The sequence below is a fragment of the Hakea prostrata genome, chromosome 6, assembly GCF_041222555.1.
Source record: "Hakea prostrata isolate BN-2017 chromosome 6, UWA_Hpros_2, whole genome shotgun sequence".
Lineage (NCBI taxonomy): Eukaryota > Viridiplantae > Streptophyta > Magnoliopsida > Proteales > Proteaceae > Hakea > Hakea prostrata.
The window spans coordinates 40,857,995-41,412,123 of NC_142605.1; the positions used below are offsets into that span (position 1 = coordinate 40,857,995).

Consider the following 554,129-nt stretch of genomic DNA (forward strand, 5'->3'; position numbering starts at 1 on the left):
ATTTAGGAAAACTCTAATGTACAACTACTCCATTATTTTGTGAGAGGTGTGAAGAAAAGAATAAAAAAAAAATAGAGAAAAAATAGGAATGAAAATATGATAGAATAAACAGGAAGAAATTGAAGGATCAATTTCGTTTGAGAGAGAATTGTTCCACAGTCAAATTCGTGAGTGGAAGATGTATTTGAACTTCAAGTCAAATATTTGAATTTGAATTACAACTTGTTGATACTTTAACTATAACTCAAACTCTTCTTGAATAGTTAGAGATAAGATCAATAGAAGATAAAGTTAGTTACGGTGGATTTGAATTTGAATTTGAATTTAAAGGCTTATCATTTACCGTTCTTAATTAGAATTTAACATTTTATTCATTAAAACTAAGGATTTAATGATAACCCATTAGATAATGATTAAAAATGACACTTATACTCATCATCTTTATCTTCTTCTTTTTTGTAATACATCATCTTTATCTAGAACTTTAATTTTTAATTTTAAGGGGGGCAAATAGTGGTATTTCACATGTGAAGTGAAAGAAATAAGGAAAAAATATAAGAGTGTTTCAAATAGTAAAAAATCCGGGGAGGCCATGGCCCCCAAGCCCCAACATGGCTCCGCCACTGTCTACCATGCATTAGGAGGATGATCAACCTTTGAATTGATATGAAAAATAGATGCAGGTCTCATAGTGGCTGCTACTACTAATATGTAACGAAAAAGTATGAGAGGAGCACAAATTTTTAGGATGTCAAAATCGGAAACAAAATAGGAAATTCGAGTCACAGATTGAATAAAAAGTTCTAGTAAATTTCTCATTTTCAAAGTCTTTGGATCTTAGCAAAGAGGAATTTTTGGTGTTCAATTTGTTGAATCCTTTTTTATACTTATTCGATCTTCATTATCATAGAATGAGGTGAGTTGCTGGCATGGAGCAACATTGGGGCAGCATTGCAAGAAAAAACACCGATAAGATGACCCATTATGCATTATTTTGCCATTGTTGCTCTCCATTTTGTCATGCTCTGCAGGGATGTAAACACAACTGTGGTGGTATTTCCACCACATCACAAAATGTTGGTCACTTGATTTGTCTTGGGCTCAAATATTACATTTTTCAGCCCCCACCCTACTCCAAAAAAAAAAAAAATTGAGATAGTATAGAGGCCAAATGGGTCTTTTAATAATGATCTTAGTATTTAGAAAAAAAAAAAACCAAAAAAGAAAAAGAAAATAGATGCTTTCATGTATGTTGAATGAAATCAAATGGTTAATTAAGAACATGTATTTCTTATTTTTCTATAGATGTATTTTTATAGACAGGCCATCAATGTGATATTTACTTTTTAACATCTTATCTTTGAAATTAGTTTCAGCATTAGTCAATTTATTTTTCTAGTTTCATCTCTCAATATTCATCAATTCCAGCATTAGTCAAATTATTTTTCTAGTTTCATCTCTTAATATTCATCAATTCTAAAAATAAGAGAAAATGAAATTTGAAATGAAAAGAATGAAACATTGAAGGAAACCAATGAGGTAATAATACTTTTCAGAATCCCTTTTACCATAGAATTGGAGATTTTCAATTATTATAGTTGTAATTGTTTGTTAAATGTGATGAGCATCATTATTTCATTATTGTCTTTAAGACTATGTCACCTGGTTGAATCTCTTCAGTTTGTTATCTTGGATAACTGATATTTTAATTTCTTTTTTATGCTTTTAATGGCATACTAATTATCTGTTTAAAATTATGACATCAGTTTTTTCAGGATTTAGATGATCTCATTTACTTGATTGACATTCAAGTAATGGGGCACAATATTGAAAATATTGGACCATATCAAAGATTTAGAAAACAGTGGAGATTGCTTTTTTCTTTCAGCAGAACTTTAAGAGAGACGAGCATTAGCAAGATCATATACTCATCTTCAATTTAAGATGATCTAACAAAGTAGGAACTCCATGAAGAACTCTTCAAAGGCAAAAACCTGCTCGTACATACATGGAAGGATAAAAGACCACCCCACCAATTTAGTCCAATGAAAATTAAACCTCTAATTTATTACATGACATCGTTAATCATTTGCTAAATAAGCAACCCTGGAGATTTAAGTAAAAAGTTATATCATGCAATGTGGTCTATGTTTTTGCCTTTGTAGCTTAGGTTTTTAGAATAATTTGAATATTTAGATGTTTCTAATGGGACTGTAAGAGTCTGTTTGGTTAAATGAATACATGGATTTGAATGAAATTGGATTTTAAGTATATAGATTTTAAATCTACGGATTCATGGTTCAAAGTATTAACTATTTGGTTGGCCTCAAATCTATCGAAGTTCATAGAATTCTGTTGGATTACTCGGCGTGAATTTGTAAATTTCAACAATTTTATCTTTATAGTGGAATCTATAGATTTTACATAATACCCAAGAATGTCTTAATTCACGGTTTTAGACAAAAACGTGAAATCTCTAAATTTCATTAATTTTACAACCAAACATGTATAAATTTTTGATTCATAAATACAAGGATTTGAAATCTCTAGATTCAGATAACCAAACAGATTCTAAAGGACTAGCTTGATAACTCTCATGTGGTTCCAAGTTTAGGTTATGAAATTAATTGGTGTTGAAAAGTGACAAATAATGAAATATTGTTTTTAATATACATAGTGACACCTACAAGAACATTTCAAATAAAATAGGATGTTGTAACATTGAATGTTTCAACAGATCATTAATCATTCGATTATTCGACCTCCTTCTACACACCTAATTAATGAACTTGATAGGGTTGAGCTAATGGAGCTTTTGCTCAATCTCTCAAGTTTTCCAAATTCCATATTCACTAAATGTTTTCCTTATTATACGTAGAGAGTATTTGCCGTATCTACCAAGACAGAAGAAATTAATCATACTTGGTTTGAGAAAGCTGACATTAATGGTTGGTTCTTGGCGTGTTGCTTATCTTACATGTTGGAAACTTAGAACCACATGAGTGCCTTCAGGTGAACCACATAATGAGGCTTCAGCTACCCCCATTAAACAAATTTAGAAACCAATTTCGTTTAAACCAACTTTGATCAATCATGGGATAGTGACCTACCAAGTTGTCGAAACAAAGAGCCTGGAAATTAGATTTGAATTCAATTGAATCCATCCAAATTCCTCCAGACTCAAGTATCCACAACATCTCTTGTTTTTCACTCAAATTCATAAGTTCACCAAGTCATCAAAAAAAAAAAAAAAAAAAAACACTAGAGGTAATTAATGGGTATTGTGGACTAAGGTTTAGAGTTCTTAAATGTGGTCCCCTAAGATCTCGATTATTTGGTTATGAATTTATGTATGCAGTTAATGAAGTTTCCACAAATGATTCAATCTGTTGGCTGTAGATGCTAAAATTCAAGATTGAACTACAACTTGAAGTGTAAGGGAGATATCAGAGACAAATCAAATTGATATGAGAAATTATCATCAAATTCTTAACTAATATCAAACCTAGCCTTAAACTAAGTAATCCAGTCCGCAGGATGTTGGGGTTCACCCGATCGAACCGCATCTCAATGAAAACAGGATGAACTTTTTAACTTTGTTAAGGAATTTGAATTCAAAAATTTTAATTGAAAATAGAGGGTGGTCCATAGCATTCACAAGAAATCCTAAAATAAAAAATAAAAATAAATAAACAAATAGAAAAAAGTAAAAAAGATAAAAATTTGGTAATTGTGACTTTGGCTATCGAGACTTAGAGCAGGAGCTTGACACCCCCGATAAGGAGAGGAGGCCCCCCTTCACCACAAAATAGACATAAAAAGGATGCTTTCTTGACTCTTCTCACACAAGTATGATTCTCGGTATATAGACCCATCTCTATTATGTGCTGGTAAAATGTTAGGGGAGCATACACCTCTCCCTGATCTGTCATGGGAGGTGATCTGGTTCCAGATGATGTAGAGGAACCCAGCGTGCCAAAGGCTTTAGCAAGCGAGGGCAATTTTGTACATTGACATTTCATTGTGAAAAAAATAAAAAAAAAAAAACGTAAAATGAGGGCAACGCCCACGCGCGCATGCAGCGCTGTATCTCGCGATTCATTTCCATGATGATGATATTTAGCCGGCAAGAAAACGAGAGTCCATATAAAAAGCGCACCCAAGATAAGCTTATAATTTCGGTTGCTTTGCTTTATTCCTTTTCCCTCTCTTTTTGAAAATTAAGTCGCGGAAGGTGAGGAAGAGGGTTGAAACCAAACGCAGAAGACCTAATCTTCCAAGGCTTCAACAATGCCTCGAGAGATCATCACTTTGCAGGTTGGACAATGTGGAAATCAGATCGGGATGGAGTTTTGGAAGCAGCTTTGCCTAGAGCACGGCATCAGCAAGGAAGGGATTCTTGAAGATTTCGCTATACAGGTTCACTTCTTCTCTTTCGATCTTCACTGATTCACTGTTTTGTTATGTATTGTCATTTTTCCCAGATCCTGAATGCTTGCTTGAGTTTTCGTTGATTGTATCACTTTGCTTCGAATGGAATTAATTGATAGGTTAAGGCTCCGAATTTGGTACTGAGAAGGACGCGTCTCAATTAAAGTTATTATTAGGAAATTCTATTCAGTGAAGTAAGAATGTGAGACCTAACTTCAATTGAGACGCGTCCTTCTCAGTACCAATTCGGAGCCTGAACCTATCAGTTAAGTGAAGTTAGAATGTGAGACTCTATTGCATGCTTTGGGTATAGTTTAGTATACCGTACTGTTAATTAAACTGGTTGTCGAACATCCGTTGGAAATGGTGATCCTAATAAAAGGCGTTTTAGCTGCTGATCTTCTGTTGCTGCTAAAAACTACGACGCTTTGGTGGTTATCACGGTTTAACTGTTCACTTAATTTATTTACTCAATTCTTTCGATGTTTGATATCTCTGAAGTATGATTAGGTTAGGTTCCTAGTAAATTTAGCTCATCAATTCTCACTGATGGAAGAATTTTTTGCATTCGCTACTACTTTTTTTTGCAAGCATATTTTCTTTAGTCAGTCCCCAGGAGATTTTGAGAAGCAACTAGTAGACATGATGGTTTATACATGTTAGAATAAGCATAAAAGTATGTACCAAAAAAAAGTTAACTGTATGGCACTGTTACCAAAAACAATAGGCTGCAGATGTACATGGCAGCTTTATTTTGTCAAATGTATTAATAGATTTACAAGTTACATCATATGGTCTTCTAAGGAAATCTGCAGCATATTTTCCCTTTTTGAAAGGCAACTATAATTTTACTCTTTTATTGTTTATAGAATTCAATATTAAAAATATTATTGGAGCTTGTTGTAGTAGTAACAACCAGTTTATGCTGGTATATCTGGTATGGATGTTGTAGGGGGGTGACAGGAAAGATGTTTTTTTCTATCAAGCTGATGATCAACACTACATACCACGTGCTCTTCTGATGGATTTGGAACCCCGAGTCATTAATGGCATTCAGAATAGTGACTACCGGAATCTCTATAATCATGAGAACATGTTTATCTCAAAAGATGGTGGTGGTGCTGGAAATAATTGGGCTAGTGGGTATCACCAGGTTCGTTTCTTTTTATGCAACAGGTTTATGTATTCAAATTGCTTCTATTTTGGTGGGAAAAGATTTGATATAGACTTCTGTTGAGATTGTATTATGAGTCCATTTGTATACTTGAGAAGTAGTCATTCAAAATCATCTCTTAAGGAGCTTTGGTTCTTCTTTTAGTGTCTTTATGGTCAATATTCATGCCACAGTGTTCTGCTGGCAAACCCTACTCTTTCAATACGGCTGCCCTTCTGTGCCATTTTGATGAAACCTTCTTGTTGATTTTATTCAACTTGCACCTAACATACTCTTCGATTCAATAAAAGCTTCAATTACAGTAGATCTGGTGTTTGCCTCCAAATGCATCATGCAAACCTGCTGTTTCTAGTACATATAAAGTTCCTACGCAGGGAGTAGGAACTGGAAGACACTGTACCTAGCTAGGTGAGGTAGCACTTGCCAGACCAGGGCTTCCAATCTGAGATATGCAAGGTTTTCTGGGCTTTGGCGAGAAAGTGACATGACAAAGAGCAAGAGCAGGATTGCGACAAAGCAAATTGCAACCTTACCTACGTGATGTAGCTGTTTATACTTCCAGTTGCCTAGTAAGGTCATGCAGTTGTTTTCGTGAGTAAACAAATAGTTGTTAAATAATAGGCGGACCGAGGACCTATTCTGGACAAATTATAAACCATTCACACAATGATTTCTAGGTCAAAATAGAGCAAATATTGCAGAAAACATGGCTCCACCACTTGCCTTTTTCTTAGGCATCTATTCAAGATTAACGTACTGAATTTTAATTTGGAGAGAGATACATTGGGACGTAGTTTTATGTCATAGATCTCTCTAACTGTATATCTGCTCTTATCCTTCCATCTACAAAGGTGTTAAGATTGAGATGAATTTTCTGTGTGTCCCTGTTTGACCCACATATGTGGTCGAACGTAACTAATGACTTAAAAGTAAGGAAGGTTCCGCCGGTATGCAACGTGCCAATTTTTTAATAATTTTCTGTATGAAGATGGATGATGGTGATTGGAAAAAACACTAGAGGGACTAAAACTTGCTTTATTTCCTAGATGAATCAACAGAAGTGGGGACATATGGTGAGCGTGCAGATGGATGGGGAGTACGGATAAGGGTGTACATAAAAATTGAGTGAGTGTGAGATGGCTATGAAAATACTTGTGTTTTAGGAAATATTGGTGAGGGGGTGGGGTGGGGGGAAGACTGTTACGAATATTGAACAAATTAAAATATAAAATCCTATTCCCGGGGGGGGGGGGGTTCACTGTGATGAATGTTTTTTGGAAGCAAGATGCCCAAATCTCAATGACACTTGTTTCCTGTAAGTAAAGCTCTTACAAAATGGATTAATTCCGGAAATCGATGTCAAATGAGCCATACAGAATCTTTTTTTTCCTTCTTGTTTTGTAGAAGGTCAAGACCATCTTTGTGAATTCACAAATTATTTATGTATTCTGATTTTTGAAGTTTTAAGATATCTATTTCATGTTCAGTAATAGGAGAGTTGTCCCTTTCTCTTTGTGCACCGTTGACATTTAAAAAAAAAATTGAGTTATCAACATGTGGCTATTAATCCTTATTCAGGGATCGAACGTTCAAGAAGAAATAATGGACATGGTTGATAGGGAAGCAGATGGAAGTGATAGTCTTGAGGGTTTCGTTTTGTGTCATTCAATAGCTGGAGGAACTGGCTCAGGTTTTTTCTCTCTACCGTTCTTCCTTCAATCCTTTGAACCGCTTGTTTTCAATGGATTTATCATTCAATGCATCAATTTTATTTTTTCTCAGAAACATCGTTGTTTTTTCAATTGGAAGTTACAATTTATTAATTACTTGCTTAAGTGCAGGAATGGGCTCATATTTGTTGGAGACTCTAAATGATCGCTACAGCAAAAAACTTATTCAGACATATAGTGTTTTTCCTAACCAGGAGGAGACAAGTGATGTGGTGGTCCAGCCATATAACTCACTTTTGACTCTTAAGCGGCTTACTCTAAATGCTGATTGTGTCGTTGTTCTTGATAATACTGCATTGAATAGGATAGCAGTAGAACACCTCCATCTATCTAATCCTACATTTGCTCAAACAAATTCTTTGGTCGCAACTGTAATGTCTGCAAGCACAACGACTCTTCGTTATCCAGGGTATATGAACAATGACTTGGTTGGGCTCCTTGCTTCTTTAATTCCAACTCCGAGGTGCCATTTTCTGATGACAGGATATACACCGCTCACAGTGGAGCGCCAGGTTAGGTTCAATGATTTGTTTTAGTTTGTAATTATTCTTAAGGAATCACATTTTAGGTTTGCCTGGTGTCTCCTAATTTTGTGGCAAAGAGTAGGCTTGACTTCGAGAGAGGCATAATTGGTGTTCTCAGAACTCTCGAGCTGCTGTAATGTAGGGATTTTGCATTAGTTGGAGTCAGTCATTCACGCACCTGCACACATGCGCATGTGTTTCTTTGCTTGTTTCATTGCACATAAAATTTTCTTTGAAAAATTGATAAGAATTTAATTTTTCTAGGGAAGTGGTATGATCTAAATCATTGTTTCAGTTGATGGTAAATCATGTCTAATGTTGTATTGCTTTTTCTATGCTCTCTCCCTCCTAAAGATCCGAGATAAAAGCATCCAAAGTTTCTGTCTGTATTGGCTGCGGCTTTCTTTTTCCTTGTTGATGTGGAGGTGACTAAATGATTGGGAACTATTGTTATTTAGGCATTAAATAATGGAACCCCGAATCTAGTGCTAGGGGTAGTTGGGTAATTTCCCTTGAATCAGGGTTGGCCAGTATTTACAGCGAACGGGGAAGGATGTCGTAGGGTTTTGAGTACTTTTGAAGCTCTACATTTCTGCTGTAGAGGATGTTTCAGATCTGAAATCTAGAACTCAGGGTTTTTAGAAGTTAAAATTCTGTAGAACTGGAAAAAGATGAAGTGCAAAACCAAGGGGAGAGGGGGAATGGGAAACTGAGGGCAGGGGAAGGTTGGGGAGGGACTAATGGTGTTGTGGAAAGGTAGCGAAGGTGCAAGGGGAGTCATAGGGTATCAGGACAGCTGCTTCCCAGGTGCAGCAGCAAGGTCAGGGGGTGGGGAATGTTGTGCAGGCAAGGGGAGGGGCTGGGGTATAGGTACGATGGCTTAGGGAGGTGGGAAAAGGAGTAGGGAGGCTTCTTTACTTGTAGGCTGAAAGGGCTTGCTGGAACTGTGCTTGAATGCTTAAAGAAGAAAACAGAATGAGAAATTGCAGAAACACTATCGCAAACCCAGCCGCAGGTCACCCATCTCAGGATCGCACAACTTTTGTCAAGTCCATTATTCAAATCATAGTTTTATTCATCAGTCAACTACTGATTACATTGACTCTAGGCTATTTATAGCCTTCAAAAGACAAACTGACTCAACTTAGGTTTCCTTAACTGACAGGGATCCAACTACTTTGATGCTTGGCCTCTAAGTAGCAAAGACTTACTAATTAAGGACTCAAATACCTTACTTCCAAACACAAAACAACTCTTAAAAATAAGATCCCTTTGGATAGAGAACCCTATCACAACCTACTAACAAGCCTTATCACAACTAACCAATTAACTCCAACTCAACTGAAACTCTTTAAGTAACTCAAAATAGGCTATCCAAAATAAAAATGCAAAATTGAATCCCTGACCTCGGGATCGATTGGAGTAAACTAGATTCATATTCAGCCCTATAAGGGCACGCAAAATGACCAAAATGTCCCTAGGATATTCTGCCAGCTTTAGGTGACTCTTTTGGGTCTGGTTTTTTGGCCCAATTTTTTTTCCTTTTTTTTTTTGGGGGGGGGGGGGCTCCAACCATGATTACATCCTTAAATCTGGGGAGTTTACGCTAGTGTTGTTTCATCAGTACTTGTAGATGTATTGTTGATGAACAACCAGAGCACAGAAAGACACTCAGGTTGTGGCTTCCATTTACCGTGTCACGTGAATAATGTGGCTTCAGGTTACCATTTTACATGAATAAATTTTTAAGCTTTCCTTCTAGTCGCTTCATTTTGTTGGTGGTTCCATTGGATATTGTGTGTCTTTGATGACGAATTGTTTTCCTGGTAGGCTGAATGTATAGTTGAAGAGGGATTGATTCCATTCACTTTGTTTTGATGATTGTTTATTTGTTAAAGTGGAGGTGTTGAAATGATCGAATAAGAATTTCTGTCATTCAGGCATTCAATTTCGGTGGTTTCCATTATCTTTTTATTTCTGAAGATCAATATCTATAAATGTTTTGTTTGTCAACAAAAAGATAAACAGAGACACATCTGGGATATGGTTTCAAGCTACGTTATGAACTTATAATTTTTACCAGTCACATGATTTTGTTAGTGATACTGGCAGATTTTGTGCTAGTTCCTTATATACTGATGCCAACAGTATGGTTGTACACACCTATGCTGACTGTAGGACTCAGCAATCTAAAGCAACCATTTATGAGCTTTTACTCACAAAAACGAATTGTTGTTTCTTGCCTATATAGTTCCACTTTGTTTATTGTTGTAGCTGTCTGATATAGGTAGTTTTGCATTTGGCAGGCCAACATTATCCGGAAAACTACAGTACTGGACGTAATGAGAAGACTTTTGCAGGCAAGATTCCATGTTGATTGAAGTGTCTTCACAATTTCTAAGCTTTTTACTCATAGGAATAAATAGAAGAAAATTGCACTAGGAGTAGATGGGCTTCTTATTTTTGTGTGTTTTGCAGCCGAAGAATACCATGGTTTCCTCTCTTCATAATAGAAACAAAAAGGGAAGTCAATCAAAGTACATATCAATATTAAATATCATTCAAGGCGAAGTAGACCCTACTCAGGTAGTGTTTTTCTATGGTACTGTTGTAACAATTGAAGTTATTGTGCATCATCCAGTGGTGCTTGTTCTGTCATCTCATCCATGAACTTGTTCCCTTGTGGAGCCACATCTAGTGAACTACTAAGGTGATGGATTAGTATAGGTGTGTTGAAAGGGATTCATTGCATATCATGTTATATCCTATTCTTTAGCTTTTGTGATTCACCATCCTACTATCTGGTTGTACCAAAATGAATGGTTACTCTGTGTCATTAATTCTATACTAACTCAACCCAAGTTGTTTTAATTGACCTTTAGAGAGTTCAACCTGCATAACTCATTTCCATGTGTGATAACTAAAGATTGGAGAAATGTTAGAAACAGTTTTTTAATTACTGTCTGGTTGTATCAAAATGAATCATTACTCTGTGACATTAATTCTATACTAACTCAACCCAAGTTGTTTTAATTGACCTTTAGAGAGTTCAACCTGCATAACTCATTCCATGTGTAATAACTAAAGATTGGAGAAATGTTAGAAACAGTTTTTTCATTAAATCCTTTTCATGTTAAATAGTGTTCCAATAATTCAGAAGCTTTTTCTTATCATTTTATGGGATTTCGTTTCTTCAGAAGCAATACATAATCATTTAATTTTGAGCAAATTGCACTGGCACCCCAAAATGGAGGCTTTAAAGCACTGACACCCCACTTTTTGTTTGAAAAACACATAGGTCCTATTATATCAGAATGGTTAGTTATATTATCGCAATGATTATGATACACTTCCAAGAAATCTTATTCTCATTTACTATTAAAAAAAAAAAAAAAAAAAGAAGATATTCTTCCGCCTACGAAGGTTATTTGATGAGACATTGTTGTTGGATTTTTCCCCCTCAGATTTTGGTAAGGGCATTTTTGGAATTAAAGAAAAATAGACAGTGGTAATTGTTTTGCTGACAGAAAAATAAAGAGTGGGTTAACTGTTTTACTAACAGAATGGACTTATGTGTTTAATGAATTGAGGTGTCTGTGTTTTTCAAACCAAAAGTAGGGTGTCAGTGCTTTAAAGCCTCCTTTTTGGGGTGCTGGTGCAATTTGCTCTTTAATTTTTTATACTTTAATGATCTCTCAAGCTACGGTGCAATGCTTTTCCATGCATCTAATTTGTCAGAAACATTGCTCATTAAGACAGTTTTATCAGGACATCCATGTTAGAGTTTGAGGATGAATCTCAAAGGCCCTTGGAACTTGGGGCCAAATGAGCTAGTTTTGGAAGTTTAGTTGATTATGTTTTAGATTCTATTTATTCTTTCACTGAGATGAGTGCAGTTCGCTTTCTTAGGTCTAAAGTTAGGGGGCAAAAGAAACTAGGCTTTTTGAGGAGAAACTCTTTTGCAGTTGTTATCTGCAGCTGCTTTTATCTTTATTGTTTAGGACTATTAGAGGTTAGGTAACCTTGGTTCTTTTAGCATCTTCTCTTGTGCTTTGTTGTTGAAACATTGTTATATTCCACATCTGGCCCCTGGAAGTGCATTTTTATATTCTTTTGGCGCCACTTTGGTTTGCTGCTTATAATAAACTTACACACTACAAGATGTTGACATTCTTAGCAATAAATTGGTATCTCTGTTGATTCCCACTGCTTTACTGGAATCAGGTTCATGAAAGCTTGCAAAGAATACGTGAAAGAAAACTTGTTAATTTCATTGAATGGGGTCCTGCAAGCATTCAGGTATCTTTTCCTCAAGAATAAAAAAATGGATACATAACACTGGTAGTTTCTTACTGTGTGATTATTATAGCTTTTATACTCTGTTTTTGCTTTTTTTTGCAGGTGGCACTGTCTAGAAAATCTCCATATGTTCAAACAGCTCATAGAGTAAGATCAACCTTCTATTGATGAATTTTGCTTCTTCAACATAATTGGGAGTTAACTTGTCCTCTGAGAACTTCTTTGGAAAACTTTTGTCGCTGCATTTTCATGTTGGTTGTTATTGCTCTCCTTCTAGTTCACAAGAATGATATAATGATCATACTAGATACATGGTATCTTGCGAGCAATAGAATGCTGATCTGTATCTACTTCCTTTAATAGGTTAGTGGTCTTATGCTGGCCAGCCATACTAGCATACGACTTCTCTTTAGTAAGTGCTTATTAGACTATGAGAAGCTCAGGAAAAAGCAAGCTTTCCTTGACAACTATCGGAAGTTTTCCACATTTGCTGTAAGTTGGATGCTTTTAACTGAATCTTTACAGTTGTGCTTTATTTTGGTCATAAAATTGCCATAGTGATCAGTGAGATGAAATTCTTTTGACTTTGAACTACATTTTTTTGGCATTGTGTTTTATTAGTAATATGCATTAGGGATTGCCACGACTATTCTCCATTTCCTTTTTGGGTGGAGAAATACACAAGTCTCCCTCATCTCTTATTTTAACTTAATTTCGCAGGATAATGATCTTTCTGAATTTGATGAATCACGAGAAGTAATTGAGAACTTGGTTGATGAATACAAGGCCTGTGAATCACCAGATTATATAAAATGGGGAATGGAGGTATTCTCTGCTCTGGCTCCTTTATCCATGTCCCTTCAACTTTCAAGGTTACCTCACTAATGAGTTACAATGTGACAGGATCCAAACCGTGCTTTGACTGGAGAGGGAAATGCTTCAGGGACAGGGATCCATAATTAGCACTATAAACTATCCATGTAAGTTATTCCTTCTTCTTTCAAGTCACATTGGTTAATATCACTTTCTCCAAGCCTTTAATCTTTGTTTTGCATTATGATGCATGATATAAATAGAGGAATACATGATGAAGTTCCTTGGTGTACCCTCTTGTTCATGATATTCTCTGGTTGATGAGACAAAGGATGGCCAAGTTTAAGTCATCGAGATCTACCTTGGTTCACAATCTCTTAAGATATGCAGTACAAAAATGAAGTATATGATGTGTTAACTTTAGCCAAATTAGAACATTTAATGAGATAGTGAATTTTTGCTAAGGAGTTCTCCAAAGGGGCTATTTTTAGTATTGAGGCTCAATTATAGGAGTTGGTTCCCAGAGGAATAAATAGGATGAAGTAGCAAGATGTATTTGGGGCACTATGTGTTGGCATCATGGTGGGAGATCTAGCGAGATATCTCACTTTTTCAAATAGGCGAGACGGGATGGAGGTCGAGAGCAAAGAGTTAGGATATCTCGTTGGAACTCTCAATTTTTACCTTTTTTTTTGTGGATTTCAGTTGGATTTTCATTTGCAACTACCTTTAGCACATCTACAATATTGAAGGAAGATCAGTCATTCTCTATTTGTCTTATAAACTTATGATTTAATGAATTAAATAGAATTTCTAATGGTTGTATAATTGTATTATTCTATTCTTAAAAATTGAGATTGTGATATTCATATGGATAGAATTTTGATAACATTTAGGTTACTTGATGCATTTAATACACTTGTTTTTCATTTATATGCCCTGAAGGTTCTCTATTACAAGTTGTATAATCTTGCATTCCCTAATCTTACAAAATTTCGGTTTCATACTATGGGTAAACTTATAAATCATACTTAGGATTGTTTTCTAACAAATCTAAGGCCACCAATTTGTTCAAAAGGCCTTAAATAAGTTAAATACCAAGTTTCAACCTAATTGGGAACCTAAAACCCACTGAGTTGACGCCAAAAAATTGTATATCTTGACCGATATCTCAGTTTTTCAAGGTGGCGAGATCTCGCTCTCCACCATGGTTGGCATAACCTATAAAGCATTAAAGAGAAGTTTTATAGGACTGTTACAGAATCACATAATGAGGCTTTAGCTACCCCCATTAAACAAATTGAGAAACCAACTTCGATCAATCATGAGATAGTGACCTACCAAGTTGCCAAAACAAAGAGCCTGGAAATTAGATTTGAATTCATTTGAATCCATCAAAATTCCTCCAGACTATCCATACTTATCCACATTCTCCATGATATCTCTTATCTTTCACTCAAATTCATAAGTTCACCAAGTCAAAAAAAAACACACGAGAGGTAATGGGTATTGTGGCCTAGGGCTTAGAGTTCTTCAATGTGGACCCTTAAGATCTTGATTATTTAGTTATGAATTTATGCATGCAGTTAATGAAGTTTCCACAAATGATTCAATTTGTTGGCTGCAGGAACTAAATTTCAAGATTGAACTACAACTTGAGGTGGAAGCTAGGGAGATATCAAAGGCAAATCAAATTGAAATGAGAAATTATCGTCAAATTCTTAACTAAGATATGGTCTAATGATAGGCCGACTAACCGCTAACGGGATTTGATCGTAATCCTTTTTGTGCCTTGATGATTTCCATAGTTATTTTACGTGTTGGACATTCAAACTAGTGAAATTGAAGTATATGTTGGCTTTCTTACGATAATGAAGATTTCACATAAAATTGAAATAGCATAATGTGACAATTTATAAGGACTTGGGCATCTTTTCCCTTGTACTGAACTTCCGTGTATAATCCAAATAACCTTCCTCCTAGGACTCTACGAAAGATTGTTCCTTTCAAGTCAGGGAAGGCTCTGAGGTTCCATTTTTCAAATGAAGGGCGCCAAAGCCCCTGGTTTTGATGGTCTCCCAGCCTGTTCTTTCAAAGACATTGGGACACAATTGGATCTGGTCTTATACAGGGTGTCCAACACTTTTTCAATGGAGGCCATATGCTTAAGAGCTTAAACAAGACAATCATTTCTCTCATCCCCAAAAGAGGGCACCCCCAAGAGGTTTCTCATTTTCGTTCTATCAGTCTTGTACCACTCCCTATAAAGTCATAGCCAAATGTCTAGCTAATTGCCTCAAACCTATCCTTAAGTCCATCATTATCCAGACTCAAAGTACCTTTGTTTCAAGTCGAGCTATCTCAGATAATATTTACCTTGTTCATGAATATCTTTATTTTCTTAAGAAGTCTAAATCCACTTCTAGATTAATGGCTCTTAAGCTTAATATATGTAAGGCCTATGACAAATTAGAGTGGTTTTTTATTGAACAGACTTTGAGACACCTAGGTTTTGTTGATCAGTGGATTCAGTGGGTGATGCAATGTATCACCACGGTAGAATACCAAATCAAAATAAATGGGGCCCTCTCCAGGAAAATTGTCCCCTACAAAGGTATTCGTTAGGGTTGTCCCCTTAGCCCTTACATTTTCATCTTATGTTATGAGACCCTCTCTCAAAGACTCACATCCAATAGAGGGATCCCAAGACTCCCAAGCATTAAAATTGCTCGTGGTGGCTTAGAGCTCAACCACATTTTCTTTGTAGATGATTGTATGCTTTTCACTCCTGCCTCCATTTCAAATGCTTCCTAGATTAATGTTCTCCTTCAAGATTTTGAACTAGTCTCAGGTCTTCATATAAACTCTGTTAAATCTGTTGTCCTCTTTAGCCCTAGGACTCTTTTGAATACTAGGAGTGATATTGTTTCAATTCTAGATATCAAAGAAGCCTAGTCATGGTAAACTTACCTAGGTCTTCCTTCCTCTATTGGCAAGTTTAAAATGCAAATTTTTTCTTTTATTCTTGATAGACTTGCCTCCAAATTATCAGGCTAGAAACACAAACTTCTGTCCTCGACAGGGAAAGAAATTCTAATTAAAGCAGTTGTTTTTGCCCTCTCGGTTTATGCAATATCATGCTTTCTCATTCTTAATGAATTATGTCAACAAATGAATAAAAAAAATTCGGCAATTTTAGTGGAAAGATGACCACGGGAAAGGAATATTTGGGTTAAATGGGAAACTTTGTGCAAAGGGAAAAGGGAGGAGGGATTGGGCTTTCGAGATGTTCAATGTTTTAATAAGGCTTTGTTAGCAAAGCAAAGTTGGAGATTGCTTACAAACCCTGATTCATTGTGGGCCCAGGTAATGCATGCCAAATACATAAAGGACACCCCTTTCCTTGAATGTCAACCCCCTTCACCTTGCTCTTGGGGCTGGCGTTGTATCCTTACTGGTAGAGATATCCTTAAGCATGGTCTAATCAGAGAGATTGGCAATGGGACTAACACAAACATTTACAAAGATCCTTGGTTGCTCTCTCTTCCTTTCAAGGGCATAAGTAGCTCCCCTCTCACAAATGATCCCACTTGGGTGCAAGAATTAATTAAATGGGAAGATGCACAATGGGACATTCCCCTTGTCCAGTCCCTCTTTAACCCCATTGATGTAGAAGCCATCCTTACCATCCCTCTTTTGTCTATCAATACAAATGATTCATGGGTTTGGTACAAAAATAGAAATAGTAAGTTTCTGTTAAATCTGGATATTGCCAATGTTTGGTTATGGCAAATACTCAAAGTAATACTGCTTCATCATCTACTCATTCTATTTTTTGGAATCAAATTTGGCACATCCCCACCCTCCCTAAAATCAAACATTTTCTTTGGAGAACATCCTATGAGGCAATTGCAATTGGTAGTTCTTTATTTACTAGAAGAGTCATTCTTGCCCCTTATGTTTGATTTGTGGTCATTGCCTTGAGAATGTTGGTCATGCTTTCTTCTTTTGTTCCCATTCAAGACGTTGTTGGGAACTTCGCCGTCTCTGCATTAATATGGATGAATTCAAAGGCGAACATTTTCATGATTGGATGGAGTTTATCCAATCAAAGTTTAAGGGCTGTGAGGATATGGATAGAGTTAACCAAATTTGGAGTGCATTAATTTGGTATATTTGGAATATTGGAAATGCAATTATTTTTTGTGGTACTGATGCTTCGATACATTACACTATGAATCACTTCTCTTTTTTTATTGGCAGATATCAAAAACTTCTTAAACATTTCTCAGGTCCCAAGTCATCAACAACAGCTCATTGTTGCAAATCACCTATGAAATGTTGTATGTTTTTAATTTTTCGTGGATGGTGCGTGGGAGAGCAACACTAGAAAGGGAGGAAGGAACTGTATTCTCTGGACACTAATGGAACTTTTATTGCTGCACAATGCAACCATGGTTTTGGAACTTCAGTTTCTTTGATGAAACTTCTTGATGTGAGATATGGCCTACTTCTAGCTCTTTTTTTAGGAGTATCTCACATACAAGCGAACTCTGATTGCCTACCATTTGTTTTGGTTCTCCAAGGTTTTATAGCTTTTCTTGAGATTGGTCTAGTCTTAGCTTAGTTTTTGAAAGTTTTAAGATTATTATAGATTTTAATGTGGTTTTGTTTAATTTTGTTTCTAGAATTAGCAATGTTTTTGCTGATTTTCTTGCTAGGGGGCGCGTTGTCTTTTACTCTCTCGATCATGGTGGAATATCCCCACATTTATTCATGGTTGTTGTTTCTTTGTTGGTGTTCAGGTTTCTGGCTTACACTCTTTTACTTAATGATATGCATTTTATTTCTTGACAAAATAATAATAATAATGGTAATGCAAAAGAGTTGGATCTTCTACCATGGTAGAGATATGTGTTTTCCTCAAACCTCTCAACCATACATTAGGAGGGCCGTCAAATTTTGATAAGAAAAAATACAGGTGGGTCTTCTGGACCCTACTCCTAATGTGTAGCAAAGAAGTATTAGAAGAGGAACACAGATATTTAACCATCAAAGTAGAGGATCCGGAATCAAGTGGGAGTTGCAAGGGTCCTTAGTGGGTAATGCATGAGAATTTTATCAGGTCCATTTTTTATGTCAGAAATGGATCATCCATTTTCTTTTGGATGAATGACACATGTTCCATTAATTACATCCAAAGGTTGATGTAATATTTAGAAGATAATTTTTTTTAATTATAATTTAATGTGAATCTTTGGATGTGAATGATGTACGTGTGTCGTTGTCCGGAGGGAAATAGATGGTCTATTTCTTCCGGATAAAATTGCCTTATGCATGCCTTACCAAATTCTTCCCTCCCGATTTTTGAAATACCTAGAGTGTGTGTATCTTAAACTCAGCCCAGGCCCCGATATGTCGGGCAAAGCCCAGATATGTAAACTAAGTAATCCAAAGGCCCTCCTGTCAAGCAGAAGAGCAGGAGAATAATATCGAAAGGTACTTTATAACCGAGGGCAATTTTGTACTCTTCACTTTTCGTTGTGTAAAAATAAAATGAGGGCAACGCCCACGCGCCAAGGAGCTCAGTATCTCGCGTCAATATAAAAAGCGCACCCAAGTTGAGCTTATAATTTCGGTTGCTTTGCTTTTCTCCTTTTCCCTCTCTTTTTGAAAATTAAGTCGCGGAAGGTGAGGAAGACAGTTGGAACCAAAAGCAGAAGACCTAATCTTCCAAAGCTTCAACAATGCCTCGAGAGATCATCACTTTGCAGGTTGGACAATGTGGAAATCAGATCGGGATGGAGTTTTGGAAGCAGCTTTGCCTAGAGCACGGCATCAGCAAGGAAGGGATTCTTGAAGATTTCACTATACAGGTTCACATCTTCTCTTTCGATCTTCACTGATTCACTGTTTTGTTATGTATTGTCATTTTCCCCAGATCCTGAATGCTTGCTTGAGTTTTCGTTGATTCTAGCACTTTGCTTCGAATGAAATTAATTGATAGGTTAAGGCTTCGAATTTGGTACTGAGAAGGACGCGTCTCAATTGAAGTTATTATTAGGAAAATTTATTCAGTGAAGTAAATATGTGAGACTCTATTGCATTCTTAGCGTATAGTTTAGTATGCCGTACTGTTTATTAAGCTAGCTGTCGAACATTCGCTGGAAATGGTGATCCTAATAAAAGGCGTTTTAGCTGCAGATCTTCTGTTGCTGCAAAAATCTACGACGCTTTCGTGGTTACCACGGTTTAACTGTTCACTTAATTTATTTACTCAATTCTTTCGATGTTTGATATCTCTGAAGTATGATTAGGTTCCTAGTAATTTTAGCTCATCAATTCTCACTGATGGCAGAATTTTTTGCATTCACGAATACTTTGTTTTTGCAAGCATAATTGCTTTAGTCAGTCCCAGGAGATTTTGAAGAAGCAAGTAGACATGATGGTTTATACATGTTAGAATAAGCATAAAAGTATGTACCAAAAAAAGTTAACTGCATGGCACTGTTACCAAAAACAATAGGCTGCAGATGTACATGGCAGCTTTATTTTGTCAAATGTATTAATAGATTTACAAGTTACATCATATGGTCTTCTAAGGAAATCTGCAGCATAGTTTTCTTTTTTTGTGCGTGAGTGTGGGTGCGTGCATGACATGTCATCCAGGATTATGATCATGGTGGTGATCATCATCGTGGTCGTGAATATCCTAATACGAGGCCGAATTACCATTGGAAGGGGAAGGGCCATGTGAGCCAGCAACAACATAGAAATGGTTATGATGATGTCACACTCCCGCACGGATCTTATGGTTCTTACGATTACGGATCCTATGGTTCTTATGTTAATCCTTCAGATCTAGCGGGCAACTTAATAGGAGCGACAGGGTCCCTGAGCTTGGATGACTATGTAGGCTCCACATCAGCTTATTGGCCGCCTATTGGTATTTATGGTATCCCTCCTTCACATGGACAGTATGGTATGAATATGGATATGAGTATTCCCTCTAGTACTTCGTATTCTGGGCACTTGCAGGGCAATACTTATTATGATCATGGTCTCAGGAGGCCAATGTCTATAGAGGGATCCATAACTTCACAGTCATTGGCACTAATAGCATCATCAGGTATGCAGCACCTTCCTTGGCCCTATTCTCACTTACCTCAAATGGAGTTCTCTTGGAGACGGAAGATGACCGCTATAGAGTTGCAATTGATGATTATTTGGAGAACTATTAGTATCTTATGAGATGGGATCAGTATGTGAGTTGTTGGGAGATCATTGGAGACAGGCACAACACAGTCAAATTGAGTTTGATCCACCTAGGCACAATGCTTAGAATTGAGAGTTGGAGATTTTATATGATTGGATGACTTTATGTATTTGTACAATGAATTATAGACTTTAGATGATTTGGTTTATATGAGTTTTCAGGTTTCTAATTTCGGGGCTCTTGCCCGCATAGAGTCGAACGTGGGTCGATTAAGAACATTAGTTTAAGTGATGTTTTAGGTCAAAATAACACTTTCAATGTGTTTATTGGCCTCAAATTAGGTTTCACGTCAAATTTTAAGTCAAAATGACCCCAAATACCCTTAGAAACAGGGGGTCGATTTTCATCGAAAACTGTCGTAAAAAGTCGCCCGATATGTTGCCTGTGTCGCTAGGCACCGACACAACGACCAGGCGACATGTCGGACAATGAGAGTAAGACGGTTTGTCCCCTTAAGGTAGATAATATGGTTTGGGCCTATTAAGGTTTTATTTTGTTTGATACTAAAGTTATACGAGCCAAATTTTTTTGCGATGTGGTGTATACTTGATATGCTATTACTTGCTTGTTCGGGAGGATACCTGAGATATGATCATAGGTGTCATTTTAATCATAATTTCAAGGTTGTATTTTTCTTCCAATTACGTGTAGATTCTATGTTTTATTATCTTTAGGTAGTTCTCGACTGCTCCACTCCACTCCAGCAACCCCCTCCCCCACCCCCAAAAAAAAAAAAAAACAAAAAGAAAAAGGAAAAGCCCCTTCCAAAAGAAAAAGGTACCTCCGCCTCTTTCAGGTTTGTGATCTATACTATGACTTGGTAAAGCAATAGGCAAATTAGTCGAGGGTTGTCATTTCTAAATGTTTGTAAGTTTTCAGTTTTACATTTATTTTTTTCTTTGGTACATAGTTTTACACTTATACTTTCGTAATATTAGAGCTCATAAATTAACTAGTATACTTGATCCAGTGATTATACTGTAATATACCAGTTGATTTTCGGAGCTGCAGTTCTGAATTTTCTAATGAATCCAATTGGGTCTTTTGAATTGGTTTTGGAGTTTCCTAATCTCTCCAATAAATAACTAAATAAGGCTCATATGAGGTGCTTTACTGGGCGTTTGGTAAGGTTTCTCTAGGTTGGTAGGCTTGTAGAATCGTATCTTTGTGCAAGAACGGGTTAGAGCCTGTTTGATTACATGAGTCTGGAGATTTTAAATATCTAGAAATTTCAAATATGTGGAGTTATAATTTATAAAATTAGATGTTTGGTTGTGGAATGAAATTTGTGGATCCATCCTAAAAAACTATTTGATCGACGTGATTTTTGTAAATGTGCAAATGTATAGCTTTTTTGAAATCTCTGGATTTCACCCCTTATCCATAAATCTACAGATTCACGTTTTTAGTGTAAAAAGATGAATCTCTAGATTTCATGAATCTAGAGATTTTTACAACCAAACGGGTATAATTCTCAGATTCATGAATCCAGAAATTTGAAATCCCTGGATTCATGTAACCAAATAGGCCCAAAAATTTTTGAGGATTATGGAAGTAGGTGGTAAGTTAATTGATATAGGTTTAGAGATGGAGAAACCAGCAAGCAGGGCAAGGTCAATGATAGAATCAGGATATTCTTTATATTTTTTGCGTTAACCGATATAGGTTTAGACATTACTTATAATTATCAGTAACATGAAAAATTACCAGCAACAATGATAGAATCAGTATACTTTATTCAATTTCATCTTCCCAGCCATGATTTTATGCAGACAAATTTTTCATAAATTGATTTCGCCTTCCCTCTCATTACCACAAGACTAGAAGAATTCATGTGGTCAATTGGAATTGGGCGTTTTTCCATGCTGCGAATCCTTACTGAGTTAATTTGTGAGGCACAAGAGACTTCATGTCTGCGTTAGATGCATGGAATTCCCCAATTTTGATCCTTGCTCAACCTTTAAAACCCTAAATTTTGTTTGTTTTCTTTTGGCGATTCCTAGGTTGCTGAGGCCACTTCCATCTGTAGTCATTGAGTCATTCGGCTCACTAGACTCTAGTTACTAATATACGCCCCCGAGTGGATGCGAATCCAGAACCTTCCCATGGTAGGAAGAATTTTTAACCGCTTGACTAACCCATTTCTTCTCCTTTTGTCTTTTCAAAACACATAGGTCCCTGCCAGTTTCTTTGCTACATTTTTTTTTTAAACCCTGCCTCTTTCAAAGATAAGTGTCAAACTGGCTTGCTCGACCTTGACTAGGTCGAATTTGTCTGGCTATGGTTAGTAGTCTAAGGTCGGAAAACCGGTGATCATAAGAATCCTTAGAATCTGCCTGATCAGAACATCCAAAAGGGGATCAGTCACGCTGAAAATCAACCAATTTGATTCTACTTTTTGCGACAGTGTTGCAGGGCTACAGAGAGTAGATGAGGTGGAAATAAATAATTCCATCGGAAAAACTAGGTTTCTAATAGTGGGTCGTAAGCCGTGAATTCCGGTTGACCAATTTGCCCAGTTGGGTTTCAGCCCCATGAGTGCAGAACTCTGGTATATTGTATTTAATTAATACCCAAATTAACTGAAGATTCCGCTTCTTTAGAGTTCTGATCATTAATTAGACTAGACAGTCATTTGGTTTGAAAGTTCAACAGGAGGTGATTGTGATTCTGTGTAAGTTAAAATAACACGGTGGTTGCCTTCAAACTGTTAACGTTTTGCTTCACGTTAGGCAGCCTAGGTAGGTTGTTTTCTACCCAAAAAACAAGCGGCTGTGAAGAAAAACTCAAAAGTAACTTGTCATTAACGAAACAATTTTGATATCCAGGATTAGAAGATTTTAAAATGGTACCGTTACAGGAGAACGTTATGGCTTATGATGGTAGTTGAAGATTTCTTTGAAAATTCAAAAAATTTCACTCAATCATTTGGCGGACCCTTAGCCGCCAACTGGTTCGATTCTGCGCACATGCATTCAAAGATGCTGTCCTGCCTGCTGGGGGACCTGTAACGGCAGAATCGTCAAAATTACATTTTTTTACCCCTTCATTTGCCTCGGATTTCTTACATCGTTGGGGTATTTTCGTCCGAAGATTAAAAATCAATTGTCATCGAACCAACTGTCGAATAGTAGGGAGCCCCACCAAAATGTCACACAGTGCCGTACAAGTTGGCAACAACTGAGCGAACAGTCTGGCATGCTCAGCTCACATGGGGGTGGCTAAGTATGCGGTGGCACCCGGGGTCCACAAGCGTGGATTTTGGCTCCACCTATTGTGCACTGGAATCTCTAAAGAAAAATTTTCATCCCAATCCTTGAGTTAATCAATTTATCACTGAGATCCTCTATAAAGAAAAACTTTCAAAGACATTTTTTTTTAAGTTTAATATGCTTACATAAGTAGTTAATTTTGATTTCTAACAACAAGGGGTATTAGTAATATATTTCTTCCTTATAAGGAGTTTCACTGATAAATTAAGTACGCCAGGGGGCGGAGCTGAAATTTCCCAATCTAATCGTTGCCCTCTTTTCCAGTTTGGAATTTAGAGAGGTGAAGCGGTTTTTTCTCAAATGGAGAGGAGAGGAGAGGAGAGGGAGAGAGAGAGGGAGAGAGAGGGGGAGAGAAATGGGGAGGATTATAAAAGGGTGGACGGTGAACGCGGGTTCTCCACCCCTAGGACACTCAAACGTGCGCACCATTTGTGAATTATTCGCTTCGTGCAGATCTCAAGCTTTTCACCTTCGCTTTTCAGCGCCTCTTAATCGTTCGTTCTCATTTGCTCTCTGCGTCTCTCGGAGGCATTTCTCTGCTTGGTTCTCAATTCTTCCAAATCGCAGCGGGACGCCGCAGAGAGAGAAAGAGAGGTTTGATTTAGTGATCTAGGGCTTAGAGATAGAGATTAAAATGGCTGTTGTTCGAGTTTCTTTTGGAGTATTAGCCATCGTTGCGGCTCTTATCTTCAGCATTGTTCTACCTGCCGTTCAGGCTGAATCAGTTGCTCCTGCCCCTGCACCTTCTAACGACGGTATGATTTCTTTACTTGTCTCTTCTTCTGTTCTCCAGATCTCGCTTTGCACGAATTTTTTTATTTTTTTTAAATGATTTCCTCATTTATTATGCTGCATTTCGATTTTTCTCACTGTTTTTGTTTATGCCGTCGTTTCTGTAATCCTGATGCGCAATGGTTTTCTGCTTCGATTTCTTGTTTTTCGAGTATAAAAATGCGTAAGCTTTTTAACGAAAATATTATTGACCAATGACAATGTTTCTTGCTTAATCTGGAAAATGTTTAGGAGGAACGATTTTCGTTTCAGTGAATTTTTTTTTCTTTCCCCGTGAAAGAGTATGCTTTCCTTTGGATTCTGGATCTAGAAGTTACGCGGCGAAGTTCCTTTGTTCTGCGACTATTATGTTTTTCAATTCCTTAAGGAACTTTCATACTGGACTAGATTTTAGAGTTGGATCTGTACTCGTTTCATTCCTTCGTTTTCCTCCGATTCCTGATGATGTTCAAGACTTTAAAAAACAGTTTCAAGATAAAATATGATAACCAGTTTATGGTTGTGGAGTGAAATCTCATGTAATTTCTCGGTTTGATCATTATTTTTGAAGTCTACCTTTTCTTTTCCTTGTTTCTCGTTAATTTTTCTTTGGTTTGGTTTGGTTTGGTTATGCAGGGGTATCAGTAGATCAGGGCATTGCATACGTCCTGATGCTGGTGGCTTTAGTTCTCACATACCTAATTCATCCCCTCGATGCATCATCCTACAATTTCTTCTGATTGTTCAGTTTTTAGACTTGGAGATTAGAGAGTTGTGGGAGAATGGGTAAGGTAAAAAGTTTCTAGTTGGATCTTTAGTTGGTGGCTGTGTATGATATTGAACATATGTGATGGAATCTCAGCGATGTGTGTTGATTATTATACATGATGACTATTTGGTGGTAGACGACTTGGTGGGACTTAGAGAGTTGCAGTTAAAGAAAACTCGAAGCATTTGATCTATCGTGTGATAGGAGGTGTTTTTTCCTCTAATGCGTAATAAGGCCTTCCTCCTTCAGTCCTTCCCCTTTTCTGCATTTCTTTTTTTTTTTTCTTTTTTTCTTTTCTATTTTCTACTTTTTTTCTTCTCTTTTTCCTGCTAGTTTCTGGATTCAACTGTGGCACTCTCTGTAGCAGTTTGACATATTCTTTCTTCTCTTCTTTATCCTGAAACCATTTTTCAGATTTTTGTTTTGCATATTTGAATGTATATTTGCTCTTAGCTTGTGGTGTTATGGAGTGGACTTTTTATTTATCATCTCATACATATCATACATATACAGTTCTGGCTCACAAAATCTAGGGCAAGCTCTAGTTTCGTCTCCAAGTGCTTTTACCCTATTTCATTTAATAAGAAAATGGTAATCAAAGACAAGGAATATAGCTTAACCAAGAAACTTAATGAAGTTTGGTCTGACATTTCCGTTTCGACTTTCATTTGTTTGGAGAATCAAAATTAGATCCAGTTGATCTGCGAGAAATTTAGATGTTTAAAGAGAAAGTGGAAAGCTTAATTGACCTTGCTGGTTGGTCATCAGTGTGGATTTAGCGCTCCCAGAGCATATAGACAAATAAGTTCAAATAAAATTACCACCAAATGGAGAGATCTACATCACAGATACGTTCACAATGTTAGTTCAAGGGGAAACCCAAACGTCAATAATATTGTACATGTAACTGAATCTAAAATGAATTCGTTGGCTATCAGGTCGACTTTGTTATCTTTTCCATAAATATAATTCTTTTGGAGTGAATTTTTCAAGAGAAAAAAAAAAGTTCCAGCAATTTCCTCAATTTGTTTAAAATTCTCAACTAAATATTCATGCTAATAGAAATGCATCGGCAATTTACCAGGACATTTAATATCTTTGGTTTGAAAAGGGAAAAAAATTTATTTATATTCAGACAGCATCAACAATGAAAACTGTTGAAGAAACCTTTCCAAGAATTACTTCGGGAAAAAAAAAGAAAAGAAAGTAAAATGTTGCTTCCAACGATGAGAGCTTCTGGGACAACCATTTCTAAAACAATGAAAGAACATATAGCCGCTGGCCGTTCAGACATTATCCTAATCCACCATTACATTCTCTGGTACTTTAATCACAGTTTCTTCTCCACTTCCTCCCGGGAAAACCTTCTAAACCAAACAAACTTCAACTTGAATGCAGATCTGTTCACCATATCCAGGAAACTTTGCTTCCAAACGACCATGTATCGCAAAATTCTTATCTGATGTATTTTGTTTTATTACTAAAAAATTAACACCGTGTCACTGTCAAAATTGGGTATACAGATGACTTATCTTCCCTCAAAGTGCTCTTGAAGCATTGGAACCAGCATGCTGCAAAAGAACAGTTCATCATCTTTGAGCCCAGACATTTCAGTGGAGCATGCAGCAGTTTATTTTATCCTTGAACCGCAGGTATGTGCAACTATTGGAGAGTCCGTAGCAGATCAAACTCTGTTTATTACGCGGCTGCAGTTCTCTGGTGTATGAAGTATTTCATAACCTCATAGAAGGAAACAACAATTCCAACTGATGGACCAGCCCGACCAACACGTGGACCAATGCCCGTAAAAAGTCCTTTCATACCGCCATCCCTGTTCAAGCCAAAGATAATCACTCATTTTAGTGAGTGAGGGAACTAGTGAAGTGACATACCAGTTAGGTCGTCACTAAAAGGATGTATTTAAAGAATATCTGGCAATGCTCGCTTAAGAGGAATTTGAAGAACTTGGTTAAAGCCAACAGAATTAGTTAATCCATGCAAAATAGAAAGCTAGCTACAAGCAACTACAAGACCACCAGAAAAGGAAGGACACATAAAAACACTATTACACTGACAAATTAATATGCTGAAATAAAACGGTGTATGATGTGAGCAAAAAAAAAAGAAGTTGCATCTTCTTCTTCTTTTTCTTGTGGGGAGGGGGGGTGTTTGTTAGGGTGGACGGTCAAAAGTGTAGTTCTCTCAAAGAAAAAGAAGAGTGGGAAAGCAACATACCTCCAAATCTCTTTGAGTGTTGTCTTTGTTGTCATTCTTATTGCCCTCGAAGGATCCTTCTGAAAGCAGCAACAGAGACCACTAATTAGTAGTTTAGTCAAGGATAGTTCATTAACTGTATATATAAAGAAAACAGATCAAGTAGGCATCTGTGGAAAATTCAACTATGGAACTCATTTTAAAATTTTTATGCTATTTTTGGTTGCATTGTTAGCCAGCATATAATGGCACAATAAAACAGAGCACCCTGTATTATTCCCCTCACTCTCAAGCAGCAAGTTTCAGCCTGCAAAGTTTAGAATAGCTAGGTGAACCAGAATGAGTAACCATCACCCCCTATTTCTTACCAGTGACTAATAGGTAAGGGTAAGCTGTTCCCATTGCTCAGAAGGTTGAGGCAGATACCTACCCCCTGTGTCTGATGAATTATTCAGTTCTCACATTATCATTACCCAGGTGGTTGATGGACGGACCAATCAATAGCAGTAAACAAAAAAACCCTGGTAAGATATCAAATTTGGTTTTGAGAAATGACCTCTATTTGCCTTCGGGTTTTCGCAACATCAAGAGGACATGTAGCAGCAGCAGCAAGGCTACCAGCCACAAAACCTGCAGCAAAATTTGCTCCAAGAACACTTGCCGCATTGGCTTCTTCACCCACGAGCCCAAGAAGGGATCTTCTGATCTGTAGATTTGAAAAGGGAAAAATCATCAAACAGCCACAAATATGTAATATAAGAACATTAGAAATGGAATCATTTTAAGGATGAAATCTCACTGGCTCTAGGGTTGACCAGCAAATTGCAGAGAAGGGAACATCACGAGCAAGTTGTGCTCCAACTCCAGTCCACAGGATGCGGAAGCTTTGCACTGCTTCCAGACAGAGGAGATCAATTAGAACTTGTGATCAACTGTCACCCTTTAAGACCAAGAGGAGAAGCAGTTGGCAAGAAAGGAAGCTCCCCAGTCCGAACCCATAAAACCATTACCATAGCCTCATAAAAGAATGATACAGTCGTTACAGTCATAGATCATCTGATTTTTTACCGCATATCCCATTTATGAGTTTCAAGAAATGATTATCCAAATTCTAGATGCCTTAGATAAGCACCAACTGGGGCCCCTGGCCTCATAAAGGATAGCAGTGACTAACTAATCCCAACTGTACTTCCATTTCACATGCATAGGGGGTTTCGTCTATTACCTGGAGAATTCAGGCCAGACTACCCATGTTCACATGATAGGGACAAGGCACAGGTATGAGATGTGAGCCTATGAAGCAGCCAAAGTCAAACTCAACGGTATGGCCATGAAGAGAAGCTAACCAACAGGAAGTTGACACACTAAAATACCCCTTATCAACCCCACCCTCACCCAGAAAATAAATAAAGGACACACAGATATATGCCCCAAAAGAAGTAACTAAAGAACTACTAAAATTTCTGTATGAAAAGGGTAAGGCTGCATAAATTTGACCATCACCATTGCCCCCCCCCCCCCCCCAAATACTCTATTTTTTCTTTTCAGTTAATGATGATCTATTCAGGGTTATAGGTTGAAGCAGAAGGGAAACTATTAACTATAAACTCCCTTGCTCAATTTCTAGACATATTTTACCCAAAAAAATTACTACACATCCCTGAATCAAAATTTTTGAAAAGAGGTGGACCTTACTCCTTGACAGATACTTGTACTCTGATCTAATACGCAAGCTATCTGCCTATCATCAACGTACAAATGATACTTCCTTCCCACAATGGGTCTTATAACAGAGTCAAAGACTCATATTTCGAGCAGATCCCAGGCTGGAAAGAACCAAAGATCTATTTGTGCAATCTTACCATTTCCTTCAATAAATCATCATAGATAATATTTAAATCTTATCCAATTGATGATCCATTTATGGTCAGATCAGGTCGACCAGCAGGAGAGAAAAAGATTAGGTTGACCATAGAGGCATGTAAAATATCAGAATGGATAATTTTACAGTCATGCAAGTGTGGGCAGGGGAGTTGCATACAAAGTAATTCTCTATGTCTGATTTCTTTTTGTTATGGGTGATTCTTTTACCTGTTAAAAGAGCATTTAACAAAAATTAATACGCAATCCAGGTGACCAAAGCACCTCAATACCTTGATAACTACGGATTTTAGTTATTATCAACAAACAATCCACTTAATTTTACAAGTAGAACATTAGAAACATAACTGGGCTAATAAGTGCTATTCACTGGCTCATAAGTTAAATTTGAAATTGCATAAAACATTTTTACCAGCATCATCAACAGTGAGTCCAACTCAGAGATACAGACCAACCAAAGAGCAAACAACAATCCAAAATGAAAACTTACAATTTTGGAAGTTATTACTTGAGCCCCTGAACGGGGGGAGGACTCCATGGAGAGTCTTCCACACTCCTGGAGGCTTTGCACCAACTTTTATCTCTTTAAATGCCTAACATCATAAATAGAGTGACAAATTAAGTAGGCTCTTCATAAATTGATTTTGGCTGCAAAATCGTATAGAAATTAAATGATGAGGTGACAATTAGATGATTGAACAAGCCAAGAAAAAATGAATTTAGATACAAGAAAAACTAATGAATGGTACTTGACATCCAAATGCAGGAAATCCAATATAGAAAACACTTGATAACTAAAATCGACATAGCAAACCAAATGTTGAGTCCCTCAAAAATACTTAAAGAGTATGGTTCTTTGCCATTTTTGCTGTCCCAACCAAGATTTTTACATGGCAAAAAAGTAGCATGCATACCATTTTTGCCATTTAGTGTTTCCACCAATAATGTACGTGCTACTATGGACATTCAGTCCTAACAACGGAAGATCTGTAGAATGAGTCAATATTTTAAAAAAGAAATTGCATTTTGTAGAGGGTGTTACTGAATGTAAAAGACTTCTCAGCTCGGGAAACACAGGTTCTGGAATATTCTAGTTTCCCATGCCCATTCAAAAATTAAAGGGCATACTGCGTAACAATGCACACAACACTCCTGCCACAGCAGGGTCTGTAAAGGATCATGATGCGCGCGTCCTTAACCTTGTTTTAGAAAGTAGTTCTTTCCACACTCAAACGCATGACCTCTTGGTCAAAATGGAGCAACCCCATTAAGGAATACATATAATTACACACAAAGAAAAATATATATAAAATTGCCAATACCAATTACAAAGTACGATACCTGCATTCGGGTTCTTGCAAGCTCAATAGGATAACAAGAAATGCAGGCTAATGAACGAGCTGCTGAGCCAGCAATAAGGGGGACATATGGCGTCAAGCTTGGAGCATTTTGGGCTGTAAATTCCTCAATCCAGTTGCGGAAAAGGTCATAGAAAGGTAAGTATATTCCAACCTGCTCAAGTTATTTTCAAATCATTGACAGTAAGAAGAAAACTACCAAAAAACAAGTAACAAGTGCAACCAAAATAACTTACAGTTGGTATTGCCAATGCTAAACCTGCATTGGTGCCTCTCCACAACCTTGCAAATCCCTCCTGCAGAAATCCTTTCAAGTTAAGCAACTAATAACCATTAAAGGAATGTCAACTAGAGATGAAGATCAGGAATTCCACGGGTCATGAATCCAAAGTGATTTAAGCATGCAAATCTAGGAAATCAAAGATCCACTTGAAGTAGCTCACTACTAATTCTCTATTTTTACTATAATAATAACACATAGAAATTATAAAGAATTCTTTTCTAACTGCAACATTGGTCTGTGCAGCATATATTCTTACAAAATTCTATAGAGGACTTCTAATTTATGCTACAACTGACCATCTTAAACCACTGCCAATGTAAATAAATGCCAGCCCAGCAGAACTAAGCGGTTGAACAGGGTCAAAACAGGTATGAGTTAAAACTAAGTGACGTTCCACTAGGAGCATATTACGGTAGTTCTTTTTCATGGCTTATGTTTTATGAATTTTACTTTGTAATGGACCCAACTACGAGGACCAATAGGCTCTCCTCCCCCCCCCCCGGCGGGGGGGCTAGGTTAGGTCAGTGGACCACCAAAATAGTGGAATCTCATGAACCCTTAACACTGAGGTGCTGGACTTTTCCAACTGAGCTGACACCTTGAGGAACGTCCAACTGGAGATCAAAGGGGTGTAGGTGCTTCAGGTCCCAACTGCCACTTCAACCTTCCCATTCGGAACCTTGCTCTTAACTCCATCAGGTCCCACAGCCAGCGCCATCACCCCTTAGATCGAGAATGCAGCTGGATGATGTCTACTATTGAAGGAACCCAGATCAGTGATGTTGCCTGGAAGGTCGTTTTGGAGCTTCAATCATTCACCTTTGGCTAGAGCACAACCCTCAAAGGTGGAGCACCAAATCTTGCTCCCAACAATGGGATGTCAGCTCCAAGCTCCTCCCCCAGCCCCATAAGTCTCTTATTGATTTCTCTGGAAACAGGCACATAGTTATTATTTGAGGCCTCAACAATTCTCTTTTGACTACCTGAGCTACCCCAAGCTTCACCTCCCCTCTGCCCCCCCCCCAACCATCCCTAGTTCTCTTCCCTTGGGAGTTGTCTCAATTTATATTTTCATTCACGCCAAAAAAAGAAGGAAAAAAAAAATAGAAGACGAAGAAAACAATGAAAAGGTCTTTCTGCCTTTTCCTGTTTACTGTCTGGCCAAGTCTCGATAAAAAACAAGAATTAGCATAAGTTCATTTAACGATAAAAATGGGGCCTAGAAACACCTTTGGATGACTCAGCCTTCTTATAGATGGTGTAATTTTCTGCCGCATCATACCTGCCGTGTTATCTTGAAGAAGACATCCAACGTTCCTTTATACTGAAAACAATCAGGAGGACAAATTGCTTCAGTACCAACCATTCCACCACGATTGCAATACGGAGAACATCTCAGATCTGAAAATAACTGTTGGAACATATTCCAAAGCCAAAACAGTCAAGACCATTGAAAATTAAAACTGAAAAAGCTCCAGGTTTCATAGTACAAAAGAAAATAAAACAAATTAAATAAATTGACAACATGGAATGATCCACGTAGAAGCACACTTTCCAAAATCAATTTACGTAACTTACTGAAAATAAAGTTGAGGTATTCAAGTTCATCAATTGGTTTTAGGCAATTCAAGTGTTAAGATATGGTTGACTAGAGATGGTAGAAAAGACACAAAAATAAAAACAAGGTAAACCAATAATTATAACAAAGACACACTTTGCCAGATAAATGAAGGGACTCCAAAACCCCATGGACATTCCATACTAAAACTCTCATTCAAGTCTGGGTTCATTCTCAGGCCACCAAGCTTGTCTTCCCACTATCTGTGCACTAAAAGAATAGATAACAGTAGCATATCTATCTTCAATATCTCAGAGTGACCTGGTCTGGAATAACCCTTACTGTGCTGTTTTAGAGCCCACTCAAGTGTGTAATAGTCAGAGATTGAAAAATAAACTCAATTTTGTAAATAATCTAGTAAGAAGATCATCACTTTGGAATGGAAGTATTAGTGAAAGAGCTGAACTAGAAATTGGGAGTAAAAATAGGACCGAGGAGAATCTGGAGAATGGGAAGAAAAAATTAAAGAATGGTGGGAGTGGTCACCTATGGACTACAGTAACAGCAGCCAGCAGATAGGGAGACATTAACAATAAGGACAAATGCTACACGACAAGCCCAAGCAATTCAATAATCTGGGAAAGCAGTTTGCAATGCACAAATCTAAGAAATCCAAGGGCTAATCCAGTAAGACAGCAGCTGGTCCACCAAATAAATATCTTTGAAATAATTTCTGGTGGAACAACAGACTGGAGTTGCAGGCAAGTTTTCTCCTACACAACTACTCCACTCTCCAAGCAATGCCTGGCAGAAAGTTTTTACCCAAAACCCTTCCAGTTGCATGTTCTAATGATTTCATATATAAGCGACCAAGGGAGACATAGCCCTCTGAAAATACCTAGAGAAGAACAGAGGTCCTCGCTTCTCACAACAGGGAATCCATGTAGTGCGCACATGGATAAATTACTCAAACATTAGGTGCAACAATAGCTAGTTAAAGTACATGGTAGTGCACCATTACCATGAATCCCCCATGAATAAGTGATCACAACAATTGGTTTTATAAGGTTAATGGCTACAATTTGTTATCATTAACACAATTTACTTAATAAATTAGTGTCCAAAAATGCGAGATAACAATACAAAAATTAAGTCAAGAGCAGGAAAAACAATCCCAATTACAACTTTAAAAGATTGAAGTTAGTCAAACAATGTAACACCAAATCCTTTCATGCCAAGTAAGCTAGATATTAGATATAATCACTTCAAAAAAAAGAAAATTCTGCCCATACCAAATATAATTTTTATTCAATCAATCAAGGAGAGAAAAACAAAACTAAACATATACCGTATTTGCTCCAAGAGAGCCCATACGGCTTCTAACATGCTGCCTTGTACGAGAATAAGGAACTCCAGCAGCCTGTGCTTGCAACCTCGTCTGTGAATAGGAAAAGCATTAGAAACAGATGGCTGTAACAAAATACCCACCAATATCCTAACAACATCAATGGTAATATTGTAAGAACCAACAATATGAAGTTACCTTAGCAACATCAAGGGGATTAACGAGAATTGCAGATAGAACGGCGGCACCGGCAGCGGAGAAAGCCCGTTCTCCGAAACTCAAATTGGCATCAGAGAGGGTATTAGAGCGATGGGTTTGAGGAGGAGAAGCTTCTCCCCCTTCAGTAGACATGGCTTCCGACATGGAAGAAACGCTAGCATCGAAATCGACTCTGGAAGCTGCTGCACTCATCCACGATGGAGGAGGATGCCTCGAGCCCACCATTCCTTTTGCCTCAAATAAAAATCGAAGCAGATGAAAAGGCAACGAAAAGGATCGAATGGAAGGTCAAGAAAAAATGTACCGACTTAGTTCTCCACATGGGCAAGAAAAGAAAACTTATAATATATACGGAGACGAAAGAAATTCTATAAGATTGTGCGAATAAGAAAAACCCGACAAAATGGGAATCAGCCCAGTTGAAAGACAGGAATGGATGAATGGGACCTTGATTCTTTGCTTCGAATCAGGAAAGAAGGAAAACACAAAAGTGGAAACCCTTTTGACGAAAGATAGCGCGGTTCAGCAATTTTGTCTCAAGATGAATAGAAGAGGAGAAGGAAAGAGAGACATAACTGTATAAAGAGACCTGAAACTTGAGAGAGACAAAGAGGGAGAGGAAGAAGAAAGGAGTATCTGAAATAAATAATAATTGAAGGTAAGACGGTGGTTTCTAGAGCTTTCTAGGGATGGACATGGAGATTGAAGCGTAGAGAAAGATCACTCGTGGTACAGAATTTTGAGCGCCAAACCACGAGGGTCCTCTGTCTCAACTGAAACAACCTCTTCTTTCTTTCTATTCTTTCTATTCTTTCTATTATTTCTTTCTTCTTTTCTTTTTCAAGTAAAATGACAGGTTTTTAATTTGAGAACGAGAATATTACATATATCACATTAAGAAGAGTAGAGATCCTTACCATTCAACTTGCCTACTGCCTAGTGAAAGGGGAATGGCTCCCCGGTCGGGAGTGCTCCCCGGCCCGACCACAATCAGGGCCACAGGTGTTGAAAAGTTTTTTAATTTTCAAAAGGTTTTTACGTGGGCCCCACTGATATATGTGGTCAGGAAGCGTCAAGTGCTCCCCGTTGGGGTCGGTGATCCGGACTCGAAAGGAATGGGGCACGGACAAGTTAGGTGGAAGGGATCTAAATCCAAGAGTCCCTAAAAGATGTTGATCGACCAACCCTATGGTGGAACTTATACCCTATAAAAATGTCCCTAAAGTTTTATTTTTATTTTTATTTTTCATTTCATATTTCGTTTTAAAAAGTCGACTAATATTACACGGCGGTCAATTTTGCTTTTATTTTCTTGGGGGTATGAACGGCGGTGAAGGTAAACAATTAATAAATGCGTGCGTCTAACTTCAATAACGTCCGTCATCACCGTCGTCATCTCCATAAAGAATTGGATCGGATGGTCTAGAAAAGAGCTGAATATGGATCGGATGGTCTAGAAAAGAGCTGAGGCTAGAGACTAGAGACGATTCGGTTTCCACATAAGGGAAACCAACAATTTTGCCACGTGTGAAGCTACAAAGACGTGAAGCTGCAGAAACTTCTCGTGAAAAACAGCTAATGTGGCTTCAATAAAAGAAGCCACGTCTTCATTTATCATAAAATAAAATTTTCTCTTCAAACTCTTAAGAGTCTTTGAAAATGGGTGGGGCACGACGCTTCAATTGAAGGGAAATTTATCAGGTCCAATTGAAGCTACGAATCTTCTTCTTTTTTTGGCCAAAAAAGCTACGAATCTTATTAGCTGATACCAGCCATCAATCAACGTAAGTTACCTTTTTACCCAAAAAACATTAAAGTAAGATATTAACGTAAAATCCACTAGAACTTGCTTTAGGGGGTATAGATTTATTAACAACCATTTGTTTGCCAGAAAAGAAAAGAAGGAATGAAATTGACTGGAAGACGAGACTCTCTCTCTGTAATAGTGAAACGGAAAAACAAAAAGGAAAGGAAAACACAAGTATGCATCTCTTTGAGGGAATAAAATGGGACAGACAAAAAAAAAAGTAATAAGAAAAATAATCACAAATAATAACCACAAGAAACAGCAGACAAACAGGGTAAAACAAAGTTAAACACTATGATCAAATCACAGTTATTGGCCGCAAATGGTACATGCTGGAAGTTTGTGTACCCTCTTTTTCCTTTAACATTTTCAGTGTTCCACCACAAGGGTGAATCAAAAGACAGCAAGATGGAAGAGCAACATTGGTTGGGACTGAGTCTAATCATGCATCATAGTTGTCTCCTATCAAAAATGAAGAAATAAAAGAAAAGTTTTCATGATCAGATATCAAGATTGAACCCCAAGAACATCAGAAGAGAAGGTTACTGAAAAACAAGGTTTCACTGTTTTCCCTTGCTATCTGAATCTGCTTCCGGTTTGATTGGCTCGGCTATTGAGAACTTCTTCACTTTCTGCACCCCAAAAGGAATTCATAAGAAAAATCTTATAAAATTAGGCAGGAAAGAAGAAAAAATATCTAAAAAGAGACAACCTTTAACCATTAAAATTTCATAAATAATTTTGAAAAGAAAAAAGAAAAGAAGGGGTGGGGGGGGGGGAGGAGGATAGTATTTAAAACAACATTATCATGACAATAATGAATGGCAGCTACAAGCCTTAACTATGCTGCTGTCATTGTTGTCAACATTGCATCAGCATGAGTCAACAAAGCAGGAATGCAAATGGCAGCATGCATACAGAGGTGTACAAGATGCATACTTGTGTGACAAGGCCTCTACATAGTTTTGTGAGACGGATCACAGGTGTTCTGCTAGTGACACACCCTGTCTTGACATAGCAGCAGTCTATTGTTGTGCACTTCGAGTAGACTTTCCCACAAGAATTGTATGTCTGCCTATGGTTGCCAGGTAAAGTGTACCACAAGACCAAGTGGCTGTGAATGGCCTATAGTCTCTGGTGGATTATGGTTACAGTGCCAGCAGTGGTCAATGCCCACAAGTCAGCTCTAGGCAGTGGTGTGTATACTGGGGAGATCCAGTACCGAGGGCCCTTTTGAGATTACCAGGAAGTGGTTGTGTATTGCCAACAGTAAGTGCCACTAGAGTTGGAATACCAAATGGAGTGCCAGGAAGATTGTTAGGAAAATTTTAGAAACATTCATAGCCCCTGATCCACCCCAACCCCGATGCCTTCTTTCAGTCAATTTGGGAACAGAATCTATCGTGACGATATTAACGAAGATCCAGTCACTCTGGGTTAACCAGTTGAGTGGGCTACTCACTGATGGTGTGAAGATTGGATTAAGATGGTTCTACTAGAGAAGAGCCATGGAAAGGGATTAAACGGATCAATACCCACAGATGTAGTATTGAAAAGGGATCAATAGGTTAGGGGGAGGGGGAAGAAATTGCCAGGATCCCCTGGTTGGAGATCACTCTTAACAATTAACGGGCAAATATAACCCTTGTGGCAAACACTATCAGAAAGGGAAGGTGTAGGTGATTACAATTTACCCGGTTACAAGTTTATTTTCAAATTAAGTAAGACCAGAGTGCCTTACCACAAACATTATTAGGTATCTACCTAACGTGACAAAAATCTTATATCTGATGAGTGAAAACAGGTACTCTTAATTGTTCTGAGCTTTAAGCCATTGGTCTTGAGATATATGGGCCACTGCACCTAGGTTCAGAACCAAACTAGAATGTTTACGGAGTAAATTGAGCTTAATTCAACTCATTACAATCTCTAATTAAACAAGCGTGAGCCTATATATGGAGTATCAAGTCCAAGGTAAGCTAGGATAAGCCCTTACCCTCCTACTGAGTATTATGTCAAAAGAATCACAATTACTATGCTTACAATCCAATTTTTGCTGCCTTCTAAATCCTTATTGATCATGAGAGCCTTCAAAATATAGAAATTAATTGGAGAAGGGTCAATCTCCTCCAGAGGAGGCTTCACAGCCACTCATTGGAACCAATGACAGGTATACAGATTTCTCTCTAAGAGATTCCTTTCGTATCTAACCACCCCTTACCAGACTACCCGAACAATATTGTAAGATTGACTAAAATCACTGGGCAACGAGTGGGAGTAAAGGAAAGCAGTCAAGGAAGTGTGTCACAATCCCATATCTGAAGCTTAGAGTAGAGGAATATTAGAGGGGGTGAACAGCAAGTTAGAAAATGGAATTGGGGAAAAAGAAGAAGAAACGTAGAGAGGAAGTTAGGAGATTAAGAATAGCATTCTTTTTTTCCTCCAATTACCTTTCTCAGTTACATTTATAGACTAGTGTAACCCTCTAGTCGTATGACCTTTCTACCCCTATATTCTCTCATATTCCCTAACCTAGACCCATGTCTCACAATGACATTCTAACCCCTGACCCTCTTTCAAAAACACTTACACTGTAACTGTGACACTGCCAACCCCTTATGAACCTTGTCCTCAAGGTTCAAATGCCACACCTCACACGCCTTAGCCAACACCTGTTCTCGCTTGTAAACCGTCGCTTCTAGCACCTAGCCCAAAAGCCATGCTTGCAGCTGATTTAACATACTTCTTTCTTTCCTCACCACATGGCCTTGCAATATTTCCATATCCGTTTTCAATCTGCATAAGTATGATGGAACCACCTTGCCAAGATAGCAATGTGTCTTACTTCATGAGATCTACAATCTTTTGAACAAACTGCTGCACTACAGCCTCAATTATCTGATTGAATTCTCCATCAGTACTTGCTAACACATAACACAGGTCGAGGCATATCGGGCATTCTATTAGAATTTTGTGTGCTTGAAGTATTCTACCATCAAGAGAGTAACCGAAAAAACATGGAATGCCAATGAGACCCTGCAACGACTTGCCCATAGTCTGTGTCAAATAACAGTACTTTGGCTTGAGGACATTCAAACCATATCGCAGCAACATGGGAAAATCAGCTATCAGCATACTCAGTGAGAGGAAGGACATAACAGTAACCCTCTAGTCGTATGACCTTTCTACCCCTATATTCTCTCATATTCCCTAACCCAGACCCATGTCTCACAATGACATTCGAACCACTGACCCTCTTTCAACAACACTTACACTATAACCGTGACAAAGTGCTTGTTAGGAAGTCGGTGCTTCAAGTTGCTCTGTAAATTCAAGATTCAATCTGCTGGCCCATTTACAGAACATAGGCCGATTGAAACCATGAATCCAAAATCCGAGATTCCCTATTGTTGGGTTTTATACTTCGTTGTGTCCATGTAAACTCTCCTTTCATAGAATTATTTGTTATTTTAATAGGATCAAGAACAACAACAATAACCAGGAGAATCTCATAGAACCTACTGCTGTTTTAATAACACATTGATCATCTCATGGAGATGTGCATGAGAGGACGCCAATTTAATATTGAGCTAAAAATCTTACCTGTCTACAACTCCATGTGTTCAGACTCGAAATCCCAAGACAGGCATTAGAATAGCTCAATCAAAATTCAGAATATAAGAATAAATAAGAACATAATCGTGGAAACATAATCATCCGACTCAATTTCTTCTGGTTCGTGTTTAGTAATTCTTCAAATTAATAACCTAACAAGAGAGTAAACCCGAGTAAACAGAACCCAAAAAAAAACCTTAGGTCTGCAACCACAAACAAAAGGAAAAATTTTCAAACGACCCAGAATGACGAAACCCACTCCACTGTCAAGTTAAAAATAACGTAAGAATCTGAAACATTTTGTAATTCGGATATAGGAACTGCCGTAGTGGAACTGTGAGAGAGATAAAAACAAACCTTGTTGAGCACGCATTCTCGCAAGGAATTCAAGAGGCGGAGGCATTTATCCTGGTCGAAAGGAGAGTCAGTAACGCAGTTGAGAAGATTCAGAGCCTCTTGCGCGCAGATGGGTTGAGTTCCAGTGTCTTCCATCGCATCAACCGTGGTATAAACTTCAGGAGGTTTTCGTATCAACTAGAAGATGAATTAGCAGAACCAATGCTCAAAACCCTCGTTGTCCCCAACTTAATTCAGTTGGGGTCAACTTTTCCTAAACAGAGAGAAGACGAAACCGCGGCGCTCTTGGTTTCGAAACTTTACTTCTCGGTCGTCTCAAAAGTCATAAAATGGCTGCCGGAAACAAGAAATTCACGTCTGAAATTATGTATATACACGAAACTATGAAACATCTTACATCCATTGACGCACATTAATAAAGGGTAAAAGATTCTACCCAAAAAAAAAGAAATTGTCATCAAAAAATTAAAAAAATACAAGGAAAATTACCACTCAGTCCCGTAAGAATAGATATATTGCCTATGTTGAATGGTTTTTTATCTTTTTGGTAGATCAATGTTTAATGCTTAAAACCTACATTGGTGCAATGGCATCTGACAATGTTTTTATAGGATCCTTTCCTCTAAAGATAATGTACGGGAAGAGTTTTGAGTTTTTCTTTTAAATATGACATTATGCACCACCATAAGGACCAACAGCATACACACACAATTAAGCATAAGCACAAGCTTGTTACCTATCATGCATGGTGCGTGTAAGATCATTAACTTTGTGCCATCAATGTAAGCACGTCAGATTGGGCATTCCAAGCGATGAAAGAGATAGATATAGATCCTCATAACCCCATAAAATAAGTAGAATTTTGAAAAAAATAATGGGATATACATTTAACATTTTTATACAAAATTCTTTCATTTCATTTCCTTCCTTCTCACCTTATTCTATAAGTGGTTCATAAGTTTATTTTTTTCATTTTTTTTTCCACTCCACCTTTGCAAACAAATGGTGCACCGCACCTCACTCTCAAATAGACATAGGACATGAAGTCTAGATCCTCTACTTGTCAAGGTAGAATTTTGAGTTTCCCTCCCACCTTTGCACCACATGGTAGGAGGGGTTTACGTGAGGTTCACCAAAAGTTTCGTCTTTGATTCATCTTACGAGTACTCATAGGTGGGTCTTACCCTAATGCGTAGTAGAGAAGTGTAAGAAAAGCACGGGTTCTACAATGTATAGAAAATCCAAACTCCAACACCCGAGCTTCATGGAAGAGGACTTCACTTCTTGTAAAGAGAGCATGGAAAAGAATCTAGATGCCACATTATTTTTTTTTTGGATATGAGGTTCATCACCTCGGGCCAGTTTAGCGCAGCACGAACGCCACATTATTATACTATAAAACTTTATAATATAAGTGCCTCTTCTTATGTGACATGTCACATCATTTTATTTGACTGGTCCTTCATGATAGATACCATTTTCTGCATTGTCATTGGCGCTGACGATCTCATTCATCCTGTTGCTGCCATCGTGGACACCACTCCCATAAAATTAGATTTACGGTCAAAACGTAACATTCTTTCCTTTCGGGCGGGGCAAACTTCCGACTTCCGAGTTTCAGTCGACGATTTATAGAATGGAAGTTTAAGAAGGAACATAATCAGTGGCGGCAACCCAAAACTCAGAAACTCCTTCTCGCAACGGCCTCGCGATTCTCGCCCTCTTCAAGCTCTATAGTGTCTCTGGAATTCCCAATTCTCAGGAACCCTAATTCTAACTCTACTATTTCCCGCTTTTTCTTACTCGTGTAATGGGAAATGGAGCTTGAAGATATCGAAGCTATTCTGGAGAAGGTTTGGGACTTGCACGACAAGCTCAGCGATGCCATCCTCTCTATCTCGAGATCGCATTTCCTGAATTCCATCAAAACTCATAGGAATCCAGATGATGTCTTGTTTTCTCAAAGCTACGACAAGAAGACGACTGGTACCGATCGCAATGATGAACGCTTCGGCATTGTATTCGTGAAAGACTTTCAGGTCGACGACCAAGACGCTCTTGCGGAAGCTAAGAGCCTTAATTGCATTAGAACTGCGCTTGAGAACCTTGAAGACCAGCTTGAGTTATTTTATGTAAGTTCTTGAACTGTCTTTGTTGTGATTGGTTATCTTGGGTGTTTTTCCTGTTTATCGCTTTTCATTTCTCTTGTTCGCCTGAATGGATTTTTCTGGTTTGTTTTCCTACCTTGAAGGAATCTTTCTCAGTTCATTCTTGTGGTTAGATTATTCTATCTTTGAGGCTCAAGAATTGTAGCTTTCTCGTCATGTTTCATCCGAACAAACGTAGCTGTTTCTTGATAGTCCAAAACAAGACTGTGGCGGGAGCCCAGATGGTAAAATTTTGAACCAGTAGCTTCGTCGGTTGTTAACAGCTTAATAAAGCTATAATCGTAGAAATGATATGCTACATTGACACTAGTTTCTCCCCTTCTTTTAGGCAATACTGATTGTACCTCAAAATAGTATATACTTGTTAGTTTAGCTTGAAAATGATATCATAGACAAGCTAACCAAGAACATTCAAGATGTAAGGCTCATTGTGTATATATCATTTTGGTGGATGAGACAAAAGCAAGGATTAAAGCTAAGTTGGGATATGGAGAAGAAGAGAGGTTGGTGATTGAGATGATTCAACTCACTGTTGGTGCAGAAGTTCTTGTACAGCAACTTGAGTGATTAAAGATTCTTGAAAAGAAGTTAGAACTTGAACTATAACTTGAAAAGAGCTTTGAAGGACCACTTAGGCTTTGCATCTCAAGGCTTCAATTGGATCAATTGCCAATTCGACCAGCCTTGATCAGATACAGTACTTCTTTGAAGGTTTGTTTTATTCTTCTTGGTCGATTGTGGCTGTTCAACTTGAAGGTGCAAAAAAACCATAAAGTTTCTTATAGCTAAGGATCCCCCTGGAGTTAAGCTCAAATTGTACTGGGGTTGTCCCTCCTCAAGCTTGTTTTAGTCACAGCATCCTTTGTCCTCTTCCAAATTCATCAAGTTCTTCTTGAATGAGGGATTGGTGCAGTGGTTTAGCCTAGCTTAAACAGGCAAGACACTATATGGTGTCCCAGACCAAGAATTGGTCCAACTTCAAATTAGTTTATATATTTTCAGTTTCAGATATAGGAGTTGTGGGAGTTTTGAATTGTAGATTGCTACTTGTTTCTGTCTTATAGTCTATCTAGTAGACTTTTTTTCCTTTTCGCTACTAAATACTTAAATCTACCCAATAATGTGCATAATTAATGTTGAACAGAAATTGTTGGTTTGCACAATGTGAGTGTTTAATGGTTATGTAGCACTTCTTCCCTCCTGCAACTCTGAGACTATTCTTAGTTTTGCCTTCTCCACCACCGGTCCCCCACCAAAGATATTGGGTTTTTTACTTTGTCTTTATTATCGGTGCAGCATGAGTGCTGGCTGAAAGATTTTATTTTCTTATTCTTTCGTATATAGATTGATCCTGTTACCTCCCTGCTGGTGAGTTCTTCTGTTCTTCCTCTTCTACTTCTTCTGTTATCCTTATTCTTTCCCTGCATCTCTGTTTACTGATGCAGATATAACACCAAATTAGGTTCTTTTTCCTAGGAATCAGCCTAGGGTTAGGCCGTATGGGTACTGGGCCTTCATTGGATGGGCTTTCTTTTTATTTGGCCAACATACTGGACCTAAAACATGGGTAAACGAGTTGAGCACAAAAATTCAATATAATTTTGGTGACTATGGTACTGCAGGCCAAACTAGCCACTGGAATGCAATCATATCTGGACTGAGTGGCAGTCTAGTGGTGGTGAAGCTGTGCTTGAAGTGTGGTTGAATTCTGATGGTCAGAATGGAAGTTGTGAAGGTGAAGCTATAATGGAAGGATTAGGAATATGGATGAAAACAACTGTTGATCTGGTGGAGAAGGTGGATGGTATGCTCTAAATCCCTGCAGGGTTGGTGAAAGGAGAACTGAGTTGAGAAACTCAGATGTTGCAGCAACCAGCCAAGTTCCAGGGAGCAGCAAGCTTTACTCAAAGAGGGAAATAGCAATAGCAACAGCACTTTTGATGGAAGGGGATGATCTACAGGAGCCTTTGATGGTGCGATCAACAGTTGAGCACCTTAGATCTTCAGCAAAAGTGTAGTTGATTGGTGGATGAAGGGGAAAGAAGGGATAGGTGGATTAGGCCCACTTAGCCAAGGCTCACTCAGCTCTAGGGGTTTTGGTTTCATCAATGAGGATTCTTGACCCTTCATTGTCATTCTCTGATGAGGAAATTGGCAGTGCTCTAGTTACAATCAGAATACAAACTAACTTGCCTGGAATATAAGTACTTATTGAGAATTAAAAATATAGCATGACTAGGTTTCTAAAATAGAAACTAACAATGTAAATCTGAAAATAGAAACTAAACACAATTTGAAACCTCTTAGCATAGACAAATTTGATCAATTGTCTTCAGCTCCATGTTCTAATAATCTTCCACCAAGGCAAACAAAGGGGCTGTGACATTGTTTTAGTGAACGATGGGCTTCCTTTCTCCATGAGCTGTCCTACTTATTGGTGTCTCAAGACTCTCAACAAGCTTCTTAAAAATTAGATATTGAACAAAGTGACACTTCGCTGCAATATGTTTATTCCACTCAAAAAGAATAGATTGCTAGCAATGTATCCAGCAGCTGGACTTGGTACATCTTCATAGGAGTAGGAACAGGGCAACCTATTTCAAAAGGAAGATATTTGAGCGACATCCATTCTGCAGTACTATGAGCCATAGCTGTCTACTCAATTTCAACGCAATATTTAACAATGATGGTTTCTTCTTATTCTGCCATGTGACTAGATTACATCTGACAAAAGTACAATATCCAGTATTAGAATGATGATCATTGGCTGAACTCAATCAGCATCAAAATAAGCAACAAAACTTATGCAATACGTACAGGGTAAAAAAATAAGCCCTTTGCTAGGCCCCCCCTGTCAAATATCAAATAATATGAATATACCTCCCAAAGGGCATTTTAGGGAGATAGCATAAACAAGATAAAAAATGCTAAAATTGCAAAAAGAGAATGTCTGGCCTGGTTATTGTGAGATATATCAACTTCCCAATCTCCCAATCTAGCTCTTATATTGATGCACATCTTTTATAAGCTCACCATCAGCAAGCATCTGATGTGGATCCATATGAACAGCAGGAGGTATGTGCAGCTAGCAGCGTCACTAATAGATAAAACTAGTAGAGAAATAAACACTTTGTGAGCCATATGAAAACCAGAAATATCAGAATTTTATTTGTGATGAGAAGATCCAATAGTAGAGTCAAGTAGACTCCAGCATAAAGTCAATGCAAGGCTGGAATAAGAGAACCAGTAGTTGATTGTATTCCCAGAAGAAACAAATCAGCCAACCAATGCAGAGGAAAAACCAAGCAGCAGTAAATCCTTCCCCATGTATATTAAAATAATAAAGTGCAATGGGACAGAGAATAACCTTCATACTAAGTGCACCTTATTAAGTAGTAGAATAAGATATAAGTAACTTGCAAAACTGAACTACTCAGAGAATCTCAACACCATTATTTTCTATTCATATTTGGTTGGCTTTTGCTAATTATTTATGTACTGGTAATGTGCCCTTAGAATGCAGCGACTAGGATTTCCTGGGCCCATTTGCAGGATGTTGTTTCAGTAGAATCCCCTTATCAATCAATTTCGTGTCAGGAACCTCCCTGCTGCAGGTATCTATAAATTTCAGGAACCTCAGAGATCTTCTGAAGGACCCAGCGAAATACACAACCACCACCAACCCCCCCCCCCCCCACCCCCCAAAAAAAAAAAAAAAATTTACTGCATTTTTTCTTATGATCCTTGAGAGCTCTGGTGATCATATTCTTCCTTTTAACTCTGCATGTTTGAGTCACATCTGAATGCTGCTTGTAATATTATACTAGTACATTTTTTTTTGTTAGGTGGGCTGGGAGTGGTTAACTTGACTGGAAATTTTTTAGTTATTTTTATGGTGATGTGTTACTGCAATGAATGATACTCGTTAATATTTCTCCCCTTCTGCTTCTACTTGTTAATATCTTGATAGAAAAACAGACTTGCTTTATTTTTTTTTCCCTTTATGTTGTGATTTCCGAGGTGTATGCTATTAGTGCCTTGATGAATTTCTGAGTTGAACTATCACTAGTAGGCAGTTCTGGCTGTTGATTTAGTGTTACAATTGACTCTGGTTGTTCTGCACAGACTATACAGTCGCAGCAACAAACTGAAAGAGATGCTGCACTTGCACGTTTGGAGCAAAGCCGGACAGTCCTTGCAATGAGACTGGCTGATCACCATGGTAAAAGGTACAAAGTCATTGAAGAAGCTCTGGCTTTTGTTGGAAATGTAGAAAATGAAGGCCAATTTATCTCCCCAGAACATATATTTGGGTCAACTAGAAGCGAATTTGGTGAAAACATAGGCAATGAAGGGAAGAAGCCAAATTTTCTGATGCGGTTTCTGGCATCAGGTTTTAGCTTTGCCGGAAAATCCCTTAAACTAGAGAGGATGGGTGGACTATTGGGGAACGCTGCTCTGTTCACTGTTAGCATGCTTGCTTTACTACATCTCCATCAAGTAGCCTTCAAGAAAAATTTTGTGGTGGAGGTTCCAGAGATTCAGGAGAATTCCATTTACAGTAAAAGAAAGGAGAATTTTTCCCAGTTGGAGGGTCCGTCGCCTAGTAGTCATGTGAAGGATTTGGATGTGTTGGCAGCTAGGGGATAGGCTTTATTTTTGCAAGCTACACATATTTTCATGAAAGAATGTCCGTCTTTGCAATGAACAAATATCCATCTGGTGTATTTCTCTACTTTACCACTTAAATCCCAAATTTCTTATTCCCATTTTCATTTCTTTGCTGATACTAGCCCTGTAACTAAACCATAGAAACTGAACTTGGCTCTCTAACTGGATTCTGTGTGTTTGGAAAACATTTATCATCGGATATTTCACTGTAAGAATGGCAGCTTTAACAACTTGCATATTACTTACAGAGTCTCATGTAATCAATCCAGTGATATATTTTAATAAATTAAAGGGAAAATGCAGAGTATATTAACCAATTCAAGCACCTGTAACTCATTGAATCAAATTTACCAGGAAAATAAAATAAAATAGGAGGGCACAAATAATCCAATCCAGCTGTAACGCAGCCATCGTGGAAAAGAGAAGAGAAAAAAGGAAGGAAAGCAAAGAAGAGAAAGAATGTTGGATTAGAATTCCCACTTGTGTAAGACGACATAAAGGAATGCTACAGACTTGGAAAACCTAAGAAGGGAAACAATAATCAAAGAGACACGAGCACTTTCTATTGTCAACCCTTAGTGCTTTTCCTTTTCATTCATTCTCCACTTCTGGTTCTAATCAGGTTTGGGCTTGGGAAACTTTTTTGTAATCTTTGCTGGCTTCAACCCCTTTCAGATACCCAGGTCGACTTCGGCCAGCAAGTTAGTGGAGAATGTCAACAAATGGAAGCAACGGGTCAGCTAGGCTGAGCTGGGTTGGGCTGGTCAACTGGACCCACTCATGTGAATAAGCCTAAATTCTCAGAAAGTTTTATGTTTTGATACAAAGACTAACACAGAAGATTGTCTAATTGAAATATCCAAAAGCAGTGGCAGCAACATTTCCGCCATGACCCATGAAATAAAGCAACAGTTAGAACATCTATCTATCAGTTGATGAAACTCTAGGTGTTCTTATAGTCAATACTTTCCTTTTGTGTGAATTTTTTAGTAACTAATCGGACCTTGTATCGCTCAATATTATCTAATGAATATTTCTTAGTTTTAAAGACCCATATACAATCTATTGGTTTCTTTCCTTCAGACAACTCAACAAGGTCCCCAACATCATTATGTGCAATAGATTCCATTTCATTCTTCATAGTTTTCTATCACAAATCATATTTATAACTATTCATTGCTTGTGAAAACATTTCAAGATCTATCTCAGTAGTGGTATTGTAATTAGACTCTTATAGATGCACAACATAATTAGTTAGTATTGCTGATTTTCTAATCTTAATAGATCATACAAACATAACAGAGTATACATTCTACTTAATATTGAATTCAAGAACCTAACTAGTCATATTCTTAGTTTAACCATGCAGATGCGGGAGACAGGATAACGTACTTACCTCCAACCATGTAAACTTGTTTCTGGAAGTCGTTTGCGAATTCATCTGCGAGAAACGATGTTGGACCTTCTGATTAATGTTCATAAGGCGTTTAAAATATTATGCACCGCTAAAGAAAGCCTCATCTACATTTTAATTGAAAATTGTAAAAGTTTTGAGTCCTGACAGAACTAGCCAGCAACTTGAGAATGATTAACAAAAATTATTATTAGAGTCACAAAGACATCTTGAACTTGTCCAAACGTGGTAATCAATGGGAGCATCAAAAATCCAATTTTCAAATGAACATCTGCAACAAATTACAGGAGAAACCTAATATTGGAATTTGTCACATCATGAGACTACAAAGTATTCTGCAAGTTGCAAATAGAACTTTGATGTGTACTAAATTTCAGACGTAGTTGGGGTTTCTTGGTACAGACGCTCATGACTCGCAGCCACCCGCCACAGGAAAAAGCAGCCGGCAAGCATAACCTCAAGGATTTTTCCGGCGACCGCGAATAGAAGTCATGGACAAATTTCAATATTAGGTTTAGTGGGTTCCTTCTCTAACTTGTCGTAGATGTTCATTTGAGAATTTGATTTCAGATGCTCCCACTGATAACCACATTTGGACAAGTTGCTGGCTAGTTTTGTAGGATTCGAAACTTTCACAATTTTCAATTGGAATGTAAATGTGGGCTTTCTTAACAATGCATAATGCTTTAAACGCCTTTTGAACATCAATCAGAAGGTACATCATCAAGGTGTCCCTAGTGTTGATATTTTCTTTCAGTAATTGCAGCCCATTGATAATACAAAAATTCTTCTGTAGCTTCATTCTAATGGTAAAAAGAGAATGCTCCACCTACCACTTTTCTGTATCTTTCCCAAATGTTGAATTTTGTTAATACATTAAACGGGTTTTCAATCATTAGAAAAACGCTGCAATGCTTTTAACATGTCAAATTCATCACACACCAAAACAAACAAACATACAGGGCTTGGGCTTGTGAGAGAGGAAGCTTTAGTTTCCACCTAAGACTTGAAGATGAGTTGTAAGAGTTGAAGCTTCACATCCCTTCCCAGATCTTGTCGGGTCGGTCAAAGTAATAAATCGAACTGAGTCAACTCAGTGGGAAAAAGCAAGCACGGTAATGGGTTCGGGTCCCATCGTCACGTGAGGACATGATAATTTTCCCTCCAAACCCAGAATCCACGGACCGGATCACGCCAACCCGACCCCATGCATGCGGGCCCTAAACCGGCGGCGGCTGCTCCAACAAGTCGCTTTTAAAATCTTCTTTCAATTAAAAATGGTTACGTAATTATAACTGAACCATCCAAATAAAGGACGGAGCTAACGGTCCAATAATCAGACCATGGTCGGATTAAAATAAAAAATTTGGGTCCGACCGCCTGCAGCAGCTAGCTAAAGAGAATTAATAACCCACCCAACCCAACACATGTAGACGGATTCCACACCCCCATACACATTTCACGTGAGTCCCTCTCACTCACTCACTCGCACACACCATTTGAATTTTGAACCCCAATGGCATCTCCACAAAATCCCTCCCATTCTCTTACTTGCAAGATTTTTATGTCTCCTTCTTGGGGAAGGGAAGTTAGGTAATAGGGTGGGTCCCATGCATGCTGGCCCTGGATCATCAGCGTTATGGGTCCTCCTATCCATTCTTTTACTTTACTCTTCACAGACTCACCTTCCTTCCTTCCTTCCTTCATGGATCCTCATCTCAAATCTTCCTCCATCCAATTAAGTTGCTGTTCCATATGGTTACTAAGTCCGATTTGGTTCGACCGATTGAACCGGGTTAGACCACTTGGATTGCTTGAGGTCTAGAAAGTAATACGACATGGCTAAGGGGGGGGGCATATAATTAAGAAAAGTTGGATAAATATTAGCTATATAGTTGATATACTTCCATCCGTACTCCTACACCATACCATGCATAAAAAGCTTTATTAAAAAACAACCAGAGAGGATCATGAGGGAGACAGAGAGGTGGTGCAGTGATATGGGGTTGGTTTTAGTGTGTTAAGTTGAGAATGAGAAGCCAAGGCCCAAATATATAGGGATGGGGACCACGCCACTTGCTCCCTGCCCTCTGCGCTGATGGATATTTCTGTTGTTTTGTTGTGTTCTCCTGCTGGAATTCAACTTTGAAGGTTAGGTTACAGTCGTGTCGTATCTGTAGAAGCCAAATGCCTAGTTGCAGAGCTCTGAAACTAACTTAGCAACTAATCACCAACATTCTTGTTTTTTATTCACTTTTTTTCTTCTTTCTTTCTTTCTTTCTTTCTTTTAATTTATATAATAATATATATAAACATATACATACATATGAGTATGTAGAGTGTTTTCTGCAAATTTTGTCTATTTGTCCAAACTCGCCTGACCTGGGTTCATTAGTTTATATCAGAAGAGCCTTTCAATACTACTTACTTAATTTCAAACGAATTAAGAATCTTAGGAAAGCTTAGCTTGTCGATCTCTTGGTGAAAAACTTAATTTTAGCTTTACTGAGACCATGGGAGCCGGTCTGGTTCTTATAATTACTGAGATAGAGGAAGTGGTGGATGGATATGAAACTACAAATAATAATATGGATCGAATTGACAGGGTAAAACCTCATTACACTATAATATAAAATTACCTCATTGGTTGGTAACAGTGACATCGACCTGTCATTGGTCACGGATGGGAGAGAATAGAATTAAATTAAATTGCCACTTTGAAATGTATAAATAACAAGTTGGTCTTTTTGATGTACACAATTACACATGGCCCTCTGAGAGGTGCAGGTGCAGGTGCCACGCTTCTGGAAATTAAACACTTGTCAGAGTTACTTATACTGCTACACCTACGACATATCAATAGAAATTGAAGAAAGAATGAGAAAAGTAGAAAGAGAGAAGTTTCAGAAATGGCAAAGAGATCGATGTGCAACACAATCATTCGATGATGATTTTTCAGGATCACCCTTTGTCGGTCACTGCCACTAAAAACATAAGGCCCAACACTCACTCTGGACTCTCCCAAGGACTCTCTGATCAAGCTGCAACTTGTAAGTTGTGACTCTCATTATATATATATATAGAGAGAGAGAGAGAGAGAGACTACTTGGCCCTGATCCTTCTTCCCTTCCCTTCTTCTGCCATGTTTGTGTTTTCAACACCATTATATTAATTATAACAACCCTACACCACTTCCTTGCATTTTACACTAACCCATTTTCTTAGTTTATAATACATCCTAATGAATATCTTCCACGTGGTCATTTAGACCCCTATGATTGGATAGTGTTGCTGCAATACCTAGTTCGACCTTCGATCGAGAATGCCTGCAAAAATGTGCTCGACAGGATTGATCGAGTAACACTTTCGACACTCAAGTTAGTCGAATTCTCAACCTTGGAACAAAGAAAGCATGCATGTTGTAACAAGCTAGTTGAATCAATTCTTAGAAGACCAACCTCTTTAAGGGTGGATGCATGGGTATTTGTAGTTGAAATTATCTGAGCCATGCGGTCACTGAACTCCTAAATTGAGTCTTATCCTTAAAGAGAGATAGGGAGAGTTTGACTAGCATAGTGATTGTTGAGTTCGACCGGAACTCCAAAAGCAATCCAAACTTCCTGACTTGATTAGGATTCCTATACCTAATTTTAAAGGAGTCAGTTCAAAAGGTAAACATCACTGGGCAAAACTATCATGGGTTGTTCCTGATTGAACTGCATTGAACTTGGTCAGTCTTTATCAACTTAGTCCAACAGAATTTATTGGTATCAAATGGAAAATAACGACCAACAACAATCAGACACGTAAGAAGGGATCCCTTTGTTGTGTCATATCCATGTATATAGATGATCCAAGAGAATAGAGATAACTAGTACGTCTGACTCTAAGAGGACATAATTATTGTTCCAATATAACATTCCCTTCCTTTTACATAGTTTTGATAGCTTAATACTAATTTTAGTATCTAAGTTTCTTGTTTTGCTCAAAATAGTAAATGAGAAACCATATATAAATAAATGTTGAGTAATACTTACTCTTCTAGCAGAGGTAGCATGCGTTTCCCGCTCTCTGCTTGTTACCCCACACTTGATGTGCTCATCCACATCCATCATGCTCATGCCATGTTGGGTTATGGAGGATCTTTTAGCAATTTTGACATCAGTTACCTTTGTCATCAACTAACTTTTTTTTTTATTTTAAATTTTGAAAGGAGAATAATAAATAAATAATTTATTAATTTTAATGAGGATAAGATTGTAATCCAACAGCATGCAAGGCTTATCCCCCATCCATCTACAAGCCACAAAGCTGCATAGGAGACCACCTTTGGCTTCTTTTTAGACCAAAACATGAATGGAAAACCAAACAGACCAAAAGCTACCTCGTAGCCCCTCCTCCCTCTTCCCTCCTCCCTCCGCGTGTGTTTCTAAATTCTAAAGAGCTTTCACACGGAGGGAGGAAAACATTACATTGATGAAAAAGGATTAAAATGTCATTATATTTTATTCTCTTTTATTACCAACAAAACACCTTTCTCCGCCCGCCCCGACCGACCAACCAACCCAGACCCACTCACACACTGTTGGTCCGGGTGTGAACCGCTTCTTTTTTTGAAACTCGTGCCTCCGGTGCCGTTCCGTGGAAAAAAAATCTCGATTTTTTCCCCAAAGAAACAACCTTAAATCACGCCACCTCGTGCTCTTGGGACCGAAATGAGTCTAAAGAAGAAGAAAGGGAAGAAAAAAAAAATGAAATATAAACATTTAAAATTGAAAACTCATATTATCATTTATCAACGCAAAATTACATTTCTCTCTGTGAAGTGGCTCCATACTTAAAAAAGAAAATAAATTATAAAAAAAAAAAAAAAAAAAAAAACTCTTCAACAAAGACAAAAAATAAAGTAGCTGATCTTGGTTCCCGCCGTTCCAAAATCTGCCGATGAATCGGCAAGCTTACGACGGAAAACCGAGTCAAAAGCGTTTTTTCAGTTTCAGAGAGCAACGAGAGGATCGGCAGCGAATATGTCGCCTATCTCTTGAAAGAAATCGTCTACGTGCCATGGTGGCGAGTTTCCGATTCCGGTTCCGATATCCTCGTTCGAACCGAGAAACATGTCGCCGCCGAAGTCCATATTGAAGAAGTTGTCCGGCAAGCTTAAGTCTTCGAAAAGCTCCAACTCCGGCGCCGGCATATCGTAATCCATCAAGTTGTTTAGGAATGGTGTATCTTCTGTGGATGACAAGAACGTTTCTTCTTCGACTTTCACACCACTCACACTTGTACAGTTGTTGCTTTCTCTGCTACTGCTGCAAACAGTTACAGGAGGCACAGGTTCAGAGAAAAGAGGAGCTTCTTCTTTGACTTGTTTAAAAGGTTCCTGCCGATTTTGGAACTGGGAATCCTCAGTTGAAGAAGAAGAAGAACGGAAACGGAGAACAGAAGTCGGAGATGAGAGATTGTGAGGTGATTGTGATTCCTCTCCTGAATCATAACTGGAAGAGGTGGCCGCCGTAGTAGTCGTCGTCACTACTACTTCTGGCTTTGGTTTAGGTGCCGTAGTGGTAGTGGAACTGCCATTGCCGAAGTTGGTTAAGGCATCAGGACCTCGTAATTGAATCGCTGCATTGTCGTAAACCAAAGCTGCTTCTTCTGCAGTTTCAAAAGTACCAAGCCATACCCTAACCCGTCTGGCCGGATCTCGAATCTCAGCGGCCCATTTTCCCCATGGTCGTTGTCGTACGCCACGGAACTTCTTGTTGCCGTTGTTGGTGACCGAGAGCTTAACTGACCGGCGGGCGGCCTGAGTCTCTGCAGAGACTGTTGTTGTTCTTTTCTTACCATTCCTTACGGATCTGTTGGTCCAAGGTACGGTGGCGCTGATATCAGGCCTAGAACAATGCTCGATGCTGATCTCATTGATGTACTTCTTCACGCGGTGGCGACAAAACAGCGCATCCTCTTCGTCGCTGGATGAGTCTGTGGCGTCGGCATCGGTAACCGAGATTCTCACCACTCTTGGACCAGTAGAGGCACCTGACTCCGATTGATTTCTAGACCTTAGGGAGGATGGCTTGGCGAGCTTCTTAACGACATGACGGTGTTCCGTGTATTTGATTGGAGAGAAAACACTTTGTTCCATTTTGAACCAATAGATTTCAATATCTCTGGTTCTTCTTCTATTCACGCATTGAAAGAACTGACTCAGTAGTGGAGAAATGAAAGGCAACTCAGTAAAGAACTGAAATGAAAGGCAAACAAGAAGAAGGGAAGAAAAAGGATAGATTCCTTTACTGAATCGTCCACACGAGGAGAGGAGAGGAGAGAATAAAGAGGATAAAGAAAGAAAGGTAAAGGATTTCTAAAGATGAGAAATCAGAGATTGACGGATTAAATAATAATGAGAAATTTCAAGGAAACACTTGCAATGTTTCTTCCACAGAGAGAAAGTAGACAACACACAAGTTGTTGGAAACAAAGAGGGGGAAAAAAGGCCAACCGGAACTGAAGAAGAATACTGAGAAAGAGATGAGCAAATGGTGGAGAAATTTCGAAGAAAGTAAACAGTTCCTTGAAAAAAGGGACCTGAAAACTTCCTTTACCGGGAAAAAGGAAACGAATAACTGTCAAGAAAGAAAGAATCACAATAGCCGTTGGCCACTTGAGCAGCAAAACTTACTATGTTTAGCAATATCTCCTCCGTGAAGGATTCAAAGCCTTTGATCGTTCCCGGCAAAAACACAGTAGCTTATGAATGGGGATTGAAGAAACTCACACAGAGACACAGGAGCAAAGCAATCGTTCCTTGTTGCAGATCGAAAACGAGTGAGTGAGTGAGTGAGAGAGTTAAAAGAGATTTCGTTTATATAGGGAGCAGAAGAGTGTTGTAGAGTTGAAACTTTGTAAGGAGAGATTTGAACTCGAAGATGAGAGACTAAGCAGGTTTGTTGCGGTGGCACCGATATCCCTGTTATATAGGATCCAAAAAAATTAATTTATTTTTATTTTTGAAATTTAAAATGTTTTTCAGTTATAATTTTTCAAAATTAATTTTTTAGTGCAGGTGGAGAGGGGTGGAGAGGACTCGGCAAGTCATATGTCAGGTACACCACACATACACACACACTTGCTAGGAGGAGGACAGCACGAGTTCAGGCTCAGCCTCAGCGGAAAACCAAAGATTCCGGTAACGACGACCCGCCGCATCCGGATGAAAAGCAGGAAAGAGAAGAATGGGCCCACACTAAAGATGTGTCGACAAAGAAGGTGTGCCATTCGTGATGACTAGGCAGAATTCGGGTCCTTGGAATCCGAGATTCAGATCACGTGACAATGAGACTCTCTCTGTGTGTGTGGGTTCTCTCTCTCTCTCTCTCTCTCTCTCTCTCTGTTTCCAGTTTCTACACTAAATATTCAGTCAAATCGTTGGGTTACCGACACCATTAATAAGTTAAAACTACTTTAATCCTCTTATTATTCTACCCCACATCGTGTTAATTCCGAAACCGGTCGATTTCGAATCGACCGGTCTAAAGAGGGTTAATTTGGTCATTTAAATTCTCACGTGATTTTTTATCTTTGAATTTAACAGCTAAGAATTACGTGGCACGGGTAAAACCTTGGATTTGGTGCCCTCTGAGGCCTGAGCTGAGGGTTAAAAGAAAATTAAAATAAAATAGATGGAATTGTACGGGTGAGAATAGTTCATAGAGTGAAGAGTGAAGAGACAAAAGAGTGAAGAAGAGGAGTCCCCACTCCTCCCCAGGCTCCCACTTGGGTGGGTGGGCCCGTTTATAGCGCATATCAAGGAGGGATGGTGATTGGTGAGGTTTTCTTCACCAGATATTCTACTTCTTCTCTAACGAACTGTTTTGGTACGGTGAAGCGTCGGCTATGGCTTTACACTGTTCAAAATGTTGCGACGCGACTCGACTCTCGGACTCTCGGGTAACGAATTTATGATTAGTTGGGGGCCTCTTACGTGAAATGTACGGTTCTGATTTCATGTGTCAAATCACATCAGTGTTTTTAATTTATTTTTTAAAATATATAATACTAATAATATTAAAAGAAAAGAAAAGAAAAGAAAAGGAGAAAGAAATCATGGAAGTTGCAAGATTTGTACTGTTACTTGGGCGCTACTCAACGACATGTACGAAGCCGGTCTGGTCCAATTGCATCTTTGTCTACGAATAATTATACCATTTTTTGACGTGATATCCAAAGACATTTCCAATGTCACCATGGTATGATTTTTCTATTGATACGCGTCACAAAAGGTAAGGGTAAAATGGTCATTCAGCCCAATATGGTCAACTTGTGACACATTATAGGATGTATGAAATGAACGAACTCTCTTTGAGACACATAAATGAAATGATCTACTGGTCATCCTATGTATAGATCCAATTTGTTTGAGATTTTAAACTTAGAATTAGCTGGGCTAGCTTCATTCATAAAACATGCAAAGCTGAAGCAAGATCTGCAACCAATAAGAGAAAATATCCCACAAAGTTTTTCCAACTATAGACTAAACTTTCTTAGTTAGAAAATTTGTAACATTCTTAAAATTCCTACAAATACGGCCAAAAGAACAAGAAACAAAATAGCCCAATAAATTCTTAATGTTCTACACAAAAGTTGCAAATTGTCAAATTTTACTAACACTTCGTCAATCCATTTTCTTAGTACATAAAAGAGTCTGTGTGTTAGACCTGATGCCTCTATATAAAGAATGTCGTCAAACTCAGTCGACTTTGTTTTTACAATGCTAAGACCTATTTCGTCAAATAAGCTATGGTAGTTCTGAAACATTTTAACCATACATATGCTCATAAAAAGCCATCAAACCTATGGTCATGGCTGAGTTTAATAAGAATATACATAGCTATTTGACTAATTAGATTCTATTTTTTGGATGACTAGTTTTCACAAATTATTTTCTGGAGCACAATATATAATTTAACACTAAATCAGCGTGCTCTTCTATGATGCTTATCATAGAATACATTTATAATAATATATAATATAGAACTTCAAATGGAATGCCAACATCAAAATCTAATTGTTTGAAGAATTTTAAAATACATGTTTTGCTAGAAAGATACAGATAAATACATGGCAAGCCATAACACAAAAAGGACCACTATAATTGATGTGTGCCCAATGCAACCTATGGTCGCCAACCCAAAGAGTGGAAGAAAAAAAATGAGACAAGTTGCCTTTTTTTTTTGTTGGATCTAAAGTTCATTTAGACTAGCTTACACGCATCTTGAGTAATCCTCAAGAGAGTTTTATATAATTAATATAGACGAGGTTTCGCCCCTGGCCTGAGGGGATTCGAACTCTGACCTCCTATGGAGAAACGTTTACACGCATCTTGAGTAATCCTCAAGAGAGTTTTATATAATTAATATAGGCGAGGTTTCGCCCCTGGCCTGAGGGGATTCGAACTCTGACCTCCTATGGAGAAACGTTGGTCTTTTTGCCAACTCCACCCTACGAGGTTAGAGAAGTTGGCCTTTTTTTTTTGGTTTGCCTACCCCCGTTTATTAACCTATGGTTCGACCCGCGTCGCACACCTGGCTGTGGTGGTCTCCTAGCAAGGATTTTTTGCATCCACAAGGATTCGATACTGGAACCTTGCTTAAGCGAACCAAGCTGCTTACCACTTTAACCAAACCCCGTTGATAAGAAAGTTGGCTTTAGTTCATAGAAAATTAAGCTGGCCAATTATAAGGTCATGTATATATTAAATTTTATTTATAAAAAAATATATATTGAATTTTAACATATTTTGATTGGATTTTAACAAGATTGAACAACGTGTGACACTCCGAAGTCAAGGGGGAAAATAGAGTAACAAATTAATCATATAAATATAGTGGATGAAAATACTATAAAATAAGGGCAAATTATGTATAGACCCTTGAATTTACTATCAATTGCATCTACTACCATTAAAAAAAATCAATAACAAATACCTTCTCACTATTAGTATCATCATTTAGCTTTACCATTTAACAGAAAGGAGGTATTTGATTGATGTCTTTTTAAGAGTAAAATATATAATTGACTGTAGATTCAGGGGACCTATATATATAAAATTAATTTTGATTAACATATAATTGGTTGAAAATTGGGAAACCAAAGGTTGAATTATGACGTGAACCAGAGTGGTAGTGATATCATCTCGGTTCTATGGTTTTTGTGAATCTTACGACTTAATTTTTCAAAAATATGATATGAAATTCGAAGTAGAGATACTAATTCAAAGAACATGCAGGGTTGAACTATTATTTAAAATTTTTAATTCGTAATTATTAAGGAGGGTGTATCTGAAAATTAAATTTATATATTTTTAGAAGAAAAAAAATTTACTGGTCCCTCATGACTTGCTTGGTGGGGATCCAAATGATTGATTAGTAGTTAAAGTGTCTCACTCTTACATGTTCACTAAGTAATTGTACGTATATGAGTAGATGACAGCAGGAGAGTATGGTATCCAGGTAATTATTAATTAATATAAATACAAAAATAAATACACCAACTATTAATTAATTAAAATTAAGACACTGTTTAACAACTAACAAAAAAGAAATTAGACCATATAATCCGGCATTTTAGTCGCTACTCGGTTTTGGAATCTTTATTTATTGTTTTATACCACTTTCTTGTCTGTCCCTTTTGACTCGTTAATACCGAAATAAAAGGAAATAGTTGGAAGTACGTCAAGCGTCGTCGTATATGCATACATGTACACATACGATTTCTTTATACGAAACTAATACGTTTTTTTTTTTTTTTTTTTTGGGGGGGTTTGGAAGTTGGGCCCAGGAGGTCATGAGATCGATTCTCACGCGACGACGCCGTGATACGGTGAAAACGTGGAAGCGGGAACGAATGACCGTTTTTCTGCCATTTTCATGCGTAATGCGTGATGCGTGTGACTCTCGTACGAGTTGATTTTCCTCCTCGTGAGAAAATCAAAAATATCTTTACTTTCCTGGTGGGTCCCACTTAGAATGATGATGGGTGACTCCGAGACTCCAATATTCCAAGTTTTGAGCCGGTCGAAAGTGGTCCAGCACCCAAGAAGAAAACACAGGCCCAGAGCCCAAGGCTCAAGGCCTCAAGGGGGGGCTGGAAGCTGGCCAAGACAACCCGGTTCATATAAAGACCAGAGAGAGAGCCAACCAACCATGAGAAGAAGAGAAAAGAAAAGAAAAGAAAAGATAAGCCAGAGAAACTTCACTAATCTTGAGATTGGTGAAAGCCCCATTTCCCAATCACCAACAGTTTCTGCAATCTGCACATGTAATAAATTAATCATGGTTAATTTTGCTAATCTTGGTATTAGAGTAGCTATTATTATTCGCATCCAACGGCAGAGATGTAAATGGATTGTAGGGATATGTGTAATACATTGGAAGGGGACGTGTTTGGATCCCATGTCTAGGAGATTGAAGATGGTTTTCTGGATCACCAAACACAAAAAACAAAGCTGTGGTGTAGACTCACTGTAATACAGAAGAGAAGAGATTCGAAGAGTAGTTAAATAAATGGATGAAAGGGTTTGGGTTCTCCCTCCTTGGACCCCGGCCCTATGGACGCACTGCACTTGCATTTGCATGAATGAAACCATAAACAAAAGACAACCATAACAAATTACATCGTTTTCCTCAATTCCGTAACACCTCTTTGCTTTCAACTTTGTTTTTTCTTTTTTCTAATTATTAATTCTATATTATACATATATATTAACCCAAAACAGTAACAATATTCTAGTGGGTGTGGAGTGGAATCCGATTTACTATTGGATCGGTTGGAATCGGTTATAGATTTAAAATCAAAATAGAAAATAGCCAAATTTAATTAAATGATTGGAGGGAGATAGAGGAGGAGGAATGCATGCATCGAGCCCCATAGCATCATCCGCATGGGTATCAACAACACCCAAACAAGTCAATGAGATGAGAGCAGCGTACGTAGAGCCCAAGATTCCTATCAATTCTTCGTTTATTTCCCTAATTTTGATTTTCGTGTCATTAATTGGTTATTATTAATTCTTTCATTTTCCATGGAATTTTTCTTGAAAACCTTCATGGCACCAGCTTATATGCCTTTGGTTTTAAATTTACATTGACATGTCAATCATAACTTATTAATGCTATTAATGTCACGGTAATATAGTCATGATTTCTTGGGTTTTCCTCAATAATTTCTTTACTCTCTCATCTCGGAGTCTTGATCTTCTTTTAAAATGAAAAAAAGACTATACTTCTATTATATTGCTTTATCACACATTTAGGAAGATGTTCACCTTTAAGTGCACTTATAAGGTAGATCAAAGGTGAATTTTCCTCCTATATATGTGGTGGAGAATATGAAGGAAACACAATCATCTATCATCATAAGTAGAGGATCCCAACTCTTTCTTTCTCTATTAAATATTTATAATTAAGAAATCATACTGCAACAAGTGTCAATAAAAAACAAAAAAAAAAATTCATGGGCACCCAAAGATAATTGGGAAAGAACACAAACACCTTAATATGATGTCAAATTCGTAATAACCTCCAAAATATTTCTTAAATTTGTACAATAAACACTCCATTAAGTCATGGTTAGATAGTTTTATAATTCTTAAATTATTCATAATCTCTAGTGACTCTATAGTTTTGTTCTCAGTAAAATAGAATCTTGATTACTAAGGAAAAAAAGAAAAATAGAATCATAAAATTCTTTTTTTTTTTTTTGGTTTTCTTCAAGAGTTATTTCTTCTTCCTTTGTTTATCATTTTGTATTATGAGTTGTATAATAATATAAGGAACGATGTATACCAATGGTTGAACTATCTCCTAAACGTGTGGTGAAAGAATGTGAGGGAGAACACAATACTCTACCAAAATATAATAATAAAATACTATGAGAAGTGTCAATAAGAAAACTACCAACTATTTTTTTTGGAGGGTTAGGGGTTCAATGACTCAATTGGGTAATATAACTGGTTTCAATAAGTATTCAAGGAGTGGACTTCCATTAAAAGTAACTAGGGAAAAATAAGAATTATTTAGAAAAGTCAATCAAATACTTTTGTGGTAAAGAAATTTTTTGCAAAAAAAATAATAAATAAAGGCACTAACAAGACATCTACCCGAAACTTTTCGCCTGAAAAAGAATATATATCAGGGTCATCTTTACTCTAGGTAACAAATAGCTATCTCTAATTGTGGTCAAACTTCGAGCAAAATCTACTTTTAATTAAAAGATATTGCAGACAAAATAATGCTTGATAATAACTACCCAAGAATAATATGCATAAAATCATTAATTTTCCATGCAAAGTTCACAAGGGGATTCTATATTTTTGTATTTTTGTTTAATTGTTATTCATTAAATTGAGTTTTCCCTAAAAGTCAAAACATTTTTATACTTCATTTTTTTCTTTTTTAATTCGAGATTCATCCATGCCAACTTATGCATACATCGAAGACATTTTCGAGATAATTCTTATATATCATCAGGGAGGGACATTGGTCATTGTCAAGTGAACAATCCTGGTCTAAGAAAATTTACTTCAAATACTATTGAAATTGTATTGAATAGAATTGTCTTAAAACAAAAATATTAGATTCTTAAACTTTTATTATTAAATTTCATTCCTTACAAAGATTCAAGATTACCTACTCCAATTACTATTGAGATTGTATTAATTATGAAAGAAAAATACTAGATTCTTAATTTTGATTAACAAAATTCTATTTCCTTCAAAGATTCAAGATTACATGTTCTATGAAATTTAGGAATCCCAACTCAAAACCAACTCAAACTCATAATTCAAAACAGGTCACGTGTGATTGCTTTGTCAAGTTATGGCTTGAAGTGTAAGAAAGGTGAAAAGGGTTAAACAGAAAAACAAAAAGAGAGTGAAAGAGAAAAGGGAGAAAAGGATATGAAAAGAGACACCAGTGCACGTTAGTTATGGGGCGGTGATTAATTAAAATTGCCAGAGACAATAGAAGAAGAAGAAGAGAAGAGAAGAGAAAGAATCCATTAATCCAAGGTCATAAGAGAAATTAAAAAACTTGATTAATAAAAAGTCATCTCTTAAAAAGAAGGAACTTCCACTTCCAGTGAGTAGTAGTAAGTGGGGGAAATAGGAAAAATGGCTAGCTCAGATTCTAATGGGGGGATCAAAATTAAAAACTAACTTCGATAAAACAAAGCAGCAATAAAATCAAAATCTTCACTGAAAATAAGGTCACAACTCACAAAAAAGCTCATCTTTTTTGGTTTTAATTTTTGGGTAAAACCCCAAAGCTTCTCTTTGAAGTAAGAGATGTTGGTCTCTCATGAATGTGAAATAAATTTCTCCCTATCATACCATACATTATCTTAATTTATTAAGCTGATCTTTTGCTGACAAATTATTTTAAATAATAAGAAAATGATATATAATTAAAATCTTAAAAAATATTACTGCAAGTTTATATTGGTAATGTAATGGGGTCGGTCAGGTTCTTAATTACCAGCAGCTTTAGACACATAAATAGAATTCCAATCCAACTTTGTTAGATTCGATTCTCTCTATCTCTGACGTACGTACGTGTGTAGAAAGAATAGTTTAATCATGTATTAAGAAGAATTTTAGATGATCAAGATTATGGATCTCAATTTTGACCACTCTAATCTGGTCAAACCCTCTTCTAAATTCTAATTTACATTCATTTGGACCACCAGAATCGATTCTGAGCTCAATATAGAGATGATGTTTCTCAAACCAATGCATATTGCTATGGGGAGAGGAGAGCTTAAACACCAACATTGGTGACCACCGGTGACATAATTTTCGCGATTTCGCTCAAAGGCCGGACCTTAGTTTGGAGTTTGAATCACCTTCTCATTATATTCTCCTCATGCTTATTCGCTATACAATAATGATCGATGGAGTTTATGTAGAATGCATCATGAATCTCACCAGACAAGAAAACCTTGAACCTTCGATATATGATTATAACTAGAAAGAAGAATAGTGAGCGAGAGGAGATCTTAAACACGAGCATTGGTGACCACTGGTGCAATAAGTTTCGCGATTTACTCAAAGGCAAGGTTTCAATTTGGAGTTTGAATCACCTTCTCAATTTTCATTAAAGGAGATGTATATACTCTCTTCATGCTTCTCGATTACACAATAAGACTGGAGTTTATGTATGTAAAATCCATTAGAAATCTCACCTGACAAGAAAATCATTAAAGGTTTGATATATTATTTATAACTAGAAAGAAGAATGGTGAGAGTTAGACTGGATAACATCTTCGTCAAGAAGATGTTTTTCAATAACACAAGAGTGGAACCCATTGTTGAATACCGAGAATGATTACAGATAATGGGTCTCACATAAATTATGTTACTATTGTATGGTGGAAAAATGTTAGTAAAGCATACAATCTCCAGTGACTAGCGAGCAAACGACTATGGAGCCACAAAATCACGTGGGTTTTTCTTGGTTTTCTACATCTCCTAATAAAAGATTCCCCCTCTCTTCTTTAGTAGTCTCTACGTGCAAGAACTTTTGTGGTCTCCCTCTCTTAAAGAAAGAGTCTTTTTAAGTATTTTCTCTTATTACACTTAAAGACCTCGGTCCTCGAGCCCAATCACAGATGACCAAACAAAAATTTATAAATTAACTAATACACCCCAGAAATCAGAATGATATAAGATATTCATCTGGACGGAAAAAGACATTTTGGGAAATATGCAAAGACACCACCACCTCCTCTTGCTGAAATTAATTACAAAGAAGGTGAGGTGGAGAGGGTTTAATCTATAATTCTTTGAAATTTTCCGCCACAGAAAAACAAAACCCCGAAGGTGCGTGTTTGTGTCTCGAGAATCGAAGACAAACGGGGAGTCACCGGTGAAGCCGGTGGGACCTCTTTCACCTTCCGACATCTTACCAGTCCCCAGTCCCCACCACCGCCTGAATGGCCGGTTACCGGCGCCGTTCACGCCCCCAGTTAGTTTTCTTCTTCAGTTCTTCTTCTGTCTTACTTTGACTCCCTCCATCACTCCATGACAAGTGTTTTATTCATGTGGACTGACGTGGCTCTCCGGTTTTGCAGGAATTGGAACTTGGAAACTACACTACACCATAGCCTTGTCGGTTTTAATCCACTTCATCAATGGGTTTTGGTATTCTTTCTATCTTCTTTAATTTTACTTTATTAATTTCTCTCTTGGCTTTTCATGTTGTGATTTTGTTCTTATCATCAGATCTCAGAAAGAACAAACAAAGCCATACAGGTAGCAGAATGGAGTGAGTGAGTGAGAGAGAGTGTGTGGGAGACACAGTGGAGATTTTTGGGACATTTCAGTATTATCTCAGACACCCATTTTAGGGAACTAAACACAGTGGTTGTCAAATGGGGTTTCTGGAGTTGGTAAAATGGAATGGAATCCTTTCTTAATCAATCTCTTTTTAAGTCATCTTTAAACTCTGGTTTTGTTAATGTGTTACACCTCTAATTATGTTGTTGTTGCTGACAATAACAACTCTAGATTTAAGGAGAATAGAATTCATTGGTTAGGACTCAAGAAGCTGTACATCATTAATTAACAATGGAATAAACAGCTTAAAAGAGCAATTATTTTAAGACTACCAGTAATGGAACAATGATTAGAGAATTATTTGTACTGTTAAGTAAGAGCTAGGTACTAAATGATCAAGTGGTTAATCATTTAATTAAACAAAACGAACTGGTTTATTATGGTGGCCCATCCAACTCATCTTTGGTAGACAAGTGGTCCTATGGTCTTCTGTTGATGTGTTAACTTCAAGCTGCAATAAGAGATGCTCTACACACAGATTACCCATCTGGTTTTAACTCTAATTACAAGTTTTTAGCTGTATGCAGAGATTACCCATCTGGTTTTGAGTCTGATTATGAGTTTTTAGCTGTATAAAAAGACTACCCATCGTCTGATTATAAGTTTTCAGCTCCATATGTATATTACCCACCTGGTTTTAAGTTTGATTATTAGTTTTTAGCTCTATACAAAGATTACCCATTTCGTTTTGAGTCTGATTATAAGTTTTTAGCTCTATAAGAAGATTACCCATCTGGTTTTGAGTCTGATTATAAAGTTTTTAGTTGTATATAGAAGATTACCCATCTGGTTTTAAGTCTTGACTTTAAATTTCTTAGTTCTTTTCAATTTAGATTATAACGAAATAGTTAGAAAAAGACATTGATAGAGACGAGAAATCACATTTTACAAGTCAACCCATCAATCCATGTCATTCAAATCAAATCAAAAGAAAGAAAAATAACTCCTTTTGCCCTGCCCATGAGAGAAAGAAAGGGTTGTGTTTGTAAGCTTTCAGAAAGAGAGAGATTCAGGGAGGAGTGAAGACAAGCCAAGTGGGTGGTCAGGTTTAATGACTCTAAACCTTGTCTTCAGTATAGACAAGCACTAAGATACATGGAAACTCAATAATATAATAAGCTCTTCAACACCTGATTTTAAGGGTGCAGGTCCTTACCACTTCCACACTCTCTCACACTCCCACTCGTGTGCACGACTCTCTTCCTGGACTTGAATTCCTTGTTTTGTTTAATAAAACTGGTGGAGTTGGGACTCAGATTCGTGCAGACATATGGAGTCCACCCGTGTGGAATATTATATCTTTGCAACACTATACTTTATATAGACATTTATGATTTTACATAATAATAATAATAATAATCTTAGGGAATGGGTTGGAGAAGACAGCATTTTAAATTACAAAACATGTATCTAAGTAAGTTGTGAAGTAGTGATAATATATATTTTTAAGAGAGAGAGAGAGACAGCTATATCTTTGTTTTGGTCATAAAATTAAAGGAGGACATGAGTCTCTCTCTCTCTCCCTCTCTCTCTGGTTCTAAGAACTCATTAAGACTGTGGACTCTTAACTAGTTAAGAAGTATATAATCATTGAAAAGCAAAAATAGAAAAAACACCTCATGATGATTAAGCAGAATAAGCATGCTTCATGCCATATAGGCCATCTTAATTACTTGGAATTTTTCAGATCATACTATCAATTAGTCTTAATTACAAGTGTCCGCCACGTCTTTTAAACTAATTAGAATTTAATTATCAATAAGTCTTGTTACCCAAGTTGCATTATTCAAGTTGACTCAGTTATGCTTCATCTGTAAGAACCCAGAATTGAAATCTATAAGGTACTTTCGATGAAGTAGAGATAGGTTGAACTCATAAACATAGATAACCCATGAAGAAACTTTGATTGATCGATTCGTATTCATTAACCAATCTACCAAAATCAATTTTTAGATCAACTCTTGTCTGCTGCAGAAGGTTCCAATTGTCAAAACTCTGGAATAACTATAATGGCTGGTTCAGTGCAAATTGCAGATAATATAAATATTGAGGAATGGATGAACATGTTTTATATATTTGCTTCACATGGGTTTGGTCTTAATTAGCTAAGAACAGCATCAACATATGATATTAGAGAGAACTTGAGAGTGTGTGCCTGCATTAATTGATGGGTGACAATAGTCTAAGATGCTTAGTTAACCTTGCTATTGCCAAGAAAGACCATGGTCCACGTGGCACTTCGAGATTGGTTTGAGGGTTGGGTTATGTGACCCTAGAGAAAGGACCTAAAGGTTACCTAAACAGTAATGTTAGGAGCCGCAAGATTTGACTTTGACCTAAGCAAAGCTATCTATATATGAAATTGCCAACAAGGGGGGCCCCTTCTATACATGGAAGGATATATCTTTATCATAAGATAACATAGAAGAATGAATCAAATTGAAAAGGCTAATCACTAGGGTAGGCTGCCGGCTTGGAAAACTATCTTCTCTCTCTCTCTCTCTCTCTCTCACTCTTCCTCTCTCAACTCCTATTGTATTGGCTCTGTCCCTACATCTCCTATGAATCAATCTCTCTCTTGGTCGGTTTTTGGTGATTAGTCATTGTCTCACTAGATTAAGCTTAGGAGTTGACTTGAATGTTACCATTTAAATATATGTGGAGCCCAATGAAAATCAATAAAAAAAAGTTCAGTTTTGCTCTTTGGGAAAAGAAAAAATTAAGTGTGGAACTCTAAGTAAACTTGATGGGTTGCATGTCTCAATTCACAATGAAGATTGGTAGATTTTTCTTCTTCTTCTTTTTAATCCAAATTAAGTGATGAGATTCATAATTGATGGGATGCATGTCTTATGATGTTAGAAGTGAATGTTATTGCAGTTTATTGATGGAGAAATGAAGTCTTCTCCCATAAAAGTCATACATGACATGACTTCTATCTAAGAAAAAAATATCGCAACGGTGATGTATGTACAAAAAGGTTTGGATTGGTTAGGGTAGAGATATATGCTCCCCTTTTATTTTACCGTCACACAATAAGAGTGGAGCCTACTCAACAAAACGAATCAAAAGTGAGACTTTTGGTGGGCCCTATGTAAACCCCCTGGTAGAAACGTATGAAGAAGCACCGACCTCTATATTGATGGATAGAAGATTTAGACTCATCAAACCCAACTGTACAGATATGATGGACAAACCAAGATGAGAGCACTCGAACCATGGTGATGAGAGAATCTTGTCATCATGGGTTTATATAATATTAGGATTTGATTGGATAAAAATATTTATATTTTACAGAAATAAAAAATTATTCTGAAAAATCTGAATTTGATTTATATCCACATCCTAGGCCATTTAGGGGTGTATGCTATAGGACTGGAAGTCTGGAACTCTTTTAATATGAATGGAGAACCCAGTAGGAATAAACAACATGCATGGCTGACACACACAAGACCCAAGGGAGCAATTGAATAGAGAAGGTGATTGTAGGAGCTGCTCTTCAGTCATCGACCACAATCAGTTTTGCAGGTATGGAGGGTGGTGACCAACTAAATAAAATTTTGGTCCCACATGATAGTAGTTATTAGATCGCCTGCAACTCTTATAAATGCCTACATCAGATGATGGTTTCACATATTGATGGATACTGAGGGTGAAGAAGGATTTTAATTCCCTCCCAACAACTGCCATTTTCTGCAACTTCTCCTATTTCAAAAAAAGAAAAGAAAAATAATGATAATAACAAGTCTTACTTTATACAGAGAAAGAAACTCTTGAAACAGATTGAGTTTTCTTTCACTCATGATGAAGATGGAATTTCTGATCAAGGTGAAGAATGAATATTCCAGATGTTCATCGATAAGGAAAGAGTGAGAGTTAATGATGAATTACAATTTCAGGGAAAATAAAAGAATTGAAATATTCCTTAGAACAACCCATAAATAATATAGAGGCTAGAGAAAGTACATGATAATGAAACATTAATTTGTAATACCAAAACTAGATCCAAGTGGGCCAGGGCATTGTTAGAAATGGTCCAGACCAAATTAAAAGCCTTGTTCAAACCTATATGATAAAGCCCACCAGTCTGATCTCCACTTTTGTGGATGGAACATAATCTCAGAAGGTGTATGATGATGATACATATAAATGTTCAGATTCGGAGGTGGATGATGATATTTATATTTTACCATCTAAACCAACCAGCCCTGATGAGCTATGCTTCTTATTCCAATATCAGAGGTATTAATTGATCTGGGAGGAGTTTCTTGCAGTAAATTTAATTGCGTAGCATGTTGGTGGATTCTTTATTGGCTTTTATACACTCGCACTGAGAAAATTTAATTTCTAGTTGATAACATTAGAACTGAGATCCGAGTATGGTTTCAGATTAGTTGATTCTTACTTTTCCCTGATGGTCTCAGAGCTCCATGGCTTAAGCGATAAACCCAAAGAGGAAGAGGAGATCCATTTGCTACCACAAAACAATCACCCATTTTTTATATCAGGTTACCATGCCACAAGGCCCCCAACAAGTCCTTTTTCTTTCGATGCTCTGCTCATTCTTTAGTCACGAATTACCATCTCACTCCCCCTTGCTATAAAAACCATATAAAATCTGATTCAACATTTTTCATTTTGATCCAAGCCTTTCAACTGAAACGGAGTTGTGTCTAATGTTTGTTGAAGTGGCCCGTATGCTAAGCTACTAATCAGTCCAGGATATCTAAAACTGAAACACCTTCTAGGTTGTTTCTCGCCCAAGGAAAACGCTTTAGAACAACAAAAGATTTCTGGACCAAGGGGGAAGCGTTCCAATAGCTCTGACCCATCTAATCAAAAACTAACAAAATGCTGCCGAAAATTTTCCAATTTGTTCCTAGGGTTTATTCAGAGAGTTCGGGGAGGATCCATGGCAGCTGGTAGGAAATATGTATATTTAAGAAACAGGCAATTTCTTTTTAGTTCAAAGATCAAATTCTCATACAAACAATCGGAAGTACCATTAGTTTCTTTTTCAATTGAGGGGCAAAGTTTGCACATTTCCTTGGGGACTTGCTTAGGGATGAAGGGACACACCAAACTTCAACCATACAGAAGTAGGAAACAACCAAAGCCTCCAGCATGAAAGGAGTGTAGCCCTCCAAACCACCACCACCACCACCACCCTGGCACAGGAAAGCACACAACTAGCCCATTGCATACTTCTGAGTCCAGCTCCGAGCAGTTGTCTCATACTTGTTCCTGTCTGTCTTGTACATGTGAGCTATCTCTGGAACCAAAGGGTCATCAGGGTTTGGATCCGTCAACAAGGAGCAGATCGAGAGCAACACCTGAAATTCAAAACAATGACCTTTCCAACCCTCTTAACAACAATTTCACCACATTAAACAGAATCGCTGCAACTCCAAATTTCCAAGCATAAGCACTTTTATAATAGAAAAGAAATGAATCTAAGGCGTGTTTCCTTATGATAAACTGCCTCCATAAAGGATGTCACGAGTCCAGGGTCGGCAATTAGTAGAGGTAAGGTTAGATCTGACACCCTTACTCATACACTAGGCTACTGTAAGGATTTAAACCACCTATTATCTGGCAGGTAAACTGTAAGCCACATAGAACATCACCTAATGGGAATCATGTAAAGCACAATTCTTAAGACCTGGAGCTTTAGCCTTGGGGTTTCAATAGAAACTACTTTAGATATATGGGTATGCAAAAGAACCACCGATATAAAAGAGCGAATATATACCTGGGCCATGAATTCATACGAATATACAAATAAAATACGTTACCAAGTCCCCTGATTATCCCCTTGCCTAGAAAGGTATATGGATAGACACCGAGAATAGAAATCCTAACAGCCGAAATAAAAGAGGTTAAGGTCAATGAAAAAGGGTACCCATTACCACTCCTATGGGCAGGTCAAAATAACCTTGTTCTAGTGACCCCTTTCAGCATTTTCATATTCTGATGATCTGCTAGCTTGTGGGCAAGGTTGATTTTTGGCCTGGCAACTTGTTCATTTTAAGTATAATGCTCAAGAATTCAATTACTATTGTCAATCAGCAATCAGAAACTGTTATGTGTTAGGTATAGAAGTTACAAAGATAGAACCTTAGATATGGTCAAGGCAGGGCTCCACTGTTCCTTCAAGATGTCAAGACAAATGCTGCCATTGCTATTGATATTTGGATGGAAAACCTTCGTCCTGAAAGCAACCTGCACAGCCCATCCACAGAATCAAGATAGAACATTAACCTATTTATTTTTTCTTAAATAATTTTGGTATATTTATTTAGTTGCCAAATGAAACATAATATATAGTAATTGGGAAAGGAACTTCAGCCTGGCCCGTCTAGAGAAATATCTGTAGACTAGCACCTTCTCAGTTTTCATCTGTGAGATAGTTTAGTTGGTTCTCAAATTTCAGACATCTAGTCAACATCATCATTAAAAGTTTCAACCCAAAAGTTTTATCATGTCACGACTGACAAGCCAATTTTGGATGGATTAGCAAAACAGTTCAGTACATGTTGAGCCATACAATATAGTTTGGCTCTATATTTGACATATGACCCAATCTACAGGGTCTTTACTCTTCAGCATGTAGAATTGTCACATCAGCTCTCCATCACTCTTACAGCTTAACAAAGCTAGGGAAGAAAATTTTAACCAGATTGGAATCATAATAAACAGAGAACTGTGGTCAAATGGAACTAACTTCAACCAACTCCGTGCACTTTTGAGGTAGCCTATCATATAGGAGGGAATCATAATAATTCTCAAGTCACAAGCATCAAATAAAGGAAGGACGCACTTGAAGTGAAGTCATAATCTAGACATCCACAAAAAGTAGTTAGAATTGGAGAAATACCTTTGGTGGTTTAAAAGGATAATCAGGAGGGAAGTGAATAGTGACTAAAAAGACACCTCCTGCATAAGGACTGTCAGGGGGACCCATAATAGTTGCTTGCCAATGAAACATATCTTCAGCAACAGGGCCTGAAAAACAAATGGTAAATATTTCAGAGATGGATGAACAAATAAATTAATGGAACAAAGTATATGTTAATAATCCTCCTAATTTTCTGGTGAAAATAGAGTGTTGCTCAAATTTTACAGCATAGGGTTGTTGATGCAAAGCTCATTGTGACGTATAATATGTTATTTAATAATTGGAAAAATGGGGAATTGTTCAAATACTACAAAATACGGTCCACATTCTAGTACAATTATAACTTAGACTAGGAAACCAAACCCAAGTGACCTTCAACAAAGATATCAAACATGTCCTGTCTAAATTTTTTCAAATGTGTATATAGGGAGATGCATCCCTCCATATAATGTAAAATAACTTATATACTAATGTCTTGACAAAATGGTACAAAGTGCTTTATTTTAGATGAATTATTATTTTATTAACCAAAAGCGCAGTGTTGGGGTTCCAAAAACAGGAACTACAGGCGACAAAACAGAATCACAAGCTTCTTATAAGACTCCAAACTACAGAACCAAACCCCACCTCTCCTTGCAAAGTGCTTTATTTACTTACACAATCTTGACCTAGAATATGGAATTTCAAAGTAAATTTGATAGAGAAAGGAGAGAAACCTAGTTTGGCAGTTATTTTACAAACTAATTATGTCTCATCATATCATTCAGACAATCTGTAGTCTGCCAACTAAGGGTTTGACATTTACTGCCAATTAAGGGTGCAAATCCACAAAAAAATGAAGATTTACATATATTAATAATCCTAAAACAAGCTTTCCCTTGAAATTCTGAAGCCAAATTTGGCCATTTTCCCACTGAAACATCACAACCAAACAAAGAAATTGCATAACTTGCTGGAATCTCAGTCATCTTGACCTGGTAGGGAAAAGGATGAGTTCTGAACCATGATCAGTTCTCATGTGACTCCCACACAATTCCCCCCCCCCCCCCAAAAAAAAATCCTTGATCATACTAGCAATCCGCATTTTCTTGAAATCACCATAGATGCATCACTTTTGTTACGTAAAAGACAAATCAAACATGGGATCAGAAAAGAGAAGGAAGAAAATAGAAGTTGTAGGGGGAGAAGAGAGGAACCTATGAGGAGCAGGTAAGAGAAGAAATTGCATAAGAAGAGCGTACACGCACATGAGCTCAAGCTTTATTCGTATGCGCGGTTAACAAATGTATATAGTATATAGAAAAAAAAAAGACTTGAAAAGAGATTTGATTATTCTTGTAAGTCAACAACTTGTTACAGCGTTCCTACGTATCCTGCCTAAAATAAAGATCTTACACAATTATCCCAAATGAATAATAAAATCCAAAATATCTCCTAGAATAAAATCTATATTAAGACCTTGTTGCTGAACTGAGTTCCCAAATGGTTTACAGTCACTACAAGATCTACTGCCTCATGTATTCATATATTAACTGCAAAACAACTATGCAAATCATCATTACTCATCACAACGGACAAATCATCATTACTCATCACAACGGACGTTTTCAGCTACCTTCCAGGCTTACATAATCTCTTGTATCTCACAATCTCACCTCTACATTTGGAAAACCCAATTATGCATTTAATTGGCAGAAACCAACATTTTCAGAAGTTTATTAAATTTATTTAATATTATTACATTTGATTTGATAGTAATCCGGGTTTGTACAAGGAATAGAAATTGCTATTAACTCTGTAAATCTAAATATATATATATATATATTTGATATAGTGAATAATTTCTTCTTTTCCTTCATGTAAAAAGTGGTGGTTGTACAGAAAAAACAACACATGGAAAATCAAAAACTTATAAATTGTTAACTACAAAGATGCACCAAGCAACCAATTTAAGTGTCAAGGGGACAAGCTGCACTCTAATGACTGGAAATCATCCAAATCAATGGGCAAGAAATGCTTTTTTCTTCTTTTCCGTATAGGGAATTATATGCTGGCTTTCCAAATAAGCTCTGAACAAGAAAAAGATGGGGGAAAACCATGGTTTACGATGAACAGACTATCAGGTAACCGATTCCCTCCTAAGACTATTGATTGTAAAATTATTTCCATAACTTAATTAAATTGACTTAACAAAAAGCCACAATCAATAATACGTAGATAAGCACAAGTTACAATTTGACAACAACAGCAACAAGAATAATAATAACGCCAAACACAACAATGATAACAACAACAGCAGCATCAAGGATGATAGCAACAACACATAAAATCCAACTAAACGAAAGCAGATCAAGCTCCAAATCAGGGACTATACCTGCGCTGCAAGACGTAGGAGGATCTTTCTGGAGATCCTTAAGTTCTTTCAAGATCCGCTTGGAAGCCATCGCAAAACCCTAGATCGTCTTCAGATAGAACAAGGAAATGAGGGAATCGAAAACAAAATTGTTCGAACAGGGAAAAAAAAGAAAAGAAGATGATGGAAAACAACACGAAAGGGAAAGAGAGAAAGCGTGTCTGAGATGAGTAGTACCTGCGAGATTCGATCCTCCACAGTCCTCCCTTCTTCTTCTTTCTTCTTTTTTTTCGGAATCTGGATTCACAGAGAGTGATAAAACGAATGAATTATTGAGATTTATAATCAATCTCTTCTGCTTTTTGTGCTCTTTCACGATACTCGTACAAGCAACCCCTGATTGGCATTGCCTCTTCTGTGGGTCCGACGGTTTTAAATATAAAAAGGTTTTCGAAATTCGCAACCGGCTCGAAATCGGTTCACCCGGTCTATCCTCCACGCTGGCAATTTATCGGTTTGATTCATCTCACCATGATTGAGTCTGGATTCTCTATTTCCTACAATTCTTCATCACACACAATAAGGTAAGATTCAACTCTAAATACAAAAATAAAATGAATTAGAGATGAAACTCATAATGAGCCTTAAATAAATTTTCATCTTAAGATGTAATAGAAATGTATGAGAAAAGCACAGACCTCTAAAGCCTGAAAGGTAAAGCCTCCGATCGATTGCAATTTTTTTTATTCAATCATGAAAGATTTTCAAGCCAGCAGCTTACGTGGAAATTAAAAAGTGAAAGGATAGTTCTAACCTTTGGATAGAAAATATGTGGTTGATATCAAGCATTTGGCCAAAACCAAATCATGTTTTTTTGTTAAATGGTCGCTATTGTCTTGTTTGGAATGGGCATTTTCCACACTCTTGTCCATTTGATTTCTTATCACAAGTTTCATGATAATAATATTTTTTTCCCACTTATCATATGGTCAAAATTTTATTTCATATTTCAAACCGTTTATGAATAGTTTTCTCTTCTCCAACAAACACGTTATTATCCAACTTGTAATTTGTTTTCTTGACAAACAAACGTAGCCACCTTCCTACTTAAAAAACAAAAAAAAAAAAAAAACGTTGCCCCTTAGTATTTTAAAATAAAACAAAAGATATTTTTATTAGATAAAAAGTTTCATTTTTGATATTTTTCTAACTATTTTTATCAACTTTTAATGTAGACTTAAGAATTCATAAGTTAGAGGTCAAGAAATCAAAATTTAAGTTCTTTGATGTTTCAGCTCATTTCGTAGTAAATTTAATGCTTCACCAAATGATATGTTTTTTGGACAAAATCTTCCCAATGACTAGAAATCAGCATGGACAAGGAGGTTCCAAGCATGCCACATTTGAAACTTTTCAAATGTAATTGATTTGGAATTCTTTTTGACTATTCATCCCAAACCTTCTCGATGATGAAATACAATAGTTTATTATGGATATTTTTCTTATCAACAAATCAAACCTATTAAGGGTTCTAGAAAACCTATTGAAGATAAATTTTGTAAAACCTTAAAAGGACAATAATGCTCCTATATGATCAAATGTGTTTACCTCACTTTTCATATGAGCATGTCTCTTTTTAGATATTATAGCGTTTATGTGTTTACCTCACTTTTTATATGAAAATGACTTCTTTACCTTTCATAATAAAAAGCTTCAATCTTTATGTGTCTCTTTCTAGATATTATAGCCTTAACATCTTTCAATAGTAAGAGGGTTACGCTTTTATGGGTGAAAATGAAATTTATTAAAACAATTATACAGAAGCCAATGGTGCTTGCTTATAGATATCTACAAATGAATAAGGCAATTACTGTAGTAAGTTTGGCATGAGACAAAAAGGACATTCAATGCTTTGGGGTGCCACAATGTTTTGATTCCCTAAGAAGACAAACAACCTTGTATTAAACAACTTGTGCCAGCTAACTACAAATATCATAGATTATATAGATGCCAACATTTTTGGACAGAAAACCACTTCAACATTGATGATCTATGCTAGATACGATGTATGGAATTACTCATTTATCAAGTCTTTTTTTTTTTAACCTATATGAGAAAGTTCCAATTTAATACTAATAAAAAAAGAACACCAAAATTCTAATTTTCAACTAGTTTTTGGAGTTTCATATGTATCTCCAGGGGCAAAATTTTTTATGGACTTATTACTGATGAAAATGCCAAGGCTAAAAATTTAGCCATCATAAAAGGCCTTTCATGAACGATCATACTTATAAACTCTATCTAATATTAACATATTGATAGATGCATTTTACATCGAAGTTTCTTCATTTTTAATTGAATAGCCTATTCAACTCTCTTAAAATTTCGCATTGTATCAATATCCCAAAATATCACGGGCATGTAGGGGGAAAAAATACTTCTTGTTTCTCTTTTTCCTTTTTTGGTAGCCACTTGTTCAAGTTTCAAAACACTCAAAAATATCACTAATTAGACACGAAATGAAAATAGAATATGATTTCTACCAAACACTAGTTTGCTAACAAAATTTGAAGGCACAGAAAGAATAACTTATCATACATCTAAAATAATAATGCAACACTTGTGGTGACCAGCAAAGCAATTTTGTGTTACACATTTCTCCATCCGGTTGTAGAGAAAATTATCTTATGTTGATCCTGCAATCAAAAAAATCATATTGTTAGTCTCAAACAAATAACTAACAACCTATACAAAATGTATGTTCATAGAGTCAAATTTCATTTTTTTTTCTTGGAGAAAAAGAGATTATATTAGTGATAATATGGGTATTTATAATGAATTTGGATCATCTCTTGTTTTTATGTTTTTAACCACACATCTTATGTGGGGTTCATGTGGGACTCATTAATGGAGTTATCCATAAATATTTGTTATATTCAGATGAGGGTCCCATATAATATGTACAGTAAAAAAGTTACGAAGAAGGCTATGTGCTCTACTAACAGAGAGTCGTTTCAGACTCATTTACAATCTGTACAACCATCGTCTTGATTGTTCTTTCGAGACATACCTCATGAGTAGATTAACGAAAATGAGATCAAAGTAAATATCATGAAAAATGGTAAAAAAATAAAGAACAAATTATGCTGAAATCTACCAAACATGAGTCTCTCAACCATGTAACATGTTTAAGGGAATGTGAATGAATTCGTTTTATTTTATAAGGGAAGCTAATTGTTGTCTTCAGAGCCTCCATGTGAAGTGTTTCTCTGATCATCAGTTAGTTAGGTAGGAGAAATTGAAAAAATAAATAATTGGAAAAATGATTTGCCTAAAGAAATCGAAATTGAAGTAAAAATAAATAAATTTATTCTTACCATCCGAATAGGTTGACGGTGCATTTAGGTGTGGTGCCGGCGTTGAGATCCTTCAGTGTGACGTGGTCGCACAAAACCTTCACAGCCAACTTACCCACCGTTAACTTCTCCACACCTACCCCGAAGCTAGTCTGAACCTCTATCCGAACCACCATGCTCTTGCTTCGGAACTGTTCCTTCAACCTCAAACCTTCAGCATCGTCTATCAAAGCGTGCTTCACTTGTGTCTTAAACTTCAAAGCCGTAATGTTCTTGTTCGTCTGAGTGAACCCTGGTATGGACGCCGAACCTATATCAACGTCATTAACAACGGTCATCCGAGCCTCGCTCTTAGCGTAGTAGAACGTAATTTTCTTGCTGTTCGTGTTGATAGCTTCGATTCTGACGACCGTTTGGGAATCTAAGAAAGTTCCGTCAGATGTGACGGAGATGTTAAAACGGGGAAACTCAATCGACTGCAACCTATAGATTGGGAGTTTCGGTTCGAACCACAGGTAGAAGATTCCACCGCCGGCGGCAACAATAACGGCGAGGATGAGTAATAAGACGAAGGTGAAGCAACAGCAGATCCGGCAGCTACTACGGCGTTTTCGTTTCTCCTGAAATCTTGGAGGAAGCTGTTTCCGAATTGGTGGTTTTCGCAGTGCGGAGATCGGAATGTTTGGATCTAGGTAGCCAGGAGGTCTTTGTAAAACCGGCTTCCTCTCTTCTGACATTCTGTACTGCTATTGGTCTTTTTCTCTCAAACTCTGCAATTGGAGAAGAAATTATTGGAAATCTTTCTCAACAGCTCATGAAGATTGAATGAAATTCTGATGATTTTCTTCCAATCCAAATGTACGTGAAAATCAGAAACTCGAAAATCGAAACGAAGCAATAAATTAGTATCAATTATCTCGGAAAGAATGACAACTGAGGAAGAATAATATATCAATTAAAGAGCTGAATAATTAATGTCTAATATGATATCCAAATCTTGAAAGTTTCTCTTTTAGTGAGATCATAAGAGAAAGAATTTCTGAAGAGAGCTAGTAGATAATTAGTAAAAATGATCAAACCTCTGAGGAATGCAACGTTCACATTCCGTCTAATCCTTGCATATGGACCAGGAATTCGCAAAACCACTTGAAGCTGTCTTTAATCTTCTGAAGATCTAACCGATGAAAAAAAAGAAAAATCTTGGGATTTGCAGAGCAGTTCCGCTTGACAGAGAAAGAGAAGGAAAGAGAACAAGAGACCGAAGCAGTTGCTCTGAAAACTATAAGAAAGAAGAATTGGATTTCCTTTCGCGACATTCACTCGCGGTTCTTAAATGCTGACGTGGCAGGATAATTTCGACACTTCATCTGTATGCATGTATGTGTATGTTGTCCTTTTCCACTATTATAATTGATGCATTTTATTTTACCTTTTGTTTTTAATGGCAAATAAATTTTTTACTTTTAAGGCCTGTTTGGTTACACCAGTCTCAAGATTTCAAATATATACATTTTTCTTTCCATGATCATCAAAAAAATCTATAAAATCATAATTCATAAAATTAACTATTTGGTTAATTTGAATACGTGAATTCATCATGAAAAATTATCTGGTCAACATGATTTTTGTGAATGTGTAATAGATGTGAAATTCCTCATACCTATAAACCTATAAATCTACATATTCACGTTTTTAGTGTAAAAAGATGCATCTCTAAATTTTATGAATTCAATAATTTTCATAACCAAACGAGTATAAATTAATCAGTGTCTACTAGCATTCACCTTATATGAAATCTATACAAATATTATCCCTTGCTCCATCATATGTATATGAAGCCAACCCATCTTATTATTACCGGACCAAAAACATAAAAAGAGGTGAAATGACTATTTTATATATCCCTAGATGTATGTATATGCATTGGCTTCCATAAAGATAAGGACCACATTTCCTTTGTCCATAGGGGAACTTTTCTCCTTATTATTAGAGATATTTTTAACCATTAGTAGTGGAATGAATGAAATATATACATATATATATGGAAGCCACGTTGTCAAAACATGAGCTGGCAGCTAAAATAGGTCAAAAATGGAAGACATTGTCCACACAAGGCTGGACAAATTATTACCAAGCGGGGAATGTTTCAGAATACCCAATTGGTAAAGACATTTTCAAATTGATATACTTGGAATCTTATTGAGATTTTGGGGTTGGAATCTTTTTCAGATTTTATTCTAATAGATTGGCAGCCTAGCATGGGTCCCATTTATTCATCCTTTGTTCCAACGTGCACCCATTCCCTCTCTTAAAACAGAGATGGTCTTGTTAATTTTTTTTTTTTTTAGCTGAGGTTCATCCAGGCTAGATTGTGCGCACCTTGATTACATCCTTAGGGGAACACATTGTCTGCAAGGATCGAACCATGACCTCTCCATTGAGAAGTAGTGATAACCCCTTCTATGTTTTCATAATTGTGTGATGACTCATTTTTCTCTCACAGAAAAAGATGTTTCAATTGATAGTGATCAATATTTCTCTATTTGCTAGATGAAAAAAAAAACAAAGGGAAAGATGAGAGGTCTCTATATTCCCTTCCTTATCACATTATTCTTCCACTTCATTTTTTTCATGTCTTATCAATTTTTTCCATATTTATCACATTATCCTCCAACTTCATTTTTCTTACTTTATATTATTCTATAATATTTTATAAATCATTATGATTTTACTTGCTTAATTAGGAGTAAATTGAAAAGATTAATGTATAAATTACACTATTATTGGAAAGAAAATACACTCATTTGCACAAATAATTTTGATTATTTTAAAGTTTAACAAAAACATTTTGTTATCTAATAAAATATTATTCTTTTTTTCAAAAAGTATTAAGATTGTCAGCATAGAGTTACTTGATTGGTAAGATCAATACCTCTTAGTGAAGAGATTATATTCTTAACTTTTATTACGTATGTAATATTTTTATTCTTTATATATAAAAAATTACTTCGTACTAGAAAAAAGAAGAAATAATATTGAGGATTATGTTCATATACTAGATGCAAAAAAGGAAACCTAAGTATAAGTTCATGTAAATTTCATACAAAAATGCTATCTAGTTTTGTAAAAATATACTGTTTTATTTCCATTTTTCCTCAATAGGATTCTAAAAGCTATCTAAATTACTTGATTACGACAAATTTGAAATATTAATAGGATAGAACATCTAAATCTGTGGCGACTTGCACATTTTAACTATAATAATTGTTCAATTTTTAATTTTTTAAGTAATAAAATCATTATGTTGGTAATATAAAAAATAAATCTAATTATGAGCATGGTCCGATACGTGGACCTGTGTCGCCGTGTCGGTGCCTGGTGACACAACCGACATGGCAACATCGGGCGACTTCTTGAAGAGCCGGAAAAAATGGAAAATCCAGAGACAACTTTAGTTCCATAACGAAAGAGGGAGAGATCTGCGGATCCAGATCTCCACTTTCGTCTTCAAAGTTCAAACCTTCTTTAGGTGCTAAATCTCCCTCTCTCTCTCTCTCTCCATCTCTCTCTGATGCCATGAAGAGTTGTCGTATCTTAGCGTTTAGTCTCTGAATCTCTATGCTTCTGCTGTTCTTCATCCATGGAGATTCCTTCTATCTTGCCGGTGTTGCCGAAGATTTCCAAAAGGTCAGTTGGGTTTCGTATTTCCTGTTTTTCTTCCCTCCAACCCACGGTACCATGATTATGAGAGAGATCAATGAATTGCTGAATGCCCTATACCTTTTCATAATTTCTATTTTCTTTCAAATTTATAATATAAAAAATTAGGTATTTTCATTGCACCAAAAATGGGGATGGAAAAATGTAACGGCGGCACGTTCATCCACATGATTGCTGTTAAGTGTTATCCAATAATGAAGAAATGAAAGGTGTGTCCAACCTGTTAGGCTGTTACCTACAAAATCACGAAAATACCCTCGAATAGGACCTTTTATTAAATTACTAAAGTGGGGCCGAGGGGGAAAGATTCTGAAGAATCACTGTCCAGAAATGATTGGTCGTTCATTCTTTGACTGCCCCTGCCCCTGCCCCTGCCCCTGCCCCTGCCCCTACCCCTACCCGTCATGTTGTTGAAAAGAAAACTAAAAAAATTTAGCTGTAATGCCTATATCTTCGTTGTCACCGGTGTGCCGTCATTGACATAAGTACCAACCACGTGTCTTCCGCCGTTCTATTACGAAAGGTTTCCAAGAAACAGAGCTCACAAATTTTCCATTGCATACTTGGAGTGGAGCCCACTTGTGAATAGTTACAAAATAATAGACTCTGGATCACTCCATGTCGAAAGAACATGTACACGTATTGCTCTCTTGATACTTCCCAGTTCCCACCACATATAAGAGAGGTCAAGTTTTTATGAAACCCATTCCACCTCTAAAATTATTCTACTAATATTCGGATCGGACCCTACAACTATTGTGTGGTAAAGTATGTGCTTTCTGACCCTCTCTCATAGGTGATCCATACTCAAAATAATCTGATGTGAGATCTTCAATTGATCCCACGTAAATTCCATCCTTATTATGTAATAAAAAAGTGCAAAAAAAACATATACTTGAAATACCCCCAAAGCTCATGTCAACCCATACTCGATCAATCCTTCACAAATTATCAAAGGGTTACCTTCCAAAATTGACTAAAATGTGAGAGAAATGGATCCAACTAATACCAACAAGCTATTGAGTCCGGATCATCTCCCCAACAGCTATTGACTACAAATTACAGGAAAATATTTTGTGTGGGCCCCACATAGTTTGTGGTTATAAAGCCGTCGGCATCCGCACTCCAAGCTCAGAAATAGAAAGAAAACTACAAATGATACCATTTACATTTTTTGTTCTCAATAAAACAGCTACCGAATACAGATGAACATAATACTGAAATGAGTCCAGTACACATCAATGACCATATCATGTGAAGAAAACAAAAAACAACTGACATATTTGGCTAAGAAGAATTGAAATTAGACCACAATAACAAGCTAGAAAGAAAAAATCAAAAAGGGGAAAAGAGGAAGGAGGGGAGTGAAACGAGCTCACTTGAAACGAAATAGCCTCACTATGGGCCGAGAGATGCTGCTCCTGCATCCAATGATGGTGGTGGTGGTGGAGGTGGTGTTGGTGTTGGTGTAAAGGATGGGGTTGAAGTATCCGATCTTATTTCAGGAACTGGACGGTTTCTTCTGGTCTCACCCCGTCGAATATCCTGTACCATTTTAACTACATCAGGCATCTTTGGCCTTTGCTCTGGCATTCTCCCCACACACGTCATTGCTATTTGTAGCATTTCCACCATTTCTTCCTCAATGTTGGGATATCTCATCAGTTCCACATCAAACACTTCTGCAGTCCATTCTTCCCTGACTACAGAATGAACCCACCGGACCAAGTTAACAGCCTCTTCGCCACCGGTACCATGGACAGGAGATTTCCCAGTGAGAAGCTCCAGCAAAAGCACACCAAAGCTATAGACATCAGAAGCCTGGGTTGCTTTTCTGCTCTCTGTTATTTCTGGGGCTCGGTAACCGGCAGTGCGAGGGACAGGAGGATCTACTGAGCCCATTATTGTTGTCAGGCCAAGATCAGAGACTAAACCATACTTTCGGGAGTTCAGAAAGATATTAGAGGCCTTTATGTTCCCATGGACAAGCTTCCCGTCACTTTCAGTATGGATGCGAGCAATGCCTCTTGCAGCACCGACTGCAATTCTTCTTCGAGTTTCCCAGTCTAAAGGAATCCTGTCCTCCCCCTTTTTCCCTGCAATAATAGGATATGTTATGAGATAATTTTCACTTTATGCCACAACACCTGTATAGATACTAGAGATCGATGATAAAAGTATAGGAGATTAGGAGATATAGGAGCCCACCTTTCAAAGTTACCAGTATATTCTTATGTAAAGTTCTATATGCAGTAGGTCATGCAAACTATGTCTCTGTTCATGTCTTGTATCTTCAAACATTGTCTTATTCAGCATTTCTATGCATCTATGCCCCTTGTCAAGCTGGTTCTATCACAGCAAAGCTTATTCCTAGACTACAGGCTTCCTGCATTTTAAATTGGACACCTTCTGGGGGCCAGATAGGGAATGGAAGGAGAATTCAGCACTGGTCTTCAAAATGGATTAATCAATAAGGAGGCATTTTCTTGGCTATATATGCTCTTGCTTGGTTAGACAGGCCAGGTCCAGCGATGGGCCAACAGATTCCAGATAAGGCATTCTAGGGGTCATAGATTCTTGTGTAAAGTTCTATATGGAGTAGATCATGCAACTATGTTTCTGTTCATGTCTTGTATCTTCAACATTTTGTACTTATATGGTTCCTCTAGCTTGGTATCTTTTTCTTTTCCTCTCCTGTAATAAATTTATCAGTATTCTCCCCCCCCCACCCCCAACCCCACCCCCAAAAAATAAAAATAATAATAAAAAAATAAAATTACTCCCACCATTGGCTTAGGGTCCATGTCTTTAAAGATTTTCTTGATTGCTCATAGATGTGCACCAATTAAGGTAGAATGGTACATATCTTACACTAGTTTCCCTAGTCTAAGTGTTTGTGCAGACTTATGACCCAACAAGGGTCTAAACGCCATCAACAGAATGAAGATGTTTAGAAGTTGAGCACAAGGTTTGAGGTTAATAAATTTGACAAGCAATATTGGTCTGTGGAAAATGAATATCCAACTTTGCCAGCAAAAATGAATATCCAACATTTACCAACTAAGACGTACAATATGGGGAGTTGAAGAGAAAGGGAAAAATATGCTTGGTAATATACTATAGGAAGTCCTCTTTTTTTAGGTTCTTTTTGGAGAATTCTGGCCAATCTTCTATTGAAAAGTCAAATATCCAGATGCTTCTAGATTATAATCTTTAATTTCAGATATATCAGTTAACGGTATGGTCTTCTTGTTAAGAGCACTGAAGGTTTCAAGAGTATTATAAGTGTAAAGAGCATCTCTACAGGGAATTGGTAGAAAGTGGCTACGATAGGACAGCTCGCTAAAAGTATAAACTCATCAATTGAATGTGAATGTAATCTTGCTGAACTACAAATGAATAGAGAACTGGTAGTTATAAAATGCAGACGGGGGTTGTAGGGGGGGGGGTGTGGAGGGGAGAGCACCTTATTTCTTTTGTGGGGTTAAAAAACAAAAGTCTCATCTAGTTTGATCAAGAACAAATGGCATCAACCAATATTAGATGTATGGAATCACAATTCTAAGGCATCAAACTCTTATAAGTAAAATTGCCTACTCAATTTGTTTTAATACAAGTAAACCTATTCACCCAAAGGAATAGGAAGGACGAAAGAAGCCTTTGGACTGAATCATTTAGAAACTCTCTGTTTCTTTCTTTACATTGGTTTCATTTAGAATTTTCTATATCTTTATTTTCTTTTATAGGAAGCAAAGCATTGGTACAAGAGAAGTCCAATGTGGCTTCCTTCAACCTTCATGGAAAATAAAAGATATAGTAGATTCCAACAAAGCTTAATAACAGAAAGTGGGAGTGATGTCCAACAACAGCATGGAAGGTATGTAGTAAAGACTCAAGGATTTATCCCTCAACCCCCCCCCACCAGTGGTGGGGGGGGGGGGGGGGGGGGGGGAGGTGGGTAAGCCAAAAAAGAAAGAAAGCATAGAAGTCTTAATTGGAGGTTGGGACAAGGCTTATTGTTGTTGTTGCCGAAATCAAAATCTCCAGGTCTCTTGAACATTACATCCAAGATTTGGTCAAACAGTTGGATCAGGTTTGTGTCAGTGATTGCAATGTTAGAACACCTTGGCCATTGACCCATGTTGTTGTAGGATCAGTGGCTCTTACTAAAAGGTTAAATGGTTTGCGATCATTTACTCATTGTACATTTGTACTCACAGCTTCGGGGTATGTTTTTGGATGTAACTTCAGTGAGGTGAGCCACAGAAGTCTTGTGTTTGCTTCTTCTTTCTTCCTCTGTTTTTCTTCTGCTTTTTTGGATTTATTGATAAATCTGCCTTATGCTTCCCATTCAAAAGTAAACTAGATTTCCTACTTTCTATAAATAAAAGGACCAAGAAAAATTCGGCTGGATTAAACAGTTAAACATGGTTCTATGCAATTCTCTCTACTTCTTGGAAGACTAAACCCCCAAAACAAGCATCCAATAAATAAGTTTCCCTTGTTTTATCTGTTATAATTGGAAATAGCATATAGAAAATAACATAGAAGTTTATGTGAAATCCCAAATTAATTACTAATTACTTCAAATGCAGCCAAAAACTCTGTTGTTAGTGTTAAATAAGTTTCCCTTGTTGTGGTGTTAGTGTTATACCAATATTAGTTGTACCACCAGATGTTTTTTAGATAAGAAGAAAAGGGAACTAATGGAAACAGCATCATGAACCAAGACATGCAAGGATAATTAGTAAAGCAGCATACCGTGTAACATTGCAGAGACGCTCCCCTGACTGTAATAGTCATACACCATGAGCTTCTCTTCCTTGGAATAGTAATATGCCTTGAGTTCAGCCACATTCTCGTGCTTGATACTCCCAACCAAGTCCATCTGCTGCTCAAATTCTGTCATCCCAACTGTAACCTCCCTCAATCTCTTCACCACTACTGTGGTTGCATCCTCTAAAATCGCCTTATATGCTGTCCCGAACGTCCCCTTCCCAAGAACCTCTGCTGAAGCCCTCAACAAATCGTCAAGGTCAAAGGCAAAATTACGACCCCCGAAGAAAACCAACTTGTTATTCTCGCCTTGGCTTCCCATAACTGCTTTTTCCGGTGAGTTTAGACCCTTCAGCAGCACCTTCGCAGCAGGTCCACTAGTGCCACTCTTTGGCCCGAAGCAAGCAACCAGTATTAAAGCCAAAATCACAAACCCCAGAACGCAAACGCCTATTACAATACCCAGTATCGCTGATTCACTGAGACTAAAACCACTTGAAGACGTAGCTGGTGCAGGAGCAGTCGGGCTAATTGGAAGAGCTGGAGCTGCAGCAGGAGAATTTGTGAAAGAAACATTGTTCCCAACGAAATCAGAACTGGGAAATCTTCGAAGCGACTTCGGCACTTCTCCGGTCAAATCATTGTTGGATAGGTTCAATTGTTGCAGACTGGGGAGATTGAAATCGGGAATCTCACCAGAAAGTGAGTTATTAGCAAGGTTGAGAAAAGTTAACTGAGTCAAATTTGAAATGGAAGAAGGAATACTGCCGTTGAATGCGTTGTACGAGAGGTCGACGGTGGTGAGATTTTTGAAGGCTGAGAAATTTGAGGGTAACGGGCCTGAAAATTGATTGAGCTCAAGATAAAGTTCGGATAGGCTTACAAGGTTGGAGAAATCAGCAGGGAGGGGACCGTAGAGAGCATTGGATCTGAGGCTTAAAACCTGAAGCGCAGTAAGGAGAGTGAGACTGTTGGGCGGAATCGGACCTCGAAATCCATTTCCGGGCAATCGAAGGGCTATAACTCGAGATTTATCAGCACTGCAGGTCACTCCGGTCCAGTTGCCGCAAACAGTTGATTTCGCATTCCAGTTGAGAGTGTGATAGTGCGGGACATTGTTGACGAAATTGAGCAAAGCTTGTTTATCCCCCACCGGATCGGCTTTCCCTTGAGGGAGAAGTAACCCGACCAGAAAAATCGCAGAGAAGACGAACACAGCCTCCATTCTCTCCATCGAATTATCAAACAATAAGTAGCTGCTTCTTCAAAACTCGGCCAAGGATTGAGCTCTCTTCCTCGTTAAGTATACGCTTTTGAACGAACCAGTAGAGCTGCAGAAAACAATTTAGACCGTTGTCATCAAAAGTCAGAGCGGTTACAAAAATTCTTCCACTAAATAGTGATCAATACTGTCAGATTTTAAATCAGCCGTTTCGTTCCAGAATCCACTGCTTCAGTCAAATTGCAAAAACAACGCAAGAATGGGACAATAACTATCTTAGTTTCTTCTCCAAATCTCAACAACGAGAAGCCTCAGTCTCTGTTCTCCAAACTAGCTCTGGTTTTCTCCGCTAGTTCTCACGAACAGAACAGCACTGAGACCTCTCGCAATCAAGACTAGGGATGAAAAGACAGGATAGAAAACAAACAAATTCACAAAAACTCAGAGAAGCAACCGAAACATACATATACTTATCTGCTTTGTTCTTGCTTGTTAAGCAATCATTGCCAAAGCGTTGAAGAATCGAGTAAACAATAATTTTCCGCTGGGATATCTACTGTAATCCATGTGCAAACAGAGCGAAGAGCGGAAGCAAAGCAATTAAAAGAATGGACGTGCTACGGAGGAGGCGCTTACCTTCAATCCGATTGATTACTTGAAACATACTGAACAAACAAGAATTCGCCATTGGAGCTTTTGGAATCACAGCTCTTAGGGTCTGTAGATCATCCAATTTCTCATTCTTTCTCTGCAACTGCGAATCGGATATAAAAAACTGAAAAACAAAAATATAACTCAAAAAAAAAATTAGGAGACAGAGCAAATGAAATTATATAAATCAACAATGCGCGGGAGCAGGTAATAAATCCGATTCTCTGGTGAACGATAAAACCTCGATGATGACGTAATCATTAAGATGATGTGGCAATAACTTGTCAGTCATCAATCTTCTCCGTTGGTTATATCGATAAATAAATACCCTTCGTTTTATTTTGATATCCAATCAGATGCAAGAGAAAAGCATCTACGGCTGAATGAGGTAGAATATTTTGACCGTTGAAGCACGTGTACATCCACGTCAGCCTCCTTTGCTTGATTCTCAAAAACTCAGGAGCTCCAAAGCCATACGCATTCGTTCTAAAGTCAATGCCCAGGGGTAAAATGGTCAGATTGAAGAGAAACTTTACAGCTTCGAGATTAATTGATTAGGCAGGAAATTAGTGAGTCAAAATGCATTTATGAAAGATTAAATGCGAATCTTAAAGAGAATTAATACGCTACGAGTTGCGTTCTGTTTGGTTTACACTACAGGTTTAGTAGTTTAAGCCTTCACGTACAAGCCGAGGTCCAAACAACGCCTGGGAGTTAGGAATACTGACTGAAAACTACAGTTTCCGAATCTTTTCGGGTAGCGGATGGTGATACGGGTCGGAGGTCCACATCAATGTCAAAGTTGTCACATAAACAAGTCATAATTCACTTAATCGGATGATGTAGGTGAGGGGTGGGATTAAGATTTCTTGGAGAATCTCTTCACCAATATGGTGATGTGATGTTGCCATCTAATTAATCTTATTGTGTTATGGTCGAATGTACTCTTCTTCAAACCAATAAAACAGTCACATGAAGTGAAGAAAGTGACTTTCTTTCTAGTAAAGCTTTATAGGTGAGAAAAAATGGTTCCGTATATCATTTGAAATTGACAAGTATATATACGTCAAAGATGGAGACCATTACATATAACGTTAGTAATAATCAAATCCTGATCTCATCACTAAAAAATGTTAGTCATATTCAATATACGGCAAAGCTTTCGGTAGTAGAAATTAATACTCTTACGAAATTAATACTCTTACTTTAACCTATGTGAAACAACATTTGTGCACAAAACCGAATATTGTAGTTGAAGATATATTTTGTATCAATTAAATGTAAATTATTGATGGGTTTTGTTTTAAAATTTTGAATTAACTTCCTTAATAAATCAAAATAAATTAGAGAAATTAAAGGATCACGTCTCTACATGTTGTTCATCTACTTTGTAAAATATGTATACGAATATTGTATATAAAATTGTTGTTAGGTAGTTATAGTGGCATGGTGTACTATTATTGAATTGAAATATATCCATTAGAGCAGCATTTCTAGTAAATATATTTGTTTCACTCCAGAACCACTTCTAATGGAATATGGGACCATGGAAGTAGTAGTTAAGAGGTATTTTAATAAGCTACAGCACAGCAAAGCTAAGAGGGAAGTTTAAGGAAGTAATGCAAAGTTATATTAATTTCCATTAATATAAAGCATGTTGACCGTAGATTATTGGTGCCTTTGTCACCATGTAACAATCAACGGTGGGCCCAAATGGCCCCACTAGGATCCATTTTTGGTCACGTTGTAGTAGCTAGCGTGTATCTTGATCACATTGGTCACATCACTCAAACTAGTTCTAGATAAGTACTCTTAGCAACATGAAATTATTAAATTAGATATAAGAAATTAGAGAAAAAGCTTCTCACGCAGCTTATGTATCCTACGCTTTTCTATTTTCTCTGTTGACTAATTGGGTTTATGTGAATGATATTCTTTCTTGCAAGCATGGAAATCAATCTCCTAAGTCAAGAGTTCGAATCAACGGGTTTGATTTGTTGTACGACCAACCAGGGAAAAAACCCCTTCTATATTAATTATATAAAAGCTCCCTTGAGATGTAGTTGTGATGCGTACAAACTGGCCGGATAAACTTCAGATCCAAAAAAAATTAAGAAAATAATCAGATTACTTTGGTGAGCGAAAATTAGTGTTAATCCTAAAATCTTGTTCATTTTCATTACGATTATTGTTGCTTCATTTGCTTGTTCATTGAGAATCTAAAAGCTATTAGCCTATTATGATTGACTAGCAATCAAAAAGCTTATGTCACTCAAAATTTTAATTTCAATCTAATGAAATTATGACATTTATTTTCAAGAAGAGACGTTGAAATTGATATCTCATCGCATGCCTAAACGTGTATGGCTCAGATCAACATAGATTCTTTTGTTTTTTTTATTTATTTATTTTTTTTTTTTTGGGTATACCAAGCTTCATTCAGAAAGACAAGAAGAACATAAGAAGGGGCGACGGAACGGAACGGACGGAGAATTGAAAACCCAAACCAAACCGACCGACCAAAACGGACGGAGAAACGGAAAAAAACGGCGGAGAAAACGGCAAAACGGAGGAAAAACGGCACGGCGGAACGGCGGGACGGAGCGCCCGGCCCCCCGGCACGTAAGGGATATGGGAACAACGCAAAGCAGAAGTGATGGTGGAAGAAGCCACAAGCGAAGCAAGCAAAGCGCGAAAGGAGCTCAGCAGCCAGACACAAACCCAAAAAGAGCAACAAAACACCAACGCGCGCAACCAAAGGGAGAGGGAACCCAAGACCCAACACACAGAGCACCAGCCCCCGACAGCACGACGCCAGCCAGCAACGAAGGAAAGGAGTTAAAATAAAGACAAACAGATAGACACCCAAGCAAAAAACCGCCCCAACCGGGCCATCGGACCGCCTGATTCTAAGGAAGCAGACGACAAAGAGGGTTAATACGAGGACGGAAGGAACGGAACGGAAACGGAGGAACGGACCCGGAGCCGGACACACACGAAACCGATTGGAAACGGCGGCGGAAGGTTTAAACGGTTCGGGCGGTTAACGGTTTTAACCAAATGCACCTAAACATAAGGAATCAGACTTAAAAGAGTTTATGGTAACTAAGGATTGAAGCTCGATCATTCAATCCTCCCTATCGAAGATATGGCCTTCCTAGCAAGAGAATGAGCTACATGATTACATTGTCTTGGATTGAAAACAAGCTTAAAGGAAACAGACAAAGGAAGACAAATTTAAGAGATCATCCACCACATTCATCACTTCAGAAGAGATCTGGCACTGAGCAACATATTTATGATCCTTTTGACAGTCACTTTCCACAATCAAGTGAACTACTATGCCCTCTGCTGACAGCCATCAAAATTCCTTCCCTAATGCTTAGAGCTTCTCCTTCCAAGGGTGAGAAAAAAGTGTTAAAAAGGGCATAGAGAGAACTGCTATAGACTCCCCTGTTCCTCTTAGATCTAATTATGATTTCATTGCTGCATCTGCTTTTCACTTCAAGGTTCTTTTTTTTTTTTTTTTTTTGGTTTGGGAGGGGGGTTTCTTCCAAGTACCATAGTTGCTTGGCTGAAGTCCAAGAGGTGCTCCATTGCTGTCTGTACAGCTTCCTCTGGTGACATCCCAATCCCCTCAAATATGAATTTGTTGCTTGCCTTCCGAAGACCCCAACAAATGTAGGCTGCTGTGCTAGAGATTCTGTCTCTTTCCTTCCAATCTGCTGTCACTTTGATCCAAGCTTCAATAAAACAAGGGGAGGAGACATTAGTACTAGGTGCAGAAAAACCCATGTCTGAGAAAAACCAAACTGCTCTGGCCATACAACAGTCAAGTAAAATGTGTTCCACTGTTTCCTCTTTTGCAACCACATCTAGGACAACAGGTCTTCACACTAATTTGCCTATGCTTAAGTTCTGTTGTAGTTGCTAAACCCCCTGATAGTGCTCTACATAGGAAGGATTGAAGTTTGGGAGGGGCTTTCACATTCTAAATTACTCTCCAGAGTCTTAGGGGTTTGGAGTTGTTGAAGTTCAGCTCCTATAGGTTGTTCCCTTTGTCTATTTGCCATTTCACAGAGAAGGTGATATGCTGTTTCTGAATAACAGACCTGGCCCCCAAAACTGTGAGCTACTTTAGGAAATAAAGCTAGTCTGATTTGTAGAATAGCCTTTGCATCCTTCTCATGGAAACACTCTTGCTTGAGATCACTCTTCCAAATCCTATTAGTTTGGTCAATCAAATCAGCCACCCATGTAATTAAGCATTAGAAATTCATGCGATTGAGACAACAGAAATTCTCATGGATATCCATTTCGAAACTTGGGTGGCATGCCCTATATTTAGTTCATAATAGATTCGAGAATAAAAATACAGGAGCTCATTTGAAGCTGAATTGAAAAGTTTACATCTTGACGTTTGAAACCATGAAGGATTGAAAGTTCCAATAGAGGTATTTTCAGATTGCAGTGAACCAGTAAAAACTTTAAATTCTTGTGCATTGGATGGTTAATCTGTTTCAGTTTTTATTTGATCCCTACCGTTGTCTAAAGAGTTTAAACGGGTGCAGGCTTTCCCATATTAGCAGGAAACACATTAAACTTAGCTGATCAATTAGTTCACAAAGCTAACTTGGAGCGACTATTGTTAGAGTTTGTACGGGACTGAAAGTATTCCCTTGCCCACTGACACAACAACAAAAGTATGCTCTGAAACCAGATATTCAACTCGATAAGCTCAACATTGCTCCTCCATACCCAGATACATTCAAATGTAGAATATGAGAGCCATCGACATTGACTTTAATCCAGTCCTTTGGGCGGTGCTTTCCATCTGATCAAACCACTGTTCTTTCTAGTGTTTTTCCCAGTGTCTTCTCTATTGAATTACAGATTAAGTTGAACCTGCCCCAATGTATCAACTATGTTGGACTCTTTTACTCGGAACTGGTGAAGTTGATCCAAAGCACCCACAGAATCTCTTGAATCATCAAATCTAAAAGAATAGAGTAAGAGGGCCTACTCTTCACCTTCAATTCATTAATAATGCCTAATGTTTGCTGTTGGACTGAATGAGTAGAGTTCCAAGTAACTCCCTGATTTTCTTTCCAAACATTCTTGGAAAATAGGCAATTGAAGAACACATGATCAATATCAATCTCTACTGTTGAGCACAGTATGCAATGATCAAAATGAACACATCCTTTTATCCTTAGAACTTCCCCCACAGGAAGCCTTCCATGAATCAGTTTCCACAGGAAATGAGCACTTTCAGAAGCATAGGAATAGCACAGTTTCAACCATAAACCCTTAGGTCTATCATTGTAATCAGGGCAAGCCAACCTATAAGATGATGCCACTGAAGATAAACCATTTGCTGTAAAAGGCCAAGTAAAATGAATCTTGTGTAGAAAGTAAAGGGGAATGCTCAAAATGTTTTCAGCCAGCTTATCAGGCCACCAATGATTTACAAGATTCAAATTCCAAGAATGGTGCTCATGAATTAAATCCGGTACCATCAGAGAAGACTGAGGGGCAAGAGGAAATTGTGCTGCCACTGGTGAATTCCCATGAATTCAATTATCTGGGCCACAGCTAGTGGTTGAGCCATCGCCCATTAGAGGAGTTCTTGAGCATACAAAAGGGATTTCCATCCCCAAGAGGCTGTAGGGTAAGAAGGTGCTTCGATAAAAGAACAATTGGGGAAGTATTTGGCTTTGATAATTCTGCCCCACAGACACAGATTAGGCTGTAACAGATCCCATGCTTTGTTTTGCTAACAAAGCTTGACTCATAGGTTCCATAAGCTTGAGATTAAACCCTACGTTTTTTTTGGATTTACAAATTGTTTTCCAATAAAGTATATGAATAAGGGATGAATCCTCATTAGACCAAAAGAAACTTTTACAAGCTGAGTCAATTGATTCATTGGAAACTAATTCACAAAGCTTGAAAGGAGTCCAAAAAAGAAACCCATGATGTTATTGCATCTGCATGGTTGAATTTTTACTTTTAATTATTTATTAATTTGTTTTTGCCAATATAACTACAAGATATGTGTTGAAACTGTGAAGGACATGTCAACACAGGGGCACAATATTTTCCAGATAACTAAGGTGGGAAAAAGAGATGAGCACTAACTCTAAATGCATTTCAGGGATTCCAGTTGGTTATTTTCCCAGACTCTAGGATTTAGTGTTCTCATCTTCTACTTACCCATCAGATTCAACATTCTTGGGCTCCACCTCCCATAGATTTGATCAATTTTAACACACAGAAGGGAGCTCACTTATAAACCCTGGTCTGGGTAGTACTGAGGAGCTCCTCTCTCTCTCTCTTTCTCAATCGGAAAGTGAGAAATTCATATTGTGAGGTCTTTTTTCTCTTGGCCATAAACTGCATCGGGAGAGGACAGAAACATGCTTACAATGCTCAATCCAAAGTATGCAACTTAGGTCCACCTAGATTTGGTGATATTGCTATTACCCTAAGATCATGTTGCTCTGAATTCTCTTCTGTGTGTGTCCCAGAAATTTCAGATGAACATGTTTGAAAAGTCAGAATAAAAAGGAAAAAGAAGCTTTCACAAGCAAGTGATTAAGTGAATTAATTAAAGAAGACAGTAAATTGATGTCAATAGAACAGGAACTTCAACATCAGGAAAATGCCACTCCAATGATTCTCAGCTTAAACCAAAGTTAACAAAGACAGATGACAGGAAAAAGAAATTTTTTTCTGAATGGACAAAAAAAATTTATTACCTAAAGAAAGAAGGGGGATTACAATAGCAAACTGGCGGCATCACACTACAGGCAGCACGCAGCTACAGCAGAACAAAAAGGGGAAACCAAGAGAAAGAAGCTACAAAGCACTAGGCAAGAAAGGACCAAAGAACAAGGTCCAAAACCCTCTAATTTTTTTTTCATTCTTCCCCTTTTCGGTAGACTTGAAATGAAAAGTAAGCACCAAACTTTCATATATAATAATGAAAGATTGAAACACTATCAAGGATACAATTCATAACATTTGAGGAACCTATGGACACTAAATATGGAAATATAAAAGGCTTTTGTTTATATTTTTTCTATCTACATAACAATACCAGACAAATATGAAACATCATAGCCTTATCCCAACTTAAAAAGAAACTGAAAGTGAAAACTAAAAGAAAATCGAGAAAAAGGAATGAGGCATCCTAAGCATATCCTAAACTCAACTTCCATAGTGAGAGATCCACCGAAACTGTTGACATAAAATCTTAACAAACTAGTAATCTACACCCACTGCATAAGTAACTTGAAAAATGGAAGAGCTAGAGAAGAGATCAATCACCAAGAACTGGATTAACCTGCAAACTACCGACCATCAGCAGAAGTAAATGACTCTGCAAAGCCAGCAGGCCTTGAGGGAATACTTCCCTTGCTATCATCAAGGCTCTTAGAGCTGTAATCTTCACCTTCTGCTTCTTTCCAGCCTTTGACCATCTGAGTAAGAGGCTGATTGTAATCAATGCCTGAATATTCCTCATATTCATCAGCAAATGGTTTCCACTTTTCCACTAGTGGAACCAGCACATTTACTGCATGTCCCATATCAGGCCGTTGGTTGGGATCCCTTGCAGTGCAATGCCCTGCTAGTTCAGCAATGATGTAAACAGTTTCAAGAGTTTCTTCATTCACATTGAGAGCTGAATCAATGGCAGCCATTAATTTATCCTTTTTTGATTTGATGTTCCAAAACCATGCAGCCAAGTATCTGGTCTCATCTGGACGGTTCTCATCAAGTGCAGGCATCCCAGTCAACAGCTCCATCAACACCACTCCAAAGCTGAAGACATCAACCTTGGTCGTGATCCTTCCAGTTACTGAATCAACCAGTGCAGGAAGTTAGGATTACTCGGAATTAGAAACACAGAAAATGAATTATGTTGTAATGCTACAATATGTCTGACTCGTATTACATGAAGATGTATTAGCAGAAAAATCAGAACCTTCAAATAAAATTTTCTGACATCATGGAAGACTCCACAAGTGAAAATATCTCAGATAGTTTAGATAAAGGCTAAAATTTTCTTCATGTAGGCAAGGCCAAATGTTTCTCGCAAGGCTCAATAAGTTGAGTGTGAAGTCAAAGAGTTTACCTAGAGAAAATTAAGTGCATAATACATTTGCAAAGTTTATCCTTGGGGCTTTGCTGTACTATTGTAAGACAACATTCTACACCACTCACTATCCTAGTTCCCAAAATGTGTAACAAGAGGACAAATCTGCCTATTATTGATTTGATAATATCGGATGCAAAGCAATAGGAAAATAAAAGCCTTACCAGCATACTCAGGTGCCAGGTAACCAAATGTCCCAGCAAGTCTTGTTGCCACGGATTTATCTCCATCAGCCAGTTTTACCAAACCAAAATCAGAAACCTTTGCTCGGTAATCATCACCAAGGAGAATATTTGAAGATTTTAAATCTCGGTGTATAAAGCTCTGGTGTGCCAGACCATGAAGATACTCCATCCCTCTAGCAACATCCAATGCAATATTAAGTCTCCTCTTCCACGAAAGAGGCTCCAACTTGTGACTCTTCCAGTGAAAAAGATGCTGACTCAATGCCCCTTGAGGCATAAACTCATAAACCAAAAGCCTCTCATTACCTTCAACAGAATACCCCAACAGAGACACCAAATGCCTATGTCGAACTTTTGAAAGAACAGCTATTTCAGCCTCAAATTCAGTCAGGGCTTTATTGCTTATCACGGTGGCCTCCATCCTCTTAACAGCTATCTGTGTGCCATCATCCAATTGCCCCTTGTAAACTGTCCCAAAACCACCAGACCCCAGCTCATTTTCTGAAGCAAAATTCTTGGTAACATTACGAAGAACCTGAACTGATATGATCAGGTTCCCAGCCTCAATCACATGAGACTCTCCCATTCCACTGCTGTGTCCCTGAGAAGTAGACTCTGTTAGAGTCGACAAGCCTCCGTTTGTGTTATTGGATACTGCAACTTTCACTGTATTTTCTGGATCAGATGGGTCCCTGGGGTGAACCACAAAGGAACTTGGAGCCTGGAAGGTGCTTTTTTTCTTTCTCCAGTAGTACACAAATAGTGGAATTATCAGAAGAGTCAACAATGCAAAACAAGTAATAGGGGCCACAATGACAACTAATTTAGAGGTTTTGGAACTTCTTGCTTTAGTAGGTTCTTGGATTGCACCGTCTGTATTAGAAGATGGAGAAGGCTGACTCCCTGATGATGAGTTAGACAGTGGTGGAGAGGCTGTAGTATTATCAGAATTCAGTAGAGAATTACCATCCAGTACAACCTTCACACTAGTACTAAATTTTGGAACTGGAGGTTCAATGTTGTTCCCACTTACATCCAACGTCTTCAGACTTTTCAATTGAGTCCAATTCGAGGGGATAGCACCGGTCAGATTGTTTCCCCCCAGATTAATAACAGTTAAAGAATCCAGCTTTGCAACTGCAGGACTTAAAGTTCCACTAAGGTTAAATCTGGGTAAAGTCATAACAGAAACCTGGGAACTGGAATCACAACTCACTCCTAACCAGGATCCCTGACAAGGATCATTAAGAGTCCAAGAAGAAGCCAACCTAACAGGGAAACTCAAATCACTAAGAAAATCTAGAAGCGCTGAAACTTGTGGGGAACAAGGACGGTCAGGAACAGTTTGACAAAATGAGTTTGGAAGGTAAGTTGCATTACCGGAATTGAACTTTGGAATTGGACCCATCAGCATGTTGTTGCTCAAATCTAATGACTGCAGGGGCAAATTCAACATGCTCTCAGGAATTAGACCCACAAGCTGGTTATTGTTGAGTCTGAGTTCCGCCAAAGACGACAAGTCTCCAATCTTAGAAGGAATTGTCCCTGTGAAACTGTTTCCGTGCAGCCATAGGGATTTAAGGGAAAGCATGGACGCAATTACATCTATTGGACCAGACAACTTGCTTCCTTTCTGATTGTTCAGCCAAAGAGCATTCAACAACGACTGGCTAAAAGTAGCAGGAATCTTACCAGAGAGAGAGTTGTAGGACAGCTTCAAGTTTGTAAGAGAAGACATATTTCCAAGGAAATCAGGAATAGAGCCAACCAAATTGCAATTCATTAGAGACAGATTGGTTAGCTGAACTGAATCCCTAAGATCACTAGGGATGAACCACCCAGTAGTGGCATTCAAGGGATTATCATCCAAAGCCATGACCTGTAGATTGGTAAGGCCATTGAAGAAATCACTGGGGATGGTGTCGAAAGAATTGTAATCCAAATAAGCATACTGCAACTCCGAAAGGCCACTGAAAGATGGCAAAGCCCCACTGAACAGGTTCTTCTGAAGCCCCAAATTGGACAGCATTTTGAGCTGGTTGAAATTTGAAGGTAGAGTTCCTTTCAAACCCAAATTTGCAACCTGAATCTGTGTGACTCTGTTACCAGAGCAAAAGACATGAGGCCAGGAAGAACCACATGGATCATTTCCACTGGTAGGCCATTTAAGAAGCTCTGGATTGACCAACCCTTGTTTAAAATCATTCAAGATTTGTAAATCGCCAGGATCAGTAGCACTAAAAACCACAGAAACAGAGTAAAGTGTTACCATCCAAAACAGCTTCATCTGATTTAATCCCATGAGTCTGATGCAGTACTCCCGGAACCCTCACACGAATTACTACATAGAAACACTGATTAGAAGCTTCTGGCCTTCAAGATTGGACAAACCCACAGACGAAAATCTTCAAATTCACTTCACAGATGGAAAATCAATGTTGTAGATTCATAAAAAAAATATATAAAAAGAAGGGAAGAAAACAACTTTTTCTGCAAATTTGAGCCCTTTGGAGCAAGAGCTAGCATGCACTAAAAAAGACGTGTTCACCACGATAGAAATTGAATATAAACAGAGGAGTGACACTCTCTTTAGTCTTAAGTCGCCTTTAACCTGTATGCGACTCCATTATCGGAAACTAATCCTTATTAAAATGAACAAGTCGACATCTGTGACTTTCTGGTTCTATTTTCAAAAATAATAGAAAGTCTAGGAAGAAATCTTCTCGAGAAATTTGTCAGTGGCGTTCTGGAGCGAAAGTAGTGAAAGATAATAGAATGATCCCATGCTTTTACTGTATTCAGAAAATCAAATTGTCTTCTTTGATCAAATCGAAAATTAACAGATCAAATCAATGTTGATTTGCGTTAATCACGCTTCTTGCGTTCAAGAAACGCTGTTGTTAGGGGTCCTACGTGGCAATCCTAGTAGAACTAACCTGGTCTTAGCCTACATGTCCATCAATCCGGCATTTAATCGGACGGTTGCTATCTAACTTTTACGTGTTTTGGTGGTCCCCACATGGTCAAAGGACCCAATCACGAGGCGAGTAAAAGAGCACGAACACCGACAGACGGTTACCATGTCGGCTTTTGGATGCCATGTCTGTGATGTGATGATTGACAACCGTCTAAGATTAAAAATAGATTTTAATTTCTTTTTTCAATATAATCTCTCTATTAATATTTATTGTAGATGTATGATATGTGTCTCGTAGTGGCGAAGCCAATTGGGACTGGAGGGGCATGGCCTCTAGATTTTTTGAAAATTTAAACATTCTTATTATTTTTTCTTATTTTTCTCATTTTACATGTGAAATACCACTATTTGGTCCCCTCCAAAAATTAAAAATAAAAATTTAAGATAAAAATGATGACTACAAATGTCATTCTTAATTATTATATAATGATTATCATTAAATCCCCTAATTTTAAGGAATAAAAAAATAAATTATAATTAAAAACTAACTCACGATCCATGAATTTCTCCCTATATATATTCTCATATTTTTATTCCTATTTATTCTCTCATAAATGTCCTCTTTTATTCCTGTTTTTTCTCTTTTTTTTTCTTTTTTCATACATCTCACAAAAAGAGTAGGTAACTGACATTAGAATTTTCCTAAATTTTCTCCACATTTATCAGGTATTCACTCTCTCTTTCTCAAATTATTCATCTCTCTCTTTCACACTCACCATTTTTCTAGTATTCTTTTCATAAGAGCATAATTATTTTTTTTTTAATCTCGTTGTTCTTTCTTTTGTTGTTTATAATCATTTAATTTTATTTTTGAATCCCTTAACTTTCTCATAAAGTTTTGAATCCTACTAATAGCAATTTAAAATTTAAGTTTTATGAGGTGGATGTTTAAATTTCTGCTATTAATATTATTATATCTAATCATAATCATTATTATTAATTAATTTATGATAATTAAGTGTTTATTCCATATTTAATTAATAGACTTCAAATTTATCTTTTTTTCTTATAATTTCTCCCACAATTTTAGCTCCTACTTTATTTTAATATTTTTTATATTTTACTTATAATTGTGTTATCTATATTTAAGTCCTATTAATTTACTAATTTTTTACTATGGACCCCATCTCAAGATATATAGAAGATTATGAGATGGGATCCACACTGGTCCCACATTGGCCTACATATATTCGGCCCCCCAATGTTCAATTCTGGCTCTACCCCTGTGTCTGAATATCATATCAAATTCTTGAAATCCATTTATAAGTCACATCAAAGAGTCATGATTAAATTAAAAAAAAAATTGTGCTTGTAAATGAATTTCAACTTTTTGATTTGATGTTGAGACACGTCACACATCTACAAAATATTAGTCCACGAGAATATAGGCCTTTGCCCAAAACAATTTTTTTTTTGGTAAACCAGTACTTCATTCAGAGAACTAAAAAGAGTACAAATATAACTGCATGAGTACACAAGGTTCGAACCTAACCAAGGAGCGGACAATGACCAAACTGTCGTACATGCAATCAACAGGGTCAGCCAGGGTAAGGGTTGGGTCAAGCCCAAAATGGATCACGTCTACAAAACCCTTAGAACAAAACACCAAAAAAGCACCAACACCCACATAGGGGGACATACAACACGCCTCAAGGGCGGACACAGAACTCCTACAGTTGTAGCGATGGTAGCAGCGAAAGTACGGAGAAGGTTCGAACCTGCCATCTGGCTCTGCCGAATAGGCGTATCTGTCAAGCTCGACGCAGAAGAACTTGTACCCAGAGATGGAGTTGTTCATAGATGGAGTTGTTCTGCGGTGTGCACCAAAGAACCACTGCAACCAAAGGAGCTGTTATGTGAGGAAAAAAAAAAAAAAAAAAAAAGTACTGCAACCAGAACAACAAAACAAACAAGCAGAGCTAAGGGGGAACCCTAGATCTAGTTATTGAAGATGAGATGGGGGAGAGGGAAACGGAGACGAAGAGCCAAGCGGGAGGTGGAAGTAGGCAGAGGATTAGAGGAGAAGAAAAGAAGAAACGAGAAGCCGCAGAGGCGGGAGGCAAGGACGGGAGGATGAGATGGGCGAAACGGGAGAGAGGCGAGGCTGAGATGGGAGAAGAAACAGTAGAAGAGGGAAGCAGGAGAGATGTGAGGCGGAGATGGGAGAGGCAAGGACGGGAGATGGAAGGTAGAGCCGGGAAAAGGAGCCAAGAAAGGAGCGGGGAGATGGAGAAATAGACAGAGAGGCAGATCCAGGAAAGAAGCCGGGAGGGAGAGAAGAGGTAGATCCGAGAGGCGGAGAGACTACCAGGCAAGCCTCTCCGCCTCAATTAGGCTCTTCATCACATAATAAATGTGGAGTTCACGTTAGGTTCACTGGAGTCTCACATTTGACTCATTTTATCACCATTCAGTGAAGGAAATTGTTTGGGTGCTGTGCAATTAATACGTAGTACTTGCAACAAACGGTCGAGATCAAGATCATGATTGAGATTTCGATCTCAATCACCTATTTCTAAAAAGCGTGTTTTCACACTTTTGAGAAACGGACCGTTGAGATATCGATCTTGACTGTTTGTAACACAATATTACACATTAATTGCGCAGCACTGAAGTCGAGCCCCTCAGTGAGTCTCACTCCTATTTTAGTGAAAATGTATGAAGATTTTGACCCAAAAAAAAATGGTATGAGAAGAGTATAGATCTCTATTATCAGGTGCTAAGCCATAATTTAACATTGAGAGAGGCCATGTACCAATATTTCACACATAACATAATGAATTTCTACCCATTATCTTCACATGAAAAGAAGGTTATAGAAGGATAATTTAAAATTTTTGAGAAAGGAGTGGAGAAATTCAAAAACTTAAAAGGAGGGAGAAGGGAAAATGTTAATATTTTCACACATAGACAGAGTTGAACCGTAATGTAACTTTGCTATAGAGTATCTATATTCAATTACTGTTAGTTGTACCTAGAATTTATCATTATTTGAGTTCATTTATTGATCTTGTATTGTCTACAGTTGTTAGGTACCATTTTAACAAAATATCCATCTAATAGTTGGCAGCTGATGTTGATGTTAAGAATCAGGGTCGACTAACAACCATTGAATCAGTATATCAATGATAACTGTATAATGGTGTTAAAAAAGTGTAATTATAATTTTTCTTCTTTGGTATGAAAAGTATAAATTATTTGGCTGCTGGGAAATAATAATTTTCATCAAATTATGGAACCCCTATTTGATGTCTGGTGCTGATGTATAATTGAATGAAGTTGGAAGCAGCTGGAAGTGATTCATAAACCAATTCTTTGTTTTAATACCTATGAATGTTACACCCACCATGGCTTTTAAGAAAACTTAGCTCAACATCAACTAAAAATCAGAAGGAAATTATCTCCTTTACTGAAATGACAAGAGTTCCATCAGAGTTTTTTATTTTATTTTTATTTTTTTATATTTTTTTAAAATAATAGTAAGAATTTAATTGGACAGAGAAGTTTGTGTGTACTGTCTTCCTCATGTGGAGCTTGAGAAATAGAAATACACATGAAGAAAACTATTCCAAACTGAAGGACACATGTCAAAAGTTGGGATAATATTTAGAAAATATAATTTTATTTTAATTTAATTTAATCTAAACCTTTGGATGTGATTGATGAACATATGTCCTTCATTCAGAGGGAAATGGATGGTCAATTTCTAACGGTCTATGATGTCATTATGAATAATTATGAGACCTGCAGTAAACCCCTAAATATTACTTTCAAGGACAAAGTTGTTTCCAAATAAAAATGCCCGTAGCAAAGGTGGTTTAAATCAACACGAATGCTTCATTAAAAATGCGAGGAGGATACACCTAACTCACAGGAATTGTTAGAGATCAAGGGGAAAACTTTATGAGAGGTTCTGCAAAAAGCATTCATTTCTGTTAAGTTCTTGAAGTTGGACTATTGGCGATATAGGAGGAGGTGAGGTGGGTGCTACATATGGGTGCGTGGCCTATGCAGATTGAAATTAAATATAGGGAAGCCTGATTACTATTGGAACCAACCATTCAAAGTTGAGAAAGACATGAGAAGCTAATCAAGGAGATTTTAGGGATGTTTGTCTCACGAGGACACGTGTGTTTTTGCTGCCACGTTGAGAGGGCGAGTACCAAGTCAGCTGACTAGGCCTCCAAGTTGCAACTTAACGAAACGAAGGGCTTTTGAGTGATCTCATAAATTCAACCAAAGTTGAGGGAGATTCTGAAAGAAGATCTCCATAGAGGAGTTATGTGATTTTTGTGCTTTTCCTTTTTGGGTCTTGTTGACCTCACTTATGTACCCAAAAGAAGAAAATAAAATATATATAAAATCAAAATCAAAATCAACTAAGATTCCACCTTATCAATGAGCAAATAAATAATAATTTCTTTTTCATTTATGATCCAATAAAGAAATAAACAAACTCTAAAAAATAAAAAAATAAAAAAATTCTTAAGTGGAAAGTTTGGTGTATATTCATGCATGATACATCACTTATACTAAACATCAAGTAAAAAAATATACTTCACCGCTTTTTCTTAATTTGATGAATCAACTTTGTGACAACGCAAAAGTAAAAGGTCGTATATACAAATGCATATAATTTACCAATCTGTCTCGTATGGTAAATGAGTCATTTTAAAGAGAAAAGACAACTCGTGCATGAAATGCTATATTGTCCCCCCCCATTTTTTTATTTTATTTTATGGTCGATTTATCAAAATATTAGGTCTTTTATATGGAACCATCATGAACACAATCTTTTTATTTATCACCTATAATTAAATAATAAATAAATAATTTCACACAAGAAAATATTTATAATTAAATAATGGGTGATGATAGCTATGCTTCCTTTTCAAATTTGGATCCTCCGCCCGGGCCCCGGGAGCAGAGGATCTCGAATCTTTATTTTTCTCATTTTGTGGGCCCTGAAGTAATTTTTTTGCCTTGACTGTGTTGTCTAAGATGTCTTTCTCTTTCAACCAAAAAAAGAAAAAAGATGTCTTTTTCTCACAAAGGTTGCTTAATTAGGAGAAATCCAAGAGGGGCTTGATAAGTATGTGGGCCTGTGACAAGATGATGGAAATCAGATAAGTTTCACTTCAGCTATTTGTGCTGAGTTGTAAAGAACCACTGCATCAATTTTTGGGCTATGGATCCGTTTGGCCCACGGGCTTATGAGCCCATAGTTGAAAAAAAATTGATTTCGTTCTCATACTCTTTCACCACACATAATCTCTGCACGAATTTTCCCATTTAAAGATAGTGGTTTAATTTTAACCCTTGGATCGGTATTGTCTACGTGGCGGCTTCTCAAAGTTTACTGCGCACCCTCTTTTTGTTATTCTCCAGATATTCTCCTGGAGAAGAGTCGAACCCGGATTCTGGACGAGAGGATCTGAGAATCCGAGACTGGTGACCCTTGACCCGTAATATTGAGAGTAAGTGATGAGTAACCCATATTTCGCCATTTTATTTTCCATAGGTTTCTCTGTTCTTGTTCTTCCAGCCCTCGCCGCCTCGTTGCAGTTACTCTTCGTACTATGCTCTGCTAACCTAAATTCTGAAGATTAAGGAACTACTATTTCAGTGAATGGAGTACGTAAGTCCCGAAGGGCTTCGCTTAGATGGGCGGCGCCCCATGGAAGTAAGTATCGATGTTCTTCATCTATTTCTATGTGTGTGTGTGAGACTGGTCGACAGTGATTTGTGTCTTGTTAGGAATCTATTTTGTCTTCTCAACTCTGCTTCCTCTGCTCTGTTACTTCTCCTATTCAAATACTCAAAACTTTTTATTGAATTTCAGATGAGGCAGATTCGTGCAGAGATTGGCGCTGTCTCCAGTGCTGATGGGTATGCTTATACTATTTCTTACTGGTTATTTAGACACTCGTACATTTACAAACAAACTTAATATCAGACTCATGTGTGCACTTCAATTGCAGCTCTGCTGTTTTCGAGATGGGAAACACTAAGGTCATTGCAGCAGTCTATGGCCCTAGAGAGGTAGATACCTGGAGAATTTGATATCGGCTTCATATAGCATAACTGAAAGGTTTATTAGTATTCTTAACTCTTTGCAAAAGTATGGAGACATATTCAGCTGTGTCAAGTTTGTGTTTGGTTGAGGGAAAGTCTCTGTTAGCTATTGTGGTGACATGAAGTGATTTCACTTATTTCAAAGAGCTGCATAATTGGTCGACTTAATTAGTTTTTCGCCTTTATTTACTGTTTAGGGTATGATAAAGTTTTGCAACTTGGCAGATATGTTTTATGCACCTGTACTCTTACTTTTTTTCTTCTCTGGCGTGTATTAAATTTTTAGTGACCTCAAGAAAATTTTCCCTTCTGTAGATTTTCTAGGTTGGCATGTGCACATGTAAAGGATATACTGTTAAATCCACGTATCTTTTGTTAAAAACGTACAATGCATTGACTTGAAATTTATCTCCAAGAAAATAATGTTGCTTGTAACGGAACTAGTATGAAACTAGAACTCATGAAACATTTATTGTTTTCTGCAGGTCCAGAATAGAAGCCAACAAATTAATGACCAGGCTCTTGTGAGACACCTTCATTTATCTCTGTTTTTTGTCTTCAGGTTCTCAAGCTGTAACATTCTCGTTGACAATGTATTACTGTATGCAGGTGCGCTGTGAGTATAGCATGGCAAATTTTAGCACAGGAGATCGCATGAGGAGACCAAAGGGTGATAGGTGATCCACTTCTCACTACTTCTGCAATTTTATGTGACTGGGGGTCTTAGATAGGTTCCTTGCTTCCTATATGAAGTATCTTGACTTGCATGCTGTTTAAACATTAGTATGAAGAACTGGACTTTCGTACTTTTTAAACATGCTCCAACTTACTGAATTCATAAAAGTAAAATTTGATAGTGTGCTTTTCATGTATTTGCTGGTTTTGTTTTTGTCAGTGGGATGTTCTTTATAGAGCTCAATAAGTTGAGATCCATTTAGTTCAACTCCCTCATCAATTATTCTGTCTACTGGTATGGAGAAGTACACATTAGCTTGTAGGTCACACTGATACAAGAGATGTCCCGCATTCAATATGGTTTCTGCTTATTGACTAAAAAATATATGCCAATTATCAATATGGATTCACATAACCGTTGACAATATGGGTTGAGATTTCAGATTCTGATTCTAGCAGAATGTATTAGACTTGCCCAACACCCCAAGAGAGGATTCTTGGATTTCGGGTAGTATCCTCATTTTCTGATTATTAAAAACTCAAAATTTAATTTTATACTGGATAGATAATGTATGTAATTTGGGTGGGCCTTGGTAAATTTTGCTCCATTGTGACTAAGCGGTCATGAGTTCAAGTTTGGATGGGTAAGGCTGTACATACATTTTGATCCTCCCCACCTCCTAGTGGCGGGAGCTTGTGCACCCGTTATGCCCTTCTTATTAGACAATTTATATATGTTATGATTTTTTTTGGCTAATGTATAGATATACTATGTATTTGAGACTAAGCTTTATGTGTTACCTCTAGATATGGAAAAGGCTGGGCCTGCTGCCAGATTACCAATCATGTGTTTTCATCTTTCCTTCCCCTTTGGAAAAGACACCCTTACCCTCTTGTCCTCTGATTGGTGTATGCTGCTAGCTTTCTGAAAGCTGGCAGTGTGCCCAGCTCTCTCCTCTGTGGTATTATATTTTGGTATTTGTTATTTCTGTATTGTGAATGTAGATTTAGCATATAACATTTTGTATGGAGTCCAACTAGAAGACATTGGAGGGGGAAGAAGTTAGGTGGGCACAAGTTCTTGATGAGGATAGCAGTTTCATCTAATTTTATGAATGAAAAAAAGATATTTAATTGCTCAAGAGCAGCTTTCATTTAATGTAGAACATCTTTTTCTCTGATATTCTTTACACCAAAATGGTGTTTAGAAATTATGGAGTACGTTAAGTTGTTTCTTTCACTCTTATATCTGCCACTCACTATGAGTAGTAGATTTTGGAACAAGAATAGTGCCTACATTACCAAAATCTTTCAATTCATGAATGTTCTGTTACACGTGCAGACGATCAGTGGAAATATCTCTTGTTATTCGCCAAACCATGGAAGCAAGCATATTGACTCACTTAATGCCTCGTTCTCAGGTTCTTTTACCAACTTATGGTTTTTCTCCATTTGCACTTTATGTTTATGATTTAATTCTTAAAGCATTTTTATTGGATTTTGCTTTTTGCAGATTGATATATTTGTCCAAGTTCTTCAAGCTGATGGGGGTATGCAGAACAATTTTTTTTTTTTTTTTTTGGGGGGGGGGGGGTTGTTTAGGGGGGGGGGGGAGAGGAACAAGGTTTTGATGTTGACCATTTTGCTGGCCTGCTTTACCTTCCCTGAATCCCTTTTTGGCTAGGAGTATGCAGAGACATTTTATTTTCTGTCTGTTATGCTTTAAACATATTGCTTTGTCAGTGGGACTTCATAGTATGTATTCAAATGTCACAGTGACCATTTTGCTTGCAGGAACAAGATCAGCATGCATCAATGCTGCAACTTTGGCCCTTGCAGATGCCGGGATTCCAATGCGAGATATTGTCACTTCCTGTTCTGCTGGGTATCTCAATAGCACTCCTTTGCTTGGTAAATCTATGAATTTTTATTTATTTATTAAATGCAATTGTTTTTAGACTCTTTTAAATGTCTTATTTGAGGTACCAAATGAGCAGATCTAAACTATGTGGAAGATAGTGCTGGAGGACCAGATGTCACTGTAGGAATTCTAACAAAGTTGGATAAAGTGACTCTTCTACAGGTCTTTTTCTGAGAGACTATTCTTTGGTTGATTCCCCCCCCCCCCTTGTTTCTGCCTTTTGTGATTTTCTAGTATTTGCTAAGCTCTTAATTAAAAAAGAAAACATATTCAATTCTGCAACTGCAGATTGCGGTTACCAATTACTGGAAAGCACATGGTGCTTGTTTCTTTCTTCTTTCGCTCTGTCAGAAAAGCGCTAGTTTGAAATTTTAGGTGTTTCCTCATAAATGTGGAACTAAAAGACTGTAACTGAGAGAGAGAGAAAAAGCTGTCTGCCCCTGCTATATTCTCCGCACAGATGGAGACATTTCTGATAACTGCTCTACTGTGGCCAAATTTTTGCTGATGTGCCTATGCAATTTCCTGCGACTGGCTAGCACTAGTTAAAAATAAAGGACCATAAAGAAAAAAAGAATGCTTCTGTTGCTGTTGAAACTGTTAGGCTAGATGCAGGGAAGTTTCTGTTATGGTTGCAAGAAGAGTTAGCATGACAGGGTAAGCATTGATTTTTTTAATTAGTAATGGATGAATTTATTGGGAATCTATTGGTGGAAGTTTGTTAATGCTGTTGTAGGTGCTTTAGTTTTCGTTGATGAGACAGATGAGGAAAAGGCCAAGTTAGGATTTAGAACTCAGGCAAGGCATTTTAGCAATCAATATGTTGTAGGATAAGTGGAGCTAAAATCAAGTATATTGGTTAGGGGCCTGGAAAAACTTTAAGAACCAGATAGGTTCAATGGAATGTGGAGGTTAGCAATGAGGGATTGTCCTCAAGCACCCCTCTTTGTTATTTTAGTTCAGTCATCTATTAAAAGACACAGGCTGAGGATGTTTTCTACAGAGCAAGACACTGTACTCTGTGGGCATCAGACACTAAATTCCCTCAATGTGATGTCTGGTAGTGCCATTAGTGGTTTCCCAGTGCAGAAAAATTGACTAGGTATGAAGTGTAGCCTCACATTGATACTTTCACCACCAGTTTACATTTATTTAAGTAACAACAATCAAATGCTTCAGCTCATGAACATCCCTACTGTCTAATGTTGTCCTTTTTCATGTACCTTTTTTTAGTTGATGAGAGGAAATAGTCAACTAAAGAATAAAAATTAACCTCCACCTGCCCCAACTTACACTTCACAATTCTGTACTCTGCTCGTTCTACACCTTTAACCCAAAGTGGTAGATCTTGCCTTTAGATTTCTATGGGACAATCTATGGATGGAGGACTACCATAGTGTGGTAGAGATTATTTTCTTCCACAGTGTTGCTATGTGATTGTTGATATTTATAGAAAAAAACTGTTATCGATTTACAATTCAAATCATGTATGTGATCTTACTTCTATTCAGTAATTACACTTGTTGTGATTCTTCATTTTTGCATGCTATCTCCCTCTCAATTTGGTAACAAAAAGTTGAGTCTTTTTTTCCTTCTTTTTTTATTTTATTTTATTTTTAGTTTTTGGTTCTCTCTTTCTTTTGAGGTGTTTTTGAGCTTTAAACTGTTGCCATAGCTGAGCTGGTTTCATCTTTACCAGATGATAATGATGGGTTGGTTGACCTATTGCAGATGGATGCGAAGCTACCAATGGACATCTTTGAAAATGTCATGCAACTTGCAACAGAAGGTTGCAAGGCTATAGCAAATTATATCCGAGAGGTAATGCAAGTTATTCTTGTTCAAGCGTCCAGTGGTTTTCCATGAGAGATAGGGGTCTCATGTTATTGCTTAGTCAAGGTTATGTATGATGGGGTGTGGGTTTTCAGACAGGTTTATTTATTATGTGGTTCATCATTGAACTTGTAGTCAACATGTATGGGTTTGCTAGGCCTAAAATAAGGTTCCATGGTTTATGTCCCTTAGATCACATTGTTTTTCATCGGGATAACGTTGGGTAAAATTCCAAGTTGGGATCTGGGATGATTTAAAATCAAGCTTTTCAAGATAGCTTAGTTATTGAGGTAAATAATGAACCACTGAGATTGATGTCCCAGATGGCCAAAGAGATCTTTCCATATCCTGGTCTAGGCTTGGCATTAATTGAGGAAGATGTTGCCTTTGGAACTATAGAAGGTTGAATAAACTTCAGAGGTGCTTTTAGAGATGTTTCTACTGATGCTTGCAATGTTAGACCGCAGTGCAATGGTATGTTTGCTTCATTCTATTTTGTCATTGTGGGTTTGAGCTAGGAAACAGCCTCTCTTTGAAGTCAGGTTTTGGCTGTGTATATTATAAGGCTCCTAGAATCCACAGTGGTGAAAGCCTAGTACGCTGGGTATGCTCTGTTACTATTGCAGGCCATCAAAATTGGGGTTAGATTATAGAATGCGACTGTAAGACCAATAATGCTTTATGGAGGGTAATTTTGCAATGGAGCATCTATTTAGAAAACACAACATTTGAGAGTATGATGTTGAAAAGAGTGCATGATTAGTCTTGAAAGGGTGGAATAATAAGGGAATGCGTCAGCAGGAACTCACAGATAGTGCCAAAAGGTGAAAATGGATGGAAGTTGACCACAGATGATTTGGTTGTGTTATGAAGATCAGTGGCTGTACTGCGTCAGAACATTTGGGGGGGGGGGGTTATCATGCAAGGGTGAAGCTCAATGTGGGGTTGTAGGAATGATAAAATACATGAACACAAATGCCTGGTAACAGTTAACAAGAGCAGTTGCGGATGGCTTTTGTTGAGTTGAGGAAGATGGTTGGGTTCATTCATACCTTATTTGTGCTTTTACTTTATGGACCAGTCTAGCTAGTACTTCCCTCCCTCTCTTGTTGTTAACTACTACATTATTCCTTCTCCTCAACAGGGAATCTGTATAAAATTATTGAGCTTCTTGTTTTGGTTGACAGGTACTGCTGGAGAATACAAAAGAATTGGAGTATCGGCGGGGCACATAATTTTTTAAGGTGTATAGCTTAAATTCCTTTGTTGCAACCACTTTTCTAAAAAATGGAATTAAGTTGAAATTGGAATCAGCCATACCAGGTTCCTGCCATTCTGGAGCAGCAGATCCATTCTGAATTTCTAGGGTTTGGACAGAATCTGGCCAAATTCAGCTAAGCTGGAACGGATTTGGCATTGAACAATATTCGGATATGTATTCCTATATTTAAAACTGAGCGCAAGTAACCCACTGAGTTTAAATTTTGTAGTGGCCAAGCATAGGAGACTTCACTCTGGTTCTTTTTGGTGTTAAACCTCAACTGCAGGGAGGTCATGTCTTTCTAAGTAGCTGTGAGCTTGATTGCAGAAAAGTTGGTTAAATCACGAAGCTACATTGTTATTTTTTCCCTCTTTAAAGTTAGTGTTGATTGAGGAGAAAATTTGTCATTATTATGCCAGAATGATACATAATAGAATGTGTATGATATTTTGAAAGCCACCGTGCAAGGATGAATGGTAGGTTGAGCATTCCATTGTTGTGTTCAGAAGCTTTTTATTTCTCTACTTGCATGGGCTGATCCTAATTCAGTCGATATGCCTTGCTTTTAGCATTTTTCATACGTTTTTCACGGTGTGGTCTGCAGGAAGCTTATTTTCATAATTTTCTTCTTAATTCATTCTGTATTTCGCAAAAAAAGAATTTTTTTGGTAAGCTAAAAAAAAAGAAAAAATATAAGAGAGAAAAATTGAATGCAGTCTTATGATTACCGGATGTTCACATGGTGTTTTCCTGATAGGAGGTGATCTCGACATGACACTAGGTAATAGACATGAAATTACAAAAATAAAGTAAACTTGTGAACATCTTCATTCCTATGTGGTGTGTATTCTGTATTCCTATGTGGCTGTTGGTGTGTTTTTTGGTGTTTTTTGTTCTAAGGTTCTTTGGGTGTGACCCATTTTGGGTTTGACTCAACCCTTACTCTTGATGACCCTGTTTATTGTATGTACGATAGTTTGGTCACTTTCCGTTCTTTAGTTCGGTTCAAACATTGTGTATTCATGCATTTGGCATTTCTTTAGTTCTCTGAATGAAGTGCTATTTATAAAAAATAAAAAAAAAAAGAAGGTAAAAGGGTGTGAGAGAAACTATATATTTTTATTTGTACTAATAAAATAGTAGTTGACTTAACTGGCAAAAGACGCCTCATAGTATAAAGTTAAAAAGCTATTCTGAATATAAAATTTACCATTGGAGAAATGTCGTGTGGAGATGGACCCCACTAAGGTTTTGAATGGTTCGAACTTAGAGTTTTTTTTATTGATTTGTGGGGTTTTACCTTTGAATCACTTTATCATATTCAATTCAATCATCGTAAGTTTCACATAACATGTATAGTGAATAAGCATTAGGAGTTTATATAGTGTTTTCTTGGTAGGGAGGTGATCTGGACTCGAAAATGAACATCTTCATTCCTAATATGAGATATATGACAATATGTAATAGACTTGAAATTACATAAATAAAGTAAACTTGTTTTCAACTCCTAAAGTGAATGCTGCACCAATTGCTGTCAATGGTCAAGATTGAAATCTCGGTCACAAAAATGCGTAGCATTGAAGTTGAACCCTAATGACATTGCTCAATGGCCCCAATCTAGTAATTGAAATTTATTAAAATTGGGTGAAGCTCCCAATTATGAGACTCCAAGACTCCGGTCCAACCATGAACCAACCGCCCATTGACTTAGTCTCGTCGCATGACAATACAACGCATGCTTAAGCTCGACGGAAATGAAGGACCGAAAGAATCGCTTCAAAACTTTTGGCGAGTCTGGTAAGCCAATCAAACGACTCCAATGAGTATATTGTTAGAACCGTACACGTGCTAACGCGAAAAATCGGTTTCTCTGCGAGATATCGCATCTCACAATTAAATGACAATAAAACAACGAGAAGAAAGCTTTGTGAAAATCAAGTAGGGGAAATGTTCTTTAAAAAGCAAAACCCTAAACTGCGAGATATCGCGATATTTCTTACATTTTTAGACTCTGAAAATTCATTCGCGATAAATAAGAAACTAATTTTGCAGAATCTCCGATTTCCGGTATCTCTCCATCGAGATGATCTACCTCAATTCTCTCTCCATCTCTCTATTGTAAGTTTTCCAACTCCTTTTTCTCCCGTTCGTCTTTCCTTTTTTTTTTTTTTTTGGCTCCTCATTTATCGGGGTTTTTCTTTTTTATTACTTGTTTATGCTCTTTCTCTTGTGCCTTCGACACCTCCTCCTCAGTGTTGTAGTCCTCTGTTTTTGTTCTGTTGAAGCTTTCTCTGTCTGGGATTGCGTGATGAATTTTGGTGTTTTGTGTTGTATTGTTTGAGAATTATGAATCTGCCGGGTTCGGTTGTATAAGATGAACTTAAGTTTTAGACCGCAAAAATGGAAAAAAATAACAAGATCTTTCTGGGTTGATTGTGAATTCACGGAGGGAGAGTTGCTTTGTATCATGATTATGCATTACACTTGTGGTATCCTTTAGACTTCCAAGTAATTAAGACATGGGCTTTACTAGAAGTAGCAGTTTCCGTTGGCATAATCTTTAGATTGATGTGATGTACTTTAGTGATTCCAGGAAGAGACGATTATGGACGGTCGTTTAGGAATTTGGCGTTCTTACATGGCAGATAAATACTTGACTATTTACTTCAACATTAAAACTTATTATCTGATGTTTACCAGGATGACTGCTGGGGAATCAAGTCCAAAAACTGAAGGGACTGAAATAAATTTGAGTATATATAATGATAAATTTCTTCCTAGAGTTGGAATGCTGGGTAGGATTTTGAGCTGTCTCAAATTCCACTGTGAGGAGTTTTGGGTGGCACCTGTCTGTTTTAAGCATGTATCAGATTTTGTGAAATGAGACAATTTCAGTACTGTGGGGTTGAGTCATGTTCATACATTACATAAGTAATATGTATAACAGCGAATGGCATCATTTCCTCTGTTGTTGGTTTTCAGTTATACTTTCGGCCCTCATAAATCTAATCTCCTTTATTTTTTTCACCTGAGGTTTATAAGAAAAGTTTGAATGAGGTTTCAAAAGTTCGGTGATTTTTTAATCATTTCAGACCAAGATTTGGCTTCATGATGTCGCTTGAAGAAGACTCTATTGTTCATATTTTTCTGCACTGCTGAATCTTGGGGTGGATTTAGCAATCATATGATCCTTGTATCACGTGTTTTGTTTTAATTCTCTTCAGGTCTGTTACTTTTCCTGATATTCTATTATGGGAGCTGTCAATTTCTTTGTTGTCAGCTGCAAGTTTATTTTGATTGGAGTTTTCATAAAGAAATTTTCATTTCTAATACTCTAATCCTCTTTATTCTTGATTCTTTTCTGCAGAGATGCTTGGTTCAGTAGGTGCATCATGTTTTGAACGATCTATCTACTGCTTTTTTGGGTCATACATTGGTGGAAATTATTTTCATACATCAGTAGTAAGTTCACTTTTTGTATCTATGCAACGCTGTACTGCTGTTTCTTGGCACTTAGGAAAGCCTGAGTCATCTGCTTGCCTTGACAGGCAGGAAAATTATTTGAGTAACAATGAAAAGGGGTGCTAGACTCCTTTCTAGCCCAATGTTTACTATAACTGATCCAGTCTTCTCAGTTCTAATCCATTGGCTGTTATATAAAGTCCGATAATCAAGGGAAAATGTAAAAGCACATACACTCATCATGTATTTCTGTCATGGCAGTGGTTCGAGAAAAAGATGTCTGTTGGGAATACTGTGAGAAGTTGGAAGGAAATAAGGTTAGATGTAAATTTTGTCAAAAAGTTCTGAATGGGGGTATTAGTAGATTGAAGCATCATCTTTCTCGACTGCCTAGTAAGGGTGTTCATCCATGTAGCAAAGTAAGGGATGAAGTGACTGATAGGGTTAGAGGCATTATAGCACTCAAGGAGGAAGGGAAAGAAGCTGCTAGTGCTAAAAAGCAACGGCTTGCAGAAACCAAACCTCCCATAAATATGCATGCAAATAAAGCTCTCATTTCTATGGAAACAATGGTACCAAGCACAAAAGTATTTCCTTCTGGGACACAACTAGGCCCATCTCCTTCGTTCGACAGGGAAAATGCGGAGAGAAGTATTGCTTTGTTCTTTTTTGAGAATAAACTGGACTTCAGTGTTGCTCGCTCTTCTTCCTATCAATTAATGATTGATGCAGTAGCAAATTGTGGTCATGGCTTTCGAGGTCCATCCTCAGAGACCCTGAAGACCACATGGTTAGGAAGGATCAAAATGGAAGTGAGCCAACAAATAAAGGAAATTGAGAAAGAGTGGGCCACCACTGGTTGTACAATCATTGCAGATACATGGACAGACAATAAAACAAGAGCTCTGATAAACTTCTTTGTGTCATCACCATCTGGAACCTTCTTCCACAAATCAGTAGATGCCTCTTCCTACTTCAAGAACACAAAATGGCTTGCTGATGCATTTGATTTAGTCATTCAAGAAATTGGCCCAGAAAATGTTGTTCAAATAATCATGGACAGTGCTTTTCTGAACTATGTTGCTGTTGGGAGTCAGAGCATGCAGAACTATGGTACCATTTTCTTGTCTCCTTGTGCTTCTCATTGTCTGAATTTGATCTTGGAAGACTTCTCTAAAATTGATTGGGTTAATCAATGTATCCTACAAGCGCAAACTATTTCTAGGTTTGTATACAATCACACCTGGGTGCTTGATCTAATGAAGAAGTTCACTGGAGGGCAAGAAATTGTTCGTACCGGTATCACAAAGTCTGTGTCCAATTTTCTCTCCTTGCAGTCCATGTTGAAGCAGAGGTCAAGACTGAAGCATATGTTCAATAGTCCAGATTATTCAACTAATCCTGCTTTTGCTAATAAACAACAAAGCATATCATGTAGGGCCATTCTTGAGGATAATGACTTCTGGAGGGCAGTTGAAGAGTGTGTGGCTGTTTCAGAGCCTGTGCTGAGAGTGTTGAGGGAAGTTTCTGGTGGAAAGCCTGCTGTGCCATCCATATATGAGTTTATGACCAAGGCCAAGGAATCTATTAGGACATATTATATCATGGACGAAAATAAATGCAAGACATTTCTAGATATAATGGATAGAAGGTGGCAAAACGAGCTTCATTCACCTCTGCATTCAGCGGCTGCATTTCTGAATCCTAGTATTCAATACAATCCTGAAGTTAAATTTCTTGGCTTGATAAAGAAAGAGTTCCTTGATGTTTTGGAGAAACTTCTACCAACACCCGAATTGAGGCATGATATCACTGGACAAATATTTGCATTTAAAAAGGCACAGGGGTTGTTCGGATGTAGCCTAGCCAAGGAGGCACGAAACATGATATCTCCTGGTATGTATCCACATTAATTCTCAACATGCATTCAAAGATAAATCGTGTCATTTGTTTCCCATCATTTCTCTTGATATGTATTATGGCATGCATGTGCTATGATTTTAAAATGCTACCAATTGAGTATTTTATTAAAACAAATTCTACTACACCATTGATCTGGTCATCTAATAAAGAAGAGAGTCTAATTACAGTTGAGATATTTGTTTCTAATGGTTGAGTTTGGATTTGTTGGTCCCCTGATGAAGTTAACCTGTTGAAAAGTCAATCTGGTTGGTTGGGGGTGGGGGTGGGGGTGGTGTTTAATGCTTCTTACATCATATAATGTTTTCAGTGTAACTTACCATTGTCATCTTAAGTTTTAGTTTTCAAAGCGTGTCATGTTTGTAAACAGTAACAACAGCAGCAACAACAAGCCTTATCACAACTAAATGGGGTTGGCCACATGAATCCTTCCCTTCCAATCAGCTCTATTTGAGGCCATACTAGATGCAAGGCTTAACCATACATATCCTTTCTCACCACTTCTCCTAATATTATCTTAGGTCTGCACCTAGCTCTTCTAGTTCCTTTGAGCTGAAGTCAATCACTTCTTCATACAGGGGCATTTAAGGGCCTCCATTGAATGTGGCCATGCCACCTCAAACCACTTTCTTATAGCTTATCATGTCATGTTTGTAAACTGTCTCGATATTGAGTTTTTCAGGGTTTTTATTTTGTTTGCCTAGCACGTTCTTGCTTCAGATTCATTTGCTATCTCTTTGTGCAGTCTTTTAAATGTCTATTGGTTTGATGAAAATCTGGATATGCTATGGATACTCTTGCAGGCCTTTGGTGGGAACAGTATGGTGATTCTGCCCCTGGACTGCAACAGGTTGCAGTTAGAATTCTCAGTCAAGTTTGCAGTGCTTCCTCTTTTGAGAGAAATTGGAGCACATTTCAGCAGATCCACTCTGAGAAGCGCAATAGGCTTGATAAAGAGACTTTGAATGACCTTCTTTATATAAATTACAACTTCAAGCTTGCAAGCCGGATGAAAAGCAAGCCTGTAGAGGCTGACCCTATTCTAGTGGATGACATTGACATGACTTCAGACTGGGTAGAAGAGTCAGAAAACCCAAGTCCAACTCAGTGGCTTGATCGGTTTGGTTCTGCTTTGGATGGTGGTGACTTGAATACAAGACTTAGCAATGCCATGTTTGGTGCAAATGACCACATCTTTGGTTTGTGATTGTACCAACTTTTATTCCATAGTACTTAAATATGTGGGGTTTCATTCATAATTTTGTTTCTAGACTTTAGTGTGGCTTAGTTTGGATCCTTCTTTAGAAGTTGCAGCCCTTTCTTTATGACATGTACATTGATGAAATATGTAATACTCTATAGTTAAATAATCAGTTTTTTCGCTTTCTAGTGAGAATCAAGGCATGAATAACATGTTGCTAATATTCTTGAAAATTAAAATTGCTTTTGTGCCTTTTTTGATTCCACAAAGTTATAAGTTATGCTTCTGTGTGGAATTCTTAATAAATTTCCGAAGCTTAAATTAGGAAAGGATAAGGATAAGGATAGAAAAACTCCAAATGCTGATACAATCTTGTTTTATCTTTTGAGTTGCCATCTTTATTTGTCAGTGCCCATCCAATTTTAGCTTCTTTTTTTCTGCAAGGGTGAGGACTTTCTTATTAGGCAAAGGGAAATCCTTTTCGGATTGTCCTTATTCTCAGTCCTTAATGCTTCTTGCAATACCCTGTAAAACCTTACACTACATTTTCTAGAGGATAGATAGAACACATTGTTTAAATTGAAGGAGAAAATAATACTTCAACCAGATTGCTATGTTTCTCTCAAGAAAAACTTCATCTAGTGCACTTGTCCAATCCAAAAATTTGTTCTGTTTCAATGTCCATAGGGTATGGGCTTTTATTTCTTTGGGCGTTGTTTGTAATGAGTTGCATTGTAAGGCCAAAAAATGGGCATGATGCAGGTGCACCACCTTGAATTGATCCAAACCTGGAAGCAGGCTACCAAAACCAGCACATGATTAAAACTTTCTCAACTCTGGTTTACTAGGAATTAGTTTAGATCTGGGTCTGTGGAGCTGCTGATCTGACCTCTGTTTTATTGACTGGAATCTAGGACTTGGCTGCATCAGCATACCTTTACTTCCTGTAATTCTTCATTAGTTGGGGATGTTTTACATGTTGAAGCCTCTAGAAACAGAGGTCAGATGACCTTACCCAAATTAGGTGATTTGAGCAGTTGAATAGTTGAATGTTCTTTCTAATCCAAATTGAATGAACTAGAAGAGCTAGGGGCAGACCTAAGATAACCTTAGTAGAAGTGGTGAGAAATGATATGCATAGCAATATGCATAGCTTAGGCCTTGTATCTAGCATGGCATCAAACAAAGCTGATTGGAGGGCAAGAATCGATGTAGCTGACCCCATTTAGTTGGGACAAGGCTTATTGTTGTTTCTGTTGTTTTCTTTAGCATTTCAACTGAAGTAGGCTTATATCTTGTGACACTAGCAGTAAATTCTGTTCATGTCATATTATAAAAACAGGGTGTGAATGTAGTTCATATTCTAGCTGTTCCAATTGAATTTTAAAGAGTCGGGATATCTGCGGTATGGACATGCCTACATTTTTTTGAGAAATATCCAGCAGTAAATTGGAATAAATTAGGTAATTTTAGCAGTTGAATAGTTGTCAAAATGTCACTTGTGACCGGATCTTGCATATTGGTGTTTTACTTATTTACCCACAAAAGGTAAAATGTCTGCATGATCATCTAAAATTTTGAACTTTGAAGATGGTGATATCCATGGCTAAGATTAGAGAACAAGGACTACCTAGAAAACAAATTTAATTTTTTATTAAGGATTTTGAATGAAGAAGATGATGCATCAAGAGTGGCTCAGGTCCTTGCTGTGGTAAATGGTCTTGATTTTCAGAGTCTTCCTTGCATCTCATGGATACAGAAAAATAGAATGCATTTGCTTAAGAGAAAACTTTGGCAAGTAAAAGCAAGAATAACCCCAATATATGCATAGTTAGCAACGCAACCATGGAGTTTGAGAGGACCAAAAGCAAGGAGCTTGGATGCCTAGGTGACGCCTTGATAACAATGATTTTGAGTAGTGTAAATGAAATAAAATTGCCATGTTTGCTAGGTGTATGATTATGCCTTGCATTGGGTTCAAAACAGTGTATGTTCTGAGATTTCTAAGTGTCTATCCTTGTGTGTCAAAGTGGGGGCTCTAATTTAGCTTCATGAGACATACCTTATTCATATATATTGTGCCTCTTGGTTGTTTTGACAGTTTTGGATGTTTATAATGTTTGTTATTCAACTGTGGACATATTTTACCCTGGGTGTATATTATTAGTATGCGTATAAGTGTGCTTTTGTTTCCATTTTGTTGGTTGGCATGGTTTTCATTGTCTGAGCATCAAAGCTTGAATTACTGATTATTAATTTTGGTACTTTTCCTGTTCTATTGCGGTATCTTGGGTGCTATCTGTTCTCAATCTTTCAACCTTATTGTCTTTCAGATGAAAGTAGCACAGAGAGGCTGAGTTCCCTTCTTAAACCTGTTTTTCCATATTAGTGTTGCTGTTGGATCGTACTCTTCCCTGGCATGTGTTGGAACAGCATGAGGTTTCACTTATGATAACTTGGAGCTCACTCCTATTTCTCATACTAAGGTTGACCTCATCTTTTATAACAGCAGTAACAAGAATATCCATCCAGAAAACTGTGTTTATTATGCATCAATCCGGTTGCATTATTCATAAATTGCCATGTTTTGTTTCATGAAACTGGAAGTATCCTAGTCTGGTGACTAATCAACTCAGCCATAATTGTCAGGATAGTAGGGAATTGGCCGTGGTGGAAGTTGGTGATGTTAACCTTCCAACCATCAAAGAAGCACAAGAAAGTAAACCTAGTCTACAATTGTAATGTATACTAATCAGTGGTTTTACATGTTAGATCCTAATTCTTATTACTGCTAACTGGTAACTAATCTGTGATTGCTGTTTGTAAGATGGTTAATCAGGTGCAATTTTTTCATGCATTGTTAGAATTACTGTCGACACTTTGAATCACTGCTTCCAATTTGTGCAATGTGTACTGTAATATGATCCAAATATGTAGCTGGGTTTCTTGGGGGGAAAAAAAACATTCTAGGATTCATGTCTGAGGGCAAAAGATGTGGTGTCCTCCATTATGAACTGCAGCCTATGTGTTGGCTGATAAGTTCTCTTTGTCTGAATATTGGTATTTCAAGAGTCTGTGAATGGTATGGAGCATCTCGTTGTTGGGCTTCAATGTAGTTCCAAATTTCTCTGGAGGTGGGCAGTTTCTGTTAATGTAATGATTGTATATGGTTTACAAACCTCCAGCGGAAACAAGCTTCTCTGATTTGTAGACTACGGCAACGAAGCATGAATGTAACTTAACCTTTCCAAAATGCAACAATATATGAGGCAACAGCGGTTGGGCACAAGGGTATGGTCTTGCATACTCCTGAATTACTTCCCTTTCTCATGAAATGTTAGAAACTTCATTCTGCGGATGCTGGCCGGTGCAACTCTGCCTACATTTCAGCAGGATAATTGCCCATTTCGAGTTCAGGTCACTTTTGTGACCGGTGATGTTTTTTCGCCACACGTATTGTGGGGTTCATGTGGGATTCACTGGGGATATCACCCAGGAATTAATTTATCAGTATTCAGATTGAGCTCCACATAAAATGTATGTAATGAGAGCACTCTCTAACAGGAAGGTGATCTAGACTCATGTACTCATTCCCAGATTTTCTCTTTTTCTTTTTTGTTGATTGCATTGGTAGACAGTTAGGCCGGAGGAGTCTATTTTGCCTGCAAGCTTCTACTGGGATTAGGAAGCAGAACATATCAGAGAAGAAAGTATTTGAAAGGAGCCAACGGGGATCAACTCACTCTCAGAATGACAAGCAAGACACGTTATGAGTTCCTGGTGGTACTCAGAGCGGATCCAGTTAAACCTGGCATCCACTGATCAAGAGAATTAACCAGGTTTGATTTGCTATGTTCTTCTCTCGTCATTGCCCATGAAAGTTAAACCATGGTCTCCAACCAAGAAGATTAAAAGTCAATGATCTACCATACGTGGAAATAAATCAGGCATAACTCCCCAACCAAAATGTGTGCAAATGAATGAATCTATTTAAGATCAAGGGAAATCACATCTGGTCACATGGTTCTTGCCCCAGAACAGGCCTTGCCTGTCTTTTTCAGTTGGATTGTAGCAAGATAATGCTTGGCCAAGATGGAAACTAATAGATAATTTCATGACTCAATGCCGAAAGTTTTCGCAGAAAGCAGGTAACGTTACCCTAACAAATTTTATTTAGTTCACCAACCATTGCACCAAAACCCATCATATTCATAACATCAGCAATTGCTGCCTAATGAGAAAACAATCTAAGACCTCTCAAACGCAGACAATGAAGCACATCACCACGATAAACTGCATTGAGAAACTGCAACGCCGGATAAAAAGGAGATTAGAGACCCAAAGCTGATAAAAATCTCAAAAAGTGTCGAAAACCTGAACAGGTAAAACAAAATTGTCCCCTCTTTAAGAGAACCAACGCGAAGACGACTGTAAAACTTAAAACTGAGTTGGCAAACTAAGTCAAAAGCATCTACATTAATATGACAAAAAACTGAGGCTGAAACATGCAGACAGACCCAAAAAGATAACATTTCTCCTTCATTTTGTGTAAGGATTTTGCGAGTTGGGTTGTAATGAAAATTATTTATAATGTTCTTGTTCAGGTCCAAGTTACATACAAGATTCCTAGGAGTCGAGAGATGGGATGTCATAGCAAACATTGACAAAGCTACGGTCACTAGAACAAAGGACATTCAACCATCAGGTTGATGGTCATTAGAACAAAGGAATTCAAGGTGCTAACTGCAATAACTTGAGGCCACCACAGACAGCTCTAATCTCCCAGTCCATTCCTCTCCGGGCTTCAAAGTGATCGGTTTCTCAATTGCTGCACCATCAACACACAGCATTTGTTTGTACTCCTCATCCCCAAAATCTGCCATGGCTTTGGACTTCTTCTCCCATGGATTCCAAACCCCTGCATCATGCAAACCACATCTTAACGAGAAGCAGCAGAACGTTGCATAAAATGAAATTTATGAAACAAACATAGGTAGCAGATTAAGAGAATAAGGTTGTGAGGATCGGGTACTGCAGTATGCAAAAGAAGCATGTGAAAAGTATGGTTCTCAACCCATTGCATAAACATAAAATGTTCATAGTTATGATCACAGGTTTGATAGTTCACATGCATAAAACAACAGAAATGAAAAACCCAACTAGTTTCAGAAGGCTCACAGCCACTGGGAGTCTACTTTCCATCTTAGTAACAACGACATAAAATTTTAGATTCTGATGTCAAAACCAAGTCTGAAATCCAAGTTGCATGATACCCTGATCTAAAAGGTGATGCTTTCTCAGTTTCAGTGGGAGAGAAAAAAGAAGAAGAGCTACTTACCCACATCAGGAAGTCCTTCCTTCCTTATAACGAATGTACGCTTCTTTTCATGGTCGAGGACTGCTATTAAATTAGGAGAACTTAGATAAACCCGATCCACCTGCGTATAGGGAGTTTCTGATGAACTCTGATCTCTTGATTCAAATTGGTTTATTGAAATTCAGAAAGAAATCATGGTTTTCAGATAAATTATAGACATTCATTGAATCAGAGCAAGTAATACCTTGCATGAAAAGTTATACAAGAAAGATGTCAAGAGTAATGGAATTTTCTATCTTTTTGCAAATCTGAAGATATTGTATTTCCCATATCCCCTCCCCCCAAAGGAAGAGTTGGATTCATTCATTCCTCCCAAGTCTATGAAACACATTTACGTTGCTTACTTGGAAATTGAAAGGAGTTACCTCAGACTCAAAGGTGATAGCATCTTCTTGTTCTGTAAAGCGTTCTCTTCGGGATAGGTTGTCCAGATAGTCCAGCGTTTCCAACCCTTCTATCCTCACTTCACTGTTAAAAGAAGTCATACATGAATATCCCAAAAAACAAATAGATATTAAAATATAACCGCCAACTAAGACAATAGTTCAGTTGAAGGTATTATGATGTCTTTTTATAAGTTATTTGACTATCTTTTCCAAGTTTACAACAACAATACTAAGCCTTATCCAAACTAAATGGGATCAACTACATGAAGCCTTATCCAAACTAAATGGGATCAACTACATGGATTCTTGCCTTCCAGTCATCTCAGTTTGAACCCATATTAGAGACAAGGCCTAAGCCAAACATATCCTTTCTCACCACTTCCCCTAAGGTTATCTTAGGTCTGATCCTAACTCTTTTGATTCCTTCCATTTGGATTAAATCTCTTCTCCGTGCATAGGCATTTAAGGCCTCCGTGGCCATGCCACCTCAATCAACTTTCTTGTAGCTTATCATTTAACGGAACTGCTCCCAGATCAACTCTAATATGATGATTTCTTATTTTATCCTTCCTCAATTCCAAGTTCAGGACCTACAAAATACATTTTCATCAAAAAGCCTGGCCAGGTGCAATTTTTGCCAGTCTGACAGCATAGGCCTCTAAAATATCAGAACAAAAGATCCAGAAAACTATGCTCATTACAGCATGAAACAGTTATATCAATACGTTGATACCAAGGCACAAGAAATATGAATATGGATTTTGAAATTTGAATCTCACAAATGAGGCTGAAAGAGCAAATTAGTTCTAATAACAGAGAATGAATGGTACCTGATATCAGAAACACAGAGGTGTGTGTGATAAGCAAAAGAGAAACTGAATGGCTTTCCATCGATGTTCCTAATTCGTGATGTCATGGTGAGATCTCCATCCACAGTGAGAGACACCCTAAGACGAAACTCAAAGCTGAAAACCCCAAGGTAATCTTCTCTTTAGTGACTTTTCATTGTTTTGACAACAAAAGGGGGTAGGGATAAAACCCAAAACTGCAATGAACATGCAACATTAACTGGAAAACTTAGTGCAAGTACTATAACAGGATCACCTACTTGTCATCTCTCTTCTCCCTCTCCCCCTTCTCTCCTTTGGTGATGGATTTATTTATTCATCCAGGAGACAACAATAAAAAGGATACATTGCCGGCTTTTTTTCTTTTATGGGTTTTTTTTTTTTGGGGGCGGGGGTTCAGCACAGATCTTATTCTTTAATTATCTGGTACAAACAGGGTATTCTGGAAATTTTGAATGGAAGCATCAGATTTTAGAAAATTACGGATTAAAATCACTTCAGTAGACTTACTATGAAAGAAAATTCAAATAATTCAACTGAAAACTGACCAAATTTAACCAACTGGTTATAATAATAAAATAGAAAAGTCCAAAATATCAAGGTTTCTAGGTTCATACCTGTGAGGCCAGTATTTCAGTTCTTCTTCAGATGGCTTGAGTAGCAAGTCAATTGAAGATTTGACTTTGGAATCACTGGGGCGCAGAGGTGGGGGATTATCATCAATAGTCCAAATCTTGTTTCTTGCAAATCCCTGCTGCTCTAATGATCCACAATTTCCAAACTTAAAAAAAATAAAATGAACTACAGCCTGTTAGTGAGAGATGATCTTTGTAGAAATATACTACTTTACATCCACAAACATGATCTGAAATACCTGCGGGAAGCAAATGGGGATGCCCCCTCGAACTGCTTTTTGTGGCTTAAAAATGGCCTGCAGAAGATGAAAGAACCAATTCTGATTAGGTGATGCATATTAGCAATCCTTATAAAGAATACTCTCCGAGGTCCATTGATCCAGATCCATCCAGTCAAGAGATGTCTCTTAAATAATTTGAAGGTCTAGCCAAAAGAAACTATTGGGTAGGTTTAAATTGGCCTGTGAAAAATGGACAGTGAAACTGTTGGAAGAATGAAAACAAAAACCACATACCTTACTACTAGTGAACAGAAGTTCTTCCCCACGATTGTTCCTCCATGAAACAACCTGCCCTCCCAGCAAATTAACCTGGATTGCTGACAGAGAATCCATCAAAAAGAAAACCATACATGCAATTTCAGCCAAAAACAATCAACATTTTGACTGTTCATGGTGAAACTCTTGAGTGAATCTAAGCGCTCGCAGCGATAAGAAAAAGAGCAACGTTATCAACAAAAATTGAGGAAGGCAAGGAATTTGTGAGTAGGGTCTAACCCGAGCAGAAGCTCCTCTTGGCGAACGGAGAATAACCTGATTGGTTCCATTCCAATCCTTTGTAAATTCAACCGCCGCTCTCTGGTCCCAGACTGCGGCAGAATGGCCCATCTCCAAAGCGCAAGAAAAGGAAAAACAAGAAAAAGCTCTAACGATTTACAAAGATCCCTGTCTTAGAACTCGGAACTCGGAAGGGATTCAAGTAGAAGAGTTCGAATGGTAAAGACCGAAGCTACGTCACATCCGGGAGTTCAGAAACATGAAATTCACCCAAAAGCTTCCTGTGATACAACCTTCATCCCGTGAATTAAAACCAAAAACCCACCTAACAGTTCAACCCTTAGAACCTTCTATACAAGTATCTGCAATACCAGAGAGAAAAGGGAAGAAATCTAAGACCCAACTCTACCACAAGCATAGCCAGTAGTTTCCCAGGAAACTTACCCAGAAATTCTTACAAAGTATTTCTCTTTTCCCACATTTGAATCACGGGAACACAACCCAAATGCAGAGATCCCTGAATTCCGAAACCTTACTGTAGAAAGAAGATAACTCACTACTCCATAATTGACGCCACAGATACAACACCCCAGGAATTCGAGATGGGGGATGCGAGAGTACAACCCAAAACACCAAAAACCAGTTCCACCTGAACCAGGAGCCCCAGATCTTAAAATCAAGCACGAAAAGGGAAGAAGACTGGCATTTCCTGAACCTTGAGTCAGTCTGAGAACTTATAAAATTCCTTTCCATATATTCAAACACGACTATACATATAAACCCATTCGGAAAGTGGGAACAGTTCAATGTTCTCAAAGAACTCAAGAAACCCAAGAAGGAGAAGATGTTGGAGGGAGGGGAAGGCAACACATAGCCTGTCAGAGCCCTGCCACATACTGAAACTGTTACAACTTGCAGAAATAAACAAAAAAACAAATCCCTTAAATATGGAATGTAAAGATAACGCAAAAATAAATGCCTGAGTAATCAAGCAAGCAAAAGGATCTCTCCGGCTTCCAAGATTTGATTGCGATATAAGCAAAATTGCGGTTTCCCCTGTTTCAGTGACACATAAGGAATTCATGCATATGCATGCATGCAGGCAGCTTGCACTTTCCAGAGAGAGAGATTACATGGAGATACGTGAAGTACGCTTGGGAGTTGGGACTGCCCAAATGGTCAAAACCTAAAAACTGCTCTGAAATTATATAATAATTTGATTTTTCTATTCTGTATAATCCATGGATGAAAAAGAATCTAATCGATACTGTGATACATGAGCTCATGAGATGTAAACTTGTAACAACAGAGATTGATATTGACAAGTCCTATAGGCACGCACCTTATGTATGAAAACTGGGACAGCCGTGGAACACCATCATCGTCATCGTCATCGTCAATTCCCACTTTCTGAGTTTCAAGTTTCAATTTTCAATCAAATTCATCTGAATAAACCAAAACCGCACACCCCTGAATACACCAAAGCCCCACACCCTGCCTAAAACTAAGGATATTTTATGTGACCATAAGTGCATGGCAGGGCATGTTAGAGAAACTTTTTTCTATTATTTTCCTTGTCTAGCTCGTTTAAGTTCGCCTACCTAGTTTGAAATTTGAAACTTGAACCTTCAGAATTTTCCCACTCTCGACTCTCGAGTATACAATTGGGAATTCGGTCTACTTCTTCTCCAGGAATCCACCGCTCCAACAGAGTAAAACGACAGAAGAAAAAGAAAGAAAAAAAAACCCAATGTTTTTTTAATGAAGAAAAAAAAAAAAGCGCGCTTGACCCAATGAACTCGATGGTGGTCGCATAAGAAAAGAATCAGAAATCATGACACCGTCAAATCTTTAATATCTTCCTTATCCAATTCGACGAAAATAAGGATGAAAATCAGCTGAATTTCTATTGAGTAAAAGTTTGAGCTATAGAAAGTGTAATCCATCTCGCTGATGTGTTAAAACCCCCTGATTCTCAAAAGCAAAGAGATTTGAATCTCTGCAACTCTCGCTTTCGGTCTCTCTCCGGCGCACGCTAAAATGGAATTTGTATGTCACTTGATCTTTCTAGTCGTGAACGTGAATTATGGAATATTGAATTCATGAAAAAGAGAGAAGAAAAACTTTTTTCTGCAAAAGAGAGAAGAAGAAGAAGAAACGCATTGGTTAAATCACTGCAAAAGAGAGAAGAAGAAACGCCTCATGGCCCCCAATACCCATCAACGGGCCATTGAGTTGTGAGTCCACATATTCCAATTCTGAAAATGATTATAGTAACAGACACTTTACAACAATGGAAAGTGGATCTTTCTGTTGTTCAGCTGCATTACAATTTCCAAGCAAATACCTCAAGACACACATGACACTACGGGGTCACTCTGTAAATCGATCAAAAGCCTTTTTAATGTACAATAATAATTTGGGCATCCTCAGAATCAGCATCATCAGGAATTTAACAGACGACACAAATTAGTAACAAATTCCTCTGCCATAGTTTCTTAGCCATAGAAGACTTGATCTTCCATTACCTCCAGAAAAATGTTCCGCTAAGTATAACTCATTGCCTGTTAGCCGCTGTCTCTGCCTCAAATTACTTCAGCTATTGTTAGGAGTGATCAGAGTTTGAAATTGTTACAGAACTTACAGAATTGGCTGGAATTAAATCATAAAAAGGCTGGCAAACAGAAGGCCAGTTGTTATCTTTGGTCATCCAGCAGCCACGGCATCAGCTCTCGGACTTGATTCTAGGAGTTGATGAAACTTCGTGCTGGAATTAGAGTTCTCATGAGGCTCACTTCTAACAGAGCCCAAATTGTCTACTTTGGATAACAAGTTTTCGGTACTATCTGGTGGTCTCATTTCAGCAGAATCGACATTCTTGGGAGCCATATCTTTGTACACTTCTAGATGGGCATTGTTTAACTTCTCCTGTATAATAATGAAACCAAGCCATGTTAGGTTCCATGCAAATCTTATGCAAGCAAAAATATGGAGAGGATGTATTTGGATTTCAATAGACTTGCAGAATGAGGTAACACTTGATCTTGTAAAGTCAATCGTCTGATGCACTTCTTGACTCTAGTAAGTAAATCTTATAACCAACAAATATTTACCACATGTGATGGTAGTGACTCCTAGGAGATTAAAATTTGAACCAAGAATTTGAAGCACACTCAGAAGAACATATTTACAGGAAGAAAGAAACCCAGAATTCCCTCAGCAGAGAAACCCAAATACACACTAAATCACCACCCATACATCAGATGGAGAGGAGTGACAAACACTACCTTGCAACTCCAATTCAACTGAACTATCACTCGTAAGTGGACTTTTGATACCTAAGAATGCAGGGACATGTTATCTTTTGGAAATCTAAAAACCAACTAGGAATCTACTTTTTAATTAATAATTTCCTATTCTTAAGAATGAAAAAAGTCTAATAGCACTGCATCTACTTGATACCTTACTCAATTACAGCCTGAGCAGCAAATGCGCCACTAGTTGACAGGGGTGATCAAAGTCACAACTTTTGGAACCACTAGATTGCAGTGAAGTTCTTGGAATATGAATATTTAATACCACTAAGCTGATATAAATGCCATAAACTATGAAGGGGTCTTACAGCCCAATGCCTAGTGCCTATCTTCAACAAAATGGAGCTACTTGCTTACTTCAATTACTTCTGTAAAAGGAGACACTCAGATCTTGTAACATGATTAAGTTTGTTGTATGGCTTACTGCTGCATATTGAGCCCTCTGGGTTCTCTTTGTGTTTCCCTCCCCTTCTTTCCTTTGTTAATGAAGTTAAAACACGGATCAGCAACATACACTCACTGATATATGGTCAAGTATCTGTTTTCTTGGAAGAAGGCTATGAAACTGTTTGAAGAGGGAAACATGACCCCTTCCATTTTAACATCCTGTCACCGCTTCAAAACAGTGGCACCAACATAATCATCCAACTTGAGAGTATGACCCATAAAATACACAAGACAGGGAAGTGAAATAAATGCAAACATAAGGTCTGAACCCCACCCTTTTGTCCATTTTTTGAATAAAAATAGAAATTGACTGCTCCAAAAAGTGAACACAGCAATTATGTTATAGATAAGAGTTCTGTTTGCTTCAAGGATGCAAAACCTCCTTCTCAGTAAGACTATACTCTGCAACTCATATGGCTATATCAAAAGCTAAATCAAGCAAGAATAGTCTTTGGATTACTTACTGCCCACCAATGACAGAGCAGAACAAGTAAATAACAGAGGCCAATGCTATGGTGTAAGTTGTGCATTGGATCAGTGAAGGTTCTGTTGGAGAAAAAAATTCATGCATTAGCCAAATACATCCGTATGAGGAAATGTTGTAAGGAAAAAGTACCATCAATGCAGCATTCTCAAGCCTCAGCTTCTGTGAATTCTCTGTTAGTTGGTTTCTTTCTGACCTCAAGGCAATATTCTCTGAGGTCAGTTCCTCAACTGTCACAGCTAGCTCTTCAGCCTCAGCCTGGGAGACATAAAAAAGTAGTCAATATAGTTGCCAACAATACATATACCATAAGATGTTCAAATAGATGGAAATGAATAGGAAGATCAAATGGAGGGAATGCCAATACCTGCTTTCTCAGCCTTGACCTCCGAGCAGATTCTCTATTAGACTGCTTCCTCCTTTCCCGTTTCAGTACTCGTTCATCCTTGAAAAGTAAATGACCCAAAATTAGAAAATATGAATACCCCAAAACATCATGGAAAAATGTTAATGTTACAGAAATTTCAATTTAGCATCCATTCCTTTTAAAAGGATAAAACATAGCAGGTCAACCAGTTCTTACCAGGCACTTTATATCAATTATAAACTCATCTTATCTTAGTAGACTATTCTAACTAAATCCAAAACTGTCAATTAGCAATCTCCTCCTTTGTAAAATTGAAAATTATGGAATCAATTCAATAACAGCCAACTCACTAAGGTGCTCCTAAACAGGTCTCTCTGACACAGATATCCAGCCAATTAGACTAACCTGCTTAACTGGTTGTTTGAACCTGTCCGTACAACATAAAGGAATGTTTGATTTTTTGAATGTTTGATTTTTTATATGATTGATAATGTTTCCTTTTTTCAAGGAATATTGAAAAGATTTCTTCCATTTTATCCAAAGGCACCAACCTATTATGTCGTAAGAACTTCCAACTATGAATAAAAAACAGATTGGAGCACTTAGATCTCAATGGGACCAAGATCATTGATTCCTTTATGTGTGGGAAGTCTAATTCACTTTACTGGGTTAATCTGATTGTGTGACCAGATAGGACCAGAGCTCCCACAGGTTTTCAATCACAATTATGAATAAAGCTTAACAATTGAAAAAAACAAAGCAGCATATAAGTCATACCTGAATCTGTGGTTCACATGGTAAGCCATTACGACCAGGCAGGGGCACACCTGGTGAAATATGAACAGTACAAGAGTTAGATTTCACATTCCCACTGGGGGAGGCACTAAGCTCCAACCCTGAAATCACAGAAGCTGAATGATCAGTTCCAACAGGTATTCCAGGAACACTAACAGGAGCCGTAGCAGCCCCATATGCTACCAGGAGCCACATTTGCCTCTCCAACTGGAGCAGGTCAAATTTCGATCCTTGAATGCTTACGTAAAGATGCAAAAAATAAACCCCCAGAATTTAATGCGGTTAGTAATCAAAACTATGAGATGATATACTCATAATACACTCATATGAGATAATACTGAATTCTTTGTTGGAATGGAAATGAGAAACTTGACCACCTTTTTTTCTCCTGTCCCTTTTCTCCCAATCCATTTGGAGTTTAGCCCTTGCTTCTATTTGGCCTAGGTTGAGACGTTTTCTTGGCTTTGCTTGAGATTGGAATTGGATCCTGAGAATTTTCTCTGGCTCTACGATTTGCGACCAAGTGGGTAAGCTCGTTTTTACCGCCAATGTTCACCATTTATGGTGGAGAACGCAACATGAGAAGATGAACTTCCAAATCTCAATCCCAAGTCTTGATTTGTAATGCCATCTATTTTGATGTATCATCTAGGCTTATTTCACTCCCCCACCCCCAGTTTATGACTCTCCGAGGAATAGGTTGATTGTTAGTCCCTGGAGTCTAAACTCCTCTTTCCAGTCGCCTTCCTAACTGGCTGCCCCCCCCCCCCCCGATTCTCTTTGTTTTTCTTGTTACCCCGTGTTTTAATATAATTATTTATTCATCCAAAAAAAAAAAGAGGAGGAAAGGGTAGTCTGCCATGATTTCAAACAGCAGACATCTAGCAAGGCAACCCCTTTCCAGGTGACAAGACAGTGCAGTTGCATGAACCTTTTGTCATTGATTTGCTTGGAACTTGAGATTGAGGTTCCAACTCAAATTTGCTCTTTTCAAAGCATACAAAATGATTTTGTTTGCTGATGGCGGATTTTTATTTGCGGCAGCCACGATTGGCTGCCGCAAACGGTCCGGATTCTTTCATGATTTAAAAAAAAAATCCAACGGCTAGGATTAAGAAACAGGGGGTATAAATGTAAATAGAAATTTCATTTTTTACCTTAAAAGGTGTTCTATTTTATAAATTTACAAATCAAAACCCTGATTCACCGGATTGCTTCACCGTCAACAAGCCCTGATTTTTACCTCCATTTAAGCTTTTGACAAGTGAATCAGATGCACAATCGATTGCAAACGAATCACACAATCTCAACTAACCTCTTCACCTTTCTGGTTTCGTGAAGTTGACGGATCTCTTCAACTCCACCCATGTATCTGCAGCCAATGAAAACCCTAGGCAGAGTAAGATAATTGTTTCTCAACGCCTGGGAGAGAGACCAAGATTGGCGGTACCAGATCTGATTGTGATGGAGTTAGTGGCAATGGAGCAATTGGAGGAGTGATTGGTACTAGGACGAAATAATGAATGAAGCTGCAGTGGCGATGCAAACCCGTTGGAAGATGGATTCTTTTGGGGGTTTTGGTTCTATGTCTTCTTTGCTTAAATTTTGAAAGTCTTTGAATCTTTCAGGCGAAAAGTTGGGAGTTGTGTGATGGACTTCAACCTGGAGATTTTACCCTTGGTAGCCACATTAGCAATTCGAGAGACAAGATATGAAGACAAGAGATTCAAGCAATGAAAGACAGAAATCCAAAAAACCCAAATAAGAAAGACAGAAATCCAACAAAACCCATGGAGAAAGATAAGAAGTGATGAGATTGGGGCTTCTTTCACTTCGCTTGAATCACTTCCTCTGTTTTCTTTGCTTTGGGCAGATGGGTGTAGGGCTATGAAGATGGGGATTTGCTTAAAGTGGATGTTTTGGTGGGATGAGAAAAGTGGAATTGCAATCTGCAAAAGAAGGTAGAAGTTGCAACACCGTCGGACGTCCGGTGAATCAGGGTTTTGATTTGTAAATTTATAAAATAGAAAAACTTTTAAGGTAAAAAATGAAAATTCTATTTACATTATACTCCCCGTTTCTTAATCCTAGCCGTTGGATTTTTTTCTTTTAATCACAAAAGAATCCAGACTGTTGGCGGCAGCCAACCACGGCTGCCTCAAATAAAAATCTGCTGATGGCAAATAGAGACCAAGCTAAAAATATGTTGAATTTTACAAAACTTTCTGAATGCAGATTATTAATAAATAATTGGAGTGAAATAAGCAACAATTCTTGTTCCATATTGAGAACTGAATGATCTGACAGAAGATATAGATTCATGCAGCCAACTAGAAGTACTCCTTGGAGTTAAGTTGAAATAAAAATAGCGACAAAAAACAATGATAAGACATTGTCAGAGCCATAGGCTAATGGTTTAATAACAATGGCATGTAAAAGCCACATGTTCACATCAGTGCAGCAAAACCAGAATGTGGGGGCAGAGATGGGATGCAAACCTAAGAGCACAAGCATTCTGTTTCCATTTACATATATTATCAGATGGACTAGAAAATTCCATACTCATATCAAGAAAAGGAAGAACAAAAACCAAGGCAGAAACGGTATGGAAGGGGGGGGTTGCAAAAAACTTAACTGCACCTCAGAAGTAACTATGACTATCTTGACTTATCAGCCACAAGACAGGGTTTATTGGACCATACTGACATGTTGAGATTATTATCGATCTATAAATTAACATTCAGTCCAATTAATTGATGCCATGTGGTAGAAATGATGATTTGAAAAACTGTCACAATAGTTGATAACTGTTTGTAGAAATTGATTGCTGAAAAAAAAAAAGAGGGGAAAAGTTCCACAAATGGTAGATCATGCGGTTGAGATAGGAAACCGCAGTAGTTAATCTAGAATATTCCCCAACCTATTAAAAGATAAGAATAACTGAATGGTCTAGTGTCAGAAATGGACAACAGAGCTGGTAAGCCTTATGGCTGTACCTCACTCGATAATCTTTTTCCAGGGAAACACAGACAGAAGAGAATTTTACCCTTGTTTACAGTGTGGTACCTTGGCCGTTAAGGTACATGCTCCCAACAAGAGTCAAGACGAGAGTTCAGCAAGGAGATTTCATACCTGTGAATGATGTGCCCTCACAATTTCTTTTCCTATGTGCTTTGTCACCCTAACAAAAGGTAAAGGACCAAAATTAATTCAATTTCTACAATTCAAAAACAAGTTATAGGAGGTTAAAAGTAATTTAATGGATGTTTAGGAAGACGTACTCCTGTATTCCCATCACTTCCACCACTGGAACCCTCTGTACCACATTCCCCACTAAACAGGCATCCAAAAATTTAAGAGTCAGTCTAGTCAGGAAGCAAGGGAGTGGAGAAGCAGCATTAGGTTGTATTTTACATAGGAGATCTACAAAGTCAAGCATACCAAGTACTGCAGTAATCCAAATCCTCACCAAGTGTAACGCACAAGGTGGGGAACAGAAAAGGTATTACATTCAGCAGCGAGTGAAAGTCTCTCAATTTCAAAAGTATATTGATGAATTTTGACCTTGGAGATCTCCTAGGTCAAACCCACCAGTACTGCAGTGATCAAAACTGACACCAATTGCAAAACACGGGCTGGAGGACACATATGTCATTGCCCCAAGAGACCAAAAATATCCCAATTCCTAGAAATAAAGAGCAGCGTAACAAACCTTTGTGAAATCCCGTGGATCGAACCTCCAGTTCCATTCTCAGCATTGTCATTCCCTATTGAGACTGCCAGCCCATCAAATCCTTTCAATTTCTTCATCAAGCCTCCGTCTTTACTGGTTGAAGATTTAGCAGCTGGCTCTACACCCAAAGGAGTAGCAACCTGAATCACACTCAAGATAATTAAATCCAGGACATCATCATGTGAGCCTTGTTAAACATCAGGACTTTCTCAGTGTCCTCCATTCATAATGCAAATATTCAAAAAAATGTTCTTCAAAATTTACACATCATAGTGAGATTGACTAACAAGAATGATATTAAGAAAAAGAGTATAGAACAAAACAGAATAACATTACCATGACTTCACTCAGACCAGGTGATGGTGGAGGCCCATGCCCATGTGATCCCTGACACAAGAAGATCTTATGTGTATGAATACTTCAGGCTAATAATGTTTCTGAATTTGATCAAAGAATTATTTTCTACTTCATACTGCACACATGCATGTGCAAAGGAATATACATTTTTGTTTATCTGATAAATTGATTGCATCAAAAATGTCAACCGCTGCCACCACACTGGTCATAAACTTGTACACAGTACACAGGATAATATGAAGTTTATTGCATTATACAGACATCCATGTGTAATACATATTATCTTCTTCCAATCCTTCAAATTATTCAAGAAAGATCTCAATTCCCAGTCCACATTCTACATTGCACTATCAGCAGCTACAACCACCTCAGATTCCCTTATTTTAGGAAGGTGACCTAAGACTGTTGCAGATCAAGGTAGCGAAGTGAAGAAATAAAACCTTCTATCAGCCTAAGTTCAATAGAAGTATAGACTTACATATGGAACTGCAGGATGTGCATAGATGCCTCCGTGTGGGTAGATTGGATAGGGTACACCATAAGGTGGCATTAGAGCCTGATAAGAATAAGAAATCAAGTTGAGAGGGGAAAAAAAGAAGAAGGTAGCTCCCCAGGAGGGGGGAAGAAAAGGAAAAACGAAGGTAGCAGAGTCCAATTTGTCACATTCTGCCATGAAATTTAGATCAATGCAACCTATAACATCCGAAGAAGGAGATATAACAGTTAATTTGAAGGTGAACCACAACCCTCAGTGAGTACCTGAGGAGGACCCCACATGTAGGGGGGAGGAGGATGACCAGTTGTAACTGTAGAATTAAAATACGATGGTGGCATAGTGACTCCAGGCCCATAGTATGCCTGCAAATGGGACAAACCAGCTTAAAAGATGATACTTTCATAATAATCTAGTAGGTAATAATTTTTGTATAACTACCAAATCTTGAAGGAACGAAAAAATCTTTTTCCCTCTACTTAACTACTATATTTTGCTTATTTAACCAACATTAAAGGTTGAAACTACTAAAATTTACGATGACAACCACTAACCTGGATATTTGCCCATTCAGGATAACCTGGAACATTACTCTGCTCCTGTCAATGCAAAGTCAATGACTGTTATCAGGAGTTAAACCAAAAAGAGTTGCGGAAGTTGTGCTGCGTGCTCATATTATAATAAGAAAATGGATTGTCATACTGGGTTTTTAGGCTCACCTGTGCAGGTGAAGATGCTTTTTCAGGCTTTGAAGGTGTTTCAGCTTCGCTGTTTCCCATGGTCGAATTTCAAGGGAACAAAACAAAACTACACTGATTCCCTACAAACTGGAAAATCCACTTATCTTATATAGCTATTCTGTTCCCGCTACTGAATGTAATAGAAATAAAATCAAAATAACAGATGAAATATATCCAAACAAAAAGAAGCTGAGAATTGATGCAAGCAAGAAATGAAAGTCTGAAACCCAAAGCAACTCAAACCAGAAGACTGCAGTAAGACATCCCATCGGCAATTTAATCGAGAAAAATTCGTAAACGATACTGAAAAAATTGGAAGACCAAGAAAACTGGAACCCAAAGCTTGGGTCTGATGAGAAATTAGAGCAACAATAGGGGCACTAATGACCTATCGAAATCAATACTGCCGGTCAGGAAATCACGGCTAAGAATCGCAGTTCAAAACTAGATCTCGTTTAACGATTATATAATGACTGAAATACCCTTAAACTGATGAAAAATTCTTGAACTGTGCTTTTGAAAAGGAACTAAAATTTCCTGTTCCCTTCCGATCTCCGAACTGCAGCCATGGATTTATAGTCATCCTAAAGTGATAAAGAGTGTTCCAGATCCTCCCTAAATTCCCAGTAAGATAGCTATAGAGTTCTCCTCAATGATCTTCACAATTAAGAAGCAATTCTGCCTACTCGATTCCCAAATCCTAAAAAAAAAAAAAAAATTCATCCTCCCAAGCAATCCTCCCTGTTTTGGTTTTTTTTCAAAGAAATTTGTTCCTTGAAGCAAAGGGAGCAGAGATAGGATTAAGATTCTAAATGCTTCATTCTCCTATTGTTTCTTTTTTCATTCTAATTCTATCATGTTTTGCATCAGAAGAAGCAAAAGCAAGCAAACCAAAACTCTATCTGAAATTCAGATAGAAAGAACAAACAACATACAATACAAAGAAGAATAAATATATACAATATTTAACCTGCAGGTCTAGAATCATCAACCCTAGCGATCCGCATAAATTACAAATTTGACAGTGTTTTCAGCTCTCAACCACAATTTCATAATTATTCAAAAGAAAAATTCGACGTACTAGGAACTCTGCAAGTCAAGGAAGAAAGATAAACGTAGAACCTTACCTTAACTTCTCATCGTTTGCATTCTCTGTCTCTATCTCTGCGTATCCTTTTCTTTCATGAAAATGAGGAAGAGAAAGAGAAAACCAGTGCTTTCGGGCGAGGAGGAGAAGAGGGGAGGAAGGTGAAGAAACAAGGCTACTTCCACGTCAGAAACACGTGTCTATATGAGCGGACGTATATATACACGTACTTATATACGGAGACTACGGTGGTGGTTGAGCTGGCTATTGGTACTCGTGGACGATATTAATTTATTCTTATGTGACCTCCACCGTACACGTGTGTAGATATTAATGGGTTGTACTTTCGAGGCCCAGTTAATCACCCCTCATCATGTTGGCTTACGTGGAGTTTCAATCGGGAAAAAATTTAAAAATCTGAGAAACAAATGAATTGGAATGAACAGGCGTTTTCACGTCCGGGAAGGTCTAAAGTCCAAACCAGAGTTGAGTTAAAGTCTAGTCAACTAACTAGTAGTGGCAATGACCACCCACCCTACTCCCCGCGACGTGGTGGCGGAAGACAATTCGGCTCACGTATAAGTATCAACACAGGGTTGTAGTCTTTGTTTTTTCTTTTTATCTTAGAAAGACGGAGAGGATATTAATGAAAGGAAAAATCTCTATTACAATCTACACCTAACAAATCAAACAATACAAGCAAGTATTTAAATAAGAGGAGGAGGGGAGTTGATAGTTAAGGATGTTTCTTATGTGAGTGCACTATCCTTTGCTAAAGAGTCTGCCATCATATTTGCTTCACGTAGAACATGTCTAAACGAGATAGACTCAAACGATTATTTGAAGTAGAATATGTCAGCTACTATTGGGAAAATCTTCCAAGGTGCCTCTATGAGGGGACTATGTAAGATACTGATGAGTGCTTGATTATTCAATTCAACCTCAATATTTGCTAATTTGAAGTCTATTGACTAGAGCTTCCACATGAAGGATATCCTGATCTACCAAACCACGGCCGAAGCAAAAAAACATGTGTCCTTGAGAATCTCTTACAATACCTCCGTAACCGCTACTCGTCTGTTTTGGAAGAGTGACCCATCTACATTTAACTTAATCTTAACTTAATCCAAAGATGGATAGGTGCCTCCCATTTAATGTTGTTGTGGCTTTTGTGTGTGATAAATTTCTTGTCTTGTTGGCAATAAAATTGATGGCCTTTCCAGATCTAAAAGCAAGCTAGTGTAGTAGTGGGATTCTCCGAAGAGTTGATCAATCTGGTGCAATAACGGATTCCAAATGCGTATTTACCCCAAGATCAATTGGTTCAAACCTTTAAGGTTACACCCTAGAAATGTTACTTAAGGTGTAATCAGGTTATGTTCATTGCTTAATAGAATAACAAGAAAGAGAGAGAAAGAGGAGGAGGAGGAAATTCATTGTAAACAATTAGCTTGAAAATGAGTTTATATAGAGCCTCAAAGGATGTGGGTGAAAAGGTAAGGTCACTTCCCTTTATGAGAGTATCTATTCAACTAACATTCCTAAGGGAAAGTACCTCTCTAATAGCATCTCTACACTTTCACCCAGAAATGGGCTTTCCGAATTACTACCCATGACAAAATGAGCTTTCTAGATCAAGTCTCAAATTCCAAGTCATATTAGTAGAGAAACAAAGAGGTTGCTTCTCTTCATACATTTTGTTTTAGCAAACCTAACAAAATAAATTGATACATGTTCAAGACCCTCTCTGAATCCCTCTCTTGGATAAAACCCTCACTCCATACATCCACGGCGGCCACCAAAGTTCGTTCGCTCTCACCAATCGCTATCTTCAATTGTTCTGTGCAGCCACATGTTTTACAGGGTTGGTTTGAGTTTTCAATTACATCTGAAACTCTCTTTTTAGGCTTATTCTCGGAATAGTTTGTATGGATTTCAAACTCTTCGTTTAATCTTTCTTGTATTGGAATTGTCTCTAAAACCTACTACTCAGCATTGGAAAACACTTGGCGGTTAATCCAACGGTTATGGCTTCAATGGTTGTATCATGCGGTTAAGATGACGGGCGTTCAACCAAATTTGTTTCGTCTGTTCATCATCCATATGTAAGGATAGGTGCGTTGTTTCATTATTAGTGTGATTCAATGGGATGGGTTTAAAAGGGTTTGTTCAATGAGGAAAAGGTATATTGTTTTGGAGGAAGGGTATTTTGGTCTGAAAAAAGTATTGTATAGTTGATTTGAGGTTTTACTTTTATATAGTAGTATAGTATAGTATGATATGATTTGAAGGTGGTTTTTGTAAATAAAAATTGGGTGGATTTTTGGGGTGGGATGGAATACACCATGAATCTTTTTGGTTGCGAATTATATTTATAGGATAAAAATAAGCGAGGCGTGTGAAGAAAGACATAAGGTTTGAAGCAAAGGGGTATTAGTTGAAGAGGTGTGTACCTCTTAAGAAAACTTGTTAAGGATAGGTGCAATGTTTCATTAGTGGCATGATTCAACGAATATTACACAAGGACAGGCTTGGAAGGCTTTATTCAATGAAGAAAAGATATGTTATTTTAGAAGAAGGGTATTTCAGTCTGATGAAAAATTTACAATAGCTGAATTGAGGTTTTACTTTTATATAGTACTGATATTCTACGACAGGGGATGAGAATATTATATATGTCATCAATAAGAGTCAACCTACGACCTCTTCACTAAGAGGTGTTGATCTTACCAATCAAACAACCCTTCTAGACTTTGAGAATGATTGTGAGACTTGTTTAAATGTTAATACTTACATTGCCAAATGCCTATACCATACTACTAAATAGGGTCCCCCCCCCCCCTCCCTTGGGGGTACTTCTGATTATTTTATGTACGTTACTTTGATCTATAGAAGACTACTTTGCTGCCAAGTGCCACCAATTCATCACCAACATCCATTAGTCGGTAGGACTTGCTAAAAAAAGTGGAGTTGCAATAGGGCCGAGCTGAGCTGGGTCTTTGCAATCCCAAACCCAACCCTCTATATTATAATATAAGCTCATTCCGCCTTGACCCTAAACCCTATAAGGCCAATTCAAGCACATTCTCGCCCTGATTGGCCTTGACCCTATACTTGGCACTGTCACTGGCCCTGATTGACCCTTGCATGTTCCTAATTCATTGAGATCAAGCATCAAGGACAAAATTAAGATCAGGATTAAGGCCATAATCAAGGCCAAAATTAAGGCTAGGGTCAAGGCCAAAAATCAAGGACGGATTGGGACAAGTCCGACGAGCTAAAGAGTAATCCTAGGCTTGCCCTTGGCCCTAGTCAAGGCCATAATATTTTGCCCTAATCCGCCCTCAAGGCCAAAATCTTGAGCCCAAACCCTATTTTGGCTTAGGGTAGATCAAGTCCTCATGGCCAAACTTGCACCCCTAAAAATAAGATTAAAATAAGATTTCCTTCCCTAGTGAGAACAGTCTAGTAGCGAAGAACCAGATGGATAATGTTGGAAGCTGGAAACCATTCAAGAACCCAGCGGTGCAAAATTGGTCTAACATGATAATTAATGTGATGGTCGATAAAGTCCTTCTGTTAAATGGTCATACATTAACCCAAAACAGAAAAAGGTCAAACCTTGGTATAAGTATATTTATAATCTCTTACTTGTAACTCTTAATAAATTTGTAGATTATTATAAACCTAAGGAACCTATTAAGCTGGTCTTGAGAAAGCAAAGCATACATTGATAGGAATGGTTATCTTAATTCTTACCATCTCCTAACAAAAACAATCTCGACGGCTGTGAACCACAAATTACAAAGAGGTTTGCAAAGTTAATGTGATGGGATTTATTTTTTAAAAATATTTTATTATTTTTACTCATGAACCCCACATAATTTGTAATTGTAACACTTTTTCACTAGTCCATGAAAGTTAGCTAGAGGTGATTCTTCAAATCTTTCACCTTCAAATGAATTTCTAATGATAAATGGGATACTATGGTTGTGTTCCGATGAAATTCTATCATAGCACCATTACTAGATACAATATTTACGGGTTCCGGTAGATTGGGGGCAAAGACACCGATTTTGATCCGGCCACATCCGATTCGCATCAGAATCAATAGAATCTGATCCCTGGTCCAACTCAAATTACTTCTACCCTGAACAGTTGTAGCTCAACAAAACTCGCATGAGTCAAAAAACATATGTGCATTTAAATCTACAAAAAATTTGTTTCTATCACTGGTGTGTTTGTATAACAAAAGGAGGGAGGAAGGAAATTAAAAAAGAAGAAGAAGAAAGAAAAAGAAAAAAAGGCAAATCCTTCCACATTACCGGGGAGAAGAAGGAAGATTGAATGCCTCGGATCTCTTGCCTCCCCTGATCCATGAAAATCGGAGAGCAACAGAATTAGTTGCTTCGATCCAATTCTCATTAGCTGGGTTCTAATGATCAGTATCACCACTCTTCTAAAACTCATGAAATGTAAAACCTTCTTCAGCTTAGGGTAATTAAAATTTTCGGTTTACGTCCATCTGAGATGGGCTTTGATCTAGAACCCTCAACAGGAAATACAAGAGAAATCTCGACCAACATTTTCAGATGAATTTGGAACTAGTCCCTCAGACTGCTGCACAGATAGAACCTACAATATGAAGAAGATATTTCAGCTTCCCTTAAAATGTTCCAATTCAAAGACACCATCATCAACGGGGCAAGGACAATGACAACCAGTAAACCCTGAGGGAAGGAGGGAGGAAGAGAGAGAAGAGAGAACCTGAAGACCATGATGAACAGCAAAACTTCCCCTCATCAATGTAATTTACATCAAGACCAATAAACCACGATCCAGCAGTGACATCATCATGAGCATAGGTGCGAAGAATAGACCTGCCAACTCAAATGGGAAAAAGTTAGTAAAATTAAGGGAAAAGATAGGCAACTCTGTGCTGATCTCTTGAAAAGAAAAAAATCAAGAACATCATGCACAGGAAAACAGCAACCCCCTCCCTCTCTAACCCCCCCCCCCCAAAAAAAAAAAAAAAATAAAAATAAAAAAAAGGTATTACCTGTTTATTGAAATAAACTGAGCCAATGCACGAGATATTACATATATCTCACCAGAAGCATGACGGAAGTATCTGTAAGATACAAGGTAATTGAACCAAAAAAAAAAACAGATACAAGGTAATTAGTTCTGCAAAAATTAAGGCATCAAAAAAGACAAACGGAAAAACAGGTAAAATAAAGTCATTCATAAATCACAAGTTATGGTCCTGTAGGCTTATGGACAGAAGTTATGGTCTGGTGCAACTTCACAAGTTGTTGCAGCAGCATCAGATAAACATGAATCCTCTGAGACAATTGGACTGATTGTACATCAGAGCTCATATCCAAGTTCAAATGAATTATTAACTACAGGCACTTTCTATTGCTTCACTAATTGTGATTATTTGAAGTTATTTGTAGACACTGATTATTAAGACAGGTGATAATTGTTTCCTTCTTGAGTATGCACTATCACTTACGATTTTCGATCACCAAATTTCCACCAGTCTGGTTCATACCATTTTTGGCTCCTGTGGATGGCCAATAATGAAAAACTTGAGTATACAACTAAGGGATGAAGTTAAATGTGTTTCCTCAGCTTCTAAACAACATAATTTATTGCAGCGAACTCACGGTTCCGAGAAAACTTCGCCTGACTTCATACACCCAATATAAACACGATGCTTGTCCAAATGAGTAGAAAGCATTGCACCCAGTGCATCTGCAAAACCGAAATAAAAAGGAGAGGGGAAGGGGGGGGGGTTGGTGAATGGCACAATCAAACATCAATAGTACAAAAAGTTCCTGTTTATTAAAGAAGAGTATTGCTCTTCTTCTTATTAGTCTCCACATCTGGTACACTGCTGTTACTACAGCAGATATTTTCGGACAAGGCAGAAGATTTACCTGTTGAGTTCACTGTTTATCAAAGCTGATGAGATGAGTATTATTTCTTTTCCATGGTATTTGATGAAAAATATTTCATTCATAAGAATCTAAAAGGTTGACACTGTCTAACATCAAGCATTAACTACAGAAGAAATGCAAAATGTATTCCTAGCAGATGCAGTAACCCCTGCCCCATCCCAACCCCCCACCCCCAAAAAAAAGAGAAAGAAAAAAAAAAAAAGAAAACAGTAATGTTCTCTTACTTAATGCAAAATTTGAACAAGTATCTATCACAGGATCACCAATGCAGATTTATGAATTCTGCCAAGTTCCTAGACACCCAGAGGATTCAGGGTTACAAGTCAATGGTCACAAGTACTCTGGATGCTGCAATTCCCCCTCAAAAATTTTCTATCATCTCTTACTGTTGTAGATATATATGCGTACTTGTTGGTCCCACAAAAATTACAGTCTACAACAACTTTTCCACCTTATGCATGCACACCTTTTTAAATCTCATGGTACTACGCCGACCAATTAGTTGAAGGTGTAAGAATTCAATGCCTTGGTTTTGGGAATTATTATGCATCCATATTGTCTTCAACATTGATATAACAACTCAGCCTTATCTCAATTAAATGGGGTCGACTACATGGATCCTTAGGGCGCGTTTGATAACATTCTTAAAAAACGTTTCTGGCGTTCTTCTGTTCTTTGGGAACAGAAGAACGGGTTAGAGGCGTTTGATAAAACGGTTCGTTCTTCTGTTCTTTAAGAACGGACCAGTCAGAAAAGTGTTCTAAAGAACGCTTTTTGCAGAACATAAAAAAGATGTTTTTACCAAAGAACAAAAACGGAAGTGATAAAATTGGTTCAAATTGAAGCCTTAGAACAAGTTTATCAAACACCAACTTATTTTTCAACCCAAAAAAAAAAAAAAAAAACACTAATATATTCTATTTAGTATTTTAAAAATATTTTCAGAACGGATTTATCAAACGCCCATTTTCAACTAAAGAACGGTCTTTTAGCACAAAAACATTAAAAAATGGTTTTGCATAAGAACTGGTTTCTCAGAACGGAAATGTTACCAAACGCATACTTACATTCCAATCAGCTCTATTCAAGGTTATACGAGATATAGAGCCGAAGACATGCATGTTTTTTCTCACAGCTTCTCCTAAATTTATGTTAAGTCTGCTTTAGCTCTTTTAGTTCCTTCAATCTGGTTTAATTCACTCCTCAGTTTTAATGCATTTAAAGGCCATTGCTGAACATGGCCATGCCACCTCAAATGGCTTTCTCAAAGCTGATCATGTATCAGAGCTACTACAAAACCAGCTCTAAAATAATCATTCCTAACTTTATCCTTACTTTATCAACAATGATAATTGGCCCAAATAATACATCAAAAGAGAAGACTACATACCAATATTAACGTAAACATCATCATTAACCTTAACATAAAACTCAGCATCCCAGGTATCTACAGCATGCGCAAAGAATAATTTTGCCTTATTTGGAAGCTCTTCAGCTGCCTCAACAAGATTATCCTGTAAAAGGGAAAGGAAAAAAACGTTGTAATCAAATGCATGCTCTATTTGCTACTAAGCTTTGTCTTTCACAGACTAGAGGCTTTTGATGGATAAAAGTCAGGGATCAGCCTAAGACAATGGGGGTCAGCAATGTTCAGTCCATGAATATTTCGGCCTAATCCCAGATCAAATCTAAAAGGTCAGGGAAAATTCACTTTGTTCCAGCTTCCATGAATATTGACAGAATTTGGGAAATGACTAACCAGGATCCTTAAACAACAGTTTACACAATAACTCAGCTCAGATAAAGGCTCCTTAAAACCTCAATAAAAATAGAAGGCCAGTTTTTGGTGAGATTTAAACATTTGACACCAAAATCCATCCATCCCCATATTTTCTCCATTCTGCTTCTCAATTTTATCCTAAATTGGACACTTTTTTGAAATCATATATTGGATTATACTCAAAGTTTCCTTGTATCAATTTATTCCCAAATCCAAATATGATCACCATGTTTTCAAGCTTCATCACTATCTTGATTGAGTTTCACACTCTAGAGAGCTTTTTTTTCAAGATACAATGACAACAACAGCTCAGTCTTATCCTAACCAAATGGGTTTTTTCCAAGGTGACATCAAAGAAAGGGGAAAGAAAGAAAATGACTTCAAAAGTAATAATGTTTCGATTTAGTTTTCCACAGTATCTCCTGCTTCAAAGTCATTTAACTTTTCCAACTTGATTACATTTCAAACTGAACATACAATAATTCCAAGCTATTTAACAAACTGAAAATGTGAAAGCTTGGCACTATAAGAATTAGCTTCATGGTTAACTGAGCATACCATAACAATGAAGTCACCGGTCTGCCTATTTTCATTGTCAATATCCCTGTCGAAACGGTCTCCACGATTTGCACTGCAAGTTAAACTTACACTCAGTAAAAAGCAGATAAATAACATAGAAACATTCTTCTGGTAGAAAGAAAAGCAACCTTCTCCCTACTACAAATCGAACAACAATGCCCTTCTCATCTTCCAGTTTTTTCAAGGCTGTACCTGCAGTGGTATTTTTGAAGGCTTAGTACTCCCAAAGCAAATGACTATGAATAGAGCTAGTTAAATGCTTCCAAGATTGGGAGAGAGATATTCTCCTAGTGCGTATAAATTTCAGCTGCTTATAAACATAAAAAAGATGATATGTATCTATGATTGACTCATCATGCAAATCCACCAGAACTGAAAATACAGTCGTTTACAACTATGCAGAACCCTGCATGATGACTTTAATGACATTGTTCCTTGGGATTGCTCTCAAGATGGCAGAAAGCAGTAAAAGTATGTTCAGCTGACCATGAGGTGCTCACTGAAGGCATGTTTGAATTGGCTGAAGAAAGCCCATGAGACAATTTATGAAGCCACCTGCTTACGAAATGGGTACAGGATATTTAAATAGGTCCCATGTGTCTGCACATTATCCTTAAAACAGAAAAGCATGTCAAAAGCCTAACAACAGTTCAGACAAGGCTAGTGAATTACATGAGGTGATCTAGAAAGTTTCCTCAATTGGTTTAATATTCTTTTATTTTTTAAGAGCGGGGAAGGAGTGTGCCAAAAGCTTCAGTTTGATAAAATCCAACAAACAGATATCATATGAAATTACGTTGAGAACCACACAAAAAAAAGTATGTATACATACCCACATATCTTTTAGTCCCTATTTGGGTGGTCCAAATTTGCCATTTAGTTAGGTTTTTACTGTTATAAGCAATGCCTGGACCTTGCAAGAAACCACTGTGATAAAGGAAAATTGTTGGAAAATTTTCAAGAGTCAGTTTATCAAGATTCTAACTGCTAAAGAGTCTAATTCAAAAACTTTCAAATCAATCACAGATGACAGAGTTTTCCAAGCACTTTCTGTGAAGAAACTTGTTTCTGAAAATATAGAGATCAAATGGTATTAAACAAAGAAGGCATGGTAGTACACATTATCATGTAAGCTAGAAAATTTTGGTACAAGATACTCTGCTAAACATATATTGAAAATGAGAAGTAAACATAATTACAAAGTAATGCTAAGAAAATGTGCAGGATAAGGAAACTCCATCCAAAATGGGGAGGCATGCAAGTTGCAACCCTAAACAACAGAGAAAATCATATTAGCTATTGCAGGGATTGTAGGCATACAACTTTGTTGGACAAAAGAAAATTCAACCTACCCAACCAACTAATCTGATACCTTTATTTCCATCCAAGGGTGCAAACGCCAATGACTAAATTCGGGTTTTTATTCTTCTTAAATCTGAAAGTTTAGATATATTAAGATTAGAACAAGCTTTGCTTAAAGTTTCAGAACGACGTCTTCTGAGACCCAATGGAACCTGCTTGGACAACTATAATTACTTCAACAAGCTAACGCAGCTAAGACTCAGTTTCTGTAAAAGGTTTACAACTGTAACTTCAGTTGGGCTTGAGGCTGGGGTTCTGGCTGGCCACTTGGCCCCCAAACCGTCCACGTTTCTTGTCAAAATGGAAATTATGGTTATTAAGCAAACCAAAATATCATTTTTTGAAATAAGAAAATAATGGAAGAAGTTCATAAAGAAAGGCATTCTACCGCTGTGCATCCATGCCTTCCGGACAGCATCTCTGTTGTTCTTGCGGCCAAACCTTGTTGCTATTCCTATCACAGCTAACAACCGTCCCTTAGAATGAGTCTCATTTCTCTCTGATACATACTTTGAGACAAAACCTTCTTGTCTGGCTGCAGCCAGCTCCATTTCAAGGGCATATAGCTTCTTCTGCTGTTCCCTGGGACAATAGAAAAATCATAAGATGAAGGTTTTGATTCTTCTCTTTTTCTGCAAATGCAACACTGACTCCAAACCTATCAGCAGACACAAGAACCTAAAATCATCTTACTTGCAATTAATGATTTTCAGCGTATCATCAACAGATATGGCTGACTGCCCCTGAAAAGATAACACACTGAGTAAGATATTCCATTGAAGACTGCACAGAAATAAAAATGAAATAAAACATAGGTTACTTTAGAAGAAAAAGAACTCAAAGTGATTGTGTATCTGCTCAACCAAAACAATATCCAATTTGATGAATTATTCATGAAAGGACCACGAGCCAAGTTGGAAAACTCCAGAATCCCAGAACAAGGAAGTAGTGTGATATCTTCTCTCTTCCCAAATCCACCATTCATGCCATGGAATCCCTCTTCTATGCTTTCCTCTGGAAGGGCCAGGAATCCTCCCGCTTCCTTCATCCCATCAGTTGAGCGAACATCTGCTGACTAAAATCTTAAGGGGGTTTAGGAATTCGCAGTATTGAAGATGTCAATATGGCCTATCTCCTTAAACTCATCTGAAAAATTGCCTCCAAGCATGATTCCATCTGGGTAAATTGGGTTTGTTCCTACCTTCTCAAATCTAACTCCTTTTGAACTGTTGCCATTCCTCCTAATCCTTCTTGGGTTTTGGCGAAGCTTCTCCTTTTGAGACCACTTGCTCTTTTCGTCATCTCCATTCAAATCTCCAATGGCTCATCTACCTCGTTCTGCCACGATCCATGGCATCCGATGGGTATTCTTTTCACTCTCTTTGGTCCCTGCACAGTTTATGAGACCCGCGTCCCTAAAGCAACCCCTCTCTCCAATTTTATCACCGATGGCTCCTGGTCCCCTCCCCCTCACCTTAGTCTCACATAAGTTTGGGATTCCCTTCCCCACCCCCCCTCCCAAAAAAAATTTTTTTTGACTCCCCTCATGACCTCACTGTTTGGCTCCCCTCCCCCTCCAAATCATTTTCCACCACCTCAACTTGGAACTTGATCCGCTCACCCCCCCCCCCCCCAATTTCCTTGGCCTCCCTTGGTTTGGCTTAAAGGTCACATTCCCTGCCACTTTCTCACCCTTTGGAGAGCTCTTTAACCTTGCCCTCCACACCCAATCTATCCTCATTAGCCGCCATATCCCAGTTAGCCCAAACTGCACCTTTTGTTGGAAAGGTTCAGAGGATCACGAACACTTGTTCTTCACCTATCCCTTCTCTCTCTCTCCCTTTGGGATAAAGCCCTTGCTTCCATTTGGCTCCGTTTGAGGCGTTCTCTTGGTTTTGCTCGAGATTGCTCTTGGATTTTTGAGAAATTTCTCAAGTTCCTCCATTTGCGATTAGATTGGTAAGCTAGTTTTTAGTACCACTATCCACCACCTATGGTGGAAGCGCAATATTAGACGATGGACCTCCAAATCCTGTTCACTAGATATGTTATGGAAAGCCATCTGTTTCGATATTTCTGCAAGAATTATTTCTATTCCCCATCCCCCGGTTGTAGATACCCCAAGGAACAGGCTCATTGTTGTCTCTTGGGGTCTTAGTTCTCCTATTCGGTCTCCTGCTTGAAGGTTGTTCTCTCTTGCATTTTAGTTTTGCTTTGCCGTGTAATATATTTCTTTATTCATAGGAAAAAAAAAAGGAAGCAATGTGACATTTTATCTTTTTTGACAACATTGAAGTTCTAACAACATGTTTAGAACTTTCTGTTTGGTTTGAAAACAATGGTGTAAACTATCCAGAAGGTGGCCCATTAAGCAATAGCAATTAAATGAAACACATTCATGTTTTGTATAAATTGCATCGACTAGAGACAAGCTGCTCCATCAAGGTTGATAATCTTACCTGACCCGTTACCCTATCAAGCTCCTTGATCAAGTATACTCTGTTCTGCGCATCCTGCCAAAGTCTAACAAACAAATTCAAAACCATTTTTAGTAGACCGAACTCGAGGATAACATATAAGAGAAAAATGTGCATATCAAGAATTCTAAAATTGAACAATAACTCATGAATCAGGATCCAAAACCCTAAAATATCATAGAAGTATGGTAGATTTGAGATTGATGGGTTAGACAAGAATGAACCAAGTCAGAATTTTCAGTAAATTACACACGACTCATTTATCAGAATCCGGAGCTCTAAAAATGAAATAAGAATATAGCCATGATCAATAAACCCTAATAGAGAAAACAAGGTGAACGTAAAATCCAAGTGGATAACAAGAAGAGAGACAAATAAGTAGACAAACTCACCGGCCTGCCACATAAACTGAAGCGATTATTGCAAACATCGAGAACAATAGAGCCGAAAGCCGAGATCGCACAACCAGGCCAGATAGCCGGTTACTCGATCCACGGCTCTGCATCTTCTTAATTCAGCTCGAACAATGGAAACCAGGGGAATTAACAGATCTTCAGGCTCTGCGCATTCGATTCCGAAACCATTTAAATGCTTCGAAAAATGAAATTTGAACAAGATCTCCCTCGCTGGGATTTCCTGAGATTTCTTCGGATTAGTTTTTATTTCTCTGGATTTGAATCTCATACGGATACACAGTAGGAAAAAGAGAAGAAGGTGGGTGTTTCGAAGAGGAAGTTTTAACTTCCTTACATCCCAATGCATCCCATTGTCCCATTGACGGGTGGATTAAAGAATGTAACGGAACTTTCTCCAGGATTTATGCTGGAGTACGAAATTACCCCTATGAATACTGTATTAACCCGTATCTAAATATTATTAACTAATCTTTTTTGGTGAAAAAATATAATGAAAGGGGCAAATCAGGAATTGAATTATTGAAGATGTGAGTATAATTCTAAATTCTTACCAAAAATATAAAATTTCTGAAAGTAAATGTACTCTTAAATTAGCAAAATTCTTTAAGCGCTCCATTATTACATTTCAATTATTTTAAATCTTACCAATTAAGCACTCCATTAAATTCTCAAAACAGGGTCGATTCTTATGCGGCTCTCCCTAGTGAACGAACACAGGGTGGGGTGGGTTTGTTATCCTGGACCATCTGGGTTATATCGCCCATGCAATTTTTGAGCCTTTATTCTTCGATAAGGCTATAGTTGGTGAAACTTTGGCTATATCCGTGCTTTGTTGGAATGCAAAATTCAAGGTTTCCATAACATAGTGGTTAACTTGATATCATAATCAAGCTATTGTAGGACCACAATTCTAGCCACCCACTTCGTTAGTTGGGATACTCTTGGAGCCTAACCCTATATATTATAATACGTGCTTATTTTTGTCCTAACCCTAGTTCCAGGCCAATGATTATTGTCCCTAGTCTTAAGCCCTACAGGACCAAGTCAAGCCTATTCCCGCCCTAATTGGTCCTAATTGGGTCGGGTTGAAATGGGTTGACCCTGGTTGGCTCTGTCTCTGGCCCTGATTGCTCTATCCTTGGCCCTAATTAGCCTTGTCCCTAACTTTAATTGGTCATATTCTTTGACTTAAAATATCAAATGTAAATTCATAAAAATAAATAAATAAATAAATAAAATAAAATAAAAGTATCACACATAAACTAAAAATAAAATTTATAGAAATGTAAGATGATTCAAGCTCCTACAAAATGATAAAATAATCAATAAGTTGATAGTATTGCTTTAAACATAAATAAATTAAATAATTCTATATTGAGCTCTGAAAATTTCCCATTGCTTTCGTGATGAAAATTAAAAAACTCTCCCATTAATATTCTTATTCAAAAAAAAAAAATCCATATTCAAAACCTTGTTAACAAGTAAATCAACGATAATTTAGTATTGAATATATTTTTTGTAGTTAAAGAAAATTATAATTTACTTACAAACATAACTATATGTCCTCAATAAGTTTTTCTAAAATATCAGATTGGAGGCAAAATAAATATGTCAATATTCATAATGCGAAGTTGGGATGTAGATTTGTTAGATATTAATTATCTATATACTACTTTTTATTATTTATAATATATTATCTCATCTTAATCCCCCCAAAAAATCAATGCTTTTTGGGAACTAAAAATGACTTTGTTCGAAAAATAAAAATTACCTTAAAAATAATGTAAAAAGTGAATTCGTAGTCTAATATGATCAAAATGACGGAAGATCAAAATCGAGACTTATAGTTATATCAATGTTAATATGAAGATTATGGTAAATATCTATTACATGATCAAGGCAAATTAACATTAAGACTATAGCTAAAATTGGGGTCAAGATCCAGGGCTAAAGTAAAATGGATGTTTACTACATTTGTAATGAGTATATAATTTATTTTTATTAATTTTCTACAAAGCATGATCATGTTTTTTAAATTTGACACGTCTCAAGTATTCACCAATGTGGATTAGAAGTAATTCCTCTCCATATGGGTGGAGGGTATAGATTCAAATCAAGGCTAGAATCAGGGCCAAAATCATGGGCCTAGATCAAGGTCAATGTCAAAATCATGGACGAGCCAGAAAGGTTCATTACGGCAAACTTGCATGCACCTCGATTATATCCTCATAGGGAGCTTTGTCATATTCAAGATCGAACCCATGACCTATTCACTGAGAAGTATGGATCTTACCACTTTACTAACCCTGCATTGACATTGATCTGGTCTTTTAGATGGATTAAGGGCCTATTTGGTTACATGAGTCCAGAGATTTCAAATATCTAGATATTTGAATTCTATGGATTTCAAATCTATGGAGTCATAATTTTTAAAATTAACTATTTGGTTAATCGAATATGTAGAATGAAATCTATGGATTCATCAATGATTTTTGTGTATGCGCAAATATTTAACATTTAATAATAGGGATGGAATCTTTGGATTTCACCTCATACCCAAAAATCTATAGATTCATGTGTTTTAGTGTAAAAAGATGAATCTTTAGATTTCATGAATTTATGGTCTGTTTGGTTACATGAATCTAGAGATTTGAAATATTTGGATTCCCAAATGAAAGATTTATACCCGTTTGGTCGTGTGATGGAGTCATGAAATCTAGAGATTCACATTTTACACTATGTAGATTTATGGGTATGAGGTGAAATCTATAGATTTCAACTCTATTATAAAAATGTTAAACATTTGAACAATGACTCCGTAAACATTTTTTCAAGATGAATCTACAAGTTTAATTTTGAAAACCAAACAATTAATTTTATGAACCACGACTCTATAAATTTGAAATCTCTAGATTTTTTAAGGGCCTATTTGGTTACATGAGTCTGGACATTTCAAATATCTAGAGATTTCAAATCTATAGATTTCAAATATATGGAGTTATAATTTATAAAATTAGATGTTTGGTTGTAGAATGAAATCTGTGGATTCATCATAAAAAACTATTTGATCGACATGATTTTTGTGAATATGCAAATGTATAGCTTTTTTGAATTCTCTGGATTTCAACCCTTACCCATAAATCTACAGATTCATTTTTTTAGTGTAAAAAGGTGAATCTCTAGATTTCATGAATCTAGAGATTTTTACAACCAAACGGGTATAATTCTCAGATTCATGAATCCAGAGATTTCAAATCTCTGGATTCATGTAACCAAACAGGCCATAATTTTCAGACTCAAGTAACCAAACAGGCCCTTAGAAATTTTCACAACAAAACGGATATAAATCTCACATTCATGAATCCAAAGATTTAAAATCTCTGGATTCATGTAACCAAACAGGCCCTAAGGTTGATCAAGCTACAATGCCTCTCGTTTAATGCATTTTATTTTGATTAATTAATTATTAATATTTTAATTAAAAGGTTTTTTTTGTTCATCAATTATTATTATCAAATTTTTTTTGAAATGTCAAATTGATTTTTCGTTCCATAATTTATTCTCGCTAAAAGTCACCAAACAATTTTTTATTTTTGAACAAAATTAAATTATTGTGCTCATTCTTTTAAATAGGCATAATAAAAAAATAGAGATTTTTACGTGTGTGCCCCAAGCAAACTAAGACCATTAGCTGCCGTTAAATATATTCAAATTTCATACATGAAGGGATCAGAGTCTCCCTCAGGTTATTTAATACATTGTGTCTACTATATAGTTTTACAAATACATAATTGGTCATTAAGCGTTAATTATATTATTAAAAAATATATAATAATACAATGTATTAAATAATCTAAGGGATATTTTTGTCATTCCACATTTGAAATTTAAATATACTTAATGGCAATTAATGGTGTTAGTTTGATTATAATCCACACGTAATATATTGCACTAAGAAGACCCAACATTAGTTTGTAGTCCATTAAAAGATACACACGTAAAAAAACTCTAAAAAAATAAGAATTGATAAAAAAAAAGCCTTAGATTATTCACATGATAAAATTTAAATTAATTCGATCGTTGGTATATGCATGCATCTCATAAAATCATATCAAGCTATACATACGTTATTGGTATTTTAAAAATTATTGCCTACCCTTCCTAGCTTGAATGAATTTTTTTTTATTTTTTCTGGTAGAATTTTGAATGAAACAAGATTATTTAGATTAAACAACTAAAAAAATAGTACAGATCATCTCAGATCCCCTAATTAAATGATTAAATCAAGAATCAATCTTGCTTAAATTTATCCGCCCACTTTCCCTTGATACGTTTTTTGGCCAAATTTAACTTCATTTTTACATTTTTTTTTTATGAGGTTCATCCAGGTCAGCGTGCGTCACCCGATTACATCCCTTGATACGATCCTATTGTTTTCTTTCGCTCATCTCAAATTTTTCACGCATACAAGCATATTACTAAGTAAAAAAAATTTATTCAAAGTATTAAATAATTATAACTTTATTTTTAATCGTTTCATTTTCTGCATGACACGCAAATTTATTAATAGTTTTGTAGGGTAGTACAGCCAGAAAACACTTGAAGTTTTTGAATTCAGAAATTTTTTTTATTAGTTTTTTGGTATTACTGTAGTAATAAGAAAAATATTTATGAAGATGACGTTCATTGGACCATTTAATAAACAATAGAGGGAAACATTGGAATCTCACGGGGGTGAAAACGACATTTTAGGTGGTAGCGAATTTCGATTTAGGGGACCGTGAAGGCCCTGACAGAACGTAGGCAGCAGCGTAGGCGTAGATTCCCCGCACCCGGATATACAGTTCCAGCTAAGCTAGCAATTTGTCCCTGACTCCACTATGATAAGCTGAACCTACCTTCCGTCTGCAATTTTACTCAGCTTCGTTCTCCACTTGTATCTGTTTGGGGTCAAGGCATATTACAGGTGAAGGACAATCATCTCCGTGGCATAGGTGCTCCTGTTCCGATCCGAAGATGAACGACACTGATGTATCAAAGCAGATCCAGCAGATGGTGAGGTTCATCCGCCAAGAAGCGGAAGAGAAAGCCAACGAGATCACCGTTTCTTCTGAAGAAGTACGTCTATTTACAGGCAAAATTGAGATTTCTTTTAGCTTGTTTGTCACTGTTATCTACCAGTTTAAACCTAGTTACGTGAATTGTAATAACAGTTTTCTTTAATTTGGATCTCAATATTCGCACATATTGGTCTAGTTTCACCGCTATGCTTCATTGATATCAAGAAGTATGTCTATTTCCAGGCAAATTTAAATTTCTTGTAGCTTGTTTGTCACTGCTATCTGCAATTGAAACCTGTTTTCGTGAATTTTTATTACAGTTTTCTTTATTTCGGATCTGAATATTCGCATATGTTGGCTAATTTCAGTGCTGAGATTCATTGGTTCAACACTTTCCTTATCAATTTCTCGACAAGGCTTCTTGTTAATGGTATAGATAGGGACATCTGCGGTAACTAGTGCTCTTTGCTGCAGGAATTCAACATCGAGAAGTTGCAATTGGTTGAAGCTGAAAAAAGAAAAATCAGACAGGAGTATGAGCGGAAAGAGAAGCAGGTGGATGTTCGGAAGAAAATGTAAGTCTTCAGCTCACTCCGACGATGCTCCTCAGAGATCAATCCTTCAACTGAATATATAAACCTCTATCGTAAGATAGACCTTCAGATCAATTTTATAGAGTTACTTCCAGGCTTGATCATAGATTTGACAGGATGTTAAACCAATTTGTTATGAACTGCGATTGTGATTAGACATGATTCTTATTGCCCTATTTCGGGATATAATATGAGTTTTGACCGATGAATTGAACAAGCATATTGTATGAATTGGTTCAGAACTTATACCACCTATGCTCGTTATTAGTTCTTTCTTTGATGATTATTGGAGACCTGTTCCTTTTAGTTGCCACTTTATAAAGTAGATTTCAAGTTGGATAAAGTATGCTCTTCTTTTCTGTTCCCAATCTAATCATATCAGGTGTGATCTTGCTTACGGTTAGCCTTCACTTATACTACAAACTAGATCCATTTACTCTATTTTCTTAGTTGCAGTGCAACAAGAACTTTGATCCGGCTGGAAAACAGAACTAAATGTAAATATTAATACAGAAAGCTGGATTTGTTTTCATAAATATAAGTGATTGAGATGAATGAAACTTTGATTAAATGTTTGTTTACTCACTGTCTGGTTGAGTATGGGATTATGTCGGAGGTTTATAAGTCTTTGTCTTTACACTGATACTTTGTCATGTTTTGACTGGAGATTTTGTAGTATTTATGAATTAATACTCTTTGAATTGGTTTCATGCAGTGAATACTCTATGCAGCTCAACGCTTCTCGTATCAAAGTTCTTCAGGCACAAGATGACTTGGTTAACTCCATGAGGGAGGCAGCATCAAAGGAGCTCTTGCGTGTGAGCAGTGATGAACTTGTGTACAAGAATCTTCTGAAAAACTTTATTGTTCAGGTGAGCAGACAGCTTGGAGATTTTGTGTTCTGTAAATACACAAGTTATTTTTTCTGGTGGTTCATAAGAGCCAGTTTTGAATAATTCATAAAAATTTCTCCATTTGCTTCCACCTTATGAGCAAAGCAGACATTTGTATGCTTATTGCACCTTTTTATTTTGTGTGGGGGTGGGTGTGGGAATGGTTCAGTGAGTAAATCTGAGCAGAAGAAATGGAAATTGAAATTTGTGATGCTGTTATTTAAAAATACAAGGGGACATAATGATAAGTGCAAAATATAATTAAATCAAAATAAAAAAGGATATATTTTACTTTTCCTAGTAAGTCACAAGGAATCTAATTTTCCTTGTGAACAGATGATATGTCCATTCAACTCTTGGGTGTAGAGTACATGACCAATATTAACCAAATCTTAATTTCAGAGTCTAATTCAATCAAATACCCCCTTGCGTATTGGCACACATCCCCTGTATGTGCCTGTTCATGCATGTTTACCAGGATTTCCAGGCATTATTGTTCACTCTCCCAATTGTGAGCAGGAGCATACAGTTTCGATTAAAAAAATGTATGGTTATATTAAGCTTGTGAGTTTTGGAAATATCACCTTCCAATTGTGACATGGATACCTACCCCCTTAAAATAAATAAATAAATAAATAAATCTGAGTAGTAAAATGTATATTTTGTTTTTCCTCTTACAAGTTACAACTACCAAATCTTGATTCTCTGATTTTCAGACAAAACATCAACCTGATTTTTCAATCTCCTTTCTGTATTTAATAAAGATTCGTCATTTGACAAACAGTGAGAAATTAATGTAATTAGCAAACTGCGTCATGTAGCTTACAACAGTATATTGACATATTCTTGATAAAAAGAAATTGCAATATTATGATAATGAAATGGTTGAATTGTACCAACCTTTAAACATTTCCCTCTTTTGTTGTAAAGCTTACAAGTTTTCTGCTGGTTTTCAATAAGTTTTTCTTTTTCATAAATGAATATGTTCCTATTTAATTCTGTGTTCCTATAATTGGAGAAAATATGTCCATGAAAGGGGTAATAGTTATTTCAGGCATGGTCAAAATTGGACTTATGGGGTCAGTTTCATGAATCTTCTGTATTGAAGTATCAATGAAATGTGCTTTTTGTGCAGAGCTTGCTCCGACTGAAAGAGCCTGGTGTCCTATTGCGTTGTCGGAAAGATGATCTGAATTTGGTTGAAACTGTTTTACCTGCGGCCAGTCTGGAGTATGCAGAGAAAGCAAATGTTCATGAACCTGAAATTTTCATTGACCAGCAAGTCTATTTGCCTCCCGCTCCTACCCATCACAATGCACATGAACCTTTCTGGTAAAGAGCTTGTGAACAGATCCTTCAGATAATTTGATTTGAAATTTATGTATTTCTTAAGCAGTAATATGCATCTTTATCATCCTGACCTACTACACTTTTGATATGGGAGCTGACAAGTATCACACAGATCACTGAAGTGGGACTGTTCATCATAATGGTCCTACCAACAAACATGTGTGGATCCATGTGATAGAGGACTTTACACCCATTGTATTTATCAAATTTCAACCCGAAATGATCATGCCGTATTAGTTAAAATTTGGACAACTCTTTGAAAAAAACCATTTAAATATAGCATCTGTAGAATTTTGAAATTTGAAAAGATAGGGTTTGTGGTGTCTATTTGTGTTTTGTACATTTCAAATGGAACCTTTTATGTCCTTCAGGGCTCCTAATGTTCGTTCTCTTGTATTGCAGAATTAAATGCTATAGCCTGCTTTACACTTGGGTGTAAATCCTCCTTTTGTACCTTCACCTTATAAAACATCACAAAACCACCACCTGCGTGGGCTGCCTAGTCATCTAGTTGATTCCATAGATCTGGTTCGTCCAAGATAAATGCTTGCCCAAGATTACATGGAACCTGAGTTTGCTAAGCCAATTAGCTGGGGACCTCAAAATGTGAAAAAGTTACACCTAACTCAATTTTTCTGCTGTTCTACACTAAAATTATAGATCTGTTACAAGTTACTATCAGTAATAATTCCATGTCCAAGAAGGTACTACTAGCTTAGTTAGTGAGTTCAGTCTGTGGCATGTTGTTGGCAAGATCAGGGGTTATAGCCTGCCTTTACCTTACTACTGAAAAAAAAAAACATAGACTTTTCCTACTTTTCTCGCAACTAAAGCATGCTTATGCATTTTGATGGATCATGATTTTACTTTTACAAGCATGTTAAATTTTGAGTTCATTATCTGTCTTCAAATAGACTCTTATACCTGTTAACTTCTGTACTCATAGATTTGAAGCCAGCTTTAAATTGTTGTGCCACCTCTTTGATTCATCATACATGAATCTGCTCAGAATGGATGCTTTCAATTTCTATTTCAGGATCTGTGAACCTCTTCCCCTATCTCTTTCCTTCCTCCACTTCATGTCTCACATATTTATCGTACACTTAACTCAAGGATTCAGCTTCCATTTGAGAAGTTGAGGCCTCTCTTTTAGCTCCTTGGATCTTTCCTGTTCCAGACATAGACATGGTTACTTTGTGGGTTCCTTTGAGTGTGTTATCTACACCCCAGAGCCTTTTTTTTTTAATTATTATTTTCCTCAACTGTGTCCCCTGCTAAATGTCACCCATGAATTAAACGTGTCAACCATGTGTGCTTTATGAGAAAGGATCAATTTTTAGTATATATCAGAGTCAGTTTAATTGTCTCATCAGTTGATTCTGAGGTTATTCTAAAGTTAAGCCTCTTCAGTTTTATATTGGCTTTTCTTGTGAGAAAGGATCAATTTAGTATGTATCAGGGTCAAATTGATATCAATTTTATGGTTTCATCAGTTGATTCTAAGTTTGTTCTAAAGTTAAGCCTCTTCAGTTTTTTATTGGCTCTGGAACTAATTTATTTCATTAATTGAAGTATAACCAACATGTGCTTTACATGCGTTGATGATTTGGAAACAGATATATACCATTATGATTTGTTGGATTCTATTGAGCTTGGAGTTCTGATAATTATGAATTATTTGTGGTTTGTATGTCATTGAATCATTCTGATACATATTATTTGGCTGGATTCAGCTCTGGAGGAGTTGTATTAGCTTCTAGAGATGGGAAGATTGTATTTGAGAACACCCTTGATGCAAGATTGGATGTGCTATTCCGCAAGAAACTGCCAGAGGTATAATCCCAAATTTCAGTTAAGCTTTTATATTCATCTCATTTGTTGCTAACAAAATGCTATTGCTGGAGCACTGCTTAATCGGAAAATGCTTTGACCCCCCGGCTGTGAAAAGATTTATGGATCTTATGCTGATCTTGTGCCCCCCCCCACCCCAAAAAAAAAAAAAAAAATAATGCAAAGAGATTTTGAAACAAAATTTTGTTGTCAGTTTACTAACATTCTGTGACAATTGCCTATTTATGTTGCCACAAAAGTTTCATGCTTTCTACAACTTGAAAATATGATTGTCGGATTATCTCTGGTCATCAAGGATATATCTAACATGCCAATAGAAGCTGAGCATATCAAGTGAAGCCTTTTAACAGCGTATTGAAGAGTATGGCACCAGGGTGACACATTATGTTTGCAATACTAATACTGTGAATATGGCCGAGTGTAATCAATGTTTCAGATCCACAAAGAATCAGTGGTCATGCCAACTAGTGAGATTGGAAGGCTAGGTTGTTCGACCTTGATAAAACAGAAATTTGAAAAAAAGAAAAGAAGGAAAAGGTTTGAATTATCAGATCTTATGCAGCATCTTAAATGGTCTTTTGATTGGTTTAGTTATTTTTGGGCGAATTGATGGAAGAGTTATGGAAATCCAGTTTGACTGGTTTATTTTCGTTTCCACGATGCTGGCTTTTTCTATATTTCAGGTTGGGGGATTGGCTTGAACTGTTTGGAGTTTTCTTCTATTATTTGTCCAACTATGATCATTGGACATGGTATCTGTTAACCTGTGTGAGAATGTGTGTTGATGCTGGGGGGGTGTTTTTTCCTATTGTAGTTAATACTCGTTTCCTAGTACATTTGAGACTCCTAGTGCAGTTAGGATTAGAAAACCAATAGTTAGCTGAGAAGTCTGTCTCATCTCTACTTTGTAACGTCAGTTAAATGGTTGCTGGCTAGTGGTGGATCCCATTCTAATCTACTAGACTGTCCTCCCTCTCTCTTCTCCTTCTTTGCTATGTTCTATGCCCAGGTATTGTCTCGAGGCACTAGCACATACTATTCCTTTTGATAGCATGAGCCCAGAATACCTGGTTCCTTTTAACATTGTCTGGAGGCACATACTATTCCATTTGTGGGTTCTTTTGATCACTGATTTGATTGCAAAAGTGGTTTGGAAAATTTCTTTTCAGCTGTATCCAATCTAATCCAAGAGTAACAGAATTGCATACTTGGCACAAACATATGGTACGCCGTACGCGTCTGGGGTATGCAGAAAATGTACATTTTGTACATTTTGACCTGACATTTTCTGTTTATCACCGTGACTCAAACAACAACAATAACAACAGCAAAGAAGTAGAAGAAAAAGGGATAAAATTTCCCAATGGGGGGTGGGGTTGGGGATGGCTAATTGCTTACCTCTGTTTGTGTGTGTATTCTTTTTTTTTTTTTTTTTTCTAGATTATATCTGTTTTGCTTGTTTATGTCATTACTTTTTACACAACGTAAATGATATCAGTAAAATATCTACGAGTCCTCATTAATTACTCTACAATGTGCATTGTTCTGCCAATTCTATGATGCAGTTTATGCATATAAATTTCAGGATCTCTGTAGTACTTAAATATCATTGTGGTACCTCATTGATCTTCTTGTGTTCATTGCAGATCCGTAAGTCGCTTTTTGGACAAGTTGCAGCATGATTGGTTGAATTTTTTGTGTCATCACTAGCTCGTTGGAGATTATTTAAGGATTCAGCTATCAATTATAGAATTTCAGTTCTATTTATTATTTGAAGTTCGTCCATTTTCAATTTCTGTGGATCTTTATTTTATTTTATCATCAACATTGTTATTTTCTCCAGCGCCCACTGTGGTGGTGACGTTTAGAAAACTCAGTTCCTTATAGTGGTAAAAATAAAGTGTTCAGTTTAAATGGTGGCTTTGGATTTGGGTATCCAAATTCATCTGAAATCGACTTGCCAACTTATACTCGGGAGATGCACTACATTTCTTGAAAAATCTACACTATTACCCTAATTGTGCTTGGGACTCAAACATTGACATCCTAGAGAGTAAGGAATCCATATGTGGATCGTCTTCTGTGTAGTTTTATGGCATATTTGATTTTGAAACCAAAATTTTGCAGAAACAGGAAATTCAAGCTTAAAATAACGCAACAGTACCTGACGGATATTCCATTATAAATTGGATTCAGAACAGATCGAATATTATGGATATCATGTTGTGTTGGTTTACTTTTCTGTTGATGTATTTTAATGCTGAAAGCCCAATTGCGATACTTAACAGGCAGAAGTGTGGAAGAGCGAGTTTATGATGCCCAATCTGATTCTGTACTGCCAGCCTGCATCAATCAATGCCTGTAAGTGGTGAAACCCAACTCTTTTGAGAGTTAAATTGTTTACATTACTTCTTTCGAACACAAAACGGCCGGCGCTGCTGTTCTTGCTCTATGTGCAGCATCGACTCAAAGTTTTTAAGTTTACAGAACTGGATTCGTCAGAGAACCTGCTGTGTGATTCAATAACTCAACAAAGAAGTTGGTCAAGTGTGGCTGGTTTTCAGGAAAACAGAATCATAAGCTTGACAGAGTTAAATGGATTCTTTCATGTTCAAGATTTCAGAACTGAACTCTTGAACTTGGTAGATAAACTTGATAGAAAGTTTATGTACACAAAGGTTTTTCAGAAGGTAATTTCATTCAAGCAGAAGTGAACGTTAGTAGCCCTCCAAAACACTATTTGCCATAGTTAACTGCTTCTATTTCATTTTTAAGGTTCTTTCGAAAGTGGCAGCTTCAAATGGCTGTACAACAGATGTGTGCACCCAGTTGCCCTTTTTGTGCTCTGTTAAAGAATCTGAACGCTGTTGCTTGACGGAGCCAACGCATTGCCCACAGAACACCCACTGTAATGGACTGCAGAAAGGTGGTTACCATTAACGATGGTGAGTTTCAACCCTTCAAACCAATGAAATGAACAACGGAGAGGAGTCTCTGGGATACGGAAGCAATGCTATTTGAGAATTTTAGACAAAATTTATTTTCCTGTGTCCAACTAGTTAAACCATCGATCCATCTATTTAACACAATTAACGAACAGGTGCTGGATCTTCAGATAGAAGTGTTTACGCCTAGTGAGTACACTGAACAAAGGAAAAAAAAAAATCTTTCTCAAGCAATGTGGACAGAAAACGCATTTTCTATGGTCCTCCAAGTATGGCATTCTCAATGTCTTCTCTGCTCAGTTGATAACTAAATCGCCTCTCCACATCCTTCTCTAGATTCCCAGGTCCACTCTTCAGATACCTGCATATCGAATCAAACATTATCAACACATTTCAAAAAGGAGAAAAAAAAAGAAGAAGAAAGGGAAGCTGAACTAGGTTTGCTTGGCAAACCTTATACAAAGATCCGTGAAATCAAGGGATAACTGAGCGTGCCAATCAGGCTTTTCTATAAGCCAGACTGCTCGACTTAGTCTGCTCTGATAAAAACCCAAGTTCTTCAGCCAAGCCTCTATACAGGAGAGACTGTGAGAATACAAGGGTTTATTTTTCTCAGGGAGCATTTCAAGCCATTCTTTTTCTGCAGCTGAGAACTCTGTCTCGGATGATTTTGAGAAAACCTGGACCTTTTTTCTGGATTGAGTTAGGGTTTGAGGAGACGCTAGGGATTTCCCGAATTGGGAAGATCGAACAGTGCTTAACTGGAGGACATCAGAAGGAATTGAGTAGGGCAGTAATAATGGGATGTTGTGGCTCATAACTTTAGAAACATGAATGGCAGCCATTGTTCTCTCAGTTGAACGACTCCTTCTCCTAACACCTTTTCTTTTAATGGTTTAACGTTGCAGAGAGGAAACGTTTTAAGATTGTTCAACCATATCCAGATTACGGAGGTTACCCGCTAAATTTGAGGAAGACAACGACGCCAGCACTTGAACTGTTAGCGTTCACGTCTCTTCGCATGTGTTTTTGGTATAACGGCAGCGCAGGCAGGATCCCACCTCAGTAAGGAAATGCCTAATTACTTTTTGGCTCTTACCAAAATAAAAGTTTTTCCATCTTTTTTTATTAATATTTCATTGTTTGTAAACAGTTTCTGTGTTTCTTATTTCTAGAAGCAGAAAAATAGTTCGATAATACCATTTCATTTAGATCAATCAGAAAATAATGAATTCATGACAGAAACCAAATAAGTTTCATAATGTCCACTCATCTAAACAGAGTAGGTTGTTGCATATAATGGGGAATCAAAATAATTCAAATGCCTAAAATGTGTTTTTGCTTCTAGAAACACTTAGAACTGTTTTTAATATTTCTCAAAGTAGAAGAACTTGATGATTTATTGGGTGGAACCGTAGAAGTCTTTTCATCTTTTCTTTATTAATATTTCTTTTCTCATAAAAAAGTGATTTGCATATTGGGTGCATGATGGATAGAGTGTGTACTCTCTTTACATTTCTTTACTACGCAATTAAGGGTGAAATCCACATCTGAATACTGACAAAATGAGAGCTTGAATCACTTCCTATCAAGAGCATATACTTGATAGTGCTCCCCTAATACTTCACCACAAGACAACGGAGGAGTCCATGTCTGAATATTAGTAAAATAATTTAGAGATGTGATCCACTAAGAGTGTGGTAAAGAAGCGTTAAAATGTTATTCTAAATCCTTTAACCCATAAATGATCTGAAATCAAAATGAATCAGAGATGGGATCTCTAATGAGTCTCATGTGGGCCTAAGTTTTGATGGATGGTATGATGTTTCTCATGCCTTTTAATATTTTATTATCCTTTTTTTCCTTTGTTAGTAGAAAAGCTAGTCTATATTTCTGTGATACCAACCATGTGGACTTACATAAACAGATGGCTTCGTTCTCAGTTCAGATCTCGCCTAAGTTAATGACGCAGAGACAAGAAAAGACCATCAGAGAATCTTTAAGTTTGATCGGTTTGTCGTTCTTGACCTACGTGAGCAATGACGAAATTCAACTACAACAATCGCGTAACCATATACCATGCAAGAGCGAGCGGGGGCGAAGCCCAACCGCCGCGGCGGCTAGTAGTGGCGGCAACTAAGCTCGCCCTGCTTTTAATTTCTCGGCGGCTTGGAACTCGGAAGAGCAATTCGTTTGCGACCTTCTTTCTCCTTCTCTCCTTGCAGTTTACAGAACAATATACTTTTTTTTTCGGGGTCTCTGATAGCAATTATTTACAAATTACAACTACTTGCTATCATCAGATTCATTACATGTAAGCTTCATGCAGCTGCACTGGAATTCCAACTCATGTGGTTTTTCTATTACTTGTACTGAGACGCTTCTTTTGATTTCTCTGCTCATCTATACATGTTTTTTCCTTTACTTTTATTATGATTTGTGTTCCGTCTTCCATGTTTTCAGCTAGGAAGATTTCTGGGTATACACAATGTACCCAGAAATGGGATATCCGATATTAGAGTTTACGGAGAGCCGAAACTCCTTGATAGGTAAAAGTGGTTGTGATTTCTGGGATTTTGTACTTGTACTCACCTTAGTTGTGCTCCTAAAGAACTTCCAAGTACTACCATCTCAAAGCACAGCAAGAATGAAGGATACGCCATCTTCAGTCCAACAGTGGTATGTAATGAATTACACAAAATTATCATTTCTCTAGCCTTATTAATTATCAGTTTCATAGGATTTTCCCCCTTTCGGTTAATGTACAAAAACATGTTTTTGGGGAAGAAAAAGAAGATAAGGTTTCTATTCCTGACTTTTCCTTCAATGTCAATGCAGAATTTGGAAAGCAAAGGAACTACATGATGGAGGGTCTATTAACTGTTTTTTGTGGGGAATCTGATTGTTCATTTGAGAGTGGGAAGCAATGTGGTTCTGTTTTGATGTTCTTCACTTCTCCTTCCTCATGCATGAACAATGCCTTTGCAATGGCTTTCAGTGTCTTACTCCTGTTCATATTGTTATTCAACTTCATCCAAAAACCATCACCAGAAAAGTTTCAAACACCTTCTTGCATCCAAGGCTTCCTGCCTCTTCAGATGTTCTCTTCAATTTTTAATGGTGGTTTAGGGATGATTTACTTCACTTATGGGATCTGGATACTGCAACAGAACTTGAGAAAAGTGCATACTATTCTACCTCTGCATCAGTGGTTGGTGCTGTTATTTCAAGGAATTACGTGGTTCCTACTTTCTTTTATCATCAGCCTTCGTGGAAAACAACTTCCAAAATCATTTTTAAGGCTTTTGTCCATTCTTGCCTGTGTGTTTGCAGGAATTCTGTGTTTTTCTTCTCTTTTGACTGTGAGCATTGTGGAACTGATATCACCTAAGATTGTGTTGGATATTTTATTGTTGCCCGGAGCAATTCTGTTGCTGCTATGCACGTACAAGTTATACACCTATAAAGACACTGGCGATGCTTCTGCCAGTGCTGCTCTCTATACACCTCTGAGTGTCCAGGCCAATGGCAGTTGTATAACTGATCCAGATATCAAAGTGACTCCCTATGCTGAAGCTGGATTTATCGGTAAAATGTTATTCTGGTGGTTAAATCCCTTAGTGAGGAAAGGTAAGGAGAAAACCCTTGAAGAAGAAGACATACCCCACTTACGTGAATTAGACAGAGCAAAAGCCTGTTACACCCTCTTCATGGAACAACTGAACAGACACAAAGAATCCAACTTGTCTACCCCACCATCAATTTTGTGGACAATAGTCTCCTGCCACTGGAAAGATATTCTAATTTCTGGATTTTTTGCGTTACTTAAGATAATCACACTGTCTGCTGGTCCCCTACTTCTTAATGCATTCATTCATGTTGCTGAAGGAAAACAAGCCTTCAAGTATGAAGGTTATGTATTAGCCATCTCTTTATTCATTGCAAAATGCTTAGAATCGTTGTCACAAAGGCATTGGTACTTCCGTGCTAGAATAATTGGCCTCAAAGTCAGGTCTATGCTCTCAGCAGCTATTTATCGGAAACAACTTAGACTTTCAAATGCTGCTAAGCTGACGCATTCAGCTGGTAATATAATGAACTATGTCACAGTGGATGCTTATAGAGTTGGTGAATTTCCTTTCTGGTTTCATCAAACATGGACAACTGCCCTCCAGCTTTGTATTGCATTGGTGATTCTCTTCCATGCAGTGGGGCTTGCAACATTTGCAGCACTAGCTGTTATAGTGCTCAATGTCCTCTGCAACTCTCCCCTGGCCAAATTGCAGAACAGATTCCAGACTAAGCTCATGGCAGCTCAAGATGAAAGGCTGAAGGCCTTCTCTGAGGCTCTTGTCAACATGAAGGTGTTGAAGCTGTATGCATGGGAGACCAGATTCAAGGATGTTATAGAGAGATTTAGAACTGAGGAATATGTATGGTTGAAAGCTGTACAGATGAGAAAAGCGTACAATGTAATTCTGTCTTGGTCTTCCCCTGTCTTGGTCTCGGCAGCTACTTTTTGGGCCTGTTACATCCTTGGTATTCCTCTTAATGCTAGTAATGTTTTCACCTATATTGCTACCATACGTCTTCTCCAGAATCCTGTTAGATCAATCCCTGATGTTATTGGAGTGGTCATTCAAGCAAAGGTTTCACTTGAACGAATTGTCAAGTTTCTAGAGGCACCTGAGTTGCACAATGAAAATATTAGGAAAACGTATAAAGCTGAGGAATCCACGTATTCTATTTGTGTCAAGTCAGCCAATCTATCATGGGAGGAGAGTTCATCCAGGCTTTCATTAAGAAACATAAGTCTAGCAGTTAAGCCTGGTAAAAAGGTGGCTATCTGTGGAGAGGTTGGCTCTGGAAAATCAACCCTTTTAGCAGCAATTCTGGGAGAAGTTCCACTTCTGGGGGGATCTGTAAGTTCTTCTCACTCACATCCATTATTACTTGAGAAGCAAATTTCTTGATTATGTTAGAACTATTATTTTTATTCGTTAGATTGGGATGAAACTTCCTTCTGTAGTTTCAGTTACATAAGATCAAAATCTTAATGTGATAATCTAGATATCAGTTGCAACTCCATCGTTTCATATTTTCTCAATTTTTTTTTAATTAGACATTAGAGAGCATATCCTTTTGTGTTTTTACATTAGATTTTAGGTTGACTCCCATTCCTAACCAGGGTATTGGCATGAATCTGCTAATATAATTTAAAATTCATGAAGGACATCTACTTTCTGGAGAGACGATACCTTCCTCATTCTTTGAAAGTTTTCATGTCATTAGAAAATAGAAAACAATGGTTTTAAGGGTGACGCATGTGTATATGTTTCGTCATGAAAGTACATACCTAACACTTCATATGCATTTTGCATTCCATTTTGTGTATGCTTTGTCGATTTCTAATGAATACCATTTATGGGTATGTCTTATGGAATCTTCTTTTGTGAGAAACTACATCCATAATGGTCAATAAGTGACCGAATGCCCGAGGCTTCAACTATGCGGGGTCTGGAGAGACAAGTGTTTGCAGCTTTACCTCTGCTTCATGGCAGGGCTGTTTCCATGTTTGAACCTGCAGCCTGATGATTGCAATGGCACAACGTGACAATTGTGCCAAGGCTCACCAACTTTAATGGTCATTGAATCTGTAATGGAGACTTTCAGATCTCGTTTCCATTTGTTAATGACAGATAATTACATCTCTACGAATATCAACTTCAAATGGCCTAAAGTTTTTTATTATGTTCTGAAGCAAATTATGTGAGCAATCATGGAGTTATTAGCTTTTCTTCCTCGTCCTTTACAGATTGAAGTTTATGGAAAGGTCGCATATGTTTCACAGATGGCATGGATACAAACAGGAACAATACAGGAGAATATTATGTTTGGTTCTGCCATGGATAAACAAAGATACCATGAAGTGCTTGAGAAATGTTCATTGGTAAAGGACCTTGAGATGCTACCCTTTGGTGATATGACTGAAATAGGGGAAAGAGGAGTTAATTTAAGTGGTGGTCAGAAGCAGCGTATTCAACTTGCACGTGCCCTCTATCAGGATGCAGATATTTATCTTCTGGATGATCCATTTAGTGCGGTTGATGCACATACTGCCACAAGCCTATTTAATGTAAACACCACTATTACCTGTATTAAATTATGTCTTTTTGGCTATTGTCTGATATTGACTGTCAAAATTGTTTATGGCAGGAATATGTGATGGGAGCTCTATTGGGGAAGGCAGTCTTACTTGTAACCCACCAAGTTGATTTCCTTCCTGCATTTGATTCTATTTTGGTAAGTTAATGATTGATTTGCATTTTAGTACTAATCAGTTCTCGGATTATTTTTACTTTCTGTTACCAAAAGGATTTCAGCCCAAGGTGTCTTCTTGTTGTTGTTCTTTTCTTTCCGATTGTGTGTCTGAGTTTCTCCCTTTTTTCCCTTTTTTTTTTTTTTGGGGGGGGGGGTGTTGGGGGAGAGAGGAAGGAGGTTGGAGTAGAGAGGAGGAGAATGTGGTATTTGTTATTTATTATTTATAAAGAGTATCTCCTTGTAGCCCCAAAACATCAGTAATATGGGAATGGATTAGCCATGAAATAATGGGCCATGGTCAAAGCTTGAGTAGACTTTACTAAGATGACTCATATTGATTTTTTTCTTTTCTTTTTTCTCTCTTTTTAAAAAAAAAAACTCAAATCTTTAAATGGTTTGACCATAACTAATGTTTTCTTATAGAAATCATGAAATTCCTTGCTGCGTCTATATACCCAAGAAAACTAGTGGCTGCATGTAACTGATCCAGCTTGTTCCATAAACTCTTGTAATGAAACCCAAAAGATGAAATATTGAATCAAGGATTGGGGAAGAAATAATGGTTTCACACATGTAGTTTGATAAATCGATCTTTTAATACATGCACTTAACTTCAAATAGGTTGTTGATCCTACATGGATGGATATGGATACTTAGATTGGTATTGTTTAAAAGAACAAGGAGTGGTTCTATAGCCTTCTTGCATATATTCTGAAAGCATATCTATAACTTTGTGCAGTTATTTTGACAAAGTACTATTTTTTTGGCAGTTAATGTCTGATGGAGAAATCTTACATGATGGTCCTTATTACCAATTATTAGCGTGTTCTCCAGAATTTCAGGATCTGGTCAATGCACACAAAGACAATGCAGGTTCTGAAAGGCTAGCTGAGATTTCTTCTCTACAGAGGGGTAAGATTACTTCCACAGAGATCAGGACGACGTACACTGAGAAACAGATCAAAGCAACAAGAGATCAGTTGATTAAACAAGAAGAAAGAGAAACTGGAGATACAGGGTTTAATCCTTATATACAATATCTAAAACAGAATAAAGGCTTCTTGTACTTCACAATAGCAAGTGTTAGTCATATCATATTTGCTGCTGGGCAGATATCTCAGAACTCTTGGATGGCTGCTAACGTCCAGAATCCTCATGTTAGCAAGTTTTTGCTGATAACAGTATACTTGGGGATTGGATGTGGTTCAATATTCTTTTTGCTCTTTAGATCACTTTTTGTAGTTGTTTTGTCCATTGAATCATCAAAGTCCATATTTTCTCAGTTATTAGACTCTCTTTTCCATGCACCAATGTCTTTTTATGACTCAACTCCACTGGGAAGGATATTGAGTCGGGTGAGTCTCTCCTTCATAGAACTTAACAATGGATTTAGCATGTCTAAAGAAAATTTTAAGAGACTTATATTGCTCTGTTGTACAGGTCTCTTCTGATTTGAGTATTGTAGACCTTGATGTCCCATTCAGTTTAATATCCACTGTTGGTTCGACCACAAATGCTTGTGTAGGTCTTGGAACATTGGCTGTTGTAACCTGGCAGGTTCTATTTGTCTCCCTACCAGTGATTTACACAGCACTACGTTTGCAGGTATCACCATTATAAAATTTGATATACTGTTGTAAGTAGAATTATCTTTATTGAATTCCGGGGTCTAATGATGCACTCTCTGTTGCCTAGCCATGAGGATATGTAATATGAAATCAAGGGAGTTATAAGTAATGACATTAACTAGGCCATGGCGAATCGTGGATACCTTATAAGTTACAAAACTTGCAGAAACTTCCCATCAAACATCTATGAACAAAACAATAAACATTATCTTGTGAAGACAACTGCAACCTCATTTAAACGGTCATAATTCAGAGCTACCTGATTTACTTTATTCTGTTGGAAGATAATCAGAATGAATGGTAAAGAAATCTGCATATATGAGACGATAACACTTATGATTAGATTAGTTGCAATCGTACATGGGACCTGGCAAATATCCCACAGGTGCACAGTCAATTGCAGATGCTCCATATATAGAAATAGATGAATAAAAGAAGAGAAATTACAAAGATTCATTCTTCCCCTTCTCCTTCCTGGTGTTTTGATTAGGTGTTTTTGTTATTCAATCATCCTTTTTCAGAAACTAACTTTGCTGGATGTTGGTTTTAACCTACAGAAATACTACTTAGCTTCTGCAAAAGAGCTTATGCGGATCAATGGGACAACAAAATCTTTTATAGCAAACCATCTGGCAGAATCTGCTGCTGGAGCCATGACAATCAGAGCATTTGATGATGAGGACCGCTTTTTTGCGAAGAATTTCGATGTCATTGATAGAAATGCTAGCCCATTCTTCCATAATTTTGCAGCAAATGAATGGTTAATCCAACGTTTAGAACTTTTGGGTGCAACTGTTCTTTCCTCCTCAGCACTTGCTATGGTTTTGCTTCCTCCAAGAACTTTTGGCTCAGGTGATTGTCTATTGTTGTCTTGCTTAGGCAGTTATGGTTGTTATATTCCTCATAAATCTTCATATCCCAACCAGATTCCTGAATTTGAAATATTGTCCTAGTTTGGAGGCACTAATTAGGTCTTTAGCTCGTTGTACATTCACTGATCAAATTCTTGTTGGGAAAATAAACCAGAACTCTGTTATAGAAAACATAATAATTAAATTAAATTAACCTTAGAAGACTGATTTCATTTCCCTAATTTGAAGCAATAGAATAATTAGGACTCAAAAGAAAAACAAAATATCAGCTATTGACTTCCCTTTTTAACGTTTTGCTAAGTTGGGGTTAACTAATGCATTTGGATTCCCACTTCGAACTTCTTTCTGCTTTTCAAAATATAGGGTTTGACATATGTTCTTGAACTCCATGCTGTTGTTGTATTATTATGCATATATTTGAATATTAAGAGACCATGTTTTTTTTGGTAACTAAGAAACCACGTTTTAAAACTTCATAAGATGGTAGGATGACAAATCTACTTTTAGGAAAGTGGAACAACTCTTTGCTTTAATGTTTGAAAACAATTAGTTTGTGGAGCTTGGTACAGCCTTTTGGAAACATTTATTGGACTTAGTACTGGTCCCTGCATATGAAATCACCCACTGGACATTTATTTTGGTTACTAATACTTGACAACAGGGTTTGTTGGATTGGCACTATCTTATGGTCTTTCTTTGAACATATCCCTCATCAACTCTATTCAAAACCAGTGTACACTGGCAAATTACATCATTTCTGTTGAGAGGCTAAACCAGTACACTCATATACCCAGTGAAGCTCCTGAAATCATAGAAGAGAACCAGCCCCCACCAAGTTGGCCAGCTGTGGGGAAAGTGGAGATCCATGATTTGAAGGTAACTCATCTATGAGAACTTGGCTATGCATGAGTGTGATTTCAGCTTTATTATCCATGAAAATAACATATTAAGATACTCCATAATCAACCAGATCAGATATAGGCCCGATACTCCACTTGTTCTTTCTGGGATCAGCTGTACATTTGAAGGAGGACATAAGATTGGTATTGTTGGCCGCACTGGTAGTGGGAAAACGACACTGATCAATGCTCTGTTTCGCCTTGTGGAACCAGAAGATGGAAATATCATCATTGACAATCTTGACATCTCCACGATAGGGCTTCATGATCTTAGATCACGTATTGGGATCATACCTCAAGATCCTACTCTTTTCAATGGTACCATAAGATACAATTTGGATCCATTATCACAATACACTGACAAGGAAATATGGGAGGTATGTCTGCTCTTAATGTGTTCTTGCTGTGGGATTACATTCTCTTTTGAAACCATAGGTAGTTGTAGTACTTATTAACTTTTTAATCCACTGTGGCTCCAGGAGTTCTGTTATCAGTAAGGTTAAATTGCTGATATTATTGTTTTTCTTCAACACTAGAGAGCAGTCACTGCAGTTCCACCAGTGAAGCATTCAAAACTAAAATTTACAGTGTTGACTGCGCTGAAACCTGTGTGACCACATAATGAAGTAGTTCTCCATTGAATGCTTGAGTTTCATATTTGGAAAGGCAAAATCTATTAATGTTAGGGTGAAATTGTTTGGACCTCAGATTTTGATCAAGCCTGATTGGGTATTAAAACAGAATTCTTGCCTTGCTATTTCGCTAAAGTAGACTTGAATTAAAATTGGAGGCTTGACCAATGAAACTCTTGAACATAGTACATAAACTTGATAGAAATGTCAAATTCTTATCAATGTAAGACAACCCATTTGAATATAGACAACATTTCCCTCGTTTGGTGGTTTGGTTTGGGCAATGCAAAATAAATAAATAAATATATAAACCAATGACTTCTATTGAAGTCCAGAATTTAGCTATTGTCAACTGGTGAGGGCATTATGGTCTCTTTGTTCCACTTAGTTAGTAGGGCTGTTTTGGTTCCTTCAAATTCGTAATTCTGCCATGAGTTTGTGAAGGGCAAATTGATCTTTTATCAGTTATTATTTTAAAAATAGATCCTGCAAGTAGGAGAAAAAGCAACCTAATCGCATGCCTTCTTAAGCTTGTGATGCCTTTCTTTCCTTGTCTTCTTCTTCTGTTTCTTCTTTCTTCTCTAGTTGTTGGCTGTTACAGAGGTCCTGGATTGTGACAGCTTTGAAAATTAATTCCTTGTTAGGCAGAATTATTATTTATTTGAAAAATTGATTGTCTCATCATCAGTAGCAGTTTCAGTTGAACTTACTAAAGCTAACTACTCCTATCTCTATGCATTGTTGAAAGATCCTTAAGAAATGCCAGCTTCAAGAGGCTGTACAAGAGAAGGACAAGGGTCTGGATGCTTTAGGTAAGACCCTGTTCAATTATTCTTCCTTATCAGCTCTGAAGCTTATCATAACCATAAAACGTTACAGTAATCGAAGATGGATCGAACTGGAGCATGGGGCAGCGGCAACTATTCTGTTTAGGCCGTGTTCTATTAAGAAGAAGCCGGATATTGGTTCTTGATGAAGCTACTGCATCAATTGACACTGCAACGGATTCAATACTCCAGAAAACCATAAGGACTGAATTTGCAGATTGCACTGTTATTACTGTGGCTCATAGGATACCAACTATAATGGATTGCACAAAGGTGGTTGCCATGGCTGATGGTAAGTTACACAACCTCCAGCCTATCTAGTGAGCAACATAGAAGAGTCACTGCCATATGAAGAGAATGATATCTTGAAATTGTTCTGACAGATACTTGGTTGATTGTTTCCTAGTTTTCTAAACCTCCTATTTTCTTTTCAGGTAAAGTAGTGGAGTATGATGAGCCCACAACATTGATGACGAGAGAAGGGTCATTGTTTGGCAAGCTTGTCAAGGAATACTGGTCACATTTCCAATCAGCGAATCATCATTAGCTAATGAAAGGCAATCAGAGGAGAAGATATTTTAGCTTTACTATCAAACGCAGAGGATGAAGAGAGCTTCACATTTATCTCTTTCCTTTTATATGTTACAGAATGACAATATTTGCCCTTCTGTTCATCTTTTGTTTTCTTCTTTGATGCTAAACGAATGGGTTTCCACTATTTGATTGGGGAAATGGAATTCATCTTTGCTGTAAAGAAAATTGAATCACTTCTAATGCCGTTCTTCTCCTGAGCTTCATCTTGCATTAACCAGAGGAAAGCATTGCTGATAGGAAGAGAACGATCGGTTCTGCACGAATACTCTATTAGAATTGAACACATGATTGAGCCTGGGGCGAGCCAAGAGACTGAGTTAAATCAGAAGAAAAGACTAAGCAGGGTTTTATCCTCTATATTTCATTCTTCTCAGAAATATCAAATCTTCTTCGATTAGCCGGTTGCAATGAGCAAGACTGAAAGGGAATATAATTCTCAGTGGCAAATTTAGGGGTTTCAGAAAAGGGTTCCTCTTCGATCCGATCCAGAAGTAGTAAAGTGGAAGAATTTTCAACCGAGAAAGTGTTCTCAGTTTATAAAGATATCTTTACTGACATGACTTGAAACCCAGTAGAGAACACCATCTTACCCACCTGTAGTTAACATTGGTAAAAAATTTCAACTTTTGCTTTTATAAGGGGAAAGTAATCGCTCCTCCAAAAGGTGAAATCTACAGGGCAATGGGTACAAGCAGAAAAAGAAAACTGAATAGTTTCTCTTGTTCTGCAACTATTCTAGAAAAGGAAAACTGAAGAGTTCTCTTATATTCTAGAAAGGAAAGACGTCTTGTGTCAATTACAGTATGGAGGTTGGGAAGAAGGGATACAAGGGCTGCAGATTGGAAAGCTGCAAATAGTTTATCCTTTTTTCATTTGCAGACATTGAAAATAATTTCAGTGCCAGCATTTAGGTGGACAGAAATGATCATGTCATTCAGTTGCTAAAACAAGTTGCAATTTGTAATCATTTAATTAATGGAACCGACCTAGAAGTGCAATATCAATAAGATTATCCATGCACATTAATGAGCAATGGTATAACTCCTTTAAAAGAGATAATGGGAGTCATCAAAATCAGTCAAAACAATGTAGAACTTGGCCCCAACCATCTCAATTTGAATTCAGCCACTAAATTACAATTGGTTGCAACTTTACTCCCAAAAAATCAAAGGATACTACACTAATTCTTTGCCTCCCTAAAACACAGAACACATAAAACACCTTTTTCCATCTGTACATGCATACAAAAATCCTCTACCTAAGTAATCGATGAAGGAGAAGAAAAAAAAAGAAAGAAAGAAAAAAATAAAGATAAATAAATAAATAAATCATGGGACATAACCAGTCTCAAGCACTGGCTGGGTTCTCGTTACCGATGCTGTAGGCATTTTACTTGATCCGATCCAGATTGTTCTGAAAGTCTCACCTTGATCTGATTTTCTTTCCATCTTACTGATTTTCTTTGCTTTCAAGTGTCTCACAACAAGAATACAAGCCACACATACTGAAACCAATCCAACAACCCCACCCAGAACTACTAGTACTACGACCCACCACCTCCACAGCTTCCAGTACTTCCTCGGTTTCCTTTTGGGCTGTTCAACAACAATGGAGAAATGGCCTGAATTGCGTGCAGAACACATACTGGGAAGGGTCATGTTAGTAAAGAACACCACTCCATCTACATTGAATCTAACACACCTTGCAGTCCAATTCATCCCTGGAGGCAATTGCAACTTAGGGAAACGAATTAAAATGGGATCCCCCGTCACATGGAGATCGATCGGTCGAATGACATTCGAGGTAAAATTGGAGTCATTATAAGCCCTGAAACCGATCACAGGAGTTACCAATAAATGGCCTGGTACACGGTAGTAATTAGAGGACCAGTTGCCCAGGTTTTGGAAAACTATAGCTATTCTCATGGCGAAAGGTGAAGCAATGATTCTGGGTGGCAACCAGAAAGTACTATAGTTGGCTCCTTTGTACCACAAGCTACCGCTCCTGAGCCGCACAACTGAGAGTTCCATACCTGATAAGTTTGCAGGAAGAGAAATATTGTATAGGACGCCAGAGTGAGATTGAGCAAGTGATGTGGAGGCATAATAGTGTTCAGCAAGAGCGTCTAAAGAAATGCGAGCAGAATTGTTCTGCAACCTTTGGGCAATGGACGAAAAGAACAGAGAGGAAACGGTACAGATGAAACACAACCTTTTACAATCCATGGTAGGGAAAAGGAAAGGAAACCCCTCTTAATAAATGGATGAGCAGTTACCAAAATCCAATATAATTAATCTCACCGATTCCATTCCTCCACCTTTATGCAATGAAAAATGCAGCTTTGCTGCTTCTGGGTGGTCTCTGAAGAACAAACTGCAATAATGAACTCTGTCGCTTTATGATGGGATCCAACCCATAAAGAGCAATCAAGCTAATGATGATTCCAAGAAGAATAATAAAATTACGATGCTCTTCCTCTATTAAATCCAATACATAATGATTTCAATCCAGAACGGGGAGAAAGAAAAAGATTAAAAAAGGAGGAAAAGAAGAAGCAACAGAAAACAAAAGAAAGAAAGGGTGATGAATCCTGCCTGGGCTCAGTGCTCAGTTCTGCAACGATGGTCGGAAATCATGGGAGAGAAAGAGAAAGCTGGAGAAGCGAGTAGAAGAGGTGGCTAGTTTGCCACACAGCTTCTACTACCGTGGAAAACGGATCAGTAGGGTTGCCATTGTTACCTTCCCCCATATTTCTACCAAGAGAGTAGCTAATGATGATCTGTAAAAAGAAGACCAAACTGGGTCTTCCATTTTCTAAGTCCAATTACCAACGCATTTGGTGGCTGCGACTGCGGTAAAATAGGAATCAACTTCTGGAAAGTCACAACCCCTCCGTTAAGATTACGTTTCAGTTTCAGTTTCTCAAAATGTAAAGCCAGATCGGTGGAAGGCAAAGAATCTCTAAACATGAGAAAGAAATGGTTAGTTAAGCTAGAAAAACAGATGACAACGAAGCTCAGTGCGGATGAAACGGTTACCATTAAAATTTGAAAAGGGTTTTTCATCCAGACTAAGCTACAATAAACGGAAGTGGGGAGCAGAATCATGAACAAGCTATTACGGAACTTACTTTACTCGTTGCAGCTACGTTGCAGGAGCTGGGTAGGGGACGGATTGCGAAACTCGGATTCTTCTCAGAACTGAAAATAATTTACGTGTTGGATTGGAATCGGAACGGTTCACTGCCGATTGGATTAGGCGATTTACAAACCCCGAAATCGACTGGTTGTAAATGGATCAGATTCGGCGAATCTCGAATCCATCACCATCTATCACCATCTGTATCCAAATCCAAAAACCAAAACCGCCTTCAGAATCCTATCTCATTTCTAGTGAAAATCTATAGAAAGTATCAAATTCAAATCCAGAATTTTGTGCATCTAATCAAATGCCAATTACTAATTTCTGAACTTAATAGAGAAAATTAGTGTCGAATTTAATAGATTTTCTATAATTTGGTTAATTGGTGATGAATAATGTGGGATTTAGAGTGAGTTCAACCTATTAATTAGAGTTAGCTGGTTTAAACCTTAATCAGTGTTAAAATGTCCCTTGGAGAGATATCAAGTAAAATTTGAATATATTATTTTATTCGAATTTGATTACTTATTGGAGAGGGAGGGCTGTTCGGTGGGCAACAGGGTAATTTAGGTATTTTAAATTAATATCTGAGATCAATGAGATGATTAATGACTAATTGGGTGAGTGGCGGATGCAAACGTGGAATTTTAAAGATAGAGAAGAGACCAATCAGAGAGCAGTTTGGTGCCACGTGTCTTAAAAAAGCTGATGAGGTTGAACGTTGAGATGGGGGACGAGAAAGACCACGAGAAACGAGTCGTCGGACGGACAAAGAGAAACGTTAAGTGATTTCGAGCGTGAGAGAGCGAGAGAGAGAGAGAGGGGCTGTGAAAGTTGATCTTGTTGAAGGCCATGGCAGCGATGGCGTACGCAAGCGTCTCTACGATGGCGGTTGCAGGTTTGGGTGCTCGTCTTCCCACGGTCAGGAAGTCTGCACTTTGCTCTCCCCTGCCTTCTCCACCGCTTCACCCTATCGCTTCATCATCTTCCATTTCGTACAAATACTTCTCAGGTAAATCACTTCCTCTTCACCTTCTCTCTTCTTTGAAGCATTTCATCGAGTAGGATTAATGCACCAGTAGTCGTATGGTAGAGGGTAAATGTACATTTGCTCAATTTGCAATTTCTGCTCTAATTTGCACCTCAAGAAGTCGAGATAGAGATTGATACCTTAACAGTCGGTTATTTCCAGACCTGGCTATGTCAAAGCATAGAAGGAACCGAGCCCAATTAACTCCTAAGATCAACAGAAACTTCTAATCTATAGTCTTTCTTTATGTAATTAAAGAAAGGAAAAGGGTCCTTTCTTTCTTCCTTTCTCCTCCCTTAACCCCTAAGATCAACGGAAGCTTCTAATCTACGTCTTTCTTGATATAATTAAAGATCTTCTCCCCCCCCCAACACTCCCTCCCTCCCTCTTTCTTTATGAATCCAGAGTGGGTTGGAATCTTTCAACTAACTTAAGGAGCTAAGGTCAGTAAGTTTGGTGACTTTGTGTTTTCTTAAACCTCAACTCATTGTGTGTGCCAAGGCCCTGTTGATCTTTTGATGGCTTTCCAAAAGTAATGCGCTTCATACTGTGCGGTCACTGGAAAATCTGTTTCCAAACCTTAAGTCCTTCAATGGGGATTTGGACTTTGGAGTAAGCTTAATTACTATTTCGAACTTGAACTCAAAAGAAGACAGAGTGCATAAACTCTGGAATCTGCAATCCAAACAAATTCAACCTTGTTAAACATGTTTAATCTTCAAATAAAATATAAGCAAACTCAGTGACAATGTTTTGTTCAGCTTAAGATATTTAGCATTTTTAAGTTCAACATCTCCTTTATCTTCTGTTACTAAATGTGATATGTCTATAAATTTTACTTTTTCTCCTGATATTATATTTTGTCAACCATTGGCTTAATTCATGTGGTTACTGTATTTTTAAGGGATTTATCCATGTAGGTTTCTTGTTTTGACAAAAGAAACTGTCCTTCCAGTAACCTCCCCTCCCCCAACACCCCCCCCCCAAAAAAAAAAAAAAAAAAAAGAGACACCAAGAAAGAAGGAACAAAAAAACAAAAGGTTCCTGAACTAAATATGAAATAATGTTGGTTCTTCTAATTGTTCATCACTTGGATGTTCTAATTTTATCTGGACATTCAATAGTGTCTCAAAAGAAATTAATCATGTAACATTATACTCTACTCATTGTTAACTGTACAGATGCTTTTTGTTGGTGTTTCTTCAAAACAGAGCCACAAAGGTTTTCTTTGCATCAGATTAGAGCCTCTTCCACTGAAGAGAGCACCGCTGAGGTTGGACAAGTGTTTGAAGACTTGAAAGAAAAGGTGAAAGCCTTCCCAGACCTCTTGGATTGTAGTATTTAGTTATAAATAAGACAGATGGTCAGATGATCGGTTTCCACATGACAATTTTCTCACTAAATTTGAACTGTGTTTTGGCGAATTGTTAGATTGTCGCTTATTTTCTCTATCGATTATATTCCACTAGTGAGCTCTAAATCGAAATCTGCATCTGTTTTTGTAAATAGTGGGATGCAGTTGAAAATAAGTCCACTGTACTTCTCTATGGAGGTGGTGCAATAGTTGCAGTCTGGTTATCTTCAATTGTGGTTGGCGCCATCAACTCGGTTCCTTTGGTATGCATGAATAATTTCTTGCTTTGTCTTGTAATCTGGAACAAATTATTCTGATGATTTCTACCCCTTTGATCATTTCTCTTAAATTTTCAAATGACTGTTTCTGGCCCTTGTAATCTCTGGAATGCATTGCCTTTCTCTTGCCAGCTTCCAAAGATAATGGAGTTAGTAGGGCTTGGATACACTGGATGGTTTGTTTACCGATACCTTCTTTTCAAGGTAAAATCTGAAAAACATTGCTCAAATCAAATCATCGTACAATATGATACATTATGATAATTATACGGTTGCTTCAGTAAGTGTTCCATTTGCAATACTTATTTCCATTTGATAAGATGGGTTTTCAAACACCACAGTTTGTGAGAATCAACAAACATTCTTGAGCAGATCAGATGGTTTTGTAATTGTCATATTACACTATGTATTATACTAATTTTTTTATTTTTTATTTATTATATCCAGTCTAGCAGAAAAGAACTTGCTTCAGATATTGAAGCAGTGAAGAAGAAGATAGCTGGAACTGAGTAGAGATACACATTGGATGACCGTTTATTTTGCATTCAGTTCGCCCATTGATTTTTCTGTGGTTCTTCCCATGGTAACATAACAGGCGCCTGGATCTGTACTAGACACGCTTCCTTTTTCCCCTCATCTTCTCTTGTATCAACCAACTTGTTCTGTGGAATTTAGACAGTTATTTCTTCATAAAGTAACTTGTTTTCCATTCAAAATTTAAAAATATCAAACGCCATGATATGTGATGCTAGGTCTTGGTGTCGAACTGAATTCTTGACTCGTTATTACAGTGGCAGATTTTGAAAGAACTGAATTCAACTCTTACCCAGAATATCGTTAATTCCTTCATACTTCGTGGTTATTGGTCCTCAGCTACTGTAATCACTAATCCACCAGTAGGGCAAGCATCCTTTGGTTAGTTGAACATTACCATGATTTCTGTACTAGGCATAAATTTGATTCAGAGGCGTGTCATAGCTTTTTCTCATCTTGAATTTTCAAAAAATAGAGGTGTTTTAAGATATAATATTAGCCAAACGGGTTCAATCTAAACTGCATAGGCATAAAAAAATAAAAAAATAAGAATCAATTCAAGGAAAATTTTGGTATATTACTGTAAGAGTCGAACCCGCGATCTCACCTTGGTGACTCTTCACTAAGGGGTGCCAGTCATTATCGATTGAAGATTATCTTCAATGCCTTCTTACTGAACCCGAAACACAAAAGGAGTCTTCTGTTCATTTTAATTATCAGCTTTCCTCAGCAACAAGCTAACCAGATGCAACGCCCGAGAAAATTTACGAGGGTTATGCAATATATCGACCATGAGACTTGTGAAAAGGTTACATGTACCAACCACGTATAAAATTTGAATCATATTTCAATCGAGAGACCAATACTATTTTAGAGTTTCCCTTTAAACTATGATCAGTTCAAGCTTGCAGAAATTACTTTATATACATAAAATATGATTAAAGAAACCTGCGTATCACAAAAACCATGTCAAGAAATGCAAGAAGAGCACTGAGACGCCTACTTGAAGACAGTTTTGTTAAAAAACCAAGTCATCTCAGAGAACTTAAGGTTTCAGGAAAGATGGTGGGTAAAGGAAGCCAGAGCTAATGCACACGATGACATCAACCGCACATATCAGATTTCTTCCATTGAATGTCCTGAACAAGGCGCTGCTTAGCACCGTTAACCAGTGACCCGAGTATCGCTGCCCACACCCCACAAAATAGATAGTTTTGCTTTACGGTCATAATCACAATGTTGCCCAGGCGAAGGAAACCAACCCGTTAAAACATCTCGCCTGTAAGGCTGGACCTATTGTCTTCCTGGTGTTTTGCTAGGGCTAAATAAACCAAATCAATCTATTTATCATACGGGGGGTGTAGTACATCTCTCTGCGTTAGTGCTTTATAGTAAGCTCTGCTCGGAGATGGAGAATGCCTTTGATGAAGAACAGGCTGTCGTCAGCCATGAAGGATGTCCATGGTACAGCAAACAGGTTCCGGTACCCAACAGCCTTCCCTCCTGTGAAAGTATAGTTACCTTTGTACTTGCTTTGATACTCCTCTGTAGGCTTTGCCCTAGCCGCAAATTCATAATCAACAGCAAAGCTCACAGAACCCTTCTCCTGCATACCCAAAAATAGCCCAAAGCAATGGAATGAACTCGCCTGGTCCATATTACAGTGAGCTGAAAGGAAGAATCCCTGCCCACCCAAGTGAAATGCCTGTGAATAAACCCTCCCTGATGGAAACAGATTTGCACACTCCTCCCTTTTCAAGTCCAAGTACACCACGCACTGCTGCCTTGGCAGCTCAAATTCCACAACCTTAACTGGACGGTACTTATAGGCTCTCTCCACAAAATGACGGCTACTGGCAGCGCTAACCTCAGCAGCCAAAGAACGTTGTCTGTGAGGGGCCTCAGCCTTGAAAAACAGGGCCTCAAGGACAACTTTTGATGCTAGCTCATGATCAAAATCATTGCAGGTAAGGACCTTCTTCAGCTTCCGGCAGGTCATGTACGGGAAGCGAATGAGACGGCCCAAACGAGTGCCCAAGAGCTCCCGTCGCTCTTCTAGTTTGGGATACTGCGCCCGGGCCCATTTCAGCACAAAATCATAGACTGCATCCTCTGATGCCACCTGGAGATCGTCACTGGACAATACAGCTTCAATTCCTGCTAGTGGCAAGTTCATCACTTCATCTTGAAACCTGGTAGAGCAATAATAATATTATGAAACTTATCCATCGTGGATGATCAAACACAGCAGATTCATAATCCAGAAAGGGAAGATAAAGATGTCAATGACATGCAAAGAAATCTGCTTCAATGTCATGAGAAAGTGTTTAGTATCCACATTTGTGCAGTGAAGTAACCAAAAACAGCCAACCCTGGCCCGTTCAGTGACAAGTTCCATAAGGCTGCGTTTGTTTGCTGGAATAAAGATGGGGTGGGAAAAAAGGGGTGGGAAAATTCTTGAAAAACGTGTAGATTTCTTACTTTTCTTTTAAATACCAAAATGGTATATTGTTTGGTTGCTTGGGGTGGGAAAGTGGGAGACAAGTTTCATTGAATCAAGGAACCTTGTCTGCTGACGTGGCAGCCCAACTTTCCCACCCCATGCTATTTTAAAACCCCACATATTTGGTGGGACTTTGTGGGAAATTTGGGAAAAGTAAAAAGTGGGACCCACCACTATCACTTTTCCACAAAACCCTTTCCTTTCCTTTCCTTTCCTTCTCCCTCACCCCACTACACATGGGACCCACATGTTTTTTTTTTCCACCCCTTTTTTCCCACCCCACCTTTGCAAACAAACTCAGCCTAAATGTTGTCTCAAGTGGTTTTGCCATCCGTTGTGGAGGCCCAGGACGCCCCAGCAGGAAGCAATCTGATCCCAATTGAAGGATGTAGAGAACCCAATCATGCTGGTATTAAGTCTAATGGTTCTTACCATTGTCAAGTATTGATAACCAAAGTTTGGAAAACAAGGGAGGAGGAATACAGACCACCATGGTTTTATTTTAAGCTTAATGAAGAAAATGATTAAAACAAAGATGAACGAAACACAGAAAACAGAGTATCATGGAACAGGATAGCTCACTTGGTTATGTCCTTGTAACGTGCAGCGAGATACTGCTTCGCTGCATCAGTCAAAGGTTGAACTGCTTCAGCCATTAAAACACTGGAAGGAAGCTCCAGATAGAGTAATGCTGACTCAGGTGTCATGGGAAGGTTCCGTAGCAGACGGCTACAGTATCTCATGCATGAAGCCACCTCAAATTTGTCAGCAGCCATCAGTATGTCCAGCAAAGCAGGAGCAGTTGTTGTAGATAGGGTATTGCTGTACATAAAATTAAGGAGCTCCATAAGAGCAGCTTCCTCTGTCCAAATGAAAAAATGCAAAAGTAGTAAGCATTTCATGTTCAATCACACAAACCATGTATACTTCATATGGCATTAGGGTGACAATGCAATAACAAGAACAAGTCCAGTAGAAACCTCAAAAGGCTTTAAATGCCACATAAACAAGCCTCAGAAACAAGTATCCCATATTTCTTGGGATATGAACCAAGCATTAACAATTACATTAAAAAAATTAAAAATTAAAAACAAAATGGAGTGTAGTCTTCCTGTCACTACCAGAGGCATTAATCCGAAGTGTTACATGTCTTTGTTCTGATTCTCTCATCCCATTTGAGAATAGCTACCAAAGCAAAACAAAATAAAATTAGAACAGATCAAACAGTAATTCAGAAAGGAATATGGTTTAAGAGTTAGATATTTACCTTATAGAAAAAAGGACTTTTTGCTGCTAAAATTGGAGAACTAATGTGTATGCACCGGACTTTCAGGACCGTTGTACAGTCCATGCTCCATGACAAATCATTGCAGTTCACATCCTCATCACCTATAAAAGATATAAGCTGTTTCAATATTTGCACCTTGATACTGGAGTGTGATGTGAGATATGAAAAAAGGAAGCAGCATAAATTCGATTGAAGAACAAATATAAACAAATAGAATAAAATAAATATAAAAGAATGAAATTAATAAAATTAAGTAGAGTCAAAAAAAAATCATCTATGTAAATAACCAACTCCAATTAGCACCTTTAACAAACACATATGACTAAGTTCACTAACAAGAAATGAATGGTAGGTTTGCTAAAAGGTAAGAAATCCAAGTATCTTGAACTTCCTCATCAGCAGATCCAGTTGTATATAAATTTAAAAAAATTTGATAAATCATTGATTCATTTGGTATCTAAAACATTTACTACATTAGTTTATAAATTTAGTTTATATGTATATTTTTACTAGATCGAACATGTATGACACTCACAAGTTTATAGACCCAATGTCCCATTCAGTAAAGATTTATGATACATAGTATAGAATGTAGTCAACGTGTACAAGCCTGCCCCACAGATGTATTAGAAATGATACCTTGGGACGGATGTAAACCTACAGAAATTGCCTCCGCTCCAAGAAAAGAGGATTGGGTAGGTCGTAAGAGATGTGAATTGTCCACAACAGATTTACTGACTGTTTGGGTCTTATTTATGGCATGAGACAACTAGAAGTATGGTCTAGCTTATTAATATGTTCAAGAAAACTCTTATCTAGTTGAATCTGTTTGATTTCTATTTAGCAACAAAACCCAAACTCAAAATATTATATTTTTTATTATTCCTATTTTGAGTACAGGTTATCCTGGTCAAAGCATATCTTGCTTTTACCACAAATTCTTTTCCTTGGCTAACAATAACTTTGGTTTTTCCGATTTCCTTGGGTTCTTTAATTTTTTTCTTCCTCAGAGGAAACAAAGTGATTTGCTGGTATACTTTATGTAAATGCATTCTGCTATCATTTCAAATTTGACGATCCATTAATCCAACTCAAGGAGGATTCTAAATGGATAAATATTCTATATTCACTGGAGATCAGCAATTGATGGAGTTTCCATTTTATTGACAGGATTTATTACAACTTTAGCTATTTTAGCAGCTTGGCCGGTTACTCAAGATTCATGATTATTCTATTTCTTGATGTTAGCAATGTACAGCAGTCAAATAGGATCATTTTCTACATCAACTTCAGAAAGTTCTATGCATTAAGCCACTTGTATGAGTTTTATGCACCTAAATCTACTGGACTAAACCAACATCCAAACCCAAATCGTCAAAATACCCCTAATGTTAGACTACCTGAATTTGAATGTTCTTACATGGTCCTAGCAATGTTCGAAATTTCGGCAAGTTTCACAAGTTAGCCCTCTAGTGAACCCGGCGAACTGGCGAAATTTTGCCGAATTTTCGGCAAATATGGCCAGATTTTGACCCCCAATTTCCGGGGTATTTTAGGGCAGTTTGGGCCAAAATTTAGTGTATAACCTAATTTGATGTCAATACTCGATAAATTTGAATTATTTCCTATAAATTATTCCATGCAAATTATCTTTCCTAGCCACATTTATCATGTTACCTTCTGAGGCCTAAATCACTAGGACATAATTTTTGGAAATATTATCCATTGACCTTGAAGATTCCATTACAAAATCCCTTCATAATTTGAATTGTTTCCATAAATTTTTTCATGTATACTCTTCCCTAACCACATTTGGCATGTTGCCTTTTGAGGCCTAAATCACTGGATATAATTAATAATATTGTTCATTGATCTTAAAGATTTTGCTACAAAATGTCTTCCTAATTTGAATTATTTCCATAAATTATTCTATGTAGATTCTCCTCCCTAACCACATTTGGCACATTACCTTTTGAGGCTTGAATCATTGGGACAGAATTGGTAAGATTGTCCATTGACCTTGAAGATTCCGCTATAGAATCACGAGAGAAATCACCTAAAATCACGAGAAATCGCCAAAATATCACAAAAAAATGAGATATCGGTGATATCTCGATCGATTCGGTGATTTCTTGCTTATCTCGGTTTCGCTTGGGGAAAACTTTCGATAGTCACTGAAGCGGCCGAAATTCGATGACATGTTTTACTTTGGGTCCTAGGTAAGTGCGTAAGTGCACAACTGGAAAAGACAAAGGTCTTTCCACTTCTGTCGTTCAAGAACAAAGACATTCCACCTAATTCTTTTGAGTCCCAGCCCGGTTTTTCCCCACTAACCAATTATGTTACCACCACTGAGCAAACTTTTTTTTTTTTTTTGGGGGGGGGGGGGGGACACCTAAAGAATTTTACTAGTTGGCAAGTTGATGGGTGCTATTCATTTTTTTTTATATCATTTTAGTTTTCTTCATCAAATTAACCATATGGTGCTTAGACTTTTCTGATGTTAATCTACAATTTCCTACTTCTCCAGGAATTTTTCTTCTTACATTTATTTCACTTTCCAAACTAATTCTAATCAACTGCAATGCAGTACCATCTGCAATGATTCCTCTTTGCATGCAAAGAAGTGGTTTTGCACAGGAATATCATTTAAAATGATACAGCACTTCAAAATGATCTATTATGAAATCAATAATATGTAAGACACAGTAACAGCAGCAACTTATTATGTGTTGTGGTGGGGTTTACTTTTTTATGGGAGATATTGGGGGGGGGGGGGGGGAAGCAAAACAGAACAACTGTACAAAGTCTACTTGAGGGCAGTCCGATACCTGGAGGTGATTCTTCCATCATTGCCACAACTTCCTCATCTTGATTTTCATATGCCACACCATCCTCTGTATCAGGAAGACCGACATTCAAAACCTGCTCCTCCCGGAATACGGCAATATCCACCGCTGAAGATAAAAGTAACAAACTACTATGATCACTAAAATCAATTAGCACTTGGGCATCACAAAATTCTAAACAACTAATTAATGCATGACACAGCAAGCACGAGAAAGCATAAATTGAACAGTTATGATGTTCCAAGAATTACAGGGGCTATCAAGAGAAAAACATGAATAAGATCCATCACAGATTCATCTGATCAATTCTGGGAGCTTTTTTCACCAACAGGTACTGTTTACTGTTATGATAAAACTGGAAGTTCTCATACATTTCGAGAATGATGATGATTATGATAATATCGGCAATAAGAAATAACAAGGCCCCTAATAACTTACAGTCTGCAACGTAGCTCAACTACCAGTATACTGAGAGTACATCATTCTACGGATGAAAGAGCCACTGAAAACTATGGATGCATAATGAAACACTCCAATGATTCTGAGCCCCAGCTCAAGAGAAATCCCTTGTAAAACACTGACATGTTGTATAAATACAAATTTAGAATTCCACGAAGTAAATAAGGGGTAATAATGCCAACAAAGACAAGTATAGAAGGTTGTTCTTTCCTCGGAATTGACGGCCTTTTATTGTGTGTCTTTATTATGTGAGGTAGCATTGTCTTCTTTCACTTTCAACATATGGATGAAGCTGTACACAGAAGCTTAACTTGTTTTATTTGTTGTAGCATCACCCATGCAATTAGTATTAAGCCAACAGAGAGAAAGAACAGAAACTTAAAAATTATACTGTTAAGGGCCATTAAATATTTCTGTTCATATTTCTTTCTGAAAAATTAGTTAAGCAGTTGTATGGTAACGTTTCCGTTCATATTTGCGTTTTCATGTTTCTCACTGTTTCTGGGCCAAAATCATGTATGGTGTTACATTGGGGAAAAAAAGTTTCCTTAACAAACAAACAAAAGAGTGAAACAAGAAAGATTCTTTGAGTTTTTAGGGTTTCAAAATAAGATAAGTTTTGATGTCAAAAAGACAATAATGCTGCCGTTGGAAGACAGCGTTTCTACGCCTTTTCAAAAGAAACAGTCTTTTTGTGTTTAAGTGGGCTCAAAACTGTGCCAAGGTGCTGGTTTGTTTAAAAAATGAGAAGGTATAAAAAAACACAAAGAATTGACCAGATTACACATAAATGATTTGCAACCCCCCAAAATAAATAAATAAATAAATAAAAGAAGAAGAAGCCCACTACAACACAAGAAACAGGAATGTCATGCAACGCCTAAATGTATCCATTTTCTCATTTTTATCCATCCCTCTACATTAAAGCATGTCATGTAATATCAGATATTGCTTCTTTTAAGGGTGAAAACCATCCAAGGTTAGATTTTTATATAAAACGAACATTCTCTCCCAGATACGACCATCAAACGTTGGCTCAAGTTTGCAATCACCAACTCCTCTTAGTGAACAGGTCAGGGTTCTCTGATGGTATTGTAATAGTGTCCACCCCCTTTTCCCACTAAGTTAGCACCCTTAATAAAAATCAAAAAAATTAAAACAAACAAAAATAAAATAAAAATATCTCTCCCGCGCGCTACGCACATATACACGAAGCGATGGGCTTCCAGAAACACTTCTACAATTGATGATTAATCCTCTAGGTGCAACGGAACTTTAACGTCGTATTTTCAGATTCGACGAATTCTCAGCGTGCAGCTGATTTTTCCGTCATCCAACTTCATCAGGAGCAAAGATCTTAGCAAAGTCATAACAAAGAAGAAATTGGAAAGTTGGAGAAAAGAGATGTATTATAAATTGGTAACAATGGTTCCTAGATTATCATTTTCTCATCATCCTAGAAAATTAAAACAACCTAGGCATGTGTTAATCACAATCAGACCACCCGAGAAAGAGACTTTTGTGTTCAAGCATGAACGAAAGAAAACACTGTTTGTGAATGTTGTTCTTCATATTTATTGACTGCTGTAGTTGGGATAAGGCTGAGTAGTACTTGTTATCGTAAAACGAAAGAAAAATACTAACCACCTTCCTTCTTGATCTCCTCCCTTCTTCGCTTCCGGTTGCGAGCCCAATCAGCAATGGAATTACAACCTTCTCCGTCAGATTTGTTTTCAGGCAGCCCCGCCATGATCTCGATTCGAAGAACACGATCAGAGAAATTGCTGTCATTAAACGCAAAACCAAAATCACCATCTGAACTAGCGTGACCATCAGGCGCGAAATCAGAGTCCATGATGGTTCGGGGATCGAATAGATCCGTGCTCGAATCTTTCATACTCCTGAAGACTAGAAATTATCCGAACATCAGCGATCAAGCTGAGGAAGAAGCAAAGAGGAAGAACAACAGATGGTAACCCTTTCTCTAACCCTAACCCTAATCTTGTGTGCAGATATGGAAGAAACGCCTTTCGAAGACAGAAATTGAACAGTGAGAATCAAATAAACTAAATATAGAAGAGATGAGAAGGAACGAGAGAAAGAGATATATATCTGCCCATCTAACTCCAGAGTCTCGACAGCCAAACTGCGTCAAGCAGAGAAAACAGCGAACATGACCCGAAGCTTCTGCTGCTGGTCCGTTCCGTTCCTGCGAGTTTTTTTTTTTTTTTTTTAACCACTAATCTGTCGTATCCCGTGAACCAGAAAAAAGGGTGTCCTGTCCATTGAAATCTATCCATCCATTTGAGATCAAGCCACCGCACATTAATTTTATAGGATAGCCCCGTCACCGTCCTTTTTTATTAAAAACAAATTCATTCCTGCCTTTCCTTGCCTTTTCTTTTTCTTTCTCTTTTTTTTTTTTTTTTTAAATCTGAAAATGTAAAATATGAGTGGTTTGTTTGGTAAATAGAATATATATGGTTGAAAATGTCCTCATTGGTGTTCGACGCACATGCCAATTGACCAATAGGAATACATGTATTAGCATTGAATTGGATTGTGTCCGGGTGCAAAAGTCATGTTGATCGTAGACCACGACCAATAGCGTTTCTCATGGTGAATTTTTTGTGTGTTTTTTCAACTCAAGTGTTTTTTTTTTTTTTTTTGGGAATTTAATAAATTGGAAAAACAAATTGCTTGAAATGCTAAGGATTATTTATCTGATAATAAATAATAATAGATATTTACGTATCAATATCATTAATTACATCTGTATCGGTTAAATTTATTCATAAACTCTATTAATATCAATTGAGATAGAAGATTCCTAGATATGGAATAACATTAATCATGAAGTTAGCATACCACCTTAGTTTATCCCTAGACTAATTAGAGATATTTTGACCAAGTAGTTCAAACTCCAAGCTATACTGAATTTATCTATAAATCAGACATTCAATCAAAATAAAAAAAAAAAAATTTGTTCTCACGGTTTGGTCACGAGATCTTCCCAGTTGTCAAAGACCAACACTCAAAGAATTTGCTATCATCACTTGCTTGCCTTGTATATGGCAAAGAAAGCAAGATGGTGAGCCACATACTCTTTTGTTACCCCAATGCGTTCATTACTTGGAAGACATCACCATTGCACGTGGAGACATTGATGTTTATTAGGTTTAGTATCCAAGATTGGGTTTTCCTCATTTTATGCCATTTTAAACTTGATGAAGTCCCAATGAATTCCACCACATTTGAGGGGCACACAATATGTACGGTTGCAACAGAGCCAGGGCTGACTAAATTTTTGTAAATCCCAAGCCTAGCCCTATATACTATATAGTCTAAGTCTATTATTGCCCTAACTCTAATTCAGGGCCAATAATTATTACCCATGACCCTAAGCCTTACAAAGCCAAGTCAAGCCCATTCCAGCTTTGATTAACCCTGCCCTTTTCCCTGATTGGCCAGGAAAATCAATCTAAGGACGTGATTTGAGAAATTCCTCTTGATTTGATTTCAAGCACAATGGGCGCTTGTTTTTGTGATTTTACTTACAAGTTAGAACATGGGTTTCAAAATGTAAGTTATATTGCAGATATGCACTAAACAGATTTTTTTTATAGACCGACTAAATAAATCTTATCATTTAAAATTATTATTTCAATTTCAACCGTCTATTTAGCATGAACCACCTAACATAAGGGATTTTAATTCGAATACAGGATTAATATAGATTCCAAGCTTGGTGGATAAGACCAGCACCTATCAATGAAGAGGTCATGGTTGAGACCAACACCTATTAATCCAGGATATGGGATTAGTTAAAATCTAATGGGATATTGTTCCGTCGGTATGACCAACACCTATAATTCCTACAAAAATGAAAAGAAAAAAGGACCAACACCTATAATGAAGAGAGACGTCATGTGTTCCATTTTGACTGATGATATGTCGTACAAAACTGACTCATGGCCGTAAGGGTGTCAATCGGTATGATTTTGGTACAGTTTTGGTACCAATTTCGAATGCCGAAAGCTATAACCGTACCATACCGAATTTAAACGGTACAACAGAGTTTTCGGTATTTAAAAAACAATTCAGTACGGTTTCGGTATTAAATAGGTATGGAAAAACAGTTTAAATATGGTATTTAGTGCGGTACAATTTTAGTACATGAAATTGTGATCAACCAATCAATATAATTTGAAATTAACGAAAAAATTGAAATAGATAATTAGAGAAGTAGGAATAGGGTAATGGTAAAGTATTTTGATTGTAAAATTACAATTTATATCTCTTAATTTGGTACGATACCAATTTGGTATGGTTACGATATATACCAATGGTATGAGTACCTAAAACCAGAATGGTATGCTGCGATTTTAGATGACGCGGTTTGGTACGATTTAACGGTTTGGTACGCAATTGACACCCGGGTTTATACAGTTACACGATCCGTCTCGGAGTTCCTTGCGTTCCGATATTATAAAACCCAGGGTTTATACCTGATCCGCTATTATGATCCGTCTCGGAGCTCCTTGCTTTCTGATATGATGAGCCCTCTTCTCAGATGTGGAAGAAACAAAAGAAACAAAATTGGGAATGGAAATCGCACAGAAATGCTCTCATTTGTTTTTGCCTCTCCATTGATTCCCTGGTTTGGGGCCTATCCATGAAGAAGTAAAGAATACGCAGGGGAAGGAAAGAGAGAAGATAGATCCGTCAGATGGCTTCGTTTAGGTGGCTTCTTCAACTCCACAAAGATGTACCTCGAGCCGCTCGGTTTTACTCGGAAGGTCTGGATTTCAGCGTCATTGTCTGCAGTTATCGTTGGGCTGAACTTCAATCTGGCCCCCTCAAATTAGCTCTTGTGCAATCCAATAGGTAACGATCTCTCTTCCCCACCCTTTCTGCGCGTATGTGCGCCCGCTGCATTCAGCTCTGTCTGCGTTTATACTTCTATAAGAGACTTTCAAACTAGTCTAAAGAACCTCGATAGGTCCTTTTGAAGTTTTTTGCTCTATTCTACTATAATCCAGATCAAATGCAAATGTTCGTGTAGTTAACATGTACTATTCAATTTTATTTCTGAATTACATTTAGTGATGTTGCCTGCACAACTTGTTTGTATCTTCATCTGCAGAAAGGTTGAGAGGTTTGGATGGGAAAAAAAACGAACTGTTCAAAACCCTGAAGTCCATAACACGAAAATAGGGGAAGGAAACTCATAAGAGATTTGTTCCAAGGAGCATACTTTCTCTGTTTCACTTATTCAATCTATAATATACTGTTGCAGATTCCCAGACATTTCAGATGCCTGTAGACATGCTTTAAATGATATTAGATATTGATTTAGATTGCTCTTATCAAGCACATTCAGGATTAAAAAAGAAAGTTGTGAAGAGATAAGCTTTAAGTTGATCGTCAGAAACTCTCATCCAACATTACTCAACGCCCCAATCCCCGGGAGGGGTGGGCGTGGGGATTTATTCTTTTTGATGAACTTGTTACTGGTACTGGTCCCTCAAAAGTAAACCAACATGAATCTTGCTCTCTACCCTAGTATCTTCATGCGTGCCTCAGTGCTAACACTGAGTATGGCTTTGAATAAAGTTGAATGGTGGAACAGATAGGAGTTACCAATTCACCCCTTTAAATGAGAAATATTCTGTTTTTACCTGATCTATTACTTGGGAAAAATTGTGGTGAATGGTTAAGATCTTCCATAGAGAATATCACTGATGGGATGGAAGGATGAATCTCTTCACATGATGCTCTAACAAATTAAAGCTTGAAGAACTCTTCTACCTTTCTTACAATGGATTTATGTTTGATGTCTGAGTGTGGCTAGAATAAGCTGCATGCTGCTTGATGATGGTTTTAATACCGGACCAGTGATCTCGCTTGGAGATTGTTATGCAGACTATGATGGGTATCTCTATGATAATTTTTAGCGTGGAACTGTTGACGTGGGGGTTCTTGCTAATTAGAACTTATATATGCTATTCCATGTGGACCTATGAGGTGGTCATTTTTCTCCCGTTGGATTTAAGGTTCGGGAAAGGTTCCCCGAACAAAAGATCCAAATTCAGGTATGCACTTGATGATCATGAACTGAAGCATGTAAATGTTGATGGGAAAATTAGTGGAGTAGTTTTATGTACTTTCTCTTTCAGCCTCCTTCTTAGCCAACTTTTTATGAGATGTCAAGGGGCAGGAGTTTTGAAATTTACGTGACTTATGCTCCATACAGAGTTTTGTTCACCCTTCTTAATGAACATTTTATGAGATGTCAATATCAGGAGTTATAAATTTTATGTTTCTTAATTTGTAAGCTATTGCACCAAGAACTATCTTTCATCTTATGTATTGTTGGAGTAGCTTAAGTTATTCACCAACTTGTTTGGTTCCTAGATAGCTGAATCTTCATATAGCATGAAATAGTATCAGTTTGAAGGTGAAGACACCAATTTTAAAGGTTTACAGGAAAGCTGTTTCATTTTATTGAAGGCTTATGGTTCTCCAGAGAGCAGAATTTCGGGGATTCACGGCAGGTTCATGGAAGAGAAAATGTCTGCTTGCTGAGGGTTTCTTTAGACTCTTGTGTCTATGTTTTAAGTTTATACTTGATCAGGTGCTTGTGGACACTCCATAGTAGCTTGATTGAAATTTTCATCAGACTAATGCTGGTGGTGGGTTGTCTTTTGCACCTGGTAGGTTGGGGTGGGGTGACATCTTGGAAAACATTGTGGCTGTGAAGCCTAGAAGACTTGATGATGATATTGGGCATTTGGTGAAGCGATTGGCGATTGAGTAAGGTGCTCATGGGAGGTTAACAGGTTAGATTCCAAGCATGACACTGAGAGCAGAGAATAACTCGGGAATTTCTGAAATGAAATCCAGTGACAAGTTAATTTTTCACTAAATATATTGATGCAATGCTTATAATAATTATGTTTAACTTGTTAAGCATCCTGTTGGATCACTTTAGGTTGCATCATGTCAAGCTCAAAGTGAAATTTGTATGGTTTTGACCATGAGTTTCTTAGAATGCTACCTGTTGTGTCCTTGCTGTACTAGCCATCGGTATCATACCAAATATGATCAGGATGTTACAGCAGATGACCAAGTGGGTACCTCTGGGGTACCCTGGAAGTATTAAGTTCAGAAGTAGGATGTCTGTTCTAAAGCTGGATGATATACTTTTGCATTCTTAGTAAATAACATGCATACCAAAACCCTCCACTGGTGGACAATGCCAAACCAAGGGATAACAATTGTGCTGAGTATACTAGTTGTAGTGGGAATGTTTAGTGACTTTGAGTTTGAAGACGGAACCTTAAGCTTGTATAGTTACCTCTTCCATTTCACATTTCATAGAAACAGTTTTTGTGGTTCTATTATTGGTCTTGGGATATCTCCGGCACATAAATTGCTAAGAAATGAGGGAACTCTTTGATTTTTTACTTTGTCTATTTTGCTAAGAGCTAGCTGGAACTTTTGAGTGATGGATCCTGAGTTCAAAATTGGTCTGCATTTTTGCATAACTAACCTGGTTAAGAACAAGTTTAACTGCTGTTGGTTCTAAAAATTTTCTTTTGCGGTAAGTAAAACTTGTGCCAATATTTTCTTTTGGTCTGCCTCTAATCCCTGCTTCATAGTGACCATGTTTTGCAGAATGGATACAGTTCACATCTGTCCTTCACTGTAATGGACATTGACAGCTCGGTGACAAAGTTGATGGGATTAGGAGCAGAGTTGGATGGTCCCATCAAGAATGAGATTCATGGGAAGGTAACATCCTCATTTGGAAGCATTGTGCCAATTATATATATACATTAGTCTCATGATCTAGAGAACCTGAAGATCAAATAGAACATGCTGGGTTTGTATTGCAGGTTGCAGCTATGCGATGCCTTGATGGTCACATGTTGGGCTTATATGAACCTGTTTGAGAGCAACAGCAGAACTATGAATTCAAACAAGTGACCAGCCTAGGTAGAACTGTTGGTGGGCCTGCCCAGTAGGTGAGACCTTTCATTGTGGTACTCGCATCCCAAAACTTATTTCAAGACATTGCAAATGCATGGCAAACTTGTCTTTTGAATCGGTTCCCTTTTAGTATGGTATTCTTCCAGATAAATCACATCCGTGTATAATGTATAGAGGGTTGAACCTGAAAACAATCAGACGAGTTGTGAAAGGTATGAGCAATATGAAGAGGATTTAGGAGGGAAATATAATTGTCAATTATAATGATTGCAGTGGATAGAAACTTAGAATGACACATGCAGGGGTATGGTTTTATATTTGATGCTTAGGCTATGAAATTTTGTCAAACCAAGAATAATTAATTTGCTGATAGTATTACTCTAAACAATTTTGTCTTCTAAAGCAGGATGTGTGTTGGACCAGTTTATGGTGAGAAACCTTGCTGTTCTGCATCACACACTGTATTAAGACTTAAGTGCAGGGAAGAACAGGTAAATCCTGCTTTTCTTCTGCGTAATGTTCTCATCTCGTACCAAAGTAGTGAGTCTGAATTTAACTGACTGCATTTATTGAAACAAATGCCTGCTCTACTTGAGGTGGAGACACATTTTTGCATGGAAGAGAGGTTCACACTAATCTTGTGAATGGAAACTTGGTTTCTCTATGCAATCCAACATTCAAGATCTCAGGTTTGCCATATTAAAAACATCATAGCTGTTTCCATTGAATCTGCTGACAAACAAACTGGCTGAGCTTGGGGATCAAAGATGTGTTTCCAGCATCCCCACCAACCACATTTTCCAAAGCAAGCATAGTACTTTTTGAACACATAACAAGAGATATAAATTAGAATCAAACAGTGGTGTTTCATTTTATTCCACTCAAGCCCAGCACTAATGATATTGTCTTTATTGCTTTGTTCCATCATTGTTACAAAGGCTCCCCCAAGCAACAACAGGCACAACTACAGAAACAAGAGTGAAAAATGCACCATCTCTGGTAAGCACAAATTCTCTCCAGGTTAAGGGCCCAATGACCTGGGCAAAGACATGCAAAGACTCCAGGTTAAGGGCTTTGACCACTGATGCCTCTTAGCCTCAAACAGCAGAGGAATGTCAAGAGCTATGACCTTAGACCCCCTGATCCATAACTTAGAAGGTCTCCCAGGAGATGCCATAGGAAATGAAAGCAATAAGCCATCTATCTTCTATGGTTTTTCTTCAACCTCCTATGGAATAAACCACAGACAACATTGAAACTTAATAAGTGAAGAACGACAATGATCTAAATCAGAGATCTCTCTGCAAAGGGCATCAAATGTATACCTTTATTCTGTGTCATTGATTGTAAGTTGTTAATCAATCTGATGTTGTGATCTAAATCCCTGAATACGTCCGTCTATCATGAAGAGATCTCTCAGCAAAGAGTTCTGTATATGATGATGGAGAATTCTCCCAAAAACTAACTGAATCAAACCCAAGGTTGGAGCGGTTGAGATCGAGGGAATCAACAATAGGAAGTGGTCTGCTGTTCAAAGATGAGGTCTGTTGCATACCTTCTTCAATCTTCATGGGATTGGAAAGTCCCGTTCTTGGAAAGCTTCTTCACAGGTTCCCACCTCAACCTTGCTCAGCATTTTCCAATTGCTCGAGTTCTCCATGACTGAATTGCTCTGTTAAGGTGGTTGTGCCTTGTGCGACTTTGGCGTGTGACGGTTTACCCCAAAAAAAAAAAAAACTACTTTGGTTTGTGACGTTCTTTTATTCCAAATTATTATTTCTAAGTTTAAAATACAAGTTTTAAGCGTCTCTGTTCATTTATAATATTTTTGTAAAATAATAATAAGGAAATGTTTTCAGATTTTCCTTTGGGAAGTTTTAAGAAAATGATGGAATTTAACCCCAAAAAAAAAAATGAATGATGGAATGGAAATACAGAGTTATTGAATTTGGAAACAATTTCGATCAGGAAAGCGAGAAGGAAGAAATCAAAGAATAGATCCCACAGAAGATCCACTGAAAAGTAGATGTGACAATTGACATATTTTGACAGAATACATCAAATGGATGGAAGTAAGAGAATTATTGAATTTGCGTGATTTAGTGTGAAACAATTTCTGGAAAGGCGAGAAGAAATCAAAGAATAGATTCCACAGATCTAGTGAAAAGTAGATGTGACAATTGACATATTTTGACATGATATCTCAAATAATGTCTTCTGTTTTTAGTAAAAGTAGTTCCCAAGAAATTTGCAAACCAATTTTAGCAAAATGAAGCAACTAAGTAGGAAACAGAAACACCATTAGTATCAAGAACCCCACTAATATCAATAATTTCACAATTGTGGTGGCCCTACACACTACGGTTGCCTCCATGAGTAGAAGTCCCTGGCCATGGCCATATTAAATTTTCGTTGTAACTTCTCCACACTGCTAGGAAAGGGATCAAGCACAAGCTACGAGGTAAGAAATTTTGGCAAAATTTTGCTTTAATCGAGGATCCACATCAACGGTGCAATTCGTCCAAAAGTTAAAAATAGTAAGACAAAATTATGATTCATTCATTCTTCTACCATGTGTGATTAGAAATGCTAAAAGTCGACTAAACGGGGGTTGGTCCAAATGGTAAGCAGCTTCATCTGCTTAAGCGAAGTTTCGGTATAGAAACCTTGTGAATGCAAAAAATTTCGTTGGGAGACTCACCCACCACAGCCAGGGACTCAGGTCGAACACCGAATTAGTCAGGTCAAAGCCTTGAAAACCGGACTCAGGTCGAACACCGAATTAGTCAGGTCAAAGCCTTGAAAACCGGGGTTGGCAACCAAAGAAAAGAAATGCTAAACGTCAATCGATTTTTTCACTTAAGTCAAGACTTAAAATAGGAAATCGACTGCTCTTCTTCCTAACACTTAGATTCCTATGAGTCAAACATCCATAAACTATGAATATAGTCTATGGTAAACCGTGAATATGGTCTATGGGAGAAGGTATGAGTTTGCATAAAAATTAAAATACTACACAAGCTACTGGCGCCGACCATGGCGATATCAGCTTCCATTTCCCTGTCTCCTTGTAAATTGCCGATCGACTGTTCATTCTTATCTGCTGGAGCTTTTCTTTGTTCCCTCAACGCACTGAAATGTCTCAGTTCACCAGCGATCTTTTGAGCCCGGTCGCTCGTATTTTGGCCCCTTCCATGAGCATTTTAGCTGCTCCCAAAAAACTCTCTAAAGAGTCTTTCTTGGAGATAAGATTTATACTCAGCCCATTAAAGCTATTTGGAAGTTCATAATAGGATTAGTTCTGGGATTTGAATATCGACTAGAAGAAAACAGAGTGATTTAAGATCTAATGTGAAGAAGAAAATCAGCCAGTATAATATCACTCAAATATTTACAGGAAAAGTGGGTTTCTCCCTAACCAACTGAGTTTATGGTCCTTAATATAGGGTTTGCCGGGGAAGACAGGGATGAGGGTTTGGTATCCTCTCCCTCTTTCTTCTCCATCTCTGGCAACATTCAATATTTTTTCAAGACTTTCGGTGATTCCCAAAATATCGGTGACATTCAGGGGAATTTCAGAAAGTTTCGTTTGCAGTCGAAAAAATAAATCGTTGGGCCCTGAAATGGCTGAAATTTAATGGATTTCGACGAAACGTAGTGTGTGATCAAGCAAAGCCTGGCGAATAATGACCCTTCTGAACTCTTTTTATACTTTTACATTATACATTAAGAGGAATGCCCATTTCTGAATTTTTTTTTGTTGGGGTCAAAATTTAAAGGTGGACCGCTGAATTCTAGATTATCTTTTTGTTGAAGAAGAGATATACGTTCCTCTCATGTTATAGCCGCGTTTTCGAACCGAAGTGACGCCATAAGTCCGTTTTCTTGTAGTGTATGTTATCGGGTGGAGAACGTAACAAATAGAAGATCCAGACTTCAGACCTTTCTCTTTATGAGGTATGAAGAGAATGTAAAACTCTACCTTGGCTACTTTAACTGATAAGGAATTTTGATTCTACAGCAATGACTTTTAGAATTTTTTTTTTTTTTTGAGTTTTCATACATTTTCTTTTGTTCCTCAATTGCCTCACTTTGAAGGGATCTTGCTGTTAGGGTTTCGTCTTCTACTACACCCACCTCATAGGTTCACAGGCTCACAGCAATGGTGTTTAAGGTTCAGATGGGTCTGACAATAAAGCCTACTAACGAATGGTTGAGAGCTGAGATCTCCCATTGTCTCTACTCATCTCCTGTTGACAAGAGCAACCTAACAAGAACAAGATTTAATCCTAACCACGAACTGTAACAAAATTTATTCTTACACAAATAAAAATAAACGATCGGCAAGAGAGAGGGGTTTCTAAAAAATCGAGCAAGAATCATATACTCATGCATAACACTTTTAGGCTAAAAGATCATTTGTAACATAGATAGGAAATGCGATCTCCACCTTCAACATTGCCATAAAGGAAGAATCTAACCAAAGCAAAAAATAAATCAACCAGAAAACCTTCTTACGTAGAATGACATCATCACTACCATTAAAATAATGAGTTTCTACAAAGTTTCAGAAACTGGATTTTACTAGTTGGATCGTTTGTCAATTGGCCAGAGAAGAAAATTTACAGAAATATCGGAGAGGTTTGGAAATGCAGCATTCATGCATGGATCTCGGATGTTTTTGGTACTTGCACAGTTGCACTAGCTACTCTCCAGGTGAGAAGCAGTTGATCATCATCTTTTCTCCCCTTCTAGCGTTCATAAAATCATGTCCAAGAATGAAGAAGTCCTTAATACTCACTAAGACAGCAGAAGAGAACAACAGTTTGGTGAGACATACTAATTAATTTGAACACTAAGGTACAAAGATTTTGCAGATTCATCTCTCAGGAGCCTTACCAGTTTTCTCTCCTTCTGCATGCATAATTAGTGGTACTATTATCAACAAAACTTCGGAAACAATCAGAGAAATTTGACAACAATTGTTAGTGGAAGTGTGAAGTTAACCCATATGTCTCTACCAGTCTTGCTCAAAACAGGTAAAGGAAACCATTATTGCAGAAGAAATTAAGACACCAGATTGCTGAGAAATAGCAAATCACTAATAAGATTTGAAGACATGATTCACAAGAAATTGAGGGCTTAAAGAGCTACAGATCCAACCACTGGGATTAAAACCTGGAAAGCTAACTAGAGAACCATTTGCCCAAAGAAAATAATTTGAGAGCATGTTAAGGTAGGGAGCTCCCTTCAGTCCAAGTATGGGAATCATAAGATTCAACTAATCTCCCGCATCATTCACTCATTTACCAAGCATTATTTCCACCTTCTTTACTTGGTATTTGGGCGAATGAGTCGGCAGCTAATTAAATCCTACAACATACCCATGAGTGGACTGAAGAAAGCTCTCTATCATATTACAAGCTTCTCAATATCAAGAATCTTGAAAAACATTTAATTTGATTCATTTCTTGAAAAACCCATCATGCTTAGTGAAAACCCATATCAAGTCTTCTTATAAGGTTCATATTTAATAAGAACAACTCATATTTAATAAGAGATGTTGTTCATCAATCATCACTCAAAACCCAGAAAGAAAGAGATGGACGAGCAAAAGTATAGCATTGAAATATAATGGATATGCAAACTGAAATGGAAAGATCAGATGTGAAGTCCCTTTTTATTTTTTGATAGCAAGATGTGAAGTCAAACAGTATTTAATCTGAGAGAGAAGAGATGTACGATCACACCGGAGGAAGACATTTGAAGAAAGCGACTAGCCATGGAGAACAACTCCCGCCTGATGAATAGAACTCTGGAAGAGATCACCAGAACTGCCAAACAATTCATGAATCTAGAAATGAAATGATCTCATTTTATAGGTGACCTAAGAGAGTGGATGATAAGAATCAGACAAAACCTATTTTAAAATGATAATATAAATAATTAAACGAAAGGGACCTAATTCCTGTCCTCCTCCACTGTATTAACTTCTGGCCCATCAGGCCTTTAAGGTACTTCCTCTCTCTCTCTCTATATAATATGATATATAAAGGGTGACTAATCTTGTTATAAATTCAGACTGTAAATGTACTATTGATGCTGTAAATGGATATGGACATTCATTGGATTGGGTAGGAGTTGTAGTTCAAAATGAGGTTTTAGTGCTCAAGAGCGCCTCTAGTTCTATTGTTGTTAACTTTAGTAGTTGGTCTGAAAATTGCTTTGTAGACTTTATTACTTGTGGGGTTAGGGTTTTTGATCTTTCTAGGTGTTGATGGAATTGCTCACCTATTTATGATTGGACAGATCTTTTTCTGCCTTTTAAGGCTGTTAGTTCGAAGAGCCTAATATATTTCTGATGCTGGCGAATATATATCATGTCAGCTGGTTATTTCATAAGTGAAACCAGAAAGGCTCATTATGTTCAACTTAAAGTTGCAGTTCTAAGTTGAAGAGATTCTTTCTGAGATCATAAACCAAGCAGTTCTAGATTAACTCAATCGTGTGGGACTAAACTTCTTCTGTATGTTGCAAGAATATTAAAAAGTAAAGAATTGAAAATAGAATAAAAGATTTCCACTTCTAATAAATATTTGCTGCAAAAGTTTATCATTCTGACTCAATACTAGGCTACACGGATTTCTATAGGATTCTTGTATGTTCTCGAAGACACTACTCAACTTACCTGTGCCCTTATTTTTCCACACCTACATAAGGTCTGGAATACCTGTGTTAGACTTAATATGAATGTCGACAATGAGGGTTCGAGTAGGTTGAGTGGAGAGGATCTTTACAAGAAGAAGGTTCTACTTCTTAATGCTCAAAGGTGAGAAATATTTGCCTCCCAAACATGTAATTGAGATATGCAAATACAATCCTCTACCAATTGGGGTAGATGATTCAAATTCCAATATATGATCTTTCACTCAAATTACAACTAGAAAATTGTGCTCTCCACACACTTTTATCATCATATGTTTAGAAGGAGGAGTTCCCCCCTAAATGTGATATGAAGGGATGTAAGCATAATACAAACTTCGATATATGAATTTTTACTCAGTGTACACCTTTATCATCATATGTTTAGAAGGAAAGTCCACCTCATTAATGTTTAGGGGTAAGAGATATCTAGACCTTTCTAAATGTATAATGAAAGGATGTGGGTTGAGGATTCGGACTCCAAGATATGATCTTTTACTTAGGCAGCTAGGGGATTGTGCCTTTATCATCATATGTTTAGAAGGATAGTCTATTTTGTTAATGCTCAGAGATAAGAGGTATTTGGACCCTCCTAATGTGTGAGAGAATGATATGAGCACAAGCCTCTACCCCGATCCGGACTCCATGATATCTTTTATATACATTTAAAGATATACATTGAATCATTGTAAGCCAACCAAAAGTGAGTCCAAGTTTCTTTTAATTGAACCCTGAGGAGACACTTAGTTGGTAAAACACCGACACCTCAAAATAGGAGGCCATAGTTTGAATCCTCTTGCAGCCAAAGTCATAATCCTGAGTTATATTATGTAATACCCCATCCCAATTTATAAAAAACAAAACTTGTTCCCCCCCCAAAAAAAAGAATTTCTTTTGATTGATCTTAGTTCTAATAATCCAAATAAACACATGCCTAATGTATTATTATTATATGCACAGAAAGGTATGAACCAAATTTTCACCTTTGGCACAAATAAGTGTTTGGTTTCTAACTTTGAATATTCGTAACTATACAATCTCATCAAGAACCATGAACTCCATTTCTCAATACTTTTATCTAGTTATCCTTCTTGTCTCTTCTAAGCTTTAGGAATAATGAAAAGTAATACCGACCATGATATAAGCATTGGTTCAAGGGGAGTAACTTGTAAGACAAGAGTTGTTAAAATATATGTTGAGCATCTATCAAAGTGGAGATTATTTAGTCCACTTGGTGAGGTTTAAAGGCTTTACAAAAGTCTAATCTCCAAATCAGAATTAAGTAGCCAGGGAATTGAAGTATCAAGAAATGATAAAACAATTGAGTTGATGAGAGGCCCTTATGTATTATGAGGAGCCAACAATCCATGATGGAATACACTGTAGGGTATCACATCAAATTCTCGCTCAATGCACTCACAAGTCACAAGTCATGTATCATTGCCCTACAAAACCTAAAAAGCTGCTTCTAAAATGGAATCCCTCTCAAATCTCAAACCACCCTACTTCCTTTTCTCTTTTCCTTTGCAGCTCCTTTCTATTGCATCAACAATGTCTAATCACACCTTTTTTTCCCATCAAAACCATCCACCTCTTGTCCCTTCTTTTTCCACAGAGCCACGCTCTCAAAGTCTCTCTCTCTCTCCCCCACAGAAAGATCACTGAAGAAAAGTAGTTGAGGATTTCAATTCGGAAACCTGCAGGTATGTGGATTTGAATTAATTATATTATAGTTTTAATTCCTAACTCCCTGAGTTATATTCTATACAAGCTAGTTTTGGTGAAAAGGAATAACTCATGAGATCCCAAATGAACCAACCAGACCAAAACTTCCAAAAAATACACTTCCAATGAGAGATTCCCAGGCTTGTGATAATATGCCAAAAACTAAAAGAGATGAGTGATTCACTGTTTTGGTTGTATAAACCCTGCACCAACGTAGAGAGCAGGTAATTTAACTTCTGTGTCATATCCAAAATTTGATGATTTATTAGAGATTCCTTCCTTAGACAATCTCCACTAAAACTTTGGCCTTTATAGAAGTTTTCTTTAATTAGAAGATTAAGATATTAAGACTTAAAGCAGGTTAAACATTTCACGTCAACTTTTTATTATTGTTTTCATATACTAAAAAAAGTACAAAACCATGTTTGATTCTGGAGGACACAGATTGCACCAAACAGCTAACCCAAAAGCCTAAGCTAAACTCTATTGAGTTATGTTCCCTGAACCTGTTACCCAAGAGCTATAATATTGCTGATATATATATTGACTAACAGTTGGGTTTTCAATACTATTGCAAAATAGATGTTTCAACATTTTAAGTTTATAAGAGATTCACAATAGTTTTTCGGTTTTAGAATTGCTATATCATTATTTCTCTTAACACAAGGAAGATGGACCACTTCAATGGACTTTTAGAGAGTCATGTAATTATCTTTTTCTCATCCAAAGAATGACAAAACTCAAAAACATAAAAATCGATATCCCTTTTAGTGTTAATAATACCAATCGATCTCATGAGATGTGGTCCAATTTCTAAAATCTGTATCAGCAATCAGCATAACTCAATATAAGGAAGAAAAATATTTTAGTGATCCACTTACAGAATTTATCCCTCCTGATAACGAAGGCCATGATGATGATACTCTCAAGATACAGATTAATGCAATCACATAAAGATGTTGCTTAATAAATTCTTTTTTGGGTATGATGGTTCTCATATATTGGCACCCATTTTTGATGCATTTACTTTTAGTACAATGCACTTCACTCCAGTAACATTTTATTAACTATAAATAAGTTGACTCCTACAAATTGATTTCTAAAGAAACAATTAAGAATTAAAGGGTTTCTATTTTAATCGAAAATGGCTAGCCCCATCTCAATTAGGACAAGCATGTATTTCCGAAAGTGCTATATCATCATTATAATATCATCATCAGATGAATTAAATTATGATGGAGGACATGTTGGATCAGTATGAACAATATAAGCATAGGTTAGTTATATTTTTCTCTTTTCAATTAGGTCGACATAATACTTTATCTGTCATGTAAAGGCCACCCATTAAGGCACTGAGTTTGAGCTTTGTGCTATAGAAAGGATTACAATAAATGGAAATCCCTATTGACGTTTTTGTTGGAGAGTGGAGCATGAAAATGGTCACTCACAACATTTTTTATGTATTAATAATTTGATTAGTGCACTTAAAGCATAAAACGTTTATGTTGTTTCATAGAATTACTCAAGAATAATTTTAGTCACTACTAAACTACATCTACAGTAAAACATAGCTGCTACTATAATAAAACAATTCAAGGATTGGTTCAATTGGCAAAAGACCAATGTTTTATAGCATGATCACGTTAAGAATTCAAATCTTCTTGGGGCTAAAAGTGAAGTCTTATTATATGTTCAAATTATAAATAGAAGTTGTCTTAGAGATGTAGTTGAAGCCCATATAAGCTGATCTCGATGAATCTAATATCAAAATCTATATATGGATGTATTATTGACTTTCCTAATCTATGCTTTACAAAAGAGGAGATTCACAATTAAGAATATACACAAAATATTCTAGGGCAATTAATATTACAAAGATGAAAGATGATGTGGAAGGATAAGAACCAGACTCTCTTTGCAAACATCCAACTTGGAGATAAGAAACCAAAAATTGGTCCTGATGGAGGGTCTTTAGAAGGATGAACTAGACCTTGTTGAAGTATTTAATAGAATAGTAGTTGTATCTCTTGATGTGATTGTTCACTTAAGAAAATTGGCGTAACTGTGATGTCATTTGTTCATTTATGAAAACCACGATTAATAGCAACGTGGAGGGCAGCATGGATGTTGCAATATGAATGGTAAAGTAACGAAATTGCTTCAACACTTATGTGCATTCGGTCAAGCAAGATTTCAGTCCATCGTATCCGAAATTTCGAGTGTTTTGCATGACGGTTCTGTGTATTAAATGCGCAAGACTGAAGTAAAGTCTAGTAAAACAAACTGTTATTATGTAAAAAAGAAATTAACGACCCAGCTCACTAAGTGGCAACTGCCGTGGCACAATATTCTGCGTTGCATGCATGAATGAGATTGTATTTTGATTTGAAAAAATATACATAATATGTATCTATTAACCTTTCATGCATGCGTTTAGCAGGGTTTTTTTTCTTCTATCTTACCCTCAATACAAAAGGAGATCTAGAAAATATTGGTATACCCTCTTCAGTCTGCTTACCCTATGAAGATATGTAGCAGTCAAAATTGGCGTTTAATTCTCATATAAATGTCCAGCTTGAGTTAGCTGTATCATTTCATAAATGTTAATTAAAGTTGGGGTTAAATTTTCGAAATTTTCTATTTGAAGTTCCTTCTCTGTACATGCACTACACCTGCATGTAAGATTTTCACCAACTTTTGTGGTAGATCCAAGGCAATTTTGATCCCTATATAAGAGCTGCTTCTCATGCTTCTCTTCGCTCATCTTATTCAAGCACCTTCCACAGAGGGGGAGAGAGAGAGAGTGAGCATTTCTGCAGTAAGGGTGGGGGGAGCTCCCATCATTCCAATACCGGAGACGAAAGAGAAGACGAGCTTCCCTTCTCATTTCGCTATTGGAGTGAAGGGAGTTCCCCACCTGATCTCTAGCAATCTCTTAGACATGCACACGCTTGACTTCTTTTATATTCTCTACTTTTTGCTTCCATGAATCTAAATTTAACCTTTTGCCTTTCTCTCAGGTTTTGGTCACACACAGGACACGTAAAACAGGAGAAACCTTGTGGTTTTGAGAGCAACGAGAGCAGAAGGGAGAAACCTAAACCTCGACAAAGACTGGGAGTGAAGAATGAAGAATCCATGCAAATGCATCATGCATGGAGCCTTGACACTAAGTTGATGCATTTCAGTTGCTATTTGTAATTCGACTATGCAGATCTCTACGTGTAAACCCTTTTCATACATACGTGAAAGATAAATTCCATTCGAACTTTTTTTCTATAATGAATTAATTGATCAGATTTGTTCTTCCCTTTTTTTTTTTTTGGAGGGGTTTGTGACAATCTATACAATTTTGGGTAAGTCATCAAAGAGTTTGAAAGCCCTAATGACTGACTGTAAATGGATTCCATTTGAGTTTTATTGGAACCTGTGAATTTTTTATTGGAACCTGTGAATTTTCCTTCTCTGATTCTGAATCTTGTTGAGGTCCAAATTGATTTCGAGTCTCTCTAATTTTTCCTAATACATCCTCAATAATTGGTCAAACGACTAGCGGGGCATTCACCTCATGATCTCCATTAAAAAAAGACACCAGTTGCATGCCTGGCAATCTGAAATAAAAACACACTTGGGTAAAGTTTATCTTCATCACCGCCAAGATTAAAACTGGGATGCATGGAAGTACATGCATGGTATGTGGTATTTTGTTTAAAAATGTATGTGCATTTTTTTTTTTTTGGTTGCCAATCCTGGTTTTCAAGGCTTTGCCCTGACTAATCCGGTGTTCGACCCGGGTCGCACACCTGGTTGTGGTGGGTGAGTCTCCTAGCGAGAATTTTTTGCATCTACAAAATTTCAATACCGGAACCTTGCTTAAGCAGCCCAAGTTACTTATCACTTGAACCAATCCCCGTTGGTTATATTTGTGTATCTTTTAACCTTTCGTGCATGGTTGTAGCAAGATTAACCCTAAAAACGAAGGGATCGAGATCTACAAATATTGGTTTGCCCCCTTAAGTTTGCTTACCTGTCAATACAAGGTTGGTAGAGTGGTAAGAGCCATACTTCTCAGTGGAGAGGTCATGGGTTCGACCCTTGTGGACGACAAGCATCCCCCTGATGATGTAATCAAGGTGCATGCAAACTGGCCTGGATGAACCTCAGATACCAAAAAAAAAAAAAAACTATGCTACCCAATGAAGATATATGGTAGCCAAAGTTGGCATTGAATTTTCATATAAATGTCCAGCTTGAGTCAGCCGTTTCATTCAATTTCATAAATGTTAATTAAGTTGGGTTAATCGAAGATCTCTATCTGAAGTTCTTTCTCTGTACATACATGCATGCACCCAAGAATCTCACCAACTTTTGTGGTAGACCTAAGGCAATCTTGATCTCTATATAGCCCTGTTTCTCATGCTTCTCTTCGCTCATCTTATACAAGTTCCACAGAGAGAGAGAAAGAGAGAGACAGCATATCTGCGGTAAGGGTTGGAGAGCTCCCATCAAGCCAATGCCGGAGACAAAAGAGAAGGTTGTGACGGCTGCTGGTTCATGAATACCTTTGGGGTGCGCAGGTTCAGGGTTTTGCGCAGTCTTAAGGGTTGGCATGACCCAGGAGACGAGCTTCCCTTCTCATTTTCGCTGTTGGCTTGAAGGGAGCTGTTCACCTGATCTCTATCGATCTCTCTATCTCTCTCAAACACGCACACACTTGATTTCTATAGTTTTTGCTTCCATGAATCTAAATCTAACCTTTTTCGTTTCTCTCAGGTTTTGGTCACACACCTGATGCAGTAAAGGATAGTAGAACAGGAGAAAGAAAGTGGTTTTGGGAGCAACAAGAGTTGATGGGATCGAGAAAGCTGAAACCTCGGGAGATAATGGGAGTAAAGAATGAAGAATCCATGCACATGTATCATGGGTGCATGGATTCTTGATCGGCTTGACTAAAGTTGATGCATTTCAGTAGTTATTTGAAATCGACTATGAACATCTCTATTCTAAAATAATAAATAAAAAAAATAAAAGAAAAAGAAAAAGAAGACTATGAACATCTCTGTGTATATTTTTTTTTTGGTAAACATGTGTAAACCCTTTTCATACATGTATGAAAGAGAAATTCCATTCAAACTGTTCATTTATAATGAATTAATTGATTGGGTTTGTTCTTCAATATTTTTTTCGTTTTTTGATTTGTGGCTATCTAACACAATTTTGGGTTGGCTAATTACATCTACATCTTATCATTAAAAGGACTTTGGGTGTTTGAATTGCCCTTATAATTGTGAATAGATTTCATTTGGCTATTTGAGTTATATTGGATCCTATGAATTCTACTTTCTCTAATTGGCTCTTTTGACTGTAAACACAATGTTTGAGGTCCAAATAAACCAGTTGAAAGAAGTTCATGACCTGGGTTTCTTTAGTTTCTTCTCTTCATAGTTTATTTTCGCACATAAGTGAAGATTTTAGTATGAAACGTCTCTCGCAGTTGTTTCTAGGTTCTCTTATTGGTTGAATTGTAATCCCCTTCTTCCTAAGAAAATCTATCAGACACTTTTTCAGTGACGCCTTGAAGAGTAATCTTTGTCGGAGGCACAAAACAAATCAAAACTTCATGCGTGAATTCGGGTTTCCAATAGAACTTGTATAGAAAAATTCTGTTCTATACAGGTTGATACTAATTGGAATTGAATCTTGAAGGCTATGTTTTACATGGAGAAGAGTTAAGAAAACTGGAGGTGAAATGAAATCATGTCGTGTAGAAGTGGTCGATCAACTACCCTCCAGATGACCAACACCAGATTATCACCCATTGGATCACCTCCTCATCGGCCAAGCACATACTGTTCCCAAACGCTTCCTCATTACACAATAGGTCTGAAACTCACGTTCAACTATGGATTGAAAAGAAAAAAGAAAAAAAAATCAAAGATATGGTCCTCCACCCCTATTATGTGGTGGAAAAACGTCAATATGCTCCCCCGACAGGAGGAGATTTGGACTTGAATTTGCACTTATAGTGTCACCGCTCGAGAAAGCAACCTCCCTCCAACAATTGCAATCCTTTGTTCTTCATGACATAAGTAGCATCTGAAGGCAGATGAATTGGCAGCTTATGAACCAGCAGCTCATACATGTATTTCATTTGGTTGGTTCCTCTGCATCTCTGCTTCTCCCACTAGAGCTTCATGTTAGCATGTCCAGCTCCAGTTCCCACACACAAAAAAAGAGACTGGAAGTCAAGTTCCACAATGTCAAACTTTGAGAATTCACTTGCCAGTATGGAACTGCTAGGACGGTAAAATTACCCATTATAGTGAGAGCCTCTGTGAAGCCGACATGGAAACAAACTATTAACTCTCAAAATTTCTACAATGTGCCTATAACCTTGCAATAATTCTCATATACAGAGGAAAATCCTACATGATGAGGAAAGGAAACTCCATACATAAATTCACATCGCTACACTAAAATTTAGAAGGTACCTGGAACATATGCACAATAAGCCATGTAAAATTTTCTTTTAATCCAAAATTTCGTTTGTTACCTGAACCAATTTTTCCATCAGACTAGGAAGAACTCTTGGAAGATTTAAAGCGAGATCGCTGCCCCTCTAACCTCGCTTCGACTAGCTTCGCTTTCAAAGTATTCACCTTCGAGCCCCGTGGCAATTTTGATGAAGATTCAGCTATGTCAAGATCTGGGGAAGTGAATCTTGACACCCATTGCTTCACTGGGCTAGCACGACCTCTCCAGGATGTTTGGCCACATGAGTCTTCCATGAAATTGTTATCGAGGTGAAACTTACCTCCTTCCACCAAAGACTCACTTTTAATTAAGTCACCAATCAACTGGTTCAAGTTTGATCCACGGTTTATATCCCGTTTGCTCCTTTCAGGGCTGTCCTCTTGTGAAGCTTCGTGGTTTTTGATCTTCTGGGAAATGCTTGTTTCATTTTGGTTTGCATCTTCTCCAACCTTTTCCTGCTTTCTATCAATAATAACCTGGGTCTTTCCATTACAAGATACTGCCCTGGCAATTTGTTCAAACTGCAATTGCAAGCTGGAAGGATCATGGCCTTTGATCCTTTCACGGGAGCCTGGCTTTTTCTTTGTAAGGTTAGATTTCATCTCTTCTCGATTATCTTCTCCAGTATCTTCAAAATTAGATCTAGAACATTCGTTGGTTTCCTTGTCCTTGATACTCTTGTTTACTTCAACACCGTACGAGTGACTACCAGTAGAACCTTTTTCATCTTCTGCTTTATTTAGTGCACAAACAGCCTCATTCAACTGGACAGACTCAAGAGAACGGCGACGCAAGTAGCTCTCCTTGCAATCTTTAGGGAAGACATCATTACTTTTAGAACTACCAGATCGTTTGGCTTGAAGAAAGGTCTCTATTTCAGAACTTAACTTGTCCACTGTTGTATTCTTCTCAGAGGGATCACAACGTGCTTCTGCAACTTTCATCTGCATCCGCTCATCAAGCCATGCCTCGGAAATATGAAGGACCAATCGATCGGGATCATCCCTGCCACCACAATCCTTATTGGACTTATGTTTCAGGGTCCGCACTTCTTGATCATAATCTCCTATTCCTCTAGCAAACTCATCACATAGGTCTTCTAACAAAGCCCTTGCTTTTCTCTCTCTTTCCAGTTCTTTCAGGGCCTTTGAGAAAGCTGTTTTAGTGTCTGACAGTTCTCGAGCTAACTTCCGGTGCAGACTCTCAGATCGCTTTCTCAACTTTTTCTCATCTTCTAGTTCATCCCTGACAGACTGAACAGCAAGCTTGATGCGGTCTTGTTCCTTGTTCTTTCTGACAATTTTGCCCTCAGCAACTTGCTTCCTCAACTCATTTATTTCTAGTTGGTCTGCTTGCTGTTCTTGTAACAAATCTTTAATCTGGGTTTGAGCATGATTCAATTCAATTTTAAGTGCTTTAACCAGTGCAATATTGGAAGTGTGCTGTTCTTCAAGACTCCAAATCCGATTCAATACCTTCAGTAACTCTGTAGATGTTTTAAGGCTATAATTAGCCTCCCCAAACCTTGCCTTGACGTTCAAAGAACCAGTAGGAGTGGCAGCAGGGTTATAAGCTGCTAGCTGAAAAGAACAAAAAAAAAATGCATGCTAAAAAATTGGTAAAAAGGGGCTGATGGCTTTGCAATGGAGGATGTAAATGGTAGATAGTGTGCATAGAATGGTATAGCCAAATTGCCACATAAGAATCAAAGAACAACTCTTTGTCTATAATGAACTCTTCCTGATGGTTTCTGTGACTTTTTCCTCCACCAGTGATACCATCAAGATGAACTAGATCCAAATCATATTCTGGTTCCGTATGATATGTAGAATTATTTTTTGGGGGAAAATATGGAATCTTTTATTTTGGATAGCTATTAGGAGGGTAATTTTTTTGAAATTTGAGTTTTACTTACTTTCTATTTTAGTTAGTCGCTAGTGTTATGGTTTAACTAGGATGCTTTATTTCTTTTGGGTTTATAAATAGACTTGTAACCAGAGACTGAAGTGGATGACTAGAACAAGATAGTTGACTTATGGCTTGAATAGCCGGAGTGCTCCACCCTTCTTCACCGAACCCCCCTTTCTTATGTGTTCTTTCCCTGCTATTCAGATTTCCTAACCAGCCCCAACATTAAGAATATCCATACATTAAGTTGGCAAAACGTATAAATAGTCATTCAAACATATTCTTCTCTCAATCAATCAAAAACCATTTCTGAACTCCAAAAACCAAGAGGAAAAAAAAAAAAAAAAACGAAAATTGTCGTAGGAGAGAGATTTGTTTTTCTTAAAAAAGGGTAAGCTCTTGAGGTACCATAGACCTAACAAAATTCAAAATCAGATTCCCTACTAAAACATCACCACATCGACTCTCTGAAAAAGAGATCACATAGGAATCAACCTAATTCAACAGGCAGATATGAAGTCTCTCTCAGCTTACATAGGGGTTGTATTGGAAGCATCCTAGTGAAAACTAGACTTTATAGTATTGGGTTCAAATAGTTACTATTACTATTATCAATAGTACTGCGCCACTATCAGGCCATCTTCCATGATTTCTTTTCTATCCTTCTTATTGGCTTTTTGGTGGGAGAAAACAGGAAAGCGTAGGTTGGAGTAGGGTTACAAGAGGATGATTACCTCTAATGAACTACTATAACTTGCAGGAGATAGAGGCTGCAGAGCACAGCCATTGCTTTCAACTTGTTGATGATGCTGCATTAGAGATGCTGCAGCATGCCTTCTCAAACTACTAGCACTTGCTGGCTGTTTACAGAAAAACAAAACAAAGATTAGTCATACCACATTTTTAAGTTTTGGGGGATTCAATAGAAATGACACATATTCAATGTTGGAAGTAGCTTCAAAAACATACCAACCAGAGAAGTAGCTTAAAAAACATGCCAACCAATTATTTCCTACATGTGTGAACTCCAATCTGGGGGTATTGGCCTTGAAGTAACTTAAAACCAAACCATAAAAACTGAATAATCGATTCATAACTGAACCCAGTTCAAAAGTAAAGATATTTGAATTAATAAACTCTGAACTCAACCTAGACCAGATGATTGGCTGGTGTAAACCCAGTTTTAGGAATAGGGTTTTTATGGATTTTCCCTAAAACTAAGGGCTCCCAGAATCTTTCAGCAAAGAGAACTATTATTCTAGGATGTGGGTGGGTTCAAGCACTTAAAACTTGCTGCAATGTTGAATTCAGATTTGAATTTTTAACAAGAAGGGTCAGAAAACCAGGGTTTTGGGTTTCGGCTGGATGGGGGGGAGTGGGTTGTTATTGACTTATTGCTCTGTTGTAATTTCAGACTTGGTTCAAATGGTTTTAGAGTGTGGGTGAATGTTTAAATTGAACTAGGGTTTAGGTCTAGAGGTTGAAGATGAATTGCAGAAAATTTTGACGAAGAGGATGAAGTGCAGGTATTTTTCAGACCGAGGGGAAAGGGGCTTATTTAGGAAACTAACAGTAGGACTGACGCCTAGGGGTGGTGTGATCCTATAGGGAGAAGAAGGGAAGTTAAGGCGCTGGGGAATAGGTAATTGCAGGGGGTGGGGGTTTAGTGCTACCCAGGGAAGAAGAAGGGGTGGGGGGAAGTGGGTGATGGGCTGGGGAGGGTTGTAGGGTGACGGGCAGGGACTAAGGGGTGTTGCAAGAGGGGGGGGGGTTGCTTCTGTGTTGCAGCAGCTAGGGGAGTGGGTTACAGGGTGGGCAGAACAGGGTAGGGGCAGGGGAGAGATTAGGGTTGTCCCCCTGGGGGGGGGGGGTGGTTAGGGGCAGGGGTTGCTGGGATTGAAGGGAAAGGGGTGGTGATGGCCTGCTATGGGGAGGGGAGAAGAGGAAAGGGGGGTTAGGGCTTGATGTACTTGTTGGCTGTTGTATGCTCTTGAAGAAGACGGGATTATTAATAGAGGTACTGATCCTAAAGCTACTCTTAATTACTCAACCATGACACCCTCAACAAGGAACCATGATTCTTAAACTCAATTTTAATGATAATTAGACTTAAGTTCCAAAGAAAGAATAGGCTCTTATTATAGCCTACTAAAAGACTCTAAGACTATGTGGGATTCCTTTATAGATTAGGATCCCACCACTGTACTAAAATATAAACATTTAAGGATTCCTAATAGGCACATGCTGAAAATAAAAGATTAAATAAATTAAAAATCTATCTAAGGAAGTTCATTTGAAAAAGGACTCCTTAGGACACTCAGCTACTAACTCAACAACTAACTCAAGTTAGCAAGCATTAACCAAATTGGACTCTAGGATTAAATCTAGAATTACTTCCAGCAATAAATAGGGCTTGAAATGCACAAAATACCCCTCCAAGGGGGTTCGGCCAGCCTAAGGAGGCTTCTTGGAGCCATCTAGTGGGCCCCACTTAGGGTTTCAGGCAGGAAGAAGACTTGTGGTCACATCATTGGCTCTCATATGTATGTTCACCTATTGCTACATGTAGATGATCCAAACTTCATCCAGCATTTAAGATGGGCCTGGAGGGTGATAAAGATCAAATAGAGTTTGCAAACAGTCTCCAAGCGAAGTCAAAACATGGCCGAGGGATCAACGTGACACTGTCATGGATCAGATTGTGAATAGGTTTGAGCCCAAGGTAACTAGTAAAATGGGTAGCAATATTGATGAGTATATGGCATCTTGAGCAAGTTGTGTTCATTCTTAGACACCCCGACCTTTTGAGTCTCAAGCTAGCTGGGAAGATGATGAGGATGTCAATTGGTCATATCCTAGTGGTGACACTCGCACTTCTTCTCATGTGGTTGTGGTTGTAATGATGATGATTGCCTGATTGGTGTGGTAGTAATGGGATGATAGATTTGCAGGGGTGCACCAAATGTACCATCAGGGCAATATTGAGGCAGAATCAGAACCTAAGCAATATCAAGAAGACCTCAGAAAGTAGGGGATTGTGGAATCAAACGCCTCTGGATGCTCCTGCTACTTCAGAGCTTCTGCCTACGACCCCCTGGAGTTAACTGACATGCGTCCACCTTTGATGGGACACTTGCAGGTTGCATTCCTGTATTTGGTTTTCCAGGGGAAGTGGGTGGGACTAGGGTGAGGAGCAGGGAGATGGGGCAGTGAGGCAGAGGAGATAAAATAGTGAGTAGGAGTGTATAAGCCGCCAGGAGCATGCTTCACAGTGCCATAGACGAGAGAATGAGACATGTAACAACTGGTAATAGTTTAATAAAATTTTGAGCCAAACTTAAATAATTAGCTCAGTGTGGTGTTGAATTTCATCGAGCAGTTGTTATCTCTTTGATTGTTAAGAAAAAAATAGTCTTGTATGAATAGTACTCCTATTCTTTCATTGGATAGAATTCTGGTCATAAGGGACGCCTGCTCCAACTAGTTAAGTTAGAATTTCAGTTGGAAGAAGCATAAATTCCTACTATGGATAAAGTTTCCTACTTCTTTCAATCTTATTTCAAGTACACTTTCCTTACCTATAATTGTAAGTACACTTTTAATCTCTATTTTAAGGATATAAAGCCATAGAAGCCCACCCCAACTGGTTTTTAAAATTGATAAGCTTGCCTTTGCTCCAATGTTCTGTGAGATTCAGAATGATACTGAGAGATGCAATGAGCGCCTGGTAAGATGTTTGGTTTATATCCATCTATTTTATTTCCATTATTCATCATACTATCCACCATCAAACCAGGTTAGTATATTTAAGTTTAGTCTGTGCATACCAACCTGCTGGAATTCCAGTTATCTACAGTTTACATGTGAGGTTTCAAATATCTTTAGCAATCATATTACATTCTAAACACATCCATGGTTTCAAAATTTGATCTTTGCGTTGTTTAGTTGGATTCCAAGTTCTATCCTAATTAAAAGACAAAAATTGATATTCTGTTTCAGATTAATGTCATTAATGTTTTGCAGCCATTAAAATAGCTAACAGTAGTCAATTCCGGAGTTGTATTTTAAAGCATCGTATTCTTAACAAACTTAACTAGCATAGTTCTTGCAGCATCTAGTCAACTCAAAGCTTTGGAGGATGACAAGACAAAAGGTGCCAAAGAGACTGCCTAGGTAACCTAGGTGACCTAGTCGCTATGGCACACATCTAGACGATACCTTGATAACCATGGTAACAAGACCATCAGATTAGACTGATCTCTTAAGTCGTCTTCCAGCTTCAAACCAGACCTTCAACTAAGGATTCTCTTCAACCAACATCTCTGATTGTTAGTTACCCAATTCCTCTTGAAATGTGGTTTCTACAACTGTCGCTGTGATTTTGGTTTCAATGGTTTTTTGAACCTAGTGATGTTAGGCTTCTAGAACCCATCATTCCACCCACCTCGTCTTCAGTGAAGGACGTGAATTTTCAGCTCAAGCCCAAACCAGATCCTGAATGACTTGCTTTTTCTTTGGCCAAAGAGTTGTAATTTCCGGCAAAGTCGGTTATGGGGCCATGCCAACCTGTAAGGAAACCTACGCCGTGAAAGACCTTGCCTATTGAATGGGTAGGCTATGTCTCCAATAAAATGGTTTAGCTGTCACTTAAGGATGAGATAACTCAGCTCCAATATTTTTGTCATACACTAAGTCTGGACTTTCTGAGAAATTATAATCAAACCGATTAATGAAAAGCCACGAAAGTTTAACAGCATAAGCATTATAGAGGTTTGGCAACAAAGTTTTACCCCATTAAGAAATAATATATCATTCTTTCACTGGGTATGGTGGCAAATTTTCACAATTACATTTGCAGTTTTCAATTACTAAGAAGCAAGAACATAAATCAGCAACTGCCATTGATCAACAAGTTGCACACCATTCTGAACAAATTTACAGAGTCATCAGTAGACTAATGACTTCTTTTTTCTTTTTTTCTTTTGGATACTTGCAGCTGACCACTCAAGCTTAGGAAGGACTACTTCCATTATAATGATTAAGTTCAACAATGAGTAAAAGAAAAACCATCAATTTTGAACATAAAATGAAAATTTTAAAAAATTTCTCAGCATATTGCAATGGAAGTCGCGTGTCAAGAAGACTAAAGTGTAAAACAAATAGACAGATTAAAAAAAAAAAGTTTGATAAATGCGTAACCAGATATGTCCTCATTGCCTCCAATTCCAGATCAATAGAGATATCAGATCAGTATCCACCGAAATCCACTACGAACCAAAAAATGTATGAAACTGACGGTACTTGGGAGTTGAAAGTAACCATATATTCCATAAAACCCTTAATCAAGGAGAAACAAACAAAAAAGGACTAATAAGACATCAGTAATGCAACTGGATCACTTCCAACAACTCGAAAAGAAAATTTATTTTAATATATTCTATATAAAATCCAGCCAAAAAAGAACCCAGAAGAAATTATGGAAGTGAAATCGTCAACAAGATAAACAAAACCCATAAATTAATTAAATGGATGATTTGCAACATCATCAATAAAACATATTAAAAAGAAGAAACATAAAATAATGAGCCATGACAGCAGAGTTAGGGAAAGTGGTTTAAAGGATCTACCTGGGCAGCAGGAGGACTATGAGAAGGATCGGCCAAGTGGGTTGGAAGCTCAAGTCTCTTATTCTTGTGGCGGCGAAGCTTGAGATCACTGTTACTCATTTCAGAAAGCTGCAAGTGATAGAGTTCCCAAAGGTTAGCAGCGAGCTTTCTAGCAGAGACACTGGGAGGTAGAGTAAGTGGGTCTCTAATGGTGTCATCTTGGGCACCCCCAAGTTTCCAGGTGGGCACTGGAGTGCAAGGGCCCCCTCTTTTCCCTACCAAAATCCCGCGTTTCAACTTTATCCCTAGAAATTCCAGATTTTCGTCTGCCGCCTCTCCACTTTTTTCTTCTCTTTCCATCTTTCTTTCAGGTTTAAACTTACCTCAAAAAAACTTCAAATTTCTCAAAGTTCAAGCTCCTTCCTCTTTCCATTTTCCCATCTTCATTTCCCTTTCTTCTTTCTCTTCACTCCATATTTTCTGTTTTATGAGTTTTCTCTGTAGAACGAAGGGACCCTTCTGGAGTATTTTCTGTTCTTCAATTCTCACCGAAGTTTTTCTTCTTTTCTTGTCGTTCACACTCCAAGTCTCTCTCTGTCTCACATGCGAGCCACTGTTTGTTCCTAATAAAGTAAAATTTGGGAAAATCACAGTGATTTATAAAACTAATCAGAAACAGTGATTTTTTATATATATATTTTGATATTTTTTTATCCCTAAAATTAATCTTACAGCAACTTAGACAACCATGAAAAGTCATAAAAAAAAAAACCCGAACAGTGATTTTTTTATATATATTTTGATATTTTTTTATCCCTAAAATTAATCTTACAGCAACTTAGACAACCATGAAAAGTCATAAAAAAAAAAAAACCCGAAAAAACGGAGGAAGGTGGCATTGCAGGAAAAAGATAAATTGCTTAATATATAAAAACAAAAATCTTCTAAGAGATGAATTTTTTTTTTTTTTTGGTTACTTTGGTAAATCTAAAGTTTGTTTTAGTTAGTTTTTTTAATTGAAAAGTAATTATCAGCCTGAAAATAGTATTATGTTTCATAATTAGTGTCGTTTAGCTTTTAACCCTTCCCTGCTTTTACCCCAGAAAAAGGAAAAGGAGAAAGAATAAAAAATAAGAAAGACAATAATACCTGTGGACCTGCAACTCTGCAAGTATGAACTCTAATTGTTGTGAGTTGTGCACAAAAATGGATTAAATTTTATCTCTTAGTACGGGAGGTACAAAGTACCCCTAAGCAACAAGACAACCTTATTTTTTTTGAAATTATATTCTCCCTCGGTTTGGCCTTGTTTATATAATTAGTGTGGAGAAAAACCAAGGCTGATTGAAATTCTTTAGTACAGTTCTTGTTCTTTGAAGGCGTTGTCATATCTTCTTTTCAAAATTTTTCTTTGGTTAAAAATCAGTTTTTGTGAGGAATTTCTTAGTTTGTAATTTTTTTAAGAGTCTGTAATGGGCTTGTCTGTTCCTTAGCCTGCAAAGCTCTCACTCTCTCTAACTGCTTTTCTCTCCATGATTGCAAGAGTTGTTTTTTTTTTTTTACGACTTTCTCCTAGTTTTGAATGGAAAAAAAATTCTGAAAAAAAAATTCTTTTATTCTATTTTGTAGTTTTTTTACTATAAGAAATGCTAATATTTTGTTTCTTTAATGAAAAAATTGCAATGGTGGTGATTTTGCATTATGCATAATCCCATGGGAGACCTAGCATAGTTCACATAAGCCGTTAGCAACTCAAGCGCCAAGATTAGGTCAAAAACACATAATTGCCCAATGTGAGAAACTGTCAAGCGTCTGCTAGCGACTCATGCTCAGGTAAAACTACCAAATGGTAATAGTGGCCTTCACAACTTGACCAAGGGATGCTCTGCAACCTGGGCTTAAGAACTTTTACAGAAGCTATCAGACAGTTGATGTTTTTTGTGGACATTTTGAACATGGGTTTGATGATAACCTTTTGAAAATGATATAAAAGTCAACTTTTGACAGATTAGTTTTCTTTCTGTACAGAGACAGAGTGATTTAACATTTGACAGTGAATTTTGAACAGAAACAGAGTGATTTAACATTTGACACTAGAGAGGCAAAAGAACCAAACAGACAGTGGTGCTGGATTTCAACTTGGTGGCAGTTGAGGCTTGACATGAATTTCTAATCAACTATAACGTTTCTGACACTGGCATTAATAACACAGTGATTTCCATTTTCTGCTTTTTCGCTTTCCCTAATTGGTATTACCCAGCTGTTTAATTCACGCAACCATCCCCCAACAAAAAAAAAAATTTGAAAGGCTGCATTTTCCTGCAACTCTGATCAAAATTTCACTCGACTACCAATCAAAAGATACTTACCAAATGAAATGAGAAAGATCCAGCTTTTAACAAACAGGAAGAGATAAAAGATCAAAGAACTTTTAGGATCTATCCAACAAATGGGGTTTGAAATCCCAAAACATTTAAAACGCCTCTTTACTGAGAGCTGTAAGTCAACTCTCTCTTCTCATTCACTGTCGCCTGAATCAAAATTGTTCTCCAGGTGACAAACAATTAACTCTCCCTAGTCCACCAAGAGAAAAAAAATACTTCAAGTAAGCTTATCACCACCCATCAAAACTTTCCTTTCTTGGACTGTAGAGAGGTAAAAGCAAGAGATAGCCTAATACAGTATAAACTTTTCAGCATTAGAAGAGGGTTGAGGAACTCCAAACACAGTAAACTTCAATGTAAAACCAGACAGAAAGCAAAAGATGCAGAATCAGGATATTCAGTGAAACTTTTTCTTTTGGATTGCAGAGATAAATGCAAAATATCAGTCAACTATATACAAGGTACCAAAAATCTCAAATTTCAAATCTTCCCATGATACCTCCTGAGAATTACAATTTATGATTCATGAACAAGCAAAAACCCCTAACCAAAAAGTTCATCTTCATCTTCATCTTCTGTAGACTTTGCTAGCAACTTCAATTCATATTAACCTAAAATGGGGAACATTAATTTTCAACACAAGGATTAAACAAAAAGAGAACAGGTCCAGAATCAGGGAGCAACTTCGAGCCTAGGTTCAAAGCAAAAACCAGTGAAGAGCTGAAGTGGGAATCTCTTTGTCACAGGGCACTTCTGTGACCATTTCCATTGCTTCTGGTTCATATCAAACACAAGGAGAGCAGGAGCACCATAGCTCTGGATGTAGATGAGATCATCAGTTCCACTACTGGCAAAGACTTCGTCAAACTCTCCAAATCCTTGAAAGAACTTGTGGGGCATCCTAGAGATCTCTTGCCACTCTTTTCCATTCAAAACCCAAATGCCAATCCCCTTTATTATGTCTGGTCGATCTGGTTTACCAATCCCACCCACCATTACCAACTTATCCTGAAGGTTCATTAGGCGGCCACAGGTGAGAGAGCAGGGCACCAGAATCCGTTCTAGCTTACAATGGGAAGATCGGCTAGAGAGATCATACAAAATCAGGCTGTGGCGGTCAAGCAAACCCATGCCACCTCCAGTTGAGTAAACCAAGAAGTACAGAACACCATCACAGATCACACTCTCGTCGCCTCCTCTCCACCCCGTCAAAGTATCTCTAGCAGAAGTCACCCATGTCATAGCTTCTGAGTCATAGACATCGATCGAGAGATCCCACTGGTAGAAATTACCAGGAATTTGCTTGGATTTTGCAATTGCAACAGTGTAACTGTGAGATATCCTATTAACTGAGACTGCAAGAGCACTGTAGTCAGAATACTTCAAACCTGGAGGTTCATCAAGCTTTTTACATGCTTTCGTGATAGGGTTACAAACAAATAGCTGGCTCCTACTCTCGTTATCCATGAAGCAGATCAACCCACAAGAAGAAGCAATAAACCAGTTAGATGTCTCAATGCGGGGTAGCTCCAAACCGTACCATTTTCGAAGGATTGGGTCATAAGCATATCCTACCGGTTCATCAGAGCTGGTAAACATGAAGTACCAAGGTTTCTGGGTTAAAACATTTAACCTTCGCGAATTTATAATCTCATTCCATCTTTTACACACACAACCTGCTCTAAAGATACTAGCAATGGGAAGATAGGCAAGGATACGTTCCAATAAGTCATCAGGGAGAATAAAATCTTTGGAAATCATTGGGTTTGCATTATTGCTTTCATCGCCAACCTCAGATTCCGACTCAAACTCTGATATATCTGTAGATTTCCACCCGATGTCATCAAAGCAGTCAGTGATCCATGATGTTTCTTCCTCCATGACCAATAAAGTGGAAATACCCTGAACAAAAGGATAAGAAAATGGTAAGAAATGCCCAAAGCATCCTACCAATAACAAAACAAACACATTGAGATGGATCAGAAAAATTGAAGTCATGAACATTATACTGAACTAAGAAAACTTAAGAAGGCAGAGACCTCCTAAATACAACCATCAACTTCAGATAGTATTTGGATCAGGGAAAAATATAGTGAAAAAGCTAAAGTAACAGGGGGAAGAAACACCATATGAGATGCTGTGCATATTATTCTTCCATAGTTTCCTAAAATACTTGATTCTGAATCTACAAAAGCATTAAGCACCACCTTAAAGATTTACTGCGGTGTTATTGAAGTACATAATTACACCCTAACAATATTTTGGCCAAGCCATAGCCTAGTTGAGCTGACATAGAACACCTGGATAACAGGAAAACTACCAAACAAATGCTCCCATAACAACATCCCCCAAATACACACACACAAAATAAAATATATGTAGCTTTAACATCAAAACCCCTCATTTCGGGGCTATTGAATGTTCGATAAACCAAGTTCACCTGCAAACGATTCAAGTTAAGCTGACCAGGGGTGCTCTTAAAAAAAAATGAGATAACTGGATTACAACAATTAGAAAACCCCAGAGAGGAATTCACAATCTAACTGCAAAATATCTATAACAGAAATGCAGGTGAAAAATCAAATGTCCAGATATTTGCGATATACGCTCTGAGAAGGAAATATATGCTCTGAGAAGGAACAGAAAAATATCCCCCCAAAAAAATAATACAGTAGTTCAGATTTTTTTTCCTAGTGAAAAAAGAAAAAGGGAAAAAAACAAGTGAGAGACTCGATGTATTTTTGGCGAATATATACAATGAGATTCTATTGAAAAAATAAAATAAGACCAACAACTAATGAAAAACCAAAAGCCAGAGCTCCACTAAATCAAAACTCAATTCCAGACCCCTAGTTTAAGAACAACTAATGAAAGAAGAGAAGAATCACACTGAAACAACAAATGTCACATAACCCATATCAAAACTCAATGGGCCAGACAAAGAAACATTAGGCGAATGAGTGAGACAGAGAAGGAAAAAATACCGAACCTTCGACTAGAAATTTAAAAAGGGGAAAACAAGCACTCTTCCATTACCAGGAGATGAAACAAACCCTAAAAGCAACTCTTACAGAGAAATATTAGGTAGGGGTACTGGAACACGGAAACCCAACTATTGAACATTGGGAAGAGCACCCAGCTTATAATAGAAGAACCCCAATTGAAAACAGAGAATATCACCAAAAAGAAGAAGAAGAAAATAATCAAAATCTAAAAATAAGGAGAACAGTGAAAAGATGAATAAACCTGGCTGGAAAAACAGCAGTTCCCACAATCTTCCCTTCTTGTATTGAGATCAGAAGGAGCCTTCCTATATGTAAATAAAAAATTTCCAGATTTTGCCAAGAAGAAGAGTTGCAAATAGGGAGTATTACAGAGAACCCAGTTCCGTTTTCCTGAAAAACATCAAGAACAGACATGGGAATGTGAAGGGTAGCTCTGCATTTATCCTTTCAATGAGAGACTCGGAGTAGATAAAGCCACAGCGATCCATTTGTTTAGGCTTTCTTAAAGGGCGAGATGACATATGTTGTTTTCTTCCCAATGAAACAAAACGACAGACGATGAGGTGAGGCTTAGAAATGGAAGCGGATTTTATAGGGTTGTCTGCACATTAGAGAGAGAAAGAGAGAGAGAAGGGACTGTTTTGGTGAAGCGTAGAGACAAAAGACTATTGGAAATTGGAATAGCTTGCTTGGTGATGAGGTATTAGGCATTGAGGTTTTATTAATTTAGCATTTTGGCTTTCTTAATGATTAACACAAATCTATTGGGTATTTGGACGCACTGAAAATAAATGGAAATATAATACTATCTGTTCATGTTTTGGAATTTTCACCTTTTTTTTGGGTAAAGATGTTCTGGAATTCCCAGGCTCTGGCTCTACTCACCACTCACTCTACAATTAAAAAATAATAAGAAGAAGAAAACCAAAAAGAAGGTGGAATTGCTGTCTTGCTCATCAGTCCATTTCTGCTCCCTTCACTTCTCTTACATCCCTCCCTTCCATTCCATCACTCCCATCTTTTTCTTTTGTCTTTTTCTGTTTTTTTCAAGTCATATTGCTTTTATTTGTTCTTAGTTTCTTGTCTCCTTCCACCCACCCTTCTCTCTCTTAGCTTCAAAGTATTGGTTGGGTTTCCCCTACTCTCCATTTTTCTTCATTTTGTTTTAAGGCTTCCATAAGTCTAATAGAAAGCTGCCCAAAAGGTCAAGAGGTCATGGGCCATTGAATAAACTCCTTTATAGGTTCTTTGCTTAATTGGAAAGGAAAGAGTCTAAATCCTCTATGTTTGGACAAAATCTTCAGCGACTAGAGGAACATTCTGTTCGGATACAAAGGATTTACGTTAAAAAGAAAGACACAATGTTCCCTTCAATCCTTTGATTATCTTGATTTTTTTAGGTTCAATTTTCAAAATGGAGTCCAGATCAGTTCTCTGTCAATAGAAAAATACGTGGCTCTCATTACACTTTTTTATTATATAATAATAATGGAATCCATTGAAATTTCTATCTCTAATTTATTTTATCAATATTAAAAGTAGGGTGCATTCATCCCTCGTCTACCTAACTTGATTCTCAAGTCATATTCAATCCATGCAGCCTCTGTCGTCTCTGTTTCATGTCACAAACAAATAAATGAAGTCATTTTTGCTTGTGAAGGAAGCTGTTTCAACGGGATCAATCAGTTGGTTTGGATAATTTCAAACTACGCTTGGAGGAAGGGAATCTGAATGAACCGAAATAAACCCAAAAAAATAAAGCTAAATTTAGATTTGAAAAAGCTTTGGTTTTCATTTTTATGCTTTCAAAAATTGATGTGGACATATAGAATGAGAACTAAAATGACCAGAATTCTGGTAATGTGTTTTTTGTGTCATTCAAATGGACAATGCTAATGGACACACAACTTGGGCAACAACTCTTTCCAGCCAATCTTTCAATATTCAACTGCTACCTTAATCATTTTTTCCTTCTTTTAATATTTCTAGAAACCCATTTTCAAACACTTGTTTTCAGTCTTAAGTCATCAGTGGTGGCTAAGGAATTTGAAATTGAAGCCCATATCCTTTATTTCCTATTCTAATGATGTCAAATGGTTTGGTTTAGTTTGGGTAAAAAAATAACATCAATAGATTGAACTTGAACGTGTTGTTCTTGGACGTAATGAAAGGCAATAGAATACTTATCTTAGCATGAGACCAAGGTGACCATTTTCAAGCACTATATGGTTTATAAAAAAAAAAAAAAAGCACTATATGTGAATTTTATATCTAAAAACATAATCAATTGAGTTGAGTTTATTATCATCTAACTGCAATTCATTGGAGTTTCGGTTTAGATTATACTTGTAGGTGTCCCATATCTTTCCTTTTCCAAAACTCATCAAATCTTCCCTCCATTGCATTGGATCATAAGGTTGAGACATCTACATCCACCAAGGAATCATCTAAACTACTATTGATTAATTTAAGTATTTCTTAATAAAATTTAATGTTTTTAGATTTAATGGATTGGATTCAAATTTGAAACTAAGAGGATTTTTGTTTACTTTTCGTTTGTTGCTTGTTCATTATGAATTGAACTCTTCAGTGAAAACCAAACCGGCTGAAACCCTCGACTTAGACAAGCTTGAGGATGCTTTCTATGGTGTGGACCTAAAGATGCTTTTGTTTGTTTGATGGAATAGAAGAGAGGGAATAAAAAGAATTGAAAAAAATAACTATTTTCAATGAAATTCCAAAGTATGATTTGTTTGGTTTAATATAGTGAAAAAAATGAGTTTATTGAAATGGCATGGCAGCTTTTGTCTTTTTTCAAAATCTAACATCTGTAAGATTGTAGATCACCTTCTCAAGGGTACAATGTGCTCTATCATGCTTCTCCACCACTGGGGCCCACATGGATCCCACTAAGAGTCTTATATTTGATTAGTTTATTAATATTTATAGGGCCTCACTATTATTGTGTAGTGGGGAAGTATTCAATGAAACACGTTAGGGATTTTGTTTCGAAGCTAGTGATACAATCCCCTTGATTGGGGTGGAAACTAAATTACTAATATACGCCACCGAGTAGGTGATAACCCAAGTCCTCCATGTGCGGGCGGGTCTTAACTAACCCATCATTGGTAATTTTTTATATTTAATCACAATCTTGACTAGTAAATAAACATCAACCTTTTGATGTGAAGGTTGATGTGATATTAAGACAAACGTCGCACATCTATAAAGAAATGATGATCGATTTCTGATGAGAAATAGACTGAATAAATTTTATTATTTTTAGTGGGAGTCGGACTTTGTGAAAAAGAGAGAAAAATAATAAAAATAGGACCTACATCATTAACAAGTTTATATAATATTTTATCTTTCTCTTTATTAATGGGTCCCACGTTTTTTTTTTCACCCATTGATCTTTCAAGCAAACGAGAGGGGGCAACGAGAGACTGACTAGTTTTCTATTGCGATTTGCGATTTCCTGTGTTCATGGTCTGCTAACCGTTCTCGTGTCTACGCGAGAGAGAAATGGCAGCAACACCGTTAATGCCTCAAAATGCAATGCTTGGAAACCCTATTTCAGATGGAAACCCAGAGCCACCACCACCTCCAGGGACTGACATGATCAGTATCTGCTCTAGGGATCAGTTATGGTTGAATGCTTACTCTCTCATCGCAATCTCGTGTGTGATTTACTTTGCTCTGTCACCTTTCTACGATTGGAGCTGCAACAGTGAACAGTTGAGGACGCGTGCCACACACCCACAGCATATTTCTCTCCTCTTGTAAGATTCCACCATATTCCTCTTCTGTGAGTATTAATTCATTTGATGAAGGAAAATCTTGAAGTTGTAACATTTGGTTTTTGCTTTTGTTTTTTTTTTCTTCATTTTTTCTGTCAGACTTTCGTTTCCATTTTTTTTAGCAGGTCTGTCATGCGAAAATCTTTTTGATTTTCCATTTGCCATAGCACTTGTAGGTTTTAGCTTGAAATGAACTGATTCGCCAACTTGGTCTTAGCCTATCCGTTTATTAGGCAAATTAATTTTTTTTTCTCTTCCTTTTGCGACAACAATCGAAGGATATTGCTTGACATGAGCTTATTCAGTCGCTTAATGTGCCAAATTATTTTCACTTACTGAACATTCTGGTACATTTGATACTATAATGGTAAGAAAGGGGATACATTACTGCTATATGTGATCTGAAATTTTAATTTCCTGGCCAAGATAATTATTCATATAAAACACATAAATAAATAAATCCAAGGCTAAATAAGCTAGATGTTCTTGGACTACAGATTGTGGTAAATCCCAAGTTGGCAGAGGCTGTGCAAGTTTATACAATTGACAAATCCGGCTAGTTTGAAATCCTCAACATGTTAATTTATCTAACTCTCCTATGAAAACTAGTGACTTATGAGTCAAAATGATGCAATCCAGGTTCAAAGTCTTAGGCTCCAAGCTACAATAATGCGACTCCAGCTAAATTCAATTCATTTGTTCTCTTCTAATTGGATAAGTAACATGAGTGCATATAAATTCAAAGATTTCAACCCAAGACAGGAACAGGATATAAAAACTTGGTTCATCTAGGAAACTTAAAATGAAGCTGTCTCCTATGTAATCTACCCTGAAAATAAAACATGATTTATGAAAATACTACAGCATTGTCTCTTGCCAACCCTTGTTGGTCCAAAAACTTAGGTTGGGCTGGTTCTGTCCTGCCATGGTGATGCCACTGCACCATATATGTTTCTGAACTGTAGGGACTGGAATTTGCAAATAGGTACAGCCGCTGCGAGTAGGAGTTAAGGGTAACCTGTTTCTTGTCTGCCTGGTTTATTTTGGCAGCTCTTTGAACAAAGGCCTAGGTTAAGCTGATTCCTCAACCTATTGGATGGAATCACTCAAAAGACAAACAGCGACTGTACTATCTTTCATCAATCCAACAGACCTGCAAAGCAAACCATACCTGCTGACTCAATACAGAGAAATTCTGAGAGTTAGATGGGTTATTATCTAAATTGTTTACTTGGTTTACATAGCTATTGAACGGAAAGTGGACCCTACTCGTACAATCAAACTACTTCAGCTCCAATGGAGTCTAGGTAATCAGTACTCATAGATCGGCTCGACCACCAGTTGCTAAATATAACCAGTGGATACAGAATATGTTAGTAGGTCATGAATACTACTTATCCTGATGTTGAAAAAACACATTCTAGAGGTCAATGTGTGTTTCCAGAGCTTGAGGGGGGAAGGCAATCCTTTAGTTCCAAAAACAATGTCAAATATTACTAGACCTGAAAGGTGGACTTACAAACAGAAGTCTCTGCACAGCCCTTAGAAAGTAAGGACGTGGAACAATTGTAGATTATCCAGATGGACAGCCTCCAAATATGTCGTTTCTCTTTGGACTTAGAATTTGGAGTGAATTCTGATGAGGTCAAAACTGTTCAAGCCTAGGAGGCTTTGTATTGGGCCACGTATGGGTTCTATGTGCCTTGGTTAGATTGTTTATGGGTTATTTGTTGTGTTAAGCATTAATTACTTTGTATTGGACCACGCATGAGTTCTATGTGCCTTGGTTCGATTGTTTATGGGTTATTTGTTGTGTTAGGCATTAATTACAATTCCATTCAGTGGAGGTGAAGTGGGTATACAGCATGAGTAGACAGTGTTTGGGTTAGATTATGATATTGATAGGCAAATATAGAATTCTGTTTTGAGTCTATCTCCTTTATTCAATGTGTTACTGATTAGGAGTCATTTTATGAGTCTATTCAGCAATGTCAAAATCACATAGCACATTCAAAGGACCCCTCGGCGACCTGGCGGTAACTTAGAGTGAGATTGGTGATCTTTCTAGCTTCAAGAGAGCTCGTATTCTCACATGAGAACTTCTTTTAACTTCATTCAAGACTTAACTCTTGCTTTTTCAGTAGATTAACCTGGCAGCCTCTTCCTTCAAATCCTTTTGTCCTAGGGTTTTAAAGATAGGTGGAAGAGAGAGGAAAACTGAAGTAGAATACTCAAACCATAGAGCTTTAGTACCAAGTTGGAACTGAGGAGATGAAGATGAGAAAGAGAGGGGGATGAGAGACAAAGAGAGGAGGAGAAGAAGAAGAAGACAAGGATATGGGAGAGTTTGGTGGAGTAGCTGGTAGAGTATTCTCAGCTCTGCCATATATTTGCTCCCTTAGCTTAGGTTCCAAATTACATATTTGCGCCCATGCTAATATAAGATAGCAGAGGGAGATTTAAGAAAATAAACACATAACATCAAGTTACAGGCTCACATAGTCACATCACAGTGGACATGCGCCTAAAATTCCTTGTTAATTTTAACATTTTCAGTTAACCATTTACATTCTTATAAAACAGATTAGGGGCCCACCAAAATTTAGGTTAGGAATCCACCAAAGGTCCTCCAAAGTACAAAGAGAATCCAGTCTTCCTCTCAAGAATTCACCTTAGACTTCACCTGGAATCTACACCAGGTAAGCGCCACTGAATCCACAACAAAAATTCAGAAACACTGAAAACTTTATTGCTTCAAATCATTGTGCTGGCCTGAAGGGCTTACATATACTGTGAACTAGTAAAGCTAAAGTTTTAAAGTCCTTTTAATTTTATAGTCTAGTTAGGAGTCTTTAAATACAAAATTGTAACCAACAAAAAGTTCAAATCAAATGGATGAGCCATGGGTTTTGTTTATTGTTATGATCGTGGTATGATAGCGTAGTGGATAGGGACATCTGTTTTTTCTCCTTTTTCCTGTCTTCTCTGGTGATTCTTCTCTATCTGTTACTTTGTTTTGCTATTCTTATTGGTGCATTGTACTAGGTCTTCAACTCTTCTTGGCTTGTTATCTTTTGTTCCCCTTAATATTGCTTTACTTATTACTGATATTTCCTTCCCTGGGTATGGAAGAAGCTGTTAGAAATTACTAGCTACCAATCCTTAAGATTGTAGGCATCACCTAGAGTGACTCAAGCTCTTCAATCTTACATACCTGATATCCCTTTCTTCTGGAAGTGGAACTAGCAGTCCAGTTAAGAAGATTCCCATAGTCTTATGTATGATTTTTGGTTCCAATTATTGCATGTGCTAGGACTAGTTTCTTGTATGACAACTGATAGAGTTGTCTGGAAGACTAGGACCTGTGCAGCTACTTTGAATTCATGTCTCTTCTGTTATGTTTAATTTTACTACTGTTATTCCTCTTGTCTCCTTTGATATAACTTTATAGGATCCATGTAACTGACCCACTTTGAGTTGGAATAAGGTTAAGATTGTTGCTGTTGATGTTCTTGCATTCTTTTACTGTATCTTCTTATTCACTCTTTGCTGCCGTGTATTTGCATTCTTATGCAAAATCCTTTTCTTGGTCATTTTATATCGGGACTATGGAGTATGTTGGGAGAATCATACAGTTGGAGACTCGGAGTCATCATGAGCAATTGTTTTGCCCAAAACCTGTGGACTTTAAAAGAAAAAAAGAAAATCAGAGAGAAGAATCAATTAGGAGCTTGTTACACCCTCTGTTGGTATATTAATGGCATTAAACAATAATATGAACTCTGCATTTGCTATCAATGGATTGTGAGTCGTAATCATCCATCGAGCTTATAACCTGTAAAATCTATCCAAGCCCAATCCAAATGGGGAGAGACTGAGATAGTGGAGGCTCGATAATAATAGTTGGATAGTGCTGGTTGTAGGAAAAGCCAAAACCCAATGCAGAGGGTTTAGAGTACCCTACTTCTCTCCCAAGCCGTTATGAGTGGATAGGTCAAATGCCCAGTTTAACAAATGGAGTTTGTATTTACTTTGTGGTGCACCCTTTGTTGATTTGGAAACTCTTTTCTTTTCGAAGGATCATCAGTATCTCTTTCTAACTCTTTGTCTTGACTTGGAAAACTACTAGGTGGCATTCAATTTCTCACCTCAAAAGCTTACCATGAAGTACAAGCACCTCTACCCAGTGAGCATTTCTCCTATTCCTCCACAGGTGAACCATTGTTAACATATATACTTGGATACAGCATGGGAGGCATCCCGAAAACATACCGGCCGAAGCTGTGTTATTTTCTCCTATTCCTCCACAGGTGAACCATTGTTAATATATTTACTTGGATGCAGCATGGGAGGCATCCCCAAAACATACAGGCCGAAGCTGTGTTATCTGGGACCTCAAATGTTCACCACATAGTACAAGCACCTCTACCAGTGAGCGTTTCTCCTATTCCTCCGCAGGTGAACCATTTTTACATATCTACTCTGATGCAGCATGGGTGGTATCCTCAAAACATACTGGCAAAGCTGTGTTATCTGGGACCATGGTGACCTTTTCATGTTGGCTAAAAGAGTGTTCTTGTTAAGTTTTTCACCCCTCTCTGCTGAGCTTGAAGCAATTAGGGGCGCTCTAGTATTATCTATCTCTCTTAGTATCTCTCATGTGGCTCTTCACTCTGATTGCCAGGTCGCTATATCAGCCGTTAATTGGCAGATCTGGTCCCTTGATTGGCCAAGCAGTAGCCTGCTAAGAGAGATCTTAAAACTTGTTTCCAGTTTTCAGTTTGTTTTCTTTAAATGTGTTAACAAAGCAAACAATGTCAAGGCAGACTCTGTAGCTAGAGGTTCAAAAAATTCAAACTAGGGTTGGTGGGAGTCCCCCACCCATGTGTTCTTATCTGCCTATAGAATTTCTCCAGAAGACTTTATATGAATCTTTGTTTGACCCAAAAATTAAGGAGGTTTTCATGGAAGAGTGAATATGACATTTATCCTACAATTCCCTGGTCCATAATGGCATGCCAACTTCCTGTTGCTTTTGTTCTTGCTGGCCTCCTTAGCTCCTCATGTGTACTAGTACTCTTGTTCCTAACAATCATTATATGCCAAACAATATTAACGGACCTTTGGTCATGCATATCAAAAGGTATTGTGATTGGGACTCTAAGTATACCATTTCATGGTCAACATGTTTTTTGCATAATATCTGCCACATGATCCGTTGAGGCTTTATACCCAGAAAAAATTTGTTAAGAGGCTCAAAGTTCTACTAGAATTAGTCTTCACGTAGTCAAGGTGCACATAAGTAACTTGGATGAACTTTAGTTTTTTGAAAAAATAAAAAGGTTTCCACACTTCATGGCTCATTTTTTTTTTACATGGGAAGAGAAGGAAAATGTGAAGAGGCAGATTCTACTTGGACAAAGAGTCAGATGTGATTGGTGTTTGTGGTGTTTTAGAAGTCACTTGAAATTTATTAAATTCCAGCAAAAGTGCAAAACATCATTTGCATAAAATAAAAAAATCAATTTTTCTTTAAAATGAACCAACCATGTTTTGAGTGGCTGTAGAATCCGCGTCGGTAGGCACCACCACGCAATACCCAAGCAAGGTTTCTTATAGCAGGATAGCACAGTATGAAGACGAAGTTTACAGGGAAAGGCATGGAAACATGGAATTAAGGGTCAGCTCAGCAACAGGGTCAAAGTCAAGTAAACTTCATTGCAACTTGGAAGGAGCAAGCGGTGCCAACTCCCATTGAATTCACTCTTCAATTTCCTCAGTGGGTATCTATCCCTGGACCTTCTTCCTCCTGCTATAAGAAGGCATCCCTTCCCAACTTGGTTCTCCAACTCCAGTTCAAGTTTCTCTCTGGATTTCCTCTCAGTGCTTGGTAACATGGAAAGCCGCCGAGGAGTCACATTACCCTTGCTTCTTTTCCTCACACTCACACTGCTCTCTCTCATAGGGAAGTCACTCGCTGGTGGAATAGCCATTTATTGGGGCCAGGCCACAAACGAAGGCACCTTAACGCAAACTTGCGCCACAGGCAAGTATGCTTTCGTTAACATAGCTTTCCTGCACATCTTCGGCAACGGCCAAACCCCTCAGATAAACCTTGCCGGTCACTGCAACCCATCTTCAGGTGGCTGCACCGACCGCAGCAGCGGCATAAGGAATTGCCAAAACAGAGGAATCAAAGTTATGCTTTCAATTGGAGGTGGCGCTGGTAGTTACTCCCTCACCTCCTCTCAAGATGCCAAGAACGTCGCCGACTATCTCTGGAACAACTTCCTTGGTGGTAGTTCATCGTCGAGGCCACTCGGTGATGCTGTTTTAGATGGCATAGACTTCGACATTGAAGGTGGGTCGACTCAGCACTATGACGATTTGGCGAGGTACCTATCTGGGTATAGCAAACAGGGGAAGAAGGTGTACTTGACGGCGGCTCCACAATGCCCTTTCCCAGATAGCTGGTTGGGTTCCGCTCTTAACACTGGGCTTTTCGATTATGTTTGGGTTCAATTCTATAACAACCCTAAGGCTTCTTGCCAGTATAGCTCAGGAAATGTAAACGATCTTCTGAGTTCTTGGAGGAAATGGACATCGTCAGTGCCGGCCACCAAGATATTCATGGGGCTACCGGCGGCGGCTACAGGAGCAGCAAAAAGTGGATTTATCCCTCCAAATGTGTTGAATTCTCAGGTACTTCCAGTGATCAAGTCTTCCCCCAAGTATGGAGGTGTGATGCTGTGGAATAAGTATTATGATGATCAGCGTGGATATAGTGATGCAATCAAGGGTAATGTCTGAATATTTAACATACTTTGTTCACTCCAAGATCTAATTGGAATAAAACTAATGGGCATAGCTAACTTAAAGTTGCTATTACACCATGGATGTCTCTGTTTTCCTGCGTTACAAAGCTAAGAATGCTTGTGCCTTCTTCGTTGTTTGTTTTTGTTTTTGTTTTTGTTTATTGGGGAGGGGGGTTTGAGTTTTGGTAAACAGAATGCTTGTCTCTCTTGTGAAATGACGTGAAGGTTCAGCTATGTATGTGTTATTGTGAAATGACCTCTTCACTAAAAATTGTTGGTCATTACGGACATAAGACCTTAGTCTTGAGGACTACATAAAAAATTGCCACCACTATGCCAAAAACACATCCACAAGTTTTTGGTGGAGTAGAAGAGAGACAAAGAGAGGAGGAGAAGAAGAAGAAGACAAGGATATGGGAGATTTGGTGTAGTAGCTGGTAGAGTATTCTCAGCTCTGCCATATATTTGCTCCCTTAGCTTAGGTGCCAACTTACATATTTGCGCCCATGCTAATATACTATAGCGGAGGGAGATTTAAGAAAATAAACACATAACATCAAGTTACAGGCTCACAGAGTCACATCACAGTGGACATGCGCCTAAAATTCCTTGTTAATTTTAACATTTTCAGTTAACCATTTACATTCTTGTAAAACAGATTAGGCGCCCACCAAAACTTTAGGTTGGGAATCCACCAAAGGTCCTCCAAAGTACAAAGAGAATCCAGTCTTCCTCTCAAGAATTCACCTTAAACTTCACCTGGAATCCACTCCACCAGGTAAGCACCACTGAATCCACAACAAAAATTCCGAAACACTGAAAGCTTTATTGCTTCAATTCATTGTGCTGGCCTGAAGGGCTTACATATACTGTGAACTAGTAAAGCTAAAGTTTTAAAGTCTAGTTAGGAGTCTTTAAAAACAAAATTGTAACCAACAAAAAGTTTCAAATTCAAATGGATGAGCCCTGGGTTCTTTTTTATTGGTATGATTGTGGTATGATAGCATAGCAGCTAGTGACATCTGTTTTTTTCTCCTTTTTCCTGTCTTCTCTGGTGATTCTTCTCTATCTGTTACTTTGTTTTGCTATTCTTATTGGTGCATTGTACTAGGTCTTCAACTCTTCTTGGCTTGTTATCTTTTGTTCCCCTTAATATTGCTTTACTTATTGCTGATATTTCCTTCCCTGGGTATGGAAGAAGCTGTTAGAAATTACTAGCTACCAATCCTTAAGATTACTCGCATCACCTAGAGTGACTCAAGCTCTTTAATCTCATACCTGATATCCCTTTCTTCTGGAAGTAGAACTAGCAGTCCAGTTCAGAAGATTCCCATAGTCTTATGTATGATTTTTGGTTCCAATTATTGCATGTGCTAGGAGCAGTTTTGTTGAGTCTGGCTCATGCTTCACATTGTGTTGCCGACGGACACGGAGCCTGTAGAGGATCCACATCTCTTTTGGCCTTGGAGTTTCTTTCAGTTTGGGTTTGGGCCCATGAATAGCTATGGCTTACGGTTTCTAAGCGCATATATATATATATATATTTATTTATTTATTTATTTATTCTTTTGTAACAGAACATTTGTAATAGTTGTTTAAGAAGAATATAGTGAAAACCTAACGCTAGATGTAGCCTCATATTGAGGTGAACAAGGGTAAAATCCGTGTCTCTTTCTTTCTTGTTTTTTGTTCAATTGTGTGTGATTGATCGCTCTAATGCTAACAAGTTTCTTGTGTGACAGCTGATAGAGTTATCTGGAAGACTAGGACCTACTTTGACTTCTTCTCCTATGTCACTTCTGTTATGCTTAATTTTACTACTGTTATTCCTCTTGTCTCCTTTGATATAACCTTATAGGATCCATGTAACTGACCCCCTTTGAGTTGGAATAAGGTTAAGATTGTTGCTGTTCTTGCATTCTTTTACAGTATCTTCTTATCCACTCTTTGCTGCCGTGTATTTGCATTCTTATGCAAAATCCTTTTCTTGGTCATTTTATATCGGAACTATGGAGTACGTTGGGAGAACCATATAGTTGGAGACTCAGAGTCATCATGTGCAATTGTTTTGCCCAAAACCTGTGGACTTCAAACGAATAGAAGAAAATCAGAGAGAAGAATCAATTAGGAGCTTGTTACACCCTCTGTTGGTATATTAATGGCATTGAACAATAACATGAACACTGCATTTGCTGTCAATGGATTGTGAGTCATAATCATCCTTCGAGCTCATAACCTGTAAAATCTATCCAAGGCCAATCCAAATGGGGAGAAACTGAGATGGTGTAGCTCGATAATAATACTTGGATAGTGCTGGTTGTAGGAAAAGACAAAACCCAATGCAGAGGGTTAGGAGTATCCTACTTCTCTTCCAAGCCATTGTGAGTGGGTAGGTCGAATGCCCAGTTTAACAACATAATAACTTGAGTTCGATAATATATTAAATGTGCAGTAAGAATGACTACCTGATTTAATTAGCACATACTACTGGTACTGTAATACCAATCAACTAAATTTTATCATCATTGTCATACATGTAACTAGATGTGATTTTAATTGTTCTAGTATATATTTGATTCTTGGTCTTGTTGGAGAGGCTCTCTAAAGATAGATACCAATGATTTTGCCATTGTGATCATGCCAGGTCTTGTTGGAGAGCCTCTCCTTTTATGATAGATACCAATGATTTTGCCAGTAATTCTCTTCATGATTGGATGGCATTCAATGACACTAGGTTTTTTAACTCACAACAAATGGAGTTTGTATTTACTGTGGTGCACCCTTTGTTGGTTTAGAAACTCTTTTTTTTTCAAAGGATCATCAGTATCTCTTTCTAACTCTTTGTCTTGACTTGACAAACTACTAGGTGGCATTCAATTTCTCACCTCCAAAGCTTACTATGAACTACAAGCACCTCTACCAGTGAGCATTTCTCCTATCCCTCCACAGGTGAACCATTGTTAACATATATACTTGGATGCAGCATGGGAGGCATCCCCAAAACATACTGGCCGAAGCTGTGTTATCTGGGACCTCAAATGTTCTCCACGAAGTACAAGCACCTCTACCAGTGAGCGTTTCTCCTATTCCTCCACAGGTGAACCGTTTTTTACATATCTACTCGGATGCAGCATGGGTGGCATCCTCAAAACATACTGGCAAAGCTGTGTTATCTGGGACGATGGTGACCTTTTTGTGTTGGCTAAAAGAGTGTTCTTGTTAAGTTTTCAGCCCTCTCTGCTGAGCTTGAAGCAATTAGGGGTGCTCTACTATTAGCTAGCTCTCTTAGTATCTCTCATGTGGCTCTTCACTCTGATTGCCAGGTTGCTATATCAGCCCTTAATGGGCAGGTCCGGTCCCTTGATTGGCCAGCCTGCTAAGAGAGATCTTAAAACTTGTTTCCAGTTTTCATTTTGTTTTCTTCAAATGTGTTAACAAAGCAAACAATGTCAAAACAGACTCTCTAGCTAGAGGTTCAAAAAATTCAGACTAGGGTTGGTGTGTGTTCTGTAAATAACTCTTTCATCTGTTTATATGAATCTTTGTTTGACCCAAAATAAGGAGGTTTTCATGGAAGAGTGAATATGACATTTATCCTACGATTCCCTGGTCCATAATGGCATGCGAACTTCCTGTTGCTCTTGCTCTTGCTGGCCTCCTTTGACTTAAAGCTCCTCATGTGTACTTGTATTCTTGTTCCTAACTATCAGTATATGCCAAACAATATTAATGGACCTTTTGTCATGCATATACGAAAGGTATTGTAATTGGGTCTCTAAGTAGTACCATTTAATGGTCAACATTTTTTTGGCATAATATTTGTCATTTCTTGAAGATGTAGTCAAGGTGTGTATTCAACGGTAGGCAGCAGTACTACCATGCAATACCCAAGTAAGGCTTATAGCAGGAGGATGGCACAGTATGAAGACGAAGTTTACAGGGAAAAGTCATGGAAACATGGAATTAAGGGTCGGGTCTGCAACAGGGTCAAAGTCAAGCAAACTCCATTACATCTTGGAAGGTGTGCAAGCCGGGCCAGCTCCCACTGAATTCACTTTTCAAACACATTAAGAAGGCATTCCTGGACCTTCTTCCTCCTCAGCATCCCTTCTCAACTTTGTTTTTCCAACCCCAGTTCAAGTTTCTCTCTTGATTTCCTCTGCACTCTGCAGTGCTTGTTAACATGGCAAGCCGAGTAGTACTCACATTGGCCTTGCTTCTCTTCCTCAAGCTCATGTTGCTCTCTGTGGTCGGCAAGTCACTCGCTACTGTTGGAATAGCCGTTTACTGGGGCCAGAACGCAAACGAAGGCACCTTATATAGCACTTGCACATCAGGCAAGTATGCTTTCGTTAACATAGCTTTCCTGTCTGAATTCGGCAGTGGCCGGACCCCCAAGATAGACCTCGCCGGTCGCTGCGAAGCAACTTCAGGTGGCTGCACCCGCATCGGCACAGTCGTAAATATTTGCCAAAGCAAAGGCATCAAAGTTATGCTCTCAATCGGAGGTGGCGCTGGTAGTTACTCACTTTCCTCCTCTCAAGATGCCAAGAACGTCGCTGACTATCTCTGGAACGACTTCCTTGGTGGTAATTCATCGTCGAGGCCATTCGGTGCTGCTGTTTTAGATGGCATAGACTTCGATATTGAAGGTGGGTCGAATGGGTACTATGACGATTTGGCGAGGTACCTAGCTGCGTATAGAAAAAACTGGACGAAGAATTTGTACTTGACGGCGGCTCCACAATGCCCTCACCCAGATAACTGGTTGGATTCTGCTCTTAACACTGGGCTTTTCAATTATGTTTGGGTTCAATTCTACAACAATCCTTCTTGCCAGTACGGCTCTGGAAGTGTAAACAATCTTCTGAGTTCTTGGAAGACATGGACATCGTCACTGCCGGCGGCGACCAAGATACTCATGGGGCTACCGGCGGCTTCAGGGGCAGCAGGAAGTGGATTTATCCCTGCAAATGTGTTGAATTCTCAGGTGCTTCCAGTGATCAAATCTTCCTCCAACTATGGAGGTGTCATGCTGTGGGATAGGTATTATGATGGTCAGAGTGGATACAGTGATGCAATCAAGGACAATCTTCCTCCAACTACGGAGGTGTCACGCTGTGGAATAGGCTTTACGATGGTCAGAGTGGATATAGTGATGCAATCAAGGGCAATGTCTGAACATTGAACACGGTTTCTTCGCTCCAGAACCTATTTAGAATAGAATCTGGTGGCATAGCTTACGCCTGGGATGTATCTGTATGTGTTTTCCCGAGTAACTAATAAAGCTAAGAATGTTTGTGTCTCTTGTGAAATGATGTGAAGGTTTAAAAAATGATTAAGCCATGTCTTTATATATGCGTTGAATTTATGACCTCTGCTAAGAGGTATCTCAACCTGGTAGGCTTGTGATCCTTTCATTAAGAGTAATCTAGATCCCCATTCCTCTTTAAGGGTCATGCATTTCTATCTCTCATTTGTATAATAATATATATATATATATATATATATATATATATATATATATATATATATATATATATATATATATATATATCAAAGTATCTAATTGGAGCTTTGACTTCAATGCTGCGCAATTAAGTACTGTAAACGGTTGAAATCGACTAAGATTTCAATCTCGACTCTCTATTTTTCAAAGTTTGAGGAGGGTTCAAATCAAAGCCAACCATGACTAGTCTCTCTCATACAACTGTGATTGTTCTTTCTTTTGTAATCATCTTTGTTATTCCTCTACGTTGTATGAGGCAATTTTGTTTTCATGTAGTTAAAATTTAATTCTTAAATCTAATCAGATTAATTATTCAACATAAAAAAATTGGATTTAAAGAAATGGACTAGGTAAGAATCTGAAAAATGAATCTGATTCGGATTTGGTATCACAGATTAAATCGGGTGAGTAGATCCATGTCTTCAACGGTTCAGGTGGACTTCACGGTCAATAGTCAAAACGTCTAAGCAAATCTGGCCGGGAGAATGGGTTCACATTCTTTATAATTCTTATTCTTTCACGTGATAAAGGGTTAGAGGAAATTTATTAGATTCAGTTTTTAACTGGATTATAATTTTAATCTTTGGATAATTAAATGTGTTGTAATCCTAAATAGGAACTACAGGAAATTGCAGGGATGGGGGATTGTAGAGGATTGAACCCGGGAATTGAGAACCTAGTGGACCTGCGTGTTCTTCCCCATCTATGAAGTCCTTTTCAACAAGCCGGGGGCATTTACGTAATCCTGGTTCTCCCAAGGGAAATAAAATTCAATGGGTGGTTTACTCAAAACTAATTTATGGATGTGGATGGGTGTTCTTCCCCATGTGGGGGGGGGGGGGGGGAATGGGTTTTCCGATTATGTTTGGGTTCAGTTCTATAACAATCCTTACGAGTTCAGCTCAAGCAATCTTCATGATCTTCTGAGTTCTTGGAATATGTGGATATCGTCAGCCTGGGTGACCAAGATATTCTTGGGGTCACCGGCATCTTCAGAGGCAGCATCAAGCGGATTCATCCCCGCAAATGGGATGATTTCTCAGTCTCTCAGATACTTCCTGTAATTAAGAGCAGCGTTGTCAAAGATGTTACTTGTTCAGGTCTGATCATTAATCCTCAGACTCCCACGGCCGCACCAGGAGACATCTTCATCTTTGTGAATAAATCTGGATTTGGCTTGGCTGCTTAAGTAGATTTACGATATTCTTGGCTGACATCAAAGTGCACACCAGTTGTTTGGCTAATTGGGTTCTGTTGGTGACATCATCATGAACCCAGTTGAACACTTGCCAACTCTGAATAGAATGAATCTGGACTTGACCGTTTTAGTAGATTCAGAAGGTCGGTTGAGGAATTATCACTTTTTGCTTTGGGAATAATCTGTTGTAATATATTTACTATAGGAACGCGGAGAAATGATTGCAGGTCAGAAGAACATAAACTAACTTGTGTTTGAGACCTGTGAAGTGGGTTTGTTAGTGGTCCAATCAACCGGTTGGTGCAAAAAAACAAGAGCCAATTTGTGTTTTTACAGTTGTAAGGCGTGGTTTGTTTGTGGTCCAATCACTTTGGTGGCCATGTTGGTGGGTTAATTTTGGACATTTTATAGGCAAGTTTTGAGAGGGAAAATGACTTTTGATGAATCAAGTTGATTGAAAAGGATACCTGGAGGAGCATTCATTCAAGTAGTTAAGAAGTCCTCTCCAACTATAATATTGAGAAGAGAAGTTGGATAATGATATAGTAGAACTGGATAACTGGGTTTCAATATGAATCTGCTATGAAGAACCATTGCCAAGGTTTGGAATATGAGTTGAACGGTAGAGTGAAAAGACTTGAACTCGTGCCTTTTCTGGCAAAGTTTGAAATTGGGATACAGATCACCCCTACTGTTCCAAAATGATTAAAGTTAGCAGTGTAAAAGAAGCAAAACTCTAGCTTCCCATCCAACCAGTGAACCAGATATTTAAAACTAGAAACCCAGAAAGGGATTAATTAAACAAAGGCAGAGCCACACAGTGATCAGCAAAAGGATTTCTTTTAAGGTAAGTTTCAACAACCTGGATAGGTGAATGGTTCAGGTAAGATCCTTATATATTGAGAAGGTCAGAAAGCCAATTTCCTCATCAGAAACCCAGGCCTCTCTCACTCTCTCAGTAGTTACAGCAATGGAGGGTCAAAGAATGATCACTGCATTCCTCTTCCTAGTACTTCTCTTCCACTGCCCATCTTCTGCCATGCCTGGCAAGAAAATCAAGCATCACCACCCTTGCAAGAGCTTGGTACTCTATTTCCATGACATCGTTTACAATGGCAAGAACTCAAAGAATGCAACAGCAGCAATTGTGGCAGCACCAGCATGGGCTAACAAGACCATTATGGCAGGTCAGAACCATTTTGGTGACTTGGTCATATTTGATGACCCAATCACTAAAGACAATAACCTTCACTCCAAGCCAGTAGGGCGTGCCCAAGGGTTCTATCTTTATGATAAGAAAGAAATTTTTACTGCTTGGATGGGATTTTCTTTTGTTCTCAATAGTACTGATTATAAGGGTACTATAAATTTTGCTGGAGCTGATCCCCTCATGAACAAAACTAGAGATATTTCAGTTATTGGTGGTACTGGTGACTTCTTTATGACCCGTGGGATTGCGACATTGATGACTGATGCCTTCGAGGGGGAGGTTTATTTTCGCCTTCGTGTTGATATCAATTTGTACGAGTGCTGGTAACCGATTTGTGTTTTAATTGAAAGGCCAAATGCCCAGCAAAGAGATTTCTCTATTCCATTGCTGTAAGGAAAACTTTGGGATAGCTTTTGTTTTCGTTATTCTCATTGTCTGTTTTTTTTTTTCCAAAACTTTGTTAGAGTTGACATATGATCTGAATGTTACCCAAAATTGATAAATAGATCAGGAGAAACAGATATTATCGGGAGAAATGAGCCATCAAGAATATATCAACTTTCAGGAAAAACATTCAATCATTTAGAGTGCTCACATCTAAAATGAAGCCATAGTCATTATTGGGCACACTAAGGGAAGAAGCACAAGCAGAAGGAAGTCCGGACGGCCCCACCCCCAAATATCAGGAAAGATAAGTTGTGTTAGGAAAGAAGGCCCACCCCACGCCCATTGGGGTGACCCGCCTTATCCAACATTTTCCAAGCAGTTTCCCAACTCTCCTAGTGGTTTTCATTCCTCCACGCTCAAGGCTTTCACCATTCAATCATTTAGAGTGCTCACATCTAATGTATTTATTGGGTACATTTTCAAGCTTTTAAACTTGAGAACCCCTTTGCCAGGGGACAAGAAAAATTGCTGAGAAGTCACCTATTTTTCTCATTTTGATATCATATCAGTTACAATTATTACCAATATCGATCTATATGATATCAATACATCAAACCATTTAAATGAGGGTGAAAAAGGTTAATTATAGAGGGCTTGGCAAGACTGAATCAACCAACTCGACTTGAGAGGGTGACAGTGATGTTGGGCTCATTTGTATGGGCCGAAGCTGAGGCAAGCTTACAAAAAGGTAAGCTCCGTGTGGATTACAAAGTCCATAATTCTTTCAATGCTAGCTCAAAGTTTAGGAAGTGACACAACCTTTTACCACTATCTTATAAAATAATATTGTTTGAACACACAAACAAATACAAGGGTCCATAGCTCAGTGGTAGAGCATTTGACTGCAGATCAAGAGGTCACCGGTTCGAACCCGGTTGGGCCCTAATGTTTTGGCAAATTATTTTGCTTTTAATTTGATTGAATCAATACCTGAACAAAACGTCTCTCTCCCTAGATCATGAGCTGCTTATCCGTGGTCCGTGGTCTTCACTGCTTCAATTTTTCCAAAAAACAGAAAAGAAAGTATTCCAAATCTAAACAATATTATTCCTGTCATTGTGTCTACCAATATCTGTGCTGAATTGCATCATTCCACCAACGGCTGAACACTAAATAAATGAACTTTAACCCACAACCATCCAGTGAAGAAAGATCCCATATGAAAATGTCAAGCAAATCCAATGATGGACCATATATGGCTTTTAGGCCAAACAAACAAAAAGATCATCGAAAGACTTCTTTGTCTTTTTAACTTTTTTTAACGACCAAGGAGATCATAAGGATCCATCATCCATGCCCCATAGCAGCAGAGATGCTATTTGATAATTACAGAACAATGAGCTCTAACTAGATTTATCTTTCTTTTTTCTTTCAAACCAACATTTTATTTTTCCTCTCTAACCATTCTTGAGTGGCTGAGCTTGAGTTTTGAATTAGTCCAAAGAATAAAAGAAATCACAATCAGTTGTAGTTCCACATTTTTCAGCAAGGTTCTAGAGAAATATTTAAAAATTCTATAAAAAAACAAAAAAAAACCATGGATTTTAATTTATCATTAGTCTCAGAACATAGACTCATAATTTTTTATTGGAATGTATATGAATAATGGCTTCCTGTTGCTTCTTTAGTCAACACTTTATATAGTAATTAAACATATCTATCAAGAACAATAAATATGTTCTATAATTTAAGGGGAGAAGATATGTCATACGTTCAATGTTCAGAGGATCTCTCATATCATACAAATAATAATGTAGAGAACAATTTTACTTACGTGATCAATTTAATAGATTACACAAATGACAACACATACACGTACCATATACGTAAGGTTCACATATTCAAAAGAGAAAAAGAGAAAAGGTAACTCAAAAAATTCCCATTATAGGAATCTCTTTTCCCAAATGTTGTTTAAGTTTTGTTGGCGCTGTCCAGTCCACTAATATCGTTGTACTGTAAAAAAAGATTTCACACTAGGTCTTCATGGTGGAGAATGATATGCCATAGTCATCATCTATCATTTTCTCTTATTCATCTTCGCTTCTTTACTTTCCTTATCCATCCATTCAAACATTCAGAAAAAACAAAACAAACTCAACTTTCTATTTTTCAACAGAAGTGGGAAAAAGGGTTGGCAAATATTTAGAGAATGACAAGAGAGGCAAATTATATCATTTATTAAAGGACTCAATTCAACTTGTTCCATAAATTTTAGGGCTTTTGATACTGATGTAGACGAACCTAAATTGGACCGGCTACCGACTAGTTCTAAATTGGTTCGACTTGCCTCTGGTCGAACCGTCTACAAACCAAAGGAATCCTAGTCATACCTATTATTAACTCTAGTGAAAATCAGAGTAAAGACCCCGGATTGAATTACTTCACTTCACTGGAATCCAATATGGACTCATTAACTTCAATACCAATCAAACACCTCTTCTAAACATGTTAGATTACATAATTTATATAAAAAAATCACTTCGTGATCAAGGATCGACTACTATAAATACTCAGGTATACATCGACGAAAGGTATGCATTCACGAGTATCTACTTCAGGCTTTAAGAGATACATTGGGTTTCTAGCTCTCTCGGTCTTTGACGATACTCGACCAACACGATCGAATACGTTTTTGTAAGTCCGTTCAACTGGTCGAATAGGATTCTACAACAACAAATACATTGGATACATATACCATTAGGTACTAATTCCAAAATAGATGTTTTTATAGGAGTGATGGATTATTAATTTATTATTATTATTTTTTGATAATATTTAGGGAGAGATGGTGTTTGAGACTCTGTATGCGAAGCATGTGATTGATTTTAGCCGTTCATTTCGAGGGGTTGAAAATAGAAACGAACGGCAAGATCAAAATTTCGGTGCTGCGCATTTCCTGAAGTTCAACTCCTGACATCGACGTTTCTCCGTGTGTTTTTTCTGTTTGGTTTGCCGGAAAATGTAAAAAAAAATGTTTGGTTTGCCGGAAAAAGTAAAAAAAAAAACGTGTGCCAAGGTAACCGAAGATTACAAACAAATCAGAAATATCCACGTGGATTACACTACTTTTCGGCGCACCATGGACGGTGACGAGCAAACTCCCCTTCGTGGAATATCTCATGTCATGGATGACGTGGCTGTATCGCGTTTCACCAGATCGAATCGCCACGTGGTAGGCCCCGCCTACATGATCATCCATCCGTCCATCACAGGTTAAGCGGTAGTGTGCTTTGACCGTGCTCCTTATTATAAATTTCTTAAAGTTCTTTTTCGGGTAAACAATTTTCTTAAACTTCGAACGTGCGCGTTCTTTTTAACAACGCTCAGGTTCTTATTTAAACCCCCCCTTGTTGCACCTTGTTTGCTTTCTTCTCTTGTTTGCTCAGCTCATCTTAATTCTTCCCCCTTCTCTTCCTCGCTTGAGCCGGCATTTGATATTTTCTAGTTTCATTTTTTCCCTCGGCGTTCTTTTTGATTGTTCTCTCATGCATCTTCTTCGATGGATCATCTGTGAGTTCGAGCTACAGGACACGATGTTTTGAGGTATAGTTGTTCTTTCGACTGTGATTTATTCGATTTTTGCTTTATGTTAGATCTGATTTACTACTCAAGCCGGTAAAGCTTTGTTCGGAGACATTAGTTTTGTGGCGTTGATTTCTTAGGAACAATTTGCGGGTCGAATCTACAGAGAAGTTTTTCTTTTATATGTTGATGCTTAAATGCTTGATTTTGAAATTAAATTCTTATCGCGAGAGTTCCATTTTCTAGCTTCTTGTTGAATTTTCGCTGTCGATGCCATTCTTTAACTGTTTTGGCGGAGGTTGTGTATTTTGGTGGAATTTAGCTTGATTAAACCAGTCTTTCAGCCGATTTATGATTGAAGTTGATTGAAATTCTGATATCACAATATCGCGGGTCCATGCATCGATTTCTTCTGGTGTCTCTGTTTGAGATTTCTCTATCTTAATAGTTTTGACTGATTTTCCCCTTCCATTTAGTGTTTCAAAATGGGCAAATGATCGAGATTTCACCATTGATGGTTGTAACTTGTAAATAGACTTTCTGCAAAAAATTTGATTGAGATTTCACCGCTGATAGGGTTCAAGTAGACGTTCTGATGAACTTCTAGTGTTTTGGTTTGAATTAGTTCAAGAAATAAGTTGTTCCTCTGTCCGTCGTCTTGGATTTTGGTCCTGACATCTGATACTCTTAAATCCCAGGACATTGTGCTTCATGTTTGGGATGACGAGTACTCAGGCCATGACACTACAGCTCAAGAAGTTTGGTTGTCGCTCCTTTCTCCACTCCTCCCTTTCCCTCTTTTGTGAAAAGAATTCATTTTTCTAGTATATACATGCTTTCCTATTTACTTTCATCCATTGCTAACCTCCTCATTTCCTCTTTTAATCTTTAAGCTGTGGGTTCTTGTATTATATTTTTTATGCTTTTGTAGTTTACAGTGAGGAAACTAAACCGTTTCATTGGATTATTAACTCCTATAAATAATAAGTTTCTTCTAATCAATTCTACCTTTATTATCGGTGTTATGTGAATTACAGATATAACTCCACCTATTTAGTTTGTCATATAGGCTAGTTCCCTTGCTATCCTTAAATGTAAACTGTTGCACCTTTTATTTGGTCTCCTTTTTTTTTTCCATATAAATTATAGCTTTTTTCCTTTCTTTTTGAATTTTTCAGATCATTTGAGACTTAAAGCAATCTAAAGGCTCTCTGGCGTGACAATTCACTGCCTCACATCTATCAATTTGGTGTGCTGTTCCTGGTAGGTTAAACCATTTTCCTTTCTGCATCTTGGTTTTTGTTACACAGGTACTGTTGCTCCATCCATGGATGGCATTTTTAAGTTTGAGTTCTTGTGTCATTACATTTCTGCGACACTCAGTTCCTCTATGATTTTCAAGCACTGGTAGCAGCAGTTTTATTGGTTTATTGTGGCTGTTATAAACCCACTTTTCAGCAGTTACGGGGGAGGGGGTTCAGTTCCTTATCATATTACTCACTGCTGCTAACCTGAGATTCAAGTGTTTCTCATGGAGAATTAAATGTTCAGATTCTTCATCATCCTTGGAGAATCTTGTGCTGCCAATCTTGGAACTTGATCGCCATTGATTGGACAAATTGAAAGTTACTCCTAACCATTACCTTTGGCTTGTCCAGACATTATCACCTATTTCGATGGTACACATCTTCAATCTCTCCATTTTTCAATTGTGTTTCATATGCATGACAAGTTTGAAGGGTTTATCAAAGTCCCGCTACTGATTCATCTGGGCATCCTGCTGATGGAACCATTCCCTACTGGAACACTATGGATGACTGTTACTTTCCCCTTTGGTTTTCAACGATCGGTTCTATATTCTGAGAGGCTTAAAAACTGTCATTTGCTTTTTCCCTATCAAGTTTTGATGACACTCCTTGCCATTTAATTGGACAGGCTCTTTGCTTATATTGTGATCTACTTGCCTTCAACTCGGGTTGTATTGCTCTGTACCTATCTCTCCCTTTTTTAGTAGCAAGATTGTTTATATTGCCAATCTTGTAAGAAATTTATAAAATTTTTGCTATGCCATTTTTTGAGGAACACTGGAGTTACTCGTCAGTTATTGTAGTCTGAAGTGTGTTGGAAGCAACCATTTGACAAGCATTCCTGATGAGTTGACTCCCAAAAGACTGACGTTTATTCTGACTTAATTCTATGTATTAGGATTGCCATACCATGTCAATTTTGGTCTAGGTCATAATTATGGAGAAACTATTAGGTGGTATCCATATCTCTAAGTATATCTCTATTTCATTTGATTAAGCCATGAGTGGATGGCCTTTTCCCCATTGTGGTTCATGTAGCCTTCTCTTTACATGGTGAGTAGCCATATTGTGTGTTTACACCTTTGGGATGATCTCTAATGGTTATTTGTTAAGAGCGGAACTAGTAGTCAACTATCATTGCCTGATATGATACTAAAACCTCTGCCCCTCTCCATTTCCAATTCCCCCTGTGAGGAATGAAAAAGGATGAATGAAGTGGTGGATACATATATGGTAGCTATATGTGTCAAAGAGCTGTTGAGTTCGTAGTGTCATCTTTCGTTTGTTTTCTTGCTTTTCTACATCTGACTTTAAAGGTCAATACGATTGTGGATGACTTTTTGTATCCAATCATCCAATGCTTTATTCAACCGAACTCTTCACCCATGCTGATTTTCCTGACAAATATTTCCAGGCCTAGACGGTTCTGTGGAATTTTTTCTCTCACAGTGGAGATGCCTATCCTAGTCTTTATTAGGGCCATTTCCAAAATGTGTTAGATTTATTAAAAACTGATATTTGAGATCACAGTCCCGTTGCTAAACCTACTTGTGATTTTTCCACAATGCTATTTTGTTTTGTTAATTGTTTTTCTTTTTTGAACAGGATGTTCGCATTTGTAATGCTATGCTGAAACATTTGATCCTTTGTGGATGCGTCATTTCTTCTGCTGACTAAGCAAGTTCCCAACTCCTGTCCCCGAGTAAGAATTTTTTTCTCCAAAAGATGGATCGCTGTGATACCTCGGGGTTCGTAAGTGGGGGTGGGAGCTACTCTTTCAGAGAGTAGCTTAGTTTTATTCTTTGTTAGTTTAGCCCCGAAAGTCAGGCAGTCAGCTTCTCTTTTAAATTTTTTCACATCAGCATTTTGTCTGGATAAGGAAATTGTGTTTTCAGCCGGTTCCAAATGGATGCAAGGTTTCAACAGTTGGGTTTTTCTGCTAACCTTTCCTCGAATGCATTTGAGAATCTAAGGAAACTGAAAAACGTTGGAGGAATTGAAGCTGATTATACTGCAGACACTACGTTACGGCTTGATTCACCTGGCGTCACTTTCCCTTACTTTGCCTCCTCAAAAGGAACCAAGAGGAAGTGGAGCGCAATTGATGGATCCTTCAACTTTGAGGATGGCTCTTCTCTGGTTCTGGGGCTAGGTTGTTCCCCAAGTTCTTCCGAGAGCAAGGGTAGTACAGCAACTGTGTGCACAACCATGTCTTCAGCAAAAGAAAATGAGGAAGAGTCATCAATGGATATTGGCCTAGATTTTGATCTCCATCTAGGTAATGAGAAAGCACGAGGCCCAAAGAAACTAGCTGGTGCTGCTCTGAAGCTGTTGGAAATAAGACCAAAATTTGACCTTGAATTAAGTCTTTCTACTGGACCTGAATCTGATATCACCAGTGTCACTCCTAGCTCTACCCCATCTCAAAACAACTTTGAGATGCCAATGATGGCTAGCACCAGTTCATTTATGGATGAAGGATCGGCATCATCTCGTTGGAAACTGGGAAATGCCATACCTCCGTTGTATTCTGGGCATGGTGAAGAGACTAGCTTGGTTCAAAACCATTTACCCATACCCCACAAAACAGATCCAGTTCCTGTCTTTCCAGAACTTTCAACAATGATGGCAACCACTCGAAAAACAGTCACCCATAGTTCCGAGATCACTCTGCAGCAACAGCAACGTAGTTGTAGCACAAAGACCTGTCAGTTTGCAGGATGTGGAAAGGGAGCCAGAGGTGCATCTGGCCTTTGTATTGCCCATGGTGGTGGCCGGAGGTGTCAGAAATCTGGCTGTCAAAAGGGAGCTGAGGGTCGGACTGTTTACTGCAAGGCCCACGGTGGTGGCCGCCGTTGCCTATATCTTGGGTGCACAAAGAGTGCAGAAGGCCGCACTGATTATTGCATCGCCCATGGTGGTGGAAGACGGTGCAGTCATGAGGGTTGCACCCGAGCTGCAAGAGGGAGGTCTGGCTTGTGCATCCGACATGGAGGTGGCAGGCGGTGCCAGCAAGATAATTGCACAAAAAGTGCAGAAGGCTTCTCTGGTCTATGCATATCTCATGGAGGTGGACGCCGCTGCCGGTTCCCAGCATGCTCAAAAGGTGCTCAAGGGAGCACAATGTTCTGCAAGGCTCATGGTGGCGGCAAGAGGTGCTCAGTTTTAGGATGTACGAAGGGCGCAGAAGGGAGCACACCCTACTGCAAAGGCCATGGTGGAGGAAAGAGGTGTTCATTCCAAGGAGGTGGAGTTTGTCCAAAAAGTGTTCATGGAGGTACCCTTTATTGTGTTGCTCATGGAGGTGGCAAGAGATGTGCTGTACCGGAGTGCACCAAAAGTGCTAGGGGGCGGACAGATTATTGTGTTCGTCATGGTGGCGGCAAAAGATGCAAATTTGAAGGATGCAAGAAGAGTGCTCAAGGCAGCACTGACTTCTGCAAGGCGCATGGTGGAGGTAAACGGTGCTCGTGGGGCCAACCAATTTTTGAATTTGCTGGCCAAGGTGCTCTGTGTGACCGGTTTGCTAGGGGAAAGGATGGTCTTTGTGCTGCCCATAGTGCCCTAGTGCAGGACAGGCGGGTGCATGGGGTTGGAGCACGGGGACTTGCGGCTCAAGAGCCAAACCTTAGAAAGCCTGAGAAGATGAAAGAGGTTGTAACTGAAGATATGCGTGTTGATTTCACAAACATGGGCAGCAGTGGCGGGGTCTTTGCAGGCTGGAGTGGTATTGATTCAAATGGTTATGGACATCCACCAGTAGCACAGCGGTTACCACCACAGGTTTGCTTTCCTCCAGGGAAAGCAGGGCTGCCTCCAGGGAAAGTTTCACTGCCAGAAGGTAGGGTTCATGGGGGAAGTCTGATGGCAATGTTAACAAGCAGTTCAGATTCGATTCCTGCTGCTGGAAATCACGAAGTTGGTGATCCATCTGAGCCTGGGAAATATAAGATGGTTCCTGACTGGATGAAGTGAATGAATGCAAATGAAACCTGATTTGGTTTCTGACAAGGTAAGCCTGTAGTCTACTAAGTTGCTGTTCGAGATGGGAAAAGCCGAAAAGGTAACGTTTTTCTCGTTCATTGATTTCACGGAAGTGATACGTCTTACACCCTTCAGATATTAGGGAACAGTGGTTACTATTAGCTAGGTTTCTCTTCTGTAAATATACATAGTGTTATGTGCAGGTTCTTGTAAATAGTTGGTATTTATCTTCACAATTTTCCGGTCAGTATGTGTGTCATGCTTTTTAATGGGTTGTATCTATTCTGGGATTTCTTCTCTTTGTTGTCGGGCGTTTCAACTTCTCACCCTGATGGGTGTGCAACAGGCAGCACAAACCAAGGTTTTCTGGCTGCCACAAGTTGCAAACATAGTTCTTTAATCTTTTTATTTTCACTACAATGGATTATCTACGACTTTGAACTTTGAAGCCTATGTTGGTGTCATTTCTTAATCTCTTTATGACTGGACATTGCGTGGTGACAGAAGTGTATGCACTTTCCTATCAAAGGTTTTTGAGGTCCCCGGGACAATCTCTCTGCTCCATTAAAATCAACTTTTAAGTTATTCCGCACACTTGTGTGCACTAAAACATCTGTCGGTCATCATGGAAAATTGTAAGTAATAGAAAAAGAATTCAGGAAAGAATATATTATCATTTTTTAGTAGAATACGTACTTCTAGTGGTGCTTCTGGTTTTAGTCTATGAAAGGATTTGCTACATTTGCAAGCGCATGGGCACTAAAGAATCGCTGCCTCTTTGAGAATATATTCTTTTCCCAGTCGTAAAGAATTTTTTTAAGATTAAGATTGTGCTTAAACCTGGCCATGCTAATTGCATGGTTCAAGTGGTAAAGGAGAAGATGCTCGCTGTAAAAGAGAAGATGCTCCCTTTTGCTTCAATGCAACAGCTGCACCAGTAGCCAACAGTTGGAGTAAAAGCTGTACTTCCACCTTAATTCAAGCCGTTTAATTCAATGGCTCAGATGTTGAATGGGTGTATGGCTACCCATTCAACCGTTGGCTGCAGCCTGCAGGGGCAGCCGCTGCACCCAAGCAAAGCCCGAAGATGCTGGCCTGTCTTACATGATATTGACTAGGTCTCCATAGCTAATCAGTCAACCATAAGGCTTGACAGTATCCAACTGAAATCTTGATGGGGGCGGGGGTACAAAATGAAAGTTCTCTGGCAGCTTCTTCTTCTTTCTTATTTTTTCTTTTTTCTTTTTTTCTTTTTTCACTAATATAACTATCCCAAAATAAGATAAAATAATGCATCTTGAAGGAAAAATGTTTGAAATTATTACCTAATGAAGTAGTTAAACAAGAAAAGTAGAATTTTAAAGGGAACGGTAATGCAATGTGAAATGAGATGATTATTTGTATCAATAAGGGAATTGATATCTAGTCCATCCATTTCTTTGTAGATGTGTGACAAGTGTCTTAACATCATCTAAGGGTTGAGATCTATTTACAAGTTGCATTAAATTTTTTTTTTAAATTTAATCACAATTCTTTGATTCGATTTGCAAATGAACATCAACCCTTTGATGTAATGTTAAAATATATGTCATACATCTAAAAATAAATGAATGATCCAATTTCCTTATCAAAAATGAATTGGATAAAATTCCATCAAGAATATGGCTAAAGATGTCTAGGTGAATCAACATGAAAGCTCTATTTTTATAGAAAAACTTGATGGTGGAAAAATAAGGTTCAAGCTGCATTAAGAATAATAAAACTAATTTTAAGACATGACAAAGAATTATGGAAGATCTTCAAAGATATAAGTTGACTAGAAATGAAGCTCAGGAAAAACAAAAAGGAACAAGTATAAAGAATTAACAATAAGTTGGACCTTAAAGAAAGGGAAAATTTTATTTATAAAATAACCAAAACAAATGATAGAAAGAGTAGAGATCTTGACCAAGTTAGATTTATTAAAAATAGACGATGATAAAGTATTAGCATGTGACAAAGACATTAAGAAAATATGAGAAATCTATTTCTTCTAGTCTATTAAATGAACATACTTCAAGTGATTTGAATGATTATACCATTCATCGATGTACTAATTTTAAGGTGGCAAAACCACATTTAACGGAAACCTATAAATGCCCTTGTACAAAGAAGTAATACAATCCAGATCGAAAAAATTAAAAAACTAGAGATAAACCTAAGATAACTTTAAAAGAAGTAATAAGAAGAAATATACATAATTTAAGTCTTGTATTTAGTATGACTTAAAAAAGAACTGATTAGAAAACAAGAATTCCCAGAGCAGACCCCATTTAATAATTAGGACAACGCTTATCATTATTGTTGTTCTTTTAATAGTTTGTATTGATAATTGGTCTTGGGTAAGAAAGTAAGAAACCAAGATATTTTCTTAACAGAAGGTATTCACGCTTCGCAGCCGAGGCGACTTTACAAGCTTTCGGTTCAGCAGAGCACACTACAGTACGAAAGTAACTAGGTTATATGAAATTGGATAGTGTGACTTATCCCTGTCCGGTTCAATCTCATAAATCCCACGGTTGTTAAAGACGGCCCAACTACCCAACTGAACCGAAGACAAAATGAAAATCCCTAACAACCCACGGTTGTTCAAGACCTCAACTATGGATTTTTATTTGCCCTCAGGGTACTAGTACTACCCAACTAAACTGTAGACAAAATGAAATTCAGCAATCCTAGACAAAGAAAACCGCTTACGCACGTAATTAGATTTTTCTACAGAACAAGAAGCTAAAAGAATATTTCCAATTTTTTTCTAGTAACTCTTCTGTGTGGCTTCTCAATTGTTTCTTCTACACTTTCCTGACCTGAATATTGTGAGTGGATTGAGACCTCCAGATTGGCTGTCTGCCACTTTGAACTAGCGCTACCTCTTCTCCTACTTTCACCAGGCCTCTCTCCTGAACAAAAGGCAAAAATTTGCTTAGGTATCTCAAATATACGTACGAAGAAAATGATTATATCTACCAGAAACACCAACATTATACTTTGGCCCAAAAAAAAAAAAAGAAAACACCAACATTAAACACAATTATCCTCTGGGGCAAATCATGAGCAAATTACTTGGGAGCCTCTTTTTTTTTTTTTGGCAATTAATAGGCAGTAAAACAACAGATCTCCATACATAAAAGATCCAAGTCCAACGTGACAAAATTTAAGGGTATACCAACTCACCAACTGCAAGCTCAATAAATGGCAGGATTTATAGGAAAAGGATTGTAAACAATAGTGGGTTATATAGATAAAATATTTTTAAGGGTAACCAAAGAGAATTTTCCGCCAGTCAAGCAGTCATCTTATAGAAAGTCCATTATGCAGCTAAAATCCCAAGTTGGTGGGACTCAGATATTGGTGCACACACCCCTGAATGTGCATCTATAGCTCAATTGGTAAATTCTCCTGCCTGTAAACATAGCATTGAGGAACAGCATCGGATACTAGCTGACCAGTTTGTGCCAGCAAAGGGGCAATGAAAAGGTCTAACAAGGACCTAGCCTTATTCAAAAAATGAATAGTCTGACTTGTAGTTTTCCCCATGTAAAACCAAATCTTACTGAGGACAAACCAAGGGCTTGGTAAGCTCCGAACTTCAGAGAAATGCCTAAGTGTGTATGACATTGAGAAAAGAATAACCCTAACCAACCTGCAGTGGTTTGCTCTTAACTCTGACCTTATACAGCAGTCCCCAGGAAAATTGAAGTGAACAGGACAAAATCTACTTGAAATGCATGGCCCAACCAGCAAAGGTAGATAGTTTGATGGCAACCATTTGCAATTGAAAAATAACAGGTGGGTCCAGTTTCTCTCTCTGTGATCATTGATCTAGCTTAAACTGCTGGGGTCATAATCTCTATTGTGTACATAAAATGCACCCAAACCAGTTTAGGGTCGTCTGTTCCAAAGAATTAATTACTCATCTAGACCTAATTACAGCCCAGAAGCACATATATGAATAATCCCATAATAGTTACCTGCAACAATGATAAGGCACTTGCAAAGGTTTCTTCAGCATCATCCGCAAACTGCATGTATATGGGGCATACACCTTGGTACAATGCCAGTCTCTGTCTAACTCTCTCCCTGAATTTCCATCAAAACCAATGTAGTCACCAGTCAATCATTAAGAAATTCACATAACAGGTCAGTAAAAAATTCACAATATGCTTTTAAGAAATGATTCTCAGAGATATCATTGTTCCAGTCCATAAAAAGTTGTTGCAACCACAGTGAATAGTGGTGCAACTTCAATTCCTTATAGCATTAGTTCTGACTAGTTTTGTGAATGATAAATAAACATGAGATTCTCAAATTAGAATGGGAGATTAGTATATAAAAAAAAAAAAATGTAAAGAAAGAGATGCCCTCCGGTGTAGTGCCACAAGAATTCCTCTAAAGCATGACAGGGACTCATCAACCAACATTCTTCAGAAAAAGACTTCATCAGGCAAAAGATGCCCAAGATTAAAATAAGATGTTACTACCCTGTATTCAAAGAGTAGTTGCTAATATTATTAGGCACCAGGAGAAAGATAAGGATCAACAATCGTTCCACATCCATTTTACATTAGGATTGAAGACTAGACTTAGATACCAACAAGCTTGCATATGTTAGTTACTATGCAATTAAGGGTGGCAGCTTTCTATCCTTCCTCAATGATAAAATTTCTTCTCAGTTTTAATGGAGATCAGGATACTCACTCATTTGTAAATGCAAAAATAGTCCCAGAAGGTCGGTAATGGCTCAGGAGGATTGCCATGAAACCAGTTCTAGTGAAGACTACAGTTGAGGTGCCAAGGGTGTTGGACATCATGGTTGCATGAAACGCAAATGTTCCACTCATATGATTCTACAAGAAGAAGGAAAAAAAAAAAACACTTTTAAGTTGGATTTAAGCTGAAAATAAAATGATATGAGAAACTATGTGATACATATAGAAAGTTGGTTGAAACTTGAAAGCTTAGGTGGTGGTAACAAACCTTAAAAGCTTGACCAAGATATGGAGGTTGCTCAGTCTTAACTGTTGTGGCTTCAGTCCTTAGAGAGACAGTGTGCATAACTTTGACTGCCTTCAGGGGAAACCTGCATGAAAGAGAGATAAATGAATACACATATTGTGAAGGTAGAAGTATCCCCTCAGATGAAGCCATATTAATCGCTTAACCATGTTAGAAGGTAAGTTAGGCTCTTCAAGCTTAAACTTAAGCCCTGTTCTATTTGATAAATTTTATATTCTATGGAAAAGCACAAACAGTGCCAATACTTTTGAAGTAGATAGACTATTCAATTTGTCCTACTACTGAGTTGCACAAGAGAAGCAGGCAAGGTAACTCACCGCACCACGGGAGGCATTTTTATGTAGGGAATCATCTAGGGAAAAGCTCAATGTGACCATATGTATCCAAATCCGCAATTTACCGAATTAGACTACGCAATTTTTAAGTATTGTTCTGTCCAGCTGAAATCTGACATATAATCTAGGGAAATACATCTTATATAGGTGCTTTCTCTCTCTCCAAGAGGATCCAGAAGGATCATATTGCAAGTAGACCCAATCTCACAGGTGTAGGGCAGAAATGCTACCCAACTAATGCTACTCGGTCTTTCAGTTGCATTGGTTGGATCAAGGGTCAAGATCCTTTTTGGCGGCTATGTGTTCTTTGTTTGAGCCATCTCATCTGTTGAAGCAGTTCCCTACTTTCCTTGTCAGGTCATGCTACTATGGATGCAGTGCTGCTATAGTACATGCAGAGGCATACTTGTTTGGATGTTTCTTGTGCAAGGTATCAATTATCAAGTGGAGCTGAACAGCTTGCTATATATTTGCAATGTGCATGGATGGCTGTGGATACTCTGATAGGATTGTTCTGCTCAACAATAAGCATATCTTAAAGGTTCACTTTTCCTTCTATCAAAGTGTGAAAAGCTTTAAATCCTCCTTTCAGCAGAGCATGATGGCTACTTTACTGTAATAAAGCATAGGTCAAATACTGCAGGCTAGGGGGAGGGGGGTGGGGTGCTCTCATGCATCAAGGTTACAAACAATCTCCAATCTGGATATTGAAGTCAGGCTCTTTGGTCTTGGTCTGGCTAGAGTTTCCTTCAAGGATTGCGTCCAAGTAAGCTAAAAATCTGACTCTGGCCGTTATAAGTCAGGTTTCTGGTCGGGCTGGCCATCTGTCTGACCTTGCTCCTGAAGTTCCATATTTACCACCACCTTACTTTCGACACCAACAGTCAGGCCCACACAAATTAACATGTTAGAAAAGGAACCTGAAAAAAAAAATCTTACTTTCCATGAGCTGTTTCTCCAGAGAGCATGACTGCATCAGCACCTTCACGAACTGCAATGGCAATGTCTGACACCTCTGCTCGTGTTGGTGTAGGATGAACGATCATACTTTCAAGCATATTTGTTGCCACAATAACAGCTTTTCCCATGCTACGGCACATCCTTATAATCTCTTCCTACAAAAGAGAGCAATAATAAATTGAATGATTGAACTATCAATGTAACAAGTTCAGTGGGCTTACAAAACCAAAGTAAACAATCAATCAGTGTTCAAGCAATAAGAGGTTCTTCCAGGTTATGTTTTCTCTGTAGGCAGTCTAGCTTCTATTAGACATAAGAAAACTACCTGTAGCAGTGGAACCTCCTCAATAGGGAGTTCGGCTCCAAGATCTCCACGAGCAACCATAGCCTACACATGAGATGTGTCAAATCATTGTAAATAATTCAATCTACAGAAATGCACCCATAATTTGAGAACTGGAATGCAAAGATTAAGTGATCACCCCATCAGATGCAGTGATAATCGAATGTAGATTTGGTATAGAGTCAGCACTTTCAATTTTGACAATGACGTGTATGTCTGCATTACAGCCTGCAACAAGAAGGAACAAATGACATCGATGATACATGAATTATAAAAACCAGCCAAATGATATAGTCTACTATCAAATGCATGTATCTTATTAGCTTCTGTTCTCTTTATTTACTTCGCAGATAATTCTTCAATTCATGGACCACTTTTGCATCCTTTACAAATGAAACGGCATAAAAATCCACTTTATTGTCCACTCCAAATTTAATATCTTCCCAGTCTTTTTCTGCATAAACAAAGTAAAAAGTTTTCTCAGATTTTGAAAACAATAGACAGTGAAAGCCATTTGATAAAGAAAGAAGAGCAATCAATAGGAAAGTAATAATAATAAGTATCAGGAAAAAAACAAAAAAGCTTCTTTAATATACCAGTGATGGATGGTAGTGTAGCACTTTTTCCCCGAACATTCAAATGTCGTCTAGACTTGAGCTCTCCGCCATCAACAACTTCGCATTTTACTGAATCCTCAGTCTTTGACTTAACCAGGAATGACATCATTCCTCCTGTAGAAACAAGTCCAGTATCACTAGTTTCAAATCATCGGTGTGTGAAACACATTGAATATCTCTTTGATAATTAAAAAGTTTATACATTTGTTTCTTAACTTTTTATAAAGTTTGAGAGACTGTTTTAGGAAAGAAGACACTTGGGCAACATCACAAGTAGTGCGTACATGTGCGCATTGTGATGCCGTGTTGTATGAAAAACAGGGGATATAGCAAAACTTACACACGTTTTCAGAATTAGAAACCAGCATAAATAAAAGGTATTTTCATATTGATACCCTTAGAGGTAGTGTCAAATAATTTGTAACCCCACTTCCCCCCCCCCCCCCTTCTCAATTTGACAATGTTTTCAGCTAGTTTAGAACCAGGCAGTTTACATGTATACAATAAATTATCCATTGAAAATGACAGTGGTCAGTCACTTTCTAATGATTTTGTAAAACCCTCTTTTGTCCTTGAATTAAGGAACCTCTGAGAATAAGACAAGGAATGGTGTCTTCTTGCAGATAATTACCATAATAATCTTGAGATTCATTATTTCCTTTCTACATTTCGAATATATTTCACTACTTTTAAGGATGTGAGGAAATTCACCACAAAGTTTAAAGCAGAACCATAATTTCCAGTGTGAGGTGCAGTTGTTCATATCTGAACAAACTTTACAGTATATGGAATAACCCTGTCATTATAAAAATGAATAGCAACATAGAGAAAAGGTTGTCTAGGAATTTTTTTTTTGGATGAATAGTTATCTAGGATTTTAAATCAGAAAAAAGCTAGGAAATTATCACCTTGACTTGGTTTAAATTGAAAATTGAAGAAAAGGGGGCGGGGGAGAAAAACATTTATTGGCTTAGTCTCTCCAGAGTGGAGCATAAAAACATATAAAAAGAACATAATAAGGTTGATCCAGACATACCATCAACAAGTAGCATATCACCAACTTCTACATCATTAACAAAATCATCATAATTTACACTGACACATGCCTCTGTGCCAACCCCTCTTCTAATGGTGAAAGAGAATTCCTGGCCAGGGGCTAATGTAATTGGCTGTGGTAAGTCACCACTTCTAACTTCAGGACCCTGTAAGAAAAGAACAGTCAGAAAAGAAGTACATGAATAAATAAATTATATTTTCATTTACACCATGATTTTACAAAAAATTGATTGACTGTAAGTCACCCACCCACCCAAAAAAGAAACGAAAGAAAATAAATAAATAGAAGCAACCCCGGATAATAAGCCAAATTTGATTCATGACCTTTGCAGCTGTCTTAAGAAGGCTGACTTGAGTCAGTTATATTTCAAACAAAAGAAGGATGGAGTTGAATATTCCACTGCCCGAACCAGAACCATTTTTAGGGGAACTAATGCCTGTTATAGACTTGCAAAGCAAGTGATCCATGACTAGACAGGCCATGCCTTGAAGATTACTGGGGTGGAAAGATACACAAGTTGCATGATGCAAAACATCAAATTTAGCAAGTCCATCATGGTAGTACAGATAAAAATGAAAACTGCTGTTGCACTTTAAACAGTAAACCGATGCTTTAACCAAAATTAGTGAAAAATAAACTGAAAACTTACTTTCAATCTGTTTTTCCTTTTAGGACACAAACTTCTTTATACACAAGTAAAATTCTATCATTTCACATATCTACTACAAGAAACATGTCAGAAACAATGGCTACTATTTAGAATGACGTAATGGTAGTCACTTTCAAATTCTTTTGAAACTACTTCTTCCACCTTACAACTTCTCCATTCCACACTTTGATTACAACATGATCTCACCCTTTTCAACAGATGACTTGTATGGATATCCTCCATCAGATGTATGATACAAACATCTTCATGTTAGCAACTATATTCATGCAATGCAGATGTCAACTCAAAGAAAAAAGAATAAAGTCTTCACGTTTGTGAATAGCTTCTTGTTATCTAAACCTTGCCAATGGTAAGAAGACATAAAATAAGGAAACATTTGCCTCACAATTCTGAACAGGGTGAGAGGGAGGAGAAACCTGCCTTCGTGTCAAGCATAATCGCAATTACATTATCTTTGGACTGAGCATTATATTCTTTAACCAAGTCAATAACTTTCTGATGAGAAGCATGGTCCCCATGAGACATATTCATCCGAGCAACGTTCATACCGGCCTCAGCTAATTTCCATATCATTTCACGTGTGTTGGTAGAAGGTCCAATTGTGCAAACAATTTTTGTCTTCCGCCTCACTGCAGGCTTTGACCACATTCCTACTGACACATCCCCATTATTCTGAATGTCCTGGAGGTGCTGCAATTCACCCACTCTCTGTTCAAAAGTCAATACCAGCAACAAATGAATATTATGAACACTGTAACGTCCTTTGGACATGATCATCAGTAATCTAAGATGTTCTATCAGCTCCACAATTCATATAAAATATTATTCACTTCTGGAAACATTGTCAATGTCAGTGCAAAAGCAGTAGAGTTGCCCTAGGACTTAATAAGCATCACATTTTCCAGGTGAAGCTACATTACGCTTTATAATTACTTACAATTAAGTTGACTAGATTCAGATTTAAGATAGAATAATTCAGATTACGAATGAGCAAGATCCAAAGGAGAACAAAAAAAAAGCCGAATAGCAAAAAACCACTGCAGAATTTGTGTCCGCTTCAGTGAACGTGATCGTTAAGAGACGGATCCAACGGAGCTGAGACTACCCATGATCTAAAGAGAAGAAAGGGCAAAAGACAAACCAGAACAAGTCTAGACGAGGAAATAGACTAAAACAACAGTTTTCATTTCAGTAACGAAATTATGACCTTTGGTACGTCTCGTGGCGAAACCGGAAGAACTTCTGTCTCAACTCCTCCAGATCTCTTCGCCACAACGGGGATGCAGCGAGCGACTCGGTCAATCTTGTGTTCTAATCCAGCAAAATGTTTCGCCGGGAAACTGAAATGCATGAGTTTCTCGAGCGGATTTCTTTTCAATTCAAAACCAGTGTGCACAAAGGAGCCATTCACGGATCGAGTAGCTACAACTTGCGCCATCGCAGGAAAACTTGTCCAGGGAAGAGATGAGGTGATGATAAATGAAGTATCAAATTCGAACAAAGTTCAGCTTCTGTGTCTCGAGCTCGCTATGGGGAAATCGCCGCCAACTGTAACAGAATTTAAGACCAGAACCCAAAACTTTGTTAACATCGAAAAAGGTGATGGCTTATACGCGGTATATATAGCCCGGGTAATCGAAACGTTAGGCTCCTTTTTTCCCTTTTCGGTAGAATTCGAAATGGTAAGCCTTTATTTCAAATCAAAGTGCTAAAAAACCCGAAAATAAATGTGATGGGCTGACCAATGACAGCTTAAGGAATGGTATCTTATCAATAAAACATATTTATAAAAATATATAGATAGAGGACACGGTCCTGCTCGTCCTCACTAAAAGTCACTAGGTTCGCGGTTCATTGGCAAGAGATGACTAGAAATGAAATAAATAATAAATGAATATAAATAAAATTAAATAAATGAATTGTCATTTGGGTCCACATTCCATAATGAACCGGATCTGTTTTGTATTGTCTAGGTTTGTATGTGGTCCGACCGGTAATCATCCCGTGCGCGACGGTCTATCTATTTTGTTTTGGGAAAGCACGATGGACTCACAAGCGCGGGAAAATTTTGGAAACGCGTCGAACTTTCGCGCCATGAAATTCTCAACTCAAATCTGTAACTCATGTCGTGGAAAAATTCTTCTACTGATCTATTTCGCGTTCGATCTTTTTGTCGCAGTTTGTATTTCTTAGCTTGTTCCCAAACCCTAATTCGATCCCTTGTATTATCTACTCTCGTTTTCTTCGTCTTCTCTAGTTCATATCCGAGCTTTTCAAACATGGATCTGGAGGGATTATCCATCGTTTGTGCCGGTATTGGAGGCATACAAGAGGATGAAAATGGGGAACCGATTGGTTACACACCGAGCGAATTCTGCTTGGGTATTCAGAGTTAAATTGTATTGTTAGTCACTATTGCTATTTCGTTTATTTAGGTATTTAGCATTTTTTCTGTGTTATTTACAGACAATTTGAAGGATTTACAGAGATTTCTCAGACGAGATGACCCCCAGACAAGAGATGTATTCAAGCAAATTTGTAAGTGGAATACGGTATCTAAGGATCTAATACCAATCATCGAGTATTGCCAGGCCAATCGCGATTTGGTGATAAATGCAGGTAATTTAGAAGATAAAAGACCTTTAAAATTCAGGTTGTTTTTCGTATTTTCCTCTATTAATTTCCTATGACGACCTGGCTTCTTGGGCTATTGTCCTCTTTTGTATGTTTTTATTCTTTTTCAGTGAAGGTCCTGGTATTTCTGACTATGCCTATTGAAAGCGCGTCCAATGACATCTCCCTGCAAATAGAGTATCTATGGAATTTGAAGGTTTCAATTACCCGTAGTGACACCATTGTTGTGATTGTTTCCCTCCTAGAAGAGCCGTTGGAGAACTTGGAACGGTGAGCCACAACTACATACACAAACTCTATCCACGACTCTGCATTACCATGCTTCTGAGTAAATTTTTTTTCTTCAAACTGTTCGCCTGTATCAGGATATTGGGTTCTATACTTTAGGGCTTGTATAACCGTTATCTTGCCACTTCATCCATGTTTTTCTGCTTCTTGATGTCTTGAATGTACTTGCAAACTTTTAGTTCACCCCATAAGCAACTTCCTGCAGTCATGTGCATGAGATGGCAGGACTTTTCTACCTTATCAATGTTGAAAACTTTGGATGTAAACCGCAAAAAAGTCTTTCCCATTATTTGCATGTGTCGACAAAGGGATGTTTGAATATAAACTAAATGCAGTATTTTTTTAACAATTCCTGGTTTAACAAACAAAAGAACTCCAACTCTCCACGTACTGCTGTGCTGACCACATAGACCAACGAATGGGAAATGAAACATAAATTGGGAAGAAAAACGATAAAATAAAACCATGTTTTTTTCTAGATTGTTATTATTATACTTGCATAAATCTTAGTAAGTGGATAAAAGTTTCAACATGCCATGCAAGTTATATTGGATCTGCCTCCTGCAGGGTTTTCTTGCACATACACACACAAACAAGACCTAGCGTGATTCAGATGAGATGAAGTCAGTGTCCACACAGATTTCTTTGACATTGCCATTTTCAACTTAAAATGACCCCTTCCCCTTTTGTGTCAGTCTTGCATCCTGATTGATGAAATGATTATCTTTGTTTTGTTTTCTAATATGCTTTGATTTGGTGCCACATTCATTGTATGTCTGATCCAATGTCAAGCAGTGAGGCATTCACAGAGGATAACTGGAAGTTGGTTCAGCTAGTACTTACTTTGTTTCGAAACGCTTTAGCAGTCCATGACCTCTCACTACAGCAGAAGGCATCAGGATCAGCAACCCAGTTCTTGTCCATGAGAGACAGATTTTTAGAGCTCTTGTTCCGTGAGAATGTAATGGAACTTATGTTAGTGTTGACCCAGCATGTTGGTGGTTCCTGCTGTTATCTACGTCAAGATAACTTGCTTTTATTGGAGACCTTGCATTACATATTTATGGGCCAGGACCCGGAGTTGACAGCCAAGGCATCTCAGAAGGACAAAAAGGTTGGTCTCCCATCATCCTCCAGTACACATAATTTTTTTTTTTTGGTAAGGGTAATAGGTTGCATCACAGAAAAGATTGAAACAAAGCGAAAGACCAGAAGATATGAGCTAATGCTATCTTTAAATTCTTAATTAGTGTCTTTTGGAAAACAATGAGTCAAAGCTTTTTAGCTAGTAAATACCGGATTCTGAGCTGAAATTTAGTAATCTTAATATCCACCAGTTCCATCTTCCTTGGTCTAGACTCTAATGGCCACCTTTCTGTTGTTGAGAATTCTTCATCTATTTTTGTTTTGATTATGTTCATTTTCAACTGGTCTACTGTACACAATTCAGCGGAACATTTTATCGGCTTGCTGTGGTATTAGTTATAAGTTATAACACTTATTGATGGCTTTAAACAGGCTAACTCAAGTTATTATTATTATTATTATTATTTTTAACTCCATGTTTTCTAAATTAGAAGTTCTTTTGAGTAGGTGGATGAAGATGTTAAAACATCTCTCAACTCTCTAGAATCCTTGATGATGGAGGAAGAGGAAAGGAAAAGGCTGGCTAGACAGCAAAAAATTGATCGTTACTCACAGTTCAGTGGAACATTTACTCGGCTTGCCATGGTATTTAGCCTATTACCATACTGATGGCTTTGAACTAAGTAAATCCAAAGCTTTCTTTAACTCCATGTTTTCTGTAACAGGATGGTTCTAAAACATTGATCAAAGGTAATCCTGGAGCTGCTCATGATAACCTGCCCAAACCTAATAAAGTGCATCGGGGACCTTCAAAAAGAATTGCATGGGATCGTAGACAGTTATCATCCTCAAAGGAGAATGTTTTGCACTTGATCAATGATTTTATAAACCAGCTTTTGTCAGGAGGTTACAATGGTAATGCTGGTTGCCTATGGTTTGCTTTGTTTTTTCACAATATGAATGATCAATGTTCTATTGTCTAACCCAACTAGTCTCAGTTCTAATGCAGTCAATTCGTGAGGATATTGAAAAAGAACATGCAATTCAGGATGGTGATATTGTTATATTCTTCCAGGTTGCTCAATTTGTTACAGCTTTTCAATACCATAAATTCTTAACATCAAAGGTGAGAAATGATTCATGATAAAAGTTTGGCCCCATCAATTTCATAGATACATACATTCATCAAAAGCATGGTTAAATTGTTACCTATGTTCTCTCCACGTGGAGGGCTTAAACTTGTTCTCTGATCCTCAAGGTTTTCTTGTTATTCTTTCTAGATTCTGTAAACTGCTCACAGCTTTCTTTCCTTTTGGATTATCAATTGAAAGACATACTTTATTTTCTATGTATGCAATGTGTTGTGGTGGAATTCATTATCTAATGAAATTTAGTTGATCTGTTCCCATGGTATTGTCCCTTAATGCTATTCATTCATCTGGAATTAGCTATTGGTCCTTCTTAGTGTCATTTCCCATTACATAATTGACTGTGTTCTTTTAAGCACATTCTGCACAACTTAATGGATATTGTGGTTTCTTTCTCATATAACAGCCAAGCATTGAAACTGATGCATCTGAAGCTTTCATCAATAAGTATGCTGATGGCACATTTTTCCAAGGGGAATTCTGCGGACCAATAGCAGCAACAATGAATGAAGCAATGTTCAATTTGCTCATATCTAAGTGGCGTTTTGCTTTTGATGGCTTGAAGGAAACTAATGACTACAAGTTCCTCAGTGTATCAGGATCACTTATGAAGAATATGGTGAATACTATGCTACCTCATATACTGTATTCTATTATGTTGGGTCTCAAATTAATAGTATCTACTGATTTTTTGTTTGTTTGTATGATCCTTTAATCGGATAATTCTTCCCTAGTATGACAGTTTAAGCCCTGTTCTAGTGTCCATGGGTTATATTTAGGTCCTCAGACAACCTAGCCATTAGCTCTTGCTGGATTTTTCAGTATAGATTGTGGCCTCTTAAAATATATTGAGGCTTATAGCATTATCTGATTTAACTGATTCATTTGATTTGCTTTCACCCGATTCTGTAATTTTAGGCACTTAAAAATAAACAAGGTCAAACAGAAGATGATGTTGCAATAATTAGGCTGAGGGTTTATCGAAGTGATTATATGATCAGAGAATTCCTTTCAAATAGAAAATTTCTAGATTTGTTTGAGTGTATGACTAATGATGACATTTGGAGTTGAGTTTGGGCAGTGAAGAATTATTATGTAAAAGAACTCAATATTGAGGATGTTGAGCTGCATGAGTGGTTAATCTAAATATGATAAAATAAGGAATGAACAAATTGAAGCTGATTTAGGAGTAGCTCTAATACATAACAAGTTGCATGAATGTTGTTTAAGGCAGCATCCACATCTGAAATGAGGGTTTTTGCATGCTTTAGTATGGAAGAGTGATTTGATTCAAATTGAAGGAGTTAAAGAGCTAGGCATAGGGCCTAAAATGGGTCTAGAAGTAGTGAGTAATGACATGGTTAGATTTGTATTAATAATAAGTATTGCTGCTAATAGAGCAGGATGGAAGAAAGAGATCTGTATAGCCAACCCTGGCTAGTTGGGATAAATCTAAATTGGGTATGTTTTCACCTCTTTTCATTACAAATTGGTGAGGAATTGAGTGCAAGAACTTGGTGGAAATCATTGTCTTTGCAACTTTTCAAAATCTAACAGTAATTCATTTAATATTCTTTTTTGATTTTATTTTAATTTTTATTTTTTTAGAGGGTAAATATGTCATCTGGATCAAGACTCTTAACAAACATCCGGAAAAAAAAATACAAAGCCAGTAATCTGCTCCCTGGAGACATTTGGTTGTACCAGTTCCAAGGCTAAGCTGTTTAAATGAAGTGTGATGATAGAAGTGCTGCTAGAATAAGTCATAATCTAGGTTGATCCTATCTTCTGGACACAGTCTCCTGGAGTATTAAAAATATCATCTAGTGTATTGCATAGTAGTTATTGATTGGTTATATCACTTTTCAATATGAACTGTCAAAGGTTTTCAGACAAAGATTAACAACTAAATGCCAGATAAGCAATTGCATTATGTGATTACATTCATGTGAAAATCATTGCTTATCTAAAAGCTGGATAAAATGTGTGGCAATTAAAAAGTATCTTTTGGTTTTTACTAAAACTGGCTTTGGTGAGCCAGTCTTTTAGATACTCAATTTTCGTTTCCAAAATTTTTCCTTAGATATTTTTCATAGTACGTAAATCAATTTAACCATATGCAGGAATCAAGAAGCATCTGTGTGTTTGTACAACTGACAAGGAAGTGATACATGTAGAAGCCTGTTATGATGCCCACTGTTGTCGTCATCGTGTTAGTGTTTCTAAAGCATGTCAGAAAGACTGATTTTGGTGACTCGTATAACCCTAAAAAGTTCTTTAAATTGTAGTCACTAAGCTGACACATCTTAGGAACATGTCTACTTTGGTTTGTAACTGTAAATTTAGTGCAACCCTCCCCAATAGCCGTGGGCAAACAGCCTTTTTAAAAGAATACTCATCCTCTTTGTATCTGCATTATGGATGCTCTTTGATTCCTAAGAATAACTTTCCAGAAATTGAGGTCAAAAGTCGATAGCATGTTTGTTCTTATTCTGTACATTTTCTACGATGTTGATCCATTGTGTTACATACTCCTAACTTATTGCTTTTATTGTTGGCTTTCTATTGGACATGTTTCACCAGAATTATTTTGAGCTCAATTTTTTTTATTTCTACTTTATCATCTTTGATCTTAAGCTGACCTGCTTTTTTCTTGCAGATCCTCATGTTGGATTTGACTCTCAAACTATTGCCAGAGGACTCTAGGGAACCTCAAACAGCTCGCATCCTTCTATATAAGTTATTTTATGATCAGACAGATCAAGGGATGACTCAGTTCCTAATGAACCTTATCAAATCTTTTGATCCTCATAAACAACCCAAAAGGTTTGAATAAAACATAGGAACATATGATTTGGTCTTCCCTTCAATTTTTCAATCCTGAACTTTTGCTGTTGCAAATGTTGTTACCTGATATATTAATTAGTAGTGAAGAATTTTGGGGAATTTGGTTGTTCTACCATAGTACAGAATATATAGTTGGAGGGTAGGGGATACTAGTAGTGCAGTCCATGGGTGCAAGATTTGTCATCATCTGGATCTGGTCTGTATTATTTGAGGCCAAAGCACTTATCTTTTCTGCTATTTTAATTTCTGCTATTTTATTCTTTTCAGGGCCTTTTTTCTCTACAGTCCCTTAGCTCAAGCCTTTTCTTTTCTTTTCTTTTCTTTTTTGGTGAAATAGCTCAAGCTATTCCCACCTTTCCCTTGTCCGTGCAGCTTGACTTGGCTTCCATTCCTTTGCTATGTCTATTGATATCCATTATTTTTTTAAAACACAGATTCTAGCGGATTACATGCTTTTTTTTTTTTTTTTCCAGTGATCTTGCAGATTTGGTGGAAACGATACATTCAATTGTACGACTGATGGAGAATCTTCATGCGCGTGGCACAATAAGGGTAATCTGGTTCACAATATTTAGTTAATCAGTGATCTATTTTTTTCATGCATGGATGCTTTTATGGTCCAACATTTTCTTTTAGATGTCCTGGTTATTATATGATTTCATGTCCAATATTTATAATTTCATTCTGGTTTGGGTGCTGGTTTAGAGTCTTGGCAGTACTAAGATGCATATATTGCTCTTGTATTTCATCCAAAGGTTGCTAAAAGGTCAAGGAAGGGGAGGAAGAAGAAAAAACTTGGGGACAGCATTGCAACTGAGATTGGGAGGTCGGAAACTGATGATACTAATAATAGTGTTAGTGGGACTGACAATGTTAACAATGTTATTCATCAACCATCTTCAGATTTGAGTACGACATTGGATGAGCATCAAACAAACTTAAATTCTGATGGGAGAGACGAAGGTATAGGTGTCACTGATCATGTTAAGCAGTCTGAAACACGTCAGCTGATTGAAAGTAATCTTGGGGATGGTTTGGCCGGCGAGGACAAGCAAGAAGACAGGCATGATCTAGATGATTTGGCATATGGAACAGGTGATTCTTCTGATGATGATCAGATGGCAGCAACAAATGAAGTTGATTTTAAAGTATCTAATCTGGTTGCCACCTTTGCGAGCAACACAACCATTCATAACCTGTGTTGGTTGCTAAAATTTTACAAAAGCAATTCTTCTAGGACGAATCACTGTGTAGTAAGCATGCTGAGAAGGATTTGTGATGATCTGGAGCTCTCTCCAATGTTATATCAGGTCAAAATGCAAAGCAAACTCAAAATTCTTAAAATGTCATTTGAAACATTAATAATCGTGTTTTTTTTTGAATATGCAGTTATCACTCCTCACTACATTTTATGATATCATGGCTGAGCAAAAGTCATCTAACTGCAAGGAATATCAAAGTATTGTGTCTTTTCTCACCAATTTGGTGAGGAAAATGTTGAGGAAAATGAAGAGTCAACCCATTCTTTTTGTAGAAATACTTTTCTGGAAGACACGCAAAGAATGCCACTACATAAATTCTGAATCTTTACTGCATGAGCTTGGGAACTTGAGGAAGGAAACCAGCAATTGGGGAAAATCTACAGCTGATGAAAGACGAGAAATTGGTTCATCACAAGGCAATGGTGGTATTGGCTACAGAAATATTGCTGACTCACTTGGTGAAGATGAAGCTGATTTTGTGGTGCATCTTGAGCCTAGTTTTCACAAGTAAGACATGTTCACTGAACTTGAATAAAGTCATGAATAACTAGTTACTAGGTAGGTTACAGCAAAAATTCCCTGGTCAAATTAGTTTGTCTTCTAATGGTTGCATTAAAGCTCTGTTTGGAAGTGAAAATTTTCCCCAGGCTAAAATTCCCTGGTCCAGTTAGAGGGAAAAAAAGCATTTTTGGTAGTTGGTTGCATGGCAAATGAAAAATATATCATTGGGAAGTGAAATCCATTTTACAAGAAATGCAACTATTTTTTCTTCACCTCCCTTTTGTTTTTTCCATTTCCCTTGCAACCAAACTGGATATAAATCAGCCAAAATGGGTTTACCTGGGCTCCATCTAACCCTACCAGGCCTAATCCATTACTCTAGCTGGTGGTTAAAGATTGCTTGAAGTTTTCATGATGTTATTATGCGTGCACAGGGACGAAGCTTCAGATGAAGAGAAGTTCCAAAATCTTTCAGACAGAAATGAGGACAGTGTTGAAGAACAACAGAGAAGCACAGCACCCCTTTCAAACTATCAGATGGGCAGGTACCAGCTTTTTGACTTTACACGTCTTCAATAATACATTTTTCAGAGATTCCTTTGGAATTAAATCTGTGGATTTGAAAAATACTGATAGGTTTCGCTTGGCTTTTGCAGTGAGGGCCACTCCTTGGAAAATGAGTCTCCAAGAGTTTCTAAACGAAAGAGAAGACTTCTTTTCGATGAAGAGTTGGATCTTGATATTAAGAAGTTATATGAAAGGTTGTCATTATTTTAAACCACTGCTTAGTGTGTTATTCGTTGCAATCTTCATCCCTTTGTTTAGTTGGTAAATTGAGTGTAGGGAATGTTAATTAGCATTTATGAAGTCATACCACATTGATTCCAGAGATTTTAACCTGTTTGTGGATATTTATTATTTGATCTTTAATGAGAATATGCCTTTCTAGGTATAAGGATGATCCACAGTGTGTTCAACTTATTGTGGAAGAGCTTGTCCCACATAAAAAAGTTTCTCGAGCTCAAGTGTCAAATAAACTTAAACAATTGGGTCTTAAAGTCACGTCAAAGAGGAGAAAGCTTCATGCCTTGAAGGATTATCCTATTGGGGATGGTCAAATAATGTCCGAAGGAAGAGTAATGAATGATGAGACAGGTGTTCGTAAAAAAATGGAGGAAATTTCTCTTCCAAGGTCCTCGTAAGTATAAGCCAACATGTATTCTTTACATTTATTTATGTTATATAAAGGTAAAGGAGTTGGATGGTCTCAAAGTTCTCTTCTAGTGTGAAGGCTAGAGGCTGGAGCACGAGTAATAGGAAACATGAAAAAATTTCTACTGATAATTATTTGTTTTTTCGTTAGGGTGTTGTGTGAGCTTAATTCACTTCTTTGTAGTCAATCACTTAGGTTCTGTTCTCTTCTTGCAGTAATTCTAGGAAAAGATCGTGTGCTTTTAGCAATGAGCAGGAGGAGGAGGTGAAAGCCTTGTATGAGAAGTGAGTACATCATCTTGCTTGATAGTTTTTAGGATTGAAGAATATAAAATAATTGATGCTAGAAAACCTACTTTGAACTGGTTTGCATTTGTTTCTATCTGCAGGTTTAAAGGCAATAAGAAATGCAGCCGCATGATTGCAGATGCATTAGATGCTGGTAATAAATTTTCGGCTTCCCAAATATCTCGTTTACTTAAGCAACTTGGCCTAGTGGTTCCACAGCAGAAAAGGCTAGGCAAGAAGCATCCTGAAGGCTCAGTAAATGATAAAAAAGAAAATGAATCCGATGAAGAAACCTTATTGGACTTTAAGAGAAGGTATGCTATTTGTTTTATATTGTTAAATTCAGAGATGATGGAGCCTAAATGTGATATAGCTTGTGTGAACATACAATGGCAAGAAAAAAATGAGGATACAGAATATAGATTAGGCCTCTCAGACTGATCTTTCTTTCCTTTGTAAATTGTTCCCCAAGGTTCTGTTCCAACTAACTACAATGATTATTATGAAAATATTAAATTCAAATATAACAATGCCTATTTATTCTTTCACAAATTTTCTTCGCTCTCGGTTCAGTGTGTTTTGACACTAAAATATTAAGCTTGGCCACTGAATTTTAGGGTCTAAGTTTGGACGTAATTGTTATATTTCTGCAGCTTAAGTTATTCATTTTGGAACTAGTTACTCAGTTATATGATTTTTTGAATTGTTAGGAGTAAAAAGCCCTCTGAGGTTTCTACCTTGGGTGCACCTGAAAAGAAGATCAAAACCTCAGTCTCACCACATGAATCGGATGATGAGTGCCTAAGCACTATTATCAAGTAAGTCTCTGTGTGTGTGTGCGTGCGTGTTTGGGTTCATGGTGGGTGTGTGGGTATGTATATTTGTATTGCATAACCTCAAACTCTTTTATGGAAAAGTTTAAGCCAACACTGTTCTTCGCCACATCACCAAATAAAATTATCTTAATAATTGTTTTTTTTTGTTTTGTTTTTGGGGGGTTTGTTTGGTATGGTTCTTATTATATAGATTTTGGTGGTTGTTGCTGGGGACATGATTAATGTCTGGTATGTGGCAGAGTATGAAGCTGCCATGTGTCTAAAATCTGTAAAAATCAAAAGTGTTATTTTTTGTATGCATGAAACAGATAAATGAAGCACAGTAGATGCATGGCATGACCATATATTTCGTTGGATCTAGAGATTCGTTCGTTATATAACAATAAATGGAGTAGACTACATGGATCCTTTCAAAACAAAGTGGGGGAACTGTGATCCACATAAAGAGAGACAAAAGTACGAGGAATGAAGAATAAATTTGAAGACGAGAAAGAAGAAAAAGAAATGAGGGATGAAAAATGACAAATGAAAGTAGTAGGGAAGAAAATAGCGCAGGTAATCAGGAAATTTTGGCTACATGGTCTTGGCAACATGGAACCTTGCGTCCCAATTTCTTGATTTGTTACATTACTGTACTTAGTTATAACAGTTGTGTTTTTGTTTATATATTACCCCTATTTTAGCTGTCGTAGAGGGCTTTGTTTGATTTTACTTTTCTTACTCCTTGATGCTCTTCTTCTTTCAACACTTCTTGGGGGCTAACTATCAAATAAAAAATATAAAAAAATCCTCCACCATTTCTTGCTTCTTTTACCCCATCAATTTGGTTTTTTTGATACAGGAGAAGAAACAGACTTACACAAAAGATTCAAGATCAGAGTTCAACAATCAGGTCAGATCAGAGTAGAGTTATTGAAAGTGGCCTTGCAAGTGGGACCTCTTTAGAAGTTGATGGAAGGTATGCTCATTTGTTTTACCTTTCCAAGAAAGCACCTAACTTATTCTGTGGAATGCTACAGCCCATACAAGCTCACATTCATTATTAATATCATCTTATAGTATTACAGCTCTTCTTCCCTATGCCACTCTGAAGATGGACTCTTGGTTCAATTTATATGTGCTTTTACAAGAATGCGGATCATTTAGACTATGGTCCATGCTGTCGTTTAAAATATCTTGGAAAACAAACAAGAGAGTAGTTGAAATAATTGGGAAAGAATAGACTCATTGTTGTTACCTGGGATTAGACCCCCCCCCCCGCCTCCCTTCCTCGGGCTGTTTAAATATACTTTGTTTACCCAAAAAACTAATTGGGAAAGAATGAATCCTTTGTTCAGGAAAGACTGTTATTGGAAAAGTATGCTTGTGTTGGTATCGATAGAAAACTTGGTTCCAATTTGAAATATATTTGTCAGTGCAAAACCCAGCAGACTAAAAGTAAGCCAATTGGCTATGTTTGAAGTCAAAGTTCACAGCAGGGCAGAGTAGTCGCCCCTGATTATGTGGGAATAATGTGTTGAAAACATTATGAACCATAGAAGACACAACTAGGGTTTCTGGTAAATTAATGATTGCCTGTTTCTTGATGGCATTTTTTTCAGTGGCTGGTGCCCAAGGCATCAGGTAGAGTTTTACTAATTGCAATTGGTTAAAGGCATTGTTTATTATTTTGCTCTTTTCATAACTAATCCAACTAGTCGTGATAACAACTTGATTGGGGATCCTGTTTTCAATTCTCAAACAACTGGTATATGTGAACTTTTCCTGTCGTTTATTATTAATGCCATTTTTTCTTGCTGGTTACAACATTTTAGTCTTCACTAACCAATGATGGTCATTTGAAGCATTCTTGTTTATTATCTTATCCATTTTTTTATACCATTGGTTGAAGTAAATAGTCCATGCATGATTCTTAAACTATAATTCATCCCTCTTTATGTCATGAATTGTCTCTGTTGGAATGTTGCTACAGAGATGCACCGGACCAATCCAATGAGAGTGCGCATTTGCAAGCTAATACGAATGTAGCAGTTGATCATACAAGCCTGGTTGCCAATAGGGAAGATGAACTGACCTCTACCATCGATGGAAAGCTGGAAAATGCTGGAGTCTTGGACAATGTGGATAACAACCTAGAGCATTTGCATGATGAATTGGTAGTGCAAGATAATATGAATGTAGCAGTTGATCATACAAGCCTGGTTGCCAATGGGGAAGATGAACTGACCTCTGCCATCGATGGAAAGCTGGAATATGATGGAGTCTTGGACAATGTGGATAACAACCCTGAGCATTTGCATGATGAATTGGTAGATGAACTTGCAGACTCGGGAGATGAGGAAATTGCCATTGTACCAATAAGTGTTGTATCAAGAAGGAAACTGAAGATGGTACTTGATCTCGAGGATGATGAGTAAGGTTCAATCATGTTTCTAAGATCTAATAGCTTTTTTCCCCACCACCTTCATGGGTAGGCCCCAATGAGAGTTGGAACTGATGACCTGTGGCATGGTCATTGCCTACTGAGGCACTACCTCTTTAGGTCATCTTCAGTCTCCTAACTACCTATTGTCTATATCACATATGATTATGTATGACTATTTTTCCTTCAGCCCTTAACATGATGGATTCCAGATTGAGTGTCAATTTGGTACCACACAACTGAAACACATTTGAAAACCGAATCGGATTTAAATAAATAAATAAAGTTATCTTTGCTTTTGAAATTGAAAATTCATTCTTTAAATCAATTTGGGCTGAATGGGTGAAACATGTTTAAACAGAACCTGAACTAAACCTAAAACTCTAGAAGTCCAAAGGATGACTTTTAATACGTGACTTTTCATTTCATCTCTGCTGCCTCCCTCGACAATCGAGTTTCTTTACTTCAAATTTTGTGCCTTTTGTTTCTTCAGGGCACCAAAGAAGCAATACAAATAAACTGAACGAGATTAGCTGGGGAAAAGGACTTATGAACTGTCCTTGTGCAGATAAAAATTCAAAAAATAATTGATAATCAAATGGGATTCATACTGGATAATAGGACATGTTCTTCTCTGTTGATCAAATGGGTCATCAGATATCATTTTCCAGAACCTTGTGGTTGATAGGTTCTTTTCTTGCCCTCAGGAAACCCTTAAAATAAACCGGATACCGTAAATTCCAGGAACTGAAAGAATCAAACTTTAGTTTTGGTTTAGGATTTGCATACATGAACCTTGGATCGATTTGAGAAAACTGGGAGCCTTAATTCCATGCATTATTGGAAAGTAGGTTATGAACTACGATTTCTCAGGATGAGTCCCTCTTATCTCTTCCTTTCTGCATCTGTGAAAAGATACAGGTGCAAGAGAGAGTTTTCATGTAACACATGCATAGGTACTGATTCCTTATTTATTCATTGAAAAGTATTTTATTGTATTTAGAATGGAAGAGTACCTAAAGACCCTAGCAAACACAACAAACGATTTTTTATCCGAAAAAACAAATCACAACCAAAATTCAAGGATGAACAAGGAGTGAACTTTTTTTGACTAGACAACAATGACGTCAACGTAGAGTAACAGACTTAGATTCTTGCTGGTACCTTATGTAATATCCCAAATCCCAATCCTTTATATTAAAAGCGCCTATACTAAAGAATGATGACGAAAAAAAAATCGTGTTTCAAATTTAATTTTTTACAAATTTCCTTGTGGCGATCGTGGGTTATTCTTTATTAAAACCCTAACCTTCTAAATACTTTCCATTGATCAACCCATCTGGGTTTTGTTAACCAACCTTTTCCAAAAACCCTAACCTTTCCAAATTCGACTCAACCCATCCCATCCCATCAAAGCTTGTTAAAACCTTATCCCATATATCATCTCATCTTGGTTTAGGTAAAACCCAGAACTTCCCAGCATTTTTTGGTTCTTTTATTTGCGGGTTCACAAGAGGATGCAGGATGTAAACCTAATTTTAGGAATTATCACTAGGCTGCATGCATTTTTTGTTGCTTTTTCTTTTGGTTTACTTAGCCAGGTACTTGAGTTTGAGGCTTCGAATTAGTAAACCAAGTGGAAAAGTGTTGATTGCTCCATCTACCATAGCCGATAAGGGTTAATTTTGCTTCTCATTTTAGGAGTTTTTGCTTCTCATTTTAGGAGAACGCGTATTTCAACAAATCAAAGCAAGAATTAGGCAATCCCTAGCACTCCTAATAATCACAAAATTGCAATGTACATGTGGTTGATTCGTAGCTTGAGTCTGTTTTTGCTCTTTGTTCCTCATGGGTTACTCTTTTGTTTCGTTAAGGATATGCTCAGTTACATGAAAATAATACCTTTTTATGGGGGTTGGGAGGTCGTATGAAAAACTGGGAAATATATTCATTACTGAGAGAACATTAAAACAAGATACACTTGTCAGATTTGATAAAAGAATGGGTAAAAATTTGTAAAAAATGAAACCCAATTTACATCTTTGAAGCACTCCAGAGGCTTCAGTGAACAGAAGGATAAAATTGTTACAAAGCAAGCCCCAAACTAATCACAGACCGACTCACCAGTTATGGGTATCAACCCACGATAAGCATATTCTACCCTACAGCCATTGTCACCATTGTTGAATTCGAGTTCCCAGTCTCCTCAGCCGGGGGCTTAACGTATTTCCCGATTACTTTTTGGTGGGTTCGCCCCCTAATTCTTGATATCTTTTCCTTACTCTGTTGCTTCCTCTTCTCCTTCTGTTTTTGTCGTTGATTCCGCTCCTTTTCATACATACCTTGCCAAAGAACTTCACCGGTTAATGGCCACAACCACCGCCGAGTGGGATGGTCAACATCCCATTCTTCAGCCAAGTCCTCGTCCAATCCTTTTAGTGTAGTGTATGAAAACCATTTGATCCACATCTGACCTCTCCGGCTTCCCAACCTGTGCTGCTCCTGCATTGCACCAGTCTCCGGGTTCACATACACCATATGCCTTGCACTGTGATATGCCCATACATTCACTAGCAACTCAAGTAGACGAGAATAGCAATGCCGGTCCTGTAACATCATAACACTCTGCTGTCAGAAACACAATATGAGAGAAGAAAAAAATGAGCCATATCCAAAGGCTGATCACATTCTCTGTGTGCCACATGTAGTGACAACTTTAATGCTCAAACAATTGGGCAGAACAGTCACTAGGTATCCTAGATCTAGGTGGGACCAGAAGTAACAGTTTCCGACCCATGAAGAGTGGAGGAATACAGTGCCCACTGCAATTTTTTTTTTTTTTTTTTTTTTTTTTTTGGGGGGGGGGGGGGTTGGTTTTGGATAGGTGGGGATGGGAGTTGGAACAGTAATAAAGCCCCAGACTCATTTAAATGATGGAGAGCAACGTACCTTTGACAAATTGAGGTAACAGTAACCACTACGATGATGCTCGTCATACATTTGGCCATCCAATGAGTCAAAAAACATTCTGTAAAGGAACAAGTCAATGACTGCCCTAGCAAGAAGGCTACAAAAACAAACCTTGAGACCCATGATATTCCAAAATTTTCCCCATACCTTGAGAACATAACAAACTCAAGGAAGGACCGAGTTGGCAAAACCCAGCTATGCATGACAGACCAGGTGCCACCATCCTCTGGCATTGGTGGCAAGGAATTCCAATCTTTCTTCAGATGATACATTCTTCTAAGGGCTTCAGTAACCGCATACCTTGGCATGAAAATGTAAGGATTATTTAAGATGAAGCATGAGACGAAAGATAAAACTTACAGGGGCAGGAAGAAAAAGAGAGATAAAGTACAAATCTACGGCATCTACACTGATAGTCATTGCATCATTCTAATTGGATATGCAGTAAAGCAGTAATCTAAGGGTTTTTTTTTATTATTATTTTTTTCTCCGGTGGGAAATGTATGTTGGGCACTTCAGATGGAAAGCAAAACTCCACCAACATATATATAATTCCACATATATTTTGAGTTGCAAGAACAAGGGGAGAAAAAACTGTATACATAATGAACTTCATGTTTGATTTATGCATCCAAACTACACATGTAGCCCATTGAAGTCATATTCCCGATCTATCCAATGACCAGAAAGACCAACCTAACAATCCACATGGCAAATCTGGAACCTTCAAAAGAAAAGTTTCCACCATGCTTCTGGCTAAAGATGCTAACATCCATAAAAGTATCTAAATTTAACATACTAAAAAATACAATGAAGAAAATTAAGTAAAAGAAGGGGCTTCAGAGGAAAATAATGAAATATAATTAATTTGTAAGAGAAAAAAAATAGATGTTGGGCCTGGTGCAAGAGTTAAGGTTGCTCCATTGTGTTCATATCTGAAAATAACCTCCTTGCAAAAGCAATGGTAAGACAGCATACATTATGAATTTATGCCTCCCTGGACCCTGCAGTGGCAGGAGCGTCATGTGCAGGTTATGATGAATAAGAGGGGGTACAAGATCAATGGAAAAGATGCAATTTTGCCTAACTTTTGTTTTATTCCAGAAAGAGTACGATTGTCTTCTGAAAGAACATTTATCAAATTGAAGCATAGCAATAAAGACCCAAAATATGATTCTTAGTTTCTTACCTACAATTTCCAGCATTTATTGCATCACAGAAGGACCAGAAGTCAAGTTGCAAGCTGTTTCTAGAATCCTTCTCCATGCTGACCCAAAAGTAAAGGGAATCCCCATGTCTCTGGCCTTCAATGGCTTCCAGCAATTCCTTCTCAGCAATATTAGACAAAGAAACCTGTTCGAGGAAGATTTTGACATCAGTCATTTAAAAAAAAAATCCCAAATACACGGCTAAACTGCAGGATATAAATGCCTGACTTTAGAAAGAATATTGCATTGGAATAACTACAGAGGTTCAATCATTAAAGCCAACCACACCCCTCACCCTACAAACTGCCCCTCTCCCCCTGGTGGCACAAAAAAAAGGAGAAAGCTCCACAAGTAAATAACAGACTAACCTACAGCAGAAGCAAGTAGAAGGGAAAACACTCAAAGATAAACTAAGGGACAATATAAGCTCAACAAGACAATGAGTTTATTTTCTCATAAAGTGTGTCAAAGAGCATGGGATTGGCCAAAACATACCAATTTAGTGAGAAACTAAGAAACTAGAAGAAGAAAGTAAAATTACATGTCATTGCAATCAATGAAATCAATAATACCATATTCAGACTTAACCCCAAATCAATCCACACCAATTACACATCACAGAATTCACATCCTCTGAGGCAGTGCAAGCCAAGTAACTCTTTAAGCATGCACTATTGCCAGATCTTAATAGGTATGGAGAAAAATAATTCAACCTATTAATCAGGGCCACCATCTATTGCAACTAGACCAACTAAACTTTTTATGTTTGTGAAACTATAACAGCCGGTAACAGACCCTATTAAACATGATTTCAATTGAGCCAAACAAAATTTATCACAAGGGGTAAAATTATTTTAACAACAGTTGACAATAAATTCCAGACAAGCAATAAATAAATAATTATAAGGGAACACAAGGGAGGAAAACATATCAGAAGAGCCAACATACCTTCCTCGCAGTTGCTCTCCAAGACTGAAAACCTATCCAGGCATTCTTGTGCACGCGATCGACCCTGTTAGCTATAGCAAAGAAGGCTCCAAATTCACCCAGGATGTCTCGGTGATAAGCGTCATTAAGAAGTGGAACACGAGATGGTGCATCCACATCATCTGCCCCTGGTCTCCGGCCTTTTGTAGACTACATTCAACAAACCCTAATGTCAAATAGGATTGGATGAAGAATCTCTTGGCCATTCACTTAAAAAGAATTAAACATAAAACTAAAAGAAAATCCAAGGATTCCTTCTTTTCCATAATCCAATAAGATCTGTTGAGAATTAAACCTACATATGGTTACAGACTAACCAACTCCATGTCATCTTTCTAATCATACGTCAGAGATAACTGAGAGCCAAGGTAACTTCACAAAAATCAGTAGAGGCAAGAACTCAAGTGTTTTTGGTTAAATGGTTTAAAGTCAGCTTAATACTTTATTCATATAGTCATAGTATAGAAACCCTCTGTTCCCCCCCCCCCCAAAAAAAAAAATTTTAGGATCCCCAAATACATATCCATCAAGGAACAAAAAGAGGACTCCAGTAATTCAGTGGTCTTAATTCATGTCTTCACCCTTTGAAATGAGTAAAAGATAGCAACACTAAAAGATTAAAATATGCAACAGACTTACCAAACCAATTCCACGATATAGTGAACTATGGTGCAGAAAAGGCCACGCCCCTTCCCCAAAGTAAGGTTCATAGATGCACAATGGCTGCCCTGTCCTTTCAAGCTCCCTGTCGTCTCTTTCATGTAAAACATTCCTTAACCTTTCAACCCTTTTGGCACTTCGATAGACTTCTTCCCATGTTCCACGGGGTTGATCAGTTCTACCCTTCAACTGCATCAAGCACCAAGCAGGTATAATTTTCCACGAGGATAAAATGTGAGACATAAAGGTAGGTTACACAAGAAAATTAAGCCCAAGTTAAGCACAGATATCACCACTATCAATTTCATACCTCCTCTTCTTCTCGTCTTTTCCTAGCATTCTCCATCTCAATGTATCTTTCTTCCTCCCAAATGTTATAGGAGAAAGAATCATTTGTCGAACTTCTCACACCAGAACTCTCCATTTGAGTATGGTTCCAGATCTCCTCAATCTTTTCAAGAAAGCTATAACTCCTAGATGTTGTGTTTAAATATCTTGAATCTATAATGTCTTCAAAGAGATGCCATTGCCATTCTTCTTTCAAACTTGGAGAAACCTTAGCAACATCCTTAGGATGAGCAACCTCAGATGGGAACTTGAGAACCTTTTCTAGGAGTGAAGCATACCCTTCAATAGTTTCAGAAACGATTAAATTTCTTGCAGGACCCTTGGCAATTGATCCAATATTCTGTGCCAGTGGGGATAATTTTCCATTTGAAACTGCTTGGAATAAAATTTGCGTCAGAACTCTGATGTTCTCCTTTGGAAAAAGAAACCCATTCACCCTGTCATCAACCTAATTGTTGTTGGAACTGTAGTCAGCAGTTTGCCTGGGAAATACTTGTTTCAAAAAATAAATAGAAAATAAAAATCAATAGATTCTGTTTAACAAACAAGACCACCTTTAGATTATAGATGGACATGCAGCAAACACAGGAGTTAACTGTTTTGGCACTCAACTACTTCTATTACAAGAGGAAAACTTAAAGTCACTAAATTTGATGGTTGATCCAGTTAAAGTCTGTTTGAATATTCTAAGTTTTAATTAACCATGTGGCTTGATTAAACAGTTCATTATTTTCTAGATCTCCAAAAGTCAGATCAAATGAATGGTCAACCTTATCCCCACAGGCACATCCCTTGTAAATGACTACCCAAAATTTCTGCTTGATGTGTGAAGTCAAAGTGCATAGAAAGCATTACATATTTACGAATCATGGAAAGATCTGGGGCAATAATTGGTTTCCCAAAGCACATTGATTGGACCAAGATATCTGGAAAAGCTTGCTCTTCAAGGAAGGATCCATATATCACAAGATCAGCTGTGCTGAGAAAGCTGTTCACATCTTCATCAATGCCAATGTCCCTGACACTCTGATTTGGATATCCCAAGTTAAAAGCAATTGCCTACGAAGAATGCAAAATGGATTCAATGAAATATAGAGGAAAAGGAACCAAACTAAGATAACGAAACTAGCCAAAAAGGAGAACAATTGAATGAGATTTCTCAAGAGACTACACCTCCATAGACACTTTGTGGTCTGTGTTCCCACTAATGATACAGACTTTAACACGAGAAGCAGAACCACTGTCAGATGGGAACTCTCTAAGAAGCGGTAATAAGGCCCGCAAAACAAGGCTGTACTCCAACCACAAGCCACTATATGAAAATTGACTTCCAACAATGGCAACAATGAAATCATCCGGTTTGAAACCCAGTTTGACTCGTAAATCATCCTTACTGTACAAGGCAAGAAAATTATCTGCTTCCCACGCTTCAGCTGGAGAGCCCGGAATAACGAAGTAGTTTCCAGCATCAAATGTTGAATACATCATCTGAGGAATCAGAAAGAACTCTTCCTTTTAGAGATAAGAACCAAACCAAAACCAATCTGACTCTAGTGAGGACTAATGACGCCTAACTGTAAACATAGTCAATAGACATCCCGTACAGATGCATTGTGGGTGCAGAACAATCCCAGCAACGAGATCAAGTAGATTAAATATTGAGGGCTGCAACTCATTGTAACTCCCGCTTTTTGCAGGGTCCGAGGAGGCATGGACTGTAAATTGTCCTACAGATCTTGTAAGTCTGATATTATCTGACTGCCATTGTACTCTCTGGAAATGTGGCAAGAACAATTTCTTCTCAACATTGAGCCACAGAGGTCAGAGAACAACGGTCATCCCATTAAGTTAGAAGACCCAAATCATGACCATCAAATGTTTGGTCATTTTATTTCTCTACAATGCACCACAGCACCATATGTACGGATATACATTTGCCAAAAACAGAATTACGGTTTAATAAAGGCTTGTCACTCAAACATTACCGGCATTAAGTAGTTTGGGAAGACAACAACAGTAGCTCTGTTGAAAGCTTGCTTCCAATCATTGAGAAGCTGAACTTGCCCATTCGACATGTATTGCTTTAACCGGGTAGCTAGTGATCTTTCTTGGATCATCCATATAACCGGCAAAGATTTGAAAGGCTCGTCTACAAGACTGTAAAAAGTATAAATGAGTTCATTTATTATTTATCGATGATTTCACCAACAAACAGAACTTCACATATGAAATTATATCCGCAGATAATGTAAAGCAAATTGATTGACCACCAAGCAAATAATTTACAAATGTAACTTATCCAGTTATCATGATTTTTTTGAAGTTCCTCCACCATAACAATTTTATTTAGATCTTATATCTACAGAAAGGATTCGGAAATTTAAACAGATGGTAAAAGTAGGTCATCCTTTACATCACCATCAGGTTTCCTCACTCACCTCGACCATATAGCCCACCAATATTGAACTTTAAACCGTATCTTGCAGGTCAACTAGCTGTCCAGCTGTTTTCTATATTATTGGCATTTTAACTTTTCTCTTAAGTTTATTCCACTTAATGGAAACAAGCATGCAGGATGATACTTACTACATGAGTAAAGTCTGACATTAATTGCCATTTGGCTGAACACTGGGAAGGGTTCCTTGACTGCTAGTACAGGAAACCCACTCCCAATTGATAATGACTAAATCAGACAACTCAGTTAAGTCAACTCAGTAGAAGTGGAAACAGCCCCAAGATACAATACCAATTCCCAGGAAAATTTAGCTAACCAGGTCTGGTACCAGATGTTAACACAAACTCAGTCATTGTTGGTCTGGAGATTCGGGACAGCCAAATCAACTTGGCAATGGCAGAGTGTGAAGTGATCTCGAATCTAGAGTTTCAAGTACTTGATGACCCCAATGAAGATTATGATGAAATGAAATAAAGGCAACACACTTCTTTTTTGGGGCATTAGGCAAGACATAGGCAATAATCGGCAGATGTAAATAAAAAAAAGGAGGCAGTAAAAAACTATAATCACCATGATATAACACCCCTGGCTTCCAGTGAATTCACGAGTATGCCATCGTAGCTGCAGAAACATTTTCTTGAATTAGATACAGAACAGAAAAGTAACCAACACATTTAGTAGCGAGAAGACTGAGTTGATTTAAAACACAGATTAGAAAAGTGTTTCAATATGAGAGTCAGACTTTCCCAGCCTTCTTTTCCAAGAGGGAACTAATATGAATAGCATAGGGGTGATTACACTGTAATGAACTCAACCTCTTCATTATAAGCATTGAATGTTATTAACTGACAAAACCACTTGTAACATGAAAAACATGCCTGCTTTTTTCCTGTTGGATCTTGGAGCCAGAAGCTTTACGAGCTTTTACTCCAACATATAGAAGATACATGGAACAGATCCAACTCAAACATGCCTAACTTACTACCTTTTGGTATATAATATATGTGGTAAAAACAGCATGTCCTATTTACTCCTCAAATAATAAATAGGAAACAATCATGCAAGTTTTCCCCCCTTCTCCCAATGGGGTCTAAATAATTTTGCACAGTAACATGAGGCACTCTCCAGATGCTTGGATTTTAAGTCTTGGCAGACTTCCAGTACAGTAAACACTCTGATCACAAAATATCGACCAGTTCCAGCGTATCCCACATAAGATAGTGAAAGCTTGGGGTTCTGTAACACTGTGAACCCAAAGCTACCGCAACATTTCCTTGTTAATTGCATATTGCCTCACAAGCAAGAAGATGAATTATTGTTGTTTGGTTTCAGATCTCAGTTCTCTTATGAGATTTTTGCAGAATGAAAACTAGTCATTTAAGATTATTGAAAAAGAACACTGCATACTTTAACCAGTCCACATTGATCTCTGCTTTATTACTTGTTTGAAGAATGTTAACAGGCACTTCTATGCTTCTCCAGACAGTATGCACAGGACCATCTACCTGTGAGTAAACCTGCACATAACAAAGCAAAAGTTGAAGAGTATCAAGATGAGTTTCATACAGCAGTTACTGATATATCTCCCACTAATTGTTACATACAAAGGACAGATTCAAAACAAAGCCCTGCCTCCGGGAGAAAAGCACATGTTTGTGATATTTCTCCAATAATTGTTACATATGAAGGACAAAACCGAAATCAAATGCACATGCCTAGAGAGAAAAACATGTATGTATTAAAAAAAGAAGAAGAAGATGCCCTTCTAGCCATCTTTGAGAAGGTCAACCTAGACATGATTTAAAAAATAAAAAAATAAAACAAAGATATGGTGAATAGACATACAAAGTGTGTCATCTTATTGCTTTCTTCATTAAGCTATATCAGAATATCAGCAATACTTAAGATAGTGGGGAGTTCTATAGACTTCCTCTCGGAAAGTCCTACATGATTTAGCAAGGAATATATGAAAGCACACAGATTTGTGTTTAAAATAGTCAAGCACTAAACAGAAAGGAGATTCCTACAACACCTTACTTGGGGAAGATCATCACTGTTATAACATCAGGGGAACACAAACTTTGAGAGTGTTGCCAATCATCAGGTATAGGTCTTGAACAGCATAATGACATACAGAACACTATGTTCAAATACATAGTCAGAGGATACTTTCTACGTTGATCTAGTCAAAACATAGTCAAAGGATACTTTCTATGTTGATCTAGTCAATCTGCCTACATGGTACTGAATATCAGGCTAAGTAGATCATTATGTTAGTTCTCAAAGTATTGCAAATTGCAAAAACAATAAATATCCAAAGTTGGATATGTATTTCTGGTTCACGACAATGCACAGCTATAAGGAAAAGACGCTTACTTGATTACTGGCATGCTAGTTGGGGAAGCTGCAGTTGAAGATTGAGATTGAAATTAACTCAGATCACCAGGAACAGTAACTAACTAGCATGGCAAGCCAACCGGTGTTCAGCTCAACCATAGGTTGTTAACTGGTTAGTCCCAATATGTGCTAGTGGTGGAAGAGTTAGGGCCCAAATTTCATGTCCAAATGGGTCAAATGGCACTTTAACTGCTTGTCAAGGTAATGAGGCAATACAAGAGTGTATAAATGGAGTTTTTGTATGAAATTTTGATGAGTATCTAACGCCAGACCATGTCCTTCCTATAGGTTGGATTGCCAGATCATCCTTACACTAATCCATTATTAGGTGGTTCGTTCATGGGTGCTCTGATCACAAGAACTTTTATCTTCTTATATGATAAAATTATTTACAAGTGTTATCTGCTGAGTCAAGTCAAACACAAAACCAGCAGCGAAAATGGTAAGACACTTTATCATTTTCATTTCTGAAAAGGTGTCAACTGAAATCAATGTTTTCAGTGGAGTCCACGGCCATAAATCTAATTGTTGTTATCATCAGTGCATAAGGCTCCCACCACTGTTTTCTTTTTCTTTTTTGTGTTTTGGAGGAGGGGGTCATAATATACACAGCCTCTGCTGTTTCCTGCTGCTGCAACTCAAACTCGATATCGTGATCACCTAGACAAGGATATAAATGGATTTGAAAATCCATATTCAAAAACTAGGTTGAGCCAACTGAACATTATTTATTCACTAGAAAAAGAAAATCATGTCGCAAAAAACAGTCCAAACACCCCCCCCCCAAAAAAAAAAAAGAAAAACCAACGTGGCCCCAATTTTCGTGTTTGCTGTTGTTCTGGCATTAGGTGAACCTATCATTCCATGCCATGAAGGAAACAAAAAGAGGACCATGACTGATTTTATATAAGTAGAATGGAAATTTTGACCCATGGAAAACTAATCAGGAGCATGAGCAATTAATTGTAACTCCCCAAAATTGATTCTAAAAATTTTAGTCCCTAAACCGAGAGGTTCTCAATATAATGTACTATAAGCGATCACCTTTGCCCATCCTCCTGAAAATGTGTAGGTTTCAGAATCATTCAGATGGGGGACTTGTATAATTCAAACAGAAAAAGGCAAAGACTATCAATTGTAAAGAACTTTAAGATAAATACGTTTGGAGAAGTAGCAGCAGCAGGTACGAAGAGTTACTCGAGGCTAAAATAATTAGGTCATTGGTTTCAACAAAATTTAATGAAAAGAAATTCCATTTTGGAAGTTCAAGTTCTAAATAGAAGCATTACTAGGCTGCAACCGCTCAAATTATACACAGATTCAAAGTGTTCCACTTTCCTATTACCTCAATTGCATATCCAATCTCAAGCAAAGACGCAGCAAGACTGACCATCAGCAGTTGTCTAGGCTCCAACGATAGATCTGTGAGGACCTGCGGAAGTCAAATTCAAGGGGAAGCTCAGAAAATGTCAGGCAAACTGACTAGGAAAAACATCTCAACAAGAAAGGGAACCAAGCAATCCAAATTACTAAAGAGGAGCTGCTGATCTTGAAAAATCCAGACAATCGAAAGAAATGTACAAGGATAAAGAACAGAGGCTCCTCATAAGGGGGAAATTTCAAGAAACCACTGACCAAAGCAAGCTGCGGCTTTCTGACTCCAGAACGCACTAAAGGCCTGCCAAAAGCTGAAGAAAAATTCGACTCTCTATCATCTCTTTCGAACTTCTCCAGAAGCTTTGACGGCTCAAAACGAATACCCTCCCCGAAATAGAATTTGCCCATCTCCTTTAAGACTATCGAGTCATTGTAGTCTGCTCTCTTTTCTTGAAAAGACACATCGCCTCTCTCCGTCAAAGAGCCAGGTAAAAACGCCTGGAATAGAACAACAACGAAGAAGAAGACGACAACAATGAAAATCCATTGGTGGTAGTCAACCTTCTCGAATATTAGAAACCTAGCAAATCTTGATCTGGGCCTCTGAAGAAATGAATGTCGATCGCTTCTGCTTGAAGGTAAGGAACGAAGTAAAGGAGTGGTCCTCTTCTGTGGAAACCCAACTTCCAGAGAACCCATCTACAATTCCATGAACCCACTGAAGAAAAGAAAAGGAAGATGCCGGAAAATTTCACGAATCCAGATCAAGAGAAGAAAACCTTTCTCAATTTGCTTCAGTTCTTATCTATGAATAAGAGTCTCTATATAGAGTTACTAAGGACCAGACCCGTTCCCAATGTAGATGAAAAGTGTGATTTCCGCCATTAAAGAGTTTCAGGATGCTGAGCTGAGTAAAGTCCTCAGCTACTACTAAAGAAGAGTGCGAATACGACCGCAGAACATCAAAGACTCGTGCGCACCGTTAACGCGGATGGATTGTCATCGGCCGTCAACGGTTACTTGAACCAGTGTTCTTTAATCCCACCAGGATTTAATCCGAAAGAGTAAATCGCGATTCAGGTGGGTCCGAATATCTCTTGGAGGACACGATTGCATTACTTCCCAGCTAAATATTTGGGAGAAACGAAGAATCTGTATCTATCGTGCATCAGTTTTCCGAAAGAGTTTTACACTTTTACGCAGCCTATTTGATTAATGAATTTACTAAAAGATCCCTCCTCGAACCATTTATACTGGACAATTGGAAGGGTTGAAGGGCCAACCCACCCATGCTTACGGAATTACAAAACTAACCCCCGAGTTGTAATTGGTGGATGTGATAAGTGATAACAGGACCAGGAGTAGGATTTTTGCTTTCTGTGTGATGCTACAATTTTCAGATGGACCACTCGCACGTGCTGCTTGACCACCCTAGAATATAATACTACAAAAACGTGTTCGACCGTGTTGATCAAAGGAATCACCTTAGAGAATCTACCTTGAGTTGGTAATGGTGTGAGCCTTTATAGCTGAGGGAATGCGATGATTCATTCCCACTGGAATACCTTCATTAGATTCTTTGCTAGAATAGAATTGTATTCAAATTGTGGTAATTGAGTCTGGCCAGAACTCAATTAACAGTTTGGTTATTTTACCTTAATTGAAATGCCTAGTCGATCAAAAGAACCAGACTTTTTTTAAAATGAATCACCTAGAGAACTTATCTTGAGGTGATAATGATGTGAGCCTTTATAGCTGAGGGAATGCAGTGATTCATTCCCACTGGAATACCTTCATTAGATCCTTGCTAGGATAGATTGTATTCAAATTGTGGTAATTGAGTCTGGCCAGAACTCTATTAACAGTTTGGTTATTTTACCTTAACTGAAATGTTTATTCCTTATTTTAAGGAAAGTAGTCATCTCTTAGGTTTGCTACTCCAATTGCGGTTCGACCATGTTTGGTTTGGTTTTATCTTGATTTTAGTTGGGCCAAACATATCCGCTTGACTTTATCTATATCACTCTGTATGGAACTGACGAGTCACTCCATCCAATCTTTAGTATGGATTTTATTTTATTTTTTTCTGATAAGAACTTTTGTAGGAATGGATGGGCTTTATTTTTCTAATAAATATATAAAACTTCCCATGATCATATGCTTTTAAAAGATTAATAATGTTTGGCTATTTCAAAATTAAAATCAGAAAGAGAACAAAGGGAAAGCTCAGTTGCAAGGAAGGATGTGTTGCAAGTGTGAGAGAGAGGGGCAAGAAGAGCAAGAGGGAAGAATGGAGAGGGTTACCAAGAAGCCAAAAAGGGTGACTAGTTAAAACCAATTATCTTTCTAGACAATCCTCTTTCTATGGGGCTCTAGTTGACAACTGACTTTTGCACGTCACCCTTAAAGAATCACAATGACCCATGTCAAGGAGATGGGGATCTTTACCAAAAAAAAAAAAAAAAAGTGATACGGGATCATGATTTAAGGATAATATGGTAATTTCATTAAATTAGGGTACATTGGTCATTTCACATATGAATTAAAATGGTTTATTAAAGTGTAAAACATACAATAACGTCCCAAGTTAACACATCCTTTTGTTATGGATAGATTTTCAAGTTAACACATTCCATGCTAGAGTGGGTCTTTGCAAGAATTTGATTTTGATAGAGTGACCCTGTAATGAAAATGGAGGCACACATGTAAAGAATTCTAATAATAACCAAAACTGTTAATGGGAATCAAAGGGTTAAGCTAAACGCGATGGACAGGTTACAAAACAAGTAAACATTTCGTTAAGAAACTGCAACTTCTGATTCCAATATGCTCAAGACAATTCCATACATCTCTTACAGGGTAGGACCTTTACTGATGAGACATTAGACAGATAAAGGGTATGGACAGGTTACAAAACAAGGAAACATTTCGTTAACAAGAAACTGCAACTTCTGATTCCAATATGCTCAAGACAATTCCATACATCTCTTGAAGGGTAGGACCGTTACTGATGAGATATTAGACAGCTTTGTCGAGAAGCAGAAGCAGATCCATTGATGACCAACCTGTCTATCCGAGCTCAAGCTACCAGTGGTTCACCATGCAGAGGAGAAAAATTCAACTGAAGCCCACTGAAAAAAGGGAAACAGGAAGGGAACAGAAAGAAAAAAAAATTTCTCCGAGAGTTACAATCTCCAGTAATCCATCTTCAAACTACCACCTTAAGTTTCTTCACCATGAAATCCTCGTCCAAAGAATCATACTTCAAGCTTCTTGCAACATCGAAGAAATGAGCAACAGATTCTTCAGGGGTCCCAACAAGCACCCCATGCCCAAGGTTGAGGACGTGTCCCCTTCGACCAGCAAATCTTACAACCCTGTCATACAGTTTGTGTCAGTCTAAATGAAACATAATCCACGCTTGAGAAATCAATTCCATAGTGAACTTCTAGCAGATACGAAGCAGAGAATTCATCCACCACTCAAGACTCTTAATGTGGTTAATAAACTGCTACTGTCAACTAATCCTATCTCCGTGATTAATTAATAAAGTCAGAAACGGAGAAAAGCAGCAACAGAAACCAAAAAGATAATACAATTGTCAGAATTATGAGAGAAGAGTAAGCTGCAGGTGGTAAGGAATGTCAAATCCCATAGCTAAGTATATCAATAAGAAGACCCTAGGAAATTACCAGTCAGAGATGCAGTTTTGACCCCTATAATTCTTCAAAATCAGAGCCCTGAGAATATCAAGTATCATGTTACTTGAAAACCCCTTCTTCCTCAAAGAGAGATTGGCTGGAGAATTACGAGTGAAAGTTCAAGAGTTCACCTCACACTATATGCAGAAGAGAAAATTCTGGAAAGATGCATTTTCATGAGTGCTACCTAATAATCCAAAGCCACCTTGGCCATCATATTGACTACACTTCAGCAATTCAATAAGATCAAGTGTTACGTATGCAACCTCATACTCATATTCAATGAGGATATGACAGACAAGAGAATCCTGCCACCATGGTTGTACAATTAGATTATGACAAGTGACAGAACACAGACTGCCAAGCTTGGAAGATCATCCTGGCCATCAGATTGTCTACAAACAAAATGCTGCTCTGAAAGACGATATCCAGTCAGGTCTGTTCAACCCATGGCCAGATGAAGCATGCAATGCTGGACAAATCTCACTCTGAAGCTATTCTAGCTCAATACATTCTTACAGTGTAGCAGCAACACACAAGGTAAGTTCAATCCTTAACACTATCAAAATCCAAAACCTGACAGAACCAACCTTAGAATTTCATCCGTCAAGACATGATGTGGTGAAAACAGGAATGCGGGGTCAACATTTCCTTGCATAGTAGCTCCACTACCCAATCGCCTCCTCGCATCTGCTATATCCACTGTCCAGTCAAGACCGATGACATCAACCCCAGTTCCTTGCATGCGCTCAAGAAGGCCACCATTGCCATTGATGTAGAGGACTAGAGGTATGTGGCGGTACTTTTTTTGTAATGCATCCACAATCTGCAGTTTAATCAACATAAAAATTATGTTCAAAGACAGAAAAGCAAGAGAGTGTACAAGGCAAAGCAATCTATAATTGGCAGAGGCTTCTAATAGAAGTAAATTTATTGAATCCGGATTTACAATCCACAGTGTTCAAAGACATAAAAGCAAGAGAGAGTACAAGGGAAAGCTATCTATATTAAGCAGAGGCTTCTAATAGAAGTATTTTTTTTTTTTTTTTTTGAGATGAATAATAACAGAATAACTTCATAATGAATAAATATAGAAGCGAATTTATTGATTCCAGATTTTTGGATTGTAGTTATTTTAACAATGGCATAAGGAATAAATGTAGCATCCTATCCAACAAAAAAAATTTATGAGACAGATGCTTTATACGACTGATGTTATGTTCTATCATCCAAGCAACAGGAGAAAGAAGAGAAAATTCCAGTACTGCAACACCAGAAACTGATCAAACTATAATTTGTTTAGAAGTATTAATCCATACAAGATGGGCTTCTTGTCCAACCCTAATTCTGCAATGGGGATCAGGTAGGCCAAAATTTGGTTGGATGAATAAAGAATTCATTACCAAAGGAAAGAAGGGGAGGGGGAAAGATATTCAAGCGAAATCAAGGGCTGAGACCAGACAAAGCCAACCGAAGGCACTGAACTAGACAGCAAAATGAAAAGGGATTAGATGGCTAGTCCAAAAGACTGGACCAGACACTAATTTTTCCCTCTACTCCTTTTTCCTTCTTTTTTTTCCCCCGTAAACTTCACAATAAAACAAGTATCGCCCCTTAGTGGTACAAATGTTTCTCCTGCAACCGTCATGATGAGAGTTCCCACTCTCCAAAATAGGGGGAGAATCTCCCAAGGACACCGGAGGGGGGTCTTGCTCTCCAACAACCTCCACAATTGCAGGACCATCACCCACAGGATCAATAGGAGAATCGAAAGCAAACACCTGATCGACAGTAGGCCAAATTTTTGTTCAGAGGCATAGGCATAGTTCAATGTTTCATTAAGATAAGCATCTTGATATTTCAAGCTACTGACGAACCAGCCACAAAACAGGAAAAGAACATAATCTCAACCAAAACTTTGGTCCAGGGTTCCGTATTGGTGAAATATTACACTCCACAATATATTAATACCAAAACTCAACTTGTCACTGTTGAAATTTCTACCAACACTAGAGGGACATTAATCCCACGAAAAAGAAACTCTCAAGAGACTCAATTAGATTTGTAAGTTTTTGAAGAAAAACCTCCCAAATCTCCTATTTTCTCCAAATCTAACACAAACTAGGTTGGAACAGGAGGATTTGTTGCTCAACAACAACATTTGGAGGAGATTGGGTATATGCCATACCACCAATTTGGTATATATATTGAAGAAAAAAGGGTTCCAACCACGCATATAGGAAGTTTAATGACCTGATTCATATGGACACTGAAACCAGGGGCTGGAAGTGTTTTTAGAAAAAGCACATCATCTTAATGACAACTCAGTTTGGTCTTTGCCAAGACCATGCTGGAGACTGAGATCTCAAACCTTGTGCAGAGGTAGTGCGAAGAATTCCTCATCACATGTCAATTTCCAGGGACAAGTGGCCAACTGCATTGGCACTGCAGCCAAATAAAGCCTTGAAATCAACTAAGCCTTAATTAATGCAAAATGATCGAAAGCATGTAGACAGTTAAAAATACAAGGGAATATGAAAAAATATGGGCAGTCTATAATGGATTATGCTTCCAAAGGCATTCATGGTTCTGCTTCCAAAGGAACTCATCGTTCTACTTCCAAAGGCACTCAAGATGCTTCCTCTCTATCCAAGCCTTGCAAAGAACTTTCTCCATGTTTATCAAGTGGAGGGTGCACTTATATGATGAGCACATTTATGTGTGAAATCTTATGGCATCAAGCATGCATTTTACATATTTAGAGTGGAGCTATCTTGGATTTTATGTTGTTTTTGCAGATTTTAGGATTTTTCAAGATTTGAGCAAATATTTGGAGTTTTGGGTACGAAACATGCAAACACGCATGGGGCCACTCAAACTCAAGGCAAAAGGCCAATTGGAGCATGACGGCATTATGGGCCAACCCAAGAATATTTGAAATAAAGAAGCCAATTTTGATCTACGGCTAAGATTAGTTAGAATTTTTATTTTATTTTAATTTATTGTAATTGAAAAATGTATGGGGCCCACAAGTAGTCAAAGATTAAGATTTTCTAGAAGATTTTGTTCTATTAGATTTTTTTTATTTCCCTAATTGTTTTTATCTCTCCCCACTTTCTATTTCTTTCACTATTTTATTTTTCCCAATGAACCCACAACTTCAAAAGTAATTCTCCTCCCCCACCTCCACGCAACGAAAAATTTCTCCACACTCTCAAACGAATTGTTTCTTATTTTTTTCTTTTCCTTTATTCTTTAACCCATCTATATCATTATTACATATTATATTATTATTATTATTATTCCACCCCACACCACCCCATAAAACCCTTCCTCTAGACCCGGTTATACTTTTCTTTAGTTATTTAGGCCTTCAACACTTTTTTCTCTTCAGATTTTTTTAGGCCCTCTACACTTCTTTCCTCTTTAACTTGTTTAAGTTTTCTCTAGATCTTTAATTGCTTTGTGGGATTCTAGTTTCTAGATTGAATGTTTAGGTTCAATTTTTCTATGTAATGCAATGAATATTCAAGTTATTTAGTGTATTTTATGCAAGTGTATTTTCTTTCTTTTGATCAATGCATGATCAATGCAATTTCAATTTCAATTTCGAGTTCAAATTTCAAGTTTCAAGTTTCAATTTTGAAGAAAATTTGTTTTTCTCTAGGTCTAGCAATTGTAGATTTGGACAATTCCAGATCTGGTTGTTAGGGTTGGTTGAGATTCAAATCAATCATTGAAGTTTTTTTTTATTATTAATCGAGATTCAAGGATGCAAGTAAGTAGCCTTCATCAATAATCTTCTCTCCCCCCTCCATTCCCGCTTCTGTCTACCTCTCCATATTCTAAACTTAAGATTTACTTTTCAATATTTATTTATTGTTTTCCTATCCTTTGGGTCATTGATCTAAGATGCATACAATCGTGCCTCTATTTGGTTAAGGTTTCCCTTGTCCATTTATTACTTTGTTATTTGTTCTGTTATTTACTTTATGCATTTCTTTTTCTTTAATATTCGTTCCCCCGATCAGTGAATTGTAAGCTATGGCAAAGGGTCCACGATCAAAGTAATCTTAATTATATACTTATACTCCCCTTCTCTCGATTCAGAACTGACACTCGGATCACTTCCCTTTTATTTGTTTATTTATTTATTGTTCGCATATTTTATTCTTGCTTTTATTTATGCATTTTTTTTATTTATTGAATGATAAATGGTTAGGTTATGTCTCTTTTATTTTTAGTCTCAATTCGATTACATTAGATGTATGTATTAGGACCGCTCATTTAGATCTGCTAATTTAGTTTAATTAATTAGTTAAAAAATTTGAATCCTTGCACTCTCACATTACCATTAAGAAGTTAAATTCTAAAGTGGTATATCTCCCTAAGATCAACCTGTTAGCTACATGATACCGTGCGCTTGCGGTCACTTTAATTTCATGAACAATATACATGTTTAAAATCAGGATCACCCAATGGGAGCATTGCGTGAAAATTTGCCTTTTCACAAGAGAAACATAAAGAAGAATTTTTCTCTTTTTTTTTTTGGGTGAGGGGAGAACATACAGCAACAAAGGGGGCTGTGTCTGTGTCTGTGTCTCATACTGAGAAGTTCAAAAGGTCTTTGGTTGAAAGTTGTGGCCTTGAGGCTTTTAGTGCAGTTCTATACAAAATATTAAATTGCAAAGTAAACAATGCAACAGAAAACTGCAACTTCATGTTATGCATCTTAATATTTATGATAGGTCCAAGAAAAACTCTGCAAATGTTTAAAAAGCATTTAAAGAGAATTTTCTACAGAAAGATAAAGTATGGAACTGACCTGCCTACAAATGTGATTCCCTAATTTATTCATAAAATATGCTTCTATTCTAGTGGCAAACTCTCAAAGTTCAAACTAAGAAAAAGAAAAAGGGCCTAAAATCTTGAAGCAAAAAGAAGAAGAAATTATTTAACGTACCAAAATTGACATAAGGAACTCTAGTTACCTGTTTAATATAAGGTCTTGACCAACGGTCCCACATATATGGTGATAGTTGTCCGCCCCATGAATCAAAGATTTGTACACATTGGGCCCCAGAATCTATCTGGAAGATGACATAGTCAGTAATTGCTTGCGTTAGATGCGACAGAAGAGCCTTCAGTACATGCGGTTCTGTATGGCACATGTTTTTTATGGTTTTATATGTGCGAGTAGTACCCCCTTCCACTATATATGTAGCAATTGTCCATGGAGCTCCTACGAAACCCAGGACTGCTGCTTTCTCTCCAACCTACAGTCGTGGATATTGGAATGAGTGAAAAAGAAACATCACAATGCTTTAACATAATGTGTGAGACCAAGGATACAAAACGCACAACATTTAAGGGAAACCGTAATGCCAACATGGTATGGATCAACAAAACAGAACAAGAAGAGCCTCATCTATTTTATACAACAGAAAGACTTTACCTCCTGACGTAATATTCTTAGAGAGTCTCCCACAAAATGAAGTTTATCCAAGTCAATGGGATGCAAGGCTTTCAATCCTTCTTCAGAAGAAATTGGAGAATGAATAACAGGGCCCTTTATTTCTTCTATGTCAAAGGGGATACCAATTGCAGGTAAAGGTGTAAGTATGTCAGAGAAAATAATGACTCCATCAGGATGGAAAGCATTCCAAGGCTGCAAAGAGATTTCCGCAATGAGATCAACTGTCTCTGACCTCTCTCTGAAGGACGGGTATTTCTCTGCAAGCTTTCTATAAACAGCCATATACCTTCCTGCTTGTCGCATCATCCATGCAGGAGGCCGACTGACAGAAAATCCTCTTGCAGCCTTGACTAAGAGTGGTTCTGGAAGAGCATTAAAATTGGAAGAGGAAGAAAAAAAGAACACAATAAGGAAGGTTTGTTGATAAGAACTAGATTTTGTAACAAGCACCACATATACCAGTGCCACTGGACATTAATAGAAAAACTAATTCACGAAGTCAAAGCACCTAACATGAGATCACCAAGAAAGCTTACAACACTAAAATGAAGCTAAGCTCAAACTAGAATCAAGCAATTACAATAGTTGGATCTAAAGCCTTAAGAGTTATTACATTTTTAAATTCCACAAAGTCCAACCATGAAGGTAGATTTACATTTGTTATGTCAATAAAGGATCGGTCCACGAGAAACACTATAAAATTCCAGCAAAATAAGTTCAAGAATGAAAACTCAGTACACTTTGGAGCAAAAATATAATAATCAATTAACACAGTAGAGAAAATTAATGACGAAACAGCATCTGATGCTAAGAAAACTGATGTTTAGTGACAATGGAGCCTTAAATTTAGTAAAAAGTGAGAGATGTAGATACCCGCTGTACCGATGGAAAAGGACAAACCCAATGAAGGAAAATATCAAAAAAATTTGTGAACAGAGAGGAATCAGAATTCAGAAACTTTGGGTGACAAGCCTAGTTAGACAATTGGAACACCACATTGAAAAGTGCGACATTCGCAACAGTGTCTTGGACCAAAAAATTGTTAAAAAAGGTAGAAGCCAGAAAGGGATATTGAAGAAAAATGGAGAATCATACCTGAAGACGATGAACAAGCTTTTGGAAATCTCTTCTGAGTCAATCTTCTTTTGAAATATCCCCTAATTTCTGAGTCTTCATGTGGCAGAAACCCTAACTTCGCGAAAGAGCTCGAAAAGCTCCAACCAATCGAGCAACAACTATTGCTGCTCCAATTGAAAGCCACACCAAATTCAGATAATCAGATTTGAAAAGGAGCTACGGACGAAATGAAGTATGCAAATGAAGAAAGAACAACGAATTGCTATACCTCGTTAGAGAAACGAAACTCATCGGAGCAATCTGGAGAAAAGACCTGGAGAGACGAGAGAGCTGCAAGAAATCTGTTCTTGCCTTCTTGGCTTGGTTTCAGTCTTCTTATCTCGCGTTTGCTCTCTTCCTATTAAGCATTCAACAAATCCTAATCAAATCATGTCAGTCTTGCCACGTTTGTCATAACTGTCTATATTCTCACTGAGCCATTTGATGGGTATCAATTCACCAAGCCAATAAATGATAAGAGCCGTTCGATTAGTTTCACTACTCATAGAAGCGTTAATCAGACAGAAGTGGGCCCGGAGGGTATTAACGTAAAAAAACACCTTGTGTATCTTACTATCTTTTTTTTTTTTGGTAAACATGTATCTTACTATCTTACTACCTTACTATCTTGGAAAAGCGGAAGGCCTTGAGATCCCCTTATCTCCCTCTTCACCCGGGGTTTTCTGTTACTTGCCGGAGCTTTTGCTTCCCTCTTTAGCCGCTCATTGTCTAAATGCTAGCGCACGATTACGGTTTACCTAAAACCCTAAACCCTTCTCCTCAGTTCTTCCAATGGACGAAGTTGAAACGGCTCCCAGACCCTCCTTCCAAAACCCTAGTTCTTACCCAGATTCCTTTTAAAACAAGCCCAAGAAATCTCGTCATTCAAGCAATTTCCAGGGACATCTGTATCTCCCACAAGAACGCCAAGCAGCATCGAAATGTCGAGGTTTTCGCCGGTCGAAGCAAGAAGAAACCTGGAGGTCCCTCCACCGGCCGAATCGAAGGCAGCGCAGAGCTCCGGAGAGAAGCCAAGAAGAACGCTCGCAAGAAAAGCAAGAGAATTGCAGAGAACCTTTTCTACCGGCTAAAAAACCCTAATCGTAGCCATGCAGATAGTTTCTCAGAGGAAGAGCTTCAAATGATTGGTCTTGGTTACGACCGCATGGTTCGGTTCATGGAGAAAGATGATCCTAATCTGCGACATCCTTACGACTGGTACAAGTACGGCCAATATGGACCATACTCATGGCGTGGAGTCGTCGTTGGTGATCCTATCCGTGGTCGAATGTCTGATGAGTGCGTTTCCCTCATTGGAGAAGTTCGAGATCAGGAGGAATGGGAGAAAATCGAACAGTTTGACATGGCGAACGATTTTTCTCGGAGATTAAAAGCCTTGGATAGATCTATTGGGTTTAAATATTTCTGGGTTTTTGTTCGGCATCCCAGTTGGAGAATCACAGAACAGCCATGGCAGCAATGGACTCTTGTATCTGAGGTTGTCCTAGAAGCTGGGAAGCAGAGATTAGACAAGTGGAAACTAATGGGTCGACTCGGAAACAGAACTAGATCTCTGATTACTCAGTGCGCAGCGTGGATGCGGCCTGATATTATCTACGTCAAGAGGCCAGTGTTTCAATGCAGATTTGAACCCCAGGACGATTTCTTTAGAACATTAGGACCTTTGCTCGATCCGAGAACTGAAAATGATTTTCTCTTCGAGTTGAGAAATGAAGACAACAGGGTCGAGCTGTGCACTTACTTCGGTGGGTTGTGCAAGATTGTTAAGGTAAACCCTAAAGCATTTGTCGACGATGTGGTGAAAGCTTATGAGAAGCTGAGTGATGAGGGGAAGTCGAAATGCTTGGAGTTTTTGTTGACGAACCATCCCGTTGACATCTTGCATCCTTATACCAAGGAATGGAAAGAGAAGCTGGAGGAGATGGAATTGGGTTGTGATGCTCCAGATGAAGATGAAAATGCTGCAGGTGAAACAGAGATAACTACTGATTGGATTGAAGAAGAAGAAGAAGATGATGATGATGCTGAAGTGTACGATGATGATGATGATGAGGAGGAGGAGGAGGAGGAGCAAGATGAAGACACCGAGGATGCATTGGGGATTAAAGGAGAAACATTGAGTGTGGAAGAGAACGAGAAGTACTGGGATGAGGAGTTCAATAAGGCAGTTAGAAGCAATGAAGCAATGGAAAATCTAGTTAAGAGAAGTGTAGAAGTGTCAACTAAGTTCTACAAGAAACAACTGAGAACAATGGAGGAGCAGAGCAAGGAGGAAGAGGAGGTGGAGGTGGAGATGGAGAATAGTGGGGAAGAGGGAAGTAAGAGAACTACTGAGAGACTGGGGAGAGTGAAGGTGAGTGAAGAAGAGTGGAAGTATTTGGGTTATGGTCCTTGGAGGAAGAGAGTTAAGAAGAGCAAGGTCCCACCTGAGCATTTCTTGCGGGCGGCAGTTCGTCCCTTCACATACAGAAATCTGGTGAAGGAGATAGTTTTGACCCGACACGGAATTCTCGATGGAGAGATTGATGGGAGCATGGTCCATGCCACATCGAAATAGGGAAGCATGGCTTTTCTGTGATTTATTGATGTTCTGGTGAGAGATCAATAATGCCTGGATCATGTTCTTTCTTTAATAGTCTCACACTTTCAGTTTCACTGTGTTTTTTGAAAGGGTTCTACTTCCAAGTCTTCTACGTTGGTAGACAACTAATTTGTTGCCCCAAAAAGAACAAATAGATCTTGAGCTTTGTGACTCGTACCAAAAATTAAGATGATAATGAACTATTAGAACTTGCAATAATAAAATACAAAGACTGGTTCATACGCCCAACTCCCGTTCAGCTCCCACGGGGAAGATGTGGACAAGAAGGCTTGAACTCGCGACCTCCTAATGCAACGGGCTTTGATGCTTCTTTTGGTGTGAGTGGAATGTGATGGGGCTGAAGTGTTATTGAGATTTAGCTACCAATTGAACAACCCCTGAATGTTAATTAATTGATGATATGGTGGTATAGAAAGTTCATGTTCATCAAAAAAATGAAATAAAGGTTCGTGTTCACCTGTATATAAATGTGTATCCTCCATCGATTTCATCAGTGAGCGTACAGTTCAAGGAAGTTACTCCCGTAACGTACATCTCATTTGTCTATAGACTTTTCCTCACAATCTCTCAACCCTCTTCTGAGTTCTGACCACAGGAATCCCTTACCACGAATCGGGAAGCATTTCTTCCCGTATGCATTCATTAACTCGAAGTTCAATGCATTTATAAACACAGGTAATCTACTCGTGGATGTGCTTCTAGCTTTGGTATTTTGATCCCTGTTACCTCTATTCTAGATGACAATCTAATTTGGCTTACTATGGTTTCGGCAAAATTTTCCCAACAGATCTGAAATGGAACCGGATCACAGCTGGTTGGACCCGTTTCAGATCCGTAATTTCCCTGGTTGGGATAAAACTTGAAAAAAATAATGTGAATTCAACACTAGCTTTCTTCAGATAATCCAGCAATTGAATCAATAATAATATATTGTCAAATGCTGAATATTTCCCTCTTCGATGAAATCACAACCAACTTCTATCATCAGGTGGATCGAATAAAAGTTAAAATTTACCAGCAGAAATTGCAACCTCAAGGCTGTCAGGGGCATTAAGATCATTTGGTAAAATGGAACTGTCTAAATTATCCACTTTATAACAAAAAAAAAGCTTATCCCCACTTAAATCTGCTAGCTTCACAGTTACCAGTCCTAGTGAATCTGCTAATCTTACCAGCTCGGAGATTTACATGCAGTGACAAGTATCTTAAGACTTGGCATGTTGGTCCTTACGTGAGGCAGCACCAAAAGCAGTAGTTGAAAACTTGAAAGTCAAGAAGGCAATTGATATGGAACACAATTCTGTTTGAAGCCAATTGCCAGCAAGTTCACTATGCATCAAAATAGTCCTCCGGAACATAGAATTTCAATTTAAGTGCCTACAATGAGGGAGAAAGTAGAAGAAATTAACAGAGCCAACTAAGATACAGCAAACTCCTGAGCCCTTGTAATAGATGGAAGCCAAGGTCCTTACAAATTCAGACAGACAGCATAAAACTGCAACACTGCATATTTTGGGTAATGAAAGGATTGGAAAAAGAGATACAAACAATAGGCAAAAATTCAATGATCATGCATAAAATATGACGAGATTTCTTATGGAATAGTCTCCTTGAAAGTACAACAGTCCTCTGAAATTATTAGCCTCCCCCAAGCCACAATGGAGTAGTTTCTAAGTTTATCATCAAATATAACATAATAACATCTGAGACTTGTCTCAACTACATGGGTTTAGTTACATGGATCCTTGGCCTCCAATCAGCTCTATTTGAAATCATATTTGATACAAGGCCTAAGCTATGCATGTCTTTCCCATGGTCATTTCAGATTTACCCTGGGTTCTTTTAGTTCCTTTTATCTGAATCAAATGATAACTCCATAATGGAGGATCACCATTGAACATGGCTGTGCCACCTCAAAGAACTTTCTAGTAACTAATTATAAATTGGAATTACTCTGAAATCAGCTCCAATATGGTAATTTTTAACTTCATCATCCCTAGTTTTGCACCCACCCCTCACTAAATACAAGGAAACAAGAAAAACACCCATCAGAGAATTCTAGTAATAATGAGTTGATGACACTTAAAGAGAATTAAGGAAGAGAAGAGATCTACTCTCAGTTAAAATAGACTAGCAACAGGCAATTGTCGCTTAACTGTATGCAAGAAAATCATCTAACATGCAGGCAGCAATGCAGGATGCGTAGCATGACATTAGCAGTATTTTACAATATGGCACCAATCAGTATGAAACGTGTGCCTTAACAAGATTGTAATTTGAACCATCTGTCAAGAATGTAGCAAAGTCACTCAAGTAAACCGTCACCCTAACTACTTATGGTTTGCCTAGCATCCTCTTTAACTTTTAACACTACAATCAGCTAGGTCTGTCAATGGATCAGACAATAATGGTCAGTACTTGGTGTTTGATGTGTTAGAGATGAAGATGGGATTCTGACCCCTCCCCCCCCCCCCCAAAAAAAAAAAAATTCTGGGGTACAACTGCCACATACTGTGTGTGTGAAGTATTGATATAGGACAAATCATGAAGAAAAAGAGGCCAAACACTGTTCAAATGAACAGTGTCACAGCTCCCTGTGTTGCCTTGGGGTGGGTGCTACTAGGAGATCCTGTGCAGCCCAAGACCAGATTATATACAGAAAGTTTTAGTAGGGCAATTTTGTACATGCATGGGGATTTAGAAAATTTAGTGTAGTTTCTATTTTATGATGTTTTCTTTCGGATATTTTGTGGTTGTCTATTAAGAAACCTTGACTCTACAATTTCCGATTCAAGATTTAGAAAATAGGATTAGCTTTTATTTAGAAGTTTTTACTTTTGACTGTTTTCTTTCCTATCAAGTTTCTAATTTAGCATGGGTATCCATAAATATGTAATGCCCTTAAAGACCCACTACCAAGTACCAACAATGTTGTGAGATGAATAAGAATCGCCTTGAGTGCAAAGAATGCTTTCATTCCTTGTGTGGTGGAATGTGAAAGCCAACTCTCCTTATCTCCCTTTACCTTATATTTTCCAATCCTTTTCTTTTCACTTTCTTCCACATTCCAATCAAGCGATAGCCCTGCTGTTTTGTGTTACTGCAACTGTGTCCAGTGAATTTTTGCGGGCCAGAAATGAACGACTGCTTGATGCGGATAACCATCCAAGAAGGATCGAGGTACACCCCCTGCAGATGTGTTTTCTTCAATGGTTCTCCAGCAACATCGCCCCCTTTTCTTGAATATGGAGCCTGTATCAGCAGGGCTTTTGAGGATTGGACCAGAATCAACAAGACGCCCACTCAATGAGACCTTGTGGCTGGCAGGAGGCCCTGCAGTCTAAGCCTTTGAATTATATCACCAACTCAGATCTCCTCTACTGGCCATCAGTACTGAACCAAACTTGGAATAAAGAGACTCACCCATCAAGGCTGGTACCTGATCAACTTCAGAGCCCAATCCCTGTGCTGGGTAGTATGGTATTCCATAACCTTCTAGTTTTACATTGTCTTCATATCTCAAATTTTATCCTTAGGAATTGGCTTAAATTTGAAGGCAGCATCCTTTTACCTCCATCTTTGCTCAACCTATGTTTGACACTGTTCAGACTGGTGGATACCTACCTCTTAAGTTACCATATCTGATTTATTTTGATTTTCTTCCACAACAACTCATGAATCTTACCAGAGTGGTTCATGCTGAGCCACTTCTACATTATGCATGCTGGTGTCATGTTATCCATGTATAATTGGAAATTACAATCATTAGCATCAGAGCTATTTGCATATGAGGTGTACCTGTGAAACAACCTTCAGTTGGGTTGATTTCAATAACCTATCATCTGTCCACAAGATATTATACTACAAATATGAGTTCTATATGGCAAAAATAATCTATATATGCCAGGTTCTGCACTGGATGATTTGAGTTCTGCAGAAAGAAAAAGACAGAAAAGCTGATTAAACTAATTCTTACTCAAGTGAAGCCAAGAAGCAGACGTCATGATACGTAATCTTATTAGATGGATAAAGGATATGTGATTGCATCCAAAAGAAGCCACACTTGGTTGCTTGATTACCAATATGCCTAACTCAGGCATATCGATCTAAATTTAATAGCATAAAATTCTATTAAAAACAACACTATAATAATCCTAACTACCATTAGACTCAACCCAGTTCTCTAAACTGAACAGACTGGACTGGAGGTAAAACAGGCTTAAAACCAGAAGCTCTCTTTTGCAAAAAAAAAACTACCCAAAATAAAAAGACTGGAATCAAACTTCTCATTTTTTTTCTAACAAGAGAATTTTAGAGCTTTCAGGTTCATTTAGCTTTTCACCTTAAGCCAAGACAAATTTGGAGGGCCAAAGGACGATGAAATTATCTAATGATACCATTACCTGAGCAAATTTGATATCTGCATCACTATGATCTGTTTTTCTCCCAGCTGCATCACCAACATAGAAGGATCTAACAACGCAGGAGAAAAAAAATATATCAAAGTCAGTTTTCACATAAAAAGGAAATATGTTAAAAATCATGCAATTACATGAGATAGTACAGAATACATACACGTTTAAAGATTTACAAGTCATTAGATGGCTTAAAAACCATTAGTACAGAGACCAAAAATTAAAATTAAAATTAATAAAAGAACATCAACTAAATAAATAAACAATGTACAGGAGAAATGAAGATAGGACAGAGAAATACTGATCCATATCAATTGGGATCCCAGAGTTGAACTGTTGCTCCATTATTCTCCACATTCCAGTTTTCGGCTTGCGAAAGGGATCTTCTGTTCCGTTGGTAGTTTTTTCTAATCCACAAGCTACAAAAACCTGCATTCGGACATTAAAAGTATATATTATTTACACCATTTACGTGATAGATTATAGACATACTGGAAAAATTAAAGATTAAAGAGAAGAGCCATTTGTATTTGCCAAACTTGCTTAATGGGTATTGATACCAAATTACCAATATCAATGGGTCTGCAGCAAAAAATAGATCTAGATAATGAGATTGATGCAAGATCATGAGAGGATCCATCTAGCGATTCTACATGTGTTTCACAACATAACAGGATTTTATGTGGAAATTAAAAACATGACTCAGGGACTATAACTTGTAAATGATTTACACTTTGATTTCTACATCAAATGTAGTTGTTTTAAAGAAGAGAGAATCTAATTCAAAGTGATGCTAACTGGGAACTTAGGAGCAATAGTTGGTATACCAGAGAATCAAACAATATTAATAATTTACTCATTTGAAGTAATTGTTTGATCCTACAAGCCACCAGCATTGCCAGTTGGTATCCAACTGAGCTAGGACCCAAGTACCCAACAATGGGTAGAGCAGTAACCGTCTCGTAAAGTTTTTTCTTTCGAAATTGAGTTTATTCAGTTTTATATTAGTTTATAAGAAGACTAATTACGGGTATGAGACGTGGGGAGCCCCCTCATCAGCCCACCGAGAAGGATAGAGATACCCAGAGATTTGTTAGAATCGTAGAGAATCAGAATCCATTACACCAGCAGCAGAAACCGTTGAAAGATCATAATAATGTCATATAAGAAATTCAAGTCCTTGAGGAGATCCACATTGGAAGAAAAAAATGTTAGCAAAGCTCTTACTGTAGTAACTCTGATATGACTATTAGGTATTTTATTACCATCCAACTTTATACTTGGGCAATTGAAAAGATCATCCGACTTGTGTCTGCAAATACCATTAGGTTGAATTTTTGGCTACTATGTCTTCCAAAAAACATCAAACAGTGAAGGGCTCACAGAAGCGTTTATGCCCCTAATTCTAGTAATTGACTTTCACTCTCAACATTGCACAAACTGCTTGTAAGCATTTGAATAATCAACAAACATTTAAGCATTTTACCATTGTCCATTAACATTTAAGCATTTGTACAACAAGTACATGGCAAGTTAGGCATAATAAGAAGCCAACCATAGACTGCAGAATCTACTTCTTGACATCGAAGTCCAAGGGGATAAGTCCATAAACTTTATTCTCTGATAAATGGAGCACATCCTCAATGAAATCATTGACCACAACAAAACTTTTGATGCAATGCTGGAAAGTCAGGAAGCAATCCTACCAAGACAACCTTTCAGAAAGTCTAGATATCTTATTGGATTTAGGTAGAAGTATCCCAAAGACATGATCGAGCGGGATACAAACAATAACAGGAACCTAATTTATCTTTCTTACTTGTGTTTTGATTCAGTTTATTAATTTTCTCATTTTAGGACAATACCATGAGAAGATTTAAGTATCATCACCATCCACAAATTTAATTAACAACATAGCCATATGCCAACTAATGTGATCAGTTATATGAGTCCTCGCTCTCTGGTCAACTTTATCCAAAGTATACATGATACGAGGCCTAAGTTATGCATGTCTTTCCTCACTTCTGCTATGGTGGTTACTTAGTGAAATTAGGCTTGCCCCTAGCTCTTTTAGTAGAACTACATAATCATCCAAGCCACCAATTTACCCTTAAAGGAACAAAGAAAGGTCAAAACTTTATGCATCATGAAAGGAAACAAGAAAGTAATTAGAAAAAAGAAACCTAATGATGATAAAATAAAATGAAAGGTCAAAGAATTGAGGGTACCTGAATTGGGACTTTCACATGCTTAAGGAAATTGTGGAGCCGACCAAGCTTAGAGTCAACAGCTAACTGTCTCTTATTCTTCCAGCGCTCGATGTTGGATTCGTTTGTAAAGATAACCTAATGGTGACAAAACTAACAATTAAATAATGATGCAACCCATAAATTTATAAACAGGAATTTAATTAATTAACCAAACAACAACTAAACACAAGTCACAAAACCTGTCAACTTTTGAAGGTAACATTTAACCTAACTACAATTTTAACAGCCAAGATACAGGAAAGTTAAGGAGAAGGAACAGACCAGTTTGTAGCCATCACTGTACAAACTTTGCAGCTTTTCTGGTATTGAAGGATACATAAGTTTCCATTCATTCGGGCCAATTCTGAGATTTAAGAAGTAATATCAGATTGATCAGCAATCTATTTAATTTTTTGATGAAATTTTGTCAGGACCCCAGTATCTTCGAATGCAAATTAATCCTCTCCAAGCCAATAGTTCAATCACAATGGAAGCAATCAACAGGGGAAAATGGGAAATAACAGAGAGAAATGGAAACTTGAACTGCAATGGGACTATAAAAGCAAAAGAATGCTCCTTCATTAATGGGAAACCACCATTACAAGATTGAAAGCTATTCCCATTAACATTTGTCTGCAACCACTAAAACACACCCCCATTGAACTCTCCCCACTTCACTCATCTGAGCATCTTTCTCTGCCCCACAAGCTAACCTCGCCCTACACTACTCATTTCTTGCCTCTCTTCCATTCCTTCCCTTCCCTATGATATAACCAAAGCAAAAATCCTAACCTACTATTTTCCATGTACACCATACCCTCTGAAAAGTTTCAGCATGAGTGTGGCTGCTCCCTGATGAGTCCCAGCTACCTGCATGGGCAGTTGGGTTTGATCCCCTGTATCCCTTCCACTTGCTGTTGTCCCCTACACATGAGTGCCTTATCAAATTTTAAAAAGGGGGAAGTTGGGGGGGGGGGGGGAGGAAAGGGGAACTCAACCCTTTCTCCCAATAAAAAGTTGCAGGCCTCACAGAGAAACAGGTCTGGCAAGGTAAATCAATGGAAACATATACTCTAGCCATGTGCAAATACCGGAATGGTTTGCACAGACAACCAATGAATAATATCATAAAATAGTCAAAATATTGTTTTCCAAAAATCAGCTGAAGTTCCATCAAAACAATGAATTAGGTCCGAATGGAAATGTCAAGGGGAAGTGAGTATCAGATTTCCAATCAATTAAAATCGGCAGCCTTCCAGCCACAATCAAATAGGATACCAGTGTCTTAATATTTCCAAAGTCCCAAGCATTCAACATTTTTTACAAGGAAATCGAGAATTCAAGTTTATTTCACCAACTAGTCCTAGTGCATATTTCACTATTTACGTGTATGTAACAGAACTAAGGAATGATTTTCTGAACAATGCAACAAACAACTAAGCTGGCGGACTCAACAGTAGGACCTGGATGCAGTCAAATCATGAGTACCTTTTCACATTAGTATTGGCGAGACACCCATCAAAATCGAAAGCTGCAATTTTACTTGAATCATGAAGACCGTCATCCTATGCACATAAGTAGACACAAAACATGATAAGCAGCATAAGTCTGAGAAAGGAAGAGGGGGCAGTAGCAATAGTAAAGGTGCACTAATGAAGATGAACAATTAGACACTTCTGTAACAAATCAAAACAGGAAGATGCAACAGCTCAAATAGATTTGGTGGACAAAAACATAAAGATAAGTGAATTACTTTGCCAAGTGAAAATTTGAACTATTTACATGCAAATATCAGAACAACAAATCTTCCAAAGAGAAGGGAAAAATTCAACCCATGGAACACTCAAGTCTCAATCCAACTGTTATAGTCACGTAAGAAAGTATCCCATAAATGAGATAAAGAACTCACCCGTTCAAGAAATATGATTGTTTGAAAAGCCTTCCATTTTGGCAATAACGTTGCGTCCTGAATAAGGAAATAATGTGTAAAGAAAATTTGATCACATAAAGAAAAGCCTGTACAGCAAACATGCATCATGCATGTATATGAATAAGTAGATATTTGAAACCTTTACCCAATTAACAGCAATAAAGACTAGGTGCATGTGAAAATTAGAAGGATAAAGTAGACCTTGTACTTAATCTTCACATCTGAGATAGAAAAAGCTATCTTTACATCTGAAGTTGATAAAGTTGCCCCCAGCTCAGCTTCATTGCTGGATGTAGACAACTGAAAAAATTTTAAACAAAAACTTCAATCAGCCAGATTTGCGTAGTGTAGCAAAATTCTCATTGTTAAATACAAAATATACATTAAAAACAATCCACCAGTGAATCAAAATTTGATCGCAGCAAAAATCTCAATGGCTAAATACAAAATATAAATTAAAAACAATTAACCAGTGAATCAAAATTTGATCGCATTATACATTCAGATTCCAAACAATATCAATAACCCCTGTCAACAAGGAAAGAAAAAAAGACCATGGAAGTTTGACACTGCGGAGGGTTGAGTTTGCTACAGGGCAAATTGTTGGCATCCGATGTGGACACATTCCTGAATATATGCAGTAAACTTCAGCCATAAGAATTCTCTAAATGGCCAAAAGATATTTCAACAATTTTAACAGTTCTAGAATACACCTAATCAATGTGGGAAAAAAAACAAAGTACAGCATATGATCCATACTACTGAATTAGACTTTCGAAGTCAGCAAGTGACCAGATCAATTAGACCATCCATATCCAGAACATTCAGAATGGTCGTGATCAGCCTTCAATGTGGCTGAGCGGGTAACCACATAGAAAAGCTTACTAAGCAACAAACTCAGAAGCCCTTTGAACAATTGTACTGGTTAAACAGCATTGATCAACTTAGTGCTGTCCGGTTAAAATATAGAGAACATCATGCCATTGAAAATTCATCTCTTGAAGTTTGACAGAAGCATCATAGAATCAAGGAGAAAATCAAACTACCTTCAACTTCTTTGAACTGCTTTCACCTTGTTCAGCAAACTCGGCCACATCGGTTTTACCAACCTGAAATCCATCACATATGACAATAAACACCATACCACATGTTGGTATCGATAAACAAAGTTTTCTTACCTCTGTTTCCTTATGAGTCCTTTCATTTCCTTCACCCCTGTCAGAATCCTGTAAAATGAATAGCGTCACTATATTCTTCGCATAAATCAACAGATAAAAGTACAGGAAATCAATTTAAACCCTTCAGCTTGTTTATCGTATCCAACCTGCAATTCCTTCAATGCATCCTGGTCGCTACTCTGGATGAAACGGAAAAGAATGGAAAGAGGTAAGTAGATATAGAGTTTTCAAACCGAAAAACAACCATCGTCGCAAATCTGCACCAACCTTTAATACCGAAAATCCCTGTATCTTCTCCACAGAAAACTTGTTCTGATAATCGACTGGGAAACAACTCAAGTGATGCCATTTCGTCGTATCAAACCCTCTAGCTTTGCTTACCAAACCTAATCTTAGAGTGCCCATAGCGATGGACTTGGAGCATTCTTTGCAGCTAGATCGATTGGACTTGGCATACTCTGCAACGATCTTCGAAGTAGCCATGATAGGTCTTCCAAGGCAGGAGAAGAAGATTCGCTCCAGTATAATGACTTCGGAGGAATAACAATTTGGGGATGAGAGGGTTTTGTAATATCAGAAAAATATTAGGTTGATGCAGCATAAAATAACGGCGTTTCGTTGTTAACGAACACCCATGATTTGCTCTTCTCTTGAATCGGATTTCTTCCCGCCATCCTTCGTTTATAGAATTCAAGCGTCTATGATTACCTGCAACCGGGTCGCGGGAAATACTCATTGCAGTAAACTGTTACATAATAGAACGGGCCGAAAAACAACATCTCGGCCGGCAGTAGCAACTAGTAAGTGCTTTAAGAAACCAGCACCGTTGGATTTCGACGGATAAAACCAGCGACGTTAGATAAGGACCGGATGAAATCCAGCAATTGTTTCTCCTTTTTGCCCTCTCGCGTGGGAGGTTACACGACCAGATAGGATCACCGTGGCCCAAGACAAAAGTATATAGCGCGGGAAAACGAAACGCAGTGATGTTTGCTATAAATAAACCTAGCGGTGCGACTGTGCAAGTTTGGCCTGCCTGACCCGCCCTAAAGACACCTTGATCCCAAATAAGACTTAGGCTCAAGATTTTAGCCTTGAGGGCTGATTAGGGCCAAGGGCGGGCCTGAGATTACTCTTTGACTCACTGGCTTGTCCCGGCTTGTCCTCGATTTTTTACCCTGACCCTGGCCCTTATTTTAAACCTAATCCTAGCCCTAATTTTGTCTCTAATATTTGATCTCAGTGAATTAAAAATATGGATAAAGGTAGAGCCAAGGACAGTGCCATAACCAATCAATGGTAGGGACAAGGCCAATCAGGGTTGGAATGGGTTTGGTTAGGCCCTGTACGGCTTTGGGTGAAAGATAATAATCTTTGGCCCTGAATTAGGGTTAGGGGGAAATGGGCTTAGATTATAATATATACAGCTGGGTTTGGGATTGCAAAAGTCTGGTCTAGCCCAGCTCTAGTTACACCCATTCAAATAAAAGGAGAGAACGAATTTATGAAAAAATTCTTGGACTTCGTTTTTTTCCATTGCTATGCTCGCTTCTATGTATTTAAATAAATTACTCGTCGATGTTTGAGCATTTTTTTTTATAAGAATTTTCTGATATATATTTTAAAATCTCCATCACCTCATGTATTATTAACACAAATTTTACCAATTGGTCAAAATTGTGCTCAGACCATTGCTTTTTAATAAAAAAAACTATAAAATATTTTTTGCAAAGAATGTCGTTCTCATAAAAAATGGTTACCAAGTGTACTCTTAGATGTTACACAAATGATGTTCCTCATACTATTTTTCTCAATGGTTTATTCTTAAAAACATAAAAATTATTGTTTTAACAAATGCCTTAAATCTATTCTTTCATTTTCGAAAAAACATAAGAACGCCAAAAACGTTCTTTGATAACATTACAAATACTTGCTTTGCAACATGAATAGCATATTCAAGAGAACAAATAGGTTTCTTAGACACCAAATCGTTCCCAGCTCTCATAAATGTATCCGAAAATAAAAGATGTCAAGAAAAATCGACTCTTGCTTTCTTTTTATCTTCTTTTTTTTTTTTGGTCACCATAAACAAACAAAGACAAACACCAGGACACGGCAAACAACCAAGGGGGCAAGACCCGCCGCAGGGAGGGGCGCCCAGGCGCCCCCGCAAGCACCAAACAACACACCCCCAAGGGGACAACACACGCCGGGACACCCACAGGGGGACAGCACGCCCAAGGCGGTCAAACCCACAAACAACGATGGAGCGCGAAGGGGAGAAGGTCAAACCCCCCGCGCCGGGCGCCGTCAAGCCGCGCGAGAACTTGGACCCGGACTTGGGTGTTGCGGGGCCGGAACCAGGGGTAAAAAAAAAAAAACAAGCCGCCCACGGATCTAGGGAACCCTAGATCTAGTTATTAATGGCGACGCAACCACAGATCTTGCTTTCTTTTTATCAGCCCTTGAGAAAAAACCATCTACAAAAAATATGATCAATAGTCTTGGAAGTATCAGATGGGATGGTCAGTAGTGTCTTGGATGTATCATGGGGGAATGGATTTTTGTTGGCGGGGTCCGCCCAACCCCAGATTTTCAACATCTGTTGAGGTATTCATCTAATGGCTTCAATTAACTACATTTTTGTTTAACGTTTGAAACTTTTACAAATTTACACTCACACACCCTTCATGTAAATAAAAGTTACAAAAAAAATCAAACAAGTTTTGGGATGGTAAAATACGATTCAGATTCAACCAAACCCTAACCCAACTATCCTCCTCTCTTCCGTCTTCGGTAATCTAATCCATCTTCTCCGTCAAGTGAAGCTCTAACCTACTCTGGTGACTAGTTCTAACCCGAAGAACCTCTCTGCTTGAGCCTTTTTTGGGGCAGATTTATAGATAAATATTATCTCAAGTTACTTGTGTTTTGCTAAAGTCAAATCGAAGGGCAACAACAAAGTTCAGGTTTAGAAACACAGTATCTAGCAGTTTCAATCCTAATGGCAAAATGGTACCCATAACCTGCAGGCTGCAACAGTTTCAATTCCAAAGACACATGGATGCTTCTGTCTCTGCTCAATTATCTAATCCAACAAGGCAAGAATTCTCCTCGAATACTAGCAGGTGAAGTTTCGAAGATTTCAAAGCTTCGAAGCCGCTTTAGCTTCCTTATCATTGTGCAACCTTAAAACCTCGCACAGTTCCGGAAACGAAGCCTTTTTATACGGGCATAAACCTGTCCATCCCAGTTCCTTCCACTCAGTTGCTTTGCCAGGCACACCACAACCTCGACGGTCTCCTCTGGGCTATTGTGCGCCGAGTCGATCATCCCCATCTTCACCGCCTCATCCGCCTTCAACTTTGATGCTTTCAACACCAAATTTCGCCAAGCTATCGACAAAGGGATTTTCAACCTAATCAACACCATGAAGTACTCGGCGAAATCGAGTCCAATAACGAGTTGAAGGTTTTGTTTGTTTGGGAAAAAAAGGATTGATATTATAAATTTAAAAACTTCTAGGGGTAGGTAATTGTAATATTTAAAATTTTTTAAATGTTAAATTCGATCAAGTAATGTAAATCGGAGTCATTAGTTGTCTCCACAACTACATGTCCAAATCTAATGCCTACGAGGGTGGATGCCCGCGCAGGGGCGAACAAAAATCCATGGGGGAATATCACAAGAAAATCATTAAAAATAGTGGAAAGTTGAAACAAATTGATGATTGTTTTAATCACAAAGACTTAACCAATAGCATCTCTTGAGTGGGATCCATTGATCTCATTAGCAAGGAGCATGCATAAATCATTTTGCCCCTCTTTTTCATGCATCTTTTCCCTCCCAATCACATTATAATTGCTATATTGTATCGGAGGAGAATCTAGATTGCTCACCGTTGATTCTAATCTAAAATGACGCACATGATCCTATTAAAAAAAAAAAACATTTGTGGCTCGCCCTTAGTTCAATCAGTAGATAGTCCGGAACTGACTGAAATTGGGCCGAACCAACTTGAACCATAATATCATTTTTTAAACAGAAATGAATCCGGTCCGAGTCAACAGATTCAACCGTTCCAGTCCCCAATGTTGTCTTGTTCCTTTAACAAATGCCAGAAAAGAAATGAAATAAATAAAGGCGCATCAGTGAGGATTTGCAGAAACTGGCAAAAGATATTCTCAGTTCACACTAATGCGAAACTCTGCTCCACTACTACTCCGAAACCCTAATTTCGAAAGAAGAACAGAGACAAAAGCTCTGGACAATGGCGATCTTCCCCATCTCCAGGTACTTACTTTACGTCGCATTTCTCGTTTTCTATCTCACAACCGAAGCTGCTGGTATGGACCTCTCTTTTTCACTCCACAAATGCGAAAAACCCCCAAACTTTAATTCCGATATCGAACTGTTCGGCGATGCCCAGATTGTTGATGTAGATTCTTCGGTTCGGCTAACTCGTCATTCCGTTTCTAGCGCTGGAAGGATTATCTATAAGAAACGGATTAGTTTCTCTGGGAAAGATGGAAGATTGCCAAAATCTTTCTCAACATATTTCTCTTTCTCGATTTCTCAGGAACATGGTGATGGTCTTGCTTTCGTATTCCTTCCTACCAATTTTCCTAGAGCTGTGTTCGATGGAACCTCCTTTGGGCTCACTCCAGGCCTCGAGAAGGGAGGAGCAAGAGTTCTGGCAATTGAATTCGACACTTCCATAGATAACGAGCTTGGAGATCCGAATGGGACCCATGTAGGGGTCGATGTTGGTAGCCTCGTGTCTGCAAGAGTAAAAGATGTTTCTACCATCAACCTTGTGCTGAACAGCGGAAAGACATTGCATTCATGGATCGATTACGATGGCAATACCAAAATTCTGGAAGTTAGATTGAGTGATTCCAGTGATGTTAGGCCATCGATTCCAGTCATTCCACTCCTCACTTATGAAATCGATCTTTTGGAGATGTGGAAAGAGGAAGATGTGTTTGTTGGTATGAGCTCGTCTAGCGCGAATTCGTCTCAGACGACCAGAGTCTATTCTTGGAGCTTTAGCTTAAGAAGCACACCGAGTTGGCTACATTCGCAACCTCTGGATCCTCTAGACTATGGTGACCCAAACAAGCTTCCATTAGTACACAAAAGAAGAACTTGTGTGTTAAGGATTCTTGCAGGATTACTATTTGGAACTTGCTGTGGAGCATTGGCTGCGGTTATTGTGATGTTTGTTTGGGCAATCTATAGGAACCGACGACACCCATCGGTAGTTCCTGTAGAGTTTCCCATGCACCCTGTAGAATTTCCTTATGAAAAGATTAAAGTGGGTTTAGTAAAACCTACCAAAGATGGTAACGATTAAAGGGCTGTGGAGTTCTGGTGGGTTTGGGATTTGGGATGTTCTTGTTGTAAATTTGTCTCCTTTTGCATCATGGTTCTAGGTTGGAATTTAAGGAACAATTCTGGTACAGTATTTTTGATTCCTTTTCATTCGTAATGTTTTTTCGGAATATTTTCAATCCGACCCCAACTACCCCTAATATTAATGCTACCCATAAGTTACCTAAAGAGCCCTATTATTAACACTAACACCGTTATTTTTTATCTATCAAAATTTGATATTACTCCTATATTTTAAGTTTAAAAATATCATCAATGAATAATGTCTCTCAAATTGTATGAAGATATTTTTTATAAATTTTTTGTGAAAATTTATAACTAATAGAGAAGAGTGGTCGATGGTAGATCGAGATTAAGAAATTAGTCTAGCGAAATAAAAAAAAAAATTAATAAATAAACGGGGTTAAAAAATTCAAATCAATTTAAAGAGAGCTGATCAAACGATCTACCTAAGGAACTCCTCTATACCCTGAGGGGTTCCTGCAAGAAATGCTAAGGGGATTCCAATGTTGTTCTCTTTGCTATCCAATCGACAACCATATTTGCTTCTCTATGAGTATGAGTAATGATGATATTTTCATGCAAATCAACCAATTCTCGAATCGCCACAATAATTCTTGTCATTCTTTCTTGATTTTGAGCACTCGGTTTCAAACAATTGATTGCTTGTGAAGAGTCAGACTCCACGTGAACAGGTTCTTTCTACTGCCTAGCATATGCCTATACAAATAGCATGGAGTTCAGTTTCGAGAACACTTGTTTTAAAGATTCTATGCACAAAACCTCCCAAGTACATCCCTTCTTAGCTGCAAAAAACCCATCCAATTTGCCTTTCTTCTAATACTTTATGATAATGATTGTGGATTATTTTGCTGGGTCCAAGCTGCCTCCACATGTGAGTGGTATTCTTTTATCATTTTCACCCTTCCCCCTAGTCGAATGAAGTCTTCTTTATGATTATCACGATTTCTACAACCCCACAGTAGATATAGTGTGATGGCGAAATTGGCTGACCATCCTTTTTGTTGTTGTGATAGATTTTCACATATGTTTAAATAAAACCAATCACGATGATCACAATTGAAGAAGACTTCACTCGACCATATGTGATAGATTTTACATATGTTTATTTTTATTATTTTTAAGTGTTTAACTGGTTATATCAGTATTTAACCTTTACATGGGTATTTTTAAATGCTTTTTTACTCTATGGGGTTTCATTGATAAATTGAATAATTCAAGGGGGTGTTACATATTTATTTATTATTATTAATATTTTTTAAATCCAGAAGGTTTGTAGTGCATCTCATTTAGTTTTGGCAACTTCACTCTAGAAAATTAGGAAGCTTGCTTGGCGGGGTTTACCAGCGAAATTGAAAAAAAAAGGGGTTGGGGGGAAGAATTGAATTTTTCTTGTTTTTGGGTCAAAGAAGAATTGATTTTTTCTCCGCCGGCGGGAAAGTACGTTAGTTTAAACAAGCTTTAAATAGAGCAGTTGGTTTGTGGCTTCGCATTCCTCTTGAATCGTTGGCGGAGCTTTTATAAAACTCACCCTTCCTCTTTCGGAGAAGTCATGTAATCGATCGATCTACAGCGCAGACTGAATATCGCAGATCTCCAGTTTCTTAACTGATCTTCAATTGTTAAGATTGTAAGTACGAATGCTATAAGCAAAGTTGCTTTCTTTTAATCTCCTACTTTACACTGTGAATCTGACTGCTTTTGGCTGGTTAATCCTTGTGCTCTGCATCATTACGGTAATTCTTCTAGCAGGTGTATCATTTGCGTTTTGCATCATTGCGAATTATTCTCCTGTTGTCACTGAATCTGATTGCTTTTATTTCCTGCAACTTGCGATCTTAACAATTGAAGATCAGTTGAAGAAATCTCAATACTATTTTGTGCAAATAATGTTTGATTTATATTATTATATCGTGATTGATTGTACATAATAAGCTTGTTACGAACTTAGCTCCTTTAGGCCTCTTCACCTGTTGTCCCGTCAGTGGCTGATCTTAACGTTTTTTCGTAATCAGTTGACGTTAGTGCAAAATAAATCGTCTCAATCGATCTTCAGCATTTAGGTTTCTGTTTGAAGCGAAGCCAAAGTATTGATCAATAGCAGGAAGGTGTTCTTAGTTGCTTTTACTAATTTAGAGCTGTTAATCGTTTTATTTACTGCCAGCAAGGAATCATTGTGATTATTATACGAGCGATTATTAATCCAAGTTTTACAATCGATCTGAAATGTTTGGATTAGCTTCCAGGATAATGGCTCAAACAAGTGATGCAACCTTCCTATTTGTTACTTTCACTACTGTTTATGAACTCTACTGTTGTTTTGCGCTGTTCCATCTTGAACTTTTGCTTGATCTTAGTTTTAAATCGATCCGAAATGTTTGGATATTTGTCAGTCACTGCAATAGCTTTTTCTTAGGAAGTTGTCACACATTATGCATCTTTTCCTTTTTTTTTTTAAGTCACTTAACATAAACGCTGCTTGAGAGGATATAGTTTTGTGATTCTTATATCAAATCGGAAGTAATGAGGCCTAGAAGTTTGTAAAATACCAAATCTTCGTCCTGCTTACTTTTTGATCTTCATGTTATGAACCTTATCGGCTTATACCCAGTAAATTTCAGAGCATTAATGAACTTAATGATAATTTCAGGTGGTTTTTAGTTTTTAACACAATTCATTTTTTTTTTTTTTTTTTGGTTGCCAACCCCGGTTTCCAAGGCTTTGCCACTAATCTGGTGTTTGACCCAGGTTGTACACTTGGCTGTGGGGGGTGAGTCTCCCAGCGGGGATTTTTTGCATCAACATTGTTTCGATACTCGGAACCTTGATTAAGCGGACCAAGCTACTTACCACTTGGACCAACCCTGGTCACAATTCATTATTCTTTCTTGATGAAATTGTATTTCTTCTCTTCAAATTGATTTGTACCAAGATACTGTTTCTTGTGAAGTTGGGGGACATTTCACAATTCTGAGCTCAATCTTCTAAATATCTCCCCAGATTTAGAAATTTCTCTAGCCAGCCACTCCCTTACTGCAGCCTCCTTAGATGAAAGCTACCATTAAAACCGTGTCCTCTTATCATCTGGATTGTGAATCCTGCTCCACTACCACAAGAGCTCTCCGTTGAACCAGCGGAGTCTATGCCGGATTCTTGAAAAAGCCGCCAAGATAAATGGCATTGTCTATGTTCTGGGTTTAGGTTATCCCAGCAATGCTTATTAATTTATGTTCTTGAAGCGAAGACATGCCAATGGCGGCAGTGACTGTAATTGCCCTCAAACAGTACATAGGAAAGACTGAATCCACCTTTGTATCTGATTTGTGGATCTGAATAAGTCTAGATTATGGAGACCAATCATATAAAATCCACTGTGTTACATTATGTTACGTGTCCTTGATTGAAATCAGTCCTTGATTGAAATCATAGGTGGCACTCATTCCAGCGGCCACCTTGATGTTGTTTGATTGGATTTTAAGAATCTCTCTAGTGAAGCTGTCCCTGCCCTCATATGGGGTTGCATATCCAGTCCATTTCTGACACAAAATCACATCAAAAAGTTGAGGTCTATTTACAAGTTAAATTTTTAAAAAAAAAATTTAATCACAACTATTTGATGTGATTTATAAATGAATTTCAACTATTTGTGTGATATTGTAAACACATGTCATACATCTACAAAGAAATTAGAAATGGACTGGATAAATTTCCAGGTCCCTCTTTGCTTGTATTGAGCTTGTCTGATCAAAGAAAGTTTTACCATTCTCGACAAGCTTTTGCCATTGTTAAACCCAACTCAAGCAAGTCGCCCAAATCTAAATCTGACGTTCCCAAATGATGTCTGAGCCGAATGCTGTTTTAGTTTATTTTTCACAAATATTTTCATACCATAAAGTTTTCGAAGATACAAGGCCATACAAGATGGCTTTTAGAAATAGAAATATTTATATATATTTTTAACCTACAATGTATCTAAGAATTTTCCGCCCATAACGTCCTACATTATGCTCAAACTTTCACTGTTGATACTGTACATGTATCATTATTGCAAGTATGCCTCATTTCAATATTTTTCTGATGACCACACAAAATATACGCCTAAATATATCTAACGTTGCACTCAACCTGGCTACGGATTTAGTCCGGTCAGAGAAATATGACTTCCCCCGGAAAAGAAGTGGGGAGAGATGCCATGCCCATAACTGAACATCACTGTGGTTCTAGAGACTGGGTTTTAGGCCACACGCCGTATTGACAAACTTATCACGCGAGAGAAAATTCTATCAGACATAAATCAATTAGTCAGCCCAAAAACAGCTGCATCTGAATTCCATCAGGTCAGTTTGAAATTTACTCACTCACATGCCCCCAATGATATTCTAGTATGAATCTCCACGACTGCACCTCAAGCCTCTAGCCTCTTCTTTCCCGCCCCCGCCCCCGCCCCCCCAAAAAACAAAACAAAAAAACAAAAAGAAGCTATTTTTTAGGGAACTGATTTACAGTAGAGAACTTCCTTTGGATCTCTTGAAGCACATCATTGTACCTCTTTTTTAAGTACGAAATGTCGGGAGGCCAAGGTATTAACATTGCCAGGGACCATCCTGGATTACTCCAAAACCATTTGCAGTGGGTTACTTAGATTGAGGTAGCTGCACTTCAAAACAACACCAATAATTCCCTCCAAATAAATTGATCTGAAAAGATTAAATAATCATTCCCTGAATGATTCATCACAGTTTACCGAGTGGTGACTCAATGGAATGGTCATCCACCAGCCAGAGCCCAAAATCACGAAACCGCTTTATCTTTTTCTCAAAACCTGTAATGTAGTTATTGTGAACAATTACGTGCAATCCTTTGGTTTCTTGTACCCACGTCTGGTTCTTGAAATATAACCCTCCTGATGGAAATGCCACCTGAGATAGCAGATACAGATCCACCTGCACCAAATTATCACATCTACTCAGATCAGTAGAAGAGCCCAGTGCAACAATTCCTTACAAAAACAACACCATGGCCTTACTAATTCCTTGAAGTCTATAATACAGTTTACAAGGCTTGGTTTGGACTCTTGATAAATTGGTTTTTGCTAAACTAATGAAACATTTGGATGTTGCTCACATTTTTCAATACAACCGTCTGAATTGAAATTGAAGTTTTGAGTTCCACATTTCTAGGTGGTCTTGGTTTCAATTAACCATAATGATAAGGAATCAAATACCCGTGAAGGGCAGTACAATATCGTTCATTATCTTACTAAATTCTATGGTTCTTGGTTATTTGGAGTCTAGAAATCTAAAGAACCTCAGGCAGAATCCAATGTAATAACTATCTTTGTGGTGTTTGGTGTTCTAAGAATGGGAAAAAAAAATCAAAAAGTACACAGCAAATTGGGTCATTTTTCTGTTACCGGAGAATGAACAGGTTCAAGTTTTCCCACCCAGAAGGCTTTTTGAAAACCAAATCTAACTTGGTTTTACTTTCTTGAGAACAAAAGGTGAACAAAATCAAGCCAAAACTTGAGAAATCCCGATAACATCTTGTAGTGCTTTTTTAGCTTGATTCTACTTTGTTCTTGCTCAAGGCCTGCAACTCAAGCAAGCATTCTTGACCACCTCCAATTGCAGAGAGTTGTATTTAACCTTCTCTAATCAATGCTCAAAGTTTTCCTCCACCTTCCCTAACCAAGTAATGGGTTGCTCTCTATCTCTCTCTGTGCTCCTCCTATGCCACCACGGTTGTAGAGATGTTCTGGATCTACTATGGATCTGTTAGCTTTTTCATAATGATGAACGATTTTGTTAGGAATTTGACTCAAAACTTGCTGAAGAATTCCATTTTATATTAGCTTTGCCTTCTAGAATTTGAATAATTGGTTTTGTGAGTTTTCAATTTTGATGTGCAAATAGATTACTTTTAGAGTCTTCCCTGTAATTTCTGAATGGGTTGTTTCTGCAATACTGTGTTCATGGTTGGAACTTATCTCCGGAAATAATCTAAACTCTCATCTGCTAAAACAACCATCATCACCAAAAATAATCTCTGGATACGAATTTTAAGGTAACACAACATGCATAACTGTAGCTACTGGTAAGAGGGACTATGTTCCTCCCATCCCTATGATAGGAGAGGAAACAGTGAGGGCTAAGGATTCTAAAGTTTAAAAATGAAGAAAAAAAGGGCTGGGTGGAGTGAACTGTTCGTTTGATTTGATGGCATTTGTGTTGCATGACTTGTAAAGACTGACCAACCCGAGATTCTTAGCAAGTATTTCTATCCTGTGTCTACTGAATCTATTTGATTATTAGCGCCATCCATCCATCTGATTTGTTCATTTGGTGTATGTTTTCATTTTTGGATTCTAGACTATAGTAGACTGCTCTTCATTTTCTATTTGATTTCTCTTCTTCATTATTGTTGTGAATTGGTAATTAAGATGGTTTGTCCAGCTGGTAGCCAAAAGGCTTTTATGGATGAGAGTTCTTGGGATCTTAAGGGGGACAGACTTTTAGCTGAAGTCTATTTTTTTGGACCCCCTTCCATCTTGTAGTGTAGCTGTATCAGGTACCATAAAAACCTTTATTTTTCTAGACCTGGTGAGTACTTTGGATTTTATTTTTGCATCTTTCTCCCTTTTTTTTTTTTTTTTTTGGAGGGGGGGGGGTGTAATACAGGATTATGGGAGCCTTGGCCCCGCTGTTTCACCCATTAGCAAACCTACTTCACCATTTTCAACTTTAGACGAGGACAATGAATTTCAGAACTTTTGGACTACATCTTTAGAACATGGATGTCCACTAGGTTAGTGGGAAGAACTAATGTTTAATAGCAAATTCCAAACTCTACTTATGGGTCTTTAGCTCAAATTGGTAGAGCACTTGGAACATAAGCATGTTCCTAGGTGACAGTGGTTCAAATCCACCAAGGCCCCTCTTATTCAACTGTTCATAAAATAATTACTTATGGGAATAATCCCCCCAGAAAAATCCCACTTTAGTTCCATTTTGAAACTCAAAGCTATAGATGGCATTAATGGACATTGGCAATCAATTATGGTTTGATGATTAGGGTGGAAAACCATTTTATTTCCTTTGAAATGAGTGTAAATGGTGTTATTTTTAAATTTTGAGGCACTGTCTGAAACGAAATTTACCAAATACCAATTGTTCCACAACCCTTTTCAAATGTTCAGAACACAGTTTTTACCAAAATGGCAAAACTGTGCTCAGACCCTTGTTCTTAGCCGAGAACACAAGGAAACAACTCACAAATCATTATCAAATGCTGCCTAGCCATATGTATATAAGCATAGCAGTACCTAAACATGCTAGGCAGAAGGCACAACCAATCATGAGATGTGCAAGCGCAGCACAAAAGAGAAAGTAGGTCAAAACATCATATTAACATGGGAATATTCCCATTCCGTTTGACCATTTCTACTACATGTTAAACCATCCAGAAAGTTTTGAACCATGTCTTTGTCATGAACATCCAAGAAATTGAACTCAATCAAAATATATAACATGTAGGTTCTAAAATGTGTAACAAGACAGCAAAAGGAGAAGGAATGCACCTGTCCAGCAGTTTTGTTTAAGGCCCAGTTGAATGCTGGCTGATCATTGGACTTTCTTTTACTTGACCACGGCTGATCATTAAGTTCTTCAATCCACTTTCTCATAACTCGTTTGGCTCCATCAGTTGGGTGCATGAAGATCATGCAGCTGCAAATGTAAGTGCGTCCTTTCTTCCCAGGAGCTGGCAATTCATGAGAATGCTTCAAGGGTTTCACCTAATTTTCAAAAAGAAACAAATACTCATTACTTGTTTTACAGAGATAATACTACCCAGCATGAGCAAAATTGACAAGCATTTTCCTTGAGTTTTTTCTTCTTTTTTTCTTTGGCTGGGGGGGTGTGGGGTGTGCGGTGGCTACAAACATATGTAACAGTGAAGCTTCAGAAAGAACCAGAAGTCATGTTATCACAATTGTGTAACCAACCTAAAGTCAGACCACATTTGGTAGTTTTATAATTCAGGTCAAAAGTGAATTTGATAGTTATGTAAATTAAAATATAAGAAAAACCAATGTTGATATGTTTGGGGTTGGTTGGATAGTCTCGTGAGTAATAATTACAAAAAATTTCACTTTAATGCTAATCTATTCAAGGCCTCTTCCCTTTAATTTCCCTTGCAACCAAGAGGAGCCTCAAGTGATTAGCTTTTAAATCTGTTGGTCATACATGTGGGCGCACCAGTTGAATGATAACCCGTGCATATCTTATGCATGCAATGGTGATTTGCAGCTGAAAGGACCATACAACGAGTTAGAGCTTTCAAGTAGTCCTACCCTAAACACTGATTTCATGTGGGCATGGCACAGAAACCATGCAACACAGCTGAAATAACAGATGCATCAGATTTTTCAAATTTGTAATCTCCATACGTGAGATTCTAGGAGCAGTAATGCAGTATTAATGTTCTTAACATTTTCGTTCATTGTCACTTAACACTTTAATATATTTGTTCAGTGAAAATGTTATATTGCACTAAACATAACGTAGCTATAAAATGTTTAACAGAAATATTCAGGAAAAACCCCAAGAATGTAGAATTTAATAAACAATGAGAAACAGGAATCTGGAAAGGGTCAAAAAAGTATAATTCGAATATTTTAAGCAATCTAAAGAAGATGACATTGCATGACAGAGTAACGCTTGGTTTGGTGGCATGCAATGAAGCAACCAGTGGAGAAGACATGCACACGGTACCCTCTGAAATGTGCAGCGATTCCTGTTGATTTTACTTATTGGTTCAATATGGGGAAAAATAATAGGGAACCCAATTCACAGTAAGGCAGGACATGCCAAAGACTAGAGATTTCTCCAACAGAATAAACTTAGGAATAACAGTTGAGGGAACTCCTGAGGACTGCTATAGAAAGAGATCTGATAATGGGGATCAAGGAGGCACTGTGCCTCGGTGTAGATGTACTGGATTAGATGGTCAATAATTAAAAAGACATTTAGCCAGTGGCTGCCTCTTTCAACTCCCTGTAGCGAATTTGCTGAATACCATGCATAGATGGGAAGATTCTGATGGATGGGGTTTCTGTAAGGAATTCGAAAGTACCCATCCATCAAGTTTAAAAAGATGATTGAGTTGCCAAGTTATGTCTACCCTTGGTTAAGCTCCTTTCTATTGTCTTGGATGGTCAACACCAATGGCCTCCTACTTGTAATACCTGGAATGTAATTGACCTTCCTATCAATATGCAGATCTAAAGCAGAAGGGATCTTATACCATTAAAAGATTAAGCTGAGGCAAATGCTGCATAAATAACACCTTGGACAGGATGGTAGGCTGGCATCAACATTGGGGTTGCAGGTATGTTATTTTGTTAGATATTAACTAGTAATATCACCAAAAGCTTTTCAGGAATCCTATTCCTAGTGTTTGGCATGAGCTTCCATAGCTTGCTTACCTCCTACAAAAGGTCAATTAAGAATAGAGGTTGAACAGAAATTTCAATTATATTAAGTATAATTCTTCCATCATACAAAGAAAGGGCAATCTGCATGGACAAAGGGGTGAACAATAAAATTTGACGAAAACAAGAGAAGATAATGTGAAAAATTATGTGCAAACCTTCCATATTCAACTGAAGGGTTTGATGAATCTTTTGTTGACCAGCAATATTCTTAAGTAGGACGAATAGCTGGCTTATCAGAGATGTAGTAGTTTGATGCAGGATAGTCTTCATTATAATTAGTTTACAATTTGTAGTAATTTTTCCCCTGTTAATGGATTGTACCAAGACTAGCAAGTCTAAAATTTTGTATTTTAAGGTTTTTTACTCTCTTAGTAAGCTTAGTAGGCACACATAGGGAGCCTTTTAAGTTGGGCGAGGCCTCTACGTAGAAGTTAGTTGTAAGTTGGGCAAGGTCCGCATGTAGAAGTTTTACGTAGTTGGGTCACTTGGGTGTACTGGATGTTACTAAATGTGGACGAAGTTATTGAGGGTGAATGGTTAATATATCCAGGTATGCTGTGATGCCTTTTTTAAATGGGCAGCATTAGAAGGAAATCTAAGCAATGAAATCCTATTTTACCTCTCTTGAGAGTTGAAAAGAGGTTAACTGCCTCTATCAAGTCAGAGTTGAATCCAGTCCGATAAGCCAAACAGTAGGTTATAAATAAACTTGTATAAGTTTCTACCACCATCCATAAAAAGAAAGGGTTTTATTAGCTATGCTCCTTGAGTATAATGGTCAAACCCAGGTACCGTTTAATGGCGAAAAGCCCTCTCTTCTCCTTTCCCTCATCTCTATTAACACATTTTCTGAATGTGGTTGTAATTTTTGCATGCACATATATACTGCAGTCGATTGGATTAGATTCCCAGCTATCTCTCTGAACTCTTCTTCTCTGATTAGAATGTTTATGTTTTCTTTGGGTAGCTCAGATAGGCATCAATTACTCCATCTTTTCCTCAATCGTTGTTTGGTTCTAATCTAGCACAATCTATTTCTGGCCACGCTTTTGTTTTCCAATTCTAGGCTTTCACCTAGCTTGATTTTCATATTCCTATTCTGGTCAGACAAGCTACCCACAAGTTTGTCAATTTTCCTGAATCAGATGTAATAACACTTAGAACATCAAGAACAATGTCGTGAGATATTTTGTGCAACTGTCAAGTATTAAATTCTTCTCCCCCATCCTCCCTTTTTGGCATTAGTTGACAATTTAGCAACTTAAATCTGGAAATCAATGAGAGAGTACGTACTGCAGCCATGTCATCTGTGAAATAGACATCATGATACCCTTCAAGATAGGGAAATGGGTCTGCCAACCAGACCATATCGACATCATTGTACATGACATTATACCCAAGCTCCAAAATCTGCAGCAGGTGTCGAGGTCTGCGGGATGTAAAATTGAAGAAACCCTATCAAATGATTAAAAAAGAAGTGAGGAATATGTCAAGGCAAAGAATATGGTGAATACAATTTACTATCCACAAGAATATGAACTATTCTACAATAACTAAATTAGAATACTTAAAAGGTGACATACAAAGTTATCATATTAAATTTTATTCTATTGATTTATATAAAGAACAAAGGCTTACCTAAAATGGAAAACAAAAAACAGCAGACAGCATGAATTAGTTCAGCCCTCTTAGAGGCCAACCTGTTGAAATGAATATGGGTCTAAACACATTTATCTTTCACATCTCAAAGGAATAACTATATTTACATGAAGATCCAGTGTGATCTCTACTTTTGACTTTTGGAAAGACTTACTTTACCATAGGAGAGGCTGCTGGCCTTTTTATCAAACTCCTTTTCTACTATACATTGTGAATGCTATAGATAGGGAACACTTAATGTTGGAGTTTAGAGTAGAGGGGCGATTGTGGGCTGTTAATGCAGCTCTTCCACTCCCAACATTGTTACGGTTGTTCTGGTTGACTTTCTTCTGTTTGTTTCTGCTTCTCATATTTATAAAATAAAACAAATAAATAAAAAACCCTATATTTACAAGATTACCAAGGTCAACTTGTAGTCCAGTGTGAAGCAACATCCAAGATGGTCTGCCTGATCCACAAACTCCTGCCGGCAGAGCTGATTGAAAGCCTCATAAAATTCTATGTTTTAATTTCTCTATTGTGTTAAAGGAAATTAAGATAGAGCACATGTGGTAATGGCTAGAGCCAGGAATATCATATTGACCAGCACATTTCTCCACAAAAAACACAGTTCGATTCAATGACAAAACACAAACTGAATAGAGAAATAGTGAAGCTCGGGTCATTATAAAATGTTATGCAATTATGAAAGCTAGCACTATCATACAATTGAGTACTTGATTCACAAAGTCTGTACGTAATTAAGATACAAGGTCAAGCTGATGAGAAAATGAGAAGAGAAATTCACCGGGTTTAAAACAACCAAATAATAATAATAACAATAATAATCAAGAAAACAAAAAACAAAGAACTGAAAAGTAGAAGACAACGTACACAAATCTTCAGATCTACCATAGCGAACAAGGATGCACTGGGGGAGAAGGGGGGGGGTGTGGGAAGAATACCTGAGAACCAAATTTATGGGCAGTCTGAGCATCGGGTGCTGGGGGGATAAGTACAGCATGACCAGGCCATTTCTGATTCACCTTGTAAAGAGTGGCGTAGTCCTCAGCAATGACGAGGACCTTTTCCTGGTGCTTCTGCTTGGAGACGCTAATCAACCAGTTGTTCAGAAAAGGAAGATAAGGCTGACTCACGGCACAAACTATAACTGTTCCATTCTTTGCAACGGTAGACACTGCTTCTGCAAGTGTGTATTCCCGCCATTTCAAAATTGATGCCTCACTGCCTGAAATACGGCTTCCTGACATACGCATCCATGGAAAAAAAACTCCAAGAACTACCAGAAGAGACAACAAAACGAGCAGACCAGCACGGCCGTAAGAAGACGCAGATCTTTGGTGACCACTAGCAGAACGAGGTGAAATGGGGGAAGAACTTGCCAGGAGTTGCTGTTGTTGCCTTTGATGAAGATTTGTCGACATCGTTTATCACTTGTATTGTAATAAAGTAGACAAGCAAAAGTTCGGATGGAGTTTCCCGCCGAAAAGGACAATTCTAAGTGCTATCAAGATTTCGTCTATTCTCCCCAGTTCTAACTTCCAATAGCAGATCTCGGACTAGCTTAACCTAGAAACTAGATAAGATCCGTTAGAGAATGCCGAAACCGTCTGCAGCTTTACTGCGAGAGTTTTGAACTTCGAGGTTTTGGCAAGATTTCGAATGGAAAGCTCGGTGACAATAACAAAAGTAATAATGTTCTATACGAACTCATTTCCATCTCCAAAGGCATCTTAACTAGAGTTCCGCCATCAAATTTTGGCAGATCTCAGGCTAGCAGCTGAGAATTACAGATGCAAAAAAAATGAAAACGACAAGTTCATGAATCGCAGAAATCTCAGGAAACGGTAAACCGCATTAAGCTCATATAGATTCACGTCAACTCAAATCTGTCTCCGAAATTCAATGAAAGCTAGAATCCAAGCCAAAATCTGAGGAATAGCAAAACAGTAATGGTCTACGCACAGAAACGAGAGTCAGGAACAAAGAACCGGGGAAGAAGAAGAGACAACTCACTTGGTCCTAGAGATATCAGCTTTTTTGGAACAAATTTTTCCAGAGTACCTGCAATTGGATCTGCGAAGTATTCAAACTCAGGAACGAAGCTATGAGTTCTCGCCAATCATATTTTACAGATCCAAATTTTCGACGCGAGAGACAGCTAAGTAGACGAGATACAGTGTGTCGGTTAACCGTTCGCGTTTGTGAAACATTTGCTCTTTCTACTCTATAAGACCAGTCTCCCTCTCTATTTTGAAGGCCCCTTCGTTCTCGCGGGTTTTCTCCGCTTCTCGGAAACATCCATCGGGTTAGGAAATGCACTTTCGGAGTTATCATTTTGCAACGCATTTTTTCACTGAATATACTAGAATTAAAAAAATACTGCGATTATTTTTCTTTTCTTTCTTTTGGAGTACATTACAAAATGTAGCGATTAATTATTTATTTGCTACGTAATAGGACAAGCACTGACCCTATCAGCAGTTTTATCGAGTGCAATCTATGCAAGCATTAGTCCTGTGCATAATCCCGTATCACCCATTGGAAGCCTAATATAATCCACAAAAACCGTTAACACAGCCTCCACCATAACACTAGTGGAATTCACAAAAATCAATAACGCCTATGCCAAGGCCAAAAAATACACAACTATCCAATACAAAAAATAAATGAAATTTGAGAATGAGTTTGAAACCATTAGACCACCACCCCCTGGGAAAATACAGCAGTTAATAATTATAAACATTATGAAAGTTTATTTTATTTATATCTTTTTCTTATTTATATATAAACTCTATTGAGTTGACCAACTTGGATCTTCTTTGTCCAAGCCTCTCGTCCATCATATCTGTCTAACTTTGGGATAAGTGACACATGGACAGAGAAGATGACAACCCTTGGATGAAATGGCTAAAACAAAGATTACTCTATTTAGAAATAACTGAAATAAAATCAGTCTAAATTCAAAAAATGTGATTCCTAGGTCAGCAATGATTGCTATCCTCCCCATCCACACATTGCCCATCTAATAGTGGGACGGAAAACTTGGATGAAGAGTATTTGATGGGCGTTCGAAGAGAAACATGAAGTCATTATATCAAACGCCTACTAGATCATGCATGATAAGATCACAGAAATTCTATTTAACAACAAGACAAAAGTACATTGCTTTTGACATCTTTAGCCTTTTAAGAAAATCTTTCAACGCCATAAATGGATGTCAATGAAAAGAAAAGAAAGAGAAAAAGGCCTTTCAAAACTAACAGGAACTGACTGAGCCAGACTTGGTCTGGGTAATTTGAATCAGAATCACAGTGAAAATTTTCAATGCAGATAACAGATAGAAATCTGTACTCCTCTCACAACCGTCAGGGTAGAGGATCCCAATTCGAAATCATTCGGTGTTTATCCCAACCCTGAGTTCTCACACCTCGGCCCCAAGAGAGAACAGTTCTTTTCGGAAAAAACAAACACATGCAAAAGAATAATTGATACATTACAACATATGGACCGGGACTGTCGCCCGCTCCTTCAAGCTTGCCTGCCACCCGGTATATCTAGTGCCTGGGTTAGACCCCAGCCCTCCCCAACAAAAATAAATAATAAGCAGAAGGCATACATGAATCAATAATATGAAGAAACCTTAAGAAATAGATGTCACACGGACTGAGTGATCAGCTGACCCAGTCAAGTAGATAGGCAATGTGGGGTGCCAATCAACTGTTGTTATAGCTCCCGTGTGCGGAAGCGTTCTCAACCCACTCATAAGATGACTTTGAACCTGAAACGAATTGTCTGATTAGATCATGAATCAATTGAGTATGGAATTGCCATGTGCAAAATGCTCAATGCCAACCACTGAAAACCAAAAGTCGATAACCGATTAAATGTCAATCCATGGACAAGAAAGAGCAAAGATGACCAAAAATAAAATAAAATAAAATAAAATTGAACGTTCACCTGATATATCGGTGATCTAACTGAATTGGAAGTCACCAAAAGTCTCCTCCCAGTTGCATCTAATGCCATTTCATGCCTGCAAGTTACTGGGCCCTCAAGGTTGAAGAACCTACAATAAAAGTAAGAAGCACAAGTATTGAAGAACGTCAGCATTTATCCATTGATGGCTACAAGCTGTTCTACAAATACAGTATTACTTTCGCAAAGTAAAAATCATCTTAATTCTAGCAGGGGAAACAAAATCAGTTCAAGGACCGTCACATAGTGCGCATACCTGTTGCAATCTCCAGACCAAAGAATTCGACCTGGGTTATGTAAGCTCCATTCGAATATCTACAAGCAATGCCCGGAATTTAGCTTATCCACATCCATAGTATTGGGAAAGGGATTCTCAAGCAGCAACGTACTTGGCCAAAATATATCCTCTGATTAAAGAACATGCTAGTCCAATGTATGGTGCTATACACCCAAAACCAGAAATCAAAAAGAGGAGGGTACGACCACAAACAAGAAGCCCAGAGTACTCACTTTTCCATCAGAACCCAAGCTGAAAATACTTGTCTCATCAGGCCCAAACAGAACAGAGCTTGCTGCAGAGTCATGGGCAGGCCACCCTGTAATCTGTAGGCCGGCTGACATGTCTTTTACTCATTAAGGATGGTACACACAACAAAATCCATGTATACATATGTATGTCCAAGTGGAAACAATATGAAATCAGCATCAGACTTGGAAGGATACCAAACATGTGAATCATTCCATCAGTTGCAGAAGCCGCCAAAATCTTCCCATTGTGATTGAAGCAAACAGAAGTAATTGCTGGGGGATCATTACCAAGAGGAAGGACTGTCTTCATGAGAAGACAATAATCAGTGTTAGCAACAGAATACAGAATGAACCACCAACATGAAGTTCTTAGACAAGCAAACACAAACCATAGCCTTCCATGTCTTCATGTTCCAGACAGTTAATGAAGCAAACCCCATCCGGTCGCTAAAGCTGGACCCATGCCTGCAGGGACAATTTCAACATATGGACCTCTTCCAACCAAAAGAAGGAAGAAAAGGAATTTTTTTCTTTTCTTTTTTTCTTTTCTTTTTTTTTTGGGCAAGAATTATCTGTGCTAGGCTGATTAAGTTTACCTAATTTTAACTAGCGTCAGTAACTAAAAAAATACATTGACCCATGTGTTCAAACAGTATTTTAATCTCATAGTAGCAGTTTGCTTGCTTGCATCAGAATGTTATCGTAATTCTGAGTATCTCAGATAGGGGTTAACACCCCATTAATACCATAGCCAAATTCAATTAATTAAGAATGTATTGTTTTACTCCAAAAAATATAGAGAAAGAACTGCTAATTGGCTTCTGATCAATTTTGTTTGTAATGGCTGTGATATAACCCTATCTGAGTATGTTAACCCCTATCTGAGTATGTCAGATAGGGGTTAACACCCCATTAATACCATAGCCAAATTCAATTAATTAAGAATGTATTGTTTTACTCCAAAAAATATAGAGAAAGAACCGCGAATTGGCTTCTGATCAATTTTGTTTGTAATGGCTGTGATATACCAGATTGAACTGAATTTGATTTTACCTAAGGTATCTCCTTGGCCTGTCCCATTAAAAGGTAATGCAAAAAAGCAAAACTAGCATCAGAGTCAAAATTCCATTTGTAGGCAGTAGGTAGAACATATGGTCACCAGATTAGGTTTACCAGTGAAAATTTTTGAAGCTTTTTCATTTGCAATTCTTCACAACAATATGGAATTAATCAACATTAATGTAGCAAACTATTCTAGCATAATCCAATAGTTCAAATGCCTTCAAATGATAGGGTTGGATGTAAAGGAAAGTACCCTCTGGATGCTGCTGCAGAGACAAAAATTGGTTCCACAGGGCTGCACTTCAGATCCAAGACCCTGCACTTATAAAAACATGTGAAGACCAAGTTGAAAGAGGAATGCAATGGCAGAGAAAAGTTAAATGATGACCTTGGATATCTTTCAGTAGTATTGAGATCACAAACAACTCTTTTCGCGTCAACATTCCACGCTTTAATGCCCCCATCAGCTGTGCCTATGAGCAGCTATTGTCAAGAAGAACGATGAAACTAGGAAAACATGAATTCTGAACATCAAAATATCTGGGAACCATCTACAAGTAAAGTATGCTTCAATTAAGCAATATTCCATATTCCACTTCACATACCAAGCGGTCAGACTTGCACTCCCAGTCAAGCGACATAATCTCTGCCCCACAATATATAGTTGCATTTCTAGACGTTGAGGTCGAAGAGTCATAAGTCCATATCCTTCATTGAAACATTTAATATGCAAAATGAGTCTGTGAAGCTCTTCGAAACATAGGCAAGACAATCAAATAACCATGGACTAAAGTTCATCAAGCCAATGAAGCCATAAGCCTCACAATTAGACGTTGTCACAGCTTCGATTACAGCTTATAAAATACTATACTATTCGCATGAGTCACCATGAATATCTATGCCCACACCTTTGGATTGGATCTTACGTAAAACTAAACCGTTCACAAGCAGTTTACCACCAAATCCCTCCCTTCAACAACTTTGAACAGTAAATGAATTAATGACCAATGGTTCACTGGCGGTTGCTAAGAAGGTTAAGATCAACTGAAATGATAACTGGGATATGTGCAATAGATAAGTGACCACATATACAGTAATATGATACAGTGAGGCCTAGGCTATACACAATCTGGTTCCACAATAATCACCTGACAGTGCCATCCAGAGAAGCGCTTGCAATATTGTTACCAGTGGCAGAGAAGCGGCACCTACTAATTGGACTGGTGTGGCCTAAGAATGTTTCCTGTGATACATGGAATTTACAAACCAATTTGTTAAACTGGAAACTAATAAATCGTCTGGAGTTTGAGGTAAATAGAAACAAGGTTTAAATGCTGAGAAGATGCACCAAGCGGATACATAAATAGACTAGATAGGTGATCAGGTTTTTTATTTTATTAATTTTTTTTTTTTTTTTTTGGGGGGGGGGGAGGTAATTGTCAAACCAGACTAGAATAAGAATTTTACCTGGAATTCTACTTTCACTTCTGGAAATTCTTCTATCTGCACTTCACCATTTACTGTAGCATCATGATGCTCAACAGATATTAGTTATGGTTGTGTGTGTTTGTGTATGTCCGAAAAATAAAATCTTCCATTTTATAAATGAAAAATGAAGGAAATAAAGCAAAAAGATTGTCCAGAACATGAAGAAAAATTTTCCTTGCCCTTGGGAAAAAAAAAGAAACACAAACCATTGTTCCCTTCCCCCACCCCCACCCCTCTCTCTTCAAGTCTAATTAAAGAAAATCTTTCCAGGCTTTCTTAACCCCTACCCCACCACACACACGCAATAAACAAACCACTGTTCCGTCCCCCCCCCCCCCCTCTTCAAGTCTAATTAAGGAAAATCTTTCCAGGGTTCCTTCTATTATCCAACTCCTACCTCACCACACACACACACAATAAACTAACCACCTATGGAGAGCACAACTTGGAAAATAGTTTGAATATCTATAAAAGTCACCTTGGAATATTTGAAGACCTTCCTTAACTCCACCATCTCCAACAGGAAGCTTTTTAATACTTGAACCATGTTCCTGCTTGGAAACGACCAGTCCTGATGATGATGTAGCAGGGTTAGTAGCATCCCCATCCCAAACACCAGCTTCAGTTTCTCCCGCATGGTCAGTGATAAAATTATCTTTACATTCATCAACATTGCCCAATGAAGATTCAACTTCTTCATTAGCACCATTAACTGGAGTCTCAGGTATTGGATGCGGAGCAATATTCTTTTGGATGATGCCTCTTTCCATTGTTGATGGACCAATACTAAGTAGAGTAGTACCAATAATTTCCAATCAGATAACTGCAACAAAGTAATTATACATTTGAAGTAATATCTGTTTTGAAACAACCTTACCTTCTTAGCTGGCATAGCTGCGCCTCCTTATCCTCTAATAAAGCCTGAAGCTCTGACAACTTATCGTTGAGTTGCCTAATGTCTTTCTTTAGGCGCTTGATTGTGTTCTTCTCGGTACTGATCTTTAATAGGTTAGGGATACGTGGATTGGTCAAGGAAGTGTTCTGGAGTCTAATATGCAATCATTTTCATCATGAAAACACACATAGGTTTTACCAGTTACTAGTGTCTTATAAGATGCATACATGTTGAGTGGTTAAACCAAACCATTTTAAATAATAAAATGTTAACTCTGGTCTAGGAAAAACAAAATGAAATAACAGTATAACACAACAAGACAACTCTTCTATTGGCATCCATTCCCTTCATTACATCATTAATAAGTCTAACATAATAATATAGACAAAGTGACCAAATTGAAAATGAAACCCCCCCCCCCCAACCCAAATTAAACAAATACATAAAAGAGCTTCATAAAGAGATCCATCACGAAGCTGGAGCATGACTAATCCAAACATCTATGCCTGTTTTTGTATGGTTTCTATATCAATTGCATAGGTCATAAGTTGAAACTATGCTTTCTTTTCACATACATAAGAGAACTTGAAAAAAAAAAGGGAAATAAAATCATTTTATTTTGCCACCTGCATCACCACCACCCTCTCAAAGGAGATATAGAGAATCTAACCTCAGAACTTGAACTGGCAAAATTATAAACTGTTTCAGACATATGCAACCAAAACAATTTCAATTTTGTAACCAAAAATCTAATTATCGACTATTTCATGAAATAAACCCAAAAGTGAAATTTACCGAATCAAGCTCTAATAACCTTTGAGTTAAGAAGTGAAAGATACCAATAGAAGAATAATACTTCCTCCAAAAGACATTCAGACAGCTTAATAATAAAATAAAATAAATAAAAATTAGCAAGAAGGCCATGCTTGGGGCATGGTCAACTGCTCATTTGGCAGAATGCTCGGTCATGGGTTCAAGTACACGAATTAAGTGTGTTTCCATCATGTAATCTCAGATACATTCAGAATGCTTAATAAATTAATTAATTAAATATAAATCAGCAAGAAGGTTGTGCTTGCCATGTGGGTTAAGTGCTCCCTTGCTGAACAATAGGTTACACATTCAAGTCCTGGACAACAGCCTCTCTATAAACAGGGTAAGGCTGCATACATCTGACCCTTCCCAAACTCTGTTAAATGAAACTTGTGGGTGGTATGGCCTTTTTATAAATTACCATATTCGAAGAATACAAAAACCATAAAAACAAAAATTTATGTTTTAAGGATATGAGTACCATTGAAGATCTCGCTCAAGAAATTTCTAAATGAAAGATGTAAGGTGTCTGACCACTCTCTTGAAAAGTAGACACAAAACCGAGGATCTAAACTCGGGTTCTTTAGATATGGAATAGCTGCATACATAGCCATGAAAAAGATTGAGTCAGGTACCCAAATTCAAGAGATCATAAAGAAAACAGGGCAAAGGAAAACAAAAGGGACAAAGACAGGACCTACCGAACCATGGCACCCAGTCCTCGCTGCTTTGTAATAAATCATTGCCATAAGTCCCAAAAAATTCTGTCAGTTTGTCTTTCCTTCCAAGCTGTACAGCATGGACAATATAGTAACGTAAAATTGAGACCTCCAACTTTGATAAGGTGGCAACAAGAACCATCTCAGTTGATGAAAGGCATTGCTTGAAAAATTTCAGCAGACCAACTAGTTTTTCAGCCTGGAATTTAGGTACATATACTGAGAAAATTAACTCTAGAATCCTATCCACTTGAAATCCTTTGCCAATGTCGGTGGACAATTCAGACTCGAAAGTTTGTAAAGTACTTGTAAACCCTCTGAAGACAAGAAACTCCCTCAGAAGCTCCTCGGAATACTGCATATTCTCCATCTTGTGCTGTAAGTAATGAAAACCGATGAGGTAAGTTTAAGATTCATAGACCCCATGAAATTGTGTTCGACCACTACAATATGCCCCCCCACATCCCCTGCAACACCCTCCCCCACCACCACCTCCACCCTTTTTTTTTCTTTTTTTTCTTCCATTTTTCCCCCCTTTTCTTTTCTTTCTGTGTGAAGTTTCAACATAAGAACTTAGGTATCAGCTTTTAAGATTTTGACATATATGATACTATAAACCTAGTTCTAACCAAACTGAATTGGTTTCAAAGTCAATGAAATCTAATCATAATATAGGGAAATAAAGAATAGGAACATTAAGGACCCCATTTCCACATTCTAGTTAACATGCTGTTGACGGTGAAAATACAAGAAGAGGGCAAAAGCAATCAAGTTTTCGTAAGGGCCCAAACTTCTAGTTGTAACAACAATTCTGTAAACTACAAATATCACTAAGAACGTAAAAACGGAGAGAAAAAACTACAACTTCACCTCAAAACGTAAGATCTAGGGTTTATAGAACCTGAATTCCAATCAACGACACTAATAACCTAAGAAGGGAAGGAAATAAATACAAACAATTGAACTTTTACCTCAAAACATCAACGAAGAATTGGAGCGGAAGATTCCTTTCGCTCGGCAGCACATCAAAGGAAGTCTAGTCGAATATCAAGAAGCTAGCCTATCCATTTTCTGCAAATTTCGACTCATATAAGCGACTGAAATTCACATCCATAGTTCAAGTATGATGGAGGATTATTTAAAAAAATAAATAATAATAATTATCAAGATTAATTAGAAGCAAGAATTCAATAAGCCATTCTATGAGGTCCTCTACCGTCGTAGTTAATGCGTTGCTAATTGCCAGCGCAAGTATCCGAACTCCAATCTTCAGTTCTCACCTGTTCTTCTTTTGCAGCTTCGCCCGAGGTTTCTTTTCTCATAAAGTCAAAGCCCGTAAATCTTCCGGCCAAAAGTGATAGGATGTTGGTACAGATCAACAACCTGGAATCGGAATCGGAATCGGTCGGCGTAGGTTGATTATTAACCATTTAAATGCGGGTAATTTTCATTTTGACCGAGTGACTCAAGTCATTTTTATTTGCCTCTTATAAATACATCAAATTTGTTGTGACAAAAATACCTTTATACATTTTTTTAATTTTTTTATTTTAAAACAACCACATGGACCATTTGGCTGGAACACTACCAAATCAAATTGAAGGGCAATATGACGACAATCTTGGATGATAGTTTTAATTTTCCAACAAGGATCTCGAACTGTGTGAATCATGAGATCAATAACATCCAAGTTATCTCCTTCAAGTATTAGATTAGTGAGCCTCATGTCTTTTGCCCAACTTAAAGCTTTCTTCATTGTCATGGCCTCCACTATTGTAGAAGATTGATGTGCACAATCTTCATGAAAACAAAACAACATTCTTCTGTTATGATCATGAATCACACTTCCATAGCCAGCTCTAAAGATGTCATGGTTGTCGTTGAAGCTTGCTCCATCTATGTTTATTTCGAGCCAGCCTTCGTATGGTAGATTCCATCTAATAAGAATTGATTCCTTGGTTGTTGGAGTCTTGATTTTCAAGAAGCCGAAGTAGTCTTCCATCAATCTCCAGGAGTGTCTTATTAGGTCATAAGTTGTGTTGCCTTTCATGTGGTGAAGTACATCATTATAGTTTTTCCATAAGAACCATAGAACTGTGAGATGTAAATTAGGAGCTCTTTGCTGTGAAGTTTTGCTATGTGAGAATAATTTTTGCCAATTGGAGATGAAGGTGTAAATGTTCATTCCAGAGTTGCGAACCAAGTTGATTATAAACTTCCTTAGTGAATATGCATTTGATAAGCATGTATTCTACATCAAGTTCTGAGAGGCCCCAATGTGCACAGTCTTGTGGTAGATGGTATCCTTTTTTGCCAAGTATGTCTGTAGTAAGTAATTTGTGATGCCAAAGTTTCATGCAAACGTTATTCTAGGTGCTGGTTGGGGTTTCCATACCCATTTTTTAAGTTGAAGAGGCAGAAAAAATTCATAAAGAGGTAGGTGACCAAATAATTTCATCCTCTTCTGGAAATAAAGGCACTGTGATTTGGGTGATTGTTTGTACCATCTTTGGTGACTACCATTCATTTAACAGTCCAAGTATTTGACTCTTGATTAACGAAGACAGAAACACTGTTTGGTAAGGTTAGAGGATATGGAGAGAGGGCCAAGAACTCTGGCCATACCTAGGATCCAGTTGTCAGACCATGGCTGAATATTTTGTCCATTTCCAACCAAATGGAAGTCTTAGCCCTCAAGAAGTGTACATCTTGAAAATACTTTTGTTTCATTAGTTTTCCCCAAAGTGAGTTATTTGGATTAAGGAGTTCCCAAGCCTTATTAGTCAAAAGAGCTAAGTTCATAATTTCAAAAAAAAAAATTGTTCAATCCTCCTATGCGCTTTGATCAGCAAATTATTTCCCATCTGATGGTGTGTACAAGACTCTTGTCACCATTAAACCAGAAAATTTTTCTTAGTCGTTCTTTCTAATTCGAGTAAAGTAGCTTTGGGAAACTTGAAGCATGACATATAATATGAAGGTATGACAGAAGAAGTAGCTTGCATTAACACTGTTTTTCATTTTTGTCTGCAATATTTGGCTTTCCAACTCTGCAACATGCTATTTACTCTTTGCAGCAAGGAATCACAATGAGTTATTTTGATTTTTTCCACTAATGAGTGGAATGCCTACATATATATCCTTTTTTTTTTAAGTTGGTTTGACAGCAAACTGCTTAGAAAGATGTCTAGTGCTGGGGCTATAACGGACACGGGTTTTGTTGAGGTTCAGTTGCTATCCTGACCTAGCGCAATAATCTTGAATGATGTGATAGAAGCAAGCAGTTTACCACCATGTGGCTTGAACAAACAAAATTAGATCATTTGCAAAGGCGAGATGAGTCAGATTTTCTCCCCCGCAACATAGTTTAATACCTTTCAACTTTACCTTCAGCTTTGCTTCTTCTAGATGGGAACAAAGAACTTATGCACAAAGAACAAAAAGATAAGAGGATAGGTAATCTCCTTTTCTCAGACCCCTTGTAGGCCAAAATAGTTAAGGGGCTTCAATTCAATAGAATGGAGTATTACGCAGTTGTAACACAAAACATTATCCACTTGATCCATCTTTCAAGAAAGCTGACTAGATGAAACTCGCATTTCAATCGATCATAAGCTTTACTCATTTAATTTTATGGTCATGGAGCTAGTCTTTGCTTTCCGTTTCCTAGCAATCACGTGCATCATTTCATGTCCAATGAAAACATTATCTTGTATGTGCCGTCCTTTAATAAACCCATTTTAATTGAAAGAAATAAGTCAGGCAAGCATGGGTTTGAGTCAACATACCAAGATTTTAGAGATTACTTTGTAGCAAACATCACATAACCCAATAGGTCTGAAATCACCAACTGTAGTTGGACATTGACAAAGATTCCCATAACCCCATTTTTGCCTCTCTGTTTTTAAATAGGAAAAAACCCTACACTCAGATAAAATAGTAAAGAACTTACAATGATTTATTAACACGTCTGAACAGTTAATACAGTAGCTTTTTGATCCAGTAATTTGGTCATCACTTAAAATCCATTCACCACACCTACTATACATGAACCCCGAATTACAGTACCTTATGTAACCACAATCTTGAGAGACATATTACAAAGAAGAGAAAATGCCCATCTGTTAGATCAATTCAATCAAGACCATCTGCGCCTACATGCTTATTTTTAGACAATCCTGAAATGCAGGGGTAAGCTTCCTCATACATGATTTACTTAAGCAAGCGAGATCCACCATTGCTGAAGTAGGTCATCACCTCGCCAGTGAAAGAAATGCTCCAACAGTCACATACATATAGATGGTTAAGAGCAACCAATTGATTAGCTGAAAGCAATTGCCCAAAAGATGTCTGCCCAAAATACAATGCTACAGCTTCGTTGATTTGTGTTTGCTGAAGAATGCTGACAGCATGCTTTTGCTGCGAATAGGGGGACGTACAATCTCACGCCGGCCCATGTTGTCGAAGGACCTAAATGCTGTCAACTGTTTGGATACTTCTGAATAATCCTGAGGAGGTTCCAAGCCAGAACAAAGATACGGATCAGTTGATGAAGCAGCAATACATTTAATAACACAATATGGAACTAAAATTCATGAACTTTAGCTCACTACATCCACCAGAACATGTATGACAGTCCATGATCTACACTGCAAATTATTCCTTAACATCAATAGAAAGGTTTCCTATGCCTTTTTTTTGGGGTACAAAAGGTATCCTATGCCAAAGAGCAGATCAATGGCACTATTTTCATTTTCCAACAGAAATATGAGAACTGCAGAGTTTTCATTTTGGTCCGACCGTTATGTAATCAACACTAATAGTGTAAACTTTTTAACAAGGCCTTGAAAATTCGCCTTGAGTGCTTCATGGCTCCATTTAAACTTATACCACAAAACAAAGTAAAGATTCATCAGTTCTATCATTCAGACGCACTGATGCATCCAAATTAACACCATGATATAACTCCTTGTTTCAAAGTTCCTGGCGTTCAAAAATCACCAAAATTCTCACAGGAAAAATAAAATTTCAAGAATATAAGGAAATATCTGGGTAATTTGTTCTGTCAGTTTTAACATTACCCTTTGTGTGACACCAAAGGGTTGAAGAGCTGCACCAGGAACAGGAGATCCACTAGCTTTCTGAAGATGAGGGGCTGAGGATTTTATTGACACAGCGTCAGCATCTAGAGGAATAGAGAACAAAGAATAGTATCAATAATTTCATACTGGAGGAATCATCGAAGCACAATCAGTTGCAAGACAAACAGTTGGAAAGTGAACACCAAATATCTAAATTCTACCATATGTGTGAATGAATAACCAAATTCAGCATACCCAACAGATGGAAGACTCCCAAAGTTGCCCCCTTAGCTTTTGGGTCTTTAATACTGCACCACAGAAAACTTCAGAGATATGCTAGAAGCAATTTCATCTATACTTTAAAATCTATGCAATCCATAATTTGTTTTTTCCAATTAATTTTGCAATATGCATAAATTAGGCTTTCATCAACCTTACCTCATCAATGACTTCTGAGTCCCATTTAAGGTAGAGTCTGTTTCTGAGGCTAAATGCCAGGAAAGAGTTTTTGATGCAGGAGTGCCTAAGAATACAGATCAAGATATTGTGACCATTAATGTCTATAAAAGAAAGAGATAAACACATTACGAGTGGCACCACCGACAGAAGCAACTACCTGAAGAATGAACATGAGGCCTTGCTAAAATATGCTTTTCCTTGGCATCTGTCTGTATCTGTGGACTAAACTGTACTTTCTTGTTGATCGATTCTAGTATGGAAAGGCCAGCAAAAACAAATTATGTTTCCATTACTGCAGTGACAACTTGCACATGATTACATATAGTTATAACACATACTTGGTAAGATATAATGCTTGTGATGCCTTCGGATGACTGTCAACAACTGCTGCTGCTTGAGACCTTCTTTATCCGTGTAAATTTGGCAAGTAATAATTCTCTAATTTGAACATGTGAAGTCAATTCAGGTTTCATCAATTGATTGATTTAATAGAATAACAACTCCAATCAAATGCAATCCAAATATGATACCTGATTCAGACATGAAAGCTTGAGGTCTAAGGTTGAAACATCTGATACTTGTTGCTCAAAGATATCATTCAATTTGTAAGCAACAGTGCCAAGGTGATCAACAGCATTTACCAGGGCTCGCACTGCGTAATCCTTTAGGTTGTCAAGGACCCTGATAAGATGACAGGCAACACTATTAGACTTAGAAAGCATTCACAAGGATCCCAGCAAATACTTACACCACATGTATGCTGACAGTGGATATGTGATCCTGAATATTTAGTTATGAATCAAAACTATCTGTACTTAAATTTTTTTAAATAGCCATAGATTGCAAATTAACTGATAGAAGTATGATAAATCTAGGGTAGAACTGCTAATAATCCAAATACAATGGATATCTAAAACTAGCTGGCGTTAACCAAAACAAAAGGCACACTCTAGGGAATTGGTGCTCAAAATGCAAATTTTATTTGTTAGGCCTTTTTAGCATTACTGAGATTGCACTAGACCTTGTTTTTGATCCATGTTTAGAATAAATTAAATATTGTTTCAAATGAATTTTTTCTGGTTCTTATCCTCAGTGAAGAGTGATTGTTCAGACTTCAAACATTAAACAGAATCAATGATAATTGTACAGTCGTTCTATATCCACAGCAGCCAGATGGGCCAACCTAAAATTATCACTTAGCCAAGAAAATATCTTGGTAACTTCCTGCAATGTGACAATGTCTCATTGGCTTCCACCTACTAATTTTATTATCATCATTTTTTATTATGGATTGTCAACAATGAACGTTGATCATGAGGCAATGACTCTGATTCACACTTCTGCAAGCCCCCATTGACTCAGCTCCTTTTTCAGAAGATCAACAATCATGAAAGATGAAACATACCAAAAGTTGCCTAAATTATTTTGCTCATTATAAGCTGTCTCAAGCATTTTCAATTGCATTGAAAATCCAAGATTCTATTCCACCCAGTTTCCCTCATCAGAAAGTGATCTCTGTGCAGCATAGGGGGGGGGGGTGCACTAATGAGATGAGATGGAATCTATTGTACATAGGAGGGCAGCAAGGTTAATTAATGCAAGAAGAGATAAAGAGAGAAAGGGTGCTGCATACCCCTCCCCTGGTGGCTCAGATAGCCTTTTTCTCAAAAGAATAGTTAGTTTTCATCTGAATAAAAGATTTTCATTAGCTAAAGGGAACCCATTTCAACCAAAGAAACTGCTCATAGACACTTTTAAGATTTTATCCACGGCCAAAAATGATTACCATCCCTGTCCTTACAATCTTGAAGAAATTGATTAATGTAAACAATATATATCCTTTCACAAGTAAATAGTAAGACAACTGACAAATATCCTTACATTTGTTTTTGTTCACTATGAAGATAAGATTTTTCACAATATTCAGCAGCAGAATAAAGTTGCGGCCGTAAGGTCTTCAATTCCTGAAACAACCGATAGCAAGAGAATCATGCATGAACTCTAAAAATAAAAAATGTAATTTGATGAGTGAAACGTGATTATGTCAGGGAGATGCATGAAGAATCATAAATTCAATATGAAAGTCCACTCAGTGTTCGTAGATACACACAATGTTGTGTTCACATAAGTAAGAATGAGTTAAGATTTATCTACTACTTTTACTAATCAAGCCGAAATGCATCCCATAATAATGAAATCTATAACCTCGCTGAAGTTCAATAACACTGTCTAAGTTTACAACCAAATACACGTTGTAATTCAAATTATCGGTAGAAGTCTCGTACGGAGCAGCTGGTCAAATGAACAAAGAAACCACCGTCCATAATTTAATAAGCTTCATTTGTGTAGTAGGTTTGACACTGAAGTTTCTTCTCCCAATCATATGCCCACCCCAGTCATTCTGGGTGGAAGCACTGCTGATTCCCAATAACAGGAAATAAGAAACAGGGAAGAACACTGGAGTGGAGTAAGGCACAACCAAACCATGCAAGTCCCAGGGAGTACAAGGAAGAAAAATTGAAGCTAAAATGACAGATCTAAGAGCGTGAGTGCGAAGTCAACAAAAACTGGATTCAGATTATAATTCAAAACAATGCACTAGTGCGAAGCAACTCCGCAACGCACTCAGTATTGCTCAAACAAATTGAAACACGATACAATTAGAGGAGTAGAGGAGAATTTCTCAAAGGGTTCCAGGGAAACAAAATGTCAGCAATTCCATGTTTCTAATACTGCGAAGAAAAAATAAGGTAATAAGATCTAACAAAAGTCCATCAAGGCACAAGGGAGAGAAATAAGAAGAACAAACCAACAACGAAGAAAGAAAATCAGATCTAGGACCACACAGAGCAAGAATCTAACCTGCAAAGATTTGACGAAGTTCTTGCTTCTTTCCATAGAGACCTCGTCGAAAGTCATGGCTGGATTTTTCTGCTGCAATTGCTGCATTTCAACAGCTTTTCTCCCCGTCGGTTGGTTTCACAGAGAATCGGTGAGAAGAGTAATAAAGGTAGTAGAATAATTACGAAGGAAGCAAACGGAATACTAATTATGATAAAATTAATGGTAACATTTGCGTTAGGTTTTGGTTGGAGAACTACACAGTGCGGACTCGTGAGAATGAGAGAGTAGAGTCGAAGCAATCCCGGGAAATGCGTCAAGTGGATTTATTGAAAGCGATAAAACGATGAAGGAATCTGGACCTTTTGTTGGGTGGTTAATACAAGGTGGCTGGGTGTCTTCACGCTGACTCCGAGTCTACACCGTCACACATTAGTTCGGGTTTTTATTTGCAATTTTGCATTGCCGGTGCTGGCTGATGCCAACGGTGGTGATCGTACCACGTAATTCAAATAAGATCGAATCGAATCGAATAACAGGAATTTATTTATAAATATTAAAATAAAAATTACATTTTAAAAGTATAAAGTTTACTAATTTTCAAACTCATATACTTCATTCACCGAACTCTCAAATCCCCATTTTGATCTGATGGTTTAGAATGTCTGTCTGAACGGTCTCAAATGTCCCTCGTTTCTGCTTCTCAATCCCACTCCCTCGTCAACCCAGATTTAATTCCGACCCACCTCCTCTTTCTGTAACTCCCCTTCTCCTTTTATTAATGGCTTCTATTCTAATATTTTTCAGTGGATGCAGATATTGATGCATTTAAAATCCTAACCGATCACCGTATCTCTGTCTCTCATTCTAACTTAGGGTTTGCAAAAGCTTTTGGATTGGTTGCTGTTTTCCCAAAAAAATAGTTATCTTAAATTTCAATACAGTCTGTGATTACTGGAACTATTGAATCTTGGATTTGTGAAGTCATTGATTTGCAGGGTGTTGGATTTTCTTGAGGGTAGGGGTTTAATTAATTATACAGCAAAAGATTGGCACCAATACTCTGTTTTGCGAATTAGTGTTTTTGCCAATGTTGCGAAGCAAAAGAGGAACAATTCGATGGACAAGAAGAAGAGAGGCTCTGGATTCGATCTGGTTTTTGCGCTGAAATTTTTTCAGAGATGGACTGGCTACCAAAGAAGGAAGGATGGGTTAGGGTTTAACTCCATCACAATCGTCTTTTCTTTTCACCCAAATTTCTGACCGAAATCAGTCTTTCAACGGGTTTAGATTTGGCTACCTACCAGAGGGGCTGTGTTTGTAAATTTCTGAAATGTGAAACCCTTAAAATGCAAAAGGAAAAAGTTATATTTTTATTTAATATTTTTGTGTTTTAATCTAGACAATTAGATATACATTTGAGGACGTGGTCGAATCTCGACCGTGGGATTCTTGGGAAGATTAATGTATCCATTTACGAAAATACCCCTTCATCGTTTAAATCCTTAATAACTCATTTTCTGATCTCCCGTGAAATATTATTATAGAAATTTGCATAGTTGTAGGAATTACACCCAACACTCATGGATGCTTTTGCATTTTAACTTTTCTTCCTCATTTTGTTCTTATTTCAAATGAAGTGTTTCATATAAAGGATTTTACAACCCCCCCCGCCAAAAAAAAGAAACGGATGAGATTTGATACCAAAAAGCCATAGAGATTGAGGGAAGTTGATTCTCTCCCTCCACTACAACCTCAAGTCTGCCTTTTTTTTCCCTATAAAGATGGCTGGTTGGTGTGTGGAGCCTTTTTCAATTTCCCACCTGCCTCTCTCTCTCTCATATACATTTACATGACTTTGATAATGGATGCTCTAGATCAGGTAATGGAAACTGGGGAACGATTCTTAGAGATTTTCAACTTAAAACTCTTCTTCAGCTTACTGGCCTTAGCAGCTGGTGCTTTGGTATACTTCTATGCACCCTACTGGCTTGTAAGAAAGGTGCCTGGTCCTCCCACCTCTCCACTTGTAGGTCACCTTCCCTTGCTTGCAAAGCATGGCCCTGACGTCTTCAGTCTCCTTGCCAAATGCTATGGACCCATCTTTAGGTACTACTTTTTTTTTCTTCTTCTTCTTCTTCTTCTTCTCTTGTTCTTGATCTTCAAGAGCTAACTGAATATCTATGTTATTAACATGTAATGACGGATGGAGCAGGTTTCAAATGGGTAGGCAGCCATTGGTGATAATAGCAGACCCAGAACTGTGTAGGGAGGCTGGGATAAAGAAATTCAAGGATTTGAGCAATCGGAGCATGCCTACTCCCATCTCAGGGTCCCCTCTTCATCAGAAGGGTCTTTTCTTCTCCAGGTACTTTACTCTGGCAAACAATTGTTATTCTTTCTCTCTTTTAAACCTTAAGCGAAAGACTTTATACATGCTCATGTTCCCTCAAATATATCGTCATGTTCCCTCTGACCTCATTTAATGGGGTTCCAAAGTAAGAGTAATCTAAGCAAGTCACTGGAAGAAGCACTGTAATAAGAGATAGAGCAAAATATTATACTACATAGAAGCACAAGAAAGGAAATCTTTTCCTATAATATGTACACCAAATTTCACTGTCAAAATGTAACTTGTCCAAAATCGGAAGAATCACCGCAGCTTCACTATTCAGGCCCTCTTTAATAGAGATAAGACAATATATTCTCCTTCCGATAAGATAAACAGAAGATTCTCAATTTCACTACAACAAAGTCAAGCATTAAAACCTCACAGCTACCTACCTCCACTCATGTCTAGAGTTTCCTTCACCACCCAATAAGCAGAATGCTCTAAAACACTAATGTAATCTGGGGAATCTTCCCACTTCTAGATATGCTGAAGAGTGTATATAACAGTATTTGAAGAATATCCTTAAACCCTGTAAGGATATGTGAACCTTAAGATAGTGTGTTGAACATATCCACTTACTCAAGAAAACTTTCTCATCAAGTAAAAGCAACAAAACCACAAGTTATTTTTCACCAAGTGGATGAATGCTTCACCAGATTCTTCCCTTTTTTTTTTTTTTTTTGGTTTGGGGGGGGGTGTCGGTGGGGTAAGCTTTGTTACTGTTAGTGAATGGAAAGTCCTGTGCTTGGGATCAACCACAAGTTAAATTTAACAAAACTTGGTCATGTCCTTTGAAGAATAACTAAGATATCTTTAGAACCAATCACATGAAATCCACAATGAGACCCACAACAAGTGGATTTGACTATGATTGATTCCTAGAATGTCTTCAATGTCCTTGTCCAACAACATGATCTTGACTCAACTATATTTTATCACCATTGATATGAAATACCTTGCTAGCATCTGTATTAGCAAGAAACCTGTTGGATGAACCAAAATTCAAGATTAGAACTAGATGGTAATACAGATGGCATGAACTGTACATCCAAGTAGGTTAAAGGGTTCCAGTATTGAACCTTTTTTCTTTACAATGTAGCTGGAGCCAACAAAAACACTTTTGGTTTTTCAGGGATGCAAGATGGTCCACTATGCGAAACACAATAATATCTGTTTACCAACCTTCTCACCTCTCCAACTTGGTTCCTACCATGCAATCACTTATCAACTCGGCCACTGCTGTCAACTTTCCAGACTTTGAAGAAAAAGAAGACATTGATTTCTCCACCTTTTTTCTGAGGTTATCCACTGATATCATAGGAAAAGCTGCATTTGGGTTCGACTTTGGCCTCTCAAAACAGAAATTGATCGACAACAATTCAACAAAGAATGATGCAACTGAGGATCATGGCTGTAGCAACAAAGATGATGAAGTGTCAGATTTTATCAAACAGCACATCTACTCAACCACAGCTCTCAAGATGGATCTCTCAGGTTCACTCTCGATGATATTGGGACTAGTAGCTCCTATCCTCCAAGAACCTTGCAGACAGATACTGCAGAGACTACCAGGAACTACTGACTGGAAAATTGATCAAACCAACCAGAGGTTAACTAAACGACTTGATGAGATAGTAGCAAGGAGAATGAAGGACCGAACATCTTCAAAAGATTTCTTGACACTCATATTAAACTCCAGGGATTCAGATGCTCTGTCAAAGAATATCTTCAGCTATGACTACATTAGTGCACTCACATATGAACACTTACTTGCTGGTTCAGCAACCACATCCTTCACTCTCTCTTCAATCCTTTATCTTGTGGCTGACCATCCAGAGGTCGAGAAGAAGTTGCTCAATGAAATTGATAGCTTCGGGCCTTGTGATCTGCTGCCAACAGCCCAAGATCTTCAGTACAAGTTTCACTATCTTGAACAAGTAAGGAACACTAGCTTCTTTCCCCCTCTTTTGAAAGAGCTTCAAGGTCTATTAAGAAGCAGAAATGCTAGGATTCCATGTAATATCATTTATCTTGTTATGGTTAGGGTTTAAGCACAAAGATTGCTTAAAACATTACACCCTAAGTATTTAGTTTGGAAAACACATACCCTTGCTTTCAACTAGTATTAATATACAACACTAGGTTCTACTATTAATCGGACTCTCCCATAAGGCCCACTACATCATTGGATCATAATAAGTCCGATAGCCTATATTAGACGATAAGTTGGGTATAACTCAAATACTTCAACATATCTCACATCAAAGCTTATTAAAGACTTGGGCATCTTCTCCCTAAACGGTTAGTTTAATTATCACCAAATTTCTATTTATATACTCTTAAATTGTTCATTTTTCAGGTGATAAAAGAGGCAATGAGATATTATACCGTGTCCCCATTAGTTGCAAGAGAAACATCCAAACAAACAGAGATAGGAGGGTTCCTCCTCCCAAAGGTAGATTATATCGAAGGATGTTTGCAATGTGATTTTTAAGTTCTTTGCAGGAAATTTAAGTTAGTTTGTATTTCATGCAGGGTACATGGGTATGGTTAGCACTTGGGGTTCTAGCTAAAGATCCTAAACAATTCCCTGAACCAGAGAAATTCAGGCCTGAGCGGTTTGATCCTACTTGTGAGGAAGAAAAACAAAGGCATCCCTATGCAAATATTCCCTTTGGAATAGGGCCTCGAGCATGCATTGGACAGAAATTTTCAATCCAAGAGATAAAGCTTGTACTGATCCATCTCTACAGAAGATACATTTTCAGACACTCACCCACAATGGAGAAACCATTGGCCATTGACTATGGAATAATTTTAAGTTTCAAACATGGCGTCAAGCTCCGAGCAATCAAACGAACTGAAAGATGTTAATTGGTAATATGGTAAAGTACACATTTCTCTATCCATTTCTCATAATATGGGCAGAAGCAAATAACCCAGTTCCATCAAAACGAAATGACCATGTTATAAGAAATGGATAGAGAAACGTATGCTTACCATATTACCAATTGATATCTTTTAGTTTGTTTGATCTTTTAGGAGCTTGACAGCATACGCTTGAAACTCAGAATGGAAGGTGATGGTAATGGTGGGCTCTCCAACTATGCCTAGATGCTATAGAATGCAATGTTTCCCACTGTTATAGAGGAATAAATTCAGTTGCTTACTACTTGGTAAAAATCAGCTGCAAAGGATCAAGTGTCTACATCAATTCAGCTTGGTTAGATGCAATTTGTTGCCCTCGATTTAGGTTTTTCATTAGTAGGTGATAAAGAGCCAACACCAGTGGGCAAACTGGGATAAAAATGTGGCTATTTTCTACATTGATTTTCTTTAGTTAATACAACAAGGGGTTTTTCTTTTTCTTTTTTTTCTGTTTTTTATGAGAACCCAAAGGTATCATTGAAAGGATAAAGAAAGACATACAAAATGATGCTCTTGAGTTACAACTAGTACTACGTTCCTGTTGTTTGTGAAGGGGATCAGATTTTCCAGAAACCATCTCTGGTCGACCCATGAATTGGATCGGGTTCTCTAGAACCTTGGACGAGGAAGATTCCTAGTGCATTTGGTCTTTTAGGCACAAATAAGAAGATTGTGTGCGGTAAACCAAGCATCTTGGTCGACGAGTCAAGCCCCCGGGAGGATCCCTTCTTGTCTTCAACCACCATTTTAGCTCAACATCTAATGCTTTGTATGTATCAGAAGATACGTTAACCACGAACAAATCAACCTAGAGCATATTTCCTTGTTGAATTGTCAAGTGTTCGGTGGAAACATGTCACATCAGTCATGTGAAATATGAACCTTGTCAAAATGGTCATTGCACCCGGTTGATGTGTCAATCCTTTGGAAAGCATAAATTCACCCAAATTAATCTAACGATTCAGATCACTTTTGTTCAATTATAAATACACCTAACCTCCAAGATATCCAGTAATGCTCATTAACCACCAAATTTACCCCAAAGCTTTTCTACTTGGGTGATTCAAGGCCCCTCTCTAGTATGATGTTGTTCTTAATTAATCTAACTTGATCTTCAAAGATGGTTTACCGACTACAGAATTGGTACACACTCACTTTCCTTTGTGTATGAGTGTGGACAACTACCAACTAGACCAATAGTAAACTGGAGTTATACAAGGTTTACTTGGAGTTAGATTTTGGCACAACAATTGGGATCTCTTCCCCCTTCATAGTTCAAGTTGTGCTCAACTAGTACAGGGCCATATATCACCAATAAGTACTAGAACAATATTGTTGGGTCATCCGTTTGGTTCAACTCAGATTTGGAAATGTCTTCATAGGTATAGCTAACTCTAGAGTTGCAGAGACCAAACCGACTACATTACAACCATGGTAAAACATTTTGGCGAATTTCCACCTGAAATATGACAAAATTCATCCGGACACTTAGCCACACGAAACTGGCCCCAAAAACGAAAATTTCAAAAGTAGCCGGAATCATTGATTTTCCGAAGAACCAACAAAATAGTGGCCAATATCGCCAAAAATCGCAGGATGTTCTTCCGCCTACAACTCAAAGAAATGAAAAATCCAACTACATTCTGCCTCTCCCAATATTTGTTTATCCTCTGCAACTCAAACCCATAGTGCAAAATCTAATTTCATAAGGTGCAAAATCTGGTTTCACAAAAATTAAAATAAAGAGCCAAGATTGAGGAGAAAGTTCCCGCCTGAAACACGGTACACATATGGATCTCTAACCACGAAACTCCACTTTCCACCACTCTCATCTCTCCCCACCTACCCCTCTACCCAGAACTCTGCCCAACCTTTACCTCACAACGATTCCAACCTTCAGTCGTATAAGCCATAGAATAAACCATAGAAGATGATGGTTTGGGACAGAATGGAACTTCTGGTGTATCAAGATAAACTCATAAAATGATGTGTTCAGAACTGCAGGTTGATCATGAAAGCATCACAGGTGTCTAATTCTTTTAATTTTTTTTGGGTAAAACGGGTGTCTAATTGTAATGCTTTACACATTCCACCAGTCTCCTGCATCAGTGGTTGAATCAATCTGAAAAAATGCCGACAAAATCAGCTGGACTTCACCAGGTTAGGGTCTACATAGAACCAAAGTAGTATAATCACATTCCAGCAGCATTAGAACCAATTGAAAGATAGTCACCAGTACTTGTAAGATATATACAAGCACACATCTACGAGAAGAATTATAATCTAAAAGGTCCATATCATCGCCTTTCTGGGGGCATAAAAATAACCCATAGTCCAGCATGTCTTACAACAAGAGGAATACATTCAGTAATATAAAGTTGGTCTCTGACAAAAGTTGGTCTCCTTTAGGTCTGGATTGAGTATATCAAAATTAAGCAGGCCATATAAATAATTAGTCCACATTCATTAACATGACAATCACAATGAAAAACAAAATTCCCCTAAAAGCTAATAATACCCTTGCAGTGCCAACAACTCATGGGAAAAATTGTTCATAAACTCAAGAAAGACTGAAGCTTGAGCCAGTGATCATGGTCAACGATCCGATCCACCACGTGAAGACATCCTGGAAGATGACCATGTCGAAGACCTTGCGCCACCAGCCCCGGTAAATGACCGACGGTCATCACTGCGCCGGTCATCACTGCGCCACCTGTCACCAGATGCGACAGGTGGGCGATCATCATTTCTACCCCACCGATCACTCTCTGGGGGTGGAGCAGCTGTAGAGGGCTCTACTCTGTCACGCTTAAACCTGGGAACATATTTGCCAGAGCTAGGTGCTGATGCAGCAGCAGCAGCAGCAACCGGTTCTGTCTGGTGTACCACAACAGGAGGCTCAGCAGCCCTAAAAGGTGGCTCTACTGGTCTTGCCAAAAGAGCCTCTCTCCTCACTCTCTCCTTCTCTTCCAATTCCCTCTCCCTTTGCCTCTGCTTTTCAGCAATCTCATCCAACTTCGCTTTACGCTCTGCTTCTTCCTTCTTTCGCCGCTCTTCAGCTGCAATTTCAAGATATTCATACCAGAGACCAGAAAATATTTTAAATCAGAAAGGTCTAAACATGTGTAAGCCATCAAACAATATGTCCCCTCCCATCCACCAGTGAAAGAAGGATCCATGTCTGATCACCACTCCAACTACAATTACCATATGATGCACCAACCATGTCATAAGTAGTACCCATCCCTCTAAATTTCTAGAAGCAGTGGTAGAATGGGGTTATGCTTGCAGTCAGGACCCTGCTGCATAATTCCATCAGCCGTTTATTATCAATGAATCATACTGGTGAATTAAAATTTTAAGAAATATAACCTTTCCCAGTTATGTCAAAGGTTCTTTCTATTTTTCAAACCTAAGGCATGTTTTAGGCTATATGAAGATAAAAACAAAAGCATTGTGACTTCTAGAAAATCAAACATACACCAGACAATCAAGGTCAGGACACATTATCAATGTTAAAAATACCCCCCTCCACCCCCCCCCCCAAAAAAAGGGGCAACTCTACAACCTTTTTGTTTTCATTTTTATTTTATTTTTGGGTGCAGCAGCTAGGTTGATAAGTTACTAGGATTAACTTGGTCTGTCATCAAAAGAGTCATACTTCCTCTCCATGTAGATATGGAAGGATTATGGTGTCTTAACCCCACTCTACCAGTCGATTTTTGTGAAAACAAGCACCCCTGCTTGTTTTTGGCTTCCATCCAACTTGACCCTCATATGGACCCAGACATGTATGCCTGGAGACAAGGTGCCATGAAGAAAACCTTTGACGAGCATATTTTCATCGTTAAAAATCAGAATCTAAAGCAATTTTGGAAGAACTGAATCCTAAAGCCAATTTATCCAGCATGTATCATATTGCACTCAATTTCTGAAGAGGAATTTTTATGGCGTCAATCTCCCCATGCATCAACCCTAGCTATCCATGCATGCCAGCTCAAGGAGAGGCAAAGCTCTTTCCCATTTCATCAATTGCATTGAATTTAGCCAAAAAGTTTGCACTAAATTTAGCTAAGGTAGGTTACCTTCACGTTTGCGAGCTGCCTCCTCTTCACGCAACTTATTCAGCCTCTCCTCCTCAGATTTCAGATAGAATATCAACTTCCTCTTGGTCTCCCTCTCTTGTCTACGGGCCTGAAGAAGTTGTTTGATCCTTTCCTCTCTTTCCCTCTTCAAGTTATTAATTTCAACATCACGGCGGCTAACAATTTTCTCCTGGAATATTGTCTGTAAAAATAAAAATAAAATATAAAAATTGGAACTTAATTTTTGTAACAGAAAATCGTTCACTTCAAATCAACAAAATTAATTATATATGCTAAGTAAACCTAGCTCAATACACTTTCCATTCATGTTGACCATGAGAATACACTGAACTGACCTTATGGTCCAACATGCGAGCCAACCTGTTCTTTTCCTGTAGGTCTCCAGCATGTCGCTGTCTGCTCAGCTCAATCTCTTGCTGCAAAACAGCATGGATCTCTCCAGTCAGTACTTCAAGTAAAGCAGAAAAACCCAGAAGGAAATAGTAGTACAAATATTAAAATAAAAAGTGATTTCCGTGTCTATACATGTGCTTCTCATCCTAAGCAAGCTATCTTTCTGCCAATGTTTCTAATATAAATAAATATTGAGGACAGAGTAAGTAACTGGCTTCCAGTAACAGGAGTCAGGGTACTGGGATGCTCTTTAAGAAATTAGACCTCAAGTTTCCCATACTAGTATGGTTGTTCTGACTTCTGAATTAAATTTTGCTCAAAATAGCAACTCAAGGGATTTTAGAGGAATATCAAGAATACTAAGAATTTTGCATGAACTATTTCTGAAACAACAATAACAATAAGCCTTGTCCCAACTAAATGGAGTCAGCTACATGGATTCTTGCCCTCCAATCAGTTCTGTTCGAGGCCATGCTAGATACAAGTCCTAAGCTATACATATCATTTCTCACCACTTCTCCTAAGGTTATCTTAGGTCTACCCCTAGCTCTTCTAGTTCCTTCAATATGGATTATATCACTTCTCCGTACAGGGGCATTCATAGGTCTCCGTTGAACGTGGTTGTGCCACCTCAAACGACTTTCTCGAAGCTTATCACTTATGGGAGCAACACCCAGACCAACTCTAATATGACCATTAAATGTAAGTATATATGCTTGATTAGATGTTTTATTTATAATAAATATAAAATAAATTAAAATTAAAATTAAAAAAAAAAAAAAAACGACGTATCCCTCCCCAATACTCACTAATTACTTTTACTCCCCTCTCAAACAATTCAACTCTGACCTCCCCCCCCCCCCCCCCGGAAAAAAAAAATTCAACTCTGATCTCCTTCTCCCTAGATATTCCCCGCATTGTTGCCCTTTAGTTGATTAAACAATTTTTTAATCTGTCTTTTTTTCTTCATTTTCTCCCTCTTTAGTAGGAATCCACCATACATAATTAGGGGTCTATTTTATCTTTTAATTTCTTTTTATTCCCCCTTTTGTAGGATTTTTTTTAATTTCAAGTTTTTAATGTTTTCCTTTCTCCTTCCACGGATACTTATAGAAGAGTGAGAAATACAAAACTACACCTAACTATGTTTAATGGATTCGAATAAACAGAAGAAGAAAAAAGTTCAAAAAAAAATGCATCAAATCACATTTAATGGGTCCTATCACAATGAAAAAGAAAAAAAAGAGGGGGGGGAGCAGAAAAGAACTCTAAAAATACAAAACTTCTATGAAAGAGTGCAGACGAAAAAATTTTTAAAAAGTTACATCTAATTATGTATAACAGATTCCTATAAAGAAAGGAGAAAATGCAGAGAATAACAAAGTAAAATAGATAAGGAAAATCAATATGATTGATTAAAGGCATTAAAACAGGCATTAAAACAAAGGGTGATTATGTCATTTTGAAAAATCAGGAGACAAGGAGGGTAATAGTTCATTTTTTGGGAGAATTACAGGTGAAACTTTTTACAGGGGGTAAGAGTAAATAAAGAGGAAGTGTAGGGAAGATAGAAATATCCTCTCCCCCCCCCCCCCCAAATGGCCCAACCAAAAAAAAATTCAATATGATTGATTAAAGGCATCAAAACAAAGGGTAATTAAGTAATTTTGAAAAATCAGGAGACAAGGAGAGGTAATAGTTCATTTTTTGGGAGAATTACAGGTGAAACTTGTTACAAGAGGTAAGAGTAAATAGAGAGTAAGTGTAGGGAAGATAGAAATATCCCCCCCCCAACCCCAAAAAAAAAATGGTTGTCAAGGTGACAAAGCAACGCGACAAAGGGCAATGAAAACCAAGGCATCGTCCTGACCCAAAAATGGGTCTAGGCATCCCGCTTTGACAACCACCGCCCCCCCCCAACCCAAAAAAAAAAGAAAAAGAACACACACATCTACTGTCAAAGCTGTAGTTTGATTAAAGCCCATTTTGCTATTTTAGGCATCCTCAACCGAAAAACTTCTCTTTGCCACAATATTTACTAGTTTTTCCAGCAACTAAAAATAATTGCCCTAGTTTTGAAGATTTCAACTCATTATGCAAATCTTGACCATTTCAACCCACAATTTTTTGGGGAAGAAATTTCAACTCAAATTTTAGAAAATTAAAGAATGTGATACTTCAATTATTTCAACCAATATTGACATTTTCAGTCATTTTGTTTCACCCAATTCAACAAAATATCATATTGAACTTCCAGATGTGAATTCCCTTATCAATCCCAAAATATTTCAACAAATTTTTTTTAGCATTTTGATTGAGAATTCAAACATTGCCAAATTATATTTTAACTATGAAGACACTTCAAGTGCAATTTTGTTGACAATATAGAAACAGTGTTAAGCATCAACCCTGAAGATTTAAACCGTACCTGCTGCTCACGCTCATGAAGAATCTCTTCTTCCACCAACCTTTGTTTATACACCGCCTCAATCAGAGGTGCCTCCTCTTCTCTCCTTGCTCTTTCCATATGATCCATAGTTTTGGCAAGCTTCTGCAGTTTCTTCTCCATTTCCTGCCTCTCCCTGAGTTGCTCACTCAAAGCCAATTCAATCAAGGTTTGTTTGGTCACCTTTTCCTGCAAAGACTCGCAATTCTCAAAACCAAGGGGAAAAAAGAAAAGAGTACTCATTGCTGCAAATTACACTTGATAAGAGGAAAATTTACAGCACTACTCGGGCAAATGAACTCACTCCCTCTATGACAGGCTTCTTTCCTTTCTTTTTACTGCGTTTCTCTGCTTCCTGAAGCATAGCTTGGGCTTCTTCAAGTTCTCTCTCCTCTATTTCCCTACGAATTCTTTGTTCCTCTCTTCTGGAATACTCACTAGCAAGTCTCTTCTGTTCAGCTTCCTCAGTTATTTTCTGAAGCTTTACTCTTTTTGACTCCTCCTCACGTTCCTAAGTAAGGAAGTAAACAGATATTCAAAGGAAGAGCAATGATTCATTAATTCTCAGATAAAAGGAATAACTAAAAGTTCAAGCTTTCTTCACAAAGAAGTGAACAAATATTACCATTTCCAGCATTTGTCGTTCTTGTTCCTCCTTTCGTTTCTCAATTATTGATTTACGGGCAAGAAGTCTCTTGTGTTCTTTATCCACAACCTCCGCCAGAGCAGGCAAAGTTTCAGCAAGTTTTGATGCTTTCTTTACTGAAGGATAACTCATGGTCCTCGCTTTATTTAGAGATTCAGCAAGAATAGTAAGGTGATCACGAAGTGAACTAGACTCAAGATCCTGAACACAAAGAAAAACAAATGACATCAGCAAGGCATAATCCAGCAATAAAAAATGAACATGATTTTCTTAGAGTACAACATAATCAAGGAAAAAAGAGGAAAGCGTTAAAGCATACTTGTTGAGAGTAATAAAAACAATGGTAATTCAAGGTTGGTAAATTATTTTTATGACAATTTGCAGCCAAAAAAAAATTCTGTTTTTGCAAGAGGGTTCTGACAAATTGAAAACTGGATTAGCAATGGAATCGACAAATTATGAGGAGAGTACAAGACTCAAAGCTTCTTACCAAACGAACACCCCTCAACCACAAAAAACAAAACAAAGAAGAAGAAGAAAAAATAAATATTAAAAATAAAATAAAAAGGAAAACAGAAAGATCACAAATGACAAGCATACAAAATTCGTCTTTCCATGCCAACTTATAGTGCCTCAGGATTACCGTTCATTGTTTAATCACCAAACTATAGAGATGATGAACATACACAAACATGAAATATTGAAATTGGACAGATACCATACTGCCAAGTGCCTACCAAAAGGGTTAGAATAAGCCAATCATCCACACTGACAACAAAGATAGATGATTATAAAAGCATACTCATCATAACTAAACAATTCAACATTTATCACGAGTCACTACTGCTCCTAGTACTACAGAATAGGTGTTAAACTATGTATGGTGCATCTGCAATTTATCTAATCGTGTTGGAAATTCACATGTTTGCTTTCAAACAGCATCAGAAGTGCACCTCTACTGGAGCAGGATATTTGATATCTTATGGGCATGTCAACTTACCAAATTACCAAATATGACAGCACCCCTTCTGTGGTCAATTTTCATGGAGATAAAATTATACTTCACGGCATCCACAGAGACCTTCTCCACAACAGAGAAGTCAAAAAAGGGGATCATCCTTGAGAGCACCTCAGTCTTCATTGTCTGATAGACCTGGGATGCCTGAAAAATCAGAGGAAGAGAGTCAAGTGTAGACCCAAAACAGCCCCCAAAAAGGAAAAATAAAATAATAAGAATAAGAATAGGAATAATTGAACTTGAAGGTAAAATTAAAGGCAACTAAAAGTAGTAAGCACCTGTTGTAGCAATCTCAAGGTAGCAAGCTTTTCCAGGGCACAAACATACTGTGAGAGTTTCACTTCTGGAACAGAAGAAGCTGAAGCAAGCTTGCCCCCAAGCTTGGAGATCTTCGCCAACAGAGGTTGCACCTTTGAAGCAAGATCTAAAGGAAAAAACTCATGCTCTAAAAGATGGTAGAGATCTTTTACTTCCTGAGAGACACAGGACATTACACCTTTGGAGACCTGAAATTAATGGGCAAACTAGTGAGTATTAAGGAGAACAACAAATATCATTCATCACATAAATAAAACAGAGAGAGGAAAACAAAAAGGAATAAGCACATGGTATAAAATGCAAAACTGATTTGTATCTTATAGCTGCATGGAAAATTTTATGAGGCCTGATAAATCTGAAGAATTGTCCACACATAGGGAGAAAATTAGGTTCCCGTTTTTCAGAAAAAGTATTCACCAAATGGATGGAAAAAGTAGAATATTACATAAGCTATCGGAGGCATAAAAAGCATCCATGTTTCCATCAGTATAAGAGCATACCCAAGTTTCCATCAGTGAAAGATCGTAACCTAATGGTTAGGGAAATGGTCACTTGTGAATGTCCAATGAAACAACTAATCTGATGCTAAACGCATTAAGTTCTTCAAACAATACAGGATATCTAATACTAATCATCTCAACTAAAACTATATGAGACTTTCAGGAATTTGCAGATCCACCACATTTATTTGCAGTTTTTGTTGGAAGGCAGGAATAGATAAATTAATACTGGAAATAGTTAATAGCGAAAATATGTTTTCTATCTTACCAGTTCTGAGAGAAGTGAACTCCTTGCAAGCTGGAAAGAAAGAAACAAACAGAAAAGCAAACCAAAATTAGGATAATGGTATTAGGCTACACTACCAGCTTAAAACATACAAACAAACAGAAAGAGTCACATTACCATTTCTCTGCTCTCACGTTTAGGATCTAGACTAAAACCTATAAGACTAGCCATCCTGAGATTACGTTCTTTCTCATTTTCAAGCTCCAGATGAGATGCACCATGGGTGTGATCATAAGGGGTCACCGATAGTGCAGCTAAAACAACCGATGACGCTATCAATTGCAAATCTTTCTGGGTTAAGTTTTTATTATAACTTTTCTGAAGTGTGAAAAGTTTCAGCCAGGCATAAGCATGGTAAAGATGACTTTCGGAAACCCAAAATATTTCGGTCAGCTTTGCATAATATATGACCATTAAGGATGGCTTAGGAGTCTTTTTGACTAAGCACATAAGTCCATGAATATCCTCGACAGAACGGAATGCTTCCTGAGGATAAAAAAGATGCAGCAATAAGAAACAGAAAATGGAATTACAGTAAATACATAAGACAATTTGAAATTTTTTCCTTTCCTTTTTTTTTTTTTTTTTTTTGCTGGGGGCAGGGGCGGGGGCGGGGGCGGGGCCAGAGGGGGGGGGGAAGGAGGTGGCAAAAGACTATTGAAAAGAGGTGCAGCAACCTGCCAGAGTTCAAGTTCCGTCGCAATCTTGAGCTGCTCAAACCTTGTATCAAGGTAAAGCTGCAAACTTTCTGGAGCCGACAGGTCAGGCCGATCCCTCTGGTCTCTGTATTTATTAAGATTTGCCAGATGATTCCTGATGATTTCACATAGCCTGCGAAACTCTGTTGTCCTTTTGTATTGCTTACAAAACTGGAAAGCCCGGTGTGCAGTCATCTAGAAAATACAAGTCAAGCTGCTTTAACAATCATGTCAGGAGAATAAATAATTAAAATATTACAGTTCAGCCAAATCTATCAGACGTGTTCCCGCACGTCACATCAGTATAATTTTTTTGGGTCAAATCATTAGTATATTGGTAGTGCTACAGATAATAATACTAATACCCTGTAATTTGTGCATGGATACCAATGGTCAAAACCCCCAATGGGTACAGTAGCCAAATTCCAAAAAGAATGAAAAGAAAAATGAACTTGGCAATAAATATGAGGAAGATTGGTGTCTAACACAACTGAATTTAGACACAAAGAAATCACCAACAAGGAGGAATGAAGTTACAAGTTTACAGCAAGAAATTCAAGAGCAACCATACAAAAGGCAACTTTAACGATTGGTATGGGCAATGAGCAACACTAGAAGAGCTTTGTTCTACTTTTAATGCAAATTTTGTCAGCATTCACTTTCTGATTGAAAAGTTCAAATCACAAAAGTAGCCTAGATTTAAGTAACCACACCACACCAATTACTTTTAAAAAAAAAATATCACATTTGTAACCTGGTCCTTTTTGGAAGGCTAAGATTGACTACAAAATCCAAAACCTGCTCAAGATATAAATGACACAACCTAACAAACAAATGAAGCAGGATGCGCATGATAGAGAAGGTGATGAGATTGCACACTGGTGGCTACCGATCCATGCCTAGGCAGACTAATAAAAAGTATTCCACCCAATACAAAAAAATACGAGTTCTCGAACCAACACAACCTTACAATCAAGCAACCAACAAATAGGTGTAACAACAGAACATTCATATTTCACAAAGCCTTATCTTAAGATTTAAGAATCACATAACTAGGCATTATCCCAACTAAAGATTATGTAAACTAAAGAACACTGATGCAGAAAGCCTATCGATTATGAAAGGGGTCAAAGTGACAACTACAAAACCAACATTACCAAAGAACTACTGAGAGAAGATAGCTCACCGCATAGAGCGCTTCTAACTTTGAGTTGTTACGCAAAATTTCAAGAACTGTTCTGTACGTTTCCCATAGAAATTTGAACCAAGGGGTTACAAGTTCACGATCAGACCTGTCCTTTCCTTTCTCTCCACTAACATAGCTTAGCATTAGGTCTTCTGGCCTTTTATCTGCTTCCAGATCATCAACATCCAGCGCCTCTTCCAAAGCCTGTGCCTGACTACGAGCTTGCTCCGCTTTCTCAGTGGAGAGATGCATAAAGTGCTTGATCACCTCCTCTAACGAATTAACATTCACTTGCTGGCATACAATCCTGTACTGAATAAGACCATCCTTCGCAAACCTACCCCTCCGCATGTCCACACAGAGCTCCACATACTTGAACATTATCCGTTCAAGTGTCTTTTGCCATGCTCGGTACCTTTTTGAAGTGATTAGATCATGAAGAGCTTGCAAGGCAGCTTGCTTTTGTCCAACATTGATTAATTCTGTTACCATACATGAATAACAGTGAGTTCTAGATATAAACCAGAAAAAAGTGCAGAAGTTTAATGTGATCACACATATGAATCACTAAAATAGTGATACAACAAAATAATGCAATTAAAAGGAAGAGGATGCTACTCCTATTCATGAAACTAAGGCATCTTAGACCTACCATACACCAAGCATTAAAACATTTTTTAGCATAGTTACATGAACTTCGCTTCTGAGTGCAATTCAGCCAGCTCAAAAACTGAGACAGACTGAGAATTTGCCAGCAGTAGAAACCATACAACGATGATACATACTGAGATCTAGCCAAGAGACTGATATATTAAGTCAAATCCCAATGACCCAATCTAATATCATAATCGCCACCACCCTCCCCCCCCCCAAAAAAAAAGGACCTATAGGTTTGAAGCCAGATTTTTTTTTCCTTCTTTTTTTTAGGGTGTGTGTTGGGAGTGAAGGAGGGGGCGGTGTGGTTCAACAGTCATAACAACTCTGCAAATAATTGTGATTTGGTTGCTTCGGATTGATTTCTATTTTCTCACATAACAAACTTGACCCATCGAAAAAGTTCTAAAATAATTTGGCCTTCAGTCCCAAAAGTTCTTCTAGAAGCATTCACACCAAGGCAACTAAGGAGATGTCAACTGCTTGTGTGAACAGTGTTTTGGCCAATTTTTCTCCATATTGTGTCCTACATAAATGGCAGGCCTAAAATGACCTTAGGAGAAGTGCTGAGGCAAGACATGCATAGCTTAGACATCGTACTGGGCATGACCTTGAGTAGAACTGAATTGTTGAGTGTCAGTAACTCAAGGCGTTTCCTTTAAGGTCTGATAAAATTGAATTCTGGGGAGGAAATAAACAACCTGAATGTAAATTGAGTAGAACTGAATTGCTGAGTTTCAGTAACTCATGGCATTTCCTTTAAGGTCTGATAAAATTGAATTCTGGGGAGGAAATAAAAAAACCTGAATGGTATTCTTGGAATCTGTTGAATTTCTATGATCTAAGGAAAGTCCTTTGACTCTGGAGTCTAAAAGGAAGAACACCAAAGAAAACTAACTTCTATAGTGTGGGTGCAATATGGATTGGTCCCTGTTTACTTAGAAAATGAGTTCTGTTACTAGTGACATGGTTACACTTTACAGTCACACCCACACTAATTGATGGAGTCGATGAAGCCTTACTCAAATAAGGCTTTAGTTTTAGACAGAAAATTAGTTCTGTTACTAAGCTGACACAGTTACACTTTACAGTCACACCCACAATGACTGATGGAGTGGATGAAGCCTCACTCAAATAAGGCTTTAGTCTGCCAAGATTTCAAAGGCTACGCCAGTGTCCAGGTCCAAATCTTGATTTGGTGTGGTGTATGGGATGGTTTCTCATCGGATATATTCCCTGATTGGTTTTGGATTGTTGGACTTTTAATCCCCTAGTTAGGTGACTGGGATGAAGTTGTCTCAAGGATGATGAGGTGTTAGTTTTGGAGAGATTTAGAGTGATGGGTAAGGGTAAGTTCTTGAGATATGGGATGCAAAGTTATGGTAATAAGGCAAAACTTGGAAAGGTTCTAGGTCATGATATAGGGATATGATCCCCCAAGTTTGGTTGGGTTTAGATGGCTAAATTGAGATATATTTTCTTGTTTTCGGGGTTGTACAGAGTAAAAAAATTTAAGAAGATATCTATATCTTGAAATTGGGTGGTCAGATTGGGTTAAACTGGAATCTAAGGTCACTATGGTAGGGGGTATAAATTGATGTATATCTAACCTTGGATTTTGGATCTCTTGGAAAGTCCAAAAATTCAAGAAAAGCTTTAAAAATAATAAAAGGTTATATGAGAAAGGATCCAACCAGAAATGGCAGTCCAAAAAGAAAACAGATGAGAACGGAGAGGGGAGATTCTATAGGCTGCCAGTTGTACCTGCTTGAAGGCTTATGGATGCTGCAATTTGGCTGAAGATGGAAGCCGAAGGCCGTACCATACAGCCACAGTCAAGAGTCTAAGAACCTTCCCAAGACTTTCTATAGAAAGACACAGATGAAGGAGATGGAGATGCTGTGAAGAGAAAATAGGGAAGGGCAAGGAGTGACAGAAAAAGGGGGAGCGAGAGGAATGAGTGTATCTCCTTTTACCAATATCTGGAAACACTAGCTTCCTTCCCAGCATTAATGAGGGAGAAGGAAAGTATCCCTTGTAACCATTAAATTGGCAATTTAACACTGCCAAGTTAAGCTGCATTACCATCACTATGTCTTTATTCGATCAAGATATCCTCCTTTTTTGACAGAACACACAGAAACCCATGTACTGTTCTTGATTCATGAAGACACCACATACCCTTCACCAAACCAACCAAATATTATATGGGACTACTGACTTCAACGTAACAAACCAGAATGGTCATTCCATGGAGAGTGAGTCAGCAAGGGATCCTGGAATAATTAATTCAGCATTCAACCATACAATTTTAGGTGATAGAGTGAATAATTACCAGGAACCTTGGAGAATAACACATTACGTTGTTAACAAGACACCATACATATATTACGTTGTTAACAAGACACCATACATATAGACTAACTGACTAAGTAACATCTAAAAAATCTACTTTTAGCATTAATAGAACTCTTGACACAGTGCAAAATTCCTATAATTCAGGACTATGCAAAACAAAAAGAAAAATAAGCACTCCTAAGAACTACTTGGACTGGAATAGAAAGTAAGCCTAGCACCAAATCTCATAGAAATCTCAAATCCCTCACAATTCAGCACTAAGGTGGCCCCATTATGATTTTTTTTTAAATAATAATAATAATAACCTATATTACCAATCCATAACCCATATATCTGTTGGGGACCAGGAATAAATGAGTTGCATGCAACGTAGATATCGTTGTTGAAGCACCCAAACACTTTATGTGGCTTAAACATGGCTAAGCTCAGTGACATGCAATACAATTTTGAAGCGATTACACAACTTAAACAAAAATTAAGCATCAAGGTGTTCCATCCAGACGAATCTTCAGTGGAAGAACAAATGTTAACTTCTCACCCTACTATAATTTACCAAAAGGCATGACAGAATAAATGGCTTAAACTCCTTTTGCACCAGCATTGGGTGATGACCCATTAAGGAAAAATAAGAATCCAAAGAGTTTGTAGTTTTTAGTCCACACAATGTCTATTTTCCCCTGAAGCAATATTTTCGATAGAAACCAATATATTTTCCACTCTTTCTAAATGCAAATAAATGAAACAAGAAAGAAAAAGTAACATAGAGATGCAAAAACGGAAGAGCAAAAGTAACATAGCCAGATATCTCATCATCCACAAAAAATCAAATGAGTCACAATCACATTATAAAAATTTTAGGGAAAAAAAAAAAGTTTAAGTATTGACCTTCTGCACGCTTCAAGGCGTTCTCAGGTTTGGCAAAAGTCGTCGACATGGCTACTAATCAGCCCTTCTCCACACCTGGCCAATAAAGCTCAAACAACCTAACCCACAATAATGCAGTTCTGTTATATTGGCTCACAAAAGAATGCCTACCAAACACTAACAATTTAATTGAGTGATAATATATACAGAACTTATTGTGTTAAATTAGAAAACAAAATGATAAGCTTCTAACCCCAATTGAGAGATAATATATACAGAACTTATTGTGTAAAATCGTCGCATACAACAAACAAATAGAAAAGTACAATTTTATAAAGCCCAATGGGAGCAAAATTTAGGAATAACAAAACCAAAACCAGACCCAGAAATGAACAGCAGCAAGCCTCCCAATACTGAATTCCTTGAAATGATTTTCTTAGATTTGCGGGTGAAAAGCATAAACATACCGAAAAACCCTACGCAATAAATCAGGATTAAATGATAAAGTACAAGAGGAGATAGGATTACTCTGCAAAAGATGATTTTGATGGCTCCGTCGTAAGGTAGAGACTCTCGAAAACGAGAGACAGAAAGATTTGGAACCCAGATCTTCGCGTCCGGTGGGGAGTTGGAGGCCCGGAAGGGAAGAGATGATGCAGAAGGCGAATAAGCGAAGCTCTAGGTTTTCTCGACTGGTTTAATGAGGTGACTCGGACTCTCGCTTAAGTAAATAACAGTTATGCACGAAGAATTGGTTCTACGGGTGAACCGGTACATGGCGGACATACTTGGTCGGGTGAAGATAGTTGTGCGACGCGGTCTATTTTCTACCGTAGATTATAGGGTTTATTTGCGGCAGCGGCTGCTGCCAGCTGCCGAGATTTTGCCACATATACAAGAGTCAATCGGACGGTGTAAGATCAAAATTTGGGGGTTTAGTTGTAAATATAATTTCTTTTTTTATATTCAAGAGTTTTTATAAGTTTACAAATTTACAAATGTAAACCCTCACCATCGGCCACCCCCAACGGAAATCACCCACCACTCAACTGTCACCTGAAAACAAGATGAGAGAGAAAAGGAGAGGAAAGAAAATCCATTGACTGTTACGGAGATGGTGAGTGGAGGAGGAGGAGCTCGAGTTTCGCCGGATATCGGAGAGTTTCTTCGGATTGCTTCCTCTTATCATCGCTTGAAAACACATTTTTTAGCCATCGTCATTGAAGAAGAAGAAGAGGGAAGTTTGTGGTGGGCCTGAGAAAGAGATCCAAAATTGTTCTTCGCATGTTGATGCAGGGATCTAATGGTATGATTCCATCTACAGAACCCTTGATCCTTGAGTGCTTTGACAGCCCCGTTGCAGGCTGCAGCCACGATCCAAGCCCTGATCGTTGAACTCATTTTATGTTCTTAAATCTATTGAAATCGATAAAACTATGGGCAACGAAATAAGAAGCAGATTAGTGTGATTATGATTTCATTGTGTTTATAAAGTTCAACCATCCGGATTTTTGGAAGCTAAATAATCCAACACAAATCCTAAAATTTTCAACATTTAGGCCTTTTTCTTTTAAATTTTCTTTGAATTTTTGTTAACATGCAGCAATCCACCAAGCTAGCGAAAGGTGGTGGTGGTAAAGAAGGGTCATCGATTCGTCTTCAACTGTTCTACAACTCAATGGATTTTGTTTTTAAAATAAAATTTTGAAAATCTGTCAAGGAAATAGGATTCCTTGTTTGGATATTTGCTAGATTTGGATCGGGCAATCGGATGGTCTTTTCAATTGTTAGTCTCAAGAGGTGGTCAGCGGCGCTGGTGGTGGTGTTAGAGTGTGGCGGTAGGATTTTTCTGTTTGACTGCTGCTTGGTTGGGGGAAGATGAGGAAGGCTAAGGTTGGCGGTGGTGGTGGAGGTGGAGTTGTTAAGAACAACGGCGTGTTTCCCCAAAATTTGATTGTTTCAGCCCTGCATCTTTTGCCTAAGCATTTGCAGTGAAGAAGTAACAGAGATATTTCTCAAAAAGGTATTTTACAAACCCTAACCCCTAGAGTTTAGGAACCCACCATGGATTCTTTACTGGCAACTCTCCATTACAAATAAGGTTAAAGGGTGAGCATATTTTCGTGGGTGAGTCTTTGAAGGATAATCGAACACAAACGCTCGAGAGGGAAACCAGAAAGAACTTCGTCGTCGAGTTGAGTGAGGGGCCCATTTGTAAATTTGCAAACTTAAGTATAAAAGAAAAGATTATATTTACAATTAAGACCGCATCTTTTGATTCACACCGTTGGTTTGCCTCGTGTATATGTGGTAAAATTTCCACCATTGGCAGCTAATAGCAGTGCTGCCGCAAATAAAAATCCCATTAATTCGGACTTCGGATTCTTTACCCCTCAGGGCAAGTTATATCCTTCCTACACTTTCCCGAAAAACATTATCATACAGCAATGCATTTATGTGCCCCACAAGTAGTTGAAAAAACTTAAAAATCAGATAATTTTTTTAATTTAAAATTAAACTTTTAATTACAGCCTTCTATTTTGAATAAAAAAGCACGCACTATTTAGTTTAAATTGGATAACCATTGGATTACTTAAATGCCACATGGCACAATCCTATGAGGGAATTACAGGGAAAGGAAATTAGAGAGGATGTGAATCCTGTTTTTTTCCTACCTTTCCATCCTAAAAGGCTAAAACAGAAGTGAGGCCTATATTTAAATAGTGACAAAATAAATTGAAGATTAAACCCAGATGAACTCCACCCTTATTTTATAAGGAATAGTGTGAAGGAAGTACTGACTTTTACCTGATCCAGACTCATGATACATTCAGCATTTGTACAAGCAGTTGGCTCTTGTATTGCTATATGTATTAGTCTTGAACTCTTGATTTGAAATCAAGATGGATCTGGTTTTTCTCGATAGTAAGATAGATCATATTGGGAGTTGGGTCAAATCGTTTTGAAAGGTTTTCAAATACACAGAGAGCCATATGAATTTGTTTGCATAATCTTCTAACATGCCGGCCTTGGTGCAATGGTAAAAGATTGTTTTATATCACTAAAATAATGAGTTCCGACTTTATTATCTACTCATCCATGTCAATATATTCTTCATAAGTTTTACTTTCTAGTGCTCTTAACAGATAAAGCCTCTTGTTTTTGGTAGAAAAAAAAAAAAAAAAAAGAGGGGATGCAATAGCGGCGACCTAGCGCCCCCCGCTACACAATGTTCGGACTTTTTAACAGATAAAGCCTATTGTTAGGCACAAAGGAGAGAAGATATGAGTGCAATAAACAAAAAAAAACAAATAAATAACAATCCCCATCTCCAAAAGAAAAAGGAAAGCGAGAAAGAGCAGGTTTGGCTTTCCTTTAATAGCTGGAATAGTCTAAAGCACCTGCATTTTACAGGCGAAGTCCATGGTCTCCCATTTATTACAAAGCTCTGTTTATGCATTCTCGGAATGTTTCCACGTTTGGAGCCCATTATATACTTGTTTCTCTGTATTTGCTCACTTCAGATATCAGAATGCATGCCAAACACTTAAATATAGACAGCCCTGATCAGTTCTAAGTCTACTACTTTGCAGCTCTTGCAACCAGAGGTTTCACAAGGAGTATGCTTTGATTGATTTAGCCACAATATGATAAAAAAATAACTCTTCATTGAATGTTTATTATCTTGGTGACATGGTAGAATAACTACAAGTAGCATGGGATGATGGGTGGCTGGTAATCGTAAAAGAGCTGAAATGAGTTAACTCCCTTTTCATGGCTCTGTATACGTGATCCAAGCCTTCCTCAATCAACTCTAGTACAGTTTGAGGCATGGGCGGAGCATTGATCTCAACTGATCCTTCCAGCATCTTTACCACTTCTCCCATTGAAGGTCTCATTCCCACCTCATCTTGGATGCACCAAAAGGCAACTTTCAAGGTCCTCACAAATTCTTCTTCATCAACATTTCCTCCTAGTCGTCTATCAGCAACTTTCAGAGGTGTTCCATTTGTCATCTCCTGCAAGAAACAAGTTTATGTGACCAGATCCCTGTTATTCTCTTATGGGAATACAATAATCAACAAGATTAGATGATAGTTTGGAGGGTCCCAACCCAAACCCTAATGCATTAGGAAGATAGAGCTCCTAAAGTATATGAAGGCACCAAAGACCTGAACAAACATGTAAAACCATAGAGCAACAACTCCCAAAATCTAAACACTCAACCACATGCATGGCTTCAGCATCCTTGGCTCTACAAGTTAACAAACAACTGTAAGAGAACAACAAAGAGACTGACTTCTGACAATTTGTTGGACAATCCACCCCAAAAACTCATGGCATTAGGTGGAAAGAAAGTTGCTCAAGTACATGAAGCAGCAATGACCTAAACAAACCAATGTGAGAGTATAGATCTATAACTCCAATATTGCCAGAAATAGATGCTCTGTAACTCTCAGCATCTCCATAATTAGCAAGGTGAAAGTTATGAATCTAAATGGTGTGGAAATATTGATTCACAGATCATAATAGAGATAAGGATTCTACACCTACCTGAAATGCCCATCCAGGGTAGAAGAAGTCCTCAGCATCAAAAGAAATATCAAGATTTCGCCGGCCACCAACAATCTCCAGTAGGAGCATACCAAAGCTGTAGACATCAGCCTTGACAGTAATAGGGCGGTTACTGACCCATTCAGGGGCTAGGTAGCCTCTGGTGCCCCTAATCATGGTAACAACATTAGAATGTTCCCTTCCCATCAATTTGGCCAATCCAAAATCTGATACTTTTGGGCAGAAATTATCATCTAAGAGTATATTCTCTGGTTTGATGTCACAATGAATAATTCGATTACGGCATTGCTCATGGAAATATGCAATTCCTTGTGCAGTTGATATTGCTATATTGAAGCGAGTCGGCCAGTATAACAATCTGTCTAGGTTGTTATAGGACGGAAAAATCCATTTGTCCAGTGAACCATTCTTCAAGAACTCATACACTAAAAGCCTGTCAACAAGAGAAAGTTGGCAACCTCACAAACATTTTATATTGCAAATATCTGCTAGCATATGATGAAGGAACTCAAACATGGTTTACCAGACAAGAAGGTACCTAGGGAAAGAAAACAGAAAAGCTTTTTAGTCTGGATTTCTATCCATACCTGTGAGACCCCTCAGAGCAGAATCCACACAGCCGAACCAAGTTCATGTGGTGCATTGAACCAATGGTATTTACTTCTGTAATGAATTCCTTCTCCCCATGTGGCAAAACCCTTTCTAATTTCTTCACCGCAATTAGCGTCCCATCACCAAGGCTTCCCTTGTATACAGATCCAAACCCTCCTGCCATGGACGAATATCATCATCATCATCATCATCAGATTGACTCAGACCGCTATAAAGTAAAGAGAACTACTCCTTAATTCACATTTTTGGATGTATGTTTCCAAGTATCATACATTTTTTACAAATTTCTCTATCTAATTCATAAGTACTGATAAGCAAGGGAAGGGTCTGGCTGTTACCTGTCCCCAGCAACTGAGAGAAATTATTGGTTGCACTCTGCAAACCTCGGTAGCTAATGTTCAATGGAGCACCGGACACTTTCAAAGAGCTTTCAAAGGCTTTCCTCAAAGACCTCCTTCCGTGAAGGCTATAATATAGCAAGAAGCAGAGCAACGCGATGAGAACAGACATGCAGAGAACTATTGGAACAACCAGAATCTTTTCGTGGTTACTGCCAGACCCTTCTTCTGATGAACCTCTAGACCTTCCACCATTTCCTGGTGTTGTAGAGACATTATTCCCAACTTTTACGAATAAGGTTGAGCTCGAATCTTGAAATCCACCAAACTCCAGACTCTTCAGAACCCAACAGTAGGCCTTCTCTTCACTGAGCCCATACAGAGATGCAACACACTCACAGTCAGAGAGACACATATCACCACAATCGGAAACTGTTGAGACATCACTGTAGTTAGCAATCACCGAAGAATCAGAAAAGTAATAGTAAGTTTGTGACATTGTTGCAATCTTGAATTGCGAAGTCGAATTTTGATGAGGCTCAGAACAGTCCCCAGCAAGAGACGAGTTAGACCAGCATATGTCATCAGATTCCACACGGGAAGTCCCAGGCAAGCATTTACAGGTTGCATTAGTCTTGGTTGCGTCCAAATTACAGACACCATTTCCGCAAACTCCAGCAATATCGCAGGGATTCGAAACCGCAGCCCACTCAGGAACCCATTGGCGAGAACCATTCAAATCATTATCCCATCGATACAAACGCAAATTCCCATTCATCTCAAGGATCAAACGCCGGAGAGGTGTTACCGATTGATTCAACGAACGATTGCCACCCGTTAACCCTCTACTATCACCATCATTCTTGTACACATACACAACCCCATCTGACGAGTCCCCATAAACCATTCCAAAACTTCCCGAATCATCAAGAACCGCAACCACATCTCCCGTAACGTTTGATATCTCAGGGCTCGCCCAATACGAGTAATTGGTGAGAGATTCAAGATCAGCAAGCGACCCGTTCGTTGATTCTGGTAAATTGAATGTCAATCCGAGGCTCAATGAATTGGGTTGCTGAAGCATTTTAAGGGTATAGTAGCCACCGTGTGATGATGATTTCGGTGAAGAGAGCTCTGAGGAGACTGTTAATGGTTGCCCAGGAAGAAGTGTGTCAGAAGGGTTTGAGAAGCTTTGCCATACGGCTTGGTGGCTGCTGTTGTATAGGACGAGGTTGCCGGAATCTAATATCGCCGCCATTTGGGCTCCGGAATTGGTAGTGTTTGATGTCCACACGGTGGTTCCACGATCGACGACGACGAGATTTCCAGTATTGTCAAGTTCCATGGTTGCATCGTTTCCGACAAGTGAGTTTCTATTTAGATGATCGACAGAAAATGAATTGTTGACTATAAGTCAAAGAGCTGCAAGAGTTTTATCGCAGAGACTGTCAAAGTATCTCCTTATAAAACAATTCCTTCAGAAAGTATTCCCGTACTTCTCTTTCGTTTTCCCTTCTCCGCGATTTACCAACGTTTGACTAAAAACAATTCTTTTGGCGATGAGAGAATTATTTTTTTAAAATGATTTTATAACCAATCAATTTTCGTTCATATAATAAGAATAGCTTCCAAAATACGTTATCCCACGCATAAATAATTTTGAAGTTACAAAATTATAATTCTCTGTTTTTATATTTTCTTTAAAACAATTTTGGGACCCGTTTGGTAGCCCATCAGTTTCTATTTGAAAAATGACAAAAACACATTTTCATGCGTTTGATAAAATTTACATTTATAAATGAAAACACTATAATAGGGTTCTGGCAAGGTTTTTATAAGTTTTTACAGCATATCTGTCGCCTAACAACATATCAAATATCCTATAAGTTTGCAGTTTAACAGCATATCCAATACCTTGTAAATTTTTGTTTATTACTAACGAGGTCAATGGTATCGCTCAATCCCTAACCAAAGAGGTCCTATCAACAGATGCAAGGATGGAATGACCACTATTTACTGGGTGTTTGAAAGTCTTTGACTCAACCACATATTTTGTCTTTTTCTAAATAAATATTTACCCAAAAAAGAAAAGATTTTATGTTAAAAATGTTAAATTTTATGAATGACCTTTCCAAACTCTTTCACTTAAAAGAAATTATACCCAAGTTTTGCTTTGAGAAGCCACAAACCTCAAAAACGTTTCTCGAGCAAATTTTTTTCATATATTTTCATTTATGTTTCAAAAATCACTTCAAACAAAACAATTTTATGAAACGTTTTCTGGCCAATTTTGTGTTTTCCCAAGCAAGAAACGCTAGAACTGTTTTTCGATTGGTTATCAAGCAGGTCATAAATACAAAATTCACCATTGATAAAAGTAAGCTTAAAAAGTACCTGTTAGCAGACCAAACGAGGGTTCGATCCCCGGGGAGATCGGCGTACCAAATTGCCAGCTGAAACTGATCTTGAGATACCACCTTACTGAATCCAAGAGCAAAAGTCATGTTCTCTGAAACCAAAACCTGGTTATCACGAGCTGACAGTTTCGAACCTAACGTGATCTGGCTAGACAAACAACTGGCGAGCTCTGCAAGAATAAGGAAGAGCAACACCACAAATGATACAGTAGCATGACGAGTCATTTTTATCGAAACTGTTCACTGAAGAGTTCTGAAAGAACACAGAAATAAGCCACTGCGTACTGGTAGCGTTATTATTTATGCAAGAAAGAGCAAAGATTTTCAAATGCTAGTGGGTTGTAATATTAAGGCGTTCCACGTATGCACTGGTGGGTGAACTAGAACGTTGACAAAACGAAAATCTGTCGAATGGTCGGCGGGATAATCACCGGCATTGTAGCACGTGTTTCATTTCTCTTGGTTTCTCCATTTAGCTGAAACTTATCAAAGCTAACACGTTACTCTCTGGTGGAAGAATTTGTAGTGCTAACGATTCAACAGTTCACACTTCACTCTAAATACTGGTTGGTTCCCAGCTTATGCAGATATGGAGAAGACCATCACAAATGCAACCCAGATTCTAAATCGAACAAGATCAGTCAGAAGTAGTCACAGAATCAGTGTTTTGAGCCCAAAACTTAGTTTCTGTTCAAGGATGGGATGAACAGGAGCACCTAGAATCAAGATTGGAAGTAGTCAATAGTTCTGGTCGATGGTTTCTGCCTTAGCCGGTTGAGGGCATGTCCTCCATAAGGTCAGGGATCAGTTCTCCTGAATTGCATATTTGCTGGTAGAGAAAGGGTTTCTGGCGTTTACATTGATTTCCGGCCAGTTCTGTCCAAGCAGCTGAAACTAAAGTCAGAATCAAGATCAGCCTGGGCTACAACAACTACATTGAAATTTGAACTTGAAACCATGTGGATGCCCTTGATGGCTATTGACCTGCATATGCTCATGTGATCTTTAAGGGGCTAATAATTAAAGGCTTGTAGGTCCCTCTGCCATAGTTTATCACATTCAAAATTGATGCCTCTACAAAAAAGTTTTAGGAAAAATTTGATGTACCGTTTCATGTCTTCCTCATCCCTGTCCATCATTGGAAACAAAGTTACACAAGGAGACTATATTTAATTGGACCTAAAACAGATTTTCTCAAATGAATAAGAAATACAAAGAAATTAGTTCTATCATGAAAAAACTAAGTGCAGGGCTCATTGGTGTTGGCTATTCGAATACTCTCATCTCTGAACAGCCAAACACAGGAAATTTGGGAGTACAGCAGCAGAAAATGCCAACAAGGATGAATAAGTGGACAAGCAAATACAGCATCAAGGTTGACTTGTCAATCAACAGAAGAAAAAGCCTCCACTAGAACACTGTCAGGTTGTTCAAGTTCAGAAAATCAGTTCTATGGATTAATTTCAGGATAAACATACAATGCTATACTTCTATTGACTCTGAAAGCAGCATATAACGTTTAGATGCAATAAAGTTAAAAGCTGCCACAATGACCAACCAACCCCGCCCCCCCCTGTTGAAGCTCCTTTTCCTCAAATGCAGTGGGAATCGTATAGGGAAACAACCTCAATGATACCAAAACCATTTAGTGGGAACAAAACTTGGTTGGATTAGAGCATTGAATTCCTCTATCTCAAGCCCAAACACAAATCCAAGTGCCACATCAACAAACCAGCGGCACTAATCAATTACCATGAAATGCAGAAAATGGCCTGAACCCAACGATCTCTTTATCGGAATAAATATGGCCAATCAATAGAACTGACACTAATTAAAAGAAAACAAAAAACACTAGAGGCATCTGTACTGAAAGTATATTCTATATAACAAACAGCATTTCTTTAATTGGAAAATCAGGACAACTCAATGATGCTGATTTCCCTGTGCAATTCATATACAATACCTTGTCATTCTGAGAAACTTACCAGCAAACAACAGAAGCAAAAGTAGTCCAACCCTTCAATATTTTTATGTTTCAAAATTTACAAATGAAAAATGCAGAGACTACCAGAGCTTAAGCTGATCTTAAAGTATAAAGAACATACAGCCGAATAAGATGATGAACACAAAAAACTATGGATCATGGGGGATGTAAGCCTAAGTAGGTCCCTCCCAGTCATATGTTATGCCCAGAGCTAGTGGCAGATTGTGCACTGGGGTTTGAGTCTGGCCAACCCTAATATAGCTGGTGCAGTTTGTCCAGTCCAGTTTGGGCCAGGTGAAAAATCAAGACCAAAGTAATAACTACACCATCAGATTATCATAAGATATGTGCAATCCTGAGGATTTCTCTGTTTCTCTTGGTGTGATTTAGCCAATGCTATCCATCATGATGCAAAATAGACTGATACACAGAAGCTATTGATAGAAATTTCCTACAGCTCAGTTGAAGGGAGATTCACCTGGAGAATTAATGGACCAAGTTGACCACAATGAGTGCCTAAGATATCAAACACAATATTCAGACCAAAAGGACCCATTATAATGAATAAAGCATTCTACTGAAACAAGAAGTCACTCAACAGAAGCAGGGGTGAGGAACATGAATCCGCAGGAATCTGGCTGAGATATCGACAAAATCATCAAGTAATGATGAGATATTTAACAGAGCCATATTCTATGTGTGCCATCATTTACATGGTTTAAGAAAGGTCCAATATGAACAACAAAATTTTCAATTTTCATCATCATACGCATCATAATCGTATATTCTGTTATGGATTTAGATGTCTTAAGTGGGCACTTGTCCACATCCAATAATGTCTGTAATGTATGCAGGTGGAAGTCCTCGATATAGCGAACTACAATTGCATGAGTTTCAACTCCATCCTTTCATCCCAAGCTCAGTATGACAACATGGTTTTAATTAATAAACCAAGGGAAAAAAGGACCATGTTTTCAGTTCTAGTCCCCAGAGCAGACACAACCTAGGAAAGAAAGAGGCCACTGATTGAAAGATTCAGAAGGTACGGCCATGTGGAACTGTTTAGGTTGTTTGGGAAATCTAGGATATTGTATTTGGAAGTAACAAAGTAAACCTCATTAACACATAGAAGTACAAAGTAAACCTCATTAACACACAACCTGATGGTTGAGGTGAAGAATTAAGGCACCAGGGATATTTTAACCAGTTTGTTTTGGCTTCTAACAGCACCAGAGCATGCTGTACACTCTGTTCCTCATAGATCATAAAAAGCTGATGTTTAATAACTTACTTTTTCACTATTTATTTTTAATTTGGAGAATTATGTATGTATCAGTTGAGCTAAACTGATTCAGCTACCATAGAGAAACTTTACTTCCACAATCACAATCCAAACAGAAAATTCAAATATGCAATTTTGGCAGGGAGTCAGGGGTCCTGATCTACAGGCTTGGTGAAAGGAAGGTCAGAGCTATGAACAACTTCATTATTGCACACCCAAAGAAGTGCACAAACCAAAGTTCGATAAGTGCAGCAGTCAAGCCAATTAAATAGTATACAGTAATCTGAATCCTTCCTCAAAAATCTAACCACAGTTTGACCAATTCGATTAAAAAGATTGGAGTTCAAGGAAGTATAAGAAGCCCTAAAAGTGTAGAGAATCAACATAAAAAGAACAACTGCAGCTCATAGCTTCTCTGCCCAAAGATCATATAAATTCAATGTTTCATATGATAGTAGAAAAGAAACATAAAAGCTGCTGATTTCAAACCCTACTTGAATCAAGCATTAATAGCATTGAAGGAAGAATCAAATTTTCAAATATTACACCCATTCACCTGAACAGTACATAACTCACAACAGATGCCAACAACTACATGAATAAAATATAATCCAAATGCAGAGCTCATAACATCATAGAGAACTCATTATAGTTGATTACAGTTATCCACTAAACCTCTGTCTCAAGTTGCAGAAGCATAACTTAGAAAACCTGAAAAACAAATGTAAAGGCAATTTGAAACCTCAATCTGTAAGGGTCAAGATCGAAATCTATGAGTACCAAGACCAAAGAACAAATGATTAGCATCAGGAAGCAATGAAAAAGCTGGGGCACTCCCACCATAGACACCAGATGATCGCAGTCGGCGCCGGTAGAGTCACGAGTCCTAGTAATTGGGAAACATCACCCATGAGTATTAACTGCTTCCCAGACCAAATTCCTAGGTATAGGGTTTGAGAGGTCCCTAGCTTGCATTGCAGCCGCAGATAGAGTTGCAATGGTCTTCTTATTAGCTTCCAGGAATGAAACAGAATTGTAAGGAAGATTATGCTTCTTGCAAAGATCCCTCACAATGGGGGCAATCTTCCTGAAATGACAACGAGGTAAGCGGGGGAACAAATGGTGCTCAACCTGAAACTGCAATCCTCCATGAGCCCAATCCATCCATGATGGGCATGCGATGTCAAGTGTGCCCATTGTCTGCTTCTCAAACCAGTCATTTCCGCGAGGTGGGCCAACGTAGACTTCTGTTGAGAAATGGTTCAAGGTAAACTGAACATGTTGAGATGCAGTAATGACCAAGGCTATGAGCACAAACATCAACCTCTCCCCCCAACTGGGCAAGCATGAAACAAGCAGAGGATACCATACCCAGAAAAACAAGATACCGATGATCTCCTGGGCTCTATTTGGGACGTTTCGCTTTGAGGTTAACAGGAATATCGACTGGGCAAATAAATTGAAACGAGCAAAGACCATAACAGGGTAGAATGTCCAATGCTGATAACTCACCAAAAATCTGGCAACTGAATCGAAGGTCATCTTCCTGTCATAGAAGCACGATGTCATCGAATTAAAAAAGGCAGAAGATACAGCGAAAAATGGGACGTGTTGAAGATCGGGATCAAAATCCAGACTGTTGCAGGCTATGTGATGAGCGTTGTGGTTCCATTTCCACCACCCAATGCTGATGCCCGTAAGACAATTTCCGGCGACGACCTGCGTAAATCGATTGATAGCTTTCCCCGTCATGACCTGGTAATGCCCAGAGTCATGCCCAATCCAACCGCTCTGAATCCAGAGAAACCCCATTAGCCCACCACATACCATATGAACCCACACATTCTCTGAATATAAGACACCACAAACGATGACAGATAATAACAATGCCATAAAACAAAGCGAAATGGAGGTGATATGCCCCTTTTTTTCAAACAAACCCATCTGAGAAAACTCGGAAACCAGTCTTCTGTAATCTTTGGAAACCTCAGAAACCTGGTAATCTTTCAAGTGCCCAACATAAAATCGATCCAGACGTTTCCAGACAGAGCCAGGATGATAAGCAACAAAAGCATCGGTTACATCCTGACCTGCTAGATTCAAAAGCGGAAGCTCACCGCCTGGATGATCGTCAACCCAATTCGTGACATCATAGACCTTCCCCTGAATCGAGATCCACAGATCTTCACGTTTGTTATGGGTCTTGAGCTCGTCTGATGAAATGTAAATCTTGGCGTCCGTCATTGTATCAAAACCAGAAGAAGAAGATCAACAAGAAATTATCAACCACACAGATCTCTAAAAAACGATTCAAGAAACAAAAACAAGAATGAGTTCCCTCTATCTCTTCCTTTCTTCGTCGAGAGAGGAAGAGATTCAAGGGTTGGTTTTCATGAAACAAATAGAAGTCTCAGAATGTAAGATTTTGTTTCCCTCCCCTCCTAGTCTAGCGAAACTGTCCTTGTTATATGGGGAGAGGATGAGCGGTGGGGCCGTTATTCCAGGTAAGCTCGGGTTTGCGGACGACAAAGCACCACAGATTATTGATATGATCTATCATCTCTCATAAGGCGCAGCACTACGCCACGACTTTGTAACCACAAAATAAATTAAAAATAAAAAAATCTAAAAATGGGACCCATCACCAGTTCCCTTGACTCCCGCTGCAATCAATGGTCGAAAGTCATCGGAGAAGCGTTCTCCCCGTCAGGGGAGACCATCCGAACACCAGATTATTATCATCTAAGAAAAAAAATCTTATTTTCTTATTTTTTTATTTTTTTATTTGGTGAATGAAAATATCTAATTTTCGCCGTATTTACGAGGTAACCACCTACCGACATGCCACCGCCCACGACTCGACGACGACCCCTGCCAAATTTTTAATTTCCAAATATAGCCCTACAGAACATTCTATACAAAACATTATAGGATATTTATCCATGTGTAATTTGGATATGGGGACAAAATCGGATATAAAAATCACAAAATAAATCTTCTTTTTTTTTTATCGGTAAGAATACAAACAAATCTGAGTTATTAGAAAATGAAGCATGAGTTAGCCTTTTCGGGGTAGAAAGATTCATGTTAATTTTCGGCACCATTTTGGCTAAAGTTCTTTCTCTCTCCACCATTTGCATATATTTAATTTCTTGTTCAAATATAATAAATGAAAATCGTTTAGATCTTTTTTTTTTTTTTTTAGAAGAAAATCGTTTAGATCGCTTTGGTATGCTTTTTAGGTTGACATCATCTAACAGTCATACCAAACAGAAATTATATATTAAAAAAATATCTGCACGTAGATCTAAAGTCGAATCCCTTTCAAAATTAATAAGTTGTGAAAGTAATAAAGAATATTGAGATTAACGCAAAGCATGGCAGCAAAATAATATAAACCTTTGGCTCTTCTCTTTTTTTTTTGGACTTGCTAACTAGCCATGGTTCTACTCGTGTAGGTATGAGTATGACACCAAACATATGACGAGAGATGCAAACTTCCTTACATGAGGTTGGTCTAGATTAATTTATATGTATCCTAATTACATCTTTATCTCTTACGGGAGTTACTTTAAATATAAAATGGAAAGATATAACCAAGGAATAAAATTTCATTCATCTTCGCCAGGTTTGCTGCCTAGCGAACCGGGCAAAATGTCAAAATCTTGTCGAAATTTCGCCCAAAAATTTTCCAAATTTTGACCTCGATTTTGAATGTATTTTTAGTCATTTTAAACACAAATTTGATGTCTATCTTAATTTGGTGCTAATATATAGTAAATTTGAATTATTTCCTATAAAAATGCTTCCATTTGAATTCTCCTGCTTAACCACATTAAACATGTTACATACTAAGGCTTAAATCATTCGGATATAATTTGAATGATTATTTGTTCACTATAAAGATTATATTACAAAATCCCTTCATAATTTAAATTATTTCTATAAATTATTTTATTATATACTCTTTCCTTATCACATTTGATATTTTGACTTTTGATGACTAAATCACTAGAATATAATTAGTAAGATTGCTTATTAATCTTGAAGATCTTATATAAAATGTCTTCTTAATATGAATTATTATTCTATGTAGATTATCCTCTTAATTACATTTAGTACATTACCTAATTTGAACCATTGATTCTAAATATTTTGGTATAGAATCGCAAGAAAAATCGCCTAAAAATTGCAAGAATAGCATAAAACAATAATAATAATAATAATAAATATATCGATATTTTCAATATATCGCTAAATATCACGAGATTTGTCGACGATATCTCATAGATATCGGTTTCGGGACCCTTTTCTATTTGCCCCTTACCAATATCATCGAAATTCGACGATAAAATATTCCATAGGTATAACTGTTATATATACATTAGGATTTCACACCCCTGGTCTAAAAGAGATTGAAACTCTTAATTTCCTACTATGATGCATTTATCATTTTTAACAATAAGACCCCTTTTAACAAAAAAAAAAAAAAAAAACTCCAACTTGTGAATGATTGTTATTTATGGGACCCATTAGTCATCATTTTCTGTTATTGTCAATTTAAGTTTGGATATTTTTCTGAATGGGTTTGTCTGCAAACATGTACGAGTCTAAATGTCTATTCTCATTTACCACTTGTTTGAAAACCATAACCCAACTTGCTATTTTTTCTTGACCTTTTTCATACATATTTGAGATCTCATTCAAAATTTTTCTAAACAAATTCTGAAATGATGTAAGAAACGGTCAATATTCTTGGGTGAAAATTCTCGTTTCCACCTGTTTCACCAAACAACAAAATTGGAAAGTTCGTTTAATTATCTCACCTTATAAAACTAATAAAATACTTTTCTATTCAAAGTATGACCATGAGCTCCTACTTTAGATCTTTAGGGGATGGACTTGTGTAATTTGTCATGTCAAACTACACCAAACACACCAGACAATGTTGAAACTGATTGGTTCCACATGCACGTATGAGAAGAAAAAGGAAAAAAAATAAGAATTTTTTTTTTGATTTGTATACATGGATGTATATCCAAATGGCGTTAACTTCCTTGAAGCTTATGACCCTAGTCACAAATGAATGATTGTCAAATGCACATCGTTCATGACTATAACAATATTTTCTAACTAACTTAATTTAGTGCTTTTGCCTATGACTATAAATGTCACTCGTCATCTTTCATTTTACAATCACCTTTGTTAGTTGTTACATTGGATGTTGTCAAATTCACAAATTGGTCAGGGTAACTTCCTGTCGTAGCTTTATTATTTGATCTCCTTAGTCACATTATATTTTGGAATGATTTTATCATTTTGACATAATAAATAATAACAAGAGTAATAACTTATCTTCTCAAATGAATCGAAACTAAAACTTTTAAAAGAAAAATAAGAATAAATAGAGAAGGAATAAGGTAGAGAAAGACAAAATTTCCTTAATATAATTGTCTTTTGAAAAGGATTAGTAGAATCTCAAATTGTATTATTGTTGAATTACGAATTTGATTAGGTTCATTTCTCACAATTCGATTGTCTTCCACATCTAGTGCAACAATTTGGCTATTCAATATGCAATATGATCTACTTTTTGTTATAGTTTTGAATAGTTAGAATAATATTCTTTTGAAACGTATCATCATTTTTTCCTCCCTGACTATACAACAAAAAAGATATAGATGTTTTTAATTACGATCCAAATAAGTGACCCCCAAAAAAAAACAAATATATAAATTTAATAAGACAATGGTCATAATCAATCAACAATAGCAAACAAACACTCACCATCTTAGATATTTAAATTTTCATATGTACAACTTGTTGGTCACAAGCAAAGAAGATACATATGCACTGCCAAGCTAACAAATCAATAATCTCAAGAATAAATAATAAATAAATTAATTAGATTTTGTTATAAAAAATTCACCAATAATCTAATTGTCACTTTTATAGTATAGATATCGATCAACTGTGTCAAATGGTGGCAGTTAATACACACCATAAGACTCTCAACAATTCTCGATTGTAACCATTGACTCTGAAGAAATCAATTCAAGCACAATTGTTAGTTTTTCAGTGTGCCAATGAAACTTAATTTATTTTTACTCCATGTAATTAAGAAAAATCTTTGATGTGTTAGGTATATACCCAGATAACTTCAAAAGTACTGAATTATTTCATATAATTTTAAGAAGATATCAATGGATTGAGAGTGGGGCTAGTGGGGTTTTTTGTTGGGCAAACCTACTTTGATTGTTTCAAGGGGAGCAAGTCTATCTTACACGTTATTCTACTTTTTTTAAGGAAAAAAAAAAACTATAGTACAACTTTTTGTCCTTACAGAAGAATGATATATTCTTTAAAATTTTTCTCTTCTTTTTTTTTTTATTTTTTATTTTTTTTAAATAATAAATAATAAAGAACTGAATATATTTTAAAAGAAAAAAATAGATACTTTTGTATAATAGTATGATAAATATTGAATTACAAATGAATGTTCGTCTAGTTTACAATGAATTTCTAATTATAAATGACTTCGTCATTTTCCTTTTTTAGTTTATTTGTTAAGGATTGCTTCCCCGTTAAGAGTTTAAAATTTTTGGAGTAAACTTCGTCATTAAGAAAATTGAATGCACCAAGCAACTGTCATCATCATACGGACACGTTTCTTCTTCCACCGCTGCAAGTAAAGGTGGCCAATTATGGAAAAACGACAAGTGGTTGATTTGATGTGAGATTTTAAATTGCCGAATATCTACCGTCAGATAGGAATCAAATTCTGATACATTTTATTCTTCCGTGCTTTGTTCCCTTAAAATGGATGATCTCATCTCATGGACACGAAATTTTATGCGGAGAGGAAGCGAGGATATTCTATTTCTATCCCAACTCCAGAGCATTAAGAAAAGGTTTTTTTTTTTAAAGGAATATTAGGAAAAGATACCATATATGCGGCTTAGATGTAAGTGAACCAGTCCCACAGGTAACGTTAACTCTGAACGAACAGCCTGGCAGAATATGATACGGTGGGACCCGCATGGCCAAATCAATAGCTGTCGGTTCATCTTCGTCTCCGTCGGTCTAGTTGGGTCTTGACCGGATTCACGATTACCAAAAATAGAAATAAAGACCGGTTATAAAGAGAATAAAAGAAAAAAAACTGAAATTATGAATTCAGAAATTTCAAATTTCTTGATTCAATGAATTCATTCTAAAAATGGATGTCTATCCAAAAAAGGGTATCATTTAAAATTCGACCAAGTTGTAATTGTTCATCTTGACTCTTTAGCAATAAGATCGACTAAGTCTTATTTGGCCACTCCAGGAGCAAATGTTTATGGCCATTATGGGAAAATCCTTTATGAGACACATTAGATACATTTATATATGAAAAATCGAGATCAAATGTCTGTTTGATTACATGAATTTGGAGATTTCAAATATCTAGAGATTTTAAATTTATAAATTTTCAAATCTATGGAATCATAATTCATATAATTAACGGTTTGGTTAACCTGAATTTGTGGAATTATCATTATAAAAAACTGTTGGGTCAACGTCATTTTTTTGAATGGGCAAATATTTAGTGTTTTTATAGGAAGGTCGAAATTTATGGATTTCATCCTATATCCATAAATCTACATATTTACGCTTTTAGTATAAAAATAAGAATATCTAGATTTCATGAATTTAGGGATTTTCATAACCAAACAGTTATAAATCTTGTATTCATGAGTCCAGATATTTAAAATATCTGGGTTCATGTAACCAAATAGGCCCTAAAAACGTGAATGTGTTATTAGACGTGATAAGGATGATTTTTCATCATTTTCCTAATTCTCTTTAATTTAAATTATTTCCATATTATCTCATCCTCCCATTTCATCCGTATCCTAATTTGACTCGGTTGGTTTATCTTAATAAATCATTTCCATGTATTATATTTCCGTACAAAACATTTTCATCTATTGTATTTTCATGTTTTATATATTTATTTTATTGTTCATAATTACCTAGAAGCATGTATATTTGAGGTTATCTCATATGAAATGATTCAACCATTTTTGCTATTGAGGTTGTGTTTCATATTGGGCAAGTTGCTCTATGATTCAGCGATCTACCACCAGATATTGTGTATTTCTTGGTTCCAGCCATTTATCTTGAAAATCTAAAAAACAAACGATGTCCTGCTTATCTGCTGAGGCTTGATATCGTGCTATGGTCATCACCACTTGTGAACTCATGTGGTTTGTTACATTGTTCCAAGATCTTGGTATCATGATCCCTCGATCAATACCTTTATTTTTTGACAATCAAGCTGCTTTATATATTGCTGCGAACCCAGTCTTTCACGAGCGCATCAAGGACATTGAAATTGATTGTCATGTGGTTCACGATCAGGTTCTCCATGGTCTCATTGAACCCACCTTCACCACTAGTGCTACATAAATTGCTAACATTTTCACCAAGACCCTTGAAAAGACTTATTTCTCAATCATAGAAGCAAATTGAGAGTTATTAATATTCACTCTCCAACTTGAGGGGGAGTATTAGGCGTGATAAATATGATTTTTCATCATTTCCTTAGTTGTCTCTAATTTGAATTATTTCTATATTATTTGCTCATTTCATTTGAAATATTTACATATATTTCCTCCTCTCATTTGAATTATTTTCATTCATCATTATTTCAATTCGAATTATTTCCATATCTCATCCTTCAATTTCATTAGTTTCATAATTTGGCTTGACTGGTTTATCTATTAAATCATTTCCATGTATAATATTTGCATGCAAACATTTAAATGTATTGTACTTTCATGTGTTATATATTTCTTTTATTGTTCATAGTTATCTAATATTATGGGATGTATGCTGTTTATATATTTGAGGTTCTCTCATATGAAATGATTCAACCATTTTTCCTATTGAGGTTGTGTCTTAATATTATGTAGATGGGTACGAATGAAATTTTGAGATTTCACATCTATTATAAAAGAACTAAATATTTACACATTTACAAAATCACCTTGATGGAACTTTCCAAGCCACATATTAAGATTAACCAAACAGTTAATTTTATGAACCATGACTCGATAGATTTGAAGTCTCTAGAAATTTGAAATCTACAACTCAAGTAACCAAATAGAATGTTATAAAACAAAACCTTTAGTGAGGAGTGCCGGTAAGGCTTGAGAGATTGCCACATGGAATATCCCAATCCAATGGCTAATACATATGATGGATTTGAAAACCCTAAGAATGGGAGGGATTGAGTTGAAGGATATCTTTTTGGTTTTTCCCTTATGCATTGATACATAATAGAGGCACTCTAGATTTGATAGAAATCAAACTCCGAATTTACAAGCTTCAATGTCTAATTTCAAACCAAGGTGGTCATGGGTTTCATGAGAAGTTGAAGATGAGGCAATGGCTATTATCTATAACAATATCAAGAACTTTCATTTGCTATGACTTTGGCGTAATCTATCATCTATGAGCTCTTCTACATGTATACTAGTTATGGGTTTGTGGAGAAATCACTAAACTGCATCAACCAATACAGCTCGAGTAACATTGACATTAAAATAGATTAATGGCTAGATCCTCCAACATCAGAGATATCATTCAATCAAAATTTCCACTCTTTGCTTCACATCTATCCACTGTCTTCTCAGTTCAACATTCTCATTCTCATCATCAATTTTAGCATCAGCATTATCATCTTGAAGGTTTTGCAAAGAGGAAGACGAAAGCAGATTTTGAATCCATTTTACAATTTTTACTTGGGTTTGATGGGTATCACTAGGGTAAAATTAGGGGTTTTATGTTAGCCATTTTGGATTGGGATATTCCACATGGCAATCTCTCAGGCAAGCCAAACCTCCAACTTCATGGTTAAATGTAGTAAATCCAAGGAGGTTCGATTCAAAACTTTGTCCCTCCTGTTCACACGGTAAACCACCGCCTCTTAGGCCTCCTTGACTAATTCTACTATAGATGCCAACGATAGACAGTAACTCCCCCGCATAACATAGCTTACAACTTTCATTGTAATGTGCTCTCCAAATATCATCTCTTCTCAAAATCTCAAAATGTACTATATTATAATCCCATTCTAAAGATTCTTGTGGTTCTGAAGAATCCAGCTATAGGAGAACTAGAAACGTTGACTTTCTCCCCTTTTCCGCTTGACTCTTTGGTCTTAAAGATGCTGGTTTTCGGCATACACTATTCAACAAGAAATAAGTAATGTGATTGGCTTGTTTGACAGACCAATGCCTCAAGTCAATAATTTAGACCTCTTAGAGCCAAGGGAAAAGTCTCACTATATATTTAAATTACATATAAAATTATTCCTTAGAATATGTAGTTGAAATATATGTAAACCAGTCCCACCACCAATAATAATAATAAGAAGAACGGCAAGATGAATCTCATTTCTAATCAGAATAAAGTTTTAGATTTTTTACAATGAACCTTCATATTCCAAATCTACAATATATGAACTTATTAATAAACGCCATGAAAAATGATGAAAAAGCTTGGAGTCATCAAGTCGAAATTTCGATCTTGACCGTCAAAAATTTCGATCCCACCCCCAGAGTGATTGGCTTGATGGTCCTGCACATTTATTGCGCAGGACCCAAGCAAGGTCCGAAAAATGATGGGTTATATTTGGTAGGTAGAAAACAACAATGACGATGATCTTGTTAAGGTTTTTGGCAACATCATCATGAATGAGGAGGGATTCTTTTATGCTCATCAAAGTCATGAGAAGTGACGGAATTCATGCATGTAAGCTTTACTGTTGTCAGTAAGGATCAGCACTCTGTCAATAAGGAGAGCGAAGAGAATGCAGATAAGAGTTGAGTATCCGATTCTTGAGTTTTTCACGGACAATTTTGCTCAAAGATACTAATGCAGATAAGAGATAAGTATCCGATTCTTCAGTTGCAAAAGATCTAAAAAAACGAATGCATTTCCCATGGAACCATGGACGACTCGATCAAAACTATTAATTGTTGCTAAACTTGTAAAAGCAGCTCAGTGACTCGTGCGAGGGCCTCATGATGCTGACCCTCAATAAAGAGACAGCTACGATTACTGATTTGAAGCCCACAGCATCGTCGTCCACCTATAATGCCATGCCATAATAAAGAGAGAGCCCACATGATGGGTGCTGGGCTGGACCAGCAGCACAGGGTTCCCACTTTCCAAAACGTCAGAATGGAAATCCCCACCAACATAAATGAAAGATTCGTTGACTCTGAATGAACAATGGACATACTTGACTTTGTATCTTCTGTCTATAAAGAGATTTTATCTTTTCCTCACACTTATTCACCATAAAAGGATATTAATTAATAATTTTATTTTTTATTTTTCTTGTTATAATATGAAAAGTTAATATTTATCCTAATATGTGGTGGAGAGGTATGAGAAAAACATAAACCTATAATGCTCCTCCATTTCACATTGACATATTGAGGATTCTAACACGATGTTCAACGTGAGTCTAGACTCAACTGGTAATTAACTAAGGTCTCTTAATAAATAGGTCGTGAGTTTGCCTCTCAGTGTTTTTTATAAATTTGATTAATTCTCTACTTTTTTTCTTATTTTTGTCATTCCACATATAAAATATCAGTATTTAGTTCTCCAATGTTAAAAATAATTTTTTAAGATATAGATTACATTATAGATGTCATTCTTAATTATTATCTTACAATTATCATTAAACCCATACTCTCATATTTATATTCTTATTTATTTTTTCTTGAGTCTCTTTTTTTTTCTTCTTTTTCCTCACACCTCTAACAAATGGCTTACGTAATTATCAAAAATTTTAAAAAGTCAACACACATTGGAGTTTTACTAAATCATCTCCACAATTATTAGGTATTCTCTCTCAGTTTGTTTAGTATTCTTTTTGAAAACTTAGAAAACCACCAAACCAATTGATTTTTTATTTTACAATTTAATTACTGAATTAATTACCTTTTTTATAACATTATATTGAAATAATTTGTATTATCTCTCCTTCTTTTTTTTTTTCAACTATTATTTTTTTAAAAACGATGGTCTATTTTTTTTTTAATTATTGAAATAATTAATTAATTAATTTTTTAACATTGTATATTTGTATAATTATATTGTACTAATTATTGAAGTAATTATTTATTAAAAAAGTGATTGAAATAATTAAACTAAAATATAATAAAATAATATAAATGTTTGTACGTGCGGGTCTTTTTAGTGGACCATAAATTAACATTGGGTCTCCTTAATACAATATATTATGTGTGGATCTCAAACAAACTAACATCGTTAACTGCCATTAAGTATATTCAAATTTTAAACGTAAAAGAACCAAAGTACTTTTCAGGTTACTTAATACATTGTATTAATATATGTTTTAAAAATAAATAATTAGTCATTGAACATTAATTATATGGTTAAAAAATATATAATTTAAAAACATTATAATTACACAATATATTAAATAACATAAAAGGCATTTTGGTTCCTCAATCTTTGAAATTTGAATATACTTAACGACAACTAATGTTATTAGCGTAGTTAAGACCAAACATAATATATTATACTAAGGTCAATATTAGTTTTTTTTTTTTTTTTTTGGGTGAACTAGGTGAATATTAGTTTGTGATCCACTAAAGGAACTATACTTAAAAAACTAATCTAACAAACGCAGAGCTATTCTAATGGTGGAAACCAATACCTCTTAGTGAAGAGGTCGTGGGTTTTACTCTCGAGATGAGGCATGTTAATATCCCCATCATCCGGTTTAATAAAGCCATTTTTACAAAAAATAAATAAATAAATAAATAACTAATTTAACAGCGTCTTCCACGTGAACACACAATGACATAATATCTGTTTGTCGTTTCTGTCCTTTTTGCACACACCGGAGATGTTCGCAGTTTACCTTAACGAACTGCCACCTGGAAGGCAGAGGCTGGAGTCCGGAGTCTTGAGTCCTTAGCGCCAAACGCCAGTTTCGGAACTAATTAACGAGATCCTTCGACGGATTCAAAGCACCATTACATCCGAGCCAAAAGGTTCTCTGAACTCTCGCTCTGCAAAAAAGTTCGAGATCAAGGAAGCCACGAAGAGATACGGTTTCGCTGCATTGCAATGGTAAGTCTTCGATTCTCTTCTCCATTAAAATCCAATGAGATTTCTCGTTTGTTTGGAGTCATCCATATCATGAAATCTCTTATTGCAACCTGTTTAGCCCTCATTTCTAATCCATTCGTCCATCGGAGCTCATCTGTATGTGATTTGTTCGCTTATAGTCATGTTAGAATCGATAGAATCATCCATGGAAAATTTGAAGTGTTTGTTTTTTCCGGTTTGGTACCAATAGTTTCCATTATACCGCATTTATTATTAGTGCGGTCGTTGGATGCAGTGAAGTTAATCAAATGTTGATTTTCTGAGGACGTTGCACAGTGATTTTACTGATAAGCAAGCCGCTGTTGGCTATTCATACAGTATGGGGTCTTCACTGGTATAGATAATATTTTGGAGTTCCCGGAATCCCCTGGTTTATCTCCCAAGTTAAGATAAGAGCAAAAAATTGAACCTCGATTATTTTTTTTCTTCTCTTAATGAATGCCCTGGTTTTAAAGCTCAGAATTATCCTTATTGCGTATATGTTGCAAATGTGATATATTTTATATTAATATTGGTCTGCATGTTCAAATCGAATTAACATTTTAAGTTCATTTTCACTTGATCGAGCAGGTTGAGTGGAAGACCGAAACGAAACAAGCTCTACTATTAGCATACCAGAGTTTCGGTGTAGTATATGGTGACTTGAGCACATCTCCGCTTTATGTTTATAAAAGTACATTTTCTGGGAGATTGTTAAAATATCAGACTGAAGAAGCAATATTTGGGGCATTTTCCTTGATATTTTGGACTTTAACATTGATTCCATTATTAAAATACATTGTCGTGGTATTGAGTGCTGATGATAATGGTGAAGGTGAGTCTAATGAAATCTGTTGCAGCATCCCCCACCCTCCACGTTGTCCCAATTCATGTTGAGGGACTTGTGCTGATATTCTTAAGTTGCAAGCAGGTGGAACATTTGCTCTATACACACTTCTGTGTAGACATTCAAAGTTCAGTTTGCTTCCTAATCAGCAAGCAGCTGATGAGGAGCTCTCCACATATTATAATCAATCAAATAGGGATGCAGCTCCATCTTCATTTAGAAAATTTCTTGAGAAACATAAAAAGTCGAGAACGGCTCTGCTTATCATAGTTCTATTTGGTGCTTGCATGGTGATAGGTGATGGCGTGTTCACACCTGCAATTTCTGGTAAGAACACTGGCCTGAGGTTTACCTTTCTTCTTTTTTCCCCTCCCTTGCTCTTCATTCAGTTACATTTGAATACTTGTTCTGTCAGCTTATATTTTTATTTGTCTGCAGTCTTGTCATCTGTTTCAGGGATACAACTTCAAGCAAAGAACTTGCATCATGGTATGTTAATTTATGAGAACCCTCTTCTGGTCTGGCTTCAAAGAGCTTCTTGAAGCTCGTAGCAAACTCTCATCGAACTTAGTAATATTTTACTCAACACATGAAAAAACTAATATAATGTGTCTTTATCTGCATCTCAACATATTCAATAGGCCATCATATAAAAGATATTTTGTTCAAGACAACGGTGATCCTTAAGTGTGAGAATTGTTATCTAGAATTCCTGATACCTTTACCTGACCAAATGAAAGCCACACCAATGTCTGACACTCACTTTGGTTGAACTGTACTAATGCTCACATGGGTAACATAAAATGAATAAAGAGAAGATGTACAAATCTGAAAATGCAACTGTACTGAGCATGTTGGACAGGTCCAGTTAGTGGATTTTAGGGTACAAAGGTCACCCTTTCTGTCACTGATATGAATCAAAGTCACCTGGCTGTGAATTTTCCACCCTCAAATTTAAGCTTAATCTGTTAGGTGGAGAGGCCCAAATGCTATTTCAAGTTATCCAGTGTCCTAGAATCCATCTGCATGGGATTATTCTCAAAACTCCTGTGATAGGTTGATCCTCTTTTAGATAGCAGTAGACATTCTACTTGTAGCCCCTCTTTTGGGGTTTTGGAGCTGTTAGTTGACACTGTATATGCACACCAGAATGATGCGAGGGCCTTTATCTGCTTGAGAGAACCATAATCATTTAGCTCCAACATGGCACTAGGCATTCCGCTTGTGAGTCCATTTCTTTGATGACACATGTAGTTGGATTACTCAAGAGAAAGATGCTTGAGGTGGTGTAGGATCCAATTATGTTTGGTTGGCAAACATTTCATCATGTTTCTTATAGTTTACAGTCATGGAGGGAATGTCTATTTGTCCCTTGCATTTCATAGGCCTCCTCAATATTGAAGGAGAGGCTTTGGTGTTCCTTGGAAATTGGTTGCTATTCGATATCAAAAAGTGTATGTCATACTACTACTATAGTGTTATCATCTTGAAATGTGGAGAACCTACCAATCATTGGGGGCATCATGAAAGAAATTTGTGATGATGCTGGTTATTTTTTTTGGATGAATAAATAAATGTATTAAACCAAGAACATGCTTACAACTTAGCAGAAATAAAGCAAAGATTACATAGCACTGAAAAGGCAAAATCGGCAGGACCAAAAGAAGATGGGCCGAACATGGCCAATGAAACTAGATAGTTGATTATTTCTTATTCTTCTTTTTCTTTTTCTTAGAAGACTTGACGTTAACCAAGAAGTCGTCACCAAATGGGTTGAACCCCTTAGTGGATCGATTACTTCTTCTGCACTCAGCACGATGAGGTTCTGATTCGAGCTCGGTAGAGATTGAGTCCCGAGCGGAATGAGGGTTGAAGGGCTTAAACCCAAGTGCTATAGGGCCCAATAAGGAATGTTTAGGATAGCTTAGAGGGGAGATGGGCTGAAGGGCATAGGCCCATGGGCCATGGGGTTTAAGAAGGGAGAAATAGGGAAGGGTAAAATGGGCAAGGTGAAATGATCGTGAGGGGAGAGAGGAGGGATAATAGGGGATTCACTTTCTGAGAGCCATTCATCGAAATAGGAGAGAGAGGTGGAGATGGGGATGCTACGGTTTCAATAGTAAGGGTTTCATGGAAGGGGAAGGGATTAGGTTGAGGAGCAGGGGAGAGGGGCGACGACCCTTGAAAGTTTCCAATTATGGAAGAAGAGCCCTCAGCAATTGTGGAAGAGTCAGGCCCCCCCAGGCTTCGACAGGGGTAGCAGGGTCTTCAGCAGCAGTTTGAAGGCAGAGATCCATAAAGGACCGTTCAACAAGGGGAACTGTGCAAGGACCAGTCATTGTATGAGCAGGTTTAGGCTTGGTTCTACCTCTCCAATAGGTATAGGTTACTGGCGGCGAGCGAAAGACAGGCGATTTTTCGGTGGATGAAGAAGGCGCAGGTTGTTTGATGGTGGCAATGATTTGGGAATCAAAGGGAAATGGAGTTTTTGAGGGCTTATTGTGAGAGAGGGCTTGAGTTTCAGAGGGCAAAACGAGAGAGCTTTTATAGAGTTGCGAGGCAGTAGTAGCGAGGGGCAAGCATGGGTGAGCATAAACCATAGCAGGCGATAGCGAAAGTTCAGGCGGATGAGAAGAGTTTTCAAGCAGCAAGGTAGACATGTTAGGAAGCAAAGGAGACTTTGACGATGGCATCGGCAAGAGAGAAGATTCTTTAGGGGGCAGCAACGACAACATCAGCGATGTGTCACTATCAGACAGCAACGATTTCGGCAAACGTTTGCATCTTCGGTAATTTTTTCAGCCCGAGAAGGAGAAGATGATTTTGAGGTAGCAGTGACAACATCAATAGAGCATTTTTCAAGCCTGTCAATGATTAGGTTAGAGGAATCAACAAAATTTGAAGGAGGCGGCATCTTATCCTCAATCGGTAGCAGCAAGTGAGAAAGCGAAGAACCCAGTTGTACAGAGGGCACATGTTCTTCAGGCAGCGGCAGGGGAAGAGATGTCTTTGGGCAAGAGTTTGCCGGAAAATTCAAGGCAGCAACGCAGTTTGCATCGTCGTGACCAAAGGAGGCAGAGATAGAGTACCTGTTAGGGACCTAGTCGTAAACAATAATTTGGTCATAGCAGAGGCCAAAGTCATCCTTAATGGAGATACAAGGGGGTAGGGGCTTGTCAGCAGAGACATACACACAAAATCGGGCATAAGAGAGCTGTTATAGGTTGAGGGTCTTAGGATGAGCACGGAGGGGACGACCGATGGTAGAGCCTATTCGGTTAAGGCAGTCAGAACTCTAGATTCAAGAGGGAGTCCAGGGAAATTAATCCACAAGGGGAGGGAGCAGAAGGTTAACCTGCGAAAAGGCATTGAAGGTTTCCAGGACTTGGTGAAGACAGGGGTCTTACTGACAAACGAGGGGGAGCCTTCACGTGCTTTGGCTTTGCAGGAGGGAGAGGGGAGCTTAAACTAGAAAATTCCAGAGTCAATGGAAAAAATTTCAAGAAAGCCTTGAGCATGCCATTGCTTGGAGAGGGAAGCACAGATGAAGTTAGTAAGGGGACAAGGGTCAATGGCAACCAATTTCCAAGGAAGGGTGCCGGGATTTGTAGCAGAGGAGGGGCAGTGGGTGAGGGGGTAAGGAGCCGAAGGTAAAGGAGGGATGGAGGATAGGGAACAATCAGTTGAAGGAGAAGAAGGTTGGGAGAAAAGCGAGTTCCAGGGTAGAGGAGGAGGCGGTGGAGGTGGGGAAGGAGAGGGAAAACCAGCAGCAGAAGGTTTCCCAGAGGTGGAGGAAGGGAGATGAGAAGGGGAGAGGGAGGCATCGGGAGCCATCGGAATGTCTATCACGCAACACAGATTTCATTGCTCTACATCAACCTCTTGAGAACATGTTGGTTATTGAAACCATGCCATTTCAGGATATTGATATGCAGTTCATGTGGGTACTGCCACTATCATCTGTTTTAGAGTAGATGGGTTTGGTTGTATTGGAAGGTGGGTGTGTTTTGCAGAGCTAGATGCAAGAAAAGGTTCGTTGAAATGTGCAAGTTTCTGATAGGAGTGTATTATCATAAGCAGCCAGTTCTTGAAGTATTTTGGGAAACAATTCTTTTAATCCCAACTCGGCCTTTTCCCAACTAATGGGTCAGCGAGATGTCTTTTTACCTTCCAACCAGCATTATTCAAAGCCATACTCATTTGAAGGTGTGAGCTACGCACCACTTGGATTAGTCATTTTAGGTATTCCACTTACTCTTTTAGTGCATTCAATCTTTATCAGAGCAGCCTTCTCTACTGGAGCATCTAAAGGCGACTCTTTTAGCTCCTTCAACCTGAATCAAATCAATCTTCTGCAGTGGAACATCTAAAGACCTCCCTTTTATGTGGCCATGCCACCTAAAATGACTTTCCTGTAGTTATCATGGACTGGTGCTTCCTTAAATCTGCTCTAATTTTTTCATTCTATTTTTTAGCCTCCCTAGTTTTACCAGACATTCATCTGAACTTCCTCATTCCAGCTATACTGAGTTTATATGTAAGATGCTTCTTAATTGCTCAATATTCAACACCACACATCAACACCCCTGGCCTCACCTTGCTACTTCATCCATCCTATATGATTCTCTGTGATTAACATCTCCTCTGTTTTCTTCTTTATCTATGGTTGAGCCCAATTACCTACAAACACACTTTTTGGTATTCCCATTCACCATTTTCATAACATCGTGTTATCTGTCCTATTGTAACTAAGTAATACACCATACTCCACTTTCTGTTTTACTTTATCTTAAAACGTTTTAATTCCAAAACTGATCTTCATATTTCCAATTTGGCATTAAGCCATATTCTTTGTCTTAGCCACTCAACAACAACATCAGCAAAAAGCATTCACCAAGTGACCTGGTCTTCAATTGTGCTGGTTAATTCATCAGTGATAAGCGTGTGCAAACAAATAAAATATTAAAGTTGATCCTTGATGTAATTCAATTGTAATTGGGATTCAACAACTTTGTGCTGAATTGTTCTTCATGATGTAAGCAATGCAGTCAACATTGATACATGGATTATGCCAAGGTAGTTGAACTTTTTTTTTTGGGGTTATCAACACCTTCTAAAACACTATTACTTGTATTGATTTCATTCTGTTAGGTATATTTTTTTTTGATGAATAAATAATATATTAAAGACAAGGAAACAATACAAGGTCTTTAAGCAGAAGACCAAAGAGAAGAGCTAAGGCCCCAGGAGACAACAATGAGCCTGTTCCTTAAGGAATCTTCAACAGGGGGATGGGGAATGACTAACAGCCTAGAAGAAACCTCAAAATAGATGGCATTCATTTGCGAACAGGCTCATTGAGGTTATAGACAGCGCTGGGGCCAAAATGATTGAAGAAAATTCCCCCAAGGAACAGGCTCGGGTGTTATAAACAGCGCGGAGGCCAAAATGATTGAAGAGAATTCCCATCGGATGCCACGGGTCAAGCTAGAAGGAAGTGGACGTACTGGAAGCAATGGAAGTGGAGATAACAAAGATGGCGCGGGGGCGTAGCAAGAGAATTTTCCTCTAGACCCGTGAAGGATTGGATGGCATTGAGGCAGTCAAGAAGGAGTCGGATCGGAGGAGATAATAATAAACCCACTTAACCCAAATGGAATCTTGCTTTGAGGCAATTTTCCATATGAGTTTGAGAAGGTAGGTCATGTTAACATCAGAGATCTGACGAATACCCAGGCCTCCTTCAGAGGTAGGACGACAAAGAGTTGACCAATTAATCGGATGGATGAAGTGGAAGGATTCCTGCCATTTCCAAAGGAAGGCACAAAACAGGGACTCCATTGCATGGATTGTGGGTTTGGGGATGGAGAAAACTCTGCACCAATAGAGGTAGGAAGATTGGAGGACTGAGCGGATGAGAACCACCTTGCCAGCAAAAGAAAGAAGCTTGCCCTTCCAGAGTTGAAGCTTCTTGGGGATATGATTGAGCATAGGGAGACAGTGGTGGCGAGTGAGCCTACCAGGGATGAGAGGAAGGCCTAGGTAGACCACAGGAAAAGAGTCGGGCTTGAGGCCCGAGAGCTGAAGAAGGGAGGAACGAAGCTGATAGGGGACTTCGGAGAGAAAGAGAGTGGATTTGTCAAGATTGACACGGAGACCCGAGAGGGATTCAAAAAGGGAGAGAGCCGAGAGGATGGAAGAAATGGAAAGGTGGTCCGCTTTAAAGAAGATCATGAGATCATCTACAAAGGCTAGGTGGGTAAGATTAAGGGACTTGCATTTGGGGATGGGAGAGATGAGGAGATGATCAGTTTTGGATTGGAGGATGCGGGAGATGATCTCAAGAGCTAGGGAGAAAAGGTAGGGGGAGAGAGGGAATCCTTGGCGAATACCCACCCGGGAATGGAAGAATCTAACCGGGGAGCCATTAGCAAGGATGGAGAAGTGAGGGGTGGAGATACAAGACTCAATCCAGTGAATGAAGGGAAGGGGGAAACCCGTGGAAAAGAGAATATCGCTGATGAATTCCCAACGAATAGAGTCAAAGGCTTTGTGGAGATCTACCTTAAGAAGCGCGGGCGGGGAGTGGGTGGATCTATCAAAACCATGGACTATTTCCACACAAAGAAGAATGTTATCTGTGATACTACGGCTAGGGCTCCAACAGGGCTGGGTTGGGCCATGCTTTTGCAATCCCAAGCCCAGCCCTATATGTTCTAATGTGAGCCCATTCCTGGCTTGAACCTAGTTCAGGGTCAAGGGTTATTGTCCCTAGCCCTAAGCCCTATAGGGCCAAGCCAAGCCCATTCCTGCCCTAATTGGCCCTTATTGAGCCTGGTTGGGATGGGTTGGCCATGATTGGCCTTAATTGGCCTTGTCCCTGGCCCTGATTGACCCTGTCCTTGACCCTGACTCTGATTGGCCCTAATTGACCCTATCTTAGCCCTGGCCCTAATTGGTCTTGTCCCTAGCCTTAATTGGTCCTATCCTTGGACCTATAATATAAAATGTAAGTTCATAAAAAAAAAAGAAAAAAAAAGAAAAAGAAAAAAAGTATAACAAGTAAAATAAAAATAAAATTCATAGAAATAAAAGATGATTCAAGCTCATACAAAATGATAAAATAGTCAATAAATTGTACAAAATGATAAAATAGTCAATAAATTGATAGTGTTGCTTTAAACATAAATATATTCACACTCCATATTTCTATATTGAGCTTTGAAAGTATCCCATTACTTTGGTGATGGAAATTGAAAGCCTCTCCCATACTTTGGTGATGGAAATCGAAAAGCTCTCTTATTGATATCCTTATTCAACAAAAAAATCCATATTCAAAACCTTGTTAACAAGTAAATCAACGATAATTTAGTATTGGTATTATTTTTCTTAGTTAAAGAAAATGATATTTTAGTTACAAACACAGCTCTCTGTCCTTAATAAGTTTGTTTTTTTTTTTTCTGAAATATCACATTGGAGGCAAAAGAAAGATGTCAATATTCATGATGAGAAGTTGGGGTGTAGATTTGTTACATATTAATTCTCTATATACTAGTTTTTATTATTTATAATATATTATCTCACCTTAGTCCAAAAAAAAGTCAATTTTTTTTGGGAACTAAAAATTATTTAGTTCAAAAAATAAAAATTACCTTAAAAATAATATAAAAAGTGAATTCATAGTCTAATATGATCAAAATGACTGAAGGTTAAAATCGAGACTTATAGTTATATCAATGTTAATATGAAGATTATGATAAAAATCTAGTACATAATCAGTCAAATTAACATTATGACTAGAGCCAAAATTAGGGTCAGGATCAGGGCCAAAATCAGATGGATGCTTACTACATTGATAATGAGGATATAATTTATTTTTATTAATATACTACAAAACATGACCATGTTTTTAAAATTTGACGTGTCAAGTATTCAGCTATGTGGATTATAATTAATTCCTCTCTATATGGGTGGAGGGTCCAAACTCAAGTCAAGGCCAAGATCAAGGCCAAAAATCATGGGCCTTGATCAGGGCCAGAAACAAGGCCAAAATCAGGGCCAAAATCAAGGCCAAGATCAGGGTCAAAATCAGGGCTGGGCTAGGCGGGCCAGAGAGTAATCCCAGGCCCGCCCTTGGCCCTAGTTTAGGGCCAGAATATTTTGGCCTTAACCCGCCCTTAGGGCCAAAATCTTTAGCCCAAGCCCTATTCGGGCTCAGGGCAAGCTGAGGCTAGGAAGAATCCCATGCTAAAGCCATCGGGGCCTGGAGCCTTTTTAGGCTTTTGGGACCGGATGGCCAAGAGGATCTATTCTGAGGAGGGGATGGTGCTGAGGGAGTTAATGATGGCTGGGTCCAAGAATTTATTGATGAGATTGGAGGGGAGAGGGGCTCGAGTAGGAAGGGAAGAAGGGGCGAGAAGGCAAGAGAAAAAGGAGACGATCTTGTCCTTGATACTGGAGGGGTCATAAATGTAAATTCCATTATAAGTGATAAGGGTAGGGATGGAGTTGAAGTTATTACGGGCTTTGAGGGATCAATGGAAGTAGGCAGAATTGGAATTGCCAAGCTCAAGCCACTTGATTCTAGCTTTCTGGTGGAGTAAACTTTCATAAGAGTCGAGGAGGGAGGAAAGATCAAAGGAAAGGGATTTCTCGTCATCAGCAAGGGAAGGATTGGAGGGATCACTTTGCAAGAGAGATTGGATGTGGTGAAGATTCGAGCGGCAGGATTCGACTCTAGAAGAGATATTGCCAAAAGTGGACGAGTTCCAAGAGCGATGAACTTCCTTGGTGTTGCAGAGCTACGAGCAAAGGCAATAAGAGGGAGAGAATGACAGCGGATAGTCTTGGCCCAAGCTTCAAGAACTGTAGGCAAGAAGGAAGGACTTGAAGTTCACATGTCAAAATTTTGAAAGGCTTTGGGCCAAAGGAAGCGAGAGGGGAGAGATGGATAAGACAAGTGGAGTGATCAAAAAGGGAGGAGTAAAGGGAGGAGTTAGTGAAAGATGCATGGGAGGACCAGAAGGAGGAAAGCCAAGCATCATTAACTAGAAATCGGTCGATCTTAGAGGCTATCCTGGCAGGACCCAAGCGGCGATTATGCCATGTGAGGGGATGGCCAGACCAATGAAGATTGGCGATACCCGAATCGTCAGTGCATGCATTGAAGTCATCAACTGCGACGGGATTTGGAGAGGAGCCTCCAACAAGCTCGAGGGAATAACGGACGATGTTGAAATCCCCGCCAACACCCCAGGGGAGATTAGGGGAGAGAGAAGAGATGGAAAGGTAGTTGAACTTACATGGCTAGAATAGTTAAGAGTGACGGTCCAATGTCAACAGCTAGCTATCTTTGTTCTGATGTAGACTTGAATGTTCTTTTGCCAGCAGTGTGGCATTACGATTTGCTGTAAGGAATGAAAAGAGAATTCCATGCCTTAGAAATTTTCACTCATTAGAAAATCCATCCTTAAGTGTAAAATTAGAACCATAACCAGCAGAAAAACTCAGATGATGCCTTATCATGTTAATATATACTAAATGTGTAATAACTTTCCCTGAATTAGTATATGGTCAACCAAATAAAAGCTGGAAAAAGTTTCCAGTAGATAAATTGTGCTTAGGTGAAAAGCCTATCCCTCTGAGATGTCCAAGAGATGTATTTTCATATTCTAGACAGTTGGATTTGAAAGGTTTCTCTAGTCTTGATTGCAAGTAGAAGCTGGAAACAGGTAGTTGTCAAAAAAATCTGTTCTTTCTTGCTAATCGGATGCTCCAAAATACTGCTGCATGTATTATAGACCATCATTTCCTGCTCAACAGGCTGTCCGACTCTCCATATTCTTCAGTCTCTTAGAGATTGCTTACTTCCTTAGGCATTTTACACCACCTCTCCTCTCAGTCTCCACTGCACCCCCCCCCCCCCCCGAAAAAAAAAAAAAAAAAAAAAGAAGAAGAAGAAAGAAATAGAAAAAGAAGAGTCCTTTACTACTGTATATCCCAATCTCTCACCCAGATGTTTAAGGCAGATGTGCAATGAATCAGAAAATGGTGGATACATTGTAGATGCATATAGTTACCGGGGCTGATGAAATGCTTCAGTAAGATGATATAGTCTGAGAATCTTGTCTCGCTAAGTGGTCCAGGGAGAAATGGATCTTTGCAGGTATACCTTCCAATCCATGTAACTGTTAAGGGCCTAAGGCCCAGTTCCTGACCTGATTTCTGAATATGCTTCATATTGGTGCTGGAGAAGGTCTCCATTCCATTCAATATAAAAAAAAATTGACCAAACTAAAATTAGAAAGTAACGACATGTTAGAAGTGTTTTTAAATAACATTTATTTGTCAACTGACCAAAATTATAGGTATAGATTGTTCTCTCACCTCCTATATCTCATCAAATCTTTAGATCACTGATTGCTCCTTGTTGGCATACATTTGAAGGAAATACCCGTTATAAGTTTCTGTTACTGCTTCCTTTCACTCTTATTTACCTTCTGCTCTTCCAGATTACAAACATATCAGTGCTTTTGTATGTAAAACATGATTTAAGAAAAAATGCAATAATATTGTTGAAAGGGTGTTGATCGTATATGCTGAAACTAAAAGAAACAGTAGTCATCATACAGTAGTTTGACTTGGCAACTATGCTTTTTTGCATTAGTGAAGAGTAGGCACCAACAGATGGGGAAAAAAATAAGGGGTGTAAAATAGAGAATGAAAAAAGAGTTTCTTATCTTTTGGGACTCTTCCCTTTTATTATTATTTTTTTATCATCATCATTATTATTATTTGGGTTGTTTTAGAGGAACAATATTGCTTTCAATGAGTGAATGATTGGTTGCATTTCCATATAACATACTTAATAAATTATTAAATTCTCTCTTCCCACCTGGAAATTACTTCTGCATTCCAATGGATATGCAGGCATGGTAGTTTTCATCACATGTGTTGTGTTGGTTGGCCTCTTCGCGTTGCAGCACCGTGGTACACAGAAGGTGGCCTTCATGTTTGCACCCATTGTAATTTTATGGTTGCTCTCTATTGCTGGCATTGGCATCTACAACACTGTTAAATGGAATCCAAAAATATTGTGTGCTCTTTCTCCACAATATGTTTACATGTTTTTCAGAGCAACCGGAAAAGATGGCTGGTTTTCTCTTGGTGGAATACTTCTGTGTATGACAGGTAAATCAGAAGATGTGGTATCTGAGATTTGGAGAACTGTTGGCATGTTATTTTTCTGGATTAGTTATTGAAAATTTTCTCAGTCCCTTTGTTCCCCAATCAGGCACGGAGGCGATGTTTGCAGATCTTGGCCACTTCACAACTTCATCTATAAGGGTATTTCAATCCTGTATTTTCTATATAAATATAAAATCATGTTTCTCCTCTGACCAAATCTTGACTGATGTCAGTTTTTATTTGTTAAACTGAAGCTACATAAACTCACTACTGGGGCCTCGATCATGGTGATCATGACTAATTCTAGCCCTATCAATTGAGCCTAACAGGATTTTTTTTAAGTAATGAAAGACTACAACAATTTTATAATATTGTAATCTGTTATTGTAAGTAAAATTTGCACATGTGCTAGTTGTTGTGGACCATCCAATCAATTAGAATAATGTAGAGGAAGTCCTAAGTTCAGCTTAGTTGCCTAGACACTTCCATCTTGTACGTCTGCTGTGATAAAACTCTTGGCAAATGATAGATTGGTCATATGGTTGAATATCTCTTTAAGCATTTTGTTTTTCCTTGTTTATTTTTGAGGCCTTGTTTAGGGGTAGAATTATTTGCCAAAGATGGAATATGGTGAGGGATCTGAATCTGATCTGGACTGAGACTGGAAGATCTCTTTTTAATGGCATATTTGGTAGGGTAGAAGGTGATTATAAACAGCATTCACTCAGCTATTGACCATTTTCCTTTACAAATTGTGGGTGTGAGCTGTAGCCTTAAATCATGGAATGGGTCTCAAACAGGATTTTTATGAGCTTCCTTATGAAAATAGTTGTTGCTCTGATGTGAATACGAGGACCCCCTGGCTGAAAGCTCAAGTGGCCCCCAAATGGTTCCAAGAAACCACCATAGCTTGGCCGAACCCCTACTTTGGGGTATTTTGGGTATTTTAGCCCTTATTTTAGTTCTGAAATTAATATTAGAATTTTTTGGAATTTTAACATTGCAATTTAAGTTGAGTTTGGTTATGTTTGGAGTAGTCTAGTTTGAGTTAAAGTTGTTTTGAAGAGTCCCAAGCTAGTTTTAGATAAGGTTCCTTATCCCAAAGGGGATTCTATCTGTTAGGAGTTTGTTTTAAAGTTATCTTTTATTCTTAGGAGTCCAGTCCAAGATGTAATGGGATTCTATTAGACCTGTAAATGGATTGGATTCGGCTTAGATACACTACTGTTTGAATCCAGATCCGATATGCAAAACCGCTATCCAAATCTGAATCTGATGTCCTGCAGAAATTTACAGATAGTGTCCGAATACGAATTTGAAACTTTATTGGGTATCCGATAATAATCCGATCCGATAAACTATCCAGTTATTGATTGTTGATTGTCATTTTTTTAATTTTTGATTTCCGATTTTCCAATTACCGATTACCTATTGCCATATCCGATTATCATCCCTTTAAGAGGGAAAAAAATGTTTAATACTTTACTCTAACTGGATAATTTTTTATTTGGATATTATCCGATCAGAGAAGCAATTATTTGGATTTGAATCCGGTTGCATACCGGACAGATATAAATATTTTCTGGTAAGAAAAATTCCGGTTTCGGACACCCTTAAAACAAATATGAATGCTAATTTGGAGGCGGATTTTGACTATCCATTTACAGGTCTAGATCCTATCAGGAAGGATAACCCAGTTTGAGTTAAGAGTCTTTTTTTTAAGGCTACAAATAGCCTAGTCGACTAATGTAATAGTCAGCTTGGATTGATTAATGAATTGAGTCTTTTGCCAGGAGGTGGCAGGGTTCCTTTCAGGGACCCCGCGGTTGTCTAGTGAAGAATTCTAAATTTGCATTCATCCTTCAAGAGCATTCAAGCATTCAAATTCTAATTTTAGTTCTGCAGATTAAGCCATCATCTTCAGCTTTCAACCATCAATTCCAGCAAGTAAAGTCAGTCTTCAATCTGCAGAATCCAGTTCAGATCTGTCCCGAGTAAGTCCAGCACCCCTACAGCCCATCGCAGCCCTTCCCACCCCCGTTCTGCTTCTGCGCAGAACAGAGTTTTCCCTTCCTCTGCCTTCACAGACCCTCCAACCCTCTTCCCCACCTAGTGCAGACCTATGGAGACCCTCCCCACCCTTCTGTGACTCCCTTAGACCCATCCCCAGCCTCCTCCAGCCATAGAGACCATCCCCCCTTCCCCTTCTTCCCCACGGCAACAGGTCCTAATCCCAATAGGAATCCCAAAACCCACCCCCATTGCCTTCCCTTTTGGTCGCCCCAATATTAGGTTATAGTCCTAACCTTAGTTTCCCCAAATCAGCCCAATTTCTGGAGTTTGAAATTTCCTGCACTTCGACTTCTTGAAGAGGAAATGCAGATTTTTTTTTTTGAATTTTTAGAAAACTCTAAATACCTAAAATCCCAACCCTCATTCACTGAAACAACCTCTGAACGCAGAATATTATCATCCGTAGGTCTGATCAGCAGGACTGCAAACCCTTCTTCCTTCCCCAACCCTAGCAGAAACCCAAGCCTGACTCAAGCCTGACTCTTGAGTTCAAATTTCAAATCTGAACTTCTGTTTGCAATAGAATTCAGATCTGGATAACAGTCTCAACAGGCTCTAAACCCCATCAGAAACCCCAAAACCCTTCCGTCTTGCGCTGGAACTTCCTAGGCTAAACCCTAAGTATAGGGAATTACCAATTTACCCTTTGCCCTGGACCTAGTTTACATCATGCTCTATGTGTGTCAATTTGATTTCTGACAACTGAGCAGGCATGAATGTGTATGATAATTCTCATTTGCAAATGGAAACCTACGAACTATCTGGGCTCTATAACTTGGCCATGTTATAGGAATCTTGGTTAAGAGAGTGAGTAGTCTAGAACTCTATATTATATCCATGGGCACAAAAGCTACCATCTGACGTTTAGCTAAGATTTGACAAGCAAGCATAAACAGACATGGTACCTGGTATCTATGAAGATGGAGTTTAATGATGTGGAAGACTGGGGATTTTATGCCTTTATAATGATGTACAGACTCAGACTTTGAAACAGATAGATGTACAGTAAACAGATTGAAAGCATTCATTTGTTGGTGGATCTATTTTGGGTTGACAACCTTGTTAAGGAGACAGTGCATAGAAGATAAATAATGGATTAATGTGGAGTTTAGTATGTGTGCATCATGTCACTGTTGATGTTCATTTGCACACATTGTTCAAAATATTGGGATGTTTATCTCCTCCTCCTCCTTTGTATGGACACTATAAATGTCCTACAGAATGTGCTATCATAATGGCAACATAAAGACTTTTTTTTTTTGAGCATAGTAGTAAGTAGGTTATCCTTTGGCTTATAGTGTTATCAAAGTGCAGTCACAACTCACAAGCAAAGACCCAGGACCATGATTCAGTTTGCATTTATATGTTTCTAATTTGATCACAAAGAACAGTGGAAATTTTGGTTAGAGGTCTCGTGAACATGTGGAATTCAAGTCCTGCTCCTGTTGGGCTATGTGAAAGGGCTATTTCATGCTCCAGTGTCATCGTGGGTTGAGTGCATTGACTTCTAGGTAGTCTCTTCTGGAGAATAAGGTTTTGCTAGGGTTCCTTTCATTACCTTGGAGCTTCAACATTGAATTGTTCTTAACTTTTTTTAGTAAGTATTATTTTTCCATGACTCGTATAATGATAGGCTTAAATATACTGTCAATATTTGTCTCAGCAACATAAGTCAATGCCTGACTATTATTTTGGTATGACATATAAGCAGGTCGGATTTTCTGGCGTTATTTACCCTTGCCTAGTACTTCAATATATGGGGCAGGCTGCTTTTATTTCAAAGAATTTCTCTTCCATACCTGTTAGCTTCTATGCATCTATTCCAAGTAAGCTTTCTGAAACACTCAACAGAAAAGCCAGGCCATTCTGATACACCCATTATTAGTTACCCACTTATGATGCGTATGATGTGCATAATCAGCATATGTAACTCACATAGTTAGGGGGGAAAATTACTCTAACATGGTTTTTCTCTTCTTGATAAGAGTACCAAGTTTTATATATTTGTATACAGTCTTTATTATTCTTATGTCATTTGTGTATAATAATTATATGACATAGTTATGGGTACAATTTAGTCTCTCTCTCATTTCCAGTGTTGAATAGCACCTACCTTTTTCTATATTTCATATGTTGAATTGGTAATTAAGGAAGATCATCATGGATGCAAAAGCCAGGGATAAATTGGCAAGGCCCTTGGCAGCATCCAACTTTGCATTTCATTTCACTTTGAACTGCACATATTCAATCTAGAACTAAAGTTGCCAACTGAAAATGTGATTTTATGTGTGTTCCTTCACTCAGTCTTCCTGTCATTCTGCATTCACAACTCACAAGATACATATGCTATCTTTCTCACAGTTTCTTAATATTTTGTAGGACCTTTATTTTGGCCAATTTTTGTCTTGGCAACTCTGGCTGCAATTGTTGCTAGTCAATCTGTCATCTCTGCTACATTCTCAATCATCAAACAGTGCCAAGCGTTGGGTTGTTTCCCACGAGTTAAGATCGTGCATACATCAAGACAGATATATGGTCGAATCTACATCCCGGAGATAAACTGGATTCTTATGGTTCTTACTTTGGCGGTAACAATTGGTTTCCAGGACACATACCTTATAGGAAATGCTTATGGTAATTCTAGATTATTAATATGATCTTTGCAAAAATGAAGTCTTTTGTCATCGTGTTGGATGGGTATGTGCACCATCCAACCATACGTACATGATGATGCATGTACACCTTGAAATTGTATACTTTCTCCTAGATACATGTCCACACAGATGCACTACAGATGTAACACTGCAAGAAATAAGTGATATAACTGGCAGGTAAAATTGAAGGAACACAACTGATGGTTGTGGTATTTTGATAGTGCTAGAGAGACAACTAAGCCAGGATGTAAAGGCCTGAAGAATTTAAATCATATCTGACACCAATCTTCCAGGATTGCATATTAGGGATGAGCCTTGGCGCAATGGTTGGCGGACCTCAGTTGTTGCTCGAGGTCAAGGTATTGAAACAGCCTCTCAGCAAAAATAGTTGGGGTAAGGCTAGGTAGGAAAGTTGCTCCCCTGGACTCTGCTTGTGCGGAAGCCATCGGCACCAGGTTCGTCCTTTTTTAGTAAAGGATGAAATCTATAATTTGTGACAAGTTCCAAGTTTCAACCCATTGAAGTAATTCCACCCATCTTGATAAACTCAGTTTTGGGTCAGCCAATGAAATTTTGCTTGATATTCAATGGCTGTGATGCTCTGAGCTAGTTGAATTTTTCCCTGGGAAGGGACAGCTGAGGTAGAATCAACCTGCAGGTCCGCCATATAGTTGTCATGGTGCCATGACAAACCTAAGTGGTGGGCACTAGGCAACACCTAGGTCACCTCGGTGTTCAAAACCTGCCTGGATGCCTAGGTAGTCTGCTGAGAACTATCACCATGTACGCAACATGCTGAAAAACATGTCAATGTCATGACTGAAGTGTTTCATATCATGAGATGATATACAAATAAAATAAATAGCAAGGTCTTTGCTTACCTAGTTGATTATAAAGCTAAGAGTGGTTTTTCTTTATTTCAGGTGTTGCATGCATGACGGTGATGTTTGTGACTACATGGTTGATGGTACTAATCATCATCTTTGTGTGGCAAAAGAATTTCTTATTTGCCCTGGGATTCTTCCTTCTCTTTGGGTTCATTGAGCTCACGTATCTTGTATCTGCTTATGTGAAAGTCTCTCAAGGGGGATGGGTCCCTCTTGTGCTGTCTATAATCTTCTTGGTTGTCATGTATGTGTGGCACTATGGTACCAGGCGGAAGTACCTCTTTGACCTACAAAACAAGGTTTCGATGAAATGGATTCTTGCATTGGGACCTAGCCTAGGGATTGTCAGGGTGCCAGGAATTGGTCTCATCTACACTGAGTTGGTAACAGGTGTTCCATCCATTTTCTCCCATTTTGTGACCAACCTGCCAGCATTTCACCAGGTGCTTGTCTTTGTATGTGTGAAATCTGTCCCTGTGCCGTATGTCAGTCCTGATGAAAGGTATCTTGTCGGCCGGATTGGTCCAAGATCTTATCGGATGTACCGTTGCATTGTCCGATATGGCTACAAAGATGTCTGGAAAGATGAAGATGACTTTGAAAACAACCTAATGATGAGTATAGCAGAATTCATCCAATTGGAAGCAGAAGGTTCTGAGATCTCTGAAGGCACTGGTGATGGAAGGATGGCAGTAGTTCGGGCTTCTGAAAGATTTGGAACAAGGCTACTGATGTTGGATTGTAGTGAAAATGGTATTGACAATGAGGCTACCACTTCTACTATTAGGAGCAGCAAGTCAGCCACATTGCAGAACTTGCAGTCCTTGTATGAGAAAGAGTGTCCTCAGCCGAATCGGAGGCGTGTCCGGTTTGACATACCTCAAGAAGAGTATGTAGACCCACAAGTGAAGGAAGAGCTTCTGGAGCTTGTTGAAGCTAGAAATGTGGGGATATCATACATAATGGGTCATTCCTATATAAAGGCCCGGAGAAGCTCATCATTCTTTAAGAAGCTTGCGATCGACGTGGTATACTCTTTTCTTCGAAAGAACTGTCGACGCCCTGCTGTGGCCCTAAATATCCCTCATATTAGTCTAATTGAGGTGGGCATGATCTACTATGTGTAGTCTGCAGTTTTCGTCTAGGGATGCAGCAATGGACACCAGAACAAGCATTCTGGGGTGGTATTTTCTTGTGCCAGTCGTGCCCGGCCTATCAATGCTTCATGAAGCCGGCATTCAAGTGTTTGGTTGGTCATCTTCAAGAAAGGAAAAAAAAATCATGCTGACACAACATTGAGTTGGATAGCCGGTTTAGCAATATGAATGCCCAGCTAGTTTTTAGTTGAATAAATGTAAAGGCAACATGGAGGGAAGGTGTTTGGAAACTTGGGGCACTTCATCTACCATTATTTGAACACTTATAGGGAAATAAATTATGAACGAGAATACAAGTGGTGTCAGCCATACTGTTGTATCTAATGTTTTGTGTGGCTTGCATTCGGATAACAGGTTTTGGCATTGTTTTTCCTCTCTTCTTTTGTCAAAATTCAGAATGCATTGTAAACGTAAAACCAACCTATCATGATAATAAAATTCACAGGCTAAGGGGTGGGGGAATGAAGAAGGTGAGAAAGGACAAGATTCAAACCTGAGACTTGTATTGTATGGTGTTTAGGAACACATCCATTGTGTTAGGAACACATCACATCCATTGGGTTATGATTAGTTGAGATGATTTGACCCGAAAAACAAAAATAATAATAATAAACGATTAGTTGAGACGATGGAAAGCTGCAATGGAACAAACCGAACTGGCTGACCCAGACAAAGGAATTGAACTTCCAATTTCATTTTCATTTCCAATCGAGCCAAAACAAAATGGCAGCCGCATTGGTCTTACCACCTTAAGAACCATCTTTAGAGCTTAGATCACCTCTCGAGTACACACTGTTTTTTTTTTACACTTTCTCATCACATTTTTAATGTGGGAATTACATCTGAAATTAATAAAAATAAAGAGCAAATTGTATTGACAACCCCTAAAATGGAGGCTTTAAAGTACTACACACCCCACTTTTTATTTGAAAAACACAAACACCCCAATTCATTAAACACATAAGTTCATTCTGTTATTAGAAACAGTTAATTTATTTTTTTTGAAATTCTAAAAATGCCCTTACTAAAATCTAAGCGGGAAAAAAAATCCAACAATAATATCTTCATCAAATAACCTCAAGAAGGCAGAAGAATGTCTTTTTTTTTTTAGTAAATGAGAATAAGATTTATTGGAGGGTATAATAGTCTTTACATAATATAACAAACCATTCTAAAAGAGGACTTATATGTTTTTCAAATAAAAAGTAGGGTATCAATGCTTTAAAGCCTTCAATTCTTGCAAACCACATTTTAGAGTACAAATGGGGTTGATTTCAAGCTTTTGGTTTACTTTCATTTCGGTTCATAGTTGACAATGATGTAATTAGTGACAATGTGTTCTTCTTGGTTTTACAACACTCTCATCCTTGTGATGTATTCTTCTTGGTTCAACTAGAGTCTCATCCTCGTCATGTTCTTCATCCTTTGCCCTAAAATGAAAGCAATCTAGTCTAATCGGAAATTGGAGCTATCTGATACATTTTTGTTTGAGTGCAAAACTGTGATTACTTAGGGAGGGTTTCCAGTCGTAAAAGTTTTCTTAATTAAAGAAACCTTTAAATGTGTTATATTTAGATGGAAAATGACCGTCATAACTTTTATTGCAATTTGTTTCACTTAGAAGTTCTTGTTCCTCAAACTTTGTTTTAAGAAACAAGGAAATAACTAACCTTCTTGACACATAATTATAAATACGTATAAATTTCAAAAAAAAATTCCAAGACAATCTGGAAAAAAAAAAAAAGTTTATCAAATGACAATCAACTAAATAAAAAAAATAAAAGCGCAATAAAATCATCTTTCGGTGAAGCGTTGAAACGAATAGAGTTTGGATCCTTTAGGGTAGAGTTTAGTGTTCCCTTTACATTTCTCTAGCACACAATTGGGATAAAATCAATATTTAAATGCAGAAGAAATGAATTAGAAGTGAAACGGATTCTCTATTTACATGGAGAGTTAAAATTTAAAATCCACATTGTTAGATGTTTGACACATAATTTTTTTATATATTGATGAGAATATTACATGTGCCATCAACAATCTAACTTAAGATCTTTTCACTAAGAGGTTTGAGTCTTACCAATCGAGCAACCATGCATGGTTATGCTTGACACGTGTTGGATATAAAAACAAAATTTGTTATGATTTTGTGTTTAGATTGGAGACATTGTCAACCATCTACCCATGGGACCATGTTTGAGAGTAGCGCCGCTCCCAGCAGTGCACTGTCTAGATGTATTTTGAGTGAATTGTTCATTCAACAATTAGTAATTGCTCTGGATTCTCTCAAAAATGCATCTAGGTTTTTGACGACTTGGAGTAGTGCTATTTCCAAGCAAAATCACTATCCATGTGGATTGAAATTTTCGCTCCTCATGGAGGATTTTGATCCGGTGCTAATGCCTAATGACCCCACTTGGTCTCCCCAATTGCGAGAAGTAACGAGCAGTATATATATATATATAAAATACGGAGCCCAGTGGGGCCCACTTGGTTTTGCCCTTTGCGAGAAGTAACGAACCGCCATATATAAGTGGGAGGGAAGGAAAGCCCTCGTGTCTCTAAAGACGGCTCTCGCAAATAGTGAAGCGGAAAGAGTAGCGATCGACAGCCATGGAAAGCTCACAACCTCCTCTTTCGATTGAGAGCTTCTCCCAGAGATGGTTGATTAACTTCAAATCCTCCTTCGATGATTCCCATGTAGACGATCAATCCGATGAAACTGCTTCTTTCATAGAATTTGATCCAAAGTTGACGCCTTCCAAGAGATTCTTATCTTCATACGCCGCCGATTTCAGCTTCAATTTCACTCACTCTCCTCCTCTGTTTCTTGTTCACGCCGATGAACTCTTCTCCAACGGAATCGTCATGCCTATCTTCATCAATCCATCAAAGATTGAAGCCTCGGACGCCATTAAAGCACCCCCAACACCGTCCTCTTCATCACAGGTCGCAATCTCTGAAAAGGAGTCATCGGTCGCTTTAATTCCGTTTCATAAAGATGAGAAATCAGAGCGGCCAAGATGCAGGAGATCTTCTTCCAGATGGATATTTCAAAAGTATGTGAGTTTCTTCAAGCCTCTGTTTCAGAAGGTAGGGAGGAAATCTGCAAAGGCTCGTAGTACAAGTAAAGGAAATTCCATTGACAGAATCTGCGAAAGTTCTTGTTCTCCACAAGCCTCTCCTCGAATCCATACGTTTTCTTCAACCACTGATTCGTGTGACATTGATGAAGCTGTCCTTCATTGCAAGAAATCGTTTGATTCGTAAGAACTCTGCGCTCCTGCAAATATATATTTTTTTAAAGTATTTATATTAACAAATACAACTGAGAAGAAACACGAGTTTTTCTTTGTTTTCCTTTGGTTGCGTAGTTCAAGATGAAGATTTTCATCTCCATTGATTAAGAGGATGATTTGCTGTTTACAGAAAGATGATGAACAGCAGACAAGGAGAAGTTAGCTATCGGTGACGATGAAGGAGGAGAAGCCCTAACTAATCTCTCACGGTAAAGAGAATGTCTGAAGAAGATCTTGATATTCTAGTTTTCGTTTGTATAAATTTTTGAAACACTTCATCTTCTCTTATTTCATGTAATTTTTGAATGATATTTCCGGTAGTATTTTAATCATTTAATGTGGGAGAAGAAGATTTATGGTTGAGGAATAGCGATTCTCAAGTTACACCCTTCCATATAAGTAGAATAAAAGGGAAATAAAAGGTTTTTTATAAACGTAACAAGGTAAGTTGGTTTTGCATTACAATTTACAAAAGAGTTAGTGAAAATTATTTGCTAATTAAGGATGATTTTTGCTATTCTTTTCGGTGTAAAATGAAGGAAGACATAGAGATTTGTGCTCCTCTTACATTATTCTATACCACATATTATAAGAGATCGAAGTTCATAAAGGGTTCCATCAAAAGGGGTTTTACTTCGGATTCATTGGTAGGACATTCTTTTAATATGTCGGCGGAGAAGTCTGAAAAGAGCACAAACTTCTATCTATTGCCAAAGTATTTAGACTTGAATCTCTCTACCTGGATTAAACTATGGTTGTGTGATAATTAATTGTTAACTAAGGACAATTTCCTTCATTGAAGATGAAGAAAGAATCTCCTCACCTCTCCTCACCATGAATCCCTAGGATTTCACCCATACAACTCTATTTGAGAATTAATTTAAGAGGAAGTAAGATTTATAGGTGTCATAATGAGATAGGATCAAAAGGAAGACATGGTAAGAAATTTATTTGATAAAACTAATTTTGGACTCTTGCTAGTTAGGCATCTTCAATAATCGAACAGTGAAAGAAGATTCATGATATACAAACTTGTTTATAAAAAAAAGCAAGCTTTCCGTACTCAATAATGGTGGAATGATAATCAATTCCTATCAAATGAGAAGTCTCACTCTTATTAGATGTTTCTACACATGTTTCCATTGGTTCTCACATTGAGGTAGGCCATGTAGAGCCTAATAGAAGTCTCCTGCTCTGAAGATAACAACTAAGTATCTTTTAGAACAAAAAGATTGTAAGATGAGATAAGATTGTCTATAAAAAGTGAACCTTTTAAGAAAAAACAAAGATATCAAATATTTATAAATAGGTAAAGAGAGTTCTTCATGAGATCATTATTTAGAACTTCATAATGAATATCTATTGATAATGTTAAAATACTTTTAAAAAAAAAAAAAACTCTTCTCATAGATAATTCTTTTCAGTAAATTTTTTCTTCTTTTAAGTAATTAAATATATGGAATCCCAATTTTAAGGGATTAATTAAATTGGTAAAATTGATATTTCATAATTAAGAAATTAAGAGTTCAAATTAAATTTTTTGGGGCCTGAGCTTCTTTGCCATGTATATGAACTATTCCCTGAAGATTAGTGAGGTTGCATTTAAGCAAAGGTGCAAAGCTAATAAGAAGTTGACATTAAGGTGATTGAATAATCAAAATTGTGTCATCAAAAAAAATCAACATGAGCTTGCTGATCCACCATCCCTTATCAATATATAGGAGGCCAGTGACTTCTTTTTATGGGCAAGGGAGCTTTTGATTACGATCAAACCTACCTTAGGATTGAGGTTTTTAATATTCTCTCATGTGTAGGTCATGTATCTTCTGTTGTTATTGAAGGATTTGGTGAAATATATATGAACCACAAATTATTAAGAATATATTCTTCTTGTCCCCCCAAATTCCAGAAAACCCATGACCCATATGGTCATATTGTTGGTAGTTGTTCTAGAAATTTACTGTTTTTGAGTGTTCTTTCCCCCCAAAATCCAGAAAACCCATGACCCATACGGCCATATTGTTGGTAGTTGTTCAAGAAATTTGCTCTTTTTGTGTGTATTTAATAGAACCTAATAAAAAAATTTCCTGTCCTAGAGAAATCTTGGGTCATGTGGCCCCAGACCGATAAGCTGGTGTTTAGCAGCATTTCTTTGGGTACCTGTGTTACTATAAAATGAAACTCGAATTCATCATCAAAAGGGTCTCAGCAATTATTATTACTATTATTATTTTGGATAGAGATTTTAGGTGGGATATCCCATCATTAATAAATCTACTCTTCTTTTTTTTTTTTTTTTTTTTTTTGGTACATGAGACAGGGCTAGTAACTCAAAGAAAACAACAAAAACAAACTCGTCATCTCTCTGCCTGAAGGATTTCCTCTAAACCAAGAGGAATATCCTGAGGAATTGCGAAAGATCTTTCAAAATTGTCAACATTTTTGCCATCCAATTAGCACCAGTGTTAGCATCTCTAGATTAATACCAATAAAGTCATTAATAGCAAAAACTAACCTAGCCACTTTTCTTTGCACTCAAGCACGTGGCTTATTCAAATCTATTGCTTGAGCTGAATCTGATTCCACAAGTATAGGTTAAATACCTTCGTAGATAGCTGCATTTCGGTTTGGAATGTGCTTCCTTTTTCGACTTTGTGGACAAAGAACCCCATAAAACTTCCCTCCAAGTTTTGAAAAACCCCTCCTACTTTTATATCCACCTTGTTGTCCCTCTTCTAGAAGGTGAAACAATTCCAATATTCTTTTGGGAGTTCCAAGTTGCCTCTATCTTGCGCTTTTGCCATCTGCCATCTGTGTTTTTGATTGTTTGGTAAGAAAAGAATAGTGTGAGATTTTTTATTGTCAGTTTTCAAATGCACGGTTAATTTTAGGTACTTCATCAGTGTGTTGAAAGCTCTAAAGTTAATGAAATAGATTGGATCAAGCCTTTAAATCAATTATATGCTAAGCTGGTCTACTCTAGGCCCCATATGACAAATATATCAAAAGCTTCGAAAGGATAGTTTGAATCAAGTTCTTTAATCTAATTCATACTAGGCTTGTCTAATCTAGCGCCCATACACCACATTAATCACTTGAGAGTTAAACCAATAAGTGGTCCTCGATCCGAGACCGAAATTTTTGACTCCTCAGTTCACTGCGAAGAGCATTGTTTCAGTTGTGGGGTTGCTAAAAGACCACATATATCACTGTAACCTCTGGAGTGTGCGGAACTGGGTTCACACCATCAATCGACCTCCCAAACTACGACAGATATATAATTCATTTGTAATCTCTCTCTCCGCCTCTCGTGGTTTCTATAGGAGATAAAGATTAGTTCCAATCACCATTCAAAGAGTGAGAATGACTTCAAGTTAGGTCCACCAGAACTGTTGGGAGAATAAGGTAGTTGAAAAGGACCAAGGACTTCCTTTGTCTTCGTGTAAAGCCAAACCTGATACTGCATGGAGCAAAGATTATGAGATTATCCATGAACCAGGCCACCATACATGGGCTCTCACTCACATGCCAATGACACAGACAAGGAAACAAAGACAAACTGTGTTATTAGAAGAAACGAACCGCCAGGTTTCATGACTAAAGATCCATAATACTCCTCTTTGTTCCTTTCTATGGCCCTTTCTGTGTTTTTCCTTTTTGTTAATTTGCTTGTTTTGAGGCTCTGGGGTCTTTGTGAGGGGACCAAAACCATAACTTAAATGCAACTTGTCCCAACTCAAAGGAGCTTATGAAGTCACGTTATATGAATCTCATACACATGAAGTGGATAAATGGATTTGGTCGTTTGTTATCCTTACGTAGAAATATGGATAGAACACACCCAAATGACCACTGCATATATATATATATATATATACACATGGCTCTTGGCCTTTTAACATGGTGATCACTGTCTTCTTCCTGAAGAAAGAAAACACAAATATCATCAGAAAAGGAAAGAAAAACCACATAAAACTTAAAAGGGGGACCAGAGCACCGTTTATAGACTATCTGTAGAAGTGTCGGCCCTACCTCCAGGTTTCTGCTTGCAAACTAGCAAAGACACCCCAGAAGCATCATTTTAATGTGAAAGCTCCATCAATCGAGTTCAAATTCTCTAATCTTTCAGGGTAGAGGTTTGTGTTCCCCTCTCCTCACCTTCTCACATCTCTCCACAATAAATTAGGTGGGGCCCACATGAATACACTAGGGTGAGTCCTGATCAACTCCCCGTTAAGGGAGAACAATGTGCTGCTCCCGTGATATTTTTGAACCACTCATTAGGAGGTGGGGCCATGTGGGCCCCTCAAAAAATTTTACCTTTAATTTTTTTCAATATTTACAAGTGGGTTCTACTACTATTGTGTTACTTAAAAGTGTAAGTCCCCCTCTACATCATTTTACCTCCTAATGTGTTTTGGAGAGGTGTTAGAGGATCACCTAGGTAGTGGTGATTTTAAATTGGGGTGTCAATACTATCCAATTGAGCCTAACCGGCCCAAGCCCACCTTGATTCTGGGCCTCAAATCAACTGAACTTTTCAGCCCAAAAAGCAAGCTTGGGTTCACAAATGTCTTGTTCCTGCAAGCAAGGTTGGGTTGGGTTTAGGTTAAGCCCTTGGGCTAAGCCAGACTAGCCCAATCCGGTCTTTAATTATATAAAAGTATTAACATACCATGAAAAAAAGAAAACTATTTCATTAAACCGGAATAATTATATAAAATATTAATATACTAGGACCGGCAATACTATAGCGGATGCACTAGTCAAGAAGGCTTAGTTGGTGGAGATTCCAATTGTTTGGTCACTATCAACTCCTTGGTTCAGTGACCTTGTTTCTGTAGTCTCCGTTTCTCCTCAATAAATAAATTTTCTACCAAAAAAAAAAGAAATGATAGCCTTATTGATGCATTGATAATTTTTCACGAGTAAACTCCAAAATTTTAATAAAGAAAATCTTGACATAATTGAGCTGGTTTCAGGGCATCTTGGCCCTGATAGCGTGGGCTTATGTTTGGGCTTGATTTAAGGCATTTGGGTTGGGCTTGCGTTTAGTGAAGGCCCGGCCCAACTTTAAAAAAAATAAAAAACATGAAATATATATTACATAAAGGCATAAATATAGGTGAACGACTGTGTAAATAAATCATACCATTAAATCTATTGAATTAAATCCGAACAATTTATGATAGACGATTTAGAATAAATTCTACCAAATTTAATGGTAAAGATTTTTATGAGTGTTGAGCCAATTTCAATCACCACCTTCCCTTACATGAAAGGTTGATTGCATGTGCGATCCACCTGTTAAAGGTTTTGGTCCAACTAGACATTCATGTCAAAGTTGGAAATAGAAATAAAAATGGGTTTGTTTGTGTGTGTTCCGGCCCCTACAACTCCTTTCGACCAACCATCGTCTCACCTGTCACCATGGTCATGGCCATGGCCGGGGCCCCCTCACCCTCATGCCTTCACGCACATAGGTCGGCACAAATGACAAACTTCTCTTTTGGGTAGACCAACTATTGAACCAACCTTTCTAATATATTTCCATGCTTGCACAATAATCAACTCTACTTAATTCAAAACCTAAAATTAATCCTCCCATGTAAATTTGATTATTCTATCACTTGTCTATTTCTTCCCCCACAAAATCACTCCACTAGTTCCATGGATCCTTCATTCCTGATGGGTCACAGTTGCATTGGTCGAAGATCTGGTTTTTCTGTCATTGGAAATCGTAATGTATCTTTAGCAAATAGACTCGTAAGTCCGCATGTTTCAGTAGTAATAGTTTTTTATACAGATAGTACAATAATACCGAGAAGGTTTCTATCACCTCCACACTTTCCCCCCATCTGGGTCCATGAGCCCCTAGTTTTGTATACCAGGGTCACATTTGATATGATTTTTTCTAATGCTTTATCGACTTAAAATACATACCCAACACAACATTAGTTTCCTATGTTGTATTTACCTAATCTTCTCATTAGGAAATTATTATTTCTCAAACAATTATAAGCTTAGAGTAATTAACAAGTAGGTGTGGTTCCCTAAAAAGAAGAGAAAAAAGGTGCCTTTTGGGTGATGGGTGACTCTTTAAATCAAAGTAGTGGTTGTGCGTGTGATCCACATATTAATGTATCATTTCTTCTTTGTTCTATCCTCTGACCATCCCTTCATTTTCTTTCAAAAAGAGAGACCCCAAATGGCTTCCCACTTCCATGGTTTCATTTTCCTTGTCAAGATTCTCTTATTAGAGTGATAACTGATAAGTGCTCTCATATGCATAACTGTCTTTTCTCTCAACTTTTAGAGACGTTGTACCAAGAAAACATAACTTTTGAAGACGTAAAGGTTTAAAGGCTATCACTAAATCATGTGTGATTAGATATTGTTTAATGATGCTTAATATTTTTTTCTTTCTTTTCTTCTTACCTAATTCTTTCTGTTTGGTGTTTGAGTGAAAAAAGAAAAAGCAGAGGAGAAGTCAAAAAGATAACAGAGGACCATGGAAAAGAATTGTTAAGGCTGTGTTCCAGCAAAGTGACACATAACTAATGAAGGACCTTGTATATTTATTGCTTGCTTCAAGAAGAGGAAATCACTTCCATCAGTTTTTCATTCTTAATAACTTTTGAGTTTTTATATATGAAATTTTATAATGAATTATACACTAATAAGTGCAACTTGAAAGCAGAAAATACACAAAAATAAGCTTCATAATATATTAATGCATATTTTACATTTTTTATTTTTTATTATTTTTTGTTTTTTTGGTAATCGTTTCATTTAAAACAATAGACAATAGACCAGCACCTCTGACAGACTGGATGTCTAAACTCAAGAGGAGGAAATAGGCCAGTAAATCCAACTTGAAATGGATATTTTCTTTGGTTAAAATTATTAAAGTTTACGTCATTCATCGTTAATGTAGAAAATTATCTTTAGAGTTGACATAGGGGTGTCGATTTATAGTTCGAATTGTTAAAACCGAATCGCACCGGCTCGTTATAGCCTGAACTGGCCCGAACCGAACCTTTATGGGCCGTAATTGGGCTGAGGGTTGTGGAGCTCGCACCAACCCGAAACCGAACTACAACCCGTTATAACCCGTTTTGTAATTTTACATTAAATAGTACTTGAATCATTATATTATCATTAGGTAGTTGGTATAGACAATTAAAAAAATTAAGCATGAATTCAATATCAAATACTCATTTTATTATTTAATATTTAGGTTCTTGAAATTGACCAATAGCAACTTTGCTTTCCATATGATTTTCACTTTTGTTGTAGGATGCTCAAATGTTTATTCTTGTTCTTTTTTTTACACATCATAAACCATTAGTCAACCCGAATCTAAACTGTTAGTTAACCCGAACCCAAACCGTACCAAACCGAAACCGGCCCGAAATCGTTATTTTGCTAATGGGTCGTGTTTGGGCTAGATGTTTATCAACCCTAAACAGCACCGTTGACACCCCTAAGTTGACCATAGGAGGGAGATAAAACATTTAAGATATCAAACTCTCCTATGAATTTTGAAGACTTATGTAATTATTTTCTTGAGCTCTTCTCGCTAAGTGATCAATAATCCTTCATGTTTTCTTATACTAAAACCATGAAGGTTGAGAGTGATACAGGCAAATTCCACTAATCTGAGTTAATAAAAACCGGCCAGGCTTCAAACAGTTCCACCACGTCTTGGACAAACAGGGAGTAATTCAAAGACCTAGTAAACCGGAGTCTCAAGCCAAAGTCATGAAGTTTGAATCGACAATGGAATTCAGGTCGAACTCAACAATCATTGTATCGATCAAACTCTCTCTCTCTCTACTAAACAAAATCCCAGACGAATCCAATAATGATAAAGCTCAGGTTTCTCCAACTATAAATACCTCCATCATCATTTTGCAAGAGTTACATCCTTAAGAGGAATCACTCCGGCCGATAAATTGATTGCTTGTTGCAACTTGTTATTCCTATTCCCAACAAAATACTGGACTAACTAAATCTTTGAAGGTATCACTTGACCAACCCGATCGAGCACATTCTTGCAGGAACATCTGATCATGTGGACAAACAGGATTCTACAACAACATAAAGAATATTTAAAAAGAAAAAAAAAATCTATAAATTGTAACCTGTATCATTTAATTCTGCAATAAATTTACATCTTCTTCGTCTATTTATTTTTTTATTGATTTATTTATTGGAGTGGTAAAGCTCTCCTCCACCATGAAAGTGTACAATTTTAACGTTTTCATCTGCATTACCCAATTGAAGGAGAGAAAACAAAATTCCTTTCGTCTTGGATGGAATAAGAAAAGCATCCTCAAGGGTTACCGAAGAAAAGCATCCACAGTTTAGAAATGAAAATGTATTTTCTCAACAAAAATTTGTTGTCTAGCATGCATGGTTCAATGTACGTAATGAATCTTTCTTGGTTAAAGTGAAAGCTTTTGGGTTTCAGAGTCCACTTGCCAAGTTGCAGCTCATCCATGCGCATGACCCGCAAATCAATAACGATACAGACAATATTGTCTGCAGAATCGTGTTGGGCCTTTGTTTCAGTCCTGTGTTGATTCTCAAGTGACTCATTTTGATCGGTTGGATCGAAATCTTGATTTATCACCATCGTTTAATGATCGAGATTTCAATCTTGACCGAAATCTCCATTGATTGTCACGTGTATTATATACGGATGATTCAAGCAATTTTGCCTATTGAGTTAATCTCCACAATTACTCCTACAGGCTCGATTTCAGTGCTACATAAAAACACACCTATCAAAAATAGATGACCACAATCAAAAGCTCGGTCAAGATCGTCCATTCGCTGTGAATGCTGCACATTAATTATGCAACACAATCCTACTCTTACATTGTTCATATCACTGAGTCTGGATTCTCAACCTGTCGGCTCCCCAACGGCTTTACCACCACAACTTACTAGGAGGCCCAGGATTGGGTGATGAAATTTTTTTTTATATATATATTTTTTACCTGTGGGGCCTACCAATTTTGTGGTGATAAAATCATCAGTCTGTGCTCCTTTGACGGAGTGATCATCCGGATTCCCTTTCACTACCGTTAAACTCACATAGCCCCAGCCTCCATGGAATCGTCACTGAGTTCTCTACATGGCGATTGGCAATCTGGAATCGCCATTTACAAGATCCGATCATCTTGCGACTCGTACATAAAAGGTGCTGTGAACCTTTTGTCCTTTTCAACTGCATGCATGATTTACCGTCGAAATCGGCATGAATACCATTCAGCATCTATCCTGAAATGGTCGTGATTGATGACGGAGGATTCCAATCTGACGATGTCTCGAGCAATAGTGAGTAGGGTCTGTGTCATCACACCTCATACACGTTAAAGTCTCCGGGAAAATATCTTAAAGCTTGTCAGCCAACTCAAGTTTTGCTGGATTCCAACGTGGCCGCCGCCCAATCGTTTTATAGTTAAGTGACACGTGGAATCCAATATCTTATAGAACGTGTGTTGGCCCATATCGTGGGGCCCTCGGCATTAAAACCTTCTTAATAAAATATTCAAGGACACGCAGTAGTTTGTTATCTATACAGGACCGAAAGAAGCCGCTCAAAAAGAATCCCGGGAAAGAAAAAATATTTATTATCGATCGAAAATAATATCAAGAAAATAATGTACATTAAGTTCGGATTTGTAACGGCTTGGCTGTGCTGCGGCTACGGCTTCAGCTGATCATCAAAAGTAATTAATATTAATATTTTTATATGACTTGGAATTTGAGGTTTGATACGTGGCTCGTAGGTTGTGGGTAATAGGCTTTGATCTGGAAAGTTCATTTTATCATCGACCCTAATCTGGAAAGTCCACTACTAGGTAGAAGTTTAAAGATATCATTTAAGAGACACTTTCTCTAGGAAATTGAGCTGAATGAGTACCATTCACAAAGGAAGGTGGCCTTACCCTCTCAAGTCTCACTCACAGTTTTTAGAACTCTATATAGACAAAATTTTGAGCTCATTTTTTATAATGAATTTCTCTCATCTCTCTCCCTGTTGTCTGTGAAAATAATCTAATTACACTTGAAGTAACTTTAATGGGATGACTTATATTGGGGTAAAGACATATTTGGTTTCCGTATTATACAAATCAGGGTGTCTAAATACCTTAAAAAAAAACTTCTAGTACGTTTCAACTCTGATAAAATTCGTGATTACAACAATCATTCAAGTGTTCATGCAAATTCTTCAACAAGTTCTTAGCATCAATAAACAATGAAAAAAATCTAAAATTATTATGATGAGTTATATTATAGTTTCATTATGGATCATCATTTATTTATGCCATTAGCAATAGCAATTTTTTTTCAAGTAAAGATGAGTCATAGCATTAAATTCCTTTCATCAACTTTGCAAGGCAATATTTCAAAATTAAATGATTTTTTATTCAAAATTAATGACACTTGGCTTGCTGGTGGGCACAGGGAAGAAAAATAGTGAGAAGAATATTGGCACCAGGCCTTTTCCCATCCTTTTTTTTTATTTTTGATGTATTATACAGTTTAATGTTCATAGTCCCAATGCCCATTTCTAATATTCATTCAATACTACGTTATTATGTGAAAAAAGAAAAAGTCTAGGAGCGATATTAGGATTCGGTTTTAAATGGCACCCACAATCAAAATTACAAATTACTTACAATTAAGAAATGTTTAATTTATTTAAAATTTGAAATGCAAATTATCCAAATGACCACAGTACCTTCAGTGGAGTAAAATGACATAACTACTTTCTATTTAATACTCTTTCATATCCACACCCAATTCTTAAGTGGGTGAAAGAATTATTTTTCACAATCTTCCATCTACACCTTGCTGTAAATAATCCACTACTGCCACCAGAAACCACCCAACCATTACACTGCCGCTGACCACCGCCCCAACCTTCCTTGATGGTGACCATCCCACCCCCTATTTTTTCTCTTTTTGCTCACTTCTTTTTCGTGAGTAACTTGTAATTTTTATAGTGGGTGCCATGTAATTTAGAGCATGATAGTGAATGGTTATGCCATGCAATAAGTTTTTTTTTTAATTGCTGGAATTGTTATTTAGTTTATCATCATAATTCAAATTTTCCTACGGTTCTAAGAAATGGTGTGTATATATATATATATACTTAATTTTTTTTTGTAAGAGGCGAATTTATTCATCAAGTGTTGGGAATGTGGCTGAGCATAACTCTAATAAATGGTATTGATATTAGTTGGGAAGAGTGCTAGATTTATGAGTACGAAATCTTCTACTCTGAAAAGTACAAATGAGTGCTTCTCTTACATTTTTCCATTACATATTTATGAAGATGACATAGAATGGGGGGGGGGGGGGGGGGGGGGTTCACCTTTGACTTTTGATGTCAAAATTAAAAAGTGGGTCTTTCTCCTAATGTATACTGGAGAGAGAATATTAATTCCTGATTGCATCTTACCAAACAAAAAAAAATAAAATATCATTTACATGAAATTTTATCTAGTCCATGTAAATAAAGAAATCAATCATCAATTTTCTTGTAGATATGTGATATGTATCCTAACATCACATCGAAGAGTTGAAGTCTATTTACAAATTACATCAAAGTATTATGATTAAATTAAAAAAAATTAATGTGACTTATAAATGTGACTCAACTTGTAATGTAGTTGTGATGGTGAAGCTGTGAATACTATTCTACAAGTGGTACAACCAAAAGTCAATGAAGTTGAGAATGAAGTGCTTTGTTCTCTTCCATCGGTAAAGAAAATTAGAGGTGCTTTATTTGATATGGGTGCTTTGAAAGCATCTGGAGTAGATGGCTTCCCTCCCCTTTTTTTCCAATCTTTTTGAGACTTAATCAAAGCATTACTCATAACTTTTGTCTATGAAGACTTCTCTAAAGGTATTCTCCCAGATAATGCAAAGGATACTCTGATTACTCTTATTCCAAAGAAAACAAATCCTGAAGATGTCGATTATTTCAAACCTATAAGCTTATGTGGAGTCTCAATTAAGGTGGTGACACAGATTTGCAACTAGATTAAAAACAGTGCTCTCTGAGCTAATTGATCCAGTACAATCTACATTTGTTCCAAAAATGAATATATATGAGAATGTATATCTGAGAATATATCTGAGAATATATCTGAGAATGTATTGATGGCCCACAAATTGTTTCACTGCATCAAGCAAAAGAAGAAGGGCAAACAAATATATATAGCAGTGAAGATTGACATGCAACATTCCTATGATCGGGTGGAATGGCATTTTTAGCCCAACTGCTGCCCAGGTTAGGTTTCAACCAGAAATTTACATATCTTGTTATGGGTTGTATCACTTCAGTTGAATTCTCTCATTATAAATGGATCTATTAGATGTATTATCTCACCAAGGAAGGGTCTTCGATAGGGGGATCTGCTTTTCCCAGCCATGTTTGTACTTGTATCTCAAGTTTTTAATGCGTTGATTAGGGAGCATTGATTAGGGAAGCTGAAGGGAATAGCCTACTGAATGGAGTGAGGGTGAAGAATAGAGGGCAACCGAGATCTCACCTTTGTTTTGTTGATGACCTTATTATGTTTACTAAACCTAATCTACAACCCACCCAAAATTTGAAAGCAATTTTGGAGGTATATGGGAAAGCAAGTGGCCAAAAGGTGAATTATCAGAAATCCTCAATGTGTTTTAGCTCGAACACCCCTTCTAGAATCAAGAGGTGGTTTTCAAAAATTTTGAAGATGAGTTATGGCGATGGATCTGCAAAATATTTGGCCTCCACCAATCACTGGGGTGTCAAAGTTGGAGGTTTTTACGAGTTAAATGATAGGGTGGCAGGTAGAATCGATAGTTGGAGTAAAAAATGTCTATTTCAAGCAGGGAAAGAAACTTTGGTCGAGGCTATAGCTTTTCCCATTGCAAATTATGCAGCTATGCACTTCAAACTTCCCAAAGCTCATCATAAGAAGACAGGGAAGTTGACAGCAAATTATTTTTGGGGGTAATCAAGAAGATAGAAAACAAACTCATTGGATTAATTGGAAGAGGTTATGCTTACCAAAATACCAAGATGGGTTCGGATTCAAAGATGCAGATAAGCATAATAGAGGATATTAGGATGCTATCCCCTTGATATGTCTGTTGTTTTTGAGTTTATTTATAGAGATGCCAACTTTGTGGCAAACTCTCTAGCCCAAAAGGCTAGAGAGTGAGACTGTTTGGCCATTATCCACTACTTGGCTCTAGGAAGCCTGTTCCTATAAGGCCTTGTGCCCTTCTCTTCAATAAATGGGTTTCCCAAGAAAAAACCTATACTATAGTGATAGGATAAATGTCATCCATCTATAGGAAAATAAATAATCCATTTATGACAAGAAAATTGAGTTGATAACCGTACTTATCTTTATATAGATAAGTGGATCAATTAATTTGGTTAGAGAATGCCTATAAAAAATTTGGACCGGAATTCAGATGGGTTAATGATTTTTTTTTTTTTTGGTAACATGATCAATAATGATTTCATCAAAGAAAACAGAGTTTTGACGTGAGTCATTTGTGTAAGCCGTACACAATCGGCTTCAGAATTTCGGCAGCGCGTCAGGAGAGTTTTTAACAAAAATAATATATTAACTAACGAAAACAAACAAAAGTAAAAAAGCTTCAACATGGCGTCAAAGTGTCAAACAACCGTCAACTGCAAGACACGTAGACACTGCAACATTTGTCCATGGACCATCAGAAACTTCCGATATTGAAGCCCTGGAAAAGCGGGAAAACCGACTGCAAAGCACCTCATATCTCAGGCCCTATAAGGCTATAACAACAGACCCTCTCCTCCCTTCCTTCTTCTCATCAGCACTTCTAAAAACACCATATGTGGATTCTCCCGGTCGCCGGAAAGTCAAAAGAGAAAAAAAGCCACCGAAAGCCTCTCTTTTCTGCAACTTTTCTTTTCTCCTTCATTGGAAACTTTGAGATCCCCTTACTTCGGTGGTTATAAATAGATTGTGTGAGCGATCATAGGAGAACCGAACACACGAAGATTTAACTGACAAAGACAAATATAACCAGAGAGAAGCAGAAACCGTCAGCGCAAGGTATTCTTGTTGGAATTCCGAAGAAATTAATTAACGTTCTTGTTCTTGTTCTGTCTTCGAAGATTCAATTTCTGATTCGAGTCATCTCTCTGTAGTATAAACTTTTGAGATGTTTTCATGAATATAAACTAGATCACATCGCCTTTTCACTTGTTACTTTAGGAATCAGATTCTGAATGTTCTGAATATCTTTTACAAAATTTAACGTTGAAAAAGAAGTAAAAGTTTTCGATGTATCTTATAAGTTCGGTTTGGTTTTTCCAGTTTTAGTTTATGGTTTCTAGATGCTTTATATACTTAACAGTAGAATTTCGTCATAAATATCTTCTGTCCGACTGGATCTCTTCTTCTTCTTCTGTCTAAACAGCGGCTAGAATGCAGAGAACTCTAGAAGGATTTGGTTATATTCAAGGTTTTGCTTGCGATTCTGCTTAAGACGAGATTTTCACTTTCCCGTGCTCTTTGTTTTTGAACATTTGGACGAGAGAAGGTGAGCCGAGGAAGTGTTGTTAGTTTATAGGAGTTTGAAGGCGATGGAACAAAAGCATTTTCTCATGTCCGCATTGGGCGTTGGAGTCGGTGTTGGAGTCGGTCTTGGTTTGGCATCAGGGCAGAGCAGATGGACGCGACCAAATTATCCTCCAAATGTCATTACAGGAGAGCGGATCGAGCAGGAATTGCTACGACAGGTCGTCGACGGCAAACAAAGCTGCGTCACCTTCGAGGATTTTCCTTATTATCTCAGGTAAGGGACGGCATTCATTTTTATCCTCCGTTTCTTCCTCTTACTTATATTTTTGGGATATGACACCACCGTAGAACCTGGCGTATTTTTTGACATTTATGAAATTCACCGTTGAAAAGGATTTTTTTTTTCTGTCTTTTTCAAGGCTTCCATTAGTACAGAATTGACCATTATCTTGCGACTTGCATAGGTGTAGAGTGCATTATTGTTGGGAGATATTCCTTTCTTAATTCGAGGCGACAAACACCTCCAGGCTCCATGTGGGTTTTTATTTCTGCTTCACCGATTTCGAAAATGATTAGGCTTCTCACCCGCTACAGAGGATTTATAGACACACTCGGCACAAGACATCTGGGCGCACTCTCTAATACAGCCAGAATAGGCAGTATTTTTTTTTTTTGGGACGGGTGGTAAAAATAGAACCAGCAGTACTGTGCTAATAATTTTGGAATCTTATCTGTTGGTTTTTGTACCAAGTTCCATCGTACCAAAAAAAAAAAAAAAAGGAAAAAAAAACCACGTTCCAAACTTTATTTATTAAAAAAAAAATCACTGTCCTTTATACAATATTTATCCTCTAAAATACTTTTACAGACTTGTACCCAAATTCCCAAGCACAATTCTTTCCCCTGCTATTTTTATGTCGACATTCTTAAAATAAAAAATAATATGTATTTTTATCATTTTTTTTTTGGTAAAAAAAAAAATTTGATATGTCAACATTAAGATTTTTTTGGTAATAGTTTAATGTAATATTTTTGGTGAAATTTCAATGATGGGTCCACCACAATGATAATATTAACTTAGCTCTTCCCAAGTAATGGTGACCGTAGGTGTTTGAAGGGGGAGGTAGGAAGGTTGGGGAAGCGAGGGGACCAGATAGTCCATAATCATTTGATTGATCATGATGGTTACATTCTTCATTTCGGGTACTCAGTGATGGTCACTTGCTGCCATTTTTCCTTTAAAGAGCTTTTAACCCTTCTCGTGCACTTTAATGGATAAATAACATATAATAACATATTGTCTTGTCTTTAAGTTGGTTCATTTACAAGTTAGACCTTTTTATTTTTATTTTTCTGGAAAAAAAAAAGAGAGAGAAAAAAATGATATTATTCCTATCTTTAAAATGGCCTCAAAACCAGTAATATTGCTCTTTGAAACACCCTTATAAGGATCAAATGAGGCAAAATCCAGTACCTGCATCTTTTGATGGAGCATGGTTCAAAAATACATCTATCATTTTGTCAAAAAATATAAAAATGGTTATGTGTTTGTATCATTCTACACCAAGTCAATATTCTACAGAACTGTCAAATGATTTACCATTCTTCTTTTGGACATTAGTTCCTCGTTTTTTCAACTTTGTAAGCAATCAAGTGATTGTACAGCATATAAAATACGTTACAAGTGTAGATGGAGACAATCTTTCTTCTTTTTTCTCTTGATCTGGAGTGCAGATTTTTAACTTTATTAAAAAAGCAAACAAATGATTCTGGAATGCAGGAACTGGGGTCAGAACCTTATTCTTTGATCTGATCTCGAATAATGTGTTGTTGTATCCCTAACTGCCATCTTAGTGAGGTTATGTTTATCTATAAAATGGTTGCACCTACTTTGTTTTCCAAAATATGATGGATTTTTTTTTAATACTCCATGTTGTTACATGTAATCCAAGATCAGTCACGCATTTTTCAAGTCTATCCTTTTCCATGTGGCTAACTAAGTAGCTTACTGTTGCATGGTAGATAGGATAGGTTCTCTACCTCTTGATGATTTGGACTCACACGGTCACACCTTGTGTCTGGGAACACTGAGAGTTATTTATAGATTTGTCCTTGTGATGTGATGTATGCATAACTGTGTGAATTATTGCCCGGAAGTCTGTACAATTTAATTGTAGTGTTCACAGATTTTGCAAAAAATAGTTTTAAAGTGCTTTGCAATTTGCAGTGCTCTTTGGGTACTTCTCTGACCAACCTGTGCATTCATTTTTTTTTTTTTTGTAGAGTTGACTTTTGCATTTTGCAGGAGAAACTCTGCAAAACTCTTCTTAAGAAAATACTATTTGTGAGGGATCTGATCTAATACAGTAGTCAGGAATCATGCAGCACGAAGGATGTACAAATTCATGTACTTCCTCTTGAGAATATAAGCTCCAGATTATTAGTTTATTTTTCATGTTAATGTAGTATAGGCTCAGAGTGCATGAAAATATGGACTACTAAAGAATATGTTGATATTTGGATTTACTGCGATCCATTTGGAGCTGACATAGTTAAGTGCTTATTTTATTCATTGATAGTTGCTTACTTGTACTAAAGTTTCCATGGTTTATTGATTGTCTATCCCAGTTTCTTTCAAGGGTTCTTTCTATCTGTAAATCATTTAAGTATTGACCCTTCTCTTTACAGTGAGCAAACACGGGTGTTACTGACAAGTGCTGCGTATGTCCATCTGAAGCAAGCAGAATTTTCTAAGCATACTCGGAACCTCTCCCCTGCAAGTCGAGCCATTTTGTTGTCTGGTCCTGCTGGTAATTTAATTGATTTGGTCCTAGGATATTTTTAACTCCATTTGCATTTACAATAAAGTTCTGATTGCAAATTTTTAATATCCTGAAGAGCTTTACCAGCAAATGCTTGCCAAGGCATTGGCCCATTACTTCGAAGCCAAGTTGCTCTTGTTAGATGTAACAGATTTTTCTCTAAAGGTAAGTAGTTATGTGCGACGTTTATTACCTTTCCCTTTTCCTTGTTCTATTTTCAAGGGGATTGGGGGAAGCTAGGAGTTACCAGGTTAATAGATATGAGAGAAAGGAGGAGTCTTGTCCCAGGTCTTTGGTTTGTATAGTTTCTAATTTTTTTTTTAACACTAATCAATGGACAATGTTGATGATAATAACACTAGCCATTGTGTCCTGGTGCAGATGCTGGGCAAATATGGCAGTAGTGGCAACAAAGAACATGTAAGTCATCAATAGTTGATTGTTGATTCTCACTTGTTTCTCTTACATTATACCAGTTGGTCACCCAGTTTCCAATTTTGTTGTTCAAATACAACAGAATTTTTTGATAATCTACACAACAATTGTGGCTGTGCTGGGTTTGGGAACCTCCTTATTTCGTTTATTTTCAATATCAACATTTTTAACTGATCAGATTTTACTTCTATTGGAGAGATGAATTAGCAATAATGTTATGCTTTCATTCTGATACAAGAATTAGACAACCGTTTTCCTATTATCACCTCATATACTTGTAATCCTTTTGCTGCAGCCCATCACAAGATCCATTTCAGAGATGACATTGGAGCGGATGTCCAGTTTACTTGGTTCTCTTCCAATGCTTCCTCCTAGAGAGGAAACCAAAGGTAATGAAGAACATTTACATTCTATTTTTTGGCAGAAGAAAGCAGTTTTGACTGTGATTCTGAAAGTTTTTTAACATGTTTCAATTGCTGCTATTTGAATGCTTTTTGCTTTGATGTTTCCTCATCATACGACTCACCTGTTTCAGTGTTCAAGTTGCCATATCTGGAGAATCACCATAGTGCAATGACAAAAAGAATGTAATTCTTACTGAGATTAATTTGACCACGAGTTTGTGTTATTGAATGACAGGAAGCTACTGTTGTAGATTTTCATTTTTTAGCTGGAGCCATCATTTACTTATTTAGTCCTAATCATGTACTATCTTCCTGCACGTCATTATTAGGCTGATCATTGGGAGCTCTATATGAAGGACCGAGACATTTTTCCTACTGTCCAAAATTGATTTGGTGTGTCTGCTTGAAAAAATTTGAAAAAATGAAATATCCATCTACAATAAACTGGGGGTTTTTGGCTATATTTATTTATTTTTCCACATTCCGATGTGACTATTAAATGTTGGCATCTATTTTCGAAATTCTACGCTTGAGGGTTTTTTTATTTTTAATTTTTTTAATGAGATTATACTTTTAAACAGTGACAACATAGTATCTCTAAACCTACCACCCCCAAGCAGGCATGGAAAAACACAAGCAAAAAAATTTACACTAGTGCTAACAACATTTTGTATTTATGATGGAGGAACTTTTGAACAACGTGCAGAATGTAAAAAGTGTGACACTTGAGAGAATACATTCAACTTCATACTGCCAAAGAGCCTGATATGGTGTACGTTAATGTGCTATTTTTCAGTTGGAGTCCTTTTCCCTTCTTACCTATGTTTCTTGTTCCATCAGTTTTGATTGCCAGATGAAGTAATATTATTATTTCAGAACTCTGAAATTTATCAAACTTCTGCAGGAAAATTTTCTTGCTTTTAGAATATTTTGCATTTATGATTGCATGACCAGCTTCTGATTCTTTTATATAACTGATTAACTTTATTGGTAATTGTTATCTGATGTGTTGTTCTTGGCTTTTATGGTGTTCTACTTCCTCTCTGCTTTCTTCTGTGTGGATTTAAATATAGTTTCACTGCAGGTAAACTACGGAGGCACAACAGTGGTGTAGATATCAGGTCAAGGTATTGCTCTATAAGAGTTCTGGAGAGGTTACAGTAAATAAATTTCAGTTACCTGTCCCATGTCAGAGATAAATTTGTATCTTCTTTCTATGTCAGGGAAATTGAATGTTCTAATAATTCTCAAAAGCTTCGAAGAAATGCCTCTTCTGCAGCTGACATCAGTGGCCTTGCTTCACAATGTGCTCCTGTCAATCCAGGTTCTTATTCAGAGAATTTTTTTTTGCTTAAAAAAAAAACTGCTTTTCTTTGTTGGTTCTGAGTTTAAAACATTATCTAAGAACTGTGGGCTAGTTTTTCACGAGAAGCAGAACTATTGACCTTTTTTTGTGGCTTTTAACTAGTTTTAATTATATACAATTCATTGGAAATTTCTTTCATAACATTAAGTACTTGAGACATCATTTAGATAAAAATACATGCTGATTGTTGGACTGAAGGTTGTCTGTACCTTTGAATACTGTATTGATTGGGGAAAAGGTGGTTGTAACTTTTGATGTAATATAAGTTTTTTTCTTTTGGGGGTGGGTGTTGGTGGTTTGGGGAGTGCTTTGAGAAATTAATACATTAAATGGTTGGTTTCAGTTTCTTTCAGTTCCTGATTAGGTCAGGTAAAATGAACACATTCAGTTACTAAAATAGTCAGTGGTTCTAGTGTTGCTCAATTTTGGTATCACCTAAATATACAATACAAAGATGATTATGTTTGTCCACTTATGTCTTTTTCCCAAGTGCTAAGCAACCATTGGTGGGATTTACCCGGAATTTTTAGTCATGAACTTGGTTTGACCTGGTTCAGAAACAGAGCCTTGATAATAGTTGAATAAGAACTTTGGTGAGATTTTTCCACCTTTTTATTTTTATTTTTATTTTTATGAGTTGGGGTTGGGAGATATAAAGATCCTTTTGGAGTCTTCAATTTTATTCATGTTTAGACCTATTTCTGTTCCATTTATCTCTTTGTTCTAGATATTTCTTATAGCTTCATTTTCAAACTCTAATGTACATTTGCCTTGTTCTTTTCTTGGTCTCCTGAATTGAATGAAAAACTGCATATAACTTTTCAAACCTAGTCTTTGTTACCATCAATCATGCAAAATGTATATGTAGGACTTAAAAGGATTACTTTAACAATCCCTCAGCTTGTGTTCAGCTTGGCTGATGGACAGCCTGATTTAATTGACAGGAGGTTTCAGACCTTTGGCTAAACTAGTGTTAATACCCTGGGCAACCTAAGCCTGAGGGTGTATTCTACGTAAGGCAGTATCATTCGTGTGTGAAAAATATGAACGGTTAGCGTATGTTGCGTGGAGAAATACTCAAATTTGCAAGAGCATGTGACAAATGGTCTCGTACTGCTTAATTGGTTTCTGCTTACTTTACCTGGGTTTAGTGGCAGGAGTTGCTTCTTGGATGTTGTCTTGTGGTTTCAGATTCCTTAGGAAGGCCAGAACCTGACCCAACATCCCATTTGTACCTCTTCTTAGTTGGTGTTTTGTGATTGTGTTAGGAACGAACAACAAGCTATGGCCATACGTTTTCTTCTTTTGTATTATGGGCCACCTAGCATCCATTGTCATCTGTCATGAAAATTAAAAGTGTCAAGGTTCACTTATTTAGATTGTACAATTGTGAGAGGAATGCCATCCTTAGGCCTCTGTATGCCTATTTAGAATTGAGGTTCTACAAATGAAACATTTAGCAGGTTTTTTTTCTTCCTAATTTTCTAAACCATGTCTATAGTCATAGTCCATTTTACTACCAAGCAATATTTCTTCATATGCCATTTCACAGGCAGTTCCTGCACGTCTTTATTTGATTAAAGGGAGATTTCTTCACATTTTAATTTTCTAATACTGTGTTATGTGGTAGCGTTGTCAATTATGTTTGTTCAGTATTTCAGTGAAGTACTTCTGGTCCCCCACTCTTTATATAACAAGAGTACATGATTTTCATGGTGGTTGATGGTACTTATTGTTTGTGCATCTTTTCAGAGAGTACTTTACTCTTTCCTACTGTGTCTTATTGTTATTCTTTTCAAAATTTCATTTGTCAAAGTACGTCTGAAGGTTTTTCCTTCTTTTTTGGCATTACATATTGGTCTGTATAAATTACGGAGATCTCCTATATGCATTGCTCATGTTATTTGTTCATCAGCTTATTCCCAATAACCAACATTATTCTAACTCTTGTTCTTATACTTTCTTAAATTCTTTAGCTTCTCTGAAGCGCACCAGCAGCTGGGCTTTTGAAGAAAAACTTCTCATACAGTCACTGTACAAGGTAACATTGTTATGACCTTGGAACTGCTGCAAATTTAAAATGTCTCTAAAAAATCCGTATCCCTGGTTTTTAGGAAAACTGCTCTCTTGGACTCTGCTTGTGGGGATTTGGCACTGGATTTGCTCTAATAATGATGTTTTTGCATGATTTAATCATTAAGCTGATAATGTGGCTTGGACAAACTAATTTTGACCTCTCTCTGTAGGTTCTTAATTCAGTGTCAAAAGCCAGTCCACTCGTACTCTATATCAGGGATGTTGAAAGCCTTATCTTCCGATCACAAAGGATATACACATTGTTCCAGAAAATGTTGAATAAACTATCAGGAGCAGTTCTTATTCTTGGTTCACGGATGATGGATCCATGTAGTGACTATAGAGAAGTGGATGAGAGGCTTAACCAGTTATTTCCTTATAACATTGAAATTAGGCCACCTGCTGATGAGATACACCTTGTGAACTGGAAATCACAACTGGAAGAGGACATGAAGATGATCCAGTATCAGGACAACAGAAACCACATTATTGAGGTTCTATCTTCAAATGATCTTGACTGTGATGATCTGGGTTCAATCTGCCTTGCAGATACGATGGTTCTCGGTAGATACATAGAAGAAATTGTGGTATCGGCCATTTCTTACCATTTGATGAATACCAAGGATCCTGAATACAGAAACGGCAAGCTTGTTATTTCATCCAAAAGGTCAGCTTAGCAGTTTGTTGATATAATGGGAGATTGGTTAGTTTCATAGAAATTCTATATTTTAACTGGTTTGACAATGGAACAGTTTGTCCCATGGGTTGAGCATATTCCAGCAAGGTATTTCTGGTGGTGAAGCCACCCTAAAACTAGAAGCAAATGCTGACGCTGCGAAGGTCCATTAATTCACATGTTTTCACTTGACTAATTTTGATATTGATGTTGAAAGTTCCTAGTATGATTTGATTATGATTCTTAATTTATTGGTTGCAGCAAGTAGGGGAAGAAACTACTGGAGTGAAACCTGAATCAAAGGTTGAAGGTAAGACCCCTGAAAATAAAAATGATGCGGCAGTGCTTGTAGTGAAAAAGGATGGCGAGAATCAAGCCCCTCCATCAAAAGTTCCTGTGAGTCATTCAGTGAAACATCATACTGGGTTCTTTTATGGCTATTATTTTTTTGCTTCTGTAGGCAGCCTTTGTGGAACTTTTATGATTGTAAGGATTTCCACTTTGTGGATGGCATGGGTCAACTGTTTCATCCGGAGTTATTCTTTCAGGTTCTGAAGATCCCTCGACTATGTGTTGGAAGTAATCCCGAATTCTATTTTTTCCTGACAGGAAGCTCCTCCAGACAATGAATTTGAGAAGCGCATTCGGCCTGAAGTCATCCCTGCAAGTGAGATTGGAGTGACATTTGCAGATATTGGTGCACTAGATGAGATCAAAGAATCCCTTCAGGAGCTGGTCATGCTTCCACTGCGAAGGCCAGATCTTTTCCAAGGAGGGCTACTAAAACCTTGCAGAGGAATATTGCTGTTTGGGCCTCCTGGTACTGGGAAGACAATGCTGGCCAAGGCCATTGCCAATGAGGCTGGAGCAAGCTTCATTAATGTCTCCATGTCTACCATCACTTCAAAATGGTTTGGAGAAGATGAAAAGAATGTCCGAGCCCTGTTCACCCTTGCAGCAAAGGTCTCTCCTACAATTATTTTTGTGGATGAAGTTGACAGTATGCTTGGGCAAAGGACCAGAGTTGGGGAACACGAGGCCATGAGGAAGATTAAGAACGAGTTTATGACACATTGGGATGGGCTGATGACAAAACCTGGTGAACGAATTCTTGTCCTAGCTGCTACAAATAGACCATTTGATCTTGATGAAGCAATTATTAGGCGGTTTGAGCGCCGGTATGTTTTGAGTAAGATTTGCAGTTTCCATTGATGAAATACGTAGCTTATCACAAATATCTAGTGCTGGTATTCATAGTTATTTCTAGGAATTGCATGTCAAATAGTGATTCTAAAGGATAATTATGCTATGGTCAGATACTTAAGTGATCCTATGTGCTTGCTGTTGTGAACAGAATAATGGTTGGCCTACCATCTACAGAGAATAGGGAAGCAATCTTGAGAGCACTATTGGCAAAAGAAAAGGTTGAACCAGGACTAGACTTTAAGGAGCTTGCAACCATGACAGATGGGTATAGTGGGAGTGATCTTAAGGTTTGTATCTGCCTGAAAGTCACTCATGAATTCAGTTGTGATAAGTTGCAGTTAACAAGAGCATAACTGTTGTAAACAGAACTTGTGCACGACAGCTGCTTATCGGCCTGTCAGAGAGCTAATTCAAGAGGAGAGATTGAAGGATTTGGTAGGTATTCTCCTTTTTGAAGGTTGGATATCACTATTGCCGGTGTGGCATTGTTACTTGGGCCCTTAAAGGCATCCTTCTTTCTTGCAACATGAGTGTACAAATTGTTTTTATTAGTCTTGCTTGCTTCTTGTTGCAGGAGAGGAAGCGCAAAGCTGAGGAAGGGAAAACATCGGAAGAGGATCCAGTTACAACTGTAGCAGAGCCTAAAGAGGAGAGAGTAATTAACCTCAGACCACTGAATTTGGAAGACATGAAACAAGCAAAAAATCAGGTAATACCCAGGTGGAATTTCTTTTTGACTACTTTATTCAACAGCAACCTTCGAACTTATAGAAGGCTATCTTGTGAATTAACATCTGCTTGCTGTTAAAACTTAATGCAGGTTGCAGCCAGTTTTGCATCTGGGGGATCCATAATGAGTGAGCTGAAGCAGTGGAATGAATTGTATGGGGAAGGTGGTTCAAGGAAGAAAGAGCAATTATCGTACTTCCTTTAGAGAGGAAAAAGAAGACATTATATAATATATACACCATATGAACGGACACACAGTCTTCCAAATAGAGTGAAGGCTTCTGAGGGAGCTGCCACTTGAAACTTAAAGTTCCTGGACACCTGAATTGTTGAAGAATCGATCAATACTGCTACCAACAACGGAATTTAATGCTGAGTGTAATCCACTGCAAATATAGAGTATGCTGTATCTGGCATTTGATGTTCTTCACCTTCAATATATTAGGTTATTGGTCTGGGATTCTAGAGCTAGTTTCTGGTCTTTCCTTCTAACATGCTTCACCTGAGAATGCTTTAAGGGGACCAAGTTAAGAGGGACTAGTCTACATATGAGGTTATGAAGATGCATAGGTTATGCTGGCAACCCACTGACGCCAATTGCTGCTGTGTTGATTTGGTGTGTTGTGTTGTGTTGTGTTCTTGTTGTACGTAGTATTTGTAAGTGTTGTATGATTTTCATATTGTAGGAGAAAGAGCGAATAACTTAATCAAGATCATTCAATATTTTTCTAAACAATGAGGAACTGGCTTCTTTTTCTTCACCTGTGATTTCCCCTTGTTTCTCTCTTTTTACATTAGAGAGTGACTTCGGATGCTATACTTGATAAGATGTGAACTACAGATAAAAGCTTTCACCCAAAAAAAAAAAAAAAGAGCATAAATTCAAGGTAAACTGATGATTTAATAAAACTTAGATGAACGAGTTTTTCACAATTAAATAGTATTAAAGAGCTAAAATCATTTCTACCATAGAAAAAGGAAAAGCTAAAATCATAACTCTACGGATGCAGATTCTGTAGGCTCATTATTCAATAAGGGAAGGATCAAGAAGAAAGTTTTGAATAAAATAAAGAGATCAAATTAGAGTTGATTTTTTTTCTCTAATTATTAAGGTAATAATATAACACAATATAAAATGTAAATAAGTAAAATAAAACCTTAGAGTTATTTTAGAAATTTTAAATAAATAAAACTGTCAAATCATATTTTAACTAACAGAGTTTAACAGTATGGGAGTAACAATAATTAGAGATAAAGTGTAAGGTTGTATTAATAATTTAAAAAAATTATAGGGATATGATAGTAATTAAGTTATAGTACATGAGCAACAATAATTATAATTAATAAAAATAGTCTAATTATCTTTGAGTTTCAATTGCCAATTTCACTGGAGACGTTAAAAGAGACATACCAATGTTGGTACTCAAAGCTGCTCTTTTCAATAGTTCTGATGGTAGAACCGTCACAAGGAACAGCTTGGCTATCAACATCGACATGTCTACTATAACATAATAACATTTCTAACGACATTCATACATGGGAACCGTGGATCAAATTAGAGAGAAGAAGAAGATAATGGATAATAACTTCATTTTATTGACTGGATTAGTGGGCTCAAAGAAAACCTAACTTGGTAAGAGTAGTGAGGTCATTTTAACCATTCGTAAGATGGTAGGTAATGTGTTTAACTTTTAGGGATGCGTTTATGATTGATTCCTTTGTAGGGGTATTATATAAAATTGATTGAAAATACGGGGTCTATATGTAATTTTCTATAAAAATCTGAAATCTCGCACCCAAACGCATCCTAACTCCTACGTCATTGGCTATAAAAATAGGGTAAAACAGTCTTTTTGCAAGTCGAGAAGAGCGGAAGAAAAAAATGCGGCGAGGCACGAATCGACGGTCATTGCACCGCCGAGCTCATGAAACGTTCATTAAAGTTAGTTCAGTTCGTCGTTATGCTTTCGCGGGAGCTGACGAAGCTAAGGCTGTAGAAGTGGATTTCTGGGGCTGTCACCTTCACCGTCTTCCGTATAAGTCAAACAAATCCAGGAACCCTAATCATAGAAATTCAGTGAAGGATGGGTTTATCTTGATCTCGGAGTTCTGTTGATTAAATTTTGCTTTGTCGGTTGATCTCTTGAAATGGCTGGAGCAATTGAGAGATACCAGAAATTAGGGCTTCGTGAATTGCTATCTCGAGTGTACGATTATCCTGCTGCCTGTCACGAACTCAGCTTCATCTTGAGAGGAGCTTACGATAAAGTCCCCAAAAATCTACAGGCCCTCATTTTTCAGGACACCCTTGAAGCCTTTCGACTTCTTCCCCAGTGAGTTTTCTTCTTAATTCCTCTCTTGATTTTCTAATTGTATTCTTCGATTGGATTGATCACCAATTCTTTATTTTTATTTTTCATTAGTGGGAAAAGGAATTAGGTTACATACGAACTGAAAATGTTCTACAATCAAAGAAGAACAGAAACAATTTTTTTGTTTAAATCAGCAGTTATCATTCTTGAAGCATGCTTCTTCAGGTTCTCTTTTTCTTTTTCCTTTTTAATCATCACTCACGACCCTTATGCTGGCGTGGGAGGGATTTTACAAGCGTACCTAGAAAGGGAAAGAAGATATTAGTTGGGGGAACGAGGATACGCAGAAAAAGTAGCTCTTATCTTCTCTAATGGCAACAACACAATGGAAGATAAAATATATAAGAATGAATTATTTTCTCCACTTGCAACAAAGAAATGGAGAATTAATATAAATGAGTAACCCAGGTGTAGAAAGTGATTCCAACTCCAATAGTCAGCTATTAAAATTGATCTCACTTCAAGTAGTAGTTTTTTGGGTCGTATTTGTACTAGACCTGGTGGGGATAATTTTCCATCGCTACCTCCAGGGAAGAAATTTGCTTATGTTTCATTTAATTGTTGCTCGACAATCTGCCCACCAAGTTTATTTCTTGCAATTAGGTGTGACTCTAACATTGTAGGTCCAATTTCTGAAAAGATACCTAATGTCCTTCACAAGCATCCTACTTGTCCAAGATGGTGGAATCAAAGTATTGAAAACATCAAGCTATTAGAATCATTGAAAAATCTGGCTGTAGTTTATCAACTTCATTCATGGCTAGCATGAAACAACCCTTAGCTGCCTTAACATTGTAGCATGCTTTGCTGTACTTATCTACAGTTGTTCCATGTTCATCTCAAACTCACCTGTTTAAGCTGCTGATGTATCAAAGTTTCTTTTGACAGCACCTCCATCTTGAGGAACCTAGTTAATAATAACCAAGTCCTTTTGTCATTCATTCCATAAAGGAGCAGTTCTTCATTTTTTATGCTAATGCCTAGGCGTCTTATTTTCTTTTTCCCTTAGGACTTACCACATATCAAAGACCTGTCTGAAACAGCTACAATCAAGCTCTTAACCAATGCAGATAAAAGAAGTGTCATCTGCATGACAATGTCTATCACCACTTTTGCTTTTCCAACTCATCAATGATTTAGTTTGCATGCATTTTCAGCCAAGATCAAGTTGTCAGGTGGGGCCTGATTGGATGAGTTCAGTCCCATGGTTTCTCACCCATCCAATAGCGAAGGTGTTTACTCTTATTAGCAACTGTTCAATAAAATGACAAAAGAGTAACCATTGTTATTGTTTCTGTCCCCCCTTTGTCCCCCCCCCCCCCATGTCTCTTTTTCTCTATGGTTATATTCGCATTTGGGCACAAGGTTATTTCGTCAACTTCAATGTACCGACTCATGCTTGGATGTGTCTTGTTCTTTTCTTGTACCTGTTCGGAATCCATTATCAGTCTGTCAGTTGGCTCTATCTATATTTATCAATACTAGTTGAACAAACATTCTGTTTCAATGACAAGCATGTTTAGTATTTCATGTGGCTTGGTGTTAGCCTATTAGGGCATTTTTCTTAAGTGTTTACTGTCGCATTCGTACTCACGAGTGCATGAGGTCGCTCAAGTAATATAGAAGTAAAAGGGACGCTGTTCCCACGAGAATAAATAAAAGTCAAGTTACGTAGCAACTTTGAAATCACTTGTAATTATCTAGTGGTCAAAACTCAGAATTAGCTACTGATTATGTTAACAAAATCATGGATGAAAATACTAAGCAAGTCAATAAATGAAAATACTAGAGTTTCAATTTCTCCCAACATGTCATAAATTATCAATCCCTCCCCTTTATACAATCAATTTACTCTCTAACCTTGCTGATAGGATTACTAAATTATATCACCCCACTAATTATGCTTGAGGGTCCCTAACATACCAAATCCCTTCTACCTTTTATGCATAGAAGATCAATTCAATGCATTGCATTAAACATAGAATCCCTAAACAATGTCGAACAAACCATCTACCTATTACGTGTTAGATGTAATTTATCATTTTAAACCCTTGGTCTAGCATGTATTCTTTATTGGTACATGCATGAAAACATAAATTGAAATTCATGGATGTTGGCCAGACATCAGACATTAAGAACAAAATTGAAGAAAGTGAAGAGTAGAGGATTGTATTGCATGAAAAAGAGAAATCAATAACTTAATTCGTGTTAGGTTCCACCTACACTCTAGCAATAGAAGTTTAAAACATCATAGAAGAAGAAGAAGAAGAAAAAGAAGAAATATAAGGGAACATCACTTTAGAGTTGGTTTGAAGAAGAAACTTCAGCAGTAGCTCTCCAAACTTCACACCCCTCTCCAAAATGTCTCCAGTAGCTACTTGCTCGTCCCTCATGACTGGAGTTTGCACATCTTTTATAGAATGATTTCCTAGATCACACGGGATATGATTCCTTGACTCAGTTTGACAAAGTTTGAAATAAACTTTGAGTTCCTAATTTGACTCAACCAAGAAATTCGCTTGTTTAGGTAGTGTATAAATCGCACTAACTAGAGAGCTCAAATGCACAATCCTACTGTTGGATTTGAAGATCAAAAAGTCATGAAGCTCTTGTTTTAAAATCAGCTCGATCGGATGCGAGATGACCATCCGATGAAGGACTTGATCGAAATTGGATAGAGCACACTCAAAAATGGGATTTTCCCCTCTTCCTTCTCTGAATATGATTTCTTTTCTTTTTTTTTCTTCTTTGATCGAACTTTAAACTCCACTAAGTGCTCTAAGCAAATCCTAGTTGTTGAAGGAGTCTAAGTATTGAGATGATTCACTACAAGCACAAATAATAAATTTGAATAAGGATTCACTAGGATAAATATAAATTACCAAAATTACTTAGATCTAGAGAAGGTGCATTTGATGCTCATTTGCATGCGATATTAGGATCAAATGATACAAAACAATTGCGAACACATGAAAATGTATCCATTTAATTATTCAAAATAGTATGCATAAAATGAACTTATCATTTCTCTGTCTTGCTGATATTCTTTTCGTCACGAGCTGTTGTACCTTCCCAAAGTAATAGGAACTAAATTTTAGCTCCATCAGCACATTTATGGACATGCTGCACCAACATTCATCCATGAACCCACGCTCCAACCTGATTGAAACAGTACTTTTTTAATATTTTGTTTATGCTTTATTTTGATCCTTCTTTTTTAATGTTCATCTTTATGATTCACTTGAATATGCCAGGATGCAATCTCGTTTTGGTGTTTCAGCTGCTAATCTCCTCCACCGAGCCGCAGAGGTGGCACTGCCCAAGCAAAAGAGAGTGTTGGCTGTTGCAGAGTTCAAACATGCAGTAGTTGCACATAAGAGGCGTGTAAACCTCAGAAAATTGAAGCAGGTACTGATTTTACCTATTACAAGAAAATCAAATATATGCATTTGATCCTATAGACTTGATACTGGGGCCCACAATTTACTTCCATTTGGTGAAAACTCCTGCTGGATGAGCCAACAAGGAGGAAATCATTCAATGGGTTAATCTGGAATAATTTGCTTTCTGAACTTATAGCTAAAACCCTAGAACTATGATTGCATTGTTTGCTTTGGTCATCATCAGAGTTGGAGGTTAGAGTTGATTACATATGTTTGGCTGTTGGGTATTTAGATAAGCACCACATGCTCCTAGCTTATGTGCTACAATTTTTAAGATTCTCTGAGAATGGCTTTTCTACTATTCTTGATTGAGGAAAACTGAGTATATAGAACCAAGAAAGGGCCTACGGTAGCAGATGCTTATATTGTTTTATGTGACCCTTTGTTCATAATTTTCAAATTTTCAGGTTCATCCAAGCTGCCCCATGATCTGGTTGTTCAGATCTTCAGTTTTCTAGATATGCGCTCGTTAGTTGCTGCGGGTTTGGTTTGCTGGTAATGTTTTCTTTTGTTTTGACGATGTTTTGGAAGCCATAACGTAACTGCTGCCAGTGCAAGGCCTATGGGGGCCTAACACCCTGTCCAGTATGGCCTGCCTCTGATTCATCCATCTGGAATTTAATTGACGGATCACTTGTTTGATATTGTAAATGTCACTCAGCCGGAGGATGGTAAAACCTAGATATGAAATTTGGGTAGGAATTAATAATGAAAAAAAGAAAAAAGAAAAATTATGTTAATGTTGAAGAAGATTTGGAGGGTGGTTAGATGGGATCATGGACTGTACTTTTTTTTAAGTTTTATTTGGATGATTCAAATATTTTCATGGACTGTACCTTTGTTACATGTCAGACTGTCATGAAATGTGTATTTGCATGCCACCTTTGTTATGTGGCAAAGATGTGGTGGTCTATGTTGCAGATATCCCCACTCCTGTCTCCATGGTCGACTTTCTGCCCCATTCAAGTTTGAGAAGTGCTTCAAGAAGTGAATTGGCAAAAACAACAAAAGCGCAATTAGATTCCATTATATTGAGACGGGATTTTGGTAATCTTGAACCTTTATTTTAACAACTCCATGTGCTTGTTAACCTGGAGTTTTAGCTAGTAACATTTACAATGGATCCTTAAATCACTTGCACATGTGCATCCATATATTTGGTGTTGCAAAGAGACAAAGAAGTAGTGGCATTTGGATTTCCCATAAACATTTTAGAATATTTTCAGATTTTCACTCTGCTCTCATTTTGTTATTTATTTATTTATTTATGTTTATTTTTCTCTATAAAGGTCATGGAACTTAGCAGCAATTGATAATGAGCTATGGAGGTCGCAGTATGTGCTCTACTTTGGAAATTCTGAGAATTTGTTGGGAACTTAAGGGGACAAGTGATGAACCAATCCAGGAGAAAGGGAATACAGTTCTATGTCAGAAGGAGAAGGAGATGAAGTCAATGATCTTCCATGACTGGAAGGAGGCTTTTAAAGGAGCTTACATCGGTAAGTTGGATCAGCTCAGGTGAATTTTTTTTCATTTGATGGGTCATTTCATATGCAATGATTCTGCACCATATACTCCTGTTGATCCTAATTGTTGGGTTGGGGGTATGTTGATCAAACAAGACCTGGCATCATGAAACTTGGTGGAACAATGAGAGAAAGGGAGGAGAGAAGCCAGGATTTTGGGGTGAAGCTTCACAATGAATTGGTGAAGATCCAGCCAGTAATTCCACTATTTAGATTTTATTAGATTTTATTCATCCTGGACCATCCATCTGTAGTTTCTGTTCTACTTGTTGTACTACCATTCATCTGGTCATAGATGTTGATTACATTTCCATTATATGATGGGCATACTCAGTTTTTCAACACCATCCCAGAACAAACAGTCCAATAATCGTATCTTGAAAAAAAATCTGATGGAGTTCCATTGCTTTTTCTCCGTCTGTTGATTGTCAACAGGATATAGGGAAGTACTCAGTTTGATGGTTGATTTCAATTCACTGGTTTTGGGTGACTGTGCATAATGCCAAATCCATGTTTGCTGTGAGATATCATGATATCATCAATGCATGGATGATCATGACTAGTTGAATTTCTGTTATTTTTACTGCAAGCAAATGCAACCATGTTTTTCTTTTTGTGGGTTTCTGATCTTGTTTCCTTCCTCTATATGTTTACCCTAGCTTTACATTTTGGTTTTTTGACTCCATGTTTGAATGCTTGTACTTTTCAGGGAATTCGTCACGGAGGTCTAAATCTAATAGGGGACACTGTTGGCATTGCAAATCCATTGTTTGGCTCACTAATACAAGGTGCCCTAATGTAAAAAGTGGGTTGCAACGGGAAAATCATAAAGTCAAGCCCATATCACTCCAACAGGTAAAGTCACTAACTGTGGCATTCCTTAATAATTTTTCTATTAGTCTGTTCTCAATGATTTATCCAGTACATCATTGTCTACTGATTTTAAAGGGAAGTTCGAGTGACCCTTGATTGGCTCATTGAGTACTGTTCCTGGCCTTTTAACATGCCAACATTCATTTACTGCTGCTGCTCCTCCTCACTTGTCTATAGACCCATGGGAGTTTCTGTTTTCGACAGCCTGCAAATAAATTCGTTTAAATTCATTAATTTTTAGCCCAAGATAATTCTTTTAGTTGATTCATGTGTTATCATGTTCTGATTTGTTGCCAGGTTGTTGAGTATCTGTTGGAAGACTCTTCATCAACTCTTTCTTATTTGGATAGCGACACCGACTCAGATGAAGAATCAGATTCCAGGCTGTGGGCAGTGCCGAAACACATCACTAACAACCATAAGTGACTTTTCATGTGAGTTAATCCATTGGAATCGTTTGAGGTAGTACTCAATTACAGACCTGCTGCTAGCACTAAAGGATCTACCTTGGTGGAAATTCTCTCTCCTGTTACAGTTGCTAGCTTCGTGATCATGTTAGCAAGAGAGGTTACCAGAATGATACAGCCACAGTTGTACATACCCTTCGTAAGATACTATACTGCTCATACCCTTGTATATTATCTGGGTACTTGAATTCCTCTTTGAAATTCTTACAGAACTAAACTAAAATCCCATTGAATACTTTATCTTTGCCCTGTACCTTTGAGGTTTTAATGTTAAATCTCCTGTACCTTTGATGTTTAAAATGCAACTCCAAGTCTTGAATTCCATTCATGGTTACACTCCTAGGGTTGTAAATTGATAATCGCTTTTGAGTTTACATTTATATTCATTTGGGAGTATTTGAATACGTCCGACTACCAGTAGAATGACTAATTAAGTTATTTTGTTGTTGTTGTTTATTTTTATATATATTTTTTAAGTTTTAACTTGAGGTATGTGGTTATTTAAATTTTCCTAAAATGTTACCAAAATTATGGCCTTGGGGATATTTTTCTAATATAGTCATGTCCTCCTAATGGTTTTCATAAATTTTGCCAAACCAATTCGAATTACCATGGAGAAGAAATCTTCACACATTTCAATTTAATGTTGCAAAAAAGCACAAAACGTACAATTTTATCAATAGTGTTGTCCTTTTTTTTTTTTTTTGGGGTTCCGTGGAACAAGAAACACCCATATAACTGTTTTTTGGGTGTTCATCAAATGGGCAAAAGTTGTGTGTGGTTTAGATTGAAGTGGAATGGTTACTTGTGAATTTCTACTAAAATCTGAAAGAACTCTTTCACTTGTTGTTTCTTCAATCATAACAGTAAAAATTATTCGATTTTTTATCACCACCTCTATTTCTAATTAAACATCAGCGGGATTTTTGTTCCCCATGTTTATATCCTGGAGTATTGCAATAAAACATCTACTATTCTTTTTAGGGGAGAAGGATATAATGTTTATATTTTTTTTGGGGAGTAAAAATGATATTTATACTTTAGGAACAAGCTCTATAAAACTCTTGTAGAAAGATTAAAACTTTATTCAAAAGGCAAATCTGAGGAAGGCGAAACAAGGTTAGCCAACTAGGGAATGAAATTGTGCCACACAGTCACGCCCATAAGCGACTAGGCCCTCCGGGCTAGGTAGTCAGCTATAAAGTTGACATCCCTAAGAAAAAAATAAAATTACAAAATAAAATTTTGGATTGTAAATGAAGAATATCAGCAATAATTGGTTCCTTGCAATCCAATTCGACAACAACTTTTCAAGTGTTCTCCCAAGCCATATAGCAAGGCGCTGGCGAATGGCTAAAGCTTCACCTATAGACACAGAGTGTCCATGGGCTCTTTCAAATATTGCTGTGAGAATCCTCCCTTCATGGTCCCTTATGACAAGACCCAAACCCATTAAAGCTTTATTCATGTTATATGCTGCATCAGTATTGATTTTAAAATATCCTTGAGGTGGTTTCTCCCAATTGAGTAGGCCCCTGTTGTGTTGAAGAGGAAAGGGTGTAGTTATAGTGGTTTCATCAAGTGGTCATTCAATGTGTTGAATGTGCTTATGGGCTTTTCTAGAACTCTTAATGGGCTGCATGCACCTTTTTGGGCTACTTTAGTTGGTGATCAAGTATGACTTCTAAAAGTTTGGTTATTACGTACAATCCATATGAACCAACATATAGAAACTTCATTTCTCTTCTTTCCCCTATGTGCTGCAGTTTTGACAATTCTCTAACCATTTGTCAAATTGAAGGGTTGGATTTGTTGGAGGAACATTGTTTAAAAGCTAACGAACCACATGAGTTTATATGCTTTATGTTTTGATAAACATTTGATACAAGAATGTTATCCAATTGGTCCTAAATGACCAACCCAATAAAAAACATATGAAAAAATGGAGAAAAAAAAAAAGCCATTTAAAAATCTTTTCTAAATCTATTGCATCAAACTGGTATACATAATTATAGTTTCAGAAATTATACCAATTCAAACAAATGGTTAGATTTCTATGTATAATTCTAACCAAATCATTTTTTTACCCAAAAGAGAAAGGAAAAAAAACAGCCAAATGATTTTTTTGGGGTCAACAACCAAATTTCATATCGGTGTAAAAAAGAACCGAGACGTCACCGTTTAAAAAGCTCAGCAGGGCCTTGCCAAACCCTCAGGGGACCCACATGAAGATCTAGGTTGCCAACTGGCAATAACGAAAAAAATGAATTGAATAAACAAAAGAAAAACGAAATTCGTGTAACGATATCAAGCGCGTTTGTCACGTTAAAACGTAAATTGCGTAGGACGTATTACAAAAAAAAAAAAAACACTTTGCATCGGACGCTGTTCTCTCCTACTTTCAGATCTAACCCGAAGGCCAAGAACCCAGAAATGTATTCAAAATCCTCTCGTGGTTCGCACTTCAATCCATTTCTAAATTTGTTCAATTAATTCTACGTAGTTCTGGTTGATTTGGAGGGATTCATTCAGCGGAAATTTTTGCTGGAGAACTGCTATCTCTTCCGAAAATTTTTAGGTTTGAAAAGGATTATCGATGTGGAGTTCGATTGCCAATTTGAAACAAAACCTCAATCAGATAGCACTGGATGTCCAGGACGCAGCAGCAGAAGAACTCGAGATTTATCGAACTGGTAGTGGAGAAGATCCATCCCTCTCCGACCGACGGATTTCTCATCGATTCGCCCAATCTAAATCACCCAGACGCTCTCCGATCCCGAATGGAGTTGATTCTGGCTTTCAGAATGAGGTATTCTTCTGTTTACATTTCTGATTTCATTCGCTTTCTTTTTAGTCGTCTGTGCTATTGATACTGGTCTTTAGCCGATTACAGGATTTTACATTTTCACGTCTTTATTTCAATGTTATAGATTAATCATCTAACGCACAGTCATTTGATTGAAAATAAAACTAAGTAATATGCCAACATTCTTGCACAGCGTGAATCCTCATTTTTCTCTACCTTACCGTCCTATCAACAAACACTTGGAGGGGGTGGGAGTTGTTTCGTGCTAGTAGTTTCTGAAACCTACACAAGAATTCTGTTGAACTGCATCTAACCTTATAAAAGCATGCGTTTCCTATGCTTAATGAAGAAGAACCACATTTTTGAGCCCATATTGCAAGTGGTTCAAAGTGGATTTGTACTGCTTACAATAATCACTCTACTTCATTTCTATATTATTTTTGTTGGGCCGAGGGGTGGAGGTAGGGTGGACGGAATTCCTCACTCCAGGCTTGGTCTACATTAATCGAAGTTGGTTTTTTCAGGAAAAGTTAGAACCAGGAAACTTGTATTATCATATTATGGTCGGTACGTGAACCAAATTTAATTTAGAATGCATATAGTTTACCAGCACTTTTCTCCGTGGGCTTTGAGTAGGTGCTTTTTCAGCTCATTGCCTGAAGGAAAAAAAAAAAAAGTGAACCACTGATTACTTTAGAGTGGCTCAGTCAGACAGTGAGCTTATTTGAAGGTACACAATTTGACGCCATTATCTGAGAGTAGCACCTTTTTTTTTTTTTTTTTTTTTTTGGTTAAAACTACACTGTACTGATTTTTTGTGGCACTCTGTTCAAGATCGTAGAAGGGCGGGCCTAGCGCAATGGTGGAGTCTCTCCATTGTGCGCTGGAGGTCGCCGATTCGAATCAGCCTCCCCGCCAAAAAAAAAAAAAAAAACAGGGGTAAGGCTGCCTAGAAAGTCCCTTCCCCAGACCCCACAGTGTGGGAGCTTCGGCACTGGGTATGCCCTTTTTTTTTTTTCTGTTCAAGATCGTAGTTGTCAAGACATTTTGGTTGCGTAGGTGTGCCATGATAACTAGAGTTGGGATCCATCAAAACTTGACCAGCTCGTCTTTGGTAATCCATCATTTTTTTATGCTTATTGAGGAATCTAATGTCAATCAGGGCAGAAGAAACCTAAATGAATGGTGTTAGCACAACGAATCTGTCTTACTTTGGATCTGTTATTAGAAGCCTCTTTTAGAGCTGAGTTGCATGAGATGTCACGGGGTTTCAGCTGATCTGTTGTGGAGGGAATTCATTTGTGGCATTGACCAGATATGGACAAGTTCAAGCCATGCTTTATCCATGCATACATGACTAATAGGCTAATGACGGTGTCAAATGAACTTACCAAGAATGTGTGGGCTAGACCTTGCTTTTGGATGGAAATGGAATACAGCTTGAAGTTTGTTTTAATTGGTGTTAGCTCATTCTGATAACTCCTTTGGCACCTTGTATATGTCCACTCAAATAAATTTTGGTTATTCATGGCAAAGCATGAGAAACAGTATTGATGCTTTTTACACTCCTTAGTGCTTATACTTCTTTTGGGTGAATATATAAAAAAGTGTTATAAAGCTGTCTGTGGTGTTTCCATGATCAAATGGCACAGACATGAAGCCATAAATCAGGATAGCCACAATTTGGATCTCTGGCGTGCAAGCCATAATAACAAGAATCTTTTGTACATACATTGTTGTCCTTTATTTTAAAATTTATCTTCAATCTGGTTTTATTCCTTAACCATGGTCTTGTAACCAGCTGATCTCCTTCTGGATCTCACTGGTTCAGCTTTAGTGATGCATTATATTGTTACTCCTTCAAAGTCCTAATAATCATTGAGGTTCAGTCAGTTGCTTTCAGCAATTTAACAGATGCTTCAAAGTAGTATGTGCTATTGTTGTAAAGCTAGCACTTGATGTTATAACTGAACTTGTTTATTTAACTCTGTAGTTTGACAAATATTGGACTGCCAAGCGTATTTTGTTGTCCATGCTGGTTGAGTTGTTTTTCTTTTGAAAAGCTCTGTTGACTGACCTGGGCCTTATAGCTTTTCCTCTAATCAATGGTTCTTGCAGGGTGAAAAATTCAGAGCAGAAATTCAGAGGCTTCAGGCATCTGAGGCTGAAATTAAGGCATTGTCTGTTAACTATGCAGCTTTGTTGAAGGAGAAAGAGGTATTGTGATAGCTCTGTGGTAGTTTTCTTTTTGTCTCTAACTGCTTTGCTGGGATTTTGAATTTGTACTTTGGGATGTTAAATATGACATAGTGCTAATCCTTTCTACGAATCCCAAGGTGGCGAAATACGTAATTGACATACATTTGACCATCTTTCAGTTGGCTCTACGGTTTATACAATGCTTAAAGTTCCCTTTCTGTTACCAAGTTCCAATCGTCTTATTACCAATGCAAAACACATGTTATCTTATTGCAAGCCTTTGATAACTGATTTGTATTTTTCCTGATATTCTTTGATGCATAAAAGAATTATGCTGCAAAAGGAATGCTAAATCTGTACGCTGCCATACTACACCTAAGGTTTTGTTTTCGAGCCAGGTCTTATCTTTTGGCTCAAAACCAGAATATTACATGAAGCAGCCAAGTCTTGACAAAGTCACAGCTGCAGGTTTTGAGGCTCAGATGATCAAATTAGGTCCCAAAATTCCATGGATGGCTCTCTAACCATGGTGGACTTTTCATACTGTAAAATATGATATTAGAATGTTCCGTTTTGTGTCCCAAAAATAAAAATGAAATAAGAAAGGTATTTGGGCCTTGGTTGTATGTTGCTAAACTCTGCACACTGCGTTGTTTAACCAAAAGCAGCCTGGGTAACCAACCTACCCCTCTCAAGCGGGGAATAATGGCTACATTTCTGAGCCAGACGCCACACCAACCCTTGCAGATGTGGCAGTTCAGTCAACAAAGCAGCTCTAAAGCAAAACGGCTTTTTCAAAGCATCACGCATGTATACTCAAAACTAAGTTCAAGCTTCTACGTCAAAAATAATGGTTTCATTTTTGTCAAGAAGCCAAGATATGGCAGGAAATGTGCTTATAACCTTATATGTTTCAGGTCAACTCTAAACTTTGGTTTCAAGGCCCAAAAAGTAGTTTTTTGCCCTGTTTTTTCTCCTCTCTGCTGCCTATTGTTGACATTTGAACCCAGTCCATGAATTAGTTTCACAAATAGAACATTCAAAATGGTGGCTGTGACTTTGACCCATTTTTGCTAGTGTAAACTGTTCTTGGAAACGATATTGAACCAGGTTTGGCTTTGATTTATGCAAGAATATCATCTAAGTTAATACTGTTATGATAGATATTCCATTTACTTGAGATAATATACTCATCTGTAAGCAAATACTCCCTATTTCAATCCAATAAAAGTAGTAAAAAAAAATTTCAAGAGAATAAAATGTCAATCCCAGAGTCCAAAAAATATAAACTGATTTTTGGTTGTAGGAGTAACTTTCAACTTTGAAATGCTAGGGTTTTCTCAATACTAAACATCTTGTAAATCTCGTTGTGATAGAATATCACTAAAAACCAAAAAATTGTGTGTTTTGATGGCTAAAAATTTATTTCTATTCAGGGTGATTTTCTGGACAGCATTTGCACATGTCAAATAAGGTTTGACTGGAATGTAACTCCTTCAAAATAAATTAAATTGTTGTATTTTTGAATTACTTTGTATAAAGCACCAGCTTTCCTAAATCTAACCAAGTCAATAAAATATATTTGCTAATGAGTTTAGTTAATTGATATTTGGTTAGATTAGAGCCAAAGCTGTGTTTTTACCCATTCTGAGCTCAAGTTTCATCAATGTTTGATGGAATAAGAAAATATATATTTCTGGTTCAACTAGTGTCTGGAGGAACATCTTGAAACTGTGTACACTGTTTTTTGGCACTTCGGGTATCATCTTGGTTGACACATGGAGATTTATAATCATGACTAGAACACACTCAATTCACTAAAACAACTAAAATATGCATTAGACATGAACAAATCCAAAACTATAAACATAAATCATGTCATAATTTTCAAATGTTATACATGATTCATTATAATGATATGAGAGTGGTTATGCCAAATGGTCATAGATTGAGGATTTCTTTTTAGGAAGTTTCCTTTTTTTGGGGTCAAAACTGTTGAACATGGTCAAAATTTCTCCAAAACTGCACTCGATAGAACTGTGCATTTATAGGAAGGATTTGATCAGAATGATACTGAAAGCAGAAACTTAGTTTAAGTCATGCTGAAACTTGGAAAGACCTAGGTATTGTACCTGCTCTCGTTTCAATCTTTATTGAAACCAAAATATTTTATGAAATTTTGGTCATTTCAACCAAGAGTTTGTAAATTGTCTACAGGTCATAGTCAACCAATTTGATACCTATTCAATTAAATTCATTGGTTATTTATATAATCACAGCAGACAGGGATTGGTATGCACTGACAGTACGGGTATCTCTTCTGGTACTGGTATCTTCACTTAAACTTTTGGCTACATTTTATTCGTCAGTCAGGTGAGACCTAGATAGTATGCTATTGGTATTTAGTTAAGATTTAATGGTGTAAGCTTGAGAGGTAGAGAACAAAAGTAAGTATGTTATCCAGATTCTCAATCTGCAAGTAGTTGAATGGGAGCATAAGATATGACCCTAGTTAAAATGGTGACTTCCTTTCGAGTAAAATAAATAATCAAGAGTATTAGCTTGACTCCTATTTATAATGATTGAATACCATGCATCACATTGTATTTCTATCTATAATCATTCTTACATATTGAAGTTTTGGAAATAATACCCTCCAAGTACCTGTTACACATGATTGGTGCTGGGATAATGGGTCAAATTGTGTACCAGTTATGGAAGACTTCAAATATGTTGATCCCTTTGAGCTCTTTGACATTTGGTTCTCATGCTCTTAGAAAATTTTAACCCATTCAGTGTTGAAGACGTACAAGATGTTGATTCTTGATAGAAAATTTTGGTTTGATGTTCTCTTTGTTTTTAAAACCAGTGCTAAATCCCTTAAGTACTTATATAAAGGGGTTTTTACAAGGAAAAGATTACAGGTAAACTGCCATGAAATAGGGCAGACAAACAGAAGACTGTAGTCTCTATGTCTCCTTCTTTCATCTCTACTCCCATGACCCATCTTTTTCATATGCCTCTCCGGTGATGTGCTTCTTCTGATGGCTTGGAATGCTCTGCTGACATCATTGCCATCGACCTAGCCTTATGCAATCAGATATCAGTCATCAGTGTGATGACTGAAAATGCTGGAGGACGGTTGTGTGTGTGTTTATGTGCATTGATAGGTTATATACTATGTCTGGGATGTGTATTGATAGGTCATGCTATTTTCGGGGTAATTTTTCTTTGCTCGACTGTGAGATTCATTTTATAGACTTAGCCATTAAGCATCTTTTCAAAATGTTCTTTATTTTATGTGGCAGGAGCAACTTTCAAGATTACAGGAAGAAAATGTCTCATTGAGACAGACTATGGAGACAACAAATACAGGGCAATATGCATCTAGAAATGGAAGTCCCAAGATGGGGACTAATAATACAAATGTACTCAAGGTAGTCGTTGAATCTCTTATATTCTGAATGGTACTAATAAGTTAAGAATGCGAGCTAGACCTGCCAGCTATTTGGAGCAAGCAGTCTCAATATTATTGGTATCTGTAATCAGGAATTAATTTAAGAATTTTTTGCACTTTATGTACATCAAAATGGTTTTACTTGACAGTTTGCTCTAGCTCGTTAACCCCCTCTCCCCAACAGTAATAAAATATAATAAAATAATTTCTAGGCCATTTTATAAAAATTCACACATTTATTTATGTAATATATCTTTAAGTAGGCTATAATGTTTCTATTTCTCTCTTTGATGGTCTTGTTGGTACATGTAAAATAGTAATATTTTCAGGACATCTGTTTCCCCTGCACCCAGAGAACCTTTACATACATACAACAGAAACCACACAACAAGCCTTGTCCCGACTTAATGGGGTTGGTTACATGGATTATTGCCTTCCAAACAGCTCTTTTTGAACCTTCACATCTTTCTTATTGTTTTTCTTTTGGCTCCACTACTAGTCCACAGAAATTTGTGCATTGTCAGTTATCTTCTGACTACCGTTTGGAATCTCCTTCAGGGGATCAGTGACCAAGCACCCAGCAGGCAGCACAGGATTACAAGTCAAGCAAACAATCGTTCTAACCGGACACAAAAAGGTGCTGCCTCTACTGAGGAATCGTTAAGCAATGGAAGTGCACAGGCTCTTCAGTCCAACGGAATCGAATATGAGAAGGTAAATTACACCTTCTATTAAAAAAAGTGTGTCCTGGTGCACCAGGCTTTCATGACTGCAGGGTCTGGGAAGGAAAAATTGTACCCAGCATTGGCTCCTGGTTAGCAGGAGAGGTTGTTTCCTAGTTTAGACCTGCAATATGCAGGTTGCCATAGCGAAAGTAATTGCATCTTCTGTTCTATATGTTAAAATCCAATACTTAGATGGTTTGTGACGAATTTGCTCCATTTTTGCTCGTCAAACTAGTTGAAGTTCCTGCAGAAAAATTGTTGCATTACATGTTATCAATTTGCTATGCTACTCCATTTGACTTGCTTTGTTTCTTTTTTTTTTTTTTTTTGGTTGGTTGGTGGTGAAAACGTAATATATGCATTCAAATACCCTGTAGGAGCTTGCAGATTTGCAGGAAGAGAAGAGCAGATCCTTGAAAATAATGCAAGCTAATCATGAGTCAGAGATTAAACAATTGCGGATGGAACTTGATAAAGGACGTGATAATCTGGCAAAAATACTACTACAATTAGAAGGTATTCCTCAATTTTCAGCTTCCAAATATAGTGCATTACTTTGCCATTTCGCCCAGCTTTCCATTTTTTTGCCTCACAGAACCTCTCAGGTTTTTTCTTGCTTTCTTTACCTTTTTCCCCCCAGAGGAACACAAACTGAATGAATCTCTCCAGAAGGAAGTCCAAACTTTTAATATGGAGAAGGACAGTGTAAGTTCTAACCTGGATATCTGGAACCTAACATGCAAAATGAGCAACTGTTGCTATGGTCATTGTTAGTAGATTTGTGTTAGTTTAGCCTTTGTTTGTCTTATTCTTTTAGCATTTCTTAACTTAATTGTCTGTTTTTGTTATTCATTAACTGTATTGTGGCTATATCTGCATTGTTTATACTTCCGTGTATAAAGTGGAGCCTTCTTTTGTTTTTGAGGTGCCTATCGGTTCCTTGTCGGCAGGAATATCAAGGGAAAGAGTGACTGTGTTAAGCTCAATCAGACCTGATCATGAAATGTTCCTGGTGGAAATAACCTTTCAGTTTATATTTAATATATGTAACAGAGTGCTGATAATTTAGTCAGGTTGTCCATTCAGTTCCTTAACTTGAATCCTGATGATTTTTCAACCTCTTGCAAAGGGCGTGTTCGTTACAGGAAGTAGGGACATGGAATGGCAGAACATGAATGTTTAGTGGGCCAAAACTATTAATTGTTGGCGCTAATTGTCAATAATTGCCCCTCTAATACAATTAACAGTTGATGCTAATTCTCAATGTAGAATGGGCTGCAATCTGAGTTGTTTTTAGGGTTCTAACTTCTAAGTCCTATTATGAGAATCGTAGGTGAATTCTAGTTGACTTTGAACTTTCTATTTTATAAAATACCATGAGATTGCTGTGGAGTCTTCATCAATCTGAGAAGCTCCATGGCCCTATCGTGGAACTCTTTTCTCTGTTCTCTCTCTTCCTTCTTTCTTCGCTCCTCCTAAATTCTGATTTCATTGACAAATTGACTAATTTAGTTGAGTTTGGCTGATAGTGATGATGACTGTTGGCTTAATGATAGAACTTGGATTATGTTTGGTATTATTGGAGTGTGTGGGTCTTGGTGTAGGAATTGCTCACGTTAGAGGCCATGAAATCTCTCTCTGCAAGATCATGCACTTTTTGATCATCTTTTCACATGCTTTGCAAATATCTGTTATTTTATTTGCCTTCTCACATGCAGAGCTCTATGGAGATTAAAGAACTCCGCAATGAGTTGAGTTCAAAATTTTCAGAAATAAGACGACTGCAACTGGAGCTGAACAAAAGAGAAAGTGACACAGAAGTAGATGAAAATGCTGAGAGATTGAAAATAGAAATAGCGGCCCTGCAGGATGAAAACACCCACCTTAAGGTTAATATTAATGTCCCATTTTTTTTTTTTGGGGGGGGGGTGAGTAGATTGTGTTGCTTTTAATGTATTCAACTATATCACTTATCACTAAAATTGGGCTGTTATCCCTTATCACAATTTATATATTGTGCTTTTGTCTTCTTACTTCATCTCATGTGTTGTATTTTTTTTTCTTCTTCTTTTCCCTGATGAATTATGTTGTAGTTAAAGAAGGATGAACTTGAGGCTGCCCTAAAAAAGAGTGAAATGTCTTCATCTGATAAAAGGGTTGCAGATGATCCAGACTCTCCAAATAAGCATCCAGAAAAGTTGTATCAGGTGGTTCTTATGCTACTTTATGATGGTTTTATCAGAAACATTAGTGTATTCTTATTAGGTTTAATCAAAATATAATTGTTAAAAGAGAAGTGTTAAGCCTTTATGCAATGAACATTTCGGGGAAAGAAATCCCCAAAAATGGATGTCCTGCCTTCTAAATTCAAAGAATTACTTGAGCGAGAATTTTGAGTATGGCTGAACTTGAGGTCTGGCTTGAAATAGTTCAAATTTGAATCCCTAATTTCCTCTTCAATTGGCTGAGTTGCTTTGCTGATTGGGACACGCTTTTCTTGCTTCTGTTTTGGTAATTTGTATATTTGTACCTTGAAGCTGCAGTTGTCCGAACATTTTCCTGGAAAAGAAGAGATGGAGCTATCCTTGCAAAAGTTTGAGAAAGATTTGAAGGAAGTCCACCGAGAAAGGGATAAAGCATTGCAAGAATTAACCCGACTCAAGCAGCACTTGTTAGATAAGGTCACCTTGGAGTTACCAACATCTGTGGTGCAATCTACTTAATATTCTGCGTGTTCTAGGATTACCATTCAGGTTTTTATATGGTGTTGTGCTGGCTTATGTGTGCATATAGAATTAAAGGTGGCTGCTTGTGTTCTGATGCTTCTCAGGAATTTGAGGAGTCAGAGAAAATGGATGAGGATAGTAAAATCATTGAAGATCTTCAAGCAAAGGTAGAATATCAAAGAGCTCAAATATCACATTTGGAGAACAGTCTGAAGCAAGCAATGGCAAGTCAGGAGGAGGTTAAGAAGATAAACAACAACGAACTTCAAAAGGCGAAGGAAACTATAAGTGATCTGAAACAAAAACTTGCTAATTGTGTGAACACTATTGATGCCAAAAATGTTGAACTTTTGAATCTTCAGACTGCTCTTGGCCAATACTACGCTGAAAGTGAGGCTAAGGTGAATTTAATATTTATTGGATCTTACCAATTATTCTCCAAATAATGTAGTGAACATTGCTTAATCTTGGGATCATAATTTTGACACTTGCTTTACTTGCGTGTGGATAGGATCGTCTAGAAAGAGATTTAGCCATGGCAAGAGAAGAGTCTGCAAAACAGTCTGAACTTTTGAAGGTCTGACACTCACTTCCATTCTCAAGTCACTTAGGATCTCATTTCCAGCACATCTTTTGATTTTATGAATGGATATGCATCCATCATGATTGCCCTTTATGTTTCATCTGACAATTTTTCCCCCTTTCGGTCGTTTGATTGTCTGTTGTGCCTGATGTCTCACTATTAATTCATCATTGCACTTTTTTGATAGAATACCTTCCTTTTGTTTTTAGAGGTAAGGAAATGTAAACAAATTGATTGATCTTTACAGCATGCTATATATTAAAGTAATAATCAGCAGTGATGCGAAACTAGGCATCATTTCTGGTGGTAGCATGAATACTAATGCTACGTTGTTCTAAAGAGTATTTTAGCATTAAGGTTTAAATAAATATGTCATAAAAATGATGAAAAATGTTTTAGAACAAACTACTAGGCTGGTTATCCAGTTAGTCTGCATTGCTTAGAGCACTTCAGCTGATGTTGTCCAGCACCAAATTGGCTTATTTTCCTTTGAAGTCAACCTAGGGTTGATGGCTATGGGTGTTTGGGCCTTCGTTTCATAGGTTTGTGTGGTCATGAGCCTATTATATGGGCCTGAAGGTTCAGTGTTCTAGGCCAAGTACGAAAATAGATGAGTTAATTGGTTTAATTATGAAAATTCTGCCGAACTTAAGTTATGAAGGCGGATAGCCTTTTCGTATGATCTTATTTCAGTTTTAAGTGACCTAGTCTAAGTTAATTAGTTTCTATTTTTAGTTAAAGTTCAATTAGGAGCTCAAATTATTTTAGATTTCAGCTTATTATGTGTAAATAAGCCCCTCCACTTGATGGGAAGGCACCCAGCTTTGATATGATTAATAAAACCTCTTTAGTTCGAGTATTTGCTTTTGTGTTGTTGTTGCAACTCTGTTTGTTCAATTTGGATGCTTCAAGGGTGAACAATTAAGTTCTATGACAAAGTTAAGCCCTGTTCTCGCTACAGCTGAATTGGCAGCCTGTAGGCTTCATTTCCATTAAATCCAAAGCATAAGGCTCCCTCACCCAGGTATTTGGCTACCTACAACATCCCCCCCCCCCCCCCACTTTTTTTCTTTTTCTTGAATTGTTGGATTTTCCAAGACGCCCAAAATTCAAGGTCAGATTTGCACCAATGTAGCCATTATATTTGTCCCACACTTCAGGTACATCATCCCCCAACCCTAGTGATGTTGGGTCCCAGTCTGACCCTGTTATGACCATCCAGTTCAAGATATAAACATTTTCTTGAATTTTCATACTCCTTAAAATCCCCCGAAAATGAGAACACTCATATCTTCTAATTTAACCATCCAAACCCAACCAAACGTGGGGGCAATTGTATCCCTATATCATTACCTACATTGTAAGTTTCAACTCATACACATCTCAGTTTCCCATCTCAAGGAATTTTTCCCACATCATCTCCTATGGGATATGCTCTAAGTGTCCTTGATACTCTTGAAACCTAATCCATTTCCCCTGAAACCAAACCTAACCATCCCATGTGGGATTGCTAAGCCATTTTAGATTAAAGACATCCAGCCTTACCGGCGAAGTCCTCACACAGCCCATACCACAACCAAGGTACATTATGTCGCCGAAATATCATGACATTTCGCCGAAAAATCGGCATGTTGCTCAAAGGCGACACAAAACCAAGCATCGAAACAACAAAATATTGCTGGAAAATAGCCGAAAAGTTGCTGGTAAATCGCTGAACCAGTGAAATATCAGCAAAAATCGAAATTTCGCTGACTGCTCTTGACCTTCTCTGACTCCGACAACAGAAAAACCTCACAGGCCTCATTGCTGCAGCTCTTCTCTAGCCTGCAACCTCTTTCCTCTAGTATCTCTCTCTCGCACTTTGTCGGTGATATCTGTCCTGAGTCTTCTCGGGTCTCTCTCTAGTTTCAGGCATGGTAGGAGATCTCGCGAGATATCTCGGTTTTTTCATAAACCGAGACGAGATCAAGGGCAAGATCTGTGAAATGGGATATCTCGCTTGAGATCTCGCTATATCTCACCCCAAATCTCGCCATATCTCGCTAAAATTCTCAAATTTTGCCCAATTTTTTGCGGAATTCAGCCAAAATTTCACTTGCAACTACTCTTAGCACATCTACAACATCAAAGGAAGCTCAATCATCCTCTACTTGTCTTATGAACTTATGCATTAATGACTTAGAGAACTTCTAACGGTTGTATACTTTTATCATTCTATTCTCGAAAGTCAAGATTGTAATACTCATATGAATGTTATCTTGATGACATTTAAGTTATTTGATGTATTTGATACACTTGATTTTCATTTATATGCCTTAATGGTTTATATTACATGTTATATAACCTTGCATTCTCTAATCCTACAGCATTTCGGTTTCACACTATGGGTAGACTTAGAAATCATACTTAAGGCTATTTTCTCACAAATCCAAGGCCACTAGTGTGTTCAAAAAGCCTTAAATAGGCTAAATACCAAGTTTTAGCCCAACTAGGACCCTAAAACCAACCGAGATGGGCTACCGAGTTGATGCCCAAAAAATGGCATATCTCGACCGAGATCTCACTCGAGAGCAAGATCTCCTACCATGGTTCTAGGTGAAGCAGCAGGCTAGCAGTGAGATTCCCGGTAATTTTATGGAGTTCTGTCGCCAATCTCTCTCTCTCTCTCGTTTCAGGTGAAGCAGCAGGCAATAGTTCCACCACCAAAAGTCACCGACGTATCAGCAAAATGTCGCCGTGTCGGTGGTGTCGCCGGCCACCAACACGGGAGTTTTGGCTGACATTTCGAACTTTGATCACAACATCTCCCCATATCTCGTGATTGAAATTTCAAGGAATCTTTTCTTGGTTCCATTTGAGTTAGTTCTCTTAAAGCTCTTATAAGACTAGCCCCTCGTCCAACTGTGGCTACATTGTAGAACTCAACCACACTTGAGATTTGTGATTACAATCTATTAATATGGCTTGCCCCATTTTTTGCAGGCTGTGTTGAAGTCGTCTGGGTTCTAAGGATAGAGGTATCATTCAGGATCATATTTTTACTGAGGTTGCAGGGGTCGATGAGCCCTTCTTATCAGTCACCCTTACAACCCCACCCCAGCTATCTCCCTACCCTGCCCTCCCAAACCCTCATTTCCTTCCCCCTTTGGCTACCACTAATGTAGAAGTAGTTAATGTATAACTCCGTAATAGGCTTAATTGTATACTGCAGCAATAAATCAAGCACCAAACACCAAATTGATTGGGAAGGAAAAGGAAATCAAAGGGTTGAAGAAGGATTGGATAGATAAGTTTGAGACTCATCTCTCCTTTGGTCTCTTACCTGTGGGCTCTCACCGTTATTGCATCTCACAGCTTCCAAGCCAATGCTTTCTCTTTATTTATATGTATAGTAACAAAGTGAATATAAAACTAGCAAGGCTTTATAGATCCGCCCTTCCAAACAAACATGAATACCGAAAAGGGAAATAAATAAATATATTATGGATGAATATTTTTTTTAGAGAAAAACTTTTGGATGAATTAGCTAGACTTTATAACTAAGAAACTCTTACTGAAATATAATTTAATTAGTAGCAGCTACCAATAGAATATTCAACCAACATCCACTACATGATCTTCATACTAGCTGTCCATATGGTCCACTGTTCACACATAGTAACTCATGGTACTGTTCACTTGTAAGGCAACTCCTCCCCTCAAAAAAAAAAAAAAAAATTCATAGTCAATTGTTGTCTTCATGCTTTTCTCTGGGTAGGCCTTATGTAGTTCTCTTTCAAATATTTGAACCAACAAAAGGATGCCGCTGGTTTTGGAGCTTGTTCCTGCAGTTAACATGTTGTGATTATACATCACCCTGTCTTGTACTGCCCCTGCACTCCCCCTCTCTCTGATAGGATCTCCCACCCCCCTGCATCCCCTCAACTCTTCCACACTGAGAGATTGAGTTCAACAGTGGCAAAGATATTTGGTGATGGAGAGTCTGGTAGTGATGCCAGACATAATGGAAAGGTCGACTCAGGAGAGAGGTTCAGAGACAGATGCACAATTATGGAAGGATCTTCTATAACTGTGCCAGTCATGTATGTTTGGAAAAAAAGAAAGGCCACAAAATTCAGTTTATAATCCTTTTGGTTACAAATAGATGCAGTCATAAACCTTAGTTGCTTCGGTTCCAGGATTAACTCTACATGTTTATGCATTGCTGGATCAAGTTATGCAATTCACCTAGCCTGGTCTGTAGTGTTGACAGAATAAAGTCAACCCTGTAGTTTTTAAATTGTCTATAGATGGATGCCTTAAAAAGCAGAGTGACAACTTGAGGGCTTTCAAAATTTGCCCCTATAATTTATTATTTTAATCAATCCCAGCCTCAATCCCCCAACAACCCCCCCTCACCCAAAAAAAACAAAAAAAGGGACTCTACATTCTCGCAGGGAAACGAAAAAATGTAACTTCTGAATGCAAGAAATAAAAGGTATGGGATTGTCTTGCTGCACGATAAAATGGGTTACCCAAGAATCATGCTGTTGGTTTCCTTGAGTTTTGACAAAGCTGCATACTCCATGTTTCACTGTTTTACTATATTTTTTTTCATGGCAAGGACTGGACAATCTGAGGTGAATTGGCCACATTAAAATTACCTTCTGGAGAGAGGTCCGTTTGATATCCAAAAACTGTCAATCACTTCCATTCCCCTCATCAGGCCATCTGAAGCACTCATGGCTACAGCTCTAGCCCGATTATTTCCTAATGATTGCTGTACCTCACAAGTCACATTAATTTGCTTGTCCGACATTATCTCGACCCTTAACTACCAAAGCATTGGGTTTTGAGCTTACTGATCTTTTTTTTTATTTTTTTACCCATTACACTATAGTGATGTTCTTTTGAGTTGAAGATTGTGTATCAATGCTGTGTTATATTAGAATATAACACTAGTATATTTGCTCAAGTATGATCTTTATAAGCATTTTGGTTTTGGAAGAATCATATGTTCATGATTACTGGAAAAATGCATCATAGCTAGAAATCTCTGTTATGTCTGGAAATAATAATTCCTCTCCTAGTTGTTATCAATGCTATTATCTTATTGCACTTCTTAGGTTTGTGTAAATACTTTGGGTGACCTTCACCTGTAAGCTTGAGCACTAGAACACTATCGAAACTTTTCCCACAACTGATAATTGATTGCATAGAACTTTTGCGTCGTTCTGGTTGATGGAAATTCATGTTTCTGAAATCTTACTGATAATGCTTTCACTAGGATGCAAATAAACGAGTGGAGATATCAAGGCAGGAAAAGGAAGAAGTAGTGGCTAAGCTTTCACAAGCAGAAAGGATGATATCTGAAGGAAAACGTACAGTACAAAAGTTTGAGGAAGATAATTTGAAATTACGCCGTGCTCTTGAGCAGAGCATGACTAGACTTAACAGGATGTCAATGGATTCAGATTACTTTGTTGACAGGTTAGCTTTTCTGAATTTATGTGGAGTGTTCACCATGTTGCTTGGCTTCTGCTTAGTGAACGTAGACAAGGCTTGTAGCTAGTGTTGTTTTGGTGAGGGATATCTAGAAAAAGAAAATGGAAGCATATTCTGCAAGGTATTTGAAATAAACTACAGAACTTTCTGAAAATCAGGGGAAAAAATACCCCTCCTTATTTTTTGGATAATATTTGTGCAGAAACCCGAGGTTCTGACAAATTTGGCAGGAACCCAGCTGTAAAGCTGATGTTATCTTTATTCTTGTCGCCCTTCTTTTTGTTTTTGATAAGATATGAATGTCAAATGATGGATATTTATGCTATTGGCAGGCGTATCGTGATCAAATTACTTGTTACGTACTTCCAGAGAAACCACAGTAAAGAGGTAATGTTTCTGCATGTGTTTTCATTATCACAGAGTCGGGGTAGTTGCTTCGGGTTGTGAGGATTGGAAAGCCCATCTCTTCATCTTCTGGACTTGAGTGAAGTATCATTTAGGTTCATCTCATCTGGGAGATATTATCAGGCAACCCTTGGCCATGAATGTATTTATGGGCCATCCCATTTATTTGCACACTTCATGAGTGTGAATTGAGAGGAAAATGAATGGGCCAACGCCACATTGTAAGATCTCATGCCTAATTATTTGGATAATCTAGTATGGTCATTGGACATAGACCAGCCTTGTTGTGCCCTCTATTTGCTTTGAATCCCTTGGCATCATGCATAACAGATGTGATGGAATGGCTTTTTCCATTGATAGTGTTGGTATTCCATTTAACAGGGTCACTAACCATATGTTGAATTTTGGAGTACCAGGTTCTTGATCTCATGGTTAGAATGTTGGGATTCTCTGAGGAAGACAAACAGAGAATAGGCCTTGCTCATCAAGGTGCTGGTAAAGGTGTTGTTCGGGGAGTCCTGCGCCTACCTGGGCGTCTAGTTGGTGGCATCTTGGGAGGAGGCTCACCTGAATCACATGGTCATGTGCCATCGGAAAACCAGGTAAGCAGTTCTTATTTGTTGGTTGCTCGTCTAATCATTGGAGGTATTTTTTTCCCCATATTATAGGGTTTACGGTCACTGAAGGAACAGTTGGTTTAAGTTACAGCTGATGGGGCAGATGTGAACTGGCTTAAGCCAGCCAGTTCAAAAGTTACTTCTCTTTTTGTTTATTTAGCTCACTTGTTAAAAAATGAAAATGTAAATCTATTTCATAAAAATGATTCTTTCATCAAATAAAACAAAATTAGAATTATGAAAGATTTCTCAGTATTTAAAAGGGGTGGGTCTTGGCACGAGGTAAGTGGACCACAGTTGCAGCCTGAGGTCAAGGCGTTGAAACAGCCTCTCAGCTAAAATTGCTGGGTAAGGCTGCATAGCAAAATTGCCCCATGGACTCTGTTTGAGTGAAAGCCTTCGGCACTCTTATTTACGGCTGGATTGCCATTAGTTTTGCCTTTCAGACTGCAATTACTTGTTTCAAAAGGAATCTGGAAAGGGGACTTGAGAGTTCTTCTGCTGGCCTGCTAGTGCCTCACATTTGTTTCATTTCTAGGTTGCCGTACCCAATGAGAGCCCATTGAGTGTAGAAGTGAACGTGATGATGAATCTTGATAACTCCTGATTTAGTGATGCTACATAGGCATGACTCTCCACATCAACTTCTTCAGTTGAAGAGTCCTACATGTGAATGAGCTCATCGTAATGCCCATCTTCTTGCCTAACTCAGAAATTTTCAGATACCTCAGCTTCATGCCAGTAGGGCTGCTGGAGCTTTAGAGAGACAGAAACATTGACCTCAGGTGTATAACCTAATGTAAGGATCATGAATGAACTGTAGCACTTGGACTGTTAAGAGTGATGCATGCGATTTGGCATCTCTTTCAAATGAAATTATGGATGTAGCTGGGGTTCTTTTTTCGGTTGTATCTGCTCCAATTTATCTTCCGAAGTTGTGTGATTTTGTGGATGTGCATTCTTTCCTGCTTTAGTTTCCTTTTCTTCGAATCAAACTTGTTGTCTTGTTCTGGTATATCACTTGAACGTATAGATTTCCTTATTTCCTTTTGTCTTTGAAAATTGCCACCTTTGTTAGTTAGGTATGCAAAAGTTCATATCTGATACTTTTTGTTCCCCAGTCCTTTGCAGATCTGTGGGTTGATTTTCTTCTCAAAGAGACTGAGGAAAGGGAGAGAAGGGAAGCTGCAGAAGCCTCTGCAATATCCAAGGATGGTTTGCAGGGTAGTCGCCCAAGCAGCGCAGGATCAACTGGTGCAGTACCTGATCATAGAACAAGTACTGCCAGTGCTGCTTCTGGTTTCTCTAGAGGTCATCGATATCAAAGCCAGGACCCTAGCTCTAGTACATCTCGGTTGAACATGCTGCAACTTGAACAATCTGAGACCGAGTTCTCAACGGTTCCTCTTACATCATCGGTTTCAGGACTTTCAGGAAAAGGTATCTGAAACTCGAGGTTTCTTCCCAGATACTGAAAATGATGTGGAGACATGTAATTAGTTAAAAATATAGATTCTTTTTGTATGTTCTATAGTTTTCTCAATCAATTCTTTAACCCATTTGTTAAAATGCAGAGGTTCTTTAGCATCTGTGTATAGACAATTCACCAAAGGAATGCAACACCTAAGATCGCATTATTTGACAATACGCGTATTTACCTCATTCGTTGTGCAGATACATTATCAACTTATTGTATCTATGATAATTGTACACCATTTTATTTTATTTATTTATTTATTTTCTTTGGGGGGTGTTGTAAAGATGTTAATCCACTTTGAATTCTATTAAGAAGACGAAGTTTGATGAGGATGGTTGTGGCTTCAACAGGCTGGGGTAGTGTTTTTAGAGCAAAAGCCATAGTTGTGTCCATTTTCAACCACCATTGCCGTGCACGGGACACCTCTGCTGTGGAATTTCATAAGGTCCATTCCGCATTTTCTGGGGCGTGGAATTTGAAGCAACGCTATCCGGTAATACCAGTCTTTTCCTTTTTGAGGGTAGGTGGCTTCGGATTCTACTGGATTTCCTTGTTAAAATATATATACTTTGTAAGGGGGAATGCTCCATATTCGCTTCCTTTGAGGCTTGACCTCGGGTCTGGTATTTTTATTGAAAAGCGATTCCTGATACATTGACCTCGTTGCTGATGCGATGTGAATCCAGACCATCGTGTTCTAGGCTTCTAGCTACCGGAACTATTTCAAAACTTACCAAAAAAAGAAGCTGAAGGAAGTTTGTTTTTTTGTGCACTTTAGGAATAATCTCGCGCGGGTGCGTACTCCAAGATCATCGCGACCCAATGGTTGATACCAAACCGATTTCTCTTGGGAATCTATTATTCAGCATCTGACACGTGGGAAGAATAATAGACTAAGATTAAGATGGCTTCTTCTTCTTCTTTAGCCCTTTTGAAGTCTTATCTCAGAAAGTTCTAGTTAGTTTGTCGCCCGCTCGCTGATAGAATATACGAAATTGGTAACGATAAAGAAAAAAAAAAAAAAAAAAAGGGCAAAACGGAGAAAGCGAAGAGGAACTCCAGAGCGCTAGGCGCCGAGCTGGATTCTTCAATCAAGATGGTCCAGTGAATGCATGTTTCCTACGGCAAAGTTGACGAGTCAATCTGCCAGTCCCCACAAGTCGATCGTAGTAATTCCTCTACTTAGAGGAGCCGAATACAAAAAACGAACTGAAGAGTAAGGACCATCTATGTTGTTTTCATCTCCCCTCGTCAAAACCAAATTAGTTTTTGTGTCTCGCAGTTCCATTAGCATGTAGCAGGAAATTTATAAATTATAGCAACATCAAAACATTTTTCATTGAACTAACGTTAACAAAAGAAACACGAATACACAAACACTGAAGAAGAATACACTACCGTGGTAACATCGTCGACAAAGTAACAGAAAATGCGCAAATTGATCATAGCGCAGTAAGATCTGGACCACATAACCCACTTCCAACCAAATGAATACATGCAAAAACAGGATCCAGCCAATCATGAAAAATATACGGCTACATATATGCCAGCTAGATCTACAAACAGGATGATACATGAGGCTTCATTAAGCCCTCTCTTCTTGTCTTGTGTTCGACTTCACAAAGCTCTCTTCTGGTGTTGAAAAGAGTTCAGAGTTCAACTTCACTAAGCCCTCTTCTTGTCTTTGAATGACCCTTTTGGTATCTTGCTCATAATCTTACTTACAACCTTCTCATCAAATACAGCATATTGTTTCTTGATCTCAGCAATCGCCTTCTCCGCAAAAGAGTCGACATGATCCTCGTACTTGTCATAGATCACGGGCACCGTGTGCAACAACACGAACCCTGTTTCCCAAAATTAAGCATTGGAATTGAAAAAACATAGAAAGTTACGAAAAGGAGAGAAGGAACCATCATTATTGTCAGTCAGTACCTATGAAGCACAAAGTCAAGAAGTTGCACCAGGACCCCACGATTGACAGTACCCACAAGCCAGCAATCACCTGATCAATCAAAGCACAATTTACCGCAAATGCCCAATCAAACTAAAAGATACATTCCTCACATTTAGATTATTAGAATGCAAATGGCAAATGACCACAATCTCTAAATCTCCGGCCATAAACTCATAAAAAGCTTCTTCGCAGCTTATCATTTAGACGCGAAAGACAAGCTGAATACCCCAAAATATCAAAAAATGAGAAGAATCTAAAGCAAAATATGTGAAGAGATCAACATACTGTAAGGAATTTCTTCAGATCTCTTCCCGTGGCGGCATCCCTTAGCACAGCTAATACTCGGTTGATCTCAAACCTTACGGCAGCAGCGAACTCGATTATTTGTTTCTCCGGAATAGACACTTCTGGGATGCGCGGGGAATTCCTAAGGGTGAGAGACGTTAGTTTTTTTTCTTCTAACTTTTTCTCCCCACCTTAGTCCTAACTTAAGGACTGACATAAAATTTCAGAATTAACTTGAAGGACGAGAGAATCAGTACCTGCTGATGAAGGTGCTAGCATTAGACCAAACGAACAAGATGCCCAAAGCTAAAATCAAGCAATGGCATACTAAAGTGAGGAGATGATAATCAAGCAATTCAAAGAGAACCCATACGGCGGTGGCTCCAGCAAGAGCAGTACCGGAAATCTTTTTGTTCCTCCATAAGAACATATCAGCGGCTACAGCAAAAACATCCGACGAACGATTGTTAGGCAGCTAAGTTTGCCAATGTGTTCATATAAAACGGGAGTAAAATAAAAATAAATTAAAAAAGAAAATCGAAAGTTTAATTTGGCAAAAACCTACCTAGATGGAGGAAACAGAATCCCCCCTTCTCCAAAAATTTCAAACATAGGAAATCAGAAAAGTAAATATTATAAGGAATTCATTTTGCACAGATATGAAGCTCTATAAATTTCCAACAGAACTCATATCGGGCTAAAATCCCGCCCTACAGTCAAGATATAGATCGAAAATAGGGGAGAAGGGGGAGAAAAATCTTCTCCCAATGATAAGGAACTTTATTAAAAAAAAAAAAGAAGAAGAATGGGCAAAACCAACAGCTAAATGAAAGTTCTCCAAGAATTTAACATACGTTTTCCACCGCCTAAAACCTGGTGCACCGGCTTCTGCCTTCCAAAGAGCCGATAAACCCCGGATCTCATTGCCGAAGGTGAAGACTTCGCGTCGTCGGAGTCGGACGAAGACGAATCGTGACCGTGAAGCTTCTCTGATATCTTATCCATCAGAGTCTCAGTAGGAGGAACCGATTCACCAGTGTGCTGCTCAGCCATTGAGTTCTTTTTTCCTCCCGTACACAACTTCGATCGACACCCTAACAATCCAAATACCTGAAAACTAACAGAACCTCAAAACCCTCTCCACAGAAAAACTCAAAACCTTCTTCCCTCTTTTTCTCTTCCGTTCTCAAATCCCTCTTTTCTTTTGTATCATTCTTCCTCTCAATCTCTAGTAACTTCTTGACAGCAGGACCACGCCAGCTCCTTCGAATTAAATAACGGGGAGAAACTGAAAATAACGTCTTACAGCCCTTGAATCGAGTGAAACCAACCAAGAAAAGCTGCTGCATCTCTCGCAACGTTAAGCGAGACGTTAGATTTGACGGCACTTACTCTAGCTCGATGCCTTCTGGCATCAGGCACTTAATAGGATTAGAGACGTGGCTTTAATAGGAGTGGGCCTCAATTAAAGCCCATGACACGTGGAACTTTGTAGCCCACTAAAGGGCGAGCATCGGTTATATATTAGTTTAGTAAGGACCCGTTTGGTTTGGCCGCATAACTGAAACAAAAGCTAAGGTCGGTTTCGCTTTCCCCCTATTACAGACAGTGACTCGAGATAAATAAATAGGGCTGGCAGTTAGAAGTTAGAACATAAATTTAGATGCTAAGAGCACAACCTGTAATATTTTTTAAAATTTTAAAAAATATAAAGAAAACTATAACTATTAATAATTAAGTTCGTAGCTGAACATTGAAGAAAATTGCAATATCTCTCTTCATCTTTCTTAAGTTAAAAATAATAATAAAAAAAAAAAAATTGAACAAGTTATAACTTGTAATTTTAATAATAAGCTGAATAATTGAACGAGCAATCAAACAATTCAGATACATTTAATCACCATAATAGAAGAATACCTGAAGATTTACCATACCAAATATTGTCAAGTCACCCAAAGATGCACATAAAAGTGATCTGCACATCTGCAAAACAGTTGGGTTTCAATTAATATTGGTAGTTCAACGTGTTAATCTGTATGCCAAAACCTTATACCAAACATTCAATCCAAATATACCATACACACCTGATACCATAGCTGATAGCCCCCAGATTCATCATCAGTTGTTCGTTGTGGTACATAAGCTGTTAGATCTCTAGCCAGTGACTCTCCAAAACTGTTGGAAGAAGGATGTGACCTGCTAGTTCAATGGTAGTTATGCAAGAGTGGAAACTTCCAAGGATAATTTCAGCAAGAGTCTGGATACATGTGGAAGGGTAGAGATAACTCCATCTATGGTCAGATCCTCTAGATAACCAGCCTCATCAGATTCAAAGCAAGTAGATTCCGACTCCCAAGATTGTTGTTTCCATATGGCTGCTGCTCGCCCCTAAAGAGTATTGACAAGGTGAATAGATGGCTCTGATGGATGGTTGGAATGAGATGGATAGATTGGCCAAGCTGAAAATTTCATAATGTCGTGCCTCTGTAAGGTCTGGTAGCCAACTCTCAGGGCTGAGCGTCAGGCAAACATGCAATATGCCCTTACCTTTGCTCTTCAGAGTTTCTTCTCCGAACATCATTAACCCCTGCACAATATCTCCAGCAAATGACAAACTCAGAATGTGATGGTCATGCAAGCTGTGACTGTATATTGGGATCATCATCATTTCCTTAATTTCCCTGCCCATTGGCATGATCAGAAGAATCTAATTGTGTAACCTCATCATCAACTCCTCTATCCATTTGACCTGTCTCCTACTGCAATGCCAAAGTCGCTGAGATATTCCCACAAAATAGTGTTGCATGTTTGAGATGGCCGTTGACAACAATAGTACTCCTCTCCAGCAAATGCTTTGCAGAACTGCTTCAAAATAGAATCAAGAAGTCTTTATAAACACATTAATCAACAACTGCTCCCACCCGCTGATTCATCATGCTACAGAGTGTCTTAAATTGAACAAATGTCCACACTTGTCTCATCCTCTAGTAGATCAAATCTACTTGAGATCTCTTTGAAAACCAATACATCTTACACCCTTAACTACCACAGAATCATTTATATGCTACACAAATATATCCTAGGTCTTTTGAAAAGTTTACATCAACTACACCATCTCCATGACATAAGTATTGCTTCACCGATTTCTTGGTAATAGTTGCAGCATCATCCATGACCTGCAGTTTTACTAAGAAGTAGTCAACTACCATAAAACCATTATTCAGCAAAACCATAGACATCTTAAAATAGAGTTAACAGAATATGATAATATAATAGGGGTAGTTGTAAATAGGACAATCTTCTAGTTTCTCATCATCCAATATTAATTACAACCAACTTAAAGATCTCATAGAAGTTAGAATTGACACCATATTCTAAGACCAAGAAATCATCAGAATATAGGGTACGCTTATTGCTTCTTATCATCTTATACTCATTACAAATAACTTGAAGATTCCATATAAGTCACAGTTAACATCATGTTCTAAAATCAACATATCATCAGAAATACATAATGACTGAAACATGTAAATGGAGAAGAGAAAATTATATGTATCTGAAGCATACAAACTGAAGGAACTGATCCTTTTCTTGCAGTGTACCAGATGTAATCTTGTCAACCAAGAAACCAACACAAAAGGGCTATAAGTTATGGCCAGAGCACAAGTTGGATTTTAGTTCTTAAACACATAAATTCGGCCCTTCTGTGGAAGTTCTAAATGCTAATGGTCATCTGAGTACAACCCCACCACAGTTGAGTAACCATGACCAAATGAAGATGCACCAAACCAAATTAAAGCAGAGTTAAGACAATTTGATCTACTTAATGCTAAGAGTAACAATTTATTTCTTTTTCCCTCTTTCAAACATGAGCCTTACTGGGTAATGGGCAGTTGGTCAGATCTAGTATGGATCGTACATGGACAGTAGTTGGAGTGGGCGGCTCTCCTAGGGTTGCTCATCTGGGATCCCTGGGGAAGAGGATCAAGTTGGCCCTTGCGAACAGCTTGATGCTCCTGGTTGCATCTCAAAATCTAAAAGAACATTTTTTCTTTTTTGGGGGGTACATTCCTTCTCTGTCTGCACGACATCTCAACTCGTTTCCAGCAAACAATTTAAAAAAGAGATATTATTTTTTTGTAGTCTACACAAGACGTAGTTACTAAATCTAAAGTGACTTGGCAATTTAGAAAAAAATCTAGACTATCACCTTTCAGGCATTCCTGGATTTTAAGTGTCAACTGTCATAGTTTCTATTCAGGAGCGAAAAATCTCCATTTTTTTGAACAGTTGAAACAATGTTGTCGCGTGATGTTATCATTTCAAGCCCTGATCTTTCTAGTTATCGAATGCGGTAGGAATGTCACCCCAAAAACTCAGAATACCTCCTGTGATCAACTCAGGAGCTCAAATTGGAACGCACAACAAAATCAGGACTCGCTCTGAACTTAATCTCAAACAAAACAAAAAAAAACAAAACAAAAAAACCAAAATTAACTGCCGCAAGAACCGAAATAGATGGCAGAAATAGCTATTGCAATCACAATCTAAAACAAAAGACTTCAGGAAAACATCAATTAGAGTAAAAGAAGAATACCTAACCTTAATCTCTGGAACAAAAACTATACAAGGAGCCAAGACCAGAAAGGACCTGCGGACGACGAATCTAAGCTTCGAGGCAGAGAAACCAATGAGAAGTTCATGTAAACCACACTTTTTCAGTTTCTGGAATTACGGAACTCGCCCTCAGCTGACGCTACCATAATTGGACTGTGAATGGGCATTTTAGTCACTGTGACTGTAGCGGATGGTGTTCGGTCAAGTAGTTTGGCATATCCAAAATCCAAACCCCCTGGAACAGGGAATATGCTTTGCAAACACGTCAAAGGTGGTGCTACTGGCAACTTCACCCGTCGGATTGGCATTGTGAGGTCATTTATGTCACTTCGGTGAGAAGTCGTTGAGTTCCAATCTAACGACTAGTAGCTTATTTCCCAGATCAGAAGAACAATATGCTCTCCTGATTCTTCTCTACCATGATTACCATAAATTAAGAAAAATAAAACACTTCCACACCACACTTAGAGTCACTGTTCTCCCTGGTCACTTCCCCACCACATTAGATGAGTGGGCCAAGAGACACCTATTATTCTAAAATCTACTTGGTCCACTGTTAGTCCAAACCAGATTTCAGTGGATCAAAAAGATGTGAGAGTGGGCCGTTCTTTGGGGACGGGAAGCCACCTCCAATGATAAGTTAAATTTCGGATAACGCATATCCTCGTGTTGAGGAGTTAATGTTCTAAGATAAAATGTTTTCTTTGGAACTTATAGTTATAGGAGAATTAATGCTAGAGTTATTGTAATTTGGTTTACCCTTCTCTATTCTGAATGTATTGCTTGTATACCAACTCCATTCATCTGTTATTGTGAAGACAAATCTTGATCGCAGGATCTCTTCCATTGGAATGAAGGCTTAATTTTGATAGTGACAAATAACTCAATCATCAAATTAAGAACTCAATCTTCCTGGAGAAGCTTTGAGCCTACTGCACCATCTCCCAGATTAATCAATAATTAGATTCACGTGGGGCTCAAATATGACATCTATCCCTTCAATTTCTAGACAAATCGTAAGGGAACAATACTTGAAAAGACTTAAACGAATGAAAGGCTTCCAGATGGGCACTAAGCATTTACTATATCTCAGAGCATTTTATGTTGGATTTAATGCTTTGACTAACGTTTGGATAAAAATGAGTTGAAACCCTTCACTGTGTTACTTTTGCCGAGAAATGACATTTCGAGCGCCACGTAAAGTTCATGCCGAGAAGTCCCAATGTCATGTGACATTCACTAAAGGACATTCTTCAAGGCCAACATTATTTCGAGAAGTGGCTTACCTTAAAGTGCTTGAACAGCTATTCAAACTGGGTCTATGTAAATGTCCCCAATCTAACGGTTTGTACCAGTTTAACGATCTAAACCATAATATACATAACAAGACCCACTAAGATTTTTATTTTTAACTTTCCTCTATATTTACGGGTGGATTCTATTATTATTGTATGGTGGGAAGTGTTGAAGAAGCATATTGTTCTCCCGTGATGAGGGAAGGGAGAACTTAAGATAATTCACATGTTTGAAGAGGGAAATAACATGAGCCCAAAACAAATCTCGTGTGGAGGTGTTGGTTCTTTGGAGATGAAAATTCGAATCTTTCATTGCTTTCTTGTTTTGGTAAATGTTCGAACAGTGAGAGAATAACATTCCATTTGTACTGACTTTATCCAATATGATAACAAGGGAAAATCCACATTGATTCATGAATGGAGAAGGTTCTTAACACAGATTTGAAGCTCTGAAGGACCTCTTCCTGAGAAATGGCTCCCAAAATCCTTGTATCAAACACAGACAGAGAGATAGAGAGAGAGAGAGAGAATCTTCATCTTTAAAACTAAGTCGGCAGAAAAGTGCAAGGAACATCTCTAATCGCCTAGTTAGACCCAGAACTCTGTATCTAGAAACAATTAATTCTGTTTCAGTTTTTCACCCTAAAATTTGTCGTTTAACAAGTTCTTCCCCAAGGCCAATATAAACGGTCCCATTTATACAATCTTGAAAACAAACATAATTTGAAAAATTATTATCGAAGATTACGCATAAGACAACTGGTCCTGAAGAGCAGACAAGTTGCCATGGCTTCTAAAAGCCTTTTTTCCAGAGGAACTCTTGATTAGTTTTGAGCCCCACCCAACTTTCATTAAAAGGCTGGGAATATTTTAGAAAGAAATACTTGGAAGAAGCGATAGGAGTTGCAGAGGTAATATTTTACCCGGCGTTGGCCGGCAACTTCCAGATTTGATGGTTCTATTCAGATATTAGGGACCACACTAAACAAATGGGGTTTCTCAAATGTCAATTTGTCACTGTCTGCAACTCTTCAGGTTGCGTTTGATAGTAAGCAGAGAAGGATCTTTCTGTTAACTCTAGCAAAGTTCCACAGCAGATTTCTGCAAAACAAAATTTCGAACCAAATTTTCTGCTAACTTTAAGATTTGGCTAAGATAACTTAATGTTCCCATAAACTAAAACAAAACTTCTTGGTTATACATAAAGAAGACAGCATTGATTCCCCATCTTGCAACCCAACTGCTGGATTGGAGAGAATTCCTCCATTCCCCTCCCACACGATAAGATATAAGAAGGAAAAAGAAAAAAAAACAGTTTCCCCACAAGTCCACAAACAAACAGAACTGGAAAAAAAAGCGATCAGCTCAATGCAGAAGCAATTTTTTAATGCATGTCCATGTCAGGCACTGCAAAGTTTTGAATAACTCGGGAAGACTTTCTAAAGATCTCAAGTCTCAAGGTGGGCCATGAAGTCCAGAGATAGCTTCAGTTACACATTTTACACTGTGCTGTAGCTCATGTAAGCACATGAAAACAAGTCCAGAACTCCACATTTGGGAGGACAGAGACTAGAAATTTAATTAGTAACATTAATAAGTCCAAGACAAGACATAAAAAAGTCAAATAAAACAAAATATGTCAAACCAGACCAACTGCCCTACAGGCTACAAACCGTACCTTCTCTTCTCCTCTGTTCTTTCCAGAATCGTAGTTTGCACGAAATGACTTAAAATTTTACAGACATAAACAAAAATTTAAAACACATTACGTTAAGTCAAACAAGAGCATGGTTACTTTACAACATTAATTGCATTCCCTAACCAAGAATTTGAGTATAGCAAAATATACACACTGTTTCAAAGCATCAAACCAGAGTGATTGTATAAACAGAGCTTAGCAAGGAGATCAGTCTGCAGGGGTTGCTTCAAACTTGTAGAAGACGACTATAGTGCTTCAACTTAAAAGACTATGCGAACTTGAATTTTGAACTTGAATTTTGAACTTGATTTCATTCTTTACCAATCAAACCTAAACCCTAAACTCAACAAAACACATTGGTAGCCATTACGTCAGATCGCTAACAAACGAATCCCAAAAAACATACAAAGAGGAAAAGAAAAAAAGAAAGAAAGAAAGAAAACAAAAAAAGCTTCAATCTTTGCAGCTCCAAAACTTCGCTAACTCAAAATTTACAGAAAAGTGTAGAACAACAGAATACAAAGCATCACCTCCTCTGATCACCTGGGGTACTGTGATAACGGCACAAGCTCAGAGAGTGGAGTGGATAACGGAGTGGGTAACGGCGAATTGCGACAAACAGGGCAAGAAGCATTAAGCCTCAACCAAGCATCGATGCAACACAGATGAAAGAAATGTCGACAATCGGGCATCATTCGTAGCATCTCCCCATCCTTGTAATCACAAAGACAAATCGAACACACTGAATCTCCACTCCCACGATTACTTGACTTGCAGAAGGGGAACTTTGGGTACGAATTGATGACCATTTGATCGAGCCCAGCAACATTCTCTTCGTCTCCGCTGCCATCGTCATTTTCAGCAACGAAGATAATTCGAGGGAGGATGACACCATTGACGACTGAAGAGTCGGAGTTAGAGTCGGAGCTGCCTGGGTTTGGAGAACGAGAACGAGAGCGAGCCCGGCAACAGACGTAGGAGGCAAGGAGAACGGTGGAGAGCAGGACAAGAAACCCTAAAGCGAAGGCAATAGCGTAGCCAAGGCCGAGGTGTGGTGAGGTTCTTAAGGAAGTAACTTGCACTTCCACTACCGCCACCGCTACCGTTGCCGGTGGAGGCGGCGGCGGCAGAAGCTCTACTGGACATTTTGCGGCAGAATATGCGATGCAGAGTTTCATCCCTGTTAGAAGAGAGAGAGAGAGACAATAGCAGACTTTTTTTTTCTTGCTTGGGTTGTTTTTTTTTTTTTCGTTTGTTGTTTCTCTCCTCCTTGGGAGCTGGCCAGGTGGGTGGGTATCCACAGCTGTTGCATTCAATACGAAGTTATGGATGTAAGAAACTTTCATAAATATAGGAAGAAGCGAGTGTTTAATGCCTTGATGGGCTTCATACATATGGGCTGTGAGTCCCAAATTACACTAGAATTGGTTTTCCCCCCTAAAATTGAATCCATACTCATAAATTTGACCTCCTTGTTTGATTTTTTTTTTTTTGGGTATGAAGTTAATCCATTCAACTAGAGGGAAAAACATGTGGGGACACAACTTGGGTTGTCCAACCACGGAGTGGTAGTAGGCCAACATGTCTCTTCCGGGATAGACATGGCCAGCTTTGCTAGACTATCGACCATTACATTGGCCTCTCTAGGAATAAAAGAGAAAAAAAAACACAAAGACAAATTGGCTGCAAGGAGCCGAATATATAAGAATACTGTTTGAGAAGTCAAAGGGGCCGACTTGGAGGGTGCTTTGAGAACTAACACCAGCTCCAAATTATCAGATTCTATAGCTACATGATTTAGTCCCAACTCAAGAGCAGCTTTGATCCCTTCTCTTACAACCAAGGTTTCACCATCAAAGATTTCTAAAAACGTAAAGGAATAGATTTCATCAGTAAGGGAATGCCTTTCTCATCTCTTATAGCAATCCCAAGGCCTGATTTGCCGTTGCTTCTATTCTTGGCTGCGTCAGTGTTCACCTTAAAGAATCCGCTTTGTGGAAGGACTCCAAATTGTTGCTCTATGTTTGCTGGTGTGTATTGTTTCTGCTTCCTCCTTGCTTGATTCAGTTGATGGCTTTGAACTTCCATGAAGTGTTGATTTGGTTAAGAAGTTTAAGTAACACCGTATTATTTGCTTATGACAATTTATAGCTCCTTAATGTCATTCTGGGGAAGCAAACATTAAATTTTGACTTGGTCCTAGACCTATAGTTCAATACTTATTCATTACTTTTGATTGAGGAATCCAAGTCAATAAGGGTTGTTAGACCTGAATCCGGATCATCATCCCTGACGAGGAGCACAGAGTGCTCCCCAATGGGTTTACCACCACAAATTCGGTGGGACCCACCGGAAAAATAATAAAATAAAATTAAAAAAAAAACCCTCCATCACCCAACCCCGGGTCCCTTTGAATTTATGGTGGTAAAGCCGTCGGGGAGTAGCTGATCCGGACTCGTTAGACCTTGTGTCCTCAGAATAGTGTGATGATAGAATGGGACGATTGGTCGGTACTACTCAAACCAGACAACGGGAGAAACTCAAAAAGATCAGCACTCAGAACCCCAAAGATGTAGTTGGGACAATTTATCTATCAAACAATTTCAACAAAGTTCCATCCAACATATCCTACAAAGCCACAGTAAAAATAAAAACTGTTCTGGTTCCAATTGGACTAGGAAACCCAAAATAATTCTTGATGTAGCTAAGGCCTGAACCACAGCATCTATGCCAAATCGTGACTTCAGAAATAAATGGGCTCTTGAGATCTAAGTTAAATTCAGCTCCAAAGGGAAATGGGCTCCTTTTTGGGCCATCCGTCTGGGCCAGGAAAGAGAGTATTGGTCTTCAATGGATCAACCTGTCCCTCTTAACAAAAAAAATCCCTTCAGGATTTGTTCCATCCATCACTGCTGCTGTCATTAATTCGTACCCAGAAAAATCAAAAGAGGCCAAGAGCACTCTGTTTCACTTGCAGGAAGATTATACTTTAGGGTCAACCCATCTAACTCAGTTTGACAGTACTTTCCAAGTCTTTACCTATGAAAGGTCCCTGTAACTGGGCCAACAAAAACCAAAGCCATAAAATGTTTCAGTCCCCACTGCAATGCATGAAAAGTGAAGATTCAGTATGTCTCTATCTTTTCTTTTCTCTCTTTCTTTTACTTTCTCTCTTGTGCACAATTATTTCAAATACCCATTAATCATTCTTTCATAACTAAGTAATAAACAAAATAAATTCTGTGTTCCAGGCTTTTGAAGATACTGTACAGGTTTTCATCACAAGTGCTTACAGTTCCCACCACTATACATATTTGCAGTTTCTGCAGAGAGTGAGAAAACCATAATGTGACTACAGAGGTCACACCATTGGTGGGGTCTTCTGCACTCAAGAACCACAAATAAATATAAGTACAAGATCTGAACAGTTGAAATATCTCAAAGATCAAGTAGAAAAGGAGACCTAGATTGGACTATTGTGATCATGGAATGACGACGAGAGTGAAGAGTGCAGAAAAAGTGGTGTTAGGGTGGGGCAATCTTTAGCTAGCTTTCCTTTCTAGGACCTCTCGGGGGATTTGGTGAAGAAGGGAAGAAAGGAAGCTTAAGAAAATACAAAGTTTTGATGCCAGCATGATTTGAGGAAGTTAAGAGAAAAAGTAAAGGATATGATATGCACCCATGGATCCATATTGCAATTTTATATTGATTTAATCACTTAAATTATACAAACATAGATGAAACAAAAGAATAGGATAAGTAGGGTCCATTAAAAAGCCACTTAGGGAGGATGATAACCTTTTGGAAAATTTGTCTTACATATGGTAAACATGGAATCTGGACTATCATGAAGAAATGTCCTGAGGTGTGAAATAACCCTTAGACTAACAGAGAAGAAAGAAAAGAAAACAATAAAATAATATAATAATCCCTACTCATATTTAAATATGTTAGAAATTTGAGTTTTCTTTTAACTATGGAGAAAGAAGAATTCACTCATATTTTTTAGGAATTGATAGCTTTATATTATATTTGGGGTAAGAACCATTACATATACCATAAGGAGAAAGAAGAATCCCTACTCAATAATGTTTGGTGGGAATCAAATAACACATATTTCAAATCTTTCTTGAATATGAGACAACTAAAGTGAGAAATAAGCTCATTTGCCTCCTACAATATTCCTGTAGCTTGTCGTGTAGTTGCTATTGGTCCAGTTTCTCCTTGGAGCCCTAATGTGTTGTTTGTCCTTGCTGCAATGGCCTCCACACTATTGTATTGAAGGCTTTGGTTTAGCTTGGTCTACAAGCCTTGGTTTTTTGTCATTTAAGACCTAGTGTTGCACTTCGTGCTCTATCGTAAAGAAATTGACCTAAAAATTTATTATTCTTGGTTTTTAACCTGAACTGAGACTAGTAAACAACATATTGTTTTCTTTGGTAAGAATGAACAAGAAGTTCTTTTGATGTCTATAGATCTCACCATCAACAACTTTGTAATATCTCACTTTCTTCTTCCTAAATCTCATCACAATAAGATTAAGAAGGATGCTAACAGCTTCTTAAGGGGAGAGAAAGATAACAAAAGAAAGATTTGTTGGGATCTTGGGAGATACCATGTCAGTCCAAGCATGGGGGGGGGGGGCGCTTGGGATTTAGAGATCCTTATTTGCATAATATATACCCTGTTATGTTTGCTAGCTTGGAAGGTCTGGCCTAACCCTAACTTTTATTGGGTCAAATTTCTAAAACAAATATGCTTTCCCAATTCATATTTCTTGACCTCAATAGCTGATCTAATCCATGGAGAAGTGTTTTTGAGCAGAAAAGTTCTAAGTTCAGGTTTGGTTTGGACAGTGAGAGATGGATCACCTATTAGATTTTGGGAAGACCAGTGTATTCTTTCAAGCCTTGACTACAAAACCAAGAGCTATAACAGGGATCATAGAGGAATCACTTGGGTTTTTTTTTTTTTTTTTTTTTTATCTCATAGACTTTGAATCGAGGAGTTGGAAAGAGGAACTAATTAAAGATGTGTTTGATCAGGCTGACGTTGAGGCAATTTTGAAAATCAAAATTAGTATGGCTCCAAGAGAAAATAGGAAAATTTGGGTGCCTGCCAAAAGTGGTATGTTTTCTGTTAAGTTAGCATATCATCACCTCTTGAACAACGCGGAAAGGGGAAAAATGAATCAACCATCTTCTTCTGTTAGATTTGGCAGGAATAATATCGATCCTGTGGTATGGAAAAATATTTTGAATTGTCATTCAGCTTCAAAAGTTCATAATATGCTGTGAAGGCCGTGTGTAGGGGCCTTACCTTCAGTTGGTGAATTGAGCAAGAGAAACCCACAGATCGATCCTAGACGTTGCAGATGTGGAGTTTTGGAATCAACTGACCATATATTGATAGATTGTGAATTTTCTCATAGAGTGTTTTTTGCCGCTGCTCTTTCTTTTCCCCTCCTGCTAATCCTCGAGTAAGTGCTGCTATCATTGGGTGGAAGCAAGTCTTACCTTCTGAGAAATCGGTGTTCAAGGAATTGACTAGTCCATTGCTTATTTATGTTGGAGAATCTAGATTGCTCACAACGATCTGATCTTTAAAGGGATTCAATGGAGTCCATTGTAGGTGGTGAACAAGGCAACGACAGAGGCAAATGAATTTTCTAGATGCAATGGAGGTTCTTGCAATGAAGAGAATAGTTGGATGTCAAGTGAAGCCCCTAGAACCCCCTTTTCATGGACGTGCCCTCTAGTGAGCTTCTTGAATATCAATCTTGATGCAGTGTTCAAAGATAGAGGAGGTGGGTTGGGTATTGTCTACAAAGATTCTGAAGGTAAGCCCATTAAAGGGCTAACAATTCTTGCTCAATTCAACTCAATTCTAATGGGAGAAGCGTTTGCTATTAGGGAGGGAATCTTAATGGCCCTGGAGGGAGACTTTAGAAATGTCCTGGTGGAATCAGATTTTGCGGAATAATCAATTTTGTGAACAAGCTAGAGCTGATTCCAATGGACATTTAGAATATTGTATGGGATGTTTAGAACCTGTCCTCTCAGTTATAGAATCTTTCATTTCATCATGTTAAAAGGGAGTGTAATGCAATAGTTGACTCCCTTACTTGTAAGCCTATGTTCATAATATGCCAGACTCTTTGGTTTATTTTGGATCCTTGGTTTTTAGATATTTGTAATCTTGATATCTTGGGCGTGGCGTGGATAGCACGTTAATATAAGGCGGGCCGGGCGGGGGGGGGGGCGAAAGCGCCCAAAGCGCAAAGGGAGCCCCACGGTGGTCCGGCCCCCTAAACCATTTTCAACCAAAAGATAAAAAAGATAAGAATGAAAAAATATATATAGTATTTTTTTGGGTAGAAAATGAACAAGGTATTTCTACTCCACCAAACACACAAATGCTTATGAGGTTACGTCATTCATCTAATCATACTCACTAGAGTCTTCTCTTGCTTTTAAGGTGTGATTAGGCTTAAACCCTAATTAAATTAAGCTTAACAGTGCAAGTCGGGTGACTGTTAAGCTCATTATTAGGAGTTGGAATTTATAGGATTAGTGGGTTCGAAGGGGTCCCTCTTCATGGTAGTGGATATGGAGAATTGGAACCCATAGTCTTGTCTAGTCGCAGGAAATCCGGCCAAAAGCCAAACCCACACTCATAAGCCGTGACTCCTCTCCTCCATCTCCAATGGTAGGACCCACCGAATCATCACCCTTGGAGTGGAGCTGCTCAAAATTCTATGGAAATGAAATTCATCCATTCATTCTCAGATTCTCTGATGTTAATATGATAGGATCTCTCAGCGGGACCCACTAATGGACATGAACCGTCATACCGTGCTGGTCTTTCGGTTTGGGCTAGCATGGCGAAATTGACCAAAGGAGGTCAAATCTTTTGTGATTCGGGAGAGATTCAGAGTTTTCTCAAACAGTGAGGTAAAGGTAGTGTAGCTTTCAAGAGAGCTAACTGCTGCAACTGCAAGATAGCAGATTTTCGCATCCTCTCTAGGTTGATTTGTTGTTGGTGTCGGACCCAACGCCAGGGTGCCTGAACCTAAGGGCAGAAGATGGGCAGGAGCATAAGAAAAACACTTCACCCTCATCACCTCCTCTTTCTTCGTGGATGCTGCTTACTTTGATGTCTTCCTTGTTTGGCCTTTGGGCTTTTTCTTCTCTTTACCTTTACTTGCTTTCTAGTTGAAAGTTTTCTACTTTTTTCTCATCTCCTCTTCCTCTATTATAGCCAGCCAAGCCCTATCAGGTCCTCTTTTTTGGGAAGTTTCGCCCCATCCTCCACCTCAGCTCCTTTGCTAGACGCAATAAGTGGTGATTAATGACGTTGATACATACTGGCTCGTATGTATGAGACTTGCTGCTTTGGTGTATCATCAGTAGTCTTCAGTATCAGTATACGTATATCACAGTATCACACTTCCTTTGCTTACACGGTCATCTCCAATTTCTCTCTCTTCTCTCTTGCTCTGACGCGCAGACACTGCTCTAACAAAGTCACATGACTGCCCTGCAACCACGTAGACGACACCTTAAAATTTAAAACAAAGAAACAACCAAAATAAAAGCAGACCCTTCTCTCTCTCTCACAGGCCCTGCTAGAGCTCAACACGTACTGTGTAGCTCTGTCATGCCATTTTCAGTACTGCAGCGCCATTAAACAAATACCTCCTTTCCACCACCTGCCCTTTTCATCTTCTCTTTCGCGCCCTAAAACGGAGTAGAACAAGTCTTCTATCGCAGACCCAAGCGTTCCTGTTTCGTTTTCTGCTCTGGCTATCCCAACCATGGAAGCTTTCAGCTTGCTCAAGTACTGGAGAGGAGCTGGAGTCACCGGAAACAATGCAAGCACGGTCTCTGGCACCACCACCACCACCATAGCCGAAACCGTACGGCCACAGGCGGTGGAAACGGACGAAGATGAAGGCGATGAAGGGTCCTTCTTCGACATGGAGTTTATGCCGGACGACGAAGACGGTGAAGGTGGAGACGACGACGACGGCGGCACTGGCAGCGACCAGGATGTTTATAGTAACAGCGGACACGACGAGGAAGATGACGGAGGTTCGTCGACCGTCACCGATGGAGAAAGAGAATTTAACTTCACCTTGTCTTCTGTGTCGAGCGGTGGCAACTCGGACGCGAATCTCTCGCTCTCCCCTTCGGATGATCTCTTCTTTAAAGGAAGGCTTGTGCCTTTGGAGCCATCGTCGCTTGATTTCAACCCTTCCGAGCCGAACTCGAAGTCTCAGTTCCCTATCTCCTTGTTGAAAACTGCCACAAAGTTAAGGGTGTTCACGCTGGGGCTCAAGAAGTCCAAATCGACAACTTCTGAGAAGTCGGAATCAAATGTTGAAGCTGCGACTGCTGCGAAAGAAGATGAACAGCCCAAGACCCAACGCCACCGGCAAGGAAAATTTCTCACGGTGAAGTTGAAGGTCGAAGAGGTTCCTATCGCTTCTCTGTTTACCAGAGACAACAGTTCTAGAAGCTCTGGAGAAAAGCCTCAGAAGCAGAACAGCTCCGATGAGGCGGCTACGGATGACAAAAGGTTTTCCAAGGATGTGGTGCAGAAGTATCTGAAGATGATCAAGCCTCTCTATGTGAAGGTTTCGAGGAGGTACGGGGAGAAACTGAAGTTACAGTTGAGCTCGGGGTCAGGGAAGGCAGCACCGGCGACGACGACAACACCAGTGTCCTCTCCGAAAGCAGCTAAGAACAACCCCCAGGGAGAAACAGAGGAGACCGAAGTGCAGTGTGGTCTTCGGAGCCAGAAACAGGGGAGCTTGCCGGCGGGTTTGCGTGTGGTCTGTAAGCATTTAGGAAAAAGCAGGTCTGCTTCGTCGGCTGTGGCTGCGGCACCTACATTGCCGTCTCAATCTAGTAGACGCGATGATTCATTGTTGCAGCAGCATGACGGGATCCAAGGGGCTATTTTGCACTGCAAAAAATCGTTTAATGCTACAAGAGGTATCGATCTGATCTCTGAACTAATTCTTGTTTTATTTTATGAATTTTCCTTTTATATAATGTAGTTGATGGTTTCGCAGATTCAGAGACGTCCATGCTTTCGCGTAGTTCAAGCGATTCCTCTCACGAGAAAACAATTAGTCCGTGTAAAAATTCCTTTGATCTCTCTAAAGAGAAAGTAATGAGTTCGAATAGGATTTCTTCAGAAGAAGGAACCGTTGCTCAAGCTTGCAGTTGAAGAAGATGATGGACGATGACCTGATATCAGTTGAGTTACTCGAGTGTTGAAACAGAAGCAAGAATTAGATCTGTGAATCCATATTTAGTATTATCAGTTTTTGTAAAAAGGAGGAAATCTAGGAGACGAGAGTTGTGACTTGTTAGTGTGTTAAGGATGGTCTGATAGAGAATGACCAGTTAGTAGATGATCAATTTTACTCGTCTGAGCTAGTAAAAAATGCAATCTACAGTCTTGTTAGATTAGATCTTCAGACGAGATGCCGGATGCGTTCGATGAAATGAATCGGTGAATCATCTTAGACATAATGTAACCTGTATCATATAAATCTGGAATTTTATATGAAGTTTAGTTTAGATCTTCAGATTTGTCAAATGGATGACATTGAATCATCTTGGAAATCAAGCAACCTCAATGCTAGAAATCCGAAATTCTATTCAAATCCTAAAATCTCCTGAAAAGGAACCTCCTTTTTGGTCAAGGAAACCAAGATACAAACAAGGATTTTATCTTTATTTCCTTTTTGATTTGTATTAGTTTATTGGTTTCTGTGTTTCTCTTTATCTTTATTCTTGTTCTGCAATTAAAAACCAAGAAGGAACCGCTGTCATTGTAAAGAGTGGTAGGAAAAGTAGCGACAATGCCGGAAAACAGTCAAAAGAAGACGGAAGAGAAGGTAAGCAACGAAAAATGAATGCCTACACGGTTAACACAAACATTACAGATCTGCTTAGGGTTTTGTAGAAACTCACGCAGGTCGCGAGTGATTTCGTTTGCTTTCCTTCTTTTTTCCAGTCACCTGCGATCTTCGCATGAGTTCTGAGTCTGAAGCTGATAGCATGAGTTCTGAGTCTGAAGCTGGTAGTCAAGGCAGTCTAGAGAAGTGACATCTTTGGTTTCCGTGAAGGCCACTGATGGTGATGTTCCATGCATGTTCGAAAATAGGCAGAGGGATGGCATTTGTCTGGTTGTTGCAGGTTTCTTGCAAATACGGAAGATCTGTTACAGTTATTCCCGAGACGATGGATTAACTAGGGATTAGGGCTTTGGGGAGGGAAATGAGCGAAACTGTAACGAGTTTTGCATTGGCTGCGTAAGGAAAACGGGTCGGCTCATGGAATCGGATATTCAATTTATGCCATCCACCCACCTGTGCAGAGTTAGTGTCAAGATGTAAATACTGATATTTTACACATGCACCGGAAATTTCAACAAATTGCGAAAACGGCCTAGGTGTTGATATTTCACACGTGAAACGAGGGCCAAGAAAAATTTTTATATAATTGAAAGGGAAGTGAAAAAATTTCAAAAAAAAATGGAGGGGATCATGGGACCTTTAGCCCTAGGGTTGCTCTACTGCTTTGCTCTGTGCAACATTGGAGAAACCTGAGGGGCGATCAAGTGGCATTAACAGATAGACGATGATGGTGATGGTGTGGTTTTGATTTGGATTATTTAAAGCAACATACGGTAATGATGGAAGGGACGGGATACTTTGAAGCAAGTCTGGGAGAAGTCTATCGTGGGGAATGCCAACATGGGGATTAGAGTCGAGTCTAGATCTTCTATCGATCGAGATAGAGTTCTGTGCTTTCTCCACACCTGTTCCCCACACATTACGAACGAGCTTATTGAGAGTTCCTACTTATGATTGTCTTGTTAGAATTTAAAGACTGGTCCCTCTTCTAATGTGTGACAAAAAAGTATAAGAGAGTATAGACTTTCTACCTGACGGATAAAAAATCCCAATTCAAGTAGGTGTGACAGTTAACTCTATCCATTCGATAAATTCCTTACACAGATTTTAAGTTGGTCATAGTTTCAGGACCAGTGTCTCCAAACTCAGGCACAACAATGGTCCCCAAACCTACTAGTCTATTAATTGCATTAATTACGTTGTGGTGAAGTAAGAACGCAAAAAGTATCTAGATTTATTGATCCAAACAGAGCTTCATATGGTATCAATGTATTAGGTACTTGATGGAAACATCAAATGCATTGAAGCTACCCAATAAGTTAAGCCCATTAATATTTCATGCTAGGTTGATCAAATTCTTTGGTTTTGAAGTTAAAAAGCAAAATCATTGACCCTTGTATACAGTGCATGGTGTTCTACTTAGAGGGGAGATTTGAGAGACACTTCCCATATTCTATGGAGGAAACATGTCTAAGCATAGCCATGAATGACGAAAAACTGTCCATGCATGTATGCAGAGATTCACTTCACCATGAAAAAGAACCTTCCATGATCGTTCGTTCTGTCCATCCATCACTCCATGGATTCAATGACTAAGATCTCCTCACATTTCCAAATTCCAACGTTGATTGCGTTCGTTATTTTTTTAAAAATTATTTTCATTTCAAAATTTGAAAATTTAAAAACCACAGGTATAATACATGTAATGTACCAAATCGAAGCTGAACCAGAAACCAAATGTTTGATTTAAGTAGACTTTTGCGAGTCTATAAATATTGAATTTCCTCACATTATTTTTCAGTTTGGTTTGGTTCCGGTTTTTGCCGGTTCTCATAACCCGAAACCATATGTGATCGATGAATAGTAGGTCTCGATCGTCTCTCTTGACGGCTATTGACCAAGAATTATGGGGGGAACCTACAGGGTTATGGTAATGGGGTTTATTAATTTTAGAACAAATTGCACAAGCACCCCAAAATGAAGGTCTTAAAGACTTAAAGCATTGCCCACTTTATGTTTAAAAAATACAGAGACCCCAAAATTAGATTTTCATTGGATATATTTGTCAAATTTATCACTGAAAACTTTTCAGACACTATTTATTATAGGGATATTTTTGAAAATAACTAATGATTTAACTGTTTTTAATGATAAATATAACAAATATATCCAATTAAAATCCAATTTTAAGATCTATATGTTTTTTAAACATAAAGTGGGGTATCAGTGCTTTAAGGCCTCTATTTTGGGATGCCAATGCAATTTGTTCTTAATTTTAAAATACTTTATTATTTTTTATTTATGAGTCCTACATAATTTGTGATTGTAATTTCATCTCCGTCATGAAATATGAACCACACTCTAGCAGGGGATCCCTATATGTCTCTGTACCATAGCGAAAATGTCAAATCCTTACTCAACTGGAAGTAGCAGATGGGTGGGGTTAAGGGATTCGGGTCATGTATAGGCCCTTTAGTGGACAATTTGACTACTAAGGCCCATTAAGATCAATTTATTGGGTCTAACTAAAATGCATTATTATTATGAGCCCATCTTTTAAAGTCATGGGCAATGTTTAAATTAAAAATTTTCATAGATAACTCTAGAATCTTGAGGGGTTTGCTTAATTTGGTAAAAACCAATGTCTTATAGTATGAGGTTAAGACTTCTTTCACCCTTATATTTAGTTATATGTAAACCCCTAAGATAATCTTTTCAAAGCACCATGCCCATAGAAAACGTTGAAGTATCGGGTTTAACTTTAGTGTTGTGCATTAACTATGTAGCTAACGGTCAAGATCTAAATCTCGATCGAGATTTCAATCTCAACTGTTGGCAGTAAGTGCTACGCATTTAATGCGCAACATTCAAGTCTGTATCTGAAATACCGATCCAGATTTCAATCGCAATTGTTGGCAGCAGGTGCTGTGCATTTAATGCGCAACGTTGAAATCTACCTTTGAAATACCAATCGAGATTTCAATCTCAATTATTGGTAGCAGGTGCTGCACATTTAATGCGCACCATTCAAGTCTACCTCTAAAATACCCCTATGATGCTTCTCTAACACATCAAAATTTTCTTTTGGTGGGAGGTGGGGGTGGTGTAAAAGGTTCTCTAAGGCATCATTTTTTTTTTGGGATAAGAGCTTCCGGAGGGAAATATTACTAATACATGTGTCGTCGTCGAATGGGTGCAAACCCATGACCTCCCCGTTGAAGGATAATTATTATATTTACCGATTGATGTGGATCCAACGGTAATGATCCACCACTTGCCGTGGGTGAAAGGGAACTGAGTCCATTTCAAAAACAAAACAAAACTATTTTCAACATTTTCGTCTTGATTCATATATGTGTTTAATTATGCCACTTCCATTTGAATTTCGCCATCAGACCCAGCAAATCCTCTACACTTTGCGGTCAAGTTGCTCATATTGAATTGGGAATTGCACGAGGAAACGTTGTGCGTGGAAGAGGTCTGGATTCCGATAACCCAATAACAGAAAATATAAGATCGAGGAAGCCATCTTTGACCGGTTCCATTATCTGAATCCATGCTTCTATAAATATGAAATAGTTAAAGAATGAAAGAGACTTCAATTTACAACAAGATCCATATGATAATAATAATAATAATAATTCCGTAACTGTAACCCGAAAAAGAAAAGAAAAGGAAAAAAATACAACAAGAACTCCAATTAATACAATCTCTCAAACAAGAAGAGAAGAAGAGAAGTCAAATACAATAAAAATAAAGAGTATGTAATCCGACCTGGAAATTCTTCAAAGCCCACCCTAGAGCTTTACCTTATTTTTACACTGCATATCTTTAAGAGACATGGATGATGCTGATGAGATTTCAACAGTCATGGTGCAGTTCATCTTGATCTCAACGTTCTTCTTGAAGATATTTAACACGTTGACGCGCCCATACAACTCAGTGTAGCTCTCCATCGTCATCTCGCCTGAACTGAGATCACGGGTCAGGTTTTGAAGCCTGGAAGGAGTTGAAGAGTCAGCTACAATGGAAAGAGTAATGGTAAGGTTCATGTGCATCGTCTTCTTAGCCTTGGCGTTACCAGCCGGGTTATCAGCCGTTCCGATCTCTGACCCATAATAGTAGAGAAGAGTGGTGCCCGGTTGGAACTTAAAGGAAGCGACGTTAGGGTTCTTCACTGACATATCTGCAATCATCGTTGCATTGATGCTGGGGCTGGAATCGGTGGTGGTGGCCGGAGCGCCGGGCAAGTTGGGTGTGGTGGTGGTGCTGGCGTTACCGACGGAGACTTGATCGAAAGTGACTGAGTTGAGAGAAATGGTAGGATCTTTAACTTTGAAGACAGTGAAGATGAGGATTATAATGATTATAACCACGATCAGAAGCGTAACTGATGCGCACCCACAGCACTGGATACATCTTTTACGGCGGAGCTTCTTCCTTGCTTCGTCGGAAGCGTCTTCTACATCGGTGGTTCGTGTAGGTGTGGCATGTGCTAGGGGTCTGGCTTGTTCTTCCTCAACCATGATTAATGATTTCACCACAGGCGCTCGAGAGCAAGACGAGATGTGCAATCAGCAACCACGAAGGGATTAGGCAGCTATAAGGTGTTGGAGCCTTTGCTTTTGTCCTTCGTAGAGGGTCCTCTCGAGTACTTGTGTGTTCTTCTCTGGTTTGCTGCTTTGCCCTCTGTGGGTATTGATAATATCTAACTCTATATATATAGAGCGTAGAGAGAGAGAGAGAGGAAGAGCTTGGGAAGCATCAAGGAATATGGATTGATGGGTTTCTGGGTTTCCAGTCAACCAAGTCTTAAGAAATTTAAAAATGATATGATGTGGCATTCAATAGCAGAACTTATGGGACTCGGTTTGTTCTAGAAGAAGGTTGATCTACATCTACTTCGTGTTTATTTAAATTTGTTTATGTTTTTCCGCCATTAGTCTGAATAATACGGCTACGATAACACGGTGTTGACTTCGAACGTTTCTTCCTTCTTCTCCTCCACTTCTTCTGGCTGCTCTGCTCATCTTATTCTAATCGACAATTTTCTATTTGGGGGTAACAACTTCCGTATCGGATCATCCGTTTGGATTGTGATGTTTGTCGATATCGGTACTTCCACATATCCGTTTCACTTTTTTGTTTAGGAGCAACCGAGGCAATAGGAAAAACATCACTGAGTCAAGGAGTGGAAAGCGGCTAAAGAGTTGTTTCTTCTACCAAACTCGGCCTTTTTGGTTAGAATATCTATAAAGTATTGCAGGTCCTAGTAACAAAAGCGAAATTATACTCCTCAAAATGCTAGACCAAAAATAAAATGCCTCGAGGAATCACGTACACCAAAGCTTTGCTGGGGAAGGAAAAATGTCACACCCTACCTAGCCTGTGTCCAGAACACTGAAATACCTCTGGAGGTGATAACACTATAGGATCAAGTTCACAACCAATCCATAACGACACAATATCATATAATATAATCTAAGAGCAAAAAGAATTAAAGTATCAAATTATTAAGTTATTACAATCATCCTCAAATCATAATCAAAAGTAATGAATCTAAAATCAGAGTATAAAATGAAGAAATTGTATAACAGCAGAAGCCTAATTAAATGTTATCGGAGTCTAAGAGTAAAAGTTGTGTCCCTGCCTAACAATTTAATAGACAATGTAACGAATAGCAATTACACCAACTATTTTTTTTTAAGAAATCTTCACAGCCTTAGAAAGCTAGACTCTATAGGAGCACTCTGAGCAAGGGCACATCTCTCAATGTGCCTTTGTGTCCTCTCCTGCAAGTCCCTTGTAGGACTCTATTGGCAGTGAATTCTTCAGGTAAAATGAGTCATCATATCATGTAACAGAATCTAAAAAATAATATGTATAGGGAAGTGAGTTCGACAAAACTCACTTAGATCAACATAATCATATATTGCTCATCAATCACACACATCAATATACAATATATAAATATATGATGAGATAATGAATAAATATGCAATTATGATCCTAAATTCTAATAAATGTAGTCTTTATGGTAAACACACATTAAATTACAATACTAGCCTCTTATGGGCAGTCTCGTCACTCTTCCTAACGGCACTCAAGTCGTCTTTCAAAAACTCACGCTAATGGGATTATCACACATCATACCAGTGGCTGGGGATTTGGTACCACTCTCTTACCAACATCATTTGGTTTGAAAACTGGCGCATGTCAACGGTAAGTCTAGCTTCAATGCAAGGTCAACTACGCCTCGTGCTACATGTGGTCCGAAGACCTATCTTCATTCCTAGTTAGGGGTGTCAACGGTGCGGTTTGGGGCTGAAAAACACCTAGCCCAAACACGGCCCATTGACAAAATAACGATTTCGGGCCGGTTTCAGTTTGGTGTGGTTTGGGTTCGGGCTAACGGTTTAGATTCAGGTTGATTAACAGTTTATGGTGTGTAAGAAAAAAAAACAAGAAGAAACAATTGAGCATCCTACAACAAAAGCAAAAATTATATAGAAAGCAAAGTTGCTATTGGTCAATTTCCATTAAAAAAAAAACCCCCCCATTCTATAAAAATCAAGAACCTAAATATTAAGTAGTAAAATGACTATTTGATCTTTGAATTCATTCTTACTTTTTTTAATTGTCTATACCAACTGCCTAATGGTAATATAATGATTCATATATTATTTAATGTAAAATTACAAAATGAGTTGTAAACAGGTTATAACGGGTTGCGGTTCGGTTTCGGGTTGGTACGGGCTCCACAACCCTCAGCCCAATTACGGCCCATTAAGGTTCGGTTCGGGCTATAACGGGCCGGCACGGTGCGGTTCGGTTTTAATGGTTCGGACTATAAATTGACACCCCTATTCCTAGTACCATTTTGGTCTAGTATCTTTCTCCACCTAGAAATGTTATTCCTTACGACACTCAAGCTGTCTTTTAGACTACCATTCCTTAACCCTGTGGTCATCCACATATGCGGGAACAGATGCCTCTCATGCCTCCTCACAACACTCAAATTGTCTTTTGGACGCCCCATAAGCTCAATCCTAACATATGCAACTCTACCATTACATGATAACAGTGGGCCTGTATGATACTCACAAGACCCGGCCACTGCCACCACGGGTCATTCGACTTGAATACCCCTACCAAAAAGTTAGTAGCATTCATCAAGGTTTACTAGCCAATACATTTAAACACTTATTGACCATACACCTAGTTAGTCTAAGTGGATGCATAGGCACTATAGATAATGAGTGAACCCATAACCCTGGATTAGTATATATATAAGTAGGTAGTACTTTACCACCAAATTTTCACACACATCATGTTTAATATCATCATTACCTTTCATTCGTTCAAAGTCTCACACAGTTCATAAAAAGATATATTGGTCATTTATAATTACAAGAAATAGAATCAAGTCAAATACACAATACCTGATGATGCATTCCTCACCTTTTAGTGACAAGATAGTCACCACATGTCCAAGAAATCCACAATACAAGAGTACAAACAATCAACAATAATCCTAGAAAATAGCATGACTTTGGGACTTCAATATAACAGTAGGATTTTCCCAGAAATACCTTCCAATCATCCCAATTAGTCCCAAGAAAAAAATTCCCAAACTAACTCTCAAAGAGTTGCCCGCAGGCATCTCAAAGAGGATGAACCAGTTTCAAAGTGAATAGATAGAATGATTCATTGCTTAATGGTGTTGGGAAACACAATGGGGAATAGGAATAAGCATTCAATTCATACTAACTTCCACCATTTTCATCATTATTGCAACCAACCACTGTATATACCATGAAAGAATGGTTGAAAATAGAGGTTTCTAGATCTTCTTACCTCAACACACAATTATCTTTGCAATATGATCTTCGGCACTGCTTTGACGTGCAAGAATCTATCACATAAACAAGCTATTATGAGGTTAAAAAGTAATAAAATAGGGTTTTAAAGTCCGAAAACCTGAAATTGCCCTTTCTCGGGGAAGGGCGGTTGGTCAAACCGACCACCCGCTCACTGCCCTATATCTATCACATGCAAAAGCCATTTTCAATGGGCTTTAGAAGGTAGGTTCCTCAAAATATTTCTAAATCAATGGTATACTTTACCTGGCATTAAAGTCCTCTACCGTTGGATTTTGTTCATGCCAAAATCTCATTTTTATGCCTTCCAAACTTACTTTCTCTATATTCTTGCAATCAATTAGGGTGGTCGGGTCTTCTTCTATTTCATCCAAATACATAGGTTCAATCTCCGAACTTTTGATCTCAACTCGGATGGTTTAAAATTTTCTTCTACTAGTACTTTGAGTTCTCGGATCTGAAACTATGGACTATCGGGTTAAGATTTTTAGGCATTTTACAGGAAATTTTCCCAATACAGTAGTGCACCAACTCTTGGTTATTGGTCTTTTTAATAAAATTATGTTCCTCCAAACCTCTTGCAATGCGTACAATATCGCAAATCGGAGGGTCAAATCCTCACGCACGAGAACCAATCCAAACTAAATCGGATCCGAGATTGCTAGCAAGATTTCACCCTCATGATCATGAGCCGCTTACCCAACCCCACATCTTACTCCTTCCTCATGAAATTCTGCTGCTCTCTAAGCAGCCTCCATTGCTATGTGAGAAGGACTCCAACCTTGTTTATTAAAGAGGGAATATTCATTTTACAAACCCATAGCTGCCAACACCTACTGAATGGATTCTAACCCGTCTAACCATCAATGCACACTAGATGAATTTTATTAATTCCAACCGCTCAAAGTATGGTTTAGTTCATTTTAAAGGAAAACTGATTTTATTGTAGTTAAAGTCATTAAATGTGCAAATGGTGTTTCAACCAGTTAAAATTTAATAAGATACATGTGGGCCATGTGGCACACCACCACGGCACACGCACCACAAAGCATTTTAACTAGGATACATGTGACACACCACCATGGTATACGCACCACGAAGCAAGAGAGAGGGAAAAAAAATCACAAGATGAATAAATCACGTGAAAAGGTTTGAACTTTGAAGGACAAATATTATGATAAATTGAGGAAATGGAGATCATGATGAATTGAAAAGACCCAATGTACTTGATAATTTTTCATTATCCTGAAACTGAGAATGTATAAAATAAATGATTGACTTAGTCTCAAACAAGAAAAAAGATAAATAAATTATTACACAGAACCCACGGGATAAAATTATCTAAATGCTATTTTTTTATTTAAATTATTTAAATGCCCTCTAAATTGTGAAATGGCATTATTACCCCGAACAAATGAAATATACCTCAATTTTAATCTCTCCAACGGAAGCTTTGTTTGTATCGAATCATGGAAAGTAGAGGAGTTTTTGGGGATAAATGGTCAATGAGGATTCAGATGCAGATGCAGACGCAGATGGTCACTATTTTTTCAGCTCGGGCGTCTGCATTACAGTACATGAACAGATCTAGCCACCAGAATGGACTTTTATTTAGAATAGAATCCTCTGTACACACAAAACCTGAATGACAGATCTTTCAATATTTTACAACAAAAAATATAAATCCAATCAAATAAAGAGAAAGAAAAAAAATCCCAGATAGGAAAATCATAATGCTTTAACATCACTGCTACAGTTCATATCTTCAAGGGTCATGGCAGAAGTAGAAATGCCAACCACCATGGTGCAGTTCATCTTGATTTCCAGATTCTTCTTGAAGATGTTTATCACATTCACACGCCCATCCAACACCGTATAAGTATCAATCGTCATCTTCCCTGAAGTCAGATCGCTCGTCAGATGCTGAAGTTTACCTGGTGAAGACGAATCAGCTTGAACATAAAGATCAATCGTAAGATACATCTTCATTGTCTTCTTCGCCTGAGCATTGCCGGCCGGATTTACAGCCTTTCCCACCTCGGAGCCGTAATAGTAGAGAAGAGTGGTTCCTGGGTTGAACTTAAAAGAAGCAATATTTGGGTTCTTGACGGATAAATCTGCCGTCATGGTGGCGTTGATGCTGGGATTGCTGGAAAGGGCGGCTGGAGAATTGGGTAAGCTGGGTAAAGATGGTTGAGATGGTTGAGATGAGTTGTTGATAGCTAAGTTATCGAATGTGATTGAATTGAGACTTATGGTTGGATCTTTGACTTTGAAGACTGTGAAGATGAGGATTATGAGGATTATAACGATGATCAAAAAGGTAGCTATTGAGCAGAAAAAGCACCTGCAACATCTTTTACGGATTTTTCTGGCTTCCATCGCTTCTTCGTCTTCGTGCCCAGTTCGCCATGGGGTGGCGTATGTGAAGGCTCGAGTTTCGTCCGCCATGATTTTCTTGTTGCTGTTTCAATCGAGCTCTCTTTCTTTCTTTTGGACCCAAAGCTTCTATAGCTGATTGATCGATCAAAGAAAATGAATTAATATGAATGAAATGAACTACTCTCTTCTCCACCACTAAACTAATTCTTGCTTTGTTGTATGTTTGCTCTGACGTCGATGGTTTTATAAAGAAAAAGGGAGCTTGGTGATTAAGATTTCTTAAAAGAAAAACGGATTTCAAAATCAAACTGGGTCTTCAAGAAATTCAAATTAATTTCTGAATTTGTGGCGTTAGGAACAAGGATTAGGTATCCGAAGGTTCTACTCTCGAAATATATTTTGTTTTGGTCAATAAATCACGGCGCTGGACTACACGGTGTTGACTCTTAATTTCCAGTCCTCCCTCCTTTTCTGGCTGTCTTTAATTATTTTTTATTTTTTATTTATTTATGTATTTATTAATTTTTAACAGAGCTCTTTAATTATTATTGACACTTTAGAAGGTTCTATTTGGTTTCGGTGGATGAAATTATACATTTCTTCAGTGATTTGACTACTCTAAATTTTGATTCCTCAACTTACCCCCTAATATTAATGTCACCCCTAATTTAATAAATTATCAAATAGAATTCCTACCTATTAAGTTAAAAAAAATACTATCTCTAAACTATATCTTCTAAACTTTGTGAGAATCTATACTTAGAAGTGGAAGAAATTACAAATGACAGAAGTAGACGAAGAAACGAGTCAATATAGGGCTTTTTGTTTTAGATTATTCTTGTTCTTTTGAAATATTTAGGTTACTCACATCAACATTAAATTATAATTTTCTAACATTAGGGAGAGTCCTTGATATATTTTTACCCTACAGAAAATTTTAATTGATAAATTGAACAACTCTCAGAGTGACATTAATTTTAGAGGATACCTCAGTAAATGAGACATTGAATTTTTCATTAAATAGGTCTTCCTACATATAAAACTAAATTACCATATATATATATATGAAGTCTTCCATTCGGAACAGCTCGAGCACGACTACATTCTCAATGCTTAATAAGAGTCGAACCTATAACCTCTTCATTAAAAGACATAGGTCTTACCGTTAGAACACTTTGCGTTGAAAATCAAAATAATTAAATTTAAAAATTAAATCTATTAACCTAAATTATTTCAATTTTTTTTTAAAATATCTATTCTATTATTATTATTATTTTTTTTTTTTTGTCAAGAGTAATGATTGTAATTCAAAGTGAAGTGAATAACATATATGTTGATGGTACATATGCACAGACAAGAAGTGGACGATCAAACCAACTACAGAGCATGAAATGACCTCTATCCAACGGTTAATAAATTTATCCATTTAATAAATTTTAATAAAATAAAGAATTTATGGGACATATAAAGGTAACCAGCCAACAAATTTTGAATATCTTTATGAGCCAATCAAAATTCTTGGACTGACTAAATATTTACTCCAGTTTCGGTCCTTGGCTGACCATTGGAAGCTTCGTAGACGTAAACATGAATCCAATAAAATGTGAATGTGATACAACTATACAAGACTTGGTAGCCTTTATGACCTGGCAACTGCAACAAAAGATGAAGGGGAAACGTTAAATCCAACGCGTCACAAAGACTAATATACTTATTCTACCTTAGCTTTGTGACTCAGTCCAACAAATTAACTTCAGCTTATGTACAATACACGTAATAGCGTAACCAAAAAAAAAAAAAAAAAAAAGGTAAAAATCGTCTTGTCTCGTGATGCGTACAAGTCTAGATTTTTTACTTATCATTACATCCCTTCATCACACATTTAAGAAAAAAGACCCGTTATTGTCCATTCATCATTCACCTCTAAGCATCTGAAAAGAAGATTTTCCTCTTAAGTAAATAGCAAAGGAGAAAAGGAGCTTACGAGATAGAGAACAGAGTCTTTTATTTGTAATAAATGAGATATGTACTTTATCATCTAGATCAAAGACAAAACTAGGACTTAATGTTAAGGAGGGTCAATATTGATATTTTACACAAAAAACAATCATTCTTTTACTCATTTTCTATGTCGTTAAATTTTGTTTCCAATAAAGAAAACAAGTACTAACATTTTGTACATGAAAATATGGTCGAAGGGAAATTTCAAAAAATCGAGAAGCGAAGAGAAGATAGTTGAAAGAAGAATGCCAAGTGCTGATATTTCCCACATGAACTAGTAAAAGTTTTCAAAAATTTGCCGTTGAAGATCAATCAAATTGCAAACTGAAAATAGCGCATGATCACACACACTGGCAATGAGTTGTCTAGTGGATTTTATGTGATTGACTATGGAGTCTTCTATTGGCATTTTTATTGGCAATACACTCCTTTAAGTTGAAAGAATTACTGGTTACTCAATTTGACTCAATTCCAAAATTACTAGTTACCCAACGATAATAGTCTTGATTTTCGTATGAACACCGATCACCTCTCCATAATTAGCTAGGCCATAATTTTTGGTGGGTTCTTTTCAACTACCTTCTTCCAATCCAGCTATGGGTGATAGTAATTAAGCTCTAAGGTGAAATGGGATGACAGTGAGTTCCAGCAAAGGAGGTGGTGGGTAGGAAAAAGATGGGTGAAGGTAAAATCGCTTCACCTACTTAAGGGTTGGGTTTAAAAGGGTAATATGGTAATGACACCTCCCTTAAGGACATTAAGGTTATTTTAATTTCAAGTATTGAAATAGTTAACGGAATCAAGATTATTCTCTATAGGTAAATTTATCACAGCCTTTTCTGAAGGAATCAACTGTGAGTCAGCACTAGTTGCAAAACAGTTGCTGTTCGAGTGGGTCTCCTCCAAGCCATTAGATGTGGAGTCAAAGAGATTATAATCGAATCTGATTGTTTGGACGTGATTAAGCAAATTAATGCTTCCTCTCCAGATCATAAAATCCTTCAGATCTATCATGATATATATAAGCTTCAAACAGAGTTTGTATCTTATGCTTTTGTTTTCATTCTAAGGTTTTGCAACTTGATTGCAGATTCCTTGGCTAAAGTGGCCCTCTCGGTCGAGCTACCGACTGTTTGGCATAAAACCAATCATTGGCTTCTTCATATGTACAATGAAGAAGTCAATGTTTGTATTAGCTACAGTCTTCAATAAATGTCTTCTTTACCAAAGAAAAAAAAATCAATAATTTTAGAATTGAGCCAAATTCGAAAACTAGTAATTTTTCCAACTTAATAACATGCTTAAACTTTCACCTCTACTTAAATGATTCACTAGTGAAAACTTTCATTATTTTTAAATGTTTAAAAATGATTTTAAAGAGAAAAATCATTTTTTTGGGGGAAATTATGGGAAGGATTCAATTAGCATCCGAAGGACCTAAAACATCTCTAGATTAAGCTTAACAAAATTTCACATTGTTGCATGAAGTCCTCCGCCATCAAATGCTCTTGACTATAAAAGCCATGATATGACAAAAACTATGAAGATGATGCAATGGTAACCTTTTGTGTCTTAAGTTCATTTTTTTATTTTTTTGGTTTAGAATTTTTCTCTCCATTCGTACATTGCATTTGGAAAAATTTGTCATGTTTATAAAAAAAAATTCAAAAGAACAATCATGTTAAAGACAATTTGTCAATAGAGTCTAGGTCTGACGAGTTGATAAATCATGAAGATAGAACCGGACCGGTCCGTTCGGGCCAATCTGGTTCAAAATTAGACAATTCACTTTATCCAGTTGGGCAGATTTTCAAGGAGAAACTCAAATAACTTATAGAGTCTGTTTTGTTACATGAGTCTGGAGATTTCAAATATTTAGAGATTTAAAATCTATAAAGTTATAATTTATAAAATTAGATGTTTGGTTGTGGAATGAAATCTGTGGATTCATCCTAAAAAACTATTTGATCGACATGATTTTTTGTGAATGTGTAAATGTATAGCTTTTTTGAAATTTCTGGATTTCTCCCCTTACCCATAAATCTTCAGATTCACGTTTTTAGTGTAAAAAGATGAATCTCTAGATTTCATGAATCTAGAGATTTTTACAACCAAACGGGTATAATTTTCAAATTCATGAATCCCTCAAATCTCTGGATTCATGTAACCAAACAGGCCCTAAATAAACTAATTACAGAACTGATCCAACTCAAAATCAAGATTCCCAATTTTAAAGCCCCGTGTTGGGCTAACTAGGCCCAGATGTTTTTGAGACTAGAATATAATTTCTGGACCATACTTCGGTTAGGAGGTTATTGTTAAGTACAGCCCATGTCAACCTCAAGCCCAGCATACCATAAGAAATGGGCCAAACAAAAAGCATAGAACAGCCCATTCAGTCAACCTAAAGGAGTCTTGTGTCACAATTACTTAGGGTAGCAAATTGGGGTATCAATGGGCCGGGTTCGGTATGAAACCCTACCCTGGGACCTAAATCCGTAAACCCAAAACTTAGCTAACCCTACCCTATCCTATTAGGGTTCTTCTAAGCTCGATGCGCCTTGACTCATCCTGATAGGGATCATATTGGTCTAAACCAGCCCTTCAGGTTAAAAAAGTCAAGCTCGGCCTGGCTCATGCTCAAGATGGATTTCGACACCCATTAAACTCCTTTATTGACACACCCATTAAACTCCTCACTCCATATGTCCTTCATTATATTGTTACTTGATGGGAGACCTACTTGTTTTTAAGTTGCTCAACCGAGGGAATTTGTACCATTGGCGTAAAAGATTATGCTCTATTTGAATTTCTTCATCACACATTTAGGAGGGTAGTCCACTTTTGAGACACATCGTAATTAGTCCTCATCCTAAATGTGAAGTACAAACAGTGACAAGAGCACGAGTTCATATCCTCTACTTATCAGGGTACATGTACGAGTCTAATCTCCTCTCATGTCTCTTCACGAGAGGAGCCCAACTACTGACAAAATAAATCACAAGTAAGACGAGAGTCTTTTGTGGGTCTTTTTCTAGTGAAAATATATGAGGAGGGTATAGACTTTTACCCTAATGAATAGGGATCTAGATTCGGAGCACAATCCTCTACCCGGACAAATAGAGGATCCCAACTTATGTGGAACAACCTGGCGAACCTAAATTGCTTAGCCAGTTAGCTATGTGAAAACTAGATTTCTTTCTCTTGAGTCACTCATAATTCCTCACTCATATATCTCACGTATTTCAACAAGAAGAAATCTACCACCAATAGAATCCTCTGTTCATACATAAAACCTCAATGGTAAATCTTTCAATACTATGCGAAAGAAAAGAAAAGAAAAAACTCTCCGATCAAATAAAGAGCAAAAAGAAGAAACAAAAAACTAAATTCAAAATAATCATACAACTTTAACATCACTACTAGTGCATCGCATGTCTTCAAGGGTGATGGTAGACGAAATAGCAACCGCCATTGTACAGTTCATCTTTATTTCCATAAACTTCTTGAACATGTATATCACTTTCACACTCCCATCCAAAACTGTGTAAGTATCAATCGTCATCTTCCCTGAACTCAAATCGCTCCTCAAGTGCTGAAGTTTACCTGGTGAAGACGAATCAGCTTGAACATAAATATCAATTGTAAGGTTCATCTTCATTGTCTTCATGGCCTCAGCATTGCCGGCTGGATTTTCGGCCTTTCCGATTTGGAAGCCATAATAGTTAAGAACAGTGGTTCCTTGGTTGAACTTTAAAGAAGCAATATTTGGGTTCTTAATGGACAAATCTGCTGTCATAGTGGCCTTGATGCTGGAATTAACTTTGGCCGGAGAATTGGGAAGAAATGAGTTGTTGATGGATATGTTATCGAATATGATTGAATCGAGGCTTATTGTTGGATCTTTGACTTTGAAGACAGTGACCATGAGAACTATGTGGATTATAAAGATGATGAAAAAGGCAACTAACAAGGCGGAAAACCACCTGCAACATATTTTACAGATTCTTCTGGCTTCCTTGGCGTCTTCTTCTTCATGGCCAGTTCGCCATGGGGTGGCATATTGGTAGGCTCGGTCTTCGGCATATGGGAAGGGTCGGTCTTTGTCTTCCATGATTTGTTTCTAGCTTCAATCGAGCCCCTTTTGTTTTTTTCCTTGGATCTAAAGTTTCTATATGAATGAATGACCTCTGTTCGCCAGTACTCTGTTTTGGTGCTCTGTTCTCCAGAAACAGGGAGCTTGGTGATTATTTGATGAAATGACGGGTTTTTAAATCAGATTGGAATCGGTTCTTCAAAAGAATTTAAATTAGTTCGTCCATTTTTGTTGTGGGCAATATGTTGACTCCCAATTTTCAGTGGTTTAGTTCGCAAAAGAATGCTTTCATGCGAGAAATCAGAATTTGTTGGCAAAAAATCAATATTTTCGCATGACATAACAATATTAATCTTTATGAGGCCAGACGCAAAGGTGCCTTATATTTAAATTGTATATAACAATTACTTTCTAAGAAAAAAATCATATAGCTAGCCTCAACAGTATTAAAATGTGATTTTTAAAAGTAATGTCTGATATATCTTCACCCTCAAGCGGTGGCACCGTAAACTGATTTCCCATATATCTGTTTGTTGTTCTAGAATTTTGGGATTTAGTAGGCTTAAAACATGAAGAAAAAAAATTATATAACAACAATATATGTAAAGGCAGCAGCTGAACGTCTGTGCTAACGCATTAGGATTCTGATCATCTTCCCTAACGGGGAGCACAAATGCTCCCTTTAAACTTCTCAGCCACAAAATCAGTAGGACCCCACAAGAACAAGAAAATTCATGGATACAGAGAAAACTTGTTCAAGAAAATGCAAAGGAGTTGAGAATTTCATGGGGAGCAGTTATAAAGTGAGATATTACTAGTTATTGAAGGAAAAAAAACAAAAGTGAAATAAAAAGCAGAGCTAACTAGGCCCAGGTGAGATTTTGTAAATTTTTTTTTTAAAAAAAATACATTTAAATCCCTGCATTTTCGTCCATTGCCAGTGGTTTCGTATTTGTGCACGATGGCGTGACGGTTGCAGCTGCTATCAGTAGTCGCTAGCCGCTAGCCGCTGCCGCAAATAAAAATCCTTAAACTCCTCACTCCATGTGTATTGTTTTTAAAGTTCTTATCCAATAAAGGCCTTGTTGTTGTCATGTGGAAACGCATCCAAATCTTCTTTCGCTGACTTTAACTCTTTCATCACACATTTAAGAGATTGGTTTGCCTTTGAGCGTTTAAGATCCACTTTAGAAGTAGGCTTTCCTCTTAAATGTGTAGTGGAGAGATGTGAGAAAAGCATGAGTTTAAATCATCTATCAATCATGAAAGAAGTCATACCCACCTCTAAGCTTTTCTGATCTACCTTAGAGGTAGGTTTTCTTCCTAATATGAGTAGAAATATGTGAGGGGGGCATAAGTTTCAATCATTTACCCGTCACACCTGTCCCTTCAAACTTCTCCACCACATTTTCAGAAGAGAACTCAAGTTTGAATTCTTATGAAATGAACTAGAGATAGAACTTCCGAGTTGTTCTAGTGATTGAAACCAACACCTCTTAGTGAAGAGATTGTGGGTTTGACTCTCGCTAAGGCATATTAATTTTCTCATTCCCCCGGCTTAACAAAACCCCTTTGTAAAAAAACTCCCAGGGAGTCTCTTGTGGACCCTCTATCATAATGTGTGTTGGAGAGATACCATAAAATAACTATATTAATGTTGAAAATATTATGAAAGACAGCCCTATGGTATAATTGGAGTGTAAAGCCAAAACGAAGGGAATCTCATCTCGTGGTGTGTTGGAATTTTCGAACTACTATCTACTAATTGAAACCTAATTAATGACTACATCATTTGATGGATGTTGAAATCATGATTTACTGTTTGAATTAGATCCACCACATCAACGGTTAGGATTCATTTGATCTTCCAATCAACATATCACGCACTTATCTCGGACAACCATTCTTTGTTTCGTGACTTTCAATTTACTATTTTCTTCAACTTCACGAGCGAGCGAGCAAACCACTTTTTAATTCCCCAAAACATCTTATCTTCCCTTTGATACTAAATTCATGGAACCTCACAGTTCTACTTCCTTCTACTCTTTACTGCAACTGATCTCCTTCTTCAATCCACCATTCCATGGAAGACCAATCATCAACTTCTTCAACATCACCACCACCGTCTTCCTCCCCTCCACCTCCGTCTCCGCCGCCGCCGTTGAAGGCAAAGCATTTCAAGACATTCACATTAACAGCTTCTTCCATCTCCTACATCAAGTCCACCACCAATGCAGCCAACTTTCTCTTCAAAACATGCACTTCAGCCTCTTCACCATCTTACATCCTCCGTGACATCTCTTTCACTGCAAACCCTTCTCAGATCCTTGCCATTGTTGGACCAAGTGGGGCTGGAAAATCTACTCTGCTTGACATACTCTCTGCTCGTACCACACCCACTCATGGTTCTCTTCTCCTCAATTCCTCTCCTCTAAACCCATCTACCTTTCGCAAGCTCTCTGCTTATGTTCCTCAGCACGATGCATGCCTTCCTCTGCTCACTGTCTCTGAGACTTTTGCATTTTCTGCTCGTCTTCTTATGCCCAATTCATCACAAATTGCTTCAGCTGTGAGCTCTCTGCTTTCGGAGCTTCGTCTATCTCACCTCGCACACACCCGCCTCGCCAGTGGTCTTTCCGGCGGCGAGCGGCGGCGCGTCTCAATTGGTTTAAGCCTCCTCCATGACCCTTCTGTGCTTCTTCTCGATGAACCCACATCGGGCTTGGATAGTTCCTCCGCTTTCAATGTAATGCAGACTCTGCAATCGATCACTGCCTCGCGTTGCAGGACTGTCATACTCTCTATTCACCAGCCAAGCTTCAGGATCCTTTCCACAATCGATTGCTTTCTGTTGTTATCTAAAGGAAAAGTTGTTCACCACGGAACTCTGTCTTCGCTTCAGTGCTTCTTGCTCTCCAATGGTTACACAGTTCCTCCGCAGCTTAACCCACTAGAATACACAATGGAGATACTCAGTCAGCTTGATAAGAATGAACCCATCTCGCCATCAGAACTTCCAAGTCCATCGCCTCCATTTTCAGACTCTGTTTCAGATAATGATAGAGGAGTGACCAGATACAAGAGCTCCAGGATCCGTGAGATTTTCACACTCTACAAAAGATTTTGGAAGATTATTTACAGAACTAAGCAGCTTCTTTTGACGAACACGTTAGAAGCACTTGGAGTGGGTCTCATTCTGGGAACTATTTACATTCATATGGGTTTCGACAAGGAGGGAATAGAGAAGAGATTAGGGCTTTTTGCTTTCACCCTCACTTTCATTCTCTCTTCTACCACTGAAACCCTACCTATCTTCATTAACGAGAGGCCAATACTCCTGAGAGAGACTTCAAGTGGGGTTTACAGGCTTTCATCTCATCTGATTGCGAACACTCTCGTTTTCTTGCCTTACTTGTTAGCTATCGCTACAATCTACTCTGTTTCTGTCTATTTCATTGTGGGCCTCTGTGCGACTTGGCAAGCATTCATCTACTTTGTGTTGGTTATGTGGATTGTCTTTCTAATGGGAAACTCGTTTGTCCTCTTTTTGAGCTCTCTGGCTCCAAATTACATTGCAGGAACTTCACTAGTAACAGTTTTGCTAGGTGCCTTCTTCCTCTTCTCCGGCTACTTCATCTCTAGAGATCGAATGCCCAAATATTGGCTGGTGATGCATTACTTCTCCATGTACAAATATGCTCTGGATGCACTGGTCATCAACGAGTATTCCTGCCTTGTTTCAAGGTGTTTGATGTGGTACGAAGAGAACAAGACATGCATGGTTACAGGGCGTGATGTATTGGAGTCAAGAGGACTACATGAGAGCCAGAAGTGGACTAACATTTACATTTTGATTGGGTTCTTCGTCTTCTATCGTGTTCTTTGTCTGATGGTTTTGATCAGAAGGGCTTCGAGATCGAAGAAATAACCTGTGTTGCTTCTGTTAAGTGGATTTATTTCTGCCCTTTCTGCTAGAGAAGCTAGCCATGAATCTTGTAATTTGCTCCATGAATCTTGTAATTTGCTTGTTACGTTTTTGGAAGAGATGAATTTAAAATTTGGGCTGTCAAAGATGAATAAGATTGTCAATTTTTCCTGAGTTTTAGTTCAATTCTTCCCTCTCTACCTTCCTCGTGGATCACTCCCTGCAGGCCTCTCCTGATGTCTGTGAATGTGGCAGGGCAGTGCCAAGCCAATACAGCAAATTGAGCTTATTCTAATGGAGTAAAGCATCAGAGTAGAGAAAGAGAAAGTGAGGTGGTGATCCAAGAAGCCACAAGTAGCAGCATTTGAAGTTCACGTGAAAGAGGGGAAGAAAACAACACGAACCCGTGATGAAATGGACAAAACCAGATCCAAAAGCTTATGACAAAATCCTGTGGGGAATCGGTTGGTGACGATGTTGAATCACGACAACCTCCATTATGGGTTTCTCTCCTCAAGGCTGCTTAGGCCCCAATCAAAGCTTTTAACCACCATGCATGGTTCATTAAGGCTAGACAAGTTGACCAGTTCGGTTTAATACTGACTCAAACGGTCGAACTTTGTCTGTTTCTGGTTCGAGTTTTGTTTGGTCTGTTTTTCTGATAACTTTCCGCTTATGGTTAAACCCGGCCGGTCTTAAGCTGCCTGAGCCTAGACGGATTTTTGTTCGCGGCTGCGCGGGTATCCATCCGCGCAGCCGTCAGAACTTGCCACATGGTGTGAAAAAAAATGAACAGTTTTAGATTATTTTAATAATTTTTTATATATAAAATATTTTACAAATTACAATTATTCGTCCCTTATACTCTCTAAATTTACAAAATAATCCTTGCTCATGTCGATGAGAACAAAATCCTAAACCTCATTTGGATTTACAAGCTCCTTTAACCCTTCACCTTGGCTTCACCGAAAACCACCGATGGCTCCTCTGGACATCTTGCTGCTACTTCCGTTGCTGCCGCACCGTTGCCCCCACGGTGGGGTCTGTCATAGTAAGGGTCTAGAACTTCAATTTCATCGTGTCTTTTACAATACGAGCACATTAGCCTAACCTGCACATCCAATTTGCAAAACCGGTAACAATCCGGACCTCTGGGAGGCTCATCTACATAAACACAAGTCAGAAGCTATGCAGAGCAGAGACCTTATGGGGATCGAATGGTAGTGTCTCCTTGAGTTTACACTTGTTAAAGGCTTTCAATATGTCATCTAGGGAAACAACAGAAATTGCTCAATGTTGAATTCCAAAGAGAGCAAAACTCAACAATTGTGAAGAAAAAAAACAAAAAACAAACAAACCATGCATACAAACCATCGAAGGTATTGTATGATTAAAATTGAATATAGATTGGTTCAATCTCTTACCTCTGTTCTGCTTGTCCATAGCTAGAATGAGATCGAAGTCTAGGAAATCAGATGGTCGTATAAGCCTCAATATGGAAGTTACCTCAATCCCTCGCCGTTTGGAAGCTGCTCTCATCCATGGGTTAGCTGGGTTACCTTTTCCCAGGAAAAAAAAAGAAAAGATTTTTAAGTGAACCAGAAACTTTCAAATGCTAATAAAGATGGAGACGAAGCAGGAACAACGCCTCATGAAAGTCAATTGTGCCAGTAGAGTCGATTAGGAACTTGGATTCAAGCCCCCCTTCTCATGACGATCTCCCAGAAGACGGCCTCAGCAGCAGGGCTTCTACAGATGTTGTTGAGGCAGACAAAGAGAACAGAGAAGGGTTTGGTTCCTGTCTCTGTTGATAAGTTAGGAACCATTGCTAACTCCAGAGGGCAAGTTCTAAAAGATGAACAGGACAAAAGGAGGAGATCCTCTTGATACCCTGCCCTTTTATGTTATTGGGAGAGCAGGAATGGCAAAGCTATAGAGGAGAGGACAAATGTATCGTTGGAAAGAAATATGGGGATTTTTAGACTTTTAGAACCATAGTTGCCGTTGCCGTTTCCCTATTCAAGTATGTGGTGGGCGTTCGCCGTTGCCTTCGCCTGAGAAGGAGCGGTTTATCACAACATTCTAAAAGCTTGATTTAATGAAATAGGGTTCCGAGTGACAAGAGAATGCTTTGATCGATTTTGAGGAGTTTTAATGTAAATTTAGAAAGTTTAATACTTCACTTGTAAAATAAATTTTATAATTACATCACACTCCTTTTAATAATAACCGTTTGATTTTATTCTACAACGTGTCGCTTTCGCGGCAGTGGGCGGACGATGTCCGCTCTGCCGCGAACAAAAATCCGAGCCTAGACAAAGCCATTAAGCATGATTTTACACGAAGTTTTGCTACGCATTGTGCTGCAAAGAGATTGACGAGATTTCGATCTCCACCTTGGCACCAGGTGTTGCGCATTAAATGGGTTGCATTCAAGTCTCATTCGATTTACAACCCTACAGACATTTGAAAATGACCATTTTACCTTTTTGAGAAAACAAAATTTCCACTCTTATATAGTAATTTACCCACAAACGGCAACTCAAGTCTCAAGTTGGGGCAAAGCTAAAGATTTAACATCGGAAAGGATCTATGTAGCTCCCCCATGGACTAACAAGTCAAGTGGTATATATCAATCACCTTTTGTTTTTTGGTATAGGGTATGTACCCAAAAAAACATTTGGGCCACAAACAAAAGGAAAAAAAATTACGTTTTAGGTGAAAAACATTTGTTCCTATAATAGAAGTGTTACCAAACGGACTTATAGACGTGAAAAACAAACAACAATCCCTTAACAAGCTCGTAATGACCTAATATAAGTAGGGATATCAACAATCAAGGTAGGGTCAAGTCATTTTAAACCCAACTCTATCCTAGGTGCCTAAACGCCCAATTTCCAACTTTGTCCAACTTTGCTAGGGTTTCTCAAAACCAAGCCCTATCTTGTCCGGGTTCTTCTAAACCCGAATCATTCTAATTTACTCTAATAGGGTTGAGTTAATCTTATATTACCTTGAACCAGCACTGATTTTTAACTCTAAAAGGAAAACAAAATACATGGATTAATGGCCACAAAGGGAAACAAAATACATGGATTAATGGCCGCAAAGAGATTTGAAGTCCTAAACTCTTATTAGTAATGAAGTGTTAATTATTTTAACCAAGTTGTCTAAATTAACACAGGTCGGGTTGGTTTAAGGTTTAAACCCAAACCCTATCGACCTTGTTAGGACCAATTACGGCTGGTTCAGGCATACAGGATTTTATTCACACCCCTACATATAAAAGCCCATTAAATAAATAATCTGGAACAAAAATCATATGGACGGGACCCAACTGAAACAGAAATTTGTTTTAATGATTAATCTAGATTTGAATTTTCTGACCTAATAATCGCAGACCAAAAGCAACTCAGCCCAGCCCATCTCAGCCCGGAAGGAAGGCTTAGCTCATTGCAGTTATGGGCTTCTATTGTTAATTAACCCAATATTACTTGGAATAAATCCTAATCATCCAAGAGGCCCAGTAAGATAGGTTAACTAGTGAAAGCTGAAATTGATTGCTTGAATCTTATGGAATAGTGAAGGAAATTTGAACACCATCCATTTTTATTATTTAAAAAAAAAAAATTTTAGGGTTTCATTGGTGTAGCTCAAAAAGTTAAAAAAAAAGAAAGAAAAGAAAACCAAAACAGGTCTTGACCACCAAAAGCGATCTTCACTAATGGCAGCTTAGTGCTGAGCATTAAATGCACGGCACTGAAGCAAGTCCGATGTTGAAGGTGATGTTTTTGAAGATAAGAAGAAAAACATAGTTCACCGACCTAATTTTTCGAAGAGAAAGAAAAAATCATTGACAACACCCATATGGCAGAGATATTGTAGCCACGAAAAGTATTGAATCAATCGACTAGTGCCCTATTCAACCAAGTGGACCGAGTTAGAGTGTTTTATTTGAATGAAATGAATGTGTTGTTCTTGACAAAACACATTCATCACTGGTCAGAGATGTGGTCGGTACATACAAACAAAAAATATATATATCATGATTTTTTTCTTTTTTGGGTAAACATATATATATATCATGACTTTCTCAGCCAAAAATGTCTTGATAGCAAGCTGTAATGAGTTGGATTTGAGATCAAGAATCTTTTATTTGGACTTTTAGATATAAATTTTTCACAAGTGGCCAAGCCCAAACGTTTTTTTTCCTTCCAAATGTCACGTTCTCTGTTCCTCTGTTAGTCGAGCCTTTTGACCACAAGGTAAGAAAACGTTAGAAAACAAAACATGACTGTCCTTGTGCGGGATACGCGGGATCTCTATATACGGAGAAGGGAAGGGATTCTTATGGGCCCACAAGCCCACTCATCTACAGTAGTGCAGCTGCAGCTGTAACCCACCGGGAAGATGAGGCCCGTAAAATCCATGGGCCCACTCTACCTTGCATGCTCCATGTGTGAACAAGACTTGGCTACCTAGCGTTCCCCCTATAGACCTAATCATTTCAACTTAAGTTGGTGAAGATAGTGATCTCCTTAGTATTACGTTGACAATTATGGAATTATTATACTTTTTTATCTCATAAGATTTTTTAGCTATTTTCATGATATCTTATTTTATTTTTTCAGTACTATTTAGTTTTGAAAAAAATTACAGATAGACATTATGTGGTTGCAATTAATTATATTTACTATCTTTAAAAATAAGAAATCAATTATAGATGTCCAACATTCAAGAATTGAAAATTATAAATGGATAAAGTGTTGCAATAGTAATTCAACTAAAGAACCATCAATTATGTGAATTGATGGTTATCTCACTTAGTTTAAAAGTCAGTGGTGCGAAATTATTGTCTTTTGGATTATTATTGAACACTTCTAAATCAAAATCTAAGTTAAAGAAGCGATCGTCCATTTGTCGACTAGCAATAGATTCCCAGAGATAAGTGTTGTTGGCCAAACCCACCTGACATATGATTTATGGGTTATTATCAACTCTGATTTCTTTTCTTCCTTCTAGCTTTCCATTTTTTCTATCATGTCATGTATAACCAAGTAAATATCCTTATACCACCTATGAGAGGCGTGTCATGCCAATTCAACAACAAACACAAATTTGGGATATAAAATAGCTCTTCCCAAGAATTTAATATATTACCTTAAATTTTCTCGTGGTACAAATATACTCGTACACTACCTTTTTGTAAGTTATTATCAAGAAAGAAAAAAAATTTGTAAGTTTGCCTTCTCTTTTTCCTTTTTCCTATACACTTACTTTTTTTTCTTTTCCTTTTTTTTTGCCTTTTATACAAGAGGAGTGGGATTTGTAGGTTAAATGGCAAGGGAAGCCAGAACTCAAAAGTGCTCCTTGTGGAATTCGAACCTTGTGGAGTCTTTCTGGGTGAAGTCATGACACTGCTTGTTCAGTTCTTTAGCTAAGACTGCTGCTCCACAATAGAAAACCCCTGTTCAGGTAATCAAACATCACAGTTAACATGGCTAGTCACAAGATGCATTCAGCATTAAAATTATTGCTCAAATGGACGATGGACTCACCAATGGTAGCGTTAGGGTGCTTTGACTTGATTCTTGAGAAGACCTTTCTCCACTTGGGCCTTCCGAAGTGGGTACGAACCTGAAATTTACTTAGTTAGCAGGGGAGAGCAGGGATCCAGGCATCACAATCCTATATTTCAATCTGTACATTACATTACAGTTTGAAAGAAGGGAATCTTACTTTGGTGCCAGAAACTATATCTACTCCATTCTTGGCATGGTTGAGAGCTTGAACCATGGTGATGAGAGTAGAACGGGCATCACCTTCTTCATACACACTTGTCAGGTAATTGTGCAACTCAATCACACCCTGAAAACAGAGTATAAGCTGAATTAAGTAGCAATCCAGTGTTTTGAGTTCAATTCAAGTTACAACAAATCGTTTATCTAATCTTACCTGATCATCCAACTCAGCCACTTCATTCATGACTCCCTTGAACCAGTCGAAGGAGCCTTGTTCTCTAGTAACCCAGTAGAAGTAGGCATTAGTTGTTCTCAGTGGTTTCCTTCCCTTGTTGGCATTGTTCTGAAAATAGGGTGAAATAGTATCAGTTCACCTGCTAGAAATCTCATTTCAAAACAAACTTTGTAGATAAAATTTTATATTTCAACAATACTAGGAGAAAGGAAAAAGCTCTGTTAGTTATCACTTGAAAGAGAAGTTACCAACGACTGCTCTTCTTTGAATAGATTGTTGAGCAAATCTTTCAAAATACTAATGAAAGGTGTTGCACCGATTCCTTGTCCAACAAGTAGAAGAACATCATATTTGTGGTAGTCCTGAGCTGGAGCTCCATAAGGCCCGTCAATCAAGAGCTTTGGCAGACTACAAATTCAGAAGATTCATTCAAGAAAAGAAAGGGAAAAGAAATGGATGAAAAAGAAGTGCAGTACTCAGGTAATTCAAATCCATCTGTGGCTGTGTAGCTACCTCTTAGTAGTGCATCCATCGACTCTAAGAAGTCCACTTTTCCCAGATTCAGGGACTTCACAAACCTTTTCGAAAACCCTTCTCAGCTCATTGGTCCAGTCCCCCAATTGCCTAATGTGGACGCTCAAGTAGTCGTCCCCTGGTGCTGAGGTGATTGAAAATGGATGCCTGTAGGAGAAATTCAGTGCTTCAAATACACATTATTTTACATAATTAGGGAATTTACAACAGAGGTCGAGCACAAATGCAGAGAAGCGAAGGCAACATAACATCTATGGTAACTTACCACTCGAACGGAGAAACCGCGGGACATTGGACGAACATGTACTGTCCACTCTTGTAGCGGAATTGAGAAGGCTTGGTCACCTGTAGAGTCAGTACTTTGCCAGGATAAATAGCAACCTGTGTATATTCAAGATAAAGAATCGATCAGGATGTGTGAAACCAATGGACGAAGTGCACCATCTTTTTGGCAGTTCTACAAACATGTTGAATGCATCATAATCAATTAGATTACCTTCCGAAGGTGAACAGTATAGAAGCCCGATCTGAAGAATCTCAGGATCCTCTCCCCTGCATATAGAAGGACTGGAATGGCTATATACATCCACGTCTGGGAATAAAAATATACAAAAAAGAAGCGTGAGATGGCTTGCGATGAACATTTTGCGTATCACGGCATCTTTTAATTAGATTCTTACCGTCTTGTGATACCATGTTTTGTCGAGGAAGAGATCATTGCCATGGAAGATGAGCAAGCCGTACACGATGACAAAGAGGTGGTGAGAATACCAAAAGGCATTGAAGCCAGTGAGCTTGTTGAAGGGTTTGGGAAGCTTGCTCCGCCTGAACCAAGTTGTGGCGAGTGTGAATGCAAATGCCATTAAGATCAGCATGATAATGCCGGTCACGATCTCTGGCATTCGCAGGAGTTTGCTGTATGGTGGCTTATGTACGCCGAAATACCCAGACATATACATCCGGTAGTCTTCTGGAGAAGATCCCATTAGCCGGGGGAAATCGCAGGCAAGGTGATCTCCGACATGAAGAATAATACCAATTACTATCCCTGCTGCTATCGTCTAATGCATTTGAAAACCAAAGCAAAAACAAATTTCAGTTTCAGAAGCTAGGGCAAAGTAAAAGTTCATGCATTACCAGAAATCATAAGAAAGAGCATTTAGCTAGCATTAATAGGCATACCTTGTGAATGTTGATATTATCATCGAAGGGGAAGATTTTTGCAAGCTTGGTGGACCTGAACCAGGTAATGGTGTTTCTGCAAACGGGAAACAGTATGATAGCCATATTCAATTTTAAGATCTCCCCACCACCTTTGGCTGCAAGAAGACAGTAACCCATGACCTGAAAAGCTGCTTTTCTTTTGTACGCAATCCATTTCCATGCGAAGAGACCAGCCATGACTCCAATCCATAAAAGAAACAACCAAATCCTCTTCCAATTCTCCTCTACGAAATAGAATGCTTTGGTACTCCATCTCTGAATTGGGGATTTTCTCCTCAGCCCCTGAAGATTCTGGCTCAATGCCTGGCTCGTGTAGCTCAACGCTTGACTATAGTTCAGGTACGTATCTTTCTGTAGCAGGAGTGTTTCCAGTTGCCATAGCTGCAACGATCAACAGCACCCAAAACAAACACTTCGTTAGGACATAGTAGTAATTTCCGCCACACAACAGGGCTAATACGGTCAATTGTGTTAGCCTGATGATGTCGAATTTGTCAAAGTTTGGTAATGCTGTCGGAGAGGGGGACCCACCTCGATGTAGCCAAGCCTTTCTGGATCAAGTTCCTCCATGATGAGAGCTGCATACTCCTCTGCTTGTTCCTTCAATCTCGCTAATTTATTTGCAGAAGCACTTAATTCTAAAATCTGCAATTTAATAATAACTTTAATAAAAAACATTTTTCTATAAAAGGCAAAAATACCCTTAACCTACTACTCCCACCGAAAGAGACGTTTCAGAATTTCTTTCCATCACATGTGTCACTTTCTATACATCTGTCTCTTCCTATTGGATTGGAATAAAATGTCTAATCGAATTCCAATCGAACGGAATAAATAAAAATCAGTTCTGTCAACTTCTCTAATTACGGAAAAGAATTTCTCTAATTCTCATAATATCTTATTTTTAATCATGATTAGTTGAAGTAGGCAGAGATTAGGCACAGCGTGCAAGGAAAAACAGAGATTGATTTCACAGAATAGACTACGTAACCCACCTCCTTCACCTCATCCTCTGCAATTCGTCCATCTTCGTTTTTATCTACCCTGCAAATTTCATGAGAATGAACAATACTAATTAGGTAACGCAATTATTAAACTACTGTACACTTAATGCATATTTTTATTTTTTTTAAGTTTAATTAATAATAACACTCACATGTCGAAGAAGATTTGGAGGCGAGAATCGAAACTTTCATTTGTGATCTGTGACCAAAACTCATAGAGTTCTTCTTTGCTGATTTTATCGATCTTCAACCTTCTTCTTCGGTTAAGAGCATCGAACATCTCCAGCGCAAATTCTTTAGAATCTTTCATTCCTTTTGAAGGAGGAGTTTTAACTTTTGATTAGAACAGATGAGAAACATTTCACTATAATGCAGAAGGAAGAGAATGAGAGGTAAGAAACCTATGCATTGTGCGAAATCAGATCTATGAAGGAGACCGTCTTTGGCAAACTTCTCGAAATTATTTTCAACTTGGCTCCATCCATCAACGCCTTTACTGTTGCTAATAAATCGAAGTCCACGAAGAGCTTTCTGAGCTCCAGATTTAGTACGATCGAGTTGAGCTCTTTGTCGACGGAGAGCACGAGCGGCGAGAGCCGAATCGAAACCAGAACCTCCGCCATTTTGAGAAGAAGAAAAACTCTTGCTACGTCCCCAAGAAAACCTCCGAGAGAACTGCTTCGCTTTCGCTACCGCCTCTGCCTTCAACTCCTGCGACAACTGAAGTATCCGATTAGACGTATTACGTATCAACGACGGCGACCTAGATACAGACCCCGGCGTCAGATAACCACTTTTTCCGTCAGATTCGATATCCAAAGCTCCGGCAGGTTCAACACTGCGGAGGATAACCGTATCGTCATCCTTGAAATCAAGTGTAACCTCAACGTATTCCTCCATGGCCGCCGGCGAAGAATCTCCACTGAGAGTATTTCCGGTGAGGTTGTCTGAATCCCATCGACGTTCGTGCTTTGTAAGGCCTCTCATGATTAGCGAGAAGATCAGAAATGAGAATAAATAAATCACAGAAGGTATATATATATATATATAATTAAGTAATCGTCAGTGTTTCTCTTGCTCTGTGTCTCTCTCACTTGTGACCTGGAAGTCACCACCAAAGAGAGAGCTCGAACGTGATCGTTTTTGTTTTGCTTCGCAAATTTAATAGAAGAAATGGGATTTGTAGTCTCCGAACGCGTCAAGAATCTCTCAGGAAAAATGACATTTACGCGGAGATGCTGCTGTTAAAAGGAAGTCAGAAATACATGGAGAGAGAGAATTTTGAGTGGGAAAACAAGAAAGAGAGAAAGTCACAGTAAGATTAGATTAGATCGGCAGCAGGAGAGAAAGAAAGAAAAAAAAGCTTGAAAAAGACACTCCCTTAATGGTAATCACACTGAAACGGTGACCTTTTTGCAGGGGACCCTAAAAATAATTCTGAATTCTCTTTCTGCTTCGTCCACTCCAAACACTACCTTAACCAGAACTCTCATTCTCATTGGTTTTAGGCTTTTAGGCTTTTTTTCCTTTTTCTTGGGAAAATAGGAATTCGTTGGATAATCAAACGACATGGAATGAATTTGGATTTGGATTCCCGATACGGAACCGCCCCAGCCGAAATGAACGTTTTTCTCTTTATTTTTTGTCAAAACCGAAACGAAACCGAATACGGATTTCCCAATAGTCAACCATGCCCATTTGACCAAAAAATATCATACATAAAATCTGTTTAGAATAATTAATTAGTTTGGTTTCAATTTTAAGTTTAAAAAAAAAAAAACCTTTTTTTCAAACCCTATCGGTATCAAAGAAATTAATTAAAGATGTGGAACTAAGCATCGGCAACTATAGAACATCTTTGCTAAGCGCCGGCTAACCCATTAAGCTCTTTTGTAATAGAAATGAAGTTAGAAAGGAAGAACAATGATCTAAAAATTAAAACAAAACATAATTCTTGAGAATTGAATTTTCAAACCATCAATCATCACGCAACAAGTGATGGAATCCTAGGGTCCTAACTAACTAATGAATCTTTCTCATGACTTTGCATTTTCTGAATAATATTTCTCGCAATAGGTTGAACAGTAAAAATATCTTCAAAGTCAAAGAAATCATTATATCTTGAACCCAAAAAAAAAGACCAACTAAAACTCAAATTCATAATAGTTTACACTTCTCCTCCTCCATATTTGACTATTCATCTTTCCCACTTCACTTTCATAAATTTACATGCGTGTTTCTTGTTTCACATTCTCAAGTCTATTGAATTGGCCATTACCTCCTTGCTAGGGAGTCGCTTAAGACATTAAGCTCCCTTGGAATGGAAATGAAATTAGAAAGAGAAAGCATTGTTCTAAGAATTAGAACAAACTAACTCACAACTTTTAAGAATTGAGTTCTCGATTATCACTTTGCAACAACAATGAAATCATAGTCAGCTAACCAATCTTTCTCGTGACATTGCATTTCAAGGATATATTTTTGCATAAATAATATTTCTAGCAATAGTTTGAATAATAAAAAAGTTGTTATAAAAAATCAATGAAATCATTATATCCTAAACTGAAAGAAAGAAAGGGAAGAAAAAAAACACTAAAATGAGTTTATAATAGTTTACACTTCTCCCCCATATTTGACTGCCCATTTTTTTTCACTTTATGCTCATTTCCTGTTTCACACTCCATCTCTTGTGAACTAAAGAATTGAATTGAACAAATTAATGAGTCAAACTAGATTTTTGAGACTATGTACAATTTGAATGAACAAATTCAACCAAATTAATCATATATCGAAAACTATGTGTTAAAAAAAAATTAAACCAAATCAATGTGATTTTTCAACTTAGATTGTTGTATCTTGGACCAAAGAAAATTCACACTAAAACATTATAACAAAACTAGTTGACATGTTGATCCACTTTATTATTCAAGCTAACCACTATTGGTTGGATACCTACTCTTGTATCAAAAGAAAGACGATCAAATTGTAGAGTGATTCTAAAGCTCTTATCTACTTAATAGAAAATGAGGTGCATGTGAAACATCACTTTGTGATGAGTTTGCGTGAATGAGAATAATGAGGCAATCTTACCTAGATAATGTATGTAATAAAGATGTATGAAGGTTCTACATTATTGCCATTCCCTACTTTTTAAATAGTAAATTTAAGTATATGTGGAACCTAAGAAAAGATAAAAAGCTATGTTATTATTAAATCACCATCATCTCATGAATTCATGCTTATCTATGTAAGCCCATTAATTAAGCTTAGTGATGATTAAAAGGCTCCCTTAATAAATGAATGACATGATTAATTAGATTAGTTGTACATCAAAGTATGAAACTTGGGGGTCTCTAGCTTGTTTCCTTATAATGGGTTGTTGAGACGATGACAATCTTGTTGTTGTTTTCGTTGGTCAAAAAGTGTGAGGTGGCGGATTATGGGTCGGTTCGGGTCACCTCTATGAATCCTCAAGAGTTGGTGGGTCTTTGACTTCGAATGCGGCGTCTGATGCAATGTTCTTCTAGAAACCTTCTTACCTACTCCCCCCACTTCAATTTCTTGGTCATTATCTGTTCAAAGTGTGAAAGAAACCAAAAAAACACAAAAAATAAAAAAAAGAATGAGAAGGTTGTGTTTTGTTCAAACTACTTAGGGTTGAATTCAGATATTTCATCCGTCAGGGCAGAAGTCTGTGTTTTTCTTTTGACCCACGAAAGGCTCTCTGGAGAACATATTCATATTCATTTTGTCAAAAGTCGGAGGTGAGCATTTCTTCTAATATGAAGTTAAGAAGAGCGAAGAACACATAAACCTCTACCTTAATGGATAGAAGTTCAGTACTCACCCGGGTTTTGCTCGAATTTGGATAATGTTCGAACCGATTGTGTTGAGTATGGCTTATACTTCACATTGTTTTGAGTATGAGTCATTCTTTACAATTTGGATTTGGGTCCATGAATAGTTGTGGCTTAGGATTTCTAAATGCGTATATATATTTTCTAATAACAAAACATCTGATTTAGTTATTTTGAAAAGAATATAGTGAAAAACCTAATGTTGAACGTAGTCTTACATTGATGTAAATCAGTTAAGTAAAATCCGTGATTCTTTCTTTTATGTTTTCTGTTCGATTGTGTGTAATTGACCACTCTAATCCTAACAGATTACCTACTTAAGATTTGGTGGGGCCACAGCAAAAATTGCTGACTTGTCAAGGATAAGATGGATAAGGTGACACCACCATACGTATTGTTTTTTGCTGCCCGCCCGTCCAGGCCTCTATTATGTACCTAATTAGCTGCTTAGCAAATCCCAATAGAGGGCTATAATTTCAAAAGGCTAACGCCTTAGGTAGCTAGAAGTGTTCAAGTATGTTGTTGAAACACGGGCTCTGTTTGGAAGCTAAGAAAATTGACAAAAGGAAAAAGTAGAATGTCAGGAGAGGATAGGGTATATGCTGTGTTGAGAAGTCTTGAAGAATTATAATTCTTACACTCAACAGTTTCCCATTGGATTCTCTGCTAGTGGTGTTTGTCTTAGACTTTAGGAGCTCTCCATTATTTGTTTGTGCAATAGGAAAGAAGAAGTAAGACAAAATGACAAAGACAATCTTTTATTTTTCCAGTAAAATCAGGATATATAATGTTTTTGACTGCTTGGGGGTTGAGAAACAAAATAAACAAAGATCAATGATTTGTTTGCTTACGTGGCGATTTATTTATTTCAGTCATTCTCTTATAGAACTAAGATTTTCTAAGAAATAATTTTATATGTATTTAAATATATTCTTGACCTAAAAAAAATTCAAACTTTTTATTCATAATAACTGGACCAACCCCTTGAGATTGAGTCATTTTTTTCTTTGGACAAATTATTTACTATGATCTACCACCTCATAAAGTCCTACGATCTTAGTATTTTGAATGGAGATGAGATAAGATTAGGGCCCACAATTTAGTTGTTTTGTTTTTGTCAAAGAACAAAACGTGAACGTGATTAGTACTTTCTGTCTCACAATCAAATGGAGTTTGAATTTTTGTTGAAGGCAACTTCACTGAGATTAAAAACCACAGGAGCACGAAGCCCCTCGATTACAAGCATTAACAAGCAACAGAGTAGCAATGGACCAGATTGCATTACTTGCCAAAAACAAGGCCGACCTAGCTACATCGTCTACAATACTATTAGACTATCTACCAATGCAAACAATTTACCAAAAAGGGAAGAATTGAGACGACGCCTTACAATCTTTGATCACCGCGTACGCGTCTAAGGGGAATTGGTGAGGCCCCTAAGCACCAAAGAATAGTATGTTTGAATAGCTTTGCTCATCTAATGCTTCAAATTTTAAAGAAATTTATCAAATAAGGGTAAGTCCTTGACCTTACATACACATTTCAGTGTCACCTACCACCTACCACAGTTTCTAAACTATATATTATTTTGACAAGTATAGTACATCCGAGAGAAATTGAAAAAGATACATATGACAAATAATAATAAATGGAAAGGAAAGAATGGTTGACAAACTTTAGTCTTATGGAGAAAATGTTTGATTGATATCTTATTATTGCTGACGTTACTAATAGCTAATCAAATGGAATAATTCATTTTCCTTTTTAGTTCAAAAATACCCTCTCATTTTAAACAATACAGTATCATATGGGAAGTTATGATCATGGTTTAGAATTGGTATTAAATTGATTAGATTAGTCAAGTTTCTCTCATCTCATTCTCTTCTCTCCCACTCTGCCTTCTTTTTAAGGATAACTTACATTCATAATCTAAGGAATTGATATTGAATTGACCATACTGATATCAACGCAAACCTTCAGAGAATTGTTTATTCGATAGAATAAAACGGGCCAGATAAAAGAGGTAGGAAAAAGTATATTATTTCCAATGAAATTCCAAAAAATTGAATTTGGTTGATTTATTATATAGAAAATAAAACTGACAAGTTTCCTTAAATGAAGAAAATTAGTTGTATTTTATTTGAAAATTGGAAGCGTGTGTACAACCCATGCTTTCCTCTACACATAGCTTTTGAAGCTATAAAATGAATTCTAGGCAATTTGTCATACACACATGAATGACAGTGCATGAAATAAACATAAGTTGAATTGCATCAAAACTTAGACGTATATTTTGGATATAAGGATGGAGAGGACTTCAATTGGTTGAGTCCAAGAGGGTTGATGAAGCATTAAATTCAACCTAAGATTGATCCGTATCCATTTTCCAAAGTGTGAGACATTACATAACCATGGAAAATAAATGGTTTATTATAGTAATTAATTTTATTCATATCTATGAAAGCCTTTATAATTATTTTATTTGGCATGTGGTAAACGAGGAAGACCAACCCCATTTCTTGATCAAATTTGTAAGACTTTACGCTTTCTAAAGTGTAGATTTCTAACTTTGTGAGGTTGCTCAGTCAATAAGATCAATGCCTCATAATTATGAAGTCTAAGATTTGAATTCAGTGCAAAAGCTGGTTCCGAAGAACCTTAATGAAAAAATAAGTAGATGTTTTTTGAGAAAAAAACGTAAATTCCCAAAAAGCACAGAACAACATTAACCTCCCAAAAATATATATATATATATATATATATATATATATATATAAAATCTTACCTATGTTTCGAATTTTCTTAGGCAAATATGTGAATGTGACGTTTATCTAATCTTTCCACACTATAAGAGTCTAGGATTCTAGGGTAAGTAAGTTAGATCCTACAGACTATTATAATTCAATTTGTTTAATTATTTGAATTATGTATTAAATCCCCTTGAGGGATTCTAATCGTGTGAATTTAAATATGAGACATCACGTGTTCACATTTCTCTTGTACCTTTGAGTAATTATACTATTTGTTAGTGCTAATCTCGTAACAATTTTCTCAAATATATTTAATGTCAAAGCATTAATTTATTAACATATAATTTTAAAAATAATAGCTTTAAATTTTTGATATAAAAGATTCCACCAATATGGAATTACGGGATTTGTAATTTATGTAATATCTTCAAGGGTTTTTAGATTCAATTCTTTAATGTATACTATTAAGATGTGGTGTACGCTGCGCCTCAAATATCGAATGGCAGACAAGATTCGAAGATATGCTTAAAGGGCCCACCTACTTCTTCTTCTTTTTTTGGGTAAGAAGGGCCCACCTACCCCCTTTCATATGTACTGATTTATTTAAAAATTCCCAAAAATGGAAAAATAAAAGAATTCCGAAAACAAAAACGAAACCCAACTCAAACCTTTTCTTCACGTGGCTTTGTGATGAGATTTAAATTAATAAATTATGAGAATTGGAGAAGTTAGGTATGGTTGCTTTTGATTTGAATCAGGTGTGGCTCTGACACTCGCAATACTAATTTTTCCTTAGCCACTAAGTGAACTGTTTCTAGAAGCAGGCACTCATATATACTTATAACTAATAATGGCGATAATTGCTTCCCTTCCTTTTCATTAAAAAAAACATAAATTTTGATATCCAACGTTTAAAGTCAAACAACATCTATCAACAACATGTGTGAACAAAAAAAAAAAACAACGCAGAGTTGTTCTAGTGGTAAGACCCACGACTCTTGGTAAAGAGGTTGTGTATTCGAAACTTCGACTCTCATCGAAGCATCTCCCCTGAGGATGTAGTCGAGGGAGTCCAACACAGAGATATAGGCGATGGGGTCTCCCCCGACAGCTGTTGACCACAAATTATTGCAGGGGCCATAGGGTTAAGGTGATGGGAAATTTTTTTAATATTTTATTATTTTTGCTTGTGGGTTCCACATAATTTGTGGTTATAATGAAGAGCACAGAGTGCTCCCCGTCGAGTAAATGATCACACTCGTCGTCGAGATGCGTGCAAACTAGCCCAGATGAACCTCAATTTCCTATAAAAAAAAATAAAAAAAAAAAGAGACCAAACGGTTCAAATTCTAGTTGACACCATTCTCTGCTAGGAACCGACCAATTTGGTTCAATCTGCGGGATGGGAGCGGACTGCCATGTTCAGGATTCTTCTATCGAGGCTACAAGTGCGGTCCAGCACAGTTTGGGCTTCTATATGGGATGGGCCTAGGCCCAACAGATCAAGTAGACCTCTTCTGTTACGGCTCCTAAGCCCAACTGAAAAGAAAAAGAAAGATATAATTTCATCGAAAAGGAAAGCAAACGAGCAGCTCAACAACATCAACTTCCTGCCTTCAGCTGTTATTATTGTCTTGGTTCACCTTCTATGGCTTTGGGTATTTCTGTAGCTCTTTTTGCCCTTCCACTTCTGTCCATGTGGTTTACATTTAAGTCTCAACAATTTTATTCTTAATTTCTGCATACATGGCAAGCATCTATAGCCGGGCTACCGCAAATAAAAATCCTTATGAACGCTGTTAAATCAACACTCTAAAATAAAGAGACCAAAAAGATATATATGACCATCACAATACCTCTGATCGTGGATTTCATTGTCTAAAAATTGCCTGATCTCCCATGAATATATATAGACAAGGGTCAGAATTACTATAAGTATCAAGGCCCAACTAAAAGTGAAAACTATAGCCCATGTTCTTAATTTGGGCCAAGGCCCACTATATTAGTAGACATCTTTTATCATGGCTCCAAGTCTGGTCATAACACAGTTTAGGCTTTTATAGCCCAACAGATGAGTAGACCTTAATCTCGAGGAGTGGGCTCAGTTGGCAAAGGTCAATAATATGAGGTTAAATAATACGAATCACCTTGCGGTCAATGACAAAGCCCTATCATATATTTAATTGTACTAGTAATGATGCACGTGCATATGCACATGTGATAAGTTCTTGAATATATATTTTTTATTTATTTGTAATTTTTTTAATGTATTTTCGAGCATCTTCTCATGTAAAGATGGTAAATTCTTAAAACAAACAAAACCTTCTTAACCGATGATCTTGATGCACAATTTGGTTGTTGTATTGAGTTATGAGCAGATAGATGTTTCCATGGACAATTTCGAGGCCATTTATTGGAGATGTAATATTTCAATCTTGCGACTCTCAACGGTGCCAAGTGAAAGTCATCGGATTCATTTTCATCTAAAATTTTATGGTCTACAGGTCTAGAACAGTCTAGGCTTTTATATGGGCCTCAGTCCAACAGATTGGTAGACCTCTTCTAGAAAGGCTCTAAGTCTGGTCCAGCACAGTTTAGGCTTTTCTATGGGCCTAAGCCCAATAGGTTATTAGTAGACCTCTATAGTTTCTATGGCATCTCCCATTCTAATTACCCTTTCAAGACTATAACAAAATGGGCTGGGCTTTGGCTTTCAAAGAAGACCATTTACCATTTGGATACTTAAAGGGAAAATTATATGAATAGCCACTTTTAAGTTCTCTCTTACAAAACTAGTCACCTAATGTTTCAATGAACAAAAATGAATAAAATCAAGTTTAGGTTTTACAAAAATAGTCAAAACAATATCATTTCCTCCTTTTGGACAATGTTACCCCTACAACTAACCCTCTGTTCCCATCAGGCAACGATATGTCCTGGTAATCCCCTTGCATCACTACTGACTGGAGACCATCCTTCTTGTTGCTTATCCTCGTCTTTCCAACCGAAGATCATTTCATTTTCTTTATGTACCACCACAAATAAACCCCAACTGCTCCTTCTTCTTTTACAATGTTTTTCTTGCCATGATCAGAGACTCCTTCCCTTTTATTTTCTCATAAGTTCCACCAATAAAACACTAACATGAAAGAAATTATATTTGAATCAATATGGGGAATGGGTTAGATCATCCACTCGATTGAGTTTCTTTGTTTTCCGTTCCGCTAACTTCAGTTCGAAAAGTTATTTCACCTCCTCCTTCAACATTGTCCAGCCGCTGTGGTGGTGACATCAAGCATGATGTCGTTGCCTCTGCCCAACTTTCAGAGAAGTTAATGATAAAATTTGAGACCTCCCCCACAGTTCTCTTCTCTTTTATTCTCCATTTCTTGATTTGTTAGGTGATTCTAGTGTACATTAGCCCATAAATTGGTTTTGCTTAAATTGTTTCGTACAACATGTGAGTGCATATAGTAGTGCATTAGACAATGCATCCAACTTAAGAAGATAGAAGAACCAATGGATTCAGCATCAATATAAGCCTTTTGATGTGAACTATTACTTATGAGTTTGCAATTCTCATTTTCCTTGTTAGATTGATTATTATTATTATTCGTGGCAGTGAAGGAGTAGCATAATGCCTTATTTTTCATATATGGAATACTAAACACTCGATAGGACCACATGGTTCTTGCAAGGCTCACACATTTTCCATTTTTTTTATATAGTCTGGGTCAAGAAACTCACCCTTTTTTCCATATAAATTATGGAGAACGTGTGACCTTGTATAGAATAGCCATGCTCCATGGACCATAGGGAATCTCAATCAAAAGATATATATATATATATATATATTATATTTTGGATAGAAAAAAGATATTTTTTCAATGAATATGAACATAAGAAAGTAAATGAGACTTCTTTAGTTGTTGTTTATTTGAAGAAAGTTTAGATACAATTTTTTATGAAATCTTTAATATTTAGGTCGAACGAAATAATAATTAACAATTTAATTCAAATTCTTTCAATAACTGAAAGATAATGATAGATTGAGAAAGTTTTTTAAAAAAATCTCATTTTTTTTTTGTGAATATTTTGTGATCTTCAAAGTACAATGAAAATTTTTGTTAAGACATGTAACTTGTTAATATAAAATAAATAAATTTAATTATAATTTATAAGGTGTAGACTGCCACGCGCAAAAGGTGTCGGTTCACGGGTTTTTTTTTTCTCTCTCATCACGGGTTACGTATTAATGTACTCATCATAATTTCTTCTAGATTTGTAATTTGTAATTTGTAAACGTGTCAATGTGCATCATGCTAATTTCAACAAGGAAAAATATAATGCGAAAATTTTACAAACTATGAAGAGAAAGGGTGCAACACACTCTCAATGTGAAGAGGAATTTCGATGCCACACTCATAGGTGCGCTGGAAAAGTTGTCATTCATGTAAACTCATATTCTTAATATATAAATATAAAAAATATATAATGAAAATTCATTCGGACATCTTATGATAATTGTTGAAAAGTGAAGGCACTTAAAAACTATGCCAAATTTGCAGACTTTGATAACAAATTCTATTAACTCATCGTAAATAATTTTATAATTTATAAATTACCCTTAATCTCTCGTGACTTTATAGTGTTACCCTTAGGCCTCAGTAAAATAGAATCCTAAATCTCATCTTGATTTCTTCCTCAATTATTCAAAACTAATGTAAGTGTTCTAATAAATCTATTAAAACAAGCCTTCTAAAGGGTATATAAGATGCTGACTATTCTCCTCAGTGATTGTATTTCCTAAATGATTTTCTTGTATATATGAAATGAATTTGACATCTACTTGTAATATTTGTAATTCATATGCTTATTACGTTACAATTTTGAGAAAACATTGTTGAGCACATTTCAAATGAAAGAATTAAAACACGTGAAGGAATGTAAATATAGATGAAATTTTTAGAAATAGGCTAGATATTTACTTCACACACTCAATGCAACCAAATAATGCTTTTTACCGTATGTTTTCCTTCTAGATGTTTTAATAAAAATTTTGTAAGAAGAGCTGCAAACATGTTAAAGCGTTAAGAAGATCCTTATATTTCGAAACGTCATAGCTGATGCATTGTTTAGACATACAACTGTCTATACTTTACAAGATTAAAAAACTACATCTAAATGAGATTTATTAAATCTTTAAAAGTGTTCACATCTTAGTGTGTTTTTCTTCTTCTTCTTCTCTTTTTTTTTTTTTCAGCCCATAGACTTGGGTAAGGACCACATGACTTATCCACCATCATTCTAAAAATATAAAAAAAAAATTATAATTAAGAATAATCATGATCAAAATATGTCCTATTGGTACTTTCTCGCCTCTTCAATATTTTGTCATCAATTAATGATTAGATTGGGGTGCATCTTGTTGTTACCCGATGAGACTCTTGAAGGTTTAATAATCAGTGACACTAGTTTCGCCAAAACAAACCAATTGACATTAAGATATTGTATTTGAAGAAAAAACAAAGCAACTTTGCATATTGAAATGATTGTCTAACTTATGGGTCATTTATTTAACCATATCGTGATGAATACCATATGTTCAAGTATTTTATATAAAGATCCTTTTGTATATATTTAGTATTGTTTAACCAATTATATGCACATTGTCTAGAATATGCATGCTTGTATACTAAGAGATGGGTAGGGTGTAACAAAATTTGAGCCGAAACCTTAGTGTCTATGTTTCTTCTTCTTTTTTTTTGGCAAGGTTTATGTTGTTTTTATGTCCATGTAACACATACACTAGAACTTAATGTTTATCAAAAATACCCTAAGTGACAACCAATAATGAGTGTCATATGAACTAGCAAAATGTAATACATTATTACTCCCAAAGTTTTTTTTTAAGAAATTCGATGGAACCCATATCTTTTTTTAATGGTATTTTACCACGGGAATAATCTTTTACCATCCATGGAGTGTGGCAGCTCTTACATCTTCAAAGTCAGTCCCCACACCTCATGGATGATATGGCAAATCTTCATTCAAAAGAGAAAGCAAATGGCTTCGAATTCAAGCTACAAAAATCATCAATCCAGGAAATGAATAATGGCCAAAAAGTCCCACTCGACACACAGAAAGCCTTGTAGTAAAGAATGAGCAAACTTCTCTAAAATATATGCATCACGTGTTCAGATCCTCAGTCTTCTCTATTCAACTTATGTGAAGTCTTACATTAGTGTAGAGGATAGAAGCACGGGCAGACTGGGTGGAAAGAATCTGAATCTCTCAAAAGCAGATAGACCAACAACAAATTATACGTACACTTGAGGTGCCATGGGGTTTGCGGGATTGGGGGCAAAGGTAAGGCAGGTTGGGTGGAGACGATTTCCACACGTTCTTGTGACCAAGGTTTAAAGTATCCTACGATACCATACGATACTAGCCGATATGTATCCATATTTGACCCAAACGATATGATACATCTCGATACGTCTCTCCATTGAATTACACTAAAATACGTTAGTCAGAGCGATAAATACTCGATACAGTACGATACGTCTCTTAAAAACACGTTACCGATACAATACTCGATACCGATACTTTAAACCTTGCTTGTGACACAAGAAGTGGCGTATAAGAAGCTTCTATTTGAAAATATCTTTTCATTTTTCCTTTAAAAAAAAGTTTCGTTTTTTTTTTCTGCCTTTTTCTCGGGTGAGGAGAGAGAAGCATACTAGAAGCTTGGAAAAAACCAACAAGAATCAACCACAATGGATTCAAAATTTAAAATCTAACGTTTGTCTGTTTTAGACTATATATATATATATATATATATATATATATATATATATATATATATATATATATATAATATTAAATTCAGAACCAATCATCCATCATCCATCAGCGTAAACTTAACTTCTTTTGTGGTACTATGTAACCTCCACACAAATCTCGGTCGCTTTCATCAAACGTAGGTAGAGATTATGTTGAACAAGTCGAAAATATCAATAAATGCTCCAAGCTAGTTCGTGAATTTTGAAGCTCTCCGTCTTCCATTCGTCTCAGAGAAAGAGAGAAAAAAGGAAGATATGGTTCGTCTCTCGAGGTGTGCTTCAAGCAAAGCAGTTCGTGTCGCAGAAGGTCAAGGTATCGATAGACTGGACAGCAAAGGAAGCGAGATGATGAAGAAGTACGATTCAAGTAGTAGTTGTTTTACATCACTAACAGTGTGGAGGAAATCACTTGTATTCAATTGTTATGGATTCACAGTGTTTGATTCCAATGGAAATCTTGTTTATCGTGTCGATAACTATAGAGGTGATCCTACTGAAGACATCGTTCTCATGGATGCCCGTGGAAAACCTCTCCTCACTCTGCATCGTAAGGTATATTTGATTTTTTTTTCTTCAAATTTTCTTTCAGATTGGTTGATTTATTGGTTTTTTTGTACGAAATATGAAACAGAAAAGAAGATTTGTGAAGAATTTTGTGGTATTCGAAGGAGAAGCAGAAGAGAGAGATGGTAAACGGAAGAAACCTATTTACTTTGGAAGGAAGCATGTGAATCTACTGTTGCAGAGAAACCGGCATGTATTGGCTCATGTGTTTCGAGGATCGGATTGTACTCCAGAGAAAGGTTATGGATTGGTGATTCAAGGATGTTACGAGAGAAGAACATGTGAGGTGGTGGATGATGAGTCGGGAGAAGTCGTTGCAGAGATTAAGAAGAAAGATTCATGCATTCAAGGAATCTCTCATGGAGTCGACGTTTTTCTTTTGATCGTTCGACCAGGTTTTAGCCCTGCTTTTGCAATGTCGCTGGTTTTACTTCTCGATCAAATGTTCACCTGATCATCCCCATCATTATTAGTTCATTCTTTTTCGTTCTGATTGAAAATTCTTTTTCGATTAACAATAATACGATCCGGTGCTTCTCTCTCTCTTACTTCATTTCCGGTTTGAGTTTCTCAGTTTTGAGTTTCTAAGACGGCAGCTATGATGCTAACGACGGAAAAGAACGAATCACGCATGAGAGCATGAAACATGATTCGTTGACTTGGGAATGCGAGGTACCTTCATATACAAGATATTTAATTAAATAGGGGTAAAAGTGGTATTTTCACCCTCTTTCTCTCTCTCCAGGAAAAATGATAAACACAGAGGACCGAGTCTCCCTTTTGTCATATTCCTTTTCATGGGAAATAACGGCGGTCAAATGACCACAGGGCAGACAGCAGTCTGAATCCTTTGCCAATGGAGGAGTAGTAGGATGGTTAGGAACCCGCTTCTTAGTGGAGAGGTCATGGGTTCAACTCCTGCCGGCGGCATATGTAATATCTCTATCCCCATATATAAAAAACGCCTTTGTACCGAAAAAATATATGCTCTGTTCGAACTTCTTCTTCGTCACATATCTCTGAAAATTAACCAAATGAAGACATCTCTGAAAACTAACCAAATTGAAGACATATCTCTGAAAACTAACCAAATGAATCAAAATTGAGACCCAATAGATTTCATATGGACCCGAAATTTATTATGTAGTGAAGAAGCGTAAAGAAAACACGTACTACCTTTCCCCCAGAAAAATTAGCAAAATTAGCAATACCTGACATTGATGATGACATGCTTTCAAATCCCATCCATGGCATCTGCTTACTTTTTTGTGATCATATATTGAATTCTACTTCATTGCATTTTCATGTATAGGGAGGGAAATAGGAAAAGATGAGACAGAAAGAGAAACAGTGAATCCCATTGCCTTCATCTACTGCTCTACACAAGGCAAACATCAATTTACAACTTCTTAGGGAACTAAATATCCAGATTTACCACACAACCTCCAAGTAAAATGTTACAACATCAACCTCAACTCACCCAGATACACCGTTACAGTGAACAACCTATTTGAATTTGCAAGAGAATGTACACGCAAGCCTAATAAAAGAATTAGGAAGCCATAACACTAGAAACAATACCATCAATCTCTCTTGCACCTTCCTCTTCCCCACTCTACTGACAGTGTTTTCCTTGGCTTCTGATGACTGTTGTACTCCAACACTCGAGTGGAAAAGGACTTCGAACTGAGAAGATTTATGTCATCAGATTTCATTATTAACTTAGAATCGGAAACCTGATCTCTCTCTAATTTACTCAGAGACGATATACTGGATACTGGCACCGAGCACTTTGTTAATCCTCTTCCAAGATTATTGTACACGAGATCCTTTTGCTCATCCGCTCTGCAGAACTTGGGTGGTTTTGGTAGTGTCATTAGGTCAGCAGATCCTGTTACTGATTTTTCTGCAACAGATGGAACTTCTGCTTTTCCTGTTGAATACTTCGACCTGCGGGCTTTCATGGCTTTTTGTGATGGTTTCTTGGGCCATCTGATTTTCCCGTTGCTTTGGTCTCGTTTCCTAAAATCACTTGCCATCTCACACAGTATTTGAGCAGCAGCCAATAGTCTTGGAGAATGTACATCAGCTATAAATAAAGACAACAGATCAAATGTGAAAAGCCAGACAAGAATCAGCAACCATTACTGATTACAAATTGGTAATTATGCACTACATGAATATTTAAGCAATAAAACTCATTCATGGTCCACAAATTCATCAACCTAGACAGCTCCAATGAAGGAGGGGCATATCCCAGAGACGATCGGATTCAGTAATTCATTCTTCTAATCTAGAGCCTAAATTTCCAGGTATATTTATTAATCACGAATTTAGAGAAAATAAAGTTTCAGGAGGTGAAGCGGGATTAATTTCCACATCATATAAACATTTATTGATTAAAAGAAAAAGCTAAAGAATATACACATGCAAAGAAGGCATGAACTGTTCATAACCTTTTTGGAAGGTCTTACCTGGAATATGAGAAGGTGGATGAAATCTTGATGACGGCTCAGGCCAAGAAGGTTTAATATCCACCAAGGGCACTTTTCCATCTTCAGGAAGACCTAGCTTTAGTTCCCTTGAAGGAACTAAACTGTGATCATAGGTCAACGAATCCAAATCTGTAAAAGAACCACCGGCATCTCTGAGAGAGCCAGCAGCGCTTCCTATCCTCACCCATCGACCTTGACATGTGCTCTTTAATGTACACACCTTGCCCACATCAGCATTGGTTTTACAAGGCAGACCAATTGAGTGCGACCAAGAAAAAGGGGGCAGGCCAAGTCTCTTAGATGTTAACTTGCTTGAACGTAGATCTGTAGAACTCCTGGAAGACATTGCTGGCTTGGACACTTCCAACAGGAGAGAATCCAGGCCTTTAGCTGGTGGTAGTGCTAAGTGCTCCAGAATATCTTTAGGCTTGAACAATGAGGAATCGTTCTTATCGCCGGAAACTCCAGGGTTTCCACAAGAAGCCTGAATATCAAGGAATGAAGACAAAGCAAAAGAAGTAACTAACCAAAAGTCTTCAATATTACTTTTTCCAGGTAATAGGTGTTATTTATAAAATTAAGCATGCTAAAGCAAAATGCTACAAATCATACATACGTAAGTGGGTATTCCCTATCATAAGGTCCAGTTTCACATCTGATATTCAGATGCAAATAGAAGATCAAATGGCCCATCAGAAAAGATTGGGTAGGACAAGCCATTTCTTATGAAGTAGGGAACAGAAATTATCCAAATCACTCCCTAGAACATATGACACCTACAAATGTTCCTTTTGAAAGTATTTTATGATCAGACCGGCTAGTAGCTGAAATTCCTCTCGAAGCTTACCTTGGTGGCTGAAGCTAAATCTGTCATGTTGGTATCCACCTTATCACAGTCCATGCTTGTGCCGCTAGAGCTCGAAACCATTAGCCATGTAGGTGCTTTTTCATTGGAACTATTGTCAAGCTCAAGAGAATTTTGAGAGCGCATAGGTCTCCGGGGCTGAAGAATCAAACAAGCCTTTCTCACTGAGTGTAGAATGTTTTCATTTGAATTGGCTGCCTTTTTCCCTTTGTCTCGGCAAAAACTAGGACATTTGTAACTGCCATCGAGGAGTTCACTTAATGACAACTCATCTACATGCTTTGTAACGTCATGAATATCTGACTTGAGACCATATATTCCTGGTATAAAACGTCCCAAGTGCAACAATAAATTTCATGTAAGAGAAAATTCTAAGAGAAATTATAAAGGCAAACTGATATAAGGACAAATAATCAGTATGCAGAATGGACAATCAAATCATAATTCCTGTTGGTTTTTTCCATTAGCAAAAAGTGCAAGGAATAAACAATCTTTAAGAAAACATATAAAGAGAAATATATATTTCAGATTTGATTAGATGCCATTAATAACAGAGGATAGACATTTTGTCTTTTGTCCCTGAAGGCCTAAAAATTTCCATGCTATCAGCATATAGCTGCAGTTAGAGTCTCTGCCCCCATTGCATCCCAAGCATGCATCTTACGTATTTACAAGAAAACATGGTTGTTGGTGGTATCTAAACAAATTAAGCAAGTAGTCTGGCAAGTCTGTATATATCATTGAAGTTTTTCCATGTACAAAATGTTGGTTTAAGAATCCAAGACTAAAATGCTCAAAAACAACTCAGCCAATATCTACTAAAAAAGAATTCATACACAGCCATTTATTGGCCTGGCGCATTGGGCTTCTTCTTTATAGTGTATGTCTTTAGCTCTACATCAGCTTCTGGATACATAAAATATGCGACATAGCACGTTTCCTACAGTTAATACCAAAGTCTTAATTAATTTGTGGCAGTTATGCAATGACAACTATTTCCTGCAGCAGACTATTTCACCAAAACAAAAATGCTAGATAACCACACACACACACACACACAAAATTTAAAAAAAAAAAAAAAATATATATATATATATCAACATGACAATTCAAAGAAACAACTTCAATATATGATGGCATACCTAGAATATTATTCCCTCCTATAGCTGAACTAGAGCTCAAAAGACCAGCCTTTGCAAAGAAAGAATCCAATTTAGTCTTTGTCTTGACACGCTTGGTATCATGCTTCTGTCTCACAACCTTGGATTTCTCTGCAAGAGTGGCACATGAAAGGCAACATAAGTACAAAATTCATCGAAGTACAACGAAGATATCTTCATAATATATATATAATTGCAAACAGACAAACATATACCACACTCCACTATGTAACGTGATTACCTCCCAGTCAAAAAAATAGAAGGTTGATGTAGAAAACTAGAAACTGATAGAATTAACTATGAAACAGAACAACGAGAAAATGTAACTTACCGCCACAGTTCCTGACAATTTAGACTGCCTTATTTCATGAAAACCATATAAGCCCATTGAATATAACTAGAGTAGATTCCAAGCAGGTTTATTAAAACAACAAGAGAGGTAGATATACCACCAATACTTCTGGAAACTCTTTCATTTCAAAAATATATTCCAATTTAGTTGATAAAAAAATATTCATCTCAATGCAGTATAAAATTGTAGAGCCTATCTGGGACACGTACCAATCGACAGTCCAGAATCCATATAACCACACCCATACCAGGACCGGATGGGTACAACTAAGTGTCAACAGAGGAACTCTAAATCCTTGTCACCTACAAAGGATAATAAAGAGACCATGACTGAAGTATGACCTATTTAATGTCGACAGAACTTACCTATTCATTATGTCTTGCTCATCCAGTTTAAAACTCTCTAGAAATGAAATTAAGTTCAGGTTTAACAAAAAATATACAACTTAAACTTTGTTTATGGTTCTTTGGTTTCTCGGGTTAATATTACTTATGAATGGGACTTAAGTCTATTGGGTGACTGGAGCTGGGGGGCGATGAGAAAGCTTAATAAAACTATTTATTTCTTTAAGGGGATTTGGGGCCGGGATCGCAAGTGTATTCTAAAAAATCACTAAATTAGTTTAGCTAAAAAATATGTATGCATAGACCTTATTAATTCTTTATAGTTTCAAAGATAAACCGTTAGTTTCAGGCTCCCTTTGGCATGATTTATATCTACAAACTTACATATGAATGGGACTTACATTTATCGGGTGACTGGTGTTTGGGAAAAGGAGAAATTCTTAATAAACTATTTATTTCTTTAAGGGGATTTGGGGCCAGGATCGCAAGTGTATTCTAAATAATCCGCTAAATTTAGTTTAGCTAAAAACTACATACGCTTCGGAAGATGTGAGTACATGCATAGACCTTACTAATACTTTATAGTTTCAAAGATAAACCGTTAGTTCAGGCTCCCTTTGGCATGATATATATCTACATTCCTATTCTAATTTTGAAAAATGAATTTCTCATGAGATATAAATACAAACTCATTGATAGCAATAGACAAAATACTTTATAGAATGAGAAATAGATTCTGTATTTCCTATTTTCAGAATAATTTCTATAGCCTAAATCTACAACCTAAAGGGGGGAGAGAATTGGAGAGGAGCAGCAGGGAATTGCAGGGGAGGGGGTCAGCAGTGAGACAGAAGAGAGATGGGAGGATTGGGGAGTGTTGTATTATTATTACTATTTTTTGTGTGTGGTTAAGGGGGTGGTTCACTTGGGAGAGCTTCAGCTGTGTTTAAAATACACGCTAGGCTATTAGCTGAGAAAAGGGTGTTCTCTCTATATCTGATTAACCTATCCTCCTACACAGGGGAATATATTTTCTACTTGTTCAGACATGTAATCTGTGATCATCAATCATTCTCCTTCTCCATTCACAATGGGACAAGTATCCAATTCTTAAGCACATATAGAGTGCATAGACAACCAGTACAAGACCACACACAACACCAAGTAGACACCAAAAACCATAATTTAACAGAACTCTAAAAAGAGTCAATAGCTTTGGCTGCTTCATGACCTCCCATAAAGTGGAATAACTGGATCCAGCCCCAGCCACTTCCTGAGTACGATATGCAGATTAAAGAAACAGATTGGAAGATTTTAAAAACAAATTCTATCCGATGCTTTTCATCATATGATCCCCCAATCTTTGAGTAATAGTAGTCTAGCTGATGGCATCATATGCTCACTGCCAACTCCAATCAATATACAGTGGTGAATCTACATCACTGCTATGATGGTTTTGACATCAGAACCGTGAAATTTTCTGTCCTCTTCTTTCTCTGGTTGACCCTAGTGTGAGAGTGTCTGCCCTGCTTCTCAGTATGAAATAAGCACACTTGGCAACCTCAGACGGCAGGCTGAGAAATAGAAAAGAGGAAGACAAGCCTCTGGTGGGAATACATGATAATACCATATTTTAACGATTAGCTGACCATGGCAACCAGTACCGTATTGACCACTTAAGTACAGGTTACAACTACTCTAAAATCTAACCCTGTAACTTTTTCTCTGCACTAATGTGGCAGGGTGTTTTACCAAAAAGTGCATCAGTTTGAGATTGGTCTTCCTATATTTGCTTCATCTTATAGAAAGAGCCTGCTTCAAACCTGCAAATTCATCCCAAAACTCACCAAGTCCATCCTCAACTTAAATCTGGTCTGTAGAACAATTCATTCATCATCAAATGTTCTTCCGCATCCCAACCTCAAAAGTCAACAAAAATGCTGCCCTACCAAACACTTGCAAGAAATGTATCTGATAAATAAAGACATAAACCATACCAATGAAAGCCTTAGTCAACACCCTACATTCTAACCATGGGAAGCTTTCCTCCAATCAACCCAACAGTTACTAACATTTGTTAGGACCAGTAACAAGTTTTCAACTTTCTCTAAAAAAAATTGAGACCTTTAGGTATCAGATCCCATTCACAGGATCTGGCCTTTTGGATCCTCGATTGGAACAATTGAAATATAAAGTCACAAGATTAAACTACAATCAAAGTGATTTATCAAATTGTGTACAGAGTTTTACAAACATCTAAAGAAGAGAGAAATGGAAAAAGGATCCACCCTCAACTCCAAACCCCCTGTCCAACCCCATAAGTGAAGGTGGAAACGCAGCTCTATCTTCTGTTGATACAGTTTTTTCCTTTCATCATGTTAGTTACACCTTTTAACATTCACTTAACCAACATTCCACAATTAAATAGAGTGTAATTGCATATTTTCTGTTAGATAAGTAATTTTCAGCCTATGTATTTAGGTAAGTTCTGCTTATCGAGATATCACATTCATAATTAACTAGTAGCACTAATGAGCAGGTTTTGGAAGCATAGAATCAGGATCCAATAATCTTAGCCGGTACTGACCCAGATTGATCAGAATTGGCATGGATTGGTAGTTGGATCTGTGTTTTAATGCCTTCTAAGGTTTTCTTGTACAGCGATTGGACGAGCCAGATTAGTTGATATTCGGATTGGATATTCTTGAAGCACAGCAAATGGGGCTAAACTGTGGAAGCTGCATATTATTAAATAGAAAGCAGTTTAGATGATGGTTATTAATAGGAACCCAAATTTCATGTAATAAAATTACTACTGAACTGTGAAAATTGATTTAATTAATAAAATTACTACTGAACTGTGAAAATTGATTTAATTAACGGAGTTCCAAATGCAATGCTGCTCTAAGAGTCGAATATAAATAAATGGGAATGCAGGATATCGGAATTAGATGCTACAATGCTCACACTACCACTAACCCGAGGAACCAAGTTGTCCCAACTCTGACAGCAAGTCCAATGGCCCAACCTCTCACTCAGAACCGGAAACACTTCCTTCCTCTCCTGTTCCTCTCTTAACCAGAATCACTCCTCCCTTCGTAACCATTTCCCCACCAACCCACGTTTTCCATGGACCCATTCTGCCTCTACGAGTATAGACTCATTTAGTTAATGGCCTTACGGTTACATAGCTCCTAATTTTCGGGATATATTACATGAATAGTTTTATTTTGGCTAGCATCAAGCCAAGATACCATATTTGGGATTCCAGGAATTATATCAGACTCTTTATAAATGCCTACAATCACAACCCGTACATGTATATGTTGTTCTTTTTTGTTTTTGATACATGGCACAGATCTGTAACTAATCCCATGTCACAGGAATGAAGAAATTTTTTAGGAATCCTGGAACCTATTAGTGTCTGCCTAACCTTGTCCCTCCATTGTTATCCTGGACTCTACATAAACAAATTTTTCTGCAATGAAGAAGGTTGAGTAATCAATTGGTTGTACAAAATATTTTTTGAAGCATATATAACTATTTCATGTGTATGCGTACTATCCCCCCTGTTACAAGGCTTTTTTTATATATTTTTATTCAACCCACCCGAACCCCCCCCCCTCTCAGGAAAAAAAAGGAAAGAAAGAAAGACATATAGATGAAAATACAGGTAATATTAGGGTGCTATGGACACATTACCAGTGAAGGAGCATTTTGCTTGGCCCGATCCAAGCTTCTCAAACATAAGGTTTTTATCATCAGTTCCATGATGGGTTACGGAATCTTCTAATTGATCCGTTTTTTGTCTCTTAGGGAAAGGGCTAGAACTCTGAATTTTTCCTGATTTTCGAATACATTGTTTACCACCACTCCTGGGCAACATGACAATAGAACTGTTTACATTCCCACAGAGTTTTATGAGTTTTTCACCCTGAAAATCCGAATTCTGTCTTTCGTCCCTAGATAGCCCAGCTTCAGGTTTCCTGTGCCTGGAAATTGAATCTTGTTCGGAAGTGGTGACAACACACATTGCATCTGGAATGAAAATAAGGAACGTAACATCAATTTTGGGAGATAGACAAGTTTTCATAAAGAAATAACACACGCTGCATTGCATGGAAAAATATCCATCAGCCAAAATATTATGAAAGAACTCACATGTTCCTGGCAGATACATATTCATTATACACACACATGTTGAAGTTCTCAAAACTCAGGATTAATGATCGCATGGCATAAGTAAAAACCTCATTTATCCCTAACCCAAGCATGTGTTTTAACAAGGTTTTCCAAATCCCATGGCAGAATAGCCTGGACAAATGGCCCAGGCAGCATAATCACCGATGGTAGGGGAAGAAAGGGGCACCTGCGCCACTGGTATCACCAAGCTCTAGATAACATAACACAGTTAACACTTAACACTATGTACAGACAATGAGTCCCATCAAAACAAAAAATAGCCGCGGAAAATAAGGGGATGAAAATGAGCAGAAGAGAAGACTGGAAGTTGACCATTAGGGCTACACGAAGAGATGCGACCGTTGATCCGAGAGCTTCCGATGATGGAAACAGAGTCACCTTTCCTAGCATTTGCTTCCTCAACTGTAGTAACCCCAGTTCTACAAAACCCCTCGGCAGTCAAAAGCTTCGACACAGCCACGGCCGGAAGAGGCAACTCCACCGCATCCATTGTCAATTAACAAGCCCGCACATTCAAGTTAGGTAAGAAACGAAGGATCAGGAGAAGAAAACCAGTGCCGATATCACTTTGAATCGATTAAACAAATCAAGGCGGAGGAAACGATGCCATTTCCAGCTCAATCTGAAGCTTCTCCTCCTCCAGATACGACGGTTCCATGGATTCAAATGGACTCGGAAAGATTAATTGATGACAATCATAGGGTTTCAGTGGCTGTTAGAAGCTCATTCTCGCCGCAATCAGCTTTACCAAGACCAGGAGAGACGCAAGAGAGGCCAAATGCAACGTTTCTAGGGCTTCGAATTGGGATGTCGCTTAGTATTTATAGTTTTCGGGAAAGGGCGAACCTTGCCCGAAAAACACCACCTTTGACGGATATTCCGGCAAGTTTTCCGTCAGATTATCCATCCCATCTGTCTTTTGTTTGCTAGTGGTAGTTGTTCGTGCGCTCTCTGTATTACACGTGTACACCCGAGATTACCATGAGCTGGTAGGAGAAAAAGACGTTAGAAACGTCGTACAGACGTGGATGTGGTGTGTTAAAATGCTTACCCACCACATCCGAATCGAAATGACACCATAGCCGATGTATCGTTAAGCATGATACTCGAATTGAAATTCATATGGAATCAGGCGTGTTAGGGACTCGTCTATCGTATCAGCCGAATTGAATCGGCCACTTGAAAAGCTGATTCACCAAATCCTCTAATTAAATTATGGATTTTTCATGAAACTTGGTAGTTGGGTTTATTGAAAAATCACAAGATTATTTTAAAAAATATATTACAAGTTATTTATAATTAAATTGTGTTTTGAATAATTGAAGAAATTACTTTAACACTTGTTTGGTTACATGAATCTAGAGATTTCAAATGGAAAGATTTATATCTGTTTAGTTGTTTGAATTTTTAGATTCATGAAATCTAAGATTTTTTTTTTTTTTTTACACTAAAAATATAAATCTCTTATTTATAGTGTTATGTACTGGAGGATTGTTTTGAAACAAATCTTCGGCAAGCCGGATGTTTAGTCCACAAAAATCGGTATGATTCATACCTAGACCAAATAGCACACAACTGTCCAATGCAAGAAATAGAGGAGCAGAAAGGATTTAAATGTAGGACATGAAATTTATCAAACCACTTGGAAGTGAACTTAAGATCGCTAGACCACCGCCCCGGTGGTGAAGGGAGAAGTTGATAAAGGAGAATTGAATAAGAATCGAATGGGGCCGTTTAATTAATGAGGGTCGCATGCAGTAATTATTGGTGATTGGCACCGTTGTTGGCAACTGCCTGTGTTAATGAGAGTAGCATTTAATGAGTATTGATGAGAGAACAAGAAAATTGGACTTATGTGCATGTAAGAATCTCTCTCGTCTTCTCTTGTTCTCAAACGGTCGTTTTTTAATGGTTTGGTGGTTGGGATCGGAGATTACCACCGTCGAAGAAACTCACAAGTCCCTCGGCTTAGGATTTTGCTTGGCAGCAGTGCGTGGCACTGCTCTAAGTAGCTAACGGTCAAGATGGAAAATTAGGTCTTTGATTAAATTGTCACTGTAGATTTTACCCATGTGTAAGAAAACTAATTTTAAGAGGTAACAAATTTGGTTCAGATCGCACGGTTCAACCATTACAAAACCAAAGCAAACCAAAGCTGTGTTTGAAAATAAAAAATAAAAGAGAGTCGTCTTCTTCCTCTGGGTGTTGCTGCTGAACCTTCAAAGTGAGAATGAAACTTGCAGAATAAAATGAACAACCAACCCATCAAATACCTAATTTTCTAGTAGTGAACACTTGACCCAACCTTCTGATCTTCTAGTGAAATCTACTACACCTTGATTAATTTCCTCCTGATTTGGGTCTACTACACCTTGATTAATTTCCTCCTGATTTGTTATCCCAGTTCATTATCTATCTCTCTGTCTTCGTTGTTCAATTCTTTAATTTTCCTTCTCCCAATGCTAAGACGCTTCCCTTTAATTGCATAAGAGTTACTTCTACTTTCTAAAAAACTTGAAGAATCGTTCTGTCCAGGAAATTTAGGTTATTGAAGATATTGCAGAAATTAATATGATGTATCCTAAACTTAAAACCCTAGCTTTTTCCTTTACTGCAGCTAATCTCACAAAGACAAAATCATCTATGTAAATGTCACTCAATCTGTGTAGAACGAAGTAATCAAGCCCACGATTAACGGGACACTGAATGTAATGAGATCATCCAAGAAAGCCCAGTCAGTGAAACGCATCATCTTCACTTCTTCCGCTGGAGCTGTAGCCGTTCAAGAGCGGAAGCCGCCGCAATTTGACTAAACCTGGTGGAGCAATCTTGAATTCTAGAGACGAACCAAGATGGCCGGCTGGGTTAGCTTCTTTTCATTTGATCTCTGTTTGAAGCATTTGGCATTAAACCCACATTAAAATCGCAGCATATGACCAAATTTTGAAGCATAATTGCTCTGTTTTAGTATTAGTAGTGGTGATTGCCGCAATTTTCGTTTGTAAAGATGTATTTCTGTCTCGAAAATCAGGTATTTGATGGGTTGGTTTTTCATTTTATTCTGCAAGTTTCATTCTCACTTTGAAGGTTCAGTAGCAACGCTGAGAGGAAGAAGACGACTCTCTTTTATTTTTTATTTTCAAACAGAGCTTTGGTTTTTTAATGGTTGAACCGTGCGATCTGAACCGAGTTTGTTACCACTTAAAATTAGTTTTCATGCACATGGTAAAATATACGGTGGCGATTTAATCAAAGCCCAATTTTTCATCTTGACCGTTCGCTGCTTGGAGCAGTGCCACGTAGACACTGCTGCCAAGCAAAATCCCTCGGCTTATGTTCACTATTTTAAAATGGGTAATTTTCATCTGGACTTCTGAGGTTTTGTTTATGTCATTTTTAGTCCAAAAAAATTGAAACTTTGTATCTACCTCTACTGAACTATAGAAAAAAGTCAATTTAAGGATACATTATCATTTTTATGACTAATTTGCCCTTCTCATTTTTTAAATTGCCCCTTCTTCTTTTTTAATTTGAAACGAACTCAAAGCTTTGAATTTTGCGAACTCGCTGACCGGTGAAACTCTAAGCCTGCAACTGGTCTATTTGAGCTCCACCACCATTGATGAAGAAGGTGCGCACATTTCCTAACTCTGTATTTCTTGCTCAGTGGTGTTGCATAAACTATCAAACTTTCTCATAGAAAAAGTAAACCATTATAAACAAAATCATACAAGAACCGGTCCACAAAAACTTAGTAAAATGGGAGACGCATCTTTGAATGGCAAGAATTCCTCGAATGCTTCAGGCGTGTTGGAACTTAAATCTACTTGAAATCAGAGAGGCTGACAGGAATAACGAGGAATGGGCAGAATCTATTTTGGACTTCTTGAAACTTCGAAAGATGCAGGATTTAGAAGTGAAAACTGGAAGACATTCGGGATTCCTCGATTGAAGAAATGGATTAGTTGAAGGACGATTTGGGACAGTAAAGGGAAGTAACCAAGGTTCTATAAGTGTGGGTTCAAAGGGTTTCATAGTTTGAAGATGTAGTTGTTCATCAGACAAGGATTGGGGCTTCTACGATAGGGAGTTTCGAAGCTTCAAATTATGAGAGCATGAACACCAGTGAGCAAGAAATACAAAGCTAGGAAATGTGCGCACCTTCTTCATCAATGGTGGTGAAGCTCAAATAGACCAGTTGCCGGCTTAGAGTTTCACCGGTCAGCGAGTTCGCAAAGTTCAAAGCTTTGAGTTCGTTTCAAATTAAAAAAGAAGGGCAAATTAGTCATAAAAATGATAATGTGTCATTATATTTACTTTTTCTATAGTACAGGAGAGGTAGATGCAAAGTTTCAATTTTTTTGGACTAAAAATGACATAAACAAAACCTCAAGGGGTCCAGATGAAAATTACCCTTTTAAAATTTAATTGTGAATAACTTGTAATTTTTTAAGTAATTACAACATAATAGTGTATTGTCATTAGTTTTATTACAATAATAGTGAATATCATGTAAAAAATTCAAATCAATATAATATACACAAGACTCTTTTGCGCAATTGAAGTTTAATAGAACCCTCATAGCATTTATTCAATGCTAATCATCACAATAGCCATTGCATCATATGCCCAATATAGCAAGATGATTTTGTAGTTACTTTCAATAGTCTAAGGGCTTGTTTGGTTACAAATCTCTGGATTCATGAATGCAAGATTTACACCGGTTTAGCTGTGAAAATTTATAGATTCATGAAATCTGTAAATTCATATTTTTATACAAAAAACGTGAATATGTAGATTGGATTTTACCCTAGCTATAAAATAGCTAAACATTTTAACATAATTCTCAAAACTTCGACTTTCGAACAATAACGAAGAGTTCTCTAGGGTTTTCATTCCATAGATTCAGGTTAACTAAATAGTTAATTTTATGAATCATGACTTATAGAGATTTGAAATCTATAAATATTTGAAATATCCTCACTCAAGTAACCAAATAGTTTTTTTTTTTTTAAATTCTTATGAATTGGAAAGAGAGATCGGAGGAGGAAAATGGAAGTAAAAAGAGCTTGATGGGCAAAAAGGTAACATCAATCATATGTTAAATCCTTATCTAGTGACCAACAAAACTAAGTCTAAATCCTCTACCCACATGGAGAGAACAAATATAATTCTATATGGTTAAATTTTTTATATATGTTTAATATAAAATAAAATCTCCCGTATGGAAAAGACTTGGATTTATTCATTTTAGAATTTATATTAATAAAGAAAATTTTATTTTTAGATTGCAAATGTGTCAAGCATCCAACCATTCGAAATTGAAACTTTCTAATTCATGCGGGTGGAGGATCCGAACCCGGCAAAACCCATAGCGACTGGACCAGGGTTTTATTCTGTACTCCAGTCCAACTTACTCCGTTTGGGTTAATTTGCAGGTACACGTCAGCAAAAGTTGACTCGAACAGACACGTGTGTAGGTGGGACTTCTTTAGTTTCAGGAATAGGGTTCACATTTCACAAATCACAAACTCATAAATGCGTTACAGGAATCATTTTTGTTTCTTTCTTGAAAGCACAAAGAGGGAAGCGAAAGAGCAGGGAAGAGAGTCAGAGACGAACAAGTTCTTTTGACCGAACAGATCGATCTGCAGACGAACAGTCCCTCGTTGATTTGTTCTTCGCATCAGTCACTCTTCCTCATCACTTACCAGGAAAAAAGGGAGAGAAAGAACGTGAAACCAGTATCTGTCGCCGGAATATTTGTACATACACGTATGCACGTCGTTAAATCTCAAGAGATCCGGTAGGTTTTGCCGGAAGATTAGACAGAAACAAAGAAAGACGAGCTGAGCTCTCCATCACTCTTCTTTAAAGCTATTGTTAATATTATCTTTGGATTTTGTCGCTTTTATAAAGCCTATCTCTCGTCAGTTCTGTTCGTCTTTTGACTCGCAAAAAATATATACACGTTCTCTCCTCTTCTCTCTTCTTTTTTCGCTATTTGTACGATCGGGGAGCTCTTTGATTTGTGATAAATAGTTGAAGAAGAAGAAGAATCAGCAGTTAGGGTTTTCAATTGTTACGTTATCGGCTCGAATTCGTTCTCAAGAATTCAAAAATATGCCAATGGATGAAACTTTGTTAGACGACATCATACGGCGTCTCCTCGACGTGAAGAACGGCCGGACGCCGAAGCAGGTCCACATCACAGACCCAGAAATCCGTATGCTTTGCCTTAATTCAAAGGAGATCTTCGTTAGCCAGCCTAATCTCCTCGAGCTGGAAGCTCCCATAAAGATCTGCGGTAATAATTGAAGAGACTGACTCACATTCATCTTTTATCTGTCTGTTTTGACTTATTGCTCTGTTAGGCAATCGAATGTGTATCTTATCTAAACATTGCAAGCTTTCATGATGAATCAAATTGGAGCACGATCACGCGCATGCATTACATTACTCTGTGCTACTAGTATTTAATTTCAGTTTAGCATGGTTCTGTGTTGGTAGGCTTAATGTGATGCGGTGCAAGTTTTATTGAGTTAAAACTCTCAAGGAAAGAGAGTAAAACAAGTATATATGAAAAGATAAAGGGGGTATTCCGGAACAGGACTTTGTTTTTGTACAATTGTTAAAAGAAGAATTACCTGGAATGGGGAAGAATACAAAATTTTTCATTGTGAATTTATTAGAGGAGAGCTTCATCGCAGTTCGTTATCTGTTTTGCATTATTGGAGATTTTTTGGAACCTACAAGAAAAATGTTGTTGTCTAGCTCTTAGTATGCGAAACTGTTGGTTAGTCTTTGTAAAACTTGTCCATTTTAAACATGTTGTCCACTGCCTCACAATTATTTCTATGCATAACGAATTTGTTAGAATCTTGGTCTTAGCAATTCCAAGATAATTTATAAGAGATATATTCTGCAAAGTGATTAGTAGTCTCAATTATAAATAAAGAAGACGATGTAGAGGTTCTCAGAGAATTAAAAGTATGATAGATGAAGTTGAGAGGTGGTGTCGAGTGTTGTTTGATATACCAAGTGACCCCTTAAAGAATCTGGTTGTCCGCTGGATGCTATCCATTTGCAACTTCAACATAGAAGGAATGACCTGCTGTTGATGTCTATTGGGTTTGTAGCTTTATCGGGTGAATTATTGATGGAACCAAAAGACCAAAGGCTAATATAAGCTAGCACAACCGACTCCTGGATTTGGAAAGGTACTCTTGGCTTGTTAACTTGCCCGATTACAAGCCTTCTTGTGAGAACAGAGATAGATTACATGAGGCCAGAGGCTTCTTTTGATTGAGAGACTGATGAGCCTGTGCCACCTATCCATTAAATGAAGACCTGTGTTCTGCTTTGATCACCAATGCTATAGGTGATTTCTTTGGTATATCTCTACAGCTATATGGTCAGTTAGGTATCTATCTGGAAGATCCTCTAGGTTATTTTAAGCACTAAACATTTCCAGAATGATATGGAACTATGGAACAGGGGACATTGTTATTCTGCTCTGTAGGAAGTGCAGAGATGTGGGACATAGCTTTAAGCTTTGATGAACTTTTAACTATTTACAAAGAAGTGAGGATACTACAGAAGATGAAATTCTTACATTCTTTTGGAACTTCTCATCTTCCTAAAAAGTCCTTTATATTTTCCCTAAATCTTCATTGCTGAATTGCTGTTTCCCTTTGACAGGAGATATTCATGGTCAATATTCTGATCTTCTCCGACTTTTTGAATATGGTGGCTTCCCACCTGAGGCGAACTATTTGTTCATGGGGGACTATGTAGACCGTGGTAAGCAGAGCATTGAGACTATTTGCCTCCTCCTTGCTTACAAGATCAAATACCCAGAGAACTTCTTTCTTCTCAGGGGCAACCATGAATGTGCCTCCATCAACCGTATATATGGCTTCTATGATGAGTGCAAAAGGAGGTTTAATGTTCGCCTCTGGAAGATATTTACTGAGTGCTTCAATTCTCTGCCAGTGGCTGCTCTTATTGATGAGAAGATTCTTTGCATGCATGGTGGATTGTCTCCTGACTTGAAGAACTTGGATCAGATTCGTAAAATTGCTCGCCCTGTTGATGTGCCCGATCAGGGACTTCTCTGTGATCTTCTCTGGGCTGATCCAGATAAAGATATTGAAGGGTGGGGTGAGAATGATAGAGGTGTCTCCTACACATTTGGGCCTGACAAGGTTGCTGAATTCCTTCAGAAACATGATCTTGATCTGATCTGCCGAGCTCACCAGGCAAGTGTATTTGGTATTTGTCTCTTAACTCTCCTGCTCCCCTCACGAACCTAACAAAAAAGACGGGGGGGGGGGGGGGTTATCAACTAATATGCATATGAGCATTTACGAGCTGATTGTAATCAGCTGCTTTGATTTATTCGAGATGAATCTTACAAAAAACATCAGACAAACCTGAGGATGTGCATTTAACTCACCCAGAGCACAATTTTTTAGGATTCCTATTAGAATGATTCAATTTGTTATTTTTCTTCTTTGAGCCTTTTCTGTTTATCTAGATCAGTTTGTCTTACGCCTTCACTATTTCTAGACTAGATGTGTTTGAGAATTTTGTTTCTCAATATTGTTTTGTAATTCCATAACTTAGTGAACTTTGCATCATGTTAGGTAAATTTCCAGGTTTGTGCTATGTACGTCAGATAATGGTCAACAAGCAACAACATTTCAAGTTTGATATCTTGAGTATGGCTTGATTTGTGGCTTGTGTTTCTTCATATTAAGTGGCCTGCAAGTTCCAACACTTTGAACCCTTCATTGATAATGTTATTGCCCATAGACATTCTTATAATATTGTTCTTCAGGCATCAAACTATTGCAACACATTACATGTGAAATATGATTAAATTGTGCAATGCTTTAGTGTTTCCCTCTTCTTTTTTTCCTTCTGCAAGGCAGATGAAGGTTGAGTGTCTTATATTGTGAGGCTTACCTGAGGATCATGGTAGAAGGGAACACCTTTGATGCTAAAGCTGGCACCTTGTGAGAGTGCATGAGACATGCCTCATACCATGAAACGGTTAGGTTTTATGGTTAATAAAACAAAATGATGTCCCTATCATGATTTTCTAGCTTAAGATTTATTTTCAAGAAAACCCACCCAAGTCTGATTTGTTCACTTTAAGATTGAAGGTGTATTCTTTATATGTTACTGCCCCTGAAAGGAATCACCAGGTGGCTGCCCATGTTCTTTGTCTGCTGTATCACAGCGACACAGCCTAGTTGGTGCTCGAACTTTGTAGATATATCGAGGACATGTCTAGGCTTTTTCATCCCATGTGGTATATCAACAGTTTAATTTGGTATGCCCATCTGGACAGTTGATGATATTAGCGAAGAGTTTCAATATATATTGGGCAAGACTTTGAAATCTAACTGATGATGATTCTCCTATATAAATCCAGTGGTTGGGATATCCATATTAGGTCTTTGCTGGATTCAGAGCTGTAAATACTAGTGTAGAAATTCATTTGATGATCAGAGCCAAGATGAACCATCACATTCGACCCAAAAGCAATGCAAGGGGTTCTACTTTCTGTGCAATGATAATATTGGCTAGCTGTGCATGGGACGGATGATTTTCCAGCAGGGTGCTGTTCTTTTGTTTTTTTTTTTTTTTTTTTTTTGGGTTGGGGGGGGGTTGTTTGTTTGGTTTTGAGGTTGGGACCTTTTTCCTTATAACTATCTCGTTTCCTCTTTGTAATGTATCTCATATCTCCTTTTAATTTGTTTTTATTTCTTTTCTTGGTTAAAATTTGGTTTTATTTCATTTACATGAATTTCATTTATTTAATGTAATATTGTGCTGCTCATACTTATGCACCATTTTAGGGTTATGCTTCACTGTCTAGGCTACTATCTCTGGTTTATTAAAAAGAGTGCTTTCATCTGAGTTTTGTGGTTTTCCATTAGGTTGTGGAAGATGGTTATGAATTTTTCGCACAACGACAACTGGTGACCATTTTCTCAGCTCCAAACTATTGTGGGGAATTTGACAATGCTGGTGCAATGATGAGCGTGGACGATTCATTGACATGTTCCTTTCAGATACTTAAGCCTTCTGACAAGAAAGGGAAAGCAGGAGCTAGCAACAACTTACTGAGACCTGGAACGCCTCCACATAAGGTACACAAGCTTTGTTTCTGTTTTTTAGCCTCAACAACTGTCTGCTTGAATGGCTTTTAGTAGTAGGTGCTAGGGGTGGCATTCGGTTTGCCAGTTTGGATGATCCGAACACGCCTTTTAGTTTTGAGTTGCACCAGAATCTGATGGTTCCTCTCCTTGGACAATACTTTATATAACTTGTGGAAATTCATTATTCTTGGCATGACATGGTTTTGAACATCCGTGGTGCCTATCCAGCTATCCCATTAAAACGCAGCTTCTTAAACAGCCTTACTTTCTCATCCCAAACAAAATTATAGCGGTAACTATACTACGGTTATTTATTAATTAGTGACTGACTCACAGTGCTCAATTTCTTGAGCCATGGTACAAGAAATGTTGATTGTAAGGATAATATTACTCTCTCTCTCTCTCACACACACACACATACACTCTTCTCTCTTTTTTGTGAACCTAATGGTTTGTTTTTGTGTGGGTAGAAACTAATGGGTTCAGCGTTCTTTTTCAGGTTGTGACGCCATATACCGTTTGATGTTAGGTTGACCCACTGGAAAGTGCGACGCATGCATGGTTTTTCTGTTACCATCTTTAGTTGGTTACTGTGTCGATTGACAAAATCACGAAAGAACCAATTATGGCCTGCACTTCAATGGTAAAGGTTTCTCTCAATATATGGACATAACACGTGAGCTCACCATGATGTGGGGAAGAGGAGGTAGAGTGAGCAGAGTGAGCTTAAACGTTTGCAATTTTTTTTTTTTTGGTTATTAAATGTGTAAATTTGATTTAGAAAGCAGAGCCAGTAATTCTTCATTTCCTAAGTTATATAGTGAAGTGATTTTTTCGGATAAAATATTGATGTGATACTTTCGGGGCACAAATCCAGTGTCCATTTGATAATCTATCAAAATACAGTTTCTGGTGTTTCGGTGTTTCGTGCTTCAGAAGAAACACAAGAATCGATAGAAAACCGTTTGATAAAATTGTTTTGTTTCAGATGTATTTTGAAACATGAATTTTATATGAAAAATTCTGGTTGAGGAAATAGTTTTGAGATAAAAATAATTTATTGTTGAGTTTTTTTTTCTTCCAAGCAAAAGTAGGGTGTTGTTAAGGTTTAAGTAAAACAATTTAGTTATTTAAGGCATTCATGGAGTTTGGCATTCTAAATACTGATGATTTTTTCACTTTGAGATTGCACAAAAGTGAGTTGTGGTTTGGTTGCAGTAAAAGATAACAGTGAGTTGTGGTTTGGTTGCAGTAAAAGATAACAACTCATTTCTGTGCAGTTACGATTTATGAGACATTTCCAATTCAACTTCACAAAAAACACATATTCTAATCAATCAATTCAACCACCGGGGTCTCAAGTTCACCAAGTGATTTGGTAAATTTCATGTCTCAAGTTTGAATTTTCTCTGTTCCTTTGTTTCTTGCATTGGACAGTTGTTTGCTCTTTGGCCTAAGCATGAGTGCTACCGGCTTTTGTAGCCTATACGCCTCTAGTGGGGTTCTGCTGACGAGGCCAGTGTTTGCGCTGGTAACAGGGCTAATGCTTGCGTAGCAGGGGGCGGCGTTAGGTGGTTAGGTGGCCGCTATTGCATTCTTTTTGTTCAAAAAAAAAAAATTCAATCAAATTCAGAAACCTAAACGATTCAGATTCAATATTCCTGGCATGACCTTAGATCCAACCAAAACATAAAATACTTGTCCAGTTTTTTGTATAAATATTCTCAAAAGTCTTTAGTACCCAATTGCCATTACTATGAGTCCATGGTGGTTTCCATCGTTCAAAAGGCATGATTTAATGTAATCAGAGTTTATACCTTCAAAAGTAAGCTTGATCGGGAAAATTCACATCATCATTCAAAAGTAAGCTACATGAACACACAAATTGGATCTAATCTCAGAAAGATGGAAACATCAGAATTTTTAAATTTTTTTTAACAACTTAATATGAAATCACTTGTAGCAGAATGAAGCAAACATCAGAGAGAATAAGATCCATCCATTGATAGAGGAGCTAGAAGAAATCAGCGATGGTAGGAAGCTTGATCTCCCCCTTGGTAGAGAGAGGCAGCGTTATATCACCGATGATTGGTAAGTCGAAAATGAATCCCAAGTCCAGTTCGTAATCTATGTCCCAATCTGATCCTATATCCCTCGCCAAGCTCATCAATATCGAATACGGAACCTTCACCGGCACGTCCAGCATCGTCGTCTCATTGCCCCGCAATGATCCTGGATCAGGTATTGTTCCCGACGCAACGGGTCTGATCCGGTTCCGGTAAGATAAACAACAATTACAAATAGATCGATCATTATTCATTAATATTGGAAGATTTCTATCTATCTATCTATGATCTTCGTTGTTGATCGATATATTAATCAATGATATTCTGAAAAGAAAACCTACTGACCTGGTAGCGCTTTTGAGTGTGTAAGAGATCTCGCAGATAGGAATCGGTGTGGAGTAAGGGTTGCTTACGGAGACTTTGGCATTGAATGTGACGGAATCACGGCTAACGTTCTTGAAATCGACGTCGGTCACCGTCGCTTCTGGATACTTTACGTGCGCGATCTTCTCTGCTACGAAGTTCTTTGCCTTGTCAAGCAAATCTGACATTTTTGTAAGATCTTCTTCTCCTTCCTCTCCTTCTTCTTCTCTCTTCTTTTGACTTTATTTCCCTTTCTCAGGATTCATATTTATGAATTATCGTCTCCTCGATTCTGCAATAGAGATCCTACTCCTGCGGCAAAGAAAATTAGTTTCGTACCAATTCCGTGATTTGCGTAGAAAGTAAGCACATCCATTCTTTTTTTTCTAATTAATAATTTTATATTAATGGATGATGACAATTCTATAATATTGTATATACCATGATCGTCTTTCAAAACCTCGTATCCATGAGTTCGAGACGTGAGTAATGGATATTTGTCATCTATTAAAAGGAAAAAGATAGTTGCAGATAGAATTTTTCGAATCATCTGTCTCCTCCAAGGGAGAACGATGTGTTTTCTATGGTTTTTAACCACATAATAGGGGGTGAGGACCGTGAGGTCATATGGAATCCACCCGATTCTTACTTTTAATTTTTTATTTATTTATTTTCACATGTGAATTCTACCACCATTATGTGATTATAAAGCAACAAGAAAGCACATTGTTATCTCCCAAGAGGGAAGTGATTCACACTCAAAACCCATGACTTCTTTATTAAAAAGATGTCCGTCATTGTTAACTCATCAATCCGTAAGATCCTACTAAAATCGGCCTTAATCTCGACCTGGAACTTGATTTTTCAAACCTAACGGTGTGGTTGGCTTACCTTCTAACCCGAAAGACTTTAATTGAGTTCAAGTTGAGGGTCCCAAACCAACTGATTGTACCTTATATGACATCCCAATGTTAGATGTCGCATTTACTGGTATATTTTTTGTGGGTTTATAGATTTTTTTGGGTAAAGGAAAATTGAATAAAAGAACCAAAGCAAGGTTGGTTGAGTGGTAAAATTCCATAGTTCTCAGTGGAGAGGTTTGGGTTCGACCCTTATCCTTGCAGAAAAGCACCAGCACCAGTACTATTCTATATATTATTAACTGAGCAAAGAGATAAATCTATTCTAAAATAGAAAGAGGACGAATTCCATGGTGATCTACACGTCCAAAACTCAAAACTCTCATTGGTAAAAGGTGAAGTTTTTCTCTATGCTTTATTTCAATATACTTTTTTATAAATTACTTATAGTTGTATTATCTATATTTTAGTCCTCCTATTAATTAACCTAAACTTTTAATGTGAATCCGACTAATGCAGTAAAATAATTCAGAGGTGGACCCTATGTGGGCCCCGCATTAGTCCACGTAGTATGTATGCTGAAAAAATATTAGTGCTTGTTCAACGGAGAGGTGATCCAGATTCATTAGTTGGCCCCCCCTCAATGTTCAATCTTTGCTCCATTCCTAAGGTTGAGAGATTAACTTCATAAGGCCTGGTTGGGTTTAGGGTATCTTGGTCTTGACAAGTTTAGACTAGGTTTGGATTTTAGTTTAGACCCACTCTCAATTTTCATGACATTAATTTGGGATTTCATCCTTTCAAAGAGTTCGAAGCACCTCTCTTTCGGGGGAGAGGTGCCTATAGTGTATTCTATTGACCCTTTTTCATTTTACAATAGAGGGTGAGGTCCACGTAAGACTCACTGAAGATTTATCTTTGATTCATTTTATCATTATTCAAAAGATGTGGTCCACCGATATTATATAATGAAAAACTGTCAAGAAAGCACATGACTCTCCTTTAATGAAGAAGAAGGTGATGTAGACTTCCAACCAAAAGTATCTTATGTCTATTATTGAGTTCTTTTCCTGATAATGGGTTTCTAAGAATAGAAATCTGCGTAGAGCGACAAAGGTTCCTTTGCAGTGTTTGGTATCAACTCTTTACTCTTCCGTTTGTTTTTTTAACTTTCCTCCAAAATTCAAATGTTCTCTATCTGTTTTTGGTGAAAGAAATTCAAAGGTTTTCAATATGAAAGAGGAGTCTCTTTTCCAACTTTTTAAGTCTTCGACATGAAAGAGGAAACGATTCAACGTTGAAGCAGGCGTACGATAAAATGTGAGATACTGTGGATTGGGAAATTAATATTTAATGGTACATCCATGATCCAGCCACCCAAATTTTCAGATTCAAACACTGTTTTTTTGGTAAGAAGATTCAAACACTTTGTGGCAATGGTCGTTCTTTTCTAAGAAAAGGAAAACAAAAAAGAGAAAGAAAAAAAAAACGCAAATAGAATTACTGGAGAACCATTGTTTAAAAACTTGGAATTTGTCATAGGATTGGGGAAGTAAAGAAGAAAGGAACATTTTTTTGCTGACACCTCTTGATTTATTCCCTTAAATCAATGCCAATACTTGAGTTACCCAATTTATCAATTAGACTTTGCTGTAAATTTTTTTTTTGACTCGTCTTCATTTCCTTTATTATTGCCAACCACTCTCTTATTCTTTCATTATTGCATATTTATGATTTTTATCGTCTATAATATTTTTTGTTCAGTTGTCACTTTCTTTTTTTGAAATGTGAGGACATTGTTATGTTTTAACTCGAATTTTTGTACCCGATTTAGAAGATAAACATGCATTGACATATTTTGGTAAACAACCTGAATGACACGTTTGCGGAGATCTGTAGTGGAGGTGTAGGGGGCAGAGCCCAGCAATAAGGTACAACCCAATCCGACTCGATGGTTCGACCTGTTTACCTGAGTAGAGTATATATATATATATATATATATATATATATATATATATATATATATAAATAATATATATATATATATATATATATTTATATATATATATATATATATATATATATATATATATATGTGTATTTTATGTTCGGCTACCATATTTATTATCGAAAGATTTGAGATTTTCAATTAGGGTTTTGAGTTAAAGTTCTTGTAACACCGTTTTTTACGATTAATTGTGAGACTTCCTTCTGTCATTATTTTACATAGTTAGAAAATTTCTTCTTCTTTGATATAACCTGAGCTTTTGGAATTTTAGAGCTAGTGGTTGGGTGCCTACTGGAGAGGGTAGGCGTGGTGGGTAAGGGGATCATTTTCAAAGGGAGTGGGGGATAGACTTACAGGTTCAACACCAACCACCTCTTATGTTGAGAGGAAAATTCAATTTTACTTCAAAATTGAAATTGAAATAATATTTGAACAGAGACATTTGTTATTTTTCCTCGTTTTCTTTAATGGAAAAAAGACATTATAGAGCATTGGAAGTCGCTATTGACTCTGTAACATTGAGGAATAATAATGACCGTAAAGAGCTTACAAGACGTCATCGTTTGTTCTTCACCAAGACCACCACCCAAGTTACATGAATCACCATGAACAACAATATAAATGGAAAATTCTCTTAAATGAGAGTAATGGAAACTTCGTATCTCCTTTACTTTTCTTATACATTAATGAAGAGCTTCCTCCATCTGGTTCTCAATTCATCACATCAATTTAATGTTCATAAACACCTATACAATTTTAATATGTTCCCAAGACATCCTAAAAATGCCACTTGCATATGATTAATGGATTCCAACTCACAGCCAGTAAAAAACTTGCTCCCCAAGTCAAACCTTGATCTTTTTTTTCTCTTCTTGATATATACTTTTCATTATTTGTTTTATATTTATATATATTTTAATTAATAAAAAAGTAAAAAGTTTAAGTACATCCTAAGTTGGAGTTTCGAATTTGATTCTATGATAACTCCAGAATGAATTATTCTAAAATAAAGGGAGAAAAAAAAATTTATTCTATTAATATCATTCTTGAAAGAATTCTTCAGTCTAACTAAACTAAAGAGGTAACCCGAAAGCTTTGGGGTTCAAGGAAAAATCGAAAGGGTAACTAATAGAGATATTGACTCTTTCGGGAATTAGTAACACATAAACCATGTTAAACCCTAATTAATTGAAACGTAATTACTACTTATCGTGGTAGTTTCCCAAAATGTCCTTATAACCAGTCTCAATTAGGTAAAGAAAATTAATCCTGTGGGTTTAGGGCATGTTGTAAATTTACAAATAGCACCCTGAGGAGGGCAAACTTGAATATTGCACATCTGCTGTCAACGGTCGAGATTTAGATCTCAATGGTTGGCAGTACAGTATTGCCTAGCACAGAAGTTGAACCCCTAATTAGGGTATTTTCGTTATTAAGAAGTACTTTAAGTCCATATAAATATTCGTGATATTGATATAAATAAATAGGTGAAAATAGAACAAGAAAAAGAGGTGGAAAAAGAAAAGGTTTTGTAAAAAAATTGAAAACATTATAGTATTTCATTATTTTCCCACCCCACATTGAACCAGTTTTGGGATTTCACTGAAACAGACAAACAGTGA

General features: G+C 37.7%; 55 protein-coding genes, 1 long non-coding RNA gene, 2 other non-coding genes and 2 pseudogenes across 85 annotated transcripts; 28 read left to right on the forward strand and 32 right to left on the reverse strand.

The window, feature by feature from the left end:
* Positions 1-4,108: 4,108 nt before the first annotated feature.
* On the forward strand, positions 4,109-17,788 carry TUBG1 (gamma-tubulin). 4 transcript variants are annotated; one of them, XM_089158489.1, is made up of 12 exons: positions 4,109-4,419; positions 5,384-5,584; positions 7,184-7,295; positions 7,447-7,847; positions 10,166-10,219; positions 10,338-10,445; positions 12,084-12,158; positions 12,261-12,305; positions 12,522-12,650; positions 12,879-12,983; positions 13,062-13,138; positions 17,235-17,788. In XM_089158489.1, the coding sequence occupies exons 1-11, from the start codon at positions 4,291-4,293 to the stop codon at positions 13,119-13,121; spliced, it is 1,419 nt and encodes a 472-aa protein (XP_089014615.1). In that variant the 5' UTR covers positions 4,109-4,290; the 3' UTR covers positions 13,122-13,138; positions 17,235-17,788. The 4 variants fall into 4 exon arrangements, with proteins under 4 accessions (XP_089014615.1, XP_089014616.1, XP_089014614.1 ...); XM_089158490.1 differs by having other exon boundaries at positions 17,264-17,788; XM_089158488.1 differs by lacking the exon at positions 17,235-17,788 and adding an exon at positions 13,235-14,536.
* A 6,080-nt stretch (positions 17,789-23,868) lies between these two features.
* On the forward strand, positions 23,869-25,511 carry LOC149014169 (arabinogalactan protein 41-like). Its single transcript, XM_089158410.1, has 2 exons — positions 23,869-24,274; positions 24,927-25,511. Exons 1-2 carry the CDS (start codon positions 24,154-24,156, stop codon positions 25,028-25,030), a joined length of 225 nt encoding a protein of 74 aa, XP_089014536.1. The 5' UTR covers positions 23,869-24,153; the 3' UTR covers positions 25,031-25,511.
* Positions 25,512-26,074: 563 nt separating this feature from the next.
* LOC149014170 (mitochondrial carrier protein MTM1-like) lies at positions 26,075-34,841 on the reverse strand. Of its 2 annotated transcripts, none has more exons than XM_089158409.1 (10): positions 33,897-34,841; positions 33,702-33,791; positions 32,078-32,119; positions 30,749-30,808; positions 30,496-30,666; positions 29,645-29,747; positions 28,073-28,164; positions 27,830-27,979; positions 27,295-27,353; positions 26,075-26,890 (listed from the first exon to the last, which is right to left on the reverse strand). In XM_089158409.1, exons 1-10 carry the CDS (start codon positions 34,140-34,142, stop codon positions 26,758-26,760), a joined length of 1,146 nt encoding a protein of 381 aa, XP_089014535.1. In that variant the 5' UTR covers positions 34,143-34,841; the 3' UTR covers positions 26,075-26,757. The 2 variants fall into 2 exon arrangements, with proteins under 2 accessions (XP_089014535.1, XP_089014534.1); XM_089158408.1 differs by having other exon boundaries at positions 32,078-32,206.
* Positions 34,842-41,507: 6,666 nt separating this feature from the next.
* On the forward strand, positions 41,508-47,025 carry PDV1 (plastid division1). Its single transcript, XM_089160023.1, has 2 exons — positions 41,508-41,828; positions 45,990-47,025. Exons 1-2 carry the CDS (start codon positions 41,514-41,516, stop codon positions 46,512-46,514), a joined length of 840 nt encoding a protein of 279 aa, XP_089016149.1. The 5' UTR covers positions 41,508-41,513; the 3' UTR covers positions 46,515-47,025.
* A 5,667-nt stretch (positions 47,026-52,692) lies between these two features.
* Positions 52,693-54,879, reverse strand: LOC149014172 (ethylene-responsive transcription factor CRF2-like). Its single transcript, XM_089158707.1, has one exon. It carries the CDS (start codon positions 54,092-54,094, stop codon positions 52,946-52,948), a length of 1,149 nt encoding a protein of 382 aa, XP_089014833.1. The 5' UTR covers positions 54,095-54,879; the 3' UTR covers positions 52,693-52,945.
* Positions 54,880-69,280: 14,401 nt separating this feature from the next.
* On the reverse strand, positions 69,281-73,974 carry UBC10 (ubiquitin-conjugating enzyme 10). Its single transcript, XM_089160293.1, has 5 exons — positions 73,831-73,974; positions 73,615-73,702; positions 71,220-71,347; positions 70,460-70,564; positions 69,281-69,675 (listed from the first exon to the last, which is right to left on the reverse strand). Exons 2-5 carry the CDS (start codon positions 73,682-73,684, stop codon positions 69,532-69,534), a joined length of 447 nt encoding a protein of 148 aa, XP_089016419.1. The 5' UTR covers positions 73,685-73,702; positions 73,831-73,974; the 3' UTR covers positions 69,281-69,531.
* Positions 73,975-75,962: 1,988 nt separating this feature from the next.
* On the reverse strand, positions 75,963-78,223 carry LOC149014174 (uncharacterized). Its single transcript, XM_089160294.1, has 3 exons — positions 78,029-78,223; positions 76,971-77,719; positions 75,963-76,289 (listed from the first exon to the last, which is right to left on the reverse strand). Exons 2-3 carry the CDS (start codon positions 77,684-77,686, stop codon positions 76,274-76,276), a joined length of 732 nt encoding a protein of 243 aa, XP_089016420.1. The 5' UTR covers positions 77,687-77,719; positions 78,029-78,223; the 3' UTR covers positions 75,963-76,273.
* A 3,586-nt stretch (positions 78,224-81,809) lies between these two features.
* On the reverse strand, positions 81,810-87,498 carry LOC149014175 (putative inactive receptor kinase At4g23740). The gene is made up of 3 exons (XM_089160295.1): positions 87,304-87,498; positions 85,431-86,776; positions 81,810-82,765 (listed from the first exon to the last, which is right to left on the reverse strand). Exons 2-3 carry the CDS (start codon positions 86,677-86,679, stop codon positions 82,068-82,070), a joined length of 1,947 nt encoding a protein of 648 aa, XP_089016421.1. The 5' UTR covers positions 86,680-86,776; positions 87,304-87,498; the 3' UTR covers positions 81,810-82,067.
* Positions 87,499-93,677: 6,179 nt separating this feature from the next.
* LOC149014176 (receptor protein kinase TMK1-like) lies at positions 93,678-98,403 on the reverse strand. Its single transcript, XM_089159728.1, has 2 exons — positions 95,644-98,403; positions 93,678-95,182 (listed from the first exon to the last, which is right to left on the reverse strand). Exons 1-2 carry the CDS (start codon positions 97,964-97,966, stop codon positions 94,674-94,676), a joined length of 2,832 nt encoding a protein of 943 aa, XP_089015854.1. The 5' UTR covers positions 97,967-98,403; the 3' UTR covers positions 93,678-94,673.
* Positions 98,404-104,100: 5,697 nt separating this feature from the next.
* On the forward strand, positions 104,101-111,161 carry RRP41 (3'-5'-exoribonuclease family protein). Of its 3 annotated transcripts, XM_089159560.1 has the most exons (12): positions 104,108-104,324; positions 104,484-104,530; positions 104,623-104,683; positions 105,202-105,240; positions 105,326-105,393; positions 106,734-106,812; positions 106,905-106,941; positions 107,186-107,302; positions 107,389-107,474; positions 109,044-109,133; positions 110,333-110,389; positions 110,636-111,161. In XM_089159560.1, the coding sequence occupies exons 1-11, from the start codon at positions 104,271-104,273 to the stop codon at positions 110,378-110,380; spliced, it is 726 nt and encodes a 241-aa protein (XP_089015686.1). In that variant the 5' UTR covers positions 104,108-104,270; the 3' UTR covers positions 110,381-110,389; positions 110,636-111,161. The 3 variants fall into 3 exon arrangements, with proteins under 3 accessions (XP_089015684.1, XP_089015686.1, XP_089015685.1); XM_089159558.1 differs by lacking the exons at positions 110,333-110,389; positions 110,636-111,161 and adding an exon at positions 109,469-110,000 and having other exon boundaries at positions 104,101-104,324; XM_089159559.1 differs by having other exon boundaries at positions 104,109-104,324; positions 110,333-111,158.
* Positions 111,162-112,354: 1,193 nt separating this feature from the next.
* Positions 112,355-121,132, forward strand: LOC149014178 (hAT transposon superfamily). 4 transcript variants are annotated; one of them, XM_089159780.1, is made up of 6 exons: positions 112,355-112,524; positions 113,499-113,630; positions 113,774-113,868; positions 114,130-115,764; positions 116,592-116,987; positions 119,323-121,132. In XM_089159780.1, coding segments are annotated over exons 3-6 (2,088 nt in total). In that variant the 5' UTR covers positions 112,355-112,524; positions 113,499-113,630; positions 113,774-113,867; the 3' UTR covers positions 119,379-121,132. The 4 variants fall into 4 exon arrangements, with proteins under 4 accessions (XP_089015906.1, XP_089015905.1, XP_089015904.1 ...); XM_089159779.1 differs by lacking the exon at positions 113,499-113,630; XM_089159778.1 differs by lacking the exons at positions 112,355-112,524; positions 113,499-113,630; positions 113,774-113,868 and having other exon boundaries at positions 113,875-115,764.
* A 90-nt stretch (positions 121,133-121,222) lies between these two features.
* Positions 121,223-126,698, reverse strand: LOC149014179 (Galactose mutarotase-like superfamily protein). The gene is made up of 9 exons (XM_089159782.1): positions 126,354-126,698; positions 125,012-125,897; positions 124,751-124,825; positions 124,475-124,531; positions 124,218-124,381; positions 123,583-123,717; positions 122,732-122,834; positions 122,328-122,427; positions 121,223-121,907 (listed from the first exon to the last, which is right to left on the reverse strand). The coding sequence occupies exons 2-9, from the start codon at positions 125,120-125,122 to the stop codon at positions 121,729-121,731; spliced, it is 924 nt and encodes a 307-aa protein (XP_089015908.1). The 5' UTR covers positions 125,123-125,897; positions 126,354-126,698; the 3' UTR covers positions 121,223-121,728.
* Positions 126,699-127,156: 458 nt separating this feature from the next.
* Positions 127,157-137,007, reverse strand: LOC149014180 (G-box-binding factor 3-like). 2 transcript variants are annotated; one of them, XM_089159784.1, is made up of 13 exons: positions 136,869-137,007; positions 135,721-135,828; positions 135,556-135,600; positions 135,268-135,366; positions 134,987-135,064; positions 134,488-134,538; positions 134,131-134,291; positions 133,700-133,751; positions 133,551-133,599; positions 130,401-130,519; positions 129,624-129,701; positions 129,389-129,514; positions 127,157-127,939 (listed from the first exon to the last, which is right to left on the reverse strand). In XM_089159784.1, exons 2-13 carry the CDS (start codon positions 135,778-135,780, stop codon positions 127,718-127,720), a joined length of 1,140 nt encoding a protein of 379 aa, XP_089015910.1. In that variant the 5' UTR covers positions 135,781-135,828; positions 136,869-137,007; the 3' UTR covers positions 127,157-127,717. The 2 variants fall into 2 exon arrangements, with proteins under 2 accessions (XP_089015910.1, XP_089015911.1); XM_089159785.1 differs by having other exon boundaries at positions 127,158-127,939; positions 130,401-130,450.
* A 3,763-nt stretch (positions 137,008-140,770) lies between these two features.
* Positions 140,771-149,761, reverse strand: LOC149014181 (Galactosyltransferase family protein). The gene is made up of 12 exons (XM_089159041.1): positions 149,385-149,761; positions 148,975-149,038; positions 147,209-147,258; positions 146,904-147,097; positions 145,282-145,345; positions 145,133-145,205; positions 144,185-144,308; positions 142,501-142,588; positions 142,347-142,397; positions 141,888-141,959; positions 141,596-141,708; positions 140,771-141,463 (listed from the first exon to the last, which is right to left on the reverse strand). Exons 1-12 carry the CDS (start codon positions 149,495-149,497, stop codon positions 141,441-141,443), a joined length of 1,029 nt encoding a protein of 342 aa, XP_089015167.1. The 5' UTR covers positions 149,498-149,761; the 3' UTR covers positions 140,771-141,440.
* A 4,476-nt stretch (positions 149,762-154,237) lies between these two features.
* On the forward strand, positions 154,238-160,997 carry LOC149014182 (V-type proton ATPase subunit E-like). The gene is made up of 6 exons (XM_089158554.1): positions 154,238-154,526; positions 154,943-155,043; positions 155,777-155,933; positions 157,090-157,286; positions 159,038-159,137; positions 160,802-160,997. The coding sequence occupies exons 1-6, from the start codon at positions 154,425-154,427 to the stop codon at positions 160,835-160,837; spliced, it is 693 nt and encodes a 230-aa protein (XP_089014680.1). The 5' UTR covers positions 154,238-154,424; the 3' UTR covers positions 160,838-160,997.
* Positions 160,998-164,244: 3,247 nt separating this feature from the next.
* On the forward strand, positions 164,245-174,224 carry LOC149014183 (ABC transporter C family member 10-like). The gene is made up of 13 exons (XM_089159400.1): positions 164,245-164,414; positions 164,564-164,779; positions 164,939-167,022; positions 167,916-168,236; positions 168,317-168,403; positions 169,192-169,776; positions 169,862-170,026; positions 170,607-170,901; positions 171,583-171,797; positions 171,892-172,197; positions 173,201-173,264; positions 173,332-173,571; positions 173,714-174,224. Exons 3-13 carry the CDS (start codon positions 164,962-164,964, stop codon positions 173,824-173,826), a joined length of 4,452 nt encoding a protein of 1,483 aa, XP_089015526.1. The 5' UTR covers positions 164,245-164,414; positions 164,564-164,779; positions 164,939-164,961; the 3' UTR covers positions 173,827-174,224.
* Positions 174,225-175,201: 977 nt separating this feature from the next.
* LOC149014184 (uncharacterized) lies at positions 175,202-176,098 on the reverse strand. Its single transcript, XM_089157778.1, has one exon. It carries the CDS (start codon positions 176,096-176,098, stop codon positions 175,202-175,204), a length of 897 nt encoding a protein of 298 aa, XP_089013904.1.
* A 1,692-nt stretch (positions 176,099-177,790) lies between these two features.
* Positions 177,791-180,392, forward strand: LOC149014185 (protein CURVATURE THYLAKOID 1A, chloroplastic-like). Of its 2 annotated transcripts, none has more exons than XM_089159403.1 (5): positions 177,791-178,026; positions 179,226-179,350; positions 179,554-179,661; positions 179,809-179,880; positions 180,124-180,392. In XM_089159403.1, exons 1-5 carry the CDS (start codon positions 177,867-177,869, stop codon positions 180,187-180,189), a joined length of 531 nt encoding a protein of 176 aa, XP_089015529.1. In that variant the 5' UTR covers positions 177,791-177,866; the 3' UTR covers positions 180,190-180,392. The 2 variants fall into 2 exon arrangements, with proteins under 2 accessions (XP_089015529.1, XP_089015530.1); XM_089159404.1 differs by having other exon boundaries at positions 177,793-178,026; positions 179,256-179,350.
* A 686-nt stretch (positions 180,393-181,078) lies between these two features.
* On the reverse strand, positions 181,079-189,541 carry POB1 (POZ/BTB containing G-protein 1). 2 transcript variants are annotated; one of them, XM_089159402.1, is made up of 6 exons: positions 188,957-189,541; positions 186,833-186,958; positions 183,981-184,102; positions 183,835-183,898; positions 183,296-183,575; positions 181,079-182,402 (listed from the first exon to the last, which is right to left on the reverse strand). In XM_089159402.1, exons 1-6 carry the CDS (start codon positions 189,204-189,206, stop codon positions 181,589-181,591), a joined length of 1,656 nt encoding a protein of 551 aa, XP_089015528.1. In that variant the 5' UTR covers positions 189,207-189,541; the 3' UTR covers positions 181,079-181,588. The 2 variants fall into 2 exon arrangements, with proteins under 2 accessions (XP_089015528.1, XP_089015527.1); XM_089159401.1 differs by having other exon boundaries at positions 188,954-189,541.
* A 2,306-nt stretch (positions 189,542-191,847) lies between these two features.
* Positions 191,848-195,808, forward strand: LOC149014187 (uncharacterized). Its single transcript, XM_089160013.1, has 3 exons — positions 191,848-192,196; positions 194,974-195,106; positions 195,211-195,808. The coding sequence occupies exons 1-3, from the start codon at positions 192,039-192,041 to the stop codon at positions 195,265-195,267; spliced, it is 348 nt and encodes a 115-aa protein (XP_089016139.1). The 5' UTR covers positions 191,848-192,038; the 3' UTR covers positions 195,268-195,808.
* A 13,321-nt stretch (positions 195,809-209,129) lies between these two features.
* On the reverse strand, positions 209,130-218,387 carry LOC149014188 (uncharacterized protein At5g41620-like). Of its 2 annotated transcripts, XM_089159912.1 has the most exons (4): positions 217,801-217,854; positions 217,373-217,510; positions 212,908-213,033; positions 209,130-211,845 (listed from the first exon to the last, which is right to left on the reverse strand). In XM_089159912.1, the coding sequence occupies exons 2-4, from the start codon at positions 217,385-217,387 to the stop codon at positions 210,307-210,309; spliced, it is 1,680 nt and encodes a 559-aa protein (XP_089016038.1). In that variant the 5' UTR covers positions 217,388-217,510; positions 217,801-217,854; the 3' UTR covers positions 209,130-210,306. The 2 variants fall into 2 exon arrangements, with proteins under 2 accessions (XP_089016038.1, XP_089016036.1); XM_089159910.1 differs by lacking the exon at positions 217,373-217,510 and having other exon boundaries at positions 217,801-218,387.
* Positions 218,388-220,734: 2,347 nt separating this feature from the next.
* LOC149014189 (F-box/kelch-repeat protein At3g61590 pseudogene) lies at positions 220,735-224,083 on the reverse strand (annotated as a pseudogene). Of its 3 annotated transcripts, none has more exons than XR_016174102.1 (2): positions 224,002-224,083; positions 220,735-222,065 (listed from the first exon to the last, which is right to left on the reverse strand). The product of XR_016174102.1 is annotated as an F-box/kelch-repeat protein At3g61590 pseudogene, transcript variant X3 (transcript). The 3 variants fall into 3 exon arrangements; XR_016174100.1 differs by lacking the exon at positions 224,002-224,083 and adding an exon at positions 223,410-223,851; XR_016174101.1 differs by lacking the exon at positions 224,002-224,083 and adding an exon at positions 223,410-223,851 and having other exon boundaries at positions 220,735-222,109.
* Positions 224,084-226,593: 2,510 nt separating this feature from the next.
* Positions 226,594-232,404, forward strand: LOC149014190 (uncharacterized). Its single transcript, XR_016174074.1, has 3 exons — positions 226,594-226,950; positions 231,098-231,181; positions 231,313-232,404. It is a non-coding gene; the product is annotated as an uncharacterized LOC149014190 (long non-coding RNA).
* A 118-nt stretch (positions 232,405-232,522) lies between these two features.
* LOC149014191 (acidic endochitinase-like) lies at positions 232,523-237,321 on the forward strand. 3 transcript variants are annotated; one of them, XM_089158716.1, is made up of 2 exons: positions 232,523-233,767; positions 236,650-237,321. In XM_089158716.1, the coding sequence occupies exons 1-2, from the start codon at positions 232,864-232,866 to the stop codon at positions 236,745-236,747; spliced, it is 1,002 nt and encodes a 333-aa protein (XP_089014842.1). In that variant the 5' UTR covers positions 232,523-232,863; the 3' UTR covers positions 236,748-237,321. The 3 variants fall into 3 exon arrangements, with proteins under 3 accessions (XP_089014842.1, XP_089014843.1, XP_089014846.1); XM_089158717.1 differs by lacking the exon at positions 236,650-237,321 and adding an exon at positions 236,428-236,589; XM_089158720.1 differs by lacking the exon at positions 236,650-237,321 and having other exon boundaries at positions 232,525-235,226.
* A 294-nt stretch (positions 237,322-237,615) lies between these two features.
* Positions 237,616-239,102, forward strand: LOC149014192 (acidic endochitinase-like). The gene has a single exon (XM_089158715.1). The coding sequence runs from the start codon at positions 237,967-237,969 to the stop codon at positions 238,969-238,971; it is 1,005 nt and encodes a 334-aa protein (XP_089014841.1). The 5' UTR covers positions 237,616-237,966; the 3' UTR covers positions 238,972-239,102.
* A 2,219-nt stretch (positions 239,103-241,321) lies between these two features.
* Positions 241,322-242,177, forward strand: LOC149014193 (disease resistance response protein 206-like). The gene has a single exon (XM_089159588.1). The coding sequence runs from the start codon at positions 241,365-241,367 to the stop codon at positions 242,025-242,027; it is 663 nt and encodes a 220-aa protein (XP_089015714.1). The 5' UTR covers positions 241,322-241,364; the 3' UTR covers positions 242,028-242,177.
* Positions 242,178-242,959: 782 nt separating this feature from the next.
* Positions 242,960-243,031, forward strand: TRNAC-GCA (transfer RNA cysteine (anticodon GCA)). Its single transcript has one exon. It is a non-coding gene; the product is annotated as a tRNA-Cys (tRNA).
* Positions 243,032-245,484: 2,453 nt separating this feature from the next.
* LOC149014195 (uncharacterized) lies at positions 245,485-251,632 on the forward strand. Of its 3 annotated transcripts, none has more exons than XM_089157873.1 (4): positions 245,485-245,690; positions 246,368-246,432; positions 246,848-246,932; positions 248,582-251,632. In XM_089157873.1, the coding sequence occupies exon 4, from the start codon at positions 248,882-248,884 to the stop codon at positions 250,949-250,951; it is 2,070 nt and encodes a 689-aa protein (XP_089013999.1). In that variant the 5' UTR covers positions 245,485-245,690; positions 246,368-246,432; positions 246,848-246,932; positions 248,582-248,881; the 3' UTR covers positions 250,952-251,632. The 3 variants fall into 3 exon arrangements, with proteins under 3 accessions (XP_089013999.1, XP_089014000.1, XP_089013998.1); XM_089157874.1 differs by having other exon boundaries at positions 246,368-246,427; XM_089157872.1 differs by lacking the exon at positions 246,368-246,432.
* A 1,650-nt stretch (positions 251,633-253,282) lies between these two features.
* On the reverse strand, positions 253,283-261,606 carry PKP-BETA1 (plastidic pyruvate kinase beta subunit 1). The gene is made up of 12 exons (XM_089157875.1): positions 261,205-261,606; positions 260,418-260,705; positions 259,307-259,472; positions 258,250-258,384; positions 257,997-258,107; positions 257,793-257,881; positions 257,636-257,698; positions 257,290-257,465; positions 255,977-256,079; positions 255,698-255,846; positions 254,971-255,079; positions 253,283-253,899 (listed from the first exon to the last, which is right to left on the reverse strand). Exons 1-12 carry the CDS (start codon positions 261,433-261,435, stop codon positions 253,792-253,794), a joined length of 1,728 nt encoding a protein of 575 aa, XP_089014001.1. The 5' UTR covers positions 261,436-261,606; the 3' UTR covers positions 253,283-253,791.
* Positions 261,607-262,014: 408 nt separating this feature from the next.
* Positions 262,015-274,799, forward strand: ATIM (timeless family protein). 2 transcript variants are annotated; one of them, XM_089158758.1, is made up of 20 exons: positions 262,015-262,379; positions 262,464-262,616; positions 262,742-262,901; positions 263,715-264,033; positions 264,513-264,650; positions 264,731-264,920; positions 265,004-265,080; positions 265,560-265,772; positions 267,813-267,979; positions 268,474-268,552; positions 268,756-269,310; positions 269,390-269,769; positions 270,198-270,308; positions 270,420-270,524; positions 270,713-270,961; positions 271,192-271,260; positions 271,365-271,577; positions 271,974-272,081; positions 272,941-273,057; positions 274,072-274,799. In XM_089158758.1, the coding sequence occupies exons 1-20, from the start codon at positions 262,121-262,123 to the stop codon at positions 274,514-274,516; spliced, it is 4,107 nt and encodes a 1,368-aa protein (XP_089014884.1). In that variant the 5' UTR covers positions 262,015-262,120; the 3' UTR covers positions 274,517-274,799. The 2 variants fall into 2 exon arrangements, with proteins under 2 accessions (XP_089014884.1, XP_089014883.1); XM_089158757.1 differs by having other exon boundaries at positions 262,016-262,379; positions 265,004-265,131.
* A 1,555-nt stretch (positions 274,800-276,354) lies between these two features.
* LOC149014198 (glycosyl transferase family 1 protein) lies at positions 276,355-288,045 on the reverse strand. The gene is made up of 14 exons (XM_089158512.1): positions 287,182-288,045; positions 286,892-286,978; positions 284,557-284,666; positions 283,720-283,770; positions 282,680-282,851; positions 281,868-282,182; positions 281,550-281,753; positions 280,657-281,142; positions 280,326-280,535; positions 279,648-279,836; positions 278,681-278,844; positions 277,639-277,791; positions 277,471-277,549; positions 276,355-277,128 (listed from the first exon to the last, which is right to left on the reverse strand). Exons 1-14 carry the CDS (start codon positions 287,620-287,622, stop codon positions 276,679-276,681), a joined length of 3,111 nt encoding a protein of 1,036 aa, XP_089014638.1. The 5' UTR covers positions 287,623-288,045; the 3' UTR covers positions 276,355-276,678.
* A 1,581-nt stretch (positions 288,046-289,626) lies between these two features.
* HEME1 (Uroporphyrinogen decarboxylase) lies at positions 289,627-297,598 on the reverse strand. The gene is made up of 6 exons (XM_089158069.1): positions 297,446-297,598; positions 297,196-297,341; positions 296,080-296,462; positions 295,616-295,900; positions 291,215-291,450; positions 289,627-290,300 (listed from the first exon to the last, which is right to left on the reverse strand). Exons 1-6 carry the CDS (start codon positions 297,466-297,468, stop codon positions 290,132-290,134), a joined length of 1,242 nt encoding a protein of 413 aa, XP_089014195.1. The 5' UTR covers positions 297,469-297,598; the 3' UTR covers positions 289,627-290,131.
* Positions 297,599-297,847: 249 nt separating this feature from the next.
* LOC149014200 (uncharacterized) lies at positions 297,848-300,455 on the forward strand. Its single transcript, XM_089158070.1, has one exon. The coding sequence runs from the start codon at positions 297,950-297,952 to the stop codon at positions 299,792-299,794; it is 1,845 nt and encodes a 614-aa protein (XP_089014196.1). The 5' UTR covers positions 297,848-297,949; the 3' UTR covers positions 299,795-300,455.
* An 84-nt stretch (positions 300,456-300,539) lies between these two features.
* LOC149014201 (phosphoesterase) lies at positions 300,540-310,361 on the reverse strand. Its single transcript, XM_089158071.1, has 12 exons — positions 309,879-310,361; positions 309,758-309,790; positions 309,612-309,659; positions 309,480-309,542; positions 308,635-308,733; positions 308,413-308,469; positions 307,992-308,068; positions 306,786-306,867; positions 306,483-306,599; positions 304,556-304,683; positions 304,243-304,312; positions 300,540-301,216 (listed from the first exon to the last, which is right to left on the reverse strand). The coding sequence occupies exons 1-12, from the start codon at positions 310,092-310,094 to the stop codon at positions 301,169-301,171; spliced, it is 1,038 nt and encodes a 345-aa protein (XP_089014197.1). The 5' UTR covers positions 310,095-310,361; the 3' UTR covers positions 300,540-301,168.
* Positions 310,362-313,767: 3,406 nt separating this feature from the next.
* LOC149014202 (L-type lectin-domain containing receptor kinase VIII.1-like) lies at positions 313,768-315,215 on the forward strand. The gene is made up of 2 exons (XM_089159637.1): positions 313,768-313,904; positions 314,191-315,215. The coding sequence occupies exons 1-2, from the start codon at positions 313,809-313,811 to the stop codon at positions 314,965-314,967; spliced, it is 873 nt and encodes a 290-aa protein (XP_089015763.1). The 5' UTR covers positions 313,768-313,808; the 3' UTR covers positions 314,968-315,215.
* Positions 315,216-319,530: 4,315 nt separating this feature from the next.
* LOC149014203 (UDP-D-xylose:L-fucose alpha-1,3-D-xylosyltransferase MGP4-like) lies at positions 319,531-328,812 on the reverse strand. The gene is made up of 4 exons (XM_089157882.1): positions 327,123-328,812; positions 325,813-325,974; positions 322,603-322,818; positions 319,531-319,969 (listed from the first exon to the last, which is right to left on the reverse strand). Exons 1-4 carry the CDS (start codon positions 327,600-327,602, stop codon positions 319,760-319,762), a joined length of 1,068 nt encoding a protein of 355 aa, XP_089014008.1. The 5' UTR covers positions 327,603-328,812; the 3' UTR covers positions 319,531-319,759.
* A 112-nt stretch (positions 328,813-328,924) lies between these two features.
* LOC149014204 (uncharacterized) lies at positions 328,925-337,054 on the reverse strand. Of its 2 annotated transcripts, none has more exons than XM_089157881.1 (17): positions 336,942-337,054; positions 336,633-336,732; positions 335,644-336,037; positions 335,418-335,540; positions 334,112-334,253; positions 333,713-334,020; positions 333,214-333,266; positions 332,895-332,989; positions 332,352-332,454; positions 332,135-332,229; positions 332,000-332,062; positions 331,074-331,149; positions 330,880-330,988; positions 330,667-330,779; positions 330,413-330,471; positions 330,139-330,247; positions 328,925-329,959 (listed from the first exon to the last, which is right to left on the reverse strand). In XM_089157881.1, exons 3-17 carry the CDS (start codon positions 336,029-336,031, stop codon positions 329,822-329,824), a joined length of 1,974 nt encoding a protein of 657 aa, XP_089014007.1. In that variant the 5' UTR covers positions 336,032-336,037; positions 336,633-336,732; positions 336,942-337,054; the 3' UTR covers positions 328,925-329,821. The 2 variants fall into 2 exon arrangements, with proteins under 2 accessions (XP_089014007.1, XP_089014006.1); XM_089157880.1 differs by having other exon boundaries at positions 336,878-337,054.
* A 2,240-nt stretch (positions 337,055-339,294) lies between these two features.
* On the reverse strand, positions 339,295-344,401 carry LOC149014205 (protein ABIL1-like). Its single transcript, XM_089159651.1, has 9 exons — positions 344,064-344,401; positions 343,083-343,165; positions 341,732-341,882; positions 341,540-341,639; positions 341,359-341,451; positions 341,181-341,265; positions 340,998-341,050; positions 340,743-340,846; positions 339,295-340,169 (listed from the first exon to the last, which is right to left on the reverse strand). Exons 1-9 carry the CDS (start codon positions 344,148-344,150, stop codon positions 340,029-340,031), a joined length of 897 nt encoding a protein of 298 aa, XP_089015777.1. The 5' UTR covers positions 344,151-344,401; the 3' UTR covers positions 339,295-340,028.
* A 1,366-nt stretch (positions 344,402-345,767) lies between these two features.
* Positions 345,768-349,784, forward strand: LOC149014206 (cytochrome P450 711A1-like). Its single transcript, XM_089160120.1, has 5 exons — positions 345,768-346,151; positions 346,258-346,410; positions 347,567-348,371; positions 348,794-348,889; positions 348,970-349,784. Exons 1-5 carry the CDS (start codon positions 345,895-345,897, stop codon positions 349,306-349,308), a joined length of 1,650 nt encoding a protein of 549 aa, XP_089016246.1. The 5' UTR covers positions 345,768-345,894; the 3' UTR covers positions 349,309-349,784.
* A 1,618-nt stretch (positions 349,785-351,402) lies between these two features.
* Positions 351,403-365,556, reverse strand: EIF3A (eukaryotic translation initiation factor 3A). Its single transcript, XM_089158105.1, has 14 exons — positions 365,364-365,556; positions 364,857-364,954; positions 360,960-361,441; positions 359,753-359,968; positions 359,193-359,561; positions 359,058-359,087; positions 358,250-358,477; positions 357,954-358,115; positions 356,933-357,154; positions 356,612-356,818; positions 356,290-356,496; positions 353,804-353,884; positions 353,448-353,649; positions 351,403-352,421 (listed from the first exon to the last, which is right to left on the reverse strand). Exons 2-14 carry the CDS (start codon positions 364,903-364,905, stop codon positions 351,958-351,960), a joined length of 2,919 nt encoding a protein of 972 aa, XP_089014231.1. The 5' UTR covers positions 364,906-364,954; positions 365,364-365,556; the 3' UTR covers positions 351,403-351,957.
* A 2,670-nt stretch (positions 365,557-368,226) lies between these two features.
* On the reverse strand, positions 368,227-376,531 carry LOC149014208 (Protein kinase superfamily protein). Its single transcript, XM_089159151.1, has 5 exons — positions 372,755-376,531; positions 370,361-371,733; positions 369,998-370,178; positions 369,390-369,843; positions 368,227-368,854 (listed from the first exon to the last, which is right to left on the reverse strand). Exons 1-5 carry the CDS (start codon positions 373,000-373,002, stop codon positions 368,516-368,518), a joined length of 2,595 nt encoding a protein of 864 aa, XP_089015277.1. The 5' UTR covers positions 373,003-376,531; the 3' UTR covers positions 368,227-368,515.
* Positions 376,532-376,650: 119 nt separating this feature from the next.
* LOC149014209 (acyl-lipid (9-3)-desaturase pseudogene) lies at positions 376,651-378,503 on the reverse strand (annotated as a pseudogene).
* A 10,478-nt stretch (positions 378,504-388,981) lies between these two features.
* On the forward strand, positions 388,982-408,471 carry LOC149014210 (potassium transporter 7-like). The gene is made up of 9 exons (XM_089159152.1): positions 388,982-389,207; positions 389,817-390,060; positions 390,157-390,399; positions 390,511-390,561; positions 401,002-401,262; positions 401,366-401,418; positions 405,044-405,158; positions 405,712-405,966; positions 406,910-408,471. The coding sequence occupies exons 1-9, from the start codon at positions 389,205-389,207 to the stop codon at positions 407,998-408,000; spliced, it is 2,316 nt and encodes a 771-aa protein (XP_089015278.1). The 5' UTR covers positions 388,982-389,204; the 3' UTR covers positions 408,001-408,471.
* Positions 408,472-410,601: 2,130 nt separating this feature from the next.
* On the forward strand, positions 410,602-411,833 carry MAKR6 (membrane-associated kinase regulator). 2 transcript variants are annotated; one of them, XM_089159357.1, is made up of 2 exons: positions 410,602-411,296; positions 411,405-411,833. In XM_089159357.1, exons 1-2 carry the CDS (start codon positions 410,644-410,646, stop codon positions 411,412-411,414), a joined length of 663 nt encoding a protein of 220 aa, XP_089015483.1. In that variant the 5' UTR covers positions 410,602-410,643; the 3' UTR covers positions 411,415-411,833. The 2 variants fall into 2 exon arrangements, with proteins under 2 accessions (XP_089015483.1, XP_089015482.1); XM_089159356.1 differs by having other exon boundaries at positions 411,460-411,833.
* Positions 411,834-425,160: 13,327 nt separating this feature from the next.
* On the forward strand, positions 425,161-436,388 carry LOC149014212 (uncharacterized). 2 transcript variants are annotated; one of them, XM_089157923.1, is made up of 17 exons: positions 425,161-425,449; positions 425,817-426,194; positions 428,609-428,730; positions 428,819-428,907; positions 429,124-429,162; positions 429,473-429,566; positions 430,666-430,708; positions 430,805-430,905; positions 432,924-432,988; positions 433,194-433,690; positions 433,776-433,863; positions 433,961-434,095; positions 434,309-434,877; positions 435,054-435,192; positions 435,272-435,340; positions 435,480-435,614; positions 435,726-436,388. In XM_089157923.1, exons 2-17 carry the CDS (start codon positions 425,983-425,985, stop codon positions 435,837-435,839), a joined length of 2,511 nt encoding a protein of 836 aa, XP_089014049.1. In that variant the 5' UTR covers positions 425,161-425,449; positions 425,817-425,982; the 3' UTR covers positions 435,840-436,388. The 2 variants fall into 2 exon arrangements, with proteins under 2 accessions (XP_089014049.1, XP_089014050.1); XM_089157924.1 differs by having other exon boundaries at positions 425,940-426,194.
* Positions 436,389-437,509: 1,121 nt separating this feature from the next.
* On the forward strand, positions 437,510-444,954 carry LOC149014213 (F-box family protein). The gene is given in 8 exon segments (XM_089157925.1): positions 437,510-437,967; positions 441,261-441,385; positions 441,388-441,414; positions 441,857-441,944; positions 442,739-442,814; positions 442,816-442,948; positions 443,685-443,830; positions 444,146-444,954. Coding segments are annotated over 8 exon segments (909 nt in total). The 5' UTR covers positions 437,510-437,782; the 3' UTR covers positions 444,275-444,954.
* Positions 444,955-446,675: 1,721 nt separating this feature from the next.
* On the forward strand, positions 446,676-465,601 carry LOC149014214 (golgin candidate 3-like). 2 transcript variants are annotated; one of them, XM_089159741.1, is made up of 15 exons: positions 446,676-447,124; positions 449,240-449,338; positions 452,629-452,757; positions 453,336-453,491; positions 453,880-454,018; positions 454,143-454,207; positions 455,221-455,391; positions 455,596-455,709; positions 456,040-456,183; positions 456,333-456,629; positions 456,740-456,805; positions 462,078-462,280; positions 462,628-462,682; positions 463,117-463,302; positions 464,439-465,601. In XM_089159741.1, the coding sequence occupies exons 1-15, from the start codon at positions 446,912-446,914 to the stop codon at positions 464,763-464,765; spliced, it is 2,364 nt and encodes a 787-aa protein (XP_089015867.1). In that variant the 5' UTR covers positions 446,676-446,911; the 3' UTR covers positions 464,766-465,601. The 2 variants fall into 2 exon arrangements, with proteins under 2 accessions (XP_089015867.1, XP_089015869.1); XM_089159743.1 differs by having other exon boundaries at positions 456,046-456,183; positions 464,439-465,600.
* LOC149014215 (small nucleolar RNA snoR80) lies at positions 448,738-448,859 on the reverse strand. Its single transcript, XR_016174217.1, has one exon. It is a non-coding gene; the product is annotated as a small nucleolar RNA snoR80 (small nucleolar RNA).
* A 256-nt stretch (positions 465,602-465,857) lies between the features above and the next one.
* On the reverse strand, positions 465,858-471,738 carry LOC149014216 (reticulon-like protein B3). Of its 3 annotated transcripts, none has more exons than XM_089159744.1 (7): positions 471,639-471,738; positions 469,121-470,212; positions 467,891-469,019; positions 467,294-467,474; positions 467,037-467,178; positions 466,730-466,799; positions 465,858-466,641 (listed from the first exon to the last, which is right to left on the reverse strand). In XM_089159744.1, exons 3-7 carry the CDS (start codon positions 468,087-468,089, stop codon positions 466,460-466,462), a joined length of 774 nt encoding a protein of 257 aa, XP_089015870.1. In that variant the 5' UTR covers positions 468,090-469,019; positions 469,121-470,212; positions 471,639-471,738; the 3' UTR covers positions 465,858-466,459. The 3 variants fall into 3 exon arrangements, with proteins under 3 accessions (XP_089015870.1, XP_089015871.1, XP_089015872.1); XM_089159745.1 differs by having other exon boundaries at positions 471,634-471,725; XM_089159746.1 differs by having other exon boundaries at positions 469,121-469,898; positions 471,639-471,724.
* Positions 471,739-474,555: 2,817 nt separating this feature from the next.
* Positions 474,556-475,871, reverse strand: LOC149014217 (RING-H2 finger protein ATL67-like). The gene is given in 2 exon segments (XM_089159574.1): positions 474,556-475,696; positions 475,698-475,871. Coding segments are annotated over 2 exon segments (606 nt in total). The 5' UTR covers positions 475,794-475,871; the 3' UTR covers positions 474,556-475,186.
* Positions 475,872-482,161: 6,290 nt separating this feature from the next.
* LOC149014218 (putative membrane-associated kinase regulator 2) lies at positions 482,162-484,898 on the forward strand. Its single transcript, XM_089160200.1, has 2 exons — positions 482,162-483,646; positions 483,727-484,898. The coding sequence occupies exons 1-2, from the start codon at positions 482,464-482,466 to the stop codon at positions 483,882-483,884; spliced, it is 1,341 nt and encodes a 446-aa protein (XP_089016326.1). The 5' UTR covers positions 482,162-482,463; the 3' UTR covers positions 483,885-484,898.
* Positions 484,899-488,203: 3,305 nt separating this feature from the next.
* LOC149014219 (uncharacterized) lies at positions 488,204-489,338 on the reverse strand. Its single transcript, XM_089159432.1, has one exon. It carries the CDS (start codon positions 489,105-489,107, stop codon positions 488,379-488,381), a length of 729 nt encoding a protein of 242 aa, XP_089015558.1. The 5' UTR covers positions 489,108-489,338; the 3' UTR covers positions 488,204-488,378.
* A 4,588-nt stretch (positions 489,339-493,926) lies between these two features.
* LOC149014220 (uncharacterized) lies at positions 493,927-495,144 on the reverse strand. Its single transcript, XM_089159635.1, has one exon. It carries the CDS (start codon positions 494,910-494,912, stop codon positions 494,190-494,192), a length of 723 nt encoding a protein of 240 aa, XP_089015761.1. The 5' UTR covers positions 494,913-495,144; the 3' UTR covers positions 493,927-494,189.
* Positions 495,145-500,244: 5,100 nt separating this feature from the next.
* On the reverse strand, positions 500,245-500,958 carry LOC149014221 (uncharacterized). The gene has a single exon (XM_089157779.1). It carries the CDS (start codon positions 500,956-500,958, stop codon positions 500,245-500,247), a length of 714 nt encoding a protein of 237 aa, XP_089013905.1.
* A 1,952-nt stretch (positions 500,959-502,910) lies between these two features.
* Positions 502,911-505,453, forward strand: ABCG8 (ABC-2 type transporter family protein). Its single transcript, XM_089158852.1, is given in 2 exon segments — positions 502,911-503,007; positions 503,009-505,453. Coding segments are annotated over 2 exon segments (1,914 nt in total). The 5' UTR covers positions 502,911-502,953; the 3' UTR covers positions 504,869-505,453.
* A 3,896-nt stretch (positions 505,454-509,349) lies between these two features.
* LOC149014223 (respiratory burst oxidase homolog protein A-like) lies at positions 509,350-514,994 on the reverse strand. Its single transcript, XM_089158547.1, has 14 exons — positions 514,005-514,994; positions 513,756-513,915; positions 513,595-513,643; positions 513,131-513,244; positions 512,558-512,980; positions 512,056-512,436; positions 511,872-511,967; positions 511,641-511,756; positions 511,355-511,522; positions 511,090-511,249; positions 510,821-510,949; positions 510,605-510,733; positions 510,424-510,502; positions 509,350-510,332 (listed from the first exon to the last, which is right to left on the reverse strand). Exons 1-14 carry the CDS (start codon positions 514,588-514,590, stop codon positions 510,223-510,225), a joined length of 2,700 nt encoding a protein of 899 aa, XP_089014673.1. The 5' UTR covers positions 514,591-514,994; the 3' UTR covers positions 509,350-510,222.
* A 12,271-nt stretch (positions 514,995-527,265) lies between these two features.
* LOC149014224 (protein LURP-one-related 8-like) lies at positions 527,266-528,235 on the forward strand. The gene is made up of 2 exons (XM_089160020.1): positions 527,266-527,607; positions 527,687-528,235. The coding sequence occupies exons 1-2, from the start codon at positions 527,311-527,313 to the stop codon at positions 528,071-528,073; spliced, it is 684 nt and encodes a 227-aa protein (XP_089016146.1). The 5' UTR covers positions 527,266-527,310; the 3' UTR covers positions 528,074-528,235.
* Positions 528,236-528,735: 500 nt separating this feature from the next.
* LOC149014225 (uncharacterized) lies at positions 528,736-537,861 on the reverse strand. The gene is made up of 6 exons (XM_089159375.1): positions 537,351-537,861; positions 536,538-536,873; positions 532,122-532,250; positions 530,962-531,299; positions 530,094-530,598; positions 528,736-529,708 (listed from the first exon to the last, which is right to left on the reverse strand). The coding sequence occupies exons 1-6, from the start codon at positions 537,526-537,528 to the stop codon at positions 529,203-529,205; spliced, it is 1,992 nt and encodes a 663-aa protein (XP_089015501.1). The 5' UTR covers positions 537,529-537,861; the 3' UTR covers positions 528,736-529,202.
* Positions 537,862-542,576: 4,715 nt separating this feature from the next.
* Positions 542,577-548,644, forward strand: LOC149014226 (serine/threonine-protein phosphatase PP1-like). Its single transcript, XM_089158509.1, has 4 exons — positions 542,577-543,345; positions 544,740-545,299; positions 546,989-547,201; positions 547,710-548,644. Exons 1-4 carry the CDS (start codon positions 543,162-543,164, stop codon positions 547,731-547,733), a joined length of 981 nt encoding a protein of 326 aa, XP_089014635.1. The 5' UTR covers positions 542,577-543,161; the 3' UTR covers positions 547,734-548,644.
* Positions 548,645-548,888: 244 nt separating this feature from the next.
* On the reverse strand, positions 548,889-549,979 carry LOC149014227 (desiccation protectant protein Lea14 homolog). The gene is made up of 2 exons (XM_089158510.1): positions 549,622-549,979; positions 548,889-549,474 (listed from the first exon to the last, which is right to left on the reverse strand). The coding sequence occupies exons 1-2, from the start codon at positions 549,825-549,827 to the stop codon at positions 549,225-549,227; spliced, it is 456 nt and encodes a 151-aa protein (XP_089014636.1). The 5' UTR covers positions 549,828-549,979; the 3' UTR covers positions 548,889-549,224.
* Between the last annotated feature and the right edge of the window lie 4,150 nt (positions 549,980-554,129).

Coding starts and splice junctions, on each gene's coding strand:
- LOC149014204 (XM_089157881.1), bottom strand. CDS start 336,031: ATGGAGAATATGCAGTATTCCGAGGAGCTTCTGAGGGAGTTTCTTGTC. Junction 332,455..332,894: donor TCTCTGGATGGCACTGTCAG/GTGATTATTGTG, acceptor GTTTCAATGAAG/GATATGGACTTATGACTCTT. Junction 332,063..332,134: donor ACTACTGAAAGATATCCAAG/GTCATCATTTAA, acceptor TTATAAGTGCAG/GGTCTTGGATCTGAAGTGCA.
- LOC149014188 (XM_089159910.1), bottom strand. CDS start 218,139: ATGGAAAGAGAAGAAAAAAGTGGAGAGGCGGCAGACGAAAATCTGGAA. Junction 213,034..217,800: donor ATAGTCCTCCTGCTGCCCAG/GTAGATCCTTTA, acceptor TTCTGTAAACAG/CCAGCAAGTGCTAGTAGTTT. Junction 211,846..212,907: donor GTTATAGTAGTTCATTAGAG/GTAATCATCCTC, acceptor TGTTCTTTTCAG/CTAGCAGCTTATAACCCTGC.
- LOC149014220 (XM_089159635.1), bottom strand. CDS start 494,912: ATGGCGGACGAAACTCGAGCCTTCACATACGCCACCCCATGGCGAACT.
- LOC149014185 (XM_089159403.1), top strand. CDS start 177,867: ATGGCAGCGATGGCGTACGCAAGCGTCTCTACGATGGCGGTTGCAGGT. Junction 178,027..179,225: donor TTCGTACAAATACTTCTCAG/GTAAATCACTTC, acceptor TTAACTGTACAG/ATGCTTTTTGTTGGTGTTTC. Junction 179,351..179,553: donor TTGAAGACTTGAAAGAAAAG/GTGAAAGCCTTC, acceptor TTTTGTAAATAG/TGGGATGCAGTTGAAAATAA.
- HEME1 (XM_089158069.1), bottom strand. CDS start 297,468: ATGAGTTTCGTTTCTCTAACGAG. Junction 296,463..297,195: donor AGCTTGTTCATCGTCTTCAG/GTATGATTCTCC, acceptor ATGCTCTTCCAG/AACCACTCTTAGTCAAGGCT. Junction 295,901..296,079: donor TAAGAATATTACGTCAGGAG/GTAAAGTCTTTC, acceptor CCACGACTGTAG/GTTGGAGAGAAAGCAGCAGT.
- LOC149014205 (XM_089159651.1), bottom strand. CDS start 344,150: ATGCAGCAATTGCAGCAGAAAAATCCAGCCATGACTTTCGACGAGGTC. Junction 341,883..343,082: donor CATAGTGAACAAAAACAAAT/GTAAGGATATTT, acceptor TCATCTTATCAG/GGTCCTTGACAACCTAAAGG. Junction 341,640..341,731: donor AGCTTTCATGTCTGAATCAG/GTATCATATTTG, acceptor TGTTCAAATTAG/AGAATTATTACTTGCCAAAT.
- LOC149014206 (XM_089160120.1), top strand. CDS start 345,895: ATGACTTTGATAATGGATGCTCTAGATCAGGTAATGGAAACTGGGGAA. Junction 346,152..346,257: donor TGCTATGGACCCATCTTTAG/GTACTACTTTTT, acceptor CGGATGGAGCAG/GTTTCAAATGGGTAGGCAGC. Junction 348,890..348,969: donor GAGGGTTCCTCCTCCCAAAG/GTAGATTATATC, acceptor TATTTCATGCAG/GGTACATGGGTATGGTTAGC.
- EIF3A (XM_089158105.1), bottom strand. CDS start 364,905: ATGTCGACGACTTTTGCCAAACCTGAGAACGCCTTGAAGCGTGCAGAA. Junction 359,969..360,959: donor AGTTAGAAGCGCTCTATGCG/GTGAGCTATCTT, acceptor TGTATTTTCTAG/ATGACTGCACACCGGGCTTT. Junction 356,497..356,611: donor AGAAGCCTGTCATAGAGGGA/GTGAGTTCATTT, acceptor GAGTCTTTGCAG/GAAAAGGTGACCAAACAAAC.
- LOC149014178 (XM_089159778.1), top strand. CDS start 114,123: ATGGCAGTGGTTCGAGAAAAAGATGTCTGTTGGGAATACTGTGAGAAG. Junction 115,765..116,591: donor ACGAAACATGATATCTCCTG/GTATGTATCCAC, acceptor ATACTCTTGCAG/GCCTTTGGTGGGAACAGTAT. Junction 116,988..119,322: donor TGCAAATGACCACATCTTTG/GTTTGTGATTGT, acceptor ATTGTCTTTCAG/ATGAAAGTAGCACAGAGAGG.
- LOC149014214 (XM_089159741.1), top strand. CDS start 446,912: ATGTGGAGTTCGATTGCCAATTTGAAACAAAACCTCAATCAGATAGCA. Junction 454,208..455,220: donor TTAATATGGAGAAGGACAGT/GTAAGTTCTAAC, acceptor TCTCACATGCAG/AGCTCTATGGAGATTAAAGA. Junction 462,683..463,116: donor AGAGAAACCACAGTAAAGAG/GTAATGTTTCTG, acceptor TTGGAGTACCAG/GTTCTTGATCTCATGGTTAG.
- LOC149014219 (XM_089159432.1), bottom strand. CDS start 489,107: ATGGTTGAGGAAGAACAAGCCAGACCCCTAGCACATGCCACACCTACA.
- LOC149014181 (XM_089159041.1), bottom strand. CDS start 149,497: ATGCAGAGCCGTGGATCGAGTAACCGGCTATCTGGCCTGGTTGTGCGA. Junction 144,309..145,132: donor CCGGTGACTTCATTGTTATG/GTATGCTCAGTT, acceptor TCCCTTTTACAG/GATAATCTTGTTGAGGCAGC. Junction 141,709..141,887: donor CAGTTTATTTCAATAAACAG/GTAATACCTTTT, acceptor TTGAGTTGGCAG/GTCTATTCTTCGCACCTATG.
- LOC149014183 (XM_089159400.1), top strand. CDS start 164,962: ATGATGGAGGGTCTATTAACTGTTTTTTGTGGGGAATCTGATTGTTCA. Junction 169,777..169,861: donor TGGGAAGGATATTGAGTCGG/GTGAGTCTCTCC, acceptor TCTGTTGTACAG/GTCTCTTCTGATTTGAGTAT. Junction 170,902..171,582: donor TCCAAGAACTTTTGGCTCAG/GTGATTGTCTAT, acceptor ACTTGACAACAG/GGTTTGTTGGATTGGCACTA.
- LOC149014212 (XM_089157923.1), top strand. CDS start 425,983: ATGGAACAAAAGCATTTTCTCATGTCCGCATTGGGCGTTGGAGTCGGT. Junction 429,163..429,472: donor GTAGTGGCAACAAAGAACAT/GTAAGTCATCAA, acceptor CTTTTGCTGCAG/CCCATCACAAGATCCATTTC. Junction 435,193..435,271: donor ATAGTGGGAGTGATCTTAAG/GTTTGTATCTGC, acceptor TGTTGTAAACAG/AACTTGTGCACGACAGCTGC.
- LOC149014195 (XM_089157873.1), top strand. CDS start 248,882: ATGGATGCAAGGTTTCAACAGTTGGGTTTTTCTGCTAACCTTTCCTCG.
- LOC149014202 (XM_089159637.1), top strand. CDS start 313,809: ATGCGAAACTCTGCTCCACTACTACTCCGAAACCCTAATTTCGAAAGA. Junction 313,905..314,190: donor GCGATCTTCCCCATCTCCAG/GTACTTACTTTA, acceptor TCGATTTCTCAG/GAACATGGTGATGGTCTTGC.
- LOC149014184 (XM_089157778.1), bottom strand. CDS start 176,098: ATGGATTGTAAAAGGTTGTGTTTCATCTGTACCGTTTCCTCTCTGTTC.
- LOC149014170 (XM_089158408.1), bottom strand. CDS start 34,142: ATGGTGGGCTCGAGGCATCCTCCTCCATCGTGGATGAGTGCAGCAGCT. Junction 30,667..30,748: donor TAGCATTGGCAATACCAACT/GTAAGTTATTTT, acceptor TAACTTGAGCAG/GTTGGAATATACTTACCTTT. Junction 27,980..28,072: donor GCTGGTCAACCCTAGAGCCA/GTGAGATTTCAT, acceptor TCAAATCTACAG/ATCAGAAGATCCCTTCTTGG.
- LOC149014180 (XM_089159784.1), bottom strand. CDS start 135,780: ATGGGAAACAGCGAAGCTGAAACACCTTCAAAGCCTGAAAAAGCATCT. Junction 134,539..134,986: donor CACATCCTGCAGTTCCATAT/GTAAGTCTATAC, acceptor TTCTTGTGTCAG/GGATCACATGGGCATGGGCC. Junction 133,752..134,130: donor ATCCACGGGATTTCACAAAG/GTTTGTTACGCT, acceptor ATGCCTGTTTAG/TGGGGAATGTGGTACAGAGG.
- LOC149014221 (XM_089157779.1), bottom strand. CDS start 500,958: ATGGAAGACAAAGACCGACCCTTCCCATATGCCGAAGACCGAGCCTAC.
- LOC149014192 (XM_089158715.1), top strand. CDS start 237,967: ATGGCAAGCCGAGTAGTACTCACATTGGCCTTGCTTCTCTTCCTCAAG.
- LOC149014187 (XM_089160013.1), top strand. CDS start 192,039: ATGGCTTCGTTTAGGTGGCTTCTTCAACTCCACAAAGATGTACCTCGA. Junction 192,197..194,973: donor GCTCTTGTGCAATCCAATAG/GTAACGATCTCT, acceptor CCTGCTTCATAG/TGACCATGTTTTGCAGAATG. Junction 195,107..195,210: donor AGAATGAGATTCATGGGAAG/GTAACATCCTCA, acceptor TTTGTATTGCAG/GTTGCAGCTATGCGATGCCT.
- LOC149014225 (XM_089159375.1), bottom strand. CDS start 537,528: ATGGATGCGGTGGAGTTGCCTCTTCCGGCCGTGGCTGTGTCGAAGCTT. Junction 531,300..532,121: donor AGGAGGGAATAATATTCTAG/GTATGCCATCAT, acceptor GTTTTATACCAG/GAATATATGGTCTCAAGTCA. Junction 529,709..530,093: donor TCCACCTTCTCATATTCCAG/GTAAGACCTTCC, acceptor CTTTATTTATAG/CTGATGTACATTCTCCAAGA.
- LOC149014201 (XM_089158071.1), bottom strand. CDS start 310,094: ATGGCTACTTCGAAGATCGTTGCAGAGTATGCCAAGTCCAATCGATCT. Junction 309,791..309,878: donor AGGGATTTTCGGTATTAAAG/GTTGGTGCAGAT, acceptor CGTTTCATCCAG/AGTAGCGACCAGGATGCATT. Junction 309,660..309,757: donor ATGCATTGAAGGAATTGCAG/GTTGGATACGAT, acceptor TTCATTTTACAG/GATTCTGACAGGGGTGAAGG.
- LOC149014198 (XM_089158512.1), bottom strand. CDS start 287,622: ATGGGTTCTCTGGAAGTTGGGTTTCCACAGAAGAGGACCACTCCTTTA. Junction 283,771..284,556: donor ATCAATGTGGACTGGTTAAA/GTATGCAGTGTT, acceptor ATGTTTCTGCAG/CTACGATGGCATACTCGTGA. Junction 281,754..281,867: donor ACCACAAAGTGTCTATGGAG/GTGTAGTCTCTT, acceptor CATTCTTCGTAG/GCAATTGCTTTTAACTTGGG.
- PKP-BETA1 (XM_089157875.1), bottom strand. CDS start 261,435: ATGGCGCAAGTTGTAGCTACTCGATCCGTGAATGGCTCCTTTGTGCAC. Junction 259,473..260,417: donor CGATTATGCTTGACACGAAG/GCAGGTTTCTCC, acceptor CTTTTCTTACAG/GGTCCTGAAGTTAGAAGTGG. Junction 255,080..255,697: donor ATTTTTGCATTTACAAATGA/GTGAGTATCCTG, acceptor ATGGAAATTCAG/GGAGAGAGTTAGACAGAGAC.
- LOC149014182 (XM_089158554.1), top strand. CDS start 154,425: ATGAACGACACTGATGTATCAAAGCAGATCCAGCAGATGGTGAGGTTC. Junction 155,044..155,776: donor GTGGATGTTCGGAAGAAAAT/GTAAGTCTTCAG, acceptor GGTTTCATGCAG/TGAATACTCTATGCAGCTCA. Junction 155,934..157,089: donor TGAAAAACTTTATTGTTCAG/GTGAGCAGACAG, acceptor CTTTTTGTGCAG/AGCTTGCTCCGACTGAAAGA.
- LOC149014226 (XM_089158509.1), top strand. CDS start 543,162: ATGCCAATGGATGAAACTTTGTTAGACGACATCATACGGCGTCTCCTC. Junction 545,300..546,988: donor TGATCTGCCGAGCTCACCAG/GCAAGTGTATTT, acceptor GTTTTCCATTAG/GTTGTGGAAGATGGTTATGA. Junction 547,202..547,709: donor CTGGAACGCCTCCACATAAG/GTACACAAGCTT, acceptor GTTCTTTTTCAG/GTTGTGACGCCATATACCGT.
- LOC149014227 (XM_089158510.1), bottom strand. CDS start 549,827: ATGTCAGATTTGCTTGACAAGGCAAAGAACTTCGTAGCAGAGAAGATC. Junction 549,475..549,621: donor ACACTCAAAAGCGCTACCAG/GTCAGTAGGTTT, acceptor GAACCGGATCAG/ACCCGTTGCGTCGGGAACAA.
- TUBG1 (XM_089158489.1), top strand. CDS start 4,291: ATGCCTCGAGAGATCATCACTTTGCAGGTTGGACAATGTGGAAATCAG. Junction 7,848..10,165: donor CGCTCACAGTGGAGCGCCAG/GTTAGGTTCAAT, acceptor TGCATTTGGCAG/GCCAACATTATCCGGAAAAC. Junction 10,220..10,337: donor TAATGAGAAGACTTTTGCAG/GCAAGATTCCAT, acceptor TGTGTTTTGCAG/CCGAAGAATACCATGGTTTC.
- LOC149014179 (XM_089159782.1), bottom strand. CDS start 125,122: ATGGGCCATTCTGCCGCAGTCTGGGACCAGAGAGCGGCGGTTGAATTT. Junction 122,428..122,731: donor CTATCACCTTTGAGTCTGAG/GTAACTCCTTTC, acceptor CCCTATACGCAG/GTGGATCGGGTTTATCTAAG. Junction 121,908..122,327: donor GGAAGGACTTCCTGATGTGG/GTAAGTAGCTCT, acceptor TGCATGATGCAG/GGGTTTGGAATCCATGGGAG.
- LOC149014208 (XM_089159151.1), bottom strand. CDS start 373,002: ATGACTCGTCATGCTACTGTATCATTTGTGGTGTTGCTCTTCCTTATT. Junction 370,179..370,360: donor CTCTCAGTTGCTGGGGACAG/GTAACAGCCAGA, acceptor CGTCCATGGCAG/GAGGGTTTGGATCTGTATAC. Junction 369,844..369,997: donor TGCTCTGAGGGGTCTCACAG/GTATGGATAGAA, acceptor TCTTGTTGACAG/GCTTTTAGTGTATGAGTTCT.
- LOC149014218 (XM_089160200.1), top strand. CDS start 482,464: ATGGAAGCTTTCAGCTTGCTCAAGTACTGGAGAGGAGCTGGAGTCACC. Junction 483,647..483,726: donor ATCGTTTAATGCTACAAGAG/GTATCGATCTGA, acceptor ATGGTTTCGCAG/ATTCAGAGACGTCCATGCTT.
- LOC149014224 (XM_089160020.1), top strand. CDS start 527,311: ATGGTTCGTCTCTCGAGGTGTGCTTCAAGCAAAGCAGTTCGTGTCGCA. Junction 527,608..527,686: donor TCCTCACTCTGCATCGTAAG/GTATATTTGATT, acceptor AATATGAAACAG/AAAAGAAGATTTGTGAAGAA.
- LOC149014210 (XM_089159152.1), top strand. Junction 390,400..390,510: donor GTTCACACCTGCAATTTCTG/GTAAGAACACTG, acceptor ATTTGTCTGCAG/TCTTGTCATCTGTTTCAGGG. Junction 401,419..405,043: donor TCACAACTTCATCTATAAGG/GTATTTCAATCC, acceptor ACATATAAGCAG/GTCGGATTTTCTGGCGTTAT.
- LOC149014216 (XM_089159744.1), bottom strand. CDS start 468,089: ATGGCTGAGCAGCACACTGGTGAATCGGTTCCTCCTACTGAGACTCTG. Junction 467,475..467,890: donor GGTTTTAGGCGGTGGAAAAC/GTATGTTAAATT, acceptor TTTTTGCTGTAG/CCGCTGATATGTTCTTATGG. Junction 466,800..467,036: donor ATCTGAAGAAATTCCTTACA/GTATGTTGATCT, acceptor TTGATTGATCAG/GTGATTGCTGGCTTGTGGGT.
- LOC149014176 (XM_089159728.1), bottom strand. CDS start 97,966: ATGGGATTAAATCAGATGAAGCTGTTTTGGATGGTAACACTTTACTCT. Junction 95,183..95,643: donor CCTGGCACCTGAGTATGCTG/GTAAGGCTTTTA, acceptor TGGTTGATTCAG/TAACTGGAAGGATCACGACC.
- LOC149014175 (XM_089160295.1), bottom strand. CDS start 86,679: ATGGAGAGAATGGAGGCTGTGTTCGTCTTCTCTGCGATTTTTCTGGTC. Junction 82,766..85,430: donor CGTCTCTGCAATGTTACACG/GTATGCTGCTTT, acceptor CTATTATTGCAG/GGAAAAAGGGGGAGGACAGG.
- LOC149014172 (XM_089158707.1), bottom strand. CDS start 54,094: ATGGAACAAAGTGTTTTCTCTCCAATCAAATACACGGAACACCGTCAT.
- ATIM (XM_089158757.1), top strand. CDS start 262,121: ATGTCGTGGAAAAATTCTTCTACTGATCTATTTCGCGTTCGATCTTTT. Junction 264,034..264,512: donor CATCTCAGAAGGACAAAAAG/GTTGGTCTCCCA, acceptor TCTTTTGAGTAG/GTGGATGAAGATGTTAAAAC. Junction 265,773..267,812: donor GATCACTTATGAAGAATATG/GTGAATACTATG, acceptor TTTTTCTTGCAG/ATCCTCATGTTGGATTTGAC.
- LOC149014191 (XM_089158716.1), top strand. CDS start 232,864: ATGGAAAGCCGCCGAGGAGTCACATTACCCTTGCTTCTTTTCCTCACA. Junction 233,768..236,649: donor ATATAGTGATGCAATCAAGG/GTAATGTCTGAA, acceptor ACAAACTACTAG/GTGGCATTCAATTTCTCACC.
- MAKR6 (XM_089159356.1), top strand. CDS start 410,644: ATGGAAAGCTCACAACCTCCTCTTTCGATTGAGAGCTTCTCCCAGAGA. Junction 411,297..411,459: donor TGCAAGAAATCGTTTGATTC/GTAAGAACTCTG, acceptor TGCTGTTTACAG/AAAGATGATGAACAGCAGAC.
- LOC149014200 (XM_089158070.1), top strand. CDS start 297,950: ATGCTAGCGCACGATTACGGTTTACCTAAAACCCTAAACCCTTCTCCT.
- PDV1 (XM_089160023.1), top strand. CDS start 41,514: ATGGAGCTTGAAGATATCGAAGCTATTCTGGAGAAGGTTTGGGACTTG. Junction 41,829..45,989: donor ACCAGCTTGAGTTATTTTAT/GTAAGTTCTTGA, acceptor TGTTCTGCACAG/ACTATACAGTCGCAGCAACA.
- LOC149014174 (XM_089160294.1), bottom strand. CDS start 77,686: ATGTCAGAAGAGAGGAAGCCGGTTTTACAAAGACCTCCTGGCTACCTA.
- LOC149014223 (XM_089158547.1), bottom strand. CDS start 514,590: ATGAGAGGCCTTACAAAGCACGAACGTCGATGGGATTCAGACAACCTC. Junction 513,916..514,004: donor TGATTTCGCACAATGCATAG/GTTTCTTACCTC, acceptor CTCCTTCAAAAG/GAATGAAAGATTCTAAAGAA. Junction 510,333..510,423: donor GCACCCTAACGCTACCATTG/GTGAGTCCATCG, acceptor TTACCTGAACAG/GGGTTTTCTATTGTGGAGCA.
- UBC10 (XM_089160293.1), bottom strand. CDS start 73,684: ATGGCTTCCAAGCGGATCTTGAAAGAACTTAAGGATCTCCAGAAAGAT. Junction 71,348..73,614: donor TCCTACGTCTTGCAGCGCAG/GTATAGTCCCTG, acceptor TTTGTTTTTCAG/GCCCTGTTGCTGAAGATATG. Junction 70,565..71,219: donor ATCCTTTTAAACCACCAAAG/GTATTTCTCCAA, acceptor TGGGCTGTGCAG/GTTGCTTTCAGGACGAAGGT.
- LOC149014203 (XM_089157882.1), bottom strand. CDS start 327,602: ATGTCGACAAATCTTCATCAAAGGCAACAACAGCAACTCCTGGCAAGT. Junction 322,819..325,812: donor TCACAGATGACATGGCTGCA/GTACGTACTCTC, acceptor TTTGAAAATTAG/GTGAAACCCTTGAAGCATTC. Junction 319,970..322,602: donor TAAACAAAACTGCTGGACAG/GTGCATTCCTTC, acceptor AATTTGGTGCAG/GTGGATCTGTATCTGCTATC.
- POB1 (XM_089159401.1), bottom strand. CDS start 189,206: ATGAAAGATTCGAGCACGGATCTATTCGATCCCCGAACCATCATGGAC. Junction 183,576..183,834: donor ACTTCGGATTAATGCCTCTG/GTAGTGACAGGA, acceptor TCATTTGGACAG/AGGAAGCTGCTCTTATGGAG. Junction 182,403..183,295: donor CGTTACAAGGACATAACCAA/GTGAGCTATCCT, acceptor TTGCTCTACCAG/GTTTCAAGATGAAGTGATGA.
- LOC149014169 (XM_089158410.1), top strand. CDS start 24,154: ATGGCTGTTGTTCGAGTTTCTTTTGGAGTATTAGCCATCGTTGCGGCT. Junction 24,275..24,926: donor CCCTGCACCTTCTAACGACG/GTATGATTTCTT, acceptor TTGGTTATGCAG/GGGTATCAGTAGATCAGGGC.
- LOC149014193 (XM_089159588.1), top strand. CDS start 241,365: ATGGTTCAGGTAAGATCCTTATATATTGAGAAGGTCAGAAAGCCAATT.
- RRP41 (XM_089159558.1), top strand. CDS start 104,271: ATGGAGTACGTAAGTCCCGAAGGGCTTCGCTTAGATGGGCGGCGCCCC. Junction 107,475..109,043: donor ATAAAGTGACTCTTCTACAG/GTCTTTTTCTGA, acceptor GACCTATTGCAG/ATGGATGCGAAGCTACCAAT. Junction 109,134..109,468: donor TAGCAAATTATATCCGAGAG/GTAATGCAAGTT, acceptor TTGATGTCCCAG/ATGGCCAAAGAGATCTTTCC.